This window comes from Pezoporus flaviventris, unplaced genomic scaffold, assembly GCF_033815535.1.
Source record: "Pezoporus flaviventris isolate CSIRO_AGI_PZ_B2104156 unplaced genomic scaffold, CSIRO_AGI_Pfla_v1 ptg000002l, whole genome shotgun sequence".
Lineage (NCBI taxonomy): Eukaryota > Metazoa > Chordata > Aves > Psittaciformes > Psittacidae > Pezoporus > Pezoporus flaviventris.
Genome location: NW_026892550.1, coordinates 89,488,536 through 90,063,761, shown reverse-complemented (window position 1 = coordinate 90,063,761; position 575,226 = coordinate 89,488,536). Strand labels below are relative to the sequence as shown.

The following is a 575,226-nucleotide window of genomic DNA, read 5'->3' as shown; positions in this document are numbered from 1 at the left end:
GATCCTTATATAAATAAGCAGAGGATTTTGAAATAGTCAATGTATAGCTCTAGTGAGAATATTGCTGAAATACCACATGCAGTTCTGGCATCCAAACTTTAGAAAGTGTGCTCAGAACTTGGAAATGGTTCAGAAAAGAGCTACAAGAATGACCTGTGGTCTGGAAATCAGACTGAGACTAAAGACGTTTAATCTGATTTATCCCAGGGAAGTTTAAGAGGTAATATGATCACAGTTCACAGATACCTGGATGGTAGACTAACTATTATAAGTATCAGAAAGAGAATTTTAACTATAGGTGTCATATCCAGTGTGAAAGGCATAATGAAATCCACCAGACAGAAGTTAAAGCTGGGCAGACTTCAAGTTTGGGACAAGCATTTTCTTTAGAGCATAGCAATTGAGTATGATAAACCAAATTCTCGATCCCATGCGGTATTTAAGGAAAGGCCAAAAAGCTGTCCATTATTCTAGACAGAAAAACTCATGAGGTGCTGCAATGGAGTTTGCAGATGTGTCATCCAGGGGGTCAGACCAGATGATGACAGTAACCTATCCTGGGTTCAAAAACGTCTGAATGTGTGGCTATAATTGTTGGGTTTTTTCCTTTCTTTCTAACGGAAAACGATGACTGGCTTTACTGCATTGCTTCCTGATGTCAGCATCTGTCAGTATTGGACAGTTTGGGAATGAAATTATTTAAGGAGAACCTTGTTAAATATCCATGGCTAAAAATAACTTTAAGGGAACTTTATTACCATACTCTAAATAAGAATACCTGCTGCATGCTGCAGAAAGACAATGCGTATCTTCTTGTAATGACATGGAGTCTTTGGGGCTCCAGAACAGTCACTTGAGTGTACTATACTGATTTTGACTTTATCCTCCAACTAATAAGTTTTATGGTTTTTCTTTAAACAAAAGGAGGCTACAAGAACTACCATAGGAAAAAGCTGTATTTTATAAAGATTAGTATTACTCCTGAACATTTTATAAGGCCAAAAGTCCCACCCATGCATCAGATAAGATTCAAGGAAACTCAAAAATATTGTTATTCACTGTTCATAAATACTGCAGGTACCATCAAGCATTACCTTTTTGTGACTGCTATCACTGCACAGCAGGAGAAGTTCCCATTTTCTGCAGAAGATGGCTACTTACATAAAGGTTGAGCAGCAAGCACTTATTTAAAATGGATGTTGGTGCAAAATAACTTCCATAAAAAAAAGAAACAAGAGAAAACCTACTTGGGTCTGGGTTTCCCTAGGAAATCTGTTCTGGATCAGTAGTGCTCAGTTCACAAACACTTCAGCGAATCTCAAATGATAAATGGCTTTACTTGGCTTACAATATAGAGTGCATGAAAATCTTTCCGTGTGGTCAAGTCTTCCTTTGAGTTTTGGGTTTCATTGAAACCAAAACACCTTAAAGGTATCTAATGAATTAGGGGTCCACTGATATGGTCCATCGATATTGTATGCAATAAGTTGCCCCACAGTTCCCTTCCCTATGTGCTAACAGTCAAAGCAGAAGCAAAGGTGTCAGTAGTCTTATCCATGTCTTACAGTAACATAGCACCTAATCTCATTAGTCAAAACCCTGATCTCACAACAGATGCCATGCTGGCACATCAGTCCTTAAGTCTGGACTGGCAGTTGTATAGGACACCCTAACAACTCGTATTTAGTGCTATGGTGTCAACCAGCTGAGTCAGCATCTGCCAGTGATCCCTGTGCTCTAGTAGTCAAGAGTACCATTTATTCTTCTCTTAAGATCTCCTAGCTCCCACATCTAAATTAAGGAAAAACATAGTATCTCATATCACACTGTATGATAGCCACTAATAAATACTACTAATAATTTCACTTCTATCTAGATTTCTGCCTTTCTTGTATATGTTATAGTTAGCATATCGTTCTTCACATGACATTGAAATGCAGGGGTAAATCTTCAGTTTGCCTTTCAGCTCAATTCCAAGTTCAAGCATACAGATTTCCACTTGATTTCATACATACAAACACCTTTCAGTATATATGGATGAGTTTAAGAACAGCACTTCCATATTTTTTCAGAATTTGTGCCTGGCACTTGTGTATTTCAACTAACCCAGGGCTGTATTTGTCCATGAGCCCTGCCATGGGCTCTGCATAAGGGTGAGGTGGACCTCAAGCCGTAAAGCAGACTTCTAGTTTAATGGATGAGAGCTCCACAACATCCAAGAAGCAGCACAGTCAAGTCAAGAAGAGACTGCTATACAATTGGCTTAAAAGGCATTTCTCCTAAACTGACAGAAATCTGGAACTGCTACTTTGTCTTTTTGATTGCTATTTATTGTATTGCACCGCTGTAGTCTCACACAGGGATTAGCACTTCAGCACGTTTGGCATCGTACAGTCACCACATACTTGCCTTATAATTAAACTATGCAATCCTTCTCTGATCCCTCTACCTCTCAGTAATGACCCAATTTAGCATGTGTGAAGGGCAAATTTCAGACTGTTGTGTGAAACTTTGAAATACAAAACCATTCTCATGAGATGTAACAATGTGAAAGTTGAAGATTTATGAAAAATTCAATATGCTATAGCTCTGTTACCTGGCCACTATTTTTGTTGCCCTCCCTTTTCATTTTCTTCTGCTCCAGCATGCCATCAATTCATGCTCCCCAAGTTGCACAAAAGAACCCAACAAAAAAAGAGGGAAAAATGGCTATATCTTCTTTGCAGAGCTAAGCAGGATGAAGGATTGTCTGGGCATGATCCACCTGGATGTTGCAGATCCAAAGTAATAAACTAGCACATGCTTAGACAACAATGCATGTACAGATGTACAGTGCCTATGTTGACTTGCAGAGCACCCAGGCCACCTGGATGCAGCTGTGTGATCCCACCCTCCACAGTGATGGGGACCGGCATCTGGGGAGATGCTCCCTCCGCTTGGGAAATATGCCTTCCAGCAAAGCCTGTCTGGAGACACAGTACCACATGCAGCACATCGCTGTGGCTTCCCTCCAGCGTGGGGCCGTCACACAGCTGGTGTAGCCTGCAGCAGGAGGGGGGCCTGCACTGCAGACGGAAGTGGGAGACAGGGTCTGGGAGCATCCATCTTGCCCTGACAGCCTTCGACTAGACAGGTCTGGTTACAACAGCTGAAGATCTGATCTGCAACACACAAATCCAGCATGAACAATATAAAAATGGAAAGCATCCTGTACGAGGGGAACATCTGTTTAGGCAGTGAAAATCCCTTTGAGTGCATCATTCTGGGTGAATCAGCACAGCTGAGACTGCTGTTAGGCTGCCCGAGTGGCTGATTTAATTTTCCCCCGGCTTAGCCATGTACCATCACTAAGATTTATTAGCCACAGCACTGCACAATTCCAGGAGGTGCGGTTATCAGGAAGTACTTGGCTCCCCAGCTCTGTTACTGGGCTTTGCACTGCATAAATTACAAGGTGTGCACTGACTAGCAGATAAGCAGACCGTCTGTTATGCCTTGTGGTTCTGCATTGTCATTCCTCACTGTATTTTCATGTTGGTACTGATAGCACTGAACAAGACCAAGACTCTTTACTGGTGTAAATTGGTATCAACCTGTCGAAGTCAGTGATGCAGTGTGGATTTGTATTGCTAAGCATCTAGCTCTGCTTCAAAACTGGAAGAAAACTGTCGGGTGTCAGGAACCTGCAGGCCTGATAGTTTCTCTAATGAAGCTAGCAGCATTAACTGGGTTTGTATAGCTCTTGCTATGCTTCTGTCGTCTCTGTAGATGGGAATTCCTCCTTTGATGAAGCAGAATCATGGCCTCTTGACACAAGATGAGTATTAAAAGTTTTATCAAGCTTATGAAAATGAGTCCAGTAGAAAGAGAAGACCCTTGAGATGAGTTCTGGATGGCTCTATTGCATCTTCAGCTCTCCTGAGGCTATGCTGTCCCAGGGCTGCCCAGAGAGAGTCAAAAGTCACAGTTCTATTTTCTTTTTTATCTGGTCAATGCACTGGTTTCCAAATTGATTTCCCTTCTGATACTAGGTCAATATTTTACCAGGCCCATGTACAGGTCAGCTGACCAATATTGCTTTTCTTTATGAATATCAAAAATATATCAGGAAATTGAAACAGAAACGTGCTCGTAGCAAGTATTTCAGAAAAATGATTCTGTTTTGTGATATAACTCGGAGCACCTGAAGGCTTCAGGGTAACCTCTTTGACTAAAAATGAGAGTTTTCAGTTTATTTCTGTGCAAAAGAAATATTAAAACACTTCCACATATAGTAGACACTTCAGAAGTATGGAAATATTGCAAAAACTCCAATTCTCTGTCAAAGCTGAAAGTTATGAAGCAAAAAGTTGACAGGCTCCACCTGGATAAACCTTGAAAAAGAAATCTTCGGTACCACTGCTTTCTTACACATACCTAAGCAGTAGCCATTTTATGAGCATGGATATAGAGCTCAGATGCCAGCCAGGATTCAAGGAAGGCATGAATCTAGTTTAGCTCTAAACTTTGCCATAAATTCCAACAGCTTGAAAGAGACAAATGTGTACCAAATACTGAAAAAAAACACTTTTCTCCTTCTGGCCTAACCTTGTTAGAATGACAGCTATAACCTGAGTTATAGTCACAGCTTTGCTTAGAGCAAACTACAAGAAAAGATGCTCCTTATCCTCTTCCATTTCCAATTCTCTAATTAATTAATTCTAATTAGCAACAATTTATTGTTGACCTGAGACATAGAAGACATGGAATCTGCTGCTCTTGAAGAGACTGGTTTTTGATTTAATGACACCACAAATGGACTGTTGTACAACACCGTGTCTACCAGTATGTGAGTATTTGCACCAGTATAAAGAATCAACCGGTGCCCAAGTAAAATCTGGAAATTCAGGCAACTGCAGCTTGAATAATTTTTTTTAAATCAGAACCATAATTTTGCTGAGGGTATTTTATAAATGTCTCTTTGCTCCATGGAACCAGATTCCGGTTCCTTGCTCCTGTGGTTACAGCACTCAGCTGAGAGTCCTGTCCTCTTATCTCCTACTTGTTCCTAACCACCCAGCTGAGCATCAAGTATTCTGTTACAAACACCCATGCATCCAGGGTAAGCAGTTTGGTTGGAAAATACTGTTATTTGAAAACACATGTTGGTTTTATAGCCTTGCTTCTGAGATAGACCGAAACCCCAAGATCTAAACATCTCCAAATTCTCCAGAAGAGACAGATGAGGAAACAATGCATTTTTTAACAGCCAGAGATACTGAGGAACCAGTGAATGAAAGAGGAGTTTTTCTCTCCACACCCCACAGAAGTGGTACTTGACACAAAGCAACATGATTTAATTGCTGCTGTATGAAAGCAGATCATGGGCAGACCGACCAGACACAGTAAGACACAGTCCCTTCTGCTTCTGCTGCTTCTCTCCTACACTCAGATGGAGCTGTAACTTGAGTGACATCCTTTGGTGAAAATATGTATCATTCATCTGATCCTAATCCTGATGTCCTCTTGCAAGCAAAACTCAGTTCTTGGCAGTTTTATCTGAATTAGTGTTAAACAAATGCTAAGTAGAAATGGAATAAAAATATCAGACTGTCAGGTCATAACAATAAGTTACTGAGCCTGGCCATACAATAAAATTCAAATTAATGGGATATGATAAAAAGCCCACAGGACAGTCATCTATCAAACTGACACAAAATATAGTTTACCTAATCTATACTGCCTAACATGGCTTGAGTAATGTGACTTCTTAGCCTAAGGGACAGATCTCCAGGCCCTCATATCACCTCCCTCCTAGCACTTTGCTCTGCTATTCCTGAAAGCAGCATGTTGAAGATGAATACTTGCTTGCATCACCACCTTAAGGTCAGCACCTTATGCCCAGAAATGGAATAGATTACTAAAGTGTTTATTTTCATCTCACTTTAAGGGTCTTATCTTCCCAAATTTTTGCATTATATTGCTCAGCATGGAAGGGCAGGATCTAACAAGTAACTCTTAACAACAGTGTAAATGTGTTTCTGTTGTGCCATTAAAGTGTCATGTTATTATGCCACATTTCCAAAATGAAAGCTGATTGGTACAAATCACAAAACCAATAGAAGATACTTGCTATTAAATCACTGTGGGGAGAAAGGAATCACTCTCAGAACTGTGTATTTTCAAAGAGAGTTCCTGCAAAGAAATAACTTTTAACCTAAACTTTATTAAATTTAGTGTTTGAATACTTTTCCCCTTGGTAAAGACCTTTCATCCATTAATGCTGGAAAACAGCCTTCTGTGGGATTCATTCCAAATCAAATTTAGGAGAGAAGCAGGGATAGTGTGTTCACAGACACATATGTGCAATTAAACGAGTACATGCTCTCATAACAAAGAGCCAACTCAATTACCTCCCAAGTATAAAGCTTACAGAGAGGCAGATGTGATCTCTATTCCAGAAGGTTTACTGAGCAAACATGAGAGAAAGAATGTGGAAGAAATTTATGTGAAAGCAAATACTTCATACCTTATAAAATCCCCATTGGCTGATTATAAAGATCTCTTGGAAATGCCAATTAGTCAGGTGTCTCTTTGTCCTTTTTAATTCTCCTACCCTTATTAAATCAATATCTCAGACAACTTAATGGCTCCCCAAAGTCTAGGTCAAACAGAGAGGCAAGAGGAGGTGGAATGAAAGGCTGTGCTTAATTTTGTGCCGTGATCTAACTGTGGGTGAGGAGAGAAGGAATAACTTAGCTTGATTAAATAACTAAATATACAGCGCCTTGAAAGGAAAACTAGCCTTCACTCACAGAACTATTGAGACAATCGCTGACCAAAAACCATTACTGCTGCTGGTTGCGAAGTTGTGACAAATTCTTTCCAGAGGCATTTCATTTGTTCTGTCCTGCACATAGGAAATTTTGTCTCCTCTCCAATGGCACCCTGTGAAGAACCTCAGGACTGAGTCACAGCCCGGACTGCATGCAAAGCACCCTCCACCTTCATGGGCAAAACAAGATGCTGCTGTCCGCAAGCTGCTGCTCAGCTCAACCTTTTCTAGCAGGTGCATGAAACCTGGCACATGGAGGAGAGCATGACTGCAGACTTTTGTCAGATTCAGAGATACTTCAGGAATTTGACTACTGTGGAATACCATATTATATGGAAAATTATGTCGATGGAGCAAAAGTGTTATGGTTGAGGAAAGTAAAAATTAGGACTTCCAATCTTATCTACAAGATAGTTTGGGAGGATAAAGCCTGAGTTGAAAAGAGCTGATACAGTTCCAAAGACCTTGAGGGAGATACTATATCACATCAGCTGGAGACCTAGCTGAAGATGTCTATTACAAGCTACTTGTCCCTTTTAAATTAGGGTGTTGGGTCCAGCTAGGAACTGAACTATCTGTTGAATGTTCTGTGCTCATCCCACTTCATTAGATAGGACTGGAGAGCAACAAATCTCTTTAATTAAACACTTCAGTCTGGTACCTAAAGAGGGGATGACAAGAATTTCAACCTAATCATACTAAATCCTCACTTCCCATCCCCTCTATAATGCTTACATTCTTGCTAAGAAAGTAAATCTTCCCCAACTCAAAGATCAGACTCTTAGTGAAGACTATTTAAAAAAAAAATTAAAGTATAAATATGTAAAAATAAGCCCACACATTTCTGGGAACCTAGATAAGATTTAACTGCTTCTCAGTAATGTCCATATGATATGAAAATGTTTAGAGGTCCCAAGGAGAACAAGAAGTGGGATTATACTAATTAATGAACTCTTAACACTATTATCTAAAAGCAGAAAGGGAGAGCAGAGACCATATGGTGGTAAAAGGCGTAGAATAGGGCAGAGAGAGGCAAAAACCACACAAACCCTTTCCCTTGATTTTGGAGATCAGGCAGTAGCTGAACCAGAGCACAAACAGGGACAAGGTATATGGGAAGCAACCAAGGTAGCACAGGAGGAGGAATTATGACTTCATATTCCTTTGCCTGGGCAGCGTGAGGAATGATACCACTAGACACAGGAGTTAAATCAGGGCTGCAAAGTGGGCAACCTTTCCTATACTGAACATGGTTTTCTCATAATATTTCTGTAGTGCAATTGAATAATCCTCAGTCTGAAAATGAGTATAAAAAGATCCAAAGTGAGCCAGGCAGGGTTTTGAAAGACTAAATCATATAGAGTGTAATCTATACCAAACAAAATCAGGTTTTCGAGGAAGCCTATATGTAGAGTTTGCTGTGTTAGTCTGCTTGCTTAATGGAAAGAAAAATTGTAAGTAATATTTATCAAGAATAATTTAATTTCCAATTGGTCTAAAACAGGTCTTCCTTCTCTAAATGCTTGACTTTCAGAAGGAAATTGTTGAGGAGAGGAATGACTTCATTAGGCTGCCTTTAATGGCTTGTTCAGCAATGGTTCAAACGCTAATTTCTTAAATTGTTGAAGTGAAAATTTAGCACTGAAAGTTAAATTGAAAAATCCAAATATTTCACTCAGAGACTGGTAACATGAAAGCAACTGTTTGAATGACTAGAAATTGGCTTCACATATCTATACATTTACCAAGACAGAGTACTGTGCAATGCAAACCCTTTCAATAAGAACATTTTAAAAATGGGAAGTTTCTACCCTATTTGAGCAAGTAATTATTTTGTACAAAAGGGACTGCCAACATACATCTCTCACTGCCATTTCAATCTCTGTGCCTTTAGTCTGACTTGTGTGTTCTCTGCAAAGCAGTGTAGCAAGTTAACTTGATCAACAGTTTTCATGGACATTGATGGATGTGGCTGGTTCATGTTTATTGCAATTCTATGACCTCTAACACTCGATTTGCTCTGTACATCTCCTAATATTTCACATGCTGACGACATGGACCAAGCAAGGTAACTCAGAGCTCTCCTCTCACCGAGAAACCATTAAAAGGGTTTGTATTCCTCATTTTGCCAAACCAATTAATATTTAAAATCTCATGAGAAAACAACTGTTACTTCTTTTCTAACATTTTTGGCTATCAGGACTTCACTTTAATGCATGTGGCATAATGAAAATGATAGTAATGTCTATGCTGGGGGAGTTCCAGCTGCCAAAATAAAACCCTGCACCTGCACAATCCTAAAAAAGAGAGGCTGCACACCTTGGGGGGAATCCATCTCTATGGCAAAGTTTCCTGGATCAGGGCCACTGCTTATTTTATACCCATGGACTGAAAATTCCTAAATTCTTCTGCTTTGCCTTCTACGAGTTGCAGCAGTGGTTGAGTCGTTTTGCCTCATACCTAACATGTTATTTCCCATCATCTATTGAGTACACAACCACAAGAAGATGAAGCAAAAACACAGCTATTTCTTATCTCACAACTGTGTTTATTTTGAGCTAATCAGTCATACTGACATCTGTTTGGCCCTAATCCTGATTTCGTTAATAAGCCATTTGTGTAAATCTGTTCTGTGCAAGACCATGCCTTACTGCACCCCTGATGACTGATGAATGTGTTTTGGAAGCCAGTAATGCTTTAGGATAAGCCCACCTTGGAACTCCAGTAATTTTCCAATAAATGTTGTCCATGAATGAGCTCATGAACCTCCAGTATGAAGATCGACTTTATCTCTGGGGTCAAATTCATCCAGTGGGCAAGTTTCCAAATAGGAAAACAAAGAAACCTTCTTCCTCCCCAAGATCTTCCCCCCCATCTCTGCTGCCACAAAAGAAATGGTCCAGTCTTTGATGCGAGCCCTAGGAAATACTGTGGTTATTTAATTATTCTGTTTCTTGTCTCCTGGTAATTCTCCTAGACCCTTGCTACAACACTGATTCATATTTCTGAACACCAGAGCAGACCAGACTAAGCATCTGGTCTGGCCTCTTTCATAACACACACCACAGTGTTTCACCCTCTGATCTCTGAATCAAGCCCTGTATCTTGAGGGAGATCCAGGGTATCTTGATTTTGTCTCTGAAGTGCTGGAGAATTTACCACATCCTTGGTTAGCCATTCCAGACGTATGTTGCCCTCATGGTTAAGACATTTGAGTTTGATTTCCAATTTGGATTTTTTCACATTTTTCACCTTCCACGCCTGATGTCCTGCTGTGCTCAAGGCACAAAGGGCGCCCTTTGGTATCCTATCCTTCACCCCGTGCAAAGACTTCAGGCTGAGACCCAGGAGACCTCTCAGTCTCCTTCTCACATTTCAAGCTACCAGGACTTAACACCAAACTGCTCTGGTAACTCCTCTCTGATGTCCCTGCAGGTTCACAGCATTTGGTCTGAGGACAGAGATCAGCATGGGAGGCAGCAGAACTGGGGAGAGTGGGAATTGTCTGCTCCCAAGCACTACTTTCTCCTGGACACAGCCTAGCCTTGCCTCCCTGTCCTAGCCCCACTGGCACCTCTCGCCACTGCTGCTCGGTCACCTGCCTAAGGGCATTTTGTCACTTCCCAGGACACGCTACTTCCTCGCCCAGCCCGCAGTGTTTACCCTTTGTCTGCCTGATCTCTCATCCTTCTCCAAAAAAGACTGGTTTCTGCAACACGGGGTTTCCTGAACACCACTGATAGGTTACTCTGGGTATGCCTTTGGCTATTTATTTCCTCCCTCAGGAAATGCCACATCACCTGGAAACTTTGTATTTTCCCTATGACAAAATAAAGCTTACAGTAACAGTAACGAGTTTCTTATTTCTGTTAACTTCCCTAATGTCCTTGAGGGGCTCCAGCTGCAAAATGGAGTCCAAAGACAGACTTCTCAAAAAGCCTATTTTATCTGGCTCCACAGGCACCCATAGCCATTGGGATGTGATTATCACAGGCATGTTTTACAGGGGAGGCACAGGAATGGCTGTGCGGAAACGGTAGCACTTAAAGAGTTTAGTAGTGACTGGATTCACATATAGACATTTACTTTCATCCTTCAGTCTGGCATAACCTGAATTTGTAGCAGGCTACTGTGAATGCACAAATAAGCATGTCGGTGAAAAGTAGAAGCGTGGAAGTCTGGTTTTCTACCATCCTGCTTGCTTGTGGGCCCACGGTAATTGCACAAAACATCACAGGGATTCAGCTCATCCTGCAGCCTCTCCTCCTGCTTCAGAGCCAGATGCCTACTTTCCAGAAACTCCCAGGACCTTAGCAATGCTGAGGTCTTTATCCCTTGGCTAGTTTGGCTGAAATCAGCCAACCACTTCAAAAGTTTCTTGGGTTGGAAGAATGACTTGTGGGCCGACAGACACTTGTGCACATGGACAGTTCCAGGCTAAAAATGGGGGGCAGATAAATCATTTGTGTCATGCAAGTCTGCTTTTAATCACCTTACCGATCTTTACAATCTCTGCTGGGCAGTGGCTAGCTGCTCACCCTTGATGCACACTGAGATAAATCACACCGGCTTTTGTAGCCTTCTGGCAGTCATTCACCTAGGAAGATTTCTCTCCTACCCCTGCTCCTGGTCAATCTGTATTATAGTAGCCACTGAGAAAAGCTGCGGAAAGTGACTACTGAGCGCACCCAGGCTCCATCTGTTGCTCTCAGCAAGTCCCAGGAAAGTACTGACAGGCTTAATTTCCTCTGAAAGACCACTAAAATCTGTGGGATTCATCTGAAGCAACCCACATGCTGCAAATCTGCAAACCCTAGAAGCATCCCAAGAGCCTTATTTAGGACCATGGCTCACTAAGCACAGCCCCAGAGTCACTGCAGCATGCTAAAGCTGAAATCCATGCAGGAAGCCTCAGGATGACACTGAGAAGACCCCACTCAGTGGGAAGGGAAGAGTTATGTCAGCTGAGGCAGAACTTCACCTCAGCTTGCCTGCTTCCAGATGGCTGCCTGGCCAATGCGGTTTGCCAGGCTCTGGATCTGGCCAAGTGTCTGATTGTCACACCATTTTAGGCTGGGATGATGCCATCTCTCTTTCTCCCCAAGGCAGAGGTGTTCTGGCAACACCAGGGTAGCAAGGACAGACCCTGCAGGGGGAGGCAGAGAAAGAACCCCCATTAGATGCCCATCATAGGTATTGTTAGTGCAGTTAAAACACCATGAGCACATACAAGACTGCACACCCAGAGCATCATACAAGGCCTCCTCTATCAGCCCAGCGTGAATTTGCTGCTCTCATGGGAAAACTCAAAAGGCACAGTGCAGCAGACAGTCTGTTAGGAAGCTACAGAAATAGTGAGCGCCTGATGTCTAGACTCAGGAAAGGAAATTCCTCTCTGTGCTTAGAAGAGCCACACACATACAAATACAAATACAAATACAAATACAAATACAAATACAAATACAAATACAAATACAAATAAAAAACAGGAAGGCATGCACTGCTATGGTCTTTGATAGTGTCCCAAGGGAAAAGGTGTAATTTGGTAGAAGAAGCAAACAAGGCATCCACTTAGACATAACCTGTCAGGCCTACTAACGACGGTGCTTTGACAGACAAGTCTTAGAGAAACTGGATCTGGCACAGCAGCATAGAACTGCCTCCACAACAAAGGTATGGGACAAGGCCCTGGGAGAGACCCCAGACATGGCAAACAGCTCAAGATCTCCTAATGGGGGCTTCGAGAGTTGCAAGTTGTCATATTGGCTGATGGAGATGCATGTTTGGAGCTGTTAAACCTCCTGGTGCGCCTGGGAGCCCACCTGTGTTCAGATACATAAATCTCTGTTTGAGAAGGGCACTGGGTGATATGTGCACACTCACAAGACCCTGCGAAGTTCCTGGCCCAGTCATATTTATCACATTATACAAGACCTGTCGAAGTGCCAGTTTTGGTGAGTACTATGTAATGTGGTTCCAACCACAGACTTTATTTTTCCACCAGGATGAGGACTACAATCTGTCCTATCCAAAATAAATAAATAAATAAATGAGAAGGGTCAAGGGGCTGCAAATCCTACTGGACTATTTCTTTAAATAATAGCAATACAAGCTTTTTTTCTCCTTCCCCACCCCCCTGCCAAAGTATTTGCTACTAGACTGGAGGGCACCCTGCTCCGTTTAGCAAAGACTAGAACAGACTCACAAAGACTTGCCAGGCCTCAGACATTATGTGATCTGAATGCAATTTCTCCACCCAGTCAACAAACACACTATTTTTATTAAATTTCATAAAAGGCTAGTAGGGAGGGAGGGAAAGAGGGAGAAAGGAAGGGAGGAAATGCCCTTTGTCCAAGCAGAATGCCAGAGCTCAGGGAATTGTTACTAGCAGAGTATGCTAAAACTAAAGCCGGGCCATGCCTTTTCATTTCACAGCAAAACTAGCCTGAGGACTGGAAAACAAGGTTACTGTTCCACTGGGCTGGCATAACAGAATTGGACAACTTGAGACAGGAAGTGAAGAAGAAATTACCAATGAGATGTCAGGGGAATATAAACTAAAACTTGTTTCTTTTAGAAAAGAAGATCGCTGGGACAGTAACTCTGCCCCTGCACATCACTAGGCTGTCTGTTGGCACACTGGCACATTGGCCAGACCACCATGGCAGCCCCCTCCCACAGACAAGCTCTTTGGGCAAGTAGGAGAGGGCAGCTGCGAGTATGAGAGGACAGACTGGTGTTCACTGGGACCCTGGATGCCAGCACTCTCAGAATGCCATTACAGCACTACTTACAGCTCTTGGACAAAATAGGAAGGGTCCGAGTGGTATCCTAAGGAAGAATAAAGGTCAAGAGAAAGAGAATCCCACCCTCATGACACTTCATACTCTCTACATCCCGTTTCTCCACTGTCCCCAGGTAACTGTCTGTGAGCAGACAGGAGGTTATTTAGCTTAGAACAGTGAGGTCTGTGCATCCAAACAGCTCTATCATAATCTTTTTTCTCGTGTCTGCTGTCTCACCCTCTTCCCAGCTCCACAGCAGAGCTTCACTGCAAATTTTTGACAGAGGACAGGAATGAATGTTTGCTCCTTAGATCACCTTCCTTGGCCAAAGAACTGCATATCACAGCAATCCTGCCTTCCTTGCCCTCAGATAACTGCCTTTATAGACTACATCTGAAAATTTCCCATGGACCCAGCACTGCTCCCACCTTACCAGAAGAGACTAAAGATGAGTGTGCACCTCAACCAGCCATATCCATGGCAATACAAGTTGTACTTATCTCAGTCTATCCTGCTATTTGCCTCCCACATAAAAGAGGCTTTTTGCTTGAACATGAAAAAGCTTTTGTTCAAGTCAAGTTTTTGGTTCAGAGTGTGGGTCACTGGGTGAAACATCATAGCTTACACTATGCAGGAGATGAGGCTAATGGAATTAATTGTCCTTATTCACCCTAAATTTGCTAGATCCTGCACTCTGGTTACATCTATATGGGACAAAGGAGAGAGATTTCAGGTTACTCCGCTACTGAAAACATCCTCATTAACATTTCTCCTGATAGAAACATAGCACTATATGTGCATGACACAGAAGGTAATCTACTTTCTGTAAATGACAGATAGTTGATATAAGACAATGTATTCCCCTATTGTCTGGTCTCCTAAGCTTTCTTTCTAGGAGATTCCTATCTGAGAGCTAATGCCATGGTTGCACTCTTCACTGGTGAAGAGTTATACAAAAGGGATTTCAAATACCATACGCTGTAAACCATAAACCACCTCCTTGGAACCTATTCCTAGGAGCAGATGGCTTACACTGCTTGCCAGAATTTTGGTCCAGTACAAAGAGCATTCAGAGGGTGCTAAAACTTAATAGGTGATATTTTTTGTGGCACCCAAGCAGTTTGCTATGAAGTCCTGCACTGAACAGCTTCCCTCTCTGCTGTCTGACAAATGAGGTCACTAGAATCACGGTAAATACTGAGCCCAGAAAAAGTACATTTCATGTTGGTTCATTGTGCTTTTACCTTGTTAATTCTGCTCATGTGGGTTACAGTGACTATTGAATAATTGTGAGACTCTGCAGGCACAGACTATTCCAAAGCTTACAGAAATCTGTCAGAAGCTCTTCACCGATGCCTTGGGCCCCTATCACACCCTATTTAATTACATGCTGTTTGCAAGATTCAGAGCCAGCTAGTAAGGAGAAAGCAAGAATGCACCTGGATAAAGAAACACCCAATCTGTTCATTCTCTTCCTTCTGCCCTTGCATCATATTCATCTCTTAATGGGTAAAATATATTTGCAGTCTCTTAAATTCCACATTCTGTGTTTCTCAACCTCTTTATAACTATATGGTGCAGCCAGGTGGTGAACCAATAACATTTTTCACCTCGGATGACACAATTAAACACTATGATTTTCAACCACCAAGAAAAGTTGGCTGGTTGAGTAAGGGCAGTTTGACAACTGAGATATTTATGTACAGCCAAAATGAGATAGTGCCCCATATTTTAAACAGTTCAAGTCAGAGGAGAAAAATGTAAAATTGGTTGCTAGATAATAATGCCTAATCTTTGTTTTTATGGCACATTGCTGTGCAATTAAGGTTGGCTCGCGAAAGCTGTGCGTGAGCACACTCAAATTGCTGAATGGCCTAATAGATGGCAGGAAGGAAAATAAATATTCTACTGTTTATACTTTGTGAAGTAAAATCCTGGAGATAAACAGTGTGTCAGGCTGACAGGTGAGACTTCTTTAGCCTGTGCTTGATGAATTTTTCATTCACAGCTGAGGCTTATAGCCTGAAACTGCTGATGGATAAAACTCACTGTTCAGATTTTAATGGCAATATGAATGTCTGGGTCTCAGAAGGGTCTGACTTCTGTGTAAAGAGTTACAGGCACTCTGTTGTGCAGACATGGGGGAAGGACCGTGCTGCAGCCGCACTGCATCAGGCCAGTGTTTCACTCAAGGTATGGCCAATATAAGTGTATGGCATTTTGTAGGAAGGTGATCAGACACATTTTCCCCATGATGCTTGGGAAATGGAAAGGTTTTTCAGAGAGTCCTCCTGAGTACTTAATTCTCCATAAAAAAGCCAAACCCATGCATTAACACACATTCTTGGTTTTGGCAAAATCACTCGCTCAAATGTCCAGTTCTTTGTAGATCTGATGTTTATAAGCAAACAGCAGGAGCACTAATAGCATCTTCCTCTGACTGGTTGTGCTTGGTTTGTCCAGGGTTTCTGCTTATGTCAGCCCACATCCAAGGATGGAGAGAAATGGATTTGTATTGAGTGCAATGAGGAGAAAATGATGAGCATGGATCATCTCTGCAAGCAATTTCACATTGTAGGAGAAAAGCTGCAATCTCCAGGCTAACCAAATGTGAAAAAAGGCTTGCTGAGCCCTTGCCAGCACATGGAAATTCCAAGAACAACAAGTTAATCCAATAAGATCCAATAAGACATTGAGATTGAGAAGTAGAGAGACAAATTGTGTTCATACTCCATGAAAATATAGAGCAATTGTAAGTCCTATAAACTCCACAAGATTATTTTTCCTGTCCAAGAAAATCACTTCTGTCTCATATGGCTTGAATTTAAACCAACTAGCTTAAATCCTCACCCTTAACTCAATCACTGAGAAAATAAAGAGAAAGTAGGATCAGAGTTCAAAGCAAAGTGGTGGGGCAGCACAGAGCTGGGCACAGGGATGGCATGCCAGGCAGACACAGACCCCTGCCCCACCACTCTCTCAAGGGGCTTGGGCCAGATGGGGGTTGGTTACCTTAAAAAGCTGTAACAACAGGAGCCAAAGGGGAACTCCTCCTCTGCCTAGGGTTTCTGAAGGGCTGTCACGCTCCAGAGGGCTTGTCAGTGGTCAGTGGCCACATGCAGATGCATGACAACTCTAAGATTTCATTTCTCTATTGACAAGCATCTGAGAGCATTTGAGAAGAGGGCGAGGAAGGATACATCTAACCCTTCACTGTTTCTCTTACTTAAAGCTTTCTACTACATATTAGCAGTCTTCCCAGCTGTTCCAGGCATAGATCATTCTAAGTTTTTCAGAGTAATTATCTGCACTGTCCCTTTTCCCCCCTGGAACAGCTGATTTATAAGGTGATGGCAAGACTGTACTTCATCAGGTCCCCTAGCAGTGAGGGAGAGATGAAAACTGACTCTAAAACCTTTATCATTTTTAGGTGGTAAATTATAAACATTGCTGAAGAAAGGCAAGAGCACTGGAAAGCTCTGAGCATGACTTTAAAGTAAAACAGTGGGAATATCAGAGCTGGGTTATGATTAAATTGCATGGGACTCTAGACCACACACACACACACAAATACATAAACCAGTTCAGAGCTGAAGACTAAGTATGGGTTTTTTCATCGCCACAGATGATAACTGAGAGGATGAGTTCTTCTCACAGAAGTTCATTTCTGCTTAGAAGAGCAACTTTGTATAAAATCTACTTCTTGTGGGTATTCAGTACCTACCATGCTTACTCCAGCAACCACATGTGCATTAATTTTTGCTGCTGTTAGCACTCCTGAGCCGATGGAGTCATGACAGTCAATTCCGAAACACAAAGAAAAGGGGAATCACAACCAAGAACAGACTGCGACCAGTAGCGTCCTTAGTGCTGGTGGCAATGCTCTGCCAGCACGACTGGCAGTGCCAACAGTAAGTATAGGGAATGAAACAGAAATCCTCTAGCCTTCTCCATTTACCACATTTAATCCGGGCTTGGCAGCGCCAAGTCAACACAGAACTCCATATTGCTATTTTTTCCCAAAGACCTGCTGTTCTGTCCACAGCACAACACAACAGATGGATATAGCACTTCTAGAAGGGTGGACATTTTTCTTTATGTAAGACTAAGTTGTGTTTTCTTTTTCCTACCTGAACTTTTCCTGAAAATGAATCTGCACAATATCTCATTAGATTTCATTGCTTATTTCCTTAAAAAACAAATCAAAACAGAAAAAAAACAGTTGAAATAACCAGGAAGAAAGAGACGGTGTTACTCTACAAGGTTATTTGCCTAAGATATATTATGCTATAAATTTACATGCATGGAGCAGTCAAATGAAAATGCTATGTCCAATTTCAATGCCCATGCCACAAGGAAATGAGACCACAGTGTTAGTTACATTTCCCCAAATGAGAAAATTTAAGGTATAAAGAGATGCAGAGAGAGGAGGAGAAGTGAAGACACTGTTTTGCTTTGCAGAGCCAGGGAGCACCCAGCTGAATGGAATGGGGGGAGAACAGCTTGCAACCGGGCACAGCCCTACAGTTTTCCTGCTGCCGTGAGGGCGTTCCCAGGACGCCTGAAAGCAAAGCTTGGCAAGCAATACGGGAGCTGAATGGAAAAGGAGAAAGGCTGGGGATTAAAAATGGTCACTTTCCAGAGATAAAAACAAAAAACAGCCACCAACCCTTCCCTTGCATAACAGAAGACATGAGGATACCAGTGTATGTCAACAGTGCAATACTTCCACTCGCCCCCCCATTCATGTTAGCCTGCACTGGTTTCTTCACTATTTATCAGAAGGAAAAGGCAGCAGTTTTATTTACAGAGTGATATAAATAACAAAGCCTGAAATGAGGAACACGATGCCCCAGCTCTGCAGTAATGACTAAAGCAGCATGGCTGGCTGTCAGGCACGCTCCCCTATCTACTGGCAGCACAGTGATCTAACGCTGCACTACCCAAGGCTGCAGCCACCCACTGCTGATTCAGGCACAGAAAATGACCTTTTGATCCATAAATAACAGTACTCTATCCAAGTGTCATTATTAAATTCTTTCATGTGTGATGCAAGCTGTCCCCGGGAATAAGTAGTCTGGCAGAATGGTTTTACAGGGAGACAGCTTAAAGAAAAAAACCTGCCCACACCAGATTAGATTCGAGCAATTCAGAGAAAACTATGAAATAGCATGCACATTTTTTAAAGTGTTGTTAAACACATTCCAAACCCCCAAAATCTGACTATTTGTATACTTTTATATGATGCTGCATAATCCCTAGCCTTAGGTTGCAGCAACTGAAAGCACTTGAGCTTCAGATAAATGGTATCAGCCTTAGCAAAAGCCCACCAAGTGCCCAGCTGGAGCTGACTGGGTAAGCATGTCCAGTCAACACTAAATGCAGCCAAGGACTGCTCTCCTATAACGCAGTAAAACACAAGTTTGCCAAAGTGCTGGTTTGCAATCCAAACCAATACTGAGACAAAAACAATCTCAAAATAGAATACATGTCCTAATTATATATCCCCTGAATATTAATAGCATATTACAGTCATTAAAAATAGACCTTTTGAAAGGATCAAGGCCTTTCCAAGCTCTTCGGCCACCAGTATCTCTCTCCCACACATTCATAGCGTTCTTTGCCTTTGCTCATCTGTTGTCATCCTCAGCCACAAGAGGTCATAAACTGACCTTCTTGGACCAGAAGAGGTTCAGGAGGTCTCCACCCACACACAGGAGGGATGTCAGATCAGATCTCTTATTTGGGGAGGAGGATGGAGCCTGAGCTTCCTCAGAGAGAGGCTCAAATCACACTGGCGTTGTCCACTACCTTTTGTTTTTTCCAAACTCCTATCCTTTAGGGGGATACAGGAGGCACTGAACGACTCTGCTGCTCACCATGTAACACATTGTCCACACATCACTCTTTGTCTTTTGTCCCAGCTGGCTCTAGCTGACTGGGTAGGAAGGGGAGTTCTTTGTTTAAAACAAAACCTTTTTTTGCCTTCAGGGTTCCCTTCATGTTATTCAAATAATAAAACCAATTTGAAAGTCCATTTCTGGCTTACCCTTCTGTGATGACACTTGAGTAATTCACGTCTCCTTGCTGTTCCCTTGCACAAGAGGAAAAGAAGCCTTGTATGTATGAGTGTAGACCTCATGATAAGAGACAGTTTGCCTTTTACCATGAGTCCTCTCTCTTCCCTTGACATTGTGCCTGCTAGTCTTTTATGGAAGTGAAGGAAATAGAATGACACTTAAGGAACAGATACTGCCATGGCAGTACATGAAGAACATTAAGATGTTCATGTATTATCACCTGTAGATCCTGTATATGAGAGAACAGCAAGTGGAGAAATTCTCTGCCCATGTTCCTCTTTCCATAGGAATGGGTGACAGGAGAATTATCCTAATGGTATTTGAAGTAGTGTCAGTATTTCACTTGTGGAGGAAGCCTGATCAAAGAAAAGGGAACATTATACCTTGAGGCACAGTAGGGGTAAAAGCATATGCAATTCAGAGGCTTCAGACAGGCATTCAACAATCTTCTGCATGGTCTCTCTAGCTCGCTGGTTCATAACCTCTAATGGCCCAGGGAATAGTTTTACAGCACTCCTGCCCCCTCCTTGATACAGCTTGAAAGCAGTATAGTATCTTGATTTCTAAGCTGTGCCGACCCAAACATCTGCTGAAGAAAAATTAAGAAAAGACCAGCTGTGTAAAGGATAACCAACACAAACTTTATCATCTCTGCTTTTTCCTCCACTAATATTCTGTTTATTCAGAGAACTACTTTATTTTATTGGCATTTCTGCTGTTCAGCTGCTCTCAGTCTATACAAAGCCTCTTCTTCCAATGGCATGATGCTGATCTGTGTCAGTTATGGATCAAGCCCTACAGGCTGGATACATAATGTGTTTCCTGTTTTCTGTCCCTTGATCTCTGGGTTATTATCCATCAGAGGTTTGCCAGAGGTGGTCTGCTTGCTGCATAACAGCTTCAAAGTCAGGCTGGGCAACTGCTTGATCAAGGACCCTTAACACGTATGTTCCTGGTCCTTGTCTTCTCTTTCACGTGCATCTTTCACCCTCTCAGCTGATCAGCACTGTGCCCATAAATGCTCCCTTGGACACCCTGCAAGAGTCCACAGAGGTATCTGAACTCGTTCCTGTTACAGCACTGTGCTGGGATGGCAGTGGCTGACAAACAAGAAACACTTCTCTCCTCAGGTGGCCTGCTCTTCCTTGTCAGCCACACACTGGGGAGAAAAGTAGCTGAAAACCAGCTGTCCTGCCAAAAAGGACAGAAGAGCTTCTTGTGGGCAGCATGACTGCTTTATTTATTTATTTTACTTATTTACCACACTCTAGTCACTAGTCTGATTTTCCTTAATCTTACAAATCGCCTGCCAAGGACACAGAGCATCTGGCTTTCTTCAGCAAATAAACTGTTTGCCATGTGTCTGCTGTCCAAAAAGACATGCTGCCCCCAAGTTACAACCCTGAAAAGGATTCCGTCAACACGTTTTATCAACTAATAATAATAATAAAAAAAAACTCCTGTGTTTTTCTCGCAGCTATTTATAAAATGTCTCCAGAAGCCAGACAGTGAATCAGCCTCCTTATCCAACTTTTGTTTCTACCAATGCAAATGCTCTCGGGTTTGTTATTGGAGGGTTGCTCAAAAACAGCTGGGCTGCTGGCATTCAAGCTATTCCTTTATTTAAGGGATTTTGTTCTGAGTACAAAGACGCAGATTCAGAGATCATTCATGGACTTAAAGTCAAGCATATACTTAATTACTTCACTGCACTGAGGCCTAAAGCATTTGCACTGAAGCAAAACTATACACAAGCAACCTTTCTAAACAAGCACACACAAGCATTGGTGACAGGCTGAATACTTGTGGAGGTGGTGCTGTGGTAGCAGAAAAGGGGTTGTAAATTGCCCCCAACCTTGGTAAGATGGAGTGAGTCAACGTAGTTAAGTAAGTTGGGGTGAAGACTATGTACACACTGTTTTCACTTGGGGGCAGAACGTGGAAGGGATTGTACCCTTGGAGATTTCCACACAGGGGCTGACTGTTCAGCTCATACTTAGGTAGAGAGCATAGGTAAGGAGTTTTAGCCTAGTGTATCATACATGCGTGCTGCTCCTGGGGCTAAATAAACAGTATCAAGGCAGCATGGTTAGCCCTGTCCTTCCATCCTCTGTTCTCCCACTCAGGTTAGTAAATGCTCACTCACTCGAGGAGTGAATGTCCCCCATTGCATTGCAGGGAACTGCTCAGCCAGGAATTTGCTGTGAGCTAGCTGGGTGTACCAGAGTGTAACAATAACTGTTGCTAAGTCTCATGAAATGCTGTACAAGGATCTGATCCAACCCACACTGAAGTCAAGGCAAAGACTCCCACAGATTTAAATAGGTATTAGATCAAGACCTCAGACTTGTAAAATCTTCAGGGCAGGGGCCATGGCTTTGTTACAATGCACAGTGTGCACTTAACGTGCTCTCTAAGTAATAATAAATAAGAATTTGGAGGTAATTTGACAGGGGGTTGGGAATAAGTTTCCAAAGCTTTCCAAAGAGCCTTGTTATCCCAGCATACTAATGTAGTATACTAAAGCTGTGATAATCTTTTTAAATATCTTTGTACAAAACCTGTAAAATGCTAACTGGTTATGTGGGTTGCAGCCATTCTGCAGCAGCTATTCACTTCCCATCAATAGCTCCACTTGCAAAAAAATATAATAAAAAGCCTATCATCTATCTGTTATTACACCTTCGCATGTAATTAATGGCTTGCTGCCATTCTCCACTGCACAAGATCTTTGAGATCTTTTCTGCTCCCCTTTACATGCTTTTCCTTCAACATGAGACACAACCCAAAAAGTTATCTTCAGGTTCAGAAGTCAACAAACTATCCATCACGTTCAGGGCTCTGCGGAGGAAGACAAACGCAGGAATGAAGGGACTATGGAATCTCTAAAATGCACCCTGTTTCCTTTGACTAACTGATCGACACAAACAGGCTCTTGCAGTTCACGCTTAAGGATGATTGTAAAAGCATTTGACAACTAAATGAGGTGGGGTGCGTTTTTAACATAAAACCCGTAGTTTCTTCCCTGTGAGTTAGACGAGTCAGCTCTGACAGCTTTGATGAGCCGTAGAGTGGCCCCTTCAGTCTTACCTAGGAAATGCACAGGGCCACTGTGTCTGCTTTGTGTTAGTGGCAGACTTTTCCTTTCCACCTCCGCATGTATCTCAAATTACAATTTACTGGCTGAAGTGCCAGGAGAGCAAAACCTAGAATTCAACCTGAAATCTTTCATGGCACTTAAGGAAGCTAATGGGCAGAACCCAGGCCTGCCATACATCTATTTCTTGTTGTCAAGGGTCGGGAGGGTATTTTTGTTTTACTGGAACGGTTTATCCCATGATCTCTACTGGGATATTGACATTTTGCAAATGCTTCCTCTGAGATACGCTATCAGTTTGCAAAACAGGCCCTTTGAGTGCTCGCATCAGTTGTGCGCACAGATAATTTAAGACGACAAGTAAAGCAAAGCACAGCAGATTATCAGTTGAGAGGGAGATGCTGATCTCGGCGACAGTCACAAGAAGTCTGCAGTAACTCATTTGGTCTCCATCAGGCTATTTGCCTTCCAAAAATATCACTGAGTTCAGGCACTGTCCTGTCCTGGGAGGGAGAAGGACGCTTGTTTTCACAGCTTTGTAAGTCCTTTGTGCACTGGTAGGTGTGAGCACACGTTGTCCCAAGTCCTCTTCTCTCTTAGCAGGCCTCTGAGAACCTTAAAGGACCAGAGGACAGGCTGCTCTGTGTAAGCTGTTCTGCTGTAGAAGGCATACAGCCATGCCCAGATGGATGAGAGCAGTGCAAGTCAGCTTAAGGCATCAAAATTGGGAAGACAGAATTATCTTTGATGAGACCTCGTAAGTCAGGGAAATTTTGCTCTGCTTCCTAATTGTTTTTCACCTGAGCAATTGCAGTCATAACCTCATCTGAAGCAGAAACAAGGGGCAATCCCTCATCAGTATTCTTCACATGTCACTTCACCAGAGGCATCAAACAGTTTTTGTTCTAACTCCCTATTTCTCCGTTCAGCTATTCTGACAACAAAGACCTTTCAGTCAAATGGAGGGTTCAAACAGCGCACTTAAAATATGTACTGAAAATCTGACCTGGACCACTGAAACATATGAAACTCCACAGGTCACTTCTCCAGCTAGCCCACCTCTAGAGTAGCCCCTGGCCAGCAGAGCTGCAGCAGCGGAGGATGAGGCCTTGACTGAGAGGGTGTTAGAAGTGCTCAACACAGCAATTGCAAAGCTCACTTCCATTGCCATAAGTTGCATAAATTCAGAGTTTAAAGAAGTCTTAAGAAACACCAGAAAGTGGATCAAAATTGGACTCTTCAGTCATCAAAGATCCACCTGAGTCCTTGATAAGGATGAAGCATACAGTTAACTTCTAGGTTCGTATAAGATGTTCTGCTGGAATTAGTTTTATATACTTCCTGCTCCGTTCTTCTTTGTGGGTGCTGTTCTTGATCCAATCTAAATCTCCCTTGATTCATTAGTTTCTTTTCACTTTTGACCAAGTTTTCACTAGTGAGCCAATGGCTTTGTCCAGCAAAGTCTCTCAGACTCAGAAGGAACTTTTTGAATAAGAGACCTCTTCACACAGATTATTTCTTCTATCTCCATTCTTACTTAAGACATCACATTACATCCTCACTCTTACATCAGAGTTCCTTACTCTGAACCTTGACTGATCCTTTAGGGCTGTCCTGATCACTGTACTAGGACTGGTTTCACCTGCTACCTGCACTACTTACACTATTCCTCATTTTTAATTGTAGCATCTTTCTAACTTTAATGTGAATTCTCCAAAATCTCTGTTCTTACTAAGTTTTTTTTCTTTGTGACCCCTTCAGGAGTGTTGTCTGCTTATAGTTATAGTTATCCTTTCATTCTTTAATCACTGCAACATCCATATTTAGGTTATCTCTGAGTAGAATATTGTAGCAAGGACCACAGAGCTTTCCACCCTTCCCTCCAAGCAGCCCCATCAGCTGCATAATTGTCCTCAGTGCAACAGAAGACTGCTCTCTGCAAGGAAATCCATTATTAGACATTAATCTGAAGGAAGCCTCTGTGAAGTTACCTGCAAATATCCCCCTCACGGTACCTTCAGGTAGGGTAGAAAGCGTAATTTCACGTTCTTAATATGCAGGACATACAAAAGAGAACAAAATGTATTCCCTCCTCTGCCAAACTGATAAATTCCTTGAGTGGCTGCATTAATCAAACAGGGAGCTAGAAGGAGGTTGCAGCATCAGGACCTCTCTTTGCCTCCAGACACATCCGCCTCTTTATCTACAATTTATCGTCTGTTATCAGAAGGATGAAGGGCAGCAGCTTTATTTGCTCAACAGGTACAGGGGTCACTTGTACTAAGCAGGAGATGGAGCTCAGGAGAGATCAAGCAAGAGGGAGATGGATGGAGAAGGGCTGTACTGAGGTAAAGCAACATGCATATTGCCTCAAACAAGAAGTTTGTGCCAGGATGCAGAGCAGGGTCTTCTCACTTGAACTCCAACCCTCACCTTTAGCACATACAGATCTTTTCATTTTCCATCTACTGCTACTCACTCTCATGTCTGGGCTATTTTAACCATATATATAGTTAGACTGAACTGTCTATCTGGAGCAAAGAAGCTGCACTAGCAGATCTGAGCTTGGCTTTTATGCACATGTAAAGAAGGTGCTTTGCTATTCATCCATCATTTAGCTGATTGTGAGCATGTTTCCTTAAATAAAATAAATAAATACAAATATTAGCTTTCAGGCAGAGAAAGACTTGCCCTGTTTGGTGAGCTATAAATAACCCTTCCCAAAATGTAAAAGTGCCATGAGGCTGAAGCATTTGGACACACTGAACAAAGGTCAAGTACAACACTTTGTGAGGAAGAACCTGTCTTTGTGAAAGCATAATGATGGGCCTGAGGGAGCACAGTAAGAGTTGTATCAAAGCAAATACAATACAGTGCTCACTGATTTATGAGGAGTTCAAATATCCATTACTTGTCATGAAGCCCAGTTAGACACAAAAATCAGTTAATGGGATGTAGTGAATGTGTATTCACCAAAGCAAATATTGCAGTTCCCATCTCCATTTCTTCATGGCACATTAAGAAATGGGATGTCTCCAGGTCACTAGAGCTGGCTGCATCTCTATCTTTGATCCATTTAAGATCTATGTTTAAGATGATGGACAAAAAAGATAACTTGCAACCACTCTTCAAGCATCAAGAAGACAGTTCTTACAACTTGAAACACCCTGCAGTTTCAATGAAAGTTTTCAGCTTATATCTATCTTTACCACTATGCTTATCTTATTAAACACTCTTGATTTGGTTGGGTTTTTTAAGGCCTGACATTTCACATGTTTCAGATGTTTGACACTTTGAGACGGATTTGGTTCTAAGTCAGCCTTTACTCTTGAGTGGGGTATCAGTGGCTAAAGCTCACTTCTCCTTGGGTGATGTGCCCTAAAATTGCACTTTAGCCCATGTCAGGCCATTTCAAGATCTCAGAAGGGTGACAGCACTTCCCCCTCTGCTCTCTCCACAGTTTGGCAATTTGGAGTTAACCTTTCAGAGAGACAGGAAAAAGGAGATACTGCAAAGCTTTACTGTGGGTTTGCAAGAGTTTCAGTCTTGCTGCTGCAATAATGATTACCCAGCAAGCTTGGAAGGCAAAAGCTGTTATTGTATCTGACAGAGGCACACAGTTTTTATTGGGACCAGGCATACAGAACAGATCAAGCTGGGGCATGGTGCAGGAACATAATCTGGTCCTTAGTTCATTGCTATATTTTATAGAGTGTGCACAAGTTTGACAGATAATTGCAACTTTTTTTCCACACATTGCTGTAACATTCTTCTTTTTAAGGGGAGAGGCATAATTATCTGCCCTTAATGAAACCCTCCAAGCTTGCTAGGAACTGTTCTTGCCAGTCCTTGTCCATAAAGAACAAGGACACACGTTCTTGCAGAGCTTTGGTGGGAAATCCCCTGTTGAAAAAGGAGCCAGTGTTTCCAAGCAGGACTGTTTATGTTCTGATGTGAGAGACATGATACACATGATCAGCCTGGCAGATAGAAGTGTGCTTGTTTATTCTGTTGATTAATATTGTTTGTGTGACCTTCTGCACCACATAAATGGAACTAGCTTTAAAGCATGTGTATTTTGGGAGATGGCTTGTGTTTCTGACCATGGCCTTAGGTTTGCAATGGTCTAAGGTGAGGTGACCCTGCCCATGGCAGGAGGGCTGGAACTAGACAATCTTAAGGTCCTTTCCAACCCTAACCTCAACACCCCTATGAACTTGTAGGTGTAGACTGGCATCAGAATGCCTCCCCAGGCAGCCTGCACTCAGGCTGCTGATTGCTAATAATTGGCTAATTCGCAAAAGCGCAGCTAGACAAACACAGCATTCTTCTAATGCTTTTTTGTGTGCATTTAACTGAGCTTTTAAAACACCCTCTGAAAAAAACAGGCATACCAATGAATTCCAGATAGAGCAAGAGAAGAATGGTCCAGATAACCTCTCAGCCCTATCACATTTTGAGGTGGAATCACTCTGACCTTTAAGTGAGTCATCAAAAGGGGAGTAGTCAGATTTATTACACTGCCCTTCACCACCAAGCAGCAGAGAGCTGCAAGAGGTTCTCCTATAGTGGACAAGGTTGATATAGAGAACAAGGCCCACAGATGCTGACTTTTTTGCTCTTGATCCACTTAAACCTGGTTTCTTCTTTACTCTGCTCCTTCTCCATCCTGCCTTATGCCTCCAGCTCCTGTCTCCATCTCAGCTCCACTTTCCTCATCTCAGTGTATAATCCTGTCAAACTTTTAGTGTTTTTCAGACACTTCTTCACATGCAAAACAGTGTAAGATGGCTGCTAGTGTTGTTAAGTGCTCTCCTTTCTCTGTCACAGGGAACAGAGGCTAGAGAGTGGGTCAAATACTGGCGGAGATGCAAACACAGGTAGGGATCTGCTGGCTCTCCCCTTCATTTTTTTAAGTGTAATGTAAACAGCCCATGGCACCTGGAGGCTGGTGGGATGACCCAGGAGTCAAGAGGAGGAATTTAGGTCAGTTTACAGCTCTTATTTTTCTATTTGTTTTCAAGCCACTGCTTTCAACTTGAATGACCACTGTTTGGGGTCAAAAAATCACATGTAAAAGATAGAGCAAACCCAACCTTTGATTATGCTTGGAGAGCTGAATGTAAGCAGATTGTTAAGCTCTCCTCTCTGAGCATCACTTCTGTCAGACTGAGGGATTGCAGACTTGACAATTCAGATAATTAGACTAACAAAGGGACAGCATAAAGGTACAAACCCAACCTAAAAAGTTCTCCTGCAGACCCCCTTACCTTTTTTGGTATGTGTGTGGAGCACCCCTCATGCTGGGCCATTTCTGCTGTTGTGAGCTAAACAGAATTGTGAAGGAGAGGGCAAAGGAAATGCTGCAAGCCAGAGGAAATGACAGCATGCCTTTTGCAGATAGCACTCTTGCCTCCGTATCAGCATTAATTTAACATCCTGGTAGAAGCTGCCTGGCCTGTGCGTTAATGAGGTCTGTCCCTGTCAGACAACATGGAAAAACCCCACAGCACTTCTCAAAACAATGCAATGTTAAACCCCTGTCACTGGCAAATTGGCTTTATCTACCCAAATTAAAGAACTCAAACAGCAGACATCATTTTAACAAGTTTGCCTCTCCTAGACCTTGATGGTCAGGGCCACTGTTAACAAGTGATCAATTAGCCTTCTTAAAAGCACTGATAACAACATTTTTGTGTCAGAGTGTCGGGAGGGCTGACTGCCAGGACCTAATCTCCCCCTTCCTCATGGCAATCATTTCTGAAAACTAAACAGCTTGCAGGCTAGATGACAACAGCATTAAAACCTCTTGCTGTGTTTCTTTTCAACATGCCCTCAGAGGAATTAAGTGGAATTTTAAGACATGTAAAGCTGACCAGCGGGGATGGACCCACTTAGTGCTGCCAGCCTTGCATGGGCACCTAAACCCCTCCAGCTCCCCTGCCCACAGAGCATGTGTCCCCTCAGGACTCTGCTGCTGACCAGCTTCAGTAGGATTCAGGTTCAGAAAACACGATGCAAATTACTGATTTCTGCAAAAGATTGAATATAGTGCTAATATTGCTTTGGCAGGCGAGTGTGGTTTGCAGACCCCAGCTTTTGTGTGATTTGGACTATTCATTCTTCCCATCGCTGGTCTTCCCACACCCATCAGATGATTCCTATGCTATCAGTCCCAGGGCTTCAGTCAATGTAGCTTGTGGGTTCACCATCATAAGCTTCAGCCTAGCACTCCTTTTTAGTGTGTTCTTAGGGCAGGGAAATATAGCCAGATTTTGCCTTGATATGAGAAATGCCGCTGCTGTGCCTGCAGTTTGGCTGCAGCCAGACGAAGAGTCTAAACTCAGATCTGTAGGCTCAGGGCCGATCCCAAGCTTTGTGGCAGAACAGACAAATTGAATCCGGCAATCTCAGAAACCCTGTTTTTAATCAGAAACCCTTCACTGGAATCAACAAAACAGAACTGTAGGTCTGGATTTTACTTCCCACTTTAAGCCTCCTTTTTGCCTCTGGAGAAGGGCTCTGTGAAGTTCAGTATATAAAGTCTCACTCACCCTCAGGATGTCGGCCTTAGATACATAGCATTTTCTAATAAAACACAGCTAACCAGGCCAGTTCAGGCAGAGACCTACCTGAGGGAGAGGCCCGAACCCATGGTGTCCTTGCCAGCTAGAGTACTGAATGGTGCCTTAACACACCAAGAAGTCATTTTTATGAGCATTACTTTGCAGTACAGCTGCATCTGGTCTCCACATTTCCACTAATTCCTGCCATTTCTGAGTAATTTAAAATAACTCCCGTTACCTCACTTTCTCCCCTCCTGCCCATTACATTTTTTTAATCACTGATGTCACCTCAGCTCTTTTTTTTTCTGTCACTGCAGAACTAGTTTCTCACTCCCACTTTGGCTTCTCAGTTTCCAGTCTTGTCACCTCATTCTTTCTCTGTTCCTGAAAACTTACACTAGCTTGGGCTAAGCAAGTTTCTTTTGCTGCCACTTCTTACTACCTTCAGTTTTTTAAGATGGACTCTTTACACTGTCCACCTCTGCTTGTCCTCCTTGGTGTGCCTCTGAGGAGGTGCTCTTTTCTTTCTCAATGCATGTTCATTTGCTCTTTGGTTTTTATACGAAAGCGAATGATGATTTATTTTACAAAAGCTACCTATGTTAGACTTCAAGAATGTCATCATGCTATTGGGTGCAAGATCAGCTCCTGAAGTGCTGGCAAACTTAAATAGGTAAGCTTTAGAAGCAGATCTATTAGCACCTCCCTGCCTCATGCAAATGCTGCTGTTGCCCTTGCCTTGAACGAAAATAAGTGTAAAACTGCAGATGTGTTAGAGACATAGAGACACAGAATCATAGAATCATAGAATAGTTAGGGTTGGAAAGGACCTTAAGATTATCTAGTTCTGATCCCCCCCCACCATGTCCACCTAGGTCTGATTTGTCATACATCTCCAACCTCTGTTCTTTGTCAACTAAAGCTGTTCAGTGTGTGTTCATGGTCCCACTGTATGTGAGAGCCCTGTCTAACCACCAGACAGCTGGTGCTTGAGACTGCTTTCTTTCCAGCTAGCTAAGGCTTCTCACCTGTCCGTAGAATCACAGAATCCTAGAATGGTTTGGGTTGGAAAGGACATTAAAGATCATCCTGTTCCAAGCTCCCTGCCATGGGCAGGGACACCTGACACTAAACCATGTCACCCAAGGCTCTTTCCAATGTCGCCTCGAACACTGCCAGGGATGGAGTGTCATTCCCAGAAAGAAGAAGTGAGAACCTCTTCCTGCATACAAAGGTCCACAGTCCAGCTCTAGACTGGAGGCCACACTGCTCTATAAAGCTAATATTAAGAGCTTCACTCTTTTGAGGCCTCAGCAAGACAGCCTGAAAGTGGATGTAAGAGCCACCCGGTTGGAACTAGGCCATTGTGCAAGCAGGACTTTCCCAGGGACAGCACATATAATTACCAAACACAACACGAGTTCTGCCTTGATGATCTCATTGCTGAATAATTCAGTGATTCCTTTCAGTTAACATCAAAAGGGATGAGCAGTCTTCAAGGAGGGCACTGGCTTGCCACAACCTTATAATAGAGTTATCACAGGTGTGAGGGGTAGGGGAGCATGTGAAGGACTAAGCTGACAATACCCTTTTATGTGGGAACATGAGAAATAAATCTGCAGGTCCAAGGTCACCCAGCCTGCTCTTTGGAGACCTTCCTCAGGATTGCTGTCCACACTGCATCAGAAAGTGCTACAGTTAAACCAGCATGTGCAGTCCCTCTGATAAATCACACAAGAAGTTAGAAAACAAATGCTGGCTTCTCCTTTCCAAATTATTTTTCTGCATTTCGTTTAAGTCTTAGAAGTTATTTGATTGTTTCTTTTTGTTTCTTTTTTTGGCAGCCGTGGACAGTCACACAAACAGCTGCAGAGAAATTGCAAAATAAACCCTCCCCATTCTCTTTTATTTTCTGGTAAGTTATGTTGGGAAAATAAATATGAATGGCACAGATGTTCCATTTTTCTCTCTGCATAAAACAGTTTATGACATCTTGTAAATGCTGGAAAAATATTTCTTTTAAGAAAGAGATTTCTCTTTCTCAAGCACACTATATTTTGGAGATGATTTAAGGACAGTTCTAGAGTAAAGCTTGTGTTTTGGATGCCCTTTTTCTTGTTTACTAACAACATCAGAGAAACCAAATGTTTTCAAATTAATTTTCCTGGTTATTATTTGGATTTGAAAAGCTGTTAAAGTTTGGAGAGTTTCTGATCAGCTGCTACACATTTATACGTCTCTGTAGGCCCCCAAATAACAGTCTTTATGAATAAGAGCTTCAAAATCAATGATACATCAGCTATTGCAAAGATGTTTAGCATAGAAAGTGAAACATTACCAAAAATTGCAAAAATATAAAGAAAGCAACTTTTCTCTTTAATTAAGTAAAACAAAGAGAACTAGAGTTGCTGAATAAAGCGCTACAATCAAATGTATCATCACACTATACCAAAAAGCCCGCAAGCAGAGAAAACAGTAAGGGAACTAGATAAGGTGCAATTCATCACGCATTTCCTCTGCTGTCAACTCACTCTGTTGCTCCCATCATAAGTAATTGGACCTTTCCCTCAATCACAACCACATGGGCTGGAAAGGACCTTGAGAGGTCAGCTAGTCCATCCCTCCGCTCCAGGGCAGAATCAGCTACGCTTACTGTCACTCCTGACAGACGCTTGTCTAACAGCTCAAAAATCCTCCAGACACAGTTCCACAACACCCCCGGGCAACCTATTCCCCTCTCGTGGTCTCCTGGCCTTTGCAGAGTTTTGTCTGGTGTCTAATCTGAGTCATGCCTGTTGCAGCTAAAACTGTCAGCTGAAACAGCGCAGAGAAGACATGAATCCTGCTCTCTTTCCATTGCACTGGATGGAGACACAGAAGTGCTTCTCCACACGAGCTGCAGCCTCTGCCCACAGTCTCCTTGCAAAAATCTCTTTCCCCAGAGTATATCTCATCTCCTGTGTTCAGAAGCCAAGTTTTGGCACAGTAAGGGTAAGTGTCCCTTGTTCTCTTCATAAGGTTGTCAATTCAACAAAACAGGAAAGTAATGGTCACTTTTTTTCAGGGTATTCCCTACTTAACAGTAACTTTTGGTAGCACCTCTCCTTTTTCACCCTCATTTGCCCCAGAGCTCTGGTTCAGCCAGTCAATCTGCTCATTTTGCTTTTCAGACACCCACCAGACAAGAATTTATCCTTATCAGGTCCCCAGAAGACCTGTAAGGACAAAATAGCACCTTGTTTTAAGGATGCTGGTAATTAGACTCGCTCCATGCTGTGGTTATTTTGCAATCAGGCTTACAGATTTCCGTAAGAAAAACATTTCTTGGAGAAAAAACTATCTCCAGCTAAGTTATTGAGAAGTGTTCTACGCTGTCCATTTGTTTTCTCTTTGCAAGAAGTTCAGAGATTTTATAAAGTATACAGACCCCTTTTCTTTCAAAGAAAACCCCAGGATATTGGTAGTGGGAACATAAAGTAGCCTTCAGTATTCACACTACATGGAAAACGTTCATATTGTGAGTTTGTGCCCATGTACTTCCAAACTTGGCAGTGAGCATTGCTTCATACTTTATATCCAACATGAATCAACTTTGATACTATCGTGGTACTCATAGGTTATAAGAAATCTATCAAGGAAAATTCTTTTCTCACCTACTAATTATAAAGCAGAGTAATTGTCATCAGTACAATAGTGCTGAATTTACAACACTGGAAGAAGTTAAAATAGAGTTCAGCTCACAGTTACTACAGTAATAACTGAAAAAATAAAAAGACAAATCCTTAAAGGTGATCATTAACTGAATAATAATGAGAGGAATTGGGCAATTCGCTGTTAAATGATTACCTGGAGAGAGACCAACATAACCATAATTCTGGTTTCCTTGTGAAAGATGGAGAAAGAAAACAAAGGCAGGAAGAAGAATCTTGAGGGGAGGGGGAGTGAAAAGACTTCTAAAACCAGCTTATTCTTTTAGCCAAGCTCAGAATATAAAGCTAGTAGGTCATATTCCTGATAATCTGTCTACACAGAGGTAACTTATTTTTCAGTTGAATCTCCTGAAAAAGATGTAAGATTGAAAAGAAAAGGTTCACTACATGAAGACCTTCATGAGATTTAAGTGTTACCATCTGCAGTATAAATTGGGGTCACCCACTATCATGATTCACCAGCAAACAAGGAAAGAAGAAAAGAAAAATGTAATCAAGAAACTATAGCATAGACCATGAACCAGGTCTCCTGTTATTTGGCTCTGCCAAAGGCTTCCTGTGGGATCACTTCACTTCTCTACCCCCAGCTTCTTCAATCTGCAAAACAGGGGCAATACCTCATGCTGTGAGACTTATTTCAGACATTTACAAAGTAGTAAGACTCCCTAGTGCAGCAGTGCAAATGGCCATTTACTGATTATCAGTCCTATTATAAAATAGAAATAATTCAACTATTGCTAACATTTGTTCCACCTCCAAAGAGATCTCAGTCAATCATGAACTGTATGTCCAGAATAATTCTTGGCATTTGAAAAATAAGCTCCTTTTTGGCCCTTGGTATGTTCTAGTGCAATTTGTAATGAACCAAAGGCTTTTGGCTGAGCCCCACAAATTAATACAACAGGAGCGACTGATTGATTTGCACCCAGCTTCAGAGTTATCCACAAGCTGTTTCTGTTTCTATTCCTGACAGATCTACAGCTTACAAAGTCACGACTTTCACAGAACCATTGCTTTTGAAAACATCTGCATCCGAAGACAAGACCAAATGAAATTAAACAAGTGAGTTTTGTTTTGTTCAAGCCTGTGCTCTTACTGAAACCTAGATCAAAACAGATGTAAATAAAAGATATGGGTTTTATCAACCCTCGTAAAGAAAACACCAAAGCCAACAAAGCATGAAATAATTACAAACCTGTGTGGAAAAACAGGCATCTTTCTGATGCACTGAAGACAATTTTTAATCCACTTCTTTTACTTTGGCATCAAAATTCTATTGCAACTCAACTGGGATTTAGACCTAGCAATGAAGAAGGTCTTAGGCACATAAAGTGCATCCCTAAAACCACAGATCAGTCACTGTCTACCAGGGAAGTGCCTAAGCTTCAACAGCCCTGCAGTTTCTGATCATAGATTTTGCCGGGAGCCTGTGCATGCACTTAAATGTCACATCCTTGATAGGACTGTGCTTCACTCCCTCTACCACACACCTAAAAATTCAGTTAGTGTCTTTGATATTGAAGGACTAAGGCTGAGCAGTTTTGGAACGCACGTAAATTGAGCAAGATGTCTGAACTCCTCACAAAATGCAATAACAATTTTTTTTTTAACAACCACCATGGTTTTCCATTCCACCTTCATGCAAAATCCAATAAAAGCTGCAATGTTCCTGAATACAGCATTACTTCACCGACATGTCCTGCAAACACGATGATGTATGTTCCTGCCACCGTTCTTTCCCAAATTACCTACATTACTCATCAAACTGTGAAAGCATGAGCATACAGGTAAGGAACAGGAGAGAAGGACAACAAGAAGAAAGGATAAATGTGAATCACACATTTCCATGTGAAAAAAAATACATTCAGCAAGTTCCAAATCCTAATACAAATTTTCAGTAGTGCAATGATTCTGGTCTTGAAGCTGAAAGCATGGTCTATGTGGAAATAATTCAGCTTCATATCAAACAGCATTCTTATTGAAAATTCCACTTACGTTTTCACTTTCCTAAGTGATATTATACAGGAAATGCCGGTAGCTGCATGGATCTTTGAAAGAGAGGCTAGATGAAATAGGTGAGGGTGTACATTTCAACAGATGAGACTTACAATAATATGTATTAAAGCTTTTATGGGAAGTATGATGCCTACTTATTTTGCACCAATATTTTTTTCATTCCAGGGGCATGCGGCTTTATCCTTTCTCCCTTTTTCTCCATCCCTCACTAGAGATCACCAGGCTGGATCACACACTGCCCATTAAAATGAGTGAGCAGAGCCTCCTTTAACTTTGGGGTGAACTGAACAACATTTAGTGAATTATTTCTCATTTGTGTGAGGTTTAGTTTAAAAATGCATTGGCTTCCATATCCCCACAGTCTTTGAGTAATTTGAAATTAAAAACTTGAAGTTATTTTTCATGAGCTAGAACAATAGATTTTATATCTGTTGGCACATACAACTGACAGGGTACTGGCAACAGGCAATTTGCAGCATGACTTGCCAATGCCTGCATACATATTTCTAAGAATAACTCAGTGTCCAAGAATTTGGCCTGTTATATCACAAGCCAGGACTAGCTGACAGCTGTTTCAAATTACAGTGGACTAAATGATATTAGCTTTATTGTAGTTGGACTGATGCTCTGCTTTCTCTTAATCATCCTAATGTTCTGATTTGTCTTTTAGCCAGCAGTTGCACAGCATTTATTTATAACACTCAAGGTTTAAGTCACAAATGACAGATTGGTTGGATTGTCTTGTACACATGGAACATGATCAAAGCAAAGGACTACACAGTTAAGGAAATTTAAGTTTCTTTGCAAGGGACAGCCTATAGATCCAAGGCTAGGATTTTCCTTGCATAGCAGAAAAGACTGGCTCTCAAACAGAGCTATTCTAATTTTCCTAGAAGGAAGGCATTTCTTCCAAGACTTGCACACCATTGTGAGCTATATAATCACATCCCACTTCAATTTCTTCTTGGGGAATAAGACAAAAGGTTAGCCATGAACCTGCAAACTGCCATGTATCTCAATTAATTACAGGCTTCAGAACTCATTTATTACATTAAGCACTAACGTCCACTCAGGGCCAAATCTTGATCACATTATAGACAATAGTTAATTTTCCAAAGACTTTCCTGGGACCAGAGTATGGCTGTTGAGCTTACTTTCATGTGAACTTTTAACAGTTCATTAGAAATTTCCTATTCCTTCAGAAGAAAAAAAATGGATGCAGAGTTTGTTTTGTTCAGTTGTCAAAATAATGAAAGAAATCATTTGCAAGGAACAGCAAAAAACTGAACACAAGATTCCGACTCAAGGTGAGGTAAGGAATCCTTCTATTCTGCTGAACATTGAGAAGCCCCAGGTGGGGTCCTGTGTCCAGCTTCAGGCACTACACTTAAAAGAAGATGCAGACAAATTTCAGAGTCCACAGGAAAGCAACAAATACAATTAGTCTACATATAAGTCATATAAAGAAATGAGAACTGTGAGAAGGTGATGGCAGATAGAATACTACATGTTAACAGTCTTCAGCTATGTGAAAGGCTATGGAAGAATAAGCCCATTCTCCATTTCCAAGGATACTAAACCAAGATGCAGCAGGCTTAAAATGCAGCAAGAAAAATCGGATCAGACTGTTGGGAAAGCCTTCCTTATGGAAGGCTAGCGAAGCAATGGAACTGCCTGTCAGAAAAAGTAGGGAGTATTTGTTCCTGCAGACTTTTGAGAAGAGCTTTATCATGTCACAGGTGGAGAGATGAGTAAGGTGACATCGCAAGGGCACTCTCAGTTCTACTTCTCAGGTCCTGTGATCTGTAAGGTGTTCTAATACTCTTCTAGATTGTTTGAATTTAATACACTGGATAATAGCCTTCATTATTTGTCATTACTATTGCTACTTTAACGTATTTGGAGGCAATAAATAGTGTGCTATTTAAATAGTATGTTATTTAAAATATACCATCCAAATGCTTTCTTGGTTCTGCTGAGCCAGTGCCATAGCAGTGGTAGGACCTCACTGATATATAGAAAAAAAAAATATGTAACCGTAAGTAAAACGTAAAAAATACCACACTTAGAGACTGATCTCAAAGGACTCCAGTCACAGAAAGTTGTGCCAGACTCATTTGTCAGTAGTTCGAAGGCTAAGTCCATTATTTTGTTTTGATCTACAGCCTACAAAAGAAATATTACAGGAAATACAAGACAGAAGCAAAGATATGAGAAGGAAAGTATCTATCTCCTTATTTTGAGAGTATTGCATTGGTCAAACATGGTAGTACGGTCAAGATAGGGCTGAGCCTTCAATTTAGCACCGTGGTCTGCCTGCCTTGTATGTATAGAGAACCCCTTATGACACTGGTCCCTATGAAGCTTCTGCTAGTTGTTCATTCTCAATTAAACTTTAGTGAAGTCCACTCTCACTTAGTTGTGGAACTGCTGATATTTACTCCTGAGTAGCAAAATTGTGAAAGACAAAGAGAACCACTTTTTTTAAAGGAAGCTCAGGTATCTGTTACAGACTCTGGATCCTTCCTGGTCTCCCTGATAAATGAACATAAGAGATAGAAGCTTTCCATGCTCATACAATAAACTTTCCTGAATATTGGTGGCTCTATGGTCTCTTGCATTACAAACCTAACATTGCACAGAACATGACATGTTTTGCAAAGAGCCAAGAAATAATCAGAGGAGCCTGCTAATTTTGCAAAAACAGCAATGAAGAATGAAAATAAGCAAAGTACTCATATGTTACAGTGATAAATAGTAGTGATAGCACCTATGATGCAGCTGTGGCCTCTTTCAATACCACTCTCTGTACAGGTAAACCACAGCCGCAACTCTTTTCACCAGCATTCCTTCTTCCACACACACAGACACACACACAGACACACTTTACACTCTTTTTTGTTGTTCTTGTTGATTTTTTTACTTCGGTTAACAGAAATAGTCTCTGTATCTGCTTTATTCTTTTGGTCTAACTCCCTTGTCCACACACTTAGGTCATTAACGTATTTATTCCTTTGTTCCATGATCTCAAGGGAATTCCCTCTAATTCAGTATGTGGGGATTGCAAAAGATTAATAGAAAAGAGAGTAAAACATCCAAATCTCTCATGACACCAGAAGTGGATAATTTCTCTTTATCTTTTCAGCTATCCCTCACTGAATTGACCATTAAAGTAACCACACTAAACCATTCTTCCTTCTAAAGGTGGTATGCTTTTGGAAAGGGATTTCTTTTTAATCAGCACTAACAATCTATTATGGTCCACAGGGCATGATCTGTATGAAAGGGATAAATCTTCAAAGTGAAGTATAAAAATCTGCTAAGCATTATATGGATTTTGTGGGTGTGCCTCCAGCTTGCTACTTTGAAAACTTGCCCCCTTTGCCTGTCTTGAGCTGACTGAGGAATTTCAGATCTGATGTATCATTAGAAATAAAGTGCTGGATTGTGCGCTAATGGTACTGTTTGAAATTTAAACATACCGGGCTTTCTATACATGAAAAAGGAAGTATTTCCAAGGAATGCTTGGAATGTATTCAGCAAGGAAATATATTTAATTATATTGAAACAGAATCCTAACTTTATTATAGATGACTACCCTTGCTGATAGAAAAAGACAAAGAAGGATTTTTGGAAAGAATTGCAAAAATATGGTCTAATGGCATAAGGGCTAAACAAGGTTAAGGAACAGAGGTGCTAAACTTACCATACTTAAGCCACATTAATCTTTTCATTAGTGCATAAAAAAAATCACAACTTTCCATCTCAAGTCATTATGTTGATGGGGCATCTTTGATCTGAAAAAACAGCAATGATCCCAATGGGAAGCCAGAAGTGGTTTTGATTATTATCTGTAAAGTCTAAAATTCCTTAGGTGAAATTCAGTATGAAATGCATCCATGCAATGATGAAGGTGAGTGAATATGTCAACATCTGTGCTTTATTAAAGTTGGACTATTTTTACTAGGCACTGAACCAGAGAGACCAAATACCCTGATAAAACCAGAAACTCCAGGAAGGGTTCTTTGAAGGTATTTCTTGCTGTCATGTTACTGAAAAATACAACTTAATGTTATTTTCCTACATGCTTAATATAACCAGTTTGCCCCACTGCACATCGTGATCCAAAACTGCCTTCTTCTAAAAATGTACAGGGAAGGAGATAGATTTCTCTTGCTCACAGTGGGTATCAAATAGATCACGAAAATGTGTTTTCAGATGCTCTGAATAACGACATTTCTAATAAAATACAGCTTAAGTGTTGTTAGGTCCAGAAATCTAAAATATATATTCAGAATTATATCTCATTAGAATTAATTTCTAGGATCTTAGACTCCCAGAGATGTGATTTTATTTAAAGCAAAATGGTATCTGTGACTTCTCTGATGACTGAATTCTGAAAGGCAAACATTCGTAAGTGCATAATTCAAGGAAATGGTACTGATTCTGTCCTCTGAGCTCCTGTTTAGCACAGACTACATTGTTCCTTCTGTGCTAAGCCTAGTAACTAATGCTGGAGAGTTGCAGATCCAGCAGAAAGGCAATCAACACTGCTTTGGAAAACAGCAGAGACAGAGATTTGACAAAGTGAAAATCCAGCATAATAGTAGTAGTGAACAGAAAAGTAGAGCCTGTGGAGCTGCTGGTTCAAACTCCGTGGTAGTGAATGGAATCATTGCTCAATCTCTGTGAGCTTTAAATTAGGTCATAGTCCCAGTGCGGATGCTCTTTTTCAAGAAAGAGTGACTCTAAATGCATCTCTGTGAACAGACTCTAATCAGAGCTTTTCTTCAGGGCTGTGGAAACCTTGGGAAATATTAATTTGTGCATTCTTACTGCAGTTCATTATAAAAATTCAGGTTTCACGAAGTTTGCAAGAGGCTGAAAAATTATGTGCCATGGAAAATACAACCCCCCCTAAAACCTGCTAGAGACATCCTCCCTAAGCTATGCAAACAAGACCCCTTGTAAAAAAAAAATTACAATCTGTCTAATTGATGTTAATTTAATTAGTTATTCACAGCATATTTATCCTGTTTATTTCAACAGAATTCCTCATGACTCTTTAGAGGTTGCTCATTATCCATGCCTAGAGAACTATGGCAGACATGCAAATTCTGTGAGCCAGAAGCTAATTTAAAACAAAGGAGTTACAAAACCAAAATTAAACTACAACCGAATTACAAAAAGCATTTTAGCACATCACAATTGAATATAGATGTTACAGTCTGTCCAGAGGTAAAGAGAAGGAAGATCAATTCAGTCTTTCACAATCCGAGGAACTTTTTTCTAATTTTTAGCAAATTACTGTAATGATAATACAAAAATATAGAACCAAAAATACAAACTGGAATCCATGTCACTATAACATTGCCTCTGGAAGTTCAAAGGAACTTTTACAGAACTGTCAAAATGTTTTCACCAAACTATTTTTCCATTAAAAGGTGATTATATTTTTCCAGGAGACTATCTGGACAGGTAAGGGCAATAAAACATACCTTGCTGATTGGTGCCAGGCTCAGGCACTTCCTTGGGAAGTGGTGCCAGTCCCTGCCCCACATGCTGTTGGCTCTGGTCTGCATTAGACCCTATGATGATGGGAGGTTGCACATCCTATATTCCATATTTTTAGCTGTCCCAGCAACTAAAAAACAGACAGAAGAGAACATTTTTTTTTGTTTTGCAGCAGTACTGTAGAGTTGTTTTCAGCTTTTAAGAGAAAAGAGAATATTGTTCAAAACATAGATGTTGCCATAAAAAAAAAACATACCTCTGGCTGAGGTATCTAGACTTTTCTTCAACATCAAAGGCTTTAAATATTACCTAAATACTAAGTTAAAATTGAGCTCATTACTCTTCCCTTTTTCCCCAGTGAAACCTAGGCATGTCAAGAAATCATATCTAAATTAGCCCCCATTGCATTCAAGTAAGTGGATCTGAGCAGAAGTGCAAAGATCTCCCATTCTTCATTGCTGTGTTTTGCAGTGTGTTTTCACTGAATATTGCAGGGTTTTCAACACAGAGCCATGGTACTGATCATATAGATGGGCTTCTGCAGGATGGATCTCTGCAGTACATGTGTCTTCACCCTGTATGCTCTTCAAGTGATAGGTCTTGCTGGAGGTTGGTTTGATTTGGAGGCACAACATCCAGCAAGCTTGAGGCACCTGCATCTGGTTGCAAGAGCCAAAGTTTCCTTTAGCCAGCACAGAGGAATTGTGACCATCTGTGGGTCTGGGGTCTTTTTCTCCTTGGATTTCCCATTTTAAATACACATGAATGAAGGGATTAGGAAGATCTTTCATAGTTTTTAATGCTAATATGTGACCTCACAGGATTCTCTCAATGTGCTTAGGCTAAAAGCTGCTTCGATGTATGTTTATCACATAGGGGCACCATGCAGGTTCCAGTCCTCCATATCAGTTCAATGAAGATATGTTCCACTCTCCACTTTCAGCACCAGATTGATGTGGTTTTGCTGTGATCTTTGGTTCCCTGCAATAGGAAATCATCTGGGCTGTGTAGCTTAAAGCTAGATGCAGCTTTGGCAATACCAAAGCTCATTGAAAGCACATACAAGTGAGGAATTGTGGTTGCCATTCAAGAAAAGCCTCACCTCTAGTTTACTATCAGTACAATCACTAGCAACAGAGTTTAAATACTTTTTGTCCCAGTATTTCAACTTTTAAGAATGTAATGTGTCCTAATGCTCCCTTTTCTATCTCCTTGAGCTCTGGTGATTTGCCTCCTTATCTGAGAAGCTGATCCAAAGCTCACCAAGACAGAAGTTCTTGGGGACAGATTCAAGAAGCAAAAGGAGTTATAGTGAATGTAGGTATTTTATTATCTCATTTCAGCATGTTTTGCAGTGTGAGATAATGTCAGCTTGTCTTGTTGCGGACATGTTGCTATCTCCTAACAGGCATACTAAGACCTTGTACATTCCAGTGATATTTTAAGCCAGAAGGTCTTAAAGTACAGGTCATGACACATTGCCCGAGGGTCATAAACCTACTCCCTTTCACTCTCTCTGGTCTGCCACTGAAACAGACTTGCTTAGTCACTTGCCAATAGACCTTCTCCGATCTCAGCAGCACTCTATAAATCACTGTACCCATACCAGCATGTTTACTTTGAAGCAGCGTGGGAATCAGCCTGGAGAATTGTAGGACACATCTAAGAAGGTCAAATAGAAAATAAGCAACTGTGGAGTCACAGCAGGCAGTGAGGCTGAAGACATCTCATCACAGCAATTAGCAGGATAGATGATAACAAAGAGCTCATCATCCAGTTAAAGTTTTAAGCGTCCAAGGATTACTGGAGAACACAGACAGAGGAAGACATAACAAAACTCACCGGAACATGATTCACTAAAGCATTTTCTGTGTGGATCTGCCCCTTAGTATCCCAAAGGCATAAACCTCATTGCAAATTCCATAAGAACTGTGATCCCTGGTTATTTTTCTGATTATAGACAAAGGAGGAAAAAAAGATGTATTTGGAAGACTCTGGTTTTCCTTTGATCCTCAGGTTGTCAAGAGACCAAATGATGAAGTCTCTTGAATCTGCTTTAACAATGCAGGTAATAAGAAATTTCCCGTATAGCATAACTGCAAGTGTCCAGTTCCTCTGGTGTGCTTGGCTGATGACTCTCTGTATTCAGGTAACTTCTGGAATGCTTATGATCTTGGTCCACTAATAAAGCTCTTGCATTGTGCCACACAGGTATGTGGATGCCAGCCAGCAATAACTCAAATGTCATGGGTGGGGGAAGGCATTTTCATGCAACTTAACCTTTTGGTACAGACTGGTAGCAGAAAAATAGCTAGTCACAGATGATTCTTTGTAGGGTGCTGTGGAAGATGATATGGTTTAGATCAGGGGGAAATTTCTGCAGTCTTCTGGTTTTGTCAGTCGATAGCTCTGCAGACTTCTTTTTGAGGACAGATTATGCCCGAGATGTCTATATAGGAGCAACTGAAAAGTGAAAGCCTTTCAACAGAGTAAGGTTCACAGAGGGAGGTGATAATGTTTCTTACACCAATCCATGATGTCCCTTTCTACAAACTTTTCCTTATTTATATCCTTGCATCATTTTGGCTCCAACATGGTTAATAAAACATGAAAATACCTGAATATTTCAAAACACAAGAACCATCTCTGCGCTTTAAGTAGCACACTGGCAAAATAGTGTCCCAGATGAATACATCTGCTGCATTTGAGGCTATATTCCCACATGGATGTCAGGTAACCTGATAAAAGGAAGTGGATTTAAAATGCTCATTTCAAATTAATCTGAAATGAGCATAAAAATGATTTCTTGATTTATTCTGGGCCTTTTCATAAGCACCCATGGATAAAAAGTTCTCCAGTAGTCATGATTTTTCCACACTGGGTAGGGAAACATCTGTTTGAAATGGCCACTGCCAGTCACTGCTGTAGAGCCAGTACTTTGAAAAAAGATATTGCGGATATCTGCATGTTGTTCCCTATTTCTTTCTGCGATCTCAACCATTGGGATAAGAATGGACTTCGTAAAGCATCCCTTCTCATAGTTAAATTCATTTTGTCCTGTTTTTCTTTGGATTTGGATTTATGCTATGACAGAACCACTGCCTTCTCCTAACTTTTCTCTGGCTACCTGTGTTGGGAATTAATTCTGCTGAATCTTAAGGAAAAAAAAAAAATATATTTTTTTTTTATTTTGATTTGCATCAGTGAAATCCAAAGTGAAATCTGGTTGATTGCACTCCCAAACTCACATCAGGGAGGAAGGTCAGTCCAGTTTTTGAATTTCAGACTAATGCAGAGCTGTACTTTAGAGAAGCATCCAACCCACATCTGCTGTTAAACAGTTTACGAAAGACCGTTGCATTTGCAGTTACAAGGTTAAGCCACTGGCACATGCAGTCACTGCTTTATCACTAACATAGATCCTTTTTTTAGCACAGTTCATCCGGCAGCCCTAGGAGATCTTATAATAACTCGTGGCACCTTTTTAAAAATAAAGTCTTTGCAAATGCCAGCCACATAAACCTTACGGGCTGCACTGACTATTCTGGGGAGAAAAACACCTCATTATTTCAGAGACATCTCGCAATAATCCCACCAGAAAAGACTGACTGTCCTATGTTGAATTGCCCTCAAAATGCCTCTAGTGAAAGGAAGCTTATCTGATTCATATTTCAAGAGACACCAAAGTAACTGAGGAAAGTTATGTGAACCCAGACCCTGCTTTCTGAAATTCTGAAGGGCACAACTTAGGGGTAAAATTTTCAGAAACACCTAGGATTTCAATTCTAAGGCAGTCATGTAAATACTGTTCTAAGATGATCCCTGGGTACTTCTAACTTATCGGATCTTTATTTAACTGTTGTAGTATTAAATCACAGCACCGGATCATTAGGAGGGATGGATCCACCAGTCCTGACAGTGAATTTTCCTTGAAAGTGTGTTTTGAAAAAAAGTTTCTGTGAAGAAAAATACAGTAAACATGCAACCTTTTACTATCATTAGCAGGGTAAAGCTGGAGCTGTGCTAAGAAGGAGGTTAACGTAACAATTGCATTCACTGCCAAGTCAAGGCAAGCTACCAGTTGCTGGCAACTACTCAGAAAACTAGGAGTTATCTTTATCTCTTTTGGCTTGTCAGGAGGATTATGTTTTAACTGCTTCTAGAGCTGGGAAGGGTGTAGAGGACATGTCTCTATCAAGTAAATCATGGTGAAATAAGGCAGATGATAGTGTAGAAGAGCACCTGAAATTTAAGAAAACATATAAATTTATTTTTAATTGCTTATTTTTAATCTAATTGTAAATTTTGCAGTCTTATTTGATATTTTGTGTTGTTTTGAATTAGTTTGGAAGCAAATTAACGTCTTTTTTTCTTTCTTCTTTTTTATCAGAATTCCTTACATATGCTTATACCAAATGGTCTAGTTGGCTGGAGTTATTTACTATACTCCATAGAGTTTACCAGATGAGCCAAAGCAGGAGCATGGCTGAAGAGGCACCTCTTGCATTGACAGACATCACGCCTGGCCTTAGGTTAAATTGTTCTTCAGATAACTGCCAAGGATGTTCTTGGTACAAGCTGAAGGAATCAGTGTACACAAGGTGGACTCCTGTAGTGCTGAACATGCAGTGCAGGAAGAGAAGTTCCCATGTGGACATCTCTACCACAAGGTCTTGAAACATGCACTATCCTCACCAGTTTTTGGCTCACACCTACAAATTCACTCCTACGGTAAGACAGGGATCCAGTCAGTGTAGGCATTTGTCCTGCATTAAGTGCTTGTCAGCACTTAGGCACTCTAATTCCTTTCCAAATCTGACCCACCATCATCAGTACCAGTGTGCTTATGAACACTTACAAATAGTAATATGCTCATTACCAGGACTATCAAATAGCCCTACACTTTCACTTGACATAGAACCAGAACTTCTCAGAATATCTCTATCCAAACCTGTCCATCAGAGTGGCTCTCCCATCCCAGGAGAATTTTCAGGACTATCGTTACCTCCTGAAGTCTGAACCGCAGAGCTAAGAGCAGTACTTCAAACTTTATTTCACAGAAGATCTTCACATATGAAACATCTGTAAATAGGTTGAGTGGATCTTGCTGCAAAGTCAATTTAAAGATATTCCTAAAGTAAGCAACAGAAGAGTTAAGTGTGAGAATCAAATATTCCTGAAAAACTCAATCAGAACTTCTTGTATTTATTAAAATAATGCTAGCAAGAGTCTGAATAAAAATTAATGCAGTCATGAACATAAGCAGCAACAAAATGGCCAACATGAAGATGTGTGTAGAACCCACCCAACCAAAGCTGTTGCCTTTTTCCAAAAAGCCTCACTGCCTTCTCAGCCCTCAACTTATTTTGGAGTCAGAGCAGTGCATGCAGTGATGGAGGAACCTCTTCCCTTGTCTCATGACCACAAGCCCAAAACCTAGCCAGGCTGCAAATGTGCCCTGTGAGATCAGATTGATCTGAAAGGCAAGACAGGCCTGTGACAACTGTGAGCCAATTGTCTGTATAGACTCTTTCACAGCTCTCATGGTGACCATGCTCTTAACTCTGTGAAGCACACAACTGTTGAAGACATCAATCAAGGATTTTCTGACTTTCTGGATTTGAGTCTCCTTATTATTTCATTTATTCTTATTAGAGATAAACAAAAAACTAGATTGATTACATCATGCTGTGAAAGTGGAAAGTGAAAGCAGAGATCAAAGGGTCCGAATCCCATAAATCCTTGTTAAAAAAAAAGGCTCAAGCTGACAGCATTTCACTGGTGGCAATGGAGGTAGGTACTCTGGAGGAAACCTTTCTCTCAGCAATGGGAGAGATTCAAAGGTACACTAATTTATTGCACTTTGTCGTTTCAGGTACACAGCATTGAATGAGGGAAGTGTTGGAGAGGAAGACAACTTTTGTACAACGAAAAGCTGTCTGTCAGTTTCTTATCTTTCATGATCCCATTAACCTGTTCATGGCATCATCTTTTCTAAACATCTGGAGGTTATGTTATTTTCTCCCAGACAGAAGAGAAAGATTTCCAAACCTGACAGGGATTATCTCATGCAGGTTTAGCTTAGTGCTTACTGGGTAATCAGGACACTGTTTACACCAGGCATACTGCCTATATACCACCACCATTAACTTTCACCTCTCAGAAGAGATGCTTGGGATGCTTGACCCATGCTTCACTCAACACCCTGCCTTTGACACTGCAAACAAATGGCAGCCCTAAATCTCCCATGCAAAGCATGGGACCTGCTCTATGTACCCAATATATTTCCAACAATTCTTTCCTAAACACTCAAGAGGGATGGGAATTATGAATGCATTTACTACATGGGCAGCCTGTTCACCAGGAAGCTGTGGGAAGGGTCTGCTGGAGAATAAGATGAGCATCTCTTCAGCCAAGCCAGTCCCAGGCTGCTCTGGGTGCAGCTGATGTCCATTGCAGCTTCCTCTCCTGGCAATAGAGATGTAGATGCTCATCCAAAAATCTGTAGCCATACTGACTTTACCCTCCATTATACAGGATTGTTACATAAACTTGGTGATGAGAAGGAAACCTTGGAAAATGAGTGAGGCAGAAAAGAAAATACCTGGGTATGAAAATGCCCCACTTCATCCTCAACTGTCAGATTTTGCCTTCAACTCCGCACTCTGCAGTGAGTCCTAGGCTATTCTTCTCCCCTTGCAAACATGTGAGCTTTGGCAAGAGGACACAGTGACAGCTCCAATATGATGGCAAGACTGAATCCCCGGTTCTGGGAAAGGAAGAGGGGATATCCCTTGAATCTGAATGTACGTGGGATTTTCTACACACTAGTGCATGCCGGTGGAATCCACACCCCTCATGTGTGCTGTACGACTAATGTTGTTTGAAGTGATCTGGATTCTCCATGCCAAAGCAGCAAGAGCAGTGAGAGTTTTCTCTACAGAGCCGCTATATCAGCTTTTCTACGTTCCTCATTCTTATGGTTATATAAACTCCTGAAAAACAGAAATTAACCTCTTTGCAGCAAGTCATGGGCACTCAGGTCTTGACAGAAATAGGAAATCAGAGTTAGAAAAACAAAATCCTGCCTTTGTTTCCTGAACATTAAACTCCAGATTAATTTGACAGATGTCTGAGCCTCATTAATATTTCTATTGTCTCTCTCTGAATTACAAAGCTAAGGATCACTGTGCTCTTTGGTGCCAGCATACTTTAATAGCATGCTCATTACTATTAAAAATATAGACCGAATGAACTAGATTTTGTGTTGTTTTTTTCTTTCAAAAATGCATTTGAAAGGGAGATTTGACGTATTTCCAATTTTGTTAAAAGAAATGCTGTAGAAAGAACTGGGAAATACTTAAAATCCATTGCTAAGAAAATGACAGGGCTGGGAATGCTTTCACCTTTTTAAAGGCTTTCTGCATGTCAAAGCTGGGTCAACTTCCCAAGGACCCACTGGCACTGGGCCTACACCAGGGTGGCTGGACCAGGAGGAAATTCCTGGAGGAACAGGGCTGCAGGCAGTGCACTTCTATGTTCTGATGGTATCTGGCTCCTACAATGGCTTTGCAAAACCACAAGGTTTTGGGCACAGTCTCAAGAATCCCAAAGACTTCTCCTAAATGCTGTGAGAGGTTTGCTGGCCCATGGCAATTCTTCGTGGAAGAACCATCCTTTTGTCCCTAAAGTTGAAGTGCAGCTTACTTAGATGCAGAGGCCCAGCCTTCATAGAGAGGATTTTCAGAAGCAGTTGGGTGAATCATCTCTTTGCACAATGTGTTTGCACACTCCCTGCAGCAGAGTTGAGCTTGAGGAGATGGTGCTTATTTGAGTCTTGAATCTGACAGACCCATAGCCTTGAGGAGGAGGCAAAATTGGTGACCACTTGCAGGTCTTCAAGCAAGTCTCTTAGGATGACCAACAAACTGGAGGATTCCATCCACATTCACTGCTCCCATCTAACCTCCAGGCATATTCCAGCAGCTCTCTGCAACCCAGACTGGGATGACTTTCCCCTTTTCCAGTCTCCCCCTTGTTCAGAACGGCATCAATCACCCTGATTTGGGGACGCAGAACCACAGCATCAGACCTTCCACATCTTCCCACACACAATCCTTTTCTTTCCACCTATCCCAGGCAGACACAATCTGAAGCATGTTTGGACCCAGGAGCTCTTTAGTCTCTCATGATCTGCTGAAACCAGATGAGTTCTAGTTTCAATTTCACAGCTGGGGGAACTCCAAAGACATTACAAAATGAAGGTCTGCCTGTAAGAACATTTCAGTACTTTACTGAAATGAAAGAGACAATGGCTGGAGGAGAAGAAGGAAAATGAATGCATCCAAATTCATCTGAGATCCTTTCAGGGAGTCCATTTTTGTTTGGGAATGAGGCCAGTTCAAGTAGTCCACTTGAAGTCCCCAGAAGATCTCAGGAGGACAAATAAAAGATGGCTGATGTAAGGCTTCCAGGTTTTTCTCTATGTAAAGATCCTAATGTACAGCCCCTGCTTCCCTGGCTCTCCCTTCTCCTCAGCTTTTGGTGAATGTGACAAGAATCATTTGAGGAACTGGATGAGTAAGTCAGGAAAAAATAAATCATCGCTCAGGCCCAGCTAAACCTCTTTGTCTCATTTTTCATTCCAGCCAAGTCCCATGGGAATGTGCTAGGCTCAGGTTGCTGGTCCCACCACCCAGGCTACTGACTGATGTGCCTTTTTCCAGGTTTGCCAGACTTCTCACCCCGAGGAAGTTTTCCCCGTTTCTGTCCTGAAGAGGATTCTGTTAATACCTGCCCTCCTTCTCTTGGCAGCCTGCTCCGAAGCGCTAAATCCCCATTTCCTCAGCGAGGGTCTAATATCTGCTCTTATTAAAAATGCTGAAACACAAGCTCACCCAGAGGTGTGTTTTATTTGATGCAAGGAGATTTAGTAAATGCTCTTCCCGGGACAGCTCCGGTTTCAGCGTCCTGCACGGCTTTGGCAAAGGTTCCAAAGGTTCTGCTGGACTCTGTTGGAGATTTCATTAACCCCTTTCAAAAATGGCCCTTTCCAGGGTTTCCAAGTGCCGATGGATGGAAATTTCCATGTCTTTTGTCTGGAGCTGTGGCTCAGCAAAGAGAAGGACTGAGTCTTTTGATTCATCGCTGGGGAACAGAGCAAATGAGGATGATGTAACACTGTATTTCTAAATCTAGCTACTGCAACGTTTTACAAACAGGCAGTGAATTTGGCCTCCTATGACAGTGACCACCAAAGCGTTCCCATCATCAACCTGTAATGGTGATGGTAAAGGACCAGGAGATAGCTGGAACCTTTCTCACTCTCCACCTCTGGTTACTTTCTCATTCATCCATCTCTTCCTGCAGGGCTCCTTGCTGATAGACTGCCTTGGATTTTTAATTGAACTGATAGCTAATGAAATGGATGTCTCATCATTATCAAATAGACTCTTCCATCTCAACCTCAACATCCCCAACTGTTACTCCAGGTTCTCACCTGGGGTAAATCACCTCTTGGTGATATCATCAAAGCTTTGCTGGCTTTCAGCACTTGAGAATCTGATCTTACAATAACACAACAGTTATGGTCAGGGTAGAACATGTCTTGCTGTTTTACATGAAATAATCCCTGCTTGACAGGCAGAAACCCATCAGGATGTGTGTATAAACTCTTCCCAAAGCCATAAACCCCCCAACCCTAATATGTGGCACCTGACCCTTCACACTTGACCCTTGATCTGGCCCTAATCTCTGATTCTTACCTTTGATCCATGACCTATGTTTCCAACACTCAGCTCCTGACCTCTGATGATGACCTGGGAACCCTGACCTGTGACCATTGTCCTTTGACCCCAACCGGGCACCTTTGGCATGGACCCCTGACCCCCGCCACCTCACCTTAGACCTTGATTTATGACCCTCACACCAATGTGCCACCACTGAGCTCTGACCCATTGCCCTTGACCTGTGACCTTTATCACCTGCTGTCCTGGGTTCAGCAGTAGCAGCCATTTTTTCTCCTTCTTGGTAGCTGGTGCAGTGCAGTGTTTTGACTTTCAGCTCGGGAACAGAGCTGATAACAAGGATGTTTTGGTTTGGCCAAGGACTTTGTGAGCCTCATGCTCTGCCAGGGAGGAGGGGAGGCCGGGAGGAAGCAGAGACAGGACACCTGACCCAAACTGACCAAAGAGGTATTCCATACCACAGCACGTCATGACCAGGATGTAACGGGGAGTTAGCCGGAAGGGCTGGGAGACTGCAGGGTTGGAGGAGGTATCGGTCGGAGCTTGGTCGGGCTTGGGGGCCGAGTTATCGGTCAGCTGGTGCTGAGGTGTTGTATTCTCTTCCCTTGTTATTTCCTTTATCATTGTTATCATTGGTGGTAGCAGTAGTGATTTGTGTTATACCTTAGTTACTAAACTGTTCTTATCTCAACCCGTGGGAGTTGCATTCTTTTGATTCTCCTCTCCATCCCTCCGAGAGCAGGGGGAGGGCAAGAAAGGGGGGGAAGTGAGCGAACGAATTACCTGACTGGGTTTAAACCACGACACCTGCAAATTGTGACTCCTGTTCCTAAATTGTGACCACTGACCTTTGGAACCCTGACATTTGATTCACAAGCCATGACCTTTGATCCTGACCCTGAGACCTGAATTTTGACCTTGATCCATGACCTCTGTCCCATGACACCTGATGCTGACCCTGACCCTGACCCTCTCAGTCTCCAGAACACAACATACTCTTCCCATTCTTCAGGACAAGAGCAGGTACCTGAACGAGAACACCATGGGGAGGTCGTTGTTCAGACTGGTACACCCCTCTTCACTGTTTGTACGTAGAACCAGTGAATTACAGAATCATGGAATGGTTTGGGTTGGAAGGGACCTTGAAGCTCATCCAGTTCCAACCCCTGCTACGGGCAGGGACACCTTTCACTAGATCAAGACTGGTCAAAGCCCCGTCCAACCTGGCTTTGAACACTGCCAGGGATGGGGCAGCCACAGCTTCTCTGGGCAACCTGTGCCAGCACCTCAGCACCCTCACAGAAAAGAACTTCTTCCTTATATCTAACCTGAATCTCCCCTGCTTAAGTTTAAACCCATTACCCCTTGTCCTAATATTTTCCTTAAATTATTTTATAACTAACTATGCAGATATGCCTTGAGGACACCAGCTATTCCAACAACATTATAGTTACAGCTCACTTCAGTGTCACACCACAGGTCATTTAGGACTCTTTAAGGACACTTCTAGGTGATCTTCTCTAGGACATGGGACTGAGATATGACTCAGGAAGCAATATAGACACTGGTGTCATACTTTAGCCCCAGCCATCAGCTAAGCACCACACAGACACTTGCTCACTCCCCCCTGGTGGGATGTAGGGGACAAATGGAGAAAACCTGTAGGTTAAGATAAAGAGAGTTTTATAGGTAAAGCAAAAACTGTGCACACAAGCAAAGTAAAATAAGGCGCTCATTCACCACTTCCCAATGTTGAAGTGGTTGCAGCGGTTGGAAGGTGAATGTACCTGTATGTATGTTTGCATGAATGCTTTGTGCCCGGCTGCCTCTTAAACACAGGCCCTGCATTACCTACTATTGTGACCCAAAACGCAAACTGAAGCAAAATCAAACGGCTGAAGCGAAGCAGCCCCAGCTGCAGAGGCACCGTCTGCACACACGCGTGTTCCCCACCAGAGGGCAGCGTTGCTCCAGCAATGAGCAGCCCGGGCTCTGGACGTGCTTCCCTCAGGGCTGCTCGGGTCCTGGCTCTGCTGAAGCCCAAGTGCCTGAGGCGAGGCGCTGGGGCCTGACCACGCGAGGTGCAGCTCACCTACCGGTGTGATGGAGCCCCGCCGGGGTCCGGGCCGCCGATGCTGGGGCGCGTGTGTGTGATGTACTGTGCTCATCGTCTGCTGTCTCCAGTTAAGGCTCCTGATGAAGGTAGCGAAAGGGAGCCCTGTTGCGAAGGCTGGCCAGCAAAAGTACTGCCGACCATGTGGTTAGCCAGGGCTGAGCCTGAACTGGACCTGATCTAAGCCAGCTGCTGATCCCCATGCTGTGAACTGGCAAAGTTACTTTCCCCCAGGGGCCAGTGAAGTATGCTCCATGTACAGTCAGTGTTTCCTCCACAGCCCTTGTTTCCCTCTCCTCTGGGGACTGAACTGTTGAGCAAAGTCATTTTTTGCTGCAGACGGCAAAGCAAGAACAGTGTCCCAGGGCAGGACCAGTCCCTTTGAAGCAGCCCAGCTACTATCAGAGAGTGCTCAGCCTGAAGGGCTGTGTAGGGCTCTGTAGCTGCTTTTCTGCTGCATGGCCCGCAGGTGAAACATGCGCCAAAGCCCAGTTATCCACCAGTCAGAAACAGCAACGGAAAAGATCTGAGGGGGACCCTGAGGGCATTAGTAGTTCTTAATGGTCCTGCTTGACTTCACCTGGATCCTCTACCCACACCATAGGCTTGGGAGCCTACCTCAGGCCAGCCCAGGGTTGCAGGGTCCCAGTCCGTTTCTGCACTAGGTTCTTGATGGGCCTGTCTCCAGTTTTACCCTTTGGCTAGCCCCTTTGGTGCTGCGTTGCAGCCCTGCTTTGGCCCTGTCTAGGTACCCTGGTTCTGGCTCATCCCTTGTGGTGCCATCTATGGACACACTTTCCAGCCCTGCATCCCACTGTCAGCCCCTTGGGGCTGAGGGACCCACCTGCACGGGGTCACCCTTGATGTGCAGCTTGCTCTTGTTCCTGTGCATCCCTGGATGGCTCCCTGGCAGGGTGGTGCTCCTGGCCAGTCTGAATCCTAGTGGTGTCTGCAGGTACGTCTCCCTGCTGGCTTGCTGGGGCTTCTCTGAGGACATTTCCCTGGTGTTTTTTTCAGCTCTGATATCTGTGCACCATTTGTACCTGCAAAAGATACCCGCTGCCTTTTGCTGGTGGGAATTGGATAGAAATAACGTTGTCCTTGTCCTGTGTATGAACCTGAGCACTTCTTAGGAACTGGTCCTATTCCCAAGTGTCATTTTCAGTTTGGGGCTTCTCTGCAGACCTGGTACAACCCAGAACCAGGTCAGGCTGTGGTGTTCTGGATGGGAGCGAGTGATTTCCTTGCTGTGCCTTGCCTTGGAGTAGCAATTCCATTGGAAATGTCCTGATTTGGCAGAACCAATGGGTACATCAATCAGGCCAGCAGCAAGGTAGCAGAGCACTGGGAAAAAACGGTGTGCTCCTGGACATGGTGTTTCAGTGGCAGAGCTGGTTTTGGATGCTGGAAGACGGAGAAGTTACAAATGAACGTAAGCTGTCACGTGCGTGGTGCTGCAGGCACCTCCCCATCGCTGGCTAGCACATGTTACTCAAGGTTTGTTCTTCATTTTAGTTAGCTTTGAAATGGCATCATCAAGAAAGAAAACAACAGCCTTGGCTCTCTCTGACCCACTCAACTCTCCTTGGTAGCCTGAGAAGCGTTTTTCCTTCTGACACTTTCCATCACTTCTGACACTGAGTCTCTTAAAGAAGCTGGGTTATTTCAGTGTGATTTTCCATATATTTTTAGTGGTATTAGGAAAACTAAATAAGCCAGCAGGAGGATTCCATGCTCTGAAACAGAAAAAGAATGAACCTAAATATTTGGGGTGATGCTTTGGCAGTAATACAAAAAGAATTCCAGAAAATTATTCCTTCTGCATCAGCAGAGACTAAGTGAAGGCATGTCATTTGTCTTGGTCTGTTCTAAAGCTGTTGTGGGGAATGGATGACCAGGCTTACAGAGCTTTGCTGCGTGGGTTTCAGTGCAGGGAGAGCTGTGTCACTGTAAAGCCTCCCTGAGCACTTTAGATGCTTCTCAGGATCCTGCACTGCCAGTCACAGGCTTGATTCCAGTTGCTCTTAGGAGTGATTGATGCACACCAACTGCTACGCATCCCAGGGCACTTTAAAGAATTGCTATTACTCACTCACGTCACTCCAGCAGTCATCCTTCTGTGCAGAGCTTGACCTAAAGTGCATTCTCAATGCATCAAGAAATCCAGAGGTGCAACACCAGCATCCCTGCTAGAAGAAAAAGCCATGGGCTCATTTTTCCTGCTGGCCTGAGGCAGAGAGTAACAGACGTTAGCTGTGCTGCCCAGTGATGCCTTGGAGGATGTGTATATGCCTTTGGCCTTATCTGTGCAGGATGGATAACCTTAGGCAACGTTACCCAGCAGGTGAATCAAAAATCCCTTTTTCTGAAGAATGGGTGAAGGGTGCTAACCCATATCACAGGCCAAGATTGGGAGAAAAATTAAATTTTCCCATTGTTTAAAATGTGGACCTTGTGAAACTTGTTTCACACACAGCCAGTTCCATTGTGATGGCTGGGATGATGCCTGAGTTACCTGAATACATATTGGGTGAACCAGTGCTGCATTTGCCATTCACACAAGTGTTTGGCTTCCCTGGAGGCAGAGTATATCAGAGGATGCCCAGTCTCCTCTGAACTAGTGCTTCCATGGTTTTTTGTATTATAACAAGATCCAAAAATTGCTTGCAGTTTTTCTCACATCTGGGATATTAGCAATGGCTGTCTCCCATGTAGATGTCTACATTATAATGAAAGGACTCCTACTACAGCTTCAGAGGAACAACAGGGAAGAAGGATTAAGAAGGTTTTCCCCTCTGCTAGTCTGTGATATATGATCACCAAAGACTCAGTTCTATGACTTAAAAGGCTTTTTGGTTTTTTGTTTTTTTATTTCCAGTAAAGAAACATGGAAATTAAAAGTGGTTCTACAACAGTCCTGAAGGAAACAGCAAAGACTTCATGCCTAGTGACTAAGCCAGTTCTACATAAACTACTCCACTCTTTAAAATCTCATTGAGATAACAGATCTAGTGTCACAAGGGCGCTAATTCTTCTGCTGACAGGCTGTGCAGTGGAGCCGTAGCTCAGTTTAACTACTGGAATTAGGAATACCTCCTGAGATGCCTTGGTCATATCCCAGGCTACGACCCTACATCTTCCTGCCATTTGGCTGATGCACTGTCCTGCTCCTGCCAGTGCTGTGACTGTAGGATTGGAGAATTTGTGCTCTTGAAATAGCTGAGACCTTTTGCAAAGCCCATTAAAAGTGATGCATCTTTTTGTTATGGGTTTCACTAGGTTTGGCTCAAGCACTCAAAAACACTGCTGCTGCTCAACATGAATCCTGGAAGTAATCTCGAGTAAGGAAGCCAGGCTAATATTCTACAGGCTAATCATAAGTGCTTGAAGAAGATGAAGTGTGAGATGGCAAGTGAGTAAAAAAAGGAACAATTGATATGTTAAAAAGCTTTATCCTTTTGCTAATTGCAAAATGCAAAATAAAATTACAAAAATTACAAAATGCAAAGTCATCAGAAGCTGTATGCAATTTCCTGAGAGCAGCTCACCCTTGTCTCTCTCAGAGATGGGATGCCAAAGCAGCAGTGTGACTTTGCATGAGCCACTGCTGTGTTGGTGCTGATCTGCCACATACTGTGAGCACACTGGACTGGAGCTAAAATGCCAAAACTCTGGTGAAGAGAGACCACCCTGAATTTCAATAACAGCACTGAGTAAACCCTTGGCTTTGGGAAAACTCCTTGGCTGCTGTCTAGTGTTGTGCTGCTCTTTCAGTAAAGAAAAGTGCTCCCTCTGTCCTGCAGTCACCAAGTGTGTGTGGTATTTTATGAAGAGGTCTTTAGAAATCTGCAGTGTGCTGAATGTGAGAGATTCAGTGTCATGAAAGAGTGTGTAGGATAAAACCTTGGGAAATAGATTCATTAGCGTGCCAGGGAGTGATGTAATATTGCTGATATTACATTAAGCCTTTTTCTGAAACGTTGTGCTTTTATGTTTCTTGGTTTCTTTTGATTACTTGATTGGTTTTATGGGTTTTGGGTTGGTTTTTTTTTTTTGGTGTGTATCTGTGTTTGCAGAGGTGCAATCCTGATCCTGCTTACTGCATTTGCTGCCTGTTTTTCAAGATGGATTGGTCTTCTCCATGACTTTTTGCAACTTACTGCAGCATTTTCCAATCTACAGACCAGAATCAGCTCTCGTGAGATGAACTGCTACTGTGCAGAGGCAGCAAAGTGGTGCTGAGTCTGACATTGCTTCTCTGTCTGCAGAGCCGATTATTTTGGAGGCTGCTGTGCTAATGAGCCAGAGGAACATAGAACAAACCTTCCTTCTCCTCCAGAGGTGGGAGGGTATCACTACTGAGATCTCTTAGGAAGCAGATCTCTCAGTATTTAACCTTTACAGGGCAAAATGTTCTGCAAGGTCAAAAAGGTAAAATCAGTGTCACGGTTCCTCCCCTTGTTCTTGCAGACACCTGTAAGAAATTGAACAGGGGGAAGCAGCTTTATAATAGATGGAAGGAAGAGAGAGAAGTAGACGATAACAAAGCATGAAACAGTGACACCCGTGTGGTCTGACTGGCTGCAACTTTAGGGCAATGTGTCCTCATTAGAAGTTACTTCTTTCCTCCTCCTGGACTGTTGTTCAAACCCTGCTGACTTTGGTATGCAGCCTGTGTACAAAAGAGAACTTGCTTGTGAGAACCATTCCAGTTAATGGGACCAAGCTGTTTTGTGCAAGAAAGGGCTGCAGAAGTGCTCTCCATGCACATTAAATTAGAGTGGACATGAAATAGCTGAGCAAATGCTCCAAACGGCTGAAACTGCAGCAAAAATTTGTTCCTCAGGAGCCTGATCCAAAGCCCATGGAAGACAGAGCAGTGGTTTCAGTGACTTCTGAGACCTTTGGATCACACTCCAGGTTCTGTGTGAAAGCTGGTGTACTTGTAATTCTATTTCCTTGTGGGTTTGCCCTACCCACGTTTCTATCCAAACCCAACTGTAAGGTTTCTGCTAAGGAAAACCAGAGCAGTTGGAGTGAGAGAACCTTTGCTGTGAATAAATTGCCAGTAGAAGCGTGCTGATGGAAGCTGGGAATTGTATCTTAATAGAGACCAATTACTGGGCCTAATTTGGTGTCACAAAGGGAACATCGCAACTCATTGTGCTGTGACACAAGTTAAATGTTAATGAGTCCCCCGAGGAGTTTGCATTTAGCTTCCAATTAATGTAACCACACACATGCTTTGCCCATATGCATATACCTGAGCCATATTCAAGGTTTATGAATTTTGCTACCTTTACTTGTCTATCATGACAAGATACTGGTGCTCTGAAATGTCACCACTGGTATTTTACTGTTTGAGGCCTAAACAGTACAAGAGGAAGAGTACCATCATACCTCTGAAAATGTCTTTTTTATTATGAACTACCCTCACAATAATGGAGATGCAGAAAGGCAGAAATGTTTAAAAAGGTCAAGTGTGAGCTATCAACTTACCTGAGGGGTGCAATGCCAAGTAATCTGGGCCAGGTCTACACAGATTAATCCCAGATCAGTTGATGACAAGTGTGGCACAGAGGTTTCCATTCCACAAGTAGAGTGCCGTGGGCCCATCTGGCATTCCTGGATACCTCTATGTTCCATGCTATAGATCTACCCAGCCTGTGCAAGCAAAGGCATCTGCTCCATCTTGTGGGTCCCTGAGGCTGGCAGATATACCCTGAGTCAGAGTGCAAGTCTGTGTTCTGCCCTGTCCAGGTGCACACCTCACTCAGGAGTGCTTACAGTCAGTGCTGCCATCAGCTTGAATCTAGGGTAGCTGAACACTGCTGCTGTGTCAGATGAGATTTTGTGACACTCTTTCTCATAACCAGTCCAGAGGGAACTTGGGATTCTTTGCAAGTGGTTGCTATGTCTAGAGCACATTCGTATATCCCATTGCTGGCAAGGGCTGAGAGGCAAAATAGCTCACAAATCCCGTGACCCATTGGTTGCTGCATGGCTTTTATTTCAAAGCCTTTAATTCCCATCCACATCTTCCCTTTGTTGTTTGTTTTGAAATGGATCCTCTCAAGCTTCCAGACTGAAAGGCTCCCCGAGAAGCTTTGACATACAGGGGACTGAGCTTATAACAGCTGGTCCACACAGCTGTGGTGATGTGTCCACGATGACTTTGTCTTTCCTGAAGCTGGGCATTGGGCAAGCAGATACATGTCAGTACATTCAAATTGTTCAATCTGCAGACCAGTCTTTTTGGAAAGAAAGTGCAAGCAGGAGTAGTTATTGTGATGCTGGTCATCAGCAACCACAAGAGTTATGAAAGCAAAGCTGACAAATGGGGAGAGAATGCAGAGGAGAGCAATAAAAATAATAAAAGCTTCCATAATTAAAACCAGGAGATTTGAGGTAAAGAGAGCTGGGAGTTTCCCCTATTGTTTAGAAGCCAGAAGCAAGGCATACGTGTCTGTAACTTTATAACTTTCCCTTATATATATAAAATGTAAAGACTGGTTCAATATAATGCTAATTTTACAATGCTTGGTTGGACTTTGTATCTTGGGGTTGTTAAGAGAAAAGCACACATGCCCTGGCTTTAGACATGAAGGGAGCAATGAAGATCCGTCTGGCCTCTTCAAATACCCGGAGCAAAGGGGTCCCAAGACAGGGAGAGTTGAAGCTTCCCTGCAGGAGCTCAGAGCTTCACCACTTTTGGGAAACAATGGAGATGGTGAGCTTTGCTCTCCATGAGGGATCAATTGCTACCAATGCCTCTACGCACCCAGGGTTCTTCTCTATTGCCTGGTGTAGACTCTGTGATGTCAGCTGTATTTCTAAGCTTCTAAGGAGTTTTCTTACTCCATTGGATTAATCTCCTAGGCCTGAGCCACCTGGAAGTCAGCTGGACCTGTTTGAACAGCCTGCCACCCTTTCAGAGGCATCTTTCATGTAGGTAGTGTTTCCTCTTGCTATGTTTTTAATACATATCTCCAGGATCACAGACAAAGCCAACAAGCTTGGAGATTTTTGAAAAACGTGTCCCGCAGGAGGTTGAATTTATGAATTGCCTTCATTTAGCTTTACATTTTGGTGATAAGTGGTGAGCGCAGAGCCCTGGCTGGAGCAGGAAAAAGGCAGCTTCTACATGTCTCTTTGTGTGTGCCTGTTTCTGTGTTTGCATAAGTCAAAATACCCCAAACCCAATACTGCACACAGGGACAGACTCCTGGGTTGGGTGGTGATGTCACCTTCATCTGAGCTACTGATCTGTAAGGTTTGGTCTGGCTTTAGCATGGCCAGCATGCTTGTTCTGCAGGGGTGTGAAGTAAAGGACTGCAGAGAGGGCTCCTTCTAGCTCCAATCCTTATGTGGTGAGCTTTCTGGAAAGTAGATAAAACAAACAATCCCATGTGCTTACGGTGTTGCTGATAATAGCGGTTGGTATTTGGTTTCACTGATAAGCTCTGTGGAAATCTGTGTGTGCTGGAATTACAGGGTTGTGGTGACAGCAATCACTCATCTCCATGTGTCTTGAAGCATCTCTGTGTTGAAAAAAACATCCTTACAGCCCTAGTCGATAGGCCATCTAATGTCTAGGTGTCTCTCCTATCAGAAGACGGAGCTGTTTGTTTATAAATGCTTTCCAACAAAAGGAAGAGAATCTCTGGGCTGCCTCATTCATATCAGTCTTCTCAGATGACAATAAAGTGCAGAGCAAATCCTGTGAAAGAGGTGAAGCTTGGACTAAGGCTGTATGCAAAAAGATGAATTTAACATCTAGTTAGCATCTAAATAATAACACCTAAATAGTTATCAATAAAAATTAGTTGTTATGATTATTATTATTAAACAAAATTATTAATACCTTCTCAAAGAGGACTAAGATGTGTTGTGGGCTTCTCTGGGGAATGCCACTCTCTGTTGTGGAAAGGTATCTCTTGCAGAAAGAAGAAAGGAAACCACCTCCTGTCTCATGTACCCTGCTTGGCAGAGGTAGGCAGTATGTAGAGTAATAGCCTCATAGAAGCTTCAGCTGCCAGAGTCACTTTTTATTCCAGGGAAGAATGACCTTTGTATAATGATGCCCCCATGACTAAATCTTCAGATGTGTCACCAAATACCACGTGTTTGCACCTTCCCTGCAGAAAACACAGCTGCTGCTTGTGGAAAAGCGATATGTAGTGGTAAGGAATGCTAAATCTGATGTAATAAGGGGAAATTCTTCTCTGACTGCCAGCAGCATGTAAATGGCCCTCTCTGAGGAACGGAAGGAAACACACCAAAATCTGGGAATACTTCTGATGATTGCCAAAATACGTTCTTCTCCAAAACTTCCCTCCCCTTTGTGAATGTTTCCTCTTTCCTCATGGGTGTGAACCAGACTGCACTGTAACAGATGGAAAGGTCATTACTGATGTCAGGAAATCTTGTGCTGTATTCCTGTGGTCAGGAATCTTCTTCTATATCAAGTGACCTGTAGAAGCTGCTTCCCAGCCAATCTCTGTGGAACTGCCAGAAAAGCAGAGATTTATGAAGCTATGAAATCCCCTTTCCCATGGGAATACTCCTGGAGAGATCCCTCAGGCCTGTTGAAGGCCTGGATGTACACCAACAGCTTGAGGACACTGAGGCTGTGGGTGTGTTCATCAGCTGCTGGGCACCCGGACTCCTGAGCTTTTGCGGTGTTGGCTGTGACACTTGAATGGCAGTCAAGAACTCAGGAAACTGGCAATATAACTTTTATAAGGCACTACGGAGAATCAGCAACTGGATCATTGTCCGTTGCTTTTGGACACTCTTGGAAACCTATAAAGACATGGAATTTTGCCTTTGATCTCAAAGAATTAAATAAGTTTAGAAAACTTTAGAAAAGTTGCTTTAGTCAGACAGTACAATCCTGTAAGATAAAAGAATTGGCTGGATAATGGGTGAAATCACAGTGGTGAAATCATGTTTGAATCTCTTTGTCTTGTTGAAATGTGCAGTGCATCCTTAGGGATAAACCAGAAGTGAGTAGAGAAAAGGGAACTGCACCGAGTAAATGCTACAGTATGGCATGTTGTATGGTGTACATTGTCAAAGGTTTCTATGCAATGTACAGATTTGGGCTATTCAAAAGTGATGTTGCAGTGGTATGGTTTCTCGACTTACATTGATGGCATGCTTATCTTTAATGTGCTTCAGTGACGCTGTAATTTTAATGCTAATAGATTGTTCTGTGGTTTGATTTATTCTATGGAACCTGAACAGTGCTTTCTAAGTGATTTTGGCATCCATTCATAGATTGATACTATCATGGAATGGTTAGAGTTGGGAATGACTTTAACATCACCCCCTAGTTCCAACTGTTGTGCCATGGGCAGGGATGCCTCACACTGGACCAGGTTGCTCAAAACCCCGTCCAACCTGGCCTGGAAAACTGCCACGGATGGAGCATTTACAACTTCTTTTGGCAACCTGTTCCAGTGACTCAGCACCCCAAAAGGGAGCTCTGCGTTGGCCGGGAATCGAACCCGGGTCAACTGCTTGGAAGGCAGCTATGCTAACCACTATACCACCAACGCCTGGCACTTCTTTCCCAATCCTGTTGGATGAGAGAAGCTCTTCCAGTTGGATGAGAGAATCGGTAGAGGGCTGAGAAACAAAACACAACAGAGAAAATGCCAGCCAGGGAGCACAGTGGGGATAATGTTAAACCCAATGTATTACAGCTACAAGGTTAACACTATTAGTAGGGATAATGGATCCCCGGTGCTGCTCATTTTGAATGTCTGTCTCCTCTGTGCAACAAAGGGCTTGGATCACAGTCACAAAGCATAGGCAAGACCTCCTAAAAATAGAAGGGGCTTGAAACAGAATATCCTGAACTGACCCATTCACGTCTATGTAGAAGAATAACATAATACACACGTAGTTGGTGGAACCATTTGCGTACTGTATGAAGGCCTTTTTTCAGCATTTCCAGGAGCGAATTGTTTGATGCTAACCTGAAGAGCTGGCAAGGGATTGAGCACTTCGGCTCTGGTTCAGGAAAGCACAACATTCAGCATTCAACAAGATTTAATGCTATACTTGACGTTAAGCATGTGCTTAAGTGTCCTGCTGGTCTGCAGCCCACTTGTTTAGCACCTTGTAACCAACTTTGGAATGGTGGAGTGGGCCGAGAAGTGCTAGCTAACGTTATCAGAACCAGTATCTGGTGCACCGTCCTTAAGCCCCATCCCCTTCTTTATCAAAAACAAATCTGGAAATGTTTCAAACTGGTTTCAGAAGAGTCTCTGTAGGACTGACCCCTGTATCTTGTAGGTTTCTGGCAAAACTCTTGTTGCCTTCACTGGGGCAGGGTTTGGTCTTCAGAGTCTCTGCAGAAAGGAACACCTGTCCTGTGAAAAGGGAGATGCTGTGGTGGCTGTAACTCTCTGTCAGCAGCTCAGCAAAGGTACCTTTGTTCTAGTGGTAGATCATCAGCTGCTCTGTGTGCTCTGGGATGATGGGCTCTTACACAGCTGGTTCTTGTGGGCTGTGAGGAGCAGCCGGGCACAGGGCACTGCTCACATGTTGCAATCAGGCACTTGCAGCAAGGTGCAGCTGTGGGCGGTGTCTTCATCAGTCTCTGCCTTCCCCATGCAGTGCCACATCGCCCAGGCACAGGCAGACGTGACAGGGCTTGGCCTTGGGCTTGCTATGGCCGGTCTCCCATTAGTAATCTAAAGAGCACTGAAAACTTTTCCTGGGACAGGCAGTGGTGTGGTGGGTCCGGGGATCTTGGGATTCCAAAGGAAAACTTCACCATTCCTCTTCTGGCTACACAAGCATGAGCTGCAGTGGCATTTTTGTTCTTGTTCTGTTGAGAGTGTTGCGTGAGTTTGCTTCCTTTGGTGAAACACCTCTGCTGTCTTCTCTGTGGTATGTAATGCCTGGCAAGAGTGCATGATGGAGATGAGTCTTGGAGCACCTTCTATCTTCACAGCCGGGAGGCTGCTAAAGGGAAAGCCTTTATTCATCTGTGAATGCTTTTGTCGGCTATAGCCAACTACAACTTGTTTTCTTGGACACGTACATGTGGAAATATTCTGAATATGCTTTCACATAACACGTAGGTAATCCTAAACTAGTGCTAATAACCCAACTAGGAACCAGCTCCTGCTTGCAGAGGTCTCAGAATGCTATTTGCTGTTCTCTGTTTTTATGTAATTTTGCAATTTGCCAAGGATGTCAATTTGGGAGCTAGTGTGTTCTTGCCTCAAAAAGCCCAGACTTTGTTTTTTATGGTCCAGCAGGCAGAGTACGGATTTGAGAGAGAAGTTTAGTGTCAGCCCATTTGTCCTTTGACTTCAGACAGCTCCCTTGTTTCTTGGTCTCTGTGTTTGTACTGGAGATGGTTAGTTAGTGAAGTTTTTTGGTACCATATTATTGATGATCAAGGTTGGCTTAAATGTCAAGGTTCGAAGATTACAGATTGGTTCAAGGATGGAGGTAAGTGTCAAAAGTCTTGGTCAAAATCAAGGGCAAATGTTGGAGCCAGTGTTCATCAACTTAGGTCAAAGATCAAAATCCACTGATCAGGGTTGAAAGACACAAATTCTTGTCAAAATTATTTTATCTCTGATCAGTAATCAGGGATTCGGTCAGGGGTCAAAGAGCAGAGTGTCATGGACAAAGATCATGGTTTTGGGTCAAAAGATCAAAGATTGTGGATCAGTGTTATAGGTCATGGATCAAACATCATATATTGGTCAAAAGCTGGGGATCAGGAGTCAAGGGTAAAACGTTGTGGATGGGCCAACAGTCATTGATTGGTGTCTGAAGTCATGGATCTATGTCAAAGGTCAAATGTCAGAGATTTGGGTTAATTGATAGCTGGGGCTCAAAAGTAAAAAGTTTCAAGTCAGGTGAAAGGTCAGGGGGCTGGGAGGGGTCACAGGCGGGGTGTCAGGAGTCAAAGGTCATGTATTGGGATGAAAGGTCACATGTGGCCAGTGCAAGGTCAAAGATCTTAGGATGGGGTCAAGAGTCAAAGGTCATGCATCAGAATCAGGATTCAGATCAGAGTTAGTGGGTCAGGGATTGGGGCCTGGGGTCAGGTGTCAGGCTCAGAGGTCATAGGTGGGAATCAGTGGTTGGGTTGGGATTTGAATGCCAGCAGTTAGGTCAAAGGTTAAAGTTTGGTCTCAAAGGTCAGAGCTCAGGATCAAAGGCTGAGGTCAAGAATCAAGTGTCAGCAGTCATGGATCCAGTCAAGGTCACAGATGTCAGTGGGGGCTTATGCTCCTGCTTTGGGAGGGGTTTAAACACAACTCAGTAGAAACACTCACATCAGCATCACTGAGATATGGCAAATGCCCAAAGTATTTGAACATGGCCAGGGGCTCCCATTGGACAACCTTGGCTTTGGGACACACTTCTCTGGCACATCTCTAGCATCTCTCCTTTGGGATGGCAATACCATGGGGCAGAGATATCTTCAGTCACACAGGCAGCATGGCGGATCTGCTTACTCCTCTGTCCCTCCATGCACATGACCTTATACTTGACGACCACACGAGAGTTAGGAACTCTGTTGTGCCTTCAACAAATGCGGGTCCCTTGACTGCGCCTTTCTTACTCTCTTGATCTTCTGAAGAGAGGGTTCCAGCTGTCTCCTGGTCCTTTACCATCACCATTACAAGTTGATGATGGGAACGCTTTGGTGGTCACTGTCATAGGAGGCCAAATTCACTGCCTGTTTGTAAAACGTTGCAGTAGCCAGATTTAGAAATACAGTGTTACATCATCCTCATTTGCTCTGTTCCCCAGCGATGAATCAAAAGACTCAGTCCTTCTCTTTGCTGAGCCACAGCTCCAAACAAAAGACATGGAAATTTCCATCCATCGGCACTTGGAAACCCTGGAAAGGGCCATTTTTGAAAGGGGTTAATGAAATCTCCAACAGAGTCCAGCAGAACCTTTGGAACCTTTGCCAAAGCCGTGCAGGACGCTGAAACCAGAGCTGTCCCGGGAAGAATCTCCTTGCACCAAATAAAACACAACTCTTTCAAATAAAACACACCTCTGGGTGAGCTTGTGTTTCAGCATTTTTAATAAGAGCAGATATTAGACCCTCGCTGAGGAAATGGGGATTTAGCGCTTCGGAGCAGGCTGCCAAGAGAAGGAGGGCAGGTATTAACAGAATCCTCTTCAGGACAGAAACGGGGAAAACTTCCTCGGGGTGAGAAGTCTGGCAAACCTGGAAAAAGGCACATCAGTCAGTAGCCTGGGTGGTGGGACCAGCAACCTGAGCCTAGCACATTCCCATGGGACTTGGCTGGAATGAAAAATGAGACAAAGAGGTTTAGCTGGGCCTGAGCGATGATTTATTTTTTCCTGACTTAGTCATCCAGTTCCTCAAATGATTCTTGTCACAATCACCAAAGGTGAGGAGAAGGGAGAGCCAGGGAAGCAGGGGCCGTACATTAGGATCTTTACATAGAGAAAAACCTGGAAGCCTTACATCAGCCATCTTTTATTTGTCCTCCTGAGATCTTTTGGGGACTTCAAGTGGACTACTTGAACTGGCCTCATTCCCAAACAAAAATGGACTCCCTGAAAGGATCTCAGATGAACTTGGATGCATTCATTTTCCTTCTTCTCCTCCAGCCATTGTCTCTTTCATTTCAGTAAAGTACTGAAATGATCTTACAGGTAGACCTTCATTTTGTAATGTCTTTGGAGTTCCCCCAGCTGTGAAATTGAAACTAGAACTCATCTGGTTTCAGCAGATCATGAGAGACTAAAGAGCTCCTGGGTCCAAACATGCTTCAGATTGTGTCTGCCTGGGATAGGTGGAAAGAAAAGGATTGTGTGCGGGAAGATGTGGAAGGTCTGATGCTGTGGTTCTGCGTCCCCAAATCAGGGTGATTGATGCCGTTCTGAACAAGGGGGAGACTGGAAAAGGGGAAAGTCATCCCAGTCTGGGTTGCAGAGAGCTGCTGGAATATGCCTGGAGGTTAGATGGGAGCAGTGAATGTGGATGGAATCCTCCAGTTCATTGTTCATCCTAAGAGACCTGCTTGAAGACCTGCAAGTGGTCACCAATTTTGCCTCCTCCTCAAGGCTATGGGTCTGAAAATCCTCTCTATGAAGGCTGGGCCTCTGCATCTAAGTAAGCTGCACTTCAACTTTAGGGACAAAAGGATGGCTCTTCCATGAAGAATTGACATGGGCCAGGAAACCTCTCACAGCATTTAGGAGAAGTCTTTGGGATTCTTGAGACTGTGCCCAAAACCTTGTGGTTTTGCAAAGCCATTGTAGGAGCCAGATACCATCAGAACATGGAAGTTGACCCAGCTTTGATATGCAGAGAGCCTGTAAAAAGGTGAAAGCATTCCCAGCCCTGTCATTTTCTTAGCAATGGATTTTAAGTATTTTCCAGTTCCTTCTACAGCATTTCTTTTAACAAAATTGGAAATACGTCAAATCTCCCTTTCAAATGCATTTTTTATGAACATGTGAAAGGAAAAAAGAACACGAAAACTAGTTCATTTGCTCTATATTTTTAATAGTAATGAGCATGATATTAAAGTATGATAGCAACAAAGAGCACAGTGATCCTTAGCCTTGTAATTCAGAGAGAGACAATAGAAATATTAATGAGGCTCAGACATCTGTCAAATTAATCTGGAGTTTAATGTTCAGGAAACAAAGGCAGGATTTAGTTTTTCTAACTCTGATTTCCCATTTCTGTCAAAACCCAAGTGGCTGTGACTTGCTGCAAAGAGGTTAATTTCTGTTTTTCAAGAGCTTATATAACCATAAGAATGAGGAACGTAGAAAAGCTGATATAGCGGCTCTGTAGAGAAAACTCTTGCTGCTCTTGCTGCTTTGGCATGGGGAATCCAGATCACTTCAAACAACATTAGTCGTACAGCACACATGAGGGGTGTGCATTCCACCGGCATGCACTAGTGTGTAGAAAATCCCACGTACATTCAGATTCAAGGGATATCGCCTCTTCCTTTCCCAGAACAAGGGATTCACTCCTGCCATCATATTAGGGCTGTCATTGTGTCCTCATGCCAGAGCTCACATGGTTGTGAGCTAAAAACAACAGCCTGGGACTCACTGCAGAGTGCAGAGTTAACGGCAAAACCTGACCGTTGAGGTTTTGCATACCCAGGTATTTTCTTTTCTGCCTCACTCGTTTTCCAAAGTTTCCTTCTCATCACCAAATTGATGTAACTCTTTATCCGACATGAGGGATCGTAAAGTCAGGAAGGCTGCAAAGTTTAGGATGAACATCTCCAGGGCCAGGAGACGCGGCTGCAATGGACATTAGCAGCACCCAGAATAGCCTGGATCTGCTGGGCTGAAGTGATGCTCATCTGATCCCCGCAGCATCCTTCTTACAGCCTCCTGGTGGAACAGGCTGCCATGCAGTAAATGCATGCACAAGTCCCATCTCATCTGAGAATTTAGGAAACCATCAGCTTAGCGCTGGTCACCTGGTAGAGGAGGTAGATAGCTGTCCTCCACTGCTCATCAGCTCATTTCAGTGGCCTTCTGTGGGGGTTCCAATTTGGTTGTGCAAGTGAATGAGTAATCAACAGTTCTGTCTAGCGGTCTCAGCACAGAAGTTGGCAGCCCAGACCTCTTGGGCTCCAGTCCCTCAGCTGACACCGAGTGCATTTCTGTTTGAGCAAGTCACTCAGTTTCTTTGTGTTAACCTTTCCCCTTCTGTGCAGCACTGTGCACACACTGACTGCTCTATTAGTCAGCTCAGATGGATGTTGGGAGGATTAGACTCACTTAGAGAAGAAACGGCTGAGAGGGAAAAACGCCTTGCTACTGCTGAACTTCATTAAAACTTTATTATTTTATGAATTCTGTGCAAGAAGGACTGTAAGTATTCAGAAATAGATACATTCTTCATTCTTCTTTTGAATTTCTACAGGGAACAGTCCAATATCTGCCTTCTTTCACCATGGTTTACTGAAGAGAGACACCTCCTTTACAACTTTCCCAGCAATAAAAACAGTTAAAACATGATCCCCTCAAGTATTGCTTGCCACCTGCACATGGTGTCCAGGCCAGCCTCATTCTCCCACATGGAGTTTTCAACACAAGCTCCTTATTCAGTTGCCGACACTATCATGTTTATTTTCAAGATAGCTCATCTCTTCCTGTGGAAGAGGTTGTAGCCATTAAGCATGTTCCTGCAGAGAAACAACTGGACTGTCTATTTCTATGTCCTTGTCACATGGAGGAAACTATAAAACATTGGTAGTTTACTATTAGATTAATTCCCAACACCGCTAGGCAGAAAAACAGCAAAAGAGAGTGGTCCTATGGCATCGTAAATCCAAAGTGAAAGGAAAAACAGGACCAAAGTGAATTTAACTATAAGATGGGATGCCTAACCAAGTTCATTCTTACCTCGCCATTTGAAAGCATCCAAACAGTAAGGACTAGGAAATAGCCAGCAAGATTCACACAATCATAGAATGGACTGATTTAGAAAAGACCTTCAGGATGATCCTGTTCCAATCACCCTGAAATGGGCAGGGGCACTTTGAGCAGAGGTTGCTCAAAGCCCCATCCAACCGGGCCTCGAATACTCCCAGAGACAGGGCAGCCACAACTTCTCTAGGCAACTTGTGCCAGTGTCTCACCACTCTCATAGTGAAGAATTTTTTTCCTAATATCTAATCTAAATCTACCCTCTGTCAGTTTGAAGCCATTCCCCCTTGTCCTGTCCCTACATGCCCTTGCAAGAAGTCCCTCTCCAGGTTTCCTGCACCCCCTTATATACTGGAAGGCTGCTCTCAGGTCTCACTGGAGCCTTCTCTTCTCCAGGCTGAACAAGCCCAAATCCTTTAGCCTGCCTTCATAGCAGAGGTGCTCCAGCCCTCTGAGTTGAGGAAGTTACGAGCCCGAATACATGGAGCCATCAGCCAAAGATCAGAATACTTGGACATATGCAGTTATGCTGTATGGGGAACTTCTTGTTACCTAAAACATTTAGACAGATTCAAGGGACTTCATCGTTTGGTCTCTTGACAATCTGAGCATCAAAGGGAAGACAGAGCCTTCCAAATACATCTTTTTGTCCTCCTTTGTCTATAATTTGAAAAATAAAGAGGGATCACAGTCCTTACGGAACTTTCAATGAGATTTGTGCCCTTGATATGTGAAAGCATATCCAGAACACAGAATATTTCCACATGTACGTGTCTAAGAAAACAAGTTGTAGTTGGCTATAGCCGACAAAATCATTCGTAGATGAATAAAGCCTCCCTCCTTTAGCAGCCTCCCGGCTGTGAAGATAGAAGGTGCTCCAAGACTCATCTCCATCATGCACTCTTGCCAGGCATTACATACCACAGAGAAGACAGCAGAGGTGTTTTACCAAAGGAAGCAAACTCACGCAACACTCTCAACAGAACAAGAACAAAAATGCCACTGCAGCTCATGCTTGTGTAGCCAGAAGAGGAATGGTGAAGTTTTCCTTTGGAATCCCAAGACCCCCGGACCCACCACACCACTGCCTGTCCCAGGAAAAGTTTTCAGTGCTCTTTAGATTACTAATGGGAGACCTGCCATAGCAAGCCCAAGGCCAAGCCCTGTCACGTCTGCCTGTGCCTGGGCGATGTGGCACTGCATGGGGAAGGCAGAGACTGATGAAGACACCGCCCACAGCTGCACCTTGCTGCAAGTGCCTGATTGCAACATGTGAGCAGTGCCCTGTGCCCGGCTGCTCCTCACAGCCCACAAGAACCAGCTGTGTAAGAGCCCATCATCCCAGAGCACACAGAGCAGCTGATGATCTACCACTAGAACAAAGGTACCTTTGCTGAGCTGCTGACAGAGAGTTACAGCCACCACAGCATCTCCCTTTTCACAGGACAGGTGTTCCTTTCTGCAGAGACTCTGAAGACCAAACCCTGCCCCAGTGAAGGCAACAAGAGTTTTGCCAGAAACCTACAAGATACAGGGGTCAGTCCTACAGAGACTCTTCTGAAACCAGTTTGAAACATTTCCAGATTTGTTTTTGATAAAGAAGGGGATGGGGCTTAAGGACGGTGCACCAGATACTGGTTCTGATAACGTTAGCTAGCACTTCTCGGCCCACTCCACCATTCCAAAGTTGGTTACAAGGTGCTAAACAAGTGGGCTGCAGACCAGCAGGACACTTAAGCACATGCTTAACGTCAAGTATAGCATTAAATCTTGTTGAATGCTGAATGTTGTGCTTTCCTGAACCAGAGCCGAAGTGCTCAATCCCTTGCCAGCTCTTCAGGTTAGCATCAAACAATTCGCTCCTGGAAATGCTGAAAAAAGGCCTTCATACAGTACGCAAATGGTTCCACCAACTACGTGTGTATTATGTTATTCTTCTACATAGACGTGAATGGGTCAGTTCAGGATATTCTGTTTCAAGCCCCTTCTATTTTTAGGAGGTCTTGCCTATGCTTTGTGACTGTGATCCAAGCCCTTTGTTGCACAGAGGAGACAGACATTCAAAATGAGCAGCACCGGGGATCCATTATCCCTACTAATAGTGTTAACCTTGTAGCTGTAATACATTGGGTTTAACATTATCCCCACTGTGCTCCCTGGCTGGCATTTTCTCTGTTGTGTTTTGTTTCTCAGCCCTCTACCGATTCTCTCATCCAACTGGAAGAGCTTCTCTCATCCAACAGGATTGGGAAAGAAGTGCCAGGCGTTGGTGGTATAGTGGTTAGCATAGCTGCCTTCCAAGCAGTTGACCCGGGTTCGATTCCCGGCCAACGCAGAGCTCCCTTTTGGGGTGCTGAGTCACTGGAACAGGTTGCCAAAAGAAGTTGTAAATGCTCCATCCGTGGCAGTTTTCCAGGCCAGGTTGGACGGGGTTTTGAGCAACCTGGTCCAGTGTGAGGCATCCCTGCCCATGGCATTACAGTTGGAACTAGATGACCTTAACATCTTTTCCAACTCTTAACTATTCCATGATAGTATGAATCTATGAATGGATGCCAAAATGACTTACAAAACACTGTTCAGGTTCCATATAGTAGACCATCAGAATGGTCTATTAGCATTAAAATTACAGCGTCACTGAAACACATTAAAGATAAACATTGATGTGAGTGGAGAAAGCATACCACTGCAACATTACTTTTGGCCTTTACATCACATAGAAACCTTTGACAATGTACACCATACAACATGCCATACTGTAGCATTTACTCGGTGCAGTACTCTTTTCTCTACTCACTTCTGGTTTATCCCTAAGGGTGCATGGCACATTCCAACAAGACAAAGCAATTCAATCCTCTATCCCCAGGCTAAAAGAAGAACCACCAATAGCTGTCTGTCTACTGCAGTCAAGCAAAACAGGAGACTATTTCCTCAATGTTCCATGTTGGCACCACTGTGATTACACCCATTAGCCAGCCAATTCTTTTTTCTTATAGAATTGCACTCTATGACTAAAGCAACTTTTCTAAACTTCTTTAATTCTTTGAGATCAAAGCCAAAATTCCATGTTCTTATAGGTTTCCAAGAGTGTCCAAAACCAACGGACAATGATCCAGTTGCTGATCCTCCTTAGTGCCTTATAAATGTTATATTGCCAGTTTCCTGAGTTCTTGACTGCCATTCAAGTGTCACAGCCAACACCGCAAAACTCAGGAGTCCGGGTGCCCAGCAGCTGATGAACACACCCACAGCCTCAGTGTCCTCAAGCTGCTGGTGTACCTCCAGGCCTCCAGTGTCTACACCAGGCAATAGAGAAGAACCCTGGGTGCGTAGAGGCATTGGTAGCAATTGATCCCTCATGGAGAGCAAAGCTCACCATCTCCATTGTTTCCCAAAAGTGGTGAAGCTCTGAGCTCCTGCAGGGAAGCTTCAACTCTCCCTGTCTTGGGACCCCTTTGCTCCGGGTATTTGAAGAGGCCAGACGGATCTTCATTGCTCCCTTCATGTCTAAAGCCAGGGCATGTGTGCTTTTCTCTTAACAACCCCAAGATACAAAGTCCAACCAAGCATTGTAAAATTAGCATTATATTGAACCAGTCTTTACATTTTATATATATAAGGGAAAGTTATAAAGTTACAGACACGTATGCCTTGCTTCTGGCTTCTAAACAATAGGGGAAACTCCCAGCTCTCTTTACCTCAAATCTCCTGGTTTTAATTATGGAAGCTTTTATTATTTTTATTGCTCTCCTCTGCATTCTCTCCCCATTTGTCAGCTTTGCTTTCATAACTCTTGTGGTTGCTGATGACCAGCATCACAATAACTACTCCTGCTTGCACTTTCTTTCCAAAAAGACTGGTCTGCAGATTGAACAATTTGAATGTACTGACATGTATCTGCTTGCCCAATGCCCAGCTTCAGGAAAGACAAAGTCATCGTGGACACATCACCACAGCTGTGTGGACCAGCTGTTATAAGCTCAGTCCCCTGTATGTCAAAGCTTCTCGGGGAGCCTTTCAGTCTGGAAGCTTGAGAGGATCCATTTCAAAACAAACAACAAAGGGAAGATGTGGATGGGAATTAAAGGCTTTGAAATAAAAGCCATGCAGCAACCAATGGGTCACGGGATTTGTGAGCTATTTTGCCTCTCAGCCCTTGCCAGCAATGGGATATACGAATGTGCTCTAGACATAGCAACCACTTGCAAAGAATCCCAAGTTCCCTCTGGACTGGTTATGAGAAAGAGTGTCACAAAATCTCATCTGACACAGCAGCAGTGTTCAGCTACCCTAGATTCAAGCTGATGGCAGCACTGACTGTAAGCACTCCTGAGTGAGGTGTGCACCTGGACAGGGCAGAACACAGACTTGCACTCTGACTCAGGGTATATCTGCCAGCCTCAGGGACCCACAAGATGGAGCAGATGCCTTTGCTTGCACAGGCTGGGTAGATCTATAGCATGGAACATAGAGGTATCCAGGAATGCCAGATGGGCCCACGGCACTCTACTTGTGGAATGGAAACCTCTGTGCCACACTGGTCATCACAAGTGATCTGGGATTAGCTTGTGTAGACCCAGCTCAGAGGACTCAGCATTGCACTTGTCAGCTCTGTTGACATATCACACCAGACCACTTAGAACAGTTCTGCCTTTCTGCATCCAAAGCATCCCAGAGCATACTACATCTCAGGATGCCTCCATCATCATGAGGGTAGTTCATAATAAACAAGACTCCAAGTGCTCCTTGTGTACCAGGACCCTGAACAAAGCGGAAGGAAAACAGAGCCACAGCGCTCTTAGACTTCACTGTGGGTACCACATAGACAGAAAAGAGCTGAACACAGGTTTGCGATCTTTGACTTGAGGACATATCTGTCAAATTAATCTGTAGTTTAAAGTCTGGGAAACAAAGGCAAGATTTAGTATTTGTAACTCTGATTCCCCGTTTCTGTCAAGACCTGAGTGCCCGTGACTTGCTGCAAAGAGGTTAATTTCTATTTTTCAAGAGCTTATATAACCATAAGAATGAGGAACGTAGAAAAGCTGATATAGCGGCTCTGTAGAGAAAACTCTCGCTGCTCTTGCTGCTTTGGCATGGAGAATCCAGATCACTTCAAACAACATTAATCGTACAGCACACATGAGGGGTGTGCATTCCACCGGCATGCACTAGTGTGTAGAAAAATCTCATTCATTCAGATTCAAGGGATATCGCCTCTTCCTTTCCCAGAACAAGGGATTCACTCCTGCCATCATATTAGGGCTGTCATTGTGTCCTCATGCCAGAGCTCACATGGTTGTGAGCTAAAAACAACAGCCTGGGACTCACTGCAGAGTGCAGAGTTAACGGCAAAACCTGACCGTTGAGGTTTTGCATACCCAGGTATTTTCTTTTCTGCCTCACTCGTTTTCCAAAGTTTCCTTCTCATCACCAAATTGATGTAACTCTTTATCCGACATGAGGGATCGTAAAGTCAGGAAGGCTGCAAAGTTTAGGATGAACATCTCCAGGGCCAGGAGACGCGGCTGCAATGGACATTAGCAGCACCCAGAATAGCCTGGATCTGCTGGGCTGAAGTGATGCTCATCTGATCCCCGCAGCATCCTTCTTACAGCCTCCTGGTGGAACAGGCTGCCATGCAGTAAATGCATGCACAAGTCCCATCTCATCTGAGAATTTAGGAAACCATCAGCTTAGCGCTGGTCACCTGGTAGAGGAGGTAGATAGCTGTCCTCCACTGCTCATCAGCTCATTTCAGTGGCCTTCTGTGGGGGTTCCAATTTGGTTGTGCAAGTGAATGAGTAATCAACAGTTCTGTCTAGCGGTCTCAGCACAGAAGTTGGCAGCCCAGACCTCTTGGGCTCCAGTCCCTCAGCTGACACCGAGTGCATTTCTGTTTGAGCAAGTCACTCAGTTTCTTTGTGTTAACCTTTCCCCTTCTGTGCAGCACTGTGCACACACTGACTGCTCTATTAGTCAGCTCAGATGGATGTTGGGAGGATTAGACTCACTTAGAGAAGAAACGGCTGAGAGGGAAAAACGCCTTGCTACTGCTGAACTTCATTAAAACTTTATTATTTTATGAATTCTGTGCAAGAAGGACTGTAAGTATTCAGAAATAGATACATTCTTCATTCTTCTTTTGAATTTCTACAGGGAACAGTCCAATATCTGCCTTCTTTCACCATGGTTTACTGAAGAGAGACACCTCCTTTACAACTTTCCCAGCAATAAAAACAGTTAAAACATGATCCCCTCAAGTATTGCTTGCCACCTGCACATGGTGTCCAGGCCAGCCTCATTCTCCCACATGGAATTTTTCAACACAAGCTCCTTATTCAGTTGCCGACACTATCATGTTTATTTTCAAGATAGCTCATCTCTTCCTGTGGAAGAGGTTGTAGCCATTAAGCATGTTCCTGCAGAGAAACAACTGGACTGTCTATTTCTATGTCCTTGTCACATGGAGGAAACTATAAAACATTGGTAGTATGCTATTAGATTAATTCCCAACACCGCTAGGCAGAAAAACAGCAAAAGAGAGTGGTCCTATGGCATCGTAAATCCAAAGTGAAAGGAAAAAGAGAACCAAAGTGAATTTAACTATAAGATGGGATGCCTAACCAAGTCCATTCTTACCTCGCCACTTCAAAGCATCCAAACAGTAAGGACTAGGAAATAGCCAGCAAGATTCACACAATCATAGAATGGACTGATTTAGAAAAGACCTTCAGGATGATCCTGTTCCAATCACCCTGAAATGGGCAGGGGCACTTTGAGCAGAGGTTGCTCAAAGCCCCATCCAACCGGGCCTCGAATACTCCCAGAGACAGGGCAGCCGCAACTTCTCTAGGCAACCTGTGCCAGTGTCTCACCACTCTCATAGTGAAGATTTTTTTTCCTAATATCTAATCTAAATCTACCCTCTGTCAGTTTGAAGCCATTCCCCCTTGTCCTGTCCCTACATGCCCTTGCAAGAAGTCCCTCTCCGGGTTTCTTGTACCCCCTTATATACTGGAAGGCTACTCTCAGGTCTCACTGGAGCCTTCTCTTCTCCAGGCTGAACAAGCCCAAATCCTTTAGCCTGCCTTCATAGCAGAGGTGCTCCAGCCCTCTGAGTTGAGGAAGTTACGAGCCCGAATACATGGAGTCATCAGCCAAAGATCAGAATACTTGGACATATGCAGTTATGCTGTATGGGGAACTTCTTGTTACCTAAAACATTTAGACAGATTCAAGGGACTTCATCGTTTGGTCTCTTGACAATCTGAGCATCAAAGGGAAGACAGAGCCTTCCAAATACATCTTTTTGTCCTCCTTTGTCTATAATTTGAAAAATAAAGAGGGATCACAGTCCTTACGGAACTTTCAATGAGATTTGTGCCCTTGATATGTGAAAGCATATCCAGAACACAGAATATTTCCACATGTACGTGTCTAAGAAAACAAGTTGTAGTTGGCTATAGCCGACAAAATCATTCGTAGATGAATAAAGCCTCCCTCCTTTAGCAGCCTCCCGGCTGTGAAGATAGAAGGTGCTCCAAGACTCATCTCCATCATGCACTCTTGCCAGGCATTACATACCACAGAGAAGACAGCAGAGGTGTTTTACCAAAGGAAGCAAACTCACGCAACACTCTCAACAGAACAAGAACAAAAATGCCACTGCAGCTCATGCTTGTGTAGCCAGAAGAGGAATGGTGAAGTTTTCCTTTGGAATCCCAAGACCCCCGGACCCACCACACCACTGCCTGTCCCAGGAAAAGTTTTCAGTGCTCTTTAGATTACTAATGGGAGACCTGCCATAGCAAGCCCAAGGCCAAGCCCTGTCACGTCTGCCTGTGCCTGGGCGATGTGGCACTGCATGGGGAAGGCAGAGACTGATGAAGACACCGCCCACAGCTGCACCTTGCTGCAAGTGCCTGATTGCAACATGTGAGCAGTGCCCTGTGCCCGGCTGCTCCTCACAGCCCACAAGAACCAGCTGTGTAAGAGCCCATCATCCCAGAGCACACAGAGCAGCTGATGATCTACCACTAGAACAAAGGTACCTTTGCTGAGCTGCTGACAGAGAGTTACAGCCACCACAGCATCTCCCTTTTCACAGGACAGGTGTTCCTTTCTGCAGAGACTCTGAAGACCAAACCCTGCCCCAGTGAAGGCAACAAGAGTTTTGCCAGAAACCTACAAGATACAGGGGTCAGTCCTACAGAGACTCTTCTGAAACCAGTTTGAAACATTTCCAGATTTGTTTTTGATAAAGAAGGGGATGGGGCTTAAGGACGGTGCACCAGATACTGGTTCTGATAACGTTAGCTAGCACTTCTCGGCCCACTCCACCATTCCAAAGTTGGTTACAAGGTGCTAAACAAGTGGGCTGCAGACCAGCAGGACACTTAAGCACACGCTTAACGTCAAGTATAGCATTAAATCTTGTTGAATGCTGAATGTTGTACTTTCCTGAACCAGAGCCGAAGTGCTCAATCCCTTGCCAGCTCTTCAGGTTAGCATCAAACAATTCGCTCCTGGAAATGCTGAAAAAAGCCCTTCATACAGTACGCAAATGGTTCCACCAACTACGTGTGTATTATGTTATTCTTCTACATAGACGTGAATGGGTCAGTTCAGGATATTCTGTTTCAAGCCCCTTCTATTTTTAGGAGGTCTTGCCTATGCTTTGTGACTGTGATCCAAGCCCTTTGTTGCACAGAGGAGACAGACATTCAAAATGAGCAGCACCGGGGATCCATTATCCCTACTAATAGTGTTAACCTTGTAGCTGTAATACATTGGGTTTAACATTATCCCCACTGTGCTCCCTGGCTGGCATTTTCTCTGTTGTGTTTTGTTTCTCAGCCCTCTACCGATTCTCTCATCCAACTGGAAGAGCTTCTCTCATCCAACAGGATTGGGAAAGAAGTGCCAGGCGTTGGTGGTATAGTGGTTAGCATAGCTGCCTTCCAAGCAGTTGACCCGGGTTCGATTCCCGGCCAACGCAGAGCTCCCTTTTGGGGTGCTGAGTCACTGGAACAGGTTGCCAAAAGAAGTTGTAAATGCTCCATCCGTGGCAGTTTTCCAGGCCAGGTTGGACGGGGTTTTGAGCAACCTGGTCCAGTGTGAGGCATCCCTTCCCATGGCACAACAGTTGGAACTAGGGGGTAATGTTAAAGTCATTCCCAACTCTAACCATTCCATGATAGTATCAATCTATGAATGGATGCCAAAATGACTTACAAAACACTGTTCAGGTTCCATAGAATAAATCAAACCACAGAACAATCTATTAGCATTAAAATTACAGCGTCACTGAAACACATTAAAGATAAGCATGCCATCAATGTAAGTCGAGAAACCATACCACTGCAACATCACTTTTGAATAGCCCAAATCTGTACATTGCATAGAAACCTTTGACGATGTACACCATACAACATGCCATACTGTAGCATTTACTCGGTGCAGTTCCCTTTTCTCTACTCACTTCTGGTTTATCCCTAAGGATGCACTGCACATTTCAACAAGACAAAGCTATTCAAACCTCTATTCCCAAGCTAAAAGAAGAACCACCAATAGCTGTCTGTCTACTGCAGTCAACCAAAACAGGAGAGTATTTCCTTAATCCTCCAAGCTGGCACCACTGTGATTTCACCCATTATCCAGCCAATTCTTTTATTTTACAGAATCGTACTCTCTGAATAAAGCAACTTTTCTAAACTTTTCTAAATTTATTTAATTCTTTGTGATCAAAGCCAAAATTCCATGTCTTTATAGGTTTCCAAGAGTGTCCAAAACCAACGGACAATGATCCAGTTGCTGATTCTCTGTAGTGCCTTATAAAAGTTATATTGCCAGGTTCCTGTATTCTTGACTGCCGTTCAAGTGTCACAGCCAACACCGCAAAAGCTCAGGAGTCCGGGTGCCCAGGAGCTGATGAACACACCCACAGCCTCAGTGTCCTCAAGCTGCTGGTATACATCCAGGCCTACAACAGGCTTGAGGGATCTCTCCAGGACTATTTCCGTCCATACGATCAAGTTTTTTTCTGCCTTAATGGACACTATTTGTCTGTACATTGGACATCTCATGATGTTTCAATGGAGCTAGGCAAAACAACTTTGAAAAGCTGGATGCACCAGCTTGGCAGATAAGAGGAAGAATCATGTGAGGCCCCAGATTCCATGCGAAATGGTATTTCATAGTTTCCTAAAACTCTTCTTTTTAAGGAATTCCTCCGACATTGGCTGGGAAGCAGCTTTTACTGGTCACGGGATAGAGAGCAAGATCTACTGACATCAGTAACAACCTTTCCATCTGTTACACAGCAGTCTGGATCACACCCATGATGAAAGAGGAAACATTCACAAAGGGGAGGGATATTTTGGAGAAGAACGTATTTTGGCAATCAGCAGAGGTATTCCCAGATTTTGGTGTGTTTCCTTCCGTTCCTCAGAGAGGGCCATTTACATGCTGCTGGCAGTCAGAGAAGAATTTCCCCTTGTTACATGAGATTTAGCATTCCTTACCACTACATATCCCTTTTCCTTAAGGTAAAGATGTGTTTTCTGCAGGGAAGTTGCAAATACGCAGTATTTGGTGACACATTTTGAAATGCTTTGTGTACTAGATATATCTGAAGATTTGGGCATGGGAGCATCATCATAAAAGGGTCATCCTTCCCTGGAATGAAGAGTGACGGCGGAAATTGAAGCCTCTATCAGGCTATTACTCTAAATACTGTCTATCTCTGCCAAGCAGGATACATGAGACAGGAGGGGATCAAGTAACAAAGGGAAGATGTGGATGGGAATTAAAGGCTTTGAAATAAAAGCCATGCAGCAACCAATGGGTCACAGGATTTGTGAGCTATTTTGCCTCTCAGCCCTTGAAAGCAATGCAACATATGAATACACTCTAAGAATACCTTGCACACGAGGAGGCTGAACAATGCAGAAAGAAGACAGAGCCACAGTGCTCTTCCACTTCAGTGTGAGTACCACATAGCCTGAACAGAGCAGATCACAGAGTTGCATTCCTTGGCATGAGGACTTATCTGCCACCTGCAGGGACCCACAAGATGGAATAGATGCCTTTGCTTGCACAGGCTGGATAAATCTATACCATGCAACATATAGTTATCCAGGAACGCCAACTTAGGCCCTGTCCTGGGTTCAGCAGTACCAGTCATTTTTCTCCTTCTTAGCAGCTGGTGCAGTGCTGTGTTTTTGACTTTCAGCCTGGGAACAGTGCTGATAACCCCAATGTTTTTAGTTGTTGCTCAGTAATGTTTAGTCTGATCAATGACTTTCTGAGTCTCATGCTCTGCCAGGGAGGAGGAGAAGCCGGGAGGAATCAGAGGCAGGACACCTGACCCAAACTAGCCAAAGAGGTATTCCATACCACAGCAAGTCATGCCCACTATATAAACTAGGGGCAGTTACCTGGAAGGCAGAGATCACTGCTCTGGTTGGGCTGGGTATCAGTTGGCAGGTGGTGAGCTTCCCTTATTGTTTCCCTTATTGTTTCCCTTATCATTATTATTATTGGTGGTAACAGCAGTGGTTTGTGTGATACCTTAGTTACTGAACTGCTCTTATCTCTACCTGTGGGAGTTACATAATTTTGATTCTCCTCCCCATTTCTCCAGGAACGGGGGGAAGAAAGGAGGGGAGTGAGAGAGCGAATATGCGGTTCTGAGTTACTGACTGGACTTAAACCACGACAGGTTCACAACGCTGTACTTGTGGAATGGAAGTCTCTTGCCACACTGGTCATCACAGCTGATCGGGGATTAACCTGTGTAGACCTCATCCAGAAGAACTGGCATTACACTCCTCAGCCTGGCAATAGTTCACACCAGACCACTTTGAACAGTTCTGTTGTTTTGCATATGAAGCATCTCAGGAGCATAGAGAATCTCAGATTCACCATGTAGGTATCTCATGATAAACAAGACATTTGCAGGGATATGATAGGACTCTTCTTCCTGTACTGTACAGGTCTCAGTAAAATACCAGTGGTGACATTTCAGAGCACCAGTATCTTGTCATGATAGACAAGTAAAGGTAGCAAGATTCATAAACCTTGAATATGGCTCAGGTATATGCATATGGGCAAAGCATGTGTGTGGTTACATTAATTGGAAGCTAAATGCAAACTCCTCGGGGGACTCATTAACATTTAACTTGTGTCACAGCACAATGAGTTGCGATGTTCCCTTTGTGACACCAAATTAGGCCCAGTAATTGGTCTCTATTAAGATACAATTCCCAGCTTCCATTAGCACGCTTCTACTGGCAATTTATTCACAGCAAAGGTTCTCTCACTCCAACTGCTCTGGTTTTCCTTAGCAGAAACCTTACAGTTGGGTTTGGATAGAAACGTGGGTAGGGCAAACCCACAAGGAAATAGAATTACAAGTACACCAGCTTTCACACAGAACCTGGAGTGTGATCCAAAGGTCTCAGAAGTCACTGAAACCACTGCTCTGTCTTCCATGGGCTTTGGATCAGGCTCCTGAGGAACAAATTTTTGCTGCAGTTTCAGCCGTTTGGAGCATTTGCTCAGCTATTTCATGTCCACTCTAATTTAATGTGCATGGAGAGCACTTCTGCAGCCCTTTCTTGCACAAAACAGCTTGGTCCCATTAACTGGAATGGTTCTCACAAGCAAGTTCTCTTTTGTACACAGGCTGCATACCAAAGTCAGCAGGGTTTGAACAACAGTCCAGGAGGAGGAAAGAAGTAACTTCTAATGAGGACACATTGCCCTAAAGTTGCAGCCAGTCAGACCACACGGGTGTCACTGTTTCATGCTTTGTTATCGTCTACTTCTCTCTCTTCCTTCCATCTATTATAAAGCTGCTTCCCCCTGTTCAATTTCTTACAGGTGTCTGCAAGAACAAGGGGAGGAACCGTGACACTGATTTTACCTTTTTGACCTTGCAGAACATTTTGCCCTGTAAAGGTTAAATACTGAGAGATCTGCTTCCTAAGAGATCTCAGTAGTGATACCCTCCCACCTCTGGAGGAGAAGGAAGGTTTGTTCTATGTTCCTCTGGCTCATTAGCACAGCAGCCTCCAAAATAATCGGCTCTGCAGACAGAGAAGCAATGTCAGACTCAGCACCACTTTGCTGCCTCTGCACAGTAGCAGTTCATCTCACGAGAGCTGATTCTGGTCTGTAGATTGGAAAATGCTGCAGTAAGTTGCAAAAAGTCATGGAGAAGACCAATCCATCTTGAAAAACAGGCAGCAAATGCAGTAAGCAGGATCAGGATTGCACCTCTGCAAACACAGATACACACCAAAAAAAAAAAACCAACCCAAAACCCATAAAACCAATCAAGTAATCAAAAGAAACCAAGAAACATAAAAGCACAACGTTTCAGAAAAAGGCTTAATGTAATATCAGCAATATTACATCACTCCCTGGCACGCTAATGAATCTATTTCCCAAGGTTTTATCCTACACACTCTTTCATGACACTGAATCTCTCACATTCAGCACACTGCAGATTTCTAAAGACCTCTTCATAAAATACCACACACACTTGGTGACTGCAGGACAGAGGGAGCACTTTTCTTTACTGAAAGAGCAGCACAACACTAGACAGCAGCCAAGGAGTTTTCCCAAAGCCAAGGGTTTACTCAGTGCTGTTATTGAAATTCAGGGTGGTCTCTCTTCACCAGAGTTTTGGCATTTTAGCTCCAGTCCAGTGTGCTCACAGTATGTGGCAGATCAGCACCAATACAGCAGTGGCTCATGCAAAGTCACACTGCTGCTTTGGCATCCCATCTCCCAGAGAGACAAGGGTGAGCTGCTCTCAGGAAATTGCATACAGCTTCTGATGACTTTGCTTTATTTTAAGTGCATTTAGCACTAGTTGCAAAGTACTATAGAAGACTCCTTGTCAGTGTCCCCTGAGAAGAGCACACCAAAACAGCCGCTAAAGCCACCCCAGCTGGGGCTGGAAAGTGCCTGTTTCCAGCAGCAGCAACACCAGACCTCTCAGAAGTGAAGGCAACATCAGATTCTGTCACCTCAAGAATGGGGCCAGCAATCTTTACTCAGCAGCCAGGAGCACAGCAAGGTGAAAAGGAACAGAGAGATGGAAAGTCAGAGGCACTGGAAGGACCAAGGGCAAGATGTGCTGCTGTGGAAGATCACTTGTATCCTGGGCAAGCAGCACTGCTCTGCAGTCTCTTCTGTCTCTGCCTCAGCATCAGGCTCAGCTCTCCAGGCATCTGGAATTAGGAAATGTGGCCATAGGGCAACTTATACTCTTGCAGCTACCTTGACTGTGCACCAAGCTGAGCTCTGCTTTGCTGCAAGCTGAAAGTCTGTCTCTCAGAGATGAAATTTGGCACTCATTCCTTCATTTTATTTTAAAGCCCACATACACGTATAAAATGAGGTATCTGTTTCACCAAAATCAAACCAAGCATGGGGCAGCTTGGATATTATTGGGTAAAGTTTTCAGAAATAACAACTGTTACTTTTTTTACTCACTTCATCTTGTACTTCAAGCACTTATGATTAGCCTATAGAATATTAGCCTGGCTTCCTTACTCAAGGTTGCTTCCAGGTTTCATGTTGAGCAACAGCAATGTTGCCGAGGACTTAAGCCAAAGGCAGTGAAACCCATAACAAAAAGCTGCATCACTTTTAATGGGCTTTGCAAAAGGTCTCAGCTATTTCAAGAGCATAAGTGCTCCAATCCCACAGTCACAGCACTGGCAGCAGCAGGACAGCACATCAGCCAAATGGCAGGAAGATGTAGCCTGGGATGTGACCAGTGCGTCTCAGCAGGAATCCCTAATTCTAGTAGTTAAATTGAGCTACAGCTCCAGTGAACAGCCTGTCAGCAGGAGGACTCCTAAGAGCAACTGGAATCAAGCCTGTGACTGGCAGCGCAGTATCCTGAGAAGCATCTAAAGTGCTCAGGGAGGCTTTACAGTGACACAGCTCTCCCTGCACTGAAACCCACGCAGCAAAGCTCTGTAAGCCTGGTCATCCATTCCCCACAACAGCTTTAGAACAGACCAAGACAAATGACATGCCTTCACTTAGTCTCTGCTGATGCAGAAGGAATAATTTTCTGGAATTCTTTTTGTATTACTGCCAAAGCATCACCCCAAATATTTAGGTTCATTCTTTTTCTGTTTCAGAGCATGGAATCCTCCTGCTGGCTTATTTAGTTTTCCTAATACCACTAAAAATATATGGAAAATCACACTGAAATAACCCAGCTTCTTTAAGAGACTCAGTGTCAGAAGTGATGGAAAGTGTCAGAAGGAAAAACGCTTCTCAGGCTACCAAGGAGAGTTGAGTGGGTCAGAGAGAGCCAAGGCTGTTGTTTTCTTTCTTGATGATGCCATTTCAAAGCTAACTAAAATGAAGAACAAACCTTGAGTAACATGTGCTAGCCAGCGATGGGGAGGTGCCTGCAGCACCACGCACGTGACAGCTTACGTTCATTTGTAACTTCTCCGTCTTCCAGCATCCAAAACCAGCTCTGCCACTGAAACACCATGTCCAGGAGCACACCGTTTTTTCCCAGTGCTCTGCTACCTTGCTGCTGGCCTGATTGATGTACCCATTGGTTCTGCCAAATCAGGACATTTCCAATGGAATTGCTACTCCAAGGCAAGGCACAGCAAGGAAATCACTCGCTCCCATCCAGAACACCACAGCCTGACCTGGTTCTGGGTTGTACCAGGTCTGCAGAGAAGCCCCAAACTGAAAATGACACTTGGGAATAGGACCAGTTCCTAAGAAGTGCTCAGGTTCATACACAGGACAAGGACAACGTTATTTCTATCCAATTCCCACCAGCAAAAGGCAGCGGGTATCTTTTGCAGGTACAAATGGTGCACAGATATCAGAGCTGAAAAAAACACCAGGGAAATGTCCTCAGAGAAGCCCCAGCAAGCCAGCAGGGAGACGTACCTGCAGACACCACTAGGATTCAGACTGGCCAGGAGCACCACCCTGCCAGGGAGCCATCCAGGGATGCACAGGAACAAGAGCAAGCTGGACATCAAGGGTGACCCCGTGCAGGTGGGTCCCTCAGCCCCAAGGGGCTGACAGTGGGATGCAGGGCTGGAAAGTGTGTCCATAGATGGCACCACAAGGGATGAGCCAGAACCAGGGTACCTAGACAGGGCCAAAGCAGGGCTGCAACGCAGCACCAAAGAGGCTAGCCAAAGGGTAAAACTGGAGACAGGCCCATCAAGAACCTAGTGCAGAAACGGACTGGGACCCTGCAACCCTGGGCTGGCCTGAGGTAGGCTCCCAAGCCTATGGTGTGGGTAGAGGATCCAGGTGAAGTCAAGCAGGACCATTAAGAACTACTAATGCCCTCAGGGTCCCCCTCAGATCTTTTCCGTTGCTGTTTCTGACTGGTGGATAACTGGGCTTTGGCGCATGTTTCACCTGCGGGCCATGCAGCAGAAAAGCAGCTACAGAGCCCTACACAGCCCTTCAGGCTGAGCACTCTCTGATAGTAGCTGGGCTGCTTCAAAGGGACTGGTCCTGCCCTGGGACACTGTTCTTGCTTTGCCGTCTGCAGCAAAAAATGACTTTGCTCAACAGTTCAGTCCCCAGAGGAGAGGGAAACAAGGGCTGTGGAGGAAACACTGACTGTACATGGAGCATACTTCACTGGCCCCTGGGGGAAAGTAACTTTGCCAGTTCACAGCATGGGGATCAGCAGCTGGCTTAGATCAGGTCCAGTTCAGGCTCAGCCCTGGCTAACCACATGGTCTGCAGTACTTTTGCTGGCCAGCCTTCGCAACAGGGCTCCCTTTCGCTACCTTCATCAGGAGCCTTAACTGGAGACAGCAGACGATGAGCCCAGTACATCACACACACGCGCCCCAGCATCGGCGGCCCGGACCCCGGCGGGGCTCCATCACGCCGGTAGGTGAGCTGCACCTCGCGTGGTCAGGCCCCAGCGCCTCGCCTCAGGCACTTGGGCTTCAGCAGAGCCAGGACCCGAGCCGCCCTGAGGGAGGCACGTCCAGAGCCCGGGCCGCTCATTGCTGGAGCAACGCTGCCCTCTGGTGGGGAACACGCGTGTGTGCAGACGGTGCCTCTGCAGCTGGGGCTGCTTCGCTTCAGCCGTTTGATTTTGCTTCAGTTTGCGTTTTGGGTCACAATAGTAGGTAATGCAGGGCCTGTGTTTAAGAGGCAGCCGGGCACAGAGCATTCGTGCAAACACACATACAGGTACAATCACCTTCCAACCACAGCAGGAGAACTCAAAAGCAGTTTTCACCAGGCAGAAAGTCAACTTTACAGGTGCCCACCATTATTTGCAGTTATCTGATTACATTGCTTGCTGAAAAAGGTATTTCTCTTTCAAGTACTTCAGGTCTTCCCCAATTTCTACACAGCCCAGCAAAGCTCTTCGGTTTTCCCTAATTGTTGGTTTCAGGAGCTACCCCTGCAGACCTGAGTATTTCCCATATTTCCCAGCCATTCCCTGGACGAGGTACCACACAAGACAAGTCCAGGAAAAGATAAGATGCCCATGTCTTCACAGAAAGAGTCCTGTGACTCTTGCTCTTACCCTTACCTCTGCTTTCACTGCCTCTGACACCTGCCTACAGCCATACCTGTGCAGGGATGAGGTTTGCAGCACAAAACCCCCACTTCCCTGTGTGTGGTTCCCCTTTCCCTGGCCAGAAAGCCATGCTGCCACTGCATCCTCAGCCAAGCTGTCACCCCTGAAATCCCCTGCTCTGTATACCTGCAAGTTCTGTCCCATGTCCCTTCCTTTGCATGTGCACCTGACACTGTGCTGCAGGTCTCTGCTCCCCTTTTACTAGCTCAGATTACTACAGCATGCCCCTCATTTTCCCTCAGACCATGAACTTAGTCACATGCCTTCAAAGTTGATGCATGATGCTCTCTGGTGTTTGTTTGACACTTTTCTACCTCCATGTCCTCAGTGGCTCCTCACGTGGTGCTTTTCACCCACACCACAACAGCTTTCTTACTGGAACTCCTCAGGAGAGCAGAGAGCAGGCTTTGTTCTCTCCCATCTTCATGCTGTGCTACCTGCTGACCCAAACTCTTCAGTCTTTGGGGTATGCCACAAGATCCTCCCCTTTAAAGTGCCTCAGGAAACGAAATCTTTCCAGGCAGTGATGGCATCACCAGCTCTGGTCACCATGGTGACTTCATGAAAATGTCTTGGCTCTTACCGCTCCGCTGGTGTCCAGCAGCTCGTGGTCCCCTGCTGGAGTCCAATGTATCCTGTAACACAGTGTGGGAACATGCTGGAATATATTTGCAAACTCAGTGCAAGGGCTTCTCCTGCCCGAGGCTGAAGCTGCATGCAGTCGGGGAGATAAGGCACTGGAGAGAGGACTGCCCCTGGTGCCAGAAAAAGGCCAGCCCCAACACCACCTCGTCAAGCCTCTTCAGGTCCCCAAGACAAACAAGAGCTGGTGGTTCCCTTGCAGCAGCGACACTGGAGTTTTCTTCTCAGGCTGGACCTCTCCTGAGCTGTCTGAGCTGTCCAGCATCAAGTTTAACATTTGCTGGGAGCAGCATGAAGTTTAACATTTGCCCTTACAATCAGAAAGAACTCATGTGCTCAGGCACAGATATCACTGGGAAGTACGTCTAATATGAAGGAAAGTGACACTCTGAAGCAAGATAAAATATAGCTATTCATTCAATCAGATCTCCATGTGTGAAAAACTCTCTCTGAGTCCTTGTAATGTTTGTCTTTCTGCTAAAAGCCCAGAAAAAAAACATGCAAGTGCGTTGCTGCCAGGGCTTGCTGTACAAGTACACTGAGGGCCTTTCAACCCAGAGATTGAGCCCATTAAAATTAATGGTGTCAAATGAAAAGAAACACAGACAACACTCACCCCAAGCCAAAAAAAGCATTGACCATAACTCAGCACTTCTGCACCCCCAGAACTGCAGGTTGTGCCTGCTGCTCCCAACAGAGCTGTAAATGTGACAGGAGAATTCACAAGAGGATCCCTACTGCTGCGTTTGAACAGGGAACAACATCAGGAATTATTTGGATTTGCTACTTAAATATATATATATATAAAATCTCATTTCCAAGTTATTACTGGGAACAATAACAGGTTCTGAGGCTTTTAAAGAGAATAAAAAAAGACACAACAAAAAGCTGGTTTGCTAACATGAGTGATGGTTTTCAGCATTTGTAATGGAGTGATGCTACTGATTGTTTCTCCATCTAGAAAAGAGTAACTTCCACTGAAGAAGTGCAGGGAGCAGCATTTCAATAACCAGCAATTCATCAACATCACTAACACGCTCTTGCTTTTCTGCTCATCTCCGACACCCTTACTTCACCTTCCTTTATCACACACATAAGAGGCGAAAATCCTCATTCTCCAGCTGGTGTAAAAGACATTGGGGCTGTGTTTCTAGGGCAGAGAAACTTTTGTGAGGCGGCAGGAAGGAGGAAGAGGGCAGAGAGGGAGATCCAGCCCCTTGCTAGACTGCCTGCTGGCAACGTGCGGGCTCCTCATTGTATCAGCCAGCCTCAATGGTAGCCTCAAGAGCCTCAGAAACATGCTTTGCCACTGCAGACTCCTCTTGGCTTTCCCTGGAGATGGAGTACCGACATCATTAGAACAAAAGCTCTTTTCTTGAGCATTCCAGTCTAAAAAACTGTTTTTGAAGGATTCCACCTAAGTGATTCAGCCAAGACTAATAAGCATGTGGCATAAGGAAAGCTGGAGTTTCTGATTCCCATCCCCTCGTGTCTATTTTTAGCTCTGAATTCAGATAAACAAAAATCAAAGGCAGCCAGGCAACACAGAACCTGCTGAAAAAATAGCAGTTGTGTAATTTCAGCTTTCTTCCTTCCACAGGTAGCTAGCTCTAAGTAATAATAACAACATAAACAAAATTAAAAGACACAGAGACAATAAATGGGTGATTAACTGTTTTTACAGGCTTGTCATCTGGAATATTAGGAAAACTCCATATTTTCACATCATGGTCCCAAAGAAAGACTGTCCATCCAAAGGCAGGTGCTGTGCTTTCTTATCAGATGCCTCTCATCCCTTGATGTACCTACACCAGTTTTCATGAAGCACTAAAGGTACCAGCCTCCTTGTTTTCAGTTTATTTTAACCCATTCAGCAGCATGATGAAAACTCCCGAGTTCCCAGTAAATTGCAGTAAAGGCAAAACAAAATAACTTGAGATTCATCAAGCAGACATTTTTGTTCTAAATTTTAGCAACTTACATTCCTTAGTAGATGCTGCCCTCAGTAAAAAGAACATCTTTGGGTAACCAAGAGCCAGATTTCAGTAGTTCAAAAATAAGAGAAAGAGAGAAAAGAATGCATTTTTATTGTTGAACTTGCACAGGCAGCAAACAAAAGCATATTCCCAGGCATCAAATTAGCCCAAAGCAACAGTAAAACAGTAACAAAATGAATAAATGAATAGTCACAAAATTTCAAGGGAAAATATATTTTCTCATACTTATTTCATACAATCATAGAATCATAGAATCGTTAGGATTGGAAAGGACCTTCAGATCATCTAGTTCCAACCCCCCTGCCATGGGCAGGGACACCTCACACTAAGCCATGTCACCCAAGGCTCTGTCCAACCTGGCCTTGAACACCGCCAGGGATGGAGCATTCACAACTTCCGTGGGAAACCCATTCCAGTGTCTCACCACCCTCACAGTAAAGAACTTCTTCCTTATATCCAATCTAAACTTCCCCTGTTTAAGTTTGAACCTGTTACTCCTTGTCCTATCACTACAGTCCCTAATGAAGAGTCCCTCTCCAGCATCCCTATAGCCCCACTTTAGATGCTGGAAGGCTGCTATGAGGTTTCCACGCAGCCTTCTCTTCTCCAGGCTGAACAGCCCCAACTTTCTCAGCCTGTCTTCATACAGGAGGTGTTCCAGTCCCCTGATCATCCTCGTGGCCCTCCTCTGGACTTGTTCCAACAGTTCCATGTCCTTTTTATGTTGAGGACACCAGAACTGCAGACAGTACAAGTGAGGTCTCATGAGAGCTTAATTTGGTCAGTTTTAGCACGTGTCATGTGAAAAAAATATTTGATCACATTGCCAAAAAATGTGTTGTAATACAAATGTGTCCAGAAGCTTAATTTGAGCATTCTCTCTTTTTTTAAATGTTCAATTAGTTTAGAGTTTTGGGCATGAGAGAGTGAACCTTTTCATTTTATTTATAGTTTAGTAGTCCCCAAAGTGCACTGGAGGTCACAAAAACACATCAGGATGCAAACATTTATTTTAAGCTATCTTGCTTTTAGGACTTTACAGAGCACATAGAAATGGTGGATTGTCTTTTTTCATGGCAGAATAATAGGAGCATCTGTAGAGAGGCTAGAATAGAACTATAATGAATCATCTTGAAATGGGACAACAGCATGGATTTCATTATAGAAAAATCCTCAGAGGCATATTTTTATGAAGTAGCCCAGAGACAACATTTATATAGACTCTATTATCCTCCAGACTTGACCTAAAAGCTCCATAAGAAGCAAAGTTATTTAAAATAATTTGATTTTTAAGTTATGTCTATAAAATATAACTTCATCATAGGCAGTGGTAAAGTAACAAGTGTACTGTTAGCACTCTCATTGCAAAATACCTTGTAAAATGAGATAGCTCCTCATTTTAACACCAGCACTTCAGTGCATCTGTTACAACTAAACCCTAGGGTGAGAAATAAAATAACCACCAGCTTTGAAGTGATTGATTTATTAATTCAGGCAATCTCCTGGAAATGGGGATAATAGACGTAGAGTAACTGTTTTCCAAACTGAAATAAGTGTTTTCTAAAAAGGTAATTTTTTAACTGCTAAAATCATATGTATAGATACTGTGAAATCAAAACTTGCAACATTTGCGGCTTGTAAGGAGAAATCGACTGCTATAGAAGTAACAGCATCAGAGGTGTATCAAGCCTCCTTATGAAGGATTCCTTACACATTCTTAGGGTTTTTTAACAATCCTTTGGGATTCTCTCTCTTCAGATCATCTTTTCTGTTAAGTTCTGCCAGAGGGTTCAGGCTTCAGAAAACCGGCGTTGGCCATCTGGGTCTGCAGGATTCTTTCCCACGAAAGACATTTGAAGGAAATGATTGCCAGCGATAGCGAGAAATTTGCTGTCTCTGATCAAAGCTGTTTCTTGAGGCCAGGCACGGTTTGCTGACCTACTTTGGACAAGGATTTATTCTGACATCCCAGGCTACAGCCCGCCCCTGTGAGGCTGCCAGGAGAGCCCAACGTGCAGCTGCTGATGGGACAGTGATTAATTTGATTGTCACCAGGACAGATCTGAACATCAGGCTTGTTCAGGAGGAACATAAAAGGAAACTCCATGCAGTCACTTGGGCTTTGCTGCTAAGAGAGCGAGGGAAGCAGAAAAACAAACCCCAGCAATATTTAAGACTTCAGCTAGCCGAGCCCCTCCAGCACAGCAGTGTTGTTTGTATTGGTGTGCTGTCACTGCGTGAGTGTGGCATGGTACAGCTGGCCTGGGGAGGATCACTGATAATACATGGTCCTTCAGTGGGTGTGAAGCTACGTATCTCACCCAGACCACCTAAAAGACAGTGGGATCAACAGCAGGAGTGTATCATGGAGGTGTCCTTCTGCCCCACCAGTCAACCAACTGGTTCTTCAAACCACTTTGACTATTTACACTGGCAGACACCATGAAGAGCCACATGGCAAAACCAGCAGCTTGCAAATGGGACTTTTCAGATGATGATGAGCTGTCCTCTGTGCACACCAGTCAGACCCCATGGCCTAGGCAAGAAATCCTGTGGGTCAAATGGTCAGCCACTGTCAACTGGGAGTAATTTCTTTTACTACCTGCAGAGGCATGCAGGTGAAATTACTGCAAGACTGCAACTACTTTGTGGCAACCACAGTGACAGTACAAGGGATACTGCTATAATTTGAAATGGCTAATACAGACATCTAAGATATTGCATCACACGACCTGATTCCTTATTATCTTGCTCCTTGTGTCATTATTTCACACTTCTCCAAAGAGACAGTGCAATGGTGCAGTCATCTCTCAAACTAATGGGGAGTAATGTTTGCTCTTGTTTTGCACATCATTGCTCAAACCGGAACACGATGCAAACACTTTGCCACCACTTCGTGCCATCCAACTTTGTAGCACAAGGCTGCTTGTCCACAGACATATCTGAAAGAGTGTGCTGGGTTTGGCTGAGATAGAGTTAATTTTCTTCACAGTAGCTAGAGTGGGGTTATGTCTGGGATTTGTGCTGGAAACAGTGTTGACAGCATAGGGATGTTTTAGTTACTGCTGGGCAGTGCATACACAGATCAAGGCCTTTTCTGCTCCTCACACCACCCCACCAGTGAGCAGGCTGGGGGTGCACAAGAACTTCGGAGGGGACACAGCAGGCACACCTGACCGCAGCTGACCAAAGGGATACTCCACACCATATGACATTGTGCTCAATATAAAGCTGGCAGAAGATGGACAAGGTTTCAAGACCTTTCACTGGGGAATGAAAGGCTCTTGAAACCACGCCAATCCAAATCCCAAGATGATACAGTCATATGTGCAGTAAATGCTTCTCCTAGCGAAAAATAATGCAACATTATCCATGTTTTCAGCTGAAGCTTTAAAAACAGCTCAGTACTGAAGTGTTCAGGATAAAATGTTCCTCAATGGCACCTACTTGGAATGCTCACCTGAGCAAAGGTGAGAGCCTAGCCCTTTGGGAAAAATCTAGTCTATGGCAGACTTTGATGCCACAGGGTGTATTCAAGACAAAAACAGGAAATAGTGCAAGCAGTTGTGAAAGTTATAATGAATTACACATTCTTACAACAAATATAGAAGAAATATTTTTGCCAGGGATTATTTCAGCCAACAGGAAAAAAATGAAGAAATAATACAATGTTTTAATGAAAATATCTGAAAGAAGGAAACATGAAGCCTAGTCTAATCTAGCCTAATTTGTTAAAGACTGGGATTATTTTCAAGTGCACGAATATATATGTCCCTATGATAGAGCTAGCCAATACCATCTATCTTTTTTCTTGTACCTCTGAATGGGAATTGTCCACAGTTGTTTGCAGGCAAGAAGAGATTGATTGTTTACCTCACCGGTTCAGATGAGAATTTGGCTTCCTCTTGAAATTCAAAAGGAAAAATATAATGCTGCTCTTGGCAAGTTATTATCAGAAATCAAAAATTATTTTCCAAGTAGTGATTTTCAGAGTTCTTTGCACTGGAAATCTTGGGTTTCTCAAAAAGCAATGCTTATACAAGCAATGATGTCTTGAACAAAGACTCTTTAACAGTGCTATGTAAATTCTTCAACTATTATTTATTCTATTAGAAAGAATTTGGAATTTATAGAAGCTCCATCTCCCCTGGCTGGCACAGTTTTCTTATTACAAATTAATACCCTGCCAAAAATGGTTTTGTTTTTATCTGATGATCCAAAGCAGTGCCTTTGATAGAACGGTAAAAGAATTTAATCATTTATTTATTAAAGCAATCCACAATTTGGAAGAGGAAAAAGAAGTAGGCATCCTTGTGATATTTCAAAGATGAAGTATATTGTTATAATAACCAGATACTTGGAGTTTGCTCAAGTTGATACTATTTAAACATTAAGATCTAATTAAATATTTTAATTTGAAAGAAAATCTGTTGGCTGTTTTCCCAAAAGTATGTAAGGCTGCTATGGACAAACCAGGTAGTGGGAATCCTTCCAAGATTTTTTCCTTACAACAGTGTCATCTGGGGAATGCAAACCTAGATGTAGGAAAATATTCACAGCTCAAAGTTACAGTCAGTGTCCAGCAATATATAACCATAAATATGGTATTAGATGCAAGCTGAAAGGTGTGCATTACCTCCCTGCTTTTATTTATTTATGCACATGGTGTTATGTTTGCATTCCGTCCAGTGGAGTTTGGTAGTGACTCAGTGTGGACTCTCTCCACTGTCTGAACACCTCCTAATACCAAGAAACAGGCTTTTTCCTACAGTCTGGTATCCCCCAGAAAACACTTATTGAACATGACCTGCCTCAAATTAACATGTCGCTCTGAATCACAGCCTCACAGTATGAAGCCAATAAGCTCAGGTTTTATGGAGCTGAAGCCATCCCACAGACAACACTAAGGTTTGGCCAACATAAAAAGTAAAAGTGGTCAAGGAAGGCTAAGGGTGGAATTTATTATTTCACATTACTGCCATCTTCTATAGCACAAGAATCAAAGACCAAAAACAAAACTTAGTGAGTGGACTGCTAATTCCCAGAATATTGATAAGGGTCTTGTGATCCATACTGAGCACTTGCACCAGGATTCACTAGTTATATGAGAAATATAAAGCACATGGCATAACTAAACCAAAGCTCTATTTCTAACTCTACCCTGTTTTTCAGATTAAGCTCTTGCTTCCTTTTCACATGTTCCAGTATCTTTCCTTGTACTATGCCTGTTAATTATTTAGATATCTTGTATATTTTCTCAGTCTACTAAATTGTTTTTCAAGCACAATGCAAACTTCTAAAGTCATGAGACATTTCAGTCTGCACAGAGAGACATAAACAAAGGGAACACCAACACACAGTTGAAAGAGAAGGCAGCATATTCATATACCCTGGTAACACCCAAAGAAGACATATAAGGTTCCATGAGCTCATTACACTGGACATTAAGTAAATGAAAATGAGATAAACTAATTCCTAAAAGGTTTGCAATCTCAGATATCTGAGGGTTGAAATGAACCGATAAGCCTATCCCCATTTCTCTTCAGTCTTAGAACAATTTGGCTGTGATCTACGTTTTGCTCTGCTTTCAAGAGATTAGAATCACAGGGAAATGGAGCAGATATTTAATGAAAGTATTTCCTTTTTTATGTCATTTTCTGTTCCTAACCTCCTTCTGTATCTGTCTTCAATGCATGACATTTTGATCTTCATTCTCCTACGTACTTCCTCCTTTCTGGCACATGAAGTTCCTTTCATCCAGGCTCCATCCCTCCATTCCATGATATCTTTCTAATTCTTTCCTCAATACAGTTAAGCTAATGAGAGTTTAACTGCACTTTATGGAATGATCTGTTTCACAAGTAGGGTTCTGTCTTCAGCTATAGGTATTTCAATAATGACCAGGTAAGTGCCCAGTAAGCAGAAGTTCCACAATATCGGTGACAGATGTTCTAAGCACCTACAAGCAAGTTTTTGCTGTCTGGGAAATACTCCTATGTTTGAAAACCCTAGGGTTACAGTAAAAATTGCCAGATCACGCAAAATTAAATGCAAGTTCTGTGCACATTTGCTGTTAAAACAAGGGTTGAATTATTTAGCCCAGCCTCAAAAGATTTCCTGCAATAATGGCAGACTATTGCTCTATGGAATGTTTACAGAGCCATTATTTTCTTGGTCTTTTTCTAAATACATCGCAAAACAAAAATACGCCACAAATTACCCTCTTCCAGCACGTTCTTCACAAAGCCAATTCACCTGGAGTGTTCAAATTGCCGTCAATAGGAAGTGATGACGGTGAACTGCAAAACTCCAAGGAACTATAACCAGCAGCTATAACCAGATAAGAGCTTCTTTTAGTGGGTAGACGCAACTGAGGAACTGTAGTAGCAGTCTGTAATAACTGTCACTTCTGATCACCATGGGAACCAAACAGAGGTCTACTTTGCAGAAAACAGATCAGCAGTGACTCACTGACTGCTTGGGAAGCATGATTATTGAGAATCACTAGACTTGTGTGGGTGACAAGGAACAATATGCTAGTGATGCCGTTTCAACTATAGTCCAACAGAGCAGACTCGTCTGTTAGACATGCAGGATGAAATCAAGTAAATTAGTACTTTGCCTTTGCGTTCATTAGAGACAAACTTCACCTTTAGTTTTTTTCTGCCGCTTCAGTCTTGTGTAGACTCTTTGCTATAAGAGGATTTCACTTTTAGTGAATAAAGTCATCACTGGGCTTAAACTGGGCTTTACCAGTTCTTCTTCAACCCTCTTACTGACAGATTTAACCCTTGAGTGACAGATGTTTAAAGCTATGTCACTTCCTCTGAGCTACACTGTGATGTGGATGACACAAACAAGATGAGCAGTATCTTTGTCTGGACTACCCAGATACTGAGAAGTTGAGTCCTTAAGCTCCAGGTTCTACATTAAGAAGAAAACAAATTAATGCACCGTCTCATCAGTGTAAGCAAAAGATCAGTTGTCTTCAAGGTGAAATAGTTTGTACTACTAGACGAAAATTTGCAGTCCAACAAGATAATTCGTTTGTTTTTCAGCTAATCACAAACTGTAGTTTCAATCCTATGCTTTGATACTCCAGAATTCTTCAAGATTCAGTTGTCCAAGTTACACGAATTGAAGCATAATATTTCAGGGTTGTCAAGGGATCTCAAATTGGAGAGTCTGAGATTATAAATCCTGAAGCCACTGTCTTTGCTAAACTATTTCCACTGGCTCACCAGCTCTGGCTGGAGAAAGAGTGACAACTGCAAAAGAACTGGTATTACAGCCCAAATATTTAAAAGTTTCTTCTTTACAAATGGTAATTTAAGATATTTTGAAAAACCAAACTATATTCCTTAAAAAAAAATTCTGCCATTCGATGTTTCCTTGTGTTCTATTCTCAATTCTCACACTGAACCATCATTTGAGTGCCTAAATATTCTCCAAGGATGCCATCAAACGCACAGCTGGCAGCTGGTATATAGGGTTTCTTTTGTGTTCCTCCTCCTAACAGAAACATCCATAGATTGCAAGCTCTGAAAGAGCAGATATACTTACTTCTCCATGAAATGCCATGTGCTTTTATTAACAAAGGCTTAAGAAATCCTGCTCAGCATAAAGGAATTCTGATGAGCAGAAAATCAGTTCCTTAAGCACAATTTGGCCAGGACAGAATATAGCATCCTGTCATGCTGTTTCTAGATCTGTAGGTCCTTGGGAATACAACAGACAAGAGTCTGCTAATCCAAGACAAAGGCATGGCCTTAGCTCTTCAGTCTGATGGGTACAGGCCCACGTGGCATAAATGAATGTATTATCTATTGCAGAGACTCCAGTCCATGATACTGAAACATTTGTCAGTTGATCAGTAAGCTTATGAGACGAAAAGATGCAGAGGAAAAAAAATATTAAGAAACCACCATACCTCCCACACATTCAGAGGATGAGTCATTAAGAGGCCAATTCTGCAAAGTGCTCCACACTTCTCTGCAGCTCTGCACAGGAAAAATGAAGCAGTGATGTAAATCAAGAAAAAGTACCCTTTGCAACTGTCCCACAACCAACTGCTAGGAGCTTTTTTCTTTCTTTCCTCAGCCCACACATGAGGGTTCAGATGTCAGCAGCAGAACAAGTGATGTTCAAATTTAGGCCTGTCCACCTTTTCGATTATTCTTCTCAGCAACTGAAGGATACAAGGGGACAAATAACTGGGAAGATTACCGGCATCTTGTTGTTGGCTCTTTGTTTTGCTGTTGGCTAGCTGAACTATGATGTATCCTAGGTGGCTTTTCTGCTTTGGGAAAGGCAATCGTGATCAGGTCAGGCATGGACCTAATTGCTTTGTACTAAATAAACTTGCGCTGTGCAAACCATTTAGACCAGACGTAGAACATGTGATGTGGAAGCTATACTGTTATGCTATGGTAAGCAGGTGGGAAGCAAACCTCCATGTTTATTACTCAGCACTATTTGAGTTCTCATCAGCTTGCCTTGCAAGAACAAGACTCAACAGATGTAATCAACAGGAATTAATTCACACTGAGACATTTTAACAACACCCCTTAATCTTCAATCTGATTTCATCTTGGTTCACTTTTGAAGGGGTCAAGAAAGAGATGCATATTTGTCTTCAGGAGCTGGAAGCCTGAAAGAGCTGATAACCCAAGCAGTATATTTCTAGAGATTATCAGTAAATGTTGCAAATACTTAAAAGAGGACAAGTAAGAAATATTTTTAAATACTTCTTTTTACAGGCCTCACACCAAACAAACTACAACTTAGTTTAAAGCCAGAGCTGCAAGTTACTGGAAACCATAGTCAATGGTTGCTCATTGGTCTTAATAGATGTCAGTTAAATGGGCAGGAATTTCAGAGTTCACAATGTTTCGCTTCTTCATGTCCAGTTTTTCTGTTTTGTTTTTTTTCCTTTAAATTTAAAAGTGTTTATTAATCTACAGTAATAAATTAATGTAGTGTGGATTGGCTTTTTTTGTTTATTCGTTTGTTTAAAGTGTATGGCATAGCATGTCCTGTTAACAAAAGTTTGACTAAAGAATTATGGAAAAGGCTTTAATAATTTAAATACTTGTTCAGCCATATGGAAACGTACAATCTGATTTGTGTTCTGTGGGAAGCCAACAGTTGCTATAAACTTGACAAATTTTGAAACCTTACGTACGTTATTAAATACAACAATTTGCTAAAGTAATACTAACACTCACCCTGTTACAATTTGTCATACTTGAGATGCTTAGAGATGAGTCAGGGATGCAAAACTCTAATAGTGATCAAAATTCCTCTACAGTTGAGGAGGATGCAGCACTGGAGTTTAGTGCTGCTATCTCTAAAAATACAATCACTTCATCCATATGCGAGGAAATGTCATTAAAATATTACACAGAACAGAAGACATAACATAATAGCTTGGTTCATTAGTATTTTTTTTCCATGTAATGCTTTATAAAACAGACAAAGTGGAAAAAAAAAATCAGACATGTATATATTATGATGAAGTACATTGTTCTTATTTAAATAAATTTCCTTGAGGAATATCTTCTTAAGATGTGAAAATTAACCACTAGTATTTGTCTCACTGTATAAAAGTGACAGTAGTAATTATAAAGAACCTGATGGTCCTATGAGTATTTTCTCCTATTCTTAAGTTTCCACAGCAAAAATATTAAAATTTGCAATATTACCAAAAAGATGCAAACCTGTCAAATATATTACTCTGAAGTAAATTAACAATTAATTTAATAGCTCTTATGGTAGGTTCTTATAAGTGGACAGTAGTAATGGTTTTCTATATAAAATCTATCAAAAATTGTCGGAGAAAATATATGAAGCATAGCTGATAGCTGATGCAATCTGCAATATGGCCACAGAGAAATTGCAGATCATCAAAGTTAGCTCTTGTGCAGAAACATCCACCATGAGTTCACTAATTTCATTTTTCACTGGAGAAGAGCAGGATGTTTCCATAATGCAACCATCATAGGAAACTGATTCAACGCTGTACTTTAAGCTTTACCCGTAGTTGGAACTTGCAAGAGTTTAGATTTTTTTGGTGCTGTGGTCTCTCTTGCTCTCCAGAAGGCTACGTAAATATAAAAATCTTCACCACAAAGACAGCTCTCCCTAAAGCACTGGCAACTTGTCTTAGTAGAAGACTGTTCAAAACAAAAGAAAGGGACAAATTTAGATAGTCTGGTAAAACCACGTAGGTAAAGCAATACAGTAACACTACACAAAACAGAGAACCAGGTTGTCGTTAGAAGCTGAGATATTTGTAGCCTATGACTTGCAGACACACATGCATGTAAACTTGTGGAGCTCAGAGGACCCTTTGCAGATCTAAAGGTGTACATCTGTGCAAGTCTTTTTAAGCTTAAGCCAGTAGCCAAGGTCTTGCACCAGTGAAGGCAAAGTGCACTTTCAACTACGCTGAATAGCAAAAAATATCAAATGAGTGATTCTACCCAGCCTCAGGCATTTAGGTAAAGCACCTAGACAAGGACCTAATTAACCTAGGCTCTGTACATCAACCACAGATGGAAAGCTGCAGCTTCAAGAAGGTGCTTCACTGTTGCCGAGGTAAAGGGTGATGGTGTTCCTAGCTCAGATATCTTAGCCAGGTTACTGAAATTAGCGCTGACAACCAGCTGACGGTCTCCCTGTAGAAGAGTCCTCCTAGCAAAGTCCACAGAGCTTTAACCACTTACATTATTAAAGATAACCAATATATGTGTGCTCTGCTCTAGTAGGCCTGTTTCCAGCACTGGGACTGGCCAGAACTGTTTGTGGCTCTTCACCTAAATTAGAATCATAGAATAGTTAGGGTTGGAAAGGACCTTAAGATCATCTAGTTCCAACCCCCCTGCCATGGGCAGGGACACCTCACACTAAACCATGTCACCCAAGGCTCTGTCCAACCTGGCCTTGAACACCATCAGGGATGGAGCATTCACAACTTCCCTGGGCAACCCATTCCAGTGTCTCACCACCCTTACAGTAAAGAACTTCTTCCTTATACCCAATCTAAACTTCCCCTGTTTAAGTTTGAACCTGTTACCCCTTGTCCTGTCACTACAGTCCCTAATGAAGAGTCCCTCTCCAGCATCCCTATAGCCCCCTTCAGATACTGGAAGGCTGCTATGAGGTCTCCATGCAGCCTTCTCTTCTCCAGGCTGAACAGCCCCAACTTCCTCAGCCTGTCTTCATACGGGACGTGCTCCAGTCCCCTGATCATCCTTGTGGCCCTTCTCTGGACTTGTTCCAACAGTTCCATGTCCTTTTTATGTTGAGGACACCAGAACTGCACACAATACTCCAGGTGAGGTCTCACGAGAGCAGAGTAGAGGGGCAGGATCACCTCCTTAGACCTGCTGGTCACGCTCCTTTTGATGCAGCCCAGGATATGGTTGCCTTTCTGGGCTGCGAGCACACACTGAAGCTGGCTCATGTTCATTTTCTCATCCACCAGCACCCCCAAGTCCTTCTCTGCAGGGCTGCTCTGAATCTCTTCTCTGCCCAACCTGTAGCTGTGCCTGGGATTGCTCCAACCCAGGTGTAGGACCTTGCACTTGCCTGGTTAAACTTCATGACGTTGGCATCAGCCCACCTCACAAGTATGTCGAGGTCCCTCTGGATGGCATTCCTTCCCTCCAGCATATCGACTGAACCACACAGCCTGGTGTCATCGGCAAACTCGCTGTGGGCACACTCAATCCCACTGTCCATGCCACCAACAAATTAGGAAAGCGTTCTGCTTTCTATGGAAATTGCTGGCAGTTTTATAATTTCCCTCTCCCCACTGGCTGGGCATCAGAACAGTTCCCTTTTGAAATTTGTCAGTGTTTATTTAGTTCAAATTCTGAATGGAAACTTGTTTCATTTTTCTTCAGACACAAACTTTTAAAGGACTTTTTTTTTAGTCAATTAGTTGACACTCTTAAGTCAGGAATAGAGTCTATAAATTTTCACTGCCTTATTCTGACCAGTGAAAGCCAGGAGAACAAAACCCCACAGATTCTCCCATAGCAAGAGGAAAGCTCCAGTACGTTAGTTAGTGGATGCCTCCCTCTGGTCCTTGAGGTCCTCCACAAAACGGAGATGTTCTCTAACTGTAAGCTACTCGTTCTTGGGAAAAGCTTTGCGTCTACAGATGCATTCTTGGGAAAAGCTTTGTGTCTACAGATGCTGGTCTATGCACTGCTGATGCAACTCACCTTTCATGGGAGGTCATAGTGCTGCTGCAGGATTAGCTGTGGCGTGGTTGAAGGTGAATACAAGGACATTTGATTTTTAATCATTCCCAAACAGAGTAATACAGAGTACCCTTGCTTCTTACTTCTCAACAACAAGGCGACTTTACCTGCTTTCCAGTTTATGTCTGTACAACTGAGAACTGGCCCCTGGTCCAGCCTTTAGAAGAGCTACGCTGCAGCTGGAGATGTAACTGGATGATTCCAAACCATCTAAGAGCAGCACAGTGAGCACTGCCACCTTATTTCCATTCAACAAATGCATGCCAAGCATATAACATTAATGAAGATATACTGTACCTCTGGCTGTCAGCATCTTGATGTGTTTATTTCCTTTTAATCTTAATTAAAATACAAAAGATAAAGGTGGTTAAAACATTGTAACATATCACTAATTTAGAGCACCATTTCAAAGAAACCCATGCAACAAAGGTACTACTGCTCCAAAAGCACCAAAATATATTTTGGTGTATACTATTATTGCTCTTCATTTTTTTGTTTTGCAGCAATTTTTGGAAGCACCACGCAGTAACTCATCTCTGTGCTGTATGCATCTGACAACAGCATTTTGCTGTATTAAATCTAAACAATATTACACGACTTCATACTTATACGTTTATGAGTTGTGTATTAAGTACCTATAATCCTAATGATTTTTTGCACTGTTTTACATGGAAACGAAACAGCTTCCACTGGGTTTCTTATACAAACAGAAATAAATCTGAAAGCAAGCAAGTTATTACTGGAATTCACCACAATGCAAGTAAACACCTTCAAAACAAAAAATAGCATGATGGCTCTGCAAGTGCATCTAGCACAGCCTCTTAGTCCTAACAGGATTTTGTTTTCTTTGAATTCACAAAGCACTCAGAGCATGGAGAAGCTGTTCAGAAGACAATGTACCACATTGTCAGCATCTGTTCTAGGGTCCTTCTGCAAAAGTGTGTTAGATTTTAAATAAACGGGCACAATCACTTTAATGGTTATAAATAGCCCCACTGCCTAAAGAGGCTCCAAGGCTAGCCAGTCTGTCTGAAATAATAATTGATTTTTAAAGAAAATGCATCCTACTCGATTAAAATTAAACTGAAAAAGTAGGAGAAATGCAATATACATCCTTCCAATACCTTTCGATGCAGCTTTCGTCTGACTGGAAACCATGGCAGCCGCATCCGATGGCAGGCCAACATACACGCCACCATAGTTCCTGATTTAAGGAAACATAGAGACATCAGAGCTTAACTGTACAATGTCAACATCCCACAGCAGCATCACAAAGACCATGGACGGTCAGAGAGGGCACCTCTGCACGAGTATCCACAGAGGAACCCTCTCCTATCACGATGGGGAAAGTGCCACCAAGGTCCATGTGCTTGCTAATACGGTGCCAGGCAAAACAACCTTGAGGCTAGATGTTACTCTTAAGGGAGGACCAAAGTCTGTGAAAGGAGATATTTTTCACTCAATTTCTTAAATTTTTCATTAAATCCCATTAAAACTATCTTGTGACAATAAACCCCACCTGCCCAGCTTCTTCTGGGCGCCGAATATGTCCAACTGATGAGAGCCAATCTGATAGCAATGTTTGACACCGCAACCACTGAAGCACGTCACTTCAAACAAAGCACACCAGTTAAGCAGCTTTGACCTCTCCTCATTAATAAATAGGACTTGCATCCCCATGTTTAAGGCCCTTCAGGGCCTTACAGAACATGCTTTCTGGCTCCGAGGCCTGTATGAAAAGCAGGGAGGTGAAAAACTGGGTCCTTAAAAGCCTCTGCCATGCCTGAAGCTACTTGCAGAGACTTCCATTACACTGCTCTGCCCTGTTAGGTGCCACATTATTTACACCTCCTCCAGCCCCTGCAGCTCAGAGTTGTTTGTTTGTTTGTTTCTGTTTTGTCTGATGATATACTTCCATACTTCCTTCAATTTCCAGCCCAGTGGAGATCTCCCACAAGTGCTAATGCCATTCTTTGTGGCAGGGCTGGCGTGAAGGCAGGGATCCCTGGCCTTACTGAGCACATCACCTACAACTGTGAGATAATGTGCTCTTCTTGCTGGAAAGTTCCACTCTCCCCAGCTCACTAACAGGGTGGTGGCACTCATCAATACTGGGCTCTGTGTGAGATCACCTCCTCTCTCTTCTTTTTCTCTGCTTTGCTGGTGTTGGTGAGAATTAGGAGGAGGGAAAGAAGGAGAAAGAACTCATTGCAGCCAATTGTAAATAAAGCCAGCCTCGATACAGCACCTACCTCCTTTTGTCATCATCTGATACAGATTCTTCTGCTCTGTAATATCAAAAGATATAAAGCACATTAGGAGATTGTTTCTTTCAGGTACTTCATGACCATCTGGCTACATTCAGGAAAAAGGGAACAAGGGGATTATTATCACTGATCCCAGTTCAGTTCAGGTCATCTACCATTCAATAAAGTACTCCCAACAGGCGCAAAAAAAAAGTGACAATTTTCCAATCTAATGTGAAGAAGAAAGAAAAGGACTGAAACCAGATGCAGCTTACTTTTCATGGCCCCTGCCAGTGATGCCTGAAAGTAGATTTGGGAGCTGAAACAGCTGAATTGATGCTTTTCCTAAGTGAGTCCCCACACTGCCTCACACATGACAGGAACACAAAGGTTCTGCACATGAGTATGAGCTGCTCTTCCACCAAAAGAGGACTGGAAGGGACTGGGCATCTGTGCTGGCATGGGATTAACAATGAAGAGAGATAAACTTTCACAGCAGATATTACAGAACCTTTCCATAGACTGAGGTACTGCAATTCCTGAAGCCAGAGACATTTGCAAACCAAATAACTGTTACTAATCCTTTACAAATGGGCAGTCACTGAGGTTTGACTCCCCCCTGCTACTGTCCAGTGTGGCTGAACCAGAGTAGGGGGTAAAATAATCAGTGTCAATGTGAAGGCAAATGTAGTATGGAAAAGACAGAAAAATTATTCTTACTCCCAGAACATATAGTGCCTGTGGTGCAGTCTCTGTTTCCCAGCATCAGCCTTCACATAAATCACTCACCCACCTTTGATTAAACATTTGGACTTTGAGCTCCGCTTTGGCTGGGTATGGATTGAGGCAGCAACTGAACTTTAGCTTGGTCTGCAACCTACGAACCTAGCCATATTAACAGAGGCAAGATAACTTCATTGCTGTTAAATCCACAGACATCCTTTATTCCTTCCCTACAACTGCCCGAGCAAGGGTCCCACACTGCAGCTGCACAGGGAGCCATGAGAGACAGGTGCCCGGGGATGGCTGCAAACAGCAAAGGAGGCACCATGACAGAGGAGAGCTCTGCTGTGGAAATGTTAATGCACAGGCTGTTCACATAGATATCCTCACCTGAATGTTCCCACTGAAGAACCAACTGCTTGAACTATGGGGGCAATGCAAAGATGTTCCCCATCATGAGCTGATTCATGAATTTCTGATCTGCTCCCCAGGCAATAAAACCAAGGAATAGACTTCACACAGTATTAGGGCTAAATCCATACTGTAGCCTTGAAAGGCATTTCTGAACTATGATCTTAAACAATAATATATGACATTTCTTACCATAATTAATTTATTCTAAAAGGTAGACGTGCCTCATGTTTAAACATAAAGGCTGTATGTTATTACTGATGCCCAAAGTCAATGGGATTTTGGCCTGAAGTGCAGAGACCTCATAGCAAGATGCAGCCTCAAATGCAAGAAAACACCCTTTAAGCAGCAGTCAGCACTCTCCTGGGAGGGTAGCAAATGCCTTAAAATACTGCTACATGCTAGAAATTATCTTTCTTACACTTGCCAACTTTCTAAGCAACAGAGCATTACCAACTATCCTTTCTGTGTCACCACAGTGAACAGGGGTACGCAGGTCCTTGTGAAAGTGGAGGATTAGGGTAAACTTGAGTATGCTGCAGTTCTGCTAAATGGTATTCAAGCAGGGCATAGCACTGAGTGGGGCAAGCCTCCTGGTCTGCTGCCTTTGCCTAAGTGTTGCCACTCAAGAGAGACTGAGTATAAACTCCTTATTTTCTGGTCCTCCCTGGAGGAGCTGGTGCCATTTCAGAAGTCATTTCCCACCTCTTCTGACCCCACGTAGCCTAAGCCTCCTTTCAATCCTCATGCGTGCAGCCAGAAAAATGCAGAAGCAGTTTTCCTTGAGGACTGTGAAGCTGCTCTGTCCTAATGTGGGCCAATTCCAGCTGAAGAAAGTGGAAAACCTGTGTGTATCAGTGGGTAGAAAAAAGCCTGCATTTTTAGCAGAAAAAAAATGACCACACTTTAAGAATAGGATTTTAGGTGCCAAAAGATCACAAACAATCATTTCTGCTGAACCAACTGAATGTCTCACAGGATTGATTTTCTCATACAACTGGAAACATTTTCTATAACCCAGATTAACCATTATTCAGATAAAAGAATCCTTTAAAAGCACTGGCAACTGCATACACAGAGCAAAGCTTCTAAAAAGGAGTTGTAAGAATAATAATCAATATTGTCCAGCAAGAAATTAATGTCAATGTTTTATTAAAAAAAGACTCTACTAAGCAACAGGGCTATTTTCTCCTGTTCTAGAAATGTTTTGTAATGGGGCATCACTGGACTATTACTGTTATTCTCTCACCAAAACAAGTTATCTAAGTCTATGATTAAGCAGACTAGAGGGTTTTTTTAAACATTCTGCTTTCTTCTTTTCCACTGAATCGCTACAAATCAAAGTCCAGTTTTGCACTGCCTTTTCCCTTAAATGTGCAACAGCATATATAACCTGGGATTGTACAGGCCACAGCTTTTGGGCTGGGTGATGATTGCGTGCAATCTGTTGTACTCCGGCTAGAAAAGAGGAGGTAAGCAGAGACAGGAGGAACATCGAAGCAGGTGGTGGCTGCTACACACATCCCACCCCTTTCTGGGGACTCCTTTCTATGCAGCATGGGATATATTTATGCACTTTGCATATTCACACACCTCCTCCCTTTACACACAGCAGCTTAAGGCCCCATTTTGGAAGGTGCTACTAATTTCACATGTTGAAGTGTACAGGTGCTGGGTGAACACGGGTGACTCCAGGGAGCAGAGCTACAACAGCAACACTCAACTGCATGGAAACAAGAATGGAAAGAAGTTCCTTTGGTTTCGGCAGTACTCCCATTGCCACATCTTCCAACATGTCTTTACCTTCTTCTCATGTCAGGGATAAAGGAAGAATCTAGCATAAAAAATATCTTTGAATACCTCCATTTACACAGTCCTCCAGGAAGAAGAAGCTAGGATAAGCTTTTCTGCACCAAGAATAAACAGCAAAAGGTACTTAGCACTTCGATGTGTTTTGTACTAATCTGCTGCTATGTTGCTGCATCTTCCCTCAGATGTTGCTGACATCTACTGCAGAGGAACTGAGAGCCCATTTTCAGCAGGTAGCATAGGTGGAGTCCTGTAGCCAGATTTAACAGCAAATCCACGTAGCAGTATTCTGTTTTCAGGTAGAATAAATGTTTCTTTGGTAAGGATTTGTCCATCCCTACAGGCTTCCTGTCATCCTCTTAAGTCTGAAAAATGTATTTGGTTCAGCTGTCAGTTCTTACATCCATCAGTCCTATGTCCATTTGGTAAAAGAAGTATGGTAAAAGAAGCTGCCATTTTTCACATAATATTTTAAATATCAAATGATAGGCATTCACATTAATTCATTCCATCCACATTTTTCTTACCTCGACTTTTATGACCCTGTTCGTGCCAAGCATTATAGAGACTCTTTCTAGCTGTGCTCAGTAGTCCCATCAGAAATGATTCACTAACCTTTGCACAAGTGACAGACTACTTTGCCTCAATTTCTCAGCATTTCTTAGGAACAAGGGCTTGTCATTTGTATTTGATGGATTTCTTCACAATATTTTGAAAGAGGCTTGAACTGCTTTGTCCTTTCCTTCCTACTGTTACTAGTCTTCCTCTGAACTTAGCCACATTCTGAATATCACAGACATTGCATTTTTTTTCTAGCATACGCTTTAGTCCTCTTATATATAAGTTTTTCCAGTTAGTAGTGATGTACTTCTCTATATTAGTGGGGCAGAAGGTGGCCAATAGATTCACCACTGATTTGAGTATTGGAGTACAAAGGGCGACATCACTTTTCCAGACCATAGAGCCTTATGACCACATGGCCCTCCGTCTCAGAGCACTTTGCGTAGGAAGATCATATCATCATCCCTATCTAACTGATGCCTGAAAACACTCAAGGCCCAGAGGGCAAAGCAGCTTCCCTGCAGTCACCTGGGAGGCCTCAGAGCAGGATCCAGCACTCCCTCACTCTACAGAACTGCTCACTCCAGGAGACAATGGTGCCTTAGCAATGAGTCACAGTCAAGAAATGAGAAATCTCCAGCTAGAATAACCAGATTCTGTATCAAACAGTATGCTGTACGTAAGGACACACCTAAATGCTTTCCTGGACCAGAATTGATATGACTGAAATCTGATGGCGGTTTTCTGAAGAGAATTTTTTAACCTTTAGCTGGTAAAAGTGAAGTGGTGTGAAATAAAAGCTTGTATGGATCCATACTGTTAGTTATTATAAGTTTGCTTCGCTCATTTCCATGAAACAAAAACAGTTTTTTCTGTTATTTTACCTCTGTGATAAAAATCTGCTGTTAAATACTAGGATGATTGATTTAGGACTTTTCAGGTCATCAGTGCCATTCCTCATTAACAGATCTATGCTTCTAATGTCTGACAAGAAGGCTCAACCATGCTATTACTCACACAGGTTGTTTGACTGGCTCCATTATACCTATCTGAATGAGTAAGGGTTCCAGGATTGACCCTTTCACTTTGTGTAAGTCTGCTTTAGTAATTAGTTTCTTCTAAGTTATCCCAATACTTTTTTGAAACATGACAGATGATCTAACACTAATAAGTAGGAAGTTCTCAACTCCTAAACCCTGGCTCTACAATTGCTTACATACACATAAGTAGTCCTACACATGCTCATGCCTTTAAGCTCAGAAACACGCCTACTAAATTCAGAGTTTAACAGTTCTTGCAGTAACTACTGAAGATCAAAGACAGACACGTTGTTCTAAGCCAGTCACTTAGATTGTCTAAATTGAGCAACAAAAGAAAGCCCTAATATAAATTAAAAACAGTGGGTTTGTATACACAGAAGCACTGAGGGCATGGATGCTGCAGGCTGTATGAAGGCGAGGTTCCCTGTAAGCTTGCCTTCTGTCATTTATTTATTGACTGACACCACAAACCCAGAAAACAGACTACACCGGTAACGCAGACCTCAAGAGTATCTGTGACAACAGCGTTTATCTGCCAAGTGAGACCTGTCGTTAGTTCTCAGCTGTGCTCTGTAATAGCCAGTGCAAGCTTGTTGTTGAGCTCTCCTCCCCACTTGTTTATCTGACTTGACAGCCCTCATTTCTACACCAGGATTCCTCTGTCTAATTAGAGCAGTTTACTAAATGAAGTAAACAGAAGAATGTTCCTATTACATAACATGAAAATCTCTCCCAGATCCCCCAGTCTTAAACTCTGGTGGCAAATACCAATTACACGAAATAGAAGAAGCAAGACCTCAAGAGGACCTCTTTAATGTTTCCTTTGATAGGAAAACAAATTTATGGCTGAATAAAGCTGGTCCTGTATATTTCTGCATCAGCAAATGAAAAAATGGGCTGAGAAAGGCTGATCTTTTGCTGCTGCTCTTCTGAAAACCAAAAGCTGGCAAGAGGCAGCAGGACAGCAGAGGTTAAGATCTTCCACATTTAGACAAAAACAGGATGGGTAGGGCTGCCCTCTACTACCCAGTGTCAAAGATAAGGGAGAGAAAGAGGAGCCAATAGTTACTATCTTCAGTGCAGAGAATATCTAGAGAAGATGAGTGCTTTGAAAAGGAAGTCTGGATGAGTTAATGGGTCTCCTGCAAAGAGGGGAAATTTGCCTCAATGACTCTTTAAATCTCTCACAGGCATTGGAAATTTACGTGGTCCCTTCATAAGATGACACAGCCTTTGGTAAAAGGTATACTGGTATGTGACAGGGAAGAGTAGTCTGAAGCAACACAACCCCCTCTGGGAGACAATTCTCTCAACAGAAGCAGAAAAAGACATTTCTGCTGGAGAAATAATAAGGGAAGGAATCTGTAGAAAAATAAACAAGACATGAAGTTGTTTTGTGGAGATGGAAGCTGTCACTAAAGACAATAAACATCTGGTGGTGCTGATTATATGTTAGGAGCCAGATGAATCATGTATGACTAAATCTAGTATAAGGCTTGTAGGACTGAAGCTAAGTCCAGGGTTACATATTTGAAAAAGTAGAGTAAGTACTTACACATCTTTAGTGGTCCCCGTGGCACCTAGAATGAAAAGAAAAAAGTGCATGTTTACAAGACAATAGACAAAAACCCTCTAAACCAACCAATAGTGCAGTAAGCATTTTTCTGCCTTTCTGTCCTAAACGATGCAGAAATAACAACAGGAATTTTCTGTTGTCAGAAAACAGGTTTCTCATGATTGTCTAGTTTATTCTTAATGACTATGTATATCATCCCTTAAGTGTATCACGCTTAGGTCTGAGCCAGATTCTCAGTGGGTGAAAAGGATGCTGCTGTGGACCAGTGCTCAGTCACTCAGGATGAGAGCAACATAAGATAAAATTCGTATTTCTGAATTTTATATACTTCACATTGCTCAGTCTTCTGATGGTTTTGTCTGCTACAAAGGCACCACAACTAACCAAGCAGTTATTCCTGAATGCCTGCTTATTTTGCTGGTTGATTCGGCTGTAGACTCGGCACTACCTGCGTAAACTGCTGCTCCACTCTTCCTGCCAGATAAACAAAGTTTCATAAAACAACTAGGCAGAACTAATATAAACACTGGGACACTATCCATCCAAAGCCCCAGACCTCTAAAGGGATCAACTAACCCTTAATTCACCTTGCAATCTGACCAAAAAGCAAAAAGACAACAGCTACCACTGGGCTGCCTGATCTGCGACTGATTTTGGGGTTTTGGTGACTCAGATGCTTCTTGCTGGGAGAGGAACATTCACTCAAATACAAACTCTTTCCTGTTCCTCCCAAGTTAGTAGAGCCATATTACTATTGCTAGCATATCATTCAGCTGAGTAACCAGCAAATTACCCCTGATATTAATTACACAAGGTAGACATTAGAGAACCATTCACTTCTCCTTTGCCTCACCTTCTCAGTACTTAGGTGGAAGAAGTTATCCAAGCTCACTCTGAAGAAACTACAGTTGTCATTCCAAAAGATTTTAGGGGTTTGGAAGAATGTTGGGCTTTTTCAGCTATGGAACTTCATTTCCTGAAAAACTTTATTTTTGCTGTTGAGAAATATCCATAAATATCAAGTATCTTTTGTCTCTCTCTGATGTGCAAGAATATGCCTTCTGCATCATTATTTTAATGCAGAGAGGAAGAAACAGCCCTGCAAGGCCTTCAAGCACTGAATGGATGGCTTGGTTGGCAGAAAACTTCTCCCTTTACAGCTAACTCTTGAACATAGTATCACTCTCAATTCCTATGACTTGACCATCCCTCCTTTTCCCAGCAACAGTGCAGAGTAGACTTGTAGAAGACATTTCTTTTGTTAGTATTGCTTCAAGAGTCAGCAAAATCTCAGTACAGCTATAGGTATGAGCAGAAACCCTCAATTAAGCTGGAGGGAGTACCTCTATGCACAACAAGCTCAGGTTCGTGCTTTAAAACTTTATTCTGTCGGGCAGCTTTCAAAGACATTTTTGCTTTACAGGCACATCTACATAGTACTACATATAAACCCTCCAAATTAATTTTGTGCGGGTGGAAGGTTGGCATTGCAGTACTGCATGCAAGCTCAATCTCGGATGGTGTAGGGAGATGTTTTCTGCTAGCAGGGCTAATTCATCCAGAGTCAGCTCAGCTATATACCTCCAGGGCATCACCCTGAGCATCTAGACAGAGCCTAGGCATCAGCAACACCTCAGATAAGCCTAGATCGATGGCTGTAGCTAGCAGAATTTCTTACTTTTTCCCCAGAAGAAACTATTCCTGTGCTGAATAACAGAACAACAACTTTCTCATTTTTCTCAACCTAAGCTCACTGCAAACAAGCTCAGTTTCTTCAAAAAGATTCATGGTCCTTTGTGAGGCCTTTACCAAGCCTTTTCCAAGTCTGAGCTGAGGTCTCAGCACTTTGGATCCTCATTTGCAAAACTAATACTTTTCCTGCAGGAAGTATACCAAAAGTAAGGAGTGTTAACACACAAAATGAAACTTCAGCTGAGCGAGAACTGTGCGCCTACAGTACTGCTATATTTCCCAGTGGTGATGCTCAAGCTCTAATCAATGCTGTGCCCATGTGCAATACCATACCTGCATCCAATGCATTATGGTACATATACATTTGCACTCTGCGGACAGCAGCCGTTGCTCAGACCCATCAACTTGGGCTTTGTGTAGAGCTATGAACTTGCATTTGAGAACAGAGATGTGCCACTAGCATTCAGACCTGGCAGCACTTGTTTCCTTTGAATAATAAAGAGGGTACCACTGCTGAAAAATCACTGCAGCATTTTGAAATGCTCCTCAAACAAAAAAAAATTGAGAACTAAGTATGAGGAAAACAAATTCACCTTTTAAGAGATAATTTTTACTATTAATAACAGTTAAAAATATAGAATAAACAAATAGTTTGTTATTTATTGTTTTTATAAGCAAAAAGAACCAGGTTGTCCTCACTTCCAGCAGTGGGATTCCATTGATTTCAGTGACGTTATTTCTGATTTTCACTAGCAAAAGTGAAACAACAGTTTGGTCCAAATTCACTTGGTACCACAACAGTACCTGAATATGTACCCGAAAGTATTTTCAGTTCACAAAGCAGTTCTCTTCCCGGAAGAGTTCCGAGCTTGCAAATGAACACCACTTCAGTTAGGTGGCCCATAAGTACCTCTGTGTAAAAGCTCATAAGGTTTTCTTAATATTAGGGAGCCTGAACACTCCTTATACATAGATTTTATTTCACAAGAAAGTCAGCAACATCTCAGTTTGTACAGACATGTTTGTTTTTAAAGTCCAAGACATTCACTCTCACCCGTTACTTCACTGACATATTTCTCTAACTCTTCCATGTTTAGTGATCAACACATTATTTTACAGCCACCCAAGTTCGTCCTGCCAGAAGTTCAGCCAAAGAATCTTATTTACTACTGACTCACAAGCAGTACATAGCTGTTCCACAGCAGCAAGGCTTAGTGCTTTCATAGCCATGATGTTTTAGATAGATGACTTGTGAAAAGCCTCACGTATTTGAAAGCTTGTCCATTTTTTCCCACTATATCAGCTTGGCCTAAAAAAAAAAGCCACACTTGACCCTACAAACCTTGTCTTGATAGGCTCACAATTTGTTTTTCCAAAACCTGTCTAACCTCAGCAACAGACTGAAGGGTAGCCAAGAAGCCACATCCACAAAAAATGGGCAGTGGTGAATTGTCCTCAATAACCTCTCTGCTCACACCATCTATGTAGTAGGAACATGAGCATTTTAGAGCTGCAGGAGGAGAAGGAATAGTACAGCCTGCAGAATAAACAAGGCCCATTTAGCCATACATTGCTCTGAGCTCAAGTAAATACAGAAAAACATTCTGTCTAAAGGAGTGGAGCTGTGATCCCTCAAAAATCCCCATAACATTTAAACAGTTACAAATGAAGAAGGATGAGAACGTATCCCAAAGCATCTTCCACTCGGTGAGAGGGGGATTTTCATTTTCAAAACAACAGCAGCTTGTTACTGGTGACCCTGCAGGATTTCAGTAAATGCAGGACAAATACAAAAGATGGTTGAAAGAAATTGTTGACCACAGATGATATTCCTCTGTGTTGAGAAACGCAACGTAAGTCAACATGGAAGACAAAAACTTCAGAAAAACATAAAAGGATGAGAGGCAATCATCTACATGCATAATAACATGGATACAAAAAATGCCAGTATCTGACCTTACAGCAGACTAGGAAATACTTTCCCATTCATTTTTATGGACAATTTCCTACAATATTTTCTTGCAAACACTTCAAATTACAAAAAGCAAATAAACCGCTCAAAATTACACATACGTGCATGCAACAGTTATGATAAAGAGTCAGTTTTCTATTGTGGGCTCCTTTCTGATTTGCTCCGAAAAAAACAATACGGAACCAAGTACTACCATCAATGAAGGACAGAATGATATTGATTTACTATTGATTTACTTCAAATTGATTACTTCTTCAACTCATGAGGTGACAGTTCTGTACATATATTTGACCTGACCAACCATTAATATTAAAAATTGGTTGGATTTTAAATAGAATGGCAGGATGATTTCCTGGCCATTCCACCAAACTTAATGAAGCTGTTTAAGCTTTGTGTGAAAGTTCTCCTTTATCATAATTTGGCTGTATTTGAAGCTTTCCACAGACTAACAGCTCCTCTGTATATTCAACTACACTGCTAGCCTTCACTGAGTACCATAACTTAAGGTGCTGTCATTGCTACTACAATTCATATAGAAAGGACAAGGCAGTTAAAAATTGATAGCAAAGCAGCACTCGAATGGAGGGCAATACCTTAACTCAGAAAAAAAAAAAGTATATTAATTTTTAAGGGCATATTTTTAAAAGACAAAAAAAAGAAGAGCTATTTTGGAGATTCTAAAACACCAGGAAATAAAATTAAAGAGGGATATGTAAAGCAAGGCTAAAAAAAAATAGGAAAATAGCAATTTCTTGATGAAACTCTCTATCAGTAATGGGAAATTTTTAAAGTATAATCTACATCTAACACATAAAATAGGTGATTTAAGAAGGATGCATATACATGGAACCATGGAATGGTTTGGGTTGGGAAGGAGCTTGAGAGCATGTAGTTCCAATCCCCCTGCCATGGGCAAGGACTCCTCACACTAGATCAGGTTGCTCCAAGCCCCATCCAACCTAGCTTTGAACGCTTCAACGGATGGGGCAGCAAGTTTACTTGGATAACAGAAGTTGCCATTTCTCAACTGAGGAGGCTTTTGCCAGTGTCGGATGTTCTGGAAGGAAGATTGAAACACTATGATTTATATTGGTGTTCTGGAGTACCACGCCACAGACAGAAATGTTATTCTAGATTATGCCTATTAGTTTAGATCTTGCAGACCATAGGGCTGTTAGCTCCTCTGATGTCATTCTAGCCATGCAACAGAAGATAATATCATTAGTTGAACTATCATTACATATACATCTGCTTAGCAAAAAGCAAGTTAGGCTACAATAGAAATTTCACCAGAGTAAGAAAATGGGGACTAGAGTAACACGTTTAATGTCTTCTGTGAAGTATGGTACAATATTACCCTTAGTCATATAATATGACAGAGCGTTACAGGTTAATTATATCTTATGTACCTTTAGCTTTGACATTACTGACTGTAGAATAGTCATAACTTTAGCGCTAAAGATCTAGTCACACTGTGCAAACCACACACTTAATTTGTATTTACACAGTATTCATGTATTTTGGTAAATAGTGAGTTGCACTTTCCTTAAAAGCTCTAGGATTCTGATTAAAAATGGTACCTCTTCTTCCCCTGCATAAAACAACTTTATTTTTATCAGACACACTTTTTAAGGAATGCTAAATGGAAAAAATAAATAGTAGATATCTGACTTCTTACTTTTATTACCAGTTGTTTGTTATTTTAAGATGACAGACTGCATAGAGTTATTCCTGTCTGACAGCAGTGAAAGTGAGAAGAAAACCGGACCTTTCAAAGCTGTATTTGCTTTGGAAAGGTCTATCAGTACAATAATACTAATTACATGTTTTTCATGAAGTTGTTTTTCACCTGCACTAAGCCATTGGAGATCCATGGGCTATTTCTAAAGAGTATGCAAAAGGTTGCCACAAAACGCACACTGAAATATTTTATGAGAAACAGTACATGAAAGCTGAACTACCAAAGGGGTCATACCTTCAGTGAAAACATTTTAGGAACCTGCAAGGCAAAACCTGTTGAAGATAACTGTTTTTAATGCAACCATTGACACATTTAAACAAACACCTTTAGTTCAAAATAATTCACTAAATAATAACTGCTGTCAGAGTTAAGTCTACCTGACATTTACACATTTGTGGCCTGTTACAAGTTCCACAGGGTGGCCAGACATACATTAACCAAGAAGCTACCACAAAGGGATCAATAATGAACTCAGAATTTTCCTCTGAAGTTCTCTGATGCTAGCTCTGGTGCTTTTACCCAGCAAATAGAAATAGGATGAGAACAAGCAGCATCACAGCAGTTTGGAGCTGGTCATAAACATTGGTCATATACTGAAACAACTTCCAGTCACAGCAAGACAGGAATCAACCAACAGGCGAGAATTACAGTGTGCAAATAGGACAACTCTAATAAGAGTGCTGGAAGTACAAGCAAATTCATACAGTGCATTCTTTATGGATGAGAGAGGCCTCTGATTATTCACACACATGATTATTCACACTCAAAGATATGCCCAGTTCTTCAAAGCAGGACTAGCACCAGCCAAGGCACCGCTGAAGCTCTGGATAAAGTAAGTCAAAACAGTAAGAGATGGAGACCATGTCTCCATCTAGTAACTCTAACTGGTCCAGCCACTATTTTGCTGGCAATTTCTAAGAGGTACTGAAGCTAAGAAGTGCATCTGAAAGACTAAATACAGGTACTGAAACAGGTGGCAGTGTTTGCCAAGTGCAGTTAGGATGAAAAATGATTGAGAAATGCTCATATTTACAAGCACATGGTGAAGGTCCACTTATCTATTTCCACATATTTTCCATTTTTGCAAGGGCTAGGGAGGAGGAGAGCACAACAGCACCATCTTCTCAGGTCTTATCTCTTTGGAAAATAACAATGAACAAATAAAGGAGCCAGATGGACACACCAGCCAGCGGTACACATCAGCATGCAGGAAGCCTCAACCATGGAATATCCTCCAACTTCTCCAGTAAGCAGAGGAGAAGAAGTGGAACAAATTCGTTTCAGAAGTGGCATTCGTGGCCTTATACGGAAGCAAAGAGGATGGAACGTACATCCCCGGCAGGATCCTTATGTCCAGTTCCTGGCCTGGGCTGGCTGTGTCCAGGACAGCTATTGTTGGAGGCAGGGATCATAACAGTGATCCTAAAGACAACCCGGGCACCTTAGTGCCAGGAAGCCTCAGTACCGCCCGGCGGGCCACATCACCCTCTATCCCTTGGGCAAGTGCATCAGCCTCGGGAAAGAAAGATGCTCGGGGAAGAAAAGAAAGAGTCGCGGGCAACGACCCCCGCGGCTCGGACGGGCATTCCCCAGACCGGCGGAGGGGGATGCAGCCCCACCAGGGATCGTGGGTGTAGGGGTGCCGGGGGTTCCTCACGCCGCCGCTCACCCAGCCCAGCCCAGCCGGCCCCGCACTGCCCACACCGCACCATACCGCCGCCGCCCTACCTCGCCCGCCCGCGCCGCCGGCCGTGGAGTTGCCGCAGCCCATGGGCGCTGCCCTGCCCGGCGCTGCGTCCGGCTGTGCGGAGCGGTACGGCACGGAGCGGCGACGGGAGGCAGCCGGCGGCGGGCGGAGCCGGGTGGGAGATAAAGCCGCGGGGACCCCTCCTCCTCTTCCTCCTTCTCCTCCTCCTCGTCTTCTCCCCACCCATCGCCGGAGAAACCGGCGGCCCCGAGCGCCGCCGCCCGGCCCCGCACTGCACCCCGTGTTCATCCCCGAGGAAACTCGCCCCCCGCCTCCTCCGCTTTCCCGAGGATGGAGCTGCTAAACCGGCGATAAGGCTCGACACAGGGATAACGCTGCCGGACCCCGAAGGATCCCCACAGGGATGCTCGGAGAGTCCACTCCCAGTGGAGGGGCTCCTTGCCTCTCACGGCTGCTTCGGGACACCCGTCGTTCACCGCGGGGGAAACTGGTGGAACCCCAGATCCAGGCTGCAAGTCTACGGCTGCTGCTGTCAGTAACATCCAGTTCACCATCTTAAGCAAATATTTATTGGTCACTTTCAGTATTTCTCTTCTTATAGAATAATGACAGGTGAAACTGCCGACCCACTGGGTTGGTAAGAGCTACAGATTCACTATTCCAAATTAATATCAACAGCACTAAGAAATGTACAAGATGAGTTTACAAAGTGATTTTTTTTTCTAATTCAAAATTTGTATCATTTACCAAACTGAATTTTACTTATTTTTTGCTAATGCAAACCTTTCTTCCACACAGAGAAGTAAAATACTTCCAAACTTTGATGACTGACTCTTGCCCAGGCCTCTCAAATGACCATAGAGTGGAAACCCCAAAGATACAGCCAGATGGAAACACAAATACATTAGAGTAGATCGATAGATATGTCCCTGCTCAGTGCGGGGGCGGGGGGGGGGGGGGGTGGACTAGATGACCTCTGGAGGTCCCTTCTAGCCCAAACTATTATATGATTCTACTTTGCTGCTACAACAAATCTGTTTAAGGGCTCAGAAAGATGTTTTTGGGGTGTCACATAAACACCAGTACAAGCATCACATATACATATGACTGATAACTGTCTTTATGGCAAAGAGGCCAGATAAAAAATGCTGCTGCCTGACTGTTCAGTCTATTCAGAGAAGAGAAACAAAGATACCTCAGTCCTTTTACAGACTTCCCCAAGCACACATATTAACAACAAGCAACTCCATAAATGGCAGAGTCAATAACATCCAGTCCTCTATGGATCTTTGCCCTGGGGAGGCACACCTGCATGAGCCCACTGATGTCCAGCTAGCACTGAGCACACCTTAGAAAAGGGTGGGCATCTGTAGGATCTCCCTCCTCTGCCTGGCCATGACATTTGTAGGAAGTCAACAGGTCTTTGCCTACACCTCCCTGACAAACTGCCTGAACCTGAACAATCAGTTCACAATTTTAACAATTAGGCAGGGCTAATGGGCACATCGGCATGGCCCCATAACTCCTTCACCACCAGCAGCCCCCAAGCAGACAGGTGGCATCATTGTGTGCGTTTTGCTTCAGAAAAAACATCTTTCTGATGGCCAATTTTCTGAAAATCGCATATAGAAAAATATATCCTCAGGCTGAGCTTTTAAGTGCCAAGCATCAGCCCAAAGGGAAAAGTTAATGGCAGAGTTAAGAAGGTTAAAAGGGTGCTCTGAGAGCAGGGCTGAAGGACACGCTGCTGCTTAAGATCCCATATGGTTTTCTAATACAAAACCAAACAAAATATCCCAGCAACACACGCTAACCATAGACTTGGCACACTGCGGAATAATCTATGAACATGGTTTTAATATATAATTTACCTGGGAGGAAGCAGTTGTGGTGAGCATAGAAACCGAGCCATCTCTTCACATATTAGAAGAGGCAGCTGGGGAAGCAAAAATATCCCCTGGGGATGCCTCACACCGAGCCATTGCCCTGGCCACAAGGAGAAGATACGAGACTGGTTCAGAAACCTGCAGTACTATTAAGGGTGTCAGAAAGATGCTGTAGCTTCCTTCTAAACACTTGCACTCCTCTTAAAAGTTCACTGCATTGTACAAAAGCCGAGCACCCTACGTGTATAAACTAAGAGCTGCATTGAATCATAGAATGGTTTGGGTTGGAAGGGACCTTAAAGACAATCTAGTTCAACCTCCCTGCCATGGGCAGTGACACGTTCCACTAGACCAGGCTGCTCAAAGACCCACCCAATCTCTCCTTGAACACTTCCATTGATGGGGCATCCACATCTCTGGGCAACCTGTGCCAGTCTACCAGGCAACAATTCCTTCCTAATATCTAATCAAATCTACCCTCTTTCAGTTTGAAACCATTTCCCCTTGTCCTGTCACTACATGCCCTTGTAAAAAGACCCTCTCCAGCTTTCCTGTAAGGTCCCCTTTAGGTACTAGAATGCTGTTCTCAGATCTCAGATCTCCCCAGAGCCTTCTCTTCTCCAGGCTGAACAAGCCCAGGTCTCTCCAGCCCTCTGAGCACCCAACCAAAGCTGAAGCTAGTAGCAGTTCCAGGGGACTTAAGACAAAAAGAATGTGATATATTCCTCTGTATACCTTTCTATATATATTCCTCTATATACCAGCTCATAATGAGGCAGCTCCTTCTGAACTTTCTCACTTGGCAGGTGTATTTTAGGTGCTTTCTGTTTCAAATAAGAAGACAAACTTCAGTTTCAGCTTTACCTGTGATCATTTCACTTTATTACTGAAAATAACCATTTGCAAAGTACAGTTCCATAAGCGAGTTAATTAAATGAACACTTTACATTAAAGGAGCGGAGCAGTGTTCCCTGCATCAGTAAACTCTCAGTGTCTGCCATCATGCACCCTGCGTACTCCATCTCCTCTGAGGAAGATTGGGAGATGCATGGATGTGAGCTTCTACAACTATTTCAGGTGTAGTGAGAAGGGACTTTGCTATTTTTGCCCTAAATCAACCTAAAATTTACTCAGTTAGGAAAATAGGTTGGCTAACAGGATTACCCAAATCTGAAATTCCAGTGCTTTTCTCTTTTTGGACATTTTTGCCACTCTGAGTGTTTGAAATCCAAACAATCTGCTTGTCAAGTTGATATGCAGGTCTATGGAGAAGGATTTTTAAATCCTATAGTTACTTATGGGTATTAGAGAACAGCCCTGATTTGTACAGGAATGTATACTTTCCCAAATTCTTTTTTATCTAAGCAACCATATAGAAACTTTATTCACTCGTGACTCTTACTTACAAAAGACTTACTTCTAAAAGCTTGTATCTCAGCTCATGCAAGTATAGAAAACATGTAGTGCTAATGACCATCTTCTGGGTGTTTTCTTTTGAAGAACGTCTTTTAGACATGGATGTTCTCAAAATCACAAGTGTCCTGAGAAAGCTATCAGTTCTTCATCAGTACTTAGCATCCTAAGATTAACTTTTTCCTAGTCAAGTTTACAACAGGAATTCAGTTTACACCAGACGTTCCCACTTTAAGATTTGCACTACAAATCCCTTGTTGAGTTCCTGTGTTTTCAGGCTACCATGTATTATGTTTCTCCCTAGACAATTTTACACTCTTGCTACAGCACTGTTGTTTTATAGCTAGCAACCTGAGCTAGTAGCTTTCACTGACTTGTTCAAATAGCATGGTGCTGCATGGTTAACCACCAGAGGTCAGAGACTTACACCCCAAATTTCCCAGTAAACCTGCAAGGATGATTCTGCTTGAAAAATTCAGTAGTCAAGCCTCAGTCTACCACCTAGAAAAGCTCTCTTGGGTCAGCTGGGGGTTGTTTGCTTTTACACAGCAGTAAACAAAGCCCAAGGAATCAAGACAGTGAATTATTTTCATTGATATAAACAGTAAAAATAAATAAAAATTAAAGATCAAGAACTTAGTAAAAGCCATCATGATTCCACAACCATCAAGGTACACGGTACATGGCAGTGGGCATGCTTCAGAATTTTATATACAGTCTCCTGGGTTCAGATTATTTTTCTCCTTCCTAGTAGCTGCTACAGTGCTGTGATTTGGCTTTAGTCTGAGAACAATGCTGATAACACCAATGTTTTTAGTTGTTGCTAAGTAATGTTTATCCTCATCACGGACTTTTCAGTCTCATGCTCTGTCAGGGAGGAGAGGAAGTTGGGAGGAAGCAGAGACAGGATGCCTGACCCAAACTAGCCAAAGGGGTATTCCATACCACAACATGTCGTGCCCAGTATATAAACTGGGGGGAGTCACCCGGAAGACCCAGATTGCTGCACAGGTTGGGCTGGGTATTGTTTGGCAGGTGGTGAGCAATTGTACTGTGCATCACCTGTGTTTATAGTTTTCCTTTTTCCCTTTTATATTCTTTCCCCTTGTTATTTCCCTTATCATTATTATACACACACACACACACCCCCCCCATGTTTCTACTGCATTTCTTAATGTAACACTGATACTGTGATAACATCTGATGATCACACCAGGCTGATTTCAACTGTACAGGGTACCACCTGGACATAAAATGAATTTTCATCTTTGCGGGCAGTCAGAGAGAAAAGAAATAGCTGATCGGTGAGATAACAGAGAAGTCAAAGTAGGAAGCAGGGGGACAGGATTACTACTTAAAAAAAGGATGCACCTAAAAAGAACATAAATTAAAAAAAAAGCTGTATCAGATCAAAGCAAATATCCAGCTTGCTCAGGATTCTGTCTCTGGCAGCTCTGAAAGAACACAGGACACCCATGTGGGATGTCTGCACCCAAACTCTCCCATCTTCCAGACTTTGCAGATCACAGTCTGCCCAAAACAGACATGGTTGTTATATATTTAGTAACCCTTAAGGCATTTCTCTCTATGAAGCTTTCCCACTCACCCTTGAACCCACGTAAGACCCTGGACCCAAACATTCCTGTGTTCCACTTCTCAGTCACATGTGATTTGAAGAACCTCCTTTTGTTTGCTTTGAGCCTGGCTCCTGCCAACTTCCAGCTGTTGATGGTTTGTTCCTTGTATCAGGATAAACACTAAAGAATCAATCACTCATTTTATGTCATTTATGATTTTTGTTTTTCACAGTAGAATAAACACCATAGAATCAAAGAATCAATACGCCACATCCCCTATCTTAATCTTTGGTTAGGATCAGTGAGGGTGAGCTATCATTTCCTGGCAGCTCTACCAACAGGTCGTTAAAATACTTTGAAAGAGATTTGATGTGAAAGGACTTAAAAACCCCATTTTACAGACTAAATCCTGCTAGTAATACCAAGCTTATAAAAGCAGCTGTACAGAGGGAGCCAAACTTCTTTACCCGTCGTAGACTTACTGTAATCCATGCAGTGTGTGTTAGCAGTGAGAAAATGTGAACAATAAAAAGCTTTCCACACCATCCCACTCTCTTTTGCCTGGCTGCCTGGGAGCCTCACATTTGCCATGGGAGCTTTTCAGCACCAGCCCCACAGTCCTCTGAGCCCTGAGCTGTTCTCGCCTCACATTGAGCCCACCACTGTAGTGAGTAGCCCACAGATGGGCCAGCTACCAGTGAGCCTTAAATCATCCATACAACATTATCTATCACATCAACACAGTGAAGAAAATAATCAAACTGCAAGAACTTAAGAGGAAAACCAATTTCTCCTTCTTGCAGTGATTTGGATGTTTCCTTTAAATCAATCTGATGACTCCTTCTATTTAAAAACAAAACCATTAGAACTTTTTGGTTTATAATTGTCCATGGAAGCTGACTTAAAAAAATATCATTCAAACTCTTCAGTTTGAAGAAAAAAAAGAGTAGTTGCCAAGAGCAAGGGTTTTTTTCTTCCTAGGGCAAGAAGATTTTCATGGGTCTATCTGTTCCTGCTCTCACGGAAGTCACAAATAAAATTCCATTATTAGGCCAAAGCAAACATGGAATGAGACAAAATCAATGACACTCATGAAAGTGTAGAGTCTCCTAAAACACCTAGATAGAAATGAACAAGGAATCCACTGGTCAGCCAGGGAGAAACACAAGCAAGGTAGATCGCTAAGTAGAGGGCCAATAAGTACCAAAGAAAGGTGAATAATCTGTTAGTGGATATGTCAGCTTTACAAAAAATCCCCCCAATATCTGTCAGGATAAAAAGTAATTAATTTTGTAATAATTATTTCTGAGCATGTTTATTGAGCATAGTTGTGAAATCCGCTTTGTTTTTAAAAGTTAACAGTCCAGGGCATATGATTCTTAGCTGATTCAAAGGCAGAAACAGAGCTCAGGAGTAAAACTTTTAAAGGCAATTTCATGGGGAAGAACTAGGTGATAATTCAACACTAGTATGTTCACATCAGTGTCATGTCTGTTCCTAAAAAGCCTAGATTTTAGCACACAGATCTGCACAGAGCTTTTGAAGAATCTGATCCTGAGCTCAGCTACTGCCCACTGCCTACCAGATTTTTCTTGCAGAGCCATAAGGATGATTCAGTTTTGGATCATTTAACCAAGCATTCTCTGAGCTCAGGGATCCCTCTCTGAGTGAGGATCACTGTATCAACCTCAAGCTTCCTCAATTCAGAAGGAATATTTTATAAGTCTCCTTGAACAGCTGCATTCAGTGGCAGTAAAATACAGTTCAAACATCTGCAGCATGTTCAGGCCTGGGAATGCAAATGATCAGCTTTCCAGAAATTGTTACATTTGACACATCAGAATCCTCCCCATGAAAGGCAGAGGGAAACAAGGAAAACCCGGAAATCTCTATCTGTATGCAAATTATGACCTTCCATGTCTTATTTCTGCAGAATCAGTTAGGTGACTACCCTGTCTTTTCCCTTTCCACATACAAATAGAGGATCTCAGTGGCTTTTAATTAATAACATTGCAAACTCATGGGCACATTTTCCTTAATTCTCCTCCCTTCATTTGAAAAAGGTGTTTATCTCAGTGTTGGTGCATTTGCTGCTATAATCCAAGGCAGGTGCCCTTGAAAATAACAAATGGGCAAATGCTTACACTGTATATTCAGAAACAGTTTGCAATCCTTTCTGTGCCTGAAATGTTGCCTGTATATATGCTGCATTAGAGCCTTCTATTAGAGGCCTTATAAAAATACAGGAGAGATGCAACAGCTCTTCCTACCTCTAAGGTCACTCAAACTTCATTTTACTATTGCTGATAACAGTCTCTGGAGGAGAAAAGCATCTTACTCTCTTCTTTTAATATGCTATGCAGACAGAGTAATCTCTTTCCCTTGTTTCTCACTACATAAATTAATTTGCAAGATGCTGCTAAAACAGCTTGCACAAACAAAGGAGGGCTCACAAAAATGAAAAGATAAAATAAATGGCAAAATGCTGGAGAAAAGGTCTTTATACTGAGATGTCATTGAGATGCCAGTGCAGCAGTGCATCCCCTTGGAAAAAAAAAAACAAAACATGTGCTTCACTTCAGGCATATGCTTAATCCTATTGATATGTACTTAACACACACTCACAGCATCTGATAAACCTAAACTAGTACTCAAGTAGTAAGCAAACAAGTACTCAGTGTAAGACAACCTGATCTAGATCCCTGAAAGAGAATTCTCTTTGCCTCAAAACTGTATATGAGAAAAGGCAAAAGTCTCAGGAGATGCTTCTTTACATATGATATTGGTCTGTTATAAGAAGTCCCACACTTCTATTCCAAGAGAGGCCCTTCTGCATACAAAGCTCTTATTTGCTCAGTACATTGGGAAGATGGTATCCCTGCTTTATTCTTTTCGTTTTCATGCACTTTTTAAAAATGTAAATTCATCCTCTGCTGTTGACATAGATTTCCGTTACAGTTTTCCACACAAAGTAATTGCTTTTGCCTTACATTGGTAATGAAGCCAAATAGCACAGTCACTGCCTCATCTTTGTATGCAGTGTGCCTGCAGATGTAGAAACAGAACATCATGATGAAAAATGTCTTTATCAAATCCACATATTTATACACATCTACTTAATTAACACCTTCCTTTTGAAAACTTAGGGTAAAATTTGCCAGTATTTAGAGAGGATATATATAATTCACACTGGGTAGGACCTTCATAACTTGTATATGCCATTTTATGGAAAATATGAAATTCTGCTTCAGCAAACACCAGCCAGGTTAAAAAAAAGAGAAAAACTCTATGTCCATCAAAACAGCAGCTCTTTGTCTAAATCTGCATTTAATACCAGAGGATACTAATAATTTTGATTAACTGAAACTTCTGTCACATTAGGCATACAGTAAACAGAAGTGGTTCATACAGTTAGCAAAATGGAAGTAGTGTGTGTTAGCTTATTCAAAAAGGACACCCACATGTGACAGTTATATTATTTTGCATTGACTGACAAAGAGCAAAAGTATGTTTTTAACATTGAATTTTAATCAGAATGCTATTTTTGACAAATATCAGTAATTTTTAAGCCCTTGGGGAAGGCTTTTGTATATATAATTTGAAATATTTGTAAGAGCAGAGCATCTGTACACATCAAATAAACTAAATTAAGCAATCAGCAGGTGTAGTTACATGATGTTCTTATAGGGGGCATCCTTTTAGCACCTAAATAAAGATGACAATCTCATCTCACTTATATGAATAACAATTAAGCAATTCATAGAATCATAGAATAGTTAGGGTTGGAAAGGACCTTAAGATCATCTAGTTCCAACCCCCCTGCCATGGGGAGGGACACCTAACACTAAACCATGCCACCCAAGGCTTTGTCCAACCTGGTCTTGAACACCATCAGGGATGGTTCACAACCTCGCTGGGCAACCCATTCCAGTGCCTCACCACCCTAACAGGGAAGAGTTTCCTCCTTATATCCAATCTAAACTTCCCCTGTTTAAGTTTTAACCCGTTACCCCTTGTCCTGTCACTACAGTCCCTAATGAAGAGTCCCTCCCCAGCATCCCTATAGGCCCCCTTCAGATACTGGAAGGCTGCTATGAGGTCTCCACGCAGCCTTCTCTTCTCCAGGCTGAACAGCCCCAACTTTCTCAGCCTGTCTTCATACGGGACGTGCTCCAGTCCCCTGATCATCCTCGTGGCCCTCCTCTGGACTTGTTCCAACAGTTCCATGTCCTTTTTATGTTGAGGACACCAGAACTGCACACAATACAAAAGTGAGGTCTCACGAGAGCAGAGTAGAGGGGCAGGATCACACTCCTTTTGATGCAGCCCAGGATACGGCTGGTTTTCTGGGCTGTGAGCGCACACTGAAGCCGGCTCATGTTCATTTGTTCTAACATGGAGCCAGCTTCTGGATCCACAAATAAAGGCAAAGAGGGAAGAGAGACACAGAAATGGGCAGAGTTTGGGAACTGCTGCATTAAACACTTTATCTAGTTTCATTCATTCCAGGTTTAACAACGTAATGCAGGCAACACACCAAAACTCAAGAGCAGCTGTCCCTCAATATAGCCCTGGAGCCACTCCCAAAACACTACTATTTTGTTTACTAGTATTTGCACCTATAAATGTGTCCAAAAATCATGACTTGGGCCTCTCAAAATGCATGGGATTGTGTAAAAATTATGAATTTAATTTAAAATAAGTGTTGTGGAGATTTACTGCTTTGATTTCTGATAAGTGAGCATTTACATTTTGGCTTTTAAGATTCGCATTTGCTCTTTCCTTCACAATGAGAAGGACAAGTCCTTTTCCGCTAAACCAAAATCTCTCTCATCACGTAACAAGAAGCACATGTCACTCAGGGAAGTGCTAATGGGAAGCTGAGAGCCCTGGTAGCCCCTGACAGCAAACCTGCCCTAGAAGGTAGCAACAAAGTGAAACAACACATGCTGGGAGCACCAATCCAAATGTAAACCAGTGTAAAGGAGAAGAGATTTGGACTCAAATCTAACAATAACCAAAGCGCTTATTTGAAACCAAGCCACTCTTGATTCAGTTTTCAAAGGGCTGATCATTGCTCCATTTGGCAATGCTACACTACAATGCAATGTAAATCAATGTAACAAAACCTCCAAAGTACTGTATGCACAAACAATTCTGTTCAGGGAAGGGCTGAAAACTGGAGACTTTTTTTTTGTCATAGATTTCTTTCAAAGCAATTAAGTTGAAATGCTGACGAGAACATTTTCTGTTGCATTATTATTCATGTTCTCTCAGTCACGGAAATGCATTGCTCTTTGCTTGGGGCTTTTTTCTTATTGCTATTTCATGCAGGTTTGATTTGAGAAGGTGAAAAACGAATTAGGAACCACTGATTCCCCCTAAGAAAAACTCACGTCTGCTATTAGGTCCTATTGACTCTGCTGCACATGTTGTCTGCATGCTCCATGGTTTTCACAAAGAGAGATGCTTGCTGACCTAGGATCTTGTCAGCATTTACGTGTAGAGAGTATTTAAAGATAATGACTGTATGTGACCCTGGAACTAAATGTTCTGTTTTTAAAAAGTGAAAGAAAAACAACGAAAAGCAATGTGTTACCATAAATGAATTTGAAAGAACTGGAAAACTATTTTCTGATCCAGCCAACTTTTATATGCCTGATTAATACTCCAGGAATTTGACAGACTAAATGCAAGTTTCTATGTTTGAATGACTGGAGTCAGCCAGTCAAATGCACAGGTAACATATGGCATCATAACAGAGGTTACAAAACATCTATCTCTATCACAAATCACACAGTGGAAAGCAAAAGGGCAGGGCAGCTTCTCTGCTGCATGGCAAATTCTGCAGGAGTTGATGTGAGGTGTTAGAACAGTCACATATGGTGGGCAGTTCAGAGCCAGCAAGCTGCCCACAGCTTGGTGAGATAATTCGTCCTGCTTGTACCTTGCTCACAGTGGCCTTTACCCTGGGAAAATACTGAGAGAGCTTTGCCAGCTGGAAGAATTATTTTGCTAACAGCAGCAGCCTGGCCCTGCTGCCAGCCTTCCTGGGGGCAGTGCTCGTTCCCATGTTCCAAGACCAGCACATCTCTGAAAAGACACTCAAAGAGCTACAACACTATGAAAGGTGACAACAAAACATGGCTTGCAACCTCTACTATAATCATTTAACTCTCCTTCCCTTGTAGTCCTCACTGGCTCCCATGAAAGCAAGCTACCAGGGTGATGATCCTGCCACCAGCAACAACGCTGGATGTAGCGTCTCATTGCACACACTGCACAAATCTGGACTTCTGGCAAGCCCTGCATTTTCAACGGTAGGTCCGGTCATATGATAGGAAAGGTTTTCCAGTATTTGGCTTTCTCTAGACAGCAGAACTTTAAAGTGGACATTACAGAAAGAAAAATTGGAAATGTCTGATCTTGTAAAGCTGGAAGCGTCCCAGCACTGTGGAGGAACACAGAGCTTGGTAAGATGTTTCTCGCTGAACTTGACTGGGGGTGTCCAAACCTTCTGCCCAGACAGCAATGCAGCAGAGTATTTTCTTGGTACATAAGCACTTGCTTGTGTCCGTGTGTTCATGACACTGCCTTGGCAGCCAGCCCGGAGGAGTCACTCCCCTCCAGGAAACAGACTGCAGTATCACTGTCCATTTGGGTGCTGCCTAGAGTTTCCTTATTACTTTCTGTAACATCTTCTGTTTTTTCTGCTGTTTCTCTAAAAAATACAAAAACACACCCTGTTGCACCACAACATCCTGCTCTGCCTTTGCCTTTGGCAGTACAGGCAGGCTCCGCTCAATGGGGAAGCAACCAGGAGAGATGTTTGGGGCCTCTGTAGTCTACAGAGCCTCCATTATGGACAACGAACCCCTTGTGCTACACCATGGACACAGAACAAAAAGACCCCAAACAGCAAGTAGGAAGGCAAAAAGGGATATTAATAGCGCTAGCAGACTTTTGTGGACTTCTAACAGGTCTTAGGATACGTTCTGCTATACATAAATGCTATAAATTTATCATTCAGCTTTTTTTGGCCTAAGCAGGCACAGAAAGATGCCAATGTAAGGTGAATCAAAGGCAGTGATCAGAGTTAAGACAACATGAACTTTTCAATTCTGTTGTTCAGAAGGAAACAAAAGAGTGCAGGTTGGTTCAGGTGATCTCATGATATAAAAATTATGCCGAAAGCTGGCTTTAGACAAAGTGACACTAAGTGCATTTGCTTCTGATATTTGTACTAATGTTGTATTTTAAAGACTATGAAAGAAGGGCTCTGAGTCAGTGATCCCTCTGACACTAAAATGAGAGTCCTACCTGCAGATCCAACCTGCACTTGCAACATGTTATTCTGACCTTTGGTAACCTTTGTACAGAACAGATTACTTATCAGCATTTCATAAAACAATTATATGCCAGGCATTAGATGTCTCATTTCAATCTACAGAATCATACCACGTATGCATTTCTTTGACAAACCACTTGTTTCTGTCACTTGTTGAATTTCACAGTACGATTTTTCACTATACTTCAGATATCCCTGAACTCCACTGGACCATCACCTGAACAGAAGTGTCTGCTAGGTTAGAGAGCAACATACATTACAAGAAGCACAGCTAAAAGGAGAAAGGAGCCTGTATGTTCGTATTTGCACAAGCACTGCAAAAACTGTGGACAAAAGGTAATACTACTAGCTCCTGTTCTTTGAAAAGCAAATACAAACTGTTAAATCAGATGCCCTTCACCAGGCAGGCTCCCAAACAGTCATGCCAACACCACCGAAGGCCACACGCAGGGCAGAGGTAGGCTTGGAGGAAGTGCTCGCAGTATCTCCAGTAGTACTGTCAACAGAAACTCTGGCTTTTGAAACCAGATTCTTATTCTGGATTTGGATGGAAGCTGCTGCTCTACTTGGTTACATGCGGGAACTTAATTGTCCTTAAATTACTTGAAATTAAAGACAGCAGTTGCACTCTTCACCTTCAAAGAGGTTTTAATTCAATCCATCCCACTAGACAATACATCTGTGCATATCCATTTTGGCATATTACTAATGTGTTTAATGGAAATAAACAAAGCCATGTGTTTTACGTTAAAACAAAGAGCATGATATCTTGGTTACAGGGCAATTAATAATTTCAGTGGAATTTTATTTCAGCCTAGTTATTAGCTTGTGGGTTATACACAAAATCACAAGATATTCCTTTTGTGTCCAAGATTTCTCCTGTATATTAGATGCACTGTTATTAATTTAGTCGGTAAGTTATTCAGATCCTATTAAGAAACTGTTTTGGGATGCTTCTGGTACTGAGAGTAGTGAGAGCCTTTTCAAACCTTTCACTTGTAAATAATTAATTTGACGCAATTTATTGCTACTATCATTTAATATACCCTCTTATATTTATGCAGGATGGCCACATAACTTAGGGTAGGTTATTATACCTCTAAAAGTCATCTGTAGTTCAAGGGTTTCTTTGTTACTGGGCACAAAGAAGAATATTAGACACTGTGTTAAATGCATAAATAGACTCAGCTGACTTAGCAAACATGTGACTAGCACACCACTGCTCAGAAATTTCTTGTAAAGTATAAGGTATGAAGCCAAAAAGGAAGTATAACGCAATATGTTCTTTAAAGTTAGAATGGAACATATGAGAAAGCAAACACAATGCAACATGACTTACTCTGTAACTAGTCTAACCAGAAAAAAATAATTATAGTCAGCTCCCCATTAATACTGGGTGGATTATCAAATTTGGAAATGAATTATGCTAAGGATGCACAACAGCTGCCTTGTTTTCAAACAGGCCAATTAAAGCTGGCAGGGCTTATTCACTCACACCCAGCAGCATCCAGGTTCAGCAGTGCTGCTTCCAGCCCCAAGCTAGTGCGGGGGAGTTGGGTGAAAAAGCACTTGGGCAAACCTGGAAGAATGGCATTGAGTACCTCCCATCCTGCAGCAAGCACAGTCCCCAGCTGCCATTTCATGCTGTGGTCCCTTCTGTCACATAAGCAAAGGCAGTCTGGGGAGAACCATACTCGACCAGCTGGTCACCAACAGATACTCCTGACCAGCCTTGAACAGGAACAAGACTCTCGCACGTAAAACCCCAAATTCAAGTTTGAAGATGCACCAATTTCTACAAAACTGCAGTTCTACTGGAAGATTTTACATCATTTTGCCAAGATATTCAGGCAACAGACAAATCTTGAGCTTACAGATCAATCCAAACTTTCTTCTTCTTTCCTTTAAAATTGTTCACTCTCTCTGAGATTTTTGGGCTACCTTCAGGCTTTTGCTGGAAGGAAGCACCATATTTTCTTAGAAACAGCACAATTAGTTCACATAATTGATTACCTCATACTCAACACTCAACTATGTATTAATTTCATTTGACACTGTTAATTCTAATTAATTTTATAAGCAGCATGTATCAATTTCATTTTGGCCATTCCAGGGGTTTTACCTTACATTTTCACATTCTAAGTGGCATTTATGTTAACATAATCATCTGTAGGTTACAGAACACACAAAAAAATTAATTGGCCTGCTTACTGGAAGTATTCTTCAGCTCAGTTCATACTGCTATGACAAGGTTTTTGAACATTCAGGTGATTGATTCTAGAAACTGTGCCTGCTGCTTCCTCATTCTCTTTCCATATATATAATGTTGCCATTAGATTTGACTTTGAAGAACAGCTATGAGAATGTTTTTCACTAGCAAGGCTTTTTGTAGCAACAGAGTACTGCATTCAGCACCTGGATTTAGAAGACAGGAGCTGAAGACACTAGCACAGGTTGCCCAGAGAAGCTGTGGCTGCCCCGTATCTGTCAGTGCTCAAAGTCAGGTTGGACGGTGCTTGGAGCAACCTGCTCTAATGGAAGGTGTCCCTGTCCATGGCAGGGGGTTGGAACTGGATCAGCTTTAAGATCCCTTCCAACCCAAACCATTCTGTGATTCTGTGATTTTAATTATTTTAGAAATATTGTTTGGAGTTACCAAGACAGAATAATTCTTGAGACCTGACAGAACCAGGTGACTGGAAAATTAATTGCAATTATCAATAATCCAAGGAAAAGGTAATTTCAAATATTAAAAGGCAAGATTTTTATTTTTATTTTTTAAATTAAAACCCACTTGGGTTGTATGGGGAAAGTTCAATAAAAATGCTTGATCACTGTAAATAAACAATCCACCAAGTTTATAGCTCTGTAACAAATGATACATAAAAGAATGACAGTGTCACCTTTCAGTAGTTACTGAAGTGCTTTTTGTTTTATTTAAATAGAACTAGTAGAACCTGTTCTGGAAATAGCCATCCTCAAGTTTGGAATGACAACAGGCTTCCACAGTTGAACCTTAGACTAAACAAAGTCATCAAAAGTCAGCAAGATAAGACCTTAAATGTTGTAGCCCTTGGGAAGGATGACAATGCAAAATAAAAACACAAACTACCAATGTTTTCTTGGTGAAGGAAATACTTCAACCCAATGGGGAAGAGCTTTTGCTGAACTATTTCAGAACTAGAGGGGGAAAGACAAGGGCAGACTTGGAACAGAAGTATTTGGGAAGTATTCAAAAATGCCCTGAAGCTACTTTAACAGATAGCAGAAATCTGGCAAAGCATGGTCTTCTCTTCCACAGTGAATTTCAAATAATGTTTTCAAAATCTCTGAAGAAAGAAAAACAAGACTTTTACACAGATTGACAAAACTGGCTCAGAAACAGTCATGGATTCTGGAGTCTAATGGCCAACTAGTGCCTTATTTCATATTTTGTAGGAAAAAAAGTCCTTGATCTCTTTCCCATTCCAAAATTCTTTGAAAAAAAACATTATTATGAAAAAGCCGTATTTATTTTTGTTTTCTTATTACATAAATATATACTGTCATACTTGGCATTTTCGGTATTAGCTGGTGATTTTTATTATGGTTCAGTGTCTTTATTCAGGCAGGAAAAGTGGACTGAACGTGAGAACTCTGTTCGGACTCAAGGGAATGGAACAGGGAGTCCAGCTTTGGGACCAGTGGAGCAGAATCATACCAAGGCAGGCTTGGCACATTGGGTTAAAGGTCCTCTCACGAGCTTCAGAAGCAATACCAATCAATGTCAGACACACAGAAATATCTTAGCCCAAATTACAGGGTTCAGCGGTCATTTCTTACACATAATTAAAGCAAATAATCATCCAGCTGATCTGAAAAACTTTCCTAAGGCCTCCCAAAGAGAAAAAAGTAAAAGCTGTATTAGCAAATCACCTTTCTTGCCATACAGAATGTTCACTAATGCTGACGAATATCAGAAGTGGAAATATCCACCGGAATTTAGATGCACAAAGCAGGCACCGACCATAATGGCAAAGCAGACCCATGTTAATGTTTGGGGTTCTTTTACAACCCAAGCTGTAAACTCTTTTTCTTCTTTTAAAAGAGGGCAGCAACTTGAGGTATCTGAAGACTGAAATCGCTTTGAAGGCAGGAACACCTTACCATTTTACACCTCGTATTTTTCTCTGCCTATTCTGTTATCAGGATTCTTCCTAAACTTTCCAGAAATGTTGTTTTTCTTTCTTAAATGGGATTCTAGTTTTGAGTATCTCCATTTTAGTCTCAAGCCATACTGGAACAACAAAAGCTACAGCCAACAAGCACAGAGCGACTGATCTGAAGATCAGTAAATCTGGACTTTTACAGAAACAGGCATCCAAAAGCAGCAGCCACCCTTCAAAGAGGTGAACATAATGAAGTACTCCTGCCTCAAGCAAGACTCTACTCACTTTGAAAACATTACCCTTCTTCAACTAAGCCTCTGAATTAATGTCCAAATGCTGAACTTATCTGACACAATTAAGACACCAGCGAGACGGTAATAAAAACATGAAGCACCAGTAACCCAAAATGCGTCCCTCCTAGCCCCCCAAGCGTAGGGATATGGCTGAGTGGGGATTGACCTGCCTGGGGCATTCTACGGCCCCGCAGTTCCCATTGTGGAACTGTCAGTAAAGAACGAATGCAGATGCCACAAATGAGGACTGCTCACAAGCCTAGGCTGAAAGATGTGATCTTCCCCTCGTTTCCACCACATCCCACACTCAGGGAGATCTCCCTCAGCTGAGGGGGGATCCCACAGCTCCAGCTGCACCCCGCTTCCCATCAGTCTACTGTCCCGTGGACGGAGGCAAGCGCACGGCTGCTGCAGGTCATTCCAGTCCTTGAGAAAGAGGGGCTGGTGCAGCCTCCACAAGGGACCTCCGTCCCCACGGTGAGGCCGCCGCGACACCGGCCAGGCCCGAGGCGCTAATGGCGGCAGGAAGCCTCCCCCCGCCCGCCACGCTCCCTCCCGCTGCCGGCCTTCCCCGTGACTCGCTTCCTCTGGCCGACGGGAACTGGGAGGAGTGAGCTGCCCCCACCCCGCCAGCGGAGCCACCCTGCCGCCGTGCCCCGTTGCCCGTGGAGGAGGGACGCCGCCGAGCCCCGCCGCCGGGGCGTGCCAGAGGGCGTCCGCCGCGCACCCTGCTCCCAGCGCCGGCTGCGCCGTCAGCGACAACATGCCCGCCGTCGACAAACTCCTCCTGGAGGAGGCTTTGCAGGACAGCCCGCAGGTAGCGGCCCGCTGCCAGGGGCGAGGCCGGGCGGGGGGCACAGCCCGCTGGGTCCGGCCGGGGCATCGGAGGGGTGACACCCCGGGAGGGTCGGGGAGCGGGGTGTCGACAGGCGGTGCAGGAGGGCGGGCTCCGGGCCGGCGGCGAAGTGGGTCAGGGTGATTTCGCCTGTCGGGATGCTGTGGAGCAGGTAAACAGCACCCGTGTGGCGTCGGGGGAGGGCTTTCCTCTCCTACTGAGCATCTCCAAGGGAAATACAAGCTGTGTCTGCTGCTGGGGGCCTCCGGGGAGTCCAGCTGTACCCCAGCGCAGGGGCATGGTGTGAGGAGGTCGGGGCACAGCACCCTTTGTCCTCGCCTCTCTTAGAGAAACTCCTCCTTTGGCTGTTTCCTCATGTGCCAGTGTCTTGGGTAGCTGTAAGAGTTGCCTTGAAGAGGTGAGGTGTGCTGCGGAAAGATAGGTGGGCATGGCTCGCAGCCCTGGCTTCCTCCGAAGTCCCCGAGGGAAAGGGTGGCTTCTGTTCTGTGAGTCACCTGGCCTTGATGACAGACGTGGGCTGAAGGAATGTCACCACCAGTGTGTGTACTCCTCCTCGCTCCCAAAGGAGGTAGTTCAGATACAGGGGCTTCCCATGAGGATAGATGAGGTGGATCCCATTAAAGATGACCTCCTGAAGGAGTCTGAGAAACGAGGAGAGGCGGTTGCCAGCCTTTCCTTCCTCACTGCAGGCAGGGAGGACCTTTCTCACCTGCACCTAGCCCCGTGTAGCGTCCCATGCCCCATCGCTTGGAATCATGATCTGACACAGCTGCAGAACAGACCCCTGACACAGCTGCAGAGACCCCAGAAGAGGACAGTGGATGCCCCGTAGCTGCAGTGAAGAACACGCCGTGTCAGGATGTATTGAGGGGGCAGAGAGGTATGAGGCCTCAAGAGCTGGGAAAGGAGTGTGGAAGGAGGGAAGTCGGGGTGGAATAGAGAAGGAAGGGGAAAAGGCAAGAGTGGAAATTGCACAGAAAGATGGGAGAGGCGCGCTTGAAGACATAGTGCAGACAGAAATACAAAATTGGCGATGCAGGGAAGGAAGAAGGGAGGACAGGGTAGTAGCTCCCAAGTAGCCCTGTGTTGTAATCCTAACTCATCTGATGATGGATGATGAGGAGGAATGAATAGGTAAGATGCACAGCAGATTGCTGAAAGGTGTTACGAAGTCCATCATGAGTCATTTTGAAGGAAACATTGGACATGGACCTGTCAGGACTTAATGAGTGTTTGGGCTCATCTTGATCACCTCTTCTTATCCTGATTTTCTACGTTTCTGTGAAGTCCCATCGTTGTAAGAACAGTTTTCATCCTCTGTTTGATATTGTGTATGTGGAATCATCCTTGGAGATTTTCAAAAAGAAAAAGTGTGAGTAACCTGATGTAATGTCAGACAGCCCTGCTTTGAGCAGGGGTTTGGACAAGGTGACCTGCAGAGTTCCCTGCCAGCCTGAATTGCTCTGTGTTCCAGCTTACCAAAATGTGCTAGATAACATTATTAAGAGAGGTTATTAACTTTTTTAGTTAATAACCTCTCCACTGCATTCTGGAGCTGAAGAACTTGACACACAGGATAAGTGAACTCCTGCACCTCTTCAGTCAACACTTCCTTCAATGATTAAAAATGTAACACTGGCTGACAGCAGCTGAACAATGCACTGAATTGAACCTGGAGGTCTTCATCTTTCTTCTGACCTGAAATTAGGATTGTTAACATCTCCTTTGTAATTACTAGAAATACCAGGCTCTGTATAAACCTGAATATTTGAAGGATGTTTTGATTTGATTTGTTCATTACTTTTTGTTAAAGTCCTGCAACTTTGGAAGGGAGGGGTGTTGTTTAATTTTTATACTGGCCCAGTGTTGCTAAAATCTATTTATTTATTTATGGGGTAGTATTTTCCTCGGTCTTTTATATTTGTATTACTTTTTTATTGGGGAGAGCTTTACATACACAATGCAAAGGGTCTCTCTGTGGCCTGGGTGCTACGAAATGAAAGCAGAAAGGAAGTCTCTGTCCCACAGAAATTACAGCATAGCAGCTTGTGGGATTACTTCTATGTGAAGTGACCTGATTCTCCTCTGCTCTGTACAGTCACAGGATTGCAAAGGGATGGTAAAACAAGGATATAACCTCACTTTGTGTAAACAATGTGAAGTATGTGAATTACATGCAAGTCAGAAGAGAATTAGGCCAAAGTTATTTCTTCATCAGCTTTCTGAAATTTGATTTCTCTCTCCCTAACAACATAGTACTTTTGCCTTGATTTATCTCCAAACACTGTTTGAAAAAGGCCATAAGAAGCGCCTTTATTTTGAAGTGTTTGGCCACAAAATAGAAGAGAAATTTATGTAAGCAGTCATGCTAAAACCAAGAGAAGTACTTCCATGACAGCAGAAACTTTTTCCTGTGCTGCAAGAAGCTGAGAATAATGATGCTATTAATGAGGCCTCCTAAATGTTAGCTTAATATTTTGACTACTGGTTTATTTCAGCAGCATTAGCTGCTATTCCAGAATTTCTCAAAACAGCAACAACTGAAATATACATGTGCTGGTATTTTCTTGCAGTAATTTGAAATGGTGTTCTTAAATGGAAAAATTTCCAAGAATAACTTCCAAACTACTTGAATCATTAATTGTTTTTATTATTTTTGAGCAATGTACTAATAACTGAGGCCAAGACTTTCAGAAATTATTTCCCAGAGTTCTTCTACCTTAATCCATATTTAGACATCTGAAGAACTGAATGTGCAAAAAGTGAGATTTAAGAATTTAGTTGTCATTCCTGTGTTTGGAAACCAGCATGCAGAAATGTGTGATTTGTACCCTACTTTGGACAATTCCTTTATAACTTTTTAGCTTTGACTTGAGGTTTATGTTGGTAAACAGTGTGTTGAGTTTTATCGGTTTTGCCTTGCCTAAATTTATTTTTTTAACCATCTTCATACCCAATGCATTTTATGTACTGTTGTAACGCAAAACAAGGCAGATGAGCACTGTCAAGATGGAAGATAATTTGTTGACATTAGTTTTCCTTGTTTTAATTCATCATTGAAGGTAAAATATTTAAACCCAGGTATTTTTTAAAAGCAATATGTTTTTAATTACTGAAATAATGGCTTAGTGTGGAAAACTCTCAAAATCATGCCACTGTCCATGTGTTCTGCACAAAGGTCCCTTGTAAGTGGGTTCTTAGTATCCATTTCATTGACTTGGCCTTCTGTCCATTCTTCATTCTTTACATTCTCTTTATTTGAAAACAGTACTTCATATTACATATCTCTTTGTATGCTAAGATCTCAGACTAGTCTCCCAAATGCACTGACTGCCAGTGTTTCTAAGGTAGGAAGTATTGTAGCAGCATAACATGTTAGCAGACTGAAATGTTGAGAGCTTTAGAGTTACTCAAAAGTATGGAAGTACTCGCGTGCAGTGTCTAGAACAGAACCCAATGGCTGACTCCCAAGTCATGACTTTTAACTGCTGAGCAACACTCATCTCTTAGCTTAGATCCTTCTTGGCAGAGACAAAATGATAGTTAATCATAGGCCAGGATTTTTTGAAGGATGCTTTGAGTTTTTCAGGACAAATATAAAGTCTGGGCAGAGTTTTGCAGGAAGAATAAATGGCTTGGGGAAGTACATATGCCTTCTGTTAAAGTTCCCCTGCTGTTTTAAGCTGTCTTAAATCTTGGAAATAAATTTCCCAGATTTGAACTTGGATGCTGCAGGTACATTAGAGATTCCTGTAATAGTAGGATAGATAAAGCACTTGCTCTGTGACAGGACTAATGTGATTATGAAAGTACTGGATTTTGTGTGCCCCTCACATAAGCAGATGAAACTGATTAATGTCATACAAGTTAGCTGTACAGCTGGAAAGACATCACTAGTTAGCATCAAATAGATCGGATTAACTAAAGTTAAGACTAAGGATGGATCATGACCTTGTTAAAGAGACAGCCTTCCCTCTTTCATTATTGTAATGATCTAGCAAGTTCTGGCACTCGTCATTATTCTGATTTGTTTCCCATCTCAAGAGCCGTGTCACTAACATAATTCTTTGTTCCTGATGATTCCACCAAAAAAAAAAAATGAAGGGAATTCATGTCTTGAAGATACACAAGTCATTATGCTCTTTTTCCCTGCTGTTTGCTGACAAGGATGAGCTAGCAGAATGGAGAAAGTGCGGGGTATCCCTGAACGGGTGTATGCTTCTGCACCTGTTGTTCAGAGAAACATGCAGTTGTTTGGGCCAATTACATCAGCTAGGTTTGGCAGTGTCCCTTTAAGAGTTGCTCAAGACAGTTGAGAGTGAATAATACTGTGTAAATTATCTCATGGAAAGGGGTGCTTTTAATGCACTCTGACATTAGAGAAGTAAAGTGAGCAAGCAGTGGTGTTTGACCCAGAGTCCTTAACGTGGTTTGTATTTCTATAGTCAGCAGGTAGATATTCAGGATTTTTTTACACTCCTAATTTTGTTGGAAGGAATGGCTATTAACTGGAGAAGCAAACTGGGAGTCAGGATTTGGCTGGAGCGTTTTATCACTTTGCTTCCTTATGCTTCAGTTTATCCATAATAGAAGGAATAATTTCTACATATTTTGAGATTCTGAATGAACAGAATTATGCAAAGTTTTAAAGACTTACTATTTCTGTTTGATTTGTATTTTTTTTGCTACCATCTATGTACAATTGTTTATGATTCTTTTTAATATTTTCACTCAGGACTAAAATCATTTGCTTTCTTTGTTTTGTTGAAGACTCGGTCTTTGCTCAGTGTATTTGAAGAAGATGCAGGAACCCTTACTGAATATACAAACCAGTTGCTTCAGGCAATGCAACGAGTCTATGGTGCTCAGGTAATTTGTCATTTGTATTTCTTTTGTTCGATGTGGAGAAGATAAATTGCTAGTATGATACTCTTATTTACATGGAGGTTGCCAAGTACCTGTACCTCTTGCGGTTAAGATGAGTTGCACAGGTGTTTTTGGTCTGATATCTCAGCCCTTTCTGCCTTGACATTCAGAAGAGTCATGCATGGAAAAAATCTTATTTTTTTGTCTGTCTCCAAACAATTAATGAAAGAAAAATTGTGATATGTCCTTACCTTCCCATACACTGGAAGGCCAGCCTTGACAAAATTGCTTGTCTGAATGTAGACACAATACACAGATAAGTATTAGTACTGACTTCAGGCATTTAACTTAGATGCTATGACTCACCATTTGGAAGGAACTGTCTATGTCTGTTGGTTACCAAGAATGTGTACACTCTAAGTCGTACTGAAGCCGAGTACCTGAAGTAGTCAGTGTGAAAAATACAGGAGCAGGAGCAGAGGGGAAAAAAAAACCCAAACCACTTTCTGAAGTATTTACATGACCTAGAGGACTAAATCCCTTTGAAAGTAAAACTTGTAAGGTAAATTATATCTAATGCTCTGAAAAATATTATTGTAAACCTGAGTGATTTTTCAGTGAAGCTAAGAACTAGGTATTTCAAAATACCCTGTCTAGGTCTTTAGAGATGTATACTATCTCATAGACTATTTTTTGCAGGTATTTATGTAAGTTAAATACCTGGGTTCCTTAGAAACAACAGCATTTTTATTCTTATACAAGTAAATCAAAGGACAAGGAGAGGTGAGAAGAAGAAGAATTTACTGGAAGACTTCAGTGCCCAATTCTTAGGTTATCAAGAATTAGTTGAGCTATAAAACTGTTGCAAGTGTATGTCCATTGGTGGGATTGTGCTTTTGGGTATTGGTAACATGACTTGGAAGAGACGTCTGTCCAGGATATCGCTACCCACACCCGAAAGATTTGGAGTGCTTCAGAGTTTTCATGTCCTGTGTTGTGTGCAAATGCAGAGCAATCAGAGCCTTACAACACATACTCAGAAGACAATACAGTGCGCATCCAGGGTCTGGAGAGGTGACATGGAATCAGCACTGAAAATCAGTGATGCGCATTTTGGTAGAGTCGCTGAGCTTTAAGAGTGGCAAGAGTGTGGGCGTGTTGGATTGTAGGAATCCGAGACCAAAGAACGGGTAGGATTGAAATGGATGAAAGAAGGAAATCAGAGGATAAATATGGTTTGATTACGAAGTGTCCAGTTTGTGGACTGCGTGCCCCTTTCCTCTGTTGATGCCTTTTTAGGATGGCATTTTAGGAAGTGGTTACTCTGGCCTGTAATTTGTGAAAAAATGCTTTGTTTGCTTCTGTTTGCCTCTTCCTTTTCATCTTGGTGTTTAGCCTTCTCCGCTTCTGTTGCCCTGCAGTTACTACATGTCCTCTTTTTTTCTCAGTGTCTCAGCGCATTTACCCATCTGTACTTTGCAGTCCTACTGAGTTTACTTCTTATTCCCAGCACTTCTTGGCCACTTTCTTCCTGCACATTTCCTCCTTTAGTCTGATCCAAATATTAGGTCACTTGTGAATATTGGATGTGTTCCTTGAAATACATCATCACAGTTTGATGCCATTTTGAGATGGGAGGTGCATAGTAGTTATTTAAAGTCAAGCTTTGTAAGGATGTGGAAGAGGGCACCCTGCACTACCACTGATCTACTGGTCAGTGTTGGGGACTTTACCAATGACACTCAACATTTAGTGTTCTTCATGGTGCTGCTTCTGCTATTTAAGTCTTTGGGAAACACTGTGTCTTGTGACTTCAGTTTGGCTTTATGTTCTCAGAATCCTGTAGTGGCACAAAAATGTCATTGCAGTAAGAAGAAAGCATTAAGTGTATCATATTAATTGTGTAAGCAGAAAAAAAAAAACCAGAAACTTTTTGTAATGCTTTAAAAAGTCTTTATTTTTGTATAGACCTAAAAGAATACACTGAAATCGGGACAAAATTCTGACTTTTTCTGAAATAAAAATGAAGATAAATATTTAATTCAGCCATATATAGTGGTTAATTCCCAAGAGAATGTTAGCCAACAGGCTAACATTGATTTCTGACTAATTTTACAGAGCTTTGCAAATATCAGTTTATGGTTTCCAGGAGCCATTTATGAATATTTCAAAGGAAGACACACTTTCCAACTGAATTAACAATTAATTTTTGAGAGGCACATGCTATATGATTGCACTTGCTGTAGAAAGAGAAGTGTAATGGTGAATTGCAGACTGAACATCAATGGAGAGTTAAGAGAAATCTATATCTAATATTTCTTTGCTGTCTAATCACAACCTGAAAGAACAACTTTTGCCGATGATTGTTTGTGTTCGTAGGAGATACGTTGTCTGGCCTCAACAGCAGTATGTTAGGAAGTACTTGCTACCAACTTTTTTCATTTTGAGACAGGGCAAGACTTAATAGTGTAAAAGTTGAGAGTATTGAGAAGGCAGGTTCTGAATATTTTTAATTTCCTGACTTAAAATTTGTCTTTGCAAAGTCATTGTCATCCCCTGCTCTAATTTCCTTACCCATAAAATAGGAAATACAGTTACTGACCTACTTTGAGGCAATGACTGTAAAAATTACTGGAATCACAGTTGTGGCAGTCAGACAAAACACCAGTGGGTTATACCAGTCCACAGTAATGAAAAAAAGATTTTCTGGGGTAGCTTACTAGAAGTTTAGTGTTCCTTGTGATGAAAACTCCGATTTTCCTGTAATTCAAGCCACTGTAGCTCATGATGAGATAACAATAGTTGATGATTCTGAATAGATGCAATGCAAAGTCTCAGGGGAATAGCAATTAGTACCAACTGCATGCTGTTAATTATCCATGTGGATACATGCATATATTTGTCCCAAAACACTGCTTTCTGTACAGAGCAGCAGTAAGCTTGCAAGTTGACAGCTTAAGCCGCTCTAAACACTTGGATCAGTGCCTTTGAAAGCAATGTGAGAAAGAGAAATTTCCACAGAGCTTTTTAAAACACTTGGAAAAGTAGGAACATTTTTGAACATTCCTCCCTCCCCCCCTTCAGTTTTTAAGCTATAGCTTTCTGCTAGGTGCTGGGAACCTGACTTTTCACACTTGCATGTATTTAAGCAGAGCTTCATTTTGCATGCCTCTAACTTTTTTTTATAAGAGTAGGGCAGTTGTTGGAATGGGTGTTCATTGGGATGGGCTTTAGTAAAAGGAAGTAGATGGAGTGACTTTGGAATGACTTGAAACTGCTTTTGTTCCAGGAGTGGAAGGTGGGATCTTGAGCATGGTATCACAGTGTGTAGCAGTGGATATGCTGCCTAGGCACCTGGAGCCAGTTCATGTGGAAGAGCTGGTAACACTGGGCTGCAGCTGTGTGATATACTGCTAGCAGATTGCCTTTGGGTGCAAAGCCCTTAATGTGTGACAAGCCCCTAGTTGCTGTGCAGGACCAGGACAGTGTTCTCGCCCCTTTGGGGGCCCACACCAGATGTACTGGGGTGGTGACTATTTTGCACATGGAGTTCTGTAGTGAAAAAGAGACTGCAGTGCTACAAGGCAGATGCAGTGTATGATGCTGCAATTAAGGAGAAGTCACAGGGACCAAATGTATGAGCTGTGCTCGAGGTGTAAGGTTTGATTGATCTGGCAAGCCTATGTGTGTAATTACAGTGAAGCATTTTTATATGTCTTCATCAAATAAACCACATCCGTGTGAGTACATATTGTACTTCCTGCTGTAGTTCTCTCATCTGTGCTATGGTTCCCTGAGGTAGTTACCACTTTAGTGGTCTTACAGAGGAAATCCGCCTTACAGAATTTATTCCCGTAGTCCTTCCTCGCAAGCAAGCCCTGATAATGCATCTGGCATTACTGCTGTCTTGAGTTCTGTGAATGATGAATTCATTGTTCTGGACATCTTATTACCTGAGAATAGGCAATGCAGCAAGCAGAAGCTGATAGAAAACTTCATTTACTTCAATTGCATGCTGAGGCTTTTGCAGTGATGTATGAGCAAAGTGTGCCCAGTTCACATTTCTGATTTCCCACTGCCATAGCGAACTATTTTCAGAGCTTTGCCATCATCTCCAGTTCTCCATCACACTATAGAACTGGCTCAGCTGCGATCTCCACTTGAAATAAAATGCCATTTGGAAACTCAAGAGACTGTTGTGTCTCTACTGACTATTACAAGGGATAAACAGTTAAGTAGGTTAGAGGAAAATAAGATGCAGTATTTTGTCATTGGAAAGAGGTTTCATCTCATGATTCCTGACAAACCTGTCTAGGTACTAGAGCAGTGATGGCAAAAGAGGAATAAAAAGAAATTATGTTGCCTTTACCAGTATATCCAGAGAGAGAACAGCATGGGAATTGTGAAGTGTAGTTCTGTTCAGCATATTTGTCCCTATGAACAGTCGTCTTGTGATTCCAGCGTCACAGGGGGGCAAAGCTGCAACAGCCTCTGGGGCTCACTGCCTCTTTATGTCCAGACTTCCAAGGAAATGCTTTACAATTATGGAATAGTCTTGGGTAATCTGCACCATATTACATGGATATCAGGACAGCTTGAATCTGTCCAGGACTATTTTAGGTGGTGATTAACACCAGTGTTACTTCTCTTCCCATATTCATGAAATCTCATGACTTTATTTTTTCTGCAGTACTGCTTGTTTCATCTTCCTGTGTATTGACTACCCTAGGCTGTAGCTAGGTGTCAAGGTCTCTAGGGCACACATGGATTTTATTATTATGTTGCATAGCTAACCCCAAGTGTTCAGACTTCTTCAATTAGTTCTTGCTAAACTAACAAGTAAACACTGATAGTTTTTCTTTTAATTGCTTTCTTTTCACATCTGAGGGAACAATTGCGTTATCTTTTCAAATTATAAAATATTTTTCCCAAAACCTCACGAAACAATACATTTTAAGTTAGCATTTTTGTAAACTTTAAGTTCCACTGTATAGGAAAAAACGCAGTAAGTTACAGTTGTCAGCACTGGCTTCTCTGAAGCACTGTATATATTACTGTTCAATGCTCATTGTAATTTTGCACCCTATACCTTTGCACTTCCCGAGGCATATTCACCATATGCTGCTAACAGAGGTAAGCAGAGCATTATCACATGAGAACTAATGTATTTACAAAGCCATGGGAGTTGTTTTTAATACTGGTGATGAAGTTGTCACCACGCCTGGAAGCGAGTTTATGTTGCACTAAGCAGGATCTGGAGATTTGAGTACTACAAGGGGGCATAAATGTTTGGATGCTCTGCTGTTAGTAATTGTTTTCCAGGAAACTGAAGAGATTCTTTCCCTACTGAAACAACCATCCTACTATAGCTGCTTTTGCTGTTTTACAGCAGAGTTTTGACTAGTATCTTCTATTTCTTGAAGCTCGTAGCTGATCCTTGCTGAACTGTTCACATTTGTGAGGACTGAATGCCATGCTGTGAATCAGCAGCAGGGCAAGCCATATGTTAGCTTCATCTTATAAAGTGCTAGGCAGCCTGAGCACCCTGGTGAGACTTAGCTTCTTTCAACCTTGAGTTCATGTTTCCAAGCCATTTAATATGCAAACCTAAGCCTGTAGGACTGTAATATTTACTAGGTTGCTGAAGAATTCTATGACACGCATGTGTAGACAAGCTTCATAAAAGTAGATAAGCTTCATAAAACTGTTGTATCAAGACCCAGTTCTTTCTGTGCTGTGTCTGGTTTTGGAGGTAAATGTGTTTCCTAGTTCTGAAATGATGAGAAGGCTGCAACTACCTCTTTCAGCCACATGCAGTTTTCTCATTTATGGGGCATTTAGCTTTCCCAGATGCAAGCCCAATTTTACTACATACCATTCTGCATGTACAGTGCATGAATAAATACCTTTGCCAGTATCTTGCTTATTTATGTGAAGACAACTTTGTCAGTTCTGTGCCCTGGTTACTAGCAGAGTTTTTAAAATGCCAACTTTAGCCAGAGTGGGAAAGTAGCTTTGCAGGAAGCTTCATTATATTGGGATTGGAAATGGACATGTTGGAATAGTTGTCTGTCTTTAGATGTTAATTTATAGGCTCAACTTAATCCTTTACATGCCCTCAAATCTGGAGTCTGTTAGGTGACTGTCTACAGAAATCTCTTTGGACTTAAGTGTACTAGCCCTCAGTTTATTTTGGAAAAATACAAAGAAAGACCCTAAAAAGGGATGGACTGCCTCACACATAAATGATTAATAGCATGGAAATTTTATTAGGAACAAGTTATAGAAAAATTATACTCTCTTCTGATGATATGAACAGCTTGTTGAATAAAGGTCATAATGAAAAAGGTGAAATTGGCCCAGAAAAATCACATGCCTTTGTTCTGGCACTAGATCAGAAAATAACAGTTGGACATTTTCTTGCCGACTTATGTGGAGGCAGGGTAAGGTACTGAACTTAAGAATTAAGCAATGTGTTTTAATATGCTGGTTTTTAATTTCTGGTAGATTAATGCTATATTCCAGACATCACTTCCATTACCTTATCTATATGAACTGGTATTAGTGAACTTTATAAAAATTTATTCTTAGGGCTAGGTTAAAAAAGAAAAGCCGGCACATCTGTAATCATAACTGATTGCTTGATACTTGTTTGCATACAATCCTTCCTTCCTTCCTTCCTTCCTTCCTTCCTTCTGGTACACTTTTTTACAGTAATGCTGCAACAGTGTTTTCCCGGTTAGGGAAAATCATCTAATGAAAATTAATGTATTTGTGAGGCCTGGTACTAGTTAATTTTGCCTTCATATAGACTACTTGGATTTCTGTTCAGGATTTTACCGAGTTTCTGCCTGATATATCACCGCCTCAGAAGCTCTTCTGCTGCATAAATGCTTGATGAATTCTGAAGTGTTAAGGTAATGTGGAAGAGATGTGGAGCAGACAGTCAGGATTGCACTGTATTTTTTCTTTTGTTGTGGTATACTGAATTTCAGTCTCTTTAGGACAAGAGAATTGAATGTTGCCATATTCCATGGGAAAATGGCTTGTAAGTAGATTAAAACCTGTTAAAATAATTTGCCTAGGTTAAATGGATCTGTCTGAACCAATGCAAATAACTTTTTTAAGTCTTGGGACTGATTAGTAGTGGGAGGGAGGGGAGAAAGCTGATTAGGAAGAAATGAGAGGAGGATTAAGCCAAACTTTCCCAGATTTCCCAGTGTGCTTAGCAATGCAATATTACTACTAGGTCAGCAGAGCACTTTGCCTGCTTCCTGTTCCTTATGCAATGTGGCTGTTTCAGTTTGCTAGCTTAATCTGATTTGTTTACAGCTGTTGGTATGTGTGCTTGGTTTTTGTTTTGTTTTGTGTGTTTTCCTAGTGATACAATGAATGATTTTGTACTTCTAATGGGAGCAAAGGCTGGCAGAGGTTGGGAGGGAAGATGAAGGACTCAGATTAACTCTTCCGTATTGGCAGGGACTGAGTAACAAGTTTGTTTGTGGTGTTCTGTCAAAAAGAACCAAGCCTTTAAATGAAAAATGTGACCTGTTGGCATCAATGGGATATCAGTGAAGTGTGGAGCTGTTGTCCCAAAATCCCTAAGTAAATCTTGTGTCAGGCCCTTCCCTTACTTTGTTCCGTACCCAGAGTAGCATGCTTTGAATGTCTGCTTGGGGTCTATGTGTGATTCTTGTCACCTAATCATACACTTGATATAATGTTGTTAACTTACACCTCTTTGCACTGCCCATCTTTGAACTGTCCCACACAGATGAATAATGATACTCTTTATTACTCCTTGGATATCGGGTGAGGAAATTGAGGATCTGATAGTCTTTAAAAACAAATTGGTATGAGCTTTGAGAATGGCTAATACAAAGGAATAGGATGCCTTTGGTGTCAGCCCATTATTCTAACTCTTCTTTTACTGTTAGCAAGCTTAAAGCAGAAGCATTTTTTTTCGGATTCAGAACAGACCACACAGTTGCAGACTTTACAGGAATAAGTCAACTGAAAAAAAAAAAGAAAAAAAGAGGCGTGTTTCTAATACTCACTTTATTTCAAAAGATTTATCTTGCCGTGACCCAGCTGTACAACTGACAGGTGTCTTCACAATTGTTGTATGAAGACTTGGTCTTCTTTCAGGCCTTGCTCAGCTCTGTCTTTGAGATTGTGTTTGTGAAAGAGATCCCGGGTCTGAGGACCCCTGCTTATTTTTGTGATCTTAAATTCATCTTCAGACCACCTACAGGCATACAAAGAAACAAGCCCTACAGATGTCATCTGTCTGCATGCAAGGAGTCTCATCCTTCCCATCATCAGGTCATTGCTTGCTACCTCCCACTTTGAAGGTGCAAAGTCTCTCAGGTGTTCTTACAGCCTCGAAGCGTATAGGTCAGGCACATTCCTATCCTTGCCTGAGCCATTAACAAGGTTTGTTACCTTATTATAAGGCACAGCATCCTTTTCCATTCATGGGCTTGGAAATACTTAAATGCCAAGTGTTTGCATACAGCCTTTTTCACAAGAAAAACTACACAATCTGCACAACAAACTTGCAACTCTTACATGAGACCTTGGCATTATTATTTTATGTAAGTGCTCATTAGTAATTGGTCTGAGACAAGAAACAAGACTAATCCATCACTGTGAGGTGGGGACAGTCATGGGGTGCACATGATCTGAGTTTGGACCCAGATTAACTCGGTTCTGAGCCCTTGTTTGTACCTTGGAAGGCCTCTGCTCTCCCATCTCCCATAGTGTTTTAAGATGGTCAGAATGAGCTCACTCATCTTTTCCTGCCCTGTGTTCACATACAACTGCTGTTACCTAGGCTGTGGCTATGTCTCTGTTCTTTCTGAGCACTTGGGCTCACTTAAGACGCTGGCTAAATGTTTAGGCCTTGCTCTCTATAGTAACCCTTCTTCCAGGTACACCAAGGTGGTGCAGAAGCACCAGGCTGTAATGCAGTATGTCAGAGGTGGCTTCAGGCCAAAGTTAAGTGTGTTTGAGAATCTCTGGCCCAGATAACTAACTGCCATGCTCCACTTGCTCAGGACGACAAGGGACATTAAGAGAACACATAAACTCTGTCCCAGTTTTAATGGTTTTCTGTGCCAACCCCAGCATAAAAGGTGCTATTAAAGCAGCTCAGAGATTGCTCTGAGTTATACAGACTGCTAATGGCCTTTTGTATTTGGAGAGAGGAACAGATAATGTTAAGGTGTAAAATTAAATTAGAAGTGATTTTGTGAATTCCTGTGGAAGAAAAGGTTCTGACAGGTGTTAAGACAGATCCCAGTTCCCCCCTTTGCTTTTTTCTTTTATTCCAGTTCTAAGTAATTGATAACAAATTGGGGACAGAGGACTTGACATACTAGTGTTAGGAATACTCTGATTAAAGAGTGACATATCCAAATCCTTGTCTGTTTTTTCCAGCTCTTAAGCAAAATTAAATACCTTCCCTACAAGTCTTTCTTTACATAAGCATATCTTGAGGATGTATATACTGTCATTGGCAAGTTTAGCCATGAGAATACAGAACTATGTGCTGTTCTGTAGTCCTGTGTCAACTTAAAACACTGTCATTACATCAGTAGATTCCCTGAGTATGCATGTATTATATAAAGGCACATCTACTTGTTCTCTTCATTGCTGTAGATTTGGGGGAAAGTTGGTTAACCAACATGAAACATTTTTATGCTGCTATAACAGCTGACATGTTTGAGGTTGTTCTAGTTTTGTTATTTTGGTAGGTGGGAGGAAACCCAAAACTAAATCCCAAATCCTACCTCTAAATAAAGTAGTTGAACTGAAATTGTGTGTTTAGGTTTGAAACATACCTGTCACTGCTGCTTCTCTATGCAGGTGTTTTGGGACTAGTTTTCATACAGCTGAATCCTTGTGTAAGTAGTTGCAGATTCATTCAGGAAGCTGGTAGTTACAGCAGAGCTAAAGACCTTTCATTATTTCTACTAACATGTCACTTCTGTTTGCAGAATGAAATGTGTCTTGCCACACAACAGCTTTCAAAGCAGCTCCTTGCCTATGAAAAGCAGGTATGTTCAACATATGACTTTGATTTCTTTTCTGCCTCAGCACTTGCAAAGAAGTCTGTGTAAATAGTGTGGTTTCCAGAAGAGTTTAGGGCATTTGCTTTACTTGGTTTCATGTGAAGGCAGCTGTAAAATTGCCCAGGATGTTCAGGGAAGTTATGGCACTTCTGAGAATCTTAAAAAAAGGTGCAAAATGCGCATTACTAAATTTATGAAGTTGCAAACCTGTTTGTTCCCATTGTGTGACTGTGACTTTAAAATGAGTACAATAAGGATTAAACATGCTGTCCAAAATCCAGTCATTTAAAACAGGAGGAGCAGGGTAAAAGAATATTTGAGTTGCTGTTTTCTGTATAGCTTTATCATTTATTGCATTTTGTAGGAGTATGTGTAGTAAAACACGTCGTATTTTATACTCATTTTACTGTTTTATGGACCAAATGCGTGTTTCTATTTTCAGCATTTTGCCTTAGGTAAAGGAGATGAAGAAGTGATATCCACCCTTCATTACTTTTCAAAAGTTGTGGATGAGGTAATTTGAATTGCCAATATTCTATTTCTACAATATAGAATACTAGTGGATTTTCTTTTGATCTTCAGCATTTTGCTTCTGAGCCTTTCCACTGAAGGCTAGGTTGTGCCTGGGTTTTATAGAATCATCTAATTGGGGATGAGGAAGTTTAATATCACCCTTCTATAATGGTAAGATGCGTTTCTGTGGCTTTGTCCCATATGCTGTCCTCAGAGCAAAGGTGAACTTCCTAAATAGGGAAATAGAAAAGAGGCTGAAACAGGACATGTCATCTAGTCTGGGGCCATTTTTTATTTAATTCCATTTTAAAATGACATTTATATATTTAAGTTTTAAACACTGCAGTTTGAGACAAAGCTTGACAAGGATCGGTGCAGAGCAGCAGTGAACTAGTAAAGTTGCAATTTAGTTGCTATGAGTGCAGAACATAGAGGTGTCTAGGGGAGGCTGCAGGAATGCCTGCTGGAGGCAGGTTAGGTCCTACAGCTGCATGCACCCAGCACTTCTACTTCCTGTAGGTTGCTGCCAAGTACTGGGAGTCTTCCTAAATGCTTTTGTTAAGACCTGCCCATGTAACATTTCAATATAGTCTTAGTATGTAGGTCCTTATTGCTTAAGTATCATTTGTCACATCACTCTCTCTATTGTGAGCAGGGCTGTGCCATCAGAAAAGTGTTCTTATTAGTCTACTGTGGGGCAAAAAGTAAGTTAAAAACTGTAGAGCCCATGGATAATTCTCAACAAGATAGTGAGAAGAATTCCTAAGGCTTCTCCAACTGCGCATGGGCTCTTGGGGGATACTTGGAAAGAGCATTTGTTGTCACAAGTCTTGTACTTGTCTATATGAACTATGAATACATCAAAACAAGAAGTTTCTCTTTCCCAGGCACAAGAGAACCATTCCATTTGGGAGCAGAAAGCTGAGAGCATATCTGTTCAGTTCTGTTGGTTACATTTTCCCTCACAAGAACCTGCTCCATTCCTCAGCCTGCTTTTCTGTGTGTTAGCTGCCCCCATACCAGTTTCTCAGTTTTCTGTTCTACAGGCATTGAATTGCCCTCATTTAGTTTTGTAGCATCTAGTGGGAAATAATGACTTCTTCCTTACCCACATAACCCTGTCTAGAGGACTAGTAGCATATCATGTCAGCCTGTTGCACACTCCTAGTTTGTAGTATGAGTTGCTCTAGCAGCGTGACTGTTAGTTATCCTGCCTGAACCCATCTGATATTCTTAGCAGTCCACTGCTGATGTGAGAGCCTTGCCTTCATACTAAACAGAATCACATGAGTGCTTTAAAATATATCTCGGTGTGCTTAATTTTAGAGAACAACACTTGCAAAAACAGGAACAGGAAACTGCTCAAAAGGTGAAATATTTGGGATCTTTCATTGTGGTTACCCCTTGTTGTGATTGTGTCCTGGGTAACTCTTATGAATGGAAAGAGATTCTAGTCATGGCAGTGGGACTGTAACTCTGTGGTATGAAGGCTAACAAAAACTGGTTAACAAAGGCTACTTAAAGTTTAAATCCTGTTGAGTTAAGCATTAGAATTAACGGCTAAGTGAACTGCCCTAATACAGTATGTGAGAATTGAAAAGAACCTTGGAAAACACCAGGCAGGAATTAAGCATTTAGGGGAAAATCCCAGTTTCTGTTGGATATCTTGAGAGATGTATTTTAAACACTGAAGTACATTGGAAGTACATGGGCAGGTGTCCCTGCCCATGGCAGAGGGGGTTGGAACTAGATGATCTTAAGGTCCTTTCCAGCCCTAACTATTCTATGATTCTGTATCCTTTTTTTGTCTCTGGACACAAATGGCAGGCCGTAGAATGCAGTTATTTTTTAAAATTATGAATTTATTTACACTGTGTCTTAGGGCATGCCTTTATTCTCTGTTTTAGCTCAATATTCTTCATTCTGAACTGGCAAAACAGCTTGCAGATACAATGGTTCTCCCAATAATACAATTTCGGGAGAAGGATCTCACAGGTAAATTTTATTCTAAGCTTTATTTTTCCTCCTGTGTTCCTTCTTGCTTATTGCATACTAACCTGAGACATAATGCCATGTAATCTTTTGTTCTGTGTTGAACAGAAAAGTTTTGGTTTTACTTTTTAGTTTCCGCTACAGAATTTCTTTGATGGGTATGTGCTGTTACTCGGGCATAAACACTGCAAGCTCACCACGTTTTATGCGTTGTATGGTGCAAGTTTGAAAATACACAGTTTTTTTCTTTGCTGGGTCACTCTGCTTTTACACTGGTATAATTTCAGTGAAGTCATTGGTGTTATGATTGCCTAAAGAAGGGAAATTCAGAAGGGCATCTGGCTTGCAAACAGTGGTTGTCTCACTTCAGAAGTTTGAGTTTGTTTGAAAAGTACAAACAGGAATGTTTTTTTTTGACTTGAGAGTATAATCTATTCCTGTCCTTCTAAGGAATCAGTCCTCTCTAAATCCTTGCCAGCCAAGGGTGATTCCATGTAACCTGATTACACAAACTTGGAAATTCATATAGCAAAGCAATAATGCAAACATGTGATGTCATTTGAAAAGTTCATATTCAAGGTCAAGGACACTCTAACCTATGCATGCAACAGAAACATGAGTTTTAAATTTTAACTGCAGGTTTTTGGTTTTGTTTTGTGTTTGCCTTTTTTTAAGCCCACTTCTCATCTTGCTAATCTCAGTGCTGTTTATGTACTTATTAAAGACATCATTTTGATGGGAGACAAAACAACTACAGCAGAATAATGACTGGTTTAGGTTCCTTGCATCACAGCATCTCATTTGAAATTGTGAAGACATCGAGGTGTCTCTATTAATGGATATCTGGTTTATCATAGAATGTCAAATACAAATCAGGATTTGGATGGTAAGATCTTGGATCTGTAAACACTTTCCCACATCTTTAATGTGGCTTCACTGATATAGTGATTATGCTGCCATGTTTCTGGATTCTGCCCCCTGGTTAATAAAAGAAGACATAAAAAGAAAGTGCAAGTGAAGCTTGCAATTAAAATTTCATCATAGGATTAAACAAGCAAGCAAGGAAGACTAACAGTGTTCCTGTTTTTACTTTTGGTCTGGTTATGTCTATGTGTTGATTTCTGTAGAAACATCTAGGTACAAGTTAGTCGGTCCTGGAAAGAATTTCTGTCTTTCTGCATCAGTCATGAGGAAGTGTTCTGGGAGAAAAGGGAGGAGTGAAGGTGAATAATGAGTAGGTTGTGGCAGATAATCAGAGACCCTGATGATATCCTGCAATTTCCCCTTTTTCTTTTCAAAGCTGCATAATGTCTGTTCTTGTGAATGTGCTTTCTTTGTAGCTTTTTGAGAAGGTCTTTGCCAGTTGCAGCATACATACGGGTGCTGAGAGAGCTTGTGCCCAACATGTGTGAAAGTTGAGTTACCTGTGTCAGAGACTCAGTGTTTGCAATGTAAGCATCATAGCCAGCAGTCATATGTGTTAGATGCATGTTTCTTTCCACAGAGGAATTTAGCACAAAATGTTACATGTTGATGAAGATGTACAGGAAAAGTGCTTAGTTCATGTGTCTCTGGGACAATAGATTTCCCAGTGTCACGTAAGGATCATCAGGAAGATACTCAGAACTGGCAATCTTTATGATAGCAGTGTTCCTTTTGTCATAACAAACATATGGTGCTGCTTTGGGTACATTTCACTGGCAGATAAACAGTCTTTTTCATAGAGATAACTTGCTCAATCAGGTAAACTTGGCTTTTACTTTGCTATCTGCCTGTTTATTTCTCTAGCAGCTGAATTGGTTTATCACTACCAAGACAGGAACAACCTGTGCATCTCTGCTGTGAAAGGATTGGAGTGATTTAGCCATTAAATGTGCCACAAATGGTCTCAGTGGAACAAGGTTTTTACAGCTGGTTTTACTTTGAATATTTGATTTCTGTTTTCCAGAAGTAAGCACTTTGAAGGATCTTTTTGGCCTTGCTAGCAACGGTATGTTTCCCTGTTTTGTTTGTTTCTAATGGTGGGCACCTGTTATATCACAGAAACCATTTGAAACTGTGCATACACACATCACATTTCTAAAAAAAATAATATTCCTTGTCTACAGAACATGACGTGTCCATGGCAAAGTATAGCAGGTTACCGAAAAGGAAAGAAAATGAAAAGGTAACAAACGTGAAAGGGAAGAGGAAAAGTTTCCATCAGCCGTTCCGTCTGCATCATTGTTCACTTGGGCGTTTCAGAGAGTTCATCAGTTAAACTGGCAGTAGTTCAAGAGTACTTGTGATTTGGTTCCCAAGCAGACACAGAGTTTTTAAACCGCAATTCAACAAAGTTATGCCTGTTTTCTCCAAGTTAGGCAATGATCAGGTATTGTGCTGAACTAGAGCCCTTCAGATCCAGGAGAGCTCTTCAGACAGAGGCAGTCCAAATGGCTATAAATAGATTTGCGTAGGCCTACTGTTGTACAGCATATGTGATGACGCTGAATCTCTGGGTACAATTCATTGTGAACTGTCGTGAAGCCTTGTGTCTGCTGTTTCCCATCTACCTTCCTGATGGAATTTTTTATATCAATTGTCATTCCACTTACAGTACATAATTCTGTTGGTGGCATTGTTTTACATTTCTTCTTCTTTGCCCTCTGGACCACCATTCCAAAATATATCCCTGTATGCCAAAACGTGTGTGATTTGCTCTATCCTAAGAGAGCATCAGTTCTGCATGGGGGTCCTTTAAAGGAAGTGATTTACAAAACAGAATGTGATATATCATATTGCAAATTATTAATCCCTGAATTCTGCATCTGTAGGCTTGTGTTGTGATCTCACCTGCAAATGAATCTATTGCACTGAGATCAGACACAGAATTTTAGTTGTGGTAGTTACATAGTTTATAGTCACAGGAACTCCCCAGATGCTTAAGTATCTTGCCAGAGAAGGGCTTGAAGTACTTGCTTTGAGTTTTGGGTTTACTTTCTTAGTTTCTCCGCCATCATTTCAATGCGGAGAAGTTCTGTAATAAGAGTTGTTTAAAGACAATTTGAAAATAATCTGTAAATGTATCCATATGCACAATAACACTGTCAGCCTTGTTATCCATTTTTATTCAGCTTAAGGCAGAAGTGGCAAAAGAAGTGGCAAATGCAAGAAGAAAGCAGCATCTTTCATCTCTGCAATATTACTGTGCCCTGAATGCTCTGCAGTACAGGAAGAGAGTGGCAATGATGGAACCTATGCTAGGATATACTAGAGGACAGGTATGGACAGGAAAGTGTCTGTACGTCTTGGACACCTCCGTGGGAAGGGTAAAACATTGTAGTCCTGGAATTTTGTTTTTTTCTTCTTTTGAGAACTTACACACCGTACCGGCGGAGGGAAAAACATTTATTCAGCTTGCCTGGATGCTAACAACTGATTTTGTTTGTGGGAGATAGTCGAATGCTTAGATATTAAGAAAAGACACCAATGAAAAAAACCCCAGTACGCTTAAATGCAAAATCAGCCTGGGCTTAATTTTTTTTCACAGCTAAGCTATCAGTGCAGCAGCATTTGCTTCCACTGTTTACTCTGTCTGCACAAACTCTCCTATGTAGCAGTTCCCTTCCCAGCACATAATGTTCAGCATACTGATGAGGAGTGTGCACGGTAGGGAACAGAGCATGCTCTGGAGAACTGGAATGACAGAACAGTAGAGTGGATTGAGTATAAGGCTGGCAAATCCTCTTTCTAATCTTTATTCTGCCAGCAATTTCATAGAGTGCTTCTCAGCTCTGTAAAGTGCCTAATACTAATAATGTCATTCTCCAGGATGTTAGGAGACATCCTAGTATTTTCAAAGCACTTGATTCCAATTACCACCCATTTTAATGGTGTGTTGTGCATCGACATTGATAAAAGAAAGTTGGGAAAATGAGAATTGGGCTATGAAAACGAAAACTGGATGCAGTGCTCTGTTTGAGATTGTAGTGTGGGTCATCATCTCCATTGTCCTGTGTCTTTTGCAGATCATGTGACCCATATAAAATAGGTAATAAATGAGAATTCGGTCACTTTCCCGATCACGGGAGTACACACTGCTTCTCAGCTCTAATTACAGTAAGCGGAACAACTGCATTAGCTTCCTTTACTGGAAGCCAAATAGAACTCACCTGGCAAAACTGCCATATCTGAGTGCTTTATACAGGAAGCGCTTGGGTCATCATGAGAATGACTGAGTAGCTAGAAGCCAGTTGATACGGATGCTTCAATACCACAAACTGCCCTTTAGGCTGAGTATGTGTTTTTTTTATTAATTACTCAAAACATGTCTAATATTTCACCTTCCCAATGAAAGCAGATCATAAAGAATTTTTGGAAGAAGCAGTGGCTAATACAGGGTTTATTTGACTGAAAACTGACATCAACATCTAAGGTAGGCGTGTCAGTCTATCATCAGTGAATTTAAAGTTCTTCCCTCCTGAAGTAGACTTCTGAAATAGAATAGGTAAACCATTCTTTAAGAGAGCATGGTTTCTCTCCTTTGTATGTAAAGGGAGTCTGGTCAGTAACGTGGTTGTCAGAATCTGAGTTCCAGGTAAAAGGAATCCAGAGTCCGAAGGCTAGGGGAAAGGAACAGAATCACAAATAAAATTGAATGAAATGGCTAATATATTGCTTAACAACCAAGAATTTGTTTTTATATCTCTTTCCAGAGTAGTTCACCGATTTTATTGTTTTAAGCTAATTAATTGCAAACATGCATTAGCCATGTCCATGTTTCACACAGTTGCCAGTAGGCCCTAATGATGACTGTGTGCCCCACAGAAGGTTACCCAAGGTCAAGTCTACACTGAGTGCTGCTGCTGCATGCCTGCAGAGCCTTACCAGCTAAGTGAATTCATCTTCTGTCCTAAAATGTGCATTTTGGCCTTAGTAGCTTTTTATAGCCCCTTCAGTAGAACAAAATCCATGGCAAATCTCTAGTTGACATAAGTGATTGTCCTGGAGGCTTCTGATGGCACAGCTACACTTTATCACTTTCCTGACTGACAATTGCCTTAGCACTGTTAAAATTTCCAGGTTGGAGCTGGTAGTCCAGGTTGAACAAATAAATCTAATGGATGGCTTGTGCCTCATTCTGTTTGATATGGTGGCACTGCACGCAGTGGCTTACAACATCACTAGACCCAATTCTGCCCAGTGCCGGTGTGGGAGAAGACTGCCTCTTCCCTTGTTGCAGATACTTAGCAAGTTTGTTAGAAACATATCTGTCAGCAGCCAGTAGCTTATGTGTGTGTGAGGGTGGAAAGTTGCAAAAGTGAAAAATGCAAAGAAAGCAATGCAGCTGCTTTGACCGTGTGTTTGAGCACCAGCCAAAAGCATCAGTCATGATGGGATCATTGTTAACTCAGTCCTCACAATCTGGTATTTGTATGCCAAAGCCAAGATAACTTCTAGTGTCCATTTTTGTTGTATTTTTCAGATCAACTTTTTTAAGAAAGGAGCAGAGATGTTTTCCAAAAGAATGGACAGCTTTTTGTCATCTGTTTCGGACATGGTTCAAAGGTAATGCAGTACATTTGCTTCCTCTTGTCATTCTGTTGATTTCTGAGTAATAGCACTCTAACCTTCAGCATGTAACAGGGTGCCTTCCTTAAGAGATTCCTACCATGTTTGCATTACACTGTTGGGCATATTTTGCTGAAGCAGCAAGTGGAAAGGAAGTATGCTTGTACATGCAAAGGAAAATGCTGTCAGTGCACTACAGAGAGTGTTTGTACAGTATAGTCAGGAACTATATACTGTAAAGTGTTCATATGTTTTCTTACATCCCTGTGTCTCAACCTGGACACAAAAGCATCCAATTTGGGCTTGAAATGAGTTAGCAGAATTAATACATTAGAGCTGAAGTCCATTCTGAGTTACTTGCTGGCTCTTCTGTAATAATACTGTAACAATAATCCATTAACATCTCGAATAAGGATTTAGAGCCTGTAGTGTGTGATGTTGTAGCTGCACAAGGCAAACAAAACTCCTTGTCCTAGAGAGCCGTATCCATTGCATCCAGTACCAGTCCACTGATTTCAGCCTTCTCTGGCTAAGTTTTCAATAAACTGACCCACTTTTGTACTCCCTATTTCTTACTCTTACCCCCATCTTCTACTTATAGTGAAGACTGACCTTTGCTTTGTGATTAAGTCCCTGTAAACATAAACTTTAAAGTATAATCATATTAGAACATTCATCATTTATTTTAAATCAGCTGAAACACTGGACTGAGTCCTTCACATTATTGCTTCATTCCTTTCATATTGGACTGTAGCTAAATCATTACTTATTCTGACTCTGGTGGCATTTTGAATAACGCATACTTGTTAATTTGAGAACAGAGTTATAAGTAATTGTTCTGCGTAGTAGATTCTTTCACTAAATGATTCTTTACTTCCTGTACCTTTATATTTACTTATGTATCTTTTCACCCTCACTCCTGAAATAAATCCGTCTGCAGCATTTGTATAGGCTGGAGGACAGATTTAAACTCCCTTGAAATAGTGCCCTTTATTTAGTAAGGCTAGAGCATCTTGCTTGTGTCTTACAGGCACAGTGAGGATCCTGTCACTGGATCCTCACCTTAGAATGAGCTTTTGGACTTTTCCAAAGAGTCCAAAGGATTTGAATTCTGGATAGTACATGGTAGTAACTGGAAGCAAAAATATGCTGCTCAGTTGTTTTTCTGAGTCTGTATTTTATGTCTGCCATACAGCAAAGCTTGAAAGTACGAATCAAATGTAACTAGTACAGGAGTGTGATGTCTGTGGAAAAACTGGAAGAGAAGCTTGCAGAATTCTGAATGACACTCTGTAGCTTGGCAGTTACTAACACACAACATGGCTTCATGATTTAAGATTATGCAATCACTGAAAAACTGTGCAGCCCACTCTTCTACTTCCTTAGTGTTGGGGATCACAAGGACGCAGTGAGTCAGATCTGCTTGCTAATCAGGCTAAAGGGGTTTTATTTGTCAGATTTGTTTTCTTGGAACCACAAACTGATGAGACATATTGTGCAGGTACAGAATTCCAGCAGCGATGTAGTCTTGCCTGTATTTAAGCTGATTGAAACCTGAGTCTCATATTTAACAGTATTTTCATTTATGCTGTGAGTATTGCAAACAGTGTAAAAGCACGTAAGAGAATACAGATAACCAGAATATTCTCAGTAACCAAGTGGTCTGTTTGCCACAAATGCATAGAACTTTGGAATTATCAAGTTTTCTGTCCTTCTACCTCGGAGATGAGACTATCTCTCCTCTTGGAGAGATGGGAGAAACATGCCTTAGGAAGAATAATCCAGTCTTTGGAACCATGAAGATGCTAAGGGCAGTTTTATTGGAAGCAGTTTGTGGTGCAATGAAAATGTCTGATTGGAAGATTCATTGAAGTAGCCCCTATATAAGAAACTGCCAGCACTGTTCGATTTTATTTCAAAGTGGAATTTAAATAATTCTTATTCTGGCAGTTAATGATAACGTTGAAAAAGCACTAGCTTACAAAATATGGGCTAATTTAATTCAGATCTAATGATACTACTCAGCCTTTATAACTCAGCCTCTCATATGACTTGGCTAGACGCACACAGCTGTTCTCATTTTGGAGGTGATGTGGGAGCTTAGGAAGTCTCAGCTTTCTCAACATGCAGAAAAGTTGGAAGTAAGCTAATGTGAAACAGACAGCATGATGCAAAACCCCTTCTCCTGGGCCAGTCAGATACTGTTTAGTGCTGATTTAAATGCATCGCTGTGTCTCTAGGTTACTTCAGCAGTTACAGGATATCACCAACATCTACAAAAGACTGGTGTGAAGACCAGGGAAGAAATATACGTACTTGTCTTGTACTTTTCCCACAGGCTTTTTGCCACTGTCAGAGACAGGACTACATTGCCTGCGTTACATGCTTGCGTTATTCAAAAGGTTTAACCACTTGGATAGGAAGTAGGGATAAAATTGCTTATTGCATAGGTGCAAGTATTAGGGACTTTTGAACGTATGCAATGTCAAGTATTCTTATTTTCCCACCCCATGAGTTTTGCCAGGAGCCTGGATACAGTTAATAACTCCTCGAGTTTGGAAAAGTTAATTAAGAAATCAAATATTTGCTAGTATTGTTTCTCTGAAAGTCAGAGAACAGCTGCTGTGGTGTGGAACTCAAGAGGTTATATAGTCCATTCCGTTGTCGAGAGCAGGGTCGGCTACAGCAGTGCTCAGCACCGTGTCTGGTCAAATTCTGAGCATCACTCTCTGTCTCCCTCTTGTGCACAGTGCGCACAGTATGTGGTTGCAGCTAGTGCCCATTGTCTCTCATCCTATCACTGTGTATTCCAGTAAGGGTCTAGCTACTACCCCTCCTATCAGGTTAAGCTAGCAGTGAGACACACCCCCCCCACACCCCTCCCTTAGATTTAATTTCATGAGGCTGATAAGTAATTCTGGCAGCTTCTTCTCAGTCAATGTGTTCTGGCCTCCTGGCCATCTTGGTGGCTCTTGACTTCTGTCTTTTCTGTGCTGGGGCACCAAAACAAGACAGTGCCTCTGCTGGAGTTTCACCAGTGCTGAATGGGTGGGAATAATTCCTTCCTTTGACCTGCTGGCTATGCTCTTGCTCATGCAGCCCTGGATGCGGCTGTCCTGTTTTTGCCACAAGGGCATGGTGCTAGCTCATGTTTAACTTGTCCTCTGGGACCCGCAGGTCCTTTGCAAGTTATTTTCTGTTGATACCTCCCATCCTTTACAGTTGCATGGGTTTATTCCATCCCAGCAGGGCCTTACCCCTTTCTGAACTCCATGAGGCTCCTATCTGCCCATTTCTGCAGCATGTCAAGGTTTTTCTGAACAGCAGCCCTTCAATCTACCATGTCTGCAATCAGTCTTCCCAATTTGTTGTCATCTGCTTGTGTGGGTTGTCCAGCTCCTATTAAAGACTGCAAACATGCAAGCCTCAGTATTGACCCATGAGGAACATCACTAATAGCTGGGTACTGGTTGGGCTTCATCTTACTGATTACAACCCCATGAGCTATGTAGCCCAGATGTGTTTTCTACCTATCTTGTAGTACACCAATTTGTGTACTGTAAGGATACTATGGGAGACTGTGTCAGGGGTCTTCCTGAAATCAAATGGAAATGGCATCCACTGCTCTTCTCCCATCCACCAAGCTAGTCGGTGCATCACAGATGGCAATTAGGATGGTCAGGCTTGATTTGCACTTGGTAAATCTGCACTGGCTGTTGCCTTTGCAAAGGTTTTGTATCTCAACTGGTATTTTTGTTCATTTTGACGTACAGATGTTGCTGTATCCTGGTATAAATTGACTAATGATGGCTTTGGTTTTCTCGTTGTGTTGGTTTTTTTTTCCAGCATACAGGGAGAGCTGGAAGCTGAAGCTGAAAAAATGAGGGTATCCCAACAGGATTTAATTGCAGTTAATGAATCCGTTTACACCCCAGATTCTGATGTAACTTCACCTGCTATCAACAGAAATCTTATCCAGAAGGCTGGCTACCTTAATCTTAGAAAGTAAGAACTCTTGCTACTCACTAGTTAGTTTAGTTTCTAATTAGCTGCTACATTTTTTGGTTATAAAGACTCCTCAGGTAATGATGTTTGAAGCTCCTGAATCACTGTGGTAGTTGTACTCTTTGGCTCCTAAGTATCTCTGTCATCTTTGGAAATGGGATTTAGAAGCTAAATTATAGATATTTGGGACTGTTTTCCTGAAAATAGAGTTTATTTCTTGTTGAATTCACCTATAGGGGTGATTCTCTGCATTGAAGTGTTCCCAGTTCTTAGGGCTAAAGAAAACAGTGTTTACAGAAATAAACAGTTACATTTTGTAGTTAATACATGTGTTCATAAACAATCTCTTTTACATAAATAAAATCTCTATTGACAATGCAAATGCATAACTTTGAATGTGTACCATACGTGGAGTTACTTCTCCAGATTTTCCAGATCTTCCGTCAGCTTCCTCAGGAGCTATGTATAGTGGTAGCATATAGTAACCCTCTTTATGTTTAAATATCAGTTTATTTTATTTGACTAGTAATTTTTTTGTGTGTGTGAGTAGACATTTATTAATTTCTCATAGCATTCTAAGAGCTGGAGTACAACATAATAGGGCTCCATAGGTAGGAAGATGATGGACTCAGAGATACTACTTGTAGAAGATTCTTCTTGTAATGATGACTTTTTGTGCTGAAATTGCTCAGGCTGCTCTTCAGACTGAATTATTTTTTCTTATCCAGCTTAATAGTATTTCATGTCAGTTACTCAGTTCTTCTGCTCCTTAACTAGGAGGTACTGAATGTTGTTAACTTTGGATGTTAGGAGTTAGTTTACTTTTCCAGCTTTCATTAAGGATTAGTCTCTGCTAAGAAGAGGTGAGGTGCTGCTTTTACTTAAGAGATTCATCATAAAAAAAAATCTTAGTGTTGGACATAGAGTTCAGATTAATGTCAGGATATGTTTGTGGTTTCACATATGTCTGGAGTGATTTCTAAATAATAATGAGTCTTTATCACTGCATCTTCTCTTTAGTAAAACAGGTCTGGTGACTACAACTTGGGAAAGGCTGTATTTCTTCACTCAAGGTGGCAACTTGATGTGTCAGCCAAGGGGAGCAGTAGCTGGAGGATTGATTCAGGACCTGGACAACTGCTCTGTTATGGCTGTAGACTGCGAAGACAGAAGATACTGCTTTCAGATTACCACTCCTACAGGCAAAGCGTATGAGACAGGTTTTATTTGAGGACAGCCAGTCACACCTACATGTTCAGCTGCTGTTTCATATAAAACATGCTTGCTATAATAGTAAGCCTTTTTGGGTTTCCAGAAGGGTGTTTCCAAATTAAAAGCATGTTCCTGCCCATCCTCCCCCACAACTGCCTGAAACAGCATATGCAGTATCCTTTAGCTGGAGCTTATTCCTGATTTTTGTTCTTTTGATGGTTGATCCAAAGCTTGGTGACATTATTGTAAGACCTGGAGTCAAACAGTCCTGGTGTCCGCTGTTAGCACTGATACACTGTGTTTATATTTTAGGGGTATAACCCTTCAAGCAGAAAGCAAGAAAGAATACGAGGAGGTAAAAATATTTTTTTTAATGTTGTTATTCTTGTATACAAGTGAGCTTGAAGAGTTTAATGTCATCTTTCTCTTCCAGTGGATATGTGCCATCAACAACATCTCCAGACAGATCTATCTCACTGACAATCCAGAGGTGGGAGCTTGTTTCCGTCTTTTGGTCCGTTCCTTCCAACATGCTTTCCCATTGTTCTTTATATGTCAATGTAAAGTAGGTGTGTCAAAGAGCTGTTGTCTTGTTTCCATAGGCAGCTGCAATCAAGTTAAATCAGACAGCTCTACAAGCAGTGACTCCCATTACCAGCTTTGGGAAGAAACAGGAAGTTCGCCACCCCAGGTAACTTTCTCACTTGCACAGCCTAATGACTGTGTACTCATTAGTTCCCTTTCTACAGGGCAAAAGGCACCCAGTAGAAAGCCTTGTGTAGGCCCTGGCTTTACAAGCCTGTGTGCTCCAGCAAATTCCTCTGCTTCTGATGTTTCCTTACTGCTGAAAGCTAAATGTTAAGAGATGCTGCATGTTGAAGGTACCGTTTATTGCTCTGCATCACAGCTTTGACAATTCTTGTGGTTGCCAGCAGGATTTTGCTGTTTCTTCAGGAACAAACACAATGCTTTAGTTGTAAGTGCTTTGCTGTAAGAGGATGACTTGTAATACAAGTAATGCAGCAGTCCCCAGTATAAGTATATTCTTCTGCAGTGCCTCAAGAAGTTCCTGTCAGTCTGTCACAGCAATATGCCTTACACTGTTATCAGAGTAATTCCTGTTGTTCTCTTCTGCTCATTCAGCAGTAACCCTCCCAGCAATAACCCTGGGGAACCAGTAAAGCTCCCCTCCTTCAAAAATTGTTAATAATGTTTTAGGATATTCAAAATATGTATTTTATGTATCATTTATTTGTGTCCACGTGATCACAGCATCTTGTTCAGTGGGAAATCTCCAGACTTCATCATCAGAAATAGCTTTCAGTCGCAGCGCTGGACTGAAATCCAGCTCTCAAAAGTGATGTGACAAATAGGGCAAGTTTGTGTTACACTGACTTCAACATGGAAAGAATTCTTTGCAAGTTTTGGTAGAAAATTGTAAATTTTTACTTCAGATATTTACTTCTAGAAATGCAAACCTTTTCCAGCTCTTTTGCCTCTCTCAGGCCAGTGCCTTTGCTATGATTTATCATTCTCTTTATTATGATTGCTTACAGATTCCAAAGATTCTCTGTATCCAGGGGAATGCTAGTCAATTTCTTTCTAATTTTATTCACAGTGCAGCTCCTCTATTTATAAATAGAGGAGTATTGCCATCTATTTCACTGGGAAAAGGAAATAGCTGTTTCACTGACAGCTAATCTCCAGAGTCACTTCTACATCTGTATGCAACCAGAAAGAGACAGAAAACTTTCTAGAAATAGGATAAACCTAGTGCACCAGTGTAGCAATGTGTATAGGTAAGCCTTCTGTAACTGTGGGAAACTTGGAATTTCATTCTCTTTGAGAAAAGATGCCGGAAGAAATCAGCCCCAGTGTGTAATACTATTTCATAACTATTGTACTGTGACTAGACTGTGGCCAAGGAAGATCTTAAAAAGATGTCAGGATGGCTGTTTGCAACTGCAGGCACAAGTCCAGGTCTCTGCTGTTTGAGCTGATAGTGCTGCTAGGAATATGGCCACTGAAGGGCAGGGAGGCCAATAGCAGCCTGCTGCTGAAAGCCAGCCCACACTCAGCTTTGATCTGCAGTCAGGTTTAATATGCCAGCATTTACATTTGTCCTAAGCAATTTTAGGTATGAAAAAGGTAAAACAGATTTTTAGAGTCCTCAATAACAGGTAAATAGGTAAATACTCTTATTTAAGTTTATGGATAGTGGTTCAGTCCTGCTTTGGATTTTTGAATAATCTTGTCTCCCTTCCTGAGCAAAGATGGGGCATCACTGGTTGACTGAAACATACTTTTTTTCCCCATTTTTATTTTAGCCAGAATGTAAAGAATATGGAAAATGATAAAATAATTCCCAGTGAATCAGCCAGCATTCAAGACTCCACACAACTCATTGCTCCTGGAACACCGATTCAGTTTGATATTGTACTGCCTGCCATGGAATTCCTGGACCAGAACAGAGGTGGCAGGTATGGCCAGAGACAGTGATTGATCACCTTACCAGAGTGATTTCAGGGGAGAAAATTAGGTATTGCAGCATGTGTGTGCTGACCAGAATCTGTAATTACAGCTTTTATTCTTACTTCTTAGGCGTGCAAACCCATTTGGGGAATCTGAAGACAGCAACAAAGATGAAGAGGAAGGTAAGTGCTTCATTTTTCCAGACAAAATTAGTCCAACGTGGCCTTGAACACTTCCAGGCATGGGGCAGCCAGACTTCCCTGGACAGCTTGTTTCTGTGTGTCACCACCTTCACAGTAAAGAATTTCTTCCTAGTCTCTAAATCTGGCCTCTGTCAGTTTAAAGCCATTCCCCCTTGTCCTGTCACTACATGCCCTGTAAAAAGTCCCCCTCCACATTTCTTGTAGGCCCCTTAAGGCACTGGGAGCTGCTGTAAGGTCTCCCTGGAGTCTTCTCCAGGCTGATCAAGCCTTAACAGTCTCCCTTATGCGTGCTATCCCAGTGCAAGGTAGGATGGCTGCAAGCTGCCTGGCAGCAGAGTAGCTGTGCCAGGCACCTCCACATTGACAGCAGCAGCACCCTGCTCTGCTCCAGCACATTGTAGTGCAGTGCTCAGGTGACTGCCCTGCATTTCATGTTGCACATGTGGATGGTATCACTTGGCTCAAGCTGCTGTGTATCTTTAGCAATGGAGACGCAGCTGTTGCAGCCTCTGAACTGTGACATTCAACAGAACTCATCCCACTTTACCTTGCTCACTACCAACCGTAACAGGAGACTGATCAATTAGAGGCTTTGTCACTTGATGGCTACCAAGTTGCAGCTAGGAGTCTTGTGGTGATAGTCAATGATCAGGGAAGGATTTAATGACAACCTCATTAGACCCAGCTGCATGAAAGGTCAGAAGGACATGTAAGAAGGCTTAACGATAAGGGTTAATTTGATAGAAGTCAAGGCTTATGCACAGTCTTAAGTTTATCATGGTTTATGCGCACTCTTTACGTGTACCTGATAAGACAGGCAAGTAAATTTTACTAGCTAATCAAATAAGGCATAAAGGGCCAGTTACAGTTGGAGAGTTTCCAAGCAACTGTGATTTCACACATACACACTCATTGCTAGTTCAAGCACTGTTTAAAACTGGGTCAGAGCACTGCCTGGCGCACAGCAGGAAGTCGCCGCTTGCAACAGTCACCACCCACAGGGTTTACTATTGAATTTCTGAAGTGAAAGTAAATTACTTCATAGATAACTTCACCTACTGGAAAACTGAGGCAGCACAGCAAAGGAAATCACGCCTTTTATCTTCCAGATTCACTCTTGCAGCAGATGTTCATAGTCCGGTTTTTAGGCTCTATGGCTGTTCAGTCAGATACCACAAGTGAGGTGATTTATGAAGCGATGAGACAAGTGTTAGCTGCTCGTGCCATCCACAACATATTCCGCATGACTGAATCGCATCTCATGGTCACTAGCAAGAACTTGAGGTACTGTGAAACCTTCAACTTATCAATGTTCTTTTCCCTTCATACAGCTTGTGATCAGTGAAGTACTTTGGGGCTTGTTTCCCCAAGAAAAATACACCCTTCAGGACAGCAAGATCCTAGGATTAAGTTTACTGTGTAAAAATGTGTCTTTCTCTTACTCTGTAGTATCTAGGAAGTTGTAAGAACATCCTACCAAACCTTAGGGGATGCAGCAGGGCCACAAAGATAAAGATGCAAAAAAAAAAGATGCACTGAAGATGTAATAACAGCAAGAGAGAGCCATTGCTGTCTCGTGGACAGTCTTGTCACTGTAGAATATGCTGAAGCAAGATACTTATTTTAGCTGGAGTGCATTTACAGCCAGTGTGGTAGCTCCTACAGGAAGGGTGCCTACCACCTTCGTGCTTCAGAAAGATCCTGTGACTTACACAGGTTAGGCAGAGGAGAGTCAGGGTCTAAAGCTGAACCCTGTCATCAACGAACTTGGGATCACTGATAAAGCACGTGACTCTGCACATTTCCACATCTGTAGAACTGGTACAGCAATTGCCTTTTTATTGTACAGCGCTTGGAAATGACTAACAGTGACTCTAAAATAATTTCTTTTGTCCCCTACACACAACTGCAGGTTAATAGATCCTCAGACCCAAGTTACACGAACAAGTGTAAGTAACTTCTGTGTTGAACCTGGTTTTCTACCACAGCATTGAATAGTCAAGTCACATGAACTTGAGCTCTCAACCAAGCTAACCATATACTGGTTAAAAGTAAATCCTTTTTGACACTTTTCCAGTTTGACCTCCCCACTGTGACACAGTTTGCTGCTCATCAGGATAACAGGCGACTGTTTGGCTTTGTGGTCCATCTCAGTGAGCCACTGGGAGAAGAATCCATGAGTGCATATGTTTTTGAGAGCAACACAGAAGGGGAAAAGGTTTGCATAACACTTAATAAAATACTTAATTTAGAAAAGACGTTTTCTTGGTTTACACATCTGGGAAATAGTGCTACAGAAATAAGAGCAGCTGTTTCTTGTCAAGAAAATGTGAGCCTTTGATAGCTTATGTCTGAAAAGGATCACGCTTACAGGTGCTGCAGCAGCATGTGCCAGAAGGAGGAACGGGAGAGGGGGGGAAGCACGTGCCAAGCACGAGCAGTAACAAGTGTGAACATCAGCTCATGTTAAGACATGCACATTTGTAAAGCTTTCAAAAGACAGGGCAACCGTTCTGTGGTAACACCAGTAGGTATGGTGAAACAATACACTGCGATGGGATAACAACAGACTATTAGAAATAAGGAATGTGCTGGAGAATTTTTGTCTTAAACAACATCAGTTTACATGCACTGGAAAGATGCCCTGGGTTTGGAAATAAAGTTTGGTGAGTAGAACTGAATACAATGATTTACCAGCTTAAATGAGCTTTGAAGCAGAAGCCAACATCATTTTATGTAGTTAGCATAGTCAAGGGGTATTCCACCTCTGCTGTTAGACCTGTATTTAAGACTGGGTGTGCACTGACACTTCTGTGTTTTAGGCCCAATTAAGAAACAAAAGAAAACCCCAAACCTGAATTTTACATACATATACCTTTTCTTGTTTGTTTGTTTTAGATTTGCTATGCCATTAGCTTGGGAAAAGAAATCATTGAGGCAAAGAAGGTAAATTTGTTTCATTCTTCATGTCTGCATTGTGATCCATCCTATTCTATTTTGGGTGGCACCCTCTAAGTACCTCTGGTGTGCCTATGAAAGGAGAACTGCGATTCTTCCTAATGCCAAAGTTCTGACCACTCTATTTAACCCAGCCTTTGGGGAGTTCATGTGAAGATAAATTTAGTTTGACTTTTCAGTAGCTTTATTTGAGATAAAATTTTGCCACCCTAAATCTGATTCAGAACTATACAAATTCAGTTGGTCATATTGGAATGGAAGCTGTGAGTAAAGTTGTCAAAAAACCCCAAACACTGTAAGGTAAAGTGTTTTTCACTTAAAATAAATGGCAACATTACTTAACTAGAGAAATTTTACCTATAGAAAGATGTGATGCTAGTACATCAACACGTGCTGTATATTTTTGCTGCTAAGATTTCAGTTCAGTTGGGGGAATAAGCTTTTAGTCACAGCAATAAGCACAAGTATAATAATTAATGTAGTCAGTTATTTTCCCCTTTATTACTGTTTTTCAGTAATTCTAGCAATGTCAGATAAGAACAGCAAAATAGAAGTTCAAAGTGAATGACTGTTCCCCTCACATACTCAAAGGATGGGTTTACTTGAACCAAAAAGGATAAATTTCAAATCTTTAGCCTAAAGGTTGTCATAAGAGTTGCAGAACCTTACTAAGAGTCGCAAAATGCTGGGAGAAGTGTGTGCTCCTCAAGAGTGCTGCAGCCTGCTGACTTCCCTTCTGGTTTTTTTTTCCCTTCAGGATCCAGAAGCACTAGCTCAGCTAATGAAGTCTGTGCCATTCACAAACGATGGAAAGTTCATTCTTCTGAATGATGAGTCAGAAGAGGACGGAGCCATACGTGAAAAAGGGGAGGAATCAGAAGCGTAACAGACTCTTGTAGTTTCCTGCAGCCTGGGAGAAGGAGCAGCAGGGAGTATGTTTTCAGCCATCGTGCACACAGGAGGTCAGTGCCCATCTTCCTGCTGGAGGGAGAGGGGTATCTGCACTGGAGATTCCTCAGGATTTGCAGTGGAACAGCAACAGGACTTGCGCATCTGCGAATGTGCAGTGTGGAGGTGTGCCCAGGAAGCAGACAATCTTCGGGAATGTTTCAGCATTAGCCCCTTGCTGCTGGCAGTTGGGACAGCACTGCTGTCAGCCACAAAGGGTTATCAACGCTTCTTCACCTTGACCTGGCCAGCAGTATACAGTTCCACTGAAATCGGTACCAAACATCAGCTCCTTCAACAAATACCCAGCCTCAAATTCCCTACCATAGTCAATTTCCATAGTTTGCATGATGATGTGTATCTGAATGAAGGCTAAACATGCACTATTTACGTTTGTTTTCAGATGAAGTTATTTTTAGTCTAGTTTTAAGTGTAACAAGATTTCTCTTTTGTGCTAGCCTATTTACAAAACAATTTGTTAAACTAAATTTTTCCTATTAATATAATCTATTTTTATATTGCATCTAGAATAATCTTACAAAACAAATCTAAGTGCCTACTCTTACCCTCCTTGGGACCACACTCACACTATCTGTAATTAAATAATGGACAGAATGTACCTCCTTGATCTATTATTCTAAATACCACTGACATGCAAACAGCAGGAGTAGTTAGAGAAGGGGGCATGTTAGTTGTTTGCAGTTGTTTCTATGGTTAGGTTTCTTCAAAGCTGCCAGAAGTGGTAACTGTAGGACAAATAAGTACTTTTATAAGAAGAATTCTTTGTATTTTTAACATTACGGTGATACGCAACAGCTGAATCTACCAGCAATATTTGGTTTTGAGAAACTGAGTAATAAAATGCTAGATTGTAAGTCTACAATATATTGACAAGTCTCATAGTCTATTTGAGTTTATTCTAATCTTCTTGAAATTAGATTTGGCTAGTAAGTTCACTTTATTCCCCCCTTCCTGTTTAACCTGAAAACATGAGAAATGGTACTCTGCAAGAACAAACATTTGGTATTGGGGGGATATAATCAGTGCCAGAAGGTTGTATTAATTAAGATAAGGTAACCAGAACAAATGACTGAAATTCCTTGAACTTAATTTAACTCGGTCACTTAATCAGAAACTAGATTTTCTGTAAGCAGCATCTGAAAGATCCAAGTTTGCAAGTGTTTGACATGGAATAAATTCAGTTTAGCTAGTTGCTGAATGTTTAAAACAACCATGGAAGAAAACTGTTGGTAACTGACAAAAACTTCATAAAAGTTGAAGCTGTCTTATTAAAAATAAACACCTGAACTGATGTTACTGAAGACACTGGGAATGAGGTTCTCAAAATTGCATTTATTAACACAGTTTTATATACATAATGTTCTCTACTCACAAACCAAAGAGACAGAGGTAACAAAATACCCTTTTGTACACTGAGTTAGGAAACATTAAGTGTTACATTTGGTCCTTTGTACCTGAGAAGCTGAAAACAGCTGTTGTTAATGGATGTCAGATGAAAACTCAAATTTACTTCCAATTACAGAATCTACCCTTCAGCACCTCACAGCAGTTGGGTGCCACTGGGACCATCACTGAGAGACCACTCACTGCAAATGCCTTTTGACTTTGGGACTGAGTGAGGCATCAGCTGGCTCCACTCTGCCTTACCACCATGCTGCGAGGAGGACCAGCAAGGCAGCCCCCTGCCTTCTGGCATAAAAGGGCACAGTGCCATACCAGAAGCTGGTTGCGATACCTCTGGCACAGCAGCTGCTACTGCTTGACACAAGACTGAGCACATGAGGGCAGCCACACTTCAGCCTAGTTTGGACCTGTCTTGAAGGAAAACACCTAGAGACCTGCATTATGTCCCTGGAGCAAACTCATCATCCTCACTTTCCTTTTATCTGGAATTTATCCCAGATAAATTCCCTCTGGGAATTTTGAGTGAGAGCATTCAGTTTAGTTTGGGGGATCTTTTTGTTTTAGCTCCACAGTCTCATCTCCAGCCCAGGATCTGTTTTGTTCTCATAATCAGAACAGGAGGGCAAAAGCAATGAGAATAGTAGTAGCACCACAAGCAAGACCTTTGCACCCCCTTCCAGCTCCTTGTGGAAAGGAAAAAGGATTTAATGTGCCTCTTGCTGACAGAGGGGTGTGTGACACATCCAAATCCAGGACCCACTTTGTATTTCAGTTGAGGAAAATTATATGCTGCTACATGACAAAGGAGGAAATATAAACTACAATCCTGTATTAGCAAGAATAGCTCTACTATCACTGTACATATTTGTGTGTATGTATATATTTCTGCCACATATAGTACACATTCGGGTCTCCCAGATTAAACAGGATTCTATAAAAATAGGCTTATGTTTTGCCTGCAGAACTGCTATCACTAGAACCACAGCAGTTTGTTGAGAAAATGCACAGTCCATTTCATGTTCAACTGCAGTGTATTTCCTATCCGAGACAGTGTCTTTCCAAAAGATAGTCTCCTATCTAGAAGGAGGGAAAAGTAGATTTTATCAGAGTGCAGGTAATGTCTTGACTGTGCATATCTACCTAGCAAGTGCACCCAGGGGGGACTGAACACCATTTATGCATGATTCTGCAGCTGCTGAAAGAAATGCAGTGCTTGGCCATTGCAAGCCAAGAACTCCTGGGACTTCTGCTGAGATACGAATATGGAAACACACACGCTGCAGTTGCAAAAGGATAGGAATGAGCAGCAGCAGCTGAGTGTTCAGTGTGGGCACAATTTGGGCAAAAAGAAATGTACACAAATTACAAAAATACCTGTATCAAAATAAGAAAGCAAAAATTATAACTCAAGTGATGCAGCATTCTTTAGGGCAGTCTCTGCACTGAGAATGAATTAAAACTTGTGATGAGTCCAGCTGATTTATACAGTCCATGAAGCTTCTGTGTCATGTTTCCAGGACAAAAAAGGACTTTAGCATCAGTCTGGTCTTTCCAGTTGCAACAAAACATCTGTCCTAGTTTTCTGAACATCAGAGGGAGTGGCAGAAAAGGGCAAATCAGAATTACAACAGGAATTGTCTTAGCTAGTGACCCAGGGTGGGTGAAACAATTTGAACCACTAAAACATCACTTTTTTTGTAATGTGAAGAGATGAAAGAAGCTGGCATGGATGGTCTAAAACTACAGTAAGAGTGCCAAAAACAAAACCCCCAAAAACTTATTCTCCGTTGGACTGACTGGAATAGTTTATTCTAGTTCGTAAGACCCAGAAGTTCTTTTATGTTCTGGGAGATCAAAACACAACCCTATCTTTTAATGAGAGTGGGGTTTACTTTTAAGCTAAGTCTAGCTACTTACTGAAGTTAGGAATCTGAGTAACTCTTGCACAGTCTAAAACCTCTACTTGCAGGCATTAATGGATGTTACATTTATACAGAGTTCTCACAGTGTTCAGCAGCTTCTGAAGCCTGCAGTGCAATTATTGTTAACAATCAGGCATGTAAGACTGTATGAACAACACGGACGGTACAACAAGCCTACACAGGCCAGGAAATACAGCATTGAGGCTGAAACTTGCTATTAGGCACAACATATTCATGAACTGTAAGATCACTTAATAGTTACAGACACCCATCACACAGTGCCTGGTCATAAAAGGAAGAGCTGATTGTGGTTCTGTCTTGGCTCTGGATTTCCTTACTTCTGTGGATGCAAATCAGACCTTGGGTATGAAATGAAAAGTAATTTACTACATTAACTTTTCTGGGTTTCCCCTTTCTCTGATCTGAGAGTTAAAAACCAGCAGGGATAAATAAATGCCTGACAGGATCTTCAGTTCCCACAATGCAAATACTCTCTGTAGTAGTAATAAGGGTTTGTTGAATAAAACATTAAGGAGGACTTCCATTTTGTGTGATAACTAACATGCATTCACAACATACACCATTACATCTACAGTGTAATCTGTGACTGCACTAAATACAACAGGACTGCATAAAAATACATCTGAATTCTTTTCTTGGACAACTGATATGCACAATAGCTTGGTTCAGTTTTTTGCTGGTTGAAGAGATGCATCAGTTCAAACCTTAGACCAGTGGCCTATGAGGTTTTTTTTAATACTATGTTAGAGATGCAAGAATGCATCTAAAAATTAGTAAGTTTTTAATCTGCACTTTAACTACCTCCAGGGACAACATTTTATATCATTATTTTCATCTAAAGAAAAGTGCTGTAAATAATGTAAACTCCTGAAAAATAGGAGTTCCTCTAGGAAATACGGACAAACACAGACCTAGCCTCACTGAATGCTAGTATACTACTGTACGTTTTCTCTTGGGTTTAACAGAGCAAGTAAATCAAATCTAGAGCTTTTAACCCCTACAGAGTGTTACTGATGATGAGAACATGAATTATTTGAGTAAGTAATCATCACCCATACCAGCCACATCATTTCACAACGGGATCTGCAGGCATCGAGTTGGGGAGCTCGCCGTTGCTGCTTTTAACAGATTCTTCTACAAAATAAAAAAAAGAAACAGAAAATGAAGCCCTGGATCATGTTTTATCATTTTATTCAAGGCAGTAAAAACAAAGTCGTATCTATATTACACTGATGTCCTAACACACTTGATAACACCATGGTCAGCACATGGAGTGAAAGGTTTCTCCCATCAGCAGAGCTTGTGTAAAGAATACGTACACATGCTCACACATCTTGCACAGTCCAAGCCCAAATATTATGGTAGAAGGCAAAGATATTGCCATGTTCAAAACTTTTCACCCTGGTATACATTTCAAGCTTTTCTCACCACAAAACATTTTTGGGGAACTGAATATTTATCACAACGGTGAATATTTAACCTAAAATTAAGTAATTTACACAATGCTCTCATAAAGAAGTCAGGGTAGTATGTCTGCTCTTACCCACCACAATGCTTGCAGTTGAGTTTTACTTCTTTTTGAGTTGAACCACTATTTGAGCAACTTCACTGAGTATGATCTAATGTAAATTCAAGCTAAAAGACATCTTTCTTTACAAACTGTTTTCCCAGTACAGAAGAAAACTGATCTTTGGCTCCAGTGACTGTAATCTCACAGGTCACTTACACTTTTGTCAGAACTACAGTGGAAAATTATTTACCAATTCCATTTTTAATATACTGCTACCTCATCTTATAAATCACTTGTGACTGAGCTGCACATCTGTATCTTGATCATTCCAGCACTCATTTTATCTAGTCAAGAGACTATCCCACAAACTAAGATTTTACTCTTTGAATATAATTCAATGGTAGACCAAAATATACCATAAACATCTGAAAGTCACTTATAGTATCTGCATCATCTGCCTACAGAAGTTGAGAAACAGCTGTTACATAACAGGTGAAAACTACCTTATTTCAACACCAGGTTCATAGTGAAATAAACCACCAAGTTTATTTCACACCAGCTAAGGTTGTGCAGAAAACGCTGTCACTGTCAAAATTAGTAATTAAGAGGTTAAGTATGATGTTGAAGTTACTGAATTTAATATTAACTCCAAGCATGCAATTCTCCCTGTCCCAGAGTTTTGGGGGTTGGTTGGGTTTTTTGGGGCTTTTGTGGTCATGTTGTTCTCCCCTCCACACCCCCAAATCCAGCTTGAAATGCACCCATTCCAAAGGCAGCCTCCGTGAGCTGTTCTTTATTCCTCAAATCACCCTTAAACCCTGTAAAACTCCTTCTGGAATACTGAATCAAAAGCAAGAAAAGCAAGAAAGCACCATCCCTACCAAGATGTTCTATGTATAGCATTCACTCACCTTCTTTTTCTTTCTTTTCCTGGTTTTCTTCTGCTGCAGTTTTATCTGCTCTGAAAAAGATTCTTGCACTACTGAGTGAGAAGTAAAGGAGCTCAAATTCCTAAGGGAAAAGATACAGAAAAGGAGTGTCAGCGTACATCACAAGAATGAATTTGTAGGCAGATATAAATAGGATTTTTCAGAAGCACCTAAAGGCAACTAGACTTCTAAATGACTTAAACACTCTTGAAAAAATAAAATCTTCCTCCATTCATTCCTTGTTCCATGCATTTTACAAAGCAGACATCAGCCAAAACCTTAAAAGGGTAATTTAAGCAAAGCAGAATCAGTGCAATAAATCTGTCACTACTGAGGCTGAAAATGAGGTTTGTAACAGCAGTGAGAATTTGGAGCAATTTGCTCACGGAAAATCATGCCAGACAAAAATTTAAACAACCACAAGCGTGATCAGCTGCTGAACAAGTTTCAGCAATGTGGGGTTTTTTAATAGCAGAAGACCAAACAGTGCACACTCCTGGGAGTCATGAGGACACATAGGACTTTATCTGTTTCAACAGATGCACTTTTACACATCATCATCACAGGTTATCAGCCAGCTACGTTTGTCCCACAGTCACCCCAAATCAAAAGCAGAGCGAGATGAAAAGCATTTACACCACTGATGAAACCTGAACTGCTGTGCTTCAGAATCCAAATGTATCTTTCTTCTATTTAACAGCTAGTGCATCATTCAACTTCGTTGCTCAGAGTTAACAGCCAAGCAACATGGTCTAGTGTGAGGCATCCCCTGCAGCAGTGGCGGTTGGAACTAGATGATCTTAAGGTCCTTTCCAAACCCAAACCATTCTATGATTCTAAGAAACTCTTAGGGGATCACAGTGTTACCGAAAATCTTTGTTAAAAGAAATGTAACCAAAAAGTTATTTGCTCCTTTTTAAGCATTTAGGTTTTAGTTGCATTATATTTGATTTCAAACTCCATGCGACAAAGACATCTAAGTCAACCAGGTCAAGTTTCTGCCTCACTCAAATATCATGAACACAATATCCTTTCCGGACCATACACATCAAGTGTTTACATTCTTTTTGTATTACTGCTCTAAGACCATGCTCTATGTTTTTTGCTCTTAATAACTTCCATTAGAAGCCTGAATTGTAATGGGTAAGTGCAGAACTCAGTACAGAACAGATAATGACAGCCATGCTCTACCTGTAAACAAACTTCCAGTCGCTTGTGGGTAAGATTCATAGTTTGTAGTAGTTTTTCATCTTGATTTGTGGACTGCACGTTCTGTTGCTTAGCTACTGCTCTGATTTCCTTCACATACTTCTCTCTAACAGACTGGAACCAGTGCAGAGAATCAAACTCTTGGTACTGATCCAAAAGCTTCAGAATGTAAGCCACACCTGCAGTCATTAATAAATCATGTACCAAAGTCAACATGCAATTTGTAAAACATTTTGTGAATGTTTTTAATGGATCAGCTTATGTTGATAATTCTCACACAAAATTTAAATTGCAATTAATTTACAATTAAATCTAACAGGGAAAAAATTATAATAAAGGAACAAGCTTCAATAGCTTCAACTTCTGAAAACCTCATAACTTACCCAAAGACTTGCATACCTTCTCACCTGCTGAGATCCGCAAGCTTTGAAAGAAATGGGGGAGCATCAACATACAACAAATCTGTTTGCTCCCATACACAGCTATTCCATGTTTATGAGATTCTGAATGCAACAACAGCCTTTAAATCAATTTTGCTGAAAACAAGGCACCCCAAATTTAAAATTATGGAATGTTTAATTATAGCAACACACAAAATACAAACAGAAAAACCTTTTCTTGCAAATATCCATTATGTTGGCTTAGCCAAAGGCTAGTCAGCATGCTGAAACTTACCCATAGCAAACCCATCATCGGTGAAAGCTGCTCCACTTTTGTTCTTCTTATTCAATTTCTCCTTGCAATTGATAGAATGCTCTACAAAATTGAGGGTCTGAAAGAGTGAAAAGCTGTCTTGGAATCATCAAGAGGTGCTCACAAATTTTAAAAGGTATTTTCATACATGCTTTTACTTATCAGTATAATTCCCTGCCTAAAACTCTGCTAATTGTGTCTCCCGTCATTAGACATTTTTGTATGAAAACCTTTTTTTCTAGATTTTGGGGTAAGAAAGTTAACCTTGAGAAAACATTTGCATATGTATAAGTAAAATAAAAAACCAAACATACATCTTTGCTGTTCTTGTCAGTCTATTACTTCGCATACTCTTGATGATTACTAGAGGTAAGCATGTAAGCAAGTGAAGGATAATTAAAAGAGCCCAGGCTCCTTTTTCATTTGACTTTCCCAGATTTGATTCAAACAGAAGTTCAAGTTACCTTCTGAATGCTAGCACATGTAGTTACATAAATAAAGAGAAACATGGCTTTGAACAACTATCAACAAAGCCACGCTCAAAACAATCCCACTCATAATCAGGGAAGAAAGTAGAATATGCTAGTCAGCAACCTAACACAACGTATTTAAACCCAAACCTGATGTGATACATTCTTTCAAAGTTAAGTAGTGGAAATGCAAATACTAACCAGTGGAGGAACAATTATATAGAAGTTCCGCAAATGCATGTTCTTTGGACTGCGGAACTCAGGAGCAAACACATCCACAAGCATTTTGAAGTACTCTGTTCCCTCTGCAAAGTTACGTGTGAGGTCACCAAGGACAGAGTCCAACTGTCTGCAAAGGATAAGTCATGCTATTACCTGCTTTCTGCTACAAGTTTCTTTGCTTATTTACACCTCGTGGTAAACAACCCTCTCTTCCCCCTTTGGCTACACCACAATCCAGTATTCAGACTAGTGTCTGAGATTACACCTCACCTCTACAGCCACCTTGAATCATGTTTCTAGACTTAATTCTCTCAAAAAAGATCTATAAATAGAATATTTGCAGCTTTTTTTCCTGAGGCCCTGACGATTCTAAAAGTAGATGTCAGACACAAGGTGAGGAAAGCTCATTAGCCTTTAAACCACAAGGATTTTATCAAGAAACCAGGTTCTAACAGTCTATTGGTACAAATGCCACTTCTCGTTTTTAAAATGACTGCTTCTATTTTTTTTTTGCTTTGAAGAGAAGTAAGTATTTTTGCATGAAGTCATTTGAACTTTTAGCACACACACAGAGACAACTAATAACTGCATTTATAACTTTAAAATTACAATTCTGTCATCCCATCCCTGCCTTAGATCGCAGAAGCATGATGTTAGGGTACCTTGCCGCTTTTTGTGTTTCTTCTGAGAGTCCTTCTTCTTTCACCAGCTCCTCAAAGTTAACGATATCTTCCAGATCAGGAACAAACCTGAAAATTTACTGTTTGTTAGGATTATGCTCAAGTGTCTAGGATTACTGAAGTATCTACCGTAACTTGTTATTTACTTTAGTTTTCTGACCTCAGACTACTTAGTTGAAGTTTTATCTGCCATATCATTCACACATAGGCACTATTAAATTCACTTCTAAAATACACACATTACTTGTACTTCTGCATTTATCACGCTAACATCTCCCCTCTCTAACACTTGCTTCCCTTAACTGTAAGTTTACTATTATCTGCAAGAAAAAAAAATATTTCTGTAAAAAGTCACTATATTTTAATAAACACCATCATCTACACAGAAAGAAGTATCAAAGAAACATTCTTCCCAAGTTCCTCTTGTACTTGTACTATTTTTCCTTAATGTACCCTGAAGTGATTAACATCAGGAATTACTGACTTAATTAAGAACTAGTGACTTACATGTAAATTCTATTAACTCTTTTGAAGCTTTTTTCCACAGAATTCATCTGATTTTCAGTGTTTTATGGTAATGGTAGTACAGTTCTGAATTCCAGCACTGGTTTTGATAATATCACTTTATGCCTTTATTAAGGCATAAAAATGGACCTTTTCAAAACTTATGGGGGATTGTAAGAACCTAGGGAACATCAGCATGAATAGGGAGCAAAGGAACAAAAAGGAACAGACAGTAAAAAGAAGTATTTCTTTAAGTACCTAATTGCACTGCTACAGCAGTGAAGTCCACCAGATCTTATCATTCGTACATAACCCATAGCGTTGCCTTTAAAAACAAGAAAAAAAAAAACAAACAAGGAAGTAATTTGTAATGACTTAAACACATGCACACTCTTCACAACTCCTATAAGCTCTGAAATGTCAATAAAAGTTGCCCTATACTTCTGGCAAAGAAACTCTTCTGAAAGCCGCATTAATGAAGTTACAGTGAACCCTGGTATCACAAGTCTATGTAGAGAAATAAAGCACAAATGCATCATCTAGCAAGGTGGCGTTCACTTCAGTGATAGCGTAAGAGCAAAATAGTACAAACTCTCTCCACTGGGCACATGAAACATTTGCAAGTTCAGATCAGTCCTGCACATCTACAGCATCAATGGCTGAAAATACCGTTGTAATGTCATGCATCACTCAGTTACTTCAGCTGAATATATGGCCATTTTTTGAAATACATGAACTTAACAGTACTATTATTTTACTAGAAAATATACTCAATCTGAATAAAAGTCAGAAGGGAACAGGCATACATGCAAGTGTAGCTGCATTTTAGATTAAGACATGCAAGGACCATTTCTTTGTAACTGAGCAAGAGTATTTCACATGGGGTACAAGTGAAGCACTTTCCATCTGAATGGAGTTAAATCTAGTTTTAGCCTGATCTAAAAGTTAAGTTACAAGACAATGAAGAACTCTTCCATTTAATAACATCTATGACATTGTCTTACATAGCATTTCATACCAATTTGACTTATCAGTTGTCTGAACTGGTCAAGATAGCTCTGGCCATCTGGGGTTATTCCAAGTTTCCTGATGCCACGGTTGAATTTATCTGCTCTTTCAAAGGGATACTAGAAAAATATTTGAGAGTAATTTGTAAAAATAATTATCCTTAATTTTTTTCATCATGTCAATACAATTATATTTGCAATATATTCCCACCTCACGTCTACAGCTTTTTTAGAAATTATACACCTGCCTGCCCATTTTAGTGCACAGAAGTCATTTGGCTAAGTTACTTCTGCAAGTTCAGAAGTGAAATAGAAGCGTTACTGTGAACAAGAGAGTATTCCTACAAGAAATAAGCACTTGACATACAAAGAAGCTGGCAGTCTGTTTTACTAAATGCACTGTCTCTCACATTTTTGAGAAACGGCATTTTCCAGCATTGAAAATCAGACCTTCATCCCAGATCTTGCCATACTGGAGCAAGTGCTACAAGTTCACATAATTTTGGATTCAACCTGAATAACCTTATTATTCAAAACTGCTAACAACTGTTAAGCATTAGAAGTTTAGAACCTCCAATAGACTATGACTCCATCAAATCATCATTTTCAGGTCACAACGATTTTACCAACATTATATTTACAGATATAATGAAACAATTCCATCTGAATACAGACTTGTATAACACTGCATTTTGCTAGACAAAATCTGTCACTTTGTCTGGAGATACACATTTAAATAATAGGATTGCTATGGTTTGCTGCATGAAAGTAGCATTTTTATCCAAGTTATTATCAATCCTTCAAAAATTACTATACCTTGTGATCATTTTGATCCTTGACTTCCCTGAAGAATCTGATGTCCTTGATAAGCCTGGATTTGATATGCTCATCATACATGAACTGGCTAAAAATATAGAACTTTTTCCTCAAAAATTGATAAGTAAAATTTACCTGGAATAATAATAATAATAGTCAAGTCAAGCTAGTTAGCAAAGTAACAAACATATCCAGCAACCTGTTTTCAGTAGATTCTCAAGTAACCTGTATTTATATGGAACTGTCTACCCAATTGACTTCACTGAAATTCAGAGTCCCACCATATTTTCTCTGACGTGTTTTTAGATCTCTTCATTAACTTTTATGCAACAGCTGGAAATGGCATAACTCCTAAGAGACTGTAGTACTGATTTGTGTCATGTCCAAGAACTGAATTATTTTGTTAATACATGCAGTACATGATTATTGCATTATTAAAACTGCATAACCAAATAAACCATCAGGGGATGCAAGAGCTGGAGGCTCCTGTGCACTATTAAAAATTATCCGACAACAGTGCAGAAGATACTTACTGTTGTGTTCATGATTCCTGTTCCATGAGTTCGAATTGAATTAGCAATGTGTCGGATGTTGATAGTGTTCAAGTGTTTGTTATTACTTGTTCTTTCAATGAAGATCTGGGAAGCAGGAGGAAAAAAAAATAAAAGTTATTTACCCAAAACTGATTCTGTGATAAATCAATGTAGGTAATCCATATCCTATTTCTGAGAGCAGCTAATAACTGATGATTAGGAAGGAACAAAGAAAACCCAGCATGCATACAATAAACTTCATCTGGTAGGTTCTTCCAATTTCTGCAAAGTGGTGATTCAATGATTCCAAGGCAGATGCTGCACCCAAACTCTCACATTTATAGAGACTATAACCTGCATTAACTGGTCTAAACTCTTTTGGCACCTGTTTGTACTTTTGGCCCCATGATATACAATGGTAATGAATTCCACTACCAAATTATGTGCTATGAAGAAAAAAGTATTTCCTTTACTTTAAGGAAGTCACTCTTTTTCATACTGGTCCTCATTCTCACTGTGTGAGAAATCACAAAGGGTTGTTCCCTGTACATGTTTCTCCATGTCATTCATGGCTTCATCTCTCTAATAACCCTTCTGCAGATATCCTTTTTTCAAGTTGAAAAATCACATATAGTATGCCCTTAGACAGCAGCCAATTATCCTTGTTGCCTTCTCACAGCTCCATGGGAGTATCTGACATGGGGTGATCCTACTGGCACACTGTACTCAAAACATGCTTAGAGAACATTCTCCAAGACCTATCTACAACATCCCTAAAGATGTTTTTCCAGACAACAACAGCTGTTTTACAGCTCATTATTAAGTATATTCAGGTCGGGGTTTTCTTACATGTTGTCTACTTCTACATTTCTCAATCCCTTCAAATAAGAGCCAAAGCCAGGAAAAAGCACAGGTTATACCTTACCTGATTATTCAGATTGTAGAGGTAGCGGGATACAAAAACATGAATGTTTCTCATGATTTCCAAAACATCCAGACCCTGAAACAATATTATCTATTGAGAATTATTATGGTAAAAATTCTCAGGAACTACAGACATGTCTAACCACTAAAGTGAACAAATACTATTTCTGTAGTTACTTGAACGCATTTTTAAAAAGCAACGTTTTCACTTTGCAAAATAAAGAATCTCTTAATTTTTGTTCAGTGTCTACAAGACAACACTTAAAGGAGAAAAAAAGAAGCTGAGTTCTTGTTTTAACATTTACTCTTCTGCCTGTTTTCCTTCCAGCTTCCCCTGAAAGTAAGGAATCCTCCAGTCTCTACCACAAGCCCCAATTAAAATTTAGCTTGTAGGAGTCCCTTTAGTATCATTGTGCCTAAAGAGGATACCCTTTAGTCTATTACATCCTATTTCCAGTTGTGCCAAGGATTTTATCAGGATTTTGCTGGAACTGGGGAGGAATGGAGTGTAGGGTGTCCTTGTTTTGAAGTAATGCTCATACCAGAATGAATGTTAGGAAATCAATGATGTGAAACGACTTAATTCTTTATAAACACTGTGATGGCCAAATATTGCCAACAGAAAACCAAAGACAGAAACTGAAACTAATCCAGAGGACTTTCGTATCAAGAAGCTGATAGAGTTCTTAGTTCTATGCCCTCCTTCAACTTAGGAAGACACAGCCATCACAAACATTTCTTTCAGGGGGAGAATGTATTTCTAAGAGGTTTCACCAATGTGCTAACCCAAATGAAGGAATGAAGCTAACCGCCAGGAATATCCAAGATACCAAAACTCTTGAAGCAAAGTCCTCAAAAATATGCAAGTTTTATTTCTTTTGCACCAACTCTGTAACAATTAATGCCTTCACCACAAACTTTACAAGACTACTACTTTATATGTAACAATGCTTAGTAGTTTCTAGGAGGCTCTGAGTCACTCCTATTAAGCTAATCATAGATGTCCCAAAGTCCTCAATGTCCAACCTGTGAAAGAGCTGCTCTTGATGATCACCGAGTAGAACCTGCTGAGAAGCAAGCAATAAACCTGGGAAAAGGCCCACCATTCAAAGGTCATTCCAGACTTGTGGCAGTTTTATTCCAGCTGTACTGCTCGCCAAATTGCTGATACTGAATTGTCAAGAAAATGTTCTGACTTTATATACCCACTTTCATTAAATCTAATGTTTAAAAGAAAAATAAAAATTATACAAGTCCAACATGAAATTAACTGATATTGGTGTTATCTCCAAAGGTAACTAAAGATGTTGCCTCAGAAGTCAACCAGAAATTAAAGATCACTCTTTCCAAACAGTTCTCCACTCTTGGTACTTTCAAGAACTCAGTCCTCTGAATGGCTAGCCAGTATGACAGTGTAATAGAACAAACAATATTCATATCCTGTAGGCACTGTACCTGTTCCAGAGTCTGGCTGGGAAGATGCGCTTCAGTCATACTTAAACCATAGCGTTGAGTTGCTAGGTTTCTCATTTCACTGTAGGTGGCCCAGTCATGAAGAGCTACAGTTGTTAAATTGTAGAAGGTCTTGTCCAAATAGTGAGTTACATAAGCTGTAAACATATAGAAGGATGAACAAAACAATACTACGCATTTAATTAGGGAAATGTGCAAAGAAGTGAAAAGCTAAAGTGCAACAGAGTTGAAAGTAATGGAATCAGGAAAACGTGTAACTCCTCACCTTTAATGTCAATGAATCGATTGAAAAAACGTATTGGGTTCAGAAAGAAGAAGTGAGCTAGATCCTTCATACCAACTCTGAATGGGTTTCTGTCATCCAGCTTTAGATGCGTATGAACTGATAAGCGCAGGTCCTTTTCTATCTCTTTACATAACTTGTCCAGCAAGTGCTGTTCAGGGAAGAAAAAAAAAAAAAAAAGGCATGTTCAGTGTCTGCCTACAATGCTCTGTTCACAGAACTAACATCTCTCTCCAGAGATACATGAGAGTCTGATTAAACCAGTGAAGACAACTTTGCTTTGGCAGGGCAACACAAGTCAAAGTGAATCAATACACAGGAACTAGAGTTATTTCCTTTGTCCTTGTTCTAGTACACAATAGCTCAGAAAAGATAAGGATTTAGCTACCTAATGCCATTCTGTACATGATTAAAACTTCCATATAGGAGTTTAACACAATTTAAACTACAGTATTTTGATTTTTAATCTTAAGAAGAGCTAGGCTTCAGGCTATCTCAATAGTAAGAACACTTCATCAGTGAGGAAGAGTCTTGCAACAAGCAATCTGGCCCCATTTTATGCAGAATATATAATGTTTGGGTTTGAACTACTTAATAAGTGTCAAAACCTAGGTCAAAAAACCTAGGACTTGGGAAATCCAAATTCTCTTTTTCTTTCTGTCAATCACCCTTCATACTTGTAGATAATAATGCACTAAAGAGACTAACTACATTTACAGAGCCTTCACGACTAAACAGTAGTACTTATTTCAGGCATTCATAGAGCAGATCCTAATCTAACTAAAAGCACTCTTCTGTCTTCATAGCCAGATCTGTAACTGAGGTTTTGCCAACTTAAGTAATTTACAGTGCAGTATTTTCATGTTCCCAGCCAGATACCATCAGCAACATGTCTTAAACAACCAGAATCGTCAGTGAATGCTTCCTTACTTGTTAAAACACTTTACATCAATTTCAGAAGCACAAAAAAAAGCACAATCTCTGTGCTACTTTTGTAGATTATATCAGGTTTGGTACAAAAGATGCTGGCCTGTAAGATATTCTAAGCACAGTGTTGCCTTTAATTTCCATTCACAACAGATTACCTCATTAAGCACTTCCATGATTTCTTTGTCATAGCATTCCAGAAGCAACTCATAAGACTCCAAGTGTCTTGCATGCATCATAGCAGGTACACAGTCCCGCAGTGCACTAAACATATACTGAAAAAAGAAGCTATTACACTTAACCAACAGATTGACAGACATGTCAACAGCATCTCAGTGTTCAAAGCTAACAAATGAATCAAAATTGCTAGTCTTCCCATTATTATTAAACATAGACTTCATAAGCCCTACAGAAGTTTCCACTCAATGTGTTCATCTGACATATTTAGTTGCTACTGATGCATTTACTGGGAGGTCATAATTATTAGCTATTTTATGTGAAATTATTTCTACTATATTCATTTTAGCACTGTAATTGACCATGGCATGCACAATACTAGAACAGATGACTGATTTTTATTAGGATTAGCATGCCAAAGCGTGATTCACTTCTGCAGCAAATGCTTGATACTTCAAAGAGGGACAGAGAGACGGAGGATGGAAAAAGCTACAGAACAACCCAATATAGTGATATGTGCTTTAGAAATATGTAACCACAATGTGGAAGACTTTTAATATTCAAGTCTAGTAAATTACAATGAATTAACAAAGAGAGGAACAGAGAGACAGACACACAGAGAACCAGAGTTAATGGCAACCTGATTTTTTTTAGAGCAGACAGATAATGCTTTAATCAGATTTAGAACAAAGACTGCTTTTGTATTCTCCAGACTGAGGAGGAATTTCTGTCTCAGTAGTAACTCTTGCCTGAGTTTCACTTCTTTTTCTTGAGCTTCTTCCTTAAGTATTTCAGTCTAAGCTTTATCCTCTCCTCCTCTGAATCCCTCCCACTGCAGCAGCTTCTTGACATTGCTAACAGTATTACTTACATGCAATCTAGCAGAATCAACTGCATTTTCATACACATCATCTAAATAGATTGGAAAGATTGCTCGATGCCAATACAAGAAACAACAGTCACATTGTGCTCGAATTCTAGAACACAAAATTACTTATTAGACACAGAATTGGAAGAGGCCATTCTTCTAACACAGTGATATTTAGCATTTAAACTAAAGACACCTGTTTTTCAAGCCTAAGTTTTACATGGTTACTTTAATGTTCCAGATACATTGTCCTTCAAAAGAAAGGTGTTTAAATAATGAACATTTTACTTCTTGTTTTCCACTAGACGACTTATAAGTAAAAGATACGTGCTTTAGGAAAAAAGTTTACTCAGTCTCTGGAAGAATTAGACCTTACATTACAGCAAAATCTTAAATAACTATTTTCCTATTCATGCAATTAGTAACCAAGAGGTCAAACATATATTCCAAGTTTCTCCTGTAAATCAGAAAAGAAACAGGCCTTTCTTGATACAACCAGTGTACAACACTTATCCCAGGAATTCATCCCATGAGTCATCCACTGGAGGTGTTTGTCTCTTTCCATAAAGTATGAATGGAACCCAGGTATTTACCTAGCCTTCAGATAGTCAACATGGTGTAACTTCAGCGTTCACTGAAACTACAGCAGCAGTAAGACATGGCGTCACACATGACCCGACAGCCTGATCTCCCAGAGTGGTATTAGTTTATAAATTTGGGAGCTGGGTTATGAGGAAGACTTAGCTTAACATAAAGCCCAGTCAACCAAAAAAAAATGACAGAATTTCTAAACCGTCAGAGAAGTGGATTACCAAATTGGCAAGTTAAGTACATATGACTTGCTCAAAGACCAGCAAACTTCAGGCTTAGCTCTGGAATTCTGTCTATCCCTGGTCTACAGTACATGGAAAAATCACCACTAGCAGGCACCTACCAGATTTTGCAATTCACACAGTGAAGATCCAGTTCCCCTAGTGACACTACACCGCTTTCCTTACATTACATACTATTACTTACCGCTCTGTAAGTTCACTGATCAAGTCTAGTTTTTTCAGAACTAGCTGAAGGGGAAGGAGTTCTTCATCTTTAAAAGTTTTCTGTGCAAACAAATTAAAAAAAAAGAAAGACAAGATTATATTTCTTTACAAGATACCACACCAAGCACGTACAGGTCTGGAACAATCATGGCACTTACCATCTGTGTTCCCACGCTTAGTGCAAGGGAAACAATTAATCGCCTCTGTTTCGTACTTGGCCCATGGAGGGTGTTCTCAGCCAACACCAAAGCAGAGAGGACATCCAGGCGTTGCTCACTGTACTTTTTATCAGAAATTACTCTTTTCTTAACAGAAAGACACAAAAAAGGCAGTGAAAAGTTACCTAAGCCCAAAAGTAATAACTTACCTCTTCTTTCCAAGGCTTATGGACTTGTTATAAACTGAGTATTTCTGCAAACAAGTTATTATCTGTGAACAGAGCTAACTGAATCCAGATTCACTTCCCTGTCAATTCAGTGTTATTACCTATCTATACACTTCAAATATGTGCAGTTCAGCAGGAACATGACTCAGGTCATACAGTACACAAATACTGTACAAGCTGCATGTGACTGCATGCCAAATTTAAAGGTACATAAAATTAAAAAAAATAAAATTACAATTATTTTTTCATCAGTGACTCCCTGTTATTGGTAACAATCCTGTTTACAGCTGATCAGTCAGAAGACGTATAAACGTGGTAATAACAATCACTTGCAATTTTCTACAACTTTTAATTTATCAGAAAGATTAAGCATGAACAAACAAAGGGAACAAGTCTCCTGGTTAAGAGGCTGAAGTCAGAGACATAGTTGTGAGTAGTAGCGTAACTCAGAAGAGGTATGGTTTCATGAAAGAGCAAAAGAAAGCCTCTTCTAATTCTAAGAATGTTCAACATGAAGCTCCTAACCTTACATGCTAAAGCTATGCTAGGTACATGCCTTAGCCCCTACACCTCTTAGGTGTAAGGTCTCAGAACCTTAGCCCCTACAGCTTAGAAGCCACTTAGAAACAAAGTGGAGCACATAAAAAAAATTAGTGCTAATGAAACCTTCTATTTACCAGCATTTGTCTTTTACATATTTTTGGAGCAGTCAAAACAAAAAACTGTTCACAGATCTGTTCTCTTTGATATTTCTCAATACACAAGTCTCAGCACATTTCTATGCATTTATAAATAATTTGTAATGTAATTACAGATATCTCCTGAAAAGATTGTGAAAGTTATATTTGAATATATGGGAACTATTTGTTTGAAGATATACAAATGTATCTTAGTAGCTTTGAAGCTTGAAACTTCTTCAATTCATGCTACTCCTGATATATATGTATATACATATTTATATCTATCTTGTTTTTTAAAGGACGACTTTAAGGACAATGTAAAACATGGAGATGTCAGATACACAAATCGAGATCAAAGGCAAATCAAATTAAAGTTTAATAGCTGCGCCAATATCAATAGCATATTTTACAATTCTGCTATTGAATGTGATGAAAGAATAAACAATCAGTAGTACATCAGAACAGGCAAACTAAAAACTCATTTTCCTATTTGCCCTGAGTTCAGAAATTCAAGATTTGATAACAAAATGTGTAGTAAACCGATCTTGTTTATAGAAAGATATAATATGTAGGTACTACAACGTCTCATCACTAGCAGCCACTCTGCCCCATAGCAAACCAGTGAATTTATATCAGCATTAGACTCCTGGTAGCCATCATGTACTAACCACTGCTATTTTGCCAAGCAGAAAAAGATTTAAATAAGCAACAGCCTTGCTTAGACCTATAATAGACTGCTTTAAGAATGTACCTCAGAAAAAAGGTACTAAAAGGTCAGTTTGTGAAATTCTCTAGATGGAAAAACTAAAAAAGAACACAAGACCATGACAAGAGATGCAGCTGTTCAGAAGAAGAGAGGAAGCATTCTTGATCAAAACCACATGACCACTGTGCTGTGCAGTTTCTAGGGCAAAGCTCTGACCCACTGAACAGCTTATATCTGTCAATTATGATACAGCACTAGCCTACAGATTTTGCAAAAGTAAAATTCTTTAAGACTTTTTTAAACATTTAGATAGGAAAGATTAACCATTAGAATTTGGATTACATACCTTAGCTACAGAAATAGTGTGGAGAGCCTGATACTGCAGATGCTGAGCAATGTGTGTCACAGAATCAGCCACAACCATACTTCTTCGGTAAAACATGTGTTCTATTGCCTAAATCAATCGCAAAACACAATAGTTCAGATAGTCACTGAAACTGCTGCCTTTAGAAATTGGCTTCATGCTCTGTGATTTGTCCACACTGCAAAACCAGACTTCTTTACACTTTGTAACATACAGTTACAATTACCATAGAAGTTACAATTAACCGTTACAAACAGAAAAATTAAACCATTCAGGAGCAGAAAAAGTTTCAGGACTGATCTAAGTTTTGCTGTTGGGTTGGGTGTTTATCTTCCCTTTGGAAAAAGTACCAGAAGTGCAAGTCCTGCACCTGGGGAGGAACAATCCCATAAACCAATATACAGTGGGAATCATCTAGCTGAAAAGCAGCTTGGCAGAAAAGGACCTGGTGGGCACCAAGCTGAATGAGTCAGTAGTGTGACCTTGCTGCAAAGAAAGCTAATGGTATCTTCGGCTGCATTAGACAAAGTTATTACCAGCAGGTGGAGGCAGGTGATCCTTCCCCTCTACTCAGCACTGGTAATGCCACAACTGGAAGCTCTGGGCTCCTCAGTATGACAGAGACATGGACACATTTGTGAGAGAGTCCAGCCAAGGGCCATTAAAATAATTAAAGGACTGGAGCATCTCACATATGAGGAAAGGCTGAAGGCTGGGACTTTTCAGCCTGGAGAAGAGAAGACTAGGGAGAAATCTTATCAATGTATAGAAATACCTAAAGGGAGGGTGCAAAAGACAGAGATAGCCTCTTTTCAGAGGTGCCCAATGATGGAATAAGAAGCAATGGGCACAAACCGAAACACAGAAGGTTCCCTCTGGACATCCAGAAATGCTTTTACTGCTTAGGTAACCTGACACTAAGACAGCCTGGTTGCCCAGGGAGGCTGTGGAGTCTCCATTCTTGGAGACACTAAAAAAAAAGTCAGCTGGACACAGTTCTGGGCAACCAGCTCTAGGTGGCCCTGCTTGAGCAATGTGAGGCTGGACCAGACCTATTGAGGTTGAGCCCAATCTCAGGAAGTCCCTTCCAACCTCGATCATTCTCTGCCACCACATAAGGAAATCAGTGAGAAGTTACACAAAAACTGGTTCTAGCCTCCCAAATCTCCTGTTCTCTAACCAAACCCAGTCTTGAACAAGAAGCCACCAGTGCAAAAACATTTCGTGTCTCAGTGGGGTTTTAATATGTCATGTTTAATCAATGTTCTCTGTAAAAGACCTACAAGTCAACAGTTTTCATCCAGTGACATACCTTCAGAAGTTCCACAAGCCTGCATAGAGCTTTTACTGAGGTTTTGGTCATAGGTTTTTGCATTGACATGTAGAGATTCATTGTAGTTTTAATGATGGTGCTAAGACTGTATGCATAAAGAAAACCCTAAAAATAAAATGAGTACAGCGAGAGGGGAAAAACAATATTTTTCACAACATATCCATCAAGTAAGTTCTCTCCATTTTCTTTTGTACATGATAGACCTCTAACTCTCACCTCTTCACACTAGAGAACCTACTAACTTCACTTAGTAAGCAAGCCTGAGATCCCAAAGCTGAATGAGGCCCTTTTGCTAAGCACACATTATGAAACTGTCTACAAGTCATCAGATCACCTGATCATTAGCCTCTTCTGGAGACACTCAAGTTAAACATAGGTCAGTGAATTAAATGACAGCCCCAAAGGTCTAGTAATTTTAGACCTATTGTAAACCAACCCACCAAACAAGTTCCATCCCCCCCGAAAAACAGCCCACTACAAAAACAGCCTAAAGCTTCCAGATTGCATGGAATAAATACACTGACAGCATTTACAACTCTATACTGTCTAAATATAACTACCCACCCCACAATGAAAAAAAAAAAGCAGTAATTTCTAGATTAATGTATGCTAAGCTTTTAAATGCAATGTCAATTATATACAGCATGATAAAAATCATATTCAACTCATTTCAGAGGAAAAGAAGCACCAATAAAAAGAAAAAAACCAACAAAACAACTAGGAAATGACAGCAAGCAGTGCAAGAAAATCAGTTCACTACAGAGCAAGCTTTAAGTCCAACTGCAAATAATTCAAATATGAAATCCACAGATCCTAGTATATGCAGGACTTTAGATACAGAAGATTCAGAATCATGCTTCTATCACACAGCTATTCTTGTCAGATCAATGCACATAAGAACTAGGAAAAAAAATAAATCAGAAATAAGACACACCTTACATTAAGACTACGTGCTGTTAGTAGGCCAAAAGAAAATCAGCTGCTTCAGAACATAGTAAGATTCTTGCAAAGTACCATCATTAGGCAAAGCACAATGAAACAACACAAAACCTCTACTGAAGTACGTGCTGTGCTAAATAAAACTAGACAGTGATTCAGTCCAGCTTACATACCTCATGACTGATTTAAAAGGAAAATAAAACCTAAACCAAAACCTTTACTACAGTGAATATTCAAGATTTTAGCCACTAAATATTTAGCCAGATTCACTTTCCCCACATGCCTTATGGAAAGGACTTTTACAGGTTTACTTAAAAGACTATCTAGTGAGCATTTAAAGTTTTAGAAGAATTCCCACATTGTAAAATAACACACCGATGATCACAGAACTTTAGTGTTTTCTCATGTTCAACAACTTGCACAAAACCATCAGTTTGCTACATCACCACATTAAAAGACTGCACACCTGGATGAAGACATTGCAGCGGTTCGACAGATCTTCAGCAAATTTATCCACACGTTGCTCTTTTGACAAGATAGATTCCATTTTTGTCATCCATGAGCTCACAAAAACATAGTATGACTGCATATCTCTGTAGAAGACAAGCGAAGAATGCTGCTCACTTATTAAATGAGAAGAGCATGTTAAATTCTTTTAAGGGAAGTAAGTTTTCAGTCCCTGAAATTATAATTCACCATTTCCAAAAGTATCAGAACTTCATACTCATTTACATTTTCATTCTCTATAGGCAAGGATTAATTAGGTTGCAAACTTTATCTGTACAAGCATACCCCAAAGAGTCAAAATCTTCTATCTCTCAAGAGAACAATGGCCCTCTTAACAGTGCATATACTACACTTCTTTAAATTAAAACAGCAAATAAAAGTGCTAAAAAATGCTTTTAAACACTAGAAAAGTAATCCTATACTGATGATATTTTTTTCCCTCCAAGTCTGAATTTTTGTTTTATACACACACACATACACACACATACAACTTGTCATTACATCAATGCTAGACTGAGACTGCTCTTAAATAACAATTCCCCAGAAGAAAACCTGCTTGGATTACTCTAGTTGTAATTAAATGTTTTATGTAGAGTTCACTTTCAAAACTGCTATTTATTCCATGCTCCAGAATTGTGACACTACAGTACTATTTATTGTAGCACTTATAGCAGGAATGTATTCAGGTGATTAAGATATAAAAAAAAATTCCCCTTTAAAGAGCATTCATATTTAAAACAACAGCCCAATTATCAAAGGCAGTGCAAGAATTCATAAAGGCAAGAAAAAGTTAGTGGCAGAATGCAAATCACAGATGCAAAATCTGGGGTTTATTACAATATCCTCAAAATTGCATGTCCAAAGAAAGGCACAGAAGCTGGTGAATGGTCTGGAGAACAAGTGTTACGAGGAACGGCTGATGGAACTGCAGTTGTTCAGTTTGGAGAAAAGAAGGCTCAGGAAGAACCTTACTGCTCTCTAGAACTACCCGAAAGAAGGCTAGATAGAGGTGGTCCCTTCTCAGAGGTAACAAGCAATAGGACAAGAGGAAATGGTCTCAAGTTGTGCATGGGGAGGTTCAGAGTGGATATTGAAAAAAATTTCTTCACCAAAAGGTTTGTCAAGCACTGGAACAGGCTGCCCAGGGAAGTGGTTGAGTCACCACCCCTGGAGGTATTTAAAAGATATGTAGAAGTGGTGCTTAGGGAGATGGCTTAGTGATGGACTTGGCAGTGCCATGTTAACAGGTAGACTTGATGACCTTTAAAGGTCTTTTCCCACCTAAATGAGTCTATGATTCTATGAAATGTCTGTGAATACCTACACCTTTTTTTCAACTTTGTCTTAAGAGCTGCAAGAAATGACTTGTACCACCACCCAAGACCAGAAGCAAAGCAGCAACACAATTATGCTCCATCCAGGAATTAAACCCCAGGAAAGAATTCAGAGCTCTTGAACCTTCCCGCAGTTGGCAGGACACAAATCAGGAAAAAGAGGATTGAAACAGAAAAGGGGGGAGTAGTGGAAATAATCTGCCAGAGAATCATGTAGGCATGGAATTGCTTTTCCCTTCTCCCCTCCAACCTAGTTCTGCCAGCTTGCATGCATGGTTGGAAGACAACCAGCAACACTTAAAATTTTTACTTCTATTCCTCAGACCACATTTTCCACCTTCTTGGTTTGATCTGCAATGTAAACAGAAGCCTTGGCCCTGTTATCTCCCTACGCAGTGCAGCACACTTGCTCGTAAGACTGAAAATATTAATCTTTAAACATACTTTACAAAGAACTTAAAAGAAGGCAGTGAACCTGTAAACTACATGTGGAACACAGAACAAAAGAAGCCTTTTCAAATACTGATAATTTCAAAGACCATTAAACAAGCAATTGAAATAGTCATGAAGAAAGAAATGCTTGCAAAGGAAGTCTCATCACCAAGCAGAGGAAAAGTCCTCTCTAAGCCACTAGTGATTTACCTCCATAAACACTCAGAAAAGAAAGCAAAGCAGATGAGGTTACTAGACATTTAAATACAAGGAAGTTGAAAATATGGAAATAGAAATAACTGAAAATTAAGTATTTAGAACTGCCAGAAACACTTTTTCTGGTGACATAATACACTAGTACACTGAATGAAGAAACACTTGTGTTTATCAATGATTTGCTAAATAACATCATGAAGCACTATTTATGAAATATACTTGGTAAGTGACTGTGCCTTCTGTTGTAGGAAGTTTTCCCTCTGCAGTTTAATTGTATGAATACTTTTCTTGTCCAGAAGTTTCGCAGCAGCTGGTATCTTCTGAATCAGGAAGTTATCAGCAAACCAGATAATGTTCGCAGTTAACGTGATAGCTGGTACCTGGGAGGGAAAAGGGGGTAATACAAAGTAGCAATAAACATAAGTAACTACAACAATTACTGTGGCATCACACATGTTTCTTACCGCCTTTTCTGAGACTTAACACACAGTTTATTTCTGCACAACTAGTTTCTATAAAGTATTACATTCATGTTAAAAATGTTTCTCCCCTAGAAGTCCACTAAGGGCACTACAGGGGAAGTTACTATCACTCTCAGTGATTCTAAACAGTATTAGAGAATTTAATAATTTCTTAATGCCACATGATATGAAAAAGCCCAAATACCCTTTGGTCTTAGAGGTCTTTCAAAATACATGTTTATAGCCAAGGTCAAAACCCACAACATTTATTCAGTCCACAGTAGTCATAACAATTTTTTGTCCTCAGTGTCACATTAATGTCCAGAAGAAGCGTTAATTTCAAGTTATTTTACCTTGCTGCTAAGTGCGTACACAGGTTTTAGACCATCTTTAAAAGAAAATGAGAGGAGGGGGAATTACAAAAAGTAGAAAAAAAAAAAAGAAAGAAAATCTTAATTCTGCTTTCTGACTCAGCAAATTGTGTATTCTTTCTTTTCCAAAGTCTGTGCTATGCAACTAAGAAAATTATCTACCTCATTAGTGAAAATTCCCCCTCCCCCTTAATTATTGACAAAAGAATAAGGTGTTCACCTTTTTACAGACATCCAACAATGACTTGTAAAATTTCTTGTCTATGGTCCGAAAAATCTGAAAATGCAGTACAAAGAGGCCACAGATGCCCACATATTTATCTCTCTGGTCAATTTCTGAAGGTTCACCTGCAGAAATACACTGTTTTTTCAAGTCTACTCCCAGACAAACAATACAAACAATTTTAGAAACAGTGAGGGTGGCAGGAGAAGCATGAGCTTGCATTACCAAGTTTGGTTTCAACATTTGCAAAAGCTGTGCGAAGAGTGTGAGCAAATTCTTCAGCAAACGTGCTGTTCTTTGACACCGACACTCCACCATTTAGAGAATCAAACTGCTGCTCTATGCAGGCCTAAGAAAAAAGGGAGGGGGAGCGAAAAAAAAAAAGCATTATGTAATGCCATGAATTTTGGACCTTAAAAGAATATTGATTTTGCAAGAGAAAAATACTGCCATAGCAAAGTGATTTAAGATTAAGCTGAAGTTAGTCTGAAACTTCATGACATACAGATTTTTAACTATGCTTAAATTTAGTAGAGTAAACATTAAAAACCTCTCTTGTATTTAACATTCAAAAAGTGACTTTATTTACTTCACATTCCATTATAGGCCATTTTTAAGGAAACCACTTGATGTGCTTGTGATAAGAAACTGGATGAGCATTTGCATTATTATAGTATGTCACTAACTATCCATTAACTTAACAAGATCATCATGCAAGTTGCCTGTAGTATGTGGTGCATGAACCTGTTGCATAAAACCCCACACCACTGGTAACAGTTTAAAAAAGTTACCAAACCCACACAGCAGTCAAAGAAGAGACACACACTTCAGATTTTCTAAAGGTATTAGAAAAGTCTTCAATGGAGTTGTATTTAAGAATATTTTTTCCTGTATTTTTGTTAGGAAGGGGCATTTGCAGGATAGGAAGAGAGACTTTCTGAATGAATACTAGATAAATCCTACCCATGTCTCAAACATATAATGAAGTCTTTGTCCCAGTGCAACAATTTAGAAATAAGATGAAAAATGGATAGCTGGTAGAAATGTCCTTTGAAAGAATAAACTAAATTGTGTTTAATTATTTATCTACAATTTCCCTTTTGGAGGCTTTTACAGAAAAAAAAAAAAAAAGCCTTCTTCCCTATGCCATTTAAGATTTAAAGTAAGAGCAGCAACACTATTCTCTGCCCGCTATGCCACAAATTCCAATTTCAGTAACTCAAATACAGACTTTCCTAAAAAAAAACATGGCTTCCTGTATGAACACATTTAAGTTAATTGTATTGAAAAAACAAACCTTCCCATCTACTCATACAGCTGCATGTTTCAGAGATATACACCACTGAAGTGGTACCTGATGACAGTTAACCTGTCTTTCATGCTAGGAAAGAGAGAAAATATCTAATAAGAGGTCACACTTCACAAATTTTGCAGATAGGTAAGGAGATTTTAACTTGCAGCTAAAATAAAGTGGACCTATGTTATTTAAGCCTGTGCACTACCAAAATTTCTGGTAAAAAACAAAATCCTCGATAATACACAGTCCTAATACCAAGCTGTCTGCATTTCTTTAATTCTGTGAAAAGAGTAAGTGTTAACAGCTAGCATTCAAAGCCTGGCACAGCTCTAGCACGTAAGAGCAGCAACAAAATGTCTTACAATAGAGGCTTTTTATCCCCATGCACAGATGCAAGAGCCAAATTCACACATCTTTATATCCAGAACAAAACAAAACAAAAACAAATAAGCCATTGTAAACAGACTGTCACTTCAACGTAATAACGTTCCACTAATATATTGGGGAATATTAATTTCAGTACCTGAAATATCATTCCATCCAGTAACTGGCATTCCAATTTTAACAACAACTTTTCAAAAGGCTTCAGTTTATCTTCTTGAATCCCAAACTTAGAAGGGTTGTGATGGACAGATTTTAGCAGCCTGCAAGGAGTAGGTGTGGAACATGTACATACAATTAGAACATGCTAACAGTTTTATCATATCCTGTACTGTTTTGGTAATAGATTTTAATCGTCCACATTTGTGCCTAGCAGCAACTCCAAAATTAAACAGAAACAAAACCCACTCAGTCTGTATAAGCCATTTGCATTTGAATAACTCCCATTTATTTAGGCTTTCAATAAAACAGTGGTTACCCCCCTAATTTAGCAACCTTTATAACTGTTGACTTTTCAGCTATTACTTAAGATATTGTTCTTACTTGTACACCCATCCCCATGATCAATATGGATAAGAATAGTCTTAGATCAGTTCTGCATGAAATTAGGTTTCTTACTGAATGTATTTTAAACCCCACCACCTATTACTTTGTCAACATGCCTACCTTGTATCACAAATAGAACATTCAGCACTTTAAAAACTTACTGGTGCTTAGGACACAGCAGGAGCTTAGGCCCACTCTTCACTAAGATTTCTGGAAAAATTTCAGGGTTATGAATATCCATGTTCCCACACTGACTTTCTTGGAACAAAGACTCACACAAATGCTTTTATCTTTTATGCTGTGGGAGCATTTTTCACATCTTCAGAAACATACCTCTTATACATGGTCCAGTGATCTTTCAGAGTGGCATGATTGTCAATTATTTCATCCAGAGTGATTAAGACTGTGAGCAATTCCCCCAGGTGCTCATACATTGCCTGGTTTAAAACAAACAAACAAAAAAAACAACAAAAAAAAAGAAAATACTGTAGTGATTGAGAATTTTAATGCATTTATGCAAATTCAATAAATTATCAGCCAACAAGACGTAAGCTACAGAGTTATATCTAAGATTTCTTGGTTCAGTAGCTTAAAGATTTAGTATTGCTTGTAGTGACACAAAGTGGTGCCTGCACACAAACTAAAGCTCACTCATCTATTTTGACACTGAATGTAGGATTTTTAAAACACACACATTTAGGAAGCATGCAAACACTTTTCCCCTAAGAAAACTAGAATATGACAGACACGGAGATGCCAGGCCTTTCCACATAAAGGCCAGAAAAAGCTGATTATCAAAATAAAACCTTTAAAGGTGATTTCAGATTGAAAGTTGTACTTGAAACTCACTTTCTTGCTGCTTTTCAGAGCATTAATGATCAAGACATACATATACTGACATAAGCAAAAAGGTTCCACCAAATCATTCCCACCTGAAAATGAACTCCAGATGTCTCTATAATTTTTGGTGCATTCCTGCAAATAAAATAAATATTTTAAACCTCAGAACAGAGCATATTTATCAACTCTGTATCGCAGTGTGTTTTTTGTTTCTTGGGGTACGTTTTTCTTCATTAACATCTTCATTAACATCATAACTTCAGAAAGCAAAGAACCTAGGATTAAATCTGATTAAAATTACATGCTCTGTGAAATCTGTGCACTATGATCAAATACCACATTTTTAAATGTACAGCACTGGTTTAAACCACTGAGCGCGTTCAGTATAGATGTACATCAGCTATTCCCAATTCAGTTATGCTGACAGTAGTTTGCCTTGATACGTATAGCCTTGCAACCCAAAAGTATAAAATCACTTCACATATTTAATCAAGACATGTCCAAGGTACACATCCAACAGAAAATCTACCTTGTGCTGTAGTATAAAACAAGAATTAAGAACAATGCTATCCTATCTGGCAGGCACAGGGAGGAATCAAGATCCCTACATCTATATTCTCCACAGTTTTCACAGGAGCTAAACCCAACAGGCCTTACTACAACAGTTCAACTTCAAGTGTTAAAATCATGGTTGTTCTGTGAGGATTATATACCAAGACTGACGCATTTAAAACAGACTGTGGAAGTGAACTGATTTTTTTACCTTCTGAAGCTACTTGTATCCACTTTATTAGTCAGTAGAAGGAATCTCTCAAACACAGCAAAGATGAAAGAGTAATAATACCTCCTAATCATAAAATATCTTGTATCTCTTTTTTTTTTTCACCAAGAGGGTGATCAGGAATTGGAACAGTCTGCCCAGGGAAGTGGCAGAATCACTGTCCCTTGGAAGTGTTCAAAAACCATGTAGATGAGGCCCTCAGTGACATGGTTTAGTAGTAGACTTTGCAGTCCTGGGGTAACAGTTGGTCTTGATGATTTTAAAGGTCTTTCCCAACCTAGTTAGTTCCACGTTAATATAAAAGCACTTTTCTGAAAATAAAACAAATTCACTTCTGTAATGGCTTATGAAGCCCAAACTTGCACAGCAAAGCTCTCTCCACCTCTGCAGATAACAATATTCCAAAAACGACCATGCCTTAAACAGAACATTCATATTTTATACATTTGTTTATCTACACAAGAATAATGTAGCATTTTAGAGAATAATTACTTGTTGCTTGTATAGAGAACAGCCAACTGATGCACTATATTCACCACCACTTCATAACATCGGGTAACAAAGCAGGACAGCTCCTGAAATAGAAGAAAATAAAATGCATCTATATGTACAGACTCTGTTCATACACATGCTGTCACTGCATCCAAAACACTGAAGATGAACCACTGAACTTGCAGCCCAAGGTCCAACTACATCCCTAATCCAAGTCAGTGGACAGACCTATAGCAGGATGGAAAACATCCTACTAACAACTCCAAAAAAGGATCTGGGACTAAGCTAATAAGGTATCAAACACAAGCTTCCAGTACATCTTGGACTATTTATATTCCTGGTTCAATTTATCAGGGACAGTAAGAAGCAACTTAACAGTCCCCAGGTATTTTCAGAAATAATATACCCAATAGTAAAGGCAGTGCTTTTTCCCACTATATTCAAGAGTCAGGCTTCAGGAGCTGGTGACAGATAAATTCAAATCAGAAATTAATACAGAAGCCTGTACCGACTCCAAGAGTGATAAGCCACAGAATACTGTTCTCAAAAAAACACTCCAAACAAGTCAATGTTCCCTGAACAACAGGATAAACAAATCTGAGTTTTCCCTTAACTACTATAATATTTTTATAAAGGTATTTATAAATATTTCTAAAGGTCTCATTAAAGTAACCTGTAATATTATCAGGGAAAAGTCAGTATGTGATGAGTCTACCCAGTCAGCACACAGATGGCTTCATAGCAGACAGCCCACACTGGCTAATCAGCCAGGCTGTGTTTCTGCCAGAAGACTGGCTAACAGCTGAATTCCATCTTGCTCTCCATCAAAAATAGATTTTATTTGGGCTTCTGCCTTCTATTAGTCACCAGTTTTCACAAAACATAAGTGTCATTACTTCTTAAACCTTTATTGCTCTAAAAAAGCAGCTTAAACAAGAGAAGAGATTCCAAAGGAATGGATCAATAGACACTGAGATAATGTTTCCTGGGCAAGGGGCACCAGCTGCCATTTTAAAACTTCCAGGAAATAGTCCAATTTAACAGCACATGCAGATTGGCAACTACATAACAGATGATCTTAAGGTCCTTCCCAACCCTAACCATTCTATGATTCTTATAGTAGAACAAGATTATAATTTTGTCATAGTTCTTCAAATACACTGTTTTCTGCAGGATCAAGAGTACTTAACTAGTGTTTCACAGTAATATTTGGATAATTAAAAAGTACTGCGATAACAAATTTGAGGCTATTATATTTAGTTAATTAAGAAACCTTGAACTAAGAAGAGGCAATAAATCTGTGAGTGGACATTAGCTCTACAAAAGCAACATTTCACCTCTTATCACCTTAATTCGTATTTTCACACTGCCCTTGGGGGTATGCTTATAAACACTGACCAGAACAGCATTTTCAATTCTATGGATATACACTAGTACTGAGTGGATTCAGTGGAACACAACAGCTGAAAAAGAACAAACTCAGTAAGGAGAAAGTACACACTGTTAGCCTAGTAACTCTCCCTTTGGGGAAACACCCTGCATCTCCCTTCTTTCCAAAGTTGCTCAACAATCAGCAAGCCATCATAGCATACATACAAAGTAGGCTCACAAGAAACACTGCTATGTATTTCCATAGTGCTTACCCTATACACATCAGCATTCACCCCATAAATAAACATAAACTTCTTCTGCAGAGCAAGTTTGCAATGCAGAAAGCTAACCAGAGAGCCAGTCACTCTGCTCTCAACTTCTACCTGAACAAAGCATCCTGGCATGGGAGTGCCCGGGGGAGATGTCCGGAAAAAAACACAACTGTACAGTAGCCTCATTTCAGAATCACTAAAAAAGTCTCAAACATCTGCTCAGAAAGAAATAAAGGATGAAAGATGAAAATGATAAAGTTGATGGGACAAAAAGCTTGGAAAATTGTGTCCAGCTGTGGGCCCCTCAGTTCAAGAAGGACAGGGACCTGCTGGACAGAGTCCAGAGCAGGGCAACTAAGATGATTAAGGGAGTGGAGCATCTCCCTTATGAGGAAAGACTGAGAGAGCTGGGTCTCTATAGTTTAGAGAAGAGGAGACTGAGGGGTGACCTTATTAGTGTATAAAAATATATAAAGGGGGAGTGTCACGAGGATGGAGCCAGGCTCTACTCAGTGGCAAACAATGATAGGACAAGGGGTAATGGGTACAAACTGGAACACAAGAGGTTCCACTTAAACTTGAGAAGAAACTTCTTCCCAGTGAGGGTGACGGAACACTGGAACAGGCTGCCCAGGGAGGTTGTGGAGTCTCCTTCCCTGGAGACATTCAAAACCCGCCTGGACACATTCCTGTGTAACATTATCTAGGTGTTCCTGCTCCGGCAGGGGGATTGGACTAGATGATCTTTTGAGGTCCCTTCCAATCTCTAGCATACTGTCATACTGTGAAAATGGGAAACAAACTTCCAAGATACCCTAACAACTAACTGCACTTGGGCATGGTAAAAGAGGTTGAGAACCAACTTCCTATAGCATTGAACCTGTTATGACTCAGTAAATGACTACTGCCATGCTACTATACAGCAAGAACAGGAATTTTAACCTTTGTTAAACTAGGATTTGTTTAAACATTCTGGAAGCTTCCTATATATTCTCTACTTCAATGCAGATATTTCATTATGAGCAATTATGCATAAAAACAGAAACATTTTGGGGAACAGTCATTTAAGCTATACTAAGACCAAAAAAATATAAATCCATAATAGACTGAAACCCAAGAGCACAGGAAATCCTCATAAGAAACACAGATCCTGTTTTCATGCAAAAAACCCTGATAACAACTAAACTGTATAAGAAACGAGTGTTCTTCACTGACGGTTTGAGTCAGGTATAAGCAATTTTTTTTCCAGGTACATATTTCAGTTTTGCTTTCTTCTATCATCTAAACAAAATGATGTATAAATAATTAATCCATTCCCAATGCCCAATGAAAACTAAAACTTCCTAATTAAAACCACAAAACATAGGCATCTTTACTTACAAAGGAAATAACCTCAATTTAGGCAAAACATAGTAACGTATCAAATGACTGCAATGCCTTTCAGCAAGATGCAAGCAGGATGCTGCAGACTGTTAAATTCACTTTGCAAGTAAAAATAAAATTACAATTGCTGTCAAAGAAAAAAAAAAGGAAAAAAGACATACTCTACCTGCAAGAAAGAAACAAATCTTCCCATCTGTATTTGGCAATCTCCCTCCACCATGCTGGAATCTGTGGCTTAAAAGACAAACATTTGTCACCGCTTTCAAAAGCCTATATTATATCTGTTAAATTAACATTGAAGCTTTCTCTCCAAGCCATTTGCCTGTCATACAAGTGGAGTGTACTACTGTAAGCATACTGATGAAACCTTAAAAGCTTTTAATTTTGCTCTCCTAGGCTGGGCCTTTTTGAAGTTTCTTTCTCATTAAAAATTACAGTTCGTAAATTAGATACAAAGCAGGAAAAATGTCTCCATCACACCTGAAAGAAAATAAAGAATAAGAAACAATTCTTTAAAGGCATATATAGTATCTAACTTCATATAAAAGATTCCATTTTAAAAAGTTTGTATGAAAGCAGTATGCATTTATATTATGAGGAACATCCACTAGTAATTATTTAGTATCCAACTAACTTTTCAAAGTTCCTGGATTAGTCCTAGTCACTCCACGGACAAGATGAAAAAAACAAATGTTTTTTATACAGAAGAAACAGGCCAGAACAGTATTTGTTTAAATTTCAGCCATCGCTGAGCCACTACCTTTGCCAGCTGTTTTAAGTAAGCAGGCTTGCTGTTATCAAAGCAGATGCTACAAGGAGGGATATGGAAGTGGAGAATCTAATTTCAGCATCCTTGCCTAACTCACTGAAGGCTGACATCTCAGTTCCTGCCATTCTCAAGCATTCCCTGCAGAACACACATCAGGAACAAACTGGTGCTGCAATATGTTAATCTGTAAGTCTGACTTTTTCATGCTAGAAACATGGAAAAGTTTTCAGTGATTCCCTAGTGATATGCTGCCAAAAAAATCATACTTTAAGATATTTAAAACTTTGCCTGATAAGAAGAACCTAATAACAACAACAACAACAAAAAAATAAAGGTAAAACAACAAACCAACAAAACCCACACTTCTTCACATTCCTTAACTGAACCAGAACAGTCATATAGCACTTAAAACATTGATAAACAGTCCCTAGCTCAATGATTTCACATTCCCCAACACTTCTGCCACAGTCAAAGCTCTTGAAAAGCTTTTGAAAAGCCCTTTTATAAGACTACTATGAGAACTTTCTGAAACAGAAAACAAAGTTAGGTGATATGTCTTTAAAACAACTTAATATATTCAGTGCTCAGGACCAAGACCTGCACTTACTCCCAGACAAGCATCCTTTAAGGTGGAAGCTTAAGACCAAGCCTTTGGATGAGATAGCAGTTTAACTCCAACACAAAGAGCAGCTTTCACCTAAAGTAGGGTCTCATGATTTGTCAACTGTATTGACTTATAGTCAGTATTCTTTTATGTCATGGTTTGAACAGTAATATGAGTGCTATTACCTGCACTTGAAAAGCAGGTGATACCAACACACCACAACTTCTCGTGGAACAACTATAATTACGTAGCCCAAGTTACTTCTTGATGGTTTGTTTTATTACAATCAAATTAAAGACTTACTGTTCGACTACAACCAGTGTAAAAATCTAGTCCCAATATGAAATAAGTTAGTTTAGGATGCATTTATATGTGAAAAACTGGTTTTCAATGCAGTACTTTGAAAAAACAGGAGCTACAGTATATAAGCTGTATATTATGCATTTAATACAACCTTAACAGCCTACACTCCCTATTTCTCATGTAAATAAGGCTATCACAAAATGTCTTTTAACGTAAGAACACTTACTGCAAGTAACAGGCCTTTACAGATAAAAGTTACTGTTACCTAAAGCTAACTCAGGACAGTGGAAAGACGCTAACATACATCCCTATAAAGTCTGTTACTCGGTGTCCATCAGTCAAAGAAACAGACAAAGCATGTATCCATATTATAAAATTATACTTATTGTAGAACTGAATATAATCTGAAGCAATAATAAAACTACAAACTTTTACTTTAAAGGGAGCTACTTACCTCCTTCTCCATAAAACAAGAGGCCATTATAAAATTTAGTTTCTGCCTAACAACAAAAGCAGAAATTTGTTTTTAATAAATACAATATATGTAATCATGCTACAAAAATTATTTAGACATCATATCTTGTTTCTTTACTGCTAAAGAATAAATTGATACATCAGCTTGCCAATCTGCAAACATTTTCATACAAACAGTAATAAAAGACAGTGGAATTTACCTCATATTTTAACTTCTTGATTTCACAGCACAGAGCAGCATACACAGTTATTACTTTGTTTAGAACCTAGACTCAAAGAGGGGGGAGGGGGAAAACACACAGATTACATATAAATCCACTTTTAGAAGGCTTGATTTTAACTAGAAAACTCTTACTTATTTTTTCTTTTAAGCATAAAGCTCTTACCTTGTTTTCTGTCTTTATGAGCTCTAGTAGGGAGGACTGTTCATATGGCAAAAGCTAAAATTAAAAAACAAAACCAAACAACTTTAGAAAATATTGGCCAAAAATACATTTATCCAACTAGGTACGTATTTCCTTCTTCCCCAGTTTAATCTCAGTCAGTAATAAGAGAGCAATAACTGCAGGTTACAGGCAGCCTATGCTGCAGAAAATCTTCACCATTCACATTTACATGGAAATACCTTTCCTTTTGCTCTAGGTAGAAAGGCAAATAACTAGACATACTATATAACATTAGCAACAATGTACTTATAAAACTTGGAATGCAAAAGCATGGTCATTATGGAGTGTGTAGGAAAAAACAGCTCAGGAAACCCAAACCATGAATTAAGAATACCAAATTCAAGAAACAGGGTGCAAAACATATAGCTGTATGCAGGCACTGACTTTTTGTACTGAACTCAGCCATGATATTGACTAGTTCATGTACATCCAGCACTTTGGTGCCCCACAGAGTTTATTCAAACCATTCAGGCAGATGACTGCTTGAGACTACATCTTCAGAAGAGACAAGTTTCATATAGTAACAAAAGTGGTTTTAACTGATATCTGCAAATTCAGTGGAAAGAAAAAAAAAAACCCAATGCTTTGCAGAGAACTTATGACCAAGGAAATAGCTACCTCTGGAGGACAGAAAACACTGTGTCAAGGCCATTAAGTCACAACACAACTACAAATACACACACACCTTGTTGTGCAGTTATACAACTGTTAGTGAGCTCTTCTGGAAGCCTAGCCCCAGAGGGAAGAGGTTTGCTGGACTTGGCCTTCCCAACACATGAAGAACTATAAATTAACTTCAACTAGTAACCGAAACACTGCAAATGAATAATGTGAAACCATCTTCTCTTACGATATGCACCAATTTATTAACTGCTTGATAATTAAAATAGTATTGGATAGGTTTTTCAAACACAAATGTCAAAATTTTAAGAGCACAAATGCATGAACCTTTTAAATCTCAGGTTTTGAAGGGAAGGAAAAAGTAGGAAAATAACAGTTGCAATGCATATTAAATATATGAAGACCTTTAATGCAATGGGATCAAGGCTGAAGTCCCAAACATCTCCAACAGAGTCATCCAAAGCATCTTCAATTCTCTTCAGCTGAGATGTATATTCCTCAAGAAATTTTCCATAATTCTTCAATTGCACTTCAGCATGAATTTCTGAGAATTGATAACATTTGCACAATTTTATAGACTGTTAACTAAACTACAATCTCAATTTTATTTAGAAATATTTAATCTGATGCTATTTAGCTTTAGTACTGTATTCCTCATTTTGCTGCAGCACTCTTCCTTAACACCATCACATCTTTAATACAAAGTTATTACTTGTTTAAAAACAATCCTACAACTTAGTGTCGGTTTGAAAGAAATCCAAATACTACTTAAAGAATATCAGTCAAAGTGATTAGCAGAAATTTCTAAATGTACATTCTTTCAAGCTAAGATCTTAACAAACCACATCAGATGTTAACAAACCTTAACAATCACATCAAGATGCTGAGCAAAGAAACATCAGTGGAAACCATAACACATCAGCTGAAACAGTACATATACAATCATATTAGAACTTTGAGGCAATGGGTCTAAACAGTTTACCCTGAGTAGCAGATGAATTAGTGGCAATGCTCTTTTCACTCACTCTCTGGTACCTCTCTGTAAGATGTCTGGGCATTAGATGGAAGTTTATAGCTTTTAACTATTCTGCCCCCTTTCAAATTCACGATCTTCAAACAGAACTTCTCTTCTGTTTAACACTTGGACATTGAAATGAACAGCTGTCCTATTAATGTTAGGGGCAAGTAGGTTCAAAAGGTAACATTCAGCTGGTCAAACACCAAAAACAGTGGTATTAATTAGCAAAGTAAGTCTAAATCCAATTGGTCCACAAAAGTTTCATTCACTCTATCCTGATTTTTTTTCTTCCCACATTAAGATACACTCCCCTCCTCCCCAAATTATATATAGTTACTGACTTGGTTGCATAATTTGAACTACAGAGTATATGAGTCCTGCTCAAGGTTCTACACTCAGTAGGGAAGTACAATCCTTTTTCACGTGAAGACTAAAGTGTCTTCCCCATAATTAGGTAACAAATCCAACAGCTCACAATCTTCTGCTATTTGCTGAAAATAGGATTATCTGTAAATGTTAGAGAACGTAAATCAGCTGAACAACTAAACTGTTTCCAAACAAGAATTCTACTCTCATATAGCTCTTTTCAATTTCAGCAAGTAGGCTGCTCTAGAAAGTTAAGAAAACATATTCTTCTATTCTGCATGTTTAACCTCTTACTCATCCACATTGTCAATAACCGAGCAAATGACAGTGGGTGACTACTTCAGTGGGAGAGTACTGCTGAATCAATCATCAGACATTTTTTTGAGAAAAGAATATTTGACTGAGACACTGCACTGGGCATTAGGGGAAGAATGAATAAGGACAAATTAATAAGGAAAAGATGATAAGGACCATGCACAGGAAGGTTGAGACTTGGAAGGAGAAATGACTGCAGTGAAGTCAGGAACCAATTCTAAGCTACTACTGTGAAGCCAGCAGCAACGCCAGCTGTAAGGGCATATGGACTGCAAAGCCTATCCAAGAAGCTCAGTAAACTCTCTTACACTAAGTTCCGCATTAGTGCCATTGGGTTCTACCTGTACCTGCAGCCTAGACAGTGCACAGGCACTGTCAAAATAAGGAGACTGAATTCCTTGTAAACAGATAGGAGCCAAGCAAACAAGCAGCTCTCCATCAGCAGTATGCAGTCCAGACATGCGGTCCTCGAATTGTAACATCATATTATTCTATTCCATCAAATCCATCTCATCTTTCAGGTTTCCTTCCAGTGCATTTTTTGGAAGCTCTGCTGCAGAAAACCAGTAAAACACTGATGGATGCAGAGCCCTGCAGAACAGAGTTTACCTAGCCACGTCAGCTTCAGTACTTTACTGCTAGAAAATCTGGAGTACAAAGACCTACTATAGAGATATGCTGAAGTATTCATAGAATCATAGAATAGTTAGGGTTGGAAAGGACCTTAAGATCATTTAGTTCCAAGCCCCCTGAAATCGGCAGGGACACCTCAGACTAAACCATCTCACCCAAGGCTTCATCCAACCTGGCCTTTGAACACTGCCAGGGATGGAGCTTTCACAGCCTCCCTGGGCAATCCATTCCAGTGCCTCACCACCCTAGCAGGAAAGAATCTCTTCCTTATATCCAATCTAAACTTCCCCTGTTTAAGTTTTAACCCGTTACCCCTTGTCCTGTCACTACAATCCCTAATGAAGAGTCCCTCCCCAGCATCCCTGTAGGCCACCTTCAGATACTGGAAGGCTGCTATGAGGTCTCCACGCAGCCTTCTCTTCTCCAGGCTGAACAGCCCCAACTTTCTCAGCCTATCTTCATACGGGAGGTGCTCCAGTCCCCTGGTCATCCTCGTGGCCCTCCTCTGGACTTGTTCCAACAGTTCCATGTCCTTTTTATGTTGAGGACACCAGAACTGCACACAATACTCCAGGTGAGGTCTCACGAGAGCAGACTAGAGGGGCAGGATCACCTCCTTCGACCTGCTGGTCACGCTCCTTTTGATGCGGCCCAGGATACGGTTGGCTTTCTGGGCTGCAAGCTCACACTGAAGCCGGCCCATGTTCATTTTCTCATCGACCAGCACCCCCAAGCCCTCCGCAGGGCTGCTCTGAATCTCTTCTCTGCCCAACCTGTAGCTGCGCCTGCCCAGTTCCCTTTTCCTCCCTTTGCACAAAAGACAAACTAACAGCAGAGAAACTGGCAGATACTGAGGCTTTATAGGAAGAATAAAAAAAGCTTCCAAGTCATACAAGAGTATGAAATTGACACTGCTGTTCAAAGCAATTCCCTATGAAACAGGCAGCATTTCTCAAACAAAAATCTCCCAGCAGCACTCTGCTAGAGACTCACAGTCACCTTTCCAGCAGCAAAATGATGGATTTTGAACTACAGTAATAGTTATGTTGAGCTACATTAATAGTAATATTTATGTTGAGCTATATTAAATATTTCCAAATACTTATCTATTGATAGCCATCAATTTACCACCTTGTACTAATCATATGTAAAATAAGAGGTGTAAATAGCTTCTCACTATTTTAGAGACAAGAGAGATATTAGCTAGCCAGAGATAGGCAGGGCTGAACTGATAAAAAATGACTTCGAGATGGAGGGAAGCTTTTTAAGATGCAGCAAAAAAAAAAAACCTAAACAAACTGGCTCACATGGAGAAAGAAATCACAGAAAGCAGTTATTTTCTTTGTCTTCAGAGCAGCATACATACTACTTCATAAGGCACAATCTGTTTACAATAAAGTTTGATTTAGTTTCTCCTCAGGTGATACACTGAAAGCATTACACTTAGAAGAATGCAAGAGATCTACTCAGTAGTACAGATCCATCAGCTTATCTTGCCATAAAATCAGTAACATTCAAGGGACTGCCACAGAAGGATTTGCAAGTACATTATCCATAAATACCTACGACAGAGATGCAACAAGACAGACTTACTTAATTATCTTGTGCCCTCAGTTGAAAACATTATAATTGCTAAAGCTTAATGATATAAAGTGAAAGTAAGCAACAACAAAATAAGTTCTCAAGTCACAGGATTTTTCTTTGGCTTTTCTCTAGACGAATGTTGTGTGCTGCTCTCAGTGGAAGATCAGCCTGTTTGTTCACCGTCAGACGGTGCTAACAGAGCACATTATATCATGTAAAGTTCTGATAGCTGCACTTTGTCACACCCAAACTGGTAGCAATGTGGTATTTTGAGTAAAAGCTACATTTGCTACCCTGCAGCTACAGAACTGGCAAAAACCTCAGCTTAGGACAGCTTCAGTTTCCACTGAAATCCAGATCAAATGAATACAGCACAAACAGCATCATCCCTTAGGACAACATTCTACGTGAAACAGTTGGTCTATGAGTGACACATTTTCACAGCAACACCTGGTGTATTAATTCGGCTCCGTTCAATTTACAGTGTGCTTTACAGTGTGACAACCATGCACGTTCCACGTTTAGAAAGTAGGTCACCTCCACGGGCTGAGAAAAAAAGTGGATTTTTACGGGCACACAAACCCACTGTCAATGTCTTTAGCATCTCAAGGTCTTAATTTTTTTTAAAGGTGAAACCGCAAGTGACCACCCAACTCCATACCAGAAAGCCTTCACCAACAGAAGCTGCATACAACTAATTCACCTCGACATGACTTCTCCAGCAAACCGAAGAAGCAACTGCACAAATCGGTGAGCCAGGAGATGCGATCGGGAAGGAAAGAAACCCCATCCCACGGCAAGCATCCGTTCCTCTTGCCCGCTTCGTGCGAGGAAAGAAAGTCACGGAAGACTGCCCGCCCGCTCCCTGCCGCGCTCGTGGCACTGGAGGCGACTCCCCTAAGGGAGTGAAGGATGAAGGGTTGGGAAAGCCACCCTCCCACCCCCAACAACCCCTGACAACTACAGAGAGAGCGGAGGGAGGAAAAAGGGTCACCGCCACAGCCCACCCCGCAGGCCTAACCGGAGGAGGAGCAAGGGCCGAGGCAAGGGGCGCGGCGAGCACCAGGCTCCCCTCTCCGGACAGGGTCCGTAGGGGAAGCTGGGGCGGGTGACCTCGCTCAGCTCCCACGACCGATTTCTTCTCCTTCCCTCCACCCCTTCCTTCCTCCCACCGTTCCCACCGGGAATCCAGCGACGTGAGGTGCCAAGAGGGGTGAAGGGCTGCGAGGGCGTGAAGGGCTGCGAGGGCGTGAAGGGCTGCGAGGGGGTGAAGGGCTGCGAGGGAGCTCAGCCCGCGCCTCCCCCCGCCCCGTGGCGTTACCGCCGCAGCCCCGGCGCCGGCCCCTCCCGCGCCGCGCTCCTCCCCGCCCGCGCTCACTCTGCGAGCCGTCATCGAGGCGGTCGAACTCCCAGTCCGGGGAGAGGGTCTCCAGCGCCATCGCGCCCGCTCCTCCCCTGACTCAGGCGCACGAGACTTCCTACCCCGCTTCCGCGCCGCCCTCTGGGAAATGGAGGCGGAGAGGAAAGGGGGAGAGGAGGGGTTGGACTCCAGGCAGGGCGCGTGGCAGCGCCCCCTGGAGGACAGCCGCTGCCACACCGCCGCCCCTCCCGGGCGGCCCCGAGCCGGTGCCGTGCGCCCCGCCCCTCACGGCTCCCTCACGGCTCCCTCACGGCTCCCTCACGGCTCCCTCACGGCTCCCTCACGGCTCGGAGGGCCGGTGCTCAAGGGTCGGTGCCAGCAAGTGCCTGCCCCCCGGCGGAGGTCAGGGGTATTAGAGCAGAGGGAGAGCGAGGGGGAGGCAAGTGGCCCCACGGTGAAGGAAGAGAGCGGTGGTGCTGCCGAGCTTCCTGCGGAGCAGGCAGCGGCGCCTCAGAGGTGCGATGGGGTAGGGGAGTCCTCCACACTTTCCTCTGATTCCCCTGCCCCACTGAGCTTGGGATCTGGGGATCCGAGGGATCGGGGCTTTGTTGGCTTTTCTGCTTTTCCCCTGGTGAACAGGGCCCGAGCCCGTGTTCCACACCGCTGTCACGTTGCTCTGCCGAGTGAAGTCGGTAGTGTGACACCCTCCCAACGCTTCCCCGTTCTCATGCGAGAGGAAGGAAGCGATGGGAGGAGCTGTGCCAGCTCTGAGGGAGGGTCTGGACCTCAAAGACAGCTGCACGGGGTGACTGCTGCAGCGGTACCGTCTAATCTCCTCCCTGTCATTTGCGATCATCTATCTCCCTGTCGTTTGTTGTCACGCAGAGCCATGAGGTACTTACCTGCAGGCGGTCAGTCACTGCTTCTTTATTTTTATTTCAGGGCCCGGGTGGGTATAATGTCAGAAAATAAAAATAGAAGTACTTTGGATAGCAAGACAAGCAGCCGTTCAGGGCCATTAAAATGACCGCAGCAATTACATTACCTCAGCAGAATGTGTAGCATCAGCAGAAAAGGAAATGGCTTCAAAAGCAGCGTCACTGGGAGCATTAGCGATGTCAGTGGGGAAGGAGCAACAAAAATAGCAACTCTGATGAGAGATGTATCAGTAAGTGCAGGATCATCCATAAAAGCAAACTCTATAATGCATCAGGTCTGAAAATAGCACCTACTGTAGTTGTTTTCTGATTAAAATTAATCCATGCTTTGGAATCTATTGATTTTTAAAGTTTATAGGGAAGAAAGATCCAGTTGGCAGGTGTATTGTTGATGAGTTTTTACCTACTTCAAGTGCATTCTAAGAGACCAGCCTGAGTCTGGGAAAGAAGAGGTCAAATTTAGTTTTGTGTGAAACAACATAAACGATGTTTGGAATAACTCCTTTTTGTTTGTTTGTTTGGGTTTTTTTTTTGTTGTTGTTGTTTAAGAGAGGAAACTTTGTCAAGTAACCATAATGTAAATATGTCTCCTCCACTCATTGGCTTCTGTGTAAACTTAAGACGTTCATAATGGGGTTTCAAAGTCCTTAGAAGTTCAATGGTGCAGGACATTGACAGCTAGCAGTGAACACAAGTGTCCCTAAGGAGATATTCTGTATTACACAAAATGAAACTACAGTTTATGCTAGGCTGCTTTCTGTCCGCAGCCTTGTAGAGGCAGCTTTTACTGAGATACTATACATTTATTCAAAGCCAAGATGTGTCTTCCAGTTTTGAAAAGCAAAACAAAGCCATAGAAGACTTTTCTCTACAAACCATATATGCTTTCTTTGAAACAAATACTGTTTCTTTCAGCTATGGAAGACTGCACATAATCATAAGCTTTCAGACTGCTTAAAAAGTAATCACCAGGCCATTTGTTACCTGTCTCAGAAAAACATGTCCTTGAATTCTGCTGGATGGTACAAATTTTGTGCTGCCATCCACCGCGCAGCTGTTTAAATGACTTTTTACTGGGTTTTCCTTTGGCTCATTAGGTGGCAGTGTTATGTTGCCTACGCTGAAGTTATTTAGGTCAATTCTAGATGCTGCTAGAATTTGTGTCTTCCAAAAATCTGATTTAGACTTCATCTTCAAGCTGACTGCTCTAGTGATAGCAAGACTGGCTTAGTTTTGATTGAAAAGTTTTCTGTGCTGCCTTATCAGTGAATGATTTTATGCTGTTTGCTCATGTGAAATTATTGATATAAGCGCCATTTCTGAAAGTTGGGTGACACTCATTGCTTCCACTGGTACCAGGAAGCTTTTATTTGGTTCAGGTTTATAGAAATTGCTACTATTGCTCAATTATCTGTTAGTATCATCAGGTAATACAGTGGTCAAAAAAGTATTTAGACTTTAGGACAGTGATTTTGGTAAGATGAATTTTACTAAAGGCAGGCATAGTTGAGAAAACAATTTCTTTTGACCACACCAAAATGATCATGAAAGTAAAATTTCATATTGGACTTTCACATGAACTGAGTGAAATGTGAATGTAAATATCTTCCAGCCAAAATTACTTGTTACACTTGAGTACTAGAAAGGGTAGGTTAGAGAATGAAGTATAGTATAATATAGCAGCATTAATATGGTACCATAAGCATTTTATTTATGGAGTTGTTAAGTATGTATGGATTCGTATCAAGATCAAATCAAGAGGGGTTTGACTCCATGAGTTACTAAAAATCTTTTTTTCTTTTGAAATTATCCCAGTTGGAAATATCATTCAACATTGGACAGTTACCTAGTATTCTTACAGAGTAATTTTATGATGTTTGAAAGCTTATTGAAAACTTATGTAGCGTTCAAACAGGAACCCTTTTATTAAAACAAACAAATGAAAACCAGCAAAACCCAAACTAATCGAACAACAACAAGAAAACCCAACCAAACTGGTGAAAAGCATCCAGAGCAAAAGTTGCTTCTTGTGTATACAGGCAAAGCTCCACCAAGACTAACAGAATTGTAGTTACTTATAATAGAAAGAACTTGGCTTGCTGGATCTGCAGGAAACTATGCTATACATTCCTGGTCTGTGGAACATTCAATACTTAGCTCTCTGAATATTTTAAATAAAATGAAGTTCTTACTCAAAGTTTTTGTGTCAAGATTCCCCGAAAGGATTTACTCTCTGAAATATGTAAAAGTTAACTCTGAAAAAGTTAAAAAACTCTGTTACACAAAAATAATGGCAACTTTGGCAGAAGTAATTTCAATTCTATTGTATGGAATTTGAGATGTTTTCATTTATGCATATGAGTGAGCCATCTGCGCATGATAATTCTTTATACTGGTTAAACTGGTAAAATAATCCCCTTTCCTTATCAAATATATGCCTCCTTTTGGTTACTCTGGAAAAATGAGATGTTATGCGTAAGGTTTTAAATAGCTGCCTAAACAGGAGAAAATTCATGTGAGTATGTTTTGAAAGCCTTACTGTTGCGTGGGTGTCTGGCCTGAAATGAAGTTAAGACCCAGAGGAAAAAAATAATAAGGAATAAGTTTTAAATACAAATGTTGCAGAAATAAAACAAGAAATAACTTTCCCATGAAACCTTTCAGCAGCAAGTGGAAAAATGTGAAAAGTTTCTGTGTATAAAATTTGAGTTGAAACTTGCCAAGCAATTAACATAGTTAGGGAATAACCGGTACAAAGTCTTACTTTACATTTTTTTAATTACTCAATATTTAAAACTGGGTGTACTCCTCAAGAATTTGAGTCTGAACTATGACCGAATTTTATCAATCATGAAAAGCCCTATCAAGGCTGATTTCCAATGACAAAAAGCCTATGCAGAGCTAATGTAGTTGATTACTGAATCCCAGAGCATGATTTTCAAAAGACAGCAAATCCTGGAAGATTCTGAGCACTTTCTCAGGCTCTTCAGTGTGTGCACATACTCAGAGTCCTGTGGAACACAGCCTTCCCTAAAGATCTTGCCAAGTTGTGATGATATCTTCAAAGCCACTAAGTAACTTCTGCTTCACAGAAATCAACTATGATTTATAGTGTTCAGATGGATTTGGTTATCTTATATTTGTTCTGTAATCTTATATTTGTTCTGTACATACGAACACATTTTGCTTTGCGAGCATGCTATTGCATGAGCATGGTTAGCTCCTGAATAGGTTTTGTATACATAATCCCCTATATGTATTTGTGACTTGCTGACATACATCTCTGGAAAATTAGGGAACAGAAAGGGGGAAGCCCATGCTGGAAAGTTTACTACAAATAACTAAGGGTTTTTTCAAAGCTAAACTTTGGCTTTAAGAAACAAGGGCCAGAACTGATTTTTTTTTAAAAAAAAGCAAGAGGGAAAAGTTAATGTATAAAACCTTCTCTAAACCAATTGCATAAATTTACACTAATTCCACTGAAGCCAGGATTTCTTCCCAGATTAACAAGAAATTTTGATAATCTGGGAGGTACTTTTCTTACTGGCATACAGAAATCTGTGGGAAGACTTTGTGTTGCTTTTTCCAAACAACATAAAGCCTGGAGGAGTGCATTGTAACCATTACAGTATTTAACACTGATGTTGGACTTTACTATGTCGCGCAAGACCTATTGCTCACTCTCAGATGGGCAGGCCAACCTAATCCTTTTCTTGATGACAAAAAACATATTATTTGAATTGACTGTAATTGTTTACAGACATCCTTGAAACTCTAAGTAGCCAATTTGTTGAGTGGTTGTTAAAACCCGTGCATTTGAGTTCAACACTCTAACTAGATGATCTTTAAGGTCCCTTCCAACCCAAACCATTCTATGATTCTATGATGACCATAAGGAAGAAGCTGGTGGTATGCAGATACCATCCTCATATGTGATTTACCACACCCTTACCCCTGTTAGTCTCCCTGCCCCTCTCATTACTATGAAATCTAAAGTAAAGCCTACATCTAATTCCCCAGCTATTTTTTATGCCATGATTCTGCTGACAAATGACACCTTCTCTTGTGATTTTTCCCTTTTGTCATTAACATTTTAATAGCGTGTGAAGTAATTGGAGATGTATTATTGTGTCAATAGGTTTGGAGTTTTTTGGAGAGGAAGGTATGCAAAGTAATTAAAACTTTAGTCCTTTTACCATGTGCGTTGTTGTATTGTCTGTGTTGTGTGCCTGTAACAAAGAGAGCCAGAAGTCATTACAAATTGCTTACTAGGAAACCCAGGTATTTTGCCATAAGGCTGTGTGTCACTGGTTAAATGCCAAGTATGTGGTGTTCTAGCCCAAGAGGATTTTGGATCATAAGCCAGGATTTGGAGTTTCATGATTCAGTGCTTAAATCTGGCTCCAGATTTTGCAGTATAGGACCATTTCAATGCCAGCTTTTGTAATAGAAGCTGTTTGCACTCTACCATATGGAATTTGCACAGCTTCCATCAAGTCATAGGAAGACTATACATACATTGAGTCCTCCTACCACCTGAGGTAGTGAGATAGTTACTTTAGTAAGGACTGGATGTCTCTACCTTTTATTTGAACACATAGTGGGTTTAGTCAGTCACATGACTGTCTTGTGCATGCATGTGTATAGTTCCTGTATTGCTACAACATGACCTATCAAACTGTGCAACTATTAATCTTTCTTTCAAAAAATGCTAATTCTAAAAGAAAACAGGCATTTCAGACAACAGTGCATGTAGTAGTTAAATGATGCAATTTAGTCCAACGAAATTATGAGTTTTAACGTTTTTATTGTACAATTTAAAGAGGAAGAATTTTTAAAAAATAGTTTCAACAATGAAATTTGATAGATCTTATATGAGATAATTAGAAGATATGAAGTCACATACCCATAGAAGCAGCCAGTAACAACAGAATACATGCTATTTCTAAAGTAAGCCACAAAGCAAAATCTTTAAGCTTTCATACTGAAAATCTGGCATTACTGTACACCACTCATTTCCAAACCATAGCACCACAGGTACTAGAGAAGGAACACTTGTATAAACATATCGTCCCCCTTTGTTAATGGGATTTTTTGATGAATTCTACTAGTTTAGTTTTTCATGTCTCAGAGTAAAGAAACTAATTCCTTTGGTTGACCTTTCCATCATCTAAGAAATCTTATACTACAAATGATGGCATCACGAGAAGAATCTTCACTAAAGTGGGCCAAGCACTTCCCTAGTTTTTTCACCCCATAGAGAGGAAATCACTGACTAGTGATTTTCTCTGTTGAATTTTCATTGCAAAGCAAAGTCCAGAGGTTTATTTTAATTAAAAAGTTTTATTATGCTTCCTGTTGTTTCCGTTCAATGCCACCGACACTTCTGAGACTGTCAAGAGCCTTGAATAAAAGGCAGGATATAGTTTTGCTACACATGAGTAAATCAGGGAATTAATTACATTATGAGAGTCCTACTGCAAGCCGTTGTGTAACTTTACTCACAGGGATATTGTGTACCTCCAATCTGACCTCCTTTGGGACTGGCGGTTTGCCTCTTGCGGCACCTCTTCTTCCCGTGTCCCCAGTTCTGCAGCAATGCTCTTCCTTCAGGTATAGCTGAGCATTTGAAGTGCCCTGGAGAGTGGGGACCTTGCAGTTAAATCCTGAGGATTACTGTTGCAGTTTTTTTGCAGGAAAGCATAAAAAAAAGGGCAGTGAGAAATGGATGTTTTCAAGTGTTAGGGAAGACTTTGCCTACTGTACTTTATACTACAAGGAACATTTCTGCAGGTCATAAATTTGGCTGGTGGGTTGCCTCTGACCTACCTCATGTGCTTCACAACTCAGCTGTAAGAAAAAATTCTCTATTTTTACCTTCATTTTCTTGTCAGCAACAAAGTGCTTGCCACTCTTTTATCCACCCTAGTTCTTTATGTTCAAGTGCTGCTAGGGTTTAAACCTGACCCGATTTGCAATGATGTTTACACTACTGCCCTGCTCTCAGCTTTCTGTTTTGTTGTTCATATCGCTTTGGGAGTCATTTTCATTTGCCTTCTGACTGTACTTTTAGCACTTGAATTCGTATTTTCAAGACCTTTCCTATAGCTCTGACAAGATGATTTTGTTGTGACTTTAGAAAAATATTGAAGTTTAACCATTTATGTTAACAGATGTTGGAAGATTTATTATGTTAACAAATGTTGGAAGATTTTCTATCATTATTAAGTAGAGTGAGCTGCTTTAAAAATGCCTAGAGATGTTGGAGATACGGATTTTCACAAAGTCATTAATATGTGTGTTAACCTCATTACTGGCATTTTTGACATGCAATAAACCAAAAACTCAGGTCCATAATCTACACGAATCTTTGCACAGAAGATTCACATCAATGTCTCCCCGACCGCCTGGGTAGAGGGGCCGAAGCCGGGGGCCATCTCTCCTCCGACCCCGTGGCGGCCCCTGCGGAAGGGGAGGACTGAGTACCACTCAAACCCCAGCCCTCGGCCCACCAAGCACTGTCCAGGTGTCCGTGACCCGTGTCCTCCGGCCCTGTGGGGCGGGACAGAGTCGCTCGCCCGGCTCCCCACCACCTCCCCAGGGCTGCACGGCGCCTACACACCCACCCACCCCCCCCCCCGCCCCTCCGCTTTCCCGGCGCCGGGGCGGGGGCAGCGGGAGCGGCAGGTGCGGAGCCCCCGCCCTCCAGCCGCCGCGCCGGTCGCCGCGGGCCCGGGCGGGGGCGCGCGCCGCGGATGCAGGCGCTGGCGGGGCGCCAGCAGCATCGGCGCGGGTTGCATCAGACGAGGCGCTCCGCTGCCGCCGCGGGTGCCGGGCAGCCGAGGGAGCTCGGGGCCCTGCGGTGCTCCGCAAGATGCTGCGGACAGCCCCGCGGCTGCTGCGGACGATCTGCACCACGGCCGCGGTGAGTGGCGCGGGGCGGGCAGCGGGGATGTGTCCCCCTCCCACCGTGCCGTGCCGTGCTCGGCAGCGAACGGCGGGGGTTGCTCCTCGGTGTGTCTCCCCGGCCGGCGGGCAACCAGGAGCCGAGCACAGAGGGGAAAAAGTAGCGGGAGGTGGCATTTCTCAGGGTGTGATGCGTATTGTCTCTGCCGCGGTTTTAATAGAGCGCGTACAGCGCGGGAAGGTTAGAAGGGCTCCAGAGGGGGCTTGGTTTGGGCGCAGAAGCAGCATCTTGGCCGGCTGGTCTGCGGCGGGATCGCAGCCATCATCTGGGCGCTGCATCTTGCAGGGATGTGCCTGGAAGCTGCGGGGAACAGGCACCAGCGATGCTGTGATAAGTCCCAGTAGTCCTGTGTTGAGAACAATGTGAGTGTGGCTGTTCGCTGCCTCCCTCACGCTGGATTTGTCCAGTGAGAAGCTGAAGGTTGATTTCTCAGTTAGAAAGGGCCATGTCCATTCCCTGTGCCGGAAAGAACCCTATGCTTTGGCCTGGGGACCATGTTTACTTTGTGACCTTCTCATCGCCAGTTCATAGTTCTGGGATGGTGGTGGGTTGCTCGGGTTGAAGTTGATGGTCTTAATTCCTCTGCACCCCGCGGTTTAGTTTTTTACAGCTCTGAATATTTGTTCCAGGCCATCCTTTATGTCCTGTTAGATATATGGACTGCAGAACTCTTGCAAGTAACTGCTCCCTGAAAGCCTTGCCCAATCCAAATTGTCCAGATGCGTAGGTCTGGCAAGCTGAATGAGGCTGGGGGAAGACTTCTTCCTTTCCTAAAGACAGTTCTTCCTTTCCTAAAGACAGTTCTTTGTTTCATATTTGACTGCTTGGTTTAGGATGAGGACAGCACTCCTCTGAAAGTATCTACGTGAACGTATTATAATACAGACATTTAACACAAGCTTTTTGGAAATGCAGTCAGCAGTGCCAAAAAATGTGAATGAATGACTGGTGAGAACACATTGCCTCTAGATGTGTAGATGGGAGGGGAGGTTCTGTGATAGGTTTCTTTCTATCTGGAAGCACTGGCATTCAGCACATGTTGGGGGAACCTCCGTAGAAATACAGTTGCAGTACTGCTTTTCAAAGGAGGCAAAATTCTATATTAATTTTAAAAAAAGATGTAACATATGAAAATATTCACTAGCTTCACTAAATTCTTACACAGAATAAATAAAAAAATGGAATCTTCGTAGTAAGATAGTAAGCTTCATAACCACAGTAGCAGTTGCTAGATCTTTGCTTTCAAGAGATTTGATTAGAAACTGATAACCAATTGAATTTTAGACACACATACAGAAAAGCTAGTAACTGAATATTATTTTTATCTATGAAATAAATATTCTTCTATGGATAGGTTTTGTAACAGTAGACTTTTCTGAGAGAAAAAAAGTGTAGCTCTTGGGCTTGTCTTTCATTGTTAGGAACTAGAACTTGACAAGATAGTTACCAGCCTTTGTCAGGCTGCTTCTTGCTGCTTCTCCATGCTGAATTCTGTTTATTTATTTGCATTATTTTTGGTTAGGTATTTTGGGGGAAAAAAAAACCCAAACCCAACGTTAAAATACTGTATAGTTTTTAATGAGCTGTTGTAAAATAAATTCCAGTACAGTATCAACAGATGGTATGGACAGAATTTTTAATTAGGGAAGTGAAACATATCTGTGCTTGCATATTGAGGCGGTGAAATAGTGGTATTTCAGACAAGTTGAACATCCAAGATAAGACTGCTTCTACAAGCAGTTGTCAGGTTTTATGCTCCTTATCTTTATCTGGTTTTCTTCATCCAAACTGGGAGCACTAGAGTTTGGGAAAGGGAATTAATATTAATCTGTGTTATAATATAAGCAAAAGAGAAATTTAATGAAGAAATTAAAGTTTAGACAATTAAAACAATGGAATTATAGTACAGTGAGCACCAACCTTCTAAATTCTTACGTTTTGGTAGCACTGTCATAATAGCTACATTACCCTATGATCAGTCGTAAAAGAAAGGCCTGCTCCACCTGGATTGCATTGTTTGCCATAACTAGGAATTGGGTAGCCTTACAAAAGTACAGCAAAAAGTCCTGTCTGATACTGCATGACCATTAACCTTCCCATGCATCTGTTTATGAATGTTATACATCTGTTGTCAGCCAGGCAACTGCAAAAGACATCTAATATAACCTCTTAACATCACTGATGGACACAACAAAGTTTAATCTTTTTATACGTTAGTGATATTGATTCAGTATCTACCTAGCACATTATTCAATAACAAGTTTGTTGTGGTGTTCTTCAATGAGCTTCCTTTCTACAGCTACTTAATGAAAGCTCATTATGGTACACTGGCCAAAATGAGCCATCAAACTGTTTTTAATGTCTGTGTAATCTTATAGAATTTCCATTTTAATTGAGTATTACATCCGCATTAAATTCTTCTAAAAGGATATCCCACTTTCACAGGTCTAATTCAGCTTAGGTGAAAATACTTGAGGAGAGTTTCCAGATGAAGATACAGGGTGGCTATAAGATCTCGTGCAGTTGCTCAACTGTAATTTTTCAAATGCAACAAAAAATGAAGGACTGAATCTGTGGCCTGATCATGCAAGCCCCTCCACATATGGGATTTCTTTTCTTTTTTTTTTTTTTTTTTACTCAGTAGAAATCCTGGCTTGTTTGTGGGTTTGGCTCCTGCTTTCTACCCATGGCAGTACATGTGTTAATGCACTACAAACAAATTGTCGTGTCTAACCCAGATCTTAATAGAAATCGTGCAACATACATATGTCATTCGTTGGAGAAGTAACTCAAGAATCACTGGTCATAGCATAATTACCAGATCCATCTTGAAATTGAATTCAGTCCCCATTTGAGTAACTTGGTGTGTGAGACAGCAGAGCTGATTTGCTGCCAGGCTAATCCTTTTGTGCACTACAGTGAAGAAATGGGACTTAGCCAGCCTGCAGTCATCTCAATTTTGCCAGGGTTTTTTTATTTGTTTGTTTGAGGGTTGTGTTCTCTGCTTGCTTCTCACCATTTGTTGACTCATTGCCACAACTAACACAAATTAAGCATGTGTAGCTTTACTGAAACAATGTTGATTTACAGCAACTCATGATTTGGAACTGGAACTGGTATGCAGTTCCATGTAATATGAGAATCAGATTTATTCACAGGGAAACATGAACTGAAAGTTAAGTTTAGGAATAGAGGATGCAGATGCTATTAACACTTTATGAATAAGTGGAGAAAAGGTAGCTCTTAAAATGGTGATAAATTTGGGCTTAAAATTACAGGAAGATTGGCCAAGTGTAAGAAAAGCAACAGAGGGCAGCAAGTCAGTACTTTAAAAAGGAGGTTGGGTAAAATTATGAAAGCAATCCTGTGATGTGATTTCTTGTGAAGGAAGGAGGACTAGGTCTGTTAGTTAAGAAGATCCCTTCCAGTCTTCTGTTCTTATGGAGAGATGTTAACAAAAGGATGAAAGTCAAATAATTGTTATCAGGACCGTCTTTAATGTTTCGTCAAAGTATTAGTTGGGCTACCACTGTAAATTATAGTACAGTAATCAGCGAGTAATCACAGTACATAATACAGTAATTGTATGCTTGGAACTCCATACCAGTTCCAGTTCCAAATCAGGAGTCTTCATACCATGCCAAACACGTTCAGTGATTCAGCAGCTTAGTCCAACTTGCCTGCTCTAGTTAAAATAGCAAAACCTGATGATTAATTACTTTTTATAGTGCAGCAATATTTTTGCTGTACAAGCAAAGAGATCAGTCATAAAGCATTGGTAGTAAGTTCTACCAGCATCCCTTGGGCATTGCTACATAAGGATTGCATTGCAAGGATAAGTTGTGCTCATTGTAATTCAGAACAATGTCTTGTCTCGTGGTCGTAATTTAGGCAATACTGCCAGCAGTGCAGCATTGGTTAGTAGTATTATCATCAGCAGTCTTACAGTCTTTTTTACCAGCCAAATATAACAATCTGATTTTTGCAAGAGCCTGAGTTATGTCCACCTTTGCATCTTCCTGTTACTACTGCAGTTGCACTAGTGCTGACTAATGCTGTAATACAGCGACAGTTTTACTGTGGAGTTTCATTCTGAGGGAAAATACTGCCTCTGGCCAAATAGTTATTTCCTATTGTTTTATACAAAAGGTAAAAAACACACTTCAGTATTCCTGTAGTGGAACTTACCAACTCATAACTCACTTTTTTTCCAGGACAGCTGCACAAGTAAAATGTAACTTGAAGCCAGGAAAATACATCTGTAGTATTTCAGCTCTGAAATGAATTGCAAGAAAACAGATTGCAGTTTTGAGCAGCCTGTTTTTCAAGAAATTTCTCTTTGTCATAGAACTTTTCATATGGTTTGATTGGCAGTCCAGACCATTGGTATCCAATCAATAACCCAAATAATATTCTCCTTTCTCAGCACCATAAGAAAGGGAAAAGAGGAGGGAGGAGGAAAACATACAAGTGCCAACATATAGAACAAATGCCAGTGGTTAAGATATTCAGACAGTGCTTTGATTCTTTTTTATCATTCCAAGCTCGTGGCATCTAAAGGGTCGTATAGAAAAAATGGAAGTCAAAGTCCATTTGTGAAAGCTGAAGTTAAGAATAAAGAGGGGGGAAGTATGTGGATACCTCCTAAGAGGAGGTGTCTTTATAGATTGAGTCTAGGAATAGTTTCTACCAGATTTAGCTTCGAGAAAGGTTTTATGTATATCCTGTGTAGACCTTTCCTTCATAACCAGGTTTGCTAGTCCATTTGTTTTTCAAGGGCTTCGAGTTTCCAGGAGCTGATGAAAAATGTGAAGGCAGCGCTTAATAGGGATAGTTCCACCTTTCTGCCAGTGCTTACGTGCTCATTCCTGCTCCCCTGCTGGACCTCTGTTAGGACCCATGGCAGTGCAATGAACTATTCCAGTGAATAGATCCAGCTAAGAACAAGCCACATTTTGGTAGGTCAGTGCCTCCCTTCCTCAGTACCTTAATCCAGTTCATGCAGCTACAGAAATACCAGTTCTGGGATAAAGCAGGTGTTAGAGGCAGGGGACTGGAGGTAGGGTGAGAGAGGAGCACAATTATCTCCTAAATATGAAGGGACTCTGAAGGTATTGGTAATTTCTCAGGGTGCAAGCACTTAAATAACATAGCAGTACATGATAGCCTGGTGTCATAGTAGTGTTGTGATTCTAACTATGCTAAAAATAAACAGTTTGGGCAGTTATTCCCACATACTCAGTCTGAAGAAGCTTAAAAGCACATGTCTAGCGTAATGGGATGCAAATGCAGAAGACAGTGGAAGTCCAGCAAGGGAACCTCATGTTTAGCAGTATTTCTTTGTAGGAGGATCAAATGGATGCTCATTACCTTTAACTTGGCAGGAAAAACGCAAGCATATCTTCTTTAGCCTATACATATTAACCACAAATAATACAATACCATTTAAGTATAGGGTAAATCCCTGTAATAAAGGGTGTGTTCCAGGCACCTAAATTATGCCTAGAAAAAGTGTTTTATGTATCTGTTTCAAAAGATGTATTTTAATTTCTTACCTCATTAGTTCTATCTGAATAAGATCATGCAACCTGATATGCCCCGTGTAACCAGCAGTGGGTCTGTCTTATGACAACCTGGGAAAGCCATATAAACATCAGTGACATTATCAGATGATACTTTCATGTTAAGTGTGGTCTATCAGAATTGTATATTGCTTGTCATTAATAAAAAAAAATAATTATTATTCCTTCAAAGGTGATTGGGATAGAAAGTCTCTTCCACTTTAAACACTGATCAAGAAAGTGCAAGAGAAGTGTAAGCTCTAATGTATTTTCTTTTCATCCTATAACATGCCTTGTTTGAATTCTTTTTACCAGGCTTATCAACACAAGCTAAAGCTAGCCCTTATAGGTCAAAGTATTTTTGGGCAAGAAGTTTATAACAAGCTGAGAAAAGAGGGACATAAAGTTGTGGGTGTATTCACAGTGCCTGACAAGAATGGACAAGCTGATCCTTTGGGTAAGTGTAACTTTAATCCCAATCTTAAAATTACAGGCATACATAACAAACTTGCCTTTTCGTGAGAAGAGATATCTATATGGAAATGACTTGCATATATTGTCCTTATTACACTGATTCAGCATAAGAACTATGCTTTAACAAACACAAGTCCCAGAACCAGTTTAACCTTGTCGGTATTTAAAAGTTGTTTCTAGCCATACAGGGCCATACATTAAGATATTTGAAAAATAAATTGATCTCTGTACCTTATTTGAATGTACATCCCAGAGGTAATTCTGAACTAGAAATGTATCTTAAAACAAACAGTTGCTGAGCCAGTACTCAAGCACAAATGTCTGTCACCTGTTTCACTGCTGGCTGTGACATGCAAGGCTTGGAGCCAAGACTGTTTATCCCTGGCTTTCTGCCTGTCCTGACAAGCTTGTATGCTGCAGTGTACCTGCAGAGCCTATTTCTCTTCCACCTAAACTATGGAAAACCAACTGAAAACATTAGAGGAGGCTTTGCTCTGGCTTTTTCCACTGTCAGGATGCATAAGGGTTTTCTAGACTTCCTAAAGAAAGAGTTGTTGCTCGACAACAGAATTGTACTCATAGAACAGAACCCAGTGGGTCAAAGAAGCTACTTTGGAATAATCTGAATTGTAAACTCTTAGTTTTTTTTTTATTCACTGGCACAAAAATAGTGAAATAATATGATTAGCAAATGGAAGTACCAGAATGGAATGTACTTTCATGGATAATCTGAAATTAAAACTAACATTCTATGAGCTGTCTAAAGTTCAAGTCTCTCTCAGTTTTGGGTTTTTTTTTTGGTCAGGTCCTGACATGTTTTTACAGAATTTTTATGAGAGAAGAATCAAACATAACTTTTACTTGTGTGGACTATGGTGCTCCCAAGCTAGCATATAGTTCTCAAGTTTACTGCATTCTGTAACTCTATCTCATTAAAAGACTTAATCACATTAAAAGAGTAAATCACAAAGATTTATTTTGGAAGAAGTAGAGGAGGCAACTATTTGTTTAGAAAAAAACTATTCAACTGTTCAGCTCTGGAAGCATCCCATAATACTTTTACATTATATAAACTTTAATTGTGCAGTTATTACACTAGCAGATGTAATTGAGTAAATCTTCCATTGATTTTAATTGTATATTTACTTTAAACTGTAGAATTAGTTTATTGCTCTCCCAATATTAAAAAAAATTACTAGACACTTTATTGCTTTTTACTTCTAGATGACTCAAAGAGCTTAAGTCTCAAGTGAAATTTAAAAATGTTTCTGTATTCTCAGGTAGCTACAATTTTTGTTTCTAAAAGAAATTGCAGTATGCACTAACTTCTATAGGCTTGTATTTAAGTAAGTATTTACCTAACACCTACGTTAATAGGCTAAAGATGCTTAGGTCAAAGTCAAGATCCAATTTCAGAACTGAAAAGAAGAAAGTAAAATATAAAAATGTGTATAGAAATATAAATTAAATGGATTTTCCATAACTCTTCCTGTTTTCCCTGTTCTTCCTATTACACATACAACTTAACAGATGTAGAGTTTGACTCTTGCTCTCTGTGACGAGTTATTAAGCAGTTGCATAATGGAATTTATCAAACACCTGAAAATTCCCTCTACAGTTAGCACAGTTGTGGGGTTTTTTTTCTCATCTTTGAGCTTAAATTTGAGTGTAGCTCAAACAAAGTGTGTGCCTCACAGATAAACAAAAGCATATCCAGAAGGCATCAGTAAACGGAATTTTGAAGAAATTACTGAAGGCCGCTATCATCTGTAATTATTTTCACCATATGCCCAAATGCTGCTGACACAAATGAATCTTAGTTATATGTAGTCATGTTCGCATACAAATTTCTGAAGTAGAAAACTAAATTCTGCTACACCAAACCAGTTGCAGGCAAACTGAACGACTGGACAAGAAATTGTCATTGTTAAGTAGTCAGTAACATTCATCATTCTTTTCTGCTTTTGTTGGGTGACCTTAATGTTGAGAATAAAGTAAGCTGTAGTAATGAGAATAAAAGAATTAATAGAATATATCCAAGCCAAAGGTTTTTAGACAGCTTACAGAACAGTACAAAGGGCACTGTAATCATACACTTGATCTGCTTGACTTGCCATGGAGTATCTCATAGTCCAGTTTAGATTTTTAACACAAAATGTGAATTAAAAAAATATTTTTTTCTTGCCCCTCAGCACTGGCAGCAGAGAAGGATGGAACTCCTGTTTTTAAGTTCCCCAGATGGAGAGCTAAAGGCAAGCCTATCCAGGAAGTAGTTGCAGCCTACAAATCGGTTGGAGCAGAGTTAAATGTCCTTCCGTTCTGTACACAGTTCATCCCCATGGATGTTATTGACTGCCCAAAACATGGCTCAATTATTTACCATCCATCCATCCTGCCACGTCACAGAGGAGCTTCTGCAATCAACTGGTGAGTTTTGTGCATCAAAACTACGTGTGTGTCCCATTAGGATGTAAGTCTGTACCCATTACTCACGTAAATGGGTGTTTACATCAACAGTTCTGTTGACTTGCAAGTGCTCTGAAGGAACTTCACTGAAGCAGCTGAGTATTTGGTTCATGAACTGCATTTCATACCTGAGATTCATTATGATTTCCAATTCAAGTGCATCTGTTACTCTGGGAAGGTCAGTGATGTGATCTGTACATTCATATATTTTACTTCCATAGGCAAAGCTATGATCTGGAGTTTTCATAGGCAGGACACTGCCCTTGTAGCTCAAGCACTAGATACGTGTCACAGCGGGGCTTGATTCAGTCTAAGGAAAGGGAGGAGAGAGAAGAGAATCTACAAGAATAAAAACCTTATCTTGCTGTCCTCCTGAGTGATGCACAAAGCTAGATTCAAAATGTTCCTGTCAAAGAACTACACTGCAGTCATACCCCAGTAGACTCAGATCTAACATTCTTGTGACAACATAAATGCCGTTATCACAGTGTTTAAATTCAGTAAGAAATTGCCTAAATATGGAGGAATAATTTTAAAAGAACCTTACAGGCAGCACGGTGATTATCTAAAGACACAGTATTGTAGATTCAAAGCAAAAACATATTTTGCTTTTTTTTGTATTTTTAATCCTTAATGGGAAAAAAATGCTAAGCTGAAGTACTTAAACAGAGGAGTAGAGGAGACTGTTAGAGATGTAAGGAAATTCCTCAAAAATGGCAGTTTTGTCCAAGTAATTAAAATCAAAAAGACCATAAACTCTGGCAAATCAGATGAAAAATGAGAGTAAGGGAGTCCAGGAAAAAGTTAAAAAAAAAAAAACAACCCAAACCAACCTTTTAAAGGTATAAAATTGAATCATAACGATTTTCCCAAATACATTCAAGATGGGAGGTGTGTAGAGTGATAGAAGTGATTTTAAAAAGGTGCTTATCAAAGAGAATACTACAGTAGGAAGCCTGTGCTGGTATTCAGGATGGAGTAGCATAAGATTGTATTACCACAGAGCCCTTCTTTGTGCAGAACAAGTCAGAACAATTCTCTTGAGCTGAACTTTTATTAAACTGATGAATGAATAAAAAAATCCTCTCTCAGGACCAGGGGACGTTCAAGCAAAGGTTCTGCAGGTCTGGGACAGCCTGCAGCATTTCTGTTCCTTCAGATTGCATTGGTGCAGGAGACTGGAAAACAGCAAGAGAATACCAGTTTTAAAAGGGCTGAAAGGGGAAGGAGGAAACTTTAGATCAGTCACTTTGATTTTGATCGACTAAAGAACATAATTACTACACAAGTGGGTGAATGTGATAACATGAAAGTGAGGTTAAGAAAGTGAGAGGTCAAATTCAAAGTTGAAAAACATAAGGTAATGCACGTGAAGGGAAAAATACTAACTATATGTAAGCAGTAATAAATTAATGGTTGCCACTCAGAAAAGAGACTGTGGAAGGATCTTAAATACTGTCTGCATCTAATTTAGAAGATGAAGGAACTAGAAGTGCTTCAGAAAAGGCTAAGAAAGATGGTCAAAGGTATAGAACAGTTTCCATATGATAGAAGACTAGGAGTCTTCAGACTGGAAAAAAGGTCGTTGGGAAGGAAATATGCTAGCAGTGTATTTAGCCATGAAAGACTTGAAAATGTGAATAAGAAAAGATTGCTCATTCTTAATCAAAAGGCAGAGGGCAGCCAGCAGAGACATCAAGCAGTAGAATTCGATTGAATAAAGGAGGACTCTGCAAATGTCTGTTAAATGTGAAATTGCATGTCTAGGCAGCTCTAGAAGGGAAAAAGTTAATCTATTCCACAGGAAGATGTAGATACAAACTCTCAGGAATTTCCTGAGATGAAGAAATGGGAGCGTTTCCCAATGGTATACCACCAAGTCTTGCTCTATTTTGCATACTCCTTCTGTAAGCATCCGTTTTCTGCTTTCTCAGGTAAAGGCTGTTGTCTCAAGACCTTTAATCTACAATAGGATTCTCACACCATTCTTGCGTTTCATCCTCTTACACCTTGCCCCCATCACAACTTCTTTCACATGTTGTGGCTACAGCCCTGGTGCTGATCAGGCCTTTTTCCCCCACAGCGTGACCGAGGAAGCCTGTGAGAATTAGTCATTGCTAAAGGGGCACCAGGCACGAGCAAGGGCCCTGGTCCTCCGAGAGTTCCTCACTTCAGCCTTTACAGCCTCTTCTAGCTGTTGCAAGTTTGTTATCAGCAGCCGTCTGCAGGGGGAGCTGTTGGACAGAAGAGAGGACACAACAGTAGTTCTCACGACGTCACCTGTTCACCATCAGGGACATTTGCGTGCCATATCTTCTCTTCCAGTGCCATCCTGAGGTCATCCACCTCTCACAAGGGTGATCTTTTGTAATTTTTTCATATAAAACAGAAAAAGTGCTGCTCAAATAGGTGAAACATCTGATACGGGCTAACAAAACTTCTGTAAGCTTTTACTTTTGACAACTTCCTCAGTTGTCTTTGGAGTTTGTCCTTTGTTCTGCACAAACGTGTGCTTTACTCATTTTAATTATGTAGTTTTCAGTTCTTACAATTAATATTGTCAATATTTTTGCAATTAAAATTTTATACACTTGAACTTTCAAGTGTATAAACCAGATGTCAGGTGATCCTGTTATACATGGACTGCCAAGGGAATACTTACATGAGATATGTCTTACTGAAAACTGCATTGGTGTTTGAATGGATAAAAAGAGGTTAAAACAATGCAGGAAAGATAGATCTCTCCATTTGTGGCTGCTCCCTTAAACACACTTCTGTTTGATTCCATCATTCTGAGGCACGCAGTTCCAAAGGAAAACTGGAAAGTAACTGGCTGAAGTTCTGGCAGATCCTGAGCTAACGTAAATCAGCATAGGTCTATTTTAAGCAGGGCTGTATGTCCGTGTACAGCAGCTGGGAATCTGGCTGGATACAAATTCCCTTAATAACTTTTCTTGAAACAGTTGCATATCCATCATTTTCCACTCCCAGTTTAGATCTTTTTCAGCTGTGCGACAACTGTATTTCCCTTGCTGACCTTCAGGTAAGTCATGAGGCTTAGCTAATTACAGTAAGCAATTATGCATTATTGAGACAATATGCTATCTAGATGCTTTGTCTTTCAAATTACATCATAACTATTGCACATCTTTTGCTTTGTGTGTCTTACCACTAGTAATACTTGAAAAATAATTTTCACAATGAAACTGTGATAAGACACACTGGATTCAGTTGCAGCATTTATGTCACTTTGTGGAAGCCACACATCAACAGTATCAAAACTGTGTGTTCCTGACTATGAAATGAACAATGAAACTGGTATTAAAGACAGTCAGGATTTTCTATCTACCTAAAGTAAATGAATGTGTAACAGAAGGGTTGATATCCCTGGCTACTTTCATACTGTCTGTACTTACCCTAAGGCTGTTTTTTATGTCCAGGACTTTAATTCAAGGAGATAAGAAAGCAGGATTTACTATTTTTTGGGCTGATGATGGCTTGGACACTGGACCAATCCTTCTGCAGAGAGAATGTGATGTTGGCCAAAATGATACTGTGGATGACCTGTATAACCGGTTTCTCTTCCCAGAAGGAGTAAAGGCTATGGTATGTTTAGCTGAATTAAATGTCAGCATTTTAAGAGGAAGAGAAAAGCATGTGCTCGAGTTTGAGACCAGAGGAAATACAGACAAGATGCATGCATTTGGAAGGCAGACGTTGTGGTGCTCAGTCAAATCCTAGAATTCAGTGGAGCTGCACTGCTTCACAACAGCTGAGGAGGTAGCCTCAGAGTATTCGTTGCTGGCAGCAGGCAGAGCATACCCCATTTCCACAGAAGACAATAAGGCAAATTTGTTTGGAATACGGCTCTTTCCACAGATTTCTTGAAAAAGAGGAGGGGGGATGGTGTTTTGTATTCAAAGCTGTGGTGGATTTGCTTTGGATTTTTTATGCTTGTCCTTTTTCTGTATTGCTTTTAAATGAAGAAAAGAAAATGCATAAAAAATACTCAGCCTGACTTCTTAGAGATTTTCCTTCTCTCTCCATTTAAATGCAGAGAAATAACATTTTGCAGAAAGAAAAAGAAAAGAGTTGAATGCAATCATACAGAGCCACATTCTTGTCCTGCAGAATTTAGGCAGCTGGTATGTGTTTGGTGACTAGGCACTTTCACCAAATTTCTGAGGCTGTTTCTTTTGTCAAAGAGGTTTAAGCAGGTATATGTTAATCAGTGCAGCATTGGTCGCCGAGATTTTGGTAATCTTAGGTTTTAAAAATAAACCAGTTCCCTTTGTGGCAGAAAGTCTCTTGGTGTCGTTCCCAAGTATGACTGAGGAAAAAAGGCAAACCAAGCTAACATTACATCTGTTGCTTTTTACTTAGGTGGAAGCTGTACATCTAATTGCTGATGGTAAGGCCCCTCGTATACCTCAGCCTAAAGAAGGGGCAACATACGAAGGCATCCAGAAAAAGGAAAATGCAGAGGTATGTTAAATAACACAGCATTCATGCATGTCACTAAAAAAGTTATTAACTCGAATTACAACAGTTGTACTTTGTAGTTAACATGAATTTTAACACAACTGTTTCTTCACCTCTTATTCCTGGGTCGATGCATGTAGTGGAGCCCCGGGTAAGTTCCTATTCCCTTCAGCAGTTACAGATATTTAGAAACTTGATGTTTGCTCACCAAGTTGGGATCATCTGCGTGCAGCTAGATGGTAGCTACACAGCATTGAATAGATAGCTCTGTTTACCTGCAGTCCATACTAAATTCTTTACCAGGAATAGATCTGATGTTGGGAAAATCAAGTGGCGCCTTTCCCTTTGGCACCAGGAAAAAAAACAAAACAGGTCATATAAAACAGGTAAAAAAAAATGATTTAAACACCAATGCAAGAATTATATTGTACAAGCATCCCCCCCCTCCACATTAGCTGGATCTTCTTTGTGGGTGAGAACCCCACCATAAAATGATAGTGAGTGCTGGCTGTTTTACCTTCTTTTCTTTTCTAGATCAGTACAAAATCTAAAAAAAAAAAAAAAGGAAAAATTATTCCAACAATTTCAGTCACTTGTCCACAGTGAATATAGTCCTTTCCACCTGAAGTATTGTAGAAGATGCTTTTTATCATAGTCCAATTCCTAACTTGCTTCAGAAATAAATAGCTTTGAATAAGGATTTTTTTTATTCATCCTTTTAATATAACATATAGGGAGCTTCCTTGGAATGAACTAGCTTAATCTCCCTGCTGTGTAACTATTTTCATTGGCTTATAACTTACTTCTAAATATTCTTCATGCTTAAACTAAGAAGGATGCTGGATACTGGAGTGTTGTTATTTAATAGCTATTCGGTTTCTTTCTTAAGTCATTTTGTACATATACCCACAATACCGCAAAGATAAAAGAATATATTTTCACTGGTGTTAGATATTAAATATACATTACATTCTTAAAACATTATTTATTTTTTTCTCAAAGTCTTGCAGGAATTGCAAACTGTAGTAGGGATCCTATTTCTGAAACAATTTATAAAGGGTTAGTAAATTATTTGAAAATATTTCAATAGAAGCTTGTAGATTTAGTAAAGAACTTAGAATCCAAGCTATAAACAGATCATTTTCAGCAGAAAGTGATACCCCAGACATACACTTATTTATATTTATACTATGGTTGTTAACTTTGTTAGTCATAATACTAATTATTTATGAATTAATACCCAGCAGTAAGAGTTATACTTTCATTATATTAGTGTGAGAAGAAGAATCTATGAAAAGATACAGACTGCACAGAACACAGAAGAGCTAAGAGCATCACATTTGTTATGTCTTTGGTGATTAGCCATCTAGAGATTACTAATCGTTTTTTATTAGGCCAGACCTTTACTGTATTCTAGATGTATGAATGGCTGAAAAAGGAGGGAGAATTTGTAATTCTTATATAGGAAAATATTACTAACTTCATTTGCACCTAAACAGAGAATAATTAGGTGGCATGTCTTGATTTCCTAGATCTCCTGGGACCAACCTGCAGCATCTTTGCACAATTGGATTCGAGGGCATGATAAAGTGCCTGGAGCATGGGCAACAATAGATGGCCAGGTATGGTCTGAAAACCAGAAGTATATTACTCTTTTCTATATCTTCCTTTTGACCTTTTATTTTATTACAAAACTAAAGGTGTCTGTATACAGGTGAATGCAAATGAGAGTTACATTGGAGTAGCTGTCATTTGGTGACTGCATGTTTTGTATGTATCTAGAACAGGCACCTAAACAAATGTACAGAATACAATAGTTAGGATATTTTACTTTAAATGATAGCTCCATTTAATTCAATGAAAGATTAAGGTAATACCTGAAAAAAAAATGGGCATGGTACAAAGCAATAAGAAGGGTAGAATCAGACTGTGCCAGTCATTTTGGGAAGTAGGCATGCATTGCAGCATAATGCAACCCATGCTGTACAGTGGGCAACATCATAGTATTACCAGCAAAATGAAACACTGTGAGCTACTGAAATAACAAAGGTTTTGTTTTAAAGAGATTTGTGCCTAGGTCGTATGCAGAAATAAATCTATCTCTTTTATCCAAAATAAATCTATCTATTTTATCCAAACCCAGCTATTTCATTTCAGCGTATTAAAAGCACTACACATTTGGACCACGTTGTACTTACATAAAATATTTTCAAATCACATTGTTTCTTGGCTGTGATGTCCATATTTTGTTACTTAACTGTTATTCATCTGCTGGTAGGCTGCTGCAAAGCCTGATTGTACCCTAATGTCTACAAACTGCCACTGATTTGTGACCCCAGAAAGAGCAGAAGAGCCCAAGAGAGGCAGTGTTGAGCATTGCCAGCCTGGGAGCAGAGCTGGACTCCACCAGTCAAGGCCAGGCTTCTGCTGGTCTCTCACTCTGAACATGCACTGACAAGTGGTGCTTCCCTTTCTGAGCTGGTTCCAGTGTGCACATGGTTACAACTAAGTAGCTTTGCAGGTTTAGGTAGCTTCTGAAGTTTTACATGTCCTGGGTTGTGAAGATATATAAATAATGTTGTAACATGTTTCCCGTGTCTCGGTAGATTTATTTATATTATCTTAAAGCTTCAAAATAGTATCATTATTAGAATTTTAGAACATGTTCAGAATCTGTGCACTTTTAATTCCATTTACTTTTAGGCGGTTACTTTTTATGGGTCATCATTACTCGATGCTTCAGTGCCCACTGGACAAGAGCTGGCAATAAAAGGTGCTTCAAGACCTGGGCTGGTAACCAAGAATGGTCTAGTCATTTTTGGTAATGATGGGAAGATGGTAAGTACCCACCCTGGCAAACATGAGCATGGATAGAGTAACTAGCAAGAAGTGCAAGTAGGATAGAATCGTCAAGGTATACAAATCCAGCTGTTAATGACAGACAGTGAATTTACTTGGAGTTTATCAATCCTCTACCATCCTAGGAGAAGGTATTTGCTTCTCACTCAATCCATGTTCATTTCCAATATGGATTAAAATGTACTAACATTAGGAAAGAATCTGAAAGACAGGTAGGAACTTTACGGCAAGCAATTTACTTTACTATTTCAAAAAACATATTAATGCCTAAAAACTCTTCTCACAAGAATGTATTACCTCCCAGATAACTTAAAATCGTATCTTCTCAATTTTCAGGTACTAGTGAGAAATCTGCAGTTTGAGGATGGAAAAATGATCCCTGCATCTAAGTACTTCTCTGCTGATGAAAAAACTGCCCTGGAACTTACAGAAGAGGAGAAAAAGATGGCAGAAGGTATTAAGGTAATTCAGTAAACTGCTCTAGTAGGGTATTACTTCAGGTAAGATTATTACATAGTTCTCATTATAGGCAAGGCATATCTTTCATTTAGGCATGCAAATTGTTTTTTGATAAAATGTACTCCTCGAAGAGTATGGGGTTGAATCTTTAGTTACTGACATTAATTAAGGTGAAACTGGGAATTCATTAGAGTCCTTACACATCACTTTAGATTTGTTTCAGATACAAGTGATACAAAGACAGTGATTGCAGGGTCAGTTATGGTAAATATCTATTAATGATGAAGGTGGGAGTGAGGAAAAACAAATGGAGCTTTGCCTTGCAACAAGTGAGGTTTTCAACACTGACAGACTTAGGCAGTTATGAAAACCTTTCTTCACTGCACTGTTACTACTAGGATGTGCTCAGACTGGTCCTGTTGGACAAGCTCCAGGGAGTCTTAGAACAGGAGAGCCTGAAAGAGAAGAGCAGTGTTTTTCTCACTGTAGCTGCATGCACTATATCTCTTGTGCTACACCTACACACAAGGTGCTAGCTGGCATAGGGATGCAGCAGTGGGGCAGCTGCAGCAGTAAACTCTCATAGCCAGAGAGGTACTTTTCTGTCCTCTCCTGTAATCCATTCCTCTGTAGTGAGTGTCAGGGTCTTAGCTGAAAGCCACATTTCTCATTAAAGTTGTGCCAGAGCAAATGAATCACAGATGTCTTCCCTTCTGCTAACTCTCATACAAGGCAAATACTTTTTGGCACAGGTCTGGCAGCTTGATGCATTAATATTTTAAACTGCTGCTTCAAGAATACCTTGAGCCTGCTTGCCAGCAACCTGAATGCTGCCTGGAGCTATTGACTGACTGAGATAACAACAAAAGGAAATACAAACTATTCTGTTCATAACATGACCTACTAACTCTGAAACCTAATTGTAATTAATTGAAATGATACTTTACCAGTTATTTCACTATTCATGTTAGCAGAAATCTCCGTCTCATGTGTGCAGCTTAAACTACTTCTCAGCTCTGTCCAGGTGCCAGAAATGCCATCAATCCAGACACAAAGTGCTCCAGGCTGTCCTTGCCTCTGCTGTTGATGTATTACAGAATGCAATGGGAAGTTACTATTTGGAGGATAAAGATCTTAAAAAAATGAGCATGAAAATTATTATCATTATACCATTCAGATTTCTTACCTGATTAGGTGAAATTACAATGGACAAAATAATAGATAAGCTAATTATGCTGATGAATTTATTGGCTAATGTCAGGTCTTTAGACAGACTACCCTGAATTCATTTTCTGCTTTAGAATCCTTTGAGATAATACATGTTGTAGGCACAGATACCACAGGAAATACAGTTTGAGAAATACTTCTTGCAATTAGAGAATTATTCATTATTGCCTCCATTATTTTTATGTATCATTAGGCTATTTGGAAGGGAATTCTGAGTAATGTTGCTGTAATTGAGGATTCCACAGACTTCTTCAAATCCGGAGCATCCTCTATGCATGTTGTCAGGTAAAAAATATTCAAAATAACGACATTTTGAAGCCAACGTTAATGGAAACAAAGTTGTCCTGGTGCTTTTAAATCAGGGTTGATCAAGTAGTGTTAAAAAAAAAAAAAGCTTTATATTTTCCAATACTCTAACTATTCCCTTTCCTGCCTTTGAAAATGAGGTACGCTTTTGCTCCACAAATTAGGAGATACTGATGTAATCCTTATCTTTCTACTGAAGGAAAATTCCCCGTAGCTTCAGAAGCATCATCCCCATGGGGGGAGCCCAGTGATGCCCAAACTTTTCTGCATGGAGTGACAAGTATCTCAAGACCAGGGGGCTGATTGGGAAGCCGAGCAAAGAATTCCACAGAGGGAAAGAATACCCTTTCACAGAAAAAATTGAGCCCATGCTTACAAGTGCATTGAGCTCCTCTGGTGTTGGGGTCACATCAGCTACCTTCTTCTTGTAATTCAGCTATTCCAGGCCATAACATAAAACCAGCATTTCGGTGTTTTGTTTTGTTTGTTTGTTTGTTTTTAACAAATTGATCATTGTCCATATTACTTACCAGTCTCATAGAGCTCTGAATGTCCTCCATGTATGGGATGGAGTAGTTCCATATTCTATTTTATCTATCAATATGTTCTGTTTGTCATTTATTTCCAGAAATTTACCTAAGACTATTCCAGAACTGACATTTCTTTTCCATAACACCCCCAATTAAGCCAACAGATTTCAGTAAAATGCATATCCTCCATGCCAGTGTTGTCAGAGAAACACACACACATATTCAGATGCATGCAAACCGGTGCCCAGTTTTGATCCTTTTCAACCTTCTAATGATTCAATTATGTGAAGAATTCTTTCATTTATAACTAAACTTATTCTTTCTTCAACATCTTTAGAATGCTAGAAGAGATTAAACAGAAATATAGTGGGCTTCAACTACAGAATGAAGATGTGTATATGGCCACTAAGTTTGCAGACTTCATTCAAATGGCTGTCAGAAAATTCAGAGGAGAAGACAAGGAAGAAGAGTTAGTAATTGATTATGTAAGACCTTTTATTCTGCTTTTATTGCTTAGTCTTTCTTGGTTTTAGGGGGAGGGTAGACAATGCTATTGGACTGCTTGATGCAGTAGGAAAAGCAAACAAATATTTGATTATAGAAACTCTTCTTTGTGACTTTTTTTTCCTGTTTTTATATATTTGCATTTTGAAATGGAAGTATATATGTAATACCACTTAACAATATTCCAGAAACCAGGAGATCAGGAACACACGGTGGAGTAGCTTACACATGGGCAGATATTTACACTCTCCTGCCAATATGCTTCAGTCAGAACGGCTCTAGGCCTTCCACCTTTGCAGAGGCAGTATTAGATTTTTCTGCTAAGAATCTCTTCAAAAAATGTGTGTGAGAGGAGGATTTTGTGGGTTTTTAAATCATTAAGGAAGTCAGGATTTCTTGAATATGGGAATTATGCTGACGTCTTAGTGACGTCCACTAAGACCAACCTTAACCAGGGTTAGTATTGGTTTGAATATAGAGATCCTGTGATAAGAAATGAAGAGATCTGCTTAACTATCTCAGAGTATAGTCATTAGCATTTGGGAAAAATATGATTTCTGTTTCATTTTACTCTTTCGGCCACTCCTAACAGCTACTTAGGATGCTAAAATGCATCTGGACGTTGGCTGCTGATACCAAAACTTTTTAAGCTACATTAAAATATTAGTTATTAAAAATGTAAATAAATTTGTTGTTTATTTTACCCTCAGGTTTCAAAAAATATGAACAACATGACTGTGAATATGCCATACCAGTGTTTCATAAATGGGCAATTTATAAATGCTGATGATGGAAAAACATATGACACCATAAATCCAGCAGATGGATCAGTAAGTAATTTCTAAAGATTATCAATACCAGTTTATTTCAGTTTCTTTGCCTATTAAAAAAATCTAAACCACTAACTGAATAGTGCTAATTTCAAAAAAGTACAGCACACATTAAACAGCTCCTAGAAATAATGGGAAGTTTCAATTTACTTCTCAGTTTGTATATTCTACAGTTTTTCCATTTCAGTCAAGCTGCACAGCAAAAAACACCCCTATTTCCACTTCAGCTATTACATAAATTTCCATACCCAGCTGTATGTTTTACTTTGATTTCATTCTTATTTAGCTTTGCAAACAAAAAATGCTGAAGTTTAGTTGCTAAAGAAGTTTTTCTTCTAGGTTATTATATATATTGTCTGACAGTCATCAACTTCAGTTTTTAGTTTACTTTTTTTCACAAGTCTCACATTTTAGAGCAAGCATGACTTCAAAATGTCCCTTTAAATTCCCAGTAAGAAAAATAACTTTTCAATAGAAAAATGCGTACCGTTGCACATCAGTCCTCCATGTCTGTGTAATTGCCATTTAATTATGGAGTAAATAAATTTTGTTGAATTCAGTGCCACAAATATTGTTGTAATCAGAAGTCAGACTCTGGTATTTTTCCTGAAACTCATTACAGAATGAAATAAAAGCAATAACAATTCTGTATTAGGATTTACAAGATGTGCATCATAAAATATCAGTCATCATAAAATTGGGGGGGGGGGGGTGTATGGTGGTTTATGGTAACAGAATGGAGCATTTCTAAGAAATGGAATATACTAAACTTTTTAGCATGTTTAGGTGTCAGATCATTATACCACATATGAAGACTTCCAACTTTTCTAATACCACAGTGATTTCACACATGGAAACAGAGGGTGAAATCCAGTGGAATATCACAGCATCTTGCTGTGACAAAGAAGAAAAACCTGGGAATCTGAGTCCCTGCAAATCCTGCCACATCAGTTGTGGTTGAAGTTTTTGCAGCCTGACTCTGCTTGTGAAAACTACTGGGATTGAGGATATTAAGTATTTGCTTATACCCAGTCAAGAAGTTTAGGAGGAAGGAGTATCAGTCTGCATCCCAGCCTTTCAGTTTGGGCTAACACAATGGTACCTTTGGACAGGTAATAGCCAGTGTATCTTCTGCTTCGTTGGCTGATGTTGACAAGGCAGTGGCAGCAGCAAAGGAGGCATTTGAAAATGGTGAATGGGGAAGAATGAATGCAAGGGAAAGAGGGCAACTCATGTACAGGTATGTGAAGGGTAGCTTGTGTTCGTTTCATCTTCTTATATCTGTTTTGTTCCTCTGAAGAATTGTTCCATACCTTTTCTAAGTATGATGGATATTCATAATCCCACTGTCAGAGGAATCAGACTGCCAACCTAGACTGGTAGCTAAGGAAAAGGAGCAGGGGAGAACATGATCCTGCACTTGGGATACATGGGTCTGTGTTCCGCTGTAGTCAATGCAGCAGAACATTTGTACATTAATACTTGAACATTTATAGAGCTGTAAGACTTTTTACTTTAATACGTTAGATGTAATTCCCCTCCCCTCTTTTACCATATCCTTATGAACCAAGTAGATGTAATTAAATATATAAAAAAAAGAAGTATTCAAAAATGCCATGTTTCACAAAACACTGCAGGCATTTTAGCAAAAGAGATTGAAAGCTGTACTGAAAACTCGTCTCATAAGATATGTGATGAGGCCTCAGAAAAAGGCCTGCAGGACTTGTAAAGAAGTTGAGTAGTCATTACAACAGAAAATGGGCAAGTCAGAACTCATATTAAAATTTAATACAGTTGAACACATAGATCTTTCATGAGCATGCACAGATTCAAAGCATAAATGAACTTGGGTTTAATTTGTACTGGGAGTGTATAGTGCCTGAAAGCCTAAGTTAACTCTGCCGTGAACAGAAACTTTTAAGGTCTTTGAACTATTGCTCTGTGTTTTACGCTTGCAAGATTTGCAAGAATAACTGTTGGGCATATGGAAAATGTAAACTCCCCTACACTGCATAGATTATTCCTAGATTAAATCTCTTCTTTGCTTAGGTGGCTGGCTCTCCAGGGTAGCTAATACCAGAGTGTTAATGTTGCAAACCATTCCCCGTATGAATAATGTCTCTTTCTGGTCAACCTTAATTCAAACAAGGCCCCTTTTTCTCTGGCCTCTGCTCAAACTAGAGATTTTGTGTGCTTAATCGAAGAGGTTTGTACCATTAAAACCCTTAGCTCTACTACTATGTCTCAAGGAGTCATTAATGGAAGATACTAAGCATGCGTTAAAATGGAACCTTCTCCTTTGCCCCTGACATGCTATATCCATTCTTTTACACACTACTGCTGATGTCCTGACCCGTATCTGGGTCTCCAAGTTAAAACAAGTATTAAAGAGTATTTTTCCACATCTCTGAAAATGCTTTAAATGGATAGAATTTATATAATGGAAAAATAGGTTTCACACCCAGTTTTGAATACTTTTTACAGGATCTAAAATGCACTTTGTTAAGCTCTTAAAATCACATGGGAGCATTAATTATATGCCTGAGTACCAAAACACAGACAGAAGCTTCAGAAAAACATTGATACATCTGTTTCACTTCCATGTGAGAGAGCTAAGACTGAATGTAAAAAATCATTCATGCAAATAGGCCTCTTTGCCTGGGCAGGGGACAGATAAATTTGCAAGAGCTCCTCATAAGTATATGTATCTTCTGTGCAGATATGTTTTTGAGACACTCAGCTACTATTAACTCAATAATATTTACCACAGCCTTTCTTACACCTCATTGTGTTGCTTCATAAATCTAACAGATGGAGAACTTGAGGCCCAAGTCGACTGTGGGATAGATTTTCAAATGCATATAAAATTCAAGTTGATTATAGCTTTGGAGCTATGTCTTTGGACATCTAGGTGCCTTTGAAGCACCTAGTATTCAAATATTTCAGTCCCAAGTTCAGACAATACAAAACAGCATTAGGAAGCTGGTTTCTCAAATCTTAAGCTAGGATCCCAAATACTCCTTCCTGGTGCTTTTATTTAACTGACATTTCTTACGTTACTGTGTATTTGCTTTCTAACCTACTGGTCTGATTTTCTATAACTGGCTCCTTGTAGTACACCAGGAAAGAAGTACAGTTGTTTTAATTACTATTTTATTTACAAAACCATAATTGAACAATCAGCTAAGCTTTCACAGTTCATGTTATCATCCAGTGTCTACTATAACCAATGTGAAGACATCTGCAGGCTTAATAGGCAATTGTTCAAGCTCTTACTGATACAAATGACCAGTGGCTCCAGTGCTCCACCTCAAAATTCAGTGAAAATGCTATTTTAATTACCAAATTGCCATACTAAATATAATTTTAGGGTATCAGTGGTTAGATGTAATTTCTTTTTGATGTGGATTTTTAACATCTTTATTAAAGACTTGCAGACCTGATGGAAGAACATCAAGAAGAATTAGCAACAATAGAGTCTATTGACTCAGGAGCTGTCTACACTTTAGCTTTGAAGACCCATGTTGGAATGTCTGTGCAAACATTCAGATACTTTGCTGGATGGTGTGACAAAATTCAGGCAAGTGAATTTGTAAAGGAAACAAACAATGTCAGTGCTTCTCTACCTTTTCTTTTTTCCTCATACAGTGCCAAAAAGCATTGTTAGCAAAAGTAATCAAGGAATTAAAAAACAAAGCAAAATTAGAGTTTTACCTAAAATGAGTTTCCCTAGCAATGAAAAAGGACAGTTTGCTTTCAACTGGAGAACATGGATTTAGAATGTGACTCTAAATATCTAAGAAGTTGGCTGAGGTATCACAGTGGATCTGCATGCTTAGTCAGGTCTTAATTATTCATGGAGTAGAATGTCATTATGGTCATCATGCAGATAAGTGCAGAGACTCATGAGCTATATTACATTCTGACCAAGGCTGGTGAGTTTGCCTGGTGGCACAGCAGGTGGCAGAGGTTCAACAGCTTTTCCTCAAGTATCTTTAAGATCCACAAGAACATAATTCAGCTTCTTTTTGTTCATCAGACCCTCACTTTCTGTTCTTCCATACTTTTGTTATCTATGCGTTTATTTCATCCCACTGAAAATCAGGAGTTGACTACAGTATGCATAGTAGGAAATCACACAGTAGAAGCAGCCCTGCCCCTTTCTCTGATGCAAAAATGCTTCAGGTTTTGAAGCCTACTCTGTGGCTTTCCAAAACATACTTACATGGCAAATATATTTGCAATAAAAATTATTGAACAGTACAAAGATTTGTCCCACCTCTGTATTTTAGGGTGCTACAATTCCAATTAACCAGGCCCGTCCAAACCATAATCTAACATTCACCAAGAAAGAGCCCATTGGGTAAGTATCACCTTTTATTTCTTAGTGATAGCCTTGACATACAGAGAAGCCATTAAAAAGCTGCCATCAAAAATGTAATCTTTCCCTGTTTTTCCCTACCTTAAGTGTCTGTGCGATTGTTATCCCATGGAATTACCCACTGATGATGCTTGCATGGAAGAGTGCAGCATGCTTGGCTGCAGGCAATACACTCGTGCTCAAGCCAGCTCAGGTAAAACTGAAAAGGAATATATAGGTGGCTCAGGTACTCCACTATTTGTTCAGGCAATCTAGCATTCTAGCCAATTTCACCCATATGACCTGTCATATGTACCCGTAGGTTGCCCGTGTCATATGTTTTAAAGTGCATGTAAAATAATACAAATCGCCATGACGATACAAGGTACTGATTGTCTTCAGTTCTGCTCTGATGGTACTCTCATTTTCAAGAATGAATTCTTTTCTGCAAGAAGCCATCACTTTTAATTTGTCAATACTGTGAGTAAGATGAGTATTGTATCAAAATTGAGATACATTGAATGAAAAAGATATCATCACACATTTAATTAAAATAGGAGACTTAACAACCTAAATGTTTCTGTTTAGGTCACACCTCTGACTTCCTTGAAGTTTGCAGAACTCTCGGCTAAAGCTGGATTTCCTAAGGGTGTTATAAATATTCTGCCTGGTTCAGGTAAATCTTGAACTACTCATTTTTATGGGAAGAGTAGGTCATGCTAAAACTGGTGAACTAGCATTTTACCTTTTTGAAGACCTATTACCTAAGCACTTGTGTCTTCACAGATAGTAGGCTTGCATCTGTGTCATAGAGAAATGTCACATATTTCCAGAACAGAATGGGAAATACCTGTTTGTCACTTGGCTCTAGCTAGTGGTAAGAGCTGTCAGCCTCCTACACCCTGTATAAGTTCAAACGAATAACATGAACAGTATGAAAAATAATGTATTACAGAGAAACATGTTTTATTTGATTTTAAAACTTCATTTTTTTCTCCTAATCTTATCATCACTTGAAAGTATTTAAATGTGGCTGTGAGACCTACAGCAAGCTGTTAAGATGCACTATAGGTTAGTAATGGTCCAAACCATGTTACCTGATGACACCATTTTCCTCTTTCCTGAAGAAAGAAAAGTGACAAAGTAACTATGTGGTAGGCTCTGTTATTAGATTATAAATTAGATTATTCTAACTACAGTGGAATATTAAGAAGGAAGTTCTTCAGTCCAGGCAGATGGGGGAATTTGGAGATACTAATGTGATCCAAGTTAACAAAAGTGAGATTTTTCGTAGTCATATGAATAAAGCTATAAATATAAATAAGGATGTGATATTATACTTGATTGACATATTGATAGCTCTTTCTGTGTTCCAGTGCTGCTGCTGCAGTAGTAAAGATATCTAGTACTGTCCATTTAAACCCGTTTCCTCACCCCAATAGGTGGTTTAGTGGGACAGCACCTGTCTGAACATCCTGATGTTCGCAAAGTTGGATTCACTGGTTCAACACCAACTGGTAAACAGATTATGAAGAGGTACTCTCAGCAGAAGATTCATAAATACACACTGCTCAGTCTAGTTCTCAAGTATCTTATTAGCTATATTGTGCATGTAGAAGTAATAGAAAAGTGTAATTACTTATGGCTGTTTACATTTATGTAAAATTCTACTATTGGAAAATAGAGGTTTATACATTTTCACTAGATATGATTAAAAGGAAATAATGAAATCAGCTATTTTGATGGGATTTTTATATAATTATTTATATTTTTTACAGTGCAGCCACTAATCTGAAGAAAGTTTCTCTTGAACTTGGTGGCAAATCACCATTGATCATATTCAGTGACTGTGAACTTGACAGAGCTGTAAAAATGGTAATGTTACTTTGACATAAAATATATTCAAAGCCTTTGTGATGCATCTTCACAGTATTGCAATATTCTTCTTGCCAAAAACTGCTGTAGGGAGCCCTTGCATGGAAAATCATGTAATTTGTCACAAAACAGACTCTTTTTCTACAGGATTTTATTTATGCATCACAGTAAAACTGTTCATACTGCACCAAAAAGGTAGGGATCAGTACTACAAGAAATACACATTAGAAAATACAATTAAACAAAGAAGTATAGCTGGAAAGTATTGTCACTAGCCAAATTAACCTTATGCCTTTGCAGCAGCCAGAAAACTATTTTTTAGGAATTTCATTTGTCCTGCTTTTCTTTCCCTCACCTCCCTACCCCCTTGAAGAGCAGTATCAGCTATCAGCTCTTGATAAATAAAAAAGAACAAACTGCATGGGGTCTGAATTCACATTCTTGAAATAGAGTTAGGTAGTGTTCACCCAGATACATGTGACTTTCAACACAAGCAGTATGGCTCAGTGGATTAGCAGTTTTATATTCTCTGGTGGTGCTGCCAGCCCTCTTCTCTGTGATGCTGCAGCAGGTGATTCTGTGGAATGCTGATGGAAATGAAAACACCAGTGCTAACTAAACAGGGTTCATCCTGAGACATCTGTTTCTGTGGAAGTGTCTTTGCCAGTGCTAAGATTAGTCTGCTTGTTTCATTGTTGATGTCCCTTTACATAAAGCATTATGCTTTAAGGGTCACAAACACAGAATGTAACCCAAAGGAACAGAATGAAAGGGAGACTGAACAGAAGGATGCATATAAATATTAATGTTTTTTTCCCTGATCAGGGTATGGGAGCAGTATATTTCAACAAAGGAGAAAACTGCATTGCAGCTGGCAGGCTGTTTGTGGAAGAATCAATCCATGATGAGTTTGTTAGCAAAGTGGTAAGTTATTGAAGGACTAAAGTTTAAGCAGATAATTTATCATGGCACAAAGTTTCACTATCACAGACAGTTATTCTTTCATTAATAAGAATAAGCATTTATTCTTATTTTCAGTTGTTTGATTTTTCATTATTGCTTGTGATAGGCAAGGCTTCTTCTCAGGAACCTCTTACAGGTTAAAAGGAAGGCACTGATGGGAGGTATTTTCATCAGTAATGCACAGATAAGTGACACTGAAATAGATATTGCACCTCTCTCTGGTGATATTTTGTATTTGACTATGAAAGTAAGATAAAAATAATTACTGAACTTAGGTCAATGTGATTGAAGGCTGCTGTGAAGCTTAAAAAAAAAGGCACAGCTAGAATAAAATGAAGGTCATTATTGAAAATGCACTGTACTGATGGGGAATTCATTTATTTAGCTCAAGAACAGGAAATCACTATCATAACTCATTTACCACTGGTAAAACCTAACGTTTTACATGCCTGTCTTAATAGCAGAAGAGAATGAATACATGAAAACAGCATCCAAAACTTTCAGAACATCATGAAACATAAGACAAAGCCTCATTTTAGAAAGGAGGAGCATTCCACCTTCTAAGAATCCAGCCCTTTAAGTCTTAGAGTCCAACTTCACAGCACAAAACCCGAAGCATCCTCAATCACTGGTCATTTTAACAACTATTTGCTATGTTGTGTAACTTCATTTTAATTGGGTAACCCATAGGTGGAAGAAATAAAAAAGATGAAAATTGGTGACCCACTTGATAGATCCACAGATCATGGTCCACAAAATCACAAGGCACATTTGGAGAAGCTGCTGCAGTATTGTGAAATTGGAGTAAAAGAAGGAGCCACTCTAGTGTATGGAGGAAGACAAGTTCGTAGACCAGGTAAAATACTGTTCAGAGGTGTTTGGAACTTCTATACTTGAAACAAAAGCCATCATGATTGTCTCTGCTGCATTATGTGAAGTAGCAATATCATGGGAACAGTACCAGGTAAGCCCAAGATACCACTTGAGAACAGGGTTTTCAGGTCTCATATTAAGAGAAGCTCTGCAACTGAAGCGTAACATATAAAATTGAATCAGAATCTAGTCTGTACAAGAATCTTTTCCTCATCTATTCCTGTTTTTTTGTGAGGCACTGAGGCTTTTTTTGCTACATCCTTGAACTTTCAAGTGCCATAAGTATATCCATTTAGACCCCACTAACACTAAAGCTGACTGAGGAAACTGCTAGCAGAATTTATATAAGGTATTATTATCAAACCCCCTTTTTGCTATATAGATAATATGTAAGTTTAGTAGACAGGCAAGAAAGCACTGTTTTCTCATGGACACCCGCCCTTTATCCAAACATTTGCATCAGAGTTTGAAAACACTTGAATCCCTAAATAAAATGAAAGTGGAGATTCATAACTAAATCAGTGTAACGAAACTAAATGGGAAGTCCTATGGAAAGGGGCAGCATTTATATAAAATCTCTGGAGTTGATTTTGCCCACTCAAATTGGAATACACTCACTCACCAAGATGTAGATGACCAGGATATAACACCAGGTCAGTTTGTGATTGTCAATGATGTGCTAGCTTTTGGACAGATCCTTTGCCTCAGAATTTTCTTTGCTTGAGCATCTATAAATCATATGCAAAATTGTTGCCCATCGTCTGTTTTTCTGTGTTTGGAATATACAGATCTTAATGGCCATAGTCTATCTGCTCATAGGGTAACAAGAAAATCAGTGGCCTCTGTAGCATGCTGTAACCTTATCTTCTTGCTGTCAGAATGCATGGTCTTTGCCTGAGGAGTCACCTGGGCTGTGGCACACAGACCTTCTGGCCTGGCAGGAAACAACTGTTGCTCTGATCAATACAGGCCATTCTTTCACCATTTTTCTGCTGTTTCTCTGGTGCTTACACACACACATTCATACGTGATTCACGTCAGTCTTGATATTTTCTGTTTGAAGTCTCAAATTATCTATGAGCTCAAAGTATGGAAAAGAGGTGGCCTGGACAGCAGAAACTGGGAAATGTTTTCGTCATGCTGGAATGATGCTCTGTCCTCTGTTTAGGTTTCTTCATGGAACCCACTGTATTCACAGATGTTGAAGACCATATGTATATTGCCCAGGAGGAGTCCTTTGGTCCTGTGATGGTGATCTCTAAATTTAAAAATGGGTATGCTTTCCTCTGGTTACTGTTAGAAACTTTCTCATTTTCATCCTAAGTGTAGAAATGATAGCATACGTAGTACAATTTTGTTAAACCTTGTTAACACCAGCCTGGGTCCTTAGATCAGCTTCCAGCTAAATTCTGAGGAAATACCCTCTGTAGTAGGGGGTATCCTGCTCCACATCAATACAGAAATAAGGCTGTTAGCAGTGCATGACAGGATAGAATGCAATTGTAACTGCCAGTTCTTAAATAAGCCTTAGTATTCAGTGAAACCTTTTTACTGACACTGATGTGGTAATTGCAGCAGCTTGATCAAAGTAAAATGTGTATTTTTTACAGTGGAATCACTTATTTTTCTCTGTCACAAAAGACTACGTTAGCATTGTTGTGCATTGTGTAACATTGGCACATTACCATTACAAATGAAAATCCCTCTGTATACTTTGTAGGCTGGCAGTTTCAATAGCTTTCATTCCAAATCATAGGAATTGTTTTACACACAAGATGAGATTAAAACCCTATATAGAAACTTCATGTAACTACTTCCACCAGGTTTAATTTTCTATAGTTTGATAATGCAGTTAAGAACCAGCCACATAGATAACCCATTACATCCATAAATTATGCAGGGAGATGAGACACAAACAGAAAATAGCACCCTGAACACGGCCTGGAAAGTTGTGGCTTGATGGAAGTCCAAGTTTCAGCATTTATTCTCCATTAAGTTATAACACAGGACAAAATTTTAGCAAACTGATTCATAAACTGATTCAAAGCCAAGGTCAGCTTCCCAAAGTGGTTTTGTATTGCTCTAATCCCTAAACAGTACTATAGCTGAGCAAAGTTGGTATGTGTACTACAACTTTCACATTTCTTAGTGACATTTCTGAACCAGTGACACGTAAGGTTGCGAGCTTTACAAGTTTGAAGCAAGCGTATGAGTTTCTGTAGATCTGTCATATTAACACATTGATTAGTCCTTAATTAGTTGACTTTAGAAAAGATAACTGGAGAAGACTGAGCATGAGAAAAGCTTCAATGACACTGAAGGTGGGAGGCTGCTAACACTTATTTTGCCTAGTTGCAATTCAGTCATTTCTTTCCCTCATAGGGACGTCGATGGAGTGCTGCGACGGGCAAATAGCACAGAATATGGCTTAGCTTCAGGAGTTTTCACAAAAGACATAAGCAAAGCTCTCTACATCAGTGAAAAGCTAGAAGCTGGAACAGTTTTTATTAACACATACAACAAAACTGATGTGGCAGCCCCATTTGGTGGATTTAAGCAGTCTGGCTTTGGGAAAGATTTAGGTAAGTTGTTCTCTCCCTCCTTCATCTCTTATCTGACCTTACCTGTGTAGAGTCCACCTAATAAAATGTGAGCGACAGACACATTTCCTGCATCTCCTACATTCCTCCAACCACAGTAATCCTCTCCCATCCCTACAATATTCTGCCTCAGTGCCTCTTGTTCAGCCCTCCCTGTACATCTGTCCAATAATGCTACAGCACACAGAATATTCCTCTCCAACTTCTCTCAGAGCATTCACATTACAGCTTGTCCAGAGCTGCGTACAGGTTACAAAATGCTGCCAAGCAGCAAAGGTATTGGCCAAAATCTTTCCTTTTCCTCAGAATGAATGCTATTTCAGCTTTCTCTTCTGAATTTCTAAATCCATGGGAAACTTCTATGCCTTAAAATGTTATCAAAATTTGCCAATAGCCCTGAAGAAAGATGCATTTAAAAAAATCTTTTCAACACCAGCTTTAAAGCAAGTGAAGTTTCGTCTTTCAATGAAACTTTACAAGTCTGGACAGATCAGGCCTCATAGCAAAGAAAAAGCAACAAAAAAAATGTTCAGTGACTCAACAGATTTTTGCCTTTAGAATCTCTAGCAAGTATCACATTTTCTGAAACCAAAATGAGTAACAGTATCAGGAAAAGAAAGACTACCAATTTCTACAAGCTTCTCTACCCAGAAACTGTAACATAGGCAAACCAAAGTTCATAAATTCAACTATGAGCCCCCAGTGACTATCTAGAGACCACAGCTGCTTCAGTTCCACCCAGGTGGCTGCTTGTTAAATTCCAGCTCCTTGTTTTTTCCATATGTGTTGGATTTGGCCTCTTTTTGTCAAACCAGTTCTGTAGATCTCAGTGGAGGGTAAGTCAATGAGTTTCCATTGTTCCATAAGGACTTTTATACTGGCTAAAGAATTTTATTCTTTTTCTTAATAATGTTACAGTGACTGACAACATTCTCTCCTTTAGCTGCTATGCTAACTGGTGAATATTGTGCTTTTATAGGTGAAGAAGCTCTTAATGAATATCTCAGAACCAAGGCCATCACTGTGGAATATTAAAGTAACAGCTTCACCTGGAAAGTAAATGTTCAGCAGTCTGAATCTTAAAGAAGCACTTAATATCATGCCTAGGATAGGCCTTCTGCAGTGCTGTAACTAAAAAACAAAGTAAACCCCATTCCATGGATAAGTTCCTATAGATCAAGCCCAAATTTTAGTCTCGCTGATAAAGCATTTGAAAACGAACCTGAAGTTATTTAAATTATGCAGCAGCAGTTGTTAGTGCAATTCCCCCCCCCCCCAAAATATCAAGTACACGGTTTAGTTTATTTTTTAAAGTCCAACTGAAGAATGAATTCTTACATGCCTACTTCTTATTTGTGTGAACATATTTACACAATCATTTAAATCCTTACTTATCAGGTTTCTTTTGAACTAAAATACACTGATTATGCCATTTCTGTGATAATGAGTTTAAGTTTTACAGTAGCAGCTGAACATTCTGCTCTGGGATTCTTCAGCAGTACAGAAAACCTTCGTGCCACAAGACGTAAATCAATGCAAGGAAGTGCACTTACTCTGATCTTTGTATAGTAAATACAGAGTTCAACATTGGTGTTAAACTATGCATATCAAGCTCAAGTTACTGAAAATATTTTCTATCTTCTTGTTGATACAGAATGTGTGATTCTGCCTGTAATTTGAAAGGTGGTTACATTAACAGATTAAAATCACTTTGTTCACATGGACTCTTACCACTGATTCTTACAGCATGATTATTACTTTGTACTTCACAATTTTTGTGGGGTCATTTGTTTTTTTTTTCTGTCTACAAATTCTCTTGTAAAATGACTGAGTTAAGATGTTGGCTTTCAAGCTTCTTCAGTTTGAAGGAAATTTTCCATAGAGACCTCACCTAGCAAACTAAGCATACTAAGACCACTTGCCCTTCTAGGAGTGCAACTTCACTCAAAGCTTACCCTGACCTGTGGGCTTGCCATTTAAAGTAGCAGTCCCATTCTCTGATTCCCATCCTTTCTTCACTTACAACATTTTGTGATTTAATCAGTTAATCCTAGTAAATCAAGCCCCTTTTCTATTTTTAAGTCACATTGTGAAAGAAAGACCAGAATCCTTGTTATTTCTTATCACAAATAATACAGAAACAGATATTAAAACTATAGCTTTAAGTATGGGATTCAAAGTAAATTCTCTAAATAACTGCAGTTTTCATGTCATGACATCAACATTTGAGGAAATACAATATAGAAAACTTTAACGGTGTAGAGGATAAAAAGTTCCTTTAAGAAACAAACAATGACATTCAGGAGCACAATAGATACTTCTGAAATGCAAACTATTTTATGTTGTAAATAAAACAGCCCAAATAACTATTTGATCAATCAGAGGTAAGTATAAATGAGACATACTTTCACTGATTCTAGTTTTCACAACTGTTTCAAGCTAACCTAAGTATAGGCCATCTGAAAATTTAGCTTTTTGTTCTTCTGGCAGTGACAATTGTTAATAAAATTGAGAGGACACGAAAGTGGGATACAAAAAACATAGCTTAAAGCAATTGTAATACCACAGCAGCAGACTTGACCGTTTAAGTACTGAGGGTATCTGCACTACATCCACAAATGTTCCAGACATGAGCTAGTAGCCTACCTATAATGACAGGGCCTTCAGTGCAGGCAGAAAGCGTAAGTAATCCTTTGCTGACCTCTCTTTAGAGCCATGGCTGTCCTTACCCATGCCAGCTCATCTTGAAATACTCACCTGTTGCTTCAGTATTAACAGTCACTGCCGTGAACGCAATGTAAACATACCTCTATCGCACTTCAAGAAACTGTTTAATATTGAAGCATTGTCCACAACACTTCACGGGACATAGGATATAAAAACCAAAGCTTTTTTCTTAGTTAACTCTTCCCTGCCCTTGAAGCAAAAACCTCTTCCAGCACACTACAAAAATCTTCCTTCAACAACCTTTCTTCAACAAAGCAACAGAATAATTTTAACTAGTTCTAAGTGCCGCAAATGTTCGCTGCTTTCTTAGTCTAATCTGCTATGAAATGAACTTCCATGTTGCTCAATGAATAAAAACATACTTAATTCTTTAGAAATCCAGCCTGTCTCAGTCATGAGTGGATCCTAAATTGTCCACCATGTAAACTATAGCATTTCACATGATCCTGAGGGATGCTACATCAGGAAACAAGGTGTTTTTTAAGGGCCAAATCTTTAAAGTAAGAAACATGATTTGGGGTTTTCGGTGAGTTTGATTTGGTTAATTTATTTTAATTTTTTTTTAGTAAAATAAAATAGATTTACTCGTTCACTTTGCTGTCCAGAATTTCTATTTTGCCTTTTTCTCCCTTCTTTTTAGGAAACTTAATGTTGTCTATTGTCACTTCGCCAGCTATAAAGTCATCTTCAGATTCAGAGTCATCTTCTGAAGTTAATATCTCTTCATCTGTATCAGAATCGCTCAGTTCAACTACAGCCACATTCTGAGGAAAAAGACCTTAGTTAGCACATTACACATTTCTGCTGGCTTCAATCATTTGAGTAAAACATAAAGCAAACACATAAAAGAGACTATTACCGTAAGAAAACCACAACCACAATTAGACTGACTTCTGAGTTCTCGTAGGATTATGGCAAATATCATTAACAGATTCCTAAATATTTAAAATATAATTTATATTGCTCTTCAGCAAATACAAGGCCATTTCTTCAGCATATACCAGCACTGGGCAACCTACTGCATGTAGGCTGGATGCAACCTACAGGAACTCTGAATCCAACCAGTGCCCAACAAATTGTTCTGACAGCTCACACCCCAGACTCCAAGCTGCCTGTTTCCACCTTTTTAACTTGTGGGTATGCAGGCCTGAAGGCATGTCTGGGACATGCCCATATCACATCACCTTCATACTAAGATTTTCTTACATGAGCTTGTGGCTGTAAAACTTCAGTTAAAAACAGAAAGAAAATATTGATGTAAGTAAATAAGAGAAATACCAGCCATAAAGGATCACAGCACTAACAGCTTTTCTAAACACAAGATCTACGAGTCCTAAAACCACCTACAAAGCACAGCTGAAAGCCAGTTATTACTCTTATAATAAAGCCTTCTGATATGCCTTAATACTCCTTCTTATCCAGTTTCTAAAATCACACACAAGACATATAGAATAAATTTGTGACATAATTTTGATTCAGAATTGTTGATCCAAATGTTGTCCTATTCTCACCTTAAACTACTTCATCCCCAGTCATTAAATTCTGCAAGTGTGAAAACCAAGTAAATTTAAACCAAAATAAGCTGTATCTATGTTTTGAATTTGCAAATCGTGGACTAAAATAGTAAAGACTTGGCCTTATCTATCAAATCAGCTCATTCTAAGATCAGATAATTATTTTAATCACATGAAATTTTATGAAATAAAATTATTTACCATTTCTATAACTTTTTCTGTTGCACTGTCTAGATTTTCAATATCAAACTGATGAGCTGGTGCTGTAACCATTTTTCTTCTTAGCTCATCATTTGCATGGGCCATCTGTGGCAAAAAGCTCTGTACTCGGTCCAAAACTGAAAAAGAAGTAATTATCACATGTATATAAACAAACATGCACATAAGTTTATACAGTTATACCTCAGGAATATAAGCATTTAAACAGATTCCATTTCAACTGCAATTTCTAGCTGCCTACCATATTAAAGATGTTTAAATTACATTAATTTAAACAGTATTCAATTTCCCAAGACAAACAGCAAAAAATTAATGGTGTGACCAGCAGGATCAGGGAAGTAATCATGTGCTCATCCCCCTGTACTTACGGCTACTCCTTGGCATCCTCATTGTCTGTAAGGTTGTGGCCTCCTTGTTGCTGCATTTTGATCTGATCAACAAAGTTTCTTCCAGCCCTGGAAACAAATAAGTGAATGTTCACCTTCATCAATCACAAATATCACATTTTAACTGTGAGGGTCACTACTGCTCTGCAGGTTCAACACAGAATTAGACAAATTCAAGGCAGCAGAGTTATAATGAGGCACTGCAAGGCCTAAGCAGGAATATACCCCCTAGCATCCCCCCCCTTTAGGTGCAGACACAGGGCGGTTACAAGAACAGGGAGTACACAGTGCGTGAACTAACAAGTTTAACAAGGCCAGGCTGAATGGGGCTGTGAGCAACCTGGTCTAGTGGAAGGTGCCCCTGCCCACGGCAGGTGGGGTTAGAACTGAATGACCTTTAAGGTCCCTTCCAACCCAAATCATTTGGAGATTCTATTAAGTCCTCTGCAACTATCATCTGCTACTGCACTTAGAAGAAAGAATACTGAGCTATGCAGACCACTGGCCTGACCCTGCAGGTCACTTCATTGGGCTTCAACCGTTTTTGAAGTCTTTGTCAAGATTTATTTAGTGACAGTTACCAATGCACAGATAAACTACCTGTGATACCCCACAGCAAACACAGTGAGGTAGCATCTAACATGTGCTACTTCACTCATTTAAACCCCTTCCCTTACGTCCGTGACTGCGGTGGCCGCCAATGAAATGAGGCCAGAACAGTGGTGCTGATGACCCAAATTAACCGTTTCCGAGAGTAGCGCCGTAAAGGCCAAACTATGTAGGGGAAACGCTGCATTAGACAAGTTCTTACACCGTCTAACTGAGCCATTGGCCCATTATCGTTAAATAAAGCGAAGGTTTACTTCCTTGTAACACTTCTTTATCCTCACAGAAATGCTGTTACTACTGCGCGTATCCACTTAACGTGGCTTTCCGCTGTATTCACATCTACCGCAGCAGCACTGCCTGGGAAAGGGGCGCTCCTTCAAAACACGCTGCATAAGGGAGCGAGCACCGGCACCCCGCCCGCCTCCTCGGGCTGCCCGCCGCTGGGCGAGGCCCGATGCTCCCCGCAGGCCGAGCCGACACCTCGATCCCCGGCTCAACCCTCCCCGACCGGTGTGTGTAGGGCTGGGGCGACTGAGCCCCGCAGCGCCGGTCCCGGCCGAGAGGTCGGCGGGGGGGGGGGGGCGGCACTCAGCGTGGAGAGCGGCGCTGCCCCTTCCGGCCCGGCCCGGCCCGGCCGCGCTCCCGCCGCCGCGGAACCCTCTCACCTCCTCGGAGCCCCACGGCCAGCAGCTCCCGGGAGGCAGCCGCGCCGCCATCCCCCGCCATGCCCCGACACAACCGGAAACGGAGCCGGGCCGGGGGCTCGCCCCGCAGCGCCCTCTGGAGGCCGGGAGGAGCAAAGTCGCCCCAAAGCCGCGGCGAGGGTTTAGCCGCATGGGGCTCGACGGCGTTACCGCCGCTCCTTACCGTGTTCGGTAACCGGCACAGATACCTGCAGTCATGTAAATACGGGGTTAATAATGCGGAAATGAAAACAATTATTGGTACAAAGACAAAAAAAGAGGGTTTTAAAATCTTTACGGAACGATTTGGCATGAAAACTCCATCTCATCGCCCGGAGGAGAAATGAAACCAACCCTCAAGCAGGTAGCACTGCCTGAATGGCTGCCAGCTGCTGCTCCTCTTTGAAAACCTTCCCGTTTTCACTGTCACAATTTGACAAACGCACCTAAAATTAAACGTCCGGCCCTGAGGGACTTTCAATTATCTCTTGGAAAGCAGCTTGCACAACCGCCAAGTTCAGCTGACACTGGCCACCCTGTTGCTCAGGATTTGCTCTCCAGTTTCTGCCCCTGTCTGTTTATAATGTGAAACTGCGAAAAGAGAACTGAATGCTTGATGTGAGACAAGATGGGAAGTCCAAGCCAAAACAGAGAAAAAGTAGTAACCAGGGGGGTGGTGTTTATATGCCCTCATTGCAGAACACAAGGGAAGAAACCAAAAATCAGATCCCAGTATCTTAGAATTAACAAATACAAGGTTAGACATTAGGAAGAAATTCTTCACGGTAAGGTTGGTGAGACACTGGAACAGGCTGCCCCATCCCAAGCCCAGAGCAGCTGTGGTTGCACCATCCCTGGCAGCGTTCAAAGCCAGGTTGGACAGGGCTTGGAGCAACCTGGTCTAGTGGAAGGTGTCCCTGCCCATGGCAGGGGGTTGGAACTGAATGAGCGTTAAGGTCCCTTCCAACCCAACCCATACTGTGACTCTGGGAGTACAGAGGAAACCTTCTGCAGGGCCTCAAGCAAGAGCCTACCCTGCTGCTTTCCCACCAGCCTGTCTCAAAACAGTGTCCTCTGTCACTTTCCCTTGGGATCACCTTCCTTTGGGATGTACCAGGTCCATTCCACCAAATTTTCAACCCAGTTTGCACCTTTCTACCCAATGGTGCTCCAGGATTTCAATTTTTCTGAAAACCTCCTGTTGCTAGCTATGCTGCCTGAAAGATCTCAAGGACTTTTGGCCACAAAAGTAACTCTTGCTGAATCTGCACACAGCCCAGAGTAACAGCGTGTGAACCTTAAACAATCTATTTCACCCATGGATATTATGTGATTTCGGTAGAAGGTGTGACATAACACCATCTAGGAACCTGTAATGGGGACTGATGAAATGATTGCCCAAGATCACCGACAAGGAATTGGAAAAGCCAGAAATAGCGCCCTCAGGTGCTGTTCCCAAACCTCAGCTGCACAGTCCAACCTGCCGGCAGCACCAGTGGTTATGATCTTTATCTGTTTTACAGGGTGGCCCAACTACATATCCACACGTGAGCACACCTGAAGCATGGATATGTGTGGCTACTACCAGGGCAGGGGACAACAGCATCCATAGCCCAAATTCCCAACAAATGCAGACTTGAGGCAGCATCTACCACTGAACTAATAGTGCAAAGATTTGGGCTCCTTCATTTATTCAGTGCCATATTGACCCAAGAGTTCAAGATGATGCTGTGTATTTCGTTACAGTAGTGCAGATTGTTTTGGCCCCAGTCACAGAATCTGAGAGATCTCCTCAGAGAGAAGGAGGAAGAGAACAGTGATTTCTTGATGGTGACAGCAGCCAAGTCTACAGCATCTTTTTTCCTTTCTATAGACAAAACAAAAGGTAGCTTGGGCAAATCACCAAGTGTTGGCCTACCATGGAGCTAGATGCTGTGGGTATGTGTGGAAAAGCAGAGATTTAAGCACAGGTAAAAAACCATTAGAAGATGTGCAAGAAGATGCCCCATTCCTAGCATTTTTCAAGGCCGGGTTTGACAGGGATTTGAGCAACCTGGTGTAGTGGAAGGTGTCCCTGACCATGGAACTACATGATCTTTAATGTCCCTTCCAACGCAAACCGTTCTGTGATACGATTCTAAATAATGCTAGTAATGATAATAAATGCACAAGTTTAGCCAGCTTCACTGTTTTAATGCATTGATATAAAGCGTGTCTCAAGACAAAGAGTTTTTGAGGACTGGTTAAAAGCACTCAGCAAGGCCTTGCCTCTGTATTTAGTTCAATGCAGGCAGTTGATGTCTACAGAGTCACTCGCAGACTTACGCTAAAGCACTTGGTGTTGGGCACAGCGCACGCAGCCTAGCTGGGCAAGAGCGAGAGAACATTCAACTGACCCAAATACTGAGATCAGCCGGATTCCTCGGGAAGCTATTTTTAGCCAGCTGGCAGGAGAATGCCCTAGTGCTGACATTCTGGAGCGAGCACAAACCAGCAACTCCAGCGCTAGGTCGCCACGAGAGCTTCTCCGACTGGAAGCGAAGCCGCCCGGTGGCGGCGGCGGCGGCTGCTGCGCATCACGGGCCACATCATCGCGGGGGCCGCCCGCCCTCCAGCCCCTTCCGCGCCTGCTCAGTGGCGGCGGCGCTCACCTAGCTCCGGAGCTGTCACCGCCGCCGGGCTGCTCCCTCCCCACCGCAGCGATGGAGCGGGACCCGGGGCCGCCGCCATCGCCCTCGCCCAGGTGAGAGCAAGGCGCGGCCTGACGGGGGCGGCGGCGGAGGTGGAAGGGGAGAGGGGCTGGGGTGGGCTGGCGACCTGCCGCCCCGGGGCGAGGGAGGCGGCGGTGATGGGGAACGGCGGGCGGGAAAGTTTCCTCCGGAGCGGCGGAGCTGCCAGGCGCCGCCCTGCAGGCGCTGCCCCGGCTCCGGTGCTCGAGGGGACCGACCGCCGCGGTGCGCGGTGCGGCTCACCCCGTCCCGCCCCGGGCCCTGAGGAGCCCTCGCAGCCTCTCTCTTGCCACCCGTACCGCGCCGGTACCCTGCCCTCCGCGGACCCCCGCAGCTCTTTTCAGCATCATGCGCTGCTCCAGGTAGCCTGGACAATGAGCCTTTTCTTCGGCTTCGCTGTGTCTGCGCAGGATCTGTCCCGCGTTTCCAGTGGCACTGATTCCCTGGCCTCTGTACGTCCGTATGTGCTCGCATTGCTCTTCCCACCTGGCATCTAAAACCAGGCCAGAATCTGTCACCGCAGATGCGCCTGCGAGACAAGCGTGGAACTTGTACGCAAATAGCACACATGCAGACTAACACCGTCATCTATTCTTGTTTACAAGCATTTTTTGTTTACAAGCATTGTAACTGACATGCAGTGGTACACTGATGCTCTTTTCATGCTTTTCTGCCAAAACTAGGAGCTTCTCGTGATTTACCTTTCTTTCTACTTTGTAATTAATTCTCAATTAAGTTGAGGTTGAGGCTGTGTCTCTTTAATTTCAGTGAAATTAAATTAATTTAATTTCAATTTAATTTCAGTGAAAACAATAATTTCCTCCCCACCCACCGCACTGTCCAGGATGTGGTTGTGTGTCTTGTTCGTTCACATTTGGTCCTAGATTACAGAGCACACTGCATTAGCCAGGCTCTAATAAGCAGAATGCATAAAATTAAGTAGTTGTTCAGTCATAGTGTCAGGAACAAAACATAAATACAGGAAAAAAGTCAGTTCATGAATCTTTTCTGGGTAGAGTCCTAGCAGGATTTAATAGATAACTGACATCCTGAGCTGTCCTCACTTTACTGGTTCAGTAATGCTGGTCGAAAAATGAGAGCAGGTGGGAGGACCTGTTTTGGCAGCATTCCCTGCATACACTGCCTTAAAGAGGTTGTGAAACCAGAACCATAAATACTACAGTATGACTGGTAGACACTTCAGAAGTAGAAATAACAGTGTATCATTTTCTTTTCAAATCCCTCAGGATATTATCCACAGAAAACAATGGGAAGTCTGTATCCTAGTGCCTCAGTTAATAAGCAGTTCATCCCTCCTTGGTGATGACAGTGGAAACCCCTAATCAGGATCCCCAACAGTACAGTTAGGACTCATCCTGGTAAGTACGTCTTGCTTACTTAATCTAGAGGGCTGTATTACCTTATATTTCAAACCTTCCCACCTGCCTTTAATGGACTGGATGTGATTTGCCTGGTATTTTTCATGTTGGTATTCCACTTGAGTGATTTTACAACCTGACCACATTTCACAGCTTTGCTGCCTCATTTCTGGCTCTGCTTTGGCCTCTTCTAACTGAGTTGCCTTAAAAGTGCATAGGCAAACCAAATCTTTTTCCTCCAGCTGCTTTTGTCTTCCCTGGGGCCAAAATCGAAAGCTGTCATGCTCAGGAAGTAGAATGCAGCAGCCCCAACCTTGTCTGAAAACAGAGCCTGGGGCTGGCAGCTCTTTCAGCGTCTTATGTTCAAGAAGGCAACTAGAGGTTCTTTAATCTGTTGGGGTTTTCTTTCCCCTTACTATTTTACCTTTGTTTCTTTTGCTATTGATATGACCCACAACTGCCATACTCTAAACACAATGTTAACCAGTTTACTGCATAGTATTTAAGCAGTGGTATGTAATGCCCATATATCTGCCTTGCATGCCACATTTATCGAATTTCAGCATGTTTTCCAGTCTTTAATACTCAACATTAAGTACCTGGTATAAATAATCTTAGCTCGGGGTGCCACCTTGGGTTGCAGATGCTATAAAATGGTTAATTATAAAACAGTCTGTTTATGATTCTGAGGTGGTATGATGCATCTTTCACTTTTGACTGATAGGTCCACTACAGCAATGTAAATATTAGCCACAACTGAGATAAGGATGTCAGTGTGATACCGGGAATTGTATGTATACAACACACAGTAGTGGGAAGAAGCGTGCAGATCCCTGTATCACCCATGTAAATTTTAAAAGAAGCCCCCACCCAAACCTCACTTTTCAAACTTTACAGAACCTCAGAAGTGTTGAGATCAGAAGGGGTCTCAGGAAACTGTCTATTCAGCCACCTCTACTCAGTGTAGGATGAAGCAGAGCAGGTTGCCGAAGGCCGTGTCCAGTCGGGTTTCAAATATTGCCAAGGATGGAGTCACAGTAACCTGTTTGAGCCAGTACTGAAGCATGCTTATGGCAAAATAAATAAATGCATAATTAAAAAGCACATTTTTCTATGTTTAAATGTAATTTCCTGTGTTTCAGTTTGTGCTCACTACCTCTCAGCCTTTCATTGCAAAGGGTCTGGCTTCATCTTTGAAGACAGAAAAACAGTCTTTGAAACCAGAAAAGAATCCAGCTTAATCTTTGCTTATTATGGCAAAATATTAAAGCTCAGTATTTCATTAATGTCTCATATTACTTTCCTGAATCCCTTTCCAAGGACTGTTCTTGTACTGAGAGATGTTTTTCAGACAGGCATGTTTAAGCTATTGTCTTTCATTATGAACTACCTAGCAGTGCAGCATAGAGATTATTATTGCTTTAAAAGATTACCTGTAAAAAGTATTTGTAGCTTTTAGGAAAAAATGGGATTTGACTATGGTGTGATGAGCTTTGGATCCTGTGAAAGCATGCAGTATTATTGACATAGGTGTTATCTTTTGATTTTGTTAGCCAAATGGGAAGAAATCAGAAGATTAATATTCCTGGACCTAGACGTTGATAAATATTTGGTTTAGCCTGCCATAGTATTGAACTTACAAGTTTCATACCCAATTTTTTCCCCTCCCCCTTTTTTTGAGGGTTCTTACAATAAAAAAAAAAGGTGGTTTAATTACTAACTCTTTTTATGCTTTAAATAAATTATCAGGAGTCTAAACACTGTATGATCAAATTTAGCTTTAGAATTCAGTCCCCTAATCATTCTAATTGTAGATGTTCTTTAAACCCTGGGAAAGTTAGAAGTACAGAAGCATCATCTTCTACCCATGCTCTTGCCAACATAGTTTCAGACACATCCATGATTCAGTTCTCAATTTGTTTGGGTAATAATGAAGACTGTTCTTGCGGCTGCTTCCTGAACAGTTGCATTTTCTTTGTCGTGTTCATCTTTCTCAGATGAATCAAGACCAATGAAGCCAACCAAAGGTGATGGACGGAAAAATGTGATAATGATCAGGTGTTCCGTTTCATAGCTGAAGCATCTGAGGTTTTTCTAAAGCAGCTATCCATTTCCAAAAATCAGCATCTCTTTCAGCTCATGGTTCTGTTTTCCACATCTGCTTCTGCCTGTCTCTTTCACACATTGTATATATTGTCTCCATGTGTATTTTTTAAACTGCTGTGTACATCAGTTGTATAAATCATTATGGGTAAAATTGGTTTGTTATTTGTTGCATTGCTAAGTGTCTTACTTCTCGGGAGCACATCTTTGCAGGACTGTTTGTTTATGCTTGCAGAATTGAGAGAGAGGTGAATAATATGCAGTAATTGTTACGTGATATAAAATGCGTGAAGGCAAAGAAGAAACTATTAAAAGTAGTTACTTAGACAATAATAAAGAAATCTGGGCATAGCTTGCTATTTTGTTTGTAGGGACAAGATGTCCTTTCACTTCATATATAACATGCCAGGTATGATAAATTTGAGGCTGCTTCTTGGTTTCTCAAAGGATCTTTGTCTCTTTTCCTTTTTTTAGTACTTCATCTTTCTCTGTAACCTCCTGGTTGTACAGCAGGAAACCAGATTCATTTATCTTCCTACAGAATCTCGGAATGGGATTTCTGAGATTTTTACCGCCTTTTCTTCGTATGAGTTACTCAGGTGACTCAAGAGCTTGATTCTTTAGCTGGCCATATCTTTTGTAGCCAACACAATAAAATCAGCATTGTTCTTGTCAGTGACAGAGCTTCTTAGGAAGCTCTTGTCCCTGAGATCATACTGTTCCTTAGATGGTTTGCTGCATTCTGTAGGTAGACTCCCCTCCCCTCCACAAAATACAGCAATATTAGAATCCTGTAACTCAGGATTATTGCATCAGATGACATTTGGAAAATTGTCTTTGTTGGAACAGGGTTTTAGAAATGAATAGTTACATTCACAAGGCTTTGCAGTTGTCTCTATGCTCTGAAGAAGTAATTATTCTTCATTGTATAATATAGTTTTCAATTTCTCTCCTTAAATTCTCATTTTTCAGCATTTATCATTAGCTCACTTTTTGTCATTCCAAGTCTTTTTGGTAGGAAAAACCTAAATGGCTGTCATCCAAACTGCTTTGTACTATTTCAACTGTTAGCTGTCCATGCCAGCCTCATCCTCCCTTTGTAACTTGCTAGTTGACTGGATCATTTTTCTGTTGCTCTTTTTTTCCCTTTTCTTTGTTAACACTTTCTCATACTAAATGAAACCACATCTTCCCCAAAGATTTGGTTCTTAAAAAAATAAAGTAGTAAAAATGTAAAAGGAGAAAAATCCATATGTTAGAGAAATATGCATCATTAACCCAAATATTTTTGGCCAGAGTTCCAGACCAGTGAGTAATTTCCATGAGTCACTGGTCTAGCACTCTGGTGATGTGACTGGAGGACATGTTGGAGAAACCACAATGAGAGCCAGACTCTGCCTTGTTAAAGCTATTGGAAAATGTTCTCAATGTATTCCCCTGCAAGTGAAATAAAATCCTTTATTTGTTACTCCTCTCCTCAAAAAAAAATAACACTACCCCCTCCCCCCCCCCCAAAAAAAAAGCAGTTGAGGATGCTATGAGTCTCGCTGCGTGTCTTTCATCATGCACATTTTTATGTCTTAATTGTACACCCCATACTTGAAGTCCATCATGAAGTTTCTATAATCTGAATGTTTCTTGTGACCAACTGAAGCTCAGTCAGCAGATCTACAGCTTTTTCCTCTGCCATCTTCCTAAGTAGTGTGGCACTTCCTGTTGTCATAAATCATTTGGTAGCCTTCTGCACCCTAGGCTATACCCTTCCTGAAAGCTGAATTTTCCTCAGCTTCCCTGAACTTCTTTTCCATTCATCTTAATCCTTCAACCCTATAAAGCTCTTTGCTTTTGTCTTGGAAGTTGATAATAGTTAGGTTGATAATTTAATGATACATCTTCTTCTGATTTTCTAGTTTTTATGTACTATTTCTTTTCTTTTACATGGATAATGCCACCGTTGGGTCAGGAAGAAACAAAATTGCCTCGCTGTTCTGTCTTTCTGTAGCACTTAACAGAGCACCATTTTGGCCTGTGGTTAGAGCTTCTCTGGAATAGCAGCAAAAATTGTTTTGTTATTCCTAATTAAAGTGTGTGGAAACCAGAATTGAAGCCTAGGAGGTTTTGTGCACTTATGCTAAAAGGTTCAACATAGCACAGTCTGTTACAGAACAGCGAAAGATACTGCAGGAATCTTGCTTAGTTAAATTCCTCTGTCGGTCTTGTGGATAAAAGTGGTTCTTCTTGCAAAACTTGACTTCCTTCTCAGTGAAGCAATAAACTCCATTGTAACTTTGAAAGCATTCATTTCTTGGTCAGAGGTCCCTTGGATAAAGCAATTGGTAGATTGAAAAATCTTCATACTGTGTCTGAGTCATCTCCTCTCTTGAAAAAACCAAACCAGGTAATTCTGTGAGCAGCAGGACTTTTGAAGTTGACTTGCCATATATATGAGTGAATTATCCTGACCAATATTTGAAGATGTCTTACAGCAGTGCCACAAATCTGATTCTCTTACAAGGCTGTTAGTTACTAAAAGCTTTGACATCTCTACTCTCTGTCAAATCTATCTCAGATATATCCAGAAATCCATCCCTAAACTATTCTATAATTCTGTGACTTAAAAATACTGAAACAGAGGGAAGAAAAGTATAGGCATCATAACACAAACTGTATGATCTCAGGAGCCCAGTTTTCTTAGGAAGCATAGATATAAAATCCTCCAAGCCTGAACTATTTTTATTTCCTGCAGTCTGTAAAAATATGCTTCGCAGCTTTGCATAGATACAGTGTCTCAAGCTTGTGTTATCCCATATCATGCTGGTATAGTCTGCCTGACCTTTGTTACTGTGTTTATGCCAATCATTTACTTGTATTCATGGAGTCTAGTAATAAATACCAAAGCTAGCAAAGTTTCAAGTCAAATTAAGACTGTTTTTAAGTTACCATAACTCTTATCACGCTATGAAAACTGAAAATTCCTGTTGGAAAGTAAAGTGTCTTCTGATGGAAATGTCAAATGATGTGAGACTGCCAATATATCATCGTTAAATTTTCTACCACAATGGCAATTTCAGAGTAGAAAGAAATGCCCATTAAATGACATGAAACATAAAAGATAAAAGATCGTATCTGTGTGATTTGCAGAAAGCAAATCAAACTGACCACGTCTGCTGCTAATATTGATCTAATAATTATATTTTAGTGTTTACTAGACCTCATAATAACCAATCTTTCAGGAAATATCTGCAACCTACACCACATACAAAATTAAATTAAACTAAGATTTTTAAACACCTTTATTGTAATTATCTTGAGTCCTAACCCTTTTCTAGTTTTAATTAAATTCTAATATGCCATTTTTATGAATACCGTACTGTGGGTTCATTTTTATATTAGACTAATTTTAGCTATTTTAGACTAATTGGTCTGAATTTTATTACTGTCTTCTTTCCTTTATGTAGCATTTAAAAAAAAAAGTCCAGTTTTATTATGTATATAGTAGCTCTTTATATATAGTAACATGTATCCATACATGCATAATTTGTATGTTTGCTTCAGAGAAAAGTCAGTTGTTAGGATTTTAAATTGTCATGGGTTTGAATTGTACATACCAATATTGGTTTGTCATCCTTTTATGGGGATGGTGGGCAGGGATTGAGACCTTTGACACCCAGGATATTGCTTTGGATTTATCACCTCTGATAGTAATTTTAAACTAGTATGTCTTTTTCCTTATTTTTTTTTCTGGGCTTCTTGCCATTAGCATAGAGTGGGAGGAACAACAGTGGCCTCACACTGCATCATGTGCATTTCATTTGTCCATACCCTTACTCTTTGCAGAAATACTTTTCTCTTGTGACCTACTGCCTTCAAGACTACTGCAAGTCTAGGGCTACACATGGTATCCTCCTGAAGACTTTGACTTCCTGGGCTTCAAGAAGGAAAAAGCCAGGCCCTCATCAATTCACTTAAGTCCACACTCCTGTGTCTTTCTTTCACTGGGAAGAACACCAGTTTGTGAAACTTCCTCACCCACCAGCTTTCCCTTTTTACTTCTCATTTCTTCAACTTAGGCAGTTAAACGTTGGAGGATATTGGCATTTCTACAAATAACTTGCTTTGGAAAGATACTGGGTGATTGGAAAAATTAAACCAGCATCTCATGTCTTCTGTAGAGTTAAAATATTATAAAGCCTGAATATATGCTTCTTACTCTTTTGCAGATCCAATCTTGCTTATGGAATTGTTGAAGATCTGAGATCAATGAAAAAGCATCTTTGCATGCAGAAAAGGATCCTTTTGGTTTTTTTTTGTTTTAAAATCATCAAGCATGGCACTTAATGACTCATCTACAAGATTTCTTCACTGACATCTGAAGAACAAAGTGCTTTTCAACCTGTACTTCTGTAGCACTATGACTAACTGTAAAGGCAGATCTACCATCTCCAAAACAAACCACAAAGTTCATGACAAAGAACGTTTTGTAAACTGGACCATAAACCTGAATACAATTCAATCCGATAAGTTTTTGAAGCTCCTTTTGAGTATGGTTCCTGTTGTTTACCAAGTAAACCAGGATGAAAGACACAAGAAAGTGAATGGTGTCTGGCAAGATGGATTACAACCAGCAGGACACAATTTTAATGTTAGGTCTGAACAACATACAGAATACCATCACTTCTCAGACCCAAGTTTTCATGGTAGCAATGGACACAGCCCATCTAGCTGTAGCCCTAAATATGATGATTTTACCAGTTACAATTACTGTGATGGAATGGGCACTTCAGAAACAGATGCCATGTTGCAGGAAGACAACCTATCTACTGACAGTAATGAAGATATCATTGTGGAAGGAAGTACAAAACAACCCAAAGAATCTAGTAGTATTATGGCATTACAGATACTCGTACCTTTTTTGCTAGCAGGATTTGGAACTGTTTCTGCTGGCATGGTTTTGGATATTGTACAGGTTGGTATATGCTTTGGAGGATTCGTTTTAACAGGTAGTCTGTGATTCTAATACATGATATTGTAGATGTTTACAATATTGAGGAGTAATTAGGTCTGTGGTTTTGCTGCTATGAACTCCTTTCTCCTAAACCTCATCTTAAAAAGTTGTAGTGTTTGATTTGGAGCCATTCAAGTCTTGGTAAGTATTGTTGCTTAGCCATGGTGAGCTGGTGAATAAAACCATTACCTTCTGCTTGATCTAAGGATAGAAATATGGTAATGGTTCAAAATTCTGTTGACATGAATAAATGTAAGCATAGTGGGAGCTGTAATTAACTGTGAAGCTTCAATATATAGGAGTTTAAAAAGCTTGAAGAGTGTATTACAGTATCTCATCTCCTTGAGTGCTTCAGGTCTATGCAATTTCTGTAATACTGTGTAGATTTGTTCCATGATAATGCATATGGTGTACAAAAATGTGCATTACATTTGCATGTTATATGAAATTGGTATTAAGTGATTTACATTTCTTTTAAATATTCAGGTATATATAAGTGACTTCTTTGTATAATATTAGGTGTATTGAAAGCTATTACAAACATCAGTGGAGTGAACAGGGCTGCAAAGTGATGTCCACCTTGAAATACAATTGTAGTAGGTCCAGAGAAGATTATCTTGGTTTGTGGTAGCAGATTTAGCTGATGATTGTTATTCAGGGCTAAGATAAGATAGAAGTTTCTCTCCATTTTAATGAAGTTTAATATTTTTAAAACTTGTTTTGAAGTAAGACCCTACTGATATGGAACATTTTTAGGTCTGGTTTCTAGTTTAACACGGTTGTAGATGTCAGCAGCTTTTCAGTGGATTTAAAAGTAACAGTTGGCTATGAAATAATTCTCTGTGCAGTGATGAAGAAAATTCTGGAGACAGTAACAGTTAAGAAAGGTTTATTGGACTAGCTTATTTTCTTGCCTTCTCTTCGCCTTTTGAAGGCTCCATTTACTTTTAGTTTTTACCTAACTTTTTAGAAAACTGAAATTTCTTATAAATGCAAACCTCATAGATTCTCTCTTCCTGCATTCACAGAAAATTATTTAAAAATATGAAATAACCACAATATTCAAACTGAAAGACGATGGAGAAATTATTCTGTGTTTTTTCTTTTGCTTCATTCAGCTTTAGGGTTTTATTTAGCTACATTTAAAGAGTTTGCAAAGTTAAAGATGGGTAAGAGGCTACTATCTTTGTCACTCAAAATGCCGAGAGAGCAAGGAAAGCTTGAACTTCAGTCAATTGCGGTGAAATGAACTTTTATACACCAAGAAAAAAGAAAATAAAAATTGACATGCAAACTTTACTGCTTCCTCGCAGTGTTTTACACCAATCATGTGCTTTGTTCATTTGCATATTACCAGTGTATTCTTCTTACAAACGCTTTGTTTGTACTTAGTTAATTAAAGATTTACTGCGTGACACAGCATAATGATCAAGGGAAAGAGGCAGTTGTGCTACTGCCGCTACTGGCTTCAAACCAAACGTTTCACTTTCTCTGCCTTCCCCTTTCGGGAATGTGTTTGTATAGCTGGTTTTTGAGTTGGGCTGGGATATATCTTCATTTGTCCTGTATTACTTTTAATCTTCATTGGTTTCCGGTCCAGCTCACCGTGAATGAGAAAGATGTAACGCAAAGGCAAGAATAAAGTGTCAGTGCTACCTTTTTTCACTTCAAAAGTAATCATTAAACTGTGATGTCAGTGAAGCAAGATTTTGGAATGTGACATAACATGTTTTGAAGACAATAACACATGCTGAGCTTGTTCTTTACAAGCCATTCATGGCAGTTCTTTCCCAGTGGTAAATAGATATGTAACTTCGCATATGGGTAATTTTCAGATCTTGTTTACATTTGAGAACTGAATCGTTTTATTTTAATTAAAATAATCATAGAATCATAGAATGGTTTGGGTTGGAAAGGACCTTAAGATCATCTAGTTCCAAGCCCTCTGCCATGGGCGGGGAAATAATAACTTAAATGCTTGCAAATCCCTGAATACAAAGACAGTTTAGTTTTGTTTAGCTGAAGTTGGTAATTGATTGCAAATTAAATACAGGACGATTTTTAATATTTTGCAAATAGTCTAATTTTTCGTTTTAATGTTTCCCACTGTTTCCTTTATACAGCATTGGGATGTGTTCAAGAATGTTACTGAAGTTTTTATCTTGGTTCCTGCACTTCTTGGTCTCAAAGGAAATTTGGAAATGACCTTGGCATCCCGACTGTCAACGGCTGTAAGTAACTTTCTCTTCCTCTTCACTCTTCAGATATATGTTGTAAATATTTTGAAAGGAAAACAAACACATTTATAACACATAAACATTTTATGTTTATGGCTTAATCTGGCTGTTGGGAGGGCTCTTTAAATCTGTTATTAAATTGGCAAAGTTAAAAAGTTGACCCTCTTCTTTTCCCACACATCAAAATTTTACTTCTTCAAGTTTTCTCTGAGTCATCATTCAGAACAGATAAAGTAGCTTTTTCACATTTACATGTGTGTTCTGAAAGGCTGATAGATCTCTTTGGCCTTGAGGGGCTTTGAATAGGCTAAGAAAATGCGGATATTTTAAACGTTTTTCTAAAGACAACTTGTGTGGCATCAAAATAAAGCATTGCTAACATTGCTATTCCAGACATTTGTTGGTCAAACTGTAAGAAACTCTCACATAGCTTTCTGTTTAAATAGTTTTACTCCTTTTTTTGTTGTGATGATTTTTTGAGGGGGGTCTGCTTATTTTTTGTGTGTCAACACTGTCACATAGCATAACTGTTTTGTTTTTTTTAATGTCTTATGAGTTTGTCTTGGTTCTTCTCTGTGTCTCAGGGGATGTTCCATCCCTTAATTTTTCTAGCCCGAGCAAGCCAGATTACCTTAGCATGTATCTTTTGAGTTTGTGTGAATGTTCTAATAACATGGCTAAACCATTTCTGGTATTGGAACTGTGTATCTCTGGAAGACAATGCCTAATGCAGTGTTTCTCCTTTGTAAGATATTTTTTCCATACTTTAGCAAGGCCCCCACTCTCTTCCTGTTCCTGCCTGATTCAATTTTTCTAGAAAATGTTTGGTTAAAGGTGTATATGTAACTCCAGATGACACCTTACTATGGCTTTGTAGAATAGTACATCCCTATTTCTCTCAAAAGCTGCTCTAGAAACTTTGTAGGTTTGTATGTACTTACTTGCTTATCCGTGTCAGATATAGACCTCACACTCAATTTGTCATTAATGCCTGTGTCCTAGTATTTCTCCTTTTTATGTTATTTCCAGCTGTTAATGCCATCTTCTGCAAGAAATAGTATTAGTCCATAAGTGCATGACCTTGTATTTCTACTGTTGGATTTCATCTGTTTTCACTGCTGCAATCCTCAAGGACATTTAGGTTTTGTACAATATTACAATGCTTCGTATTGACAAGGTCTCTCAGTTTTCTGTCATTAATAAATGTCATTGTCACATTATATTGAGTTATTGTCCAAATGCACACTGTGATGGACCTAGCCTTAGAAGTCCTATGAAGGTTTGCTTGTGTCATGCCCATTATAGAAATTGATTATTTTTGTCCCATATCCGTTCCTTCGTACATAAGGATTGACATGTTCTGTTGTATCTTTATCAATGGCAGCCTTAGCTCTTCAATCTTGTTTTCTGTTTGATACTCTTCTGAGTATTCTTACAGTTTCTTAAGAGTATTTTGTGTTTAAACCTTACTGCCTTTACTGTCAGGCAGATACTTTTGTTTTACCTTACTTTTTTTTGCTGTTGACCTGTTGCTTAATTTGTTCATGTCTGGTACAGTCTGTGGCCTGAGGATTGAAAGTGCTTGTGTTGCATAGTGAAAAATCCACCAAGTCCAAGATCTACCTTACTGAAGGCTTAAAAAAAGAGGGTCAGAATCAGTTCCACCACTTCTGCTTCAGTTAATGGGATCTTTAATTCTTTGTCTCAGTTGAGCTTATGACCTTTGCCAGATCATGACTCCAGAGCTGCTTCTCTGGGCCAGTCAGTGGCTGCTTTCCCCATCCTCACCAATACCATCTCATTTGTGAACCTCACAGCATTAAGGAAACATTTTGAAAAGGGTCATGCAGATGTTTTTTCTGCTCTGGGAATCCCGACTTTAGTTCTTATTACCCATCAACTGTTAGTTATCAGTCTCCCTCTCACAGACACAGATAAAGGATACTGGAGTTTCCACAAAACTGGCTGCATGTTCAGTGGTTGACTAAAGGTGGCATTGTGAGGTTCTGGCCACTCCCCTCAGCCCAGAATCATATTTTTAAGAGTATCCCAGTAACTGTGTGATAACATGATCTGCAGACATCTTGAAGCCAAAACTCCTACCAAGACTCTGTTCTGAGAGGGCTTAGTCTGAGGAGTGTTACTTGTGCCGTTTACCACTGTCATTATGTCTCACCAAGACATAAATCTATGAATGCTTGAGGTTTTTACTCAAGCGTGCCATGAAGGCTTCCTTTCACCCATGTGCCAGAAACTGTTGTAAATCTGTCTTGGCCAAATCAGGTTACCCAGCCCTGTTCATATCTTTTTACTGTAAAGGTTAATTAACTGGCTAAGAACAGGTCAGTGAAGTGTACATTTCTTCTCTGTGGCATGTGGGAGTTCCAGTTTCTTTTATTGCCCAAAGTCACAGTCACGGCACCACTGGCACCAAGCTACTTCCCAGCTTTGCATCAACAAATGTGTGGGGTTTTCTTTGTTTTTGTTGTTTGCTCTCTAATGCCTGTAATTTCCCTGTATGACCTGTTTTCTTCAAGAATTGTGGCAGACCCTAGGCTAAGTTACAAAGGTGGTTGAAATACTTTCTGGGACTTAGTCATATTGTAAGTTCATTGGAAATCCTTCGCAGGGAGGAGGGAGAGGCTTGTCGCGGTCCAGTGAGTGTTCTCTCTTTTGCCACTGTTGGCTCTAATTTGTTCTAGTTGGTAAAGAGCTCATCAGGAAATGTTATAGAGCATTTGTATGTACATGTGCACAGCACAGTGGAGATTTAGGAGAACAATACTGTACGAAGTAAGATCAGTATAGATCAGTCATTATCAGCATAATACCAAGAAGATAATATTTAGGTTTTATACATTAAAAAAACAAACCCAAAGCAATAAAAAAAAAGGTTTTATCTTGCAAAGAACCTTCCAGTTTTCTCTTACGTGTCTTTTTTACACTCAACACCAGTTGCTATGTGCACAGGTCTGTGAGCTGCATAGCCAGCCACCTCCCCTTTAGTGCTACTGCAAAGGCAAACAAAGACGCTAGACCTCTGTAAAGTTTCTAATCAGTAGTTAAAAAAACAAACAAACAAACTAAAATCCTGTGGAAACCTACGACATGTTACATGCAGCTTCTTACAGGTGATAGCTTGGGGTTAATTGCCAGATGTGAATTTGAACTCCAGGTCAGTTGCGTTGATTGCTCTGCTTCCCCCAGGTTTTACAAAGAGATGCTGTGTTATGGTGCTAACTGGAGAGTTTAATCAAAAAACTTACCACTAGACCTGCAATTTTTATGTCAGTTCTCCCACACCTTTATGAAATAGGTTATTCTGACCTTTGCATTCTTTGCATTGATTTCATTGACCCTTACTCAATTTAGCCATCCAATCTTTGGTCCTGTCATCCTCATACCAGGTGAAAACAGAAAGGAGTGTAAATTCAGAACATATCTAAACAACAATTTGGAGGCAAGTATATGATTAATGTTCCCTTCTCTGACCTAAATTTGCACTAAGTGGCTCCCCACCAGATACTGTCTTTACAGTAAATTCAAGACTGTGCCCCTGTGAATAGTTTTACCTTTTGAGGAGGAAATTTCTAACATGAGTTCAGCATTGGAGCTAATTCTTACCCTTTTTGCCCAGTTAGCTTACAGTTGCATTTGAATTTGTAGACACATCTATACTCTTGGGGCTGTAAGCTAATTATCTTTACTTCATTGTAATTATGTAGTCAGCCAAAAAGTAAAGCCTTGTTAGCAAGTTTCTGTTACCCATAATGCATCTGGTTTCAAGTGTTGTCTGATTACCTTCATTCATCTGCTGCCCAGATTCCTGCTTGTATCTGCCTCTTACTGGTCACAACTATTAGTCCGTAAGTGCATGACACTGCATTTCTACTGTTGAATTTCCCATCCACTTTAGAATGAGTTTCATTGAGGGGGAGTGGATTAGATGACTTACAAAGGTCCATTCAACCCAAACTTTTCTATGATTTTGCTAAATCTGTCTCAAGAATGTGTTTTTAATCTACCTCAGAGCATAGCTCATACTTCTCTATGGTGTTAGTGTTAATGTAAACCCTTCTCTCTCTGGCCACTGCTGTGCTGGCATCACTGTGTGAGGTGTACTTAGGTCAACTGCCCATTCAAGCATGGTATTTATGTTGTGTCTTCTATTTTTCAGCTGTATTCTGTAGTTTGGGTCACTCTTATTGTCTCTGTTCACACTGTTTCTTTTCTTCCTATTTGTTTCTGGTGTTTTACGAGGAAGTAAAAAGTGAAAACCCAACACCAAGACACCAGTCATCCAGTCATTCCTATAAAACTTGCAGACTCTTGTTTTGACTGTGTATTATCAGGATTAGTCATTAGCAATACGACTTTAGATACTTTTGTTCAGGTCCACTTATTCCACAGTATCATAATAAACTTGATCTTACTTTATGGAAATGTGCAGCTGAAATGAGTGGTCCTGTTCCTTTTCTACCTTCCAGACCCTAAGAGCGTTTGCACATGGTTGCATGTGATGGATCAGGTAATTTTGTAGATAATCCCTTTTTGCTCCCTGACAAAAAAGCGTTTTCTATCATACCAGCAAGCTAATTTATTTTGTCATGAACTCGCTCATAGAGTTGGTAGGTCTGGCTCAAGAAGGAAAACGTCATCATGTAGCTGATACTAGGGGGAAGAAGAACTGTGCCACTGCACAGCAGCTCGCTTTAGGCTGGATTAAACATGTTGCAAGATTACTGTTTTAACAGGGATTTTTTTTGATACTTTTCCAAAACTTCTTCAAAGGAGAAAGAGAGTGAAGCTCTCTCTCCATGGCCTGCTACTTTGTCCATTTAGCATATATATTCAAGAAGGACAAAAAGCAGATTTTTCCCTGCACTTCCTGAAATACTGCTGTAAAATTTAAACTTAATGCGTGTGCTTGCAGAGCTTTGACTGTACTTTGAATACTGTAAAGTATTTGTAGTGCAGATTGAGGTGTCTTATTATATATCTAAGTTTTGACGTTAGCATTTCTTTTAACACTTTGTTCCTTGCAAGTCACTAATATCACAAAATGGAAAAAAATGGAAAAAAAAAGGAAGTAAACCTCCTGGAAAGAAATCAAAAGATGAAAAATATAGGCGTTAAGACTTCCTGAATTTTGAGAAGTACGCTATATTATAAATTAGTATTCTATGGAAAAAACACAAAAATTTATGCTCAACACATAAGAAATCATTCGGTTATCTCAAAAAGGAAGTTATTTTTAAGCATAGTCACACTGCAGTGGTATGTACTGTTCTTCAGATCTTGTCCTCTGACTCAAAAAAAAAAAAAGTAAAAGAGGAAATATGTTATAAAAAACTGTGTATATACTTTGTCATTTCTTAGGATAATTTATTTGCTGTTTTTCCAGTTACTGCCTTAGGTTTGGACTTACAGCATCATAAGTCTCTAGCTGTTCTGTATGATACAAAAAAGTATTAGGTATGGTTTCTGATCTTCTGTAAGCACTTGCAGTTTATGCAGATGGTTTCATTGCAATCAATTAACATATTTGCATGAGAGCATGTGTGTCCACACACACATGTATCTATACTTTTTACTGCTGGCTTATAGAATTTAAGGACCATAGAAACAAGTTCAGTCTAAAGTGACTGCACACTGGTAAATTTCCTTTCCAGCCGCTGATTTAATCACTGGTGGTGCTTGGACATTCCTGGACTGTAAGGTGGCTAGAATATCTTGCACAGTAAGGCAAATGTTAAACAAGTTACTGTGTAAAACTGCATCAAGTTTAGCTACTTTTGGATAGTTACTGTAAGTACAATTTAAAATCAACAGCAATACTTGACTTGAAAAAAGTACAGCTTGGCTTTAACTTGTCATCTGTTTGTCTGAGTAGAATTATTTATGGATTTCCGCCTCCTTAGTGCATTTTCAAGTAATACAATTTTAAACCCAAGTGTCTGAAATTCCTTTGTAATTTTGCCAGGTAAATATTGGAAAAATGGATTCTCCCATTGAGAAATGGAACCTAATAATTGGCAATTTGGCCTTAAAACAGGTAAATATAGTGGATTTATTTGATTAACTCTTAGACTTTTTCAGTGACTTTTTGCACTTACATCGCAAATGCCCTTAACTATGGAGATGGACCGTGTCAGTGGGAAACTAGCTCCACTGTACTGACTCATACTTACTGTACAATGTTTGCATGACCATTTTATTGAACAGTGTAGTTCTGTAAAACAATATGAGCTTATATTCATCAGAAGAGGTAAAGTATTCTGTGTGACTGAACCAAGGATATTTCCTTTCTAATTTTTCTGAGAGAGAATATGAAGACGATTAGATAAAAATTTCAGATTTGGCAAAACCTTTTAAATTTGACCTCTCAGATGTTTTCTGTACTGTATTTGCATTGGATTCAATGTTTAAAGGAAGTATGTGACAGAATTTTTGCATAATAAACAATATTTTAAATAGCTGGGTCATTTGAGGAAACGAGTGCTTGTTCTCCAAAACTGTTTCTTAAGAACTATATTATGTTCATATGTTATAATACAGCATGCTTAAAAACTAGGTGACATGTTTATACTCTAACTTCACTGTTTTAAGTGGCTTAGGAGCCTCTTCAGGCACTGGCTTCTGGTAAATCCTCAGCTCTTTGATTTTACTTTTGTTATTTTTGAGTCTCTGAGATGCTGGCGAAGCCTCTTCTGCTAGCGTAATATTTTTCTTCTTGATCATCCAAGGTTATAATCATCTCTGCAAAATGGATGAGCATGTTCCCTTTGCCCCTTGGAAAGAAAGACAAAGAGGAGGAAAAAATAACAGAAAATGGTTCTGTACTCTTCTTAAGTCTATCAGTTATTTTAAGAAACGTTCACTTTTTTCTTTTTCAGGTTCAGGCAACAGTAGTTGGTTTTCTGGCAGCAGTGGCAGCGGTTATATTAGGCTGGATTCCAGAGGGCAAATACCGCTTTGATCATTCTGTCCTTCTGTGTTCTAGCAGTGTAGCAACTGCTTTCATAGCTTCTCTTTTACAAGGTAAAAGGAGTATATATGTTACTTTTTTACACTTGTTTAGTTCTTTTGATGCTGAATGTATATTACTTTGCTATTCCTTAGAAGCTCAAATCCAGTAAGGTATAATGAAACAGCTGAGAAATAGGATGCCCTTTCTGCAATTTCCATATAGGTCTGCATATTGTATTCTTTCCTTTAAAACGGTTTTGATTTGCATGACCTCCTGAGCATATCTAAACCAAAAAGTAGGGGGTTTAGCTTTTATCTAATGCGAGGAGGAACTTCTCCCTGCTTTCTGTATTCATTAATGTACAAAATATATTCTTAGTACTGAAGAGGTAGAACTTAGTTGTAATAAAACTCAAGTAAATCTGCATTTTAGGTCAGCTGATGCCAAAGTTCCTGAGTGCCCACGGTGCTTTTATGTTAGTTTGTGCTCTGTTTTGTATCTGAAGTGAACAAATTGGCTTGTTATGGTGAAGGGTTTGGGCCAAGTTCAATTCCCCTTCTGCAAACAGTGCCAATGTCTGTCTGGAGCCATATAGCGTGATGAATTTAATCTTTTCTTCCCAATTGTCAGGAAACATTTAACCATAAAAAATGTTACTTAATGGACTCTACTTGTGACATATTCCTAATGAAAATACATAGTCACTAGTCTTAGTAGTAGTAAATCAAGTAAAACGTTTAACTTCCTTGTTTTACTAATTCGATTACTTATGTGAAAATTACAGAATTGCTAAAATTTTGCATGGAATTAAGAACACACTTTTTTAAATGACTACAACGCCATAGAGTTTGATCATGCACAGAATTTAGAGCAGCAGAAGAACTGGGGAACATGGGTGCATTTTTCCATTTCTCGTGTATGATTTGGACATGAAGAGTATGATTTGGACATGAAGAGAACTTTTGTTGTTATCTGGTGATGGGCCTTCACAGGAAATGACTTTCTAAGCTTCATCCTCCTACATGTGAAACCGGTGCTTTTGAAATATCATGATCCTCCAGGATTATTTCAGTTCTTTATTTTGAGAATTTCATGGAGCGTAACTCTTCATGCAGTTTCACTAAAAGTGAACTCCTGGTGTAGCCCACAATGAATAATAGTGCAAAAATACATGAAAATTATAATATCAAAAATTATTTAAAATAACTTAAAGATAGTATACGTAGTTGAAGCTCTTATGTATATTATATGATGAGAAGGCAATTACTCTGTTAATGCCAAAGAAGGCTTTTAATAACAATGTCATTTTAATTTAGTAGGCATTTGAATTCTGCAGGGAAATTCCTCTTAAAAAGGTAGTGTTGCTGTTTATAGGAAGGAAATAGAAACCGACATCCCTAATTTAATTGCTTTTAACTGCGTAGCAAGTAACATTTTTAAATGTTGTCTTAGTTTTAATTCATGATGTAGCTTCTTGACATTTGGTGCTGAGTCCATGACTGAAAATCTTGCACCATATCAGATGTCAAAGTATTTAATCTTATGTTGTTTTCAGCTTCATGTAATTTAAATTTCATTCAGCAAAAGCTAATAGAGTGTAGAAATAACACACTGCATATTTTATACTTCAGAAAATGGCTGATACACAATTTCTATAGTGTTAATTCCAATCATAAGCAAAACAATTCATTGTGCAGATGGTTCTTGATTTTTTTGTGTGTGTGCTTACTGTATTTTTAAACCTCATTTTTTAAAACAGCTAAAACTAAAAAATACAGACATTAGTTAGGTAAGATTAGTCATCCTGGGGCAAAAGCACTAACTTCTTATTTATTAAGTTTGAAATTGGCATCATCTTGGAATTTTCTGCAGTTAAAACAATAGATATGGTTACTGCACTGTCTTCTTTGTTGACTCTAGGAATAATAATGGTTGGAGTTATTGTTGGATCAAAGAAGACTGGTATTAATCCTGACAATGTTGCCACTCCTATAGCAGCAAGTTTTGGAGATCTTATCACTCTTGCTATACTAGCATGGATAAGTCAGGGTCTTTATACTTGCCTTGGTAAGTATGTTTCTAAGTGTGTATGCCTCCCAAGGAGCCTCTTTTGGGTTGGGGGGGGTGGGGAGGAGGCAGGGAGGCAGAGGTTCAGAAAACCTTGTAGTTTAACTGACTTTTTTTGTCAACTTTTATATGGTTGAATGATAAATCTTGGGTTGCAACATTATGCCATCATCATTTTTCTTTGTTTCTTTCTTTTTTTAATTTATAGATGTCACTAACCACAATCTTGGCACAATCTACTAATACCTGAAAGGCTCTCATGGTATCACAGTATACACGTGAGCTAGAAATTGTAGTTGCTGAATTTACTCTACTTCCTTGAGGGGGAGGGAAGCTGTCTTCACCCAAGTTTTCCTGAATGCCCAGCTCTAAATCAAATATTTGCTTTCTAGACTCCTTTTGAATTGTTCTCCCCTTGCACAGAGGGGAGGGACTTGAATTTGCCATCTTGCTAAGCTGCTGGGAGAGGAGTTCTGCTTTGAGAAAATTGTCTTTGTTAAGGTGGTGTTTTAGACACCATTGAATGCCTCTTAAGCTACAGCTATGCTCAGAAATCAAAGTGAAAATTATGTGATCTGAGTGACAATAGTAGGTCAAGAACAAGGATGTCTTCAAAGAAGTGAAGCCTAATTTTAGATAGATTTGTACTTTGTGATTGCTAGGACATTTAAATGAGGTAAAGACTATATGAATTTCCTTCTGATTCCTTCCAAGTGCTTTCCAGCTCCCATTGATGAGGCAACTGTCTTGCTTCCTCATCACCCCTACTCCAGCTTCCAATACCAGTTTCCTCAGTTCTTTATCTCCTGTTTCCCTCACAGTGTGATGCTTCCATGTCTCTGGCCTTTTCCCTGCACCTGTGCTTGATTTTACTAGAGTTTCCTTCTGCTTTTCAGCAAATGAAATAACCACATCCAGCTTTTTCAAATAAATGGCCCCACTGTCTTCTGCTTTCTTTGTTTGGTTTTGTGTTACAAATTTGGTGTCTATATTTCCACCATAAATCTGCTCATTTAGCTGTAGCTTTCTTTAGCACAGCACGTCTGCCGTGAAAGGTGAAAAAGCATGTAACCACACAGAATAGCTAAGCAGCAAGGAGAGGCCTTTGTTGACTACTGACTACAGAGGGCAGTGATTTAGTCCTACGTCATCTATGAATTCTGTCTGGCTTCTTAATGACAATGTTTTGCTGTTTACTTACTTTCCCATTAATAGCTATGAACAGGTGAATTACACATAAGCAGCTCTAAACTAATTTTCTTATGAATGACTTTTTATTTTCAGCCTGCAGTTCTTCTCTTCCACTAGTTATTTGCATGTTTCTATAATCCCTTTGAAACTGTTTTTCTGATTCCTAGGACGTGTATTGTCTAAATCCTCCTCTCCTAAAGGGGCAGATCACTAATGAAAAGTTCATCATCACAATGTCCACTTAAAATGAATATGCCTATAGTTATTATTATCTGAAGCATGTTCAGTTAGTAACTGATGTGGTGAAATGCTTGATTGTCACAAAGGAGATGTGAGCTTGGAAAATGAGAATGAGGAACTAAAAAATCAGTCTTCTTCTTCCTGATTCTTCATCTCCTTCATGAAGAAACAGTGTGAAAACATTTCCTCACAGAGGAAGAATGTTCATCTCCTCAGTAAACAATAGTTTATTGTTAAATAAATAATATGTAAAATTAAATTATTGCTGCAACTGACTCCTTCCACAGAAACTGTTTAAAGTATATTGTGTTTTAACTATAGGATGCCACAGGCCAAATCTTGTGTTGGCCATAATTGTTTTTCCAGGCATGTTGGCATCACCACATACATTCTTTACAGCTGTGCTCATTGTTCAAGCCTTTTTATGTGCAAATTTGAACTGTTCTGTGTAAGTATTACAACATCAGTCAGAAAAGGTATCTAGTGAGACTCAAGTTACCTTAGTATGACTTGCCATTTTGTTTCCTGGTTTTCAGCTGATGATACTGTGTTTCAGTATTTGATTTTTTTATGCTTAGAAAGTGTTGACATGCTATCAGCTTAAATATATCAGTGTGCAGTACAGCCATTTTTTGTTTTCTGTATTTTTGTTAAAATTTCAATTGTATTGTGTGTTTTGTAACTATATTTAAATACTTTATATTCTATTTTAATATAATGAGTTATTTATCCAATACTTCTTTTGAATACTGCTTTTAGGGAAGTTTATAGATTTACATTGAAAACAAAATCGATAAAGATTTTTTTGACCACTCTTCTTTCTTTTGTCCTGATATGAAAAAGAGAGGAAGCTTGTATTCTCATTTAATCTGGTGTCTCCAGCTAATGCTAGGGCTGGAATAATAATTAGTTTAGCTTATTAGAGCCTGTTTATCCAGATTTACTGCTATGCCCCGAAATCTTTTTAGACTGGAACATTGGGTCATTCTGCCTAAAATAGATTTTGGGTTGTAACAATTCATATGTTTGACTGGAATCCAGGTAAAAATTAGAGTTTATGGTAGTCCATCACATCAGGGAAGTTGGTATACCAGCTAGATGGAAAGCAGTTAGCTAGGAGAGAGGTAGCTAGGAATACTGGCAGATACCAGGTACCTGGGTAGGTGTGGAGTTGGAAGAGGTTGCCAAATTTGTGTTAACACTGAGATTAGATTTGGAGTGAGAGTTATGATTCGTTTTTTTTCCAGTCAAGACCATATTTGATTTAAAATAATCAGTGCTAGACTTCAGGCTTCAAGTGTTAACTGTAACTATTTCAAATTAAGTTTCTTAGAAACTTATGCCCTATAGGTCAAACTTCATTTTGGGGTTGAAAATTTTGCCTTGTAAACTACATTGTAATGAATAAGCCAGTGATTTTTTCATTTGCTTCCTGAATCTTTCCCCTGCAAATATTAGTTTCTTACATTTCTTATGCATTGTAATGTTCTCTGCGTAATTGCTTAAGTTGAATCCATCTGACTCAATGACAGTAAATCATTGACTCTTACTTTCCATTTTTTTTTAATTGTGGCCATAGGCAAAACTTAGTTACGTGTGCTGGTATTATAATAGCAGGTGAGTTTTAATAGTACCTACATTTGTCACTTGTAAATAATCAACATATATTATTTTGTGACTATATCTGGTACTGCTTCCTTGCTTTATCTAAATGATAGATAAAACGTTTCTCTTTTTTGAGGAGTAACTAATTATTACTAATATTTCCATTTCTCCTAAAATATGGTTGAGGTTTTTTTTAATCCAAGAAACCAACCAACCAAACAAAACCCACTCAATTTCAAAAAGAAGATGGGGAAAGAAACTTTGACTTCTTTTCACACATTCCCAGAAATTTACACCTGTAGTTGCAGATGGCCTTAATGTGTCTCAAAGCAATGAAGAAAGAAGTGGGGCCAGTTTGAGCTGATCCTTTGCTACTTTTACAACTGTCGTGGCCATTCACATTTTAGTCAGCCACTGCAGCTGAAAAGTAGATTCTACACATATGTAGGGGGAAGGAAGAGTACTCTCAAGTCTGTTTCTAAAAGTTACTCCCAATTTTATTTCACTGTGGTCTTCTGGAAATACTTTTCTTTTGGTGATACATATAATTTTCTAGTTGCTGCTAAAATGGCTGCTTCTGCTCTTTGTATTTTTCAGTGTCTTTGTATTTCTTTCTCTTAGGAAGCAATCTTTCTAAAATAAGAACATACTGCAAAGACCTTGGAAATGTGTGGTTTCTAAGATGTGTGTATTTGAACTATGAGATGGTAACAGGTAATAAACATAGGGAGTAGCTTCAGCTCAGGAGAGGTATATAAAGTGAGTGGCAGGGAAGTGGCATTCAGAACATGACTAAGCAGCAGACTAAAAAAAAGCAAAAGAGAAACTCCTTTATAGAATATGTTAGGATGTGAAACTTACTGCCATGATGTAATCAGAGGACTGAAGTGATTTTAGAAAACTGTTTGGATAAATTAATCAGAGAAGAAATCATTGAGGACTACTGAATGCACAGATGCAGACAGAAACTTGACTGATAAAATCTGTGAGGCAAACAGCAGCAGAAGCTGGCAGAGCACACTCTAAACTTGTAATTTTCTTCTTTCCACAAGCCTGAATGGTTGACCATAGTGAGATACAAGATGCTGGACTAGACAAGACCTTTGGCCTCACCCAACACAGATGTTCAGATGTTCTTTTTGTCATTAACCTGCATTCTCAGTGCTAGAATAACAAGCACAATGGCAATGTTATTAAAAAGAAATCTAGTTTATGGGCTAGTAATGAAGCAGGTGGGACTCACTTCTGAACTGCATTCTGAACTATTTTCCCCTATGATTTATTAGCCTAATAAATATACTGAGACAAAAATGCAAGTTTCAGGCTTCTCTCTGTATGGGAAGAATTGCTTTCAGGTAACAAGACTGGAATGGGGAAAATGATTTATGTACAAGCTTTATGCTTCTCTGTAACAAAGCTGTACGTACACTTGTGCTCAGCCTTTAGTTTGATAGGATGCTTCATGGCATTCCCAGAAGAGGCAGGGAAAAAGGACTGAGGGTGTCATTTTTACCTAGTCCAGGGCCAAATGAAACATCTTGTTTGGCCATTATTTTATATATATATATATAAAATTTATATAATGGATATATAAATATATATATATAACTTCTTCAAAGTTTATCTGAATCCTTGAAAAATAATGGCAAAGCTATCAAACACGGGGATTTAAATAGCAAAAGCTTAGCAATTCTGTCTTAACTGCCCAAAAAAATCGGCATCTGCTAATCGTTGTTAAATAGCGGGGGAAAGCACTAGAGGGCTCCCTTGGACCATCACCGAGCCCGGTTCCCGTTCCTCGGACAGAACACAGGGAATGCTCTGGAATAGGGAAACCAGTATATTAAGTATGAAGGTCCGTGATGCTTGTCATTTGTCAGTAATGATCTGAGGATTTCATTTAAAGCTTTCCTCTTTTCTTACAGAATGTGGGTTAAATATGCGCATGTATCTCTTGTGCATGTTGCATCCAGGTTGAGAAGACAAATTGTGATTCATATTATTATGTGATGTGTGAATCACATTAGTATTTTCAGGTTCCTACAAGTTGCCTTGAAGTAGTTTATTTACAGTTACCTCTAATTCCTACTAGAGGTTGCATTGTTCTCAGTGGTCCTGCACTGAACAGTATGTCACAGTAGATACCCTGCACAAGGAAAAAAACATTAAACACCTGAGTTCCCTGAACTAGATTAATTTATATCACTTTATTAAAGGAATGAGGGCTTAAAGTAAATGAAGATTAACAGGGACTCAGTTGAGAGCTTTGTATCTTTTGTCTTCCCTTCTTCTTTTTTAACTTAGGCTTACAGTCAGAAGTTCATAGAAGAGCCAAGTGCTTTTAGGAGTTGATTTTTCACCGTGGGATGATACAAATTCTATAGCAGAGCCAAGTTGAGCAAGATTCCTTTCACCGTGTAAGCTACCTGCTATAAATCTATCAAAACTGAAGTGAGCCCTAAAAGAGGAATCTTCTATACCATCCCTCTTCCTGTTCTGTTGCAGATGACATTTTCTTCTGTGAAAAAGATGGCCCACTCTTCCTTAAAAGATGCAAATAAGGCTAACATCTTTTTAGATTCTTATAGCAAGGTGTGATACAAGTAGTCTTCCAGAGCTAAAAAATAAACTCCCATGCTCTGTTCCCAAGAATTAGTCTGGGTATGAGTAGTTTCACTAGTCCTATAGGTAACTGGAGTCTGTCATTGCTCACTTGTGACAGATTCTGTAATGTAATTCTAACCTATTAATTGCTTCTATAGTTCTGTTTTTACTTCAACTTAATAGGCAGGGAGTACAATTTAGCATTTGGATAGAGAGCAACTGCCTTGCCTAATTTTTATATAATGTTTGTCTTCAAAAGCCTGGTCACGTCAGGGAGAATTTCAGTGGTCTGATGTGGAACTTGTAAATAGATTAAATATATATACCTGATTTCCTCCTTGTTTAGTGGCATGGGGTGGTTGCTGACCTCTTTGTTTATTATTCCCTCTAGCACTTTAGAACAAAGAATCCCAATAAAGTCCTAGTATATTATCCTAGCAGAAGGGTTTTTTAAAGAAAAAGAATCTAAGCTCTGTGTTCTGTCCTTGGAGGTCCCCCACTCCTGAGAGTGACTTCTGGCTTTTGTGCTTTTCAAGAAGAAACTTATGGCAGTATTGCAACAATGGGGTAGCTTTTATAATCCGTTTGATGTCCATCTCTATTTAAAGAACTTGGGTATAAAACCTATTCTGTAAATTTTCTCTGTACTTACCTCCACGGTGAAATTAAGACATTTATACACACTGAAATGCTAAACAGTAAGGCCAAAAAATTTAACTTCTCTCACTTGCTGTTGACTCAGAGGAACTAAGCTAAGCCATTTGTGGAGTAGCCTTGAAAGTCCTACCTGAGTGTGTAGAAAAGATCACTGGTTGCAGTTTGTTTCCTGTCATTGTCTTTTATGTCACTATGTACCTTGGTTTTATTGCCATAAAACACATATTAACCTTCTTGAAAGTTCCTCTGGCTTTTGCTTTGTTTGCTGCAAAAATTACAGCTTCTGTCATTTTATCGATGGATATTTCCTTTTTTTCCTGTAGGTGCTGTTAACTAACTTAAAATATGTTGAACTCAGCTAGTGAAAGATTGGATAATCAGCCATTGGTTAGTCATATTTTCCAAGATTTGTAAAGCTGCCCTTGCTTCTGGCTACTCACTGAGTTCTGAAATGGAACTGTTGCACTGCAGATATAACTAAAATAAACATAATTTATAATTCATGAATCATTATACACTAGCAAGGCTGTCTTCTCATATTTTCTTTTCCTTTTATTTAAACTTCTAATAGAACGTTTCTGTGGCAGGATGACATGTGTATGTATATTTTATATTTTAAATAGTTATTATTTATTTAGAAGTTACCCATTAAATAATTCTTGGTTAGCATTCATTGTTCATTTGCTGGACTGTTTTCAGTTTTATCTATATGCATTTTTCTTTTTTCCAGAGAAGAAAGGAATTATATAGTTATTTCTTTGCAATTCTTGGACTAAATTCTTGGACTAGCTCTCCAAGCTTGGAGACTGTGCATAGTCTCCTTTTTTTCATGAGCGCATTCTAGCAAGTTCTTTAGTTGTTAGTGGGATTAAAAAAGGAATTATTGTAAAAGGCATAGGTTTTTTAGCTTTATTTTCCTTTCCTGTGTTGGGAGACGTCTTGTAATAAAGAGTACAGTGGCCTAATTGTGGATTGGATATAAGGAGGAAATTCTTTCCTGTTAGGGTGGTGAGGCACTGGAATGGGTTGCCCAGGGAGGTTGTGAATGCTCCATCCCTGGCAGTGTCCAAGACCAGGTTGGATGAGGCCTTGGGTGATATGGTTTAGTGTGAGGTGTCCCTGCCCATGGAACTAGATGATCTTAAGGTCCTTTCCAACCCTAACTATTCTATGATTCTATGATTCTGTGAACAAGTGAAACAATATCAAAACTTAATGATTAATTTGTGTAGTGCTCATTGCATCTGTGTTTTGCTGTTCAGTGTTTGCAACAGAGGATCTTTGCTGACCAGCACACTTTACCTTTTAATAAAATTGGCAACCTCTCCAAAAATACGGTGAAGTCTTGGAACTGATTTTGTGCCCTTTTGTATTTTACTGCATATGCTACATTAGAGCCATCCTCTCATTCTTCTCTCTGGCCTTTAAATCAGTTATTGGGCATCTGGTATGGGCTTATGTGGGCTCATGCCCCACCTTGGTTCCACATGAGAGGAACAGACAGGGAAAAAGTAGCAGGGGTACAGTATGGTTTATGTCTTGGGGGGGGGGGGGGGAACGACGAAAAGAAAGGGGAGAAAAAAAAGAGAAGTTTCAAAATTTTAAATAAATAGATGTAGAATGAATTACATCTTTCCATGTGAATAATTTTAGTGCACACAGGGTTCTATCTTCATTGCAGGCAGGGGGAAGGAAGCTTTTACCTAGGCAATAAGTAGTTCAAGAACCTTACATCAGTACATTTCTTTTTTTATTAAGTTTGATAAAACTATAATTACCAAATAAAGGAATTATGTATTGTGTGTACTCTTTGGGGGAGAACTCTTTACATTAGGCCCACCAATTAGTCCACAAAAAGAAGGAAAAGGAGGGGAAAAAGACAGTACAAAGAAAGGAGATAATATACTGCAGAACAGTTAGATAAGGAAAGGAAGAAATTACTTCTCTTTTAGGCTTTGTCTCATTCACATTCTAATAGCTTTCTGCTTTTAGCTTACGCAGTGAAAGGTATCTTACTATCTTTTCTGCCAGCTCTGCTACAGAGGTTGTTACCAGTCAGTGCAGAAGGACAGTAGCTTCTAAAAACTCTGCAGCAATTCTAGGAGTAATTTTAGCTCCACCAAGATAACATCGCAGTAGTAATTGCTTGAATTTGCAGCCTTTGTAATAAGCCATAATCCATTGGTAAGAATGCATTTCTAGTTACTAAATATTCTTCTTTCTTTGCTAAAGGGTCTGTGAAAGTGGAATGCTTACATAGGTTGTATAGATACACATATACATACATATATATATATATATATATATATATATATATATGTTTGCCATTAGGATGAATTTTCTGTTATTTACCTCACTGTTGAATTAGGAAGTCTTGGATCACTGTAATAGCTTCTGTTTGGATGAGATTATAACCCCAAGTAATCCAAAAAAAATAGTGTTCTTTCTGTGGACAGCTGTTTGACTTATAAGATCAACTTTATGATGGTACTCACTGGTGTTGGCAGTTGTGTTCCTATGAAATATGATGCAATTCTGATGGATAGCTGAAAGCAGCAGAATTGTGGCTGTGAATCTGCAGACTCAACTGGTTCTAAACCAACTGAACTACTGACATAAATATCTCAGGATTACATGTTGTGCTTGCATCATTTTAGATACGCTATTTCTAGGGAGATTACCATATTATCTGTGCTTTGGAAAGAAGGAGATGTACATATGCTATGAATTTGTGCCTAAACAAAAATTCAGTTCAGGATTTATTTTTTTTTTTTAGATACGTTACAAAATAATGATTGATATTCCACATCCTTATTGCATTTTTATCAAAAAGCATTTTACGCAAATCCTCTTCAAAATTCCTTCTTTGTACAGACAGTTCTGTTCTTGAGAAGATGGGAGTCAGTGGTCACATACAGCAGATATTAACCATATTGTTTACTACAGTAGTTGCAATTTTAGGAACAGTAGCGATAAAGACTATTAAAGTTCCTCAGTTGCATGATGTAAATTATAATTTGAGTTCTAAATTAGGAAAAACATAAAGGAATGTCTTGAAAGTTAAAGTTGAGTGTTTTTCTTTTTTTTCTATATTATCATTTTAGAGACATATTACTATATATCTCCTTTGGTTGGTGCCTTTTTTTTGGCTCTGACTCCGATGGGGATTGTCATAGCTGCCAAACATCCAGCTACCAGAACTGTTCTCCATTCAGGATGGGAGCCTGTTATAACTGCCATGGTTATAAGCAGGTAAGTCTGTTTATCTTGCTTCATCTTGATAGTCATCCCATGTCTTTGCATCTTATTTAACACCTGGATGTACTTAAAAGAAACATTTAAAGAGCCTCTAGAATATAAAGTGTGCATAAACTTTAATCTTGCCCAAATGATAAAGTTACAAAGTTAAGTCACAGGTGGGAATGTGCAAGGAAGTCAGCAGTAGCCAATGGCCATAACTGAGTGGAATTGTACTGTATCAAATGAAGAAAATGGTGGGATATTCATCTCCTGCAGTTTCCAATCAAGATTTTACATTACGATTATTTAATCCAATGAAAGTTATGAATCTTAAGAGTGGAGTTATTGAAGGAAATTCTTTGGTCTTTTGTTATACAAGAAGTCAATCTTAGTATCTAAATAACTATAGCAATGTTAGTCTGTGGCTGAGAATGACATAATGGGGCAGGAGAAAAGATGAATTGAGAAGAAAATTGTGGTTTGAAGATGTTTTCAAAAAATTGCTAAAAAAGTTTTTAAATACTAATTAATGTACTTGTTTGCCTTATTCTACATCTTGTACTTTGTTTTTCAGTATTGGTGGCCTTATATTGGACACAACTGTATCCGATCCCAATTTAGTTGGAATTGTTGTTTATACCCCAGTAATTAACGGTAAGACTCTGACAGGATTAGGTGCTACTGTATATCAAATGATATATCTTGCTTTGAGAAAATTCTTTTACGGTAATTTTCTTTTATGCTAATTAGTACTTGGTATATTAATTTCAAGCTTTGATTTTGATGTCAAGAGTTGTTTATTTGAACGCCTAGGGAGTCCTTCCCAATCTTATTTATTACAACCATTAAAACACGATAGAGAATGTGAGAAGTAGGAATGCAAAGTATGCATTTAGAAACTGGAAGTGCAAACATTGAAGTAGTATATTCAAATATTAAATTATTAAGTATTATATTGAGATGGTTATGACTGAGGAAACTGGAGATAAAATTTTATTTCAAAGGATTTTCTTGTAAACATCCAAGGACAAATTTTCAAAATGGTAATTTATATGTAAATGTACGTAAATATAAGAACTAACAGGGATGCTACAGGCAAATAAATAGGTTTCTTAAGAAAAATGTGTGTTGTTGCCCATGCTTGGTAAGCACTTTCCAGGTGTATAAGAATGTATTTGTGCAAATTTGGTCCTTAAGTGTTCTCTTTTCTAACAATAAAAACAAGGCAAATTTTATAAGAACAGTTAATATCTTATTGGACTGATGCAGTTTGAAAATGCCTTTTTTTTTTCCTATAGTATCACAGGGTCGATACATAGTTTGCAGTAATTATAGTAACCGGATCTTTTCCAGCTGTGTGACTGCATAGCTGCTCTTTCCCCTTTTGTATTCTTACGTTTGATTTCTTAAATTATTTTGCACTTTTATGTATTGTTGATCTTTAAACCATTTCTCCAATTACCAAGATGAATCTGACTTCTAATTTTTGGCTTACAAGGGGCTTAAATTGGCCTTTGAAAATTCCATATGGGTATATTGTTTTCTGTTTTCTCAGCTATTAGTGAAATTAATTATCACCACTTGTTTTCCACCTAGATAATAAAAGGTTAATATGGACACTGAGTTTTAGTTTTGAACCACATGACCCTGAAACAATTACTTTTCCAGAGTCTGCTAATGGAAATTAGTATGGGATAGCACCAAAACATTTTACTGCAGTTGAGGGTTAGTATATCTATTCCTGTAACCATTAGGCAAGCTGCTGAGTTAGAGGAGGAAATCATATTGACAGAATCATGTTCTTGGCAAATTCATGTTAGCTCTTGTTTTAAAGCCTTCATATCTTTTGGATGTTTATAAATTGCCTATTTAATAATTTGTTGTAACACTTATGTAGGAATTTAAGTTTCACCAATATACGGATTCCCCAGATGACCCTTTCTGTCCCTTTTTAAAGATACATTTTCTGTTTTCCCCAGTACAGCCCTCTGGTATTCACTAACCTCCAAGATAATCAGTTTGCAAAAACAATCACTGCTAATTCATGGATTGTTCATCTAGCTCTCTAAAGATGCACTAAATTTAACTTACCCTCAGGCCCTAATACGTATCAGTTTGTTATCAGATATCATCATTTTTATGAAGGCAGTAGACAAAAGGAACTGAGTATTTTTATCTTACACAGAGCATGTTACTTGTTCTTCTTTTCCTTAAAGGCCCTGTATTTCTTTCCTTTGTACTTCTAATATGAAACATTTCTGTGTTGCCACTCGAGTTCCTTGCTAACTGTAAATTAGATTTTACACTCCAGCCTTTATGCTTCCTTGCCTGTGCCTTGCCTTTATATTAATTAAAAATTGCAAAAACTTGCATCTATCTTTTGTGAGCTTCCATTTTGATTTCCAGATACCTAAAGAGCAAGGCAGGCATGCAATTGATCTTCAACTATTTTCTGCTTTACATCTGTAACTTTTCTTGTAATAGTCCTTTTTGGTAACCCACTGCATTTGCTTTCTAAGAGAAGAGGATTATCTTTTCCTTTTAAGCAGGTATACTCAAACCAGTACTCTTACCAGTGATCCTGCTTTCCTAGATGACATCCATTGATTATAAAAAACAACTGTCTGGTGATTATTTTTTACTGTTTCCCCAAAGGCTCCTATTTCTGCTCCAGTACAGTACCAGAATATTTCCACATCTTCTCTATAGACTCATTTATTATCTATCGACTCATTCTAGACTTGGATACAGGTCTTATAGATACACAACTCTCTCAAGGCCTCATGTTCCTGCCACATGTTCAATAATGATGGTCTTTAACCTGTAGCAGTAAAATAACTCCTCTTGTGAGTGGAGCTGTGCATCTTGTTCACTGTCATTTTCTTTCACAAAAAATGGCTGTGAAACCTAGATTGCCTCTGTGTTTACACTTTACCCTTTTAACAGTTTTAGCTAGTGATTTGACTTAAGTAAATAATTATAATTACTAAGAATGAAAGCTTGCTATAAACATGCCTCTAGAAAAGCAGTAAATGTACTACTTTGTTTCTTATTTTCTTTCAGAAGTCTATCAACAGTATTAAGGCAATGCACATACATTCATTTGAACTATCTTTAAAGAAAAAGAACTAGCCAAATGCTAGTTGATTAGCCGTCAGGTCATAGAATCAGCTAGTTTGGAAAAGACCTTTAAGATCATCAAGTCCAACTGTTACCCCAGGACTGCCACGACCACCACTAAACCATGTCACGGAGGGCCTCATCTGCATGTTTTTGAGCACTTCCAGGGATGGTGATTCCACCACTGCCCTGAGCAGCTGTTCTAATGTTCATGGAAGTTTTGTATTTCTAGGTTGTTCTTACCCTTTGTCATCTGCCCCTTGGTCTACTATGCAATGCCTGAGAATGTTATTTTCCAAGGCATACCAGGTGCCTTACTCCATTGTTCATGTGAATTTTTCATGCTTAGCTCCTTTTCTTGCTATGCATAAAGCAGTCTTTCCCCAGCTCTGAAAGTTCAGACTTCTTCAGTGATTGGTAATGAACCATCAGTGAGTTGTTTATAGTCCTGAGTCTGTATTTCAGGACGTTTCAGGACCTTTGCTATTATCCCAATCTCTTACATTGTAGGGAAAGAAGCCTCCATTTTGGAGCTCATACCAAGCTCACAACAAGCTTAATAGACCAGGACTAAAGTTATCCTAAGGCCTATGGCCTCTTACTGCTGATAGCAATAATGCTTTTGCAATGCCACTGGGAAACAACAGAAGCACTAAGGAATTTTGATTATCCCTCATTCAGAAAGGAACAGAGGGGAATAATGCGTTAAGTGTTGTATGTTTGTGTGCTAACACTCTCAACGCTCAGAATTCTAAGGATAGAGGCATTTCAATTGGAAAATACAGAGAAAATATGTTCTGTGTAGAGGATGCAGAGTGGGCCTGTTTTATGGTACACCTCTTTGAAAAGGAAATTGTAGGTAGGTGATTTCTTGGTTGCTGTTAGGTTAACCTCTCCTGGGTTTCATAACTCTACTGGCACCTTTTGATATTGCTGGTCAGTATACTGCAGTAAACTGGGGTTTAAGAAATCTTTCAGTTAAAAAAGCACATCTGTTGACAGTCATTTACTGACATAAAAGGTGTGCTAGACCACTTAACGGATGGCTTTTTAAATATTATTGTTGCAGAAAGCTTTCTCTACCAGTGCTTTCCAGGTCTTGGAATTCTTATTGTAAGCCTAAGTAATGAAATGAGCTGAGATTTTTCCCTCAAAACGCTTTTCATATGCTTTTTCCTTTATTCCTTTATCTTAACTGAAAGTTTGTTGCCTGTATGGCACAGAAAACCTGACAGAAACCAGGGAAAACCTGAAAGAAATATTATAACCTGTTAGGATTGAGTCCAGCCATAATTTGAGGATAGTGTAAATTTGTCCAGGATTTTCAAGCTGTCACTGTTTTATTCAGTGCCAGTTGCCACACCTCAGAATCTGGAACAGTATGCACTGCAAAACTGCCAGTGTTAGCCTTCCTGTGTGCACCATTAAATGGTGCTTTCAATGTGGTTCTGTCTAGAAGGTTTGCATAATCTTAGAGGTGGGACAAGTAACTTTCATCACATACATTACAGTGTGGACCCATAAATCCTTTGGTTTAAGAAATATTGGTCTGGAATATGAGCAGCCTCAAAGGTTCCTACCCCTGTTAACAATAACTGCAAATATTTGCCAAGAATATTAAAACAGTTCTTAAGCAGGTGGGCATTTATGGTCAGCTTTATTGCTGGTGGCCAGAAGTATTTCACAACCGTTATTTTCCATTTTCCCCCTATTAAACACATTTATTGAGATTAAAAATTATTTTTAATTCTATGTTTGGTTGGTTTAAATTGTAACTCCGCTTTTAAAAATAATAAAATCAGTTTGTGGTTTTGGCCATTGAGGTACTTACAAAGTACTTGAGATTCAGATGTCTGTGTTTGTTGTACTGAGGGTCTGAATCAAATAACTAAGCCCAAGCATGCCTGTGCTTCAGCATAGACACTCAAGTAGATCTTTATGTTTTCTAATGGATGAGATGGTTAAAATTTGCAAATCCTTTTACAGCATCCCAGTGTGTTGAATTTGGCTCAGGAATTGCAATTTCCAGGTAACTGAATTCCTTTTGTGCAGAAAAAAGATAATGCCTTAAACAATGATATGCTTTGTGAATATGCAGCAGAAATTAACTAAGGTGCAGTTACCAGATAGAGCCACTTTCCTCCCTGTTTTCACTGTATGCTTAGACAAAACATGGTGATATATCTTCTAAGTATTTGCATTTCAGGAGTTACTGCATAATAACCATCATGTTGATAGACTTCACTCCATTTTTATGCATCTTGTAGAATGGAGGTTCTGCAATTTAATTCTGAAAACACCTGAAAATTAGAAATGCTTTGTAGACTATGTGTAGAAAAATGTGCCTTTGCAGATGGTTTAAAGCAATATTCTTTAAGGGTAACACAAACCTGTTGTAATATTTCTTAATATTTGTCTGTACGTATTGTAAAAGTATTTTATACCTGGAGGGAATAAATGTAGATCAAGGAATACAAGAAACCTATATGAGAAAATTTAGCACAAAACTTACTGAATGTCTGTTGTCTGGGAGATGAAAGTTAAGCTTATGTAATATATTCCCCAAACCATACCTTTTTTATCTATTAGTAGGATAAATTCAATGACAGATTCCAGGTCTTTCAGAGAGCTTTTGCTGTAAATTGTTTTTGAGAATATGGAAAGAAAATATCCAGAAACCATTCCTCCTCAAAAAACTAAAATGCATTTTTAATGACTGTATATTTTAATCTCTGATCGCGTAGTTGCGCTATCAGTTTGCACATAACAGAGTAGTGCTTTGTTTAGAAGATAACCATTGTTTTAGACAGTCAAGCATCTCTAAGTGACAAGGGAAAACATTAGTGTAGTTGTATGGTAGTAGAGCAATTTGGCTAGGTAGCAAATTAATTTTCCTGCATCCTGAATTGGAAAGAACGTGATAGTCTCAGAAGGCACCTACGCTGTAAGAGAACATTTTAATTCAGTCTTTATTTTAGCAGGAAAAGGAGGAGGGGTTTGATTTTGGATATTTACTTTTGATGTATTATCGGATGTGAGTTTTAGTGCTTTACAGTTCATAGTTTCATAGATCTATAGAATCATAGAATGATTTAGGTCTGAAGGAACCATAAAGATGAACCAGTTCCACCCCGTGCCATGGGCAGGGACACTTTCCACCTGCTTGCTTGGAGCAACCAGGTTGCTCCAAGCCCCGTCCAACGTGGCCTTGAGCACTGCCAGGGATGGGGAAGCCACAGCTTCTCTGGGCAACCTTTGCCAGGGCCTCAGCACCCTCATAGTGAAGAATTTCTTCCTAATGTCTAATCTAAATCTCCCCTCTTCCAGTTTAAAGCCATTTCCCCTTGTCCTATCACTTCATGCACCTTCAGGTTCCTCGGATTGTCTTAAACTAGATCTTCTCCTACAGCAGGTAGTCTCCCAGTCCCTGACTTTGCCTTCTGCCACTTGAGTAGTGTGGCTGGAGCACTTGCCTACCTAGTTGCTAAACTGTACATGTAAATCTGCATATTCTGTGCTATTATAGGTGTGTGTTTTCATTTAGGCCTTTACTTGTAAAGGTTTTTAGAAGATTTCAGTTATCATTAGTTTTCACAACACAATTATATCAGAATATTTTGTTTTCTTTTTTTATATATGTATATACAGGGAACAATTTTTTTATTAGGCATAGGAGAGAAATTATTTATGAGTAAAACATAAAATGTAATAGTTTGCTTATATAACATTGTTTCAAAGGCTTCTCTTAAAACACATTCATATAGGAAAAGCTAATAATTTCCAACTGCTTTCCCGCAAGCATTTTAAAGTATTAAAATAAATGCGACAAAGTAAAAAAGGAAGATGGAAGAAATGCAGATTAAAAAAGCAATGTAAAAATGTAGCTAGTTAAAGCTAGGCTTGTAATCTAAATATGTAACTCCCATAAAACATGATTTTTTTTTTAAAGTTAGTGGTAGAGTGGTCAGGGCAAAAGTTAATCTTGAATCTTCTGAAAGATAATATTATTAAAAATTTTACAGCTTTTGGTTACTGCTGTAACTGAGATTTTTTTTTTGTTTTTTCAATTAATTTCATTTTTATAATAGAAATACATCCAAAAGCAAGTTGTTGTTGAACTCCAAAAAGGCTAATGGGGAAAACTGACTGTTTTGAGCTATGGATTGTCTCATGACTATATGATACTATATATAAAAATGTATTTTTATTTATTATTATTATATATGTTAGTATATTTGATTTTATATTCATATATATTAGGGTGCTTGTTAGACAGAAGAGAACTGTGATACAAATTTTCGGAAGTATTCTTGCTTAATTCTTAACTGACTCATTAAAAAGATGAGTGTTTTAATTTTCTGTTAAAGTTTGAAGTCAGCATGACATCCTTCACGCTTCAGCAGAGAACATCTCTTCTGCTTATTGACAAAGTAGCACTCTCATAGTGAAGCTAAACAGATCTGCTGCTCTGAGAGGAATGCAGAACAGTTGCAGGATTTTACTTTTGAAAAAGATTATTTTCCTCTGTGTTATAGTTCTCACAGGAATGAAAAGAAGCTAACTAAGTTAATCTTTATTATCAGGTATTTGCTATGATTACTTCAATGCTGTTTACCTGGAAAAAACAACAAATCTGACTTAAACATTCATGGAAACAGTCCTCATATACATCGACAGAGATTTTCATAATATGAGCAGCTACAGAGCACATGACAATTTTATGCATTTGGAAGATGCTGAGAAGCTATCAATTTTGGGTATTGACATCTTGTCAACTGATGCAGTTTTATCTACTTTCTGCTACTTGCAGGGATCTGATTAATCTGATACTGCTGAGATAACATCACATGCACAGTAACTCCTGTTACAAAACAGGGTATCTCTGTACATATCGAAGTGATTCGTTTAATGCAGCTTTATGCATGTCATTCTATGACCAGCAAAACAACAAAACCTGATAGTCCTCTGTGTGTGGTTCCCTGTGAAAATAGAGCCTGCATCTTCCTTGTTGCTGCCCTTTAAAAAGGGTGATGTCCCCTGAGCCTTATCCAAGGAGAAAAGGCATAACTCCTTCAGTTTTTCCCCATAGAGCAGGTTTTCCGGACCTTTGATCATCTTCATGGCTCTCCTTTTGACCTTCTTCAGTCTGTCTACATTTTCCTTGAATTGTGGGGACCAGAACTGGACACAGTACTCCGGGTACAGCCTGACAAGCACTGAGTGGAGTGGGATGATCACATCTGTGTCTCTGCTAGTGATGCCCCTGATTTGCCTTTGTTGCTGCACTACAGCAGTAACTGATGTTAATCTCATCCAGAGGACCCCCAGGTCCCTTTCAACAAGGTGCTGCCCAGCAACACAGATTGTAGTCTGAACTGGGCTCTTTGGTTTCATCTTCCCAGGTGCAGGACTTCTCGTTGTTAAACTTCCAGCCTGTCCAGGTCTCTCTGTAAGATGGCTCTCTCTTTTGATGTGTCCATCTCACTACTCAGTTCTGTGTCATCAGCAAACTTGGTGAGGGTGCTTTCAGTCCCATCATCCAGGTAATTTCTGAAGTTGTTGAACAGTGTGGAGCCCAGTATCAATCCCTGGGGATTGATATCCCAGTTGTGACAGGCTGCCAGCTTCCTCTAAAAACTGTTGATCACTACTTTCTGAGTGCAGCTTGTTAGCCAGTTTCCCACCCATCTCGCAGACAACCCATCCAGTCTGTAACTTGCCAGTTTGTCTAGGAGGAAGCTGTGGAAAACCACCAGATGCTTTCCTGAAGAAGGGTGTGACATTTGCCCTGATCCAGTTGTTAAGGAATATCCCCATATCTCCATGACCTTTCAGAGATTATATACCTTGGCCGTGTAACAGTGCCAGCCACTTCTCTTTGCATCCTAGGCTGGTTTATTTCATAGAAATCTTTTTTCCTAATGGGAAGTATATCAGCAGTTGTCACAGAGAAAGTAGAATCTCCATTACTACCATTCTTTAAAAAATCTATTATTCAGACACTTGTCCTTTCAACCTGAATTATAAATGGCAGAAAATTACAGTTAATCCTTCTCTTTGGTGAAGGGGAATTAATAGATTAGCTCTTGAAGTCTTTTCCAGCCCTATGGTTCTGTGTGTGAAATCTGCATTTCAGCTTCTGGCAGTGAGTGCTTCTGCTTTGCATTACTTGCCAGCAATACTGACCTAGGAAGGTAATCCAGCAGTGGCATGACTATGTAGTACTTCTATTGTTGCAGAAGGATTTCCAAAGAAGAGGGAGCAATGAAAGGGAACTTCACCTATGAGAAAGCATCAGATTGAACCTTTTGGAAAAGCCTTTTGCACTTAACATGAATAAAACTGATCTCCAAAGTATCCAGTGATACAACAAATTGTAGCCCAAGTATTCTGGCTTATTTTAATGCTCATTTTTAGCCCATTTATAACGAATATATTTTCTAAAGATGTTTATCTTTTTGACTTTTGTAAGTAGAGGACTATATCAGTAAATTTGCAAAAATATTGCCTACTGGAGAAAAAAAATAGTTGAAAATTTACCACTTGTTTCCTTTTGTATTTCAGGCATTGGTGGTAATCTAGTAGCTATTCAAGCTAGCAGAATTTCTACCTACCTCCATTTACACAGCATTCCTGGAGAGTTGCCTGAAGAAGCCAAGGGTTGCTATTATCCTTGCAGAACATATTATGGTACAGGTATGTTTTAGTTAATTGTCAAAACTGCTGTCTCATGTCTCCACTTTTCCCCCCTCTATGCCAGACTGTACTACCAATGAGAATTGTCAACAGACTAAACTTGGTGTATGCAATTCAAAGGCATCAGCGACTTGGCAGTTTCCTTTGCCTGCAGTTGTTTGACTGTGAGAATCACAAGGAACTCCATAGGAGGAGGTGGTGCGTAGAGAGGAACACAGGAAAAGGTGTAACCCTAGCAAGGGTTGAAGATAGAGGCATGATGCTGTGATACCCACTCAGAAGTATTTCAAACTTCATCTTTGTTTAGCCTGTTTACCTGCTCCTGACCTTTGTCATTTAACTCCAGAAGTTCAAACCAATCTCCTGTTAGGACCAAACTTTATATCTAACATTATCGCTAAGTTCCTACTTGCCATTTCCCCCATTTCCCATTTGCCATTCTCTTTCTACATTCTTGTTTCACAGCTTTTCCCTCCTCTGTATTGCCCCCTTTTCTAATAATGTAGCAACAGTGGTGAAAGGTGATGTCTCAACAGTGTGTGTTCCACTTTCATATTTATGAAATGGATTGGAACTGATGAGAAAGTGGTAACGTGGGATTACTTGTTAGAAATATAAGGTACTTTTGAGGGTGTCTCGAATATGGTGTCCAAAAGATCCTCTTTCCTAGGATGGCTTTAGGAAGTCACTGCAACTCTAAAAATTAGATGGTATTACATGAGTGCAGAATGAAAGCAGACAGTTAACACTGTCTCTTGGAAGGGCCCTGCTTAACTTTTCTGGCAGACACTAGCAGTGGCTTTTTTTTTCCCTGTGTGAAAATCCTCAAGAAGCCTTTTAGCAGAAAATAATGGCACTGTTCCCCAGTAGTCAATGCTGTGGAATTTCAAAATGGCTTTTTATATTAATAAAAACCTGATATAGTAATTGAAAATGTAACTGAATTTTGATAATTTTTTTTTTATTGTAGGAGTAAATAACAAATCAGCCCAAGTTCTGCTTCTTTTGGTGATTCCTGGACACCTGATTTTCTTGTACACTATCCACTTAATGAAAAGCGGCCACACTTCCTTAACTCCTATCTTTATAGCAGTATATTTGTTTGCGGCTCTGTTACAGGTAAGAAGAAGTACTAGTTGAAAATCAGTTTTTTAAAGAAAATTATGTTTATCTGATTTCTGAAATCTCATGTATAGTACAAGAAGGTATGGGTTAATACAGGTTTTCAGCACAGTTCTGAAGTAATTCATTATCTCCGCATGTATATAGCTTACCCAGATGTATCTGTATTGTGAGTGCTTTTCAGAAAACACCTGACTTCATTACTTCCCAGTCATGCATCTTGAGCTTTCTTTCACATGCTCCTTGGAACCATTGCATCTAAAACCCCCATCCTTTTAATCAACTACAAGGGAGGTGGAGAGAGAGAAAAGTGGCAGTCATGAATAATGAATGTGTTGTCAGGGAAAACTGCCAAAAAAATCTCCTAAAGTGGTTCACATTACAATTTTAGTTAACATGTTCAAATATACAGTAAATGAGAATGTTATGGCTTGGTTGGTGCATTCTTAATATTTATTAAAGCAGAAATTAGTCTGACAGCGATCACTGTACAAGAAATTGTAATTGCATTAGTTGTCAAATGTTACATTATTTTGGCTGGTCTTACCTAGCAGCCTGTAGGAACCAGGCGATGGCAGTTCTTGAAACACGCCTTTTGAAATAGCAATGTCTCAATTTAAATAATTTCATCTAGAGAAATCCGTGAAACAAAAATAAATGTTTTTCTTAAATCTATGGCCAATTTTTAGCTAAAACCTGGCTGAATTGCCAATAGAGTTTCATTGTACCTTAAAACCAAAAATCGACTGTTCGTGTTACACAATAAAAATGCAGTTGAAATTTCCATTAGTTATACATACTGCTTCTATAAATGTGGCCAATTTAGTTTTAAAATACAAACAATACCATCAGTCAAGCCTTAATAAAAATCATAATTTTTAATGTTTTAGATTGCCTAATAAATGTCTAAATTTCAAAATAGATAGGGTTCAAAAACCTGCTATTTTAATTTCATATGAGAATTCTGTACTTTTTTTTGGTAGAAGTGGTGACATTCCAACCTTTGCAAATGAGAATGTCATACTAAAAGTTGTAAATTACTTTTCATTCTCTTCTTACATAATATTCCTAGTGTCCAACCTTATCACTGGTTTTATAATGTGTTTTCTTGAGGAAATGATGCTGTTTCTTCATTCTGTCTGTTCTGGTTGGCTGACTGTCCTTTCTAATAACTTTTGAATCCTTTGGCCCATCTCAGTCAAGTTTTTCTGTGTCTTGGCATTTCTTTGTCTTGGCTACACTTAACAAAAACAGGATGGGGAAAGAGTCTCCGTTAATGTCTCTGCTGAAGGTAACACTGCAGTGTGATTTCAGCCATTGTTAGACTTCAGGGATTTCACATAGGAATCAGTCTGAATTCATAAATCCATATGAAATTCATACAGTCCTTGGCTCACACAACTGCAATTGTATGTTTAGGGATAAAAAGCTTTTCTTCAGCAACAGAGGACAGATCAAGATTTGAGAAAAGCAGTTCAGCCAAAAACCAAGTTAAGGGATTAGAGCAGGACTTTCCAACACACAGTAATTCAGACCCAGCATCAACATGTATGCACATGTAAAGTTGAGTTTTATAAATTCAAGGTCTGATTAGAACACTGGGTTTTGCAGTTGTGTATCTGAATTGCAGTCTATAAGGGCAGAGCTGATTTTCTTGATTTTTTGTGTGTAAAGTGGATTCCCTTTCCCTTGCTCCCTTTTATAAATCATTTTTTCTTCTTTGTCTTCTGTCTTTAGCCATAACAAGTAGTTTTACATGTATTTACTTGCACACTATAACTTCTCATGGGTCTTGACAAATTTACAGTTTTGGAACCCCATGTTTTTTAACACCTTCTAAAATATTTATAGATTCATTTCCCCATTTTAATTATTCTGGCATTTTTCTAGTAGTGATTATTGTAGTTTTGCATACCTCTAGTTAGAGCAGATTTAAAATGTTCAGACAGCCATTTCTTGCTTTAACCCTTAAATCGTGAACATATATTTATTTACTAAAAGCAGTTGTGTGCTTTTAAGTTTCTCTTTTCTCACAGAAGGCCCTTATTTGTACTCATTCCTCTTCCCTCTTTTCAGTGACATCATCTATGCACCTGGGTGTTGTAAGGAACAGTTTTCAAGCCACCATTTCTTTTGGCATAAACCAATACTTACTGATCTCATTTGTCCATAATTCTTTCAGATTTTTTTCCTTCCAGTGAGAGCTTTTCCAGTTCTGCGTTAAAACTGGAAAACCTCACAACTAATTATTATCATTTAGATTATCAACAAAACAAATCCATTGACAGTCTTTTGAGCAGTGAGAGATCTGCATTCTAATCCTTTTTTATCATGTATTGGACTTCACATTAATCTTCACTCTACATGGAAGGCATAAAAAAATGGATGTCAAAATTACAAGCCTGCTTGCAGGGTTTATCTTTTATGTTTGAGGTGGTAGGTGATAATTTAATAGAACATAGTGACTCCCAAAAGTAAGAGTTAATTATGGTCAGTCTTGTGTTTGAGGAGGTTTGATATCACTACTTTGCCCTTTGCAATTCCTTACATATATTGAGCTGGGGGTGGAAAGGGTAGCTGAATAATGATTATGACACCATCTACTTACATTTTTTGCACTGTGTTAAACTATTAATGCTAAACTAAAACCCAACAACAGCAATAAAGTGATTTTTCTGTCTTTAAAATTCAAGTGACTACTGAAATATGTTAAATTATTAATGACATATTTTACAGAGGACTAATGAAGGTTGTTAGTTAACTTCAAGATCTGTTTATTATCTCTGACTGTCCAGCTCTTTGTTTAAAATGGAGAGGAAGGGGTTAAGGAAATGACAAAAGTAGAACTAGGATGTTACAGTACACTAAAAAAAACCCCAGGGAAATATTTATACAAAAACTTTAGCTATGACTAAAGACTGGTAGGTCTGAATTAGCTCTGTAGTGGAGAGTCTCTTCTGTGTTTATGAATGGCAGCACCAGAGGAAAATACTAAAAGGAAAATAGGAAGGAATATATAGGAAGGTATACCCTGTAAGTCTGTAGGTGCTCCATGTAATGCAGTGTACAGTATCTGGGCAAGCTAGTGTGTATTAATGAAAAACAGTATATTGATTTTAAATGTGTTTTGGATTTTGTGAGTGGCCTCTATTTCAGAGGAATACTCCTTTTTTAAAAATTTTACAAGTCACACACCAGTATGCTGCATGCAGTTACAATCTGGTGTTTGACCAACAAAGAGTATATTAATTGAAAAACAGTCCTCAGCTTATACCTCAGAAAGGCTCAAGTATTTTTTAGCTGTATGAGGCTATGTACCGAGCAAAGTTTCATCCTCTGTCTTGTCAACCTGTAGTAGAATGAGAGCAGCAGTGGAATTGCCAAGCCATCAGTCCTGGCGAATGGTTCTGAGCATTTAAAGGCAGCCTCTGTTCTGTATGTTCTCACTTAGCCAGTAAAACGCCCTCTAAGGAATTTTCACACCTCCTAACCAAATCAGAGCACACAGTCATGTTAAAGACTCGGGGAATAAACAAACAATAGGAGATTCCCAGAGCTATTACCAAGCAAATAAGTAATTCCAAAATGCAGCCCTTATCCAGTGAAGGTCAGATGTGAAGTAATTTTTTGCAGGGCTTCAAGGCTGTTTGGAGCAATAGAAAGCCAAGAATTCAGCAGTGCTCGTAATGACTTCCTTCTCACATCAAAAGCATCTTGGATGTCTCACTAGTGTGGGGATTCTGATGATGGTATGGGCCTCTTCAGTGTGGAAAAATAACTCATGTGGTATACTGTACATTATAGAGAAATAAGGAAGGTTGTGTTTATAGAGAAAATATTGATGCATTTTAAATACTGCTTTTTCTAATAGGAAAGGTTATTTCCGAAATGTAAAGCAAGTTAACTGCTAAAAGAGACTACATTATTCAAGGGAATATGAAAACTAAGGTCCAAATGTGGACAGTTTTGTATATTCAGTGCTTTTTCATTGCAGCAAGAGAAGCAGACTTGCCATATTTACTGGGATCTGAATGTGGCTATCACCCATGCTCTCAATTCCAGGGATGTTGCTGTCTGTGGTAGAAGCCTGGCTCCTACCAGGTCATTAGCAGGGATATATAATTTTTGCCTCCAGAAGGCTGAGCTCGAAGTGCTTATGTATGGAGCATGACACACTGAGTTGTGCTACAGCAAGTGCACATTGAGCATACCTGAAAACTTAATGGTCAGGATTGCACTCCCCATTCAGACAGCTGACAAAAGGCCTGAAATTAGGACTGTCTTGGTTAAATCAGAATGTCTGACAAAGAAATCATGAAGACAGTCTCAGGAATTTTATTAAATCTGTGGAATAAAAAAAAGTGCCATAATCAAATTGTTTTAGAAAAAACTTCAGCTGAAATGGTATCCCCTTTTTTACTTAGATGAGATTTTAGTCTTTCATATAAGTAAGTATGCTATGCTGTCTGGGTACTTGGATACCATAGTGTAGTTAATACCACTTAGGTACAACACAAACAGCAGCAGAAAGAAAGAACTTGCTGTTCAGTGATTTCTTTGCTGCCAGACTTGAAGGAAATCTCTATGTTTGGAGGAAATTATGACAAGATACACACCAGATACGCTACCTGAGAAGACAGGGGAGACAAATTTGTTTTGAAAAATATATGTAGACCTACTCTGAGAGTGCACTGACTGCAGAATTCTGGCTTTAGAGAATGGAAATTCAGCAAGTTCAGTGTAGATCTATTATTAAGCCTTACAGTTACATTTAGCTTCAGGTGAAGACATTTAAAGCCATCTAAAATCTGAGGAATGTAATACAAAATTTAAGAGCTAACTTAATGAAGGGTCAAACCCACTAGAAGACCTAAACTGTAAATCTGCTGAGAATGGTGTCAGAGTCAGGACACAGTATTCTTTAGAGATCCTTAATTGGAGGGTTTCACTCATCATTGAAAAACCTAAAAAACAAAAACCAAACTTTACCTTTGCATTTCATAGGTTTGTAAGAGTTCTTATTCCACAATTAGTTGCGTGTGTTTCCTGTCTAAAGTAACAAAAGGAAACTACTTTGTAATGCACCTTCACATGGGAAAAATCAAAGGTGAATCAGCAGTACTAGTAACATGCAGGATATCCTGTCCAAGGCATGCTAAATAAACTGCTAAAAGGTCTTGGTACTAAGCTTATAGGTGAATTTTGATAATGCCCATGTGAGAAAGCATATGCAAATATATAACTTAAACTTTCTTTTTCCAGTTTGGTGTTTGAATTCACTAATCCCAGCAACTAATGTATGAACTAATATAAATATAGCAGCCTTCCAGTATCTGAAGGGGGCCTATAGGGAGGGTGAGGATGGGCTCTTCATTAGGGACTGTAGTGATAGGACAAGGGGTAATGGGTTCAGACTTAAACAGGGGAAGTTTAGATTGGATATAAGGAGGAAATTCTTTCCTGTTAGGGTGGTGAGGCACTGGAATGGGTTGCCCAGGGAGGTTGTGAATGCACCATCCCTGGCAGTGTTCAAGGCCAGGTTGGACGAAGCCTTGGGTGACATGGTTTAGGGTGAGGTGTCCCTGCCCATGGCAGGGGGGTTGGAACTAGATGATCTTAAGGTCCTTTCCAACCCTAACTATTCTATTCTAAATATAAAAAATTCAAATCTGATTTACAAATATGATGCATTTCAACCCTATACTTCTTATCACTGAGTTTGACCTGCATTCACTCTTGAAATATGGTCATCTCAGGTAAAAGAAACAATACAAATATTATAGAATGCTACAAAGTATCATTTAAGCTACGGGAAGTCTAGACAGTATTAAGAATGTTTCAAGGGATTTATGTATTTTTATTTTATATAGTAGAATTTAATTCTTTTCCCATTTCAGAAGTCATGAGAATTTAATTGCATGAGAAAATGCAGATAGTTTTTAGCGGTCCTTGCTACATGCAAAAGACCAAAAATAACTTTTCTGTAGCTGAACTTGTTCGTATCTAAAGACCTGCAAAGAATTAAATTTTGTGCCCAATCACAAAGGAAAAAAATTGCTTTATAGTGTATATTGTTCCCATTTCTAGTCTTGCAATTATAAGATTTGTGCTTTAAATAGCGAGGCTCACTCTTATTTAAGCATTTATATTCAGTTCTAATCTAATTTGAATCAGAAAGTTCAATATCAAGTTTCTCTTTATTTCTGCCCTTTGTTGTACAAAATTATATGTGTAGTTATACCCCTTATTTTCAGATTCTTCATAATTAGGATTTTGTAAAGACTTCACTCCTGGTCTTTTCTTCCCTCCCTTCCTCCCTCCCGCCCTCCCTCTCATTCTTATTGCTAGATTCTGCTGCTTCTGTCTTCTCAGGACCTTTTTTGACAATGCGACTGATAGGTCATTTTAGAAATGCAGTCTAAACCTGATGATGTCTTTAGTTTCATATTCCTCAATTTCTATTGCAGTTTTTTTCCCAGAAGTAATAATGTAACATGATCTTCCTTCTGAAATATCAAAACTTCTGGAATTTTTCTGTATTTTTGCAGTCCATGCTCTAGGATATTTTTTTCTTGATCAGTGACTATAAAGTGTCTCACTTTGCTTTGATCTTTTTTTCTATATAGATATTTAGTTATTTTTTACCTTTCTTAAACCTTGCAGTTATTTCATTCTTCGGTCTGGAAAAATTCCTAGTGCTCTGTTTCATAATTCTACTACTATTCATCTCCCTTTCTTCAGGAAACATTGAATTATTCTCTTCCTCTGAATATTAAATAATTTTAAAATACTAGCTCACATCTTGAACTGCATATATTTACAAGCATTTCTTATCACTTTTCTACAGCATTTCATGTTAGTACAAAAATTGTTTATCTTATTAGGCTTTTCTGTGATGATAGTCTCTTTATTTTTTTCCCTGAAAACCAGCTGGTTTTCAATTAGAAGTAGGAAGGCTTTCTTCTTCAAAGCATGAACGCAGAGCAGAAGTATACAGTATTTGTACTGCTATGCCATCTGCATCATTTTGTTGAAATTATAGGAGTGTAGTTCTGTTGTGCCACTGAAGTAACAAGTCTTGTAATGTCTTTTGTATGTTTTTTCTTTGATCTTTGTGAGCGACTTCTCGCATCACTTTAAATACAAGGACTTACTTTCAGCAAACTCTTAGGGCTTTTGCCCTGTCTTAACATTGATAAGTGCAAGGTCCTACACCTGGGTCAGAGCAATCCCAGGCACAGCTACAGGTTGGGCAGAGAAGAGATTCAGAGCAGCCCTGCAGAGAAGGACTTGGGGGTGTTGGTTGATGAGAAAATGAACATGAGCCGGCTTCAGTGTGTGCTTGCAGCCCAGAAAGCCAACCGTATCCTGGGCTGCATCAAAGGAGCGTGACCAGCAGGTCGAAGGAGGTGACCCTGCCCCTCTACTCTGCTCTCGTGAGACCTCACTTGGAGTATTGTGTACAGTTCTGGTGTCCTCAACATAAAAAGGACGTGGAACTGTTGGAACAAGTCCAGAAGAGGGCCACGAGGATGATCAGGGGACTGGAGCACCTCCCATATGAAGACAGGCTGAGAAAGTTGGGGCTGTTCAGCCTGGAGAAGAGAAGGCTGTGTGGAGACCTCATAGCAGCCTTCCAGTATCTGAAGGGGGCCTATAGGGATGCTGGGGAGGGACTCTTCATTAGGGACTGTAGTGATAGAACAAGGGGTAAGGGGTTCAGACTTAAACAGGGGAAGTTTAGATTGGATATAAGGAAGAAATTCTTTCCTGTTAGGGTGGTGAGGCACTGCAATAGGTTGCCAGGGGAGGTTGTAAATGCTCCATCCTTGGCAGTATTCAAGACCAGGTTGGATGAGGCCTTGGGTGATATATTTCTAACCCTAACCATTCTTTGATTCTATGATTCTATAAGAAAGAAATCTTATTAAGGATTTAAGTCCCATTGGTTGACTTCTTCTGGCTTCTAATACAAACTACTGTGGCCAATAAGGAACCATTTCCAAAGACTGATCTGTGTAATTCTTAAATGTTAGTGACTTTCTAGCCATGCAAATGCGTAATGATTATTCCTTCACCAAAAATAAAGGCTGGTGAACTACAGTCTTATAATTTACTCTGGAAGCACTATGTCCCAGCTGCCAGCATATACTGGTATAAGCAGCAGCTAATATAATATGCTATAACTTTTTTCCAATTACTTACAGAAGCCAGGTTTGTTATAATTTGCATTATTTGTTATGCACCCATAAGTTAATATAGTAAAAATAATTATTTGGGAAGGTTCACAAAACTTACTGGCCAAACTACCAATTTTTCACAGTAGTCTAAGGCAGTTATTTCAAGCTGGAAAATACAGGAAGAAATGAAGGGGGTTTTTTGTGTCATGATTTTTAAGAGCCAGAAGTACATACTGTCATTTCAATGGGACTGTGTGTGTTACATCTAATGGGTTGTGTTATATAATTCATTATAAATTATTCTTGTTACAAATGCTTTCATCTTGTAATAGAACATGCAGAACTATTGTTGATGTGGGGTGCTACAGAGTCTTCTGTGCGCATACTGTAGGAGATGTTAATGGATGGGGTCTTTTATAAACAGGCCTCTTTTTGTCTCTTAGAAGGAGCAGACTCAGAGAATCTGATAGTCTTCCAAAGAAAACATCTGTTTTAAATATATTTGTTTGGATTCCAGTCAGCACACCTAGGACTCGCATAATTAGCTTAGACTACAGAGTTCCCTTTTCAGATGATATGTTTATATAAATAAGCCATGCATTTTTCATTAAGCAAATACTCCCTTTTTTTTCCTTATTTAATTAGAAATTCAGGCTTGTATTTTAACATATGCTTTTGCAAAGCAAGGATTAATTGAGAAACTTTTCAGCGCAATTTATTATATGACATTCATTTTACTGTATTTTGTATTGTGGAGAAGTGTCTTGCAACCACCTTATCAGTATTTCAATAAATAAGAGCATACAGATGCTTTTTATACCAGTAATTGATCATTTACTAAATAAAATATGAATTTTGTGCCTTTTACTACTTTTGATACTGTATATTATTTTAAATGTACATAGTAGACTTTTAAAAGAAGAATTATGGTGAGAACTGTCTTAGGTTTACACTTCCTAAAGATCTGAATAACTAAAAAGACATAAAATGCACTATTTATTTCATCTTAATCAGCTCCTTAGATGAGACAAGAAGAAATAGAAGCTCTGTTAGTGGTCCTTTCTCCATTCATCTTGTGCCATGCTGCACCACATGATTCATCCAAATCAGAATCTCTTATCATACAGCTGTGCAACATTAAAGGGATTCTTTTCTAAAATTGGATTAATGATTATGCATACTTTTAGTATTAAGATCAAACCTCTCAAATGTTCAGACTTTCACAGTTGGGAATGAAATCTTTTATTCTGGGACCAATTCAGCCTGGAGTGACAATTTCATAATATATATTGCAGGTGTGCCTTATTACAGAAGGCTTGAAGCTGCTATTTCAAGCATAAAAGTAGCTTCTAGGCTATTTTTTGCAGATCATACAATGCAGATAAAACTGTTCTTACTCTGACCTGGTATTCTTTATATCATAGAATCATAGAATAGTTAGGGTTGGAAAGGACCTTAAGATCATCAAGCTCCAACCCCCCTGCCATGGGCAGGGACACCTCATGCTAAACCATCTCACCCAAGGCTTCGTCCAACCTGGTCTTGAACACTGCCAAGGATGGAGCATTCACAACCTCCCTGGGCAATTCATTCCAGTGCCTCACCACCCTAACAGGAAAGAATTTCCTCCTTATATCCAATCTAAACTTCCCCTGTTTAAGTTTTAACCCGTTACCCCTTGTCCTGTCACTACAGTCCCTAATGAAGAGTCCCTCTCCAGCATCCCTATAGGCCCCCTTCAGATACTGGAAGGCTGCTATGAGGTCTCCACGCAGCCTTTGCTTCTCCAGGCTGAACAGCCCCAACTTTCTCAGCCTGTCTTCATACGGGAGGTGCTCCAGTCCCCTGATCATCCTCGTGGCCCTCCTCAGGACTTGTTCCAACAGTTCCATGTCCTTTTTATGTTGAGGACACCAGAACTGCACACAATACTCCAGGTGAGGTTTCACAAGAGCAGAGCAGAGGGGCAGGATCACCTCCTTCGACCTGCTGGTCACGCTCCTTTTGATGCAGCCCAGGATACAGTTGGCTTTCTGAGCTGAGAGCGCACACTGCCGGCTCATGTTCATTTTCTCATCAACCAACACCCCCAAGATATCAGATCGGTTCTAGACCTGTGGAAACGAGTTACACCTGAGTCAAGTGTTTTCATCTGGGGCAGTGTCTGTCAGTTCTGAATGATCTTGCAGCCCCACTTATACTTTCACTGCACAAAATGTCATGTGTGGGAAATGCAGTTGCATATTTGGTTAGAGTTTTTTCTTTTTCTTGCCATGTTCAGAAGTCCTCAAGTACAGACAATGATTCAATATGTTCCTTCTATCTGTGCATGCGATTGACTGGGAGAAGTTGGGTAACTGTGTCTCTACATGTAGGGACTTTTAGTCTGAAACTCATTCATATTAATTATTTATATTTTTCAAATGTAGTTGTATACAATAGTATTGTAGACTAAGGAGACAATAATGTTAGCTGTTGATTTCCTGTCAATGTAATTTATGTGATAATAATACAGATTTTGTTTGTTTGATGTTGCGTAGGTGTTTACTCTGTTATGGATTGCTGACTGGATGGTGCACCACTTCTGGAAAAAAGGAAAAGATCCTGATAGTTTTTCTATCCCTTATCTTACTGCACTGGGAGATCTGCTTGGAACTGCCTTATTAGCTGTAGGTTTTCATTTTCTGTGGCTCATAGGTGACAGAGATGGTGATGTCGGAGACTAATTATTCCAGTGGGTACTGTGACTTTTCCTGGAATATTGACAAGACCGCTCATTCTACTTGAAAGTCCTCAAAGTGATTGTTCCATTTGGTATACGTAAATCAAGTTGACACAGATATAAAGCAGCCTTAATGATTTAGTTTGGTATGCTTTTTAAAAAATAGGATGGAACTAGAAGGGTACTTGAGACCTTTACTCAGAAACCAAGGTAGATTGCTGCTAGTTGAAGACAGCTGAGTAGAGACAATGAGGGGCAAATCAATCCTTTGTAAAGTTTTAAATTTTCAAAAGATCTGGTCTTTTAAAAGGACAGTCCCTCAGCTGTTTTGTGAACCAGAACAATCTCTAATTGCTCATTCAGTGGTAATGAAGAAGAGAGCAAGACCCAGTCAGTGGTTTGCCTTGTCTTTGCCTTCCGGTAACAAAGTGGGTACATATATTTTCATTTTACCAGTGAAATGGTTGGTAGAACCCAGATTAATTGAGTTTCATAGACTTTACCCGATCAGTTGATGATACGTTCTTTGCAATTTCAGGGCCGTAGCTCTCTGACCATTGCAGATTTGATATTGATAACTGTTCTGATTTGAACCCTGATAGTCTAAACATTTTGTCACAAGCTTTATTTTGTGTATACTAATATGACCATCAATATTTATAAAATTAGACACTTGAAAAGCATCTGCAGGACTGAGTCCTTTTTCCTTGTGCTAGAAAGAGCAATCTAATTATTTTGCTGTTATGATTTATTAGAACAAGAGCATAGTAAAGACAAATAAAGTGACACTGACCTCATAATAATGAGTGAATGATTAAAACTCCTTGTGTTAGAAAGTGTATTTTCATTTAGCAACTGAAAAGATGTTTAACTAACTGATATTAATGGTGTTGTGATGGCCATTATCCTGATTTTAATGAAGTATTTAGAGGTGTTGATACAAATGTAAATACTGATCCCTAATTAAAACTTGGGATATAAAATATTATGTTCCTTTTTTAGGCACTTAGGAAATTAAATAAACTTCTAAAATTCCAGACTGATCTTTGTCATCCATTTCTAAGCAGAAATCTCTGCTAACAGGATTTCTGCTTTCAAACAGTGGAAGCAATATGGTCAATAAGGAAAATGACTGCTTCTGAATGATTTCTCTTATTTGTATACCTCAATATTTTGAATAATACATTGATCATGAGGACTCTGGTTGCTGCTTTGCAAAAAAGTACGAATTGCTCTGTTGGAAAATCTAGTGGGAGTTCCTCATGGGATATGTTTTTAAAGACTATAACATACATCCTAAATGCATAATTAAATAAACAACTTGTATTTTAAATGTTGTGATTGAAATGTTTAAATTTTGAGACTTAAATTAGAAAACTAAATGCATATATCAGCATATGCTGTAATCCTGTAAACATTAGTTGTGATTTATGCATATAAGTCCTCCCTTTTAATTTGATGGACCTACTCAGATGAATTAAATTCTGTGAGTAAGTGTTAATAGGACTTCTATAGGTGTCAATTTAAACTGTGGAAGTTGAAAGTGTTTGCAATTCTGAAAATTAAACCAGCTATTCAGTGCCTACACATGGATTTAAATGCCTGACTTTTAGCTCCCTCCTTTAAACACTTTTATTTAAACATTTTTTATAGTTATAATAATATAGATGTTGAAGAAATCATATGTATTATGTCTTTTATTATGTGAGGGAAAAGATGGAATCTTTCTAACTTAAGGTTCTCTGACTTTTCTTAGTTTATATTAATGTTATTTAAAACAGTTTCTTGTATGTAGCATTGTGGGAAATACAACTATTAAATTCTTTAAAATGAACTAGATGTAACTTTTTCTTTCAGTAATGGTTGGGTTTGGTACAGATGAAGATGCATTTTATTTTATTCTGATAGAACTGCCATCTGAATCAACTTATCTGCCTTTTCAAGCACACTTCTCATTCGAGTTAATGAATTTTAGAATCCTTTCTAAATGAATTGCAAAATTCTTTAAAACTGATTTTTTTTTGAGATACTTGTGATCTGTGCTTATCTGATACGTGAGGGGATTGTGCTATTTAGTCATGACAGTATCCTTAGTGTGTTAAGTATTTACCCAGTAAATAAGCAACAACTGCTGGTACAGTCTGCAACTAGTAAGTGAGAGGCTAGATTGTGGAATTAGGGAAGAAATGTAAAACGGGACAAATTCAGTGCAATTTGACAGACAGGAATAATGTGGGCATGGAAGCAATAAGGGATGGAAGAGTGTAATGGTAAAATGTAGTACTTCGAGGGGGGAAAGTTTATTGCATAGTTGAGAGAGCTAAATACATGTTGAGGGAAAGAAAGAGGTACAAACTTCACACAGCACTCGTGAGAGGCAAGAGCAAACAGAAGGAAGTTATTTGGAGAAAAGAATAAAAAGGCACCGCCAAACTTGGTTTTCAGGAAGGGAAAAATATAGTTTGTGTTGTAAGGAGTTAGGAAAGAGGTGGGAAAAGAGGTACTTTGGGGAATGGTGGAAGTGAGGGGAAAAAAAGGAGAATGCTCTCAGTAAGATATGATTAAAGAGGAGTTTGAGTGGGGAAAGAAGTATGACATTGCTAAAGCGGAAAAAATCTTGACATCTGAAAGAGCAAGGAGTAAATAAAAGGAGTAAATAACACATACTATGGAAAGGGTTTTGATTCCTGTGTGGAAGGGGCATTTTAAAAACTTTGCTAACCCTGCTATCTACTGTTATGCAGATAAAAAGCTCTTGCCACCAAGTTTCAGAGCGAATATTATTCCAGTCATAAGGATAATATGGAAGAAGGCAAAAAGGAGTACTTGGGTACCAGAGAATCAATCATCTGCACAAAAGTTGTACTCCCTAAACCACTTGTAACTCTTAAGTGAAGTCAACCTCTCCACGGTATTCCACCAACTTGATTTTTTAAACACATCCCAGTAATAGTCAGTTACTTCAATGAATGTGTGGGCAAGAAGTGTTACCAAATATTAGAGACAAATGGGTGCTCTTTGTACTGCATAAAGCATAAAATGAAAGGAATATCCTGACTTGTTATTGTCTCTTGTTATCAAACCAGCCGTATTTTATAATCTTGCAGATAAAATGATCACTCTTTGTATAAAATTCGTCACGTTTTCCTCCCCTCCACCTTCTAGGAGATTCTTTCAAACCTTCCTTTATAAATTCTAGCTTAAATCAGGGCTATCTCTGATTCAAATCTCTTTGCTTTTGTGTCAGCCTGTAGCATTTTCTTTATTTGACTCTTGCTCATTTTAGCTCATTCACCTCATTTAAGCTGGAAGTCATCTTTAAAAGCTCCTCCTGCAACTTCTTGTACTGCTTTCATTCTGCTGATGTTCTAGGCCAGCCAGAAGCTCCAGTCACTTTGCCTTTGAGTTGCTATCTGTAGCCGGATTTTGAGTAACTGTTGGTGTGCCTTTGTTTGGCCATTCTTACTCTCTACTCTTTCCTTCTCTACTTCAGAAATATCTGTAGGGTAAATAGAAGTAGGAGCAGGTTATTTGAAATGTGTCTCATTTGCCATTCTGAAGGATTTTATGACCATCTCTATTGTTCTAAGAGTATGCATGAAAGGGGAAAATCTCATTCGCTAAACTACAACTAAATACAGCTTTAAGATTTGGAGTTGGAAGCATTTCATACCATAGGTGTTTTATTTTCTTCATTTTGTGTAATGCTTTGAAATGATCTTTGCATTCTAGTGAGTTACTGAATGACTCCAGCTTATTTTCAGAGTGATTATATAGCGGATAGTTCCACAGCTTTATTATGCTGCTTGATACAGGGGAGGCTTCTTCTTTTAACACATTTCGATCAATATTTTGAGTTTTACAGCATCACTGTACATCTTGTCTTAATCTGTGATGTTTATATTTGCAATATCCTCTTCTACTCCCATGTTTAATATATTAATTTCACTGGGGCTTTTAGAATGCTGATGAGAAACTGGTGAGCAGCAAATTAATTTCACTTCTTTTTACAATTTGCCAACTAAATTAGACTTTTCTCATACAAAGGTTAAAACAGCCTGAGGATTAAAGCTTTATAAATGCAGAATAGTTTGCAGAATCAGGACTCAAAATAAGACCTATCGTCTTTTTAATGGATTTGCTACTTCAGTTCTGAATATCATGAAAAGCTCTCAAGTCCAAGAATAATCCAGAATACATACTGGGAAATAGTAGTATAAGCACTCTGTAAAATGGAATATTTGAAATTCCTTATTATTGTTGTAATAGTAAAATTGCTAGTGCAAAGGAGGTAGTCTCTTTAGAGGTGCAGAAAATTGCAATAGAATATGGTAATTGAATTATAACCTGCTTTAAAAAGAGTAAGATGGTGTTTGAAAACAGTACCAGAGGTATTGGAAGCAATGTGAAGTCTCTTAGTGGGATTTTTCTTTCATTTTGGGCTAGCTTTTCTGTGATCCATCGTTTCAGTTGTGTTCTCTAGCCCATTCCTGATCAGATCAGTGTGTTGTTCAGTTATCTTTTGGATTACTGTTTTCCCCAACATACTCAAAAATCAGCTCTCTGTATTTAAAAGTGGGGAGGAAGAACTAGTAAAGTTCATCATAAAGTGTCATTAAAGCCTCATTCTGAATAGTCATGAAGGAAAGTCTGGTAAATTCAATGAAAATGATTCAGTGATCATCATGCATGCTCTGCATGGATATTCTAGGGAATCGACTATTAACAAAACATGAATAATTCATAATGAGAGCTAAGAACCAACATGTTTAATAAATATACATCATTGCAGTATTCTGGGTGGGTACCAAAGAACAGCAGTGTACTCCTTAGTCATTGAGCATTGGCAGGGCTGGATGGGCCTTGCTTTCTCTGCAGCTAAAAACTGAATTTAATTTCAAGTCCTGCTAGTTGTTTATTTAATTTGCAGGAGAGTTCATCATATGCTCCATTTATGCTTTTATTTCTCAGTTCAAACTATACTTGAAGTTTGCTTCTTCCTTTACTTAGCATTCTACAACTTGCTCTTTTGGGAGATTGCTTTCTCTTCAAGACTAGCTAGAAGTCTTGAGGGGTCAAAGAATTGCTTTCCTTCAATAATTTTAGATCTGCTTCTTGCAAGAGAAATAGGGTCCTGAACGAATTATATGGTAGACATCTTTGGGAGATTTAATATCTCTAAGTTCTCAGATTTCTATTCCAAATTTTACTGTGAACAGGATCTAAAAAGGATTTTGTCTGTTTACCAGTTTTTTTCTGTCATCTCCTGGTTTTGATCAATGAAGTTGTTGCCATGTCCTCTCTACAGTAGAACAGCATTTTAATAAATCTGACATTATAAATGGTTTTCCAAAAATTATGAGCAATAATACTAGTTTTATACTTGGGAAGCAATCATCCACTACTTTCCTATGACTCCGAATGCTATAGTTAGCTTTATATCTTCCAAAGATATAAAGATCTTTTTTCCCCTCTTTGTTTTTGAAGCAGGTGTTTTTCCCTGGGCTGACACAGATGATTATTTTATTCTCTTACAGTATCCAAGATTCTGGAGTAACATCCAGACATGCTTCATCTCAACTGTTCTGACACCTGAACCAATTTTTACTCATTACATAAGAAAATTTAGACATGTCTGATTAATTCTACTTCTAGGGAGATGAATTATACCTTTAACCTAAAGTAGAAGAGTATCTCTACAGTTTGGAGCACTTCCAAACTAGGAGTTAGCTCGTTAAGCTTGGCCACATTAAGCTCAGGTACCAAGATCATCTGAATTTGTGGCCTAAAGTGGAAATGATTTGGAGGTGTAAGCAAGCTCTGTATTTATCAAATACATGAAGATTGGCTGACCGCTCTTTTCTGTTTCGTTCATTTCCGTTTAATGTTTTCAGATTGCAATTGCTGCTTCTTTAGACCTAGTCCATTAAGGCCACTAAGAAATATGGTAGTGTAAAGTGTATCACATACATATGGAAACTGTGGTCACCCTCTGTAACAGAACACATTAAGGCCTTTGAAAATAAACCCTCACAAAACCTGCATGTCATTTGTGCAAAATGAAACGGCTAAAATGTTGTGAATTCGTACACAAAAAGACACACTCATTCCTAGGTTTCATTTCCAGCTGGCCTTTGCTCTATTCCCACATTAGAAAGACGATTCATTTTCTGGAAGATGCTCTTAAAGCACTGCAAGGTTACCATGCCAAAGTGCATGAAACCTGGCTCTGTTAGATACCACGTCTGGTTATGTGCTCTGTGCATGAGACTGACATGAGCTATGACTGCTTTCTCCCCTTGGAAAGAACTAAATGTCTTGCTTTGAGCAAAGCCTGACTATATGATCTTGGCATTAAATAAAATATGGTACTATGCAGGACTGGCACTGTGCTGAACGTGTAGTACTGGCTGTGCAGGCTTCTTCACCTCAGAGACCTCTATGGCTGGAAGAGCCATCACCAAGACACCCACTGTGTTGCTGGTACACGGTAAGACTTGGCTGAAACTGGGGAAAGAAAAAACTGTCCGTGCAACAGTTACTCTGACCCATCCAAATGTATTTACTGAGCTACTCCCCCCCTGCTCTATGAACCTTCACTCTGCTCCATGCAAAGTGTTTAAACCATGTGCTTAGGTTCTCCTTCACCTTTTTGACTTCTTATGGGATGGGAACTTGCAGATACCTCTGCAATCCATGTCCTCTGTATTTTCATGCCTTACTAGAGACATAGAAGATGCAGAAATGGCCATCAGATCAAAGGAAGTCCAGTTCTGCTGTGTGCTGCAAAAAAAATGCTCTTTAAAAATTTATTAAGGACTCTAAATATTTTAAAGTCCTTCCGACTTGAGATTATTGCCTTACATAAAAGTTTCATAGATACAGAAGCTGCACTTAAAGTGCTGATTAATGTATACATACCTCTGGAATATGTACAGCTTTCAGACTGGCACTAGTAGAAACAAACCTGAACATTTTTAGCACTCATTACAAGAAGCACTTATTAGTTTTGTCTCATGAATACATGTTGTGCGAGGCACAACATTCCTCTCACAACATGTATTCATGAGACAAAACTGGTAACCGTTCACCTTTCTGATTGCTGATTCTAATTCAACCCTAACAACATTGCACCAAATTTGCTGCCATATTGTGGAACTGAGGTGCTCAGTGTAAGTTCATTTTTAGTTGCCTGATGTTTTCTCAGAACCCCTGCACACGTGCAGATACCCTGCTGAAGATGCCCACACAAGCATGTCATATTGTGTGTCTCCCTCGTATGTTCCTGTTTAAGTCTCCTGCTAGGTAAGGCTACATCTTGTAATCCATCTAGTCCTGTTCATACCTATGTGGAAAGCTCCTGTCACACATTAAGAGGAGGGTTTGGGTTTCTTTCCCACTTCTGCGCTTAGGAGGGTAGGCTCACAGCTCCACGGACTACCTGAGATCCATGCACCCTTTGTAGACTCTGAGGGCAGCTGTGTCCTGTTCGCAGGCATCCTCTGAAAGCGCCTAGGTAATCTGGAGTCTGTATTCTAACAGAAGTCCATGGGAAGAAGAATTAGGAAGGGGTCTGCTTCTTTGCCTCCCAGGGCTACTGGGGTGTGCCAGTGGCCGTAGAGCAGAGACAGCTTTGTTACAGCACTGACAGCAGTTTCATTTCCCTTGTGAAGTGGGAGATATGGCCCAGAGTCATTGGTCAACACAACAAATTTGTCTTCATACAAAACTCCAAAGTTCAGAGCAAAATGTACAAGGAGCTATGTTTGATCTGCATGGAAGACTCACAGTCACTTGACAGAAAAGAACCTCTGCGAGTGGCAGGGGGTAGGATGCACAGGTTTAGGACGCTTCTCTGCGGGGGAAGCATCTGGGAATGCAGCATGCAGCTCCATTCAGTTCATATCTGTCATGATGTATATCCAGATCGCATCAGCAAGATCTCTGATGCGGAAGGAAACCATTAGCTATTACCATCACCTCTTCAGCTAATTATCCTGAGGCTTTTTGTTTGATCAAAAGAAAAATTATCTCACTCAAAAGCAGGAGCACACCTGGCTGAATCCATCTACGGAAATGTCCTGCAGGAGGGAAAGCTAACATCTCTGTCTCCAGCTGGAAAACTGCACATCTCAAAAGCTCATTTTGTACTGTAATTTGATAATAAACACAAAATTAACAGTAACACCTACTGCTGGGACTATGACAGCACCTGCGAGCAAAAGGCTGACTGCAGCCTTATCCTGGTTCAAGGTATGGAGGGCACACTGTTGCTAGAGGCTTCAGATGGAGCCTACGCCAAGCACAAAATGTCTTCAGCCTAAAACCAGAAGTGTTTTAGTGTTAGAAGTGTTAACTGTTCCAGAAGTGTTCCCTGAATGCTTTCCATGTGACATCTTTACATTCGTGAAAAATCCAGACACTGCAAACTGAGTAACTCCTTGCTTAGGAACTGGGATAGAGCCTACTTACCTTCCTCTGGCTGTGTGTCTCAGCATGGAAATACTCATTAGTGTTCTATATGAGTCCTTTGTAGTTTTTAATCAGCTTCCAATAGCCCTGCAAAGATTTACCAGGTAACCTTAAACATACTACAATAAGCAAAGCAGATTACTCACCTCACCATGTTCTCAGATGCTTTCCTGTGATTTAATTTTCAGTATCTCACAAGGAGACTCCCCAAACATAGACTTTCCATCCTAAATTGCCTCCCAGCTTGCATTTCTTTTCCGTGGTTAAACAGACTTAATTTCTCACCTGAATCATAGAATTATGGAATCATAGAATCGTTAGGGTTGGAAAGGGCCTTAAGATCATCTAGTTCCAACCCCCCTGCCGTGGGCAGGGACACCTTACGCTAAACCATATCACCCAAGGCCTCCTCCAACCTGGCCTTGAACACTGCCAGGGATGGAGCATTCACAACCTCCCTGGGCAACCCATTCCAGTGCCTCACCACCCTAACAGGAAAGAATTTCCTTCTTATATCCAACCTAAACTTCCCCTGTTTAAGTTTGAACCTGTTACCCCTTGTCCTGAACTGCACTCAGCTGTGCCTCCTTTTAATCCTTGCACCACTGACTTCAAGGTTGGAGGGTTTGGTTTTTTTTTCATGAAAAAATAATTGTGGATTTAGTTTTTGAAATTTTCTGAAGTGAAAAAAGGAGGCTTTCAAAGCATCTGCTGTAGGAATGATACATACTGCATATAAAATCCTATTGCATACACAGCAGTAACTTTTTAATGATAAAACATCAAAGTACATTATAAAATTAACACAAAACAGCTGAATTGTTATGTCTTTCCATACCACTGACGGCAAATTTCTTAATAAATCACATCTAGCTATAATCCCAGGAAGGAGAATATTTTGTTTTTCTTGAATGAGTGTCTCAGCATTCACCTGCATGCCTCTGCAAACAGTGCTTGTCTCTCCGTTGCATGGCTGCTTACTCTAATTTGACCTTTTTCCTACATTAATCTCTTTCAAGTTCAAAAAAATGGTAAAAAAAGACATGCAGTGATCGATTGCATTAATGGAGCAAACAATCATTTCAAAAAAGACCCCAACATGTCTACTTTACACATAAAACTAAACCTGGTTTAGCTATAATAGTTACCTGCTAGGATAAATCTGACTAAACTCAGCCTAAGAAAGGCTTAGGCAATGCCTCAAACCTGGTTTTGCAGAAGATTTGACAGGAAATAGGGGCCCGTTGCGGGCTTCAGGTTTTGACTTGATGTAGCACTGCAAATACCTGCTGACAACACAGAGACCTCTTGCTAGCTAAGAAGTCATGAATTGCCACAGTATAATTCTAGTTTTAGGATACACTGAAGCTTAATGCCTTAACTGTTATTCTTCAGCTGAATGTTACCATAAAGCTGTATGTATTAGTAAAAACAAAAAATGAGGGCATAAACTTCGGATTGATTTTTCTCTTACTGAGGAAATCAGCTTTGCTGTTTGTTTGTGTCTTAATTAAAAACTCTGACTGAAATGAGATTTTCAAACCCACATAATTTTACTTGAAATGCTATGTCACATGTTCCAATACAAACTGTCCATTTGGTACAGTGATAGGGCATATACTACTAAACAGCTAAAGAAATGTTATCTCAGGCCTGCCTTTACTCAGAAAATAGGAATCAATTTCAATGTCAAAGTCAGTAACATTTTTAAAACATTGGCAAAATACATTTTTAAACAATGTATAAATGAATAAAAATATTGTTTATATTTTTCCACCATGAATAATTCACTACTCTCAGTCCTAAGTGCCATTGACTTAGCCAGCAGAAACCATTTATTGACCATGAGTTGAACCTCATAGTCCAAAGGCTTCAGTGCTGCAGTAGAGTGACATTTCAATTAACAGGGGGAACAGGTCAGCTGTTGATCATGCGGATATGGAAAATAAAGCTGATTTTTCTCTTTTAACACAATCCTTTTAAAACTGATTTGCATGCAATTTGGAGAGGTGGCTTTTGGATACGTTGTCCTTTAGCATACCAAAGAATAAAACCATACTCTAATTTTCTGGCAAAGTTGTAAGTGCATGAGGAAAAGGAAGATACTTCTGTGTGGCATCAGGAGTCTTGTAGGTGATGATGTGTTAACACAGCTACTGAGAAGAGCGGGGCACTTCTGGTCAGGAATCATATGCTCTAGTTTCCACTCTGCTAGCTGCATTTCTGATTTTTTTCCTTTCTTCCAAATGCCCAGATCTTAAACATTTTTTTTTTAAATTATGGAAGAATTAAATGAAATGTATTTTCATCAAGTTTCTGATTTGTGTGCATGTAACTTCAACCTTCTAAAGCCTTCCAGCTCACCCCCTCCCAGGCTGAGCTGTGCAGATGGGTTTGTCCCTTGCCCCATCTGTCCCCAGTGCTCCTGGTCCTCATTCCTCCATGACACCACACTTCGTATTTGTGCATGCAGATGCCATTGAAGCCGATGGACTCTTTCTCAGGGCAGGGCAGTGGCCTGCTTAGACCAGGACTGCAACACTTAAAAGCCTATATAATCCATGCCCTGCCACGGGAGGCATAGCAATCAGCACATCAGCCAGAGCTTGGCTGATTGCTTACTTAGATTGAGTCCTTCTTGAGACCTTCTTTATCTCTCTCTCCGAGGTTGCAGAGGACTCAAATCACCAATGTTTTGAAATGTGACAGTTTTGTCTTAATACTGCACAGCCATGCTGTGATTTCAGGAAACTATGCTGCAGTTCCACCTATTAATTAGGGAGTGCAGAGTGGTGGGGCCTTTGAGGTAGGAACAGGCTTGGGCTGTAAAGGCAGCAAGTGGTTCACCATGTGCTGTGATACCTACTCAGCACATTTCCTATTTCTGTTTGTCCCAGCTCTCATCGTGGACAACGTTTGCCTTGTGGGCCTGGCAGATTAAATGATGTGTTTGACACTGGCAGTGTTGCACTCAGAAGGACATTTGGTTTTGGAGCCCTCTCCAGTTCAAGAGGGATGTTAAGTAAGTTGCTGAGGAGATTACACTGGTAGGATACCAAGATGTTCAGTGACCTAAAGTATATCACTGACAAGGAGATGTTGAAGGATCTGGCCTTACTTAGTCTGGTGATGGCATGTCTAGCTACACCTGTTTACAGACACTTGAAGGGGACTTTGAAAGAAAGTGAATCCAAATTCTTCTCCTAGCAGTAGTAAATGATGGGCACAAGTTAAAAGGCCACTAGGAAAAAACCATCTCTGCTAGGTGGGTAGTCTGGCACTGGAACAGGAACCCAAAGAAGCTCTGAGCCCTTCATCCCCAGAGGTATTGAAGATTTGGCTAATCAAAACCATGGCCAATGTGGTCTTGGTGACCTTCAGCAGTAGGGTGGCCCAGCTGGCCTCCAGGGTCCCTTCCAACAACACAGTCATGATGAGAGCAGTTATTGCCTAAATATATGCTTTTCCCAAGTATAATTTAGCATGCTGATTTCCTCGCAAGTTTGTTCAAAGTCCACTTGGAAGTTTCCGCTTTGGGGTTAGATGTGGCCTCAGTGAAAACCACAGATGAGACCATGCAGGTCTGGGTACCGCTGGAAATGTTTAACTTGAATCCATTTGTAGTGAATGCACATGAAGGTGGTCAAGCATGTGGCCTAAAGCTCATCAGATAGCTGGAGTTCATGTCATCTGATTAAACACCCTTGCTTGAGGTGGGATGATGTTTACGGGCATGCAACTAGTCTTAAACCAACAGCTCTCATCCTCGCTGGCTGGAACTTGAGAAGGAAGGAGCAAGAATGGTGTTGTTAGATGAGTTTAGCTTTCTTGCTCCACAGCAGCAGGTAATTTTGTCTTCTGCTTGTCCTGCCACAATAACCCTTGTGACAAAGCAAAGCTATGCAAATATCCCACCCTGAAAACATGAGCCAGAAATAAAGCACACAGAGACGAACTTTCTTTCTTCAATTTAATTGAAGTTACTTAGAAAAATAATCAGGCTTGAATGGCTTTTTTTTAAGGAAAGATTCATGAGCAGTCCACACTTGTGTTGGCAATGTATAATTTAGCTTTTTCTCTTTATTAACAGTATATTTAGGTATGAGGAGATACTTTTCTACAACAAGCCTTCTACTGCATACAAATAGGTTAAAAAAAAAAATCCAACCCCACATCGATGTTAAATTAGTCGTACACATTGTATTGTGCATGCATGTAAGAAAATAACACTCTCTGTAACAAGAGTAATAGTAAGGACAGTCCCTTTTTGTACCTGAAAAGTGCAGCAGACTACAGTGAAACCCTAAAACATCTGGGGTCAACTTAATTCTAAAAGCAGTTCTGCTTGTGGATTATTTATTTCACTTGTCTTACACAGCGCATGGTTCAGGCAGTTTGCACGTTTCTGTGATCATAATGGACATGGTTTACAAAGAGGCTAAAGCATGGACCAAGTCTGGTTTGGGGGGAACTCATACAGCCCAGGAGTCACCACCATGTTCAGATAAGCCAAATCCAGCCTGGGCTCCAGGTTAAGGTGCTTGGGGCCGTCTTGGGAGAAAGAACCCTCAGCTGTGGGCATTGTGCTGGGTAAGGAGCCATAGGCGCTGCTGGGGTGACATGGAGGCATTGGATACTCAGATGCGGGGATTGCTGCTCCTCCAGCCCAGTGTCTTTAAGGGACCTTGGGACCTTCCCCGCTGGGTCCTCTGTGCTCACCATTGCTCCACCATAACTAACACACATCCTTCTAAAACAGCAGCTCCCCAGGTGGCCCTCACAGTCCCACGGGCACATCTGTACTTCACATTTTGCTCTGGCTGCAGTTTTGCCTGTTTGTGGCCACAGCAGAAATGAACCTGGGAGGGAGACAGAGCTCGGGAGCAGCCCATTGTCCTCCAGCTAACAAACCCAGTGAAGAGGCTGGGGTAACACCAACCCGGATCCCCGGCTGCCCCTGCACTGCAGGTGGTGGCCACCGCCTCACTGAGATAAGGAGGCTGGACCCTTTTTTGACTTAGACAAAACAACACACCCAGCTGACCAAAAAAAGGCTATTCCTTAACATCTGTGGTCCTCCTCTGAGCTGGTGAGGGCTTTGTGCTCACTGTGCAGGATGTGATCACTTCCAGCACATCAGCTGTTCATTTTAAATACAGACCTGCAGCGCATTCACAGCACCCTAAATAGATGTAACACACCAAATGGATGGTTTGTAGTAGTTTGGGATCAGGGTTTTTAAAAAGCAAGTGACTTTTAAGTACTTACTTAAGTCCACATAAAAGCTATGTCAGTGCTGAGCACCCACCCATAGGGTGGCCCTCTATGGAGAGGCAGAACTTGGGTAATCAAACCCAAAGCTGCTGCTAAAAATCCCAGCTGGAGCAGGGCTCACCCCTCAGATCTCCTGAACACATTTTTCACCTAAAGCTTTTCTGCCATAGCTGTCAAATAGTGTTTTTGTTTCTCAAAAGCAGTGAAATTAAAAAGAGTATTTTAGAATAGATAAAACCAGAGAGAAGTAGAAAAGAAACGGGGAAGCACACCCCATTTAAAAAATATTTAGTTTCTGAATCAACTTCTTTCTTAAATGAAAAAAAATCACATCACATTCTATTGGAGGAATTAACAGCTAAAAGTGAAGAGAAAATCAGACCAAAATATGAACACTGTCAGATACAGGACCAAACAAGCACACAAACAGCTTCCAGGAAATACTGGGAGGGAGGGGAAGAAGGAGATCTACCCTCAGACAGAGTTTTTTTTCTAAACAAACATAACAACTATTGAACTACAAACAACAGAAAGCCAGGGCACACTGTGATAGGCACTTGCAACAGCTCCGTGTACTCTAAATGAGGCAAAACTGCTTTCAAGTAGAACACCAGCCTGCCAGCGTCAGCAGCCGCTCAGGAGTTCAGAGCTGTCAGGCACAGCCAGCCAGCTCTTCACTAGCCACTGGGTCAGCGCTCCGGGTTATAAATAGGACCTGGGTTATGAAAACTGTGGCTGTTCCAGAATGGATGAGAGATTTGTAGGGTATGATAAAAGAAAAGAAAGGACCTGAATCATGACTAAGACCAAATCCAATCACGAAAGGACTTCAGCTGCTGTTTGTTATGTTAATTTGTTCTTCGCTGAGATTTATTCAGGGGCTTATTTTTATAAAATAAGATGGAACCTATTTTTCTTCTTTAACCAGATATGTGTCCTGGAGACTAATGTAATTCACTGGATATTACTGGCTATTGCACAATACAGCATTTTCAGGATCTGGCTCTGATACTGTTAAAACAGCTCTGCCTTCAGCTGGGTTTATTTAAAGCTTCACTAATTTTTGGAAGGGATTGGGGTTTGATCATAAGGTTGACAAGCAGGCAAATTAAAACCCCATTTTAACCATCAGTCAACTTTAAAACTGATGTTAGATTCCCACAAGTGTCTTGATTGAAGCCTCCACCTCCTTTTGCCCATGAGCTGAATGCAGACGCTGTCACCCAAGGATAGCACAGCTTGGGGCGGCTACAGACCATTCCCCAGGCAGGCCGCCTTGGCCGTACACCTCACCTGCATCAAACACCTGGAGAAGCCCGTACTTCCGCTTACCAACTTGCTGACAGATCCACACTGAAATCTCATTTTTCATTATTTATTTGCCATGAATAGATTACTACTTGCTTGCCCAAAACAATTGCTCAGTACACGATGCCTGGTACAATCTGCCCAATCCCAACAAACTGCTATTGAGACATTCATCTTAAGTAAAAGGTTATGGGCTCATACTAGAACTGACTTAGATGAAATACTAACCCACTGGAAATTATAAACATCCCTGACAATAGTATTTAGGCATCAACTAAAAAAAGAAGACTCCCTCTTCCCCCACGGAACAGCCATGAAACCAGCATGTAGGAAGATGAGACCTTTTTTATTGCCTTGCATGTTTAGAGATCAACACAAAGATGACTTTCTGACTTTTCAGATTACATGCCCACATCCTCTAGAGCAACATATTGTAACTGGTGAACCAATAGGTTGTCCTGAACCAATTTTGGTTGTCCATCTTAAGATCAGTTGGGCATGACTTGCATAGGACTAAGCTTCCCACAGCCCCGTCCTGGACATGAATTAAATCAATACCAATTGCTTTGGGCATTCAAAAACCTCTACAGTGACTTTCAAAACGCTGTTCTTTTTCTTTCTGCAAATCTGTAATCATTTGGGCTGGCAGGCTTCAAATTAAGAGAAAACAGGACTGGTCATATTCTTGATAAACTCATTAAGTCCAGACTTACAAAAGGTTCATAGTTTGTCTTCCCAAAGAATACATTCACATTTCTTTCAGTTATGGGTTTTAGATATTGTGTATCTATCAAAATCTGTTTTACTTTTCCTTTTCACAGCTAGAAGGAATTTTTTTAGTATGCCTGAGTACAATATCACTTTCTGAAGAGATTCTTTTCACCACTCTTCTTAAAGTGTTTAGTATCAAGAACCACTTCTGTATTTACTTGCATCAATAGCTAATGGAAGAATATTATTACCCAGAGACAAGCTCAACTGAGGAAAGCACAAAACCAGTCTCCTATTGTCCAAACGTTATCTTATCTCTGCTGCTGAAGTGACACCTACCAAGAGACCATGTTTTAAATAAGTATAAATAACATTAATTAGAATTGGAGGAATGCAAGATCAATGAAATTCACCAGAACACAATTAACATCTTGTTTTTTAAACAGTGTAGCAGTATTATTAATTTCTACAGCTAGATCGTCACAATCCTGTTACCCTGCAAAGAGAGCTGTCCTTTCTTACAATTGATTTAAATAATTTTGACTGTGCTGCTCGCAGCATCATTCAAAAACAAACAAAAAAAAGAAAATATTAATTTACAAAATAACCCATTCTCCATATTTATTATGACAAATAAAAATCTTAAATAAAACAGGCTTTCTCTCCCCTCTCTCCCCCCAACCCATCCCTCATTCCAACTTCAGGTAGCTTGGCACTGAGTAATTGAACATTAAAAAATCAAGTTTGTAGACTTCATAGAGCTGCGTTTGGTGCTCGGAGCTGATGTTCTGGAAGAACTCTGTGGTCATTTCATCAGTAGTTCTCGTAGACTTTGCATAGGTGGGGAACTTCAGGTAGTTGCCTACTCCTGCCAGCTGGAGGACGTAATTGGAATCCTCTTCCAGCGTTTCATATTTTCCTATGAGGTCGTAGTGGATGTGGCAAGGGTGGCAGAGGGAGTACACAGTCTGCCAGTGCTCATTGAAGGGCTCTTCTCTTTGGGTGTGAGGGTCGATGAGATACGCCACAAACTCTTCGAATTTCACGTCGTCGCCTTTACGCAGAGCTTCCTGGGTTGCGTTTTTCCTCTGGCGCCTCACGATTTTGGTGCCATACCGCTTGTGGAAGGAGGTGTTGTACTTCTGGGTGAACTTGTTCCTGTAGGCTGACACCAGTCTCTCGAAAGGCTCGCGGACAAAGAGGAACTTCATGTAGTTTTTCAAGCGGTGGTTGATCTCTGGGATGCTGTACTGGTTGAGGGTCTTCAGGTTTGAAGACACGTGGGCTTCATTGGCTGGGATTTCCATTGGATCGCTGTACTTGCCTCTTCCCGTCAAAACCATCATGACTCTCTTCCAGTTTGTGCAGGCCACTTTGGGAACATAGCAATAGATCATTTCATGATCCTCATCCACGACCAGATGTTTGAGGTCATTGGGCGTCAGCACGCGGCGCTTCCTGCTAGACACACTGTTTGCTCGGCACGTGTCTGTCACTTGGTCTCGTCTAATCTGATGAAGAATTGCTGTGTTGGACAACTGCAAAGGAAGCACAGGTACCAGTGAGTCGTGTCTGGGAAACTCTTACTGCCTTTCTGCTTATTATGCAAATTCATAGAAAAGTAGGTTACTGCCTGTATAGAACAGTACATTTTGTGGCTAAAAACATTGTTCCTATGCTCTAAGATAAACTCTTTTTGTCTCCAAACTTCTTGATGAGTGCTGCTTAAATGCTGTTCACAGAGTGTCCAGGGCTTTGATTTGAAGCGAACACAAAAGGAGCACGAGTGCTCACACAGCCTGGCGGGAAGTGTATTTACAGCACCCTCATCCTGACATGTGGTCACTGCTTTTCTCAGTCCAGGAAAACACATCTTCCCTCCACTCTGCAATCCATCACAAGGCTACAGCAGTGCTGGACCTGGCCTGACCTTTTGCTGCTGAGATGAGGTAGGAAGACACCAGAGTTGGAAAACTTGTCAAAATGAAAACAGTGTGTGCTCTTCTTGCTGATGTCTTTTATGCTAGTCATGGCTTGCTTCTTGACTATGACCTTGGTAGAAGAAATGAAGCCCATGGAGATTCCTGCTACTCAACAAGGGGAACATTCGCTCAGATGTGATTTCTTGAGAACCAAGGAGAACATTAACTATAAATTTACTTCTCTGTTAAAGCCATATTGACAGAGAAAGAAAGTGTATGTAGCCTTCTAACATACATAGCACCACGTTCACCCATAGCCCTTTATCGGTTTGTTAATAGCACCCTAACTTTCTGTTATTAGTGCTACTGAATGCTTTAGAGAGGTTGTAATCTGTCTTGGAGGGGGGACCTAAACAGCAGCTGCACAGAGGTGGCGACTCTCTCACCTCCTGTCCACACTGTGTCCAGCAGCAACAGGAAGAGCTTCTGCTAAGGCAGGTAATGAGCTCCTTTGGGAAATAACGAATATTAGCCCAAGCAAAGGACGCAAAGGCTCCTGTGTTTGGTTATTCAGAGCCACCTGAAGTGTTTCTGCATGGCAGAGTGTTTTGCTATGCAGCCCCACCCTCACTGCTACAAATGCATTTTTACCTATTCCTAATAAACTGCATCAAAGCAACAGGGGGAAGGGTTTGGTAATTTTATTTACACTTACTTAACACCACTTCCCTGTGGATTTCAAAGAGCCTTATGCTCAATAATTAGTTTAGCTTTAAAGCCAAGTATTAAGGCAAGCACTGACCTTCCTCTCTGATAAGCAAAGAGGCCTTCTTTGTATGCTGACTCTTTCAAAAGTGTTTATCTGATACCTTCCAGTCAAGTTAACATGAATCACCCAACCCTACAATGAAGCATTTGGACAAATTCTCCTCTGCAGACAGATAAAATGCTGAAATGTCTCCTCCTGCAGACCTCCTTTTTATCAGTACCATATAGCACAGTACTGCTGTGTGTCTCTGGTTTTAGAATTAAAAAAGAAGAAATGTCTGAATATACCGCTACATTACAATATGCTAATGCACTATATTCACTTCTCTGCTGCTGTTCTTGGGATAAATACAGAATTAAGTGGATGAGATTCTATGGCCTGTATTAGAAAGAAGGTTAGATTTGATAATCTAATAGCTGCTTCAGACCCTAATCTTCAGATGAATCTTCATAGTGCTGTGCTTTGCTCCTGATTTCATTCCTACATCAATAGGCTAAGTACTTCTTCCCCATACATTAACATTAATGAGATTTTCAGGCCTTTGGAGTTGAGGGGAAAAATGCAGCCTTAGTATTTGCAATTGCAAACGAGATTGTACTGCATTAAATTCATTTAAAAGATGATACTTGTGCATTTTGAAGTGCTACTTGTCTCCCGCTCTTTTTAAAATCGAAGGAGTATGAGGAAATGGCATACAAGTTTGGTCAGCCACATTTACTAAGTATACAGCAACACTGATTCAGCTCCGCACATGCTGTGACCTGCCTGGTGGCACACAGAACACATATTAAATATCAATGTAATACTAAACGGGTACTGCCCTGTTCTCATAAATTGCAGTACCATTTGGCATGGCTGATGGGTGAAGGACCACGGATGAAACACAGTTTTGAAAGCTCTACTTCCATTTATTTTTTTTGCCTATTATCTTCAGCTTATTGAAAAAAAATAGGCCAGTTTAGTGACTGTCCTAGAATGATGCCAGCTGTACCAAAACCTATTTTCTTCTGCAGCTGAGTAATACACCCAATGGAAGAGCCGACCTACCTGCTTCCCCCAGAGAAGCAGAGTCCTGCTGGCTGTCGCTGAAGGAGCGGGTGATATGAAAGACACACAGACATAACAGCATTTTTCAACTGGTATTTTGAAATTACATATTAATATTGAGTTATCATCTGATGCTAAGACAGTTCCTCCTTATTTTAAGTTACAAGCAAGGCTTTAAGTCACATAGTAATTTCATTCCTAAAGCTGGTGACGGGAACTGGGAAAAGAGTTAAGACTACAAGAGATTGAGACTACATTCATTTAAACTAGAGGTCTGCTTGGGCAGTGAAACTGTGCTTGCAACTAATGAGGAAAATACACCCTACAGATTGAAGCAGCCACAGAGATAAGATCCAAGGGATAGATATCTTAAACCCATGGCAAAGGGCAGTTCAAACAATTAGGGCCATAGACTGTCTTCCCCCAAAGCTGTTAAGTGATGTGGCTATAGCAGAAATGTGACAACACAGCTGCTGCATCTATGGTCATTAGCAGAGGTCCCTGCTGATCCCTCAGTTCAAGAAGTCACAATAAGTTATGGCCTAAATCCACCCAACTTAGGGAAAGGACACTTTCAAGCATGTGTGCAGGTTACCCTGAGAGCAGCATGGGGATGGTGATAAAGCCGGTGTTGGATCTGTCCTGTGACGGTTCAATTTGGACTTCAGCTGGGCATTAAAGGAAGACATCTGATAAAAGCATCTGTTCTTCCCTGAAAGGACTGACAACACCATAGATGCACTTGATCACAGGTTTTTATTTTCCTGCAGAAGTTGTAAAGGGGGACAGAGAAGAAGGGCATGTAAAGACCAAAATTCTTTCTTCCTTTTCTGATGCAGCAACTGAGTTGAATAGGGAGGCAACATGAACAGCAGGAGGTTCTGAAGCTCAGAGACATCTAAAGGAAGTGAAAAAAAAGCAGTCTGGGGACACTGATCCCAGAAGCTTCTCATGTCCATCAGTCCCAGACTAACAACGAGGGAGGAAAGTTACGTCTACTATATTCTGATTGTGTGGATGTCTTCTGTACAGTATGGGGAGGGGCCTTTGAGCATAGTGGTCTTGAGAATATACTAACCAGAAATACATATATGCTAACCAGCTGATAGTCATCAACCCCCGACATGCAAAGGTTATTCCAGGTAAATCACAGTAATGAAATGGTCATTTTCCTCTGGTTACTTAGGCACAGCAGGATAAAATAATCTTTGAGGGACTTTCAAAGCTTGTTGGCCAAACAGCAAGTTCAGATTTAAAAAGAGGACATTTTTAATTAGCGGTTTAGGGTTCTTTTTCTGAATAAAACTAATGTACTACCATTAATAGGAGCAGGGATCAATACAGTTCACAGGTACCTGCCATGAAAGCACTTTTTTAATAGAAGGATGGAAATACCTAAGTGTCATTCAAAAAAACTCCATTAATTATATTTTGTCTCTCTACAAAAAATTAGTGTGCAAAGAAGTATCTGCCACACTTGTAAGGCAGGGTTTTATTTATTTCCATTGTGCTGCCTGCAGCTGCTGCCAGTTCTGCACATTACTGTGACCAGGCTCACAATCAACCTATGCTGGGAGTGATAACAGGACATTTGGGCATGGCAAAATAATGTAAAATTAAGCAAATTGGTGGACTGTGGAATAAGGAGAATAAATATTGTGACTGGGTTTGCAGTCTCATGCTCTGTTAAATTATTTTTTCTCTTCAGTTTGCATTAACAAAGACTTTGTGTCTGCCTTTAATTCTTCAGTTGCACTTGTGTTTGGAGGTTCGGCTTCTGTTCTAAGCTAGAACTATGTAAGCTGCAGTGGTGTTCCCCTTATCTGTGGTCCAAACAGCTATCAATTAAAATCAGCTGCATCTTTGCTAAACACCCAGCTGGGTCTATCCAGTAGCACTGTTAAGCTCAGCATGAACCACAGCTCATCTCCACCAAATTCTTCTTAACGGTATTTGTTTAGAAGGTGCATGCAGCAAGCTCGTAATCCATTGAAAACAAGGTCTTAAAGTGAAAAGTGTCAGATAGACTAACTATAGGTGGCACTAACAGTCCTAGTTATGTGGCATAGAGAGAAACTAGTATTTCAGTTAACTAAAATCTCTCAGGTATTCCAAGCTCTCATTCCCCAGCCGATCAACCACACCATCTGAGTTCTAGGAGGTGTTTGCTATTCAATATGCAAAATGTTTCTCAGTATTATTTATATTTTCCCAAATGCTTAAGGTTTGAGGGTTGTTTTTGAGTATAAGGTTACACACAAGCACGTTTTCAATCCTGATTTCACATAAAAAGCATGAATAAGATCCTTGCAACTTTGATGGACAGCCTTAAAATTACAAACATATTTTAGACTACTTTAATACTTGGCTTTTACAATTCGTATCCATAACTACCCTATTTAGTGCATGTCTATTCTATAGACCAAATTCTAGGTTTTCCTAAAAACATTCATCATTTTACAATAAAGGGGAACTAGCAATTTTTCATCCTTGACAGTCCAAGCATAAGCATTTCTCAAATCATCACAAATAATTATCACTCTCTGCAGATTTCTACAGATGACAGTCAGACAATGTGAACCAGCTATGTGAATCAAAACACCGAATCTAAAGGAACTGAATTTTAGATAAAGGGATTTTATTAAACTGACCTGGACTGCACCCATTTTTTTTAAGTAATAGCTTTGCAGTGTTTCATACTTTGATTTGTTTCACATTTCATAGCATCTGATTCTTGATTTAACTTCTTCAAAAATTTCCAGCACTCAAAGAGAACTCCACCAAAACCTCAATTAATATTTGTTAGGAATCCAATAAAGCAGACTAGAAAGCACATCATGTGTACTGGAGATGGAACGTCTTCCTTGACAACTTACAGACAGAAAAACTGGAATACAAATCTGCTATGAAAATGTCTCTACAGAGTGGCTGGATAAGAGAAGATAATAAAACTAATATTAACTTAGGAGCATTTTTACTAAGCGAGAACATTTTAGAAGACAAATTATTATCCTCTGAAGGGAACTCTTGAAATATTACAAAGCTGCTTTCTTTTCTCCATTTCAGGCACTGAACTTATTGCCCCACAGAGAAGATAAGGCTGAATATGCATTTTTCAGTTCTCTGTATAGCAACCCAAGATAATCATACCATTTTCAGTTCCCACTGTACAGAATGCACCAGGGCTAAGAAAAGGATGATCAAGGCTGTAGAGAGTCAGTCAGTCATACATAGTAGCTGCTAGCACTGTACTGTCACAAATCCTAAATTGTTTCATGCATTTCCTTCTTTTGCTTCCTATGCACATCCTCAACTTTGTCCACGTGCATCCATGTACATGCATGGAGAAGGGAAAGGTAAAATAATTCAATCGTTGCATTACTTTGGGTCCAGAGGCTACAATTATTTGAATAACGTCACACCCCAAATCTGCACCAACTTTGATATTTACACTTCTTTGTCCAGATACACGATTTCGGTGCTAGAAAAGACACAACACTAAACCAGTCAAAACCCGGCAGCAGACAAACAAACAGCCAGCCGCAGACGCTGATCCTTTCCTGGGAAAACTTCACAACTAGGCCATTAAATACTGGCCTTTTTGTCTTGGAGAGAAAGTAAAGTACCAGTGAGCTGAAACGATGCAAAAATCTCCTTGAAACATCACAGCCTGACACAAAGTGACGCCAGCTGTATGTTAAATCCAGCCTTTTAATCAGCCTAAGACTCCATCACACAATAAGGTAGGGATTCAGGAAGAAAAGAGCGAGCCCCCTTCTAAATGCCACCTTCTTCTGTATAATCCTAAACACCTCTGGAAGCCTGTCCATTCCCATTCTTCCTGCTAGAAACTACTTGGTGTCAGTGCTCATACAATACACAGGCTTTGGGGCTAATGAGAGGAATGTATATGCCCTGTAAAATGTCTCTTCTGAGCAAGGAGACGGAAAGGCTGAAAGATCAGGCAGAAAGACCTTTGGCCTGGCCACACAGGGTGTGAAGGACATACTGCCATGCATGTTCCTGTTCTGAGCCTCTGGGGGAATCTTACAGGGCAGGCAAAATCAAAGTGACCAAGTTCAAGTGCAATGCACTCGAGAGTTAAGAAAATCATCAGGAAGGCCAGAGGAGCCTCAAGCTGGGAATAATTAAAGCAAAAAAATCTTCATATCAGTGAGTTTCTTGTGGTTTAATTTATAGAAGGCAAGTTTGGAGCCTCGTGTTGCATGTACAAAGAACACTTTGCATCATCTTTCCAGCAGCTGATGCTGGCTGTCGGAAGGGAGGAGGAGAAGGAGAATTCAGCAGATGGCCAATCCTTTCGTTTTTCCTTACAGCAAAAAGAAGCAGACAAGACCCTGGGCTGGGACCTCAGCTTGCCATGGTGATGGAGCTGTGCTGCCTGCCCATGGTGAAGGCTCTGCTGCCAGAAGTGTGACTGCCCTGCATTGCCACACTGACAGAAAAGAATGGAGCATGATGAATTTGTCTGCTCCTGGCTCATGCTTTAAGTGCAGCCATAAATCATTGCCCGTATTAAAAAGCTGAAAGGTCTGGCTATCCTATGAATTTAATTTTAAGATGAAAAATTTCTGGCCTTTTTCCTCCAACACATGCCTGCAGATATGCACACATGCGATGGCTGGAGGTCAGCATACACTCTCTGCGCCGGTCCATGTAACCTGTAACACATGGGGACACAACCGTGGTCTTTCTAACCCTTCCTGGTCCACAGGCATGGCGGATTCACCTCTAGGCTGCAATCACTGGCCACTCAAAGCTGCCTCAAGTAGCCCTTAGGAGCCCCCACCTATCATCACCTTTGATGGACTTAATGATATTAATGGGTTTGGGAAAGGGCTGGGCATGCAGAACTGCCTACAAGTCACCATGGACTGTCAAAAGGACTTATGCTATTTATCTCATGATTCCCAGGCTGCAGTCAAGGCACAGATGAATCACAGACTGGGAAACCCAAGCCTGGTGACAAGCACATGTGTTGGGAAGCTCAAAGCCAAGGGAGTGACTTGTAGCTGCTGAACTCTGCTATTACATGTTTACTACGGGAGCTGTAGATGCGGTTTTCAAGGACAGGCTTGAGAGCTCGTTAGGAAAAGGCATGCCATGGACATCTGCAAATAGTGCACCAGGAGGAGCACTGGGCTGTGGATGCATGGAGTCAGCCAGGGTGGAGCTGGGAGTAGCCCTTAAAAAACAGAGTAAGAAACTGCATTTTAACGTAGCTGGCATCTAGGAGACAATGGAAAAACTGACATTTATTTCCTGTTGCAAGAAGTTCTGGTAGTAGGGGTGAGATATACTGGGTGGAAGGAGGAAAGAGGACAAAGTAGATACGTAAATACAAAAATACGTAAGAAATTCCACAAGGAGGAAGGGAACAACCTTCTGTCTGGACTCACTGTGGTTAGGACAAGTAGTAATAAAGCTAAAAGAGACTCAGCTTAGATGCAGCAAAAATCCCAGCAGAAAGGATATGTCTGTACTGAAATAGAGTGAGGAATCTCCAGCACCGGGAACCTCCCCCCTGCCCAAGAATGTGTCAGAGGGACCCAAATGATCTTACCATGCAGGCAGTCAGGTCCTTCAAGCTTCAGACCTGGGATGGTGGCTTCTGGAAGCTAAGCTCACTGTTGCAAACCTAGGTATTTTACATGCTTCAGGAGCAAGGCTTTCAGCGAATGCTACCGAGCCACACAGGCAGAGAGGCTAGGTGGTTCTTTGAACGAAACCTCCCTCAGGAAAAGGCAACAACATTAAACTATGTCTTGGGCAGAGAGCAGACAGGAGCTCCACGACAGACACCCTGTGAGACCCTGCACAGGACATGGTGGAGGAGATGGGGGAGGCACATATGTGGCCCACTCACCCCGGCAGCTCTGACCTGCAGCTGATGTTAATGGATTTCTCAGTAACACAAATCCTCCTCCTGTACCTCTGGGTTGCAGCTTAGGTGTCACACAGTCAAGTAGAAATACTTATTTTCTTCTCTGCAGGATATCTGCTATTTTAACTGAATACAATTTACTCAGTCCCATGCTAAATCAGGGTAATACGTTTCCAATTTTTAACTCAGCATGAAGTGCACCGATATTACTCCAAAGCTTTTGAAACCCAAATAGAAAAACCAGAAGCTAGTTGATGCATAGCTGGTTTCTTTACGTACAATTCACAAGCTGTGGCAACCTGCTCAAGGAGAGGAGAATCCCATAATTACATGTTTGGCTGTGTTGATTCCCTGTCCCCCTCAACCGGGGCAGGCACTTTATATGGGACACTGCGGGGTGTCCCATTCTGACATCCCTGAGCAGTTCAGGTGAATGCTGTTTCTGCTAGCCACATATAGCCGCTCAGCCCTCACCAAGGAATGCTGTGCTGGTGTTTAAGGTTTGACGCTGGAAATAGGAGTGATCAGTCCTGACAGTATTTAGCCCTGCTGTAAGCTCTTCCCATGAGACTCACTTGCTGTGTAACTGGATGGTGCAAAGGTCCAGAGGAGATGGGAACAGGGAGCTGATCTCACACCTCCAGCAGTTTGGTGGTACAAACAAGAACTGATTTCATCTCCTATCTCAGTAGGACTCTGTTTTTTCTTGTATGGAGTTGAATAATCTGGACACAAGACTGGCAAAATATCTAAACACTTTGGATAATGTATTTTCTTCTTCTCAACTGAACTATTACAAATTAACACTGAGTTTTGTTTACTTCCCCTTGGCGAGGTTGTATCTTGTTCAGACTAAACCTTGCTGTTCCAAGGTAACTTTCCCTGGCGCATTTGTCCCTGTGCTGCTCACTAATGCTCACAGAGGGTGACTAACCAGGGTTGCTCATTCTCCACAGCCTTAGTTACAGCTAAGCGGAAACTCTTCACCTTGCTGTGCAAAAAAGAACTAAGATGATGCCCTGCTTAAAAAGACAAAAGGCCTTTTCTATTAAAATGCTAGCATTCATTTATCATCTTTATTACAACCGGCTTCCCAGGAACCTTCCTGCCTCAGAATGGAGTAATACAGAAGTAAGATTCCTGGTTAACATGGAAAGCCTGTTTCATCAATAGATTCCCAGATCTGATTTCTTCTGCCTTGAAGTAAATACCAATGACACCAACCCTGAGGGATGCTCAGCTCCAAACAAGCCAGCAGCAGTCATTCGGTTCAACCCTAACACTGCCAGGATTGGTCCAAAGAGGGATAAAGCAAAGGACTGATGCTGTACCATGACACAGCAAAGGGATTTGTTTGCTTTTCAGTGTTTTCTGATTTTGTTAAAAAATAAAAGGGTGTTTCAGACTCTGTGCATTGGAAGAAACCCACTGCTAGTAGCTGACCACAAACGACTCCACCACAGGCTTCTCTGGGAAGGAAAGAGCATCTGCATAAGGCTTCCCCCCCTCTTGGCCATCAACACCTCTTCCCAAATACCAGCATGCTCCATCCACTGTGCAAGCTCTACAGAGACGATAACATCCAGCATTCTGAGGATCTGACCACCAGGCCCTTGCTGGAAACTTCCCATCTCCTTGGGTCCCTCTAAATTGCAGCAGGGGAGACCTCAGCACAGCAATAAAAGAACAGAAAACATTCCCAGTTAATCTTCTTTAAATCCTGACAAACCTAAAAGTGTCTTGGTTGTACTTCTAAGTATCTGAATTGCTATATTAAGCCTTTTTATGTGGGAGCATGAGGGCAATGTTAAGAGTAACTTGCATCCGCAATTTAAGACAACTGGAAGGTACAATTATTAGCACAAAGTCTTATTGATTTTCCTCATCTCTACAGCTGTGTTTACTGTGATTTCTAAGGCTTCTCTGTCTCATCTAATAACAGATCCATTTAGGGACTGCATACTAAATGTATACTTACAATAGAAGAAGAAAATCTTCATGTTTCTTTTAAATGTCAGCATTTTTTTTTGAAACTTCCCTCAACTACACCCTGGCAGAAACTGCACATCATCTTTTTTATCACCTTCCCCCCCCCCCTTTTTAAAATGTTCTAATTCTTTTTTAAACTTCCCAAAGAAAATAAGCAGAAAATGCTCCTCTGAGCTCTTGATTTCGGGATCCTTCTCTGGATGCAGCCAAGTGCTGTCTCCTTGCTCTCTCCTTTCATGGATGCTGAATGTGTGCCAGCCTCTCGTGAGTTCTGTCTCTATCTGGTGAAAGGGCTGGCTCCCTCTGCACTGCTCTAGTATCCTTGTCATCTGCTTTATCCCACCTGCAGCTCAAGCATGCCAGCAAAGATCAGGAGACCTGAGTTTTCATCTCACTCTTGCTCTCATGCAGAATCCCCCAAAGTGGGTCCCTGCTGTCCATGAGCTGACTGCAGCGTTAGGCAGGCACTCATGCCATTTGTGAATGAGAAGGGCACTGAAATATTGGGAAGAAATCCCCTTTTCCCTGAGCAGCAGGGTGAGAGGTGCCAACCCGCAGACCTCTGGCCCAAAGGGACACAGCCTGAGTCAGGAGTGAGTCGAGGCATTCAGCTGCACAGGTGATGGGAGCCAAGAGCATGCACTCGATGGAAATGTGCCCTCTCCGGTGTAGCGGGGAACAAGATGGCTGTGTCCTGCGCACAGAGGCAATGCTGTTCCTCTTTTCCCAGTGCTCTTCACACAGCACAGAGATGTGCTTCGCCTCAAGCCGCTGCATGGGCAGCTCCCCCTCAGCACAGGTAAAATGTAGAGCCTGGCAGTCTACGCACATTGCGCCACTTCTTGGTATTCCACAGCCCTGGAAATGTACTTGTGGGTGAACTGACTGCTTGGCTATCAACACCTCCAACTACCACTGGCTTCTGCTTGCCTATCCTGACCAGCCTGTTACTATTCTCAGGGCTTTTTATTTTTATAAGCTGCTTATATTTTCTCTTTGATTAACAAATATTGCTAGTTAGCTGCGTGGGAATGCATGTATCTCCCTATATACATATGCACACATCAGCATATACACATCCCTGCCCAAATCCTAGTGGTAAGCACCCAGATGGCACACTGGTTTACGGGGGTCACAGAGCAGGGTGCATGGGTCCTTCCAGGCAGTACTGAGGCACTGAAAGCCATTCTCATGTGTAAGTAGGTGGGACTGAAAAAATTCAGCATCACAGTGGAGAGAAAGCATGTGCTGTTGCTGATCTTACTTAGTTGCGTGGTCTGAGAAGCATCCTGTGGTGCCCACAGCCAGTCAGTGCCTGGAACTGCTGTCACCTCTCTGATGATTTCAGTCAAGGCAGCAGAGGAACCTAATAGCTCCCCCAAAACACTGGGAGGTGATGCTGGTTTAGCATACTGAACAGAGGTTGCCCTTCTCCAAAGTTTCCAGCTCACAATAGATTTGGGAGCAGGAAAAAGTGACAAGTTCGCACAGTGCAGGAAAGGGCATTCCTGACATGAGAAGTAAACCTGAAATACAGTTTCCAGCTAAGAGAGCTGTCATTTTAGATTCTCTATGCAGTAAATTCCACCCACTGGATCCATGAATGAAGAGTTAACATTTTCCCCTCCAACCCACAGCGCTGCTGCTGCAGGATCCATTTTTGCAAGGCAGGAAGAGCTGCCAAATGCTACCCTACCCTTCACCCCAAGGAGGGGGGCTTCCACAGCACAAATGCTTCCCACGGATATGCTGATAATTAACAGTGGATTTTCCTCTTTGAATGTATCCTGCCTTTTATGAGATGCATAAGCACAGCTGACTTAGAGATTAACAACAGCATCCAACTGCTCTGAACCCTTTTAGTTCTGCATTTCAAATATAAAACTGATTTCATGAAAGTCTGCTTATCCTTTTGTTTCTAAATCCCTTGTGGATTTAGGATACTGGCTGGAGCAGGTCAACATGTAAAGGTCCATTACCAAGGACCACATTTAAAATGCTTTTATCAGGTGTCTGCAACCCTACATCCATTCCTGTAATCCATCCCCATGTGTATCTTCCAACTGCTGTGTACCCCAGCTAGAATGAGCATGAAGTCTCACAGAGCCTCTTCCCAACTTCTACTGATTTTAGTGACCTTCTCTTCCTGCTTCACAACCTAACTTTATCTCTGGCTTTGTTTGTTTAAAAATAAGCTTTGCTCACAGGGGAGAGCAGTATGTGGGATTCACTGCTTCCAGGAACAAACTGTAATTTCACTCAACTTCTCCATCTCCCCGGGTGCTCTATTCTTCCAGCTTGCCATCACCTCTCTTTATGCACATTGAAGGGTAAGCCCCCAGCTTCAGTCCGTCTTCCCAGTGGTCTTCAGAACTGCTCTAGGTTCCATAACTTGCCTTATTAACACTGCTGTGTTCTGTCAGCCCCTGGTTAATGCAATACAGGGTCCAAAGTAATCCATTTATTTTAAGGTTACCCATTACTCTTATTCTGCCTGAAAGTCTTTTTCACTTGTGCTTCTTTCTGATTTCTCCTCACTCTCCTCAGCTGCTCTCCAATTAACCCCTCCAGCAACCCTTTTGCAAGTTGTACTCTGTACTGCTAGAGCTCAAGTTGAACTTTCAGATCCATGGAGGGCTGGGAGCAGAGGGAGTAGATGCAAACATTTTGAAGGGAAGACATGAATGTTAAACAGGATGAGTAAGAGACTGCTCCAAAACACACATAGTACTTAGGAGACTGAGATAAAGCAGCTACCAAACACTAACAGTTTAAACCTGATGCAGAACATCTGCTCCTGTTTCACTTTAATGATTCATGTTCCCTTGTCTGCAGCTCCAGAGAGAGAAGGACCACCTGAGCAGAGATAAACCACAGGTTCACTTACACCGTTTGCAGGAGGAGGAAGCACTTGCCAAGGTCAGCTCAGAAGAACTGAACTGCTGAACAGCCAGCTAGGCTCTGCAGAGCCTACACGTCAGCCTAATAATACATTGTGTTCCTTCTTCACCCGCCCCAACACTGCAAATGGGATTGGGCCCTTCTTGTCCTTCCCTCCCCACTTAGTTTCTGTGGATCAACTGTGATCAGTTGATCCACAAATCTTAGGAGCTCAAATACAGCCTAAAATTACAGCCTGTTGGAAGTACTATGAGATCGCTCAGCTCCCTATGGCAAGGTAGTGAAGTCCTGAATACACTAAAATATGGGCATATTTTAGCTATGACCTGCCTTGTTAGGGACTGAAGGCAACAGATGTACACACTCAATGGGAATAAATACTGGTTCCTAAATAAACCTCAGATAAACTGCAGAGGGATTTGCAGGTGTTGGCAGGATGGATAATTCTCGTGAAGCTGCATCTGGAGCTGCTATTGCAGACTGAAGTTTGGGATAAAAATAACGCTCAGTACTTATCTGGTCTTTTTCCAACTGTAAACTTCAAAGCATAATGCATCATCCCTGCTTTCCAGATGTGAGAAGCAAGCCACAAAGAACCGGTGCAGTGTTTCTGCATTTTAACACCATCTTCACCAGCTGAACCTTGTCCTCTCCCAACATCTCTTCCCTGCCCAAGCGCAACTCTGACAGGTCCAAGGCAAGGCAACCCAATGCTACCAGCACTTTCCGTTTTCTATGCTTCTGCTTGTATTTTCAGATGGAGGATGGGGTTCTTTTCCAAGCCTGGTTCCTGGTACTTCTCTGGGAAAATTTCAGAACAAAATATCTCCTTGAATATTTTCCCTCCCAGTTACATAAAGACTAAGTAAATGGATTAAACTGGAGTCTCAAAAATCAGATTGAAAAATTGTGGCGGTAAAGAAGGCTGTTATCAGCAGAACACAGGTATTCAAAGTGTTTGGTTTAGACTTACACACTTCCCTCTTTGCTATTTCTTTCCTGAACAACACTTGTGAGATTCAACATTCGGTGTAACTTCTGTATCTAGTTGTTTTCCATTTATCAAATCAACTATCTCATATGCCACTGAGATCTAATGGAAAGTCATCAAAGTCCAGTGTAGTTAGTGTATTCCAAGATGTTGTACCAGAATTAAAAATAATCACTTGCAGTACAAAAAAGGAGGGTTATATGCGTTGGGCTGTTTCTTAATTTGATAATATGAGTTTGCAGCACCCCTGAAAATCAACCTGTTACTGAAAAAAACCTAAAGTTCATGGATCTATAAAGGTCATGGTGTGAAGTTGTCATGGCTTATACCCAGCCATAAAATCAGCCACGCAGTTGCTCTCTCACTCCCCCTCAACCCACTCCTGGAGGGATGGAGAGGAGAATCGAAAGAATGTAACTCCCACTGGTTGAGATAAGAACAGTCCGGTAACTAAGGTATAACACAAATCACTGCTGCTACCACCAATAATAATAATGATAAGGGAAATAACAAGGGAAGAGAATACAACTGCTCAACACCCGCCGACTGATACCCAGCCTGACCCAAGCAGTGATCTAGCCCTTCTGGGTAACTGCCCTCAGCTTATATAGTGGGCATGACTTGCTGTGGTATGGAATACTTCTTTGGTTAGTTTGGGTCAAGTGTCCTGTCTCTGCTAGCTCCTGGCTTCCCCTTCTCCCTGGCAGAGCACGAGACTCAGAAAATCCTTGGTCAGACTAAACATTACTAAGCAGCCACTAAAAACATTGGTGTTATCAGTGTTGTTCCCAGGCTGAAAGTCAAAAACACAGCACTGCACCAGCTACTAAGAAGGAGAAAAAATGACTGTGACTGCTGAACCCAGGACAGAAGTTAAAGGCAGCATTTGTTTTCTGTAAAAGTATTGGGTCCACTGCAAGAAGCAGAAGCATGAGAAGCATACAGTTTATATGGAATAGCTGGACAGTATTAAGCCAAATCAGTCCAATCTGGGGATGTAGCATTAAGAAGTTGGTTATGGGTATAGCTTAAATGAAGTACTGCAACCCTGCCTGCTTGCTTCATCCTACCACATCACAACTGACCTGCATTAAAATCAACTACAAACACAGCAGAGAAGATAAAGGAAAGCATGAAGGAAAACAAGTAGTTTGAGTGATTCCATGAAAAATAACAAACTAGTAGCAAAACCACAGGCAGCCTGGGAACACCTCTCTGGGTTTGAATGGCATCTGGTAAAGCAGTGTGGTACCTTGACATCAGTACAAAGATGAATGAATGGTCTAAAATGTTTGCCAATGAATGACAGGAGGAAAGTTGGTGAACAGGATTTTAAAGCATTACAGCCCCCTCCAAGGAAGCGGGTGAAATCAGAACCTGGCTCTGGCATTAGAAAGTGAAGGGGAAAGAACACAGAGAAGAAAACAAAAATGATAGGTAGCAAAAATATTGCTCCTACATCTCTGGGCTGAAGAGCTTCCATTGAGAAGCTCTTGCTTTTAATGGCAGAGGATGACATCTCTCTGGGACAAGAGAGGAAAGGAAAACAGAAAAGCCTGTGATAGATGAAAACTACTCGACAAAAGAGACTGGAGAATTAATATTTATGAAATGCAAAAAAAGGTTGTAGCAAAATAAGAGATAACACAAGCCTAATAAAAGCAGAGTTGATCTGAATTAAAAAAAAAGAAAACAACACCAAAAAGATGCAGAGCCTGCAATCCCATGCTGCACTATCAAGAAACCAGTTCTTCTCTAAGGCAATGTCAAAACAAAACCCCTCACTTACAGACCTGATACAGAAACCAGTGAAGTCAGTAAAAAACTTCCTCTTGATTTCAAAAAGCTCTTGGTTTGACTCTTTGGGAAATGCTGCTGTTGTTAACAGCTGTGTACCACCACTATCACCCCCTAAAGAAGTCCTATTGCTCACCCAATGACTCTAGACCTGACGGGTGACTGCCAGAAGTGCACAGCTCCTTTGCTCAGTAGAGGATAATGGTGCATCCTAAATCCTGGCATGGGGCAGTGGGGGGTATTCCCTGAAGTGCTATGCAGATGATTATTTTTGAAACTGCATATGGGAGTTACTGCATCAATGGGTTCTTAAAGCCTCTGAAAATCTTCCCATTGCAGGTATGAGCTAGGAAAGATGTTTTCATCCAGACACCTTCCTCCTACCATGGACTATCATAGCGTGCCATATTCAAAGTGCTGTCTAGTAGAGTTTTTAAACCCCCTTTGTTTTGGGGAAGGAAAACATTTTATAATCTTAGTTCAACTCTCTGTTGAGAAGCATTCATTTCTTCTGATAGTTTATGTTTCCTTTTTTTTTAAAATATACCCGTGGCCAGAAGATCATGAATGTAGAAATGGGTCAGTTAAAAAAGGCTGAATGACAACCACTGTGACAACCTCAGTTCTGAGTTTGTTTCTCTGTGGGCTCGTTTCTTGGATGGGGTTTTCATTTTAGGTAGGCCTGTTTTTAATTTCCAGGCATGGTTTGCTCTGGTTTATGACCAAGAACTTGCACTAACAAAGTCCAATGGTTCTGTGAAGGGAGTATAAGCATAGATGCTAATCATCTGAAAATCATACTTTCTGCACTATTTCTTTTCTTCAATAGTGCTTCTCAGATCAAGGCCTTCAGATGGTGTAACTCCAACCTGCATCCCCAGGCTTAGTTACAGACCCTACATAAGTTGTGGTGTCCCTTCCTCACAAAAGATCAAGAATGAAAGAGCATTTGTCCCAGGAAGGAGTGAGCACGTCCTCACCCCAGGGTACTCACCCCCTACCCCAGACCTTCTGCTTAGCTCCTCTTCATGGGAGCAGCCCTCAGCATCCAGCACTGACTTGAAGAGCAATGCTTACCGCAAGCCAATGAAACGCTGGGTCAAGACTATGCAGGGTCCCACAGGGTCCTTCTTCCTACTCAGCACTGTCAGGGTGGGGGACACGGTGTTCCACAGGGGTGGCAGAGCAAGGGTGATGCTAATGCACCCTTGTCCCTCTAGTTTGCGTGGGCATGACAGTGCAGTGGGGATGCCACCTGGCCTGATCCCACTGAAGCCTGTGGCCATCTGAGTAACAAATCTGTACAGGCAACTGCTCCTGGAAACATCAGCTTCTTCCCAAGGAAGAAAGAGTGAGCCTCTGGAGGGAAATCCCAGGTCACAGGGTATTTCATGGCTATTAATATAATTTAAAATGAAAAAGAAAATCCACACCGGCCTATTAGCAAAAATCAGGTGTCGGAGTGCAGGGAAGACACATAAAACACTGCATTAAACTACGGCAGTTTTGTTCTACCTCAGAACATAAAGTTTATTGAATGGCTCCCAGAAGAGGGGAAAATGGATTTGACACTCAGCAATAAAGTCTATAATTAGTGTTTTATAGAAAATCCACGAACTGTGCTCGACTCCTGACAATTTTCTGTGGCGCTGGCTTATGAACGCCCTTACCTAGTGCCGCCATCGACGGGAGCAGGATGTACAGCTGGAGGAGGCCTCTGGGCTGTCCCTCACCCCTCATGAGGAGCTGCAGCACAGGAGGAGTGCACAGAGGAACTCCTGTTGTGCCATGAGAAAGCAGCACTGACGGGTCCCTTCATTCCTCCAAGCTCAGCCCAACCAGCCAGCAGGCACAACTGAAGCTGTGGTTGACCTGGCCTCCCTTGAGCCCCAAAGCTGAGGGGGGCAGGAGCAGTGACCAGTCTTCTGAGGTTGGTTGCACTGGAAAAGCCAAACTCATAAACATGTCTGTGGCAAACCAGGCCTAGTGCTTTGTGACTCATGGACCCCTGAGCATTTCTACCCCTTTGGTTTCCCAGAACTGGCCAACCTGATAGGTTTGCAGCCAAATTAACAAAACCAATGAGTGGATATGTGAAAACATGGGAATGCAGCTAGGGACGTAACATACCACTTCATGGTGATTTAAAAAGGAGACAGGGTGGGTAGAGACGGGATAATTAAAAAGATTCACTAGCACCATTCTGAAATGATTTACACCACAAAATTTAATGTTCAAGGACGCTAGAGTCATTCAATAGGCAGCTCACAGCTATACAGCTACTGTGGAGAATAACAAATACAATTTGGATGGAAAATTTATAGGTGTGTTTTTAAAATGCACATGCCGATACTCTCATTTTGCTTTTTTAATGTCCCTGTTTTCTGTGCGTTCACGGCCTTCCTGAATCTTATGCAAAGTTTGAGAGGACTTGTAAATCAGCTTCTCTCCCGGACCTTTAAATAGTGAGTGATTAAAACTAAAAGCAAGCTCTAATTACATCAAAGGATCCACTCAACTAGCTCTGGTTGTGGTCATCAGGCATGATGCAAGCTTGCTCCCTCTGCAGCTCAACAAAGTAGAAAATCCACAGACCAATCCCAGACTCAGACTCAGGTCTTAAAAGTCTTAATGTATACAACAATAATTTACACGACAGTTAGTCACACTAACCTATCTTTTATATCTAACCTAGCAAGACCTGCAGATAGAGAAAACACGTATTTTACTTAGAGATTAAAGAACAGCACTCAGCAGTGCTCTCAGTGTTGTACACTGAATAGGTGAAGGCCAACAAAAACTTAACTAGACCTAAAGCATCTGTCATCTAAACATAAAGCAGCAGCCTTTAATTTGGAATATCTGTGAATAAACAGCTTATATATGTGTAGGGGCATACATGGCCCCCACAATTACAAACTCTCAGTCCCACTGTGAAGCACATAAACATTATCACTGTTCAATAAACATGAAACTTGGTCATGCTGACATGGTGAGTCTGACAGAGCCAGCAGTGACACTCAACACTGTCCTGGTCTTCTGTCATTAACACCAGTTTCTGCAAGCAGTAAATCTACCAAAGCAAGAACACAATAAAAATAAAGGTTTCTCAGTTTCTAGTCCAACATTTCCCCTTCTGCACCACACTTTTCAATTTTCTTATTGAGTTCAATGTGCTCAATGAAAAATGCATTTGCCATTGACATGGCTGGAATTAAGAAAAGCACAATGTTTCCCCATGTCCACATTTCACTGGAAGATGACTGTGGTTTGGATCATGGGACTTATGAAAATTAATGTCAAGCTTGTCAGTGACTTCAAAGATTTCAGTATTTCCTCTGCTGTGTTTGTGCATGTCCCGAGCCAGAAAGAGCTGATTACTAGTTGAGACCATCAAGTGCTGTTCCAATAATTAATAGAAGCAATGGAGAAACTGAGCAGACCCAAATTAAAAGGCAAAGAAAATGAGCAACAGTGAGAATACAGACAAAGAATATTAACATGCTCAATGGCACTCTTCTTTCCATTGCAAAGCCAGGTATAAGAGGTTTTCTTTCAAATGCCTACGGGCTAGTACATCAACAGCAGTTTCAGAGAAAAGCCAACACTTTTTAGAATGAGGGAATGCACAGCAGACTTTCGTAAAAAATAGAAATATAACTACAAATGTTTCTAACCTCTATGCCTCTATGAGGCTGCTCTGTTTCATCAGTCTCCAGTGATGGGAATTGTCCAGTAGCTATCATGAAAATATCTACCTGAGAAAGTTATGAGAATCTCTGAGAATGCAATGCACCCTGCTGAAGGCTCAGCAGATGACCTGCTAATATGAGGGAGATTTATATTATTAGGAGAGCTGCCCACAGGTTTTATTATTAAGTTTCACACCAAAATTTTCACACAGGAGGAATTAAAAAAGGATGAGGGCAACGATTTCGATATCCTAAGCATGAGTCAAGTCCTGAAAGTTTACGTAGTGATGTGACAGAGGACTGCAAACAGATGAGAAGAATGTGATGTCTGAATCAAAAGACTGACAGTGCTCTGCAGGTGCCTCCTGCAGTGCTGGTGTTTAAGCTTTGAAGAACATAATAGAGACACTGAGGTTTGGGAAGTTATGACCTGAAGACATTTTTCCAACCTTGCAGGGCACGTTTTCTGACTCTTCAGTCACCAGGAGTCAACAGGAAGTTCATGCCAAGGCAGTATTTCATGTTCTCAGCAACAATCCAATTTCTGTAACCAGATTTGTCGAACAGGAAGTTCTTATTTTGGGCAAATGCCATGTGAAGGACATGCCTTAGTAGACAGATGGATACTTTCAATTTACTGATATAGCTTATGGAATCTATTATTAGATACATAGACAGTCACTGCCTCGTCATGCTTCGTTTGTTAAGGACTATTTAGTTTAACGCAGAATCTGGTTAATACAATGCAGAAATACACATATTTTAGGTGAAAAAGAAATGCTCTTACTGCAATATTGTAATTTAGACCTTGATCAAAAAAAATCAGCTGCTTTGCACTCCATGGTTCAGATGAACTGCAGCATGTGTGTAATAACGGTAGGACCAGGGAGAGCTTACCACGTGGTAAAGGGAAGAGGCACCTCTGCTGGAAATTTCCACATTACATAACTACATCAATTTCCATATTTTGGTACAAGATAGAACATTTTCTATGAAACAGAACATTGCCTCGTGATGCACACGAGGCTGTGGAACCCTCAGAGCGGTGCTTAAGGTCTGATCTATGGAAAACCAGAACAAACCCCCCCGTTTCAGCGATTCGTACAAGGTTGCAGCAAGCTGTCACTTTTTGCCTGCACAGTCTGGCAATCTGAGTGCAAAATTTCTGCTTTCAGATCCACAAGGCACAGAGGATCAGTTACTGTCAATGGAAATCCCTCCTGGGGACCGAATACAAGATGAGAGAAAGATGGGTACAGAGATCTGAGAGCCTAATTTTTGCCCTGTAGATGGAAAGGCTGTTTTTGGAAGGTGCTCAGGAAAACGCCTGGCCCATGCCTCTTTCAGTCTTTTTCCACCACCTTGAACCGTTTTCCAGCCACATCCGTGAAGAGGGTTCGATCAAAACTGCCAGCCTTTTTGGCAGACAAGCCTGTACCCAATTGGGCCTCGCATCAGAGATGTGAATGGCAACCTGAATCACAGCAGGCTGTGTGAAGGTTTTCGGTGTACATCCCACAGACATGGTACGTAGGTCAGGTCCACCAGATGGGGGAATCACACAGCAAAATTTCTCGGCAATGTGATACCAGCTTCACCCTTTCAATCAGGAACCAGAGGATGGACGAGGGAAGCAGCGGGGTTGGGGTGGTGCAAAAAAAAGATTTCCTGGCCCCTGGACACCCAGATCTTGACTGTACATAAGCTGGAGAAGAGCCCATGGTTGCTACACCCTTGTTGTCACCCTCATCACCAGACACAGCTGGGCACACTGATCATGGCAAAATTGATCAGTGGCAATTGGCACATGGCAAATCAGGTTTCTATCTGGGACCCATGCAAAGGGGCCAGTGAATGCTCTGGTTTGGGTCAACTCTCAGCTGCAGCACTGAGGGCACAGAAGGTACACGTATTGCCCAAAGTATAGAAGACACGTGTATTGCCCTAAGTATCTACTAAATCCAAAAGAAGCCAATTCACCAGGCTTTTTTTCCTAAGCTAAATCAAGTCTGTGGAAATTCTGTGAGTGATTTTAGTTAAAAATAACAGGCTGGTCCAAAACCCCTTTAGTATCTTGCCCTGCTCAAATTCACAGAGCCTGCATATACTGCCAAGCTGCGCCAATTCTACAAAACGTTGCTGCTCTGAATGTCAAATAGTTCTGAGTATCAGCCTGAGCTCTGCTCTCACCAACGTCAGCTCAATGAGATTAACTCCCCACTTCAGTGGGAAATTAATAATGGCAAGTGCTTTTGGAAAACTCCCACCTCTCTCACTTTGCAGCTTCTTTGGTGGGGTTTTTTAATTATTAAGTTTCAGTTGAGAAAGGAAAAACTGGTAGAATTATAGAAATAATAGGAAAATAATATGGGAGTCATCTTGCAATATCTAACTGAGTAACTGGCCACTCCCCATTCAAATGGGGTCTATAAATAAGCACTGAACAGATATGTAACCCGTATGCTGAATTTTATTTCTGTTATGATAATAAAAGCCACATGTTAACATGAATCCTCACTTGACTGCGCACAAGCAGAGACATTCATTACATTCTGATGATGCATTTTGTCCTCAGAGTACAAAGAGAGTTTTACCTTCCCCTTTCCCCCCACCTTTTTTTTCAGTTGGCAATTTGCATGAGAAGTACAGAGCATTTAGTCTTTGAATTAATCAAAATATCTCTGCCTTCCCTGAATAAATACATTTGAATACATGAATAAATAATATGTTGAGTAAAATAATGAAACTCATTTAAAATAAGGCTGCGAATGAGGTCACAGTTTTTATTAAATGCGACATTTTCCACAGTGTTTACACTGCGAGAGATAATGGCCTATATATTTTAAAGTGGGTAACAAACCATCCAAAATCAACTTTAGATAAATTAAAGTAGCCTAATTTTCAGCAAGCACTGAGCTTTTAACCTGACTTTCTGAAAGTCAAGTTGTCAAGTTAAGATGATTCAAAATGAAACTTGGGTTTATATGCCGAGGATGAAAATCTTAATTTAAAACCAAAGCAACCACTTAATTAACAGTCAATCCTACGGACTAGGGGTCCAATCGAAAGGTTAATCTTGCTAAAGCTGTAAGGCGCCTACCCTCAGAATTAGATAGAAATATCGCATCCAGTACTTATGTTTTGGCTACAGACATACCAGAAATACAATATACTGATTATCTTAAACAAAAATGTTAAGTTTGCACAAAAAATCCTGTTCCTGGAAGCAAGCAGAGAACTCCTATACGTATAAACAGGAACTGAGCTTGAAAAACTTTCATGAAATCCCACCAAGCTAGATACAAACTCTATTCACCAACAGTTGACTTCAGGACAGCTCTATTTTACTTGGCTGCCTAAAACCATTGCTTGCCAGACAAGTCAGCAAACAAAAATCTGGAGTAAAGCAGGTACTAGAAATGAATTCAATTGACTGGCAAATAGAAGAGAAAGAAAGGAAAAAGATGGCAGACACCTTAAATAGTGAAATCCATGGAACAGATCCTGTAATCCTGCCACCACCTTGCTTCATCCCTGGCGTCCCACCAGCTTGCATTCAGTGAGCAGTGAGGAAGGACAGGACGTACCAATGCATGCTGTCAGCAGCCAGTTGCCAGATTGTTTTCATTTGCTCTGTCTGCTCAGGGCTTGTGTCAATTAGCACAGGGTAATCAGTATTTCATTAAGAACATAATGAAAAACCTAACTCTAAGAGAGTTTTGTAAGGTTGTCCATTACCACCATATTTGACTGCTGTAATTAAACTAGACATTCACTATGCTTCACCTCTTGTAATGGCGATTCCATGTTAGGTTTCATTCATTTAGCAGCTATGTCAAATGCTCCTTTGTGATTTGCTTGTTATTACCCCTATGCTTTCAGATGTCTGACAGGATGAGTTTCTTAAATTAAAATGATCCAATAACATAGCAAGACTTGGTGGAATTGGAAAGGTTTACCCTGCCCTGCCCTTTCTTCTTCCAAAGTAGTGGTGGAAAGGTTACTTCGCCACTGATGTGTCATATACTGTAAAGTCATAGTAAAATGGGCTATGTACCAAGACCACTTGATGAAGCTGGCATTAATATGCCAGCCTTTTTCAGCTGAAAGCACTTCAAGTCCAAAGTTACTTCATATATCGATCAGGCTGTACAAATTCATCCCTGTATCTGAGTGCTGGTCTGTGCTGCCCTCTCCCAGCAGTTCCTGGGGATGGTTCAAGGGTTTGCCCTGACCTGGGCCATCTGAACAGTTTGGATACGGCCATCCTGGTCTGCAGGTGAGGTGGGTGAGCTGCAGGAAAGCAATCTGTGCTACAGATGTTCATCTCTGGGCCAGACAGCAGAGCCTGGCTCTCTGCCCACTGTTAAATCCCAAGCCTTTTTCTCTCTCTGCATTAAAAGGCAGAATGTTTTGTTTTATACTCTTGATTTGCTTTTTTGTTTAAAAGCCTTTTCGATCTTTGGGTTTTCACTAAAAAATTTGATATTGCCCATCATTTTAACTTTTTCATCACAACCTTTATAAATCTCATGCATTGTAATGCACTAAATTTTCTTGTATGGTGGAGTTATTTCCCCAAAGCGATATTCACAAGGCATAATGCTTTCGGCAACTCATTAGGATTAGTGATGAAATGATCTGCAGTGTGGCTGGCACATGGAACCTGCAGAGAAATAGCTCAAAGACTTTAGCTGACTGCACATAAACCTTCCTCACATACAAAAAAATTATTAAATTAGTATCACAATAACTCAAGTTGAAGGCTGCCTTTATGCTGTGATAACCTCTCTCCATCTAGCAAGTTTACCCAGCAGTCCTGGGAAGAACTTTATGCGGCAGGAATGCACGAGTGGTTTCCACTGCTATGCCCAGGTATTTCAGCAGCTGAGGAAGTCAGTGGTGGAGAAGTCTGGGACATATTCTTGGAAGACTAGTGAGGAACTGAAGATAGGAACGGCACGTGAGTAATCCGTATTGTAAGTCAGTGCCAATCACACTGCTATAAATGATGACAGGAAAGTCGCAGAAGTAGGATGGAGATACTTCCTCAGTTCCAGCCAGTTAACCCTGGCATTCCATAGGCTGCAAATCTCAGTGGTTTATTATTCAAAGTCAGTTTACCAAGTCTTTGCCTTCAAGAATACTTACGTAAATGAGGAGTATGAAGCACAACCCCCAATGGAAGAATTGTCTCACATAGCTGCCATTAGATAAACAGCACTGCTTTAGGGATGCCCCTCCATCTCAATCTCCTTTTCAACCTAAGAAATTAGTACCTTACATCCCTTTTAATTAACTGTTGTCTAGCTAATATTGCCAGTAACTTCCATTTCTTCTTGTTTATGTAATTAGAAGCAACTTGATAAAAGCACAGAAGTCCAAAACACATGCATAAAACCCTTCCAACAATCAGTCCTGGTCAGAGGGACCAGATAACTGAGACCCCACTAATATCACTGTCTGACACGCTGAGCTTCAGAAGTTCCCATGAATAGTTTTGAAAGAGGTCCTCATGGAACGTTGCTTGGAATGCAGGTTTCTCCTCCAGGCTGAAGATGCATGGAGCACGTAACTCAATGTCTGGTAAACTTGTCCTCTGAGAAGTTAAGCAAGTGGAATCAGCTTTTCTTTTTTGCCTCCACACCACGTTTTGGAGAACCTATACAAGAGGAACTCTCAGGGTAAGATGCTCCAGCAGGAGATGCCACATGTGATGCCAAGGACTAGATGGCAGGAGCCACCATTATACGGACAGTTAAAGGCAAATAAATAAATTAAACAAACGTAAGGGAACCATGTGAGCCCAAAGATAAAGAAACCAAATGAGCACAGCTAACAACTTGGAGGCACGCTCCCTGTTTACATCCAGGTACTGGGATGGAGTGCACCCCAGTGCTGTTAGTAGAAAAGGAAAGTCTTTTTTGCCTCCCACCAAGGTCAGAATGGGCAGATGGTACGCACATTTCAGGAGAAAACCAGGATTTGAATTAAAAAAAAAAAGAAAAATGTACTTGGAATACTGCCACTTTGACCACCTCCTTTTGCAGCTTTTCCAGCAGAATGTTAACCCTTAGCCACAGTTTTCCCCTCCTACAGAATGTAGTTGGCAATTCCTACTGCTGCTTGACATAGAGAATAATATGCATTTCCCCAGCACTTAGAAGATTAAATACTCTATGCTGTTTGATTTATTTCTGTTACTCTTGATAGAAATCACACAAAACCGTGATTCATGTTTTAATATTGAACCTATAATTAGTTCAGTGCAGGTAAGCCTTCATGCTAGATACAGTCCATTTACTCACTTGGATGCCACTGTAACATTGGGCTTTAGATGCTAAACCTTTACAAAGAATCTTGTTTCACAGTAGTCAAGAGCCTGTTTCACACTGTGGCAACAGCCTGCTGTAATGATACCTTATCTGAACTAGACTTCTCATGCAACTTGCATGACCTCCCTCACATACGCATCCATGAGACATTAACAGCACCGTTCTTGTTACCTAACCCCTACTCCTGGGGAGCAACTGTCAGACAGCCAATGTACAGACTCAGGCTCCACAGGAGCCACTGGTTTGGCTCGCGCTCCTCTGTCCTCTCTCATTTTAACAACGGCCCAATGTCTCTGAGGCTCATCTCTAGCAGTTCATGACAGCAAAGCAGCCCCTGCTGACTGCTTTCTTAGTGCTCTTTACAGCCTGGTGTTATCACTGCCCCCGACACTGCATTGTCCTTTACTGTGCAGAAGGAACTGCAGGATGCTAGCATGGTATGTTTGAGAAGCTGCAACATACAGCATCCAAAGCACAACAGATTCGATGATACCACCAGAAACTGATAAGCAGTGGATCAGAGCTTTAAAGTCTCCTTACAGAAAACTAAAAAAGATCCAATCCGCTACTTCTCTGTAATGGCTTATTCACTGTTTGTGAGTTTGATGGGTCCCCTGAGGAGGGATCATCCATGGTTCCATGGGAAGATATACCATGGGATTTGGAGAGGGTGGAATCCTGGATCCCATAAGCCATCTTCCTGAGCCCTGCCAAGAGGTTTCCATCTCCAGCTGCAAGGCTGCGGGGCCAGCACAGCCGATCCTGCCAGCTACAGTGCTGGCTACAGAGCAGCTCAGGATACAGCCAGTGATCCCAGGAACATTCCTCCACACCTTCAAAACCTCCTGCCAGGAGCCCCCAGGAGCTGAGATCTGTGTCAGACAATGCAAACCTCCTACCCCACCAACTGGCCTTCCCTCACCCATCACCACATTATGCCTGCACAGGGTCCTCTTCTCCCTAGAGAGAAAGAAGCACTATTTGTCCTGCACTAAAGCAGCTCTGCAGCTTCACAGAAATTCTTCTCACTTTAATTAATGAGAGAATTAGAAATCCACTGCCTAAAGCTTAAGGAACAAAAGTACTCTATGTGCATTGCCATACTGTGAGTCTGGTACAGGAGCATGTGTAGAGAGTTCCTGATCAAACTGGACTTTTGGCAACAAAACCAATCATGGAAACAGCAATTCCTGCTGAATTTTGCATAGCTATAGTTTTTCCTTTCTGGGAAATTATCATTAGCAGATTATACCAAGTCTAAACATAGTATAGTTTCTCTTCTCTCTTTCAATGCCACCAGCATATTTCCCAAAATTAAATACTAAAGACCCATTTATCCAGACCATTTCATAGAGAAATGCAGCCCTTGGCTATTCTGGGCTTCCTTTTCAATCTCACTCACAAAGCGCAATTGCAGATTGCCATTTAGTCTTGCTCATAAAGGTATATTCTTCTCATCACAACTGATTTAGAGGCAAATCAGAGACATGGCCAGTAACACAGACCCATTTTGGACATTCAGTACTGCAACTGGCATCACCCTGTATGCTGAAATAAGCTTCTCCTTTCATTCAGGAGAGAGAAGGGAGCTTTTTGTATGGATGGACATTACAGGCACTGTCTACTTCAGAGCACACATCCAAGAAGTGGCATTCAGCTGATTTAGTTAGTGGCTTGAACAGATCACATATTAAAGGTCTTCTTATTTGCACACATTTTTGAGAAAGTATCAGACATCAGCTTAGTTCATCATCTTGATGCAGCTATGCACTTAAGTGTGCAATTTAACATTAAGCCTATGCTTAGTTGTGAAAATCAAGCAGCTGATCTGCCACTTTGCAGAACTGTGCCTTCTGCTTTTTAAGAAATAGCTCCAAAAAGTAAGTGAAAAAGTTACTTAATCCTCCACAGTGTGTTAAGTATCTTTGAGTCCCTTACAAAAACATCACCATGATGATCATTCCTTTACATCACTGATACAGCTTCTCAGCACACAAGGGTGCAATTATTTCCACATTTTGAAAGTAAATGTGTGATTCCAGGGAATCTTGCCGTGTGGTATGCGCCACTTGATGTCACATAAAAAGCAGCAGCTCCCAGACTACCATCCTCCTCCGTTGTTACTCCCTTAAAAGTTGAAGAAATGATTGAGGAAAGCTTTGCCATCCAAAGTGTCATCACAAACCAGAGACTGAGACCAAGGGATAGTGCTGCGCTAGATAGATACAAATTCTTAGCTCCCATCTTCCCTGACTAGGCAGTGAGGATGAAGAACTATGTATCTGTGAAGCATCCACCTTCCTTGAGGAAGTTTTGCTGAAACTGGCTGCTGATGTGTTTGAGAAGGACTTGCTTGAGGTGATAGTCAATAGAATCAATCACTTAAGTCAACTGGAATTCAGGATAACAACAAATATTCTGGTTTGGTCAGATTCATCACAGCTTTAGCTGGTGCACAGGATCAGCTTTTCCTACACTGCAATATGTACAACAACATTCACTCCCATGAGCAAACAGAAAAGAGCATCCTCTGATACCGGAGCAATCACATACTTGGGCAGTAGTCCATGTACTGCTCCTTTATGGAGTGTTTTTTGACAGCCAGATGCAAGAGTAAGGAAAGCCAGCACCATCTGACTAGCCCTTCTATGCCAAACGTCCTGCTAGCCACCAACACTGCCCGTCTCCAGCACCGGATCTGCTGTGAGGCACAGCTGAGAACACTCACATTGCCCATCTCTCCCTCATATAAGGTCCATTCCACATCAGCAAGGAGTGACAGCAAAATCGTCTTCTCATAACTTGTGCTGAGCAAGCATTCGCATCCTTCATATGCAAGCACTGGCCTCAAATAGACATTTCAGAGGGATTCAAGACTAGCCTTTAACTTTTGCTTCAACTTTTGCTTTGCCTGTTTCTAGGCGCTTAAAAATAATGCTAGGGATGTATAAGTATAGCATTGTCCTTCAGTTACTGATACAGTTAGCTACAGCTCTCCCAAAATGTTAGGTTTGCACTATGCTTCAATTACAGCCTATACTGCCCACATGGTAGACAAGAAAGGAATTCTAATGCCATATTCTGCTGTATGTATTTGCAGTTTAATGTCTGCAAATGTGCATCCTGAGAGGAAACCTCCCCTTATAACCTGCTGGGAACACGATGGCATGGTAGCAAATACTCTCTTGTGTGGAATGGTAGCCAAACAGGGCTCATACTTGTGTAAAGAAAGGGTGTTGGGAGCAACAAGGAAGGAAAGCTGAAGTCACACTGGCTATCATCTTGAGCTATGCATTAGTTTGGCTCAAGCTAGAAAAGCTCTTGGGCCAAATATAACTACACAACCAAGGTCTGTTTTATAACACTCAGAGGGACTGTGTTGAGGTTACCAGGCATTTTTAATCCTACTCTTTCCTAAATTCTAAGAGACTGACTTTTTTTTCCATGCATTCTCACATGCAGCCCTATTCAACTTAAAAGTTAGTGATGACCATGACTTGTAATAGCAATGGAACCAAGAATAGTAAAGGAAGCATTTGTGTAAGGCAACAGGAGTGGCTCCAAAGAGGAAAACAGACATCCTCAATGTGCTAAGAAAAATCTTGTAAATTCCATTATTTTTGGGAAAGAAAAAAAAAAAAAAGGAGAAGTGTCAATAAAAGGAAAATGACAAAGACTGAGATGGTTACTTCCTAGAAGTATTTCCTTTAGCCAGCTACACATGACAAAAGATCTTTTGCTAATCCTCTTAAGCACTCTACCAACACAAACACATACAAACACCTTAAACACAGAATACAAAGAGGTTTTCCCTCTGCAAGAACAATAACATAGGCTCAAAAATGCATGATCTTCAGGATGCTATTTTGGTCAATTACTTGAGTGGGGACAGCAGGTCTAGTGTCATGAGCAACAACAGAGCACTTATTCTTGGAACCAAACACACTTATTTCCTAAGCTGAACTCAAGAAATTGATTCACAGACCTGTCAGTCAAATCAAAATCAACATGTTCCCATATATAGCTCAACTGTAGGAAATAAGTTACTGCTCAAGGGAAACTCTGTTCGGATGAAGTTCACCTCTGGCAGCCCAACACCAGACCGTTATATCTCTTGACATTTAAGGGACATGAAACCAACCTGAGACCAACTAATGTCTTGACTGATCAGGGATTATTCACTGTCAGTTTTGCTCAACGATCAGGTATTTAACCGTACTGCATCTGCCCTGGGGCTCTGAACTGTGGATCTGTGGTCTCCAAAAGCTTGAATAAGGTCAGTTTCATTGAGACAGAATGACAGAGAAAGGGATCTGGGGAAAGCCGCTTTTGTTCTCTGAGAAGTAGCTAAGGTGATTATGGTTAGAAAAGCTGTCTCCAGTGGAATAGCCAGTCTCAAGGCTGAAAGCAGTGATACTGAGAAGACACCAAACTCAGAGCTAGAATCTAACCCAAGAGGGCAGATGGCTTCTGTTACTTGTGCAATCAGCTAGAAAATGTCATACATACACCAAAGAAGGATCAGAGCAAAACTATTCTTTCTTGTCCATGAGGGTAAGAGCTTGTAGCCTTATTGAATTGCCAGGACCTCAGCCACAGCATATGACTTTCAGAGATTTACACAGAATCACAAAGTTCTAACTGAAAGCCTGAGCTATATTTATATTCCTATTCAGTGTTCTTATTGACCAAAAGCCACATTCAAAAGCCTGCACTGGCTTTGATCACTAAAGATAAGCCTCTGCTACCGAGTTAGCTCAGGTGATTGGTTGCCTTGCTGGTTTTGAGTTGCCATCCTGCAAAACTTTACTTGAGATAGTACATCCTCATGGCTACATCACACAAAGCACCGGGCACAGCAAAGCCTGGTAAGGCAAAAATCACCTGAACTCCTGGCCTGCCTGAAGTAGCTCTTTAGCAGTCAAAAGGGTAAGGTCCTGTTTGTCTTTCTGGGCACACTCAACTATGAACAGCTGAGGCAGTATGAGAATAATACTATTGCTTGAGAAGGGGATGGTCTTTGCAGGACTCTTGCTGCACGTAGGACTGGTAAGCATCTCGAAGCAAAGGAGTACCTGAGTATATTATCAGGTGGGCCTGCTGCCCCATCTCCTAAACACCACTACATCCGTAAGAGCAGTATCTGTGTGTGGTCTAGGACCCAAAACCATCTGCACTGATGCTGCAGAGAAGACAAAATCTCAGCCTGCAGCCCACTTGAAGCTCTCTGTTACATGAACTCAAATGCTGAAACACAAGACACAAGGATGATATTTCACACACCTGGGAATTATCTAGCACGGTGGCTGGAGCTGTTAAAAGACCAGCAATTAACATAAGCATATCTCACTCTATGGGAAGTCACTGGTTCTCAGGCCAAGGCTGAGATCATTCCCAAGGACATCTGTTTACACACTCCTCAATCTCCACTAACAGCAGCAGAAGCCACCAGCACATCACATGAATATATTGCAGACCAATCCTTCCTTTCCATTACTTTGTAACAGCAAGATTCAGAAACAAGTTTTAGATAACCTCTACTAAATGAGGCTGAAATGTATGAAAGGGTTGGTCTTAATTTTTGAGCTCTCATCATAACACAACAGATTAGTTTAATCCTAGTGGATATACAATGCAGTGATTCTGCCACAGCAATTTATGCACTGGATATTAGAGCCCCTTAACATCAGCCATGGTAATTACTGTAGGAAGTAAGAAACACAGGGCCTGTGAGGGTCATTCAAGGGAAGAAGCCCAGCAACCTCAGGGCAGTGGGAGGCTAAGTCATGCCTTCATTGCTCCTTACATGCTGTCAACCTGCCATTATTTGAAATAACTAAAAAGGGTGGAAAATAACGTAGACAAAGAAACGCAGCTAGGCACGCTCACTAAGGCTGAGATCCATCAATTCTGGTGAGAGGTGCTCAACCATTTTGTTTCTGTTCCCCTGCCTGCACCAGGGCTGCCCCATGCCTGGGTGCTGCTTTGAAGTGGGCGGAAAAGCTCAGGCTGCCTCTCAAGCTACACTGGGGAAGAGTTCTGATGGAGCAGGTACTGGTATAACCCACTGTAGGCAATGGGGTCTTTGCTGTTTGTTCTAAAAACATGACTCCACACAGGGACTTCGGAGTGAGCACAGGCTCTGTCTCATGCACATGTTTTATATGTATAAGCATGTGCTTTTCTAAGGGTTGCAATCACTGAGTCTACAAAACAGGGAAAAGCTCTCAGAAGAGGCAGCCTGCTAGCAAAAAGGATTTCTCTGGGTCTTAAAAGAGGACACAGATAATGTGCTAGCTTTCCATGGAGAAATAAATTTCACATGCTATTTCCTGGTGTCTTCAAGTATCTGATACTGATTTTAGCCTCTAGCTCTATTTAGAATAAAACTTTGCCTGTACTCTATCAAAGCTTAGAGTTAACTCTTTAGTGGCTTGTACTCACAAAGGTTCTCTGTCATCCATTTCCTGGAGGCAATCACAGATCAAGACCTCTATGAGTTGCTTTAGACATTCATCCAAGGATGGGTGAAGCTTTTCAACCTTTGAACTAACACCACAGCACCAGTAAGGAGAACTAAGAGGCCATCATAGGGCAGTCATTTGCTAAGCAAACTCACTTATCATCAAAGGATAAGAGAAAGGAATGTTATACATTGATAAAAGTCAATAAGTCATTAAGTGAAGGAGGAGAAATATATAGATGGTGTTTAGCAGACTTCGAAGGGGTCCCCAGGGGCTCGAATACTACACAGCATGTACTCAGACTGACTGCTCTGCCAGAGGTAAAATAAGCAGATCCTAGATACCTACTCTTCCTTAAGCATGTGCTTTCTCCAGAAGAGAAAGCTCAAATGAGTTATTTGTAGAACCTGCTTCTTTTTCACACACACACAAATTATTCAGCAGCTCTAGCCCACATTAAGACAATGATTGCAGGAGACTGTAACTGTGGCCTCTTAGTAAAATTGACAGACCATCTCATATTACCTGTACACTGAAAAACCAGAACCTCTAAAAAGGACTGCAAGCAATGAGCTGGATTGGTTAACCCCACCTGAAGCTGGTTCAGGAATCTGACTCCACCAGCATGTAAATGTACCTCTCACCAGCAAGATCTCTAATAGGAACTAAGCTTCCAGCTAGGAGAAGTTTCCACAGTGACCTTTATTTTGATGTACTCCCAACAGGCAGCAAACTTCCGTGACAGGTTCATAATCTGTCCAGTTTCGACACAGAGGATGTAGTTTTGTCCACCACAGCAGACACCTTTGTATTTCTATGTTAAGTGATCAGCTCTTCCAGAATTAACAGCTCTTTACAATGCTGATTTTCAGTTCTCAAAGCTATTGATCCAAATCTATTTCAGAGCTACAAAGAAGGCTGTAATCAAAGCAAGTGCATCACAGGAGAGTGATGGACATGCTTTCCCCCTTCCCCAATCAGGGGCTGCACAGACCAACAGGACCTTGATGGTGGCTGGGAGAAGCCACCCAGCCTCCACCTGCATTTCAGGCCAGTCCGAAGAGGAAACCATTTCCTTGGACAGGACATGATGGCTCCCTGCTTCTGCATTCCATCTTGGCAGCTGTGCCAAATTTTCCTGTCCCCTGGCATGCTGTTTCTCTCCATGTATAAGCAAGCAGAAAAGCTGAGGAAATCTATGTCGGAGCATTAGGATGTGTGAGGGAGGTCTGAGCTTCCTGCCAGTAAGCCCGATCTGAAGCTTTCTGAAGCTAGAGGAAGTCTTCCATTATTTTCAGCAAGCATGGATCAGCACCACTTTAAACCTTAATCATAATGCCTTCTAAACACAGCCTTTCATTCCCAAACACTGGGAGAAGCTGAACAAAAGCAATATGCTATGTATCAACGTGTGGAGGAAAGAATGGTGGAATTCCTTATAAGTTTCCTATAATGCTCTTGTGAATTGAAGCCTTTCACTCAGCACCTCATCACAGTAAGAACCCATCATTATCTTCCTGCATACAGCATGGAAAACTAAACCTAGCCTCTCTTTCCTGTACTTTTTTATTCTTCCTCACTACTGGAATACCAGCTACAAAGGTGAGCGTAAACCTTCCAGTTAGCAAAGCCAGAGTTTGAGTCACTCTTTCAAAAGATTATATAACATGACAGAGTCTTGGATGTCTCCATCTCCTCTGAACTCAATGCAGCTTGGCCCAATAACCGTCCTAGAGCAAGAGCAGAGAAAGCCAGTTAATAAAACCGTTCTCCTTTGCCATCTAACACTCCATCCTCCCACACTGCCTGTCAACCACTCTCACAATTATCCTTCACAAAATGCAATTCCTAGCTTCAGAGGGCTACAGATCCTCTGGAAGTGTAATTATATGATTCCTTGAGCCCATGAGACTGACTTTGATGCTGTATCTTCTTTAGGTAAGGGTAGGTGCCATAGAGAAGTGATTTTTTGCATACTGATGGCTCTAGCCCAATATCAACACGGAGAAAGTCAGAGACTCTATATGCATCGAGAAATTAAACTTAATTTTAAGAACACATGGTGTCGTGGTTTAAACCCAGTCAGACAACTCATTCACTCACTCCCTCCTTTCTTGCCCTCCCCCTACTCCCAGAGGGACGGACAGGAGAATCGAAAAGAATGCAACTCCCACGGGCTGAGATAAGAACAGTTTAGTAACTAAGGTATAACACAAATCACTACTGCTGCCACCAATAACAATGATAAAGGAAATAACAAGGGAAGAGACTACCACACCTCATCAGCAGCCGACCGATAACTTGCCCCACCCCACCAGACCAAGCACCCACCGATACCTCTTCCAACCCCGCAGACTCCCAGCCCTTCCAGGTAACTCCCAGTTACATCCTGGGCATGGCGTGCTGTGGTATGGAATACCTCTTTGGTCAGCTTGGGTCAGGTGTCCTGTCTCTGCTTCCTCCCGGCTTCCCCTCCTCCCTGGCAGAGCATGAGGCCCACAAAGTCCTTGGCCAAACCAAAACATCCTTGTTATCAGCTCTGTTCCCAAGCCGAAAGTCAAAACACAGCACTGCACCAGCTACCGAGAAGGAGAAAAATGACTGCTACTGCTGAACCCAGGACACATGGATATATTTTTCTTTCACATTCATACAACATTGTCTACAGTGTAAATGGCATATTCTGGGCTGTTCAATGAAGCCAGAAAATATCATAAAGTACCCACTGTGTGTTTTAATATCACTTCACTTGTCTAAGGAAAGCCCCACAAATTACAGACAGCATTTGAAGGGGAAATTAAAATATCATCTACATGGTCTGCCGCCAGCTGTATGGATCGCATTTGAGATGCAGCTGCTGTATAAACAGAGCCATTTACCAGTTTTACCTAAGGCAGACGGTTAAGTAGGTTTCAGCTGCTACACAAAAGATTGTGAAGCTTTACTTGTCTGCAAATATAGTCTCTGCAAAGCCACAAACCATTTTGAAGCCGTGTTGCATTTCAAATGCCCCAAATTGGGTCTGAATGGGCTGAGTATATCAAAGGTATTACCCAGCCTTTCTGTTGTTGGTATGTATGCTGAAAGATAAACTCTATTCCCAAACTGTGTTTTCTTAAAAGAAATGTGTAGCTTCAACTTTCTCATCTCTCATAATCCTTACAAAGCAGGATAGCATGTACCTTGGGAGGTGTTTAACTTGAAACTTGTTGAAACAAAAGGCTCCGCATTTCACCAATGCTATGTCTTTTACTTGCTGCAGGCTAAGACAGCTGTGAGCAGTCTCATCAAGCCATTATCTTTGGGTCTCATTCTGACTGCCAGCTCCCTGCTTTTGAAGCATGCTGCTCTGCTAAAAAGAAATAGCACTGAGTTGCAATTGAGACAAAACGTAGATAGATCACACTGAGCTGACCAATAAACTTTGTTTCAGTGCCTTTCTGTGATGGTGTTTCATTTGTCTGTGGGACGTGCAATAGAACAGAGAAGCATTCAGACAAGGAAAAAAACCTGAAATATAACACAAAATTTGTCTGCAATTTTAATCCTAGCAGTTGATTCATGCCATGGGAGGGCGGGGGAGCAGTTCTGTGGCAGTCTAAGTATCAGGGATCATTTTTTTCCAGCATCACCGTAGCAACACTGTAGTTATTGTCAATGAAGCACTTTCATTCTAAGGTGCTATTTTTAGATGATTTTACCTTTCTGAAGAATTGCCCTCTGGGCTGCAATTTATCACGTTTGTTCTTTGGCCCATGGGTGAATTCTAGCAGGACCTTTATTTTATTTTTAAAGCAAAACCAACCAGCTCTGTTTTTCCCCCCGCAGACATTTCTGCACTCAGCTCAAAACGTCTCTGCTTTAACAGCTCAGACCTGGCAAATATCAATGAGGACAGAGCTCCTGGAGGAATTAAAGACAAAATACCAGCCTCCCTCCCCCAACAATCACTGGTAAAGACAAAAGGTAGAACAAAAACATTTTCAGCACCTGAAAGAAACACTGATGGGGAAAGAGGATAAACGGGGACAGCTGGAGCGAGGCTGAAGACCCAGACTTCTCCAAGGCTGGAGCTGGTGGTTGCAGCAACCTCCTTTGCCTGTCCCTCACCTATTACTGGCAGCTTCCCAAATCTCAGCCTTTCCTCCATTACACCATGCCTATAGTGCAGTTGCAGCCCAGCAGCAGGTATCCCTCTCACCAGGATGCTCCTACTTAGGTTGTCCCATCAGTGCAATCACTCGACAACCAGCCTGCATCAGGAGCTGCTCTGTGCCACCATGGATGGACAAGAGGTAACAGGCTTAAATTTAAACAGAGGAAGTTCAGGTTAGACATAAGGAGGAAGTTCTTCACTGTAAGGGTGGTGAGGCACTGGAATGGGTTGCCCAAGGAAGCTGTGAATGCTCCATCCCTGGCAGTGTTCAAGGCCAGGCTGGACAGAGTCTTGGATGACATGGTCTAGTGGGAGGCGTCCCTGCCCATGGCAAGGGGTTGAAATGAACTTGTGGTCCCTTCCAACCCACCATTCTATGATTCTATGAAAAGTGCATTGGGAAGGCCACCTGTGGAGTAAGTGCCACTGTCCCTGGCACAGCACATTCTGCATTCAGAGAGGTTAAATATATATTTATCCAGTGAATACACAAGACTGAGATTGCTGCACATGTCCATAGAGCTTTGATTCAGAAGCACTAAACGGACATTGTAATGGCTTAAGATCATGCCTAATCAGGCAGCCTACAAGCAGAAGCTGATTATGCACACGCAGATATGAGAGCCAAATGAGCCCTCTGCTTCTGCTGCTATCAAGTTAAATAGATACTGCACCTACTGACTATGACCACATTCACACGAGACATTGAACTGGTCAACTATTTCAGTATAATCCTCTATTCCCTCATAAAAGGCAGACAACATTTCTACATTACAGCAGTCACAGGTTTTTAAGCTCTAAGGGGTTGAGGAATGGTTTGGGGGACATGGGATTACACAACGAGGGTGAGAACCCCAAAGCAGTGCCTCAAGACAAGCAAATAGAGATACCCAGTCACACAACACACCCCTGCCAGCATGCAGCCAGGTCTGCTGATGCAAGTGTCTGTGTGACTCTCAGCCAGGCACAAATGGTGTGCTTAGCACTGCTAAAACTCCTGAGAAGGCACAATGTGAGCCCCACTCATTGGTTCTGGTCTGCTTGTGGCACCCTGAGGGCCTTCTGCAGGGGGTTTCACATCAAGATGCTACTTCAGCCTCCAAATTGTAACATCTCTACAGCATTGTGAGGTTGTCATGAAATGAAATGTAAGGTCCTGGCCAACCATCACTTGTTCTGACATGCAGCACCAGTGCAGTGGGGGTACAGATCTGTATAAAGGCAGGAACAATTTCCTATTCACATTGCTGAGTAACAATATTGTCTGAAACTGGTCTGCTTTCGAGGTCTGAAAACATGAATCCCATGGTTTTCTTTACCCTCCATCCTTCCAAGCTGCATTGAGCGCAGCATCTTGGCAAAGAAACCATCCTTGTGCACCAGTCATCCCAGCAGCCATCCTCCCGGCAGCCATCCCTGGCAGCTGTCCTTGAGTGGGATTTGGGAGCGCTCCTGAGCCTCTCATCCTATCCCAGCTCCACAGCTCTGTCAAGCCCTTCTTAATAATGTCATCTTTTGCTCAGAGCTGCGGTTTCAAGATACCAGACATCTAACTCATGGTAACTGGAGTTTGGAAAACACTAGTTTTGCTCTCAAATTTAAACCACCTATTACCCTGGCACAGATTTTATATCAAATTGCATAAAGCTTGTTCATCTTAAATAACCATAGTCACAAGTGAAGTAGAACAACTTAAATAGATTATGGAGTGCTATTAAAAAATCAAAATAGAGTATCTGCTGTTTCCTGAACAGCTAAACCATTTTTTAGAAATGTAGGCTATATAATGCCACATGTTCTTTATACCAAAACTGTATTTACTGACCAAGAAGCTAATGAAATAACCCCAGTATCTGATACATGACAACAGATTTTCATTGAAGCAGAGCTGAAAACAGGACAACACTCTCACAGAAACTCTCCTTTCCAGTTCTGTTAGGCATTTCATATTCTAGAAGAAAACCAAGCACTTTTCAACCTTAATTATGTCTAGGCAAGCTGCAGTGAATCATAAAATCATAGAATGGTTTAGGTTGGAAAGGACCTCAAGATCATCTAGTTTCAACTCCCCTGCCACAGGAAGGGATGCCTCACACTAGACCAGGTTGCTCAAAGCCCCGTCCAAACTGTGAACACTTCCAGGGATGGGGCAGCCACAGCTTCTCTGGGCAGCCTGTGCCAGTGCCTCACCACCGTCCCAGCAAAGAACTTCTTCCTTATATCTAACCTAAATCTCCCCTGTTTACGTTTTAACCCATTACCACTTGTCTGATCACTAAAGCGAGAAACTAGGACAATGAAAGACAAAGAACTTCCAAATAGTTCTTTCACCTGCCTCGCTTTCATATTTACATACTTACTCTCATTACATACATACACACATATTTACTCTTCTTAGGTTTTATTTTCATCTTAAATTGAACACCCACTTTCTGCTTTCAAGTTGTGGAAACAGTAGCAAACAAGCATTTCTAGAAATTCTCTTTTATGAGAGCTGCTATTATGTACCTGCATGGATTGCTGTGCCTTCATTTGTAGCCTGCACAGACAAGAACAATTCATTGAAACATCAGCTTATCAGAGTATCAACTTTTTGTGTTGGTGATGGGAATATGCTGCTGTGCTGAAGCTTCTAATCTAAATAAATGAGTGCCTAAAGTACTGCAGGTTCATCATATGATAGCACAGATCGGAAATCTGAACAGCACTAAGGTGATCTCATGGAAACTTGGCCCAATTTTACAGATGGTGCGTCCCAGAAGCTAGTGCCAGGACCCAGCCTGTCCAGCAATATACATGAGAGTTTAAGCACCCAAACACAGCAACGCACCAAATCATTTTGCTCATTGCATAAAATCGTAATTATTGTATTAAAAAGACTTGAAACACCTCCATCTTCTCTCTAAAGAAAATAAAGTGAAGACAAATAATTAGTGTCCAGGGAAGCAGAAAGGACTGTAGACATGCTAGCAAGCAGGGTAAATTTCCTGCGGCAATTCGTTTTCCTTAAAAATACCTGAGGCCAAACGAATTTGTCAACAAATTCAACAAACTCTTTCAATCAAAGAAGGCACATTTTTAGTGGGTAAGAAGTAAAAATGTTTAATCAATAAAAACATTTTAAAATCACTGATGGGACAAATAAAACTAACATGCAAAAAATTGTTTTTTCTATTCCATAAAAAAAGCATTCAGCTTGGCCTGAGGAATTACAAAACCCCAGACAATTAAACCCCCTTCATTTTGAATTTAACTTTATTTGGGAAACCCTTTTCTTTTGTTCAGGTCAGATACATTTTTCTGGTATTTTGTTGCACTGGCCAACCAGTTGAAGAAATCAAGTATTTAGCTCAACTACTACCAAGCCAGTTATAGTTCTGATTTAGTGTTCCTGTATGGCAATTGCTTGGTGCTGACATGTGCTGGGTTTTGCACTAGCACAGCCTACATCTTCTGTATACTTGCCAATATTTTAAAAACTATAAATGGAAATCTTTACAAAGTAGGGACATACCTAGGGAAATACACTGGTGGTTTTTAGACTAGGAAAGAGTCAGTCTGTACCTTATTTTAAAAAGGCAAAGAGAAATGTAAGTTGAGTTTTCTAAAGAAGCATAATTTGTACCTTGTAATTGTAAGTGTTGCTAATGACTTATTTTGGGACAGAATTTTCACATATGCCTATTGCACAGTTTTGACTCCGTTTTGGAGCAGAAAACTTTTAGTTTCTTCACTGTCACCAGACATGTCCACCTTTGGGATCTCTTCTGTCTTCATCTGGATGACAAACCCATTAAGCTCCAGTGTGAGCTAGCTGCCATCATGACAACAGCTCAGCTGAAGTCAGTAATACTATTTACATTCCTAAAACCAAGCTTTAATACAGTTTGTTGGATTTCACTCTATTTTGGTCTGCCGTTCTACCCTCCAGCCCTCACTGTGTATTTTAGCTGTATCCTTCTTTCTAGCATATGATTTTGATTAGCCAAAGAAATTCTTTAAATATACTTCACTGGGAAGTCAAATGCCAGCTCAAATAATTCAGCATTAAACTTAGAAAGTTTAACACATGAGTGCCAGAGAACACTTCTGGCGATTCAGAAGCCAGCTTAGCAATCATGGAAAAAAACAACCCCAAAGCGTCCAGGTTCTCCTGGCATTTCTTCCTTGATCCTCACATCTCTTCTCTGAACAATTACAGCTGGATATTACCATCCATGTTTGAAGTGGAGGCTATTTTTCTGTTTCCGTCTCTTCCCTTATAGATCTAAATCCATAGTGTTGACACGTATTTCATGGCTTGTGATGGTTAGGGCAGAAGGCAGTCTGCACATCCTTTGCTCAAGTAGAAACTTTCAATGGGAACCTGGTGGCTCCTCAGGGCCAAGACTCCCAATGCGAGGAGGGACAATTTGTGGATATCCAAATGCAGTTCTAGAAAGGCCATATCCCCTAGCATGTCTCCATCTCCAGGATCTCTAGAGACATTGTGACCTTTCTGTAATACAACACAGTACCATGCAGAGACGAGTAAACCGGCAACCTAGACACTAGAAGCAATGATGCCTGTGCAAAAATCTTTGCTTAATTATCTGGCATGTCATAAAGTGACTCCTGGATTTTAATCAGCGCTTTCAGAGCTAGCTTGGCTATCTGAAGAGATCCCTGCATCCTGCTGCTTAGCAAAACCTTGAGAGAGGATAAGCCATGTGAATTGGCTATTTGCTAATCTGCAGGCAGGGGAAGACTCGAAGGCAGAGAAGGACTCACGGTTCTTCCTCTCTTGCATGTCACTCAGCTCAGTCTCCTATCATGCAATCATCACTTGAGAAAAAGTTTTGGTCTAAAGGGCATCCACCATTCTAAAATCTGTAAAATATTGAAGCCAACCTGGCACTGACTTCATATGGGCTATGTAAACAACATTTTAATTAAAGAAAATTCACCCCTCAACTCTTGCTGCCCCTCATCTTGAAAGTCTGCAGATTCATTCTGGAAGGTTGAAATCATACATGTATTTTTTAAAAATGCTTTTCAGGTCCTTGATTTTTTCCTGCCTTTATGCAGGAGGGAACACTAAGACAGAAAAGCTGTGTTCTGCAAACCTCTTCAGACACTGAGCACCCTCTACCTGATACAATCCATGAGAGAGACACCTCCTCATCCTCAATGTGGACGTTGTATGCCCTCACCTTCATTTGGGCATGCAAATACAAACAACAAAGTCATACTAAGATTACCATTACTATGGTTTGCATTTGAACATTTACAGTTGTCTTTTAAGCTCTAAAAATTGTGACAGCCCTGTGTCCTGGGCTGCTGCACACTGGCCCAGATCACAGAGCTCTGTGCATGGATGCAGAGTTTGCCTTACCTCTATAAAGCAGTAACGCTATTACGTATCTTTTTAGTGTGCTGATGTGAGCTGCAAACATCCACTAAAGTATTGTCTGTTACAAGTCGTCCCCCCGCCCCGGCCCCGCATTATAAAACCTAAATAAGTTTTACGCTTAATTCCTAGTGGAAACATTACATTACCTGTGAAAGCCTGATCAAACACTGCTGCTCTTTATGCCCTTTCACTGCTGCTCTTTATGCCCTTTCACTGCTGATAGGCACGGTAACATATCCTGCTTTTTTCAATATAAACTCCTTTCCAGTGAACAGGCTTAAGCTGGGGTATTTAAAATTAAAAGCTGTTCTTCACAAGGTCTTGCACTCCTTGTCCCCTCATTTGTGTCTATCACTTGACCAACTGAATAACTCCTTGTTTCTCGCTGTCCCGGGTTTTTTTTTCCTCTTCTTTTTCTAAAGTAGTTCTGTATATTTTCTGGTCTGCTTTTTGTAACCGCTATATTCACTCCTCCAGCTGAAGGACTGATCATTTGTTTAACCCAGCTCTGCTTGAAATAAAAGCTTCATTTGTTGTTGCCTGTTTCATTTACTTTTTAATGGCAGCTAATAAAGACTAAAACACATATATGCTATATATTTAAAAAACAACAACAAGAAATCAACACAGAGGTGCAGTTTTCAACCACTGCTCTGGAGTGGCACAGGAGAGGAAAAGGGTTATTGTCAGGAAAGCCTGGGGTGCTTTTGTGGGGTGAAGGAAATGGCCAGTGCTTGCCAGCATCATTTCAGGCTGTTCTCAGTCCTGCTGGGTACTGGCTTTTCATGAGCACTGAAATACCTTCCTCTTTCAAATACATGAATAAACAAACAAACAAAAATAAAAGTAGGACTGACTGAAATCTTGCAGGGGTGGGGAGGGGTAATTTCAATGTGTCATTTGTTTCAATCCAGTTGACCAGCCAAACGCTGCTCTGGGGAGTTTAGCTCCAAGCCCTCTTGCAGAGCAGTCATACTCCAGTGTCCCACTGCAAAACATTTTGCAGCTTATTACAGGGCTGACTATGCCACCTGCGCTGTCTGCACATCCTAAGTCTGTGGAGGCTTCTATTCGTGCTGGTAATATTGTATGATCAAGGTCTGGATGAGCAAACCTGCTGCAGACTTCTCTGTGCATCGTGAAAAACTTGTGCTGCTTCATCGATTTAATGGATGTTTGCAGATTCTGTTTGATACCTTAGGAATTACTCAGACATTCATCCATTTCAAAATGGTCAGTCTGTCCTGCAGCCAAACCAGATAAAAATAAGAATGGAAGAAAAAAACACCCTACCCCCTGACTAGCTTTTATGAATACACTGGTGTTATCAGAGATGGATTGTGCATAAGAGCTGTACTGATTATAATTCAACCTCTAGAGCTATGTGAACCTCCAAGAATTCAATTTACAAAGGAGCAATGGTTCAGTCAGAGCTGGTTTATATGTGCTCCTGAAGTTTAAGAACATTTTGGTTTGACTTAATTTCAACTTTTCAGACAAAGAATGGCATTTTGAAGACCCAGGATCTGGGAATGTCGTGCTGCCAGCTGCTTCTATTATATAGCAAGCTTCATAATATCGGTATGTTCTTACAGCCTTCATTGTTGGGATAAAGGATTAGGCTACCCACATGACATACCTACTTAACTGACATATCTAAAAGAGACTTTCACGGCCACCCAAGGTGGGGGAAAGCAGGACACTTCCCTGATGCCTGCAGTCACACAGATGTAAAATCACATCCTCAGACTTAAAAACTAAACAGAAAATAAAAGCAAACACCTCTTTAGTTGGTTTGATTTTAAATCACATCATTCATTATTTTTTTTACTATTTGGGAGCCAGGGGTGGCTGGGAAATGTGGCCCTTGGGGACTACGAGTTTTAGGGGGCAAGTGACAATCTATGTATTTCAATCACCCTCAAAGAGCCTCAGCAGAGGCAAAATCACTTTCCCGTTACTGCCTTTTGAAAGACTGTACTCAGCACACAAGACTGGATAAAGAGAGAATCTGTCCCACCTGCCCTCATGCCAGGGTAGCACCTGAGGATGGGGCTGGGCTGAGGACGAATTCTGGGGAAGATGGTTCCTCCCTCTTGCCAAGTCTCTGGATGCCAGTAGAGGCAGAAGCCCCATCAGCCACCAGTTCCCTTTGGAAAAACACAGGACAACCTCAATCTCCAGCTTCTATCAATTGAGAGATGTCCCTTCAGCACATAGGGGTAAAATGACCCTGTGCAGCAGCTGGCAGCAAAGAGGTTACAGCAGTATGGGACGGGTAAGGGGTGCAAGGGCTAACCCCAGTCCTGGCCTCCAGAGGCCCAGCTTCTGAGCTGTTTGGGTAAATGGGGGCTGACCCTGTATTATGAAAGAAGAACAAGGTTACTGTGTGTTTCCATTCAAAGGTTAACTACGTCAACTACAAAAAATGAAAATCTGCTCCAAAGAACAAAAGTTGATTTTCTGAAGGGGCAGAGAGGCAATTCCTCAGGGAAGAGTGCTGACTGAAGGCGCCGGTACCCCACTAAGAGCTATCTAAGAGCAAGTGACTTACCAAAAATAGTAACACACAGTTTTCTGTTTGTAATATACTGAAAGCTACAGGGCTTGATTCATAAACTCTGACAAATCCATGGGAATCCATGTGATTCACTCAAATGGGCTTTGGACCAGATCCACAGCAGGTTTCATTTTATGGAGGGTCTCAGCAAACCATAAATTTATTACTCAGATATAAGAGCACCAACTTCCTGCACTGGGTATTAAAAAGAAAGAAGAGTTATTCTGGTGAGGAGTAAAGCCTCACTGTTGCAATACAGTCAGCTCCCCTCTCAACAGGGCACTTATTTTAACTCCTGCTTGTGTCTGGGTCTTTTTGAGAGCTGCTAGGGTAAGGAGGAAGGGACAGAAAGCACAGCAATGTCCCTCTGTGCTCTCTCCTGCCGCTATCAGAATGATATCACAGACTCGTTTGGGTTGGAAGGGACCCTAAAGCTCATTCAGTTCCAACCCCCTGCCATAGGCAGGGACACCTTCCACTAGACCAGGCTGCTCCAAGCCCTGTTCAACCTGGTCTTAAACTCTTCCAGGGATGGGGCAGCCGCAGCTTCTCTGGGCAACCTGTGCCAGTGCCTCAGCACCCTCACAGTAAAGAAGATACTAACCTCAGCAAGCTCTGTGCTTGCTGAGCTGGCAAAGGTGCCACATAGCAGGGCTGCGGTAGAAACTGGCATCCAAACTCACTTCAGGCATGTCACCACATCTGTGCTGGTGACTGCTCCAGAGGATGAGTCAGTCCAACCATCACCAGCCTCAGTCGACTTCCCATAACCAACGTAGGCTAAGAGAGCCCCTGGATGCCCTTTCCTGCATCTGCTCACTCCAGTACTTAGAAGAGTTACCCACACTTTTCACACCTCCTGAAAACACAGATATGCTGACCAGACTTAAGTGAGGTTTGCTGAGGTCCAAGCAACAGCCCAGCATGCCTGGAATATACAGGGACACTTGCTCATCCCACTCCCACCCAGGTACTCTGGGTCTGGCACATGAGGACTTCAGTCGACTTCAGTCCTCCACTTGCGATGTGGACACTTGGTCACTATGGGCTTGACACTAAGTTGTGCTGGGGACCTCTCTCTGCATTTTACCCCCAGAGAGCCCAGTATCAATGCTCTGAGTTGGCAATACCAAATTCCCTCCAGAGAGCAACCTGCACCTTACAGCCCTGGTGCCCTTGGCTGCTGCATGCCTTCGCTTTACTTCAGGGGCGAGTTTTCCTTTTGTACTGATTCCCCCTTCTAAAGAGGAGAAAGAAAAGAAAGAAATCTAAATGCTACACAGGCATTTAGTGTAGACAGTTCCCCACCCTGCAGAGGCACTGTCTGCCTGGCACAGGCCATCAGTGTTTTTTACTCTGTATTTTTACACATCCTGAGCTTTGGGAACCACATGCTCAGCTGTGGCAAACACACCCAATTCATTTACACAGTCCTGTGTTTGTCCTTGTCCCACATCCCAGAAGTGAGGTTAGTCTGCATGCTGGAGTGAACTGCATGAGAGTAAATAAACTCAGAAATTGGTTTACACGGCATTTAACTGCAAATAAACATAAAAAAACATATTTTCACACCTTATCAAACTGTTTAATATTCCAGAAGTATGCAGCCAAGCTCTTCAGACCTGCATTAATGTTAACTAGAAGCATCTCTTTTTGGGATCAAGTGTTTGTCACATAAAAATAACCTCAAAAAGACTGTACTTGAATAACCAAAATGAGGAAAGAAGGGATTCATAAACAAACAAACTCTGCAAATAATACTGAGGAGCTAAAATTACCCAGTTAATTTTAAAGATCACACATGGAACTTTTTCCAACATAAAAACAAGCTCCTGATTGTTTGAGGTTTAATACCAAGCCCATTAAAAAAATGGAAAACGCACCAGAGGCACAGGAACTTTCAGCACAGCTGGCCTAATGTAAAAACAGAGTATGTAATTGTCGGCGATTAACAAAATTGTGCCTTGAAGAATTGCTAATTTAGCCAAAGCTTGATTCTGAGCAAGGACTGACTGCTTAATGATTTTCATTTTTTCCAAAGACTGTCATACCACAGAGAAGTTGCTAAGAATTTGGTTTCTTAAATAACTGCTCCAGGGCTGGGTTTCTCCCTGGGATGCAATAAAAGTGGACTTCTCAATGATCTCCCACTTCTCAGCTCTGCTTCCTTCCAGGACTGCCTGCACCTTTGGAAGAGCAGTGGCAGAAGTGTGGCACAGAGATTTTAAGTAGGACAGCATGAACTTCAGTTACAGCTCCACTTTCAGTGAAAGCTGCCATGTAGGAAACCAGCAGGGAATCCCTACTGATCTGTTATGAGGGAACACCAGAGAGAGACCAATCCCTCAGGAAGCAGGTGGCAGTGACACACTCTGTAAGAGAAGGGCAGGACCAAGAGCAATATTCAACGGGAAATGTCGAGTTCCCACAGAGGAGGGTGAAGCCCACCGCGCTTTCAAGTGGCACCAGCACTCATGGAAAGCCCGCAGTACCTGTCAATCACTCCATACCCAAGTGCAAGTGTGGCTGCCAACAGCAAATTACCGCATCCTCCAATTTGCTGCTTTTTCAGTATCAAATTATTTTTCACTGCCAGAGTGCTGTATAAACCCATAATAAACTTGTTTTGATCTAACTCATCGCATGTTACTGTGCACCTTGCTCTATTTCTGAGGTGTCTACAGATGACCTAATTCTGATGGATTTCCTACAGCTGCATCCCCAGGTAGGAGAGGGGCTCACACACAACCCTTTTAATGACTTTCATATTTATCAGCCAAAATCGGAGTCCAAACCCAACAACTGCATTGGCCCACACGATTAACTTAGGGACAAAATTTATTACTCTTTTCTTTCTTTTTTCCACACCAAATTTCATCAGAATGCGTGCCAAGAAAGATGATGTTCAGAGCTAAGCCCTTCAGAAGACATCTGTGCCAAGCCTGGTGGAAGGGAAATCATGCTCTAAAGATTAAGAAAATGAAAATCCAACCAGAGCAAGTACCCTTCTCCCAGCTCCTGCAGATCCACAGGATTAGGAAAGATTACTACATCGAGCCTGAGCTACTGCGTCGGCCTGATTGCAGTTCCACCAACAGGCTCCAAGCCGAGTAACTTGTCAATGTGAATTTTTAATGACTTTCTGATTGCGAACATATGCCATAGCTGGGCTTGCTCCAGATCCCAGCTGAAGTCAGCTGGTGCCTGCCAGGGTGCAGCTCTGTGTCACGCTTCATTCGATTTTACAGGGAACTCTGGCTGAAGCAGGTAGTCCTGGTTTGTCTGCCCTGACCAGCATTGCCTCAATCAGACCTGCTCACAGATCGAACACAAGCACTGATGGGGACAGCCAGTTCCCAGTTATCTCTGCATGTCTCCATGAGACCCTGCCAGGATCACGAAGTTGTTGGGGCTGGCTCTGCACCATACTGGGGGCTCAGCCTTGCAGAAGCACTCACCACCTACCCCAGGAGCTATCGCCTATGTTTAATACACTGGAAGGAAGCCTATCAGGAGCTTTAAAAGTTAGGAATTTAATAACAAGCCAAGGGCACATGAAAAGTTCAAAATCAATGCTCATTATTCAGCTTTTGAGGTGTTCAACTCAAGCATTGTGCACTTTTCCCTATGCTTTTCCTCCTAAAGCACCAACTTTTCAATGTATTATATGACATCAAGAAAGAAAAGCAATGACTTGATGCATGCTGTCTTAGGTGTGGAGAGTGCTAGTGCTACCAGAAGAAGCATTTTGTAAAAGGAAATGTCTTTTGCGTTCACCAATGAATAAATATCTGTTGCTTCTTACTCTGCTAAGTGTAAACTGTTCAGAATTTGGATTAATAATACAGTAATATAAAAACATAGGTTCTAGCGGGCACCTAAGCCCACATTCTGTCTGTAAACAGAATAGCAACCAATGGCAGTGGAAGTTGTGTGTGCTCAGCATGCCTGAAACAGAAACCCTTGTTTGCTATTTCAAAGGAGCATAAGAGACAAAAATAACCAATTCCCATTGAAACATCACAGAAATTAGGTGCCTAACTGCTTTAGGCGCCTGTGAAAACCCTGCCTGTAACCTTTCCTTTTTTTTCGTGTGGTTATGATATTCCAGAAATAAACATCCTGAGACACTGAAATGAAAAGCTAAACTGCAACAGAACAAACCACAGTTCTCCTGATTAGCAGGAAAAAACCCACTCTTATTGTTATTACATTTTTAGTCCCTTCACAGGGAACAGTTGATATTTGTGGTAGTTTTGGTTGTAGATCGTAGCAGCTGTGTAGTATGCATCACATTAAATATACTGGTGGGTCCTGTACGGTCAGTCTGGCACCATTTCTATTTCATACAATGCCTTCAGTTTTTCTATTTAACCTCAATCATTTATCAATCATTCACCAATGGCAATAAATCTAAGTGTCTGGGGACCCGTAAACATTAAAATAAGGAGCTGTAAAAAAATATTACTACAGCAATTAAAGACTCCACTAGTAATAAACTCTACTTGCATTACACCTTTAGAAAGCCCTACTGAAATTAAACAAACATCCAATATCAATAATATGAAAAGGGCTTTTTCTTCTAGTTTATAATAGCTACTGGTATACCCAGAGCAGAAGAGAATTAGGGTTATTTTTATAGATCATGGCGACTGAAGGTGAATGTAAAAAAAGTGGGGGAGGGCAAAAGAAGTAGTGAAATGGTAAAATAAATTACAGTGATTTTCTTTTTTTTTTTTTTTTTCATCAGACTAAAAGAACCTGTACCACAATTTACAAAGTAAATGTGAATCTTCATCCATGAAGTGTAATCTTTTGGTCTGGAACAAGACTGTGTGGTTAACAAATCTATTTTGAGTCAACCTCACAGACGGGTGTTTTACAGTAAGTAAAATTTTCTATTTTAGTGCATAAACTTCCTCCCCCCCCCCCAAAAAAAAGCCTTTTTTTTTTTTAACTGGCACTCAAAAAGAAGTTTGCCTCATTCAATAAAAGAAAACTACAAATCTTGGTCGTGAATGGGTGAAAACATAATACACACACATGAACAGACCTAGGGGTTGCCTAAGTTAAGATCAGTGTCTCAGTTGCTACCATCCATGGTAGAAAAGGGGGCATGTCTCTTCGGGAAGGGGTGATATGCTGTAATGGTCATGGCAGTTCGGCATGGGCAAGGAGAAGCCACACACCACCACATTTATTGCAAGAGCTTGGGTTTTACCCATGCCAAAATCCCAAGTTTTTGTCAAGGTATTCCTGCCTCAGAATGGGAGACTGAGCCTTCGCACAGTTTTTCCACCAAGATGCCCTTGGGAAGATGCCATGAAGTGGGCACTGCCTGTACGGCTGGCAGGGGAGGGCTCTCTGCTGGGCTTCTTGACTCCACTCATTCATTAGCTGAAGGCCAACACTTACTGTGAAGAGGACCATTTTTCTACAGTAAAAATACTGCAGGGATCCCAAGTGCTTGGACTGACGTCTTTATTAAAAATCACCAGTCCCACAGCGGTGTTGGTTTGGGTTGGCTTTCGCTACTAGCCTACCACAACTGCCAACAGAAAAGGGCTAATGAGTCAAAGCAAACAATAAACTCTGCTTTATGATTTTCTTTTTTTCCCCTCTTTTTTGCTGGAGCTTTGTGATGGAACTGGGGGCCCACTGAATACGTACAGACCTCTATGTGAAGAGCTACCGGTGGCTGAGCCAACAGCCAGACTTAAGGAGATGCGGAGAGCCCCGTATCTGGTGGCCTCCCTGCTCAACCTCAGCTCAGGAACGTTTGTGGCTGTAGCTGAGCCCATTAAACATCAATCAGACACATAACAATGCAAATGGTGCTTCTCATTTCTTGCATTTATCAAACACCTCCAAAGTGTCCTGATTGTAAAAAATAAAACAAAAACATAAATACCGGCTTCTTCTCACAGAATAGTACCAATGACTGAAGAAAATACCACTGGAGGCCATACCTAGCTGGGCTTCTGCGACCAGTGGAAATTTCCTTCACGCTTTTTTTGCAACAGTATTCTCTTTCAGTAGTTTCCTCTCTGCTATAAAGTGTGCTTTTATTATATCTACGTTGAGCTGGTTCCAATGACGCACCTAAAATAGATGAAACTACCCCAGTGTGTTTTCCTACCACCGAACAGCAAGCTGTGCTGTCTGTGGCAGCAGCACCAGCATCAAGACCCGGCATTCAGCAAAGCGCTTACCTGTGCCAAGCACAGGTACTGCCAACATCGCCGCCAAGATGGGGCCAGTAAATCCAAGCATGTTGTGCGTCTCCTGCCTATAACCCCCGTGCACACTCTAAAGTTCAGGGACCTCTTTTCGCAGCAGAGTCATTACCCATCTCCATGCACATTCATCTCTGGAAGCCCTGGCAAGCTGCAAATCTACAGGAGGAAGACTACTGGGCTTGGCAGAAAGCCTTGGAAAAGCTGCAAAATTAAAGGAGTCTTTGGGAAATAAGCTCTGGGCTTTGAGGACAGCTGCAGGGAGGCCTGGCATAAGTGGGGATAATGACCTGCAGCCCACCTTCTCCAGCTGGAGATGTGGCTGCAGTGAGTGTGCAGGGTGGCCAGTTGCCTACCAGCTCATGTTTAATAAATGAGCATGGATAAGAAAGCTAAGTTGGGCTCACAGACACTGAATATATACAGACCTTTATGTGAAGGTGCAGAAACAGCACTGTTTGAGTCTGACTCATTGTGTCCTTGTTACGTTGCTGGTTGCTTGGAGACTGTCTGAAGGCATGCAGCAAAGATGCCGGCTTGGGAGTCACCACTCTGCCTTATTTTCTTTTTCTCTATGCACATAATTTTCCTTTAAAGGCTTGCCTTGCCTCTGCCACTGTGGAAAACTACAGCAGGGGAGGCAGCCGGGTGTCCGGGAACACTGTCAGTGTTGTTCCACTCTCACCTCCCAGCCCCAGCTCCGCATGCCACAGGGGGAAAGAAAGCATGCCTTTATTCCTCTACAGGCTCCCCTGGATGCTAAATTTTACCTTAAGCCAAAGCAGTCACAGATTGCTTATTGAGAGATATTCCCACACATTTCCAACAGGTTACCCTGAAGTCCTCAAAATTCCTTACTTGGGAATAAATATCTACAAATCCAAAGAAGCAGTGGAAATACAGTGGGGAACTTGAGTACGTTCTGCTACTCGACAGTCATGGCACAACCGAGTTCAGGTGGTTAATGGGGAAATCTTGCTCAGCTCTTCCCTTACACAAAGCTGAGCTGTGTGGAGACAATTATTCGTAATTTAACAAGTGCTGAAATTTAATGCCCATTGTATCTTGAGTGCTAACAGTATCACGCTTCAAAGCAGAAGCCTGTAAAATATAAGCAGGGCTTTTAGGACACTGTTAAATTACATGGGCTAGAGTCTACATTAGTATAAAAGTAAGGATTGTATGTCCACTTCCAACAGCCCTGTATCTCATGTATTCTTCATAGCTGGAAACCAAGCAGTGGTATAGGGTAATGAATGACCTCTTACTTCTCTGTTTTAACAGGTCCGTATTTCCCTAATCAATCTCATCATTCACACCAGGGGAATTGGCTAAAAGCTCTTTAAAAAAACGTAGGTGCGCTCGGGGCACATCCTGCAGGTTTTTCTGAAATGACAGTTTCTGTACAGAAATGATTAAAATGGAAGCAGAAGCAGAGAGGTTTTGGTGGGAATTGCAATGTGCAAAGGTTCCCTCTCTGAGGGCCAGAGGGCAGGAGGGAGGTGAGCCAACCTCAAAGAAACAGCCTGGCACTGCCCCCTGCTTCGCAGACCTCAGCGCTGCTTTCTCCATCCAAAGGGGCTGTCCCCTGACTTTTGCTGGAGAAAGTGACTGAGATAAGAAAAAAGTGGCGCTGAGTTACTTGTAATTTCAGGAAGGAAAATAAAAGCTACCAACAGTGAAGGAAGGAGCCCTGCGGAGTTCACTTACAGCCTACTCAAAACTCGAATGAATGAAATCAAGTGACCTTAAGACTATTAAGAGCACGTTGTAGTTGTATGCAGGACCACGTGGCAGGAAGACTGGTTTTGGGAACACGAGCTTGTGTGAACCTTGGGCCCTGGCATGGATTCAGCGGCACATCACTCTGCCACCTGAGAGACACTGTGCCCCCAGAGCACTGAGATGGCACAGCCAGGCATCACGCTGCATGAAGGAGCAAGAAGCAAGCAACTGAGATGTGACAAGTCTGTATTAATCCATACAGACAAACTGTTCCCTAATTTCTCTGTCTTTGCCCTACAGCAGCTCCCAGCAATTCTGCCTGGGAAGGCTGACATATGCTGGTCAGTAGTCAACTTACCCAAGAACAGCAGGATGGAAAGATTGCTTAAAGCCATATCAGTCCTGCGTGGTTGGGGCTGTGGTGCATTGACTGCGACAGGCAGCCCCAGTGCTGGATCCTAATGGCCTATGAGTGCTGCTGTGCCCAGCAGTACTTGCTCCTACTTTCTCTGCAGTGACATAATACATCAAAGTAAGCCAAAAGCTGTTACAGAAGTGGTCTTGAACTCCGTCTTAATTGTCACAGCTAAACCCAAGGCTTTCTGCAAAATTAAATAGCTTTTAAGAAAAAACTGGAGGAAAAACCCCTAATCAAACTATGGCTTTTCCAGAGAATCTCTATAAAGGTATGCAAGCTGGACATGGACTGTACAACAGGGTGGCCACACAACCCATCATAGAAAGCTTTTATCACAAGTAAGCTGGGCAGCAAAATGAAATATGCAAAAATCGAGTGAATTCAACATCAGTTATATATTAAACTTAGGGTGCTGCTGGTGATTATTCAGGTTTTTTTTTCTTGTAATGACCCAGATACAATTTGGCTGAAGGCAAGACAAAATGAAGCCGCTCTTTAACACCCAGATTTGTCCTCAATGTTCAGTCTTGGTGCACTGTGTTGGCAAACTTCTTAATCCTCTGCTCTGAAGTAAAGCCAGCGCCTTGCAGGAATAAAGAAAATGAATAAAATCAAACAAAAAATGTATTTAATTGCTCAAAATTACATTGAAGGTGTATGAAAAGAAAAAAAGCGCAGGGAAGGGTAATGCAGGCAGCCTTCCTTTCTGTATTTTATGCAATCTGCAGGCTGCTCCCTGCAGCCTTGATCCACAGCTAACACAGGCTTTTGAATAGAGTCTCTCATTGCGTTCCTCTGTGCCAGTGGAAGCCCGACAGCTAGCTAGTGTATCCTATAATAAATAAACAAACATCCCCCCTGCCCCCAAACACATGTAAAAGACGGATTTAAATCATTAGGATTTACTTAGCTCTAAAAGGGAACAATTTTTCACCAGGCTGCAGAAAAACCCACTGCTATGGAGGGGCTAAGGCTGAGATTTTCAGAAGAAACGGAAGGAGTTCAAGTACCCAGTTTCTACTGAATTTCAATGTAATTTGCCATCAAGCTCCCCGCGCACCTTTCCCTGGGCCCTTGTTTTTACTCAAAATTAAGGTTTTTACTAACTTGAAAAGAAGTAACTGTGTAATTGTGAAAGGTTACAAGTTGTTTTAAAAGTAGCAATTTACACAGAGCTTGTTTCCTTCCCAGTGGCTGTACAGTTTCAGCCAGAGTAATGCAGCTGCCTGGACATAATTTGGGATGGGGAAAAACCTGGCGAAATTCCTTATTCTACCACTAAGTTTTTGTATAGACTTAAGCAGCCAGTTGGAAGTTTATAGGTATTTCAGTGTCCAGCAATGCATTTTCAAAAGTGCTGGAACACTTTTGTTTCTTTGGATTTCAAACACAGCGAGGTAGTTTTAAACTACCCTAAATGAAAAGTTTGACAGGATTTGCAAATACTCTACTGATAAGAGCAAGGATTGCTCTTTATAGCTGGAACTTTCCATCCAAATAATACCAAAGCTCTTTATACACAAGAATGATTAAAGATGAGGGACATGCCTGCGATACTGGTTCATTAATTGCTTATAGCTCAAATTCAGCAAAGCATGTAAGCACTCCAGGATGGGGCCAAGATAGTATTTCATCATGGCAGAAGTGAGAAGCCTCCCAAGACCGCCTCAGGCTTCCTTTAGGCTAGCCAAGGGACCCTCCTCAGCAGCCAGACTGCAAGCACATTTTACCAGGACCTTGTAAAAGTCCCAACAAACATCTCTTGCATTTGTGTAGGCACACATTGGATTTTTTAGTGTCCTTGCCCAGTGCGGCGCCAAATCCACAAGCAGCATCTGGAAGGCTGATCTCATGTGCCGTCTCCTGCCTAAGTAGACCTTGATGAAATTACCCCTTGGGCCTCAGTGAAAAATTGAGTAGCCCATGTAAATTCAAAGAGGAAAGAGTAGAAGTAATTCCATCTCCATGCAAATTCCCTACCTCCCTTTCCTGCCTCAAGTCAAACAATCAAACGCAACAAAAGAGATACAAAAGTCATGCAAGAAGCTTCAGATGGCCTTGACTCTCTTCATGCACGTATCTTATCTTCTTTTTGTTTCATTACTTCTGATTTCTGACATAAAGCTCATACAAATGAGGGGGAAAATGCTGAAAAACAAAAAAGCATGAAGTATGCAGGAGCAGTCAGCCTGGACTTAACCAATCTTACATGTAAGATCGCACCTCAGAAGACCCTTTACAAAGTATTTTACTGGCAGCTGCTTACATCGTGGGTAGGCACACATGCACTGTGGAGGGCACTAAATCTTCTATGACATTTTTGCAAACCATATTATCTCGTATTTGCCTTGATCCATATATAGGAGGTGCAAGATGTGGCGTGTAAAGCTGCCCTCCCACACTTTATGGCAGATCCCAGCTCCTCAAAGCTTCTCGGCATGTCTGGGAGGCACCACCACTCTTGGAGACGGTTTCACACAAGCAGAGGACAAGATCAACAAGGCACCTGCTGGAGAAGGCTTCTGCCAATCTGCACTGACTGAAAAGACAACTGCTTTTCAGCAGAATGAACCTCATCTTCCACCAACCTTAGCAGTTCCTTCACTGAGCTGTGCTGCACCCTTAGTGAATTGGCCACTGAGAATTTGATCCGAAGCGTGGCACAGCCTTTCAATCAAATTCCCCTTATGTGCTGAGCCACAAGCTTGCCAAGCAGTAGGAATGCTGAAGCATTAAATAAAGAACATTTTCAGCAGTTAAGGCCAAGGTTAAAAACATAAGGAATGTGAAGAGTTGTTTTTGCAGTGAATTTATTGTACAGGCGAAGTAATAAACCATTTGCATTTGAAGGATCTATAGCATAATGATGTAGATTAGTAGTGCTTCTGTTGATTTTTAGTTTTGGGTTGTTTTTTTTTAACACAGGGAAACTTACTGTTGTCTTTTACAGGGCTCTACTCATGCTGTTTCAGCTTCTGTGACACTCTGGTAACTGGAAACTGCAGTGATAGGCTTGGAGCACTCTCTCGCAGCTAGACCTGCAGAGCACCGAACCACCAAGTAGGGGAAAGCCGTTTTCACCCAAACTTCCAGCATTCCTTAAGGAAGAAGGAGGGTGGATTGTCTTTTTACATTATTATTTCTAAAGTACAATTTCTTTAATAAACTACCTATAAAAGAAAAGCCTCTGATTTTTAGACCAGAGGGCATCCTTTTTTTTTTCTGATACAATACAGAAAAGCACTGATTCAGTCAGTTTGAGGCATAAGTCCCTATCTGCAAATGTCTACATACCTGGGGTTCCACTAGCAACCATTCAGCCTTGTTAATTAAAAATCTGTCTAAAAACCTGACACTATTCATGCACTCAAATGCTTTTAAGAATATGGGTTTGATCCAAAAGTCCATTACGGCAAATGGAAAGACAAATTGATTTTCCACTGACTTTGTATTAAGGCGTAAACTTGCAGCATGGGTCTAAAGATCGTCTAATTCCCTCAGCTTTTAAACCAAACTCTACTTAAAGCCTCAGTTTACAAATGCAGGCATTATAAGGGGGTATTCAAATGCTGCTAGTGGATTCTCAAAAGTAGCTCTCTGGTCTGTAAAATACGCACTAAGCATACCTTGGTGCCAATATAAACATCCAGCTGCAGAGATTCCTAAAAAAATCTCATTATGGTTGGTCTCAACAAAAATACGTTACCACTTGCGACTATTAAAGTGTGAGGGAACCAGAGGAATGAATGAGAAGGCAAAATTGAGTGACCTCACTTCAATTTCTCTCTATCTACTGCTTCTTACTTGCAAAGCCTGCCTGGGAAGGTAAAGACAGCTGACAGCTTTCTGGGACAAGATGACTCTCAATGAAGTGAGAATTCACTAGCAACCAAGGAAAACACTAAGGCACACAACAGGTAATCAAGAATCTGGCACAGTGGAAACTAGCAAAAGATACTTTCCAAGGTGAGAAATGGTACAGAGAAGTGTGTGTATTCAAAATCAGAGTATCCAAACAGAGCAGCTGCTGAGTTGCTTATGGTCTGCAAAGCTGCCAAGGCTTCCTTCCACACAAGGAATGACACAAGGGACAAGTGTCAGTTAAGGATCACTATGGCACCTAACTTAAAACATTTATCTTTTCCCTGAAACATCGGTGAGAGTTTGAGCCCACTGCCCATTTGCAGTGCTGCAGCATGTACTCTTCAAGGCAAAACCTACTTCAATGGGAACAACCTCAACAGCAGCCTGAATGGATATGGAAAGCAAAAGACTTAGAAGCAAAGAAGAGCTACTAAGTTTTCCTACCTTACAAATAATGTAAAGCACATTAACATTTGCAGTTAGTAATCAGCCTGAAAACTGCCAAACTGCTGTACTTCTTCCTGTAGCCTTTTCTAAATACACACAAATCAAAATTTAATGAAAGCTCAAGGCTGCCAAGTTTCCAAACTTGAGCAAACAATACAGGGTCAAGAGACCATCCGATCTCAAACACTTCTGTTTCTCCTCTCCCCGAGACGTCCTGGGTTACAAAAAACTACTCTTTATTTAAGAGCACCGGGGGTAACTTTCTTCCATCAACAGATCACCGAGGACCTTCATGAGATATTTCCATATTAGCTCTGTGTTTATTATTGGCAGTTGCCATTCCAAGGAGCCTGGCATGTGCTGCGAGGTGCAGCAACAAAGCCATGCTGGAGCACTGAATGGTGTCTTTAACACACTGTTCATAGCAGCATGAGATGGAGACGGACTCCCTGATTACGGAGTTCATTGCCTGAGACTGCACAATACGTTGTCTGTGCTAGGAGCTCTGCCCCATGTTCACCAATATTAAACCCCTCTCGGTTAGAAGACAGGGACGTGTCTTCAAGTGGTGCTTCAAGATACACCAGGATCTCACTTCTATTCTTCTGCAGTGAGTTGTGAACCAGGTGCTGAAACCATTGTCAAAAATTCCCTAAAAAAAGTGTCTGACATAAGACAGCAAAGCAAAGAAGCCACTGTTCCTCTACACTGGTGCTTATGGGCCCCCGTGGGCAGAGCTCTAAAGAGGAAAAATGCTGCGGTGACATCTCCACTACTTGTTTCATATCAAACATTCCCCAAAACTGATGGTGGTTTTCAATTTACTAATAGAGAGGGGAAGAAAAAAAATCTACTCCCAGCAAAACGGGAATCTCAGACTCTTTTCCCTCTCTCACATCCTCTGTATTCCCCTAGGAACAAATTATATGGAAATGCTCAAATACTTGTTGTATTGATACTGGGAAGTAAGAAGATACGGCACTGAGGGCCTTTCCCAGGCTGAAGTCCCAAAAGACAGATGACTAGCAAATGCCTACATCCTGCTGACATATTCCTCTGGTAATTTTTACAGCGTGTTGGTGAATGCATGATGAGAATACAATGCCTGCTATTATGCTCAGCTCTCACTGTTAACACATTTATAAGAGTGTTTCACATTGTCATGCGCTGGGTGACTGAAAATTGCCAAGGACACTAGGAGTTGAATGTACTAATGCTAATAATTTCCACAGCATCCAACTGCTTAACCAAACACCATCTCTGTAGTCTTTTCAATTTCATTTCAAAGATCCTGTCTCACATATCAATGGGGCAACTTTCAGGCACAGCACTAGCAATTTGGACACCCAGAGCCCATTTTAGGAGGTGCTTGGCGTATCCTTTTGGAATTTGTTTTATCAGTATACAGCTTTCTCTTCCCATTTCTCTTCAATATTACAGTTGTTCTGATAGGTCTCAGTTATGGGTATATCTAAAACACATTCCCTGCTGCTGGCAGAATAAATGGACCTGGTCCAAGACTGATTATTACCACCACCCAAATGTGAAGCTGCTGCACGAACGGAAGCATGCTGTGCTTTCCTTGCTGTTTATATTTTCCAGGGCTGAAAACATAAAGTCTTAACAAATGCACACTTCTGTCTTTCACTGTCTGACTGCTGTGTTGCGATGAGAATTTTTAATTCAGAATCACAGAATCAACCAGGTTGGAAAAGACCTTTAACATCATCAAGTCCAACTGTTGCCCCAGGACTGCCAAGTCCACCACTAAACCATGTCACTAAGGGCATCTACATGTTTTGACTATTTTTTTAATAAACCTCTAAATATCACTAATGAAAAATGAACTACCTTTGCAAAAATTTACTTTTAGTCAAAAAGCCATTTTCCCCTGAATTTAGAGGTGGCCTGGGTGATAACATAATAAAGAACTAAGTATGGATCTAAATGCCAGACCTGCTTCACTATATAAATCACCATTAAACTGTGCTGGTTCTGGGGAAATTGGTTTTAACAGCACATTTCACCACAAACATAATAAAAAAAGGAGATTTTCCTGCCCCTGTTGAGCTGTTCAGGATGAAGAGAGATCTGGGGTTTCATCCAGGAGAATTTGTTTTCTCCTTTAGCCTGTTGGATGAACAAACAGCCACTCATCTCAGTGGTGCTGTGTTTAGCACTGGGTGGTCTTGCAGTGATCATAAAACCCCTAAATTTGGCTTTGGTGAGGCCCAGTGTATTTTAGGCAATTCCCCAGGATACAGTGAACGGAGAGTGACTTAATGAATCCAAATCTAGGTTTAGGACAGAGGCTCGAACTTCCCAGCTGCTTTGTATGCAGGTATTCACCCTGCTGCTACAAAAGCCAGATGCATGAGATACAGTTACAGGACACAGACTTGAACATACGCTCTTCTGCAGACACCCTCACCCCTTCCTTTTTTTTATCCAGATGAGGGCTACATCACTTCCTGAGGCATCCCACAGTGGATGAGATCATGAGAGTTCTCCTTATCCCTTGCAGAGTTCTAATCGGATGTAAAAGTAGGAAGGAAAATAATAAAAACATGTTCTTTTAAATTCTTGGTAAAGTTCATTTTTGTTCACTTGGTAGATTTTGAACTGCTACACACTACAACGGATTTTTTTTTAAAAAAGGTTATATCAACAATGTAAGCATTTGATTAAACTGGAGTTTTTTAATCCAATTTGTGATTTTACATGGAGATTTAATGACATGAAAGATTCCTGTAAGCCTATTGTGGTGCGGTCTCCTAGGCTGCTGGAATGCATTATCAATAACAACTTCCTCTAGGACTGTAGGCCTAGGAAGGAAGAAACACAGTGAAATAAGACATATGAGAAGTGTCTCAGTATTATTTTCTGCAAAACAAGCAGTCCCAGAAGTTACAGTACAAACTGGAGAGACAGTTTTGACTACTTTGAGAGCTTTTATTAGAGAAAGTAACATTTTTGCCTCCAGCCTTTCAGGTTGCATCCATCATCCTCCTGAGCAATGGAGAAATTCTCCAAGTGATGTTCCAGCACTTTTTGCTGTCAGCAGTAGGCAACCCACATATAGGACTGTCCAGTCTGGTTACTTCAAATACATACATTGTCTTGAATCAGGAGCGTACAGTCAGATCCAGTCCACCCCTGAAGTCAAACAGAATTATTGCTATTGACATTAATGGAGATTTAAACCAAGCCCTGCATCTTATCATCAGCTGTCTATTTACTGTTTAATCCTTTAAATGCCTGACTTTGCAAAATGCCAACAATCTCTAGGGAGGCATAGGATAGCTCGTAGCTCATCTCTAGTTTTCTTTCTCCTAGTTATTCTTCTAAACTGCTTTTATTCTCCAACAAATGCATCACATACAAAAGTAAGTTCTAGAAGAATTAATCCATTAATAACAGAACTTGTGCACCTTATCAGCCTTCCAAGCTTTTTTTGTGCCAAGAAAGACTCAAATAAACCCAGTGGGCTTAATACTGAAGCCTTTAAACAAGCCAAACTCCCCCTCAAATCCACAGCTAAGTAGCACCCAGTCCACTGAGAACAGATCATGAATTAAAGATTATTCTTCAGTAAGGCAACAGATGAGTCAACTTTCCTAGCAATTCAGGGTGTTCTTTCAGAAAAGGCTGCTGTCACGTAGGGAAATGACACTGAATGGGTAAATGGCTTTCAGAGAACTCAGAACGTTTCTATTGAAAACCCTCAGCACACTGCACCAAAGCCAACTTCTCCCGGTAGCTAAGAGAAGGCTCAGATCTGCACAGAGGTCCTGCAACATTTCTTTTTCCAATTTCACTGAGCAGAGCTACAACACAGCCCTGCTAACAGATGGAAGAGCCAAGAGCTCAGCATTGTTACTGTGAAATGGTCCTTGTGGCAAGATTTACCAGCGACATGGAAAGGGACAGGTTAAGGAGACTAGCTCTAAACCACACACACTTCAGTACATCCTTCTGATCACCTGGACAGGTCTGCTATTGCCATCATTAGTAAACAAACTATTCAGACATTCATTTAATCTACTAAAATCATTACCGTTCGCCATACAGAAACACCAAAAAGCCATCAGCTGGTCTCCCACACCTTTTATGGGATCTTTCCAAATACAGAGTGGTAAATAATGCTGCCAATTCAGAGAGCTCCAGTCAGACAATCCCCTCTAGGGGACTGACAGGAATAAGACTCTTCTCAGGTATCTAAGGCACCAAGAGGAGCAAGAATCAGTCAAAATTCTTATTGCTCTCCTTACCAGGGGGTGCAAGATCTGTATAGGATCTTTGCTTCTGAATGGGTTTTTTGCCTCAAAAGGGTAAGATGGGCTCATCCCTGGGGACAGACACTACCTACTGCTCTGCTCATCCCCGTGCAGAAAAGCCAGAAGCAGCAAGCTCCACTTTTGCTTGAACACAGTAATAAAGGGTGCTACATTCTTCTCTGCTGCCGTATGTGGTATTTGTTGCCAGCAACATTAATTATGTTTCCAGACACAGAAAACCACTAAAAGACTTGTTAATAAATTAGTAGGGATGTTCAGGCTGTAATTTAATAAAATGATAACTACTGCATTTTCTCACTGTACAGAGTATGCCTTGCCTCCCCACACCAATGTCTATCTACTAAGCCACCTTAAAATAAATTTCATTTATTATGCCTTCATACAAATCCCATTACTCGCTCAACAAACAGTGTTGTTTTCCTGTCTGGGCATCCCTCCAAACGCAGGCTGCTGTATGCTTTTGTAATTACTGATACACTGTATAAGAAGCTATGGCATGTTTCTGACAGATTAATTAAAGGCAAAGAACAGCCTTCCCGAGACCTTCATTCAATTGTTATTCTCCTCTTGGCTTCCTCTGTGATCCTCGACACACGATGTAATCTCTCTACGCTTCATTTCCCCACCTGCAAAGCCAGGATGGGAACCTCTCATCCACATCACCAACCTATTAGATGAGATCCTAGTAAAACGGGCCATGGTTTCAACTGACTCCCAAGTGCTCCTGTAATTATATGTGTGGTTTAACAAAGACATAGGGCAAACCAAAGTCTTTTAATCAACACAGTTTCCTCACAGGTACCTCTAGCAGCGGCACAGCTATTGCGCAGCAGGAACTTGACAAATCCACCATTACTGCAGAGGGAGCAGCAGACTACAAACATGGCAATGGAAAGCCAGACAACAAGAACGTATCTCATCCATTCCCTAAGCCCAGTTTGCACCTCAAGTCTCCAGCCCATTTGATCACTAGAGCCGCATTTTGGTACCCCTGAAGTCCCCAAGAGGACCCCTCATGGGCTGTGGGCCGACAGCCCCCTGCTTCCCTTCCCAGGAGGATGACAGCAGCGTGCCTCCAGCCAGGGAATGACTGCAGACCTCAGCTCTGGAGGCTCCTAAACAAGAGTTTAAATGCAAGAGTGGAGACCTAAAAGCAACCTTTTCTTCCAGTGTGTGTTTTAGACTAAATCATACATTTTCGCTCTGGGTAGTGGTGTCATCTGGTTTTCTTACACAGTAATACTGAAGGGCAATAACTATTATCCTCACCAGGAGATCTGGGACTTTAGAAGTTCATTACAGAAATTCCTGTGGTTTATGCAATATCTTTGTGTGAATTAAAAGGAAACAGCTGTCATTTTAAAACCAAAAGTCATGTGTCTGGATTAAATATTTCATGCAAATATCAAGTTAGGAGGAATAGTTTAAGTTGAAATGTCAAAGAGGCTCCACTGCTGCTTGCTTGTCTCAGCTGACTGTGGAATTTCATCTCTGATCCATTAGAGCAATTCAGAGATCATCTTGACTAAACAGTTTTTACCCAATTTGCACCTTAAGTGCATATTATTAACAATAATAATAATAATAATTGGGTAGGCAGATAATGATAAGACTTCAATTACAGGACTGGAAGAAGGTAACTTATCTTCCCAGAAGCAGCAGGAGATATGCAAATATTAACATAAAAGCAGAGGTCAAATTCTGTATCAACTATAATATGTAGAAGCATTCAGTACTATTATGTCTATTTATGTCAGCTAATATATGACTTTTTGTTCTTAATACTTTTATCACCCAATTGAAATAAGCTGGCAATGTTTGCCTAATATAATTTTCGTTATTTTACAGGAACTGATCATGCTGGAGACTGGTTAAAGTGTACAAGCTAGGCTGGGAGGTCTTGATTTCTCCATCTTCTCTTCAGGTGTAGAAGAGATGAAGATTGCTGTTGACAGAGTAAAAACTCAAGTGGGATGAGGCAAAAGAGAAAAGTGACATTGAACAAGCAAAATGCTGACTAGAGATCTATATAGTATTCTAAGGTTTATTAAGAGGTAAACTAAGTTGAACCCCACAACATGGAGTCCTGACTTTGAAGTATGATTTTTTTTTTTTTTTAATAGACTAGGACATGGAAAGGAAAAATGAAATAAAGATTCCTTTTCCCAGGACTATCCTGGTATTTTTTTCATTTTAATACCAATTTGGCAAATTAACCATGGAGTACGTTACCTAAACACCAGCAAGACCAAATGAGTTTGAGACTACATTTGGAAGAGCTTTTGCAGGTCCTAATAAGCCAAAGGGGGAAGCACGTTCAGTAATGGTGTTTCCAAGCAGGACGTCCATAATCCTGACAAATGGGGAGCCAGGAGTCTGCTGGAGCAACCCAGTAACTGTGGCTGTTACAGGTAAAGCACTAGAGCCATAATGAGCTGATACATTCAACCTAGCCTAATAAGCAAGGTTTTTTTCAACTCAAGCTGTCATTTTTCTTACACTTCCCTTTACACTTCAAGCCTAAATAATACCAACTTACTCTGTCCATGCCCAACTAGGAGTAACCTCACTGTTTTTAGCTACAGCCCAAGCAAGGGAGAAGCCTTCAGCTTCAATGTCCCCTCCACACAACCTGCCCGCTCCAAAGCTATGCCTGGAGTAATAACTAAAAACATTACCGCCCTTCAGATAAAACCAGTCTGAAAACATATTTCTGGATCCTTTTCTAGAAGGCAGCTTTTTTTTCCCCCTCCCCAACCTAAACCACCAGTAAAATATGGCAGGTTGTGAAGGAAGCAGAAGGGGAGCATGGAAGGAGTCCCTGTGTCTCCCCAGCATGGCAGCCATGTCTCTCCTCCTTTTCTCCAAACTGCTAAACACATTAACAGGGTGAACATGACACAAATACAGGAATAAGAAACTTACTTTGTAGTCAAAGGTTTCCACCTCTGTAAACATCCAGTCTGCCATGCATTGATGATAGATAATGCAACATTAAACACTGCAGGTGTCACCGACACTTATTGCACTTACAGCAGCATGCTCTATTTCTGGAAGAATTGGTGCCTTTAATACACATCTCTGGACAAATACATACTAGTTTAGTTAGAAGCCGAAAACACAAGGGGTCTGGTTCTGCTCTCCCATAAATGCTTCCACTGACTCTTTATAAAGTCAGGCCATGGCACTGACTCTAAAGCCCATGCAAAGGGAAGACTAGTTCTGTCGCCATTCCAATATAAACTTAGTATTTTAAAGAAAAACAATGCCAATGTGCAAAAAGAATAATTATATCCCTCCAGGCACTGTCTGCTTTTACTGCAAAAATCTACACGCTACCTTTGGAGATTTTATTAAGAGTCATTTTATTCCACCTGCATGTTTTTCTTAGTCACAGATTTATGCAAAGTTGATGATCTGAAAGGAAGACTCCCTTGAACAGCACATTTTACATTAAGGTTTGTCACCAAATGTCATTGCTTTTTCCTGTCGAACCCTGAAGGGGTTGCAAATACATTTTGTTTCGGCTATTATGCTTTTTCCTTTTACACAAAGGACTGGTTAGGAGACAGAGAACCAGGGTGTGCAGCTCCTACGGCAGTCATGTCTTCTGTGCCAAAACCACTGCAATAGTTGACTCTCGCTGCGTAAACCCCATGGTCTCAAGGCAGAGGGTGCCAGCTGAGCCATGCAGCAAACTTCAGCAGGCATGTTTCAGTACAGAAGAGATTTTGACCTCAGCAGTCCTGTCCTTCCATCTCTTTGTACACAAAACCCTGTTGACCCAGTAGCATTAAGCTCCCAGCTACACTGAAAGAGAGAGGGAGAGAAAGAGGAAAGAGGGAACAAGAAGCAGAGAAGAAAGAAAAGATCCTGTGACGCTCTAATTTCCAGGGTGAAAACAACAGACTTACATGTAGCTACTGCTGGAACTCTTATGTTATGAAAGGTGAGCAGGAAGAAAGTAAAAAAACTGAAACACAACAGCTATACAGAAGCGTGCTGATAAGAAAATGACTGGCATTTAGGAGAAAGATTACTGACATTTTCCCATACCTATTTTGTTAATCCTGAAAAGGCCTAGGGTGTATCAGGCATTTAATGAATCACATAACACATCACCTTGCATACTGAGTGCAATCAAGATCTGGCAAATGGGGACAGATTTCAATGAACATGACATCAGAAACACCTTACTTGATGAAGGCATGCGTAGATTCATGTTAGAGCAGCATTTAAACAATCCCACTAAAGGGCACTGGGCAAAGGCTGATGAAGAAAATCAAATGTGAGGGAGAAGTGAAAGACCTCTAAAGCTGATGCTGGAAATGAAACCTTGTACAGACAGCTAAAACTGTCATCATAGCCCCTCTCTAAGCAATGACTAAATTGATCCTCCCTTGCAAAGTATAATTTGTGGTGTTTAATACTGTGACCACTTCAAATCCTGCCAACTGTGAGTCTGCTCTGTGCTACAGAAAACTCACCCACTTTGTTGAAGAGATTTCTAATGGTTAGTTTTCTCCTTCTTATTAGCTGCAAATCTTTATTTTAAAACGTAGGTGTTGCCTAATAAGCCTAGAAGGCTTATTAGGTAAGATATAACTTCATTAGGAAGGCTGCTGGGATACTGATTGAATCCAGAGACCAGAGGCAAACCCAGAATGAAGGTTTCCATGAATTTAAGGATACTCGGTGTAATTTGTTCATTTTCTCCTAAGTAACACTTCATTTATTTCAATCTCTTAGACCAAAACATTTCTGCTACATTTCTTACAAACACCCTTTGCTTTATTTATAACACTACATCCATAACAAACACCCAGAGTTGTTCAAACACATCTGTAGGAATATGCAAATTGTTGCCCAGTACAAAATGTGAAGTTTTCAACAAAACCATTTTGGTCATGTGTGAGAAAATCAAAGCAGTCATGAAAGTGAAAGTTGCCATTTCACTCCAAAGGGCAAAGAGCAATATGTGGGACAGTGAATGGTACTCTCTCTCTATCTCACTCATTCTTATGGCTTAGCTATCAGGCAATATGGTTGTAGCCTGCTCAGTCTCTGTGGTCAGTATAATTTTGTACAAATGGTTAACATCTATTCTAGTGGAAAGAAGTTCTAAGGTGCCTTGACTCCAAAAACTAGTGTCCTAGGTCACAAACCTGATACTACATCCTTCATACTTCTGCCAGTGTTGTGACTGTAACTGACAGCTAGTTTTGTTGGTAAATGCACCATGTAATATACAGGACAAAAAGTCACTGGGTTTTACTTCCAAAGCACAGACTCCCATCTGCACCAGCCAGAAGCTCCAGCAGCCATGGTGGGTTGGTGTCTCTAAGCCATTTCAGGCAAGGAGAGAAGACATTCCTCTCCTACCTTCATCACCACCTTAACCTAAACCCCAGCTAACGATGCCTGCAGCAAATTAGCAAACACTCACATAACACACACAGTAGACACACAGTATGCTAGAGATTGGAAGGGACCTCGAAAGATCATCTAGTCCAATCCCCCTGCCGGAGCAGGAACACCTAGATAATGTTACACAGGAATGTGTCCAGGCGGGTTTTGAATGTCTCCAGGGAAGGAGACTCCACAACCTCCCTGGGCAGCCTGTTCCAGTGTTCCGTCACCCTCACTGGGAAGAAGTTTCTTCTCAAGTTTAAGTGGAACCTCTTGTGCTCCAGTTTGTACCCATTACCCCTTGTCCTATCATTGTTTGCCACTGAGTAGAGCCTGGCTCCATCCTCGTGACACTCCCCCTTTATATATTTATAGACACTGATAAGGTCACCCCTCAGTCTCCTCTTCTCTAAACTATAGAGACCCAGCTCCCTCAGTCTTTCCTCATAAGGGAGATGCTCCACTCCCTTAATCATCTTAGTTGCCCTAAGATGATTAAGGGCACCCTTAACCCTTGGGGAGAAGCAGGGAAGTACAACAGGCAGACCCCATGCGAGTCTCAAACAGCATCTGACAAAGCAAAGTGAGCGTTTCTTCTAACAAATCATCTCTGCTGGACCACACAGCCCAAAGAGGATTCGAACTGATGTAATTTAGACACTGAGTGGTAAAGAAGGTGTACATTAGAGATTTAACTCAAATTTCCTTTTTTGTTTCGCAATTATTTAAAACTTGAGTTCTGTTCCCCTCTTCAAATCTTTGGTTTATAAAATACATAAATATATATATTCCTTTGGATTTGGCTACTAATTGGACCCATAGAGTCTAAATTACACACTAGCTCATGAGTTTGACTTTAAGGTTAGGCGGCTGCTTTTAAGTACACTGGTGTAATGATCTTAAAAATTAAAACCTGAGTGTTCCAAGGCCAGCAAAGAGCACACTTGCACACTGGACAAGACATCACATCAGGATTAAATGTGCCCACAGCAAGGTGAGAGTTTTGTTGATGTTCACACAGCACTAGAGATCCTCTGATTGGAGGCTGTACAGAAGTATAGAGAATTATAAACTACAGAGGCATTAACTATGAATTTATGAATAACAAAGAAATCTAAAGAAGAACCACTACATAGTTCAGTTTCCCTAATCACTGCCTCTTCAGTATTCACCCACACAGCCAGATTGGCAGATGGGAACCGCAGCTAATATCTTACATAAAAAGGATGTAGATTTAGTAACACAGCATTCCCCATGCAAGCCTCAATTTGGCAATTTATTCAAGTTCACTCTTGAAGCTCCACATTTGCCTAAGAATGCTGCTGAACGAACGTCTCAGCATCCAGCACCACACAAAGCCAGGGGAACACAGAAGGCAGTAGAGCCCAAAATTATGGTGTAGGGTGCAAGAAAAAGTCTTAAAACACTGTATGTAAGTTTCACTCAATACAGCATGAAGAGCTTCACAGGTGAATAGCACCTTGGTGATGAGCCCAGCCCTTTCAAGTACTGAAGAATATATTAAAATGTGCTCTGTGTTGCTAAGAAATTAGAAGTTTCTTTGTTGGTTTTCACTTAATTCTTCCTTATATCACAATATTTAGTGCACCCATATAATTGGCCACTGATATGTCACCAAGGCTCCTAACCTGTTAATGTGAGCCCAGCCTCTTTAACAAACAGTAATTGCCAGGTGTCTTACAAGCAGCTAACACATCCAAAAAAGGGGTCAAAAGAGAGAGTTCAGGAAGCAGACAGCAGGAACAACACCTGGCAAATCCAATTCCATCTCTCTAATGCGACGGAACAAGACTGAAAATTACTACATTGCAGTACCAGAGGTTCCTTGACATTTGGTGGTGAAACATAACTATAAAGCTTATTTATGGCTGCAGCAGCCATAATGGACTTCTCTTTTTAGGTTTTATTAATCTCTTTCTAGTCTCATGTTAACAGGCTGGAATCCCGTCTCTGTTCCATTTTAAACTGATTTAGGATATATGACTTACTGCACACCATTCAAATTTAGGGGTATAGCTTAGAAGTCGTTACTTACAGTAGCAGCTGTCAATGATAAAACAACTATTGCACTCTTGTGACAGGGGTTGACAGTATAATGCAATTTTTAGGACTTTAATTTTGGGTTCGCTAGGAAGACTGCAATATGGGGGAAAAAATCCAAACAAAAGAAATGGTATTCTGCCAGTGTTTTTCAAGGCTTTTATTGAAAAGATAGAGAATTATCTATGAAAGACAGACTTTCCACATGATATTAATTTATACAGCTATCCACAGGGATCATTGTTTATCAGATCACAGTGTCTTAACTGACAGAAGCATTACATACTCCGAATGCAGGGAAATCCTGTGTTGTTCCAGGTTTAGCCTTAAATTGGTAGTAAACGATCAACTTGATCATGGTATATCCATCCAAATCACGAAACCACCTTGAGGCATTTACAGAAGCTAAAAACAAGCAGAATTTCCTTCCTCTGAAACATGCCTTAGCTCTGAAAAGCACTAATGCAAAAACAGCATCACGCTGCTCCACAGACCCGCTTATTTATACACAATGCTAAGTGATGAAAAATAAAACCCAGGCCCCACCACCCAAATTTCTCGAAGGATTTTACTGCTTGCAAACCTCCAGAATCAGTCCTGATACTTAAAAGCCCAGCTTACACCGTTTCTCCTTTTCCACCATCAAACAACCCTGTTGAGAGTATTTCAGACTCATAATTGCCGCCATACTAAAGGCAAGGAGTTCAGCAGGTTATTGGATTCAGCTCTGAGACACTAGCAATAGGGACAAAAAGAGGCCAAACTGGAAACTACCGTGCCTGCATGCATCAGCCTCCCTTTGGATGTTATTTGGGCTGCTGAACATTTGTTTCTTATTACATGGGGAGAGGGGGGAGATAAAAATTTGCCCAATTTTCAGAGCCCAAGCAGAGATTCACAAGGAAAAACTTGAGAAGCCCTGCCCAGCATCAACTGAGAGCCCATGGCCCATGTGTTTAAAGTTTTTATACAGCAGCTATTTTATGCCAGAGTTATGCTTCCAAATTCTCCATGGGGCTGGCTGCCTGAAGCACTATTTTCAGCAATCCTAGAAAGCACACCTCCACCTCTGTCTTAGGACCACAGCTTCAGAAATGAGCATATGAGGGAAACACTTGGTCGTCATGCCACCTCCACAGCACCATGATCCTATCCAAACACCGCTTAACTCAGCGGCCCGCTTACCTTATCAGAACTAAGAGGAAGGCAGGCTTGGCTACATGAATACAGCAAGTAAAATCAGCACCACCAGAAGATAGGGCTGAATGAAGACATATGCTAGCCTTTATAAATTTAAGGTATACAGATGCTAAAGTGGTCTCTGAGGACAAAGCGGCCTATCCAAGCCTGAAGGTCAAAAATCTAAACTCTAGTGTAAATCCCTGCAGCTCTCTTAGTAAGGTCTGAAGTACAGATGATGTATAGATGATGCTCAAATGTGATATACAAAGGACCTTGTGCTAGCAATACTCAAACAAAACACTTGGTGCCAAGTGGCTGCTGAGCGAAGGGAAAGGGCACAGAAAGCGGATCAAGACCCAGCTGGATGATTCAATCTAGCTACAGGATCGATAGGCTCAGTAGCAACAAAAACACATTTGCATTTCTTCACCAACCCTGACCCTGCAATACCTGCAGAGGCTGGGAGAAAACCCTATAACAAAGAGCCATCACAATGGGCTGCCAGAAGTTTCTGATGAATCCAAGGCTGCCTACAGCCAGAGTACTGGGAGCTGCCAAGTAACAAAAGCAAAACCAGGAGACACTACTTGATAAAACACAACTAGAATTTAAACATTGTTCGAAGGAATGATGCACTGTTCCATGTAATTGCTTGTTTGATAAATATCAGGCAGTTACAGCTCACATTTTTAGCCTTGAATCATTGCCAAACTGAGTTAAGTTTGTGGGGTAGAACTGAATCAGCAGTTCACTTACAAAAATTAAGCCCAGGAGAATGTGAAACAGTGAAATATTCCTACTCATTAAAGAAGCTATTGGTGCTAGATAATCAGCATACAGACAAAGCCCAGAAAGGTGGAACATTTATGTGCCCCAATCACTTTTCCTGAAATTCATCTGGTATGCAAATTGTCTACAGCTTGATAGCATCACTTAAATTTATTTCCCCCAAAGATTTACAGCCTAATCACTGCTCTGCACCACAGGGCCACAGTGCTCACAAGGCATCCCAGTAGATGACTGGGGTTGTCTGGGTCACCCCCATGAACCTTACTCTAAAATCAAGCACTAAAGACAAGAGTTATTTCTGTACCAGATACAGTATTAAAATTTAGGAGCCATTCAGCGGTGCATAGAAACAAACATGGTGATTGCAGTCCTAATCACTGCAGACACACGTCCTGATCCTCACACACAGCATTACTTGGCAAGCACAGAAAATGGTGCAAGGAAGTGATGGCTGGATACTGTTCTTTTTGCCCAGGCGACTGTCCCCAGAGAACAGCAGCAGAAGCTGTAACATATCTGATTTGTGGTTAAATCCACATCTTGACAGTTCAGCATCCTTCACAAAATAAAAAATTCATGTCCACACATAAGAGTAAATTACTTCTGGAACATAAATAATAAAATAATTTGGGACACTTTACATAGATAGTAGTAGCAAGGGTAATTTGCTTCACAAAGAAAGAAAAATTATATATATTTCCTCCTACAGTGTGAATTCATTTCCCACTGGATAATATTAGCCTGAATTGGAATATGTGCAAATTTTAGTTCCAAGACAATTACATGTTTTGGAGCTGATATTTCAAAACTCATCAAAAGCAGAGACTGAAGCTTTTTGATGCTTTAAAAGGCAATATCTCATTTTTCCAAAGAAAATTACAATGTCCCTCTCTAGCTTCCACAAACACTGAACCATCAAACTTTTATTTTCAATTTTGTTGCAGTTAAGAAAAAAACCTGTAAAGTAATTTGTAAGAGCCTCTAAAATTTTGGTTTAATTTCTTCCCTCTCTCCTTGGAGCCTCTGTGGTTACTGGAGAGTAGTTTTATAAGTGGAACAGTATTGACGTAAGTCAAGAATGATGCAAAGTTGAGACTAATCCTAAATCCATGCTAACAAGCTTTTCTATCATACAAATGAAGTGTATACCTCTTACTCTAGCTGTTTCCTGCTCAGCATCTTGGGAAGGATACATCTTCACATGTATGCCCAACCATGCCATTATTTTGGGATACATAATTCAGAATCTGGGAGTTTAGAACAGAAAGTGATAAAGAAATAACAGCTTAAAGGGGAAAAGTGTAAGCTTGAAGGAGAACATTACTCTGGGGAAAAATTTATCAGCATAAGATCAAATATGTCTAATCTTTTAACTCTTTCATGCCAACAGACCATCAGGAACCCACCTACCTCCAGCCCTCAAGTCTGTGACGTGTCACCAAAGGGAGTCTTGCCAAGCAGCGACTCAAGACCAGAGTGGTACCTGCAGGGTCAGAACCCATTTCCCAGTACTCTCTCACCTCTGTCCCCACTGGTCCCAGTTTGGTTGCGCTTCAAAGGCTAGAGCTGAACAGGATCACAGCAGAAGATCCATATACCAAAATGGGACAGGTCAGATTGGAATAATGCATTTGCTATGGTGGAAATTCCTTTCTAGATGCTATTTTTAACACCCAGTATTAAACATGCTTATGGATATTCCATGTCCAGCACAGTTACTACCATTCAACTGCCATTAATGTAAATGGTGGGTGCTGGTTAATGACAAACCATATGACGAAATTATTTCCTTTCCCATCTGGGTTTCTAGAGCCTTAAATAAAAGGCCAGGACACTAGTGAGATCACAGCTGAAACATTCAACCTTATCCCCAACATCACCACACATTCTGGAAGAAACCTTAGTTTTCAGGATAAAGCACAACACCGGCGTTATCCCCGCTATCCTACCTAATGCATAGTGGATAATACTACAGTTACAAATATTAATGAAAAATGACTAATGGTACCTAAATGATTCACTTATCTTGGCTCTTTCTGTAACACATTCTCCATATGACAGGCATTTATTAGCTCTCACTGATGACTCCACAGACACCCTGCTAAGCACAAAGTGCCTGTCTACACATTAAAACTTCATGCACAGAGCAAGAATTACTGACAGTAGCTCACTTCTAAAGGGCATATCAGTAGGATTTTTTATTTTTTTTTTTCTGCTATGGTTTTATTTTTCCTTAGCTACGAAATAATCACAGATTTTAAATTTTGCCAGAAGGTAGTGGCCCAAAACCCCCTATTACTCCCTCACAGTACTATTTTTCCCCACAATTGTTGTCTTTTTGTGTGCTTTTATTATTATTACTATTACTATTTTAACAGACAAATCAGTACACATGTGATGTTCCAAGATTAGAAAAAAACAGCTTGGAAATCCTAGCATTGCACACTGTGTGCTGTGTGCGTGGGGAAGCAGCAAGCCCTTGAGTTTTCCTCAGGATTTCACCACTTGTAAGAACAGCCCAATGCTGATTATTACTAGAGCCAAAAACTGCATAAAGACAATACTGCCTTGAATACACACATACAACTGTGCCCACTGTATAGATGCTATGACTGAGCAGGAGCCAAGTGCTTCGCTTCTGCACTGATGTGAAGAAGCATCTCTGCTGCTGATGTGCCTTTTCTACCCTGGAAGATGCTGATTGCTCTAAACCCCAGGTCTAGCTTCTGATATTGCTGGGGTATCAAGTTTGATATTCATATTCCAATAACACCACAACTATTACTGATGATTTAACTGCTTTCTGGAGTCCCTGAGTGAGATTTTCAAGGTGCCCACATTCTAGGCACTTAGGAATCTCAGAAAATCCATAGAGCTCTGTCTTTTGGGAAAACCACCACCCAGCTACTATTTCTAATTACAGTCCTTAAAACCAATATGTTTTGCCCCTCTTCCTGAGCTAAACAGACCCCAGGGCATTGTACACAGCTTTTTTAATTGTTCTGAGCCACACTGAAGGAGATCCTTTGGTCCATTTGGTCTGTTCAGCTCCCTTTGGTGCAGCACACCAGCAGCTCCCGAACATCAACTCACCCAGTATCGGAACAGAGCACTGGGCACCCTGTTTTTGCTACTGGGCAAGTTAAGTAGTCATCATCTTTCTTCAGACCGTATACAGCTAGACCACAGAGCACTGCTTCAGATCACCGTTCAGATGTGGCTGGAATCTGCCTGAAAGTAAATCTTGCTCAGATACATGTCTACATATCATTGCTGCCTTGCAAGGACCCACAAGGAGCCACCTACCTGTCTGTGGCTGTTTCAGGCCAATCCTGCACTGCCCTGAACCTAGTGTTCAGAATGGTACTGTTTGGATTTGGCAGACTGAGACACCTGGTCTGCATCCCTTTGTCAACTCAAGGAACTTCTTAAAGTCTCTACAACAAATGGAAAAAACACTAGGCATCGCAGTTGAGCAGTCAACATGCTCCCTCCATTTCTTTTCCTCTAAACAGGCATAGAAAAAGAAAGCAGTTTTGAAAGTGCTTGAGTGCTTGTCCCTGAGACTTAACCACCAGCAACCTGAATGAATCACTCACTCTGCTAAAACCAGGCTGGAAATTAGCATCAATCCAAGACACATGAGCTTTTATCCTACGCCTAAATATAATTTCCACTAACAGCCTGCGCTACACTGCTTTAAAATAAATGGCAGCTTAGACCTGATACAGAAAGGGCCTATAACCTTTTAGACATGTTTAGATATGTTTAAATGAGAGAGAATATCAGGCTATTTGCCATAATCCAGTTTTAGCTTTCATGAAATTACAGCATGAGAAACAAATCAAGCTTGGCTTTTATGATCAGGAAAAAATGGCTCTCTGTGCCTTTTTTTTTCTATTATTATCATTTAAAAAAGCTGAAGATGGAAGGGAATTGAATGATTTGTTAAATGGATATATTTGATAAGGGAACGTTAATGCATTTTTCAACAACAGAAGTGAAGAATGCTGTTCCAGCTAGACATTTTGTTTCATTTTTTATTACACAGACAGTGCTTGATTACAGTTTAGGGAAATGAACTGAAAGAACAGATGTACAATTTTTTTTTATAGGTAGTCTGAAGGGTATTTTACAGAGTCTGGGAAGAGTTGGAAGGCAGGTGATTCAAAGGATAATTGAAGAATGATATTTAAACAGGATACATTTGTGCCCTCAGGCATTAAACATAGGAGATTTTTTAATTCTCAACACGGGAGTTCGCATGGCTGCAAAGCAAATGAATACAATGAATAATTTTGTTTCAGAGACATGCAGTAACTGCTTGTTAGCAAGTAGGGAATTTTCCACAATTCAGGGAAATTTTATATGAACTTATTTAGAATAAGCCAGATGCTATTCAGTTTAATATTCATCATCATTCATTACATTATAGTGTCATATTTTCAGTAGTTTCAGAATAGAGATCAAAAGCATTTCATGGTAACACAGACGACAGCAAGAACACGCAGAGACAGCCCCAGGTGCAGGACTCTGGCTCTCTAGCATTAGGACTGCAATGCTGAGGTCCACTGCAGCCCATTGGGATGCAGACTACAGCTGGTCCATGCCTCTGGTGGCTGAGGCTGCTGGTGAAAGCAGTCAGGCAGGTGGCAATGTCTCCCCCTCCACAGTGGACCAGATCTACCTCAAGCATGAGTGTCTCTGCCCTCTGCTTAAGATGTCCCAGCTCCATGCAACCCAGCTGCTGTCCTGGTGTAATTTTGGACTCCCTTGTCATGGCATAAGGGACATTCTGAGCACGTACACTACTTTGTTCCTGCTACATCTTTAGTGTCAACTTTAGCATCAGATTTCGGGAAAAAAGGTACCTTATTAAGGGTTTCAGTCCTCAGTAACAAGGGCTCTGAACAGCAGGACAGTTTCTCTAAAACCCCTTGACTCCCTGGTCTGACACTCTTTATTCTGCTTAACAACAGAGCACACATTAACCCTTTCCAACAAAACCTACATATATTAATTAGCGAATTAGTGGAGCACAGACTATGTCCACATCAAAGACACATTAGTGTATCATTAATAATGTTGTGCAGTTCATGCCAATTGAATTCCTAATGATTAGCCGCTTAATTCTGAGCTGAAACAATTACTCTTTCCATTGAGAATTACTTGCTTCAGCTCAAAGCTCAGCAGCTGAAGCACAGAAAGACAGCCATAGCCAGTCATGCAAACACATAGTGTGGAACCAAAATTCAGGTTTACTAATACATATTTTGTATGCATAATAAAGCATTAGACGTACAAAAACATCACTTTTCAAAACTGGTAAAAAATCTGTTGGCAGGACTGAGGACATCCCTAATTCATAGATTTCCGCAGCAGCTGGAGTATGAACATACACATGTTCATATTTGTGCACAAGAAAGCAGTTGGTCCTTAGTCTATAAAGGCCTCCACACAGTCATTGGCTCTTCCTGACGTCATTTAGATCATAGAATCATAGAATGGTTATGGTTGGAAAGGACCTTAAGTTAATCTAGTTACAACACCCCTGCCATGGGCATGGATACCTTCCACTAGACCAGGTTGCTCACAGCACCTTCCAATCTGGCCTTTGGACCTAGATCCCAACACTGCCAGGGATGGAGCAGTCACAACTTCCTTGGGCCAACTTCTTCCAGTGCCTCACCACTCTTACAGTAAAGATTTCTCCCTTACATCTAATCTAAATCTCCCATTTAAGTTTTAACTCATCACTCCTTGTCCTATCATTACAGTCCCTGATGAATGAACATTTCAAATTCAGAATATACTGGTAGATGGTGCAGTGACAATGTCATATGTCAGAAAAACAAACGGGTGCATCCTGATTTAGATTAATTGTAGTTAGGAGCAAATACTTGGCTTGCCTTCAAGTAAGTGAGGAATTTAAGAGATACATCTCATGGCAGCTGTGTAGTTTTGGTAGATGCACAATTTAACTTGTAACTGTCATTTTCTACAATCAAAACAATATGCAGACAATAATTATGCCACCAATATGCCCCTGAGAAATAGATAAACAGCCATAACTCATTTTACAAGCGTAGAATCAGAGACATAATGATCTGATGACAAAAAATACTAATGGTAAAACCAGTATTAAAATGTAGGGTGTGCTCACTGCGCAAACTAGCTGAGACAATGGCATTGGTGGAACATAGCTGCAGCAAAATGGGATGCAAGAACGTGCTTTGCCAGTCCACTACTACTACAACTCTGACGTGGTGATGATTATTGTATTACCATTATGGTGATTCAATGAAAGCATTAATGTTCACACAGTCAGAGACACAGAGTACAGTATTCATGGCTGAGTATCACTGAACAGACATTAGTTCCCTGGGACCAGTTGCTCCATGTAGTATTTATAACACAGTCAGAGCTGCTAACAACATGAATGGAGCATTTCCTTAAGCCTGTGCAACTAAGGGACTGACCCCAGGGTGAAATAAGCAATGGGGAAGTCTTTCTGCTGACTTCAGTAGCCACTGGAAGAGACTCCTCTTACACATGCTACAAGGGACTGCGCCAACACCTGCAAGAGCCCACAAAAAGCTCTGTTGACTTTCAGAAGACATCAGACTTTCATCAACTCCACACTAACCTACCAAGCACTATAGTATTTAGATTTCCTACTCCATGCGGACCTGCAGCTTTGCATGAGGACACACAAGGGAGTGCGTTATTCTAAGAGTCCCATGCGGTGTCCAGGAGATGTTACTTCGAGGAAAGTCAGAAGCTGCTTGTCAGAATTAATTTTGCAAAATAAAGCTACAGTAGCTGTTAACTGTAACAAATTCGTAACTGATTTCTAAATGAGCAGTTTACTTACAGTGCCAGCAGCTGCAGGTTGAGGTCTCCCCTTTCATTTTATCTCTGCTTGGCCTCTGCAGTTACCCCCATGCCCTATTTCTCCAACACAGAACCCATGTGAAGAAACAACAGTATCCTATGCTTTCTAAAGATACATGCTCTGGCCAAGCCCAGCAGTATCCAGAGTACTTTCCTATCCCCTATTCTTATTCCCCAGGCCTCTCTGATTTTTCAACATACTTCTTAATGGAGCAAAAGGAATCACAACAGCAACCATCTTCCAGGTCATGGTGAGTGACCACCAGTAGTTCTGTAAGAGATCCACTGGAAACACACGCCAATACCAACATATGCTGTACAAAGCTGAACTGTACAAAGCAAGAATCGTTTCAATGTACAGCTTTCAAAGGCAAAAGCACGTTTGGCAGGGAAGGGAGGAAGCTTATTTTTGGATGCATATAACTGATTGTATACATGGATTTTTATCATATTGGTGCTTATACAAGACTGGGCTGTTACTGACAAGACAGATCTTGAACCCACAGGACTGCAGGACAACCTTTAATAACAAATGGTAATACTTTGCCAATGGCCAGATAGTCAGTGTCTTAGCAGATGATACCTTCTGACTTACTTCTTTAGCTACCGATTTAATTACGCCTATAATGTCATGAGAAGCAGAAATCAATTATTCATTAAACCTAAGAAAACATTCTTTTATCCCATGTATTTTGTTTCAAGATCATTTACACTTGAGTAAAAAAGCAGTTTTCTTCATTCAGTGTCAATATTTTATACAGTAACTCACTTAACAGTCCAAGTGAAAACTGAAGTGGATCTGTCAGAGGACAAGGCCATGATAATTCTGTCCAAGGCATAAAGGTGATAATTGAAAACTCCACCAATCCATCAGCTGCATACCAGCAACTGTGTAATGCAGGGATCATAAGCAGGCTGCATGGAGCAATTTGTCACAAAGACCTTTGATGCTTTACATGTCAGTATCCCAGACTTCCTTAGAGGTTGTTGGAAATGTCACCATCTATCTCCCTGTTTCCTAGCTCCCTTAATTTTTAATAAACACAAGACCTAGCCTATCCTTGCTTTCTTCACACAAAAGATTTTTTTTTCTACATTCCCAATAAAAGCAATACTGCTTTTCATAAACTCAAAAGAGGCCACTGAGCTCTCTTTTCCAATAGACAGATAAAACTCTTTTCTTTTGCTTGACTGTTTTTGCACTAGTCAACTAGAAACAAATATGAGAGCATTATTTTCAGAGGAACAAGTCTTTCCACTCTATCTGCTTTGCCATCCCACCCCTGTTCTCTCACTATCTGCCTCCATCACTTTCTGATAAAGTCATGACCATAAACCTGCACAGTAACTCATGTAAAAATATTCTTGTTTTTGTAAGATAAAAGGTAGGAATAGAGAGGGAATTTGAACAGAGCTGAAGACATCAAGCTGAGAAGGAGACTTCAGGGCTGGAGGAGATGAGGAGGAAGAAGGGCAAGAACAGAGAATTAGATCCTGGCAAGGAGACAACCTTACCCCCTTGCACACAGCTACAAATTCAGTACCAGTTTATTAACTCAAGTTTACATGAAGTAAAGAAGATAAAAACAGCTGCAGAGAAAGCAGCAGAATCACTCCTATCCCTACAGCTAGACACCCTGCATGCCACATAACCAAGCTGTATGAGGCTCTGGGAGCTGGACATGACTCAGCTGTGCGCATCACACTCCACCACCTTACTGTCAATGCAAAGCTTTCTATGGGGTAAAATTTACTCCCAAGCATAAACAACCACATATTCGTATATGCACATTGCATTAGTTTCTAGTGTTACCCTAAGCCCTTGCCAGAGACCAAGCCCTACTTGGGCTAGCAACTGCGCAGAAACGCAATGGTGCCTTGCTCAGCTCTCTGCCTGATGCATGTCTGAACAAGGCGCCATTGTTCTTCAGATGGAGACCCACTCAGATTAGCAGAAAACCATGCGTAAGTGGAAGCATGTGCAGAGGGGCTGGGAGAAGCCTACAGATATGGGACTTGCTCACTTAGGACCAGTGTGCCCTTGCCTGAAAGCACAGGGCGGAAGTGTTTGTTTCCAGGCTGTAAATAGGTAGCATTTAAATGTACAAAAGACCATACAAAGGCTTTTGTAGGTCCAAAGCTATGGAAAAAAAAGAAAAAAGGGAAAAGCCTCTGCTGAGCGTACACAAATTGCTCAGAATAGTCATTCTTGCCTACTACCTTCTAGAGTGATGTCACTGGCACAACGATCTCTTACAGAAAGAAAGCAGCAATTGTGGAAGTACCTAGTATTGCATCTCATCTTCACCACAGGAACCTTCATTCAATTTACATTAAGTAAGACATTACGCTTTGGAGAAGTACCAACAATTTCAGCTTCTCCTTACCAGCTCAATGAAACACATATTTTCTCTTTCAGCTGAGATTATTACAGATATTTAACATATCAAAATGAACTGAAAGCTACCACTGTGCTGCTCTGCAGCTCTCCATCCATCTATTGACATCAAGGCTTAGTTCATAAAATATGACATTAACTATATTGCTATGTAAATACAACTCCTTCAACTACCATTTCATAAGTAAAATATACGCAAGGCAAAAGCCAAGTCTGACTTGAATAGATGAAACTGTCTTCTCCCAGCTAGAGATGTCTTTGTTACTTTGGCTCCTGAAGTCAATTCCCCAGCACCTGCCTGCACGTTCATCTTCTGTCCTCTAATTGAATTAATATTCACTTCCTCTTACTAATCCCCAGATGCTTGTCTGAAATGATCTAAGACACAACCCACGTTTACAGGGATAAAAGATTTATATTAGGGCATCAGTTTGATAGCTACAGAGGTTTGCTAATTTGCAGTGCAGCCAGGCAATCTGACTGCAGGAATATTGTGAATTTTTTAATGTTCTTCTAAAGCTTGGAGGTAACATTTTGCTTTTAACCCTATGCTGGAACCACATTCAGAATACTGTTCGGATGTGATTTAAGACTGGAAAGAAAGGAATACTCCTTCCTGGATTTTCCAGGCACCAGAAATATATCTCAACTTCAGCGCACTCTGTATTTGCCAACCCTCTTTGGTTTGGCTATAGTTATTATGTCACTACCAGGGAAAAAAAGGAGGGAAATTTTTTTAGCATCAGACTTGACTTACACTCTTCAGTATTTTCTACTGCAATAGAATGTGGGAATGGTGAAAAAGGAGGTAAAACAATGGCTGCAATCACAGCTCCCTTCTGATCTTCTGGATCAGATATTTTAACTGGAAGTTTGGTCCCTAGACTTAGGAGATTTGCCACCAGCTTTCAAGAGATCAGGTTTCACTTTTCTCTCAAGGTTATGAATGGACAGAAACATCTACACTGACAGCAGGCTGGAAAACCTGGAAAACAAGGCCACTCACCCCTCCCATACAGCTACACAATAGCCTTATTGTGAAGGAAATAAAATTTTGGTTTCATTTCCCCTCCTCTCCCCCCCCATTTTACCATTGCCTCATGAATGTAGAGACGGTTCAAAAATTAGACCACATCCACACCAGGATATACAATGGCTACAGACCGGTTGAGCAACAAAGATTTACTTGAGTGGCCTGAGTCCGATGGCTACTATGTTATTTTTATAGAAGAAAAAAAAAAGACATATGCACTATAAACACTAGGTCTGTTGTCTTCAAATGCTATATAACTATTAACTTGTAGAAATACTTTTTCTCCCTTTTCTTTCCACACTTCCTCCATATGAGTAAGAAGCAAGCTCTGAGAACTAGTGAGTAGTTCACAGCAGTAAAAGCAGTTTACTGTGGCTGGCCCAGGTGATGATTACTGAAACAATCAATCTTTCAGCTTGATGATTAAACAAGCAAACATAAGAACAACTCCAATAACCAGCAATTAGGGTGTTTCCCATGTGTGGAACACCAGCCCACCACTTGCAGGGATTCAGCTCCCAGTTCTCTGGTTCTGGGAGAGTGCCCTGACTATTGACAGGGACAGCCTGGGCCCCTCCAGTTCATACTTTGGATTCAGTGAACTGTTAATTACCACCATCATGAGTGTCTGACAGTATCAGACAAACTAGATTGACAGAAGAAGGCACAATTTTCTCCTTTTTTTACTAGACCAACAGGCCAGAACACATGTTAAAATGACCATGGCTCTCACTCTACTGCAGCCTCAGATCATCACGAGAAAAGGCTAAATGAAAAGACTATTAGCCTAAAATTCTGCTCCTTATTTAGTTTTGAAACGCAAGACAGCATCAACAGGAGATAACAGAGTCACTCACAGCACTCTGTCACCCATGCATATGATTTGAGCGCCCTATGGCCAAGTGTGGGATGCACAAGTCAAGACACTTCAAGTCACAGGTCCACCATTACCCCAAGATACACCTCGGGAATCAACCCCAAGTCAACCCAAGTGTTTCCCAGCTACTACTACCAGAAGAATTCAGCCTAAATTCACAGCTAGTTTCAATCACCCTCAAATATACCCCAAACTGTGTTTTCCAGCCGGCGTCTTTGCTCAGCCCTGTCCATAACCATGCGGTGCAGCCCCACAGAAGCAGTGTGCTGAGCGAGTGGTATGGATTAAACTGTAGCACCTAGTTTGACCCACCTTACACCTCCCCACAAACTTCAGCAACAAGAAAACTTACTTAGAAAGTGTCCTTAAATAATCGGTGCTCAATGTAATTATTTACACACGTATACAAAAACTCTATAGGCTGTATCCCAACAGTATCATGAACTTCTTAGCACACTAGTCCCAGAAGGCATGCTGGCTTCCACAGCCATGTCTTTTAACAGGCCATATTTCAATCCTGCTTTGTCTGTGTTATTTACAAAGAAACATTCCTGAATGTCTCTGCATAAATGGACACACAGATTATTGCACTTTTACTAAAAGAAGCTTTGGTAAGGTGCAGCTGGTTACATTACTGAGGTTAATTTATATTGGAGCTAAAAAGTGAATGAATTGTATGTATCGGTACCACATACAATATCAATAAATATTATGGGTCAGTTTGTAGGACTTGAGGTGCTATATCAGATACAGTTAAGTCTGTAAAATGGGACTGGGGGATCTAATCCATTTAAAATAATTACAAATGTAACAACTTTTTCTGTCCTTCCTTGATATTAAAGCTAGATAGTAAATGAGAATTACAAGTACCAGTAGACAGATTTGATGTCTCATTTTCATAATTATGTCTATTGGGATATATTACAGTCCCTCAGGGAGAGAGAGGCTGCAGCTGGGCTCTCTGGATTTGAAGAGATCATCTGGCCCTGTTGCAAGCGGGCTACAATTCTGCTGCACAGGGTTAAGAAACCTCTTTGATAACAAAAGAAAACACAGGGGAAAACCAAAACCATAAAAAGGCAGATGTTAAACACACACAGTTGCTACCCTTCACACAAGGAAGAAAGCTGCCCAAAACCTACTTGCACCAGAAATAAGCGAGGCTACAGTTTACAAGGTCTAGGCTAAGAATATTGGGATACAGCTACTTAGCCAGTGATGCTGGAGTGCCTGCCAAAGCACAGACAGAAAGGATGCATTCTGCCTCCACAGGAGCCGGCGGCAGAAATCTGTGCTCATTACACTTATTTGCAAGACTGGTATTCTCCCACTATCCTTTGCTTCCTAATCCTCCAAGCCACCACATCCTCCTGCATTTTGAGGTATGATTATCGAGGTTTCTTGGTATATAATTTGCATGTGAAGAGGGAAAACAAAGGAACTTTATGCAGAGAAAGAGGTAGGTGCCCCATTTGAGCATTACTCAGTTCAGAGCAAACATCTGACTTCAACACCATGATTCTGGTCATCAGAGGCCCAATTTAGAGACAACTAAATACAAAAAGCCACTGAATGGCACCAAGTCAGCTGTCTGAAGGCCAGGTCTTCTCTCCACAGAGCTGCCCAAGTGCTTGTCTAACAGGGAGCTCACACATTGCATAGTTACCCATTTTGAAAGCTGTGTTATCCTCTTTCCCCTCCAACACATGAAACCTTTTGGTTTTCGCCATGTCTCTTGTATTATTAAATCGTTCTTCTTACACTTTTATGCCTCCAGAAAGTCTTTATATTTAAACTCATATGCTCTCAAAATTATAAAATATGAGTCAAGGGCTGGAGAAATTAGAGGTGCCTCTGCTGCCTCTTTTTCTATCAGGGAAATCTGAGCTATTTTGAGCGATGACTGTATTTGTTCATTTCATACAGGTAACAAGTCTTTTATTAAACACAGGTGTCCAAAAATTCATCCCAGTGCACTGCAGTAACTTGAATGAGCACGTCCCGGGGATAATTCTGGCCTTCAGTGCTGGTAGTTACAGTACATACTTGTCTGATTAATTCCTCTTGACTTAAAAAGTCATCCATCATGTCACAACAAATGATCTACGAAGCACCCTGTACCTGAAACCCTCCCCTCCCTAAGTCATTTCCCCAGCATCTAAACCAGACTCCTATCATTTGTAATCAGTAATTAATAACAAAGCATTCTCACTAGTGCAATTTTTTGCTAAGGTTAATGCCATATTTCATCCCAGGCCAGCTGCTGTTTTACGACTTCCAAGCACAACAGTAAGTAATGTCAAAAAGTCATCCATAGAGTAAATCAATTAGCTCCTCTTTCATCAGCAGGCATTCTGCTGCAGCAAGCAAGTCTAATTACATATAAAGCTGTTTAACAGGAGTATGTACCCAAAGTTTGGCATTGCATTGACTTTAATTCCCTATGTCTCCATTCTGCATCTCTTCCATTAAGGAGTTTTTAATCTATAATCAAATAACTGATTATGAGCCGCACTTACCATGCTCCTATTATCTGCACAGATTTACCTACAAAGATCAGAATCAATCACATAACACATTTTCAGTATTGATAAAACTTTTGAGGCACTTCTTTCCCTCAAGAAGTACACATACATATTTCTAACCAGCTCAGTTGCAAAGCATCAATAAATTCTTATGTATTGCTCTTTAAACAAACTGCGCTATTTCTGTAATGCTCGCACTGGGATATCTGTATTGCTGTCCCTAAGAGAAAATTTGTCATCCAGCACTTATATATGTGAAAATGGAAGAAAAAATAGCATATAGCATTGGTGTACGGTGTTAGTGTATGGTGCTAGTGTAATCTTTTGTCGTATTGAAATTGGCAAGTAACTTTGGAGAGCTATATTTACACACGCACACACACGTTTAATTGATATAGTAATTGCCTGACCTCTCAGGCTCCTCTTGCATGATGTAGCTGATGAAGGTATGTCTGGCTCAGGAAGTTCATGAGGCTTTTGTGCACTGCCAGAGGATGTTGAGTCCTTTATCCTTCTTGTAGTCTGCTCACTTGCTGCTGCAGACAAAACACCAGGTGAACTAGACCTTTCATCCTTTTCAGTGATCTGCCCTTTGGTTCTGTTTCTAAGAACGAGAAGCCGTAGCACACAAACAAACTGCACAGTGCTCAGTGCCTCAAGATCCTGTTCCTTCAACATTCGGTCTATTCTGGTTTGCAGTTTCTTGTAAATCAGTAGCACATTCATTGCACCAAACAGATCGATGCTAACCACTAAAGTGTGCAAGCCTCAACTATGATGTTGCCCAATTCTGAACTTCTGGTGACTCCAGCTCATGGGCTGATCCACAATTATCTGTTATTTTTGTAGCAGCAGGGGCTGTACAAAATCATGAAAATTATAAGACACTGTTATATACACTGACTTCTAAGAATACATCTTGCAAATATTTGTTTACCCATATTCTTTAATTCCTGGAGTTCTGTATACCAAACCAAACCAAAACCAAACCCCATCAAAACACAAAAACCCACCCAATATACAATGCAAACTTCCGCCAGATTCCTGAAAGGCTGTTCATCTGTGTTCAACTGCATCTAAATTTTACCCTTTGCTACTTGCTGTGTGTTGAATCCCCTTTTTCTTTCTTTCTTGCATGTGAAGGAAAATAGTTCTGCTTAACACAGATCCAAATCGGCTTTTTAATAAATGCATTAAAGAAATGGTCCATGTCAGCCCCCAGAATCTGCCACAGGTACCTATTCACCTTTTTACTAAACCTCCACCTGAAAATGAAAGAAAAAAAGAGAAAATAGGGTCTAAAAGACACACTGCACACTTCCTGCCATGTACGCAGAGACCACAGCCTGGAAATCCACTTACTCAGTGTAAATTCAGATCAGTTATATTGACTTTTTTTCCCCTCATGATATATTAGTGCTTATGAAAAATCTTGCAGTGAAAGCCCTAGGAAAGAAACCTTTTGTCCACAGACAAATATGCTTCCCATATTCTGCTCTATTACAACAGGCAAAAGAGCAAAAGTGACATCCCTACTTCTTACAATAATCACAAGGACAGACAATCAAGACATAAATAACATACGGGCTTTGGCTTTGTCATGGACATTCTTTAGCCCTAATTTAGTGTTATCTGCACCCATTTATCCTCTCCTCCACCAGAAGTATGAACAATTATGATCAGTCCACTGAAAAATTGACTGTAACCCTAACATTCTGCCCCCATAAGCTCCCAACCTTTCAGTAACCTCCAGATCATTCCTACATTTAAGTTTACTCAAGCCAAATCTCCCTGGGTTGTTGTTGCTTTTTTCTTTTTCCTCTTCCTTTCTTCTTTTCTGCTTTTATTTCCTCCTTTCCCTTTCCTTTTCGCAATCACTTACCAAGCCAAAAAGAGATTCAAGAGACCAATGATGGCATCTGCAAACAACTCAAACAACTGCATAGAAGGAAACAAAGCAGCACAGGATCAGAGAGGCTGTTATATGTCAACGCAGTAAATACCCACAGTCAAATTCTCAGCTGGTGTAAATCAACCTACCTCCATCTGGTTTTACAAGGGAAGTGCATCCTAATGCTGAACACACAGTAGAAAAACCTTATTCATGTTAAACGATGGCATTTTAAATAGTAGAGAGTATTGACCCTATCTGGCACCTATTTTAATTGATGGCCAAACCCTCATCTCCCCTGATAGGAAACAGCCAGGAGCACACTGCTTCTGAGGATGTATGGGTCCTTAATACCACCTCAAAGCAGGGAGCCTCCTCCTTTTCCCATCTCTCTCAGGGGTCCTGGAGACATTCCCAGGAACAGCAGCAGCAGCCATGGTTGTGCACTGCTGCATACACAAGGAAAACTGAAATGTGGAATATACTGCGCACTCTATAGCAGGGGATGGCAAGCCATAGTTGGGTTCTCCTATTATATCAGGTAAAAAACATGCACACAGAGATCTTAAATATTTAAAGTTTCCTATCATTAAACCACAACTGTGCCTCGCTTGTAGTAATCCAAAGCCATAGCTGCAGGGCATTTTTCAGCAGCCCAAGTCTGATGTTTGAATTACACAGATTCCTTTGAACTACAAGGAGAGCTACAGACATCTGCTCTATCAGTTCCACTATTACTCTGAGGCAGCTAAACTAAGTGCCAAAGAGTTCCTCTGATGGCACACAGCCATCAGCACCATGGATAAAAGTGTGGGTTCAAAACATCAGGAGTCCATCAAGTTCTGATGGTCAAGGGTTAAAGATCTAACCAGTGTTTTCATTATCCAGATCAGTAAGAGAGAGAGGGTGGCCAAAAATGTCTTCATAGAACCACAGAATGGTTTGGGTTGGAAGGAACCTTAAAGATCATCCCGTTTGAACCCCTTGCTATGGGCAGGGACACCTTCCACTAGACCAGGTTGCTCAAAGCCCCATCCAGTGTAGCCTTGTCTTCTCATATATTTATGTACATTGATTTCTGAACTGACTTTACAAATGGCTGATCACAACTGCTTCAGCAAGGAAAGATTAGGGGTCCAACCTCCATCCCCCCACCCTCACAAATACTTAAGGAAAACGCATCCTACTGCCAGAATGCAGACCAGTCTCCAATCTGCCGTCTTAAGAAAGGTAAGGCAGACATTTCTTGGGAAAAAAAAAAAAAAAAAAAAGGAAAAATAAAGATAAAACATGTATTTTGAGAAATATTCTAAGTGTCATTGCCAGCCTGTTGTCTTCTATTGCAACCTCTACTTACTGCTTTTTCTTGCTGTTTTCCCAAAGTGTACGCACTTGATTGTCTGCCATTGCCAGTCCCTCTAGAACTGAGTGTGGCATGCAAAGCCCCATTCAAAAAGTAAACACCAATTAGGAACAAAGAAAGAAATGAAACTCAAAAACTTGATAAGAACGGATGTCAATAAGCTGATGGAAACACTTTGGCATAAAAAAACATCATCTACATAGGTCAACATCGGCTGCAAGAACTTCCACACTTCCTCAAACGTCAACTTCTCTGGCTGGCTCATAGGTGAGCCCGGAAAGGGATGATAAAGGATTGCTTGGTCAGGGCATGTAGAAAGGAAGCAGAGGCAGCGAAGGAGCTGCCAGCTGCGTCCCCTGCTTCAGGAAGCTCAGGAAACCTTTTCAGCTAACCAAGTTTTCAAGGGCTCTGGGATTACGGCCCTTCAATGGATGGGGATGTTTGTTTCTTATGGGATGGCCTTTAACGATGTTAAAGGGCCAAGCAGTTTCAGATGACACACAGCAGCCCCAGAGAGAATAATTACTCAATCTCTTTTCCCTTACCCACCCTTCTTGAGCATCTGCAAAGAGTCTTCACATTTAGTCTGCAAATGCTAATATTTTTTCCTTTGTAGCACTTAATGTTCTTCAGGGCTTTTACATGCACTTTCCATTTACCCAGTGCTAAGTCTCATAATGGTCAATAAAGGCTAGTATATTAGCATGATAAACTCACGTTCCCAGCCATGCACAGAATTCAGATTGAATCAGAAAGTCAGCCTATGTCCATAAAAATAACACTATTGAGCAAATGGAGCTTTACTGCACTACACAGCAGATATCACATCTTTGGGCTGTTGTCAATTCTTCATATAAATACTTTAACTCCCTTAGACTTCATTTTGCATGTGATACAGTGAGCCTCTTCATAACCAAATATTATTTAAAACATTTACTGCCTTGTTAAATCTAACAAGTTAGATTTATTGGGATAGTCTCTTTCCTTAATAGCCAATTTAGTAAAACTCAATGTATTCATTGATGGTTAAATATATAATAGGCGGTTGTTAAACTTTAATAAATATGTTTAATAGTCAGCTGGCATTTTCTCTCAATGGCAGCACTTCCTCTCGACTGCCAACAGGAAATGCTGCTTCTGAATGTGCCAATTCAGCCTACATGGAGGGAATAAATTGATCTAGAGGAGCAAATGGGAGCATGAATTTCAGGTAGCTTTTCCGTGCTGCTTGTCACAAGAGGAACTCTAGCTGAGATTATCTTAAGCTCCATCAAGACTGTCAGGTGTTAAATAGCACACAGTGTAACAGCAAATATGAGCTACTGTGTTTGTCTAGACTCCATACAAGCAACAAACCAGCACAGGAAGGGCAGCTGGCTTCCTGAAAGCCATATAAATTATATTCATGCATTATTATTGTGATATACAGTCTTACCACACTCCTTGTTTCATGCATATCATATCGCATTCTCTCACTCCACCCTGCCACTCTGTGTGTTGACAGACCAAACTACAATGCTTCAAGCTTCTACCTAGTACTAAAAGTACTCTTTAAAAGCTTTTAGGTACATCAGGAAAAAAAAAAATAAATGGAGGAGTTCACATCACCAGAAGATTAAAAACCTTTAAAAATTGGGCCCTCAACTTAAACTGTAGAACTTTATGGCTAAATTCTGCAGGTCCCAGGACCAGCAGCTATTTATTACATATTAATAAGAAAAAAAGCACCAAAATACCTTCAAGAGAGACTGTATTTGTACACTAGGCTTGGAAAGTTCCATCACAGCCATGAAACACTCACCTGGGTGGGATTATACAGTTCCTGGAGTGGGCTTCTGGATCCTTTCCGGCAGCAAATGTCCATCCCAAATGGATTTCTACGCATTACTGCAAGGGGAAATTGAAATTAATACAGGTTAGCAACATTTGTTAGCTGTAACCTACTGCAACAGCTACAGCAAAAGGAGATTTTCTGACAGATCATAGGATTCTAGACAGTGTTATATCTGAACTCCTAAAATTTACACTCCCTAGAAATTGTCCAAGAGCCAAATCCTTTCTCTATTGTGGAAGTTAGTAATGAAAAAGCTCTCTGGTTCCCCTCTTACAAAAGCTGTTATCTAACAACTTCCAGCTTGGGTGCAGAAAAACTCAAGCACAGGAACCAAAGCAACACAATTTGCAGCCGTGCTAGGTACTTGTTTCCCTGATCATCCCGGATGGATTCCTATAATTGGCAACTCTGCAACGTTTGAGCCTCTCTCAGCCTAAATACAGAAGTACACGAGAAACTAATATTAAAATATCTGATTTTAAAGCTTTTGGTCTAACACTTCCGTTTCTGCCAGAACAGGCACCCAGCAATACACAGCACACACAGTCAATCATTGTGGCACTTCATGCTCCAAACTGTATTTTGCTCTACATACTGCATTGTGCTCTACATACTGCAACCGAATATTTGGCTGATCCAGAAACAAACAAATGCCATGTCACCTAAATTGGAGACCAGGAGGTTTCAAACCAAAGGCTTTGTTAAAGGTCCGATCAAGGAGCATTTTGGATGATAAAGACTTCTCAGGAGAGACACTGATCTGAGCCCCAGCAGGCACAGAGATCATTAGTTTCAAGTTAGACTTGTGGCCATGAAAGTCTACATAAGAAGCCATTCCACTCCAACCATCCTCTACAGTCACAAGGAAAACAAGAGCTTGCCTATCTAATCTCTAATCTCACATCATCTTCTGCAAACACTCCTCTGTCCCCAGCTTGCTCTGCTAAGAAGCATCAGGCAATCAGATGCCCACATCAGGCATCACAGCGAGGGATGTCTTGTCAAGGTTTAATTAAGACACAACCAAAAGGAAAGAAGACATGTTCCTGCTGGGAATCCAAAGGCATTAAGCAGCATCAGGCATGCTTTTACCACTGCTTGCCATGTTTTGTAACCAGAAACTACTGAAGTGTCCTACAGCAACAGTTCCGAGCTGTACCACTTGCAGACACGATGTTGCAGGCTTTAAGCCAAGAGGTAGAGAATACAGTCATGTAATATGTTAATACAGAGGGCTAATACGCAATCATAATCAATACATCAAGTAGTACAAACCACAGAAAACTGTATACAGTTCCAGTCTGGAAACATAACAGAATCCTTCACTCACTTTGTATCTATTTTCCAACTGAAAGTTATTATCTTATAAAGTGCCATGTCACTCTTCCCCTGAGCAAAGAAAGATTCCATGGGTCCTCTGGCAGGAGTCAGACATACATGCTTAGCAAACAAACTGGCTAAATGTTTTGATTTTCTTCACAACTAGGACAGTAATGTTATTAGAGGATACAATTTTAACTTAGATGTTTAAATACCTGATTAACGTTTGAGCACTGTTAGTCATGCAGCCAGGTATTGCAATTCCTTTGGTTTTGTGCTAATGTGCCTTTTACATAGTTAAATTAGGAAGTGGTTAAAACAGTTAAATTTTTTAAAAGATTTTGCATAAAAGGATAAAGCATAAAAAAAGGACTACCATGGTTTAAACCCAGCTGTTAACTCAGAACCACACAGCCATTTGTTCACCCTTCCTTCTTCCCCCACTCAGGTGGGATGGGGAGGAGAACGGAAAGAATATAAAACCCACGGGTTGAGAGAACAATAATCTAATAACTGAAATACAATATAATACTGCTAGTAGTCATAATAATAACAAGAAGGGAAAAAATAGGGAGAGAGAATATAAAACTAAAACGGAAAAGGGGGAAAAAGAGCCACAAGTGATCCACAATACAATTGCTCATCACCCGCCGACCAATACCCAGCCCGATCCAAGCAGCTTTCAGTGCCTGGAAGCGGTTTCAGGAAGAAAACACCAAGTGAATGTATGAGACATCCAGCAGTTCTTCTAACTACAGGGCTCCTGTCCAACCCATCCCCGTTCATCATCCCACTCCATACTCTTGTATCAGGAACTACACCCAGGGATGCTTTGAAAATCATTTTGTAGCTCCCTCACCATTACAAGAAATCTTTCCAAAATGGAGCCGCCTTCCAGTCCACAGCAAACCACATCATATCCACTTGAAACACCACATCAGGGGGAAAGGGAGAGGAGTTTCAGTGTACCCAGGTCATCAGGCTGCAATTAACCTGGATCCTGAAACACCGATGCTTTGTTCCAAAATAAAGAAGAATTCCAATGAGGTGTTCCCTAATTTATTACTTCACTTTTCATTTCCATTAAATACAGTAAACAGTAACATGCATAAATATATCCCTTCCTGCTTCACTAAGCCAGCAGGTATCAACACAGCAACACTTTATATGCAGCACTAACAGCCATAAAGACTAAATTATTTGCACAACACGCAAGATTTGACTCCCAGATGTAAACAAACAAACCAAAAAAGCAACCGTCTCCCCACAGCAAAAGCTAAATACTAATGCAGAACCTTAGTCACAGAAGCCATTAAATCTTTTTTATCATTCCCAACATTACTTAATTGGTTTGTTTATTCAATAAAGCATTTAGAGTTAAGACTGCAGAGTTAGCATAGCAACACAGCAGCTCAACACAGCAGTCTGTTTCCTGCTCATCGGTGTCAGGGACAGCGCGCCCTGTACACAGCACATCTGCACACAGCACATCTGCACACACCTGGCACATCACTGCAGCATTGAAACAAAGGGGAATCCTCCCCTTTCCTCAGCAGAAATCCCACTGCACCTTTTGCAAACTTGTCCTTAGGTGAGTAACTACCAGGAATGTTTATATATAGTTCAAACCACTTGCTGGCATGCCTGTGGACAAACTCGCCTCCCAGGGCTCCTGCAACTTGTTTTCTATTGTCTCAGCTTCTCTGAGGCAGTATTTCACCATGCGAATGACATGACCTTTCGGGCCTGAATTTCACCTATAGCAATTTGCAGTAAGAAAGCCGTAATATGGACGTCAACTGCAGCGATACTAATTTTAACAACACTTTCGCTAAGAATCTGTCTCACTATCGTAGCAGTAAAAATTAAAAAATAAATGAAAATCAAGCCCTTTATCTTCACCAAATCTTCCTATTAGCACAGTAAATATCAGAATTCACATTTTATGGCTTGGACTGATCTCTGTACATAATTACAGTTAATTATAATCTAATGATAAGCATTGCATATGCATGGCTCCAAGAACTGATTGTAAGATCACGATCAGGCACGTGAAGTGCGTAAAGCAGCTGACAGAGAACCACAGAACTGTTAGGTTGGAAAAGACCTTTGAGATCAGCAGAATTCAATGCCTGTAACGATTTAAGAGTAACGTTAATACTGCAACTGCAGCAGCATCAGCAGCCCCCTGAATTTAGCCAGGACTGTGAGCAACTGAGTAAATTGTTAGTTTATTACTTAAATACAAGAGCTGTAAGAACAAAACCTTTCTTCCACCTCCAGAAATGATCTGCCCAAAATGCAACCTTGGCCCATCTTGTTGAAATCTGTGGAATCACTAGTCATTAATTTAATAGCAAGTCTGGAGAGCACGTTATCTAAGCACCACATTTCAGTTTCCCGAGAGAAAATGGTAAACAGTCCCACTGAATTGAAAGCTTATCAACATAATAATCATCTGTGTATATATACGCAGACAGAAGGAAACTGCATGTGCAGGCCTTGAATTAACTCAAACCAGAAGTATCCATGCACAGCTTCTAGAAAACGCTATTCAGACCCGCTAGTACCAAGAGCAGGAATTTGACCTGTGAATTACAATGCACTCAGCATGAGAACACAGTGCTTCTCAGTCAAACCTTCTTCTGGTGTCTGTGCAGAAAAGAAGTGCAGATTTGGCCACAGTCTTGATCCATCTGATGACTGCAAATGAAAACGTAGGTCCCTCAAATGAAAAATGCCCTTTGGAAAGGCACAGTCTGGGAGCATCCTGAGAGCTTACAGGTCATCATCCAGGACACGTAGCTTTTTCACACCTCCTGCCATGGTCCAACAATCAATGGGTTTACAAGCGTCTCCTCTCAAGTCCCCCAGGTGCCAGCTACACTAGGTTGCAAGTGACAGAGTAAATTCACAAGGCAAGGCACCTACTCTATCTTGGCATCTACAAGAGAGGATATCAGCTCTGGGCTGCATCTAGGCAAAAATGCAAGACAATAGTGGCTAGAATAACTGGGCATAGGTGTAGAGGGGGAATATACAGGCAAGCAGGTATGGTATAAAGCCTTAATTTTTTTGTGTGATATTTCAGAGACTGAAGATCACTCATGTGGAAATATGCAGGCAGGGCTGAAGTTTTTACCTCTACTTGGCAGAAGGCACTTCTAATGCATTGGGTAACCCTGTCCCAGAATGGAAGACCTCTGGTATTTCCACAGGATAAACAGTGACATGAGAAAATACTAAAAACCAAGAGGCTCCATAAACGTAATGTCTGCTACAGGAGCTACAGAGAAGCTGAGAGAGGGGACGTGGTGGCACTTCTCTTGGGAGATTACTGGCCTGAAGAGGTATGTGAAAACTGGGATTATCTACACAGAAAAGAAAGGGGGGGCGGGAAGAAGTCATGGGAACCAAGACTCCTGGAGACTTAAAACAGGTCGCCTTCTCACCAAGTGTCAGAAGAGCAAATTAAACCATTTCTCACAAGCCTATGTGGGATCAACTCACAGAGGAGACTCTGCTGGAAGAGACTCACAAAATAATTGTCACTTCTTCCAGTGGACTTACAGAGACAAACAAGTGACATTTCAAATGCGGCATGCGTGCATTCAACAGCCACCTATATCACTACCATCCTACAACCCTGTAAATGTCAGAGGCTCCCATTTCCAAGGCTTCTGAACAGTAAAAGTCCCCCAACTGCTACCTAGCAACTTTTTTTCGTACTTGATAACATTTAATTTACATTGTTTGGACTGCTCTAATTATTTGCATGATAACAAAAACCAAATGTAAAAACTTCACCTCTGTTCACTGCCTCTTAAATTAACTGTCCCATATTACAAATATTTAAGAAAAGTTCTCAGGACACATTAATATTTAACTTTTCATTACTTTGGTCTAAAGTACAAAGACAAAATTCCCTAATACAGCATTACTTAAATCTGATATACATAATTTATTCCACCTACTGGGGATGCAAGTTGTCTCACAAAAAAGTATACCTTAGCAACAATGTCATGAGACTTTGGTTGAAGATGGGATCCTGCTCTTGTTTTAAAGAAAAAAGTCAAACATATATATATATATATATTTTTTTTTTTGGTCTGGTTTATTTTCTTTTTTTTGGTACGATTTCTGTATGAAAAGCTGAACACTGACAGCAATCCAACTGCTTCTTTTGGCTGCAGTACATTGTTTTCCAGCTAACAATTACTGTTCAACTGCCCCTTATTTCAGGCAAAGGTTAATGCTTTCCATGGAGCATCTAACTAACAGTAAAGAGCAGGTACATAACCTTGCACCTTCTCCTACAGCTGTAGAGCAACTGGGTTACGGCTGAACGTTCACCTAAACATTTCCTACCCAACCGAGACATAAAAAACAGTGACACTTGGCCCACGCAAGATAGCAGCATCAAAACAGTTACTTACATCTTTGCTGTCTCTAACCATGTTTAAATAAGCTACTATCCTCAAATTTCCTGATTTTTAAAGCAAAGCAAGAATAATTAATTATACCCACACTGAAAGTTTAGAGATTCTCTTTGGCTAAAGATTTGGACATGGTTTGCATTTCAAACTCCTGCACAGTCTTCTGCTATGACCCCAAAGCAGCAGAGAAAGCATTTTCTGATGGGTATATAGGATAAGGCACTGAAATAGACATTCAAATAATACACTAAACACCTTCTCAGAGACACTGAGACATCCATAATCATAAGCATATGCCTGTAAATGATATTATAAAACTACTCCTCCATCTGTACCAGCAAGAATTAGAATTATGCTCAGGGCAAACCGGTCACTCCAAATACAAACTAAGCAAGGCTCAATCCAATGGTATTTTGAACGCTCAACACTCTTGAAGCATTGAAAATACTCAGGGCAAAGTTGAAGTAAGTGAGCTGAGGAAGCAGCCCTTTCCCAGAGTTCAACAGAGGCTCTTGGACCGAGGTTTTTTTGCAATCTGGAACATCCTGTCCACATACCTTTCAGACGCTTAGCTAAAATCGTGCTGAACAAGCTCATCATTAGTAACCAGCTCGTTCTGCTTCAGGAAAACAAGCTTTCCATAATAATTTACAACAATCTGTTCTGCAAGACTTCAGCCAAGTCCAAACTGCAGGCAAAATCGGAAACTCAGCAACAAAAAGACTATCTCATGTTGAACTTCATTAAAATTCCTGTGCTCCCTTCTGCAAACTAATCAGGTTAAGGACACCAAATGGTATGTAAGGGTTAATTTTTAATCAGCAACTAGGAGCATAAAGAGTGAATGCAAAAGCTGTCACCCAGCCCTGGCTCCAGAGCCTGAGTAAGGGTACTTTAAGATAGCTCTCTCAGCAATGATTTACAAACACTAATCCTTCAGCAGCGGTTCACAAAGATCAGCGGATTGATAGCAACATCTTGTGACATCTGGGGCCTTGTGCTTTGCTGCATTCAGCTCAAGTCTTTAGACTAAATTATCGGTCCTTCATCTGGCGACCACAGGTACAAGGATTTATGACTGAACTCTTGTCTGGCCTCTTTCATTTTCTTAAGGCAAAACTGCAGCTTTCTCTGCTGGAAAGCTTGGGAGATCTATTTTTAGAAAGCAAAAATCAGATTAGCTATAGTATATGAGCATGCCAAGGTCTTAAATGTAGAGAATGAGATAATTCTTATTTTCTACATTAATGAAGAACCATATTTTTGCCTTACACCAGACAGTAACCAGAAACACAGGGTTTTATTTAGTGTAAGAAACAAGAAAGATCTGTGACCAGACCACCTTACCCCATGTAACAGCATTGTGCTTCATGGACAAACCAGAGACCTTACTGAGCTGGGTGCTCTATGTACATAACAAGGGAACAGTCCTGAAAGCTCAATATTTTAGATCCCCATCTGAGGAAGAGGGATGCTGTATTTTAGTTTACCAATACTGGTTCACTGATTCAACATGTCCATCCTACCCTCCCCTGATGTTTCCACTCACACTCATGTACCAGTGGGACTTGCTCAGGTAAGAATGTCGACGGATGGATACAACAGAAGCGAAGGATGAAAAATAAAGAAGAGGTCACAACACAGTAAAATGATTACAGTGGAGAAGAGCACCAAAGCCATTTAATTACAGGACCAGGGAACAGCAAACAGTCCTCAGTTCACAGATCAGAAAACACAGAGGCAAAGAGGTTAAAAACTTCCACAAAGCAAATTCCTTGCTACAGATCAAATTCATTTTAGGAAGCAAGAGGTCTATTCTAAGCTGCCCATTTAAGCCTCTACAATTAAGGGAGCTGCAGCTGCAGAGATGGGTCTCCCCATGTGCCTCTGGAGGTGGCTCTCTTCCTTTTTACTGACCAGCAGCCCTAGATGGGTTGGTGGTTGAAGTTACATGAAATAAATCCTGGCATGGCAAGGAAATTAATCTTCAGGTTTGTTTCTAACCTCTAATCACGAATTACAAAGGTTGTAAATGTCCTCCAAAGAATAGAGAGAGATTTAATTACTTTTTGCTTTAGACAAATTTCCAGAAATAAATTCGTATTTTATCCTGTTTGTTCTCAGATTAGCATGGGGATGGATTTAATTGGGCACAGTGGGGAAGTTAATATCCTTGGGTGAATTTATGCAGAGACTTAGATCCTTGGCCACCCTACAGACATTGCATGTGGCATAAATTAACACAACATCCTTTCTGTTAATGAACAATGTGCAACTTTTTTTCCAGTAGGTTTTTATATGTTAATGCACACACAATTTCTTTAGAAGTCTCAAGATATTATCCACAAACCAGCTCAAGAGAATTTTCCAGAGCCTTTACTTCTCATACGAGGAGAACTCCATCTTGTTTATCTCTGTCACACACTGCTTTTAATACAGCAAGTTTTTGTATGTGCAAACTAAAAACTATATTCAACTTGGTTAGAACTTTTCTGATACAACCTTCTTTTCTCAGCCATGATGTGCAGATTCAGGACCATCACAGTATTTTACAGGTCAATTCTGGATGGATCAGCGACCACCTCAACTGCCTGCTCACCTTTGTACAAGCCCTGGTTTATACCATCCATTAGCAAAGCCAGATGTCCCAAAACGTGGATCAAAATGGTCTATTTTTTTTCTCCTAGAACTATTTGTAAGTTTCCATACATAAATGTTAAGAAATATTTTTTTACCACCCACATCAACTTAAGAAGCTTACACGTTTCCAAACATGCCTCCCTCCAGTTTCTAGATACTCACTGTAACAAAATCAGCAGGCACGTCCGCTGCTGCAGTCTCTTTATAGCAAAGAGCTGAATGTTCTACTCTGCTCTTATCAGCCTAGTTTTCAAGCCTGTAGATAGTTGGCTATACCCCATCTCTCTGATGCAAGTTCAAAGGAAAACTGTGTAAATGTAGGTCCAGGGGAAAAAAGCTACATTTGCATTGTCCTAAAAAAAATGAGAAGCTACGTTTCTTTTTCTGTGTTCCCCACTACTTCCATTACACTGTCAGTACCACCCTACTTAACAAACATGATGTATAAGCTCGCCCAAAAAGCAAGAGGGAGAGAAAAGCCTTTAAAGGAGGAAGGTTTCTTTAGAAAGCTGTAATTTTAAAAGCATTTATCTTGAATCATGGTCAAAATGAATACGATGGCTGCTGCAGCTGCAGTCTATTTGAGCTACTGTTTCTTTGCTGTTCTTCAACAGATGTGCATTGAAGATGAAACACAAAATCATATTTGCTACAGATATACTCAAACGCACAGCAAGTCTTCTCACAAGCCAAGCAGAACAGAAAATAGAGCTGCAGCAGTCATTTTAACCTGGAGCAATGAAAGGCTCAAAGTTTTAGTCTCTGAACTCCAGGCAGAAGTATTGCACACACACATATGCATACCTCACCTGACGCAAACAGAAATTAAGGGACACAAGTCATTTCTGTCCTAGTGGTATGTCCAGATGGACCGAGATTTACCACCTCTGAAGCAGTGCCCTCATATTTTTAGTGCAATCACATCCTCCTGAGACTTCACTGTGATTTATGAACAATGACTTTCTTTACAAAGAAGCAGCACTAAACAATTCAATAAGCGGGAAAGAAAGTATGAAATCCTGCAGTAATCGCTTCCAGAGCAGTCATTCATTATGGGAAAGAGGATTATGACTGCAGCTTGTTGGATAAGGAGATGAGCTCTTACAAATTAAGGATGCTACTTCCTTGGCAATGCAAAGGCCAAATGCTGATATTAAAAAAGAAAAAGTACCACAGAGAGTAAAGGCCTGATTCTGCAATTTGCAAAATGTCCAGACTAATAATTAACACACAGCTGGGCTTTACTGTCTTATTCCAAGAGGTTGTTCCCTTTAATACTTCTAAACTCCAAGTAATTCCAAGGCACAGATATGCAATCGGCTTCTTTGCAAGGTCTTTTGCTTTTCCAGCAGCTGGTCTTCACCTCAGCTGACCAGGATCAGGGCAAGTCAAGGTCTGCAGAACACTGTTGGGCCATGCCCAGCCCCACTGGACCGCAGAAGTTCTCCAGCACTCCTGCCTTCTTCCAATAGGGTCTGTACATTGTACACGGAGGCTGGGAAGCTCTCACACTCTTCCCTCTCTGTTAGGAACGAGCTGTACACAGATAATATTGCTTTCAGATGCAAGAATCCCCTCCTGCAGCAGTTTTGAAATACTCCAAACCACAGATCCTTCAAAACGTTTTACATATGAATAGGACATTGTCAGCTCCCTCAGACCCAGGCAGCACTTCACCACACAGAAGAGTAAAACACACATTAGCACTATAAAACTTCATCTCCATTAGCATCATCTGTATTTCCATTACAGAGCCCAGCTTCACAGCCAACCTTGGGTGAGGTACTGAGCATGCTGGACCTGTCTTTCTCCAAGGAGAAATTCCCAAACACAAGAAAACCATTCAGAGCAGTGAATGTATGAGCTTTCAGTGCCTGCTTATCTTTCAGCAGTTTTACTCCTTTCCTATAGCTCCTTCTATTGCTCCCATCATTTCAATGAGTTCAATTAAAACCTTCTGATGCACTTTGTCTACAAGGAAGAAATGCAACAATGCCTCTCCAAGAGGAAAAATGAGTGAATGAGGAAAGATCTTTTTATGATTTTACTTCCAATGATAGCACTTAAAGGGGAATCAAAGCAAGTAGAAGTTGCAAAAGATACATATTCTGGTATTACTACCAAGTACAATAGACTAAAGATTTTAAATTGACTGAGACTCTTCCTTCAAATATTATGGATACGCTATATAGTGCGGGATAGATGCTGTATAGATATGCTTATATAGCATGAGGCCACTAAGTAGCCTTCTTCTGCATTAAACAGGAATGAAGAAATCACACCATATTTCGAGGTTCAATTTCTGAGGCTCTAGAATACTGGATACCTATAAGACTTTTACTGGTAATAATATTTCATAATTAGCATGGAAAATAATAAGCTTCGGTTTCAGTCACTAATAGCCTGCCAATTGCATTGTGTGATTTCTATCAACGCTGCAGCTGGTGACCAATAAGTATCTAAAATACAGGATCACTCTGACAGTATGAATCTGAAGGAGACAGGCAACAAAACTGCTGGACAGAGCTGTGAACTTAAAAGTTCTTCCACAGGAAACAAATGCTGTTCTTGCACTTGTAAAGTCTCATGCAGAGAGGGACAGAAATAGCAGGACAGGTAAAAAAGGAAAGCACCCTTTACAGAAGACTTCCCTAAAATAATGCCAATTAATCTCTAGTCCATCTTGCAGACTGGAATAAATTTGCCAGAAAATTCCACCTTGGGAAACTGATCTGATGCCAAACTTTTGCTAAGCTGAATTGCTGAATTGACCTATCCTCATCTTCAAGCTACTGGATCTTGCGGTACATGCCTGCTCATCATGACCATAGGTCTCTTCTCTGTATGTATGGTCAAGGCACCCTTTAACTTCCCATCATTCTGTGTCAAGTTTTCCAGACACTTCCTCATTCTTCTTTCTTTCTTCTGAACACACTCAAAGGTAACACTACAGGTTGCTGAAATCAGGGTGTCCCCACAGCACTGCAGCAAAGGCTGCAGCAGAACCCATATGATGAGCAAGTACAACTTCCAGTGCTGTACTCCACCTTTACATGTGCCCTGGCAGCATGAGCTCTCCTGTGGCCCAGGTTGCAGCTGGTGAACCATCATCCTCAAACTCTTTTCAGACCTCCCTTTCAACAGAAGAGGATCCTCTACCTGCTAAGCATCGCTTAGATTTTATTCCTCTACACATTCGCCCTTATTAAAATGACTAAAACTGGGTTGCCACCCAAGTCACTACGCATTCGCAAGACTGTATTAATAACTTTCAGTTTTCCTTTTCTTCATTTACCGTTGCCCTAACTTTTGCACCCTCTATAAACCTGATTAATAAATGACTACGTTTTGTTCTGGATCACAAATTAGAACATTTAACAAGCACCAGCCGAAAATCTGGTCCCCCACGGATCACATGGGAAATGTATCTGCTTAGAGATGACTTCCCAGTTACAGCTATTTTTACAAACTGTCAAACATTTTTTTATGTCAGTATTATGCGTGCCAGCTTGATATGCATTCACTTGCTGATTTAACTTTTGGTTTATTCATTCCCATATGCACCTGTACAGGAGTAATTTTGACCTTCAAATATAATACTGTTACAACAAAGAGGGTGATCAGCTTGGAAACATAAATTTAAAGCATGTATTTGTGAAAACATTTAGGTTAGTTGTCCATCTTTCTTCTTCCAAGGCTGCAGAGAAGGCTTTTGAGATGTTTTACAGTCTTGTTTTCCTCTCCACTCTGCATGGGTTAATTTTATCACAAGTTCTTGAAAGCTGAAACAGCAAAACTGCATTTTAATTGAAAATATTTTACACTTTCAGCTGAAAAAATTCAAAGCAGAATAAAAACTACCATTTAAGTGATGCTTTCTCGAGCCACAGAGTTGAATGGCAGATAGGACTGGCCTAGAGGGAACAATCTCAGAAGGCTGATGCTTCTGGGGTAATCCTTACATTCTATGCTGAAAACCCCATTTGTCTTCATTAAATATTAACCAGACATTATCACCAAGGAAGTATATGTAAAAGCATGTTAAGTAATAGTAGCCAATAAGTGAAAAAAAATCCCATGATTTTATTTCAAATTTACCATAAGGGGGTGTCACATATTACCTCTTTCTAAGCTATGATTAATCAACTCAGCTCCATGCACTCAAACAGATCCTTTGTCCTCCTACATGGCTGGGAATTACACCTGAACTGTGTACAGTGGAAGGATATTTACCGAGATCAACTTCTTGAGTCCTTAGCAGGCAAAACTGCCAAAGCATTTTATTCAGCTGAGGACACCATTTGCATGTGTATGTGGAGCTTTATCATGCAGGTATGATATGAATGCCTATATTACATCCATACACGATTGAATATACACGTGCATTATTGATGTTGACATAGCACACCACTGTTTTATCCACCCCCAGATGCTGGGGTATCGTTTTATTTTGCAATTACTTCATTTTCAAGACTTGTAACAGGCTGCACCATGTTTTACTGTCCAAATCCAACCATTAAATGGCAGTTTATTTGGGTTTCTCCTTTCTGTTCTCTGCATTTTGTTCCTTTCCATTTCATTACAGGGTTTCCAGGGTGAAAGCTTAAGTAATATTCAGAGAAAATGGCAATGTGAATTTTGCATCTAATAGTAGCCTCTCATTAGATAAATCTGTTTTTTCCAGAACATGCTGCTTTTCAATTATTCTATTTAACCACACACTTGACATATTTTCCTGTCAAAACCTATTCTATTTCTCTGAAATCTTTACCTTCTCTCTTCCCTGACCTTCTCTCCTCCTCCCCAACTACTCCCTTTGTCACTCTGTTGCTGCTCCTACACATCCCTATCAACCATTTAGGCTCATCCCCTGACAACCATTTCTCTTCCCTCACCTCTTTAGTCTTCCACCACCATCCAGCTCCATCCCACCATACTCCCAAAGCAACAAGACAAGACAAATCCCAACCTGCTCCCTAACCCAGCCACCATGCCAGGATCCTGGGTCCCACTCACCTAAGTGGTGGCAAAGGGGGTAAGGGGTTGTGGGGAAAGGAGGTGATGAATGCATGGAGAGTTGGTTTCAGTTGCTTAAGAGGAACCAGAGAACAGCCTTCTCCCATGTGTCCCACTAGGTTTCTGGGGCTCTAATCCCATCCCTGAGCCTGGCAGCTGTTGTTCACTATCCCGGTGCCACACTCCCAGCTCAGAGCTGTTACTACACGTGCATTTCCCCTCCTCCATTCCCAGGAGATCCCATCCACCCAGAAGCCCTGCATTAGCTAAAGCAAACAAAATGCAAAATAATGAACAAGAGGCTTGAGAGGCAGGCAAATTACAAGGCCAGGAGCTACAGCGAAGGAAGACCATGAGGCATGCCTGGTTTTATTTATAGTCTTTACCCAATGCTTTGTTATTCTTGCAGTTAAAACAGTTAAGAAATGACAGAGTTCAAGGTCAGGAGTGTTGTCACAGGCACACAAAGGCAAGATCAGAGGAGAGGCTCAGAAGCCATGCTGCCAAGCGTTTTCCCTTTCCTTTTTCAACAAACGGCAGTTTCTCCTTTCTGTTTTACACGCTCACTTTCAGGTCTGCATCCTAAATGTTTAAACAAAGAACAGTCATCCCCTCAAACAATTAAAGGCCATGAGACTTTAAAAGAGTCTGAGACTTTACATGTTACACTATGACAAGATGCATAAGAAATTTACTCTTCCCAGCTAAAATCAGTGTTGAAAAATCAAAGATTTTAGGCAAGTACAAACAGCCCTAGAAATTAAGACTGCCTATTGCCTCTGCCTCAGCTATGGATGTTTCCTTGAAATGGGAACCCTGAATAGAAATGAAAATGAGAAGACCCCAAGTTGATAACCCTGCTGTCATTAACCTTGTGGAAAGTGCACTTGCTGTACTGCGATTGTGACTACCACCAAATGTGTGCTCGTTTCAAAGGAGAGCTGAATCTGTGTATTTAGAAATACAAATTCAAACCACTGGCACTAACTCACTTTGCTGCTCAAGACCCTTAGCTGTATTATTTTTTTGTTGTTTTGCATTGACCACAAAATAACAAGGGATACCAAAGCTGTAAATGAGTGCATGAGTGAACCTGGAAAAGATCAGAGCTTCTAATCACCCTCAGGTAACTGCAATATAAAAAAAAGAGTGCAGGATGAAGGTAACCAGTGATTTTATTTAGATCCTCCCACATGAACAGGATTAATTCCATGCTCTACAGATCTTCATTTGTGTCCTCCTTATTCTATGGAGAAATTGAAATACAGGGTGGTTTGCTGTATACTCTGCTTAATTTAACTGTTTCTGTTGCAGCTGTGCTACTTCCCTTTAGAAGAAAGGACAAGAGCCCTAATGCCTATGCCCTCCATCAGCACACTCCAGGCCCAGCACTGAGGACCTCAGTTAATTCCTGACTCACTGAGGAACATCCTCCTAAGAGGAGGCTCTCTTTGTTGTCCTCTTGCCATCCTAGTAATGCTACCAGGTACTGGAATTCAAATAAACTGTCTTAGGATAAAGTTCAAGCTCTTAGGAATAGTACGTGCTTGAGGACTTGGTCTGAGGTCCTCCGTAAGCTTCCACTTGCAGCTTTCTTCAAAACACCCTGATGGCATCAGCCAGTTGTCCAAATACAACCCCCCACAACAGCTACAGCTAAACATCAGTCTTCAGCTGGACAACAAAACATCAACCATCTCTTTCTAGCACAACAACCTGCTTTGCTTCAAAAGTCCCTGCTGGAGCTGGTTCTTTGCATCAAGGCATTGCATGGAATAGGGTTGCATTCCTACTCTATTCAACACAAAGAAGCCCCGGACAAGCCTCCTTATGGCCAGGCAGGAGCTGAATCTTCTAATCTCCCTCTGGATGGTTTTCAGGGCTGGGGGCAGGTTGAGGTTCATCCCACCCTGCTCATCCCAAAAAAAAGAGCTGGCATTCAGGTCAACCCTATCCTCAAGTCAATTCCAAATAAAAGGCATAGAGAGAACAGGGGAAACAAAGCAAAGCACAGTGAGTTCCAGCCAAGCATAAGGGCTTCTCCCCTTCATCTGTTCGCTCTTCCTATAGCCAAAACAGAGAGTTAAGCTATGCACATGACTAACGGTTTCCAGCACCAGGGATTTCCCAGGGCTATTTGTCTAATCAAAAGTCAACAAGCTACACAGTAGATTTTTATTGCAAGGACAACACTGAAGGAAGAAACCACAAGACTTCATTTCCTTTCTCCCATGTTTTTCAAATAGCATCTGTTTGCCCACCACAGACAAAGCAAAACACAGGCTTCTTCCCTCCCTTTAAACTAGAGATTAAGATACTCAGATAGACTTTAATACTGAGAAGCAAGCAGCCAACCTGATTCTCCTAAACCCAAACACCATTTTTCTTCCCCACCATCCAGACACAACAGGGTCACACCAGTCACCCGGGCACTGCAATCTCCTTCCACAGCAGCAGTTCCCTCCCAGCAACACAATTTCTCCTCCTCAAAGGAAAGCTTAGGTCAGAATTAAAGAGGGGAGCAAATGTCTGAAACACAAAGGTCTTTCACTGGCCACATCAAATACAAATTGTGAGATGGGAATGATAAAAGCCAAAGGAAGACCATTTTGCTCAGCAAAAAGCAGCCATTAAAAGCAGTCATCAAGGCCATGGCCAAGCTAAACACACACAGGGTGACAGCCAGCTACTTGTCACTTAGCAAAATCACTGTCTATGCTTCAAACAAGCATTTAAACACATCTTGCTCCCAAAATCACAGAGAGGAGGCAAGGGATGAACTGCAGGCCACCCGTGATGGTCACTAATGATGCAATTTATTTCTAACAGATACGACATCACAGCAATCAGCATTACTGTTTGACTGGAGAAGTGCAGAACGCAGCAGAGACAAACACATGCTCCTCCCTAAATCTCTTCTTTCCCCTTCCCATGACCTTCCTCCTCTGCAGTGGAGTAAAAGTTAGTTTTAAAAAACTGAAAAATTTGTGTAGAAAAGGACAAAGCAAAAGTAAGACTTGTAAAAAGCTGCACTATTTGGAACAAATAAAAAAAATATTTAAAGTTTAAAAAAAAAAACAACCCAAAATTCCTTTAAAAAAAAAAAAAAAACAAAAACCTAACCAGACTCTACTACCTTTCTCTTTTCAATGACAGCCTTTCCAGGAAAGATGTACTCACTTTCTCACCTGATTCTGTAATTCACTGCTGTCACTACACAGGCACCAGTGTTACTGAATTTACACAGCATCACAACCAGGAGGTTATTCAAAATATAAATTACACAGTCCAGCACTGAACACAACAGCTTTCCTGAATTATGGCTGTTTCCTAAAATTGCTGGTACCACTTTACTAACTGTAGCCAAATGCGTGACCAACCCATGCCTATCCAAATAGCTTCAAACTAGAAAGCACTGCAGCAAGAAGAGACTGCCAAGCATGAACACTCCGATTTTGAATGCAAGCATGGGTTTATTATTAGGTTGTTCTGTTGAGTTACATTACCAATGCCTTGGCTACACTGGATAAAAATAAAAGCACAGTACTTGCATAAACCATCCACCTATACTGATGCAAGCTGCCGCCCATGCTCTGCAGTGTGAAAGAAGGAGCATCCAGCTGAAGGCAGAGGAGCTGTGCTGATGGGTGACTGCGGTCCTGTGCAGGCAGATATAGCCTGCCAACCACAGCCCTGGGCAAGGAGAGCACAGACATGGGTCACACCGACACCTGGCTAGTTTCTCCTGTCACTGTGCACACAGATTGAGAAATGCCTATTCCTATTACAGTTTCCCCCCACATTATGACAATATGTTCATGCCCTGCTCTTAATTCTGAATGTGCACTTCTCAAAGTCAGTGGGTTTGGAGTCCTGGGCCAAAGTTCTTGCCCAGGAAGCGAAGGTGCCCCACAGTTTATACCTCTCACTGGAGTTTATTTCTGGACTGGTTTTGGTTCCCTCACAGTCCTCCTGTGTAACCTTGGGGGTACCATTTCAGCCCAAATTCAGCAGTATACTGAAGTACTTGCTTCACATCATGCATACGAGTTGAAAATCAATGCAAGTATATTGATGCATTCATGACTTACTGAAGGTCAGAAAACAAACTGGTGACAGAGCTGGAAATAAAAGAGAGACCTCCCGATCTCAAGATCAATTCGTTTAACCTCCAGGCCAGGTTTGCATGAATTAACAAGGGAAACAATTCATCTGCAAGTGGTCTGAATCATTCTAGTGATCAGGTAACGTGTCCCAGTTCTGTCACTGTTACACTTGTTGGCTCAGAGCTCTGATTTCCATCCCCACGCCACTTGCCCAACAATTTCTGTCCTTGGGAAAAAGTAATCAAGTATGATGAGGACAATCACAATTAGCTTTAAATATAGGCCTGCTGGCATGTATTGAGAACACACTGTAATATAAAGAGCTATTGTGAAGGGAGCAAGACTAAAGCAACAGAAATTTTAGATTAAGTGAATGTGGATATCCAAACTCAAATTATGAGAAATGATCATTTTAGGAAGTGGTAGGAATTCCCTTACATAAATTACTCCTTTAAATATTTAAAATCCCACTTCAGCCTCAGTAGAAATTAATGTTTAATGTCTGCTCTTCTGTAACCTGACAAAAGTATTTGTAAAATGCATCCAGACAGACCCATCGTGCTCTCAAAACATAGGCAAGAGAAGGTAGCCTAAGACCAAATGAGAAGCCATCTGATTTCAAATAGCTTTCCTGAGGTACCTGTTATCAAGTAAATCACTTGCCAGAGAAGAAAGGAGAACAGACCCGAACGCTTGAAGGTGACTCTTTGTAACAGCAACCAGTTATGAATTATATCACATTAGCACCACTTCTATATTTTAGAGATCTTTTTTCCAATGCATTTGTCTATCTTCTGTCATTTTTCACAGTTAAGCAATTACTGGTCTGTTGGAAGGACGCCAGCTGTCAGTACTGCTGTCAAACTGACACTTCACAAATATGTAAGAGTCCGCATTTCTGATGATGAATTCCTCACTGTCTATGTGACAGGATAAATCACTGCCAGCAATACCTACACAACGACTCCATGGGTCAGTAGACTTCCCGTAAAGAGGGTAGGCAAGGTGAAGGGCACTGTCACAGGATGACAACTGCCACATCGTGGGATTTAGAGTTGTTTGGGGATTTTTAACTAAACTTCATTAAAATCCCAGCTATCAAAATGCTGCAAGCACTATGGCCATGCCCCTTATATTGGTAACATGCATAATGAGCATCAAGCAGAGCTATGGCACAGGTCATCAGCAAAAAAGCATGAATAGTGACACTAGGTTGCCTCTTCAACACAACAGACTAACCACTATCTGGGTCTTCCTGGAACACTTCAGGAAACCCCTCAGCCACACTCGTCAAACCTCTCCAAGGACCAGTTGCAGGCCAACAAGCCTAGGTAAAACAGCCCTTTTCAAGAGTTTTAGCCTGTCATTTAAACATGCCCTAACTTTAAATCCTCTGGCCCATCCTACAGAATCACGTATCAAGGATACAGTTGGAGAGATTGATGCCACATGGAGAGAACACAGGTATCAAAGCCTACCAAATACTACAATGAGCAGTATTTCACACTTGTCATGGTTATGTGTGTGTACTGCATAAGCCCACCATAGAAATAACCTCTTAACCTGCCCTAACTCATACCCCTTCCAGCCCTAACTAGCACAAGAGCTTAGCACAAGTAGTAAATTCTGGTGGGTTTCCACTCCTTCACCCTTCCCCCTGCATTTCTAAGTGAGGGGTAAAAAAAATGGCGTGAGGTTAGCAAGCTGCTGAATAATAAAGGTTTATTTGATCAACCTCTTACTGAGCAGAGCTTGACTGAGTAACCTGTGCAACTACCCAACTCTTTCACCAGCTCTTTTGCTAACTCCCTCCTGACCAACTCATTAAACAGTGCAATGAAGTATCGCACTGGGAGGGCAATTAAACTCTTCACTGAAGAAAGCAAGGAACGGTCTGAGATAGATCATTGCGCACACATGCTAGCTCTGGGAACCAACAGGTAGAGGTTTCTCTCAAATTGACAAAAGTGCTGTTATCTGTGGGGAAAAAAACATGCTTCTTCCTTGTTCTTTTTAATGATTTCCAATGCTATCAAAAAATACAAAGCCACATCTACAGTTGGTACAAATCTCAGCAAATCCACTGACTTTGGTAACACTACATGAATCTCAAGCAACTGAGATTTTGGCTCCAAAGCCTTAACAATTACAAATAAAAAACAGTAACACCCTAAATTTTGGTTCCTATTCAAAAATCTGCTGACTGCCCCTGATAAAACTGAAAGTACTGACTTTGCTTTCTACTCACATGGGCAAAACCAAGCATGTGGTTTTCTCAAATCTAACAGAAAGAACTATATGCCACTTAAAATAATAGCAACCACTGACTGCTGACTCCTGTAGCTACCTTCTATTACTGTATTCAAGCAGTCATTGTGCTTAAGTTTTGTGGAGAGACCCATAGCAGACAAAACAAAATAGTTTCATATAAGAACAAAATATTTAGGCAAAAGATACTGAGCTATTTAGCTTAAATATCAGTCAGGTCAAGTCCCTCAAAACTGTTACTGACTCATTACTGCTATGGGATAACAACGTACTACAGAGAGTAGCCAGAACGTACAACTTCTCTAAAAACAGAACTTCTGTAAAATCCACATATAACTAATTTGGAAGACTATGAAACCACAATTGCAGGAAAGACATATGATACAAAAAAAGATAATATATTTTTTCTTTGAAATCCCACAAACTAGTGAAACATCTAGTTAATTCCAAAATAGAATTCCCACAGTAATTGAAAAGCCACCAGAAATAGCACAAAGACCCCAAAACAGCACCAAAAACCTGACAGTAGTAAAGCCTCCAAGGGACGTGTTGTAAAACATCTAACTACAGCTTCCCTATATAACCCAGCCACACAGAGACAATATAAATAACATTTTTACCAGGATACAGCATCAGAAACAAGCATGAATCAATAAGGTTGCATATGTACAAGTGCATGCAGGATATGTTAGAGCAAAACCCTCTCTGCCATGAGCATCTGTGAGGTCTGCCAAGGCAAATATTGGAGCTCCACAGAGCAAGGAGGTAAAGTGCAGTGGGATGTTATTCAGACAGCACAGTGAAGCCTGCTGGCACAGAAACCCCTACAGAAACACCCTGAGTTAGGTTTTTGGGGTAACCAGAGAAGGACCTGGGTTACAGCCCAGAGCCAGCACCCTACATCACAGCTAGCTCCTGCCATCAAGTTGGAAACTGAACCACAAGGTAGCTGCACTTCCACTCCAACAGGGAAGGGTTTGGGCTTCTTTCCACATAGGGTCCTGATCCAAGACTCAAAGAAAATGAGAGCTAGGTCACTGTGGCTGTATTTAACACAAGCCATAAACAACCACAGATACTGTCAAAAGCAACCCAAGCAGAAGCCATACATATCTATTTATGTAGATATGATTAAAGGGATCCTTACAATTCAAAATCATATATAGAAAATCTGAATCTAATTCCTCCCAAACCTACACCAAAAAAAAAGGTGAAAAGTATTATTTTCCTTTTTTAGCAGCACCATCTCCTGCAGTCTACACAACCAAGCTAGGGACACCCACAAGATCCGAAATGGAACTGGCCACAGCTTTAAAATAGGATACATTTAAAAAGGTGCTCAATGGGTTGAGTTCTGTCTCCTCTCCTAATTCAGGGCATAACTAGAAAAATACTGACATATCTTTCTCTGCATAATAGAAATAAAACAAGTAACCGCATAAAAAGGCAAGAGGGATTTTTAATTTATTTACTAAATTTCTAAACTTAAGAAAACTACCCCAACCTCAATACTTGATTTTTCTAATTTGCCTCATTAAAACTTGAAGCACCACAAGCTGTGAAATGAAAAGATACAGGATTCTGCCTTCAGCACACAAACTGAGCTGGCTTAAGCTATTCTACAGGAAATACAAGTAACCAAGAACTGAAAGACATGAAGTACTAACAAAAATAGTACTCTCTACAGTGGTCTTTGTTTAAAAAAATAATCAACAATTACAGCACTTAAAATGTTGCAGTTTGCAAATTTAGACTTTTTACCTTCAACTACTACACAGGAACCTGTGATAAGGACATAGGAGACACAAGAGATCCTTTTCTTGACTTACATGGACAGAACAAAGAAAAGTAGAGGGCAGGCAGGGAAAACAAGAGAAGAAAACCAGCTAGCTAACACACCAGGCTACAGCTACAGCCATGAGCCAGGGCTTTTGCAACCGGTGAGCAAGGCTTTCAGCAGCAAAGTGAAGGATATGAACTGAGATCCCATGCAGCAAGAAACATGAAAAAAAGCAGGTGTCATTACAAAGGAACGACAAGACGTGTCAGGACAAAACACTGGAGGAAGCACAGGCTGGATTCACTGATGAAAAGACAGGGAGCAGCACTGCTGAAGTACAAAGCCAAAGTGGTCTGGGAAATCTGATAGCATATATCAGGGCAGAAGCTAAAAAGGAGAAATAAATGAGAACATTTTAGTGATCTAAAATCCCTTTGAAAAAAAAAAAAAGGTTTCTGAGAAGGAAAAATAAAAATCAAGTGGAAGATGTGGATTCACATCATAATCTGGGCAGGAGACCTACACAAGAACACGTAACACAGGCAAAACTTTGGATAGGAATATGAAATTTGCTGTAGCAGCTAATGAATCCATCTAACTGTATCCTGCAACTCCCTGCAGCCCCATCTATGCTTCTACAGAAAGCAGAAATATCCAATTAAACATCTGGTTCTGGGCTGAACACAAAAGAGAAAATTACTTCCTAACACCCAGCACGGTCTTTCAAGTCATGAGCTTCAGTTAAGGTTATTATCTCAGCCTACACCAATGCAGTGTTAGTGGAGAACATACCATTACCATAACCAACCTAAAGTTTAGATATTTGACCAGGGAACTTGCTATGCAGAAGAATACCAGACCAGATGTCTTACACTTCTGAAATCAAACAACTTTGACTTTCTCAGTTCAAACAACTTTGACTCTACTTTGAAAGAGACAGAAGCTCTCGTCTGTCGGCCTGACCCCGTCTCAAGGGAGGTGTGCTGCCTACCAGGGGCATGGATCAGGGATGTTGCAGAGAGGCTGCCTGCTCTAGTAAGTCCCACTGACTATTACCCACTTCTAGTGATACATGTGGGTGCTAGTGATATAGATAGTAGACTGGGGAACATAAAGACTACAGAGCCCTGGAAAAGATGATTAGAGGCTCTGGAGCTCAGATTGTCTTCTTGTCAATTCTCCAGGATACAGGGGAGGACCTAAAAAAAGCTAGGAGGATTGGCCAGGTTAACAAAGGGTTAAAAGGGTGGTGTCATAGTCAGGGGTTTGGGTGTCTAGAACACAGGACCCAAGTTTGTAGGCCAGGTCTAGTGGGGCCTGGTGGAGCTGGTCTGATAAAGAAGGGAAAGAGCAGTTTTGGTAGGAGGCTTGCCAGACTGGTCAAGGAGGCTTTAAACTGGATGTGTTGGGGGAGGGGGGCATCATTCCATTCCAACACACCCAGTCAGTTGCCAGCACCTATAATAAATGTTTGGAGCAATGTAGAGATATCCCAGCCGCTCCAGGCAATGAGCCGGCTTCATTTGGAGCTCGGCTCATTTGCCCCTATACAAATGCCCATAGCATGGGGAACAAACAAGAGGAATTAGAGATGCGTGCATGTCTATGATATAATAGGCATCACAGAAACATGGTGGGATGGCTCCTATGACTGGAGTGTTGGAATGGAAGGTTACAGGCTCTTTAGGAAAGACAGGCCTGGCAGGCGGGGAGGGGGAGTTGCCCTTTATGTTAGGGATAGGCTGGAGAGTATGGAACTCTGTCTGGGGACAGGTGAGCAGTCCACAGAGAGTTTGTGGGTCAGGGTTAAAGGGAAAACAGCTATGGGAGACATTACTGTGGGGATCTGTTACAGACTGCCTGATCAAGGAGAAGCTGCGGATGAAGCACTCCATAGACAGACAGGAAAAGCCTCACGCTCGCAGGCCCTTGCTCTCATGGGTGACTTCAACCACCCTGACATCTGTTGGAAGGACAGTACAGCCCAGCACAAGCAATCCAGCAGGTTCCTCGATTGTGTAGAAGACAACTTCCTTCTGCAAGTAACAGAGGAGCCGACAGGAGAGGTGCCATGCTTGACCTCGTGCTCACCAACAGGGAAGGGCTCGTTGGAAATGCGACGCTCCAGGGCAGCCTTGGATGCAGCGACCACGAGATGGTCAAATTCGAGATCCTCAGGACAGTGAGAAGAGCGTGCAGCAAGCTCACTGCCCTGGACTTCAAAAGAGCAGACTCTGGTCTCTTCAGGAACCTGCTTAGTAAGGTTCCATGGGATATAGCCCTAGAGGGCAGAGGGGCCCAAGGCTCTTGGTTGATATTCAAGGATCACCTGCTACAAGCTCAGGAGTGTTGCATCCCAACTAGAAGGAAGTGCAGCAGGAGGGCCAGGAGACCTCCTTGGATGGATAAGGAGCTCCTGAGGAAAATTCAAATTAAAATAGAGGCTTATAAAAAGCGGAAGCAAGGACAGGCAGCCTGGGAAGAATACAGGGATGTTGTCCGGGAAGCTAGGGACCAGGTTAGGAAAGCTAAGGCCCAGTTAGAATTAAACTTGGCTAGGGGTATTAAGGATAACAGGAAGGGATTCTACAGGTATGTAGCAAATAAAAAACAGACAAGGGAGAACGTAGGCCCCCTCATGAAGCTCTCGGGAGAACTGACTACACAGGATTTGGAGAAGGCTGAGGTTCTGAATGACATCTTTGCCTCAGTCTTCACTGGCAAAGGTTCTGACAAAACCACCCAAGTCTTGGAAGGCAGATGCAGGGACTGTGAGAATGAAGACCTTGGGCCCACTGTAGGAGAGGATCTGGTTCGAGACCATCTTAAAAATCTGAACGTGCACAAGTCCATGGGTCCTGATGAGATCCATCCGCGGGTCCTGAAGGAGCTGGCAGATGAAGTTGTGAAGCTGCTGGCCATCATATTTGAAAAATCATGGCAGTCAGGTAACGTTTCCAATGACTGGAAAAACGGAAATATAACCCCCATTTTCAAGAAGGGGAAAATGGATGACCCGGGGAACTACAGACCAGTCAGTCTCACCTCTGTGCCTGGCAAAATCTTGGAGCAGATTCTCCTGGAAGGCATGCTAAGGCACATGAAAATCAACAAGGTGCTTGGTGACAGCCAGCATGGCTTCATGAAGGGGAAATCCTGCCTGACCAATTTGGTGGCCTTCTATCATGGGGCTACAGAACTGATGGACAGGGTAGAACAGCTGATGTCATCTATCTGGACTTGTGCAAAGCGTTCAACACTGTCCCACACGACATCCTTGTCTCTAAATTGGAGTGACATCAATTTGATGGATGGACCACTCGGTGGACAAAGAACTGGCTGGATGGCCACACACAAAGAGTTGTGGTCAATGGCTCAATATCCAGCTGGAGACCAGTAACGAGTGGTGTCCCTCAGGGATCGGTGTTGGGACCGGTCTTGTTCAACATCTTTGTTGATGACATGGACAGTGGGATTGAGTGCGCCCTCAGCAAGTTTGCCGATGACACCAAGCTGTGTGGTTTGGTTGATAAGCTGGAGGGAAGGAATGCCATCCAGAGGGACCTCAACGGTGGGCTGATGCCAACCTCATGAGGTTTAACCATGCCAAGTGCAAGGTCCTACACCTGGGTCGGAACAATCCCAGGTACAGCTACAGGTTGGGCAGAGAAGAGATTCAGAGCAGCCCTGCAGAGAAGGACTTGGGGGTGCTGGTCGATGAGAAAATGAACATGAGCTGGCTTCACTGTGCGCTTGCAGCCCAGAAAGCCAACCATATCCTGGGCTGCATCAAAGGAGCGTGACCAGCAGGTCGAAGGAGGTGATCCTGCCCCTCTACACTGCTCTCGTGAGACCTCACCTGGAGTATTGTGTGCAGTTCTGGTGTCCTCAACATAAAAAGGACGTGGAACTATTGGAACAAGTCCAGAGGAGGGCCCTGAGGATGATCAGGGAACTGGAGCACCTCCCATATGAAGACAGGCTGAGAAAGTTGGGGCTGTTCAGCCTGGAGAAGAGAAGGCTGTGTGGAGACCTCATAGCAGCCTTCCAGTATCTGAAGGGGGCCTATAGGGATGCTGGGGAGGGACTCTTCATTAGGGACTGTAGTGATAGGACAAGGGGTAATGGGTTAAAACTTAAACAGGTGAAGTTTAGATTGGATATAAGGAGGAAATTCTTTCCTGTAAGGGTGGTGAGGCACTGGAATGGGTTGCCCAGCTCCATCCCTGGCAGTGTTCAAGACCAGGCTGGACAAAGCCTTGGGTGAGATGGTTTACTGTGAGGTGCCCCTCCCCATGGCAGGGGGGTTGGTACTAGATGATCTTAAGGTCCTTTCCAACCCAAAATATTCTATAATTCTATGATTCTAACTTTTTTATATGGTATTTTAGTTTCACTTTGACAGAAGGAACACTGTGACTGGTCAGACTGAAGAATGGGGCTTTTTATCCCCCCACTCCTCTTTTACTCAAGATATCTCTGCTTTCCTATTCCACACCATGCACACACTGATCACCAAGTTATACACTCCTGCTCAGCCATATATCCAAGTCACTTCCAGAGATATCCTTCCTGATCTCTCTCAGATCAGGCTGTGTCAGCCCTGGCAGTGGATGACCCACCTCCAGTAACACATTTAACATCTCAAGGACTTAACTCTGTGCTCACACTGGCTCTATACTCCACTTATCACAAAAACAATCCCTAGTTTCTAGCTAAATTGCCTTCTTCCCCTGTGGTTATTTATTTTCCATAACAGCTTCTTTTAAGGGAGGTTTCAATTTTGAATATCTAAATTAGTTATAGCCTCCAGGTCAGCTTTATTTACTAGTTTGTTAACATTTTCAGATCATTTTTTGTGGATTAAAGGAACCCTTGCAGAACCTGGCTGAACAGAACTGCTCACACCCTTCAGGAACTGGCACATGGCAGGGATGCAGCTCAGCTCTGAGGAGCACGTTTTGAAGAAGCAACTTTAAAAATACTACAATACTTTGTCTGTGAGAAATAACATAGCAGGTAAGGAAACAGCTTCAGCTTTTCACATTTGGGTTTTCCAGCCTAGCCAACTGAACTGCAGTGAAAAGTTTTTGCTTTCTTTTCCTAAGTATTCAATGATTACAGATGCAATTTCTTAGTAATAAGTACCACCTTAGCCATACCTAGGATTATGTCAAGTCAAGCCCATTTCTAATTATCTTTTCATAAGAAGAGAAAAGCAAAACCAGGTTTTCAATCCCCTCCTGCTCCACTGGACACTGAGCATACCCCTCTCATCACACTTAAGAAGCTCAACCACCTTTCCCTTACAGCTCCCATAGCTGCCACATTATTTCAGTTCTCTCCTTTTTCTTGTCTTCCTCCAATCCTTGCATCCAGCTCTTTTGTACTTGTGGCCTCTCCTACACTGACTTCTACGTTACCTAACATGAATGATACAAGAAAGGAAGGCAAAGGGCTTCTATACGAAAACCAAATGACCTCCAACTGGTGTGGTACAGCATTTCTGCATTGCTCTACGGTTTTTGGGAACTCTCTTCACACATGCAGAGGGCTTGCTAGCTGCACAGCAGAAACCACTGACACAGACCTGGAGGCCTCGAACCCCACAGGGCACCTGCATCTACAATGGGATCCCTTTTTGCCCCCCTGCAACCTCCAAGGGACAAAAGACAGGGAGCACAGTAAATCCCCTCTGGGAAGGGGGGCTGCTGCACTTAGCATGATCTCTGCAGGTGGTCAGCAGGATGCTCCCATCAGGAGGGGACAAGGTAAACACAGAAGGTAGGCTCGCCTGCTGGAATTACAAGCGGGATTAGGTGGAGTCTATTAACAGATTAAACCCTGTCCCAAAGATCACCAAGGCTTAGCTTCCCTGTTCCGCTTATATTAATAAGTGACATTGTCACGCATTTGGGTGGACCTGTTTGAAATATCCATTTCCACATGCAGGCGAAGAGGAGAGGAGGCAGCATACAACCTCTGGAAAAAAAAAAGGAATCACCATTTTCAGAAGAACACACACTGCATCTGTTTCAAAAAAATATGTATCTTCCAACGATAAATAATAACAAGTGTAAACTTCCATTAGATTTCTTCTGCTTATGTATTTAAAGGACCATAAAATACATCCCTCCATCTTCAAGAGCTGCTTGAACTGCAGCAAATTGTTAGAAACTAATCATGTCTACAAGATACCAATTCATTACACTGGCTAAAATACAAACACTAATCCCTAAGGGCGATCTGGCAAGAATGTAAACTTCATTAACTTCATGTTTTGCTTAGGGCTTGCATAAAATTAAATATTGATTGTCTTGACACTTAATACAATGTAAAGATGATATGTGTGTATTGGAGAAGCATATAAATATTTATTATAGAAGTAATCAAATGCCAAGCAAAGCCAGACTAATCACTTACTTAGGTTGCCTTTGGGTTGTTTTCTTTCTCTCATAGGGCCAGCACTTGGGGTATGCTAAGTGGGAGGAATAACACAGGTGTTAACACACTCGCAGTCAACCACCTTTATTTCACATTTGTTTGCAGGACTGTTGGACTAGATGACCTTTGACAGTCTCTTCCAACCCAGCCTATTCTATGAGTCTATGATGAAGTGAGACATGCTCTTTAGTTTTAAGGAATTAAGAACAGACTATGGTTCTGTGCTGGAAGTACCACTGCAGGACATGCAGCCACTGTCTGATCAGGGCAAGGGAAGACATTGCATAGGAAAGATGTAACTTCTCAAAAACATTTTCTCACCACATTGTACATGTTCCTGCAATTCAGCTTTCAGCATCTGGTTCAAGCAATTGCACAGACTTTGTTAACCTTTCTTTTGGGGTGAAAGGAAACAAGAATGGCTATTATTTCATGGACTTAATATGTTTCTGCAGTAAGAGATTTTAATTTGGGGCACACAAGGAAAAGCATAAGCAAATAAATTGTTGCATGGTCCATAAAACAGAGTCGGTCTTAGCAACCTTGCCCAATGGGACTCTCAAGCTATCTTTATTCTCTGGGTGACATACTAAATTGACTTTATTCCACCTTGCCTGCCAATCTGGATAGTGCACTCACCGACACAAAAGCACAGAAAGAATATGCTAGTCAATTAGATGAATTATAATGGTTTTGAAAACATCACTTAGAAAGGAGGTTGAATATGCTTTCACTTGAGGGATTTGCTAACCCTTAGCAAAAAGCTGCAATTTCCAAACTTTCTAATGCAGCTCTTTGCAGCTGTAAAGCACTGCAACAGTCTTAGGGATATAAGGACATCACATAAATAACTAGAATACTCTCCTTCCAGTGATTTTGTTATTTTTGCTACAACATGAGACTGGAATACTAAAGTCACTTTATTCTGGCTTTTTGCTATGGTTTGATACTGGATGCATAAAATTCTAAGTGTCAATAACTTGAGATAGTTCAAATAAAAGAAAAAGAGGATTTTCCTTTCCCTTGGCTAACCTACTTGTCTTAAGTGAAAGACAGGACATAAAACAAGATTTCCTGAAACTGTCAGAAAATGCAAAAGAATTATGTTGGTTTTCTATAAACTACTTTGTCCTACTGAATTATGTGCATATTGTGGAGCTGCAGTCTCCATTTGCACTGATATCAGAGGGTACCTTTCACCCAAGTACCTAGTAGCTTTTCCTGCATGTCCCCATTGATACACAACATCCCTCAGAGAAGGCACTCCCAGGGTAAGAGGTGACTTTACCAAGAAAAGGAAGTTTTAAAACACACTGACCAAGCCAGGGAAAGGGCAGTGCCTCCTCACTTACTCTGTCACCCTCTCTCAAAGCAAGTGAATGTATTTGGAGCCTCTCCATTTCAGACACTGGTAATCTGAGATAAATTATTTACATTCTGCCTTGTCACAGACAGCCCAAGGCAGCCGGCTTTCTGCCTATCATCCCAGGGATACCAGGGAACTCATCTGGCACTCTGGCCAGCTGTTTACTCTTACTGCTTGTTTTGGGGAGAGGGGTTGTTTACAGCAGCTCAGAGCAGTTATAAAAACTTCAATCTGTGGAAGAAAAGAAGGAAGTTACCCTTCACCTGGGCTGTTGGATGCCTTGTACAGAAAGCACCAGGAAGAGGTGGTTAGCAGATTGTGGATGCCACTTTCAGTAAAGCAAGAACAACTCCTTTGACAACATTTACAACATACAGTGTCCTGCTATGATGTTGAATAATGGCAACTGATGGCACACTCACAGTCTACAGCAGACAGATTTATAACACTTTTCCTCAAACCTAAACAACACATCCATGCTCCTTCCTCACCTGCCTATTTCTGCCCTGACAGAGCAGATCCTGGATAACAAAGCATCCCTGTATGTGCACACCTGATTCTTTCAGTGCTGTCTCTCTCAGACAAAGGATGGGGCTGCTCAGGCTTTTATTTCATCATTCATCTGTCACCCCTTCTGTTGTTTGGCAAGTAGGACTGGTAGGTGCAGAGCCAGGTTTTCATAAAATGCTGCCAGGCATATAGCATAGGACAGATAAGGAATTATCTCACCAAACCCAGATCACAGAAGAGATCACTATTTCCCTAACACAGAAAGGGATCATTTACAGCTTCCATGCAGCTTAGCAAGGAGAAGTCAGGAAACCTTTCCTCCAACATCACAGTTCTTGCACACACTGCTTTCTCAAGAGTAAACTTATTTTTGTTAGGAAGAAAGGGCATTTCTTAAAATTCATAATGAACCTGTACTCTTGAAAGAAGTTGGTTCTGCTGCTGCCTTTGTCAGGCAACCAAGTTACCTTGCAGTTGTCTGAAAGCCAGAGGCTTCCTACAGCTCCTAACCAGGGCACAGAACACAGGTTGTTACAGCTGGAAACAACTGGTAGAGGATGCTTCTGTAGGATATTACAGAATGAGGAGCATTTCCTCAACACCACAAAACCAAGGAAATTGATAAACATCCACAAGACCCACTTAAGATAACTGAATATTTATCCAACATATTCCAGTAGTTTTTGGTGTGTTTTCTTCTTTGCTTCAAAGTTGTACATGTTACACGTTCTTATATATGCCCATTTTTTGACATTAAGGGTATGAGGGGAAACAAACATTATATTAAAGAATATTGTGAGATTTTTCTTCTAATATGGTAAAATAGCAAGTATCTTCATAATCATTGTCAATTTCCTATTACAAGTCTTTCCAGTTTCTCTGTGTTAGTTTCTTCAGGAGTTGTCTTCAGAACTTGAGAAGTTTTCCATACCTCTTTGTTGAAATGCAGGGATTAGTAAGAAAGGAGAAGCAACATTCACTTTACTTTTCCTTTTCTGTATTTCCTAAAAGCCTGTCCTACCTTACCCAACTCATACAAATCTTGACTTCCTGAAGGAAATGTTCAAATCCATTCCTTCTATATAAAACATTGTCAAATATCTAATGTAGGCAACATGTAGTAAAATCACTTCAATTGCTGAAGTATTGCACTCAGTGCTACTGCGGGAGGGAATGAAACATTTCTCTGTGTCCCAGCACCAGGAATCCACCCAGTTACCTCTGCCAGGAGCTGACGTTGCCATCACTCACACTGCACCGTACATGCACACTGCACCTCACAAACCCACCTGAAGCTGCCAAACTGCACTTCATGGAACAGCCTGTGCACCTCAGTAGGGTTTTTTTCACAAGAAATACTAAACAGTGTAAGCATGACCATAAAACTGGGTTTGCATCATTGAACTCTTCATTAACACCAGCATAGGCACTGAAATACCCAACATCATCATTATCACCTGAGCTCCCAAAAGGCTCTGATCTTCCCTGTGGAAGTAAATGCTCTTCCCACTTCATTACTGAGAATTGCATCCCATTCAGCTCAGGACTTTGCCCACCTTTGATCCCACTGCCTCCAGCTATACATGCTCAGACTGAGTCATGTACCTCTGTACTGCACAAAAGCAAGGAAACAAAGATGGCAATGAAGACAGCGGCTTTCAGAAGCTAAGGCAGAAAGAAATAATTTTCTTCTGAATGCAATGACTGAAAGGTCCTGTCATTAAATGGACTGTCTGAATTCATGAGTGCTGAGACACACTTGTATCAGTGTAATCAAGCCACCCAGACTGATTTTCCTCCACACTTTTCTGTCCTGTACTTGTGTTGAGAGTAGCTTTGAATCTTATACTTGGGTTACATCTTCCCTTAGCCATTGCCCCTCTCTGCACCTTGGATGAAAGGCAGAGTAGCAAAGTATAAATGTCCAATACAAGGAGGACAGAGCACACCCTAAGCACCATGGCATTTGTAATGCCTTGATGAAGGTTTCAACAGGAAAGAAAAAGACAGTAAGGCAGCACTAGTAAGTAAAATCAGCCAGTTTGAAGGAAAAATGCTTGTTTCCAAGAGACTAGTGAGAGGTGAAGGAGGAAAGACTCATCAGCAAGGAGCCCCAAGCAATTTTGCTCTCAAGACCATGGTGACTAAAAAGCTCTAAAGGAGTACCCCAAATTGTCACCCTATGAGCAATCAGATGGTCACTTTAGTTTACACCATTAGACTGACATGAACTCTACACACAGAAAGAGATTTTTAGTAGATATGCCTTTGTCCTCTTTTATCCTCACTGGCTTTCCAAGACCATTCCCTCCTTATATACCACTCCAAACAGCTCCATCATTTCCACCAGTATCTCATATCAGACAGCATTTGAGAGAAAAATTGTAACAAGCTCCAAAGAAAGCAGCTTAAAGGCAATAAACCCTGCACCTATCTTTACACTCACGGTGCACAACGATGCTTGTACTTGTTCACCCAGACAAGCAGCAAAACACACAGCATTAAGCTCTTCAGTGGCTGTCAAAAATGATGCCTCCCCAGCACTTCTTTAAATTTAGGCTGTGTTGTTACACAAGCCCTACAGCTACTGAAGTGATTCTGTGTAAAAAGGCTTCAATAACATTAGCGTTCAGAAAAAAAAGAAAAGAGAGGAAAAACTCTACAAGTGTTAATGCATCTATATTTGCACCCAACAGAATGTGAAGACTAAAGTGAGGCAAACTATCAGGTTTGTGAAAGCAAGTTGAACATATCTTAAAGGAATCATTCCATCACCAGTAAATTTCCCTAGATGGTCCTTTCTGAACAGTTTATGGCTGAAGCAAAAGCACAAATCTGTCTTAAAAAGGTGAGACTCACCCAAGAGCTGCTCCAAAGGAGGCAGAGGGCAGCTGCACTGTGGCAGGCGACACAGGGATTGAGCATCCTCGGATCAGGCTATATCCTCCATGCCCATGCCTGGGATTGAGATCATTTTCTTCACTGTAGATAGTATGGGGCTATGGTTCAGATTTGTGCTGGAAAATGTTGGTAACACATGGATATTCAGTTACTGCTGTATGAGCAGTGCTTATTACAGACCAAGACCTTTTCTGCTCCTCACACCACCCCAGCCAGTGAGCAGGCTGCAGGTGCACAAGAAGCTGGGAGGGGACACAGAGGGGACAGCTGACTCCAATTGACCAGAAGTATATTCCATGCCATATGGCACTGTGCTCAGCATATGAAGCTGGAAGAAGGATGGACATCTGAAGTGATGGCATTTATCTTCCCACATAAACACTCCACATGATGTAGCCCTGCTTTCCTGGAGATGGCTGAACACCTGCCTGCCCATGGGAAGCAGTTAATTCCTCGCTTTGCTTGCTTGTGTGGCTTTTGCTTTACGTATTGAGCAGTCTTCAGCTCAACCTGTGAGTTTTCTCACTTTTACCCTTCCAGTTCTCTCCCCCATCCCACCAGCAGAGAGGAGCGAGCAGGTGGCTGCATGGTGCCAAGCTGCCGGCTGTGGTTAAACCACAACACACGCCAGCACTGTTTCGGGGTTCCCCCACAGCTGCCTTTGTGCAGCATAGGGCCTGCTTCTAGGACCATTTGGGGGTGCCTTGGTATCGTCACACACACATCCCTCAAAGGCAGCAGTGCAAGGGAACAGCACCTCTTTAGGCCTCCAAACAAGTCACACAAGATGCACCATACACAGGATGTCAATCCTCTGGGTGAGGCTGTTGATTCATTCACCCCCTTCTACACACACGGGTTTTATTTGTCTAAAGTACATCTGAAAGTTCTACCAATTTTTAGAAGAGGAAGTCATGCCCCCAAACAGATAAGAACTTAAACAAATGAAACCTAAATGGGAGGGGGATGATGATCCTGAAAAGAGCCAAGAAAAGCCTTCTTTTGTAACTTCCTTTAACAGCCAAAGAGCTAGGCAGTCTATTGGTGATGCTCTGAAAGCCTAGTATACTGGCAGTGTAAGCACTGTTGATAGTCAAAAATTGCATCCTTATCAAAGCCAGATGAAAATTTTACATTTATTTATGTAACAGAAAAATAAGGTTTTTTAGCTTACAACATGGATTTGGCATCCATCCTCACCTCTAAACTGTTATAACTGAGGATGAAGTTCTCCAAAATCAGAAAACCATGAAACTGTAGAAACAAATAGAGGTATCAACGGTGAACATTGTCAAAGGTCATCCAGCACCAGTTCTCATTTCATGTCTTTCCTAAGCAAGTCCTGGCAGGCTGGTGAGAAGGGAAAGCCACAATGAGATGCCTATGGCAAGTACATTGCCTTCTCTCTCTGCCCCTGCCACGTTGCATCACCCTTCAACTAACGTGGGACAAGAACACCCAGTTCAGGGCCTCCCTTCCCTGGTTTTGGCTCACGTTGCCTCTGACTACACACCTGTAATTAGCCAGCAGGCAAAGGTGTCAATAGATAGCACTCGAGACTGCACCACGTAGTTCCTAGGACCTCCAGATCCAACAAAACCCATGTCAGGTTACACAGGACACAGCTGGAGAACCTTTACCTTGCCTGTTAATGAGGAACATATGTACAGCGCCACAAGCAACCTTTGTTAATGTAAGACTCCAAAACCACCCTATCAAGATAAGGTTGAAGAGAAATAAAACCTCTGTTGCTATAATCTAGTTTTCATCTCTACCAGTTTACCCTCCAAGCCTCCTTTTCTCCAGGCAGTATTTTGTTTATTTATGCATAAAGGGGAAGAAACAAAAATTTAAACAAAAAAATGAGCAACATCTTATGTTGACAATTTGTTCCACATTTCCCTTACTCTGCAACATACAACTATTTTGTGTGTGTGTCCCTTAGCCTAAATTCCACATACCCATCATCCCAAAGAGCTGCAGGGCAGGAGGGAAAATAAAATAGGAGTTTTCTATTCCAGCTGCTGCTGCCAAAATTTGAGCTGTAAGCCCACCAGAAGAACAAGAGGGGACAGAAGAGCACAGTGCATTTTGTTCCACACATGCTGGCTTATTGTTCAGTGGCTCAGTAATGCCTCCTGCACACAGTAATAATCAAACTTGTATTTCTGGATTGAAATGAGTAAGTAAATGCACAACAAAACAAACAAGTTTCATTTAAAACCACAGAGAAACTCACTGTAGGAACAACTTGGTTTTCAAATTATTCTCCCTAAGATTTGGCTACTGCATCAGAATAAATATTTTCAAGGTCCTCAAGGAGACATTTTCTTCTGAACAGCTCTCAAATGTCTATGAACAAGGAGCTATTGCAACACACCATGTCTGTCTAGGAAATATTTAACAGTTTGGTGAGAAGTGAAAAGGTCTAGAGGACTCTGGAGAGTATCTCCAATCATTTTTCAAGAGGGCTCACATGCTGAAGTCACTAAAGATCCACCTTTATGAAAAACTAAATAGACAAATTAGCAGGTACCTGAGGCTAAACAACTTAACTAAAGTAGATGTAACATGGGCCACAAGTCAGTTGCATGAGCTTAGATTAATTAAAAGTTAAACCATCAACATATGAAAGAAATTCAAAATGCACAAGGGAACTGAATTGATAGAGTCTCTGAACTTGAAGTTCACTGGGAAATAAACTGCAGATCCTGCATACCAACAAGCTCAGGATGCTTCAAAATTAAGTACATCCAGATCAGGAATATATACCTTTGTTAGAAGAAGAACATATTAAAAGGCTGTGATTTTTTTTTTTCCCCACTTCTTCCCCCATTTTTATGGTACCATTATTTAAAAATAAAAAAATAAAGAAAATACTCAATTTAAGCAATTCAAAACTTCAGTCATCTTTTAAGATTTTTTTTCTAAAATAGTAAATTTAAAAGGTGAGACGAAACTTCCACTAAATGTCAAGACAGACATAGTGTAACTATACATTATTATCCTTAGAAAGGTTACTTGGAAGTGTTAGCACTGGAACACATTTTGCTGCTGTTAAAGGTCACCGACATTTTTTCTAATAGTTTCCACTGGAATATATAGGATAAGACATAGAAGATATAGAAGATAGGACCATTTTGGAAACTGCTCTGCAACAGCAAAATAAATAGAACTGTTGGCTGAATAAACAGTAAAAGCATAAGAACAGTTGGGTCTTTTATCTGAGTTAATATTTTGTGTATACACTGGTATCATATTTACACAGCTAGCAAATTATATCTGTAATGGTTACAGAGCTACAAGGATTAGTCATCAAAATCAATTCTATCACCAGCAATCTTTATAAATATTAATGTTCCACACTAAACTACTTAATCTGCCACAAGGAATCAAAATCATTTCATCTTCACAGAACCCTTCAGTTTACTACTAAAATTTCCGTGATGATTACCTTGTCCTGTTCATAAAAGGAATTAGTGCAGTTCCACAAAATTAACAGTGTGAATCATGCAAGTGTTACCAAAAGACACCATGCTTTCTTTCTCTAATTTTATAGCGTCCTTGCTTTAATGAGAAGTGTAACAGTTTAATCTCGCAAAGGCAAATTTGGCATTGGCTGTGGCAGGGGGCAGGTTGGTTATCACATAATCATTAATACAGTAACTTCAACTATAAGGCGCAGCGCAGAACCACGGGCCTGCTTGTGCTGGACAACCACATGTCCGTATACCCCAGTGAGACAGGATCTCTTGGGAAAGCATCCCGACACACCACCCATCCACCCTCTGTGTCCTAGAGGGGTGTTCTGAAACACTTCTCAGCTGCCCCTCCACAGACAGCAGCTGATGCAGGGAGAGATGAATGACGAAGATGCATTCAAAGGCAGACTAGCAGCTGTCTCTCATTGATTTTAGGGAGAAGCTCGTGCTCAGATTGGAGGATGTGGGCAATGTAGGTCCTATCAGGGCCACACTGCAGGACTGGAGTTCAAATTCACACTGAAGCCACAGTGACTGGGTCACTCCTCCTCTGGCCTTATGATGCAAAACTCCCAAGACACTTGCTAATTAATACCAAGCCTCCTGGAAATGGAGAATAAATTGAAAAGATGTGGTACAAATGTTTTCACCATCTCCAACTCTCACCACAAGTCACTCCACAGAAGCTGGAAGTTTTTCCATCATATTTCAAGGAATAATAACCTGGTTGCTCTCAATTTTACAGTGATCTCATTGCATTTCAAGGAATCATAGCCTGGTTGATCTCAGTTTTACAGTGATCTCATTGCTAAAACCATCTCAAATAGACAACCCAGAGTCTTTTCCTTTAGTGTCAAACGTAACAGACGTATTCAAGAACCCAGATCTTTGCAAGCCCATAAAATTGTATTTGGCTTTCAGCTATAGAACGAAAATAGAACCAAATCACAGAGGTCTTGTATACTCCATGGGAGCTTCAACCAAGAGACAAACACAGGCTGCAGCCTTTGCCCAGTTTTTGACAGATCTCAAAAGTAGCAAAAGGGCTGATAGTTATTGGGCTTGATCTACGTAAAACAAGCCTCCATTTTCACTACAGCACTCTTTGCTCAACAACTTTCAACTAATACAGAGTATATTATTTAGAATCTCATCCAATTTACACTCCAAGTAACTGAGGATTTACCATGTCATTGATAATCACCTCTACTGCTTCATTGCACTCACTGTTAAAAATATGCCTTTTCCCCCCTTGGCGGGTTTTGTTGACTAACACAGAACCACAGGAAGCAAAGAACCCCCCAGGATGGGAGATATTCTCCTTGTGGAGTCACTTATATCCTACAATCAAATGTATTCTTTTTTATGAAGGAGCCAATCTGTTTAGTTGAAGTTCTCATTAGAAAAACATGTTTTCCTAAATTCTCTGGAGTTAATTCCCCATATAGAGTGGTCTACGAATCTTGTTCTTAATTAAACAATGCTTCTCTTGTACTTTGCATGCTTTCCCAATTATCTTTTTCCTTTTTTTTTTAATCTCTTTAAGATGAATTGCTTTGATGTGTAAAGCAAAGTCAACAATGTAGTCAGAACATTTCATATAAGCTCTCTGCTTTTCCAAGCTTTGAGCATCAATGTTAGTATCAGGTTCTGATACTTTTATTCCAGACAAGAAACAAAATTATATTAAAAAGAAAGCCTCAGGATGAAAGTAACACTGTTAATGAGATATGAAAGAGTAAATTACTTTTTTGTGACAAATTTTATGACAATGACAGTTACAACAAAGAAATGCTTTCATCACCAGCAGTTATTTAATGTCTGCATGAAGCAACAGGTGATCAAAGGGGGGATCAACAGAGGACAGGCCACGCAGGCAGCTGACACCAGAGCATGGGACAGAAGGGAGAAAACCCAAGCAGCTTCAGTCACAGAGAGAGTTCCTACAAATAAGACACAAACTGGAACACGGACCATGATGACCATCTAAGCTGCCTGTCTGCATAGCAGTGGCCCTCACGCAGGGATCCTTACCCTGAGTTCATTAAGTTAGGCCTGATCTCTGAAACAGAGCAAGCCCTTTCAAACCCCCAGTGGTTGAGGGTTACCCCACATTGTGCATATTCCTTCCCTACTCCCTCCCTTAAACGGATCTTCTGATGGTCCTATTTCTTTTAAGGGAAGGTTGTCCACCCTTACTCTGTATGACCAAGGGATTCCACAATCTCTGCATAATCCACAGAGCAACAAATGATTCAAGTGAGGTTTTCCTCTCTTCCCTTCACTCACAGAATCAGCTAGATTGGAAAAGACCTTTAAGATCAAGTCCAGCCATTATCCCAGCGCTGCCAAGGCCACCACTAACGCATGCACTAAGGGCCTTGTCTACATGGTTTTTGAACACTTCCAGGGACAGCTATTCCACCACTTTCCTGAGCAGCCTGTTCCAATGCCTGACCTCCCTTTTGGTGAATCAGGCACAAGATCTCTTTTCACTTCACATTCAAATGTCTAGCTTCCTTCGAGTGGCTGAGTTTGGACATGTCCAAAATCATTCTTTGACCAGTGGCTGTGAAATGCCTCCCTGGCCAGGGATCTGGCTGATGCCTATCATGGCACTCACAAAACAAATGCTTGCACAGGAACAGCACTATTTCATCACTGCTAAAATATGAACAAGGGCCTAAATGGCGCACACGCACAAGTCCCAGGTGTCATTCTGTACCCTCTTTCACAGACCATGGCTCAGCTACAGATCCATGTGCAGAACCATGAGTGGTAACTGCAACAGGAAAGAATCCTCCCCATCTCAGCTTTGCACAGAGACAGCAACAACAGTAAAAATCTGCATATGGTTTAAAACCTGTCAAATCACTGCAGCACAATATGGACAAATATCCACAGTGCACTCCAGGACTTCAATACGTACTAACACTCCCAGCACACATTTCTTACTTTATAAAGCAAAAGCAGCCTGATTCTGCAGAGCACCGAGTACCTGCTGCTCCTACTGATAACGGCAGCAGTAAGTCCCCTACAGCAATGTGGGAGGAACGCAACCGGGCTAGCTTGCCAGCAGGTGCCTAACTTCATGTTAGCATCTTTGGAACTTCAATTCTATATATATCAGACACAGTGGGGCAGGCCTTTTTTTTCATGGTTTTGTTTTTAAGACCTAACACTGAACAGTGTTCAAGAAGGATTTATTGTTAAGGGCAAAGTAAGGTGCAATCTTGCAGTCCTCGATGCAAACTCCGCTATTGAGAACAGAGGCTGGGAAAACAAGGAAGCAAATTTAACTTAATATTCTTGTTTTCTGAAGGTTATACCCCTTTTCTTGGCTCAAATTCTACAAGTATTTAAATGGATGCTTATTTTCAGTCATATGAACCATTTCGCTACAAGCAACAGAAAACAAGTAAGGCTAACTGGTAGGGTTTTTGGTTTGGTGTTCGCTTTGTGGTTGTTTTTTTTTTTAACTCAACTTCCATTCATTCGTTCTTACCTTTACTAAGGATTGAGACAGACCATTACCAAAACAGAGAAAGGCAGTCTTTATCCCTGACCTGCTCTGGGAGAGGCACTTCTAAATCAGTATCAGTGTTGAGGCAGCTGGAACTAGTGGAGATTGATGCAGGAACTAATAAGGGCAGATTTTGCCCCAAGCGAAGTAAGCTGTAACCTGAACCCCTGCAGCTTGCTGCTGGGCTGAGAATTTATGAACAAGCAGCAATCAAAAGGAAAATACCTCCTCCCATTCCCCCACATCTAGTCCACAGGACAATTCTCCTCCTCCTTGGCAGCCAAATTACCAGGGGGAAAAAGAACCTTTTAGTTTTAGTCCTATGGCTGAAGCGAGGGTGAGCAGTCAATGAAAAGCCATTTGTTCAAATGTGCTGGAACTTTTTTTTTTTAATGCTCTCAAAAGAATGTTAAAATTTTGTGGCTAAACTGTCTAGACCAGATTTGAGCTGTAAAATATTCCATTTAGTAGAGAAAATGCACTCAGAAGCAACTATACTCCCAAACGGGATAGTCTTCCAAGCTGCGGGCACAAAAAAATACTTGTCTGTTTGTGTTAGTTTTTGCTTCTCCAATTCGTCCATTCTCTTACACCATCTGTACAGCATCTTGCCTGTTCTTCACCAGACTCGCTACTGAAAGCCTGATCACAAGTGACATCAGCTTGTATCAATTAAGTTTCACCCCCATTCTGTCTTTCTCCCTCAATCCCTTGTCCCCAAGCAAGAATATACTCAGCTTTGGTGCTTTCCAAGAACCACACCGGTCTCTAGAAGAGCCTCCAGGCATGGTGTTTCTTTTACCTCTTAGTGTTGGGCTATAATCAGATGACTACTTCTTCCCAGAAAACAACTATATTAGGGGAGCAAGGAATTTGAAAATCACAAGTATTAGTCAAATAGCACACAGTTCTTTTCTCCCTGTGCACACCCAGTCTAGACTCAAAGCTCCAGGTCTCAAAGCTTCCAAGCATTGGGAAGATACTTGCAGAGAAATCAGCAGTATCAGGGAAACCCATGCAAGACCCAAAGTCTCTGGCCTCTAGTTTGCATTGGAGCAGTCTCACGTTTTTCCACCCAAAGGTCAATGTTTCCAGTGGAACAGAAACTGCCAGTTCTTGCCAACTCTGAAGATAGGCATTGGAAAAAATACCTTGTAAACTATAAGCTTCTTTTGCTGCAACCATAAGACCTTATTTCTGTGCAGATGTAGCCCTAGCTATGCATGTGTTTCTCTTCCTATTAAGTTTAGGGCAACTTTAAACGAAACCCGACATAGGTTCATCTAGCTCCTGGAAGTCCTGGGAACATGAGCAGCAGCAGACTATCAGTGCTCCCCTTAAGGAAAAAAACTGCTGCATGTCTTAGCCCTCATTATACACCAGAGATTCAAAATTGCATGGAAGGGATGCTGACAGATGAAATACGTTAAGAGGCAGCACTCCCAGCACAAAATCTATAGCTGCATCACCAAGCTTCCCCATAAACCTACTGGTAGCGGGTAAGTGAATTCTGCTGCTCCAAGTAGCTTTTTATCCATCTGAATAGAAGAAACATGAAAGTTATTTCTCCAATGGTGTACCAGGATCTGACTATGAACAGAGTAGCCCTGAGGTAGAAACTGTACCAGCTGAAGTCTTAGACTCCATACGACAAAAACCACTAAAATATGCACCTGCTTGCACGCATCAACATCAACTGCTATTGAGTGGAGATCTTCCATATGCTATTCTTAGATGCTGATGACTATGGAGGCCTGCCAAAGAACAGGCCTATTGTTCAGTGCCTTGCAGGGCTGCTCAGATAACAGATGTCTTGCCATAAGTAGCAGTGATCTCTTTGAAACATAGAATACCCTCACAGAGATCTGCAGCTTTCCAAGCCCCTTAAATTACTTCTAAATGTATCTATACACAGCAGAGCGGATTTTATTTTTTTAATTAAGATATCCATCTGAGCTTTGCAGGAGGTCTCAGTGCTGTATCCTAGCAGTACAAAATCAGAAGTGTGACAAATAATTGTCATTAAAGCATAAGGATTGTGAAAGACTGTTGGTACCCTACAGTTTACATGCAAGGACATCCAGACAGAAGCTCACATGAGACGATCTGGCAATGACACTGCCCACTGCAGCAAACATTCAGTACAGTCATTTGGCTCTGCCAGGGCCATTTTTCACAATGCAGGAGCTAACACAGCACATCACGGGATAGGCTGCAGGGCTGGTCTGCAGCTGATGAACCACCTCCCTGGCAGGACTGCTCTGAGCCCTGAGTACTGTGTGCACGATCCCAGGGCTGCCGTCCAGCTCTGCTCATCAGGCACATCCACCACTGATCTACCCGTGGTGTGCAACTTGCTGCTTGCTCATGGGCCATCAGCTCTTGAGATGGAGGAGCAGGACAGCATGGTCAGTGACAGAGTTAACTTTGCAAACCTGAGCAGAGCACTAAATATGCCTGCCTGTGCCTTTGTCTGGTCCTATGACATAAACTGGGTTAAAAACCAAACCAAATCATTCACAGAGCATAATCAGTTAAATCATAACTCACTAGACAAGGGCGGCTGCTTGATAGAGGAAACAGAGGGGCAGCAGAAATAAGAAGCAGAAGCAGGAACACCCCCTAGCTGGTGCAAGTACAACAGCTGATGAACCATGCTCTTACTTACACTGCTTAATACCTTTCACTACAAGTAATTTCACAGAAGTTAATGGCACTACCCACAAAGCAAAGTGCTACCCACCGTACACAGCAGTCTTGTACCTTGGTTGTATAAGAGACTCAGTCATTTATATACTCAAGCACTGGTGGTAGGATGTAATAACAGACTCCCAAGTCAAGGAGAAGAGTTAAACCTCCCTTCCAACTCCGTGCCAATCATGCATTAGATTCTGAATACACTTATCTTTTCTGTCAGTTTCCCCCCTCCTTCCCACTCTTCTGTCCCCATCCCAAAAGAGGTTTCTTTGCAAATCTGGGACAAAATTCTGACAGGATCTCTGCTTGAATATGATCTTTTACAGAACAAAAATCAAGCTGTAGCAAACTATGCTCTGTATTTGGCTTCTTAAAAGGAAGGCAATTAAGGTTAGTGTTCCACAAAGGTATTTCCTTTACAGCCATTAAAATTAAAATGGCAATGCATTAAACACACGAGAAGTCACAATGAAGCTTCCTGTAAGTTCTTACAAGACAGTCTGTAACACGTCAAGTAATTCAACAGTAGCCTCCACGTGGAATTCAAAACCACCATTAGCTCTTAAAAGAGCAAGCCCAATGAGAGGCTTAAAAAGCAGCAGCAGATTAATAGTTTTTTTGAAGGAGAGTCCTTCAAGATCAAGAGATCCCTAGGATCTGTTATAGCCAGCTGCACACCCCAGCATGCTGATGCTGCCTCTCCCACCTTTCCCTTTCCCATCTCTATCAGTTTAGTAAAAGCCCTTAGGACAGGGGCTAAGGGATGTCTTTGGTACAATGAAGCACTACAACAGGAGAGCCCTAGATGTTAGCCAGAGATACACTCTGACTCCCTCTGTTCAAAGCCTCCACAGATATGAAGGCCCTCAGCAGGCTGGAGGCTGAGCAAAGGTCTTCTCGGCCAGCTGTAGCACACAATACCTTCTGCTTAAGGAGCCTAGGAAACTCACGCAAAGGTTTTCCACCTTATAAGCAGCGTGGTGGACATCAGCCACCCTCATGTCATCACAGGGAAGATGACGAAGGCAGTGCATTCATCCACAGGCAGCAATGAGAGCAAGCAAGAGAGCTAGACTGAGGAGTGCCCTAACTGGAAAGATGGGGTTTATTTGTGGAGTCGATCTCTACTTGGCACAATGTCCCTCCAACAGTCTGAATCACTAAATATCTGTCTCCACAGACCAACCCCCAAAAGCAGAGACACTTCCAGCCCCAAGGGCAGCACAGGATCCATTTGTTTAAAGCAACAGGCAAGGCCAGAATCTGCCCTATAATTTGTTTTCTCTCCAGTTTCCTCCTGTTACACACCTGTGGCCAGTTAAACTAATTACAGTCCTTCCTCTTCCTCTGGCATCTGGGGATTCAGACACTCTCCCTGGAGGCAGCCGCTCCTCCAGCAAGAGCTGCTATCCTGAGGCTGCAGATGAGCCCATGTGGTAGCAGCAGCCCCTGCATGGCATAGGTTTTTCTCAATCACATCTGCCAGGGAACCACATGAGCCAGATGTGTGGAGAGCCAGAGGGCTGAAAGGCAGCTCTTCCCCAGCTTCCTTCCCCACGTATCAATGAGTAAACACTGCAAGCCCCAAGCCTGCTCATAGACAGCACTTGCTAAAGCTTCTAGTGCCATTTCTGGACAGCTGCAAATATTTCGCCCACAGTGTTTCCCAGCAGAGATGTCAGGGGCTTAGAAGAGGGGACAATGGCTGAGAGAAACAGGAGCACTGAAGGAACTGCAATCAAACCTCCAGGAGTCCCCCCACTGCTGTCTGTCTGAAACCACCTTCTTCCCTACCAGTCCAGGGCTGTTGAGCTTGGTCCCCACTAACACCAAGTGACAGCATCATCCCCAGCCTCTCTTCCTGAGGAAGGAGGAGCTGAGAGGCAGCAGAATGGGATGCTGATTGAGAGAGCCCATTTGCCTCAGGACAGGATGGGTGACAAGATGGCCCCAAGCAGACACCATGCAGTGAAACTGGCTAAGCTCCATGTGTAACCTTACCTCCAGCTGCTCACCCAAGCCTACATGCCAGCCCACTGGGGTGCACCTTGCACCCCTCAGCACCCACTGAGAGTTACAGACTGCTAAGAGCCCCTGCTCTCCCCCTTTCTCCTCACCCTTCTCAATATACTGTGGTGTTTCGTCCAGCACCAGCTCACAATGTTGCTCAACAACCCAGGGACCCCAGCTCTTGTATGAAGAGGAGAAGACAGCAACACAGCTCTGGAGGGAAAGCTTGAAAATGCAGCTTGAGAAAAGCCTGAAGACTTCAGAGCAAAACATGTATTTAGACCCTTAGTTGCTCAGTGGATAAGGAAAGATTCTTGTATGCAGATGCCTCAGAAAAAGCAATTGGGGGGGGAAAAGTTTAGCAGTAACTACTATTCAAAACCACATTAGCAGTGCAGAGGCAAAGATGATCCTTTGGAAACCAGGAGACAAATTCAGCCAGCCCCAAGCACAGCAGCATGTCTGTTGGGGAGCTGCTGTGGCTGCACTGCCTGCAGCCACATGCCCCAAGCATCAAATGGTACTGGGGAAAATCCAGCAATACAAAGATCTCCATCTCAGCATCCAGCTCTGGGGGTACAAGGAGCAGGGAAAGAGTGTGAGAAAGGGGAAAAAAAAAACCAAATAGTTTAGGAAAAATAGGGGGAAACACTGATACGATACAGCTTGGTCTTAAACGTTATGTCACTTTTCCCCTTCCTACATCTATGCCATAAGCAGATACTGTCAGATGAAAATGAAATAGCTGACCAGCATCTCAAGGCCTGTCAGCTGTCATCACAGGACTGTTTGCACTGGAGGCAGAATAAGGGATGCAACACAACAGACACGCACTTCAGCCTTCCTCTGGGCTAAGCAGCAACTGAAAAACAACTCAAAAGGCACACTCAAAAAACCAAGCAAAAAATGTTGGGTTTATTAACTAGGATTTTGTCCTCTGCTGTGATTCCTGAAGAGGCTCAAAACAACAACAAAAAAGGTCTGTTATTTCTTCTGACTACCCTACGCATTCATGTAGTCTCTGCACCACAGTTGTTACTGGAAAGGGTTGCCTAAAACAAAACTAATATTTTGTCACCCTGAGGGTCTGTAGGACAGATGCAGTGATTAGAAAAGAAAAATAGAAACTTTCCATTTCAGTACATGTTAAGTGAATATTTTTCCTCAACAGTTACAGTATGCACCTATAAGTCAAGATGTCTAGGGATTATCCTTTTTACCCACTGATGCTGTTTGAAAGGAGCAAGCTTCTTTGCTACTCTGCAGCTCCTCTGTTCACTGCAACAAGACAGTAAATGCTACTTATCAAGATCAGAACAAGTTAACAAGATCCAAAGCACCTGGGGCCATCTAGAAGAAAAGAAATTGTTGAGTTTGGGGCAGTTTCTTTGGGCACTGCAAACCAGATTTACAAAAGAAGCTAAATGAATTGTATAATGGACTTTTTCAATAATCTAGTCCCTTTTTAGCCACCTACACCCAATCTGAGCATTTGGAAAAGAGAAGGAAGAGAGGACATAAGAACCTCAAATCCAAGTGGTGAAATCCTGAAATAACGAATGCCCAAACCTTTCTTAAAAAAAAATAAAATATGTTTCCTTCATATGTCACATTTCCATACTTGCTAGTTGGGAAAAAGGTTCCTTAGATGAACTCTAAGCAATCTCTGTCAATCATTCATTAGAAGAGACGAGTATCTTGAATCATCGTTTTGCAAGTTGAAAACAGTCTTGCCTCATGTTTCTGAGCAACATTTTGAACTGAATTCACAAGAACTGTCTCAGAAACAAGTAACATCTCACACTAACGTAGGTTTAACAAATTCAGAGGCAACAAAAACTTCTTTATGGAAATTTTGTGGGCTGAAGGTTGTTAATGACTTTCTGAAAAGTTTTGGAAAAGAAAGGAAGTTTTAATGCAAGAAAATTCAAAACAAACCAGCAAATTTTGTGAAGAGTATTCTAACGCTTAATAAACTGTGCACTCAGAAAAGCATCAATAAGTCAATGACAGAAGGTGAACCTCAAATACATCAGCTATTGATTCCAAGAAAATTCAATTCAGGCAAGGCAAACAGAAAAAAAACTGTTGCAACTGAAAGTCATCTATCTTTATTCCACAAACACTTTGACTTTTGAAGGTCATGTACGCGTGGGGGAGAAGCGCTGTTCAAGTTACAAAGGAGCTGGAGAACAGTTTGAGACACTTCAGTCGAAATACGGGAGCCCCACAAGGCAGTGTGTCAAGCCTGGTAAAGTGTCATCTTTGCAGAAAGCTGTTAAGGTTCAGACAGACTTGTTTCAGTTCCTGATCAGAGCACATCATCCTTCACAACCTGAATCCAGCCTTCTCTCAATGCATTTTGATAAAACAAAGATCTGAATCTACTATCATCTTGACTAGCCAAAGAGAACATGGACAGCATCTGTATTATTCATGACTGTTTAAAACGTTTTATGTTTACAAGTAAAATGCTCAGGGTATGTTTTTTTACTGCCTCACTAAATGCCTCCTTGAAGACAGATTTCATGAGTGGCCATGGAAAACAAGATTCAGGCTAAAACAGTCTGACCAGCAAAGAACCACCCACATCAATACTACTTCCCCGAGATACAAGTGTCCAAGTGTAAAATGCAAAACCAGATGTGGGTGCGTCTTCCCTGAGATGCAGCAAGACCCACCCCATAGCTTTGCACTGTGTTGTAACCCATGGCAATGCTAGTAGGAAATGAAGATTAGCAATGCTCTTCCAGGGTAACTGGGATAAACATGAATTACAGCAACAGAAAGTAAGCGGAAAACTCAGAAACTATGATTAAATCCATCATCACACACACACACACCCCGCAACCTTCAATGATGCACACAGAGCCTGGAGCACAGACTTACCAAGCTGCTATCAACACTCCAGGTGCTAGTCAATATGACTTTTTCACTTTACATACATACATGCTTAGACTTCCAGTACAGTAAGTTTCTATCACTTGCTGTTGCCTCAATGTAAGTACTAAATAAAGAATTTAATGAGCTCTAAGCAAGAGGAGTCAATATATGCAGATCTGATTGCAGAGTCTTAGCAAGCAGGAATAGTGGAGGATTTTATTTTAGAGCTACCCAAAAGAAACAGTTATTGTGAAGGAACTGAACCTTTAACTTCTTTCTTCCACAAAATTACTCCTCTATTTTTGCTCACAAGCTGAACTACTTGAGCTGGTCTGTGTAACTGCAGTGGTTCATGTCAGCTCCCTGCTCCCACCCTACCATCTCAGCTACAGATCCAGCAGCTGCAATGGGCTCCCGTAATGCACAGACTTCCCCTGCGAGAGGGTCGCGCGTATGTACATGCAGTCTTACCAGGGAGCTTACGTTAGAGGGTAATGTCAAAGCATTGCAGCAGCTCTTTCAAAGAGAAACAGCTGTGCTACAGGATTGACAGTTTCAGATAACAGGCAGAAATATGCCTGAGAAGTGAATTTAAAATCAGAAGATAAAACTGTGAAGGTACAGGACAGCATTTTTTTGGTTTGACACAAAGTTCAGCTTCATTAACCCTATTTGAGGCCTCTGTAAATGCACGGGAAGACGTTGGTGAATCAGATCCTCTTTTACGCACGTTATGTGAGAATGTAACATCTAAGCATCAGGAAGGGAGGCTTGTGACTGCAGTATCACACTGCAGAACATGTAGAAGCAGACCTCGTTAATGACGTAGGGGACCAGTATATGAACTTCTGTGAGAAAACTCTTGCCCTTTAACTAAAACAACTGAGTAAATGGGAGAGACTGGCACAGGAAGAAGCTCTTTGGACCATCAGAGATGAAAAACAAGAAACTATCAAACGCAGGTAACATAGAAAAAGAAATCCACTTATATTGGAATACTAAACAAGAGAAAAAACAAATTTGGTTGAAATAACCTGAGAGTATGCCAGGGCATCCTGGCATGTGTTTGCTTCTGTGCCAGGGCACCCTTCCTCAGTTCTGACAGATGAAATAATGCACATTTTGACTCAGTTCTTGCCCCAAACCACATGAACACACATTTCCTAGGATACCAGGACTCCTGCAATAGAAATACTTCCAAGCATGTATTTGTCTTTTACCGATACAAACTGGTCTCTACAGTCTGGCTCTCGCTTTGCCTTTCCCTTAGAAATACAGGAGTTATTTTTCCACCCAAGAAAAAGAAAACACACAGTGAGTCACTAGGAAGGGAATGAGTCAGTCCACTTCAGATGCTCAAGCCTTGTGATGATAAATGACAAACCACCCTGGAGTCTCCTCCTCACACTCGCACAGCCCGCAGCGAAGGAGGCCAGATCCCATGCTACACTGCAGGGCTTTTGAAGCCATCATTTCCTGCTGCAGCCTGTGACTCAGGACAGCTCTCGCCTTCAAAAGTCCACAAGCAAATTTACACTTGTAAGTTACATGAGAAATGCAACAGCGAATCTGAAATCTTGATGAAAGAAATCCGTCTTTCCACGGGAAGGGACAGAATACCTGCAGTTGAGTTACTGAGTTATCTTCCTAACAGCCTGTTTCTAACAAGAAGTAAGTGGCACATATCACTGCATCCTAACAAAGCCTGACAAAAAACAACATGAAAAACCAAACAGATTGTCTCTGTCTTACACAGAGCAAGTCTCTACCTAAAGGTTTTCAAACTATTTTCACTTTGTTGAAGTGCTTCAAAGATGTACAACCAAAAGTAATCGGTGATGCTTTGCTTGGAACACAGAAATGGGCAATTTGCAGCACCATGCCTAAAATACGCTTAGCCACACTTGGTGCAGAAGGTTCCTCTTACAGACAGATGCCAAGCTTTGGAAACCACCCTCCCTCTCTACACTGCGGAAGCCTGAAAATTTTATGATAGATAGGTAAGGTGTAGTACTTTGGGACTTCATTCCCAAATGAGGCACTCTCTCAGGGCAAAAAATACATACAGGTTTTGAATAAAGTGAAGAACCCACTTTGAGCCATGGCTTTGTACTTGGCTTCTGCAAACGGTTCCCTGCCACAAGCTGAAAACTGGAAACAAAGCCAGGTGACCTCGCACCCCACCGAATACACTCAGCAACTTTCAGGTACGTGATTCAAATTCCTTCTCCGTTTTCTACCATACAAAGGAATGGATGAGTTGGGAACTGTTGGGGCAGCCAGTAATAATTAGCTAAGGAGAAAGAGGTAACGTAGCCTTTTTTGTTATGCTCCATTACATTTTGGTCTTTATTCAAATACTGGTCAATGGATTATTTTTTTAAATCAGAATTGAAATCTCTTCAACATAAGAGCTCTGATTTACCTACATTGTTATCTGTTTGCAGCAGATCTGACAGAATGAACCTGTTTGACAAACCGGTCTCAGCCATTCTCTCAAGCTTTCATCCATTTTAATGGTATATGCTTCACATTGAAATTTAGCCTTGAAGATGTTAATTATTATTGGTGTTCCATTGCCCTTCAGGTGCTCTACACTGAGCCCTGATGAAAAAGATCATGTGTTTTATTGCAGACTGCAAAGCCTACCATGAACAGGGTTGGGTTTGGGCTGCCTTTTTTAATCATTCAGTGCTCTCAGGGTGCATACTTGGTTGAACTCACCTTGCTCTTCCACTTAGGCAGCATTATCTTTAGCCACTTAATTTTCTCAAACTCATAGAGCTAAAGATTGTGCCTTTCACCACAAAAGGCTCCCAAGGTTCCTTGGTGAATCAGCTCTTACCATATGGATTTTCCCCGTGACAGGAGACATTACAAGCTCCACATCTGGATTCAACATCTGCTGCTGCTGGTCTAAGCAGAACTACAGCAACTACCTCTGGCAGGCTGTCACCACTCCTTGCCATGAAGCCTTTCTTCACCACTCCAGCCAGTATAAATTTTCCAATCTGTAAAGCACTTCAGCACCCCTTTCAGCAATGACTTTGGGGATATTACTATCAATTCTCCTTCTCATCTTTTCCCACACCATTTACTGCTTCTTTGTGCTTTATTCAGATTTTCTACTGCTGCTTTTTCTGAGGACTTTTAAAGGAGGTCCTGTTTAGTTTGGCTCATTTCTCTTCTTTCATCCTACATCCACACAGTCATCACTTATCTGTACTAAGATCTGCACACCTAAAACTCATTTACTATAAGTATCATTCCTACAGTACTGACTGAAAATACAACAGCAGCCTTTTCTGCTTTGTAGCATTTGAAATACACTCTTTATTTCAGCATTAAATTGCCACCCAAGCAAAACATCTATTGGCTTTTCCCTGCTGGTTTCTCCAGAACCTTTCAGGATTTCGACTTTCATTAAGTTTTCATTTTCAACATTTTCACTGGCCGCAACTCTTGTCTACAGAGACTTAACAGATGTGCCAAGTGTCTTTGAGAGATAGTCTGAATTTCTGAGAGTGGCCAATCTGGTTCCTGCTTCTCTGCATAGAAAAACTGCTTTCTGGAAACTTCTGTTTGCAAAGAGCATTCCAAATACATGATATGAAATAGATTTTTTTAATTATATCACTTTATCAGGTCCTAGCCACCAACATTTCACTTCTCAAAAAATTACACTTACTTGTTTTTTCTTAATCACCTGCACAGCTTTTTAGTGCAGCTACATCTTATTGCTCTAAAATCCAGCTTCCTGCGCTTTTCCTTTAGAGAGCATTTCCTGGGATCCTAGTATCCATCTGCTACGGCAGAGTCAGCCACTTTGGACCTCTGTCTGAGAGAACGGCAACACTTGTTTCTGAGCAAGAAAGACCATACAACACTGACACAAGGTGAGCGTGGCCAAAGATCTATTAAACTCAATGCTCAAAACACAACCACAACTCATAGGAGAAACAAAATTTACAAAAAGGTTCTCCTACCAAAGTTCCTTTCTCCCATTCACCATCCCTACTTAACACCCATAAGACTATTAGAAATCTGTAGAGGAAAAAATATTTGTGGAAAACTGAAATTCCTTGCTTCCAGTGCATGTCAGGTTTTTCCATATGGAGTCCTTGAAGTTTTCCAATGAGATGTAGCTCCTTAAGAAGTTTCAGATTTGGTCTAACAGCACATACAAATTTGCTTACTTTAAATCACTTGGTTTTTTAGGCTCTTTGAAAGTTGCCTAGAGCTTCAGGGAGCTACAAATGCAATGCTGGAAACCACTGTGCATGAACAGCTATTTCCAGACACTGCTGTAGATCCCACATGGTGTTGATACATTCGTCAACTGAACTCAAATATTGCCAAGTTACATCAAAACCAAAACTTACACAATAGAAACTTAAGGGATGAAAAGAATGACTTAAATTGGTTGCCATGATCACATACCAGGGAGAGCGGTAGGGAAAGAGCAAAAGAGGAAATTCCTAAATACAATGGGGACAACATGAGTTAAGCTTCCAGCTCATTACATTAGCACTAACCTATATTCAAATAACCCCCTAAATTTCATCTTAAGTGCTACATGCAGTAGGAAAAACATGGCATGTTAAAACATCACGTTTATAAAGGGAACACCCTAATCTGCCAACCAATACTCCATACTCATTGTCACAAATCAGCATTAATGCCCTGCATCCCATCAGCCAACATAAAGCAAACGCTGGTCTATTTTAGTGTTGTTCATTTATATTAGATACAGAAGTCGCATGCACTACTTACCAATAAAATTAACATGGATTACATTCTAGTTCTTCACCTCAACATCAGTGTCATTTATTTTACATGAAATTAGCAGAAGTTTGAGGTTTCTTATGAACAAAATAAATGAAAAATTCATTGTAACACTGCGCAAAATGTACCAACACAGGCAAATTTTTCCAGGATGAAGCCCTCATCCAGTAATCCTGGGAATACTCAGAAGTTTAAACTATTTTTACAGCCTCCTAGGCCTACTGTCAGACCGTGCTGATGAGGTCCAGATGCCAAAACAAATAATACTCTAATGATTCAAACCCAACTGTCTTTTCTGTCTACAACAAAACATGCAAGAAGGCATCTTGCACTTAACCAGTTGGCTTGTAGAGAAGACCTGAATTCAAGGCTGCATACTTTTGTCAGAGATTAGGTTCAAACTGAGTCCCACTTTACTCACAGGTTTGCACAGAGATCCTAATATAACCAACAGCTACACCCAGAAGCACAACATCAAACAGCAAAGGATGCAGATAAGTGGGTGGGTCGCAAAGCACTCAGCATGGACCAGTATGACTCAATGGGTGATCCTTCAAGATTCATGTAGCTAAATGAGTAAACAGGGATGCCTGGGGAATAGGACTGGTTGTCACACCAGAAGGGTGGGTTTTGTTTTAAGTAAATATATGACTGCCATTTAGTTAGAGGTCCAAGAACACATCGGCCTTTTGTAAATACTTTATATATGACATTCTCTGATTTCTCAGATAATGGGCCACATCCAATCGCAATCATGGAGCCTGAAAAGTGTAATCAGGCCAGGCTAATAGCAGTAAACAAGGAAGCAAAAGGCAGAGCCCAGAACTGAGCTGCCAAACACTCTGAAGTTCCCCATGGAGAACTGGCAATTTCAGACCCTGTAGGTCAGCCAGATGATAATGAGCCTATAAAGCCATGCTATAAAAAAAAAAAAGATTGGTTTAGTTCAGTGGCAAAACCATGAGAAAAAAAAATTCTTTTTATTTGTTCTTAAAGAGTTTATGATCATTTACCCCCCAAAAAGGTTTTGAAGTTTTTCCTCTCTCATTTTGCTGATTTTTTTCTACCACAATGTAGATACAAAAGCAAGAAACTATTAAACTGTTAACTGAAGACAGTAATTAAGAGTGCTGGATGGTAACGGTATAACCACCAGGATATAAAACCATTTTGGGTGACCGCCTTGACTAAGTAGGACAGCTCTGCAAGATAAAGAGGATACCAATCCCAAGCAACCCCACAGATCAGTGCCATGGGCTGAGTCACAAGTTGACTTCTACCTCACTGGAAGCCACCTGAGGAACACCAATTCCTCATCTCACTTAGGTAAAACCAGACAGGATTTTCAGTTCCAATTTCCTTAAGCAAGCAAACTAGTGTGTGAGTTGTCAGCACAGAGCTTGCAAATCTAACCTGATGAGAAGGGAGAACAGTGTTTCCAAATCACCCTCTATGTATCTTGTTCAGATATTTTAATATATTCAGATAAAGCTACTAACTGAATTTGGAAGTAGTTTATAGGGACCCCAAAGCTGCTTCTGCCAGTGCAACATTTCATTCTTCAAAGAGGTTTTACCTGCATCTACTGCTGTGATAAAACCATTGATGGGTTGCTGAGCATGGAATCATAGAATAATTAGGGTTGGAAAGGACCTTAAGATCATCTAGTTCCAACCCCCCTGCCGTGGGCAGGGACACCTCACACTAAACCATATCACCCAAGGCCTCGTCCAACCTGGCCTTGAACACTGCCAGGGATGGAGCATTCACAACCTCCCTGGGCAACCCATTCCAGTGCCTCACCACCCTAACAGGAAAGAATTTCCTCCTTATATCCAATCTAAACTTCCTCTGTTTAAGTTTTAACCCGTTACCCGAACTGACATCTATGTAAAGCAAGGCCAGAGAGGATGAATACAAGTAAGGTTTCAGGGTAAAAGACAAAGAACAGAAAAGCAACATGTGTTATTTTGAAAACAACCTAGTCTGCGACAGGAGATAGGACAAAGGTAAGACTCAGAAAAGAATAGGTCACTAAGAATGAAAAGTCGAGTAAGACAGAAAAAGGTCAGTTAAAGTAATTTTTAATGGACTCTATCCTAACACTAACAGAGGAAGCTGAATGGGAATACTAGTGCTTTATACAGAGAAATAGCCTAGTGATTAAATAAAAAAAACACCAAAAGGCAAAGGATTTGACTCACTGCGGAGTCATGCCTGACTGAAAATGTTTAATTAAGACTCTGGGGCTAGTTCAAAGCCACCAGAGACAGTTTTAAACAAAACCAAGTGTTCCTCTAGAACCACCAAAAATCATCTGGTTTTAGCAATATGTTGGAGGTGCCGAGAGCTTACACTGAGCTTGGGATGAAAGAAAAATAATATATAACAACAGAAAATCCTTTTCATTTCATCTGCATCCACGTAACAAAACATTCCCTGAAAGCCCCTGCTTGACAGCAGAACCTAAAGCAGCTCAGACCAACAGAGATCTTCTCGGGTCTCAGTGCTCCCTGTGCCAAAGGGAGATGTAAAGGTAACGTAGAACCAGCAGTTCCAGCACCAAAGTCCACATCCAAAGCTTCTGTTCTTCATTAAAAAAAAATGGAAGTCTTGGATTTATGCAATTGCACTACCTCATCCTCGCTGAGTCAGGTTCCAGAACCCAGCAGCAGTGATAAAATTTGGATCGCTAATGAAGAAAAACTGCTTTCTGAGCTCTTTGGATCCTGCCACAAAAAAGACACATCCGCTATTGCCAAGTGTTTCTTTCTTTGCAATTTCTAAACAGACGTGCCTGCTCACTGTACCAATCTCTAACGGGCTCTGATACAGTCCACAAAACTGACTTACTGGAAAGGGAAAATAGAAGGAAGAAACTTCTTAGCTCTTACTGAAGCTCATCAGTTCTGATGGAGTTGGGGTAGGGCCACACTGACAGCTGAGAGGTATATCTGGCTGTGACTGTGCATGGTGTCAGCAACTCTGACTTGCTCTCGCCCGCACCTCTCAAGAGGCTCATCACACCGGCCTACTGGCCCAAGGCTTAAACTCATTAATGACTACTTGGGATGCATGTGTACAACTCACGAATTGCCTCATCAAACAGGCAAGTGCCAGAGCTAGCAGAGCAGTGAAGTGGGAGCAGACAGGACCTGGGCAAAGCCAACTGCATGCAGATGACATGCTCTAGATGATATACAGATAACTAACATAAACAGAAAGAGTTCAAGCAAATGAACAGACTGTCTTCACATGCACATTTAGCTGTTTCACCCTCAGTTCTTTCCACAGCATTTCCCTACGCCCTCCACTTGTGACCTGATGGTACTGTTCTGTTTGTCCTCACCTCCTGGCTGTCAGGCTGTAGACCCACACAGCAGCACCTGTAGCACAGCACATGGGTGAGGAAAGGCAAGATGATGATTATATGTGATGAGTGTTTTTCCCTGTGCCCAAGAAGGACAGAAAACTCCTATCCCCCTTTCGGCTCTGGCAATGACTTAGTTTTGAAAGCTGTGTCTGTAAGGGTGATTTTAAGGTGTAACTTACAGATGCTTCTAAAAACATTCTCTGCATTGGCTTTTCCTGTATTAGCCATAAGCACATTAGCTCTATGCATGGATACAGCAGCTAAAAGTGACTATATCCTCCCAAAGCCGCCATCCTCTTGAGGCTAACAAATCCTGCCCAGCCTTGAGAGAGGGCAGCATGTCCTTACTCACAAATGCTACAACTTCAAACACAGGAAAAGTCTTCAGCTTCAAACATTCATATTTTATCTCCACATCAATGTTTCCCTTTTGCCGGATATCTGTGCCACTTGCACTTTTTTAGTCTTGCTGAGGTCTCTTCTTATAATGCTCACAAGTACACAAACAGCTTCACCTTCGTCTTCAAGGAGTCTTTTAAGCCTCAAAGACCGGAGATTTTCAGAACAATGGTGTACTTTGCACTTCAAGTTACAGTATTCAACAAAACCCCATTTTAAAACAAGTCACTTCAGCCTGACCCTCGGGCTTGAAAGGAAGTGATGTTTAGGCTTTGATCTACAATCTCAACTCACAAGTCAGCTTTGGAACCGGATCTAAAACGATCAAGGATCAATCTCTGAATCAATTTCAAACACGACCCAAATTGTCAATCTTGCACTAAGATCTGCTCTGCAGAGATTAACACTGTATAAATTGACATAAATTTAAATTCTCTTTCCCGAGACCTAACTTTTTACAGCCAGATCACTTGACAAACTTTCCACTTTGGAAACATGCTTACAGACATGGCTGTGGGAAGTGGAAACTTCAATTAGGGTTTGGCTCCACCAGAACTCCAAGCTGAAGACTAAGCTCTTTGATGCCATAAAATCTGTCTCTTTCAGACTAACTTAAATCAGGAGAACTTTTTTGGAACTATATGAAGATAAAACAAGAGGCATCTTTTTTTCATGTCACTGATGTATCTGTTTTCTTCCCTCTCTTCAAGATAAGAGAACTGGCAACCCCAGTAGCCCACAGCTTACTTCCAGCATTGTAACAGTCACTGGCAAAGCCAAGCAGCATGACTGCCTATGCTACTGCTGTTCCACAGCAACGATGTAAAGATCAAAATTAAAATACTAAAACAAATATCACTTGTCAGTTTTGCTAGAAGTTCTAAGAAACTCTTAAGACTTTCACATCTTTTTGGCCATTCTGACACATAATTACTTACACTTCCCAGTCCTATGCACAGATGGAAATGTCTTCCTTAAGATACTGCCCTGAATAACATATTTCAGTCAAAGGAAAAAGGGAAAAGCAGTCAAGCACAAGACAAACTACAGCCAAGAATACCTGGTGGTAAACCACAAACACTAACAATATTAATCAATAATGCACTATAAAAATGAAATCTTTAACAGCAGGAAAAGCAGTATACTAAATTTTTTATAAGACAAGGTTAATAAAATGGAGAGACATAACTGAGAATTAGCAAAACTCGCCCTTACTACTGGAGATAAAAGGCTCTCACTTCTATCTGTTACCTCCCACTTTAATTTGAAGTATTTGTTAGCACTGATAACCCAACCCTAAGGTGGTGCCTGGCAGAGTGAAAAGCACCTGACCGACAGGCAACATTGCAAAAGAACATCCATTTGCAAATTAACTAGGATACACAGCAAAAGGACAAAAATGTAAGTTAATATTTATTATTCCAATTTATTATTTATGATTCCAGCTTATTATTCCAATACAAACCATAGAATCAGCTCTAGTAAGGTGTCACTGCTTGGCTGAACCCGTGTACGCTTCTTCTGCTTACTCCCTTGGAATTACAAGTCCCTCCAAACCAACCGACCTTCCACACAGCCAAGAGTAAGGAAGTCCCAGTGAGCACCAGCCCCCTTATTCCATACTTGAAAGAACGTTTCTCCTGCCTTAACATCAAGCTGCACGTGACGGGTCCAGTGGTGCATCCACAGGTTCCAGTGGTGTTTCTTATTTAATGAAAACATTTATTTTAATAAGTTCAGTAATCTCTTTTTAATTATACTTAAACTCTGACTCCAAAAAACTACCTGGTGACATTTCTAATCTACTAATGCCCATTAATTACGGTATTTGAAAATTCAACATTTTTAAAGCACAATCTAAAAATCCAATTACGCATGTGCTTTGATCAGGTTTTGTCTGCTTCACCATCAGTTCCTGCTCAGCTCAAGAGGCATACCAACATTAACTGTAAAGAACAGCCCAGAACGGAGCAGCATACTGGCATAGTTTGCATACCAGCACCACCAGAGGCAGCAAACACCTCGAGTGATGAGCTAGCCATAACTTCTCTGGGCAACCTGCTCCAGCACTTTACCACCCTCACAGTGAAAAACTTCTTCCTAATGTCTAATCTAACTCCCCCCTCTTTCAGCTTAAAGCCATTCCCCCTTGTCCTATCTCTACAAGCCCTCGTAAAAAGCCCCTGTCCAGATTTCTTGTAGCCCCTTTAGGTACTGGAAAGTTGTTCTAAGTCTCCCCAGAGCCTTTTCCAGGCTGAACAAGACCAACTCTCTCAGGCTGCCTCCATAGGAGAGGTGCTCCAGCCCTCTGAACATGTTTATGACTTCCTCCGGACTTGTTCAAGCAGGTCCATGTCTCTCTTCTGTTGGGGTCCTCAGAGCTGAACTCAGCACTGCAGGTGGGGTCTTACAAGAGCAGAGTAGGGGAGGAGAATCATCATTTGACCTGCTGGTCCCTGAACTTGACAACATCTTTTCTTGTTAAGAAATAGCAAACCCACTTACCAAAGGGCACAAGAAGAGATGGGAACTGAAAGGGCTACTAGACAAATTAAACATGTGAAAAACAGTTGTTTGCTCAAAGAATCAGCTCCTTTAGCTTCCATTTGCATGATATTTGATCTGGTGGTAGTGCCATTCCTACTTGCCTTCACTCGAGGACAATGGGAGTACGTTTTCCAGCTTGGTACATAACTATGCCATGCTTAAAATTGCCTACAGCTAGAAAAGACGACAAACATGACACAACCCCGCTATTTCCAGCGAGGAAGTTAAACATGAAAAAATACTCAACATGTATTTTTAGGCTGGAATTCAAATTTTAAAGTAGACCCTCTCCTGAGCATTTGAACACAGATGTACTGTGCTGGCAACCCAGTACCAGCCACAACTTGCGACAGAGCAACATTTATCGTAATTCAACACAAAATTAATCTCTGAAAGATGAGCAAGATACAAACAAACCCCAGAATTTCAGACACAGGTACTTTTTTCCTACACTTGCTTGACTGTGAGGGGGGACAGAGCCTTACAGATCAGCAGGGGAGGGAACAAGCTGGAAGAGTATTCCTACATGCCTTGAAGTGCTGACAGTACCTCTTCAAAAGGCCTTACTGCAGCTCATAGAGTACAGCTGTTAGTTCTGTGCATTTGTGGGAAACAGTCACACATGTTCAGCAAGATATATGGGAAGCTTTTTGTTTATGCTTCCAAGAATGAGGTAGAAAATACCCTTTTAAACATGTTAAGTATCATCAGTTTAGCCCCACCCCTTGAACAGCACGGCACTTCTGATGCCCCAGACCTCCAGAGGAGCTGAAAAAGATGTTAGGATTAAACCTAAGACTGTTCTCCGAGCAGTAAATCAAAGCAGCAACAAACGTTCATGAAATTCTGTATAAGAGATTTCTGTTTAAAGGAACAAATACCAGCCACGTCCCACAGCCACTATGGAGAATATGTTGACCTAAAAGGTGAGGATCTGGGACGCCATCAGCCATCAGCTGCAGCCCCTCACACACATCACTGACACTACCTTTAGTCATGGTGATAGGAACTTTGACCTTAACACTGCAATAAAGTAAGAATGAGCAAAGTGCAAGGACAAAATATTTTGCAGAGAGGCGGTATTTTAATTCACAGATATGTTAATCATGGGTGTGTGAGAAAATCCAGGATGGATCATGCACACCAGCCTCGATTGATACTTAACAGCTTTGCTGACATAGGAAAGCAGAAGGACAGTATAGGAAAGCTGACCACAGAAAAGGTTGGGTTATTTCATGTGCTCTTCTTCCCTTTTTATTTTTTTTTATAATAATAAACTTAGATTGGCCAGCAAAACCTCTCATAGACCTGGACACAAAGCCAAATGAAAACAAAAGGGAAAGAGGCAGGCCTTTTTGTCACCTGTACTGATCATCAACACAGTAAAACTTTCACTGATAAAAGCTGGCCAAGCACAATGCTATCTAGAGTAACACAGGCTTGCTGTTTCAGAAGATTTCTAAGCACAGGCATAGTCTCCATCTCAATTTGTTTAAATCCAAACCATAACATAACATCACAGACATTTGTCTAGTGGCATTGCCATGACACTTTCACCTAGACAACCACTTTTCTGTGTTGAACACTAGATAGAAGATAATCTTTTCAGATGAGGAAAAGGCTGCCTGTTGTTTAGAGAGTGCAAGGGAGAAGGTAGCTGAAGAGTAAACTAGTTGAAATGCTGTCTGCACTGGGCAGGAAAGAACTGGCAGGAGAAACCCAGTTTCCTGAGCTGCAGTGTTCATCTTCCATTAGGCAATGCTATGCTTCTAGTCAATCAAGCAATGTGCATCTCTCAAGCAATGGAAACACCAGAGATATCGAATGTTCCCAATGCAGCAAACTGCACAGTACACAGCTTGGAAAGGTGGATATTTCTCTGCTTGCTTCCAAGCTCCACTTATGCAACCTGAGTTCAAACTGCGTGCACAATGCCCAAGTATTAGAAGCCACTAACTAGGATTACCTCCCAAGAGACAGTGAGGGCCTTTGATGCTTTTCCTTCAAGTATGCCTTCAAATTCTAATCAAGAAAAAGAAAGGCCATTCAGCATTTGTCAGGGCATACACAGGGAAGATTTACACTTTAGAAACCTAAAGGCAAAACACAGTGAAAAATTAGAAGCAAGAACTGTTTGCATCTCTGTTCTGTAGTACAACCAAGCAGAGCATTGCCTGTAGCCTGGCATCAGGACTTGGATGCCCTGGAGCACAACTGATGGTCCCATGGAGGCAACACCTTGTGCAGCAGCGCTCAAAAGGAGCTCTCAAAACCCCATGTATCTGCAACAGGATTTTCCTGGCAGAAGCACTACAAAGGACACACGAGGCTGGCCACAGCAGAGATCCTGACGAGCCCGGAGCAACCCTGGAAGGGGTTGCAGTGGTGTCCCTTGGGCTGCATACTGGGACTCTGGCTGTGCCTAACATCTAGTGTGCACTATGGTCTATACTGACCCTATACAGGATTGGAGCCCTTAGATCATGCAAGGGTCAGGATCCACAAAACCATCCTACCCTGAGGCTTTATTCCTGAATGTGCCATTAACCTGGTGGGGAAACTATTAACCAAACGCCCGCACACTTATCCTTCCTGCCATGCCTCAGTTTCCTTATCTGTGCAGTGAAAAAGAAAGCACAGACCCACTTCATGGAACATTTTTAAGCCTTTTGATTAAAGCAGAGTATTAATACCACAGAAATGGTACTGGGGCCCATACTCTAAGATTTCCAGAAATATTGCTCCTAGCAATGGCTTCTAACTAAAAACTTCCAACTGCAGTAGATAGCAGGAAAGCACAGACTTGCCATGAACCAGTTTACAACACACACTGCTGGACACTGAGCAGTGGTTCCAGGCTCCTGCTATGCTGGAGAAGTACACCATGCACAAACCATTCCAGCAAGGTAAGAGTAGTTGAGGTACAATCCGATTACAAGAGATCCCCTCACAGCTGGAAAGGAAACACGAAATAAATCTCTTGGTCACATCAGATCACATTCACTGTAGAAACAAGCAAGAGCTCTAAAGAGTATAAAGAAAACTAAAATTAAGGGGAGAGGGAAAAGTCTATGTAAAGACTGGCAATGGCAACAACCCAAGCTAGCCTGGACATGCAAGAATTATGGCTTTTTTCTCTTGGTGCCCAACGATGCTGGAGGGAAGGAAGCACATTCCTCATTTCACAAAGAGTTCTCAGTAGCACGTTACCACAGTGGTTACAGCACCCTTGAGATGGATGAGGCTGTAAGTCACTGACATTATACTCATCATTCAGACACAATAGCCCCCATGTATATTCTTGTTTTGCAAACTGTCCTGGCATCATCTGCAAAAAATTCTCCTTTCTCTACTCTGGAAGATCTGAAGAAAAACAGGCAACAGAATGAGGAAGGGCTTATCAGAAACACTGATGTGTTCTGGGGAGCGGGGGAGAGCCACGCACAAGCTGGATCAAGACAGCCAAATATTAAGATTTTAATTAAGCCATGTCTGTCTTCTGTTATCAATTTCAGCTCATTTAGTACCTCAAAGAGTTTCATCTCAGTTAACAGCTTCAGAAGCCCCAACTTTTTCCCATTTTTTCTTTAATGCAATTACACTTTTGCTTTCACACCAAAAATATTAATAGCCTTTTCTGCGTGGGATAGAGAAGCTCTGCAGCAGGACCAGAAGACTTCGATCCTATTGATGGCCTGCATGCTAATGGTTACACATAGCTTACTGTCAATGTCATTTCCACTGAAACTAATGAAAATAGACAGCAACCCCTTCAATACTGCAAGCATGTACCTCTAAGGGGAAAAAGCTACCATTCACTTGAATGCAGAAGTACTCTGTGAAGGGCAAATAAGTAAGAAAGCAGAAAAGCAAAGCTGTTATTCTATTGTATATTACTCTGTAGGAAGACACAGAGGGACAAACTCTGCTTTTCGTTACAGTAGCTTTGCTCCAGAATTGATATAACCAAGTCAATGACCCAGATTTACAGGGGAGAAACAGTTCAGAGCTCCACCCAAGCCTGCAATTCTATACTTCTACAACCACAGGGGATGTGTGCCCTTAATGCAATTCAAAATATCTCTGCTCTGGCACAGCAGACCTGACCCAGTGCTCACTAAAATCAACTGAAAAGCAGCCATTGACTCCTTCAGTGAATCACGCAGACCTCATGCAATCAATCCACCAGCAAATTCAAACCACTCAATGTACTCCTTTCAGAAGGAGTCATAAAATCTTATGGCTTGCCCAAAAGAAAACCCCAAACCCCACAGCCTAGCAGACAGCCATATTCATCCTATTTGAGCTTCCCTAATCTTGCCTCAAAGGGCCACCAAGTGTGGTTCAGGAAGGGAAGGAAGGTGGTCCATAGGACTGCCATTGCAGTGGCAGCAGGAACTTTGCAGAGTATCCAACTGACTGATCCTGCATCAATTACTGAACCAAGACAGTGGGACACAGTAACACTTGGGAGGAGAGGCCAGGTGTCAACAGCCACCCCAATTCTCTGGTGTATTCATCCCCCTTGATTAGCAGTTACATTGACTTCATAATTACATGCACACATTCACACACAACTGTAAAGATGAAGCATTTATCTCCAGCTGGAAGCTCCAGATACACTTTAGAAGTTAATCAAGACCAAAATACACAATCAAGACAGTCTTTATCTGTTTTATATTTATGACCTGAACTGAAACATTTTATTAATCACCAACTGTTTAAAAAGTGTTAATTCCCTCCCCCTCAGTTACTATAAATTCTCCGCTCTCACTTCCAACACAGGCTGTAAAAATACAGATTACTAGAAGGATGTATTTGGCTCCCAGTACCTACCAGTGTGGGTGCAGAATGTGCTATTCCATGTCAGGTCACTTCAGATAATACAGCTTTTTTTCTGCCTACATACCAATCAACTTTAAAGCACAATAATGCAAATAGCCTTTAAAAGGATTTTAGCTACCTAAAGCTCTTTGTTTTAAGACAAGGTATTACAGTAAAGATCATCCATGGGATCCAATTATAGCCACCTTATTAATTATATGTCTACCTTCCCTAATCCAAAAATCCCCACAAGTTATCCATTTAAACTTTTTGATCCCCTTATATAATCATTTATCAGCCAAAAAAGCATGAAAATGACCAGCTACAATGTCATTTGTTATGTGAATTCAGAAGGCATTACTCTCAGAGGGTAACATTTACAAATGGTATCTTGAATTGTCAGAATGTCTTAAAAATTAATAGAAAGTGTTGGCTTTTAAACTAAAACAAACCAGAGGAAAAGAATAAAACCTCCAACAAGCAGCTCTCTGCTTTTGTTCTCTCTGTTTTGAGAAGTGGTTTGAAAGCCAAAGTCTTTTATTCCTTGTGCATTATTACACAGGGACTCTGCAATTAAAAACCATCATCTCCCATCACGAGCCAACTGACATAATAGGACACAATCTTTTGATATTAAGATTACTAAGGATGGCATCTTTTAGCATGAGACAACGTTCAAAGCAGCAGCATTTCCTCGGCTGACGGAGCACTGCTGAGGTCTGTATCCTCCTTTCAACCACTAGAGAAAGGGGACCTGATCCTGCAAAACCACACACAGCTCACTTTACTCACACCCTTGAAATCAAGGCTACTTCTCACTGCAAAACGAAGAGCAGACAGCATTTACAGGATGTGAGTATTTCACACCTGTTTTCCCATGGTCAGTCCACCTACCTTCATGACATTTGTTGGATTGAGCTACTATCTCCCAAACCCCTGGAATCACAGTGCAGTGAGAAATTCTGCTCAACTGCATTGTTTGTATTTTCCATTTCCCCCAGCACCCTCTTTTAAGTTTTTTCATAGGAGTGTGAAGCCACTGCAGCAGTGATTGATAGCGACGGATGCAAAGTCATCCTTCAGTGTCTACAGCCTGGTACAAACAAAATGAAGGCTACCTTGAGGATGCACTCTTACTGTTTAAGCTGATGCACCCTGCCCTCCTACAGCCTAGAAAGAGTTCATAAAAACATTACTTCTCTCCAGCTGGATGTTTCCAAACATGTATAAGTTTAGAAGAAATAACAGAAATGAGAAACCACACTGTCAATACGTTTCATAATACAATTTGTAAAATAACAAAGGCACCTATGTGGAGCTCCTGGCACTTCAGGGATTTCTCTTAATAACAAAGAATTTCATATTCCTTACAGCAGCCTTGTTAGCAGAAACAGGTTTGCACTTCAGAAATAAATGTATGTGGACTACCTGGGCTGCCACTACAGATTTTGTAGGGCGTGTAAAGATGGCTGGGTACACGGGCACATCCACATGCATTTGTGTGCGCAGCCCTCTTTTAAGTCAGCATTTTGTAAGTGCTCGCACTCAGCTTTTTTATTTCAAGATTCAAATCTGTCAGGAGGAAAAAAAGCAATATTAACTTTCCAGCTGTAGCCTCAACGTCAGTCAGTGCGCTCTAATGACATCTTCCTCAAAATTTTCCAGTGGCAGCCATCTAATTTTATTTCTTTTAAATAACAGTCCCTTCTGACGCTTGCAAGCTAAATGTTAATGCCTCATTTAGGACCTCATTTCTAATGTGTAAAATTAATAAGGCCAAAAGCAAAGCTGTCATTTACTTTTATTGCCAACACTAGGCAAGGTATAAAAAGCAACCAGAAAGAGCATATTAGTTTAAAAGAAAAAGAAACTGGATATTAAAGTGTGAAATGAATAAAGCAGAGAAATTTCTTTAATACAGAGAAGCCTCCCTGACTCACATGGACACAAAATCGGTTTGCTGCAAAATTAACACATGCTTGTGCTGCACCTGCCTGAACAGTGCCAGGCTGGAAAACAGAAGGTGGACACAAAGTCCATCAGTATGCACAGAAGGAAGATGCCATGAAGCATAGAATCAAAGAATAGTTAGGGCTGGAAAGGACCTTCAGATCATTTAGTTCAAACGCCCCTGCCATGGGCAGGGGCACCTCACACTAAGCCATGTCACCCAAGGCTCTGTCCAACCTGGCCTTGAACACCACCAGGGATGGAGCATTCACAGCTTCCTTAGGCAACCTATTCCAGTGCCTCACCACCCTTACAGTAAAGAACTTCTTCCTTATATCCAATCTAAACTTCTCCTGTTTAAGTTTGAACCCCTTACCCCTTGTCCTATCACTACAGTCCCTAATGAAGAGTCCCTCTCCAGCATCCCTATAGGCCCCCTTCGGATACTGGAAGGCTGCTATGAGGTCTCCATGCAGTCTTCTCTTCTCCAGGATGAGCAGCCCCAACTTTCTTAGCCTATCTACTTTGAAAGCATGATGAACATGACACTCTTAGTCTCATGACTTAGTTTTAGGTAGTCCTGTGAGAGGCTTTGGGAGTTGAACGCCACGATTCTTATGCGTCTGTTCCAACTTGAGATATTCTATGATTTATTTATACCATACTATTTAGTCCAAGTCCCCTTAGCATGACACAGAAATGAGAGTCCTGTCATCCACCCTGGCTCTCCAAGACTTGCCAGCACTGTGCTTTTCAACCCTCTCTAAATTCATAGAGTGGAACAGGTAAAACAAGCCATCTCCCACAGAGAGATCTGCACTTCTCATGTCTTGTGTGAGGGGCTCCCCACCAGCCCGCAGGGACTGAAATGGGCATCGCACAGGGCAGAGCAGATGTACAGTGCAATGGGATAGTCAGCACCCTCAGTGCACATATTCTTGATGTGCAAGTGCACAGTATCTGTGCACTGGTTGCCTTTCAATTAGGTACCTCATAGTGATACTACAGGCGATGCAACAACCCAAGACAGTGAGGAGGGAGCAGAAATTAACACAGGCCATTCATGCAAAAACCTATAACTGCAGTTTGACTGGAGGGAAGGAATCTAATCCAGGTAATTTCACCAACAAGTAACTTCTTACTAAGGAGCTCATGGAGGCGGCAAGCCAACAAACCATATTCACCTATTTGGCATCAAATGAAAAATGGGGGATAACAGCATTAGGTAAGAGAAGCAACACAGAGCCCAAGTGTCTATGCTGTAGAATTTCGATTTATTCATGAAACTTTCGTCTCATGTGCCAAACAATTACATGAAAGGGGGAACACGCTGCATCCTCCACCGATTATATTCACAAAATTGGAATCCAAGAAAATCCCTCTGTCTGGAGGGGATGAGCCAGAGATAATTAGGAACTGAATTCTCTCACTGGTTCACTGTAGTCTCTGGTGGTCTCATCTTCTAGCGAGAGCATGAGGCTTGTGCCAGAAACACCACTTTGTCTCATGCAAGCATTCTGCCGACAACAAAAGGACATTATCTATAACCTGGATACTGAAACACAAATAAAGAGGAATTATCTGAACTCTACAGTTTGAATTGTGATTATTCTTATTGTGAAATGCTTACCTTGTCCACAAAGATCTTGCATGAATGGGCTCCACAGGGAACAGGCACATCCAACAAAACATGAACATGCTTTGAAACATTATACTGTTAATACAGTAGGTGGCTGCTGAATCTAAATGACCGCCCCAGACATGTGTAGATCTGGTGTGTCTGGGATAAAGATAAAGACAAGTACAAAATTCCAGAACTTAATTTTATTTCCTTATGTGACAGGGAGAACTCCTGCACTTTAATTTGAACCGGACCCTTCACCCATGCATCCATGCTTGATTTTATATGTGCTGACACTTAGACAAGTCACTCACAGAACTCAAATGCTTGCCTTGAGCACCACAAACAATCTGCAGGAAAAACCATCAGGTTCAAACACCACTGTGTCCCGCAGCCCTGCCCTTAATTCCCTCAGGATCACCTTAGAGCTGATACATAATACACATGCATAAGCCCAAAAGGCTTGAGAGGAAAAAACTGTGCTGGAATGACATTCACACAAGGACAACTGCAGCAGCTTTGTCAGGCAGGATTTGATACAGTACATCTGGCAACAGAGTCAAACAAAATACAGTAGTGCTGGCTTTGGGAAAAGTAACATGGATCTAATTCCTTCCAATGCTTTGAATCAGTTTTAGAGTTAGTTCCATGGTACAGTACAAGATTAACTACCTGTCACTTCTGACAAGTAATGGAAACAACATAAGACTTCAGAAATATGCTTACCCTATACAGAGATAAAATTGACACCCTAGCTGCACCCGACCAACTATTCATAAAAAGCACTGGGCATTTCTGCCCTATATACCTTTTTTTTTTACCCTAAAGGAAAAACAGAGTTTCCATTCGCATTGATAGATCTGAAAAGGTTAGACTTCAGCCAAGTCATGACACTTTTACATCTGTGAATACAGTGTCAATGCCACGAAAGTCAGCACAGATTCCCAATATTGATTCACAGTAACAAAAAAAAAAAGAAAAGTAAAAGCTTATAAAAGTCTACACTGTAGAAACGTTAACTGCAGAGTAATAAATATTCTGATAAATTAAAAAGCAAAGACATTACTGTGGACAGTGCCAGGTATTTTTTGCTTGAACACATTAAGAAACAGATTTTCATTTCTTAAGGTCAGTAAGCAGTTGCTGCTGAAAGCTACACTGATGCATACCGCAATAGAAAGAGTTGCTCTTCTTAAAAGCTTAATAATCACTAACCAGGAAGATCTTCAGAAAACAAAAGCAGTCTAAGTCCCAACTTCAAGCAGTTCTGGACTACCACTGCTTTTGAGAAGAAGGACTGGGACAAGTTTGCTCACACTGACAATGCAGTCCCATGGAAGTCAATGAAAAGCTTATAGGGATACTGACAAAAAGATACAGCACAGCCCCCACGCAGGCACACACAGCAAGGTTTCTGCCCGCAACTGGGAGATGGATTTCATTGCATGTAATTAAATGAAGGCCAGGTTCTTGTGGCTGTCAAATGAACTCCATTTCTCCGTATCCCAAACAGAATAATTTAAAACCAGTATAGGGGTCCATCAAAGGAATGCCACACACCCACTGCTTTGCAGATCTCATTCCCCTTTATAAGCAGGGGAGAAAGCAAGGATCAATTGCAAGATGGGAGACTGCTGCATTGATTTTCAAACAGAATCTTCCATCAAAACCAATGGTGAGCTTGTCTTCAGATATCAGGGGAAAAAAAAAACCTCATATGATCTGAATTGTTCTGACACTTGAGCAAAGATAGACAACAGCCTTCTGTAAGGAACAAGCAGCTATCAGTCACACAGTGCTGCATGCGTAACTGAGAAGATCATGGACAGGAGGCAAGTCTGAGGATCTAACCTTTGTTAGCATCCATACATAGGAGAAAAAGTCTAAAACAGGATATGAGAACTGGAGCAAATAGAGTCTGGTCTGCAGTGGGGGAAAACAAGGTTAGTTTCATAAACCTGTCTCAGGTAAGATAGAGTGTTAATTATTCTACCTTTATGTGCAATTTTTCATCCTGAGGGGTCCCACACCTCACCAGTCTGACCCCAGCCTAGCAGAACAGCTCCTGCCTGCGCTGACACACAGTTCACCCACACACTACAGCTGGAATGCCTATAGAAGAAAGCAAACACATCTGTGAAAGCGTAGGCAGGCTAAGGACTAGCAAGAGAACTGGTTTCACAAGAAAGCCACCAGATAAAACTATGATGGGCTGTCTCATAAAATCCCAAGACTGACCCATTGTACACAGAGAGAAAATCCAGGAGCATGGAGCAATAATCAGCTTGCACTCAGTTATCCAGATAGCACATGGCAGGAGAGTGAAGATGGAAAATATTCTGAGCAAAAAGCTGGGGGAAATCAGCCATATACTGCTATATACCCAGCTATAGCAAACACTGTGAATTGTCTTTTTCTTTTCAGAAAAGGCTAGACAGGCAAAACGAAAACACACTGAAGTCCTCACTGTCATTTCCTCCCTGAGGAGCGAACAGTCCCCCAGCTGCACAGGTATGCCATAAAAGCCAAAATCATGTCCAGAGTTTTCCTTGAAATGCTCCTGAGCACTGGAGAGCTGCTGCTCTTCACCTTCCCCCACCAAAGGGTGGTGGGGAATATTGCCATTAGGTCAGGACACCTAATTTGGGAAGGTGGGTTCCCCAACATATCAATAATCTCTACCAGAATTCAGACAACTCAGTGGTGCATTAACAGAACAGCACATTTGCCAGTGGATTCTCAATAAAGAACAGGTATGGAGCAAAAAACAACAAGGAGTGAAAAGCACCTGATCCCCTTCCAACAGGCTGGTATTTGAGATACAGTGCAAGGGACACAAAAATCATATTCTTTTGCAAAGACAAGGCTAAGCTCACCTTCCCTGCTTCAGGCTTCAGCGTGGTTTTGTTGTTAGGAGGGTTTGCTTGTTTTTAAAACAAAGCCTCTGTTTACTATGTCATTTTCCTATTTATTTATCCCAAAGAAAAAAAAAATCATCAGCAGAAATGTGTCTTTCTCATGTTTATAGCAAGAGACCCACATTCAGACGTCCTAAAATGCAAAATGCTCATCTAACAGATGAAGAGTTGCCTTGTCCTTGAGGGGGGTTGCACTCTTCATTTGGTGGCCTTCCAGCATCTTTCATCTTCACTGTCTCACACCTAAAACTGTTTGGAAAGCTCTGTAGGCAGAATCTCCTGAAATTCACCAAGAGAACTTGGAGAGGGAGGAGGGGGGAAGAAACTGTCAGATTTTGAATAAGGAGCTGACACTTGTTGCAAGGAACTGAAAGAAATTTATTTTCAGTCTAAAAGGTTCAGGTGAGAATTTTGCAGCTAATTCTGACTGTGAAGTGCCTATCTTAGAGAGCACGGTAAGCTACCAGCAACAGTAGCGGGTGGCATAGAAAACATGTACTCCAGCAGGGAGCAGCTAAATTTTACAACACCCCCCCACAACAAGGGCATCAGCCAAGATTTTTAAAGCTCTTAATACCTCCAGCCCCATCCTACCTGACATGCACTCTGGCCAGGGTCTGCCTCTGGCAAATTTAGACGCACAGCAAGAAGGGTAACCAACATATTGTAAAATAAGGATATAATGCCCCAAAATTATCTGCTACCTGAGGTATATCACATTGGCAGGTCTACTACCTCCCTCTCTTCTGCTCCTTCAAGAACTTCACATTAACCTATCATTTGCACCAACAAGATGGCAATGCATACAATCACACAATAGATACCTAGTGAAAATAGCTGTCTGAGCCTTATGAACCATACGTAAACTGAATGGCCACACTCTGTGAGGGTCCAGAATAGAATTTGATAGGTTTCTAGCAGTTTCCACTGTAGAAACAGCCCACAGAAAAAAAAAAAAAAAAGCAGAATTGGTTATGATCAAATATGAAGATGAACGGATTGTGATCACATTTATTTCCAGATCTACTCCACTCACACTAACAACCTAAATATGCACCAAACAGAAAACGGGTGCAGATTATCCTCCTGGTGATTTCACAGCATCGCATTCCCTCTTTGGGGTTTATGGTAAATCCTTTGAATTGTACTAAAATCTCAACCTATTTATAGTTTCACAATAGCATGAATACAAAGCCATAATCTCTAGCTATAGAGCATACTGAGAAATCTTAAAAGACGATTTTTCCACATTCAAAAATTTACAGAAGAATATTTCATCTTTCCCCTACTGCATGCTGAGTTACTGTTCCAGCAGTATAATTCATCTGAAACAAGGGGAAATAATGGCCCTCAGCCAAATTTTCCGAATATGTGTGCAACATATATTACCTATGGAATGCAACCAATGAAGATGCACTTTTATTGAACTAGTGAAGCACTGTTACAACCAACAGTTCTGCATGGTGCCCTAAAGACCTGAACTAAAGCCTTCCCCAGGACTGCCAGGAGCTGAGCTCTTCTTGGGAAACCAGTCAGCCCAGACCAGACACAGCAGGAAAGAAGAAATATGCCAGTTTTTCCAAGGAGCTGGCAGGTATTAACACAGATGGGCACCATACAAGAACACATTCATCAAGCAAATGATACCAGCTTTGGAGGAGCAGACAGCTGGCAGATAAACGCCAAATGGCACTTAGCTACACCACAGAACAGCAGATCTACCGATTCCTAATCCCAACAGCACACTAAGCCTCTACACCACTGGACTCCAAAAATTTCAAGGAAAAATAATTTTTCATCAACCATGGGTTGGTGGCCACAAGTGGGGAAGGAAAGAGTCACATGGAATACATCCTTCTTTTTCCCCCAAATCCAATCCCCTTATTTGCTACGGCTCTGCCTGTAGGCACAACACTTATAAAGCTGGCAGGAGAATTTTACAGGTACAGCCGAGAGACTCGTCCTGCCGAGAAGTGTGGCCACTCAACCAACTGCAGTTCCTGGTCTGCTAAAGAAGCATCATTCGCTTAAACAAGCTTCACTCCCCTGCTCAGCTGTCAAGCCCCTCCAAAGAGACATTGCAATCGCTATTTCCACCTCATTTCTCAGGCAGGAAAAGGGGATGACAGGTAAAATCAGGTGGGTTTGGGTTTTCTTGCCATGCTGGATAAATTTCTCTGCCAAGCTGCACAAAGCAGGTCCACTGCAATCCAGGATGTAACATAACAGTGCGCGCAGCAGACACCGGCATGAAGTTTCCGTGGCCCAAACACCCCCTTGGCGTGAAATCAGCAGCCGACCCACGGGTGACTTCCATGAGAGCCAGTACCCGCCACAGCCGGTACAGCTCTATCCCTAGTGTCTACCGTAGTCATAAACTGTTAGATGAAAGCAGCCAGGGGCTCGGATCAGCGCTGATCACACTCCGGTACGCCGACCCCGGCAACCTGGGCTGCTGCGGACGCCCATCCCCAGCCAGGAGCACCCCGGAGCGCCCCGTTCCCGTCCCCAGCCAGGGACACCCCCGGAGCTCCCCAGCTGCCCAAGCACACGAGACAAGGGCAGGCCGAAGCGCCCCTGCCGCTGCGGACGGGACGAGCGGTCGCCGGTCCGGCCAACTCGGTCGAGCCGGAGCGAAGTTGACCGCCGGCGGTAGCGGGTGCCCCCGGCCGGCCGCAGTGTCCCCGACACCCCCAAAAACCTAAAAGCCGGGAAGCCAAGGGCCAGCAGCCCCGCCGGGGGACAGAGGGGACCGGGGATCCCCGCTCGGCGGCGCCGGTGCCGCTCTCCGCCGCAGCAGGGTCGGCAGCCGGTGGCCGTCCCCAAACGCGCGAGGTACGAGGGAGAAAAATAAGACATTAAAATAAACCAACTTTCCTCCCTCCCGCGGGAAGTTTCCTGCGGCGGGCGAGCCGACCTTCCCGCGGCTGCCCCGGGCGGCGACCGGGACGGGGCTGCGGGCGCTGCTCCTGCCGCCGAGCCCCGCGTCTGCCGCAGCGGCGCCGGGAGGCGAAAAAAGGAGCCGCCGGTCAGCGAGGGACTCCCGGGGCGCCTGTCACCTGCGCCGGCGGGGAGCGGGACCGGTGCGGTAGCGGTGCGGTTGCGGTGCCCTACCTGGGTGCAACATACTTTGGAAATAGAAGATGACGAGGATGAAGGAGCCCACGGAAGTGACCAGGACCATTCTGCACACCCGGTTCATCCTCATTACTTCCAGCACCGCAGGCTTCATGGCGTGGTCGGGCGGCGCAGAGAGGGGCGGCGGAGCGCGCAGGGCTGGAGCTTAGAGCCGCTCCGCGCCCGCCGCGCTCCTAACACCCGCCGCCGTGCCCGAGGATGCCCAGCCGCCCGCGCCCCGCACCGGGGGGCGCTAATGCCTGCGCTGGGCGTGACCACGCCGCGCGACAGGCAGAGGGGTGCTCGCCTCCGCGCGGGGGGGAGGAGGGCCGGGCGGGGAGCCGGGAAGGAGCGCGCCCCCCCCGTCACTAAGGGGAGAGATGGTCCCGCCCGGCGGCGGCAGCGGGCGGGTACGCGCTGGGCTGCCTCAAGGGGCCGCCGGCGCGGGGCGGGGCGTGCCGGGCGCGTGCGGCCGCCGCGAGGGCCCGCGGGCGTCGCCGGCGCTGAGGGAGGCGGCGGGACCGGTTCCAGCCCGGCACCGGTTGTCGCGGCAGGCGGGGGCTGCGGCCTCGCCGCCCTTGAGCTCGGCCGCCTATCGGTCACCCTTGTACTCCTCAGGGGCTGTGGGGCAGCCGGTGAGGAGCGGGCTCCCCTCGGCCCCGGCCCGCAGTCGCCCCGCGCGGAGGAGGCTGTTTTGGGTTACAGCGACAGAGGCTTTCTCCGCGCCCCGTTTGTGAGAGAAATTCAGTTCTCCCACTTCTCATGTGTGTGTGGTGTCTGTCACTCTGTTAATCCGCAAATGCCTTCTCCCAGCTCTTCTCCCGCTTTGGTATTATGCAAGGCGTTATTTCGCAGCCGGTCGTTGTCGTCGCTTCTTCCCGGTGTTGTGCTGTCCCGGCCGGTAACTGTTTATATTGAGTGTAAACACTGACTTGCACTAGCACTGAATCATCCCTAACCAAAACAGTGCCACCTGGCATGCCAGGAATGAAAGAAAGGGGAGTTTGTGTTTAAAGTGGGAGACTTTTTAAGTTTTCTGCATTAACTGATTGCTCGTTTGCCAGTGGAAAACAAAAGGTCCTTCCCGCCGCGGTCCCTCCGCCGAAGCCCACCGCTCGGTAGTCGGGGAGCAGCGACCGGCGGCGAGATACGACACCGTACGTGGGTGGAATGCAGAAGAGCTCGGTGCAACAGAACAAAAGGCATCTGCCTTGTCCACGGTGAATCGGGGTTCGGGATGGCTGGGGCTGCCTGAGCGACTGCTGGTCAGCTCGGTCCTGAGTTAGGGTTCTAGCATTAACGCACAGTAGAGCTCCCACACTGGCACTGTCCACTCGCTCAGGACTAGATGGCGTTGGAAAGTACACTGCTGAATGAAATCAGCCTCTTGGCAGCACACCATTCATCGTTGTGCTGTGTTAACTGCTCTGGTTGTTCCTTTGATGCACCCAAATACTGGTTTGATATTGCTTTTCTTTTTGCTAGGGTGAAAATCATTTTGCTGATGCTGATACCATCTTCACATGTAAAAGGATTTTATTTCTTTTTCCCTCTCAGTTTTCTGCCTGTTCTTCCTATGTGGCTAGGGGAGGGGGACTTTAAAATAGCCCAAAACAGACCCAGCCCAAAGCTGGGAAGCAAGTGGGGTGAAACAGATTTTAAGCTAAAACAATAAAGCCCTCAGCCAACAAAACCAAAATGTATGAGTATTCCTTCGTGGGTAATTGTGACAGAAACATGTAAAGTCATCACGGTTTTCCATTCAGTCTCAAAGCCAGTTAAAAGGATTGTACCTCAAGGACACAACAGTAATTAGGTAGAGGTTTGTAGGTTATTTAGGCATGGCCTAAAGTTCCTTTTTATGAGAAAAATTTCCATCATTCATTAAGGTTTTACACAATATTTTGTTTACTTTCAGTAGATTTTTTTCCAGGGTGTGGTTTGGTGGTGTTTTTTTTTTAGCAGTTTTGATACTTAGTGCCCATTTTCTAGTCTTCTAAAAGTGAAGGAAACTTGAAATTGATTTTTCTCTTTTAAATCCAAACCTCAAATGTAACACAAAAGCATTCTATGTAGAACACAGGTAAAGTACTAATATGTAACACATCAAAGTGGCAAATCTTTAAGTCAGCAAAAGTCCACCAGAAGTGCAGCTTGGCATTTCAGCATCTACCTGTCAATACATACACTGCAGCACAATAGCAACTGCAGTATTTTAACAGGAAGAACTGGACTGGATCCAGAAATCTGGGTAAGACATCGAAGGAGGAGGGCAAAATCTTAGAACTCAATAGTCAAGTAACACAGGAGCTTTATGCTGCTAGGGTAGGTGATCAGTTGCTCAGTGTGGCTTAACAATAGTTATTCTATTGTTTCTGAGTATCATCCTCTGATGGAACAATGGAGCATTTTAAAGCAGCAGGAAGAAAATTACCAGTTGTGTTGTCATTTACTATTAAAAAGACATTATAAAGTAATACCTTAATTGTGGACATTACAAACTTAAAATTCCCCCACATGCTTGCAATATCTCTGCAGATTTCAAACTATGACAACCTCTGTGATGGCTGGTGAGTCAGGACAATGAAATACAGCAGCTTATTCTTTAGAGACTGAGACAGCTGTGCTTTGGTTTCTCTACAGAAAAGAGGATAATCGAGGAAACGCAAGGAAACACAGTTGGCTTTCCAGATGGATGCCAAGTTATAGAATAGGTATACGAAGAGCTCAGGCACTTCTTCTGAAGCATACCTCTGAGTGGAAACTTCGGCAGCTGCAGAGCAGTGGGGAGTCCAGATAGTACTGTAGGTGTGAGCACCTACCATTCCCGTGATAATAACCAGCACTATCTCTGAATAAAAATAGTCTCCTCATCCAAGAGGTTACTGGAAAGAAAGACTTAAAAGATTAAGAACCAGATGCCAACGACATCAAAAGGAGTCCAGGCAGTGTTTTGCAAATTGTTTTGTATAACAAAAGAGCTTTACAAAAAAAAAAAACAAACAAAAATAAAACACCCACGTCCTTATTTATTGATAAGGCTCTAAAAATAACAAAACCACATCTGAAAAACAGCACAGAGGGAAATACAGTGTGTAGTAAACTCAAGGTCCAATTTATCAAAAAATGGCAAGCAGGCTAATATTGAAAAGGATGTTGAAACATGAAACAGAAAGCCACCAGAAAACAGAGGTATCTGTGAGAAATAAATAGGCATCTGCAACCATTCATCTGTAATGAAAGAATCTCAGGAAAATCACTTTGGTTTATACTGATTAGCTTCATCCTCTTCAAAATAGAAGGTGACATCTTTAAAGAATGTGTTCAAGGGGGGCAACTAGCAGTATTGAAGGAATATGCACAAGCTTTTAAGCATGCAAACTGCCTTCAGGTCTGAAACTGAACCAGCAAATTTCGGACTCTCTCTCTCTGTCCTTAGACCATTTGACACCAGTCCCATCACGACTCTTACCACCACAGGGTGAAGCAGTCTAGTTAGGTGGATCAGAAAACCTTCTGGACATGTCTTATGGTTACATTCCTGTGAGGATAGTTTTTAACTTCCTCTGCCTAAACCATCTATACTGTAAAGTACTGTAAAGAGACCAGGTCTTGGTTTTTGTCCCCCACAGTAAAAGCACATTGCTCTAATGATTCCAACCAGTCAGTGGTCTTTTCATTTGGTCAGCTGCCCTGAACTGCACTGTCTTGAAGGTAGGAAGTCAAACAAAAGAAGACCCATGGTAGTGGTCTGGCACTCCCCTACCTCATACCTTGTAGGGCCCTGTAGTGCAACCCAGGATTGCCTGTCAGTCAAAATGCATTTAGCAGTGTTATTCTGTTAATATATGATAACAGTATTTTAAGATAGTGATTCTGATCCCATTTAAAAAAGTCAGTGAGAGCCTCTCTATGCCAGCTGATTTCAGTGGAAGTAGGACAAAGCTTATCCTCGTCAGCAATTCGCTGTGTGCATGAATAAAAGGCCACCCACCTGCAGGAAGCTAGCACCATAGAAAATTAAGAGATACTCCTTTCTGGAGCTAAGCAGATTTCTTGCCCCCTTCCTTTTCCCTCCAGACAAGAAAGCCCCCCTACCTAACATGTCCCCAAAGCTCGAAAATCTGTTGCATTTTGGAAATTCTTTGTTCTGCATCTTGCAATTTCTATGGTGATGCCTTAGGTAATGTCTTAATGCCTTTATACCCTGTGCAACCTGAAGCACTGAGTTAGAAGGAAAGCCCATGTTGCAGTGTCTAACTCTTGGTTAGAGGCAGATCTCCAGTGTCCTTCTCCAGGAATATAAGGGTTAGCTTTTTTTCCCCTCACAGTTTTTAAAATACATTGTTCTAGATGTCACACTGCTACCCAAGCTGGCTTCCTCCTGTCTCAGAGAGGATTTCATCATCAAGTTTGTGGCTTCTTGGATTGCATGACTCCCAGGTGATGCAAACCAGCCTGATGAGAGGCAGTATTTCTAAGAATGCAATGTGTATTACCTGAACAATCATACAGAATCACAGAATAGTTTGGGTTGAAAGAGATCTTAAAGCTCGTTCCAGCTTCCTGCCATGGGCAGGGACACCCTCCACTAGACCAGGTTGCTCCAAGCCCCAGTTCAGCCTGGCCTCGAACACTTCCAGGGATGGGGCAGCAACAACTTCTCTGGGCAGCCTGTGCCAGTGCCTCACCATCCTCACAGGTACAGAATTTCTTTCTAATAAAGGGTTCATACCTGGTCTGCGAGCACACCCAGCTGGGCTGCTAATGTCAGTTTCCTGACAAGATTAGATGAACATGCTTGTGTCTCTTAAAACCAAGAACAATGCTGTAGATTGAAATGACTTCACAAATGACAGAAGTTCCTGTTGTAGAACTAGCTTGATTTAAAGGTGGCAGAATACAGGATCATGGTTAAGTCTTACATGAAATGACAGGCATACATTTTGCTTAACTAAATTCATAAAGAGAAGCACTTGGGAGAAGAAATACATGATGTATGAGTAGGACCTACAAGCAGAAGCTGTGGCTGATTCAGGATTACTGTGATATTAATTGCAAAGCTTGTAATTAAAAGACTCGTAGGATGTAGGCATGCAAGCGATTTTTAAAGCTTTTCTTTGAAGAATACAATTTCTAGAGGTGATGGATGCTTACACCTCTGCCCACTGTGATCAGCAGCTGTAGTGGACCAAGCCCAGTGGTCAACATAATTGACTTTAGAGAAAACACCAGTAAGCCCTGCAACAGGTAGCAGTGGTCACGTCTGCCAAAAGACTGACATTTGCTTGTGGCATTTTTTAGCTAGAGCTTGGCTTATGTCCTGCAATGCATATGGCTGCACTTGGGGAACACCCCCCGAAAATCAAATCCAAGAAAAATTCCAATGCGTCCTGTCACCACAGCTACAACCAAAGCAGCTAACACAAATTCCTGGGCAAAGCAGAAACTGAAATACGTGCCAAGTTCCACTGAACTTCGGCTCTCTTTGTTGTTTTTTCACCCTGTGTGCACTTCCTTTGCAGTATTCCCCATTGCTAGTTAAGGACATTTTTTATGAAGTGAAATTATCAAAGTAGAACTTAACAAATGTAAGGGCCAAGCCAAGCAAGCTCTTCTGCCCATGCAGATTCCCTGTGTATTGAGATAGTTGCCTTTGTTAAGAGGACTTTAAAATGGACAAATACTTTTCCCAGCAATGGCAGTGCACCCTTAAGCTGCACTGAAATTCAGCTTTCTTTTTTGACTGACCTTGGGGCATCATCTGAAGTGTGACTCAGAGGCTGAAAGAGAAGGAATTACTGGCTTTTCCTAGGGTTGCTTATCCTAATTCTATTCTCAGACACCAGGGATTACTCATGCTCTTCAGAACATATTGCTGGCATCCTGCTATGCTGCTCATTAGACACAAGGGTCTCAGAATAAAACCTAGTAGCCAGGAAGGCAGGATGCAGTAGCTGTTGACTAGCAGAGACACCACGCCACCACCACCACACCATGCAGTACCAACTGCATACACTTTACAAAACATAAGGATGCTTGCTCCATTCACCCTGCAGCACTTTCTCAGCTGAAATCCAAGCAAGCTACTTTCAGGAGCAGACTGATTTGTCTGCATAAATTGGAGCAGCTTATATGTTATTCTGGGGGAGAAAAGTCCAGCTGAATAGGAGCAAACACATACGTGAGAAAGAAAAAGCATCTTTGTAGAAGGCATGAAGAGAATCATAGAAGAAATTTTTTTTTTTTTTTTTTGGGGGGGGAAGACACAATGAAAATATCTACCCCACCCCATAAAAGGAAAAGGAAACTGGCAAAGCAGTTACTTATATTGTTGCCATTCTATTTATTTTTTAATTAAAACCAAAATGATCTCCTGTGTTTAGGGATTTTAAAGCTGCCTTATGTAATTGTTTGGCTTTTCTGAAACAGTCTTTAATTATTTCTGACTATGTAAATAAATTGCTGGTATTTTCTGTGAAGTGTCTGTTTCAAAACCATTACTATTGTCACTCTAGGGTAGATCCATCTCAGCAACTCTTATATTCCACCCAGCTGGTCTCCAACTAGTCAAATACTGATACAGGGTTAGTCCACAGAAAGGGATACACATTTACATAACACAACTAATTCATTTGAGCTGGTTTAGACATCTAAAGTGCAACGAGATAAATCATTCCTAAATGTGCCCATCGACTGAAAAGCTCTTGGGTGTCTAGCTCTGCTACAGACACCTATATTGCACATGGGGAAAGTTGGATGAAACAAATCCCATACAGCCTTCTAGATCTCTTTTTCTTTTGAAGGAAATGCTGGTAAATCTCATCTTTTCTTACTCAGTGTTCAGCACTATATCCACTTTTCTTGTCACCTACTTTACAAAATACCTTATCAAATATGGGAGTCACGTCCTTGATTTTTGCTCGAGCATGTTAATTTTCATAGAGGTTGTTTTAAGTGAAAAATATGCCCTCTCTTCCCTTGTACTTTTTCTACACCAAAAAAAATCCAACTAGGTGCAAAGATAAACATTTTCCTTTATAAAATGTTTCCCAATTAAAGTTTTAACCCTATCTCAATACTCAGTACTTTCATGTAAGATTTTAATTCATTATGATTGCCAGAAAATCCTTTTTTTCTCTTCTTTTTCTCCTTTTATGCTAAAACTGAAGATAAACACATATCTCCTTTACCTGGAACTAGTTCAAGAGACCATCTGAAGTCAACTGATACTGAGAAAATCCTTTTTTCATTTTTCAGTGGTGAAAAAAGTTGTATGCAATTTTTTCATTCTAGTTTACATGCATAACTACGTGTTCAATTCACACACATATTTGATTTAAATGTATGCTTAAAGTCCTTAGGACTTGCACATGTTGAAGATTTTCCAAAATCAACAGCAAGTCAACGTAGTCTTAAGTGGAAAGTTACATACTTCTTGCATTATTATGCTTTTCCTACGTCTCATTCCTCTAACATTTGTACTGGGAGAAAAAAAATCACCGAAGTCAGTACAAGTACAGGTGTAAAAAACAGATCCAAGGTTGAAAATGAAGTTTTTGTGCCCAAAGGACAATTGCAGTACTGAAAACCATCAGACTGAACAGGAGAGGTAGCAATTTATGCTTACAAGTAGGACTTTTCTCACTGTCTACACTACAGTGACCTTAGGCTTGAGAAGTGCTATGAGGTGCTTAACTGAAAAGCACTATGGGATTATAAGGAGCAGTTTAGAAACACATCTAAAAGAAAACCATTTTCTAGAGCTAATTAAATGCTAGGGCTTTTTTCTCTTTCACCATCCCTCCTCAATTAAAAGGTGTGACTTCAGGGACTCTTTCTATTTAAAGAATATCTAGGTGATATTACAGGAGAGAGAACAGAGATAATAAATCACACACAGCAGCTGTTGAAATAATATTATCCAACCTGTAAAGACAGTTTTTCCAAATCACTTCACACATTCGTCACTCCACCAGTACTGCATCTGTCTAATGAGTTACCTTTCCCTCCGGTGTGGCTCCCCATTCCTGTGAACCGCCTACACTGGAGTTACAGTTCCAGCTGTGCTATGAAGTCTCTGCAAAGGAGAACACGATGCAGCTTCAGCAAAGAGAATCTACAAACCCTGTTGATAGCTGACTATGGAAAACCACAGCTGACATGGTGAAGCTTATCTTGACCTAAGGAAAAGCTTTGCATTCACTACTAGTTTAACCATATTAAGAAAATTCAGCACAATTAGACAGGCTTAAAGTTTTAAGCAATTTGATAAGTCTTCCTTCAGCAGTCTAGAAGACAAAAAAGGGATATTTATGTCACCTTTCTTCTGAACCACAAGTTAACAATTCCTTACAGAGCAACAGCAGCAACTACAGCACATTTTCTTCATCCATTCTGGTATGGTTTCAGATATGGTTTACGAAACATGAGCCGTAATTCTATCAAAGCTTATCTCTTCCTGGAGATGGGCTAGGATAACATATCCATATTGACTTTACAACATCTATCAAAGGCTGATGAGGAATGAATACCATTAAGCTGTCTGTCTAGCCCTGCACAGGAAGAAGAATGGCCATTTGCTATATAGGATTCATTGTGTCCTGTTTTCTGGGGGCTCCATGCTGCCTCCTTACTTTTTTGAAGTCAATATTTAAGTAAAACCAACAGAGGATGCATATATGTAGTCTGGACTGCAGAAGTTCACGACTTGATTTTCAAACCTGCGTTAATTCCATTTTCACTGATCTCAAAATCAAGTAATGTTGCAAATGCATCCTGAAAGCCACACTGGTTTTTGCAAAAAAAAAAACAAAACGAACCATTTAGCTAACCCTGAGAAGAAAGTTTTCTGTCAATGCAACTGCAAACTATCCTTTCCAATGACGCAAAAAGGACTTCAGATCATTTGATAAAGAATGACTAGTGGTAGTGCCCATTTGAGTGAGAGAATTTGGACTATTGAAAATCAAACTGATCTACTGAAAGTACCACCCTGTCAGTCCGTATCAGTTCCTCTCTGCCTCTCCTTCATCCTCATGCTGTTCCCCTGCTCCAGTGTGGGGTCCTCGATGGGCAGCAGTGTGGATATCTGCTCTGACATGGTCCTCCACGGGCTGCAGGGGGACAACCTGCTTCATGACAAGCTGCAGTGTAATCTCTGCTCTGGTGCTTGGAGTACCTCCTCCCCCTCTTTCTTCACTCACCTTGGTGTCTGCAGGGATGTTTCTCGGGTTTTTTTTTTTCCCCATTCCTCTCTTTCACAACTGCTACACAGCAAGTTTTACACAGAGGCATCACTAGCTTCACTGACGGGTTCCGCTTTGGACAGCAGTGGGTCTTCTTTAGAGCCAGCTGCATTTGGCATGGGGGCAGCCCTGGTCTCTTCTCACCCCTGCAGCCCTCCACTATCAAAACTTGGACACAAGTCCAATACACTGCAGAAGTAGATATAAGCATCCTGTGGGTGTTTGGGCTACAAAACTTTCCTCTGCACCCTTTTCCACATTACCACCAGTTTGTGAAGTACAAAATTAAACAGACCTAGTTCAAACTGCAGCCTGCTAGCCCACCATGTAACTGATGGGATTAAGGGGGGAAAAAAAAGTATACAACCAAACAACAAACCATCTGTGATTCATTCTAAAGAGAACATAAACCATGACCAGAAAGCACTTTGGGGAAGTGGATTTTAGCCGTGTGTGCACAGCACATTAACACAAGTTTTACTGAAATGAGATTTGAGGCTTTACAGAACTGAACCAGCAGCAATCCATGCCACTGGCACAAATCCCACATGAGGCTGGGGAACCACACACCATCCTTTCCTCCAGAAGGGCTAAGCAATAGCAATCATTGCTTCTGCTTTTTTTTCAGCCTAGCTGCTTCCCAGCAGAGCTCTTCCTTTTGAAAGCCAACCACAGGTTTCTTCTAGCAGAGTCCTCTTTAAGGTGTACAAGCCTTTATGGCATAACGCACTAACAGGTACTCAGGTACAGGCAGCCAGCATTGTGCTTTTGAGGGCAGCTGACCTCATGTGCTTTGGTCCTCAGTGGGAGTGAATATCCTGCAGCATGCTAGGAGATTGCCTTTCCTCTTCTGGTAGCAAGCAAGAGTAAAGTGACAAGTGAAGGCTGGTTACAGCACTTCTCCCTCCTGCATTACCAGGGACAGTTAAGAAAAGCTCCCTTAGAAGATCTCTCAATTCTGTAGGGGAGAGTTTCCTAAAATACCTGAAACGTTGTTGCTTCTGTTTGATGTGACACCGGGTAGTTTCAGACTTGCCAGAAGGTAGAGGGCTCAGGGAAGAAAGAAAAAGCAGGTTCTGTCTTAATAACTCAGCCCAGTGTCAGACTTTGCCTTTAGCTTAACCTTTTCTGTTGTGCTTTTCCTTCCTTTATTTATGAATTTCTGTTAATTTGTGTAACTACCCCTCTCTGTCACAATGCTAAAGCAGGTGCTAAATCTGTGTGTACTAAGGCAAGCATCAAGTCACTTTGCATTTAGGGCAACGGAAAAAAAATGAAAATGAAATTCTCTCTCAAGAGACCCAATCATCCTGCCAGCTAAAGTTGCAACACACACCTGATGAAATGATTGTGCCTCAAATTAAGTCTTCTAATTTGTGTATGAAACTGGGTCACAAAGCTTATTTCCTCTTCCCCTCACCCCCCTTTGCAGCTCCTATGCATGTTAGCACACTATATTACACAAAGCAAAAAGGATGCTGAAGGGCAGGGATTTGTAGATGGCTCTTCAGCATATTTACACTGTGTTAAAAGTACAGCTTGCAGCCAACTTGAAATCTGAATCAAAACTGTATTTTACAGAGGTGCTCTTTGAATCCCTTATTGTTATGTTGCTCACTAACACTAATGCTACCAATGCAGTAATCTTACCTCCTTCTACTCCCCCCCCCCCATTTATGTTGCTAGCATCACAAAAATCTTAATTTTAATTTCCAACCCCCCAACTGTTTCTCAGTCCCTTGAGTTATGCAGGCAGTTTCCAAACCAGAGTTTGTAAGCTCACTTAATCACTGTTGTTATTTGTTTGCAAAAGATCCCTTACAATACACAGTAGTCAGAAGATTTCTATTTTCTTCTCCTCCAGGTGCAGGTTAAACAAAACAAGCAAACAAAAAAGGATGAAAAAAATAGATCTGAAGTTATTCTAGAGTAATCTGTACATATTTAAAGAAACATCATTATATGTAAACTGGGAGACAAAACATTTGTGACACATACTGACAGAGCCCCCCAGCCAAACTCTTATCACTCAAGCATCCAGACAGGCGACTAATCTGATCATTTTATCCCCCCAACAGATGTTCCAGCTGCTCAGGTTAGTGGAACACCCACTTCCATCTCTGCCCAACAGCAGCACATTCAAGCTCTTGGAAGTCACCATCTGACACGAGGAACAAAAGGTCAAACCCTAGTCTAGACAGAAGCTGTAAAGTGGGATGCTCAAAAGCCATCAGTCTGACAGGCTGAAAGAGGAGCCTAGCAGGAATTTTGCAGCAGATTATGTGTAAAATAGGCATCTTACCAAAATACCTCCCTCTTGTCAACAAACAATAAACACAGGACAGATTTTTGGCCAAAAAAAAGAATATGTATAATTTCAGAGTTGTTTATGCATCCTAGTTTATCCAAAGAATAGAAGAGTCTTCTCTCTTTCTTTCTCAGGAAGGCATTCAATCACCTTATGTTAGGAACCCAGATCCAAAAGCACGAGCCAAACACACTATAGATACACCTTGATGGAGACTGGATCAACTGAATGAAAGTTTGGAGATTCAGTTCACTCTAGGATTAAATTCAGTCTTCTGTCTGGAAACACCAAATTGAAAAGCCACAGCAAACCCAAGAAATAAATTATACAACTGTTGCACTTCCATTCTCTTCCTTTCCAAACACAATCACAATGCTGCTCGTGTCATCCCAACATCAAGTAGCACAGGCACCCCAGTCAAATCTCTAACATTTTAATTTGACCTCCTCAAGGCCCAGATTTCACCCCCCTGTTTTATAACTCGCCAGTAGGACAGCAATCTGAAGGTGATGAATAAAAAAATGCCGAACAACATTCAGGATTTAAACTCAGCTACTGCCTCATCAAGTTTCCACTTGCTAAGCTCTGCTGTGTTGTCACAGAGCAAAACTGAACACCTGCATTTTGCTCCATAGCTCTGCTATGCATGCACCTCCTCTGCCCCCTGCCTACTTTGATTCCTCCTGCTTTTGGCAATTAACACCAGGAGATTAACAATTGGCTCCAGGACAATTGACTCTGGAGGCAATTAGCCTCTTACAGGCACCTCACTAGTTGCCAATTTCATAGAGGTGAGAGGTGCAGGGGCTATTAATGAAACACATCAGGAAGAAATAACAGAGCTGTCAGTTAGTCTCTGGTCTCATCTGTAATTCTGCTTAAGAACGAATGCTGTAATTCTACATCCCATGTGAATCACAGAAGGCTAAGTGAAGTCACCTTAGAAGGACTGCTTTCCTCTGCCACAAATAAGGGATTCATTGGATGCTCCCATTATGGTAACAGCCATTTAAGATTTTCCCTGTTTTACACAAATTAGGTGGTAGTGAAGTGAAATGACAAGGACGTGACTGTTCCAATCTGAAGTCATATCATTCCTGTCTGGCTTCTAAAACACTGAGTAGTCAAATCTCCCTTGCCAGTTGTATGTTGTGTTTAAAAACAGCTATCTTCGCAGATGAGTGCTGTTTGCAATGCTGTGGTCAGTTCATAACCAAATCCAAAAATACGTGAGCTGTTTCAGGAGCAGATGGTCTAATTGAGCCATTTAAACAGCAACAAAAAAAAAAAAGTAAGATTATTTTTTGGCTTACTGTTTGTAGTACACCATGAGCTCAATTCAGCAACCCTTAACTATTTGAACCCTTACATGTATTAGTAAGTTGTGTGGGCATGCATCCTTTGAGAATAAAGGAGATGGCTTCCAGGTTTTTACTGTTCAGAGAAATACACTCAATTCAGCAAATACTCATGTTGGAAAACCAGGTAATGTACAAGTAACACAACACTACCACAGCTGTGTACAAGGAGCTTCTGGGGAATAAATCTGTGAAAGGAATTAGGCATTTTATCCCTACAGAAGGATCTTCATGCTCCCAGGGGATAGAGAGATGCTCAAGACAAGGAATACAGTGCTAAGCCATCCTCAGAGGGTGCTGTGGAGGAGATGCATCTGACATCTTGTCCCTTTCCTTACTTCATTTTGTGGCTATGTCCACATGGAGCCCACAGCTAAGTAGATTATCCAATAATAATGTAGGTATTAACAACCACTGCAGCCAGGACTGGTGTTAAGGACACCTATCAGCTCTCAACACCAGGCTTGGAAGTCTCAGCCCTTCATCAATTTGTCTATGAGGATATGCAGTGGGACATAGTGTCATCAATCTTACTGAAGTAATGATAAACAACTCTCTGCTTGCCCACCATGCCAGTCGTCTCATTGTAGAAGGCTACCAGATTGGCTGAGTATGTTTTCCCCTTCATAAATCCATGCTGACTACCCCAAATGATCTTATCCTTCATATGTTTGCAGATGGTTTCCAAGATTAGCTGCTCCATTACTGTCCCAGGTATTGAGGTAGGCCTCACCAGCCTGTAGTTCCATGGATCCTCTTTCTTGCCCCTCTTGCAGATAGTGGCATTTGCTTTCTTCCAATCTTCATGAACCTTTGCTGATTAGTATGACCTTTCAAACATAACTGAGAGTGGCTTTGGAGAGACATAAGCCAGCTCCCTCACCAGGTCCCATGGACTTATATACGTATGGTTCATGTACACACATCAGATGTTCCCTCATCTGATCCTCCACTCCTGAGGGTATGTCTGTGTTGCTCCAGACTTTACCTCTGGTCTCAGGGGCCTGGGATTCCTGAAGGCAACTCCAACCAGTAGAGACCAAGGCAAAGGCATTCAGTACCTAACTCAGTCTTTTCAATGTCCTTTGTCCCATTCAGCAGCAGGCCCACATTTTGCCTACTCTTCCTTTTGCTGCAGATGTACTAGTAGAATCTCTTCCTGTTGCCCTTCATCACCCTCACCTGATTCAAATCCAGGTGGGCTTTGGCACACACAGTGTCTCCTGGTCATCTGTCCATGCTCCCACCTCTTGTATTCTTCCTTCTTACATTTGGGGTTTGTCTAGAGCTTCTCATTCATCCATGTGCACCATCCTGCCCCCTTTGCTTGACTTCATGCGTGGTCTGGGCACCAACAGTAAGGGAAATCTCCAGTCTCCAGGTTCCCATTGCTGAGCTCAGACTACAATTCCCACATCTACACTTCTATATATATATGTTTAGACTACTCTCTGCACAGCATCTTGGACACGCTGATGAACGAAACAGGGGAGGAAGGTCACCCTGGCCTCAGTGAAGAGCAAGGCAACACAGTCTGCCAGAGAGATTCCTTAGAGCAGGACCAAATGGTTTAAAGAAGCTGAAACAGCTTTTTAAAGAGCAGTAGCAACTCTGCTTTTCCTGCTAGCTGCAACACAGGGGACAGTAGTACGATCAGGCTGGAAGACCTCGCTAGTGCAGCGAGCAAAAGGAGCACAATTCAGACAGTTTGAACATACACTGCAGAAGAGGATGTACAGTTAGGCTGCACCCATTTGTCCTATGCTTGAGTTTATTTCCTGGAGCTCATTGCCTGCTATTTCACTTTCTCCCATTCTAAAAATGTCTCTTAGCTTATATAATCCTCCTTCAAAAGATTTTTTTTCCTGTTAGCAAATTAAAACTAGTGCTCTTGAGGCCAACAAAACGCAGTCTCTTAGTGCAGGTGGGCTTTTTAAAAGGTGCTGAGCACTTTATTTGAGAATTGGAGAGGAAGAAACAGTCACATAAAAATTAAATTACACCTATTTGATACCAGTCATCATTTTATTGCAGATAAAACCTGAAAAGAAAAACATTTAAACTCTCCTATGTTTCCAAGCCAGTTATCTTGCAAAATATTGTATTTAGCATAAAATATATTCTCAACCAAAATATTGATTTACCAGTTACCCTAGACAGAAGGCAAATAAGTGTCAGTTTAATGGTGTCTGGCATTTCAGTTTAAAGCCTTCCAGTAACAAAGAGGAGGAAGTGAATTCAGAATCCCCATATGCACACTGGGCTGGATCTTCCAGAAGAAACTGGTTTGCCTGCACCACAGAAGGAATATAGCAGCTCTTCATAGCTTGGTTTCTAATCCATGGCATTGCCTGTGAAATGGACATTGAGGAGCACAGTATAAAGTGGGGTTGCACACAGGGATGACATGGATGGAGGAAAGGGACTGTGTGGCTGTTGCTGCAAATCACCTTGTGAAGCCCTTGCTAAGGTTTTCATCTACATAAAAAAAGCCACCCATTACTACTGCTTAATCTCTACCAGAAGTCATCTCCTCAAGGAAGGTGTTTGGTGGCCTTCTCTATTCGTGACAGGTAGTTCACCTAGGAACATAGCAATGATTCAGACTCCTCAGTGACCATTACTACTGACACACTATACACCCTAGAAGGTCAGAATTTCAAGGTGAGACACAGAGCTAGAAGGAAGCATGGCAGCATAGAGAATGGCAAATGTTCCTCTGAAGAGTGAAGAGACCCATAACACGGCAGTGTCTGGAGGGAGGATCCCTACAGACCTGAGAGAAACTCAGAGCAAAGTCCATTGAAAACTTGTATTCCTATAGAAACAGACACAAGTACCCATTATCTGATAGAAGGCATAATATACCACACTAATTCCAACTGATGAGATCTGGCTCCCTCCGCAGAAGACCATCTATAAGAAGAGGGTGGGCATGCTGTTTCTGGCATGCAGACCTACAAGGCAAGGGTGCTACAAAAGAACAACAGCTACACTTCAATGGGTGCTGGTATTCCAGCACGTCTGTGATGCAGTTTCAGAACAGCAGCAAAAGAGCAGTGACTGAGAAACAGAAAAAATATTATCATTTGGATAGTTTCCAAGCTTTTCATTCCAACCAAAAGTAAATATCTTCCTAGAGAGTGGTCAGTGTGTGTGAACAAAGCAGGATGCTTCTCATAACAAGAAAATGTAGGTGTACATTTTTATACCCAGGAATCAGTATAATGCCTGACTGCCTCACAATAAAAGTCATATCAGAAGCTTAAGGGGACAGTGCAGGGAAAAGCCTTCGAATTTGACCCTAGCCAGAACAGGATTAGGACTTCAATGCCATATATACTGCTAAAAAAGCCAATAGTGATGCATACAGCACTGGTAAAACAAATAGTCAGAAAAGCTTTGAAGAGCTATTGCGGTTCATAAAGACCAACTTCTATCTTGTGACAAGCATATTAACCTTTTGAAGCCCTAATCCAGGTATCTTCTTTCTGTGATAATTCTCCCTCTCACCATCAGTATGCATGTTACACTCATGCTATTCCATTTACCAGCCAGGTCATAGGGTGCTGCTGCTCTGAGCTCCTTTATGGTTTGATTTCGCACAGCCTTTCTCCATGTTTTCAGTCTTAAGAAAGCTCAGCTCCTGTAAAGAGGCCAGAAGCACTTGAGCTCCCAAAGTCTCTTCTCGTTCTCAATGGGAGATGAACGCCTTAGAAAATGCCAAATCTCCATTTCGAGTGTGCAGCTCTGTTGAAAATCCAATCCTTAGTGTTTCAGATAGCATTACATACCCACATGCTATGTCTGTTGCAATTCATTCTGCAGCTGACAAGAAGTCTCATAATATACAACTGCATTCTTTATGAGTGGTCTGAAACTGGACAAAGCACTGCACTGTTCCCTTTTATCAGCTAAAAGAATGCAAACCAGCTACCTCTCAAGGGTGCAATTGCATTAGCGCCTGCTTAGCCTTCATATTTTGATAAGAAATGTTAGGTATTTTGTGGCTGTTAACACAATAACACCTGCACAATCTCTTGATTACACTTAATCCCTGTGTCACCCATATGGGGTAGTGTTATCACCTCCATCTTGTGGATAAGGAGTTGAGACAGGGAGATGGATCAAGTTAAATCAGCTAAGATGTGTAGAAAGTCTGCACTAAAACTGATGGCTAGCCCAGGATTCTGCCAACGGATGTGGGCTCTACACAGAGCAACTAGAAAATGCTGAAACTATGATCTTATATTCCAGAATTTAAAAAACCCACATTGACCTCATTTGATTATTTTAAGGAATATATTGATAGCTAGTGCCAAAAATGACTACTGCATTCGAGAGAGAGCCCTAATACCACATATAAATATGGAAAACAGTAGGCAGATGGAGAACTGCAATATGGGTCTCTAAGAAACCAGCAACAACCTTTAGTTTAATACCACAAAGCTGCTGTATTTCTTTATACAGCATATCAGTAGGGAAGTCCATTGGAAAAAGTATTTTCTAGAGTTTTTAAGGGTGGGGTTTTTGTTGTTTATCCTTAATGTCTTTTAGGCACCAGTCCTTTGAATCCTTACACTCCTTTACACCCCAACAAGCAAAGGTGATCACAAGTATTGCTCAAAGAGATCCTTCTTCCATATAAAATACTTACAGAATTGGATTCTTTGAGATTAGAAACTATTTGAGATTAGAAACTGTTAGAAACTATTTGTGAGTTAGGCAATAATAAGGGACTTTTTTTTCTCATGTGTGAATGAAGCAAGCTGATACTAGGAGGACATTAATAAACCCGTGGAATTTGCCTGTTCCGCCTTCACTACTCTGTTTGAAAGAGCACTTCCTTCCTTCTCCTTCATGCACTGGGAAGATACCACACACAGCTGTGTGTGTGATGTGGCCCTCCAGGGCTCCAGTTTGCTCAAAGCAGATTACTTGTCTACAGAGCATTTTCTCACCTGGGTCACCTCTTCAAAGGGAATTTCTCCAGCCTGGGTTTGCAGTGTTTCTGTGGAACATTTACTACGTTGCTGTTCACCAGCATGAAATCCATGTTCCATATGAGTTAATCCGCCATAGCACAGCAACTTCCTAGATATCCTGCTATGCCCAAGGTCCAATTCTTAAATCCAATTTTCTCCACTTTAAGGCTGGATGTCATGGTTTCCATTTGAGACTAATTCAGTAGCTCAATCTCAGAATCTGTTACTCCCAGCAATTTTAGCAAGACTGGCCTAATAAAGGCAATTTTTCAAAGGCTAGTTGGTGCAATTCTTTGTTCCTCTGACTTACATGCAAACTATTTACGTTCAGTACACACTAAAAGGATCTCGGGATTCTGGACTAACACTATCCTTCACACAGTGTGATATATTACCATCATGCCCTCCAGATACTGTCTTTTCTTCCCTACAGAAGTAATATTAGTATGACGAGATTGCTAGTAATGTTACCAGCAGACTTTCATTCTGCTTCTACCTCTACTACTAAGATGCTGTGTAAGGTTTACCTTCTGTGCCTCAGCTCCTTCACCCCCAAAGTTCAGATAAAATGGGAATTGCCATACACGCGGCCAATGCTTCAGGAAAGAGTAAAGACTTCTGGGCTAACCAGAAGTGGGAGATCAAGCCAGAATACAGCATTTAAATGTCTGCAACCCAATGAACTTGCCTGAGTTAACCTTGGTTATTCCTCCTACAGCAGCAGTCACCTGCCTCCTTGCACTGTTTCAGTATCACCCACAATCAGTAGCACCTTAAAAGCTCTTTATGGTCTGGCCCATCTACTCTCCAAGTGATGCTGAACTGAACACCTTTCTTGTTATCTTCTGTACTCTCTGCTTTAGCAATCAATGTTCATCATACCTCATTATCCATGGTGTCATTACAGGTCTCTAATCAGTGAAAAAAGTGGTCTCTAATCACTGCCACAGTGTCTTGTATTGGACACAATTAAAAAGAAATGAATGAACAAAAAGACAACACCTCTCCCAGAAGGTTTACAATCTGCAGGTGACCATGGGTCAATATGTGGATGCACAGAGTTCCAGGTAAAAGATGATGATTAAGCAACTGGATCTTCACCCCACCTCTTCCAGACATCATTTGTGACTGGTTAAACGTCCTTTCTTCTCCTGAGTGTCAGCCACAGACTGCTGCATACAACACTCTGGACAGTTTTAGTCTTGACTGTTCCATAAGGAACCATCTTAGCATGTTCCTGATGCCAACTCAGCCTGCTTAGCTCAGGGCAGACAGGCTGCAGCAGTTCCAGGACCAGCAGCTGCTCCATCACATTGCCTATGATAAAAGCTTGCTAGGATAGAAGGGACTGCCCTTCTCTCTCTACCAGGGAGGAAAGCGTGAGCTGCAGGGCTGCAACACACGTGGAGTATGAGGGATGCTATGTTAGGTCTAGATTAGGTAAGCAGAGCTGTGCTGCCCCTTCATTTAACTCTTGATGACCAAAGGAGAGGCTTCGATCTACTCCCAGGCAGATACAAACTGGGGGTGAGGAATTCAGAGTGCTGCTTCTGAGTCTGAGGGAGAAATCAGTGCTGAGCTTCAGCAACAAAATCTGGTTTACTAAAGATATCCCCACAAAGGAAGGAGAGCCTCATGTTTCTATACCCCTAAGGCACTTGGGAATTTAGCAGGCTTCCAGGGCCTGTCCCATATAATGAAAAACAGAGACCCTGAGGGTGAAAGAATAGAAAATAAGGATGCAGGCCTGAAAATCAGTTTCTTTTTGCCCTTTTGCCTACACAAAGCCTTATACGCTGGGACTGGAGCTCCTCTTACACTGTGCTGTGCCCAGAAGGGAGGCCCAGGATCAGCGTTAACTGGGTGGCCTTTGGCTAAGCTGCAGCTTCCTACTCCTTTGGGACAACAGGGCAGCAGGATCAGATCAAGGCACAGACAAAACCGAATGCTGCAGCCCGAAGAAGAGCAGCGGGAGGAGGCGAGTCAAACCCAAGCTGCTCCGGTGCAGAACCCCGGAGGGGACAGCGCGTTTTCCCACCCTCAGAGGTTCTGTGGGGCACCTCTAATGCTTTTAACCATTTGCTTCCCTTCCGTGCAGCTTCACTTTGGTTTTTCCTCGCCATGTTCACCCCTCACAAAGGATCCCTTCGGGCTTTTCTTACCCTTGGCTCGGCTAGAAGCCCTTCGGAGGGGAGCACCCACCGGGGTAGACCCGCGACCGCAACCGGGCCCGGGACGCGCGGTTGTGGCGCCACCTGGCGGTACGACGGGGCAGGGCGGGGGCCCGCTGGCACTGCTGCACGGTGCTGCCCTGCGCACCCCGGCATCACCGCTCTGTCCCGGCGGGGAGGTTGGTTACCGGTCACCTGCGGCTGCAGAGCTCGGTGTAAAGTCACCTTGCCCTGCCGTTTAATGGCGGCGATAATGCTGCAGGTGCCTGTCATGGACAGTGAGGTCCCGGTAGGGCTACAGGCCCCCTCAGGGCCAACTGCTGCCACCTCAGAACGTGCCACTGAAGCAGACCCGCTGCCACCTCAGTCCCCATCTAGAACTTGAAAGTCACCTCAAAACACTGTCCTCTGCTCAACCCTGGTTGAGTACTGTGTCCGGTTCTGGGCTCCTCGGTACAGGAAAAACAAGGAGCTGCTGGAGAGGGACCAGTGGAGGCCGCGGGGATGATCAGGGGTCTGGAGCACCTCTCTTATGAGGAGAGGCTGGGGAGCTGGGCCTGTTTAGAGCAGAGCAGTCTGAGAGGGAATCTCATTAACGGAGATCAATATCTCAAAGGCAGATGCCAGGAGGGTGGTGCCAGACGGTTTTCAGTGGTGCTCAGTGAGAGGAGCAGCGGCCACAAACTAAACCACAGGAAGTTCCACCACAACACGAGGAAGAACTTCTTTACATTGAGGGTGGCAGAGCCCTGAAACTGGCTGCCCAGGGAGGTTGTGGCGTGTCCCTCTCTGCAGACATTCAAAACCCACTGGACACATTCCTGTGTAAGCTGCTCTAGGTGGCCCTGTATTGGTAGGGGGGTTGGGCTGATTGATCTCCAGAGGTCCCTTCCAACCCTAATGATTCTATGCTTCCATTCTGAGTCCCATCACTAGCCCTGGCTGCATGCTGTGGCCACGGGGGACAGACATCATCAGGGCTGTGATGTTCAGGTCTCTCAGGTGCAGGCGGACGCAACTATGACAGGTCTCCCTTCCACCAGGCCCTTGGTGAAAGTGGGGTTACTCACCCCACAAGGGTGATTCGAGGTACCGACTCCACACAGCAAGGCAGTGCTGCGCACCCTCCACTTATTGATGGTCATTGGCATGGGATAACTGTCTGTGAGGGGAGGCGGTGGTCGAGTGCTGCCTTGTTCCACAATGAACTCACATTGGTCCCACCAGGAAGGGGAGAGAAGAGCAAGTAATTCTGTGTAATTCACTCGAATGTTCCTCTCGAAACCTGAGCTGCTGGGCAAAAAGAATAAAAGAATGAATAATGAATAACTGTCTACAACCTGAAGCTTATTTCAGGGATACAGGAGCTTTGTCTGCTTGTTTTGCCTAAGTGGTATTTTGAGGAGGTGAAGAGCTGAGGGCTTTCTTCCACTTGGACTATGGCTGAAGCTGCTAAAGCAGTGGTATAACAATACTGGCTGAAGGTGACTGTGTCTGCCTAAACAAAGCTTCACAGTAAAAGCTTCCTTTAGCCTGCCTCTTCTTTTTGCCATCTCACATTGATAAATACACTCAGATGGTCCTTGCTGTCACATCAAAGCATCCCAGAGTTTTTGCAGCACCAGTGATCTTATGCTCACCTAAATCTTAAAACCAGGCCTTGACCTGAGTAGATCTGAGCCAACTACCACTAACACCACGGCATTTCTGCTGCCCCATACCACAAGTACAGAGGCACTTACCAAGCCCCTCAACAGGGACTGTGACATTGCATTAGAAGTAAGTGGCTTTTACCATATGTACAGCTTGAAAAAGGAATTAGCAGGTATTCCCTGTGATTTCTGAGTAAACATTCTCTTGTATTACTAATTCACATGTGATCACTCACGTGGCCTTTGGGGCTTTTAACACGGTTGGGATGAGGGGGTTGGTTTGAAATTATTTCCTGCCCCAGACATTACAAATCCTTTGAAAATGTTTTCTTTTTTGCTTTTTTTCTCAGGGGAACACTGCAGAGATCAGGAAGAGATGCGTAAGATAGGGAATGTTCCCAGTCTGTGTTTGGGCTGTATGCTCTGCTACCATCAGCTTGAGCTCAGAGCAGATGAGAAAGCTTTGCCCATAAGCCACAACCAGAGCAGAGCAGGACAGGGAAACAGGCAACGCTGAGAATATATAGTGGCTTTAGGATATGGAAAGTGGGTGAGGGAGAAGCCCACACCAGAGTATTTTAATCTTCCTGGCAGAGAGAGAAGGCACTCTTCATAACCAGAATATTCTCCAAAACCACGTTGTCAAAGAGAGACATGCACTTTTAACAAAATACCTTTCTTAACCAATTTGCTGTTCCCACCTTTACCTTTTGGCAGAGGAAAGATAGTATTTATAACATAGACTTCTACTGAGAATTACAGATGAGCCCTTGTCTCAGCAGAAACAGAGAAATGTCATTTGAGAGGGATATGAGACAGGCTACAAAGAGGGTTATTCTGAAGAGCAGGAGGTTTTCCCAGGATTGACATTTCTTGTCAAGGAAGATTTTATTTGCATGGAGGCTGCAAGGCAAATGTCCATGGGCATCTCCACATTTCCCTAGGAGCTTTTTGTACATAGAGTTCACAAATGCAGAGCTGGAAAGGACCTGACCCTTGCAGGGATGAACTATGTATACACTGTGCTTAATGGACAGTTGTTTAGCTGTTTCTTAAAGACCTTTCCAGCACTGAGGGTAAGACAGTCTTCCTGGATAATCTACCCCAGTGCTTCACTATCATTTAAGGACAAGTATTTCCAAGGGAAATACAAAAGCACAATTTCTGAGACAGAAATAAGGGTACATATAGTGTGGCCAGTAGTGGTGCATGGTTTTGCATCCTACAAGGCTGCATCTCAAAACTCCAAACGCTCAAAAGTTTCAAATTCCACTTGGTAAGATTTCTGGGCACAAAAATTCTAAGGATGTCAAATGCTGTACCTACCCCTGCACTTTTCCATTGGCACTACAGAAAATCATAAAGCCAAGTCAAAAATATTGTCATTGTATTCAGTATTATCCACTTTAAGGAGGAGAAAATACAGTTTTCACAACACTGTGCATTTGGAGGACAGGCTGAGTGCAAGCACACAGCAGCACATCTTGCCTGCACAGTACAGCTGCCTTGCAGAGGAGCCCTTAAGGCTGGTGCAAGGACTGCTGTCAGGACTGAAGCCTTAGCAGTGGAAGAAGTAGCTTCTCCTGCCAGCATCACAGGGTTACCCTGGACCCCAGCTTCCTGCTCTGCCCTATTTCACCCGGTGTTAGAGCCATAGCAGTGGTCTCCTGCCAGTGACCTCTGCCTAACGTGCCTTCTCCCTTCAGCTCTTGGAGCTACTTGGCTTCACCATCCTGCCACCGAGACATTTTGAGTGCTTGTAGATACCAAATATACAATACTTGCCATGCAAAATATCTACCTCATCAAAATTGCTATTGTATCAGCTGCAAAGTAGCTGTTTGTAATACCCTCCCCCTCCAAAAGCTAGATGATTCTTTGTGTTTATACAGACACCTAGTTTTGCTTGCTGAAGAAACAGGTGTGGGAGTGAATCCAGTTATAATATGTGAAATTCCCTACAGCTTCTCAGTTTAAATTCTAAACTGGCTATTCTCTGAGGCTACATCGTTAAGTGGAACAGCAGCCATGCAGGAAGGGTAAACTGGCTGGCCAACACTTGCATGATCACATAATTAAGGAGCCTCAAAGGCAAAATTAGATTTCCAGGAACCCTGCTGCTTTGGGATTAGATTTTGGAGTGGAAAAGGTCAGACTGAGCTACCAGCTGTAATAGCTCCCTATACTTTCTTCTGTCATTTTTATTTAATCTGCTACAAGAAAAATAAGCTTCCCATCTAGAGCAAGGTAAAGGAGTTTTCTCTTTCTTGTTAAGGATCATAGGGCAAAATCCTGACATACTTTCTTAAACCTCCAGTAATTATTTTTGGCTTGGTCCCAGTTTAGTTTCTTGCAGATATTTGCCTGGAATACAGAAACCCCCCTTGCCAACAGCAAATTTACTCGCTCTCAGGACAGAACCATCAGGCTGGACTGTCAGGACTCACTAACTTGCTATTTATCATAGATCTGACCAAGATAGGAGTTCTACCACGATCTGACTGTGGAACTTGTATTAATGCTGAAAGATGGCAGGATCTGTCTCACATGAAAGAGGAAACAAGCGCCAAACCACACCAGCGCTGACCTGGGAGTCCAGCAAAACCCTGAATGCAACATCAGAGCTTATGAAGATGCTTGGGTGGATCTGTGGCCTAAAACATCCTCCCTTCTGTTTACTGACAGGCACGGCCTTGTAGAATTCTTTCTTTAATATGTAAGTCCCTTAAGACACATATGTCAGTGGTTAAAGAGGACAAGCTGGGGTGGATGGAAAATACTTTTATCTGACAGCTTAGGAGTGGTCCAGCTGAATAGCAGGCTTCTGTATATCAGGTACACAGGGCATCAGTAGTACTGTATGTAAGGCACATGTTTCCTACCTGCACTAAGCTCAGCTCACACTAGAACTTTCAGTCCTCTCCTTCCCTGAGCAAAGAATTCTTTCCATTTTGTTTGTTTTCTAAACAAAAAATAAAAACTAGGAAGAGGGATATTTCTAAGCTCTCTATTCACTCCCATTTGTTTACAGGTATGCTTCTGGGACAGCAAAGTCTGGTCTGAATGACTGGTTGCACTATGAAACTTCCCAAAGACAGGTCTCTCTTTTGCCAAGCATAACTTTTCTGTACTAAATTAATTTCCATCGTGAATGTACAAGGGGAAATGGAAATTTTAGGAGTATGCTTGAGAAATAAGAATTTCAATTACAAGCACTCAACAGACCCTGGAAAGTGGTTTTTTTTGGTCCACTCCCTTATGTGTTTTAGAATCTTATAAGGCCACAGCATAACCAGAGTACTGCTGCCATGGTTGTTAAACTTTGAGAATAGCATCTTATCAGGAAACACCTCTGAGGTTGTATGCAATGACACATGCACACAGCTCAACAAGATGTTTGTTGACAGTAAGCTCTCAGCTACTGCTTTTCACTCTTTACAGTTCCAGCCAATGTCACTGTCTTTGAAGAACAGGAAGAAGACAATGAAGTGCATTGCTTAATATACCCAGCTGCAGTAAAACTGGGAGCCCTCCTCTCTTTTGCCACAGATCAGAATATGCCCCATTTCTTCCTTTAACTTATAAAATTCCCCTTAAGCAACCCTAACTCCACTGTATTAGGTGCTTCTGGACATCACGTGTGGGATTACTGCTGTGGGGGCAGATATTAAACCACTGTTTACAGTAAATGCGATGCAGGGAGAACCCAACATTGTACTGGACGTTTCCCACTTTCTGTTCCCATGCTGAATGATGTGACCTCATGTGAGGCTCAGGACACACTTACTATTTCAGGCCACATCATGGCTATCACTCATAAAGTTATTTGACTGAGATGGTCGAGGTGGCAAATGCCTTCTATTGGGGCTGAGAGGGTGAGACAGGAAACTCAACATCCCAGTTGAACAGGATTGCAGAAACAGGATGAGAAAGAGTATTTTTCAGGGAGTTCAGGTCCAGCCAAGATATCTGGAGACCAATGCTTCACAGGCTCGGCATTTAATGCCTGGGATTGCCACTATTCACACCACTGCACCTAAGGGATTGCTTGCACCCAGCTCTAGGCTGCTGCACGTGGTGAGTCAAATGTCCACACAATGCCTCGCTTCCCTACAGAGATCACAATGTCACCCAGTCAGTAGGGAAGAGCACAAAGGTCTGTCTTCTGTCCCAGTCCACCAACATGGCCACAGAGAACCACCCTTCCCCTGAAAGGAGCAACAGAAGCAGAGAGGTCTGGCACAGCAGTATGTCAGAGGCAGTGTTTTCCCTGTGATTTTTATGAGCCTCCACAAGAAGGAAATTAGAAACTGAAGTCTACACTCTCTCCCATTTATAAATGTGTCTGTAATGTGTACGTTGTGCTGTAGGTTAACGATGCAGTTCTCAAGCAAGATTAACTGCTGCTTCAGACAGCCATCAATTTTTTATGATTGCAAGATCATTTCCCTGCTACTAAAACTGCATGTTACATTCCCCAAGGGCTGGGCTGTATTCAGCACCAGACAGGTGTGTAGGGTGGGAAGATGAGAATAAAAGAAAAGAAAGCAAGCAAAAGGCACAAGCTGGTTCCCCAGCTTTCACACCAGAGAGTGGGTGCGTGACTTCCCTTCCTTGCTGTCACTTCTGCCCTTCCTGAATAAGGTTAAATATGCAGATGTGTGGACATGCTACTGACCCTCACTGATGGGGCCAGCCCCCTCTGAAGTGACATTGCAGGCATTCAACACCCAATACCAGCCAGAAGTGACTTTGTACAAGATCAGCACAAGTGTCACCCTGTCTCAAGAGGCTGGGATGTTGTTCATGCCTGAGAAAGTCCAGAGATTGCTTAATGCTATAGTTGAGCTTTTTATCAGGCTTTGTCTATACCTGGGGCAGATTCCAAAAGGCTGCCTATGGCTGCATCAGCAGAACAAGGGAGTCACCTCATCCACTGACAACTGTCCATGGAATGTCGGAAGAATTGTCCTTTGTAGGTGACTCATTTTTTCTACACCAGCTACAGAAGGGAGCCTTATGCCTACCCTTGATTAGAAACACATTATTAGGAGCTGAATCCTCATCTGAAGTACAAGTCTTTGACCTTTTAACTCTGAGCAGGTACAACTGGCGGGGATGAAAGGATCCCAGCTAACTTCATTAACAATAGTTCACATTTTAACCTGATTGGTAAAACTTTTACCATTCAGTTTGAACCTTTTCAGAAGGCTAAACCAAAAGACAGCAGTGTCTTTGTAACTACAGCCTTTGATTCAGCTTTGGGCTGGCTTGTTCTCATATACCTTACTTTGACTGTATGCAGAGAAATAATTCACATCTGTGCAAAGAACCTTGTATCCTACTACTCAATTCTTTGGTTTGGTTTTGGCTGATGAAATGAGACAAGTAGGAAAAAAATAAATGAGGCCTCATATCACTAACCAACAAGCTGTTATATTGCCATTACCATAATTGCAGCCGAGATCTTTATTAAAAAATGAGACTGGAAAACATTCATTGTGAACATTGCAACACTAAATAGGCTCCTAATTAAATTAATCCAAGTACTTTAAAACCTGTTCTGGCGTTGGTTCACTGACAGCAGCTGAATGACCCTCAGAGAAAGCCCATGCTTAGGTTCTTGATTAACTGCATTTCTTTCACCCAGCTCTTACCCATGCTTGGAGTTTGTAGCGGAACACTCTGGGCCTCAGCAACATTGACATTTTCTAGTCATCTCCCATTATTCCACAGGCACAACTGCAGCTATGGCTGGATTTTGCCATTTGCAATTGTGTTGAAGAAAGCATATGGCTTGCTCTATTGCAGGGACTTGGGATGGGACGCTCCAAATGTGAACCCTTAAGTGTGTAGCTGCCTATGCTACAAACCACAACCACCACTATAGAGTTTACCTTTCTGCTTCAACATCTGCATGGTGAGATAATCTTCCAGCCCCCTAAATCAAGTGTTTCTTGATAAAGCAAGGATGGACCTCAAATTCCTTTGCATAGAAAATGTTTTCCAGACATATGTCAATGAGGACCTTTTCCATTAAGCCTGAGTTAACAGAATATACATAAAAGTAAGCTGATGCATCTACTGGTACTGCACCCATTAAGCAAACAATTTAAATATTTATGAGGAAGGAAAATATTACAGCCTTTAGTACAAATACGCAGGGTCTCCTGACCTGTAGGGAAATACTGTAAATCTTTAAAGCATACATATGTAACTACCCCAAGCTGCTACACAACAATTATTTACAAGGCAGAATAGCACTCAAATATGCCAGATTTGGCACACCAGAAGCATTTCCACTGAACTGTATATGGGCCAAAGACCAACTGTGTAAGTTCTTTCTCTTTCAGTAAAACCCACAGACCAAATATTATCAATTTATGATGGACAACAATATTGGCAATGTCTGTATATCTTCACTATTTTGAGAAAGACACCTTGCAAGTTAGACAGTTGGTATGGGTCATTCATAGGAGATGTGATGTTGTTCAGGGCTGGCAAGCAGGCACCGCATTGCTGGACTGCTGAAACCTCACAACATGAAGGCAGCCAGGCCAGGTCACAACCACAAAGGCCAGAGACCACCATGGAGGAGCAGGGTGGTTCACTGGCTCCTTCTTACACACCCCAGCAAGGAGGAGAACAAGTCCACAAGCAGCCAGACCACTACTGAAATAGCAAATATTTATCAGTGCTCATGCCAGTACTACCTCAAAATCCCAGCACGAGAACTGGTTGAAAGAGGCATGTCTTCTGTATTCCTCAGCTATTTGAAGAACAGCAATCACTATATTTTTAAAAGCTGAAAGGCCTGACAAAGTAATATTTAAATGCAGGAAGGGTGCCAAAATGATAAGTGAAGGGACTTGAGCCCTCCATTCATATGCAGAACAGGTAAAGTACAAGCTGTAGCAATGCAAACTTCAATTTGTCTATTTCTGTGGTCCCACCATCTCCAGAGTATGGCAGCTCCCTCCAAGTGCTCTTGACACAGCAGTAATATTTTCTTCTCTTGCAGCATATTTGAGACAAAATATTATTAACTCCAAGCTTGTTTGCCTGCTCTGGGCCCAGGTGTGTGTATGTAGAAACCTCAGCATCTTTGCCTGTCTGTTTTCATGCACAGTGCTGCTTAGAAGAACACTGGACATGGACAAGATTACAGGAACAAACCTAACGTAAACTAGAGAGATTCCAAAGTCCACAACTCCTGAAATGGCTCCTTTCCATCAACCTGGAGCGAACGGAAGACATTCTTGTGTAAACATGATAACAGTTACTTTCTGGTTTGTCTATTAAATACAGGGAAATGCATAATGCAGGGTACTAAGACTGTAAAACAGTTTTGAACAAGCAAAAGACATTAAACAGCACATGCTACATGAGAGCCACGGCAACCTCACTGGTAATTATTTTAATGTTTCCTAATGCTACCACAAGATACTTATTTCACTGGCTATTATACTAAAAAATTGTCACAGTGCTGGGGGAAGCAGGGAATAGCTTGTGTATCCATAATGTGATCATTGCCAATATACCAGTGAGGGACTCTTCATTAGGGACTGTAGTGACAGGACAAGGGGTAGCGGGTTCAAACTTAAACAGGGGAAGTTTAGATTTGATATAAGGAGGAAGTTCTTTCCTGTTAGGGTGGTGAGGCACTGGAATGGGTTGCCCAAGGAAGTTGTGAATGCTCCATCCCTGGCGGTGTTCAAGGCCAGGTTGGACAGGGCCTTGGGTGGCATGGTTTAGTGGGAGGTGTCCCTGCCTATGGCAGGGGGGTTGGAACCAAATGATCTTAAGGTCCTTTCCAGCCCTAACTATTCTATGATTCTGTGATTCTAATGCATTCTCCCTCAAGTATCACAGTCAGAGCCTACATATCAAACCCATTTTACTTAGTTTTACGAGGAGAAAAGCTACTTTCAAAGAAATAGCACCAGCAGGCAGAAAAGGAGAACAGAGTAACTTTATGGTCATTTCAAAAGAAAAACAGAAGGCTCAGATGAGGACATCTCTCATACCACAGTAGCTGCTCCATGCACCAGCAACGAATGGAACAGGAGAAGTATATCCAATTTCTTCTTTTCTTATTTTTTTTTTCCTGTTTTTAATTAGCTTATTGCCCCTGTACTTTTATTTAGGCTATAAATATTAAACATTGGCTGCATATTCTTCCCTGGAGGATGCTGGCAAGCTCATTGTGATGTTGCATAACTTTGTAACTTGAATGGCAAATTCTTTCCTCCCCCAGCTCAATTTCCAGAAAAGGCATACTGCAATTTAGGCCCAAAGTTTGTCCCTTTCAGATAAGACCTTGTTTTGCTTCCCAGCTTGCTTGAAGCATAAGTGGTTTAGCCAAGAAAAAGCAGGGAACTGTGAGGTTAAACAGGAAGATGGACAAGAGAACAGCTTGATTGACTGGACCTTCAAACACTTTGGCTGTTCTGAATTCTAAACATAGTGAGAATTAATGAGGTAGAACTGTCCTTCACCAAAAATTGCCCTAATGCTCTATCACTGAACACTACAGAAGAAACAGAAGGCAAGCTCCCACACCCACCTTCACACTGGCATAGCTACTGGTTTCCCTTTCAAATCGGTACATTTAAACTTACTTCTGATAGAGCATGCTGATATACCGTCACGAGGGACAGGCAGGTTGATCCCAGAGAGCAGCTAATCAAGCCAACTCAGATGGCAGTACAGGGAAGGAGAGCAGAAAAAAAGCTCTTTGAGTTATAAGCACATCTGGCTCTTCCAGATCAAGTAGAAAAGGCCACAACAATGACTTTTACCACCACCTCATCTTTTCTCCCTGTCACACAGGTTCTCAGGAAATACGAATCACTCTGTGAGGGGCATTGATGCTTCTGATATAGACAGTTTCTGAAAAGACAAAAACACACCCGGCTGCAGAGCGGTACCTTTGGGGCTGGTCTCATGTGTCTATGAGTCTGAATACTCCTGGGTCTGGAGGGATGGCTTAAGGGGTCTGCTAACCATGCAGCAAGCAAAAATGTAACCTAATTTACACTTAGACTATTTGCTACCTAAGGAAATTAATCTATGTGTCTGTCTTTAAAACAATCCATCTAATGTATTTAAAACAAAACAAAAACCTAATACATAAGAAACAAACCCAAGTGTCACAATTATCATTTCTGTACACTTGCATGTAATTAATCCAAATTGATGCCACCATCATGCATGTGTGCGCCCAAAGGACACCATCTTCACCATCTTATCCCTGATTTGAGGAACAGCTGAAGAATATCCTTGCAAGGGAAAAAGGGTACGTAATAGAATCATGGAATGGTTTGGGTTGGAAGGGACATTAAAGCTCCAGCTCCCCTGCCATGAGCAGGGATACCTTCCACTAGACCATGTCACCCAAGGCCCCGTCCAACCTGGCCTTGAATCTTGATGCTTTTTTCTCCTGAATCTCATCCTGGTTACTAGGTCTATTATACTAGGTCTACAGTAGGTCTGAATCCTAACTCTCTTTGCTAAGATTAAATATTGCACCTTTCAGCACTAGTGAAAACTGGAATTACTGTAAATAACTTTCACATTGGGTTCAGCCTTCTGTCAGTTGACTCATTCCCATGCTTTACAGTACTGGCCAGGTCCATAAGAGGCAGGACTGGAAGACAGTTCCAGAGTCACCAAGTCCAGGCCTATACAGCTGCAGACTAGCAGCTCATATATCATCCTCATCTCCTACCAGGGACATGATGCATTTTGTACCTGCAAAGTCAATAGCTGTATTGTTTAGATCCAGACCCCCTTGAGTTCAGGGCAAAACGTCATTTGACTTAGAGACAGCCCAACTCTAATTCTAGTTACAGCTGCCCAATCCATTTGCTTCCAGCAACTGCAACATTTGGCTTCTTTCAGCAGTGAACACCATAACCCTGACACTGATGAGATGAACAAACACAAAGAAATATGCAAGGAAGACAACAGGTAGAATCGGGAGCAGTACAAACGAGAAAGTCTGTCCTTAGATGCATATTAGGTGGTGTTTTTAATATCTAATTAATTTGGATCCTTTTCCTTTGTACTCTAGACATGTGCTGGGAAGTGAGGCGGAGAGAGGTTGAGAACGAAGAGAGGGTGTCATCACGGGTAGTTCATCACCTTGATTTGCAAAACCAGCCAGAACTCTCCACCTTTGCAATCCAGTTGAGGTAGGGTTCAGCATGTAAGATGGGGTTTCATATTTGTCAGCTTTCTGTATCTATCACTGCAGAGGAAATGAAAATACAATAATGAGCAACGCACCCTGTAGCCTTGGAGCTAATTACACAACTTTCTTCACAAAGTAAGTGGAAAACACATGAGCTTGGAAGATATCCATGGAGCAATTAAAGACGCACTTGTCAACATGTCACAAATACTGTGTTTTTACAGTTGAAATGAAAACACAAAATGCCATCTGATTGAACTTCAGAATAATTAGCACATCACAGCACACAACCGCGACAAGTACCTGTCAACAGCTATCAGCACAGCAGTGACATTTTCCACTGTGAAAAATAATGCCATTTCCCACTTTTGAATAGTAACACTATTTTTTGTCCTTTGAAAAAGCAGCATTGTTTAAACCAGAGATGTATCTGTAAAACAAGATTTCATTCTGCTAAGTTAACTCAAACACTTACTTCATAGATTTTGTAACCGAAGCTCTAATTCGACATGCAAAAGCCAATGAAGCTCTAATTCCACACAGCTCCTGGAGGAAGAACCCTTGCTAGCCAGTGCCTATGTACTCCCAGAACTCTTAGTCTGTATGCCGAGCTGCATAACCAGCAATGCTCTGGACTCGTACCACACTGGTTATTTCTTGTATGAAACACACCAATATAAAGATACACCAGAGACTTGGGTATTATGAGCGATGTTCAGCAATTTTCAGACAAGTTAATAATGACAGCTCTGCTGTGCTCCTGGAGTAGCTTGTTAAGAGAAAGGGAAGAAAAAGTCAAAGAAAGTCTCTGTGAGGATTTATTAAAGTTGACAACTGTGCTACTGCTCTGCTTTCTGTAAGCAAGTTGGTCATTAAGAGGTGTGATTGATTGAATTGCATAGGCCGGCAAGTACAATCTCACCCCTTTTGGGTGGCTGTGCACAATTATACACTTGTCCATGACTTTAGCAAGTCACATGAGCTTTGACTGTTTGGTCTTTAGAGTCTTCTAAAAGAAAAGATTCTAGCAACAACAAACTAGCGCTCCTACGAAGACAAGATTGGAAAGAAAGGCTGGAAGAAATCAATGTAGAGTCAGCCTTGGGTACTGACTGTAGGGCAGGACTGAGCAGGAGTCAGGTCCCTCATTTGATGTAGCTGACAGTAAAATCGGTATTGCCTGATCGAGGATGTGGTTTTCCTATTTGCAGCACATTGCAGCCCTCCTCTGTTCCATCTCTCTCTGTGCTCTGAAACAACACAGCACAGTGAAGCACCAAGCAGAGATGCTGAAGTTAGCTTTGAGAGCCTCAGTTTTGGGTGATAGCAGTAATATAGCCACATTGGCTGAACACACTGTCCGGGCTGAGAAGCAGGTATAATTTAGAGGGAGCTTGATATTCTGCATGATGCTTCCTTGTGACACATAGTTTTACCTTACATGAGAGGTAAATCAATTCCTGTAGCCGTTCCTAACTTGGTTTGTCTGCCCACCAGAGTGACAGCTTTCAATGCCAGCTGGCATGAGACTGGTGCCATCACAACAAAAAAGATCTCTATTTATATTAACAGGATTAAGTAACTGATCCATAGAGGCAGCTCATCTCCACTCAGAGCATAGAAACCCACCTCCAGTGAAATATGTATCATTATATCACAGTCCTGAGCAGTCAGTTCTGCTGAGGCTTCACATACCCTATTTGTCTTTGTCTTGTATTTGTCTTGTCTTTAGCCTTTTAAAAGTCAGGTGTTTATTTTCAGTAGCAGTGATGGCTTCTGGTATAACCCATGGGAAGACACCAGTATCTCCAGACAGCAAGAGACCTCATCACATTTCTTAGACACTTGCATCTGCAGTTTCCAGATTGTGCAGAGAGCTCAGGATGACCTAGAAAGTTGGACTGCTACTGGTACCGTTGTATGCCAATCCAGCCTGGGGCTTGGCTAATACTGGAATTGTAACAGAAATAATCCAAAAGCCTTGTTGTGTTTAAATGCCTTCCACTTCTGACTCGCCTCAGTGTGAGAGGAGCCCTCTCCCTACTGTGTAAGTTTTATACCATTGAAGCTAAAAGCAATTTTGCTGTAGAAAACCTGAGTCTCTCAGTATGATGTTCTACTAAATGACACTGGAGCATTTGCTATGAAGTTTGCTGATTAGGAATGGTCATGGACCAGGTGGATAAAGCTGGTGCTTTCTCCCACATCATGTAAAATTCAGATGAAATTTTATTTAAAGTTTAACAACAAAGATCTTCAAGGGCAAGATTTGTCTCTCTGTCTCCATCCCCTTGAGCACTAATCCACAAATCTCTGCACTTCCACCCACCACATAGAAAAGACCAAATGCTACCAGAATACTGTATCTGTGGCTTTTTAGGCTTGACAACGAGTATCAGAAGCCACAAGGAAACAAACTGTTGAAATTTCCAACAGCTCTCCAGAAACCTGCAACATCCACAGAACTCCTGCAGTGACCGAGTTGCTGTTGTGGTTGCCTGCCCTGCAGCCCAGTGTCCCAGAACAGAGATGGCCAGCCCCTCCTGTGAACACCACCACGACCACCATCTCTTGGAAGCTGTGGGGCAGGGCCACCATCTCCGTAACTCCAAGTCAGCAAGAAAACTACCACTTGTCCCCTGGCTGAAGGGTAAAGAAACCAACACTCAAGAACAAGAACCTCTGCTCTGCAATAGATGTGCTGATTGCAGATGGAGATTTCCTATTTGGTTTTTATTTTAGAGCGGTGCAGATGTAGAGACTCATGGCTTATGGAGTGCGGAAAAGCCTTCAAACAAACCAGCTACTGAGCCACCAGACCATGGAGACACAGTCATTCTGGCTCTATATAGCCCACTGACACTATCCTGGAGCTGCAAAGAGTACTGGTGTTAAATAGTTTCCTTCCAAACCACTGTGAACTGGAAGACAGAGTAAACCTTTCTTAAAACTAAAACTACATGGGGATGTACTGGAATTCCACCAGCCAAGGTAAAGAAGAAAGTTCCCGCTCCTCCTCTGGAGGTGAAATGGGCTGTTAGATCAGTTCTGTCACCAAAAGGGTTGACCCTTTTCTGACTCCATCACTTCTTTTATTATTGAGCACCTAGCTGCTTAATGAGCAATTTCAGGCCTCAGTTATTCTGGGGGATTGGGGAAGAGGGCAGAACACAGCTCCCCATTAACAATTTCTCATGGTTTTGGTTCTTAACCTACTTTACTTATTTTTGGTTTTGTGGAGAAGGACCAAAAAGAACCCCCACAAGACTGAATAATAGGTGAGTAGGAAGAGAGCCTTTCTCCACAAAAGCCTGTCTGCAGTGAGCTCAATAGGTAACTGAGCTTGTGGTTTCCAGTACAAATCACCCTCCAGGGACAATTATTATAATCCTTCTGTGTCCATGGAGGTTGATGCTGGCAACCACATCATGACACATATATATGGGGTCTCCTTGGCAGCCTTGTACAAGAGCATCCTCATGCAGTAGAAGTATCTTGGCTGAAAGATCTTAGGCTGGATAATGTCATTTTCACGTGCTAGAGCCATTGATTCAGCTCATGGTGCTGCTAGGGGAGAAATGAATAGTACTGTTTAGCAACAGTACAAATGCACCTTGCAACATCTGTGCCATAGTAGAATGACTCCAAAATGGAAACAAAGCACAGAAACTGCAGGGCTAACAGTAACTCTCTGAAGAGGCAAATCTTCTGTAAACTCCAACATGTCACTAAAAAAGTTTCATTTTCCACTTAAAAGCCTTGTCATTATTGCATGCTGCAGAGATTTAATGAAAGGTGCCTTTTAAACTAATTTAGGTCAACTGTTCAAAAAATCCTGGAAGGATACGTAATTATATTTCAATATGATTTGCACACGTTTAGTGTAAGTTCATGCCTTCTCAGGCTGCTCACCGAGAATCTAAATGACATGCTATTGGCTTGGCTGAGAGAGGCTGAAAGGTGGGGGCTGTCCACGGCAATGCCCCAGCTTGGGAAGTTCAATGCTGACCTTAGCATGTGGCAAGTGAAGATGCCATCTGAGGGACAGAAAGGTCTGGGTGGGCTGGAGGTGTCTCTGGGGAGCAGGCCCAAGTAGAAACCTTTGTGGCTCAGCCATTAGGCTGCCCTCCCTTCAACTCGCCCACAGGGCAGAAAGCCTGGCATAACTTAGAAGGGGAAAGCTTTGAGACATGAGCATTTTGAGCCTTGCAAAGACTAAGGAACTACAAGGAGCAGTTACTCTACTAGTACCAGTAGTAGCAGAGAAAGGAACTACAAAAGACTAAGGAACGTTTGTGAAGCTTGAACAAACGAGACCCCAAGGAGGGGAATACTATGGCAGAAGCATGAAGTGCCTACACTATCGGTCCCTTTAATGTGACATCCTGTTTCCCAGGACAAGATGATTAGTAAAGGTTACAGAACCCCCCAGACACACTGAATGTACACAGTGATGCTTCCTGTAGGTTTTCCTCCCAAGCTTCCCACACTTAGTGGTTTAAGGGCATCCTGCACCATAAGCTACAGCCAGATCATTATTTTACCAGCCTCCCACCCTGCATGCAAACAATTAATTTCATTTTCAACGCAAGTACATTTTTAGACTGCAACATCCTGTGGCAGTGACTGCCATTTAGTTATGTGCAGTACAGAAAAAAAAAACCCAGCCTTCTTTAACTACTTTAGCCATAGCTCTCTTGTGGTGGTGAGCAGTGGTAAATCACGGTTCCTTGTTTACCTTTCCCACAGATTTTATGATCTTGGAACTACTAAAAACACATGCCAAGAGAACTCCCCAAGACAAGTCTAAACCAGTAAACACCTGGGAAACAAACAGAGGGAGAAGAGAGAGAAGCAGATTAAAGCAAAAGTCAATATGTATCAACACAGAGTTTTAAAGCTCTGCAAGATTTAAATAGGAGTCAGCACCATTCCTCTTGTTCTAAGGAAATCAGTAGCATCCCACATTTCCCGAGTTCATCGCTTTTCTTCTGTCTAATTTGTAGAAGGCAGCATGTCTAACAGAGACACTGCTTTAAGGTGCTATATGGAAACTTCCCCACCAGTTTTATTTTCAGGTTGCTTTGATTCCCACCACGGTTTCACCTTCAAAGATACTTCAGAGCATATCCAGCTGATGGTTCGTGTACACGTCCCCAGCCTAGTCAAGAGTCTAGCGCTTGCTTTGACAGGCATTTTTCATCTTTATCTTCCTAAACTGAAAGGCATGCATACATATACCCCAAAGTGTTTCCCATCTAGTGTCCTAGCCTAACAACTGCACTTTAATTGGGCTCAGGCATTAAACTGAGCCCAATCACCAACTGAGCAGAGTAGTGCCTCACATACAATTTCTATTGTTTTCTTTTAACATTGTGCCTCAGATAGCTGAGAAATAAACATAGGCTGATACCCATCTGTCAGACCAATAAAAATAACACATTTAATGGGGTTAGAAGCATCTCTGCTTTGTTTCCTCCTCTGGCCCTGCAGTAAGAGCTGCTCAGAGTGGTCCTGAGGTGAGGTTATCTACAGAGATAGCCTCAACAGGCTGCCTTCGCTCGTACCAGCCCTGGGACAGGTTCTGTCCACCAAACATCCTCCAGAAGTAACCCACAAGCTCTGTGTCCTCCAGTAGCCTCAGGGGGCCAGGTCAGGAGCAGATCAAGCCCCCATGGGGCAGGCACCAGCCTGACTTTAGGGCATCTGCATCCATGACTCTAGCCAGAGCACTGGGAGACACACGCCGCTCACAGCTCATAAGCTGTAAGATCCAGCTCAGTTAAGCTGGGTTCTTTTTAACTCTGGAAAATGCTGCCCTAAGAAACAGCAAACACTTGTGCAATCAGTATTACCCATCTGACTCCAGCTACCAAAAAGAAACCTTGAGGAATCTCACTTTAGCTGTAAACAGGCAGTAAGCAGCACTTTGGGTGTGCAGCATTGAGTGGCCAATGGCAGTTTAACAGCTTAATGCAAACACAGGCCATTAATTTAAGGTGGTTATTTTTAGCAGCTGTAGAACTAAAAACAATACTTGCAGAGTCAAGATAAACACAAATAAGGAGGGTGTGAGTGTCTGCACCCCCCTTGCCGCTGCCACCACAGCGCTGACCTGCCATACCCTGTGCCACACACAGCTCCATCGTGGGCCTCCTGCACCCCTGGTGAAGTTACTACAAGTTGTGAGCTTTTATTTTCAGATACAGTGGTGGTGTTGAGACAACCAGGCTCCTCACAAGAGGGGCTTACGCTGCAACGCTAAACAGCACTCACTCATGTCATGAAGTTTCTCTCTTTGACATCTTCCTTGGGTGATGTAGCAACCCCAAAGTGTTACTCAAGGGAAAAATTGCCTGGAGGGACCTTGAGTCACCTCATCCCACAGTCCCCATACACACACACACACACACACACACACACACACACACACACATAAATATATGTGTGTGTATGTATATATATATATATATATATAACAGAGCAGAAGCCCCAAAGTTCTCTTTTAACTTGGGAAGATCAACTCTGGGTCAAACCCAAATGCAAGTCACTGCTTCTGTTTGCTCTCCATCACACCATGTGGCACACGTGAGGTTCTCATCGTGGATGCCCTGATGCCAGTTTACACTGACATTAAAAGGGAAATCAGATTCTTTGTCTAAATGTGTTACTATTTGGTTTTGAAAGCCAGCGACAGGCAGAGCTCCATTTGCTCTGTGCTTAACCTAGAGTAAAACCTACTCTCAAGAAAAGAACTGGCTGAAACAAGTATATACAGAAGAAAGAAGCAGCTGGGGTTTAGCAGCAGATTTTTCACTATGCGCCCAGGTCAGCTCCTGTTAAAGATGGGAATGGACATTTGCCTGAGCCCGTGGTGGCTGGGTGCAGCAGGGGATGGGCTCAGCAGCAGAGAATGCTCATGGAGGGGTCTTGCCAGAAAGCAATCACTTGCAGGCACCCAATGGTCACCCGACACAATGGGGTAGGTCAGAAGTCACTGGTGGTCCTCAGCAAAGCTTTGCTAGGGGAAGGAAAGCCTTCCCTCTCTAACCTGATACGTATCCCCTGGTGTGTCAACTTAGTTTGTAATTTTAAGAGGTAAGAACTCCCTCAGACAAGTCTGTAACCAGGAAGATTTCACAGGAAAAGAGATGAAAAGGGCAACTGAATGAAAAACAAATTGTATGAGGAAAGTCAGATTCTGCCCAACAAAGGCCCTCCTGCATCTCCCAAGCTCAGTGGTCTCTGGGGAGCCACCCTCCACAGACAAGGTGGCAACTGCTGCCTTGCACTGTGCCTTCACCCATGGCCCCACACATCTTCCCACCCTCTTTGATAAATGCCCAAGCTCCTTCTCCACTCCACTCCCCACCAGCAGGCCCCGAACCAAAACCCCATGCTGGTATTTTGTGCATGAAGAAGGGAGGCCAGTGGTGTGGCACATCCCCTGATGACTTCTTTCTATTTATTAAGGTTTGATTTATCTCTGGAGGCCAAACACGCCTTGGCAAGAAAGCAGTCTCACACCATCCCATGCAGAGGACAACTGAGCAATCAGAAAAGCCAGTCGTCAAAGAGAAAGGCCTAGTGACACTTCCCTCTAGGCAAGGCTGCCATCTTACTGCAAACATTTACACCATATTTTGACCTGAAAGAAGACTATCAAGTCTTACGTAGAAGATTCAGCCATCTAGCCCCTTCATCACCCTCTTGCATTGGCATGGTGTGCACCAGCAGTCACCTACCAGCTGCCACACGGCATCGCAGAGCAAGGGACAAGCTGCAGTGGTATAGCCAGGGACAGGGTCATTAGATAGCTTCGTGAGTGCAAGGTCCTCCCACAAAGCACAGCAAGAGACCTGCCTTACCATGAAACCTCCAGCACCCACAACATCCTCAGGAGATCCACCTTGTCTAAAGCTGGTCCTGCACCACCGCAGTGCTGCCAATACGGAGTCTCTGGACAGGCAGCAGGTCTTAAAGGAGGGAAGGCAGGATGCAAGCTGGTATACAAGACTTAAAGGGAAGTTTGGATTGCCCCAACAACTCACACCAAGGGGAGAGAGGTAAAAAGGGAATGATCAGTGGCGATGGGGTTCCTTAAAAAGGAGAATTAAAAACCAATTTTCGAGCTGTCCGTGAAGTTCTAACTCCCTGCTCAAGTTAGTGAAATTTGTTGTCTGCATTTGCATCTGTAATTCCTTTGGATGATTCTCACTTAAACTTGGTAAATTCCAAAATCTGTTAATAACTAATGAATACAAGCTGAACGCCCTTTAATTTAACAAATTTTCTAGTATATGCTTCCAAAGCACAGATTACCCAATGGATGCTTAATTTGATGAACGCATTAAATACTTCGCTTTGGCATTCAATGCATCATCATGTGATGTTGTAATATACTGTGTATCATCATGCACAGACAACACAAAAAATACACACCTGAAAATGTTTTCCTTCTGGAGAAATAAAAGCCCTACACAAGAAAAGCCTCGCAAGTTTAAAGTAAAAAATAAAAGTAATTAAACGCAACAATTCCTGAACTACAAGCCACCAGGGCGAAAACACATGTTATTAATGATGACGTGACCCACAGGAATGGATACATGTGGGTCCAACCTTGCAAAGCCAAGCTCATACACGTCTTCAATCCCTACACTCCAGGATCTGACTTGCCTACAGGCTTGTTTGGAAATGCTGCTATCCACGTGCTTGAATTAGAGCAGCTACTCAAACAGCTCAGGAACCCCTGGGTATCCAGAAGTTACACAGATGGCAGCCACTGCAAACAGTGGAAGGCCGGTTTCCTGATTATTTTCCTGTTGTTAAGTATGCCCTTTTCAAATGTTTAACATACAAAAATAAAGGACATAACATAACCCCAAACCCTGCTTCTCAGAAATACCTACCTTTAAAATCCAGTGCAGCTGGGTTTATTAAGGTGCCCTCTTCTGGCCTTTAAAAACAAAAGCTGGCTTGCTGACACCTGCTTTCTTTGCTTGGAAAAGGCATCAAAATGAGCATCTGTTTGTGCAAATACTCAATTTATTTAAGAAACTGGCCAGAAAACTGCCACCACAGACCATTCTTGATAACATACAAAACACGTTTAACAATCCTTCAGTTATGCATGAGTTTATAAAAATAACTTACAAGACGATTCTCAAAATCTCAGTAGAAATACATGAATTCATTAACCAGGTAAAAATTTCAGCATAAGGCATTCTGCCCAGAGGGCCAGAGAGCTCACCCTCTATTTACACCGCCTGCATGACTAAACTCCTGAGAACCATTTAACAAAAGTAACCCAAACCTTTCTGCTAAAAAAAGAGGGAAATGAAAGACCAGATCAATAAGCTCATTCATTTCCATTACAGAGAGACATTTTTACCATTTCTTAATAAATATGTATGCAAGTTTATCCAACACAGGAGGAACATTCAGGAATCTGTTCTTTCCGATGGAAACCTGTTTTGAAAGTATTTTCTTAAATATAAATCAAAACACAAATGGAACTAAACACAGCTTTTAGGCCGTATCTACATAGAAGATTTTTCACTACAGGTTTCTGGAGGTTGGATGGGAGGTTTGCTTGTTTGTTTGCTTTGGGGAGTGTTCTTTGGTTCATTGTTCTAATTCTACTGGCCCACTAATCTGAGGGGAAGTCTCAATACTGCTGTGTGCAAAGTGGCCAATTTAGACCTGGAATGGTGTGACATACGACAGCTCACCCAGAAAGGAAGGGCTTATTCAGATTTAGTAAAGTTTGCACGGAGCTCTTGGAAGCACAATTCATTCCACACTGGAATTGTGTCAGTTCCAAACTGGATTAATTATAATCACAGAAGCTGCAAGATAAAGCTAAGAAGATCGTGTCTGTGTTAAATGCACGGTTGCTACTTCCAGAGGGAAAAAGGGCAACTTTCTGTATAATGCAGCCATAGTAAAAAGTAATTTCCTTCCTCACTAAGGAGAACATTTTCACAAATAAATAACTCTAAAATAAAAAGTCACAACTGAGTCAGTTCAAAGCCAAGAAATACGTTATTCTAAAAGGCACTAAAGTATCTTCCAAAGATATTTTCTTCCATTGGATCAAACATGTAGATACAACTTCCCCTCCACAAGCATGTAAGCTGGTAAAATGCATGCTCATGAGGAGACCTTGCAACTGCTGTGTTATAACCTAAGTACACAGAGGCACTATACAACTATCTGAAGTTGTGGTCATTTTCTTGAGTCCAGAAGTTCTTTGTTCAAGTAAGAAACTAGAGAGGAATAAAACCAAACCAAAACAGTTGTGGTCCAGCTGTGCTAGCAGTTGTTCCATCACTGCCCACCAGACAATGCAGGCTTCAGGCTGTGACTTCATGAAAGCATTTAAATGCTCTGCTAAGCATCAGCTTGGCAGTCAATACTCCCATTGCCTTGCTAATTGCCAGCCGATCACCGCAAGTGCCCAACTCCCACAGTGCTCTTCTCCTTTGGATGATGCTCTGCTCAAGATCTACACATTTCCACAGGAATGCCTAAGGACAACTTCTTCCAAAACCTTTCTTCTGAATTGCACAAGTCAAGTCAGACACTGCGATGAAAGCCAGCCTCTGGCAATAACAAGAATGGGAGGTCTTTAACCTCAGCATCCAGACAAAAGGGTATTTTCACCAGAACGCTTAGTCACGGTCAGCGTGGTGAATATCTGAAGAGAAAAAAAAATAAAGAGAAGACTTTTAGTATGGTTAAAATTAATCCTTTTTTGGAAGATCAACTTGCACTTAATGCTCAAAGTCACTGTCATTTCTTAAGGTAATAAAAAAAGAACAAACCCCACACATTTAGACTCCTTGCCGCTGAAAAGCAAACATACAAATACCCTTTCTTCTCTCAGTTTACTTTATGGCCTTCCTGTTACAGTAGAAAAGAAAGAATTAAGAAAATCACATGGCTTTATACCACCTTTTGTTTTAATGCTCCTAAGTTTTTACAGTGGGAATGAGCTCAGAACTAATAAACTTCACTCTTTACACCTAATGAGTAAATGTCTTTATGTCTCAAAGATAACTAATTTGGGAAAGTGAAGTTAACCCAAGGCTACAGCATTTGGAGAGAACATAAATTTTGCCTCTGTACCTTTCTAGATATTACAGAAATGTGAAACTGATTGCTGATGTAGGTATTATGTCTGGGATCTGTATCCTCTTTATAACAGCTAAGAAAACACTCAGTAAATCTATCTGTGAAAAGTCCAATCTTTACTGCTTTCAAGTCACATTAAAGAAAACAACATATTCAGGAATAATTATTGTAAAATTGAAAGGTATCAAAATTCAAGAAGAAGAATTCTATGAGAACTCGTTTAATATTAGAACTTTACCATGCGAATAATTGCATAGCTTTGCATAGATATAATATAGAAAGGAAAATAGGAAATCAAAACCACTTCTATCTAAATGGTTCAAAGTTGCAATAATTAGCTATCATTAAAGCTATCAGGAAGAATAAACTTAACACAGAATGAAGTACATACACATTTCAGTTATGCAAATACCACTGATGTATCTAAAGATAATGGGTATCTGAAAGCCCTACAGTTCTCCAAGTAGAAGCTTTGCTGCAGTAAGGCTGCTAGCAGCTCTTCAGAGAGCATCAATAAATGATATACCTATTTCACTTTCTATAAGCAGGTAAAGCACTATGCACTAATAAGGAAGACAAATGCATGTCTAATATACATGGGAGAACAACAGCAATATATTCAAACTATACTGCATAGCTTGAGACAGCGTTTCTAACTCCAGTTCTGATCCACAGACTGACAATGTATGGGAACCCCCATTTATTATTATTTCACTCTGAAAGACAAAGATTAAAAAGTGCAAAATTGATCTGCTTTATTCTTGGCCTGACTGTAAGTTTTGGGTGTGTTAGCCAGTCCCAAGTGCCTGCAGGAACCATACAGCTCCCTAACTCTAGGAAGTCAGCTGGTAGTAACTTTGTAATTACTGGAAACATGAGGGTTTTAACAGATTTTGTTAGTTATTCAAATGAAGACAAAACCTTAGATCCAATGGGTGGAAAGCCATCATTAGCTAACTTGAAGAATCATCCCAGCTTTCAGAAGACACTTTCTCTTCATCACAGATGGTCAATTATATATGCCTGTATTTCAAGCAGCGCAGTACAGCCAAGGCTGAGAGGTAGTTCTCTGCAAGGCTGAGCTCCTACCAACTCTGTGCTTACAGTTATTTGTACTTTACCTTGCAAAAAATTCTATTCAGAACTCACTATCTGCAGAATAAAATGCTGGTCAAATAAAAGAAGTGAAATCTGGATCCAATTTGTAAGCAGTGAGGAAAGGGACTCTCAAGTCTTACAGTCTTCTTCTAGTTGAATAATACCATGTTTCACAGGAGACTTTGTGCAACAAATTAGTACTTATGCTAGTGAAGATGTCAGCATTTGACCCTGAAACACTCTCCCTTTCCTGCTCAGATCAGACTTCCTCTTCCTTAGCTTTTACATGGCCTCAAGATAAAAATAATGCTGGTAATACTCATCATTCTATTAATCCAGATACGTGCAATCCTCACAGATTCCAAACAATGGAAAAGCATTTTTTAAAATCAAAGAATACCATGTTGCACTTTGATTTTTTGTTTACTGCTTGAGAGATTAAATTAAGTAACAGGCATAAAAAAACCTTTTGAAAACTGGCACTAAAAAATGATCGCTGTTCCCTGGAGCTTTTAAACAGCCTATTTCTCCTGAGCCAATTTCTTCCTCCCCCACTCAAACAAATATGATTATCTGAAATTACCTCCCTAAATTATGTCTAATCATCATTCTATTCAGTTTCAATTTTAGCAGCTCAGATGTCCAGAATAAATTATGACTATCATCCTCCCTTCACGCTGCATATGCTAATATCCCACTTGAGTTCACAGGTTTGAATGCCTCCCTCAGAGTTCCCCCTACTAATGTAAGGACCTGCTACCCCTCTTCAAGGGCTTCTAAGAACGCCATTAGATGATACTACAGAAAAAAAACCACAAAACAGAATCTATACTGTGGATGCTTCAAAGATGATTCAGATTGTTAGCAGTCCATTCCATTAATACAGTTCATATTCTACTGCTTATACTGTATCACTTTGAAAGACAAGAGAAGCGGACTTCACTTCTGCAGAGCAGCATCCTGGTGAAATCTTGCAATGCTCTGTAGCTAACACAGAGATTCTGTACAGAGATGTACAAAGGTCATAAACGGTTTGCAGGGATCCTCAGCTAATATAAACTGGTCCTAATGCTACTAGTGTCAGTGGAGCACCTCTGACTGACACCTGGGAGAAGTTGTCCCGCACCCACTTCAGAAAATTAAGCTCTTCATGAATGAGGAACAGCAAGATAAACACAAGAAGAAATGTTTTTGTGTGGCCTCATGTCTTCACTTCAAAAGTAATGGAGAGATCTTTAAAAGGGCAGAGTAGAAAAACTGTCCCCTTCCATAGCACCAGTTTGTAAGCCTATTTTGAGCACACATATCTAAAAAAATTAGCTTTGACAACCACTCTAACTGAAAAGTATTTAAAGCCCTCAAAAATGGATCTTTGAGTGGAAGGAAAATTCTGTACTTCCCAGCAGAGAGCGCACTGGATTAGGGAGACCATAAACATCTCAAATGAACACAGCATCAAAAAAAAGTTTAAAACAATCCCAGATTAAACCCAAATGTTAGATTTCTAAATATTAAAACCAGATCCTTTCCTGTCTTTACCTCTCCCCTGCCTTCCCCCAGACTGGGAATTCTTTAACAAAGTTCTGCTATTCAGATTTCCAGCACCTTATTCCAGAACACTAGAAAAGCTGGGCTATGAGGTGACTTCATATACCCACCTCTGCACAAACGGGATGAATTCCTATGGTGCTGTCCAGCTGTTCTTTTGTTATCCCACATTTCATAGCAGCTGCAAACCCTTGGGTGACTTCTCCAGCATTTGGACCAAGGACATGGAAACCAATGACTCTCTCCTAAATATCAAAGATAATAAAATACAAGCACAGTCATGCATTCAGTTCTCTTTAGACAACATGTAAGGTTTTCTTACTCGGGACTATATAATTTAATCAGCTCACAAAACATATCACAAATTAATGTAACCACACAAATGTGAACTATCAATTATTAGCACCAACAGATGGGAAATTGTGGGTATAATTTTGTTCTCTGAAAAGATTCAACTGAGAATCACCAACCAGCCTCCTTACAAAGTTTTGTGCAGAGGTCCTCCACTTACATCAGTGGCATACAAATTAAACACACACCATGTTCTATGCTTCATTATTGTGCATGTCCAAATTGCAAACCTGCATTTACATTACAATTTACAAACCTGCAATTCCACGCATTCCCACAAGCTGCTTGCCTAAGTATGGATGAGCACTTTGCATAAAGGTTTGCAACAACAGGGCCTATGCTAGGTGTGTATCTACTGAAGAACTTTCAATCTGACAGGTGCTTATAGGAAAAGGCCACAAGCTGAAGTTCTGGGTAACCAGATGTGGCAAGAACTGTATTGTAACTAAACTGATGTTTGCCCTGTGTTCGCTGCCATTAGGAGATAATGTACGTAGAGACTGGCAAAACGAACTGAAAGACATCTATTCCATTACAAGGAAGATACTGTTACTTCACACTTCTCATATCTATATCATTGTTAGATTGAAAAATACATCAAATTGCATGTATATCCTCAGCAAACACTCAGCAGAACAAGCTGCACTGACTTGACCTGCTTTTCTTAAAGAAAAGCTTGCTTCTCTGAGAAAATCAAGTGCCTCTTAACAAATGCCAACTGCTGTGGGCTTTAGTGGCTTTCAGAGCATTAATCAGATTTTGCTGCGTAGAGATGTAGCCCAGTTGGGTATCAAGAGTTATCTGCTCTTCCCACTAAACATTACATGCAAGAGAGTGTGGATATTCAGTACACTGAAAGGTTATTTTTCTTTCAGTAAGCCTGAGGAATGAGATTTACCACAGAGCTTACTTTAATAGGAAGAGCTGTAATTAGGAAATAACTAAAATGGAATTATCCTTATTTTCCTTTAAAAATATAGACATGTAAAAATGAAACCAAGGCAATGAAACCGAGGTAACTGAAGTTTCAAACAGTTACTGAACTATTTTTCATTCAGGGTAACTTTCAATTCTATCCCTATATGTTTAAACATGTTCCCAATTCTCAGGACAAGAAATGGAAACAAATTAATGGAACACTTTAAATCACTGTTAAACCTTTCATTTTCTTCAGTAACTTTGAATTAGGAATACAAACATGGGTTGCAGACTACTCCAGAAAGAGGACATGGGCAAATCAGACAGGTTTGAAAATCTTACAAAATGGTCACATGCTGCTTAGAAGGACTGCAGGAAGATAAACGTGTATCTAACGATAAAAAAAACCACCATAAAAATAGGTAAAATAGATCAAAATCTTTTAGGACTGATAACTCTAGGCCACTATCTTAACAGGAATACATTTTATCATCAAATTATGCTTCACAGTAACTCATATGATTAAAATCAACTGAATTTTTATTAAGAAGATGATGATCGTTCAGAGAGAGGCATACCAATTCTTTTAACCAATTAGTGATTTTGCTTGTGCTTCAGCAGGTATTGTACATTTCCACTGCCAGGAAATCTTATGCTAGTCCAAGGATAATCCTGGCATTATCACCTTCAATGAGATTTGTGCAGGCAAGATATATTAATCCTGTTAGAATGAGCTCAAGAGTTTTATAGATACGTGTGGATTTGCAGAGGTTACAAGTTGTGATAGCTTCCGAGAGACCTCAATTTCAGAATCTCCCAGACAAGAATGTTCCAGTTTGGGGAGGGAGAGTAAGATAAACCGATAAAACTTCTAAGCATTTTTACATGAAATGATTCACTCAATTTAAAAGCTAATGAACCATCTTAGACATATTTCTTATTTTACACACGTGGAATAAGTATCGCATACCAACAGCAAAGGCAGAATTTTGTTTTACTAATGGTCATTTTTGTATCAACAATATTTATTATATCTCAAAAGGTAGGAAAAATTAAATTCATGTTAATTTGTTTAAAATAACCTATTTATAGCTGTGATGCCAAGAGTCCCTATGATGAACACATAGCTGCTCTTTTCCTTGGAATGAAAGATGCACTTACACTGTCTTGAATATTGCAAATTATCTTTGCGTAGCATTTGTTGTTGTCTCTGGATGGCACGGTCCATTCCAGTGGCCAGAAGTGACTATGGTACACCTGTAAATACAACACAGGTTAGAAAAACAGTTGAGTAATTTCACAGAAGAGAACAGGATCTTCCAAAACCTGCCAGATTATCTTAAATAATGAGCCATGCACATAGCATTTGGAGTGTCTGACATCAGGGTGAGACTCTTCCGCCTTGATGAATGAGAAAGGAAGTCTCTACGTAACAGGCACTAATGTCATCCAATAATTAAAAAAGAAGAAAAAAGCCATAAGCATATTAGACTTCCAGGATGCAGTTCATCACGCTCTCATTAAACTAGACAATGACAAGCTTTCCTCACAGAAGGCTGTATTGTGTCTGCTTCTACTCAGAACAAAGGCAAAGATATTTCTCAGAGCAGAAAAAGGGAAGAAATAGCCTCCAACCTGGGTTTAGGACAGATGAGATTATATATCAGTGCAAAATGGAAAGCACATTAGGAAAACACCACCACATATTCCTGTCTGCCCCAAAAAGCATCACTGGACAGATTCATAACTGCAGATAAGTCTGCTCGCCCAGCTGTACAGCATGTATCTCAGAAAATGAAGGGGTGTTTTAAGGCACAGTTCTACCTGGAACTCCCAATAGCTCTCACTATAAGCTAATCTCAAATTGATTACTATTTGAAATTAGTTTTTAATTGTTCACAATTCCAGTAAAAAATATGTTCCTTCACAAAGTAGCAGAGCCAGTTCAACGTTTTTCCTCATTAATGGGTTACAAAGCATTCATATAAACATCACTATCTGAAACTGAAATTCATCAAGTCTGAATGACAGATGCAACTCGATAATCTTACTGAAGCTTGCAAAAGCCAATATGGTGACATGATAAAAAGGTCAGAATAAACTGAGTAAGTTCTTAACCCTCTCTTAGACACAAATGCTTCTGGATGCACATTTCGTAAAACGGCTTTGGAAATTCAAAGTGCGTTTTCTACAGCGGAGCCTTGTGTTTCACAATGTAACAGCTAAGAATTTGACTTGGTTACAAAAATTTGAATGGGTATATACAAACTTTGTGGGCAGGAAAGAATTCAAGCCTTTGCCCTGTAGTCAGGTTAATGGTACTTGACACACTGTCATATCCACACTGCAATTCAAAAAACGTAATTGACAAAGCTAAGAGAGAGACAAGTTCTCAGCTTCATGAACCACAACTTATCTGTGTATTTCCCCAAATAATTCTCCCCAGGTGATCTCCACGGAGCACAACATTTCAGTTTGTTGTCAAGACTCCCTCTCCTCATGCTTTCTGTAATTTCTGTACAGTGCTTTGTAAGAACAGCCTCAGGCACTAAGTGCTTACATACACCTAATTTCACTCTTGACCAGCAATCCCAGTGAATTAGAAGGGATTACTCATGTGAGCAAAATTAAGCACATACCTCCCTGTATAGTCAAACAGGAAAAATTAGCATAACACTTGGCTTTAAAAAACTAAAAATCACCATGGCAAGGAATTTGCCACACTGTAGCTACAAAAAGCTCCATCCACTTTGACATTAAAACCAATGCATTGCTTCCAGCACATACACAGCTTTAATTTGTCCTTAAGTATCTGCAGACACAAAGAAACTGCCTTCTATTTTTAAACCAAATATTCCACCTTCAAACCCTGTTTGCTAAAAATGGAACATATTTGCAATTAGAGCCATCGGAATTGGGGACTATTTTTACTACACAGGAAGATAAAAATGTACCTAGTCACCTCCTGGCTTACATCAGAGCACAGAATGCTGTTTAAATTGACTCGACGTTATTTTAAATTACAAATTGAGAACTTCAAATCCAGATGAATCTAAGGCATTTACCTCAATGTTCTCCTCCCCAAACTTCTCCACCGCAGCCTCTTCAGAATACCCGCATGCTCCATACTCCAAAGGAGTGAATACAGTAGTTGGAACATTCACATAGTCACACTGTGTGGCATTTGAAACAAAACACAACGCAACATCAGTAATAAAATCAGCACACTGGGTAAAAACTCAGCAGCCTGAAAGACAGCAAGGAAAGTTGGATCATTCATAATTCTTAAACAGAAAGACAATTTAAAGCCACACTGACATTAGTATGGATAGACTAAAGGAAGAAAAAATTCAATGCCCTTTTTAAAAACATATCAGATCACAGGTCAAACAGGAGATAAAAAGTAGACTGTTAACTGCTTCTACAAAGCACACTATTTTTAGCTGGAGATGATGCAAAGAAACCACCACCATCCAAAACCCATCATCTTTTATATGAACTGTAGTCTAGGCAATACCAAAGAACAAAAGACATGAACTACAGCTAGCTGGGGGCACAGTGAGAACTAGAGCTGACAGTGTGTTCCCAATCACATACCATGAAAGGCAAACACTGACCCTGACTTCACTGTGGCTTTAGAGTGCTGTAGAGGTTCCTTCTCTGGGCAACCTCTGGGCCTGACCACCCTCACTGTAAAGAAGCTTTCTCTTATGTTTAAAAGGAACTTTGCCGTGTTTTGGTTTTAATCCATGGCCTCCTGTCCTTGCACTTCATACTGTTGGAGAGAGTCTGGCTCCATCTTCTTTACTCTATACCATAAATACACATTGATATAAGAGCCCCAAAGCCACATCTTCTGCAGCGTATAAAAATTCCCAGCTGACTCAGCCTCTCCTCTTAAGTCAGATGCTCCAGTCCCTTAATTATAGTCATGGCCCTTTGCTGGACTTGCCCTGTCCCTCCTGTACTGGGGAGCCCCAAACTGGACAGAGAATGCACACTTGTTTCATCAGAGCCAAGAGGAGGAGTAAAGGTCACTTCACCTCTTCACCTGCTGGCAATGCCCAGGATGTCACTGGCCTTTGCCATGAGGGTACCTTGCTGGCTCATGGTCAACTTGTCGTCCAGGCCTCCCTGAGGCTTCCTCTGCGCAGCTGCTTTCCAGCTGGTGGGTCTCCGGCCTATGCTGGTGCATGGGGTTACACCCCCGCCAGGTGCAGGACTTTGCACATATCCTGTCTGAACTCCCCAAGATTCTTGTCAGCCCATTGCTCCAGCCTGATGAGATCCCTCTGAGCTGCAGCACAAACACTGGCTGCATCATTCATCTACCCCCAGTTTCGTATCATCTGCAAACCTGCTGAAGGCGCACATTGTCTCCTCATCCAAGTCATTAATGAATTAATGAAGATACTAAACAGTACTGGACCAAGTATCCAACCCTGTGGCGTGCCACTAGTGACTGGCCTTCAGCTGGTCTTTATAATGCTGGTCACAGCCTTTTAAACCTGGCAGTTCAGCCAGTTCTTAATGCACCTCACTGCCCACTTATCTCACCTGTACTTCATCAGTTTGTCTACGAGAATGCTGTGGAGACACCGCCAAAAGTCTTTCCCTGAGTCAAAGTAAATAACATCCATTGCTATCCCCATATCCAGCCAATTAGTCAGTCTGCCATAGCAGACTAGCAGGCTGATGAGCTCCATTTCATTTCTAGTAATTTTAAGTTCCACGGATTTGAACTCTAATTACTTCCTTTGTGACTAGGGATCAACTGAGATGCTACTTACTATTCTTTCCCACCTATCTGTAACACTTCATTATGTTTCGTACAATCACCTTTTCCAGAATTGTTACAACAGCAATGTAAGACAGGTTCCTATCTAAGTAATTACTCATTTCTTGGATTTGCAAAGAGATGATGTTTTCTTTGGCAGCATAAGGATTTTCATACCTTGAGAGACAGTTATCTGGCATAAAATGTAAATTAAGACATATCCATAGTATTGCAGCAAGAAAAAAATCTGGCTCCAGCTTAAACTTTGCCTGGCTGACGTAATGACATTAGGCACACTGATGCAGAATTCTGTTAACGCAATACCTGCCAGCCTAAAATAAACAACTCAATCAAGCTCTAAATCTGGCCGACAGCTGAACTTGATATAAATACAGCAGGCTCTAAAAGAAGAAAACCTTTATGCTCATGCCCTCTGGTTATGAAGGTAAAACAAGCTCTCACATCAGTGGTGCCCACATAACAGTTCTTTAAAGGCACTCTCCTCCCAGTATAGTTAAGGTGTAAATGAGTACCCATGTTACTCCCATTTGGACTAGCATAACTTGATTGAAACCTACAATTGGACTGGTATGAAACAAACACTGAATTGATGAATTCAACTTCTCAGGTATAAATACCTGCTGACTTATCGGTACATTTCATTTTCCTTTGTGTCCACATTCAATTATAAGCAGAACTATATACTATATTGAAAATATATGGATGAGAACTGAAAAAAAATAGTGGCAATTACACTGAAGATTAAAAGCATCACAAATCCCCATTGCACTGTATTTAGGGACTGTATGTAGGTTTAGTAGACTGCCTATGAATTAGAGTTAAAGCATTAGTGGGATGGCAATGACTGTTGACGTCTAGGGAAGGTGGTAGAGTTAAAAACAAGTTAAACGATTTCAGCTAATTTTATTACTCAGAGAAAAATAAAGCCTCTTAATAGGAAAAAAAGAGACTACTGCTTAATCCAGTAAGGTATTAATTTCTTCCTACATAATCAGCAGAACATATCTGCAGCAATATCTTTGCAAGGGGAAAATTAAAGTGATCATCAAAGCTAATCCTTAAAAACCTATTGAGTTTTCCATAAACAAACAGACTTGCACTGCACTTAGAAATCCTAGAGCAATGACAGCATTTTGTGGCAATTAGGTCCTTACCTTAGTGGTTGCTCCAGCATAAAGCCTTCGAACTAACAATCTCCCTGCCTGGATTGCCACTGGCGTGAGCTCCAGCTTGTCCTGCAGTATATCTCCAATTGCATAGATATATGGCACATTTGTTTGCTCCTTATCGTTGACAGGAATTTTTCCCGTTCTGTAATTTGAATTAACAAGAAAAAAGGTCTAAGTGCTCTGCTGTGAAGACTGGAGGTATAAATAACCTCCAGTTGGGAGTTAGGCCCTATAGCTTTAAGAGAAAGACATGTATCTGAAGCATGAAGACATTCTCAGTCTTACAAACTTGGGCAAGAAATGTAAAGCAGTGCAAATTTGACCAGAACTACAGGAATCTACACACTGGATAAGGCAGTAGCCTGTGAAGTTGCAATTAATCTCCTGAACCAATTCTCTGGTGAGGTATAAATCCTTTCCTCAAACACGCTCTACTATCAGTTGAGCTGTGTACTGGCAACCTTGAGGAACGACAAGAAGACATTCTTCTGCTCGAGCTGTAGGACAAAAGAATTTCTCTACCACTGAAATTCCAGTCCAATAGCTGAAGCAGTTTCTATCAACTTACCCTTCAGGCTTCTACACAAAGACAGGTCAAGCTGTTAGACACCCTACTTAAGAGACAGCCACCAAGCTTTTTAGCTATAAGTGTGCTGACCTAATGGAAGTTTTTAATTATTAATATTAATCATTAATAAATGAGATAGTGCAGTAATCTCTGCAGGAAACATATGTAACAGGGAAACCTAAGCAGACAGGCAGAGAAGCAGTCACACAGTTACATAATGGACCAGCAGCAATTCCTGTATTAAAATTCAACTTCCTCAATTTTGCTCTTGTTAACAAACATATGGTTTATGCTGATAATTTTATAGTTCATTCTATTAAGCTAGTAACAGGTGTTCTGATGTCAGAAAAATGTGTACTGTAATACAAGACAACATGGGTCTGCCAATTCTAAGTGGACCAAAATATCCACTTCAGAACATTTCAACAGCTCCCTTCAGCAACATCAGTCCCTGTGTTCACATATAAGCTGCCCTCTACACTGTTTTTCAATAGACTACCAAATCTAGTTCATGGTTCTGTGTCATCTTTTCTTCAAAGGGAAGATCATCTAGGCCTCACTAGCCTAGAAGATGTTTTAGTTACTATATTGAAAATACTACAGATAGCTCCGCTCTCTGGTGCAACAGCCTCACTACACTGAACATAAAATGCTCCTCTAAAAGAGACAGATAGCTCCCAAAGCTTGCTCTAAGACAAGATATAAACTCCTCCAAAACCTAAAACACATCACAAACTCCAACTGTGAGTTTGAGTAACGCTACTTTGACCTTGTATTTCAAAATAAACATATTTTGCATTTCCTTAAAGTATATGCATTTTCCTTAAAGTATAAACAAACCCCACCACACCAAAAGCCTGTATGAACGAACAGATCTCTGCCACAAGAAACAGTAGAGACAAAAACAAGGAGGTGGGATTATGAGAGCACAAGGAACAACTGACAGATTCTAGAAAGCCCTGTCACTGAAAGAAGCTGAAACTGCCTTGCTAGCCTGGACAGAATGGAACAGACACTTCTAACTCCCAGCATTTAGGAATTAGTATTTCAGTATCAAAAAGGCAAATGTGGCAGTAGTATGGCAGAAAATGCAGCCACCTGCTACGCAGTCTCCTGTCCAAGTCTATGCAAACAGGAAACAAATTTTTCCTCAAAGCATCTGAATGTCTATGCACCAGTACCATTGCACCGGGACCACTGCAACAGTGACACAAGCTCAGCAGTGAATGGTATACGGACATGCGTTCTTACTTTTCATTGATAATCACTCCAACTTTGTCCAAACCAATTTTCCTTGTGCATGCATCTCTTCCAATTGCTAGCAGCACCTGCAAAACAGCAATGCCTGTTACTGAGTTTTTAAAACCTCAAAAGTACATTATTTTCAAGCGGCTATTATTTTCATTATATACTAAGGATTCGCATCTAAGGCTTGGTCACATTAAAGATGAGTATGCTTATGACCCATTGTAAGTTCACAGACTTCAAGACAAGCCACACCAACACCATGACTTAACAATACCAGGTTTTAATGAGAAGATTAAATACAGCCAAAAAGCTTTTCCTGGTAAAATACCCTAAGAGTATTCTAAACAAATTGGTTAGGGTCAGATTCTTTATTTCCTCGAACTTTTATCCCATTGTGGTATTCCAGAACTGGTAACCCCAAAATGCTCTATAAGGAAGGGTCTCTCAGCCAAGTCACTACCAAAGAATATTATCTGTTGAATATTATTTGAACACTGCTCAGAATGATGACAGACCAGGTCAGATTCTTACCCATCCTGTCACCTTGGCTACCTTAACAAGCAAAACGAGTTCTAGCCTACACTATCACAAGGAAAAGTGTTACGTACTTTGCAGTCTTGGACAACTGCACAGGTAACTAAGAACCGCACTGAAGGATTTAGAGATCTGTGTCAAGTCTTTTAGATAACAAAGTATGCCAGATCTTCAGAACTGAAGGTCTTAAATGCATCCAACACAGCTCATGGCTTCTATGAGGAATGACAGCATTTCAGTAAATAATAAACCAGATGTTTCCTTAATGAAAAGGATTTGCTAGCTAAAAAGCTTTCACTACTATGGACCAGGAAAAATAGCACTGCAACACTGCAACAGCACTGCTGTTATTGTAAACTTTCTCATAATACTGGCCCTTAGATGCACTGAAGCATGTCCTTGTTTTAGGACGACTGGTGCTCAGTACAGGTAAATGAGGTCACTGGCACATAGTATTTGCAATCTAAAATCCCAGGCTCACAAACGCTTGTCTTTATGTTTTATGCATATTTCCAAATAGTTTATTTACATTTTACTTTCTTCTTCCTTTCATCATCAAGGCCTATGAGAATGAGTGGGGTGAGGGGTGATGGAAACAGTTGATCAAACTTATAATAACATCCTTGCCTGCTGCAGTTTTACTGTTTCAAAGTGTGCCAGGAAGCTGCCTGACTGACTTGCCACAGGGCCTTAGTTGTTTTAATGAAGATGCTGTGTCAACAAGAGGTCTTAAGAAGACATGATAGCTGTTTGTTTAACTTTTGCATGGACCATTGTTTTGTGCTAACTCTAGAACGTGCTTTAGTTACTATGAAAGCCATTATAAATCATTACTTATGTTTTATGACAAATACCCCACTGGGGAAAAATCCTGCAACTGATTCCACATGACCAAGCTCATCAACACGCCTAAGCTAAGAAACAGATTGCAAAAGCATGCAAGTGATCCAGTGCCCATGGATTCTGGGACTTTTGTCATATCAATTACCCATCGACTGTGTCCAATTAGTATACTGTAATGACTAAAATAAATAAAATTTAAACTATGGATAAAAACACCCCACAAAAATCTCAGCGTTAAATGGAAGGACATTTTACATTCTGATGTTTATAGACAGCACTCACAGTATTATATTCCCCTTCAATTATTTCATTCCCCTTTGTGGACTTGGATGTAACTTTCAATATTCCAGGAGTTCCTTCCTTAATCTGCTCAACCTACAATGTTGCGGGGGGGAGCGGAGGGTGGGACAGGAGGGACAGACAACAGGAAAAAGAAAGGAAAAAAAGGTTTAGTTTCAAACAAATATATGCAAATGTATCTTTCTGAAGCCATATAGGCGAGTTATATTTTGTCCTCATTACTGCTGTCCTCAGCGACAGTCCTTCCCTTACCCTCCCCCAGGAAACAGAAAGGTGCCCACAAGCTTCCTACAGCCAGCTGTACATGTAAGAGACATGTAAATGTGCAACACAATTCCGGGAAATTTTAGTGTTCATTCTACAGATGAAAAAGTACTTTTCAACAGCTTCCCTAGTTCCTACTTCATATTCAGTTTTTAGAGACAGAAAAAGCAAAGTTTCTGACAAAGTTCTAGTTTTCCCTGTCCTTTCTACACTTTTTAATTTAAAAAAGCCTTCTGTACCATCCTACTGACTTTAAAGGATCACTGTTTTAAATGGCTTTTGTTCAAAGGCAGCATTATTCATAATAATTCATTTTCCATCTTCAAACATCCCAAGGAAGGGTTTTAATAAGCACAACATGCAAAATTTCAAAACAGTGTTTGAAAGAGACAATAAGACCTACTAAAAACATATCCAGCAATTTAAGTTTATGGATATTCTCAACTAGAAACAAGGCCACATATTTTATTCCCATTGAAATCAAAGTCATGTAGTGAAGGGACAGGGTAAGACACACAAAAGTGCATTTTGTGACTAGGGTGAGGGACTGCTTTTCGCAGGGTGCACATGGAGAAGCCCACCTGCCAGTTAGTTGAAATGATCTGCATGTAAAAAAGCTTCCTACTTTCTCATCCCCCATTTGAGCCTACAAAAGCTATGTCTGGAAGAAAAGCTAGATAATCATCCTTGCTTGTCATGCAACATGGGATTTCTGCAATATAAACAATGCATCGAACCAAAGTCCCTTGAAACATCCACTTTCACACTCATAAAGATGATCAGACCCAAAGCATGGAAACTGGCAAGAGCATTTTTTAAGCTCTTCTTGATAGTGGTAAGGGCAAAAACGAACAGTCTGCACTCAATTCAATGATTTAATCCCCAAAACGTTAAACTCCATAGCACGCTGGCTTAACACCAAATTGAAAATGGCTTAATACATTATTTCCCATTTCATAATAATTGAGTACTAATTATTGTGAAAAGACATTAAGAAAAATAAGCACCCTCTGAAGTCTTTGATAAGGCAATTTTACATTAGAAAAGCTCCAGAATTTATCTAATCTGCTTTCCAAACTGAATTTGCTTATACATAACTAACTGCACGAGTACTTCTACGAAATTCAACAAAAACTGAGCAAGTATTTAATCACTCTGCCAAATAAAGGATACAGATGGATACTTCTAAACCCCATTTACTTCTCTGGATAGCTCACTGGTCCTGGGCACATAAGCAGTATTTGCTGGCTGGGAATTTGAGAACCAGCATGAAAGATATGACTATTTGTGATGCACTGGCCCTGATCTTACAGGAAACTATATATTTGCTTAACTATGAGCCTGCAACAACTCTCACAGATTTCAGGACAACTTCTGAATTTAAGTATATTCAACATTTGCAGGACCACAATAAGCAGGAGTAACAACATTTTGAGTGCAACATATACTAATTCATCTAATAAAAGCAACGAATTCTGGAATCTCACAAAGTCATGTAATACTTCGGGCCTACCTTGATCGGCACAAACTCCCTAATGAATTTGATTCCATGTTCTTCCATATATTCACCAATTTTGTTTGCCATATCCTGGTCAAATCCTCTTAAGAGAATGGATCTCACCATTACAGTGACATCTAATCCAACACCGGCAAGGAATCCTGCACATTCCAAGGCAACATAGGAAGCTCCAACCACCAGGGTTTTCCCTGGACAGTAAGGCAGAGAGAAAAGATCATCACTGGCAAAAAAGAAAGAAGGGGAAAAAAAGAGAAGAAAATTAGAGACAACCACAAGGATGTATTGTGCTTCCTATTTATCTAATTTCTTTTCTGTAAGAATAGGACTTTATTCCTCTTCCCGCTCACTAAAGAAACCTAACAATTTAATTTTGGGGGAATTCAGCTGGAATATAATATCAGTACATGACAAATTAGAAAGTTCTAATTAGGAGTACACACACACCAAAAAAAAAAAAAGGAGTACAAAAACTTTCCATCACCACAAAAATTGTTCTTTTTTTTTCTCCCTCAAAAACTTAGGATAAATTGTTAAAAAAAGGTAGGTTGGTTTCCTTGGGTTTTTTGAATGCGAGTCTTGCTTCAAATATATTTTCCTGCAAATTTTACCTCCTAAGAGCTAAAAGGAAGAGGAAGGGGTTCACCTTTATGGTAGAAATACCATCTTCACTTCTTTGAAGACTTACCCTTTTGCGAAAGCATTATAAACAGTGAGAAATATATACAGACAATAAAGAAAATGAATGCAAGCTGCAGTAACAGGCAGAGATAGAGCTAGGGAATTGTGGAAAACATGTTTATGTGCTTGCTTTCCATTTCTTTCAACTGCTTCACCAGGTTACGTCAGTTCTACCATGCTTTGGACCTAGACTATAAAGCCAGGGCTTCTCAAGGAAGCAGGGACTCATGGAGGCATCACGCTTGCTCAGCAGGTATTTAAGCAGAGGTTGGCAATGCAGTTCTCCAAAAATTTCAGTCTAAACCAAGTGTCTCTTCTCAGCCCACAACAGCACAGGCTAAACAAAGATGCTCTCTGCAATGTTGTAGTGGAATAAAATGTGATTGTGTAATTAAAGGCTACATAATAGTTCCTATCCCGCAGGGAACCCAGTATGTGAACTGAAAGGCCATAAGGAATAGAGAGGAAGTAGGTGTATGGGTAACTGGGACAGAGCTGATGAATTAGTTTTATAATGGACAGGCACATGATTCATGCTGTTCTCAGTTACTGCTACTATCAGTCAGAGACAGAACCATCCTGGCCAGCCACCCACAATCCTGTGGTGTCTACGAGACACCAATACTTTCTGTACCTTAAAATCTGTCTATAGCTGTTCTCCTGTGCTTACTCTGCCCTAAGAAAAAGTTACATAGGAAAGAAAAGCAGCAACCAAGCAGCCCTGCTCATGCTTCACTGCTTTCTCTTACAGGTGAAGCATTTACACATGGTGAATGACTTCATATTCCTCCCTGGTTTTACCTGCTAATGCAGTATTCCTTGTCTCCAGGTATGCCCAGGTATCGTGGTCGTTCACCGGTGGCAATGAGAAATCTCTCAGCTGTGTACAGCTTCTCAACTCCTCTTTTATTTGTTGCCTGCGGACAAAGTATTAGTCCAAAGTAAGTATTTCACAGTCCTACCAAAGGAAAAATTATTTTCTTTTAAAAGCATTTCTACTCATAAAGTACTACAGGAAGACCCAGCAAACATGGTTAGGGAGTACCTTAACTGTGTGTGGCCCGACAAATTCTCCATATGCGTTCTCATATGTGACTTTTTTCTCTCTCAGCGCAACCCGATAGCCCCAGTTCAGTGAACCAATGTAATTCTGCACAGATTCTGTCATAGTCATCCAGTTGTGTTTGACTGTTAGAAACAAAAGAGAAAGGTTCATCTTTCAGTCTTCTTTTCAGTTCTTTTTCTCATATGGATTTTTTCATGACCCAGTCACCTTTGTCTTACTTTTTTTTTTTCCCAGGGTAACTACTGAAGTTCAAATAATTACACCCGTGCAGACAACATGAGAGGTCACAGTGGAACAGATACGACATAAGCCATGGAAAATTAGACTTACTGCATTATCTATAGGTTTCTATTGACACATGCATATTAGAGCCAATATAAAGTAAAATACATCTTCTTACATAGTAGTGACAGCAACTGAGGGCAGGGAAAAGAAATCCTTGCCTGCAATTATCAGGAAGTTTATACAGTGGACATTCTGGGGTATTTCCTTAGGTGTTACATTTAGAAATAGAGTAATACCTTACTGCTTTTATTCACGCAGCAATCTTACCAAATACTAATGTGATCAGAAGCTATTAATAAATAGATCAAACGCTGCAAGGCAATAAGCGTCATGGCTTTAGACTTGAAAAGCACTTCGTTTCTATGTAATCTCTCTGAAGTTGCCTCACATTGTTAAGGCCAGCAGATGCTGAATTGCAACAAGGACTTGACTGATTGTGGAAAGAGCCTCTGTATTTTCAGCACAAATGACAAAACTGAAGCGTTCTCCTCCTTTACCTTCTTCTGGGAACTGCCATCCAAATTTACGTGAATCTTGCAAGGCTTGTCCCAGTAAAGCTGCCTGGTGCATCAGTTTTTTAGGTATACAGCCCACATTTACACACGTTCCTCCAAGACCTGAGAGAAAGGAGCAGAATGTGTTTTTCACATCAGTGTTGTTTATCTCAAAGGAGAATCAAGAGCCTCTGAGTAAAGCTCCTTTTTAGCAGGTTTACAATGAAGAGAATTTTACCCCATGAGTTTCCCAGAGGTGTAGGTGTGACAAAGTCCAGGACCATCACTTTCTTTTCATATTTGGCAGCCTCCTGCAAAACAAATTAAGACACATATCTAAATATTAGAGGTTAAATGTGGAGTGAGTAGATGATAACTTCATGCATTGCTGAAAAGCTTTGTGACTTTTAATTAAGTAATAATGAATGATTTGCAAGGGAACAGCCAGACAGTCATTAATCTTCTGAATTAATCTGCACACTCTGTAGGAAAAGAAGATGAAAGAAAAAAAAACAGGCATTCGGTCTGCTACACAGCATGGCATCAGTGGATATGCAGAATACTCGGGTGTCAAACCTCCTCTTCTCCATCCTGTCAGTTCCTTCACACTACTTCCCAACATGCCATTTACTTTTTACATATTTAACCAATTCTTCATTAACCCAGTTTTAGCTCCAAAGATGGTTTCTCAAACATTGGTTTGAAACCACATCACACAATGACATGATCAGTCATGTGGTGAAGCGTTACAACTGTGCTCATCCAGACTTCTTTTCTTGTAGAAGGGAACACTTCATTTTAAGTACAATCTGTAGTTATCAGGATCAGCTCTTGCTCTTCAAGCTAGACAACCTGTGGCAAGTTTACTTTACTGTGCAGACTTCATTCAGACTAGAAAAGTGATGCTTATTTCATGTTATTTCTCCTGAGAAGTTTCATTAGCAAACCTACAGTCAATGTGTGTAAATGGTATTGAAAACTGGAATTTTTATACTGATCCCATTGTTCTTTGTGCTTTTAAAGAAAAAGGCAAAAATCGACAGTGATAACTGGTACCACAGAAAAACACTTAAGTACTACATAGTGGAGAAACAACAACAATGGATTCCCCCGTGAGATGCAGCAAAATAACTTTAATACTTAGAGTAACCACAACTTTGCTGCATCACATGATGAGTTCTTAGAAATGCAAGCAATGACAAGTAGAGGCACAGCATATTACCCTGAGGCCTTGGGTTTGGTCTGGGAGGAGCTAGGCAGCATTTAGCATTACTTTACCAGTAATACTTGTTAATCCAAACACTTCACAATCAGAATTTCAATTTGAAATGCATCTCACTTCACACAAAATACAAATCATACTTCAAATAATGCAGGTTGTAGACACCTTTTGAAAATATTGATGCACTGGATCTGCTTCTGATAAAGGTCAAAGTTGGTCAAGAGGGTAACTTCTATCCATCAGCAGCACCTCTGAGAAAGTTCCTCAGGAAGGTGCTTAGGGACTGAGACATGTTATTGATGTTCCTTTATAATGACAACTCTTACACACAGCTCAGAAGAGCTTTACTAGTGTTAACTAAGTAGAATGAATGGATTCCCAAGCTTACACTCAGCTATACGCTCACATAGTACAACACAGCATTGTTTTGCCACCTCAGCAGAGATCACAAGCAGATACAACCACTTCTGCAGAATGATACGCCCACAGTAACAAAACCTGCCCTGCAGGCTTTCAAACCTTACTGGGTTAAGTGCAGTGCTGCATGAGCACAACAAGATTGCTTAAGGCTGAAGATGTCCTGTGTGAACTGATAGTAAGAGCCTAACACTTCGGCCTGCATCTGCAGTGGATTGCACAAAGTCAGCTTGGCGACATTTGCACTCACCGTGGAGACACGCCTCCAAAATAACAACCTTGAGCACAATACAGAGAGGAAAAGGAAGATATGCACACAAAGCTGCACGTGTCATACTGAAAAGCGCACATTTAATCAACCTAGATAAACTGCTGCACACCTCACTGTAGATATGTGGAACTTGGTATAAGAGTTGTGCAGTTGTTGGGGTTTTTTCCCCCCATTTTGTTTTGCTTTGCAAAGCACTGTTAATTCACAAAAAAGATCTGAGTAAGTCACAAGTTTACAGGTGCAAACCAGTTTGACTTCAGCTTCGTGAAATTGATTTGAAATACACATATTATTCTTAGAGTGACTTTATTGCCCTACCATCTCCTGCTCTACTCTACAATCACTTGAGAACACTAATAAGCAATACACTTTAAACTCTGAATTGAAGAAATAAGGCAATTTATCTTCCTAGCTACATACCTTTCCTGCCCCACAGCTTAAAAATGATGCAATAAACATCACTGCTGTAGCTGCATAACCTAACATACGTATACAACAAAGCAGAGCAGTCTCCTTATGGAAACATCAACAGATGGCTTTTGATTACTACAGATTGGTTTTGCACTACTGCAAGCTCCCTTTTACTAGTTACTCTGTTCTATGCTAAAACATCCCCATCCTCTGAAAACCAGTGTTTGCCTCTCTTTGCAGGATACCAGAATTTTTATAGGTCACAGAATCACAGAATGGTTTGGGTTGGAAAGGACCTTAAAGATCACCTAGTTACAATACGCCCCGCCATGGGCTGGGCAATCACCGTCCACTAGAGCAGGTTGCTCCCAAGCCCCGTCCAACCTGGCCTTGAACACTGCCAGGGATGGGACAGCCACAGCTTCTCTGGGCAACCTGTTCCAAAGTCTCACTGCCCTCATAGTGAAGATCTTCTCTTCCATCCTACTCCATGACAACAGTGTGCCTATTGATGTGAAAGTAGTAAATTACTGGAATAGATCATGGACAGATAGCATATTAAAATCCACCACTTAGCACCACACTTTTCCATTATAACAGTTCTTCTAAGGGACTGAGATTTGGTATGAATCCAATTCTATGCTGAAATAGTGTCCTCATTTTCTTTCACTCCTCAATTTACTTCCTTCACTTCTTCAGAACGGAAGAAATGCCTCCTATCTGTCTGGAGGAATAATCCAGTCTCAGGTCTTGAGCAACAAAATAGCATTATTTCTAAGAACACAGAATTCACTTCTGTATAGTTCATTCTACCACAGCGAGAAGAGGTGCAATATGCCTAACTACTGATGTAAAGGAAAGTTACTGTCTTACATTAAATTTCAGCAAGTTTCAAGTATCTGGGATAATGACAACCCTAAGAACTGGTATATTCTGCACCATTCTGGATTCTCTTAATTAATTCTGAATATGCTTCTAAAAGCAATACCCTAACTGAGAATCATAAATTATTTGGCTACAGACAGGAAGTACCAGGCCCTAGAAATGAAGGGTGAAAACCTAACTCTGTACAGGCAAAATCTCCATTTATGCAACTATACAAGCTCACAAATCACAAAATTTCCCTGATTGTCAAAAATTAAAACAACATTCACAACTATTTCTGAACAGCTACTACTTTCAGATAAAACTAGAAACCCCCCAATATTCACTTTGAATAGTTTTTAAAACTTTTTCAATTATGAGTTGAATTCTAATTCAACTACTAATAAACACTGTTGAGATACCTACCTGCTGTTTTCCAATAGCATCATTTCCCATTAGCGGGGACAAAGTTTCATTCTATTAAGAAGTATACCATTTTTATACTTTCCTGCTCCAAAACATAAGGAAAATACCATTGTAAAAATGGGGCTAACCTCAAAAGAAATCCCACTGATCATGTACAAACATTATGTCTCTACAGTGTTAAAGATACCCAGATCCAAGATGTTGAGGATGTCATCCACCTACTTATAAGGCAAGTATAAATCTGTATTTTCTTTCTCATACCTTGGCAGCTGCCAGACCACCAGAGCCCCCACCAATGACAATGAGATCATAGTCGTAGGAATGCGGCACCGCCGTATGCCCATTCATTTCTTGCTGTTTTCGAAGACTACCTTCCTTATGTGCCTGGAACATGGAAAATAAAAAGGATTAGGGAACAATGAAACACTACCCACACAGCTCAAAAACTAGTATTTTCATCAGCAAATATTGTGCTAAGAGAACATAAGTGCATCTGAATTTTCTGAGCTCTGCTTTTAATTAGTTTTTAAAAATTTCACCTTCTTAATTCATCCCTGAATCACTCAGAATTTACTAGATACTAAACTATGAATTTTCTTGACTGTTGGATCCCTGGGTTTCCTTGCAGAGCTTAGTTTTCCGCATCAACACAACTCTAGTGCCTCCTCAAACTCTGTACTCCAGGTTGAGATACATCTCTTCTGACACAGGTATTCTGCCAATTTATTTTATTCTTTTCATCTGCCCTGGCCTTTCCTAATTAGTGTTTTTCCTTTCTTCCTGCATGTATTAGGAGGCAAATACGACAACCGTATACAACACTGTGATAATATGCAATTATCAGTCTTACCAACTGAACAGAACTGGATGAAGAAGAAAATTTCTGAAAACTACATTTTTGTAACACACCTGTGTTTATTAGTGTGTTAGTTTAGCACTGTAACTAACTTTGGCATCAAATGGATCAAGTGTGATCATTACAATTTCACAAGAGGTTTAATTTTTTTAATCACATGACTACCACAGAAGAACAACCCACAAGTGCTAAAATGCATTTTGACAGCTATTTGCCATGAAGAACATTGCACTGTCTTCATATACTCTTTTCAAAATGAGCCTTTGTACTTAATTTGTGAACCTCTGGTTTATCTGGCTTTTGGACCTTCAAGCCTTTGGAGTGGCTGACAAAATTCTCAGCACCTCTCCAACTGCAGGACAAGACTGGAGTGAGTAAAAATCAGACTCCTCAGCTGGTGTATATCTGTGAGTATCAACTAAAATAATAACAAAACTTTCAGGACCAAAAAAGTAAATTAAGAAATCCATACTTATTCACTCCACAAATCTGCTCAATTTTTATTCAAGTGTTTCTATCTGCCTAACTAGGTAGGACTTGATTCAGTACTACTGGAGTAGTCATAGCAAAAAAAAAAAGGAATGAAAAAAAAAAACACCACCAAAAAACCCACACAAAACCCCAGTGAAGTTTCTTTTCTATTTTAATCTTATTTTTGTTTTGCATTAAGCAACTTGGTGCTTAACCCATTCTACTGCCGCCTTCCTCTGAAGTTAGATTATTCCTTCCTTCTCTTCAAGTATAGTTGCATCTATCCTAGAGACTGCTGCCACCACAGGCAAATATCCTCTATCCCTCCAGCAAGTTACACAGCAATGCCAGCAGAAATTCAGGCTATGCATCTACCTGTAGAAAGTCATATTTTAATAGTAGTTCATAACCCTGGGTAGGATGTTAATAGTAGAAACAAAACCTAGAAAACACCCGCGGCTGCTGTGAAAACATCCAAAAATACCTCATCTTCCTTCCTCTTCTCTCGCTCCACCACCCAAACACATAACCCTACCACTGAATCACTGCGCTCAGTTCCCCTTTTTTCTAGTTTTCCAACATGGCCATTGGCCAGGCTTAAACTTCCTACTGCAGACCAAGAGCCAAAAGGAGCACATGTTGCATTATGATATGCAGTTTCACATTACTCACATATAGGGACACAGAATTAGACAAGGTGTGCTATTCTTTCCCAATGCACACCTTGTTTGCTCAGTGGCAACATCATGATGTGAAACTTAAGTGCAGACTAAGTCCCACACAGTCATTAGACCCAACTACAAAGAACGGGATCTTTATGATGCATATAGAGAAACCACAACACCTACTCATAAAATTTGCTTCGATCACTACTTGTATCACGCTACTTCTTTTTTTTTTAAGAAAAATGCTTCCTGTTTTCACATGGATTAAGAAACTTCAGCTTTTATTCCCTACTGTTTGGTTCATTTTTCATTAGTTCTTCATAATCATTCTTAATGTTCAGATCAAAGTACGTTACAGCCTTCCCCTTTGAAACCACCTCCCAGAATCCTGCTCTGGAGTGGCAACAAGGAAAAGTTCCACATTCCATTTACTGGGGAAAGTCATTCATGACCACGATCCCATCCTGACCATGGATCTCCTCCATTCTTCTCCCAAGAACTACAATTTTAAAAAGAAAGCCTACACTCTCATTATTTTTCAATGTCAAAACTAAATCAGACTTTAAAGCATACCTCTACCTACCTTTAAAGTTTTCTCATCCTCTTCTATTTGCTCCTCCTGTACAAAACCAAATGGCTGTGAACCTTCTGCCGTTACATGGTGCTGCCCTTCTTGCAGCTTCTGTGCTCCCTCTGTGAAATAAAGAGTAAAATAACGTAGTGTCTGGAGAGACCTCCCTTATGAAGGCTGCGCTCCTCAAGGGAAACTGTCTGGGGGAGTGGCCTGGCAGCTGCATCGTTTCCTCTTCAGCAGCATGCCTGTCTCGGGGGAGCGTTTCCTAAGGCTACTGATGAGTCATTTGCAACGTTAGGATGACTTGCTATATTTTTCTCTTTAATAAAATCCCATACAAGACTTGGCTGAGATTTCAGTACTTTCTGCCAATCTAACAACATGCCTGGAACAAAGCAAGGAAATAAGATTTGCTGGGGCTAATCCTGAAACTTCAGTCTTAAAGCAGAATTATTGTTTTTACCTTTCTTGCCCAGAAAGGGATTTTTTTTCATGCTGATCTGCTGTATTTTTTTCAGTATTGTACTTTTTAAACTGAATTAAAAGCTTTTATTTTTCTCCTGCAATTAGCTCCCTGCAAACTTCTTCCTGTTCAATTTACTGATATAACTGTTTTTTCCATGCACTGCCCACCTAATTCCTGTCATACAGTATCGCTCATACTATGAAATCCTCTAAACAAATGTATTCAAAGTCTGCAAAAGATCTGTTTGCCCACTGGTCATAGCTGATTTTATATATGTATTGGAGGAAAGCTTAAGCATATTAGCAGAAAGGAAAAAAGTACATCTTTACACATATAATCATAGAATGGCTTGGGTTGGAAAGAAACTTAAAGCTCATCAAGTTCCAACACCTCCCACTAGACCAGGCTACTCAAAGCCCCATCCAACCTGGCATTGAACACTGGTGACACTTTATTTGATATGGCATGGGAAAAAAAAAAAAAAAGAAGAAAATCTAATATTTTATTGCAACCCATTATCATCTCTGCCTTCATCCACATAACTCTGAGTTATCTTAAGCTGAATTTCCACTAAATGGGTCAGTACATGCTTGTACTTAATCACATACATACTTTGCACTGCACGACTAGCATCAATGAGCAAACTCTGACACGTGCACATATTTAAACAGCCATACCGAATGCGTATACATTCCTTGGGCAATGAGCCCACAAACCTGAGGAGCATTCACACAAACACACAAGCCTAAAGGCAATCACTGAAAATTGTGCTGCAATTTCATCATCTAAGATTTCTTCTCTGAAACTTGGTGATAATATTCCTTTATCTTACAAAGGTCTTGGGAAGGGTACTTTGCTGATGTTGGTAAAGGGGTTTGAAGATCAGAATTGTTATGCCATAATGTTAATGATGGATAATAACTGGCCTATTCTAGCTTGAGAAAGGGATGTAGGAATTAATCTGTGTACATACACATGCATATGAAAAGCAGGGACACAGGTTTTGAATGCTGGTCACAATCTTCTCAATGCAGAACAGTTTTCTTCAGTATATTATCAAAGCTACAGTCCTGCATGTACCTGAAGCAACTGAAGCCTTGTATTTTTTTTTCCTGTAACAAGTCTGAACAGCCTCAGGAATGTTCACCTAAAGCTGTATCTTCAATGAGATGAAAATCTAGCCGTTTTCCAGCACAGGTATTTATATAAACATCTCTAATTATTTTCAGGTAGGTCTGTGCTAGAAGTGCCAAGCTTTAATAATAGCCCCAAACCCCAAAGGCAACCTCTGGCAGAGACTTGAAAGAGTCTGCATGCAGGTGCTGCAAGGGGCCTCTCCCTTGCTGGTTTGGGCAACCTGCCACAGGCAGGATGACAAAGCAGAAAGTGCTCTGTGCGTCACATGCTTGCTCTCCATAAAATTCCAGCCATTAACGGCAATTACAATAACCCCCACTGATGAATCAATACTTCCCAGAAATCAATCAGCAGACACCTTTTTGTAGTGTAGGAGAACCTGGGCCATGGAGCCACTCTGGATAATCCTCAGACATAGTGGCAAGGGCTTTCTCTGTCCATAAGCATCAGTGTTACTTAAGCACATCTGCAGGAATTCACAACCACTGCAGGAAGATCCAGTGAGGCTCTTACCCTGCCCTAGCACCACCTTGGTTTTTGTTCATCCCAATCTAAAAGGTGGTGGCTGTTGAGTGCTATCTCCCCTATGACCTGCAAAGTGCTCCATGATGTGTGGTGAACCAATCTAACTAATCACTACTATCAAAAGGGGACAAGCCTACCCACACTAGGTTTTTAATTTGTGTTGCTGTCTGGGTACTTGGCACCAGCTCTGGCAGCCAAAAACCCTTACATGAGCTAAACCAACTCACTAACCTAGGAGAAAACTAACCCAGGAGAAGAAAAGATGTGGACAGTTTCCCACCAGCCAAACAAGCTCAGGGAAGGGTCCTGTGAGCTCCACAGCTGGTGTCAGGCAGAAGGCATACCCATATTGAACAGCAGAGAGGAAGAGAAGGCAGCAACATTTCTCTTGTTGGTAGCAGCAAAACTCCAGATTTGCTTAGCAGCTTGTTAAACCAGTGGAAAACCCCACCTATTTAGCGTTTACTTGAATCCATTTCTGAAGCAGACTACACTAAGCCTGACTGACCCTTCTTGAGCAGGGAAAAACCCCCAAAACCAAACAAACAGTGAAACAACTATGGTATTTTTAATCCATATCCTTCCTTATTGGGAGTGAGCTTCCTCACAAATCAAAGTCCTCCCTGGTACCAAGGCCTCTGAACTTTTGACTGTTGGTTGTGTAACTTCTGGCAGAGGAGCAAAAAGGCACAATCCATTTCAGAAGGCCTTGACCAGGCAGGAACATGACCACAAAAGCATAGAATAGCTTCATGAACAGAACTGCTCCAGGATAAGAATTGCCTTACTCTGCAAAAGCATCCGCACAGGGATCCAACAGACTGCCGAGACACAATGTGGGGAACCATGGAAAGCACCTACCCTTCAACCATTTGTCATGAAGGTCTGTAAACGGCACTTCAAGGCAAATGTCTTCACTGATTTATCTAGATTTTCTGTACCACACAGGACATTATCAACAAGAACAAACTTCACATTTCTTATGTAATCAAAAAATAGCTTCGTCTACTCCAGTAGTTCAGAAGATGCCCCCAATTTTGTAATGCTAAGGAACAAGCATGGAATTTGCTTTACACCCTTATCTTCAGGCACCCGAGAAGTATGGGCTATTTCATATGATGATGAACGTTTACCTTATGCTCAAGTGAACTTTTTAGGTGGAGAAACTTTCAGCTCTTCCTTCTCCTAGATTTGCTCATTTCTTTCTTTTCAACACAGGTCACTACTTCCTCTGTTGCACAAACTCAAACATTTGGAATTAATGGTATCAACTGGCCATTATATCATTCAGATTACGACAAGGGGGAAAAAAACAAGCCTTTTAAATACACACTTCCAGCCTGGATCATGTAGAGATCCATGCCAGAGGCTACCTTACGATCAGCTGAACTGACAAACCTGTGAAGGAATGGAAACCTGAGGCTTTGCTTACACACACAGCTCTTGCTTTACCTATTAAACTGTCTTCATCTCAACCCCTGAGTTTTCTCACTTAAACCCCTCCATGCCACTGGCGGAGAATAAACCAGTGGTTGCATGGTGCTTCGCTGCCAGCTGGAGTTAAAATACAACACTCATTCTCAAATTCAAAAAAACACCAAGCTTCAACACTGACAAGTAAAACAGTAAAGTGCATTTTCCTAAGAAATCGGAAATTTTCTTGTGTTATTCCTTACATTTGTTCAATGTGTTGCTCCAAAGTGCTTTAGTTTTCATTGCATTCTTGTTAATCTGCTCTTAATCGTATCTTAAGAGCTTAAGACTTCTTCCGTTTAAATAAAGCATAGCTTGAATGGGATCAAGATATAATGCAGAATAACTTAAATTTGCCCTTACTTGAAACAGGGTATGGAAACAGAAACTGGTAGGCTCTGCTTTGGCACAGATTTCTGTTAACACAGTCCTGGATTGTAGTTCTTGGTGTTACTCCAAAACATCTATCTCCATGAAAACATAAATCCTTTTTTACCACAACTATTTGTGCATAAAAGGCATTTAAATGCAATTTTATAACTGGCAAAACATGTAGATACAAATTTTCTTCTGGAAACTTTTCATCCTAAGTGTTAAAGTTCTTCAAGTCAGAGCAGAAAAAAAGCCTCATCATTGTCAGCAAAAGAAATGCAGTTTAACACATTGAAAAGGCAGAAAATAATAGGAAGCTTCACAGTGCTGTTTTCTCAAAGGACAATAAAAATCTACTGCGAACTTTTAATCTAAGCCTTACATAGCAGGGCAGGAATTACAAAACCAAAGCAAGCCAAAGAAGAAACACTGACGAATGCCAGATCAAACGAAAGGCAAACTTTCAAGTGACATCTGAGGGCCTGATTCAAAACTCTCCATACTCAATGGAAAAGCTCCCACTCAAAGGCCTTAAGTGACAAAATTCACACCTTTCAGGTCAATCTTCTAATAAACATATGACTATGACTCAGCAACATCCTCCAACCTGCTTTTCACTCAAGACTGTGTTTTGGGCTCCAATCTACCAAGCTCCAAGAATGAGAAGATTTGCTAATGTAGGGCAAGGAGCTCAAAACTGAAATACCTCATTCTCAGCTTCTATACAACCAGGCACTCAAGCTTATAACCTGTTGCATCCTGATAGTCTGAAAAAAGGGTTCTGAAACTGGCCTCAATTCCTAGGAAAAAAAGTAACTCCTACTCGCAGACATTTTTTTTTCCTTTTCCAGGCATCCCTGCAGCTACCATGAAAGTCCAACCATAATATGAAAGGGTATTTCACTTTATTGACTTCAACCAGGGTATCACTGTACTCTTTGTCTTGTTATGAAAAGTCCTATAAGACATGTTTCTGCCATAATAATTATAGAACTTGAGACCTCACTGCAACAAGCCCAGGCTTTCTCACAGACCTTCCTGGTAGTGCTATCGCCACCGAAGTCCTTAGCAGTATCAGACAATTGGTACTTGCCCTAGAAAGTCTTCAGCCATTACTCTTATGTAATTGTTTACAGCAAACCATATAGGAAATAGCCAGGTTGCTCTAATTAGCACTAACAGGGATGCATAACATCACATGCTGACCTCAAATATTTCAATAACATCTACAGTACAAAATCTACTGGCTTAAACAGAACAAGATATGTAAATTAAAGGTGAACTTCAGATCATCTCTTCCTCAGTAAAAAGGCAGGTAAGGCTAAATTATTTAGGTATCTTTGACCTCTTCCATTTTTCACTTTATTTCATTGTGAACTAAGTTGACTACGTTATGAAAAACTTTTAATTTAAAGTTTCTCTGTCTCTGGACCTATAGTAAAAGCTGTCACAGCTCACACAAAGATTTATCTTTATGGAAAATATCATCTTACAATACTGATAATTTTAACATGGCTTTTTGTCTATTCCCTTCAAAAGCTGCTGTTGCTTTTGGATTTACCCATATTATTATAATGCTTTGTCTAACCCAAATCAAAGCAAAGGAAGCTGATTTCTGGTATGACTACCTGTAGGTGTATCATGCTCACAGTGCCTTCCATACTGGCTCACCCTTCATTTGGGATGACCTGAAAAAGCTGAGCATCCTGCTGTTTTTTCTTCAAATTCCTGTGGCCAACACACAAACCTGTGGCTCCCACAAACTGTGATTAATACTCTCATGCTACATTTTTTTTTTCTTTCCTGGTCAGCAAATAAATAACTCTCTGACAGGAGAAGGAAGCAGCAGCAGCCACAACTGAACAAGTGTGGCACCTGAGGCACAGAGAGGTAAAGCAGTACTTGGCAGGGATGGAACAGGATCTCCTGGTGCTGGTGCCATTCATTAGTCCCCACTGCCACTGGCCACGCCTTTATTGTCTCTTCCACAACTAAAGCCATTTATATATTCCCACACATCTCTTTGTAATCAGGGTTGCATTTTAGTCACAGAGAACATAAAAAAAAAAAAAAAAAAAGGTGGAAAACAGCTCTCACGTGATCATGGTTTTTGTCAAACAAGTCAGTATTAACAGAGAACACAGTTAAAGGAAAACAAGCTTTTTGCAAGTTATATCCAAGAACGGGCATGAAGTTTAAGGCAGATATTGCACCATGGAAAGTACTTGGGTACTTAGCTCAGAAGCCTGTGACTTTTTTCCCTGCCCAAGCAGGGCTTTTTTAAGGGTGGAGGAAGACCCACTCATTTTAGTCCAGAGTAATCAAAGTTCCTTGTCTCTCAAAAACAAAAGGACTTGGTCAGAACAATTTAATCCTGCTTGCAGTATCCCAACAAAGAATGACACAGCATTTCTATGAAGTGAGTGAAGCAGGGTAGCCTAACAGGACACTGCCCTACGAACTGTCTTGTCACCTTAGTGATACACAGAGGTTCTGACAAGGGTCTAGCTCGAAACAGTTGTGAAAGATGGGTGGAAAACAGTAAATATGTTACACTTCTGCGAGCTAGAATTGGAGATACGCTTGCTTTGTGTCAGGCTGTGCAAACAGTGGAGGAGTTAAGGAAGTTAAGAGCTTCCTTCCCATCATACTGGGGATGCAACACCATGGTGCAGGTGAGGTGACCATGGCGCAGGTGAGGTGACCATGGCAAACAACACCTTCTTCTCCAAGCAGCTGACTCAACAAGTAAAACAGGCAAGTTTGCTAGAGTAGAAGATGAAATGAGATGGTATCTCAGTTCACTATGTAAAAAATAGTTCATTAGCAGATCTTTAAGAAAAGCTAAGACTACACTAGGCTAAGCTATTATTATTTTCTATGGAAATATAAGTATTTGCATGCTTTACTTACTTCTTCCCTTTGCATTTGTATCTCATATGCAAATAAAAGTGCTAGGTCAGATACTGTCGTAACAGCCAAAAATTACCTCCCAGTCACCCAGTTCCAAAGGGTTTACCATAAATGAGTCCGACTACATAATCAACACTACAAGGCACAAAAAGAATATATAGGAAAGGCAATATGCTAAGAAAGCAACAGCTGTGAGCTTTCTGGAAGAAAAACAGCAGATCAAACTGAAGATGAGGAAAAAGAGATGGTGTCAAATATAGCATGGCAAGTTAAGAGTATGGCTCTGTGAGGAAGACCTACACTGTGACACCACATTCAAGAAAGGAAGTTACTGACAAGGACGGATGATGAAAACATGAACAAGCACTGGAAAAGAATTTCACAGGAAATACGAGTCAAGATGCTACAGACTGGAAGGCGGCTGCATTACAACTGGCAGGTATCAAAAACCAGATCAAAGTCGGAGGTGACATCAAAGATAAAACTTTCTCAGGAGACAGGAGTGGTAAAGTGTACTCATTTTAAACCTGTGGAAAAAGAAGTTACCAATTCAGCACACTGGATAAGCCACAGTGTACAATTTTATCTGGAATTTGGTTTGCTTTCTACAGGCACAACCAAAACAACAGCAAGACACCCTACCAAAGGACGGCCACAACGGGCTTAGCTGAGGAGGACCCTTCAGACAGGAGCAAGCAGTGAAGTTTTATCTTCAAGGAAGTCTTGAAAATAAAGAAACCATAACAATGGACTGGAAAAAAGGGGGATGAGTACCATACACTGTTAGGGCTAAGCACTGTTCCTGTTCACAGGAGAAATCAAGGGGGCGGCGTAACTGTGAACAAGGGCAGAGGAAGGACATGGGCAACCACGATGCCACCTCGAGGAGTCAAGTCCACTCTACTGCTCTCCACAAAGAGTGATATGACGCATCTGTTATTGTTACACCTGAGCAATTCACATGTAAATTATATGGTCAAAACATCTGCAGGAAATACTGCAAAAATACAAATATTTGGGGCCTCATTACTCAGATACATACCTAAATGTCAATGCAACTTAATTATCACTGGTAATTAAGCACAGAACTAGGGTCACCAAAGTTAAACCCTCTGTTATTCTACCTCACAGTTACGCTGTTTTCAGGGGCTATTATATATAAGCACTAAAAATGAGGAGCGGTGATTTTAACCATGCTTTGTTAGTTCACTTTGTAGAATCCAACCCAAATTTAATTCCAGGCCCACTAGTGAGCGTGTCCCAGGTGCCCAGTCCTGAAAGGAGCAAAGCAACTTCACGTGTGAAAGTCTACTTGAACTTAAAACACAACTGCTCTTAAAATTTAACTAGTATGAGGATCTGGAGGGAAGAAAAGCATCACTTGAGGTTATACCAAGGTCGAGTCCCACAGAAATAAACAGTATGTTTTATAAAGCAAAACCTGCAACCCAGGCTACCTTAATTCTGCAGTAAAGCATGTTTATAATACTGAAAACTAAAGCTGTGTGGAGATAAATAAACAACAGCAACAAAATATAGTCAGTATAAGCATTATGTTCTGAGTTATTGGCAGTTTTCATACCTTTACAGCTACAAAATGTCATAAATACTGCATATGCAAAATGTAATTGTTGAAGTAAACTGAATGCTATTTGAAAATTGTAGGATAACCTTTTTGAAAGCACAAGCTAAGGACAGAAGAACGTATTTAACAGTTATGCAAAATACATGTAAGTACTTTATCTTCATGTTTTTACTTTTTCCTGTGCTAGCCACCATTTTCCTTCCAGTTTTGCTCATTGCCAGCTTCCCTCATCACCAGCTTCCTACCCTTTGCCTTTTTAAACATTCTTAGATCTCACAGCAAATTAGTAACTCTGAATTTATTATTCCCATTGACAAAATGATGGAAGAGTGGGAATAGACCCAGAGAGTAATTAAGAAATTCTTACAGCTAGGAACAGACCAATTTCTTCCTCCTTCTACACACATCAGTTTAAATATGCTTTGTCCAAAAAATGTATGTAGATATTAAACAAATCCTACTGCCTGATATGACTAACTATGGAAAGGGGTTAATTTGAGATTGTTCATGTTTTAAAGTCTGTTAAACAATGAGTGACTAGCTTTTCTGAATTATATTTCAGTTTTAAAGTAAATTATGTATGTCTACTTGCATCTCTGTAATTATTTGGGTTTAATCGTCTATTTAGCCTCTTCCGCAGCACCCACAACTCATCTCTTGTTCTTGATGGATATAAAAACTTTGACTTGTTCCTTCAGGAAGTGGGCGTTGGGTTACAGATAATAACCCACTGGTACGCAACCACCCCAGAGGCACAACTGCCTAGATGCTGAAATAAAAACCTTGACGTCACAGTTTAAACCAAATTTCCTGGAGAACTACTTTAAGATGCTGCCAGAGCTGTAGAATGGGCAGCAGCGAGCAGTAATGTCTTAAACTGAAGAACCAAAGATACAGCAGAGCATATAAAAAGAACATATTGTTTGGACTTTGGTTTAAGTCATTTAGCCTAAATGAGTCAGCTTCACAGGGCTGAAAAAGCTCGTTAAGATGCAAGCTTCAGTTCTGAGTTTGGGTCAGCAGCATATCGTTGTCTAGAGGAACCAGGTTTGGGTATAACTCCATAGCCAGATATACTGCTATGGAGCTCTGCCCCAGACTCTGTGCTCCCATACCTGCCTAGCTTTCAGCATCTGATTTAAAGCTAAATCGGGGATTTCTAAATCAGAAGGCAGCATTAGGTAAGGGCACTGTTGTGCGTTAAACCCAACAAGTCTCGGGGCTCTGCACTGCCCTGGAAGCGCAAGGACAACTGGCCTCTTTGAACAATCGTTTGAGAGTCTTCTTTTTGCCCAGTCCTTCCTGTTAGGGTCAAGGAACACCCAGTGCTTCCAATGCCAGGCTCCTGACTCAGACTCGAAGATTTTATGTTGGTATAATTAAAAGATACTAAGCAATATGGAGCCATAACACTAAGCCTATTTCATTAGTTTTAACTGTTATAAGCCTCACCTTTGTATTTGCCAACTCCTGCTGTGCTTCTGCCTCACACAAATTGTTACTGCACAGGCATCATTATTCTTTGTTTGCAAAGTCTCTGACAATTTCCATTCTGCACAAGATAACTTAGAATATTGTATCATACCTTAGAGCTACCAAGGTGCTTTAGCTTCAACGTTTTCAAATTACTGCATATAAAAAATATCTTTAAAAACACACCTCTTTCCCAAGGATCTGGTAGAGTTGAAAACTACTATGCCTTCAATAGTAGATACTCAATGAAATACTACATCCTGAGAGTGTTTTCATTTACACAGAACTGCTGTACACCACCAGATGTAAGCGCAGGTTAATTTTCAGGCACTCATTACTTCAAGCTCATTATTTCTCTTTTTGTGCTGGGTCTTACAGACTCAGTGAGAATACAGTTAATACTATATCCAAGGAGCATCAGAGGCTAATGTTTCGACTCTGAAGAGGTGCAAAGCAGATAGATGAAACACAAACTTGCCAATTGCTGTTGCAACGACATGTCTCGATCCTGGTAAAGAGACTGCCTGTATGGACCAGAGGGCCTTTCAGCTCCCACCTAATTCCAGATGTTCTTCCCTCCTTGGCCACCGTCTCCCTCCAGGCACCCACTGCACAGCCCGGCAGAGCCCGTACCCCGACCTACACTACGCAGCTCCTCTCTTGCTGGTGTCCGGGAGATGATCCGCACAGCCCTGAGCAGACCCTCTGCCATCCACGTCAGCCTCAAATCAGGTAAAGTCAGAGGAAAAGACACCGCCACATGTTGTGTTTGGGAACAGGTAACTAACGCGCGCGGGTCTGTAGTCACACCACCTTAAGGCACATGAAAGTTGTTTTACAGCGCTGTACCTCCATACCCAGAATACCCACGGGGCGGGCCCACCAGCGCCCTGCGCCGACTTCCCGAGTGTTTCTACGGGGAAGCCAAAGTCTTCGGCCGCCCTCCCGCACCCGGAGCCCACCGCCCCGTTGTCAAGCACCACTGTCCGCCGGGAGCCATCCGTCCGCTGCCGCCTACCTGCCGGTCCCCTCCGCGCCATGCCGGGGCCGGGCGCCTGCTGCACGGCTTTACTCTTCCTCAGGACGCTGCCCATACTCCGCTCCGCTCCGCGCAGCCACCCCCCCGGCGGCGCCCCCTCGCGGCCGAGGTCGCCCCTGCCGACGCCGCTGGCCGGGCTCTGTCGCGATAGCAACAGACGCGGGAGCGAGCCCAGCCCCGGAACCGGGGCGACCCCTCGCGGTAGCCGGCGGCGGGCTGGGGCCGGCGGCGGAGCCCTGGCGGCACCGCAGGAGCGGAGCGGGAGAGTTCTCCCGTCGCGTTTCGTGGCTGTGCCGTGAGTCGGGCAGGGAGGGCGGTGGCGGCGATATGGGCGCTTCGGAGGGAATGAGCCGGCGCGGAAACGCCGCCTAAAGGGAGCATTTTCTGCTGCGGGGACGGAGCGATGGGCTGACCCTCGCCAAGCGGCCCTGCCTGCTGCGGGATGCTGGCGTTAAAGGAGCATCCGGGAGGTGGTTCAGAAATATTTACTTACCACAATTAATGCTTCGTACTATGGAATCTCTCTAAAAGAAGACACCCTAACTGAAGGATGCACTGTGGAAGGCAAATGCCTGATGAGGCTTATCACACTGCTCCCTTCTGGGCTGGGGAAGTTATCTGCACCTTATCTTCCAGCGCTGCCCCGGTGTGGTGCCTTTCACACGAGGACATGGCAAGCGGCGCGCCTGCCAAGAAGGGTTTCTGGTCTACACTGAAAAGACCGGCAGGGTAAGGTGAAAGCCATGATCCTGTAAACCACCAACAAACTCACACACAAACGTCTCGTGCCATTGCCAGCTCCAATTTGGGCATTCATCACTGTGCATGTGAAAGTATGTGAGCTGCTATACCAAACATGGCAATCTCTCTAATCCATATTCTTGCTTATGGCAAATACTGACATTTGATTGAAAGGTTTGAAAAAGGCACTAAACTAACCATTACTGGGTTTGGTGGGGTTGTTCAACCTGGAGAAGAGGCGGCTCAGGGGAGACCTCATAGCAGCCTTCCAGTGCCTAAAGGGGCCTACAAGAAATCTGGAGAGGGACCTTTCACAAGGTCATGTAGTGACAGAACAAGAGCGAATGGCTTTAAACTGAAAGAGGGTAGGTTTACATTAGATATTAGGAAGAAATTATTTACTGCGAGGGTGGTGAGATGCTGAAACAGGTTTGCCCAGAGAAGTTGGCTTGGAAAGGACCTTAAAGCACATCCAGTTCCAAACCCCTGCCATGGGCAGGGACACCTTCCACTAGACTAGGTTGTTCAAAGCCCTGTCTAACCTGGCATTCAACACTGCCAGGGATGGGGCAGCCACAGCTTCCTGGGGCAGCCTGTGCCAGTGTCTCACCACCTATCCTACTAATGCTGTCAGTACAGGACCCCAACCGCAGCGACTCTCAGTAAACTGCCACATAATTAATAATGAGCAACAGTGGAGGAGAGAGAGAAAGGGAAGAAAGAAAATGGGATAAGAACTTTGAGTCCTAAGGTTTAAGAGGCATTGCCTCCTGGTCCTCAGCATTTTTGAAGAGGACTTCAGCAATTCCAGTTTCTGTTGCTATATTGCTCTTCCACTTTGCAGTAGTATCTCTGATATCAGCTGGTGTTTCTAATATCAAATAAAACCCAAAATAACTAAAGACTGTAAGTGGAAAAAAAGTCTCTGAACTTACTGTGGGAACGATCACAGTGATTTTAGAAATTACATCTTCAACACATATCTGTAATAGCAAAACTTATTATGATAATGAAGATTAATAATTGTTATGGCCATTCAGAAACTGTTAGAGCTTCAGAAATACAGTCATTGAAATAATTTGCTGAACAAGCTTAGGGAAGGAACTCTGTTCCACCAAACCCCATCTCAGCATTTTCATTAAATGCAGACTACAAGCTGGCAATGCAGTCAGAGAAAAAACAAGTTTAAAAAACAAAGCACCTTGGAGTCCTGTTCCTTGTTCATAATGTTTCATTTTACTTACTGTATTGCAATTACATTCTAATCACATTTCCTTTCATTTAGAAAAGGAAAAGATCTTAGATGCTGTAGTGAAGATTCCCTGAAGCAATGGAAAAAATTAAGTCAAGTTCTACATTTGAGATGTTTCCTAAGTTTGAAAGCCAGTACACCCAAACCCCAGAATTATCCAGGGTCATGTAAAAGCACAGTCTTTCAATGCAGAACAGAACCTTAATGCTGCACCTTCTCCTGAATCTCAGGTTGTGATCAACTCCAAGGGCCTATAAAACTTTCCTTTGGCTGATTTACTCCTATTATCTTGCCAGATCACCCTCTCTCCTGTTATACCTGCTCCTTTACTTTATTTATGTCTTTCTCCAGAGAGGTGTTTTGTCTGCTCTCACACTATTCCCCAGGTTAAATCTTTTCTCTGGGCAGATCCCAAAAGTACCTGCCCTCTTTTAATTTAAATTTTGCCCAGAAATTACACTTTTTTATGAGGCTTATGAAAAGCCAAGTACATCCATTCATCTTATGATTTATTCTAAGTTGACTGAACCACATGAGGTCCAGAGTTGGACCACTGGAAAGTAAGCAGAATATGGTCACAAGAGGAATGGAAAAGGTAAGGAAGAGGGTGGGGAAAAAAACGGTGTATTACAGTAATAAATAATGTGATCTCCTGATGCCTTCTTTGTATGTTATATACTTCTTTGTCAGTCTTTGCCTCCCTCTCCCTATTTAGACTCTTTAGGAGAGAGACTGTCTTCCTCTGTGTTTAGAAAATGCTTGGCATTCCAATTTCTGCTGCTCTCCTCCTCATAAATAATCATCATGCCGCCCTTCCCTGGTTTCAAGGGCACACACAGAAGGGCAGTCATCAGGGTCATACAGTTGAAGGACACACTGCATCCTGCAGTATCTTCCTGGTACAGATGATAACCTGAACCCCTGTTGGGGTCAGAGACAAGTCTGCATACTGAAGTCACAAGGAGACTGAAAGCCTGTTTCAGTTGTATACCAAAGCACTGATTTAAATACGCTTTGGGTTTGTTTGTCTGGTTTGCCTGTTGGTTCCATCTACATGAAAATTTAGTGCAGATCTTCAGAATTGCTGTGTTAAGAAACAGGACAGCAAAGACCGTCTCATTAGAAATACCTGCAGAACAAAAGTCTTGGAAACCTGTCATACTGTGTCCTGTTTTTAAGACACAACTATTATAAGGCATAGACTGCTACCAGCATTGGGATTAGTGGATCAGCTGTGCTAAATTCAATGAGTGTGTAAAAAGTCTATAAAATACCTGAATTACTAGTAAGAATAGTAATTAAATTAAGATATTCACTGATAATGCTCTTAACAAGATAAAATGTAAGGTGTTCTACTCTATCTTGAAATATTGATAAAGATATTTAATAGCAAATGTATTTGGTGTGTGATTGCTGCTGAAGAACCCTGTAACAGAGCTGCAATAACCCAAGCAGTGTGTCAATGAGACCAGTCCCTCTGTTATTTCTGAGATAACTGATTCCCAGCTCCCTGTGTCTATTATTAGGAGTGATCACTAAAGTAGTGTTAGATTTTCTTTTCCCACAAAGATTTCTATACATTCTTTCTCCATATAAACTGGGAGGAAGGCTGTCTCAGCAAATGAAGAGCCCACAGTGACACCTTCTTATAAAGTACAGAATTCTTGGTGCTGAATGCAGAATCTCCTAAATATTAGCATTATTAAAGCTGACTCAGTCCTTGCATTTTCAGACTATTAATGACATTGAAAGGCCTCCAGTCATTTTTGCACACTTAGATTCATCTTGCCTTACATCAGCCACCTAAAAGCTCTTTCATAAGCTTTTGATCTAAGCTGCTTCTGTAGGCAACAGAGAAAGACAGTCATATCCAGACGATCACCCATCTTTACAAAAACAGGCACTTCTGAAGAGCAAGCCTATCCTTACCCCTCACTTTGGACAAATTCAATTGGGAATAAGAGCTCTCATGTTTAAGTTGACAGAAGAAATATACATCTCTGCTTATACGGCAAATGTGATGATGGTGTCAGCCAGTACCTTAGTGACAGCTAAGGGGCACAGTTAAGATCCACCCAGTTTCAGTGATGCCATTGAAAAAATGGTAACTTACACAGGCCTTTGAATCACTGCAGTTTGGAATTCCATATTATCACTTCTGCATGAAGGAAACTACAAATACTGACAAGTGACAAAACCTCTGGAAGCCTCTCATACTTCCAGAAAAGTCCTGAATTCCTCCAGTCACATCATGCAAAACTAGGGGATCAAATCTATTGCCGTTGTGCTATTCAACCATAGAGACACAATGTGACAGCATAGCCTTTATGAGAATAAATTTTCATGATACAGAGCAAAACTTAGTCCTTTAGTCTCCCAGAGCCCCTGCTCTGTAACTCCAGTACGTCAACACTGACAGCCTCAGGCATAATCAGAATTCTCTGTAATCAGAACTGAACGGGCAATAGTCCATGTTTCCTCACTCCCATCTTCATTTGACCTGCCTTCTGTGCTCCCTCTGCAGTACCCAAAACAGAGCTGTAATGGAACCCAGCTTCCCCACCCATGGGACATGTAGGGTTTCACTGCATTGCCATTAAGCAGCTGCTTGTCCTTCTGCACAGAATTAAGTAAGACGTCTTTCACCATACTTACAGTACTGAGAAATTACAGTCCCACATGGAGCCAATGACTAGAGAAAATCCAAAACATAACCATAGATTGCAGTTGAATACCCGTGACAACAAATAAACCCATGTGAATAACACTTGCAAATATGTCATAATTGTAGCTACAAAGTTAAGATAAAATTTTAAAGCTACTTAAGTTTTTCATTTTATACTTTGTATTACTTAATATAAGGTTTGAAAAGCTAAATGATTTAATCCTTTTATATTTAAAGTGAGCATTGATTTTGTTCCCCTGTGTTTCAAAAAGAGCCAAACCCAGTGCAAATATTTTTATCCAGGAGGCTGTAATGGCACAATTACAAAGCAAGTCTCATGTCAGATTGCATCTCAAAACTGTGGCATTGCTTTGTTGAAAACAAAGCAGAGAAGATATTGTTATAGTTTCATCTCCAATTGTTGCTGTATTATTCATGGACAAGTTAGAGGCTTCTGCCAAAATCTCTTCTAATCCTTCAAATGGTTCTGTCTGGACCATCATCTTGCACGTGTACTTTGAAGTTCTTTGTTGCTCTTGTGGAATGTTTATACTTAATGTTTTAGACATGTTTTAACATATAAATTACCTGATTACAAGTCAGTTCTGCTCCAGGTACATTTCAAAGGGATTACTGCTGGCCACATTTAACCCCACCTGGCCAAGATTAACTACCACATCTAAACCTTGAGTAGTATCTTCGGATATACTTGCTTGATTAACTGTTCCACTGTTGAAAACAATAACTTGATTTTTCTTTTATCTAAAGAAACAAAGCTTAGGCATTCATGTACTGTCTATCCGTCTTAGTTCCCCCCACTAACTTGTGAAATGTTGGCCAATTTTAATCAAATTTACTTGGAGGAATCTGCCTCAACACACTCCATTTCTGTATATCTTGTAAAAGAAAAGCAGTTGAACAGTGGTGAGGAAAAGGCTCAAAAATGAGTTCAGCTCTTATTAGAGATGGCACACAGCAGCTCAGTCTCAAGAAGCCTTCAGGAAATGGCTTGATATGTCATTTGTTATATGTGGAACTCTTACCTCTCCTGTTCTCCTAGCATCTAAGCCATTCACAGTTCAGCTCAAAGTAGGAAAGTAATATTGCTACTGATTCAGCAGATGGGGAATTGAGGCACAATATGACTCAAATGTAGACTTTCAACGACATTTATGCACCTCTCAATTGAAATGCGATGGCCTGGATTTACAGTAATGTGCCCAAGGTCATACAAGAAGCATGCAGTGGAGCTGGGAGTTGAATCCAAGGTTGGACCTTGCTCTTTGGACCATATTTCCCAAATGAGATGTAGTAATTTCAGAATCGCACTCTGCCCGGCCTCTGGTTTGGCTAGGCACCAGTGTGCTGTGAATAAACACATCCTTTGGTCCTCATAGTGTGGATGTCAAAGCTGGCTAATACTGTAGCTCTGCTGGCTAATACTGTAGCTCTGCTTCTCAGGTGCACTGTCACAGTACAGAGCCTATACACGACTCTTTCAGAGACGTGGGACCACACAGCACGAAGGCCACCCCAGCACCTAGTTCCTTCCAAGTGTAGCAGAAGTTTTACTGTTAAAGGGGAAATACCGTCTAAAAGCAAGGTACACTGGAATAGCTGAAGAATTTTTCAACACAACTGAAAGCTACCGATCCTTGGAAAAATAAAAATGTCCAGAACTTCAATTAATTTCATCTGATCTCATCCTACTGTGACTTCATTAATTACTCGTATATAAGTTCTGTATTTCCACATGCAACTAGCATTGCCTACTTAGTAGCAGCCTCCAAGTATCCTTAGGGTTGTCTAATACAGGTAAGAATAATCTAATCTACCAAAAACCAAACAAAAAAAAAAAAAGAAAAAAAGAGAGATACCAACTGTTAGAAAGATCACTGTGAAGAATGAAAATAAATTCCTGAAGCACCATGGAGTTCATAGGTTGACAAGAGACCCATTTCCAGTCTGTTACACTCAGAATTTCACAGTAATGAGAACTCTGGAGAATGTTAGATGAACCGCCCCCCCCCCCCCCCCCGACTACATCCAGTGCTATTTCTACAAAAACTGTAATTTCTTATTTCAGACACATACTTTTCCAAATGACAGAGTCCAGACAACAAATAAGGCACATTTTGGAGCAGGCTGATATATCTGTTCTGGTTTAAAGCAGCATACTTGCTCACCTTTGACAGCTTTCTTAGCTAACACCTCCTAAGCAGAACAGAAAATATCTGAAGATTTTGATTTCCTTACTGAAAATTTCAGAGACAAAGTGACAAACTCACCAAAGAGATCACAACCTCATGAAACTCTCTCTTGCATCTTACTGCAGTTAACTCCACTTGCTCTTGAACATTCTTCCCCTCTTCTTGTATAGGTAGAATTTAAGTTGATCTAAAAGGGGAGACTGACTGGGTACAGAATGTGAGGAACACACTGCATACTGGAGAAATCATATGTGAACATGGGGAATATAATACTTAAATGATATTATGAGGAATTTGAGACTGTAACTGATAAGCAGCTAGATAACAAAGCAACAAGCATCAAACTAAATGATTTATCATAGTTTACACAAGACACCCCGATATTGTCAAGAGGGGAGATGCCGATCAGACATGTTGAAATACACCTTTTCAGGATATATGGTATGAATGAAACACACAGTGCTGCAAATATATGGAGGCTAAGAATGTACTTGGAATATGGAAAAAATAATAAACCAATTAAAGACTGCATGATAAATGTGTGACAGAAAAAGTCACCAGTGGAGGAACACAAGATAAAATGGATGTAAAGGGGAATGCTGTCTTGGACTCCCTGGCTTCAGTTGGCTGACAAGTTTAACCATTGAGTGCTGTTCTGTCACCAGTTAACGCTTGTTCCCACTATGCTATCCTCAAGAAAAGCATCAAGTAAAATAAGTGGACAAGGAGTTTTTCCATCAATACAACACTGATAAAGAGTAGCAAAAATGCTGCAGGAGAAACAAATAGTATTTTTGCTTCAAGTTTGAAAAACATGCAAAGAAAGATTTGAGGGCCACGCTTTCTAGAAGATTCAAAACATCGACTAGCTGCTCAAAAAAAAGGACATTGTCTGCTCTTGTGCCCTGAAGAACCTGCACACTGGTCAGAATTCATCTTTCTACTCACTTGTGAAATTCTGGGCTAAGATGAAAGAAGCCATCCAAAGACCTCACAACTGCACAGCAAGATGAATAGCGGATTGTCATGGTATTATATTTAGTGAACAGAAGCAATAAAATAAAAGGGAAAACTGCATTCCCTAAGGCCCCAAAGTTAGCAAATATTCTGCATTATTTTACATCTTCTGGGCATTTTAAAAAAAAAAAACAAATCCAAATCTAATTACTGCTCACAGTACCCAGGAGGCAGAATCAGGCTGTATGCAGTATTTGCAGTAAAAACCTGAGGCCATGCAAAATTTGTCTTATTTGATGTCTCAGTTTAAACTCAGAACAATCCAAATACACTGACATTTTGAGTGAATCTGAATTGTTGTGATATATCAAATCATATGAAACTAACGTTGTCATGTGAAACCAAGTGGAAATGTGTAAGGCTTATTGATTTTTGCTTTGTTTAAATCCAAATGCTAGAATAAAGCTACGAGAGGAATGTACTGTTATTTATCAGGTATTACCCAGAAGAATGCTAACAGGACTTTCGTACCAGTTTAGGTAAAATACTTAAGATCCTCAAGTAATGAAGAATGACTATAGGTTATTAAGAACCGCACAAACCAAAATTATTCTTGTTACCTCCATTGTGGAGATTGCACGTACACGTGTTGATGGCAGATGTATGGAATGTCTTTGGCTGCCTTCTAGAAGAAAAATCCCTCTCTCCAGTTCTAGTGAATGGTGGGATTGGTGGA

General features: G+C 41.2%; 8 protein-coding genes and 3 non-coding genes across 24 annotated transcripts; 5 read left to right on the top strand and 6 right to left on the bottom strand.

Moving 5' to 3' along the window:
- Nucleotides 1-61,932: 61,932 nt before the first annotated feature.
- On the bottom strand, nucleotides 61,933-62,004 carry TRNAG-UCC (transfer RNA glycine (anticodon UCC)). The gene has a single exon. It is a non-coding gene; the product is annotated as a tRNA-Gly (tRNA).
- Nucleotides 62,005-71,138: 9,134 nt separating this feature from the next.
- Nucleotides 71,139-71,210, top strand: TRNAG-UCC (transfer RNA glycine (anticodon UCC)). Its single transcript has one exon. It is a non-coding gene; the product is annotated as a tRNA-Gly (tRNA).
- A 6,594-nt stretch (nucleotides 71,211-77,804) lies between these two features.
- On the top strand, nucleotides 77,805-77,876 carry TRNAG-UCC (transfer RNA glycine (anticodon UCC)). Its single transcript has one exon. It is a non-coding gene; the product is annotated as a tRNA-Gly (tRNA).
- A 19,500-nt stretch (nucleotides 77,877-97,376) lies between these two features.
- CUNH12orf75 (chromosome unknown C12orf75 homolog) lies at nucleotides 97,377-117,344 on the bottom strand. The gene is made up of 6 exons (XM_061445039.1): nucleotides 116,915-117,344; nucleotides 109,761-109,785; nucleotides 103,668-103,703; nucleotides 102,540-102,619; nucleotides 101,713-101,753; nucleotides 97,377-99,318 (listed from the first exon to the last, which is right to left on the bottom strand). Exons 1-5 carry the CDS (start codon nucleotides 117,180-117,182, stop codon nucleotides 101,749-101,751), a joined length of 414 nt encoding a protein of 137 aa, XP_061301023.1. The 5' UTR covers nucleotides 117,183-117,344; the 3' UTR covers nucleotides 97,377-99,318; nucleotides 101,713-101,748.
- Nucleotides 117,345-134,157: 16,813 nt separating this feature from the next.
- Nucleotides 134,158-170,095, top strand: APPL2 (adaptor protein, phosphotyrosine interacting with PH domain and leucine zipper 2). Of its 2 annotated transcripts, XM_061445025.1 has the most exons (21): nucleotides 134,158-134,376; nucleotides 139,186-139,284; nucleotides 149,283-149,342; nucleotides 149,800-149,871; nucleotides 151,778-151,865; nucleotides 153,811-153,852; nucleotides 153,971-154,029; nucleotides 154,976-155,122; nucleotides 157,327-157,409; nucleotides 161,259-161,417; nucleotides 162,438-162,626; nucleotides 162,942-162,984; nucleotides 163,063-163,119; nucleotides 163,232-163,320; nucleotides 164,957-165,109; nucleotides 165,231-165,283; nucleotides 166,414-166,588; nucleotides 167,217-167,253; nucleotides 167,382-167,522; nucleotides 168,203-168,250; nucleotides 169,020-170,095. In XM_061445025.1, the coding sequence occupies exons 1-21, from the start codon at nucleotides 134,323-134,325 to the stop codon at nucleotides 169,146-169,148; spliced, it is 1,977 nt and encodes a 658-aa protein (XP_061301009.1). In that variant the 5' UTR covers nucleotides 134,158-134,322; the 3' UTR covers nucleotides 169,149-170,095. The 2 variants fall into 2 exon arrangements, with proteins under 2 accessions (XP_061301009.1, XP_061301010.1); XM_061445026.1 differs by lacking the exon at nucleotides 149,800-149,871.
- Nucleotides 170,096-172,183: 2,088 nt separating this feature from the next.
- Nucleotides 172,184-210,824, bottom strand: WASHC4 (WASH complex subunit 4). Of its 3 annotated transcripts, XM_061445017.1 has the most exons (34): nucleotides 210,666-210,824; nucleotides 205,776-205,915; nucleotides 204,691-204,744; nucleotides 204,505-204,570; nucleotides 204,285-204,330; nucleotides 202,321-202,388; nucleotides 199,129-199,211; nucleotides 197,948-197,990; nucleotides 197,349-197,452; nucleotides 196,612-196,732; nucleotides 195,017-195,140; nucleotides 194,789-194,916; nucleotides 193,956-194,116; nucleotides 191,714-191,840; nucleotides 190,288-190,413; nucleotides 188,958-189,065; nucleotides 186,999-187,145; nucleotides 186,821-186,900; nucleotides 185,807-185,912; nucleotides 184,917-185,033; nucleotides 183,814-183,982; nucleotides 183,531-183,685; nucleotides 182,077-182,151; nucleotides 181,152-181,256; nucleotides 180,619-180,753; nucleotides 179,814-179,922; nucleotides 179,054-179,120; nucleotides 178,274-178,360; nucleotides 177,591-177,738; nucleotides 176,902-176,998; nucleotides 176,209-176,405; nucleotides 175,000-175,099; nucleotides 173,637-173,712; nucleotides 172,184-172,916 (listed from the first exon to the last, which is right to left on the bottom strand). In XM_061445017.1, the coding sequence occupies exons 1-33, from the start codon at nucleotides 210,724-210,726 to the stop codon at nucleotides 173,645-173,647; spliced, it is 3,522 nt and encodes a 1,173-aa protein (XP_061301001.1). In that variant the 5' UTR covers nucleotides 210,727-210,824; the 3' UTR covers nucleotides 172,184-172,916; nucleotides 173,637-173,644. The 3 variants fall into 3 exon arrangements, with proteins under 3 accessions (XP_061301001.1, XP_061301000.1, XP_061301002.1); XM_061445016.1 differs by having other exon boundaries at nucleotides 172,184-173,712; XM_061445018.1 differs by lacking the exons at nucleotides 204,285-204,330; nucleotides 205,776-205,915; nucleotides 210,666-210,824 and having other exon boundaries at nucleotides 172,184-173,712; nucleotides 204,691-204,746.
- A 7,443-nt stretch (nucleotides 210,825-218,267) lies between these two features.
- On the top strand, nucleotides 218,268-250,055 carry ALDH1L2 (aldehyde dehydrogenase 1 family member L2). Of its 2 annotated transcripts, XM_061445019.1 has the most exons (23): nucleotides 218,291-218,510; nucleotides 224,429-224,570; nucleotides 226,780-227,014; nucleotides 230,494-230,659; nucleotides 231,437-231,538; nucleotides 233,068-233,157; nucleotides 234,239-234,373; nucleotides 234,731-234,856; nucleotides 236,274-236,365; nucleotides 237,254-237,401; nucleotides 238,131-238,250; nucleotides 239,363-239,490; nucleotides 241,680-241,830; nucleotides 242,543-242,613; nucleotides 242,719-242,824; nucleotides 243,199-243,286; nucleotides 244,053-244,146; nucleotides 244,389-244,485; nucleotides 245,311-245,409; nucleotides 246,139-246,304; nucleotides 247,490-247,595; nucleotides 248,704-248,903; nucleotides 249,901-250,055. In XM_061445019.1, the coding sequence occupies exons 1-23, from the start codon at nucleotides 218,460-218,462 to the stop codon at nucleotides 249,954-249,956; spliced, it is 2,769 nt and encodes a 922-aa protein (XP_061301003.1). In that variant the 5' UTR covers nucleotides 218,291-218,459; the 3' UTR covers nucleotides 249,957-250,055. The 2 variants fall into 2 exon arrangements, with proteins under 2 accessions (XP_061301004.1, XP_061301003.1); XM_061445020.1 differs by lacking the exon at nucleotides 224,429-224,570 and having other exon boundaries at nucleotides 218,268-218,510.
- On the bottom strand, nucleotides 249,792-255,160 carry NOPCHAP1 (NOP protein chaperone 1). 2 transcript variants are annotated; one of them, XM_061445038.1, is made up of 5 exons: nucleotides 255,042-255,160; nucleotides 253,750-253,836; nucleotides 253,364-253,500; nucleotides 252,234-252,412; nucleotides 249,792-249,970 (listed from the first exon to the last, which is right to left on the bottom strand). In XM_061445038.1, the coding sequence occupies exons 1-5, from the start codon at nucleotides 255,100-255,102 to the stop codon at nucleotides 249,967-249,969; spliced, it is 468 nt and encodes a 155-aa protein (XP_061301022.1). In that variant the 5' UTR covers nucleotides 255,103-255,160; the 3' UTR covers nucleotides 249,792-249,966. The 2 variants fall into 2 exon arrangements, with proteins under 2 accessions (XP_061301022.1, XP_061301021.1); XM_061445037.1 differs by lacking the exon at nucleotides 249,792-249,970 and having other exon boundaries at nucleotides 251,732-252,412.
- A 2,479-nt stretch (nucleotides 255,161-257,639) lies between these two features.
- Nucleotides 257,640-310,758, top strand: SLC41A2 (solute carrier family 41 member 2). Of its 2 annotated transcripts, none has more exons than XM_061445015.1 (12): nucleotides 257,640-257,802; nucleotides 259,036-259,167; nucleotides 265,491-266,236; nucleotides 268,399-268,506; nucleotides 274,496-274,567; nucleotides 275,409-275,553; nucleotides 277,403-277,549; nucleotides 286,951-287,098; nucleotides 287,661-287,740; nucleotides 296,771-296,902; nucleotides 297,873-298,021; nucleotides 298,172-298,913. In XM_061445015.1, exons 3-12 carry the CDS (start codon nucleotides 265,682-265,684, stop codon nucleotides 298,217-298,219), a joined length of 1,584 nt encoding a protein of 527 aa, XP_061300999.1. In that variant the 5' UTR covers nucleotides 257,640-257,802; nucleotides 259,036-259,167; nucleotides 265,491-265,681; the 3' UTR covers nucleotides 298,220-298,913. The 2 variants fall into 2 exon arrangements, with proteins under 2 accessions (XP_061300999.1, XP_061300998.1); XM_061445014.1 differs by lacking the exon at nucleotides 298,172-298,913 and adding an exon at nucleotides 308,745-310,758 and having other exon boundaries at nucleotides 257,644-257,802.
- Nucleotides 310,759-324,033: 13,275 nt separating this feature from the next.
- CHST11 (carbohydrate sulfotransferase 11) lies at nucleotides 324,034-489,054 on the bottom strand. 2 transcript variants are annotated; one of them, XM_061445035.1, is made up of 3 exons: nucleotides 488,769-489,054; nucleotides 415,823-415,908; nucleotides 324,034-326,229 (listed from the first exon to the last, which is right to left on the bottom strand). In XM_061445035.1, the coding sequence occupies exons 1-3, from the start codon at nucleotides 488,884-488,886 to the stop codon at nucleotides 325,381-325,383; spliced, it is 1,053 nt and encodes a 350-aa protein (XP_061301019.1). In that variant the 5' UTR covers nucleotides 488,887-489,054; the 3' UTR covers nucleotides 324,034-325,380. The 2 variants fall into 2 exon arrangements, with proteins under 2 accessions (XP_061301019.1, XP_061301020.1); XM_061445036.1 differs by having other exon boundaries at nucleotides 488,784-489,053.
- Nucleotides 489,055-529,714: 40,660 nt separating this feature from the next.
- TXNRD1 (thioredoxin reductase 1) lies at nucleotides 529,715-566,746 on the bottom strand. 7 transcript variants are annotated; one of them, XM_061445027.1, is made up of 15 exons: nucleotides 566,645-566,746; nucleotides 555,692-555,801; nucleotides 553,378-553,500; nucleotides 549,744-549,816; nucleotides 549,509-549,628; nucleotides 548,706-548,848; nucleotides 548,462-548,577; nucleotides 546,977-547,202; nucleotides 545,182-545,274; nucleotides 543,526-543,602; nucleotides 541,692-541,848; nucleotides 538,805-538,912; nucleotides 536,901-536,996; nucleotides 534,581-534,715; nucleotides 529,715-531,387 (listed from the first exon to the last, which is right to left on the bottom strand). In XM_061445027.1, exons 1-15 carry the CDS (start codon nucleotides 566,718-566,720, stop codon nucleotides 531,325-531,327), a joined length of 1,716 nt encoding a protein of 571 aa, XP_061301011.1. In that variant the 5' UTR covers nucleotides 566,721-566,746; the 3' UTR covers nucleotides 529,715-531,324. The 7 variants fall into 7 exon arrangements, with proteins under 7 accessions (XP_061301011.1, XP_061301013.1, XP_061301015.1 ...); XM_061445029.1 differs by lacking the exon at nucleotides 566,645-566,746 and adding an exon at nucleotides 557,296-557,465; XM_061445031.1 differs by lacking the exon at nucleotides 566,645-566,746 and adding an exon at nucleotides 555,541-555,607 and having other exon boundaries at nucleotides 555,692-555,937.
- Nucleotides 566,747-575,226: the final 8,480 nt, after the last annotated feature.

Excerpts from the sequence above, each read along its gene's own strand:
- CUNH12orf75 (XM_061445039.1), bottom strand. The coding sequence starts at position 117,182 with ATGAACACGGGGTGCAGTGCGGGGCCGGGCGGCGGCGCTCGGGGCCGC. Across the intron at positions 103,704-109,760 it reads ACGGGGACCACTAAAGATGT|AGCAGAAGAATCTGTATCAG; the intron begins GTAAGTACTTAC and ends TTGATATTACAG. Across the intron at positions 102,620-103,667 it reads TCAGATGATGACAAAAGGAG|GAACTATGGTGGCGTGTATG; the intron begins GTAGGTGCTGTA and ends TCCTTAAATCAG.
- APPL2 (XM_061445025.1), top strand. The coding sequence starts at position 134,323 with ATGCCCGCCGTCGACAAACTCCTCCTGGAGGAGGCTTTGCAGGACAGC. Across the intron at positions 149,872-151,777 it reads TTTCAAAAGTTGTGGATGAG|CTCAATATTCTTCATTCTGA; the intron begins GTAATTTGAATT and ends TCTCTGTTTTAG. Across the intron at positions 165,110-165,230 it reads GACCAGAACAGAGGTGGCAG|GCGTGCAAACCCATTTGGGG; the intron begins GTATGGCCAGAG and ends CTTACTTCTTAG.
- WASHC4 (XM_061445016.1), bottom strand. The coding sequence starts at position 210,726 with ATGGCGCTGGAGACCCTCTCCCCGGACTGGGAGTTCGACCGCCTCGAT. Across the intron at positions 191,841-193,955 it reads AAGGCACAGTCACTTACCAA|AGATATGCAGTCATACTATG; the intron begins GTATATTTCATA and ends TGTCTTCTACAG. Across the intron at positions 185,913-186,820 it reads ATCAGTGAACTTACAGAGCG|AATTCGAGCACAATGTGACT; the intron begins GTAAGTAATAGT and ends TTTGTGTTCTAG.
- ALDH1L2 (XM_061445019.1), top strand. The coding sequence starts at position 218,460 with ATGCTGCGGACAGCCCCGCGGCTGCTGCGGACGATCTGCACCACGGCC. Across the intron at positions 244,147-244,388 it reads GGTAAACAGATTATGAAGAG|TGCAGCCACTAATCTGAAGA; the intron begins GTACTCTCAGCA and ends TATTTTTTACAG. Across the intron at positions 248,904-249,900 it reads TGGCTTTGGGAAAGATTTAG|GTGAAGAAGCTCTTAATGAA; the intron begins GTAAGTTGTTCT and ends GTGCTTTTATAG.
- NOPCHAP1 (XM_061445038.1), bottom strand. The coding sequence starts at position 255,102 with ATGGCGGGGGATGGCGGCGCGGCTGCCTCCCGGGAGCTGCTGGCCGTG. Across the intron at positions 253,501-253,749 it reads GAGGATGCCAAGGAGTAGCC|TTTTGGACCGAGTACAGAGC; the intron begins GTAAGTACAGGG and ends CTTCTTTTTCAG. Across the intron at positions 252,413-253,363 it reads CAGAAAAAGTTATAGAAATG|AATGTGGCTGTAGTTGAACT; the intron begins GTAAATAATTTT and ends CTTTTTCCTCAG.
- SLC41A2 (XM_061445014.1), top strand. The coding sequence starts at position 265,682 with ATGACTAACTGTAAAGGCAGATCTACCATCTCCAAAACAAACCACAAA. Across the intron at positions 274,568-275,408 it reads GCAATTTGGCCTTAAAACAG|GTTCAGGCAACAGTAGTTGG; the intron begins GTAAATATAGTG and ends TTTCTTTTTCAG. Across the intron at positions 287,099-287,660 it reads ACTGCCATGGTTATAAGCAG|TATTGGTGGCCTTATATTGG; the intron begins GTAAGTCTGTTT and ends TTTGTTTTTCAG.
- CHST11 (XM_061445035.1), bottom strand. The coding sequence starts at position 488,886 with ATGAAGCCTGCGGTGCTGGAAGTAATGAGGATGAACCGGGTGTGCAGA. Across the intron at positions 415,909-488,768 it reads CCAAAGTATGTTGCACCCAG|TAATGCGTAGAAATCCATTT; the intron begins GTAGGGCACCGC and ends TTCCCCTTGCAG. Across the intron at positions 326,230-415,822 it reads AACTGTATAATCCCACCCAG|TTGTCCAACACAGCAATTCT; the intron begins GTGAGTGTTTCA and ends CTTCCTTTGCAG.
- TXNRD1 (XM_061445027.1), bottom strand. The coding sequence starts at position 566,720 with ATGGGCAGCGTCCTGAGGAAGAGTAAAGCCGTGCAGCAGGCGCCCGGC. Across the intron at positions 548,578-548,705 it reads TCGGGCCACACACAGTTAAG|GCAACAAATAAAAGAGGAGT; the intron begins GTACTCCCTAAC and ends CTTTGTCCGCAG. Across the intron at positions 536,997-538,804 it reads TTGGGGAGGAGAACATTGAG|GTGTACCATAGTCACTTCTG; the intron begins GTAAATGCCTTA and ends TTGTATTTACAG.